General features: G+C 42.8%; 8 protein-coding genes across 45 annotated transcripts; 7 read left to right on the top strand and 1 right to left on the bottom strand.

Annotated features, from left to right (window-relative positions):
* Positions 1-3014: 3014 nt before the first annotated feature.
* On the top strand, positions 3015-86241 carry LYST (lysosomal trafficking regulator). Of its 2 annotated transcripts, XM_080615752.1 has the most exons (53): positions 3015-3061; positions 18414-18500; positions 19922-20120; positions 22218-22308; positions 24863-26948; positions 28727-29753; positions 31156-31317; positions 31973-32129; positions 34111-34337; positions 35715-35781; positions 36606-36715; positions 37731-38154; positions 39497-39641; positions 40451-40624; positions 42303-42463; positions 43189-43379; positions 44950-45195; positions 46721-46894; positions 47401-47550; positions 48231-48368; positions 49848-50046; positions 51295-51426; positions 52526-53162; positions 53647-53824; positions 54743-54912; positions 56032-56262; positions 57320-57486; positions 57941-58093; positions 59510-59701; positions 60217-60395; positions 63001-63207; positions 64876-65052; positions 65539-65615; positions 66323-66511; positions 67194-67339; positions 67418-67514; positions 68187-68248; positions 68619-68674; positions 69689-69841; positions 70180-70424; positions 71161-71227; positions 72106-72262; positions 72641-72781; positions 73191-73408; positions 74729-74959; positions 75667-75856; positions 76657-76793; positions 77472-77570; positions 80423-80562; positions 80873-80970; positions 82587-82743; positions 82950-83021; positions 84288-86241. In XM_080615752.1, the coding sequence occupies exons 3-53, from the start codon at positions 19929-19931 to the stop codon at positions 84424-84426; spliced, it is 11415 nt and encodes a 3804-aa protein (XP_080471878.1). In that variant the 5' UTR covers positions 3015-3061; positions 18414-18500; positions 19922-19928; the 3' UTR covers positions 84427-86241. The 2 variants fall into 2 exon arrangements, with proteins under 2 accessions (XP_080471878.1, XP_080471879.1); XM_080615753.1 differs by lacking the exons at positions 72106-72262; positions 72641-72781; positions 73191-73408; ... (7 more) ...; positions 82950-83021; positions 84288-86241 and having other exon boundaries at positions 71144-71203.
* A 9759-nt stretch (positions 86242-96000) lies between these two features.
* GNG4 (G protein subunit gamma 4) lies at positions 96001-103153 on the top strand (the record flags this gene model as incomplete). The annotated part of the gene is made up of 2 exons (XM_080616634.1): positions 96001-96105; positions 103025-103153. Exons 1-2 carry the CDS (start codon positions 96010-96012, stop codon positions 103151-103153), a joined length of 225 nt encoding a protein of 74 aa, XP_080472760.1. The 5' UTR covers positions 96001-96009.
* An 11804-nt stretch (positions 103154-114957) lies between these two features.
* On the top strand, positions 114958-137270 carry B3GALNT2 (beta-1,3-N-acetylgalactosaminyltransferase 2). The gene is made up of 12 exons (XM_080615711.1): positions 114958-115121; positions 120880-121027; positions 122374-122474; positions 123585-123778; positions 125096-125191; positions 129556-129666; positions 130355-130433; positions 131713-131896; positions 133488-133613; positions 136145-136304; positions 136702-136758; positions 137130-137270. The coding sequence occupies exons 1-12, from the start codon at positions 115019-115021 to the stop codon at positions 137262-137264; spliced, it is 1494 nt and encodes a 497-aa protein (XP_080471837.1). The 5' UTR covers positions 114958-115018; the 3' UTR covers positions 137265-137270.
* Positions 137271-137325: 55 nt separating this feature from the next.
* Positions 137326-190600, bottom strand: GGPS1 (geranylgeranyl diphosphate synthase 1). Of its 26 annotated transcripts, none has more exons than XM_080615691.1 (18): positions 190444-190496; positions 174552-174671; positions 165505-165638; positions 162838-162922; positions 153835-154027; positions 152708-152792; positions 151886-151985; positions 149188-149290; positions 145362-145438; positions 145031-145126; positions 143712-143776; positions 143547-143611; positions 142930-143082; positions 142050-142203; positions 141430-141498; positions 140275-140334; positions 138869-138960; positions 137326-138617 (listed from the first exon to the last, which is right to left on the bottom strand). In XM_080615691.1, the coding sequence occupies exons 2-18, from the start codon at positions 174563-174565 to the stop codon at positions 138525-138527; spliced, it is 1638 nt and encodes a 545-aa protein (XP_080471817.1). In that variant the 5' UTR covers positions 174566-174671; positions 190444-190496; the 3' UTR covers positions 137326-138524. The 26 variants fall into 26 exon arrangements, 23 of the variants coding, with proteins under 23 accessions (XP_080471817.1, XP_080471808.1, XP_080471811.1 ...); XM_080615682.1 differs by having other exon boundaries at positions 137329-138617; positions 152708-152796; positions 153839-154027; positions 190444-190493; XM_080615683.1 differs by lacking the exon at positions 174552-174671 and adding an exon at positions 185776-185868 and having other exon boundaries at positions 137331-138617; positions 152708-152796; positions 153839-154027; positions 165505-168965; positions 190444-190474.
* A 263-nt stretch (positions 190601-190863) lies between these two features.
* Positions 190864-279427, top strand: ARID4B (AT-rich interaction domain 4B). 4 transcript variants are annotated; one of them, XM_080615735.1, is made up of 24 exons: positions 190864-191158; positions 192300-192361; positions 220565-220675; positions 226831-226896; positions 227487-227577; positions 231893-231972; positions 233700-233791; positions 236723-236831; positions 240553-240632; positions 241953-242026; positions 242861-243006; positions 246087-246159; positions 247214-247308; positions 248395-248492; positions 248700-248967; positions 250004-250176; positions 259636-259884; positions 266545-266629; positions 267489-267681; positions 270088-271299; positions 273164-273274; positions 275116-275331; positions 276466-276612; positions 277636-279427. In XM_080615735.1, exons 2-24 carry the CDS (start codon positions 192356-192358, stop codon positions 277764-277766), a joined length of 3906 nt encoding a protein of 1301 aa, XP_080471861.1. In that variant the 5' UTR covers positions 190864-191158; positions 192300-192355; the 3' UTR covers positions 277767-279427. The 4 variants fall into 4 exon arrangements, with proteins under 4 accessions (XP_080471861.1, XP_080471862.1, XP_080471860.1 ...); XM_080615734.1 differs by having other exon boundaries at positions 190865-191158; positions 236693-236831; XM_080615736.1 differs by lacking the exon at positions 259636-259884 and having other exon boundaries at positions 236693-236831.
* A 2676-nt stretch (positions 279428-282103) lies between these two features.
* RBM34 (RNA binding motif protein 34) lies at positions 282104-289817 on the top strand. 2 transcript variants are annotated; one of them, XR_013956742.1, is made up of 10 exons: positions 282104-282369; positions 283178-283320; positions 284401-284620; positions 285186-285245; positions 285815-285858; positions 286313-286396; positions 286493-286630; positions 286727-286769; positions 288366-288484; positions 289678-289817. XR_013956742.1 is itself a non-coding variant. In XM_080616978.1 (9 exons), exons 1-9 carry the CDS (start codon positions 282190-282192, stop codon positions 288313-288315), a joined length of 846 nt encoding a protein of 281 aa, XP_080473104.1. In that variant the 5' UTR covers positions 282113-282189; the 3' UTR covers positions 288316-288384. The 2 variants fall into 2 exon arrangements, 1 of the variants encoding a protein (XP_080473104.1); XM_080616978.1 differs by lacking the exon at positions 289678-289817 and having other exon boundaries at positions 282113-282369; positions 286567-286630; positions 288308-288384.
* Positions 289818-290046: 229 nt separating this feature from the next.
* Positions 290047-350678, top strand: TOMM20 (translocase of outer mitochondrial membrane 20). Of its 6 annotated transcripts, none has more exons than XR_013956743.1 (8): positions 290047-290223; positions 293004-293235; positions 295367-295431; positions 296123-296204; positions 296482-296624; positions 304337-304495; positions 343088-343140; positions 345628-350678. XR_013956743.1 is itself a non-coding variant. In XM_080616979.1 (5 exons), the coding sequence occupies exons 1-5, from the start codon at positions 290170-290172 to the stop codon at positions 304409-304411; spliced, it is 615 nt and encodes a 204-aa protein (XP_080473105.1). In that variant the 5' UTR covers positions 290064-290169; the 3' UTR covers positions 304412-304495. The 6 variants fall into 6 exon arrangements, 2 of the variants coding, with proteins under 2 accessions (XP_080473105.1, XP_080473106.1); XR_013956745.1 differs by lacking the exon at positions 290047-290223 and adding an exon at positions 290448-290799; XR_013956746.1 differs by lacking the exon at positions 290047-290223 and adding an exon at positions 290671-290799 and having other exon boundaries at positions 292705-293235; positions 345628-350677.
* A 135264-nt stretch (positions 350679-485942) lies between these two features.
* On the top strand, positions 485943-489025 carry IRF2BP2 (interferon regulatory factor 2 binding protein 2). 3 transcript variants are annotated; one of them, XR_013956548.1, is made up of 3 exons: positions 485943-487112; positions 487361-488262; positions 488627-489025. XR_013956548.1 is itself a non-coding variant. In XM_080614909.1 (2 exons), exons 1-2 carry the CDS (start codon positions 486083-486085, stop codon positions 488074-488076), a joined length of 1746 nt encoding a protein of 581 aa, XP_080471035.1. In that variant the 5' UTR covers positions 485943-486082; the 3' UTR covers positions 488077-489025. The 3 variants fall into 3 exon arrangements, 1 of the variants encoding a protein (XP_080471035.1); XR_013956549.1 differs by having other exon boundaries at positions 488970-489025; XM_080614909.1 differs by having other exon boundaries at positions 487361-489025.
* The last annotated feature ends 65952 nt before the right edge of the window (positions 489026-554977 follow it).

Here is a 554977-nt window from a genome sequence, read left to right on the forward strand (position 1 = left end):
TTTAACTGCACCTACTTACTTTTCTCACCAATTTTTTAGTCCAAACAGTTTCTAATATTTATTTTTTTTTAGCACACACATGACAACTGCTTCCATGCATTTTGATTTAGGCTATGGCTAACTTCCCTTTCAAAGGTTTTAACAGATACCTTGCAAAAATTTACTCAGATGTTTGTGTGTGGTGGCCAATTCTCATCTGAAAACTCTTAGTTTCAGTAAAATTTGTTGCCAAGCTAAAATGCTTCTATTCTTTGAACTTTAAAAGCTAATATTCCGAGGGTGAGCTGATGTACTGTTGGCTGATGTATTCATTTTCATTGCTGCTATTTCTGTTCCGCCATAAAACAGGCTCATATGGGCTGCTTCATTTCACTGGTCTCCTTGAGAACACCGTAGACAATGTGTAAATGTCGAGCATCATGTTGGCTCTGCCCTACATCTGCTGGTGAGGAAAACCAGGCAGCAGCAGAAGTACTAGCAAAGAGCCTTGGAGTTATTGGCAGGCAGGAATTTTATGGGAGAAGCCAGAAGAAACCTCTGTCTTCCTGTCACTGCCAGCACTGAGGATGGACACATGCATGTAGTCTTCCTCTGGCAGCTGGAAGATCTGAAAGGCAAAACAGCTCTACCTCTTCTTTTTGGCAAACAGGAAACCCTGGTTCAGAGATAAAAGAGACTTCCCTTTCCTCTCAGCTGCAGGAAGTGGAGTGGCTTCACAAGAGCATTAGGGAGTTTGCTTCAGGTTGAAGATTCCCTGAGCCCAGGGTTGAGAATATTGGTTCACTTTCTTCTTCAGTAGATGAAGTGCCAGCTGGGATAGGCTGGACCAAATCCTACCATGTTCTCCAGGACTTTAAAAAAAAAATGGCTTGCAAGTAGAGTTTAGTCTGCCTGAATTAATATGGGCGACATGGACAGTGGGATTGAGTGCAGCAAGATTGCTGATGACACCAAGCTGTGTGGTGCAGTCAACACACTGGAGGAAAGGGATGCCGTTCAGAGGGGCCTTGACACACTTGAGAGGTGGGCTGCTGCCAATCTCATGAAGTTCAACCCAGCCAAGTGCAAGGTCCTACACCTGGGTCGGAGCAATCCCAGGCACAGCCACAGGTTGGGCAGAGAAGAGATTCAGAGCAGCCCTGCAGAGAAGGACTTGGGGGTGTTGGTTGATGAGAAAATGAACATTAACTGGCAATGTGCACACGCAGCCCAGAAAGCCAACCTAGGGTGCATCTGAAGAAGTGTGATCAGCAGGTCAAGGGAGGTGATTCTCTCCCTCTCTCCACTCTCTTGAGACCCCATCCAGAGTACTCAGTTCTAAAGTCCTCAGCACAGGAAAGACATGGACCTGTTGGAGTGAGTCCAAAGGAGGGCTAAAAAAGTTATCAGAGGGCTGGAGCAGCTCTTCTATGAGGAAAGGCTGAGAGAGCTGGGCTTGTTCAGCCTAGAGAAGAGAAGGCTCTTGGGGCACCTTATAACAGTCTTCCAGTACCTAAAGGGGGCTGTAAGTAGATGGCATGGGAAAGAGTACGAGAAGCAGGGTATACAGGCATATTGAAGTTTATAATTGCAAAAGACTTAAATGCTGTTACCTCATGTGTATTTAAACTTACTTTGGCAGGTGGGTCCTGGGATCCTGCTGTCCAAAGCATTCCCAAGGTCTGGCTCTGTCCATCCGTGTAATCCTTGCAGGCAGCCTGGCTTAAGTGTTGCAAATCCAATGTGCCACTGAGGTAGCCAGTGGGCCCTGGGATGGTAACTGGAACACAACCACAGATCTGAACCAAGTCCTTCCCAGGAAAGGCAGCAAGGCTCAGGGAATAGGAGGCCAAAGGATGTGGGAGGGACGTGTTGAGGTAAGGTCATGCTAAGGTCTGATTTCAAGAATCGGGAAGGTTATGCCAAATGTAGGCATGTTTCAATATATGGAATGTGTGCTTGTTAGCATCGCGGGTAATGTGTTGCTGCCACGTTCAAAAAAGTCAGTAAGGGCCCTGGCTGTGTGAGGTGAATTCCAGGTGAGGGTGAGAGCACTGAGGTGGAGTCAGGGCATGTTATCGATTTATTTGCACACATGAACCACCTCTGACAGGGCATGTGATCAAGTGGCATTCAGGGCAGTCCTTTCTTCCAGGTCCCTCAGCCGAGTACCAAAGCCTGGCTCTGCAGCTCTGAGAACTTACTTGCAGCAAAGAGCACAAACTCTTCAGGTCAGATACAAGGAAGAAGCTCTTCCCTGTGAGGGTGGTGAGACCCTGGCACAGGTTGCCGGGAGAAGCTGTGGCTGCCCCAGCCGTGGCAGTGTTCAACGCCAGGCTCGACGGGGCTTTGAGCAACCTGGTCTAGTGGAAGGTGTTCCTGCTCATGGCAGGGCGTTGGGACTGGATGAGCTTTAAGGTCCCTCCCAACCCAAACCGTCCTGTGATTCTATGATTCTATGAAACTCTCCTCTGCTTGCAAAGCCCGTCATACCCTGAGCTCTTTGTCGCGGGTGGAGTAACGGGGCACAGCGCAACTCGGGAAGGGGCTTGCAGCCACCAGGCAGCACCAGGTTCGAGCTCCGGCAGCACTGGCGCCGGCGTGCGTGCTGGGAACCAACGATGGGACACGGGCGTCACGGGCGTTTTTAACGTTGGCGTTAAAGCGGGGGTGAGGGCGGCGGGTGTGCGTCTGAACGGTTACGCGTGGCGCACCCGACCCGCGCGCCGACAGGCACGCGCTGCACACGGGTACGCTGCCCTGGCCGCAGGGGGCGGGGCGTGCCCAGGGGAAGCCACGCCCCCACCCACAAGGATTCCCCCGCCCCCGCTCGGCGGCGGCGCCCATTGGTTGCTGGTGCGCGCGTCATTCTGCCCACCGCCCACGCGCGCGCCGGCGGCGGCGGCGGGAGCGGAGGAGTCAGGTGGGGCGGGGCTAGGGGCGGGGCGGGGCCACGGGCGCTGCGTTGCCCGGGAGACGAGGGCGGGCGGGGCCGTCCCGCCATGGGCTGCCGGGACGCTGTCAGCGGGATAAGAGCGGAGCTGACGGCCAGGCGTGGTGGCTTTGGTGGGGCGTGGAGCTGGTAAGGGCACGGCGGGTTTCACCGCCTCCGGCCTTGCGTTGCGGGGTCTCCCCTGGCGGCGCGGGGCCGGGTGGCAGGCAGGCAGCTCGGAGGGCACAAGCACGAAGGGGCGCCCCTCCACGGGCGGGAGCCGCCGTGCCTGGGCCGGGGCGGATGGACTGTCTTGTCAGCCAGCGCCGGCCGCCTCGGCCGTGTGAAGATGCCTGCTGGTTGCTGCAGGCGGCTTAGCGCAGGCTGACTGCGGCGGCTGTGAGAGGCGGAAGAAGCGGCCGCTGGTGGCGCAGGCGGGGCCCTGCCCGCCCCGAGGCTCCCCGGGGCAGGGGCCTGGCCTGGCCCGGCCGGGCCGCGCTGTCCTTCGGCCACGGGGGGGTAGGCGGGGGGAGTGCGCGCTCGGTTCCCGCATGCCTCACAGGGATAGGGGTAGGGGCTGGCCCTGGGTTTGGTAGCTTCGGTGAGGCGGTTTGCGGCCCGCAGTGGTTCTTCCTGCTTGTGAGCTCTGCTTTTACAGAAAAGCAATATGTAATTCTCCGTGTGCGGGTGCTGTGTGTTTTGCGTTCCTTTACGTGTTGCCGGGATGCTGCGGCTCCGCGTTACGGTGGTCTGTGCTTTGTGATGCGTTTGTGCAGCACCGGAGCGCAAAGCCTCGCTGGCAGCAAGGCGTTTGTTGAAAACCGGAGATAGCAATTGAAGACAAGCAGATCTGGGCTGTCCAGGGAAACGCGATAATGTTGATGGACGTAGAATGCGATAGTCGCAGCACCTGAACCATCCTTTCCCTTTTTTAATCGATGACTGAACAGAGGAGCAGTGAGAGCTCTTCCAGGTAGTTTCTGAGTGTGGGGAGAATGTGCGAAGATACTCTTTGGGGGGCGGGGGGTGTGTGTGAATAGAGTTGGACGTTACCTGGTATCCCTAAATGATTTGAAGAGCTGCCTTTTACTTACCTGTAGCATGTGAGAGAAGGCAGGGAAAGCAGGTGCATCACTGGGAGGATAAAACTTCTGTAAGGGAAAGCAGAGCAGCTGAAGAAATTCAGAGGGAGGATGACATCACCAAATGTAGTGACCTAGGAGTTGGAGAAGCATCTAATGTGGTTATAAATGAAAATGGAGTAGAGAAGAAAGTGTGGATTTGAGACTTCTTAGTTGTAGTAGTGCTACATGAATCAGTAAGAATCCTTATTAGGATCTAGAGAAGCTTAGAGTTAGTGACACAAGACTGCCTCACTAACAATTGTACTGTTGCTTATGAGGTCCTGGGACAACCTTTGACAGAAAAAGAAGCAGGGACATCTGTTTTAGTCATTTATCATAACAGGGCTACACTGTGTTAAGAATTTGTGAAAATGCCCTTAGTCTTCTTTCTGCTTTTAACTGTAGGCTCACAGACCAGTAATGGAAAGAAGAAAGTACCCTCTTGGATACCTTAGAAAATCTGTGAGTTTCACTGAGAGTTTCTGGTGAACGTTTAAAAGAGAGTGAATGAAAAATCAGAATGCCTTCATATATTGCCATTAATAAGGAAGAAAAAAAATCAGCTGTTTGTAGGGTATTTTAAGTTTACTCTTTTCACTCATTGTCCTTTTGACAGAGAATCTTGCAAGCTAAGAGCAAGTAGCTTTCAATGCCTTCTAAAACAAAAGTTAACAGTAAATGAGACCTCAGGAAGCCAGTCATCACTTGGTTTGTAAGACTGCATACAGATTTCTTAAGAGGAGCTTTTTTTAATGTCACTCTCTGCTTTCCCTTTTCTCCTTCCCCCATTAGATTTCTTTTTTTTTTACTGTACTTTACTGTCCATTAAAATGTTTAATCAATCATAAGATTTTTTTTCTGTTAGGTTAGTAATCATTTAATTAAAATTCTTCTTAAATTCTTCTTTTGCTTTTTCCTTTTTCTTAGTCCCTTGTATGCTTTTCTTGTGTGTCTGCATCAGTTTTTAATGCAGTTTAAGACAAGAAAAGAGACTGTCAGCACCTTGAACAATAGTATAGGAACTGTTGGAAAGTAAGACACTTGATACATAAATATCAGAAAAGAGAAACTGCATACTGAACACTTATTAAAAGTAAGTTGCTGCTTTTGTATATTTCTCCTTACAGCTAAGCTCAAAGAGCATAAGCAAGTACTTGGAAATATGAACAAAATTTGAGGAAGCTCTCAGTTCTGTATTTTTATTGTTAGTGATTTCTTTAATAGACCAGGTGTCCTTATTAATGTACAGTTGTACACCCTTGTAGCTTCTGCAGGGAGCTAATTTCCTTTGTACTTGAAGAATTTTGCCAATTTCATGATAGTCTCTTTTCAAGTAAGATAAAGTTGCACATAGAGGAATTCTGAAGCAAAACTGGCTTTAATACTTGTCTTGTGCGGGCAGAAGGGTACAGAGGGAATGTAGGGTGAAATGATTTGGTAAGAGGATTCTGTCACGCCAGGAGGTGCTTGCTGTCCAGGACATGCTTGCTTGTCCTCTGCAGGTGAATTGAAGTCCTTTGGAGTGAACAGCCATCATCAGCAAGACCTCATTAATATGTATTTATTCCTTTTTAAGGAGATGGCAGGGTCTGTGGGCTTCTGTAGTGAAGAACTGTAGTGGCTGTTAGGCTGAGGTGTCGCTACTTTATATTGCTGAGTTAACTTTAAAGTCATCTTTTTTGTTTGCTGGAAAATGGGATTATAATGGTGGGAAAAGATTGTAATATATGCAGTATGGGGAGGGCTTTATGTATGTATGTCTGGGATTACTTTGACTGTTTGCTTTCTTCTCCAGTTCAGAGATGATTGTGAGAATGTTAGTTACTTTGGCAAATTGTGTGATGAAAATTCATAGGACTTTAGCTAGTATCAAGTAGTTGGGGTGGTGTCATCAGAGCTGTCAGTGCCTGTGATAGTACTCATCTGGAGGTGAAATTTGTCTTTTTAGACTGGGGCAAGACAAGGTAGAAGAGATCTGTGTGTGCTTCTGTTCTGTCACCTGGACTCATCAGTATGAACTGACTAAGCTGATCGAGCAGCTTGCTGCTGCTGAAGGGGGAGATCTCCCTCCTGCCTTCTTCCTTTGACAGTGACAGCTGTCTTATCTCCCAACATGGCAATTCAACAACCACAAAAATCCAGCTGAAAAAAAGGAGTTTTCTACAAACATGTGGAGATGGCTCTCATCAGAAGAGTTGGATGAGTGGAGTGATGGAGGAAGAAGGGAAGAGTTGCTGGGGAGGAGCAGAAACATCTTATTAGTCATGAATTGTCAGGTGGGCTGAACTGTCTTGTGTAACTGTGCCTTAGCTTCTTCTCAGAAGGCAGGGGCTTTTGCTTTGACTCAGCAGGGTCTCTGCTTCAGCTGTCATGGTCATTTGAGAAGAACTGATAGAGCAGCAGAGTACGCACTAGGTCATGTTTTTTTTTTCCTCTGTTCAGATTCAGGCCTTACATTTGAACAGATCTTTTAGCAGCTTGTTGAAATTGGTGCTTGGCAGTGTCTTGCTTCCAGATAAAGCACTCTATTAGAAGTGATACTAGAATGTGTTAAGGGGAAGGGAAAGAAGAAGGTGCTGTGTGAGAGTGTGCTTTCTTGAGGATTTTCTTACTATAAGCTGTTGGCTCTTTATGGTTCATGTTTGCAGCCTCGAGTTACCAGGATGCTGCAGTCTCCGTGTTAGAGCAGGCTGTGCTTTGTGATACGTTTGTGAAGATCCAGAGCACACAGGAAGTTGAGCTCCTTGGCTTCAGTTAAAAGCATCACTGTGCTCCATGTAGAAGTATGGGAGAATGAAGTATTAAATGTGAGGTGGGAGGAGAGAGTTCCTGGTTCTGGAAACCTGTTACCTGTCTGCTTTCCAAAGAGAAAATTGGGGAGGTGAAATATCAGAGGGAATTACTGTGAGGTAACGCTAATGCAAAGCTTTACTGGAAGTATTAAAACTGATGTTAACTTCATCCAGTTTTATTTCATCAAATGCCTGACTTCATCTATTCCTCTCTAGTATTGTTGAGGCATTTACTGAAGATCTGTGAAGAATTTTTTTTTTTTTTTTTGGGGGGTGGGGGGTACAATAAATGGCAAAAAGCATCAAACAAGATCTGTTAACCTCAGTAAGCAAGTGATTTGGTTAAATTTTAGTGTAGTAACTGAAAGATGAGGAATGAGTAACAGCAACAGCAGTCTGAAGGGATGAACAGTTCTCACTATTAAGATCAATAGTTCTTAATTCTGGAAAAGAGTGAATTAGTAAGGAAAATATTTAAGACTTATGGAAATATTCCTGATAGTTCATAATTGTATTGCAGCAACTGATGGAAGTCCAGCTTCATTATACTTTCATTATAATATTTCAAAAGTTTAATTTTGTCCAGTTTTGTTTCAGTAATTTGAGATGACACTGAAATAGTCCTAGAATTAACTAAAAAGTGCAAATCTTTCACTTTCCTATTATCTTTCCATTGGAAGGCAAGAGTTTAACAGACCTGTTTTCCAAGAATTGAGAGCAAAAATTCTTATTACTTGCTATAGAGAAAACAAAACGAAAGCCCCAAAATGTAAGACTTTGTGTGCTACCTGAGGTATGTATTTATCTTTGTATTACTTGCATCTTTCTGTTTTGAAGGGATATTTGAGTCACTGAAGAGTGTGCAGCTTCATTCTTGATTTTTATGTTTCAATTAACAAAAGATTAAAGGAAAGCAGAATTTCCTTCATGTCTGTGTATATAGATGAAATACTGTGTGGGGTCTTTTTCAACTCCAGAAGTTACTCCTAATTAATCTATGACTATTTTTGGAAGTCTTAATTATTCCAATTACTGTGTCAATTTGATTATTGGAGTTCTGCTAAATCCTTGGCACTTGCAGAAAAATTGTTATGTTTGGTTACTGGAAATACTGCTTGGATGTGTAAGTGGCCTTCACCTAGCACACTTCATCCATCTCCCCACCTATATCTCAGTCTTGTGTGTGCATGTGTGATAGACATTTAGGTCAGGGACTTTTTAAACATAGTTTGGTTATCTTGTGCGTTGTTGAATTGATGAATTAAGGGTTTTCTCCAGTGATTCAAAATATTCTTAAATATTTGTCTATCTAGTAATAGGTATACTGTGAAACTTTATACTCTAAGTCATTATTATGTGAAATTAAGTATAATTATTGATTATAGTTTACCGCTTGACTTGGATGCTGTTTAAACTTCAAGAATAAAATAAAAATCCTAGCTGTTCCTTATTGGTACTCCCACTGGAGGAAAGCTACCTGAAGTGAGATGTTACATGAGTAATTTTGCCTGTAGCATTCTTGGTTGATGACTGGGTCTTCTGGGGGCAGGTCAGTGCAAGAGCGGTCAGCACAGCTGGAACAAATACTTCTTTTCTGTAAAGTCTGGAGGAAGCACAGTGTCTGCTTCCCTAAAGTGACTGAAGCTCTTTGCACTTAGCTAAGAAGCTATGAGACTGAGCTTGGCAAGGATAACTGCATATGAAACTCTCAGATATTTAAGTAAAAAAATTCCTGTTTTAATATCACCTTCATTGCTGCCTGCTATCTTGTCTGCATTTGATTACTCATAGAAATTACTTTTGATTGCTTGTAAAACTGACCTGTTTTAAAGTCCCAGAAACAGAGTTAGTTGTCATCTTGTTAACTCTGATAATTTGCCTTCCTCTCATTTAATTGCTTTTAGTGGGCACTTTGAACACAATACCAAGATTTTACTTTCTAGTTTTAGTCCTCTAACAACTAAGCTTTCAGTTTCAGTAACAGCCTTTGCTCATTCATATGCCTTCAGCACAAGTACTTCAAGATACTGTTCAACTTCATTTTGCCTCTTTCATGTATCTGAGTATTGGTGCAATCAAAACTTACAATCTTCTAAATTGCAAAAAGTGGTCATGATTTATGAACAGGTTTGTATGATCATTGAGTGATACATCTGTTGTTTAAAATAATCTCCAGGTAGACTCAGTGTATGCATGCTTGTAGTGTGGTCACAATTACAGTGATTTTGCCAGTTGTACTGGAAGGCCACGCTATCTGCTGTGCTGCAGATTAATGTAAGATGGCATTCACAGAGTCTGCATGGTCTGTGCAGGCTTGCTGCTGGAGAGGCCCTGAACTTCTGACTGACCTTCTGTAGTAGCCTGCAGCTTTCCTTTCACTCTACAGAGTCTGTGGAGGTTATTGATCTCCAGATTTAGTTATTAGTCATTGCTCCACAAGCATGGCTGTTGAGGGCTTCGTCTGTAGTCTGTTTGTGGGATAAATATCAAACCTAAAGCTTGAAAGAATGTTTAGGACTATTACCTGTATATATTTTAATTTGGAGAAGAACTTGTTAGCAGTCTGTAAGTAGTGTTCAGAAAAAGGCTGACTTGGGAGCTATGCTGTTTCAGCCTTTTCCCTGCTGAATGATTTTACTAATCTTCGTCCTTCCTTATTTTCTTGTATTTCTTATTTTTATGCAGCTTATTTTCTGCATAGACTCTGTCTTGTGGTGGAATATTTGTTAATTCCTTTCTCTAGTATCATGTGTTTCTTTCAGGTGTTGTCCTCTAGAACTCCAGATAAGATCTGGAACAGATCCTTGTCTTCAACTCTACTAGCAAAGCTTGCTTTAGCATTTTTGTGCTATTGGTAACACCTTGGTATTCTTCAGTGTGGTATAGTTTGTCTCTATGATCGCAAGCAAAATGTGTTTCTAACACATTTAATGTTGCAATGATTATCTTTGAAGGCCCCCAGCTTTCCCCGTGCCTCATATAAGGAATGTTTGTTCTCTGAGCCTGCATGCATTGGTCTGAAATATGGAAATTTTAAATGAACTGGAATGGATTTAGTGTGGTTAACTATATTATAGCTACTGATTTTAGATAGTGTGAGATCACAAGCTAAATATAAGCTTGATCAGTGTATGTACAGGCTCAGTGCATTACTTGAGTGTGTAGGTGGTTGTTTGAGAGCTTCTTTCGTTAGTGCTGTACATTTTATCTTGTAGATGAATTATCTTTCATGTTTAGCTTCATTTCAGACTCAAATGCTTTCATAGGTGTTTTGTATTGTTTGATGACTAAATAAAATTTTATGTTACTTGAGAAGCTGTCCCCAAGCACTTTTGTAACATGCAGTTAGCCTGTGGGATTCTTTGCCATTAGCTCTGTCTCAATGATATTTCATACAGACTTAAAAGGAGGAAATTGTTGGTAATCTGCTAACTTGTAAAGGGGATACAGATCTTCATAGCTCAAGGCAGAACCTGATAACCTTCTGAATTTTAGCAAGAACAGCCTTCCTGTCATTGATTGCTTAATCTGTGGTGCTACTTTAGAATCATAGAATCATTTCTTAGCATACAGTTGGTACTGCATTGCACTGTTCCATTATGACAGCTTGCATTTGTTGTCATTGCAGTGAATACTTCTTGAAACTTCACCAAAGACTCCTATACATCTTATTCTAACTCTTTTTCCAAGTAAGAGTCAGGTATGTCAAGTAGGTATCATTATGTGGAAAATCTAGGATGACATGAGACTGTGTTATTTTTTCTTGCCAGCACATTTTCCCTTCCCCTTTCTTAGATGCTGGTACATGTAGTAAAAATTTTTGATAGTGTGTTGTACAAGTAGTCAGGTGTCATTTAATTCTAGTTCCCCAAGGTAATAGTACTTTCCAAGAAGCAACTATTAAGCAGAAATGGGGTTTGGTGGTGCTATATGTGTCGAGTTTCACAAATTCATTTTTTAAGCATCCTGAAATTACAGCAACAGAATGATCTACTTCTAAAAGCCCTGTCATGAGGTAAGCAGGTAATACAAATTACTTTTTTGCAAGTAGGCTTAACTGAAGAACAAATCATGTGAATACTTCACAATCCAGTAGGACAAGAACTTGTAGTTTAAGTTCAGTGTTGATGAAATGCTGCTTGTATTTCACTGCTGTAAATGTCTTAGTAGCTTATGATGTTAGCTTATGATGTACTAAAAGTTGCATCAGAAAATCATTGGATTGACTTTAATGGGATATTCTTAAAAATGACTCTCATCACAAAGCAGACCAATGAACAAAGTACAGTTGCTATATAGAATTATGTTAGGGATTTCATGTAAGACATGGAAAGCTGTTGTTCATGTTCCAAAGTATTACATTGCTGATGTGGTGTGACTGAGCACAACTAACACTGAAGAGGAATTAGGATGAGAGGGGGTTGTTAACCCTCTCAATCTCTAAAGCTTGCTAGGATGGAGTAACATGTAAGTTGGCTTCTACCATACTCTAGTACATATATATATAAAAATATAGCTGTGCATTCTCTCCCCAGATTGTGAGGCCTTGGTAGGCTAGGCCTGTTGTTGAGATCCTGAGTTTTGCTTGTAGCTTTGTGATGGTTGTCAGAAGTAGAATATTCATTATAATCATAATGATTGTGGCTTTAACCTTTGGAATTACAAACCTCTAAAGCATCATACAAAACTGTGTATGCCTAACTTTTATTTTTAGGTCTCTGGTGCGTTGCTTATATGTGGAAAAGTCTGCAGTTAGTTTGCATGTGAACTGGCTTCCTTTTGGGGTGCTCAGACCTTTTATCACTTGATCTTTTCTTGCCAAGTTATCTTACTGTTTTGGTAGTCCCTCTTTGGTCAACCTTTGAGCACAGTTTATTATACCTTAATGTTCTTGACTTTGTTTCCTGTCACCTGTGTGCTGATACTAGTTACAGTTTTTCTACAGTCAATTGCAGCTAATAAATTAGAAACTTGCTGGTTTGAGATGATAGCCTCCAGTGCCATTGTAGGACAAGCTTATGCACTTCATGGCCATTAGTACGTTTTGCTTTTAAGGAACAGACATCTTTGTCAGATACACAGACTAATGAAATGATGGCATACAGTGGAAACACTGGAGATGTAAATCAGAGTTCATTTAATGGAAAGCATGTCTTAAGATCACACTTTGGAAGCTGTTGAACAGGAAAACATAGCTGTGGGTAAATAAGGTGTTTTGGGTTTTTTTCTTCTTAATCTATAAAAATATTACATATATGTTAATCTGTTGTGCCTTTGAGTTGAGCTTCTGTCATTCAGTCAGAGCTGTTACCAATAATTATGCTAGAGAAAAGCGAGATTCTAGAAACAGTCAAGCTGGGAAGAGCATGACTTAAATACTTATGGATCAGAATATATCCAAGGAACCAGATTAAACTCTAGCAAATACATTTTAGGTTACCTTTGCAGAAATAAACTGGCCAAGTTTAGGAAGCGTGGTCTGGAAGAAACTTTGTGCCCAAAGAAATTACCCATGTGCTTCATTTCTAATTCTTAAAAAACAAGAGGCCTGAAAGTACATGGCAAATTATTTGGGGTTAAGGAAGAGTTTGGATTTCTTCATCACTTATATTCAGTGAGGTGCACCACAGGTCTTGATCTTGATCAGAAGAATGACATCTCTGAATCTGTTTGAGTTGACCTGCTTGTACATGTAATGCCACTCTGTGTTTCTCTAGGTGCTTGTAGCCTTGGATATGTTTACTAATTATGAGTTTGCTGACTTGTTTGTAGATATCTGATAGGTATTTTGGAAAGTGCCTGTTTCTTTAATGTTTTAAATCTAGCATAGTATTTGTATGATCTTTTATTTCCTTGGCATTCTTATTCTACAACAGGAACGGTTAGTTTAGCCATCCATGTCACAGTGTTTCCTGACTATACACAATATGAAAATGAGTAATTTTACTACTTTAAATACTTGTATTTTCAGAAAGCATAGATAATGTAATTCCTTAAAATTCTTCCACCTTCCCCCCTGCAGTGGAAGATACAATACTTTCACATCCACTTAGAGACAGAAATTTTCTAATTCTTCGATTGTATAAGCACTGAGCTTCATGAATTAAATTTTGTTTTAATACCTAGGCAGCAGAACACAAGTAGACTACATACTTATAGGAGGCTTAAAATACTTTGGTATTGCAAGGCAAGCATCCCACATAGGTGAGGTGGGAGTTAAATATACTTCTGATCTTATATAGAAGTAATATTAGTAAGATTATATATGTATAAACACCTGCATGCACAGCAACACCATTGCTATGAAGATCTCAACATGTCTTTCAGTGTTCATTAAAATAATGCTTGTTTACCATCTTGTGAACTTGACACACTTTCCCCTGGTTAGCTAAAGGGACATTGCATGTGCTGTTCATCCAGAAGTACTGTGTTTTTATTTTTCACCTCTTTATTCTGGAGAGAGAGACTCTGAGTAACTTATTTGGATGTCATACTCATGTAATGGATTACAGAGAAGACTAAAAGCTAGCTACTGAACTCCTTGATAAAATAAAGGGCTTTGTCAGAAGTAGAACTGTGCCAAGAAAATGGACATCCACCTGCAGTCTTATGATAAATTCTGTATGTTAGGAGGTTGCTTTGCATGTGCAACCTAATGACTGGAGCAACACTGCCTTAGTATGTTTTAATAAGCTGTCTGCTTCTGTAACTCCAAATAGTTAATAATAGGAAAGGAGAGAGAAGGTGATTGGAATTTAAGTATGAACTCTTTTGTGGAGCTGGAGTGTTGTCTGGTGTCTCTGTTTTGTGAAAGAACCAAACATGAGGTGTCTTGTTTTTGCTGTTGTTTGCTCATGTTTTTGAATATCAGAGTTGTTGGATGGTTAGCAAATGTTCCCTGCCTTTTATAAGCTAGCTTTTGGCTGATTGCCTTGTGCTGTAAAACAAGGCATCAAAGCATCTCAAGTATCTCAAGTTTTCTGTTGATGCTGAGCTTGAATTGCAGGTTCCTGTTTTCTTCAAAGGCTTGTGTGTTGCTCCTGTGTGTAACCTATTTTGGCAATGTCAGCTGCGTATTTGTTTGTAGCCTGCTTAAAGTTTTTAATGATACCAAAAAGAAAATGAAGAGTGCTGATCTCAGCAACATGGTAGTTTGAGGCTTTACTTGCATTTCACCACTAAGTACAGACTTAAAGGCTGCACTGTAGGGTATGCTCCAGGCCATGCTAGAATCATATTTCTATTGTACACTCTCATGCTCTAATTTCTTTTTCTTCTCCAGTTTGCACAGAGAAATGAATCATAGTATTCCCTTATTCTTATTGTTAACAAATTTCTTTAAATTTGGTGTCAGCTATTAACAAGATAAACTTTGTTTCTGTAATAAACCTGGCAATTGGTGCTAAATTACAAAAGCCAATTCATGGAGTATCTTAGTGTTAATAATGTGCTGGTGTTCTTCATTATGCCTGTTGTTCTCTGTTAACAGAAGCTTGAGCTTAAGTTGAGAGTTTAACCCCAAGTAAATCTGAATTAAATAATTTATATAATCATATTAATGTTAAAATCATTGAAGAGGTCACACACGTTCTCCAGAGCTTGTAGGTGAAGTACAAGCAGCGAGTCTGGGGCAAGTACTTTTGGAATAGAATTAATACTGTAGAAAGTAAATGTAGTGTTTATTGGTCAGTGATGACTCATATGCACATATACTTTATTCTAGAGAATGGGTAAAAGAGCTACAAGCCTTTGAACTGGAGGCCAGAAATAGCTGGATTGACAGTGGCTTATAGAAGCTATGTTTCGTGAAGTATTATGCCTACTACAAATGCAACTTCATTGTACTTTATGCTCAAAAGGACTTGCAGCCATGCCGTACATGGTTAGTGTTTGTCTCTCATCTGAACCAGAAAACTAGGGAGGTAAATTAATTATATGTTAAATATATCTTGCTAGGTGTATTTTCTCTACTCTTCTTTGCATGACCTGTAAAATAGCTTCTTGTAAGTTCATTTTTCTTATGAGATTGGCTATAATTCCTTTGGTGCATGAAGATGCTCACATAACCTGGTAAAAAAGACTGCTTTTATAGAAGATAGCATAGTTTGCTACAGGAAACTAAGGCTTGCAGGTGGTTCAGATGTGCCATGCATTACTTTCTTAGTACATTAGCACTTTGGCTTACTCAGGCAGTCAAGCTGTGTGAACAGCACTCAGTGGCATGTTCATTTTAGACTGATACAATTATTTAGTAATGAGCCATTTGAAGAAATTGATTGACATTAACTTCACCACAAATAGAGATTATTGAAGTAGTTTGTTTGGTGGTGGTTTTTTTTTTTTTTTTTTTTGTTATTTGTTTGTTTGGGGTTTTTTTTGCTAGTGCTGTAAAACTAACATTTCAAGAAGACTCTTATAGCAAGAAGTTTATGGGGAGAAAGGTTTAACAGAGCATTAAGTGGGGCTGTTGCGTGACCTGGCAACCACCACCAGACTTTCTGCCTCTCCTTTACTCTTGCTGTAGCTTTTGGACCTGAAAGTAGTAATTAAATTAGTATTACCGGATTTGGACTTCATTTGGCTTAGTACTATATTTTATTACAGTGCTGCTATAGTAATTTAATAACTACTACTTCTTATTGTATTACTGGACATTCCAGGCCTTTCTGGGGCAATGAATTGATGAAAACATAACCAAGTAAAAGGCTCTGTTCACTCTTATATACAGAGTACTAGCTCTGACCTTAAGCTTTTGTTGCATTTTCTGTATTTCCCATGTTACTAATTATTAGCACTATGTTAAGGTAGCATATCCATGATTCAGTGTTCAAGAGTGCTAAATTGGTCTTATTTTTGAGTTCCATCCTTTAAATTATTTAAAGACTGATTTTTGGTCTTTTCTTTTAGAGGCTTCAAGTCCACTGAGATAAGTACAAGGCATTCCTGTACTTTGAGATGCTCAGGCAATGAGCAACTTGATAAAAATGGAAATAAGTTCAGAAAAAAAACCAGCTTCAAGTGCAGGAAATCAATTTATACCACAATAGCAAGTAGAAATAAGTCACTTGAGAGCTGGTGCAGAAGGGGGCCAGAGAGAAGATGTGACACAGGTAGAACTATGAGGATGAGAGAAAGATGGGCATGAAGAGGGCTGATTACCTGTGAATGTCACATTATTCATGGTTAAGTAATTTATTTTTTTAAAGCTTGTGGGTTTTTTCCATTTATAAATAAGTAATAGTAGAGGTATTTTTAATGAAATCTGATAATAATAATCTTCTAGAGGTGAAGTGGAATTTAAGAATGTACCTATTTTTTTTTCTAGGGCAAGCTATAGGAAGCCCTGGCACAATGTGTTTTCCAAGTGTCCCATTGGGACTGTTCACTGTGCTATGAACTGAGATTCTGGTACATTTCTTTCTGCTCTCATATGGCTTAATGTGTGATGGTTTAGATTTCGGGCTTTTTCCCTAATTAAGGTGATCTGTGATGTCTAATGAGGGGTGAAGGCACTCTACTTCAGTACAGGCATTTTGTGTAGCATCTTCTTAGGTATCACCCGGCAGTTAAAGATGTGTCACTTTAAACAAAAGAAAAAGTCTGCAGCAGAGTAGTTCTGATGTGAAGCAAGTTGACTGGTATACTTTCTTGGGGTGAGAGTGAGATGAAATGCTGTGCTCTGTAGGTTGTAGTATCAGCATACAACAATCTGCATCAGAAGTGTGACAGGCAAGCTGAAACCTCAGAGTAGGGGAGGATTTATTTTTTTTAAAAACCAAGCAACCCCCTAGAAAACACCTCTACAGAGTGTTTGTTATGTTACAGCATCAGCAGGGCAAGTTGTTCACAGAGTTCTTTGAAAAGCAATGTGCTTTAAGTGCTTGACTCACTTGTTGGGAAACAAGAAAGGGAAGAAGGTTTTCTGTGCATATGCAGCTTTTTTTGGTGGGATGAATAATGAGATCTGTTTCCAAAGACACATTTGTGCTGTCATTCCATTTTATAACTTAATTGCAGAAACAGAAATAGGTACAACTGTGAAGTAGCTAGCACTTGTTGGAGTGAGACATTCTAAAAGAAGCTCTTCATTATCCAGCATGGTATCTCTTTGTTATTTTTTCTGCATTATAGATGAGAGCATCTTAATTCCTTACCAATTATATATGAAATTATTGCCTTAAGAAGCCATGCTTGATGCTTTTTTTGCATTAGCATCAATAAAATATCTTTTATCTTAACACTGATGCTGAGAATTTACCCATTTGCTAGAATAAGGTAGTATATGTTAAATCCGTGTAGCAGTGCAAGCAATGCAGGAAACCTGGAGACTGAATTTTCAAATGGAAGGACACTAAAACATGATGGACAGCATATTTTTACATCTTCTAATAGCCTGGTAAAACTGCTAAACCACTGGCTGCTTAAATTGATCAGTTGCAATGAATTGTGGATGATAACTGCATGGGTAGGTTAGTTTTCTGTGGGGCTGTGGATGAAAAGTGTTGTTCCCATGCACTCAAAGCAGGGAGCAAATATTAGGAATTTGCCTGGGGAACCTATTGTTTCCCTTCTTCCCTAAGGACATTTTTCCTGTAATGTTCATGCTTATCACAGTTTAAGTGTAAAGCTGAAAATTTCATTTTAAAATTAAAAACTCATAAACCCTTTGACAGTTTAGCTTAGAGCAAGGAATATGGGATGTTAGGACTTTATGAATGTATTCTCTCTACAGCAGTCATTTTCCTTGAGTTATTTTCGAATCTTTTTGCCCTTTGTGCAGCACTCACAAAAGCAGGGCTGGTGTATGTGTTGCTTTCTTCTGACTTTTTTTTGCTAGACCATGCCCTAGGTGTAATTGTCTTGTCATTTCTGGCCATTCTGGAGTGAACTGGGAGATTGCTTCTCCCTACAGTTCTCATAGTCTTTTCTTAGTGAGTAATTGCAGATAAAATAGGGATAGCTTAAAATATTCCGTGAGGGGGGGAGGGACTGCACTGCCTGTTCTGATCCTTCATTAGGATTGGATGGGGCTAAAGGAGTAGGAGAGAAGTAACTCTTAAATTGCTTGAGTGGTCTGTGCAGAGCACATACAATACTGTTCCTTCCCAATTTTTTTATTGCATCTTCCCCAGTCAATGTAATATATTGGTTGTCTATTAGGACAAAATAGAAGGACAGGTTTAAAATGCATTTGTGTCAGCACCTGACTGCATAATTTGGTTTCTTATACTATCCGTCACTTGTACCTAGAGCTGCAGGTGCTTCAAGTATTATATATGCAGGTTGTAGTCACTAAAAATTCATACTGCTTCTGGAGGGAAGTGTTTAAACTTGCATACCAACCACATCTTACATTTTAAGAACTAGTGAACTTTATTATGTTAATTCACCTTACATGCCCCAGGTATTTTCTCTGTCATAGGATATTGGTTGTGCTCAGTAATAAGCTAAAAGTGAAAACTAGACCTTTAAAACTCAAAAACCCTCCAGGACTCTTCTTAAACTTCATATAGGTATGTCAAATGAGTTTTAAAAACATCATGGTTAAGATGCACTTTCATTGTATTTTTCTCTTCTTAAAAACAGGTGACCCAAGGGTGGTGTGTTTCCAGAACATACTTGCTTTTTCTTCCACATAGAAGATAAATGTGTTAAGCTGGCAAGGTAATTCTGGTAAGAATTTTCCCATTACTTCTACAGTGAATCATAGAATAGTTAGGGTTGGAAAGGACCTTAAGATCATCAAGTTCCAACCCCCTGCCATGGGCAGGGACACCTCACACTAAACCATGATGTCATTGTAAGTATTCAGTCTTGTTCATAGGAGGAGCTTTCTGTACCACTAGTGCTGGCAGACTTGCGCTTTCATGCAAGGTCTTTTTTCACCTAATAATTGCATGTACATGTTTCTTGGTCAAGCAGTCTTAATCCATCTACTATTTTTAAATGTTATATTTTAAGTTATTTGGCTCTGTTGCATGTTCTATGCTTGCGTATGAAGAAAATATTTGACTTTTTAAGATTTTACTTCAGCTGTTTATATAGAAATTAAAGGAGTTTCAGTATGCTGTAGTATGAGCTGAGTGGGGTTTATGTGGATTGAATGTTCTGGTTTCTGTAGCTGCTGTCACTGGTTCTTGTTTTTGTTTTTCCTTCCTCAGTGATACTCTAGAGAGTTTTTTACAGCTGTGTCTTGCATTTCTTGTTTTGTTTGATTCATGTTTAAATGTTTCAACATGTACTAGTGCTGACCAATAGAGAATGCTGTGGCATGAGAGAAAACCAAAAATGCATTTTTATAAGAGTGAATAGACAAAGTGTTAAGGGCCTTGTGCACATTATCTGAAGTAAAATAATTCAGTTTGGGAAACAGTACCAACGCTTTTGGAATTTTCTCCTGGAAATTCTGTTTGCAATAGAATTATGTCTTGAATTAAGTACACTGTAGCAGTGTCTGCCACCCACTCAGTCTTGCTTGAGGGAGAACACTGAGTTGGTAAATCTAAAGCGTTGTATTTATGAAACTCCCACATTTATCTTAACTACTTAATTTCCCCCCCCCCCTTTGAACAATCTGTGTACTGTTGGAATATATAACATGATGGAAGATAATGTATTCAAATAAACTATTAAAGAAAATGTTTTCTGTACAATGCTATGTAAGAGCTGCTTGATTTCCCCTTATGCTTCAGGTCAAATAGCTTTTAGAAACAGACAAACGTTGAAGCTCAAATTTATAGGTTACAAAGAAAAGCTAAAACAAAGTGATTAGCTTTCATTTATGCAGTGGGAGGGAATGTTATGTGTCACAGGCTTTTACCTGATAGATTCATAAAATGAGTGTTTCGGGTTGTGAGCTGTTTGCCAAAGTTGCACTGAAATAAAAGAAATTATCTAAGGTTATCCTTCCCATTCCCTCCCACCTGCATTAGAATATTTATTCCTTAGTTCTACAAACACTCCATGCCTTGGGGGCAGGTAGGGTGGGATACAGAGAAGAAACACGCCTCTCTTCCCGACCCCCGCCATGTCCTCTTTCCATAAGAAATGTATCTTCTGACAGATTTAATTTCTGTACTTTCCTCTACTTACAGCTCAGACATGAGCAGTGCCAGTAACTCACTGGCACGGGAATTCTTGACGGATGTCAACAGGCTGTGCAATGCAGTGGTGCAGAGGGCAGAGGCCAAGGAAGATGAAGAAGAAGAAACTCATATGGCAGCACTGGGACAATACTTGGTTCAAGGCCGTGGGTTTATTTTGCTTACCACCCTGAACTCGACTATTGATCAGGTAATACTTTTTCTTACCATGTAATTTTTTATTGAGCTTTGACTGTGTGAATTTGGCTTAGTGCTGATTTTCTTGCCTTTTTATGGTACAGTGTATGAGTTAATTGAGACAAGTAGGAGTTCAAGAAGATATGTTTGCACTTGCATTCTGTCCTTCAGCAAGAAGGGAAAAAGAAAAAATTAGTTAATCATACCTGTTTGCTGGCTGATGCTGATGGTTGCTAAGCTTCTGCCTAATTGAGGTGCATGCAAAGCTCAAGTGCAGTAGCTGGGTGGAAAGAGGCAAGGGGTTGGAATTTCGAAGAGAATGAGTGTTTACTGAGCCTTCAGTGCAAACTGATGGTTCTTAATTTGAGAGGGTCCTCCTGGTTTAAGGTAATACTATTAAAATATGCACGTTTTTATTTTGTTCATGTGCTGTGAGATGTTTTTGCTCTTTAAGTAACTTGCTTTTGAATGTAATAGAAAGAAAATATTTTGTGACTTTAGCTCAGAAGAGAAAGCATTTTAAAAGAGGTAATCAGTTTATACTGAGTTTTTTAGCTAAAAAGTCTAGCACACATCCCTGTAGCTGCTGATGTCCATGTCTTTTTCTTTCTCTTCTGCTTCTTCTCCAGCACTCTTAGTTATATACGTACTAAGCAATGAAGTAGGATGAGATGTTTGTTAAATTTTTGTGCTTTGAAACTGCAGATCTCAGTGTTTAAAATAATGAACCAAGTGAATGTTGGTGGAGTTTATTCAGCCCTTGTCTTAACTGAGGTCAGCTGTTAATGCTGGTCAAATTCATCTTGAAGGTTTGTTTTCCCTTCATGAGGTCAATTCTGTTAAGACTTCAGTCAGGTCTGCTGTCTTGGTTCTGGATTCCAGTAGGTGTACTGGCTGAACAGTAAATCCACAACACTACAATTATATATAATAGCTAAGAAGACTCCTTCCCACTTGTAGAGCCATGGGGTTTTTTAGATGTCGCTTGAGTTCTGCATAGTTGCTGTTAATAACAGCTTCAGCATTAGACCTGCTGGAAAAACAGCTGGCTTTCATGGATGAATTAAATGGGGGATTCCATGTGCCTCCCCTCCAGTAAAAAAACAGTCACTGTTCAGGTTTCATTGTATTGTATCAATAGGTTTAGATATTTTATTTTTGTTTAAAATGATAATATCAGACAAATATTAGCCATTATTTATATAGCTCTATGACTACATGTAACTCTATATATTTGATATACATGACTATTTAACTTGCATATCTCCATACATTTGAATTTCATTGCTACCTTGAATTTTTTAGAAGGATGCTGCTTCAGCTGCATATCCCTGAATGATGTTAACTGCCAAAATGCTGAAGTCAGCTTTTTGTTTGAGAACTTTTGATCCTTAAGACTTGAAACCATTCTGATAGTGCTGCACAGCACCCTGGAAAGGAACTGTGTTTGAATTCTGTGCCTTCTGCTGTTCCTCTCTGCATTGAAGTTCTTAGTGTATAAGTCTTAGAACCCCAGTAGGGTTTAGTGGTTAATCTGTTGGTTTTGGTTTTGTTTAGGGGTTTTTTTTGAATTTTTTTTTTTGAGGTTTTCTTTTTTTTTAATTCAGAGTGATCTTCCCTCTTTCCTCCCATAAAACCTCACCTTTCTATTGTGAGTCAATAGCATCACTTGGTAAATACAGGCTTTTTTATTTGCTGACGGTTTTGTTTTGGAGAAAGTACCAAGTTTCCTGTGAAGTGTTACTTAGAAACACTGTTTCAAACTACAGAAGTTTCAAACTTGTCTTGGGCTTCCTGGGGGCTCTGTTAAATCAAGTTGTTTGCTGGGACTTTTCTGGCTTTGTTCTTTGGGTGGGCAATTCCTTCAACAAGAGGGATTAGGAGAGCTTTGTATAGAAACGGTTTCAGAGGCAGAGTAAATATCTTGGATGCTTTCTGGTTGGCTCTAGTTAATAATTATAGCACTCTTTGCAGTTAAGTTACTTCTAAAGTGCATACAAAGGCAGAAAGGCATAGGGAGCTGAAGGTTGAGTAGCTCTGGAAAATAAAGAAGGTCAGTCTAGTTTTTGAAAGTATAAAACCTTTTGTTTCTGCTTTGTTCCTAACATAGGAGCTGACATGTCGAGAAGAACTTCTGACCCTCCTCCTGTCACTTCTGCCATTGGTGTGGAAAATCCCTGTCCAAGAAGAAAAAGCAATAGGTATATTTTATCAGTTACAGTATTAAGTATCTTAACAAAAGTGGCTTATATATTACTACGGAGCCTGGTATTCATGACTAGAGAGTAGTAGTTGATTATAATACACATCCTCTTAACACAGCATTAAGGTGTGGATTCTGCAGTGAATTTAAACACAAACACCAATGTTCTGCCAGCATACAAGGAAGACTGAAATTGTACAGAGAAGGGTAAATGTTCTTGGTCAGTGTTAAAGACAGTGTGTATATCACTGTGTAGCTGAACTTGATGGTGGTGAGTTATTTTCTTCAGGTGATACAGGGGGGAAGATTTGAAACAGTAAATAATATTTTTGCTAATGTCAAGTGTTTCATGGTGAGTAGAAGAATACTGATTCTTTTTGTAAAAGAAGTGACACATGCTGACACTAGAGACAGAATGAGACAGACTTTTGCGTCTGAAATTGAAGAAATGGAAAGTACAGAATTAAGCTTAAAGCCAAACAGTGGACAACGGAGTATGAAGGAAGTGTGATGTTACCAGGGAGGCAGGCCCTGAAAAGTAGAGTAATACTGGATCATTATAAGAACCAGGCTGCATTCCTTAGAAAATACAATGTTCTGTGTTAGAAACTGATGTGCTGGTTGAGGAATCAAATTACAAGGATTCAACTGCCAAAAAGTTAGAGTGAATTAAAGAAATTAAAGGGATAATACAAAATAAACTGCAAAAACTGAACCATGAAATGGTGGTGATTTTTTTGTTTGCTTGACTTTTTTCTTTTGGGCTTTTGCATTTGTGTGATGGATTCTTTTCCCTGTTAGAGGATAAAGGAAGAAAAGAGAGTATGAAGCAAATGAAGCTTCCTGTCTGAGAGTTCCTAAGGATTCTTACCTGAAGCTCTCCCAGTGTTTTGCTGCTGTTTTTAAAATAATGCAAATTGAAGGCTTTTATTAATGTTTATAGACTTGTAGTATTTAAAGTACCAGTTTCATAGCACTTAATATATAGTAATCTTTCCTGCTTACTCAGCTGCATTATTTGATGCTCCTATAAGCTTGACTGAATTAAAGAAATGCTCTGGTTATCATATGAGAGCTTAGTGACTTTTCCAGGAATAGTTGAAAATGCTCTTGTATCAATGTGTTGTGGCTTTGGGGTTTGGTTTTTAATTTTTTTTGTTGTGTGTGTGTGTATGTAGTTTTTTTGGTTGGGATTTAATCCAAGAGCATAGAGTTGCTTGCCCACTTTTAAACAATTTATGATCTGAGCTTGCTGTTACAAATAAACTGGCAGTACTTGCATTTTATTCTTCAAAATCTTCTTGCCCATTGAATCAGATTTTAATTTTATATTTGCTATTTTGTACTGTGTAGTTGAATTTTTTTTATCTTGACTTTTGTGGGAATATTGAGCACCCTAAACATGATTCTTTTCCATCTCCTTCTGCTCTTTGTATTTGGAACAGTGAATGCTGAAGTAAAGACTGAGGTCTGTCTATTTGAAAATCTTCACTGTTTCTAGGTAGAGAATCTTCACTGTTTCTATTACTACTAGCACACAAACAATTTCTTCATGCAGTCTAGGAGGGCTGTGGGTAATGCACCAAATTCCTATAGCAGCTTTGTTGCTAAGAGTGACAGTGGATCATAAAGCTGAACAAGACCTTTTCTTTCTTTGTGGTTTTTCTTCACTTACGGAGTAGGGCCATTTGGCAGTGCAAACAGTGAGACTTAAAATGTATCAAATGGTATACACAAAGTAAATATCACTGGAGTAACTGTCTATAACTGCTTCCATTACAATAATAGAGGAGATCTCAGTTTGTGTCCTACTGACTGGCTTTTTTTTGGCTTCTGTATTAGTATGTCTAACTTATCTAATTTTAAATTAATACAACTGAATGCCTGTGACTATGTTGTTCCTTTATAGCCTATGTGTAACAGGCAAAAAAGATTATAACAGGTCAAAACAGGGTAAATTTAGATATTAGGAAAAACTTCTTCACTGTGAGGGTGGTGAGGCACTGGAATGGGTTGCTCCAAGAATTTGTGGATGCCCCATCCTTGAAGTGTTCTGGTCCAGGTTGGATGGGCTTAAAACAACCTGGTCTAGTGGAAGGTGTCCTTCCTGCCCATGGTAAGGGGATTGGAAGTGGATTATCTTTAAGGTTCTTTCCAATCCAAACCATTCTGTGATTTTTCAGACTAAGCTTCCTTCCCTTTGCTTACCACTGTCTGTTCATCTACCCTGATAACATCTTTTCTGAAGAGAATAAAACAGCTGTGCCTACAAAAAAGTTTTAGGAAACCCTCTAGTGGATTTTTAACCGTGGTTAGAAAATGAACTCATTCGTCTCTGCTTTAAAAATAGTCAGTATGGTTCTTAGACATAAATTGTTGCTGACATTTTTTAAACTGAAAATGTCAGATACAGGTGTATACAAAACCATGGCCTATTAAGATATGAGTGTTTCATAGTTTTAAGCTGGGAGTGTTAAACTATAAAATTAAGAATTATTTACATAATATTTGTGAATGTTCCTTTAATGTTCCTTATCTTTCTGTTTCAACAGACTTTAATATACCTTTCACAGTAGACGTATGCCTGACCAAATTAAATAATTTAAGTTCTGTGAAATCTACTCAGGAAAAGCTAGGCTTGGATGGAAGCACTCGTTCATCTCTTCAGCCATCTGTAAAGCTGAATCTTCGGTCTCGAAAAAGTGGGCGCCTGCACAAAACCACCCATCGTTACTCTGTGCGGGATGCAAGGAAATCTCAGCTGTCTACTTCAGATTCAGAAGGCAATTCTGATGACAAGACTACTGTAATCAGAAAACACAGACGCTCCCAATTACTGCAGCCTTTTTTAACACATCCAGTTAGGGACAGCTACCTTGTAGGTAGAAGTGGTGGCCCATCTGCAGAAGCAGTACCAAATTCTCATCTTGATGCCCCTAATCTAGAAAATTCCAGCAAAATTATTCTATCACATGAGCTAAACCAAGAGACTTTGAATGAGCCAGCTGCAGGAATTGCTGAAAGCAACATGGATAACTCTCCTTTTGACTTATGCCATGTCTTACTGTCTCTCCTAGAGAAAGTGTGCAAATTTGATATTGCTTTGAATCACAGTTCTGCTCTTTTGGCTAGTGTGGTGCCCGCATTGACTGAGTTTTTATCGGGATTTGGAGACTGTTGCAATCTAAGTAGTAACACAGAAAATGAGGTAGTTTCTGCAGGGTGGACAGAAGAACCTGTAGCTCTGATCCAAAGGATGCTTTTTCGAACAGTGCTGCATCTGATCTCTTTAGACATTAGCAATACAGAAACCATGCCGGACAACTTACGAAGAAATTTAACAGACTTAATTAAAGCAGCATTAAAAATCAGAATTTCCTTGGAAAAGCAACCTGATGTTTTTGTTCCAGGATACAGGAAAACACTACACCAGCCAGTTCAGGATGACTACGTATTTTCTAGATACCATCACAGAGCCTTGCTTCTACCTGAGGTTATAGAAGGGGTCTTGCAGATTTTGATATGCTGCCTACAAAGTGCAGCCTCCAATCCATTCTACTTTAGTCAAGCTATAGATCTGGTTCACGAATTCATACAGCATCAGGGATTTAAGCTGTTTGAAGTAACAATCCTTCAGATGGAATGGCTGTGTATGAAGAATGAAGGAGTAACCAGGGAAGCCTCAGAGCATTTGAAAGTCCTAATCAACAGCATCATGAAAATAATCAGCACTGTCAAAAAAGTAAAATCGGAGCAGCTCCATCAATCAATGTGTACAAGAAAGCGGCACAGACGATGCGAGTACTCTCACTTTATGCATCACCACAGAGATCTCTCTGGGCTCTCTGTATCCACTTTCAAAACCCAAGCATCCAAAACCCCCTTTGAAACTGCTGATGGTGAAGTTCAGTATCCTGACAGATGCTGTTGCATTGCTGTTTGTGCACATCAGTGTTTGCACTTGTTGCAACAAGTTTCTTTGAGCAGTACCAGTGTGCAGATTCTCTTGGGTGTACATAATGTAGGAATATGTTGTTGTATGGATCCGAAGTCTGTGATTGTCCCATTGCTTCATGCTTCCAAGTTACCAATACTAAAAAACTTTCAACAGCACATATTGAATATCCTTAACAAGTTCATATTGGATCAGCTGGGTGGAGCAGAAGTTTCACCCAAAATAATACAGGCATCATGCAACATATGTACTGTGGACTGTGATCAACTTGCTCAGTTGGAAGATGCCTTGCAGGGCAGCTGTAGTGATCCTGGTCCAGCATCTAGTTTCTCTTGCAGAGTTCAGGGAATTCTGCCTAGCACTGGATCTGAAGATGTGTTACTGAGATGGCATGCACTGGAGGCTTATCAGGACATTGTTTTTGAAGAAGACAGACTACGTGGCATGCAGATTGCAAGCCATATTTGCCACTTAATTCAAAAGGGAAATGCAGTGGTCCAATGGAAACTATATAACTGTGTTTATAATCCTGTGCTTCAGAAAGGAGTTGAGTTAGCTTGCTGTGCTCAACAACTTGGAGCAACTACAGTTGATAAACACACATGCAGTTACCATAGCCAGTGTTTGCCTTCTGAAGTACTTCAGATTTATTTGCAGATGCTCCCTGTGTTACTTAAATCCAGGTTGGTTGATCTTCTAATTATGTACAGAACTTTGTTTATTTGTTACTGATCAGAACATAAGTTTTATTTGGACAGTAGGCAGCACTTGGATATTGCATCGGTGATGGCAACAAGGTAAATGCTTGAATAACGTAAGATGTAATCCCAGATTCACAAACCATAGACAGTGAGAGCTCTATACTGATGAGTTACGATCTTTTAACAAGCCAAAGTGTATAGAAACAAATAAAAACCTTTGTCTAATGTGACATGCTCTTTGCCTTTTTTATTCCTCATGCTAAAGTGAGTCAGGAATGTTGAACAGATTGACATGTCACTTTTCTGTGGGAATTAGACTACTTAGGTTTTTATTTGTTTCCCTGTTCTTTCTAGAATGGTCTTCATGGAAACCACCTTTCAAAAACAAGGCTTGAGAGGTTTACTTGTCTTGAAATAACTGTTTCCTAACTTGAAAAATCCTGTTCATTTAAACATGGGAAAAACCAAGCAAACAAACAAAAAAACCAAAACAAAAAACCAAACAAATAAACAAAAAACACAACCCCCGCCCCCAAAAAACACACACAAAAGAACCCACCCAAACCAACAAAACCACCCCCCAAGCTTTCTTCCAAGGCATGAAATAGAAACTTTCCTGTTTATTGTTGAATTGATGAAGTAGTTGTTTAATACAGTAGCTGGAAGTTTATTCAGAATAAGAATGGGTCCTGTTGTGCAGAAGAGATTCTGGCATATTCTATTGGAGTCCTGGTAAACTCAAGTGAATTTAGTAGGGTTATCTGAGACAATTACAAAGAATAGACTAGTATTCCAGTTTGTGTAAAGGATTGTCTAATACGTTTTATACTTTTATCCTAACAAAATGTATCAGAAGCTGTTATTTTATTTTTTTTTTAAATGCATGTAGTGGCAAAGAGATAAGAGAAGTAAAGTTTAGATTTTAAAATGTTTAATATATGTTAGTTATTTCCTACTGGCTTAAAGACAGGAATATAAAAGTAAATGATTCATTTGATTCTGGAGTGTGTAACCTGGTTATAGTAAAAGCTGACCCTGTGGGAAGGAGATGGGAGGAAAAGGAAGGTGGATGTCTACATGTAAACATAGTACACTAAGAAGCTTGTAGATCCTTACCCCAAATTCTGAATTAATTCGATGAATAGGAAGAAGGGAAAATATACTTGGAAACAAATATACTGAAAGGGTTTTTTTAACATTGGACTTACAGTGTAAGAACTGCACAAAAAGTTGTGCTTGAAGGGTATTCCTAAATTCTTTCTGAAATATGTCATCCATGCAGCTAATAGATGTAGCTAATAAAATGTCTTAAGTCTTCAAGATATTTGAGAAGGAATCTCTACTTTCTGGTGAAGCCATAGAACTGAAGGAGATTTACTAGTTCCAGTTGCTAATAAAAAGGTAGGGAAAGTACCACGAAAGAGCAAATGTCATAATTGAAGTTCATTAAACATCTTAATATTTTGAATATCCTACTTCTTTTGTGGTCTACATTTCAGAGCTTTATTTCCTACTCTATATCTTACAAAAAATTGAATTTTCTCCTACCATATGGATGCTGCTTACTTGGGATTCTAGAGTACTGCAAACAAGTTCCTTTTCTCTTTAAAGTACATTTATAAGCTATAAATTACTGTAAGCATGATCAGTCCTTGGTGTTACTTAGGTATGTAGAACAGAGGGTTATTTTTGGTTGTGTCATCTGAACTACATGAATTTGTGGTTGATTTATAAGGTAATTCTTGTGCTTTTTCTTGCAGGGTTGTTAGAGACTTGTTTCTGAGTTGTAATGGAGTGAATCAAATGATTGAGTTAAATTACTTAGATGCTTTGAGAAGCCATTCTTTGAAAGTGTTAGAGACTTTGATACTCTGCCTTGGTGATCAGCAGAAAGACCAAGCAATGGCAGAGCTGGAAGGTCTGAACAGCGAACAAGAATCTACATCCGTCTTGCCTGCTTCTCTTTGTAGCCAGCACACTGTTTCCGAAGTTCCTCAAAGCCTGAGCAAGTTTTACGCTGTCTTGAAAGAGGCTTACCCAAAAAAGAAGAAGTTTGTGAGCCAAGATGTTCACATCAACACAATAAATCTCTTCCTCTGTGTTGCTTTTTTATGTGTAAGTAAAGAAGCAGATGGTGATCTGGATTCAGCTAATGACTCGGAAGATACATCAGGATATGATAGTACAGCTAGTGAGCCATTAGGCCAAAAATTACCATATCTGTCACTGGAAAGCCTTACTTTGCCTTCTCTGGAACATATTCGCAGGGCTGCAGATATTTGGTCCATGTGTCGTTGCATCTATTTGTATAGTTCAGTTTTCCAGAGACAATTCCATAGACTTGGAGGCTTTGAAGCATGCCATAGATTACTAATTCTTATAATTCAGGAACTTGCAAAAAATAAGGAAAAGGAGCAAGAAAAGAGGGAGAGAGTATTGAGTGAAAGCAGCAGAAGTTCACATGGGAGTCCTTGTGGTGAGCTTCTCAGCAAGGGTGACTCTCAGCTGGCTAAAAGCAGAGAGGTGACACAATTGGAGCTTGATAGTTCTGACAGTCTTGGTGGTGCAGAACAGCTGGTGCCTGAATGCATCTCCTGTGATGGCTCTTTGAGTAGGGGAGACGCTTCAGTTACTTCAGTTGCCAATCTTGAAGGGATAAAGACTTCTGTAAGAGAAGAGGCTGAGTGGGCACTTCAAGGTATCAGACTTCTAGAAGCTCTGCTGACGATCTGCCTACACAGTGCAAGTGCCATGCAGCAGAAGATGGAAGTGGAGTTTTTTCACCAGGTACTGTGAAACTTCCCTTAGTTTACTTTGTGTGTTACATACAATAATATTTTATCAGTAACTTAGTCAAAGTTGTTTGAGAGGTGGAAAGCTTATGCTCTTATTATGGTACCAATATTTTTGTGTCTTACCGAAAACATGCAGTTAAATGATGTGCTAAGTAGTTAGGGGTGGTGGTCAGCAGGCATGAAAGAAAGGAGTGGGTTGATGAACAAACTGGCCATTGTGATTTCTGAGGCAGCATCTTCCCACATGTTAATCTGTCACATTTTGTATGTGGTGAGATGATGGTAAGGATCCTTTATACCTTTGCTTGTTCTCCAGAATGATGTTTGTTCTCTGCTCTTTTGGGTTGCATCCCTGGTCATGACAATTCCCTGCTTCTTGCGGGGGGAAGAGAGCATTCTGGAGTGGTAGATTGATCCAGATGAGTTTTTCACTTTGCTTGCATTTTCTGCCTGAAATGGTCCTGACTAGAGGAAGGGATGGCTTCCTCTGACCATAAAGGCAGTAGTGGATGTCAGCAAGTCTGAATTTCTGGCTGACTCTGTGTGTTTTTTCTGGTCAGCTATGGTCTGCTTCTTCTGTTTTCCCCTGTGTAGTCCATTTGTCCAATCTCGCATTCTCTGATGGCTGTCTGGGATGATGGGCTTTGAACAGTGGGAGAGACTTGGGTTTTTTGAAAGAGTATTCAGTAGAGAATGTATGACACAGGGACAGTGAAGGAGAGCTGTGTAGGCAAGACATGAGCATTATACACAGTGACTCACATGTCATGTTTTTGGTGATAGATAGTTCTGAGAAAAGTATGGTGCTTGAGAAAAGAGGGCACAGGGACTGAAAGGACACCTGAAAAAACTAAAGCCTTACAGGTGAGCTAATTCAGTGTACCACAAAGTTGTTAATTCACAGAAGACACCTTCACTGCAATTTAGTGTTTTCATTGCTGTCTGGCAATAAACTTGGCAGTTTATTACAAAAGCAGAAGGTATGAGGTGCAGAAGAGAACTGGAAACTGGAGTTCTATCTGGGCCACTTGTTATTTTTGTCGATTTGGATATGTCTTGCTAACTGCTGGTAATGTTGTGGTGTGGTTTCAATGCATTGTGTACTTGAAAGAGATGTTTGTTTCTGAAACAGTGCTTTCCCTTGCAGTGTGTGGGAAACGGCATGTTGGCAGACTTTTCTCAGTGTGCAGATTGCTTAACCAGCTAAATCTCTGTCCTGACAAACAGTATGAGTCTTCCTTATTGCAAGAGACTGGATGAAGTCTAATGGTTTTAGCTGAGAACTCAGGTTAGCGTAGGTGGAAGAGGAAGCTTTTAAATGAAAGTACTAGACCATTTCTGTTAGCCAAACCAGAATAACATGAATCAAAATGTTTGTCTCCCCTAAAATGCAGAATACGTGTGTGGATGATATCTTACTTCAAATAAGAGAGCAACTTGCTCTATCAAAAGTGATAGAAACTGACTTGGCAAAGCCTCTTTTTGATTCACTGCTTCGTGTTGCGTTGGGTACTTTTTCTGCTGATCTGGATCATTCTGAAGAAAAAGTTGAAAAGGTATGAAACACCAAGTGATGGAATTGTAAGCATTGCAAGGTTTGCTCAGGCAGGTTTACATTTGGGTCTATTTTGAAAATCAAGAGGACATGTTTAAATGCAGTTACTGTGGAAGATTAATTCTCTGATTCTCTATATAAGCATGTAAGTTGAATGCTGGTCCCCACATTTACTGCTCAGAAATAAGTCATGCCCCAAAAAGGAGCAAGCTGTGTTACACTTTATGGACATACCTGAAACCTCATGTTCTCTTCAGTCTTTCATTTGATGACAGTGTGGCAAACTTTCAAAGGGAGAGCTTCAGACAGATTTTGACTGACCTTAGTGCTGCAGACCTATCTTCACCTTAGAGTGAATGCCAAGATGTATGTTTATGGTGATAGTGATGTTGGAAACAATTATTCTTAATGCATTGGCCATCTGCTTACTAAAGCTTTGGTCAGTTAGGAAGAAAAATCCGTCTCTGCAGAATCCATTTTTTCTTTTTTTTTTATGTAAGAATGAAATATTCTTAAAACATATCTCAAGTTCCTTGAAAATATATGATTAATTCATTCCGTTTGCCAATGGGCTTGGAGAAAATAAGCGTCTGGAAGGTTTTAATTTGCTTGTTTTCCTGACCGAAGATGGCAAATCTGCTTGATGTGTTATACAGAGCCATTACACTGAAAAGGAGCCCGTGTCACAACCTGGATATATTTCTGAAGAAACTGAAGAATCACAGTGCTGTAGTCTTAAACTTTTTGCTGAAGAGGAAGGATATGAAGCAGATAGTGAAAGTAACCCTGATGATAGCGAAACTAGGAATGAAGGTAAATGGCAACTTTCTGAATATACAAAGTAGTCTTTATGACATAGCAAAGCTTTCTTGTCTTTTGAGATACTGAGAATTAGGGTGGGCATCAGAGATCTTTTACAGAAATAGTTTATCTTACTTCTAGTAAGATGCAGTTGCACATGAAGAGAACGAACTAGTAATCAATAGATTAGTCTAATGATGTTGTAGAAAACTGGGTTGGAAGGGATCTCAAGGATCATCTGGTCTAACCTTTCTTGGCAAAAGCAAGGTGACCCAACACCCTGTCCTGTTAAATCTTGAATGTCCAATGTCGGGGAATCCAACGCTTCCCTGGGGAGGTTATTCCACTGGCTGATTATTTGCATTGTGAAAAATTTACTCTGGTGGCCAGTTGGAATTTCCCCAGAAGTAACTTGTGACCATTGCCCCTTGTCTCTTCTATGTGATCCCTTGTAAAAAGGAAGTCTCGTCTTCTTTGTAGCCACTCTTTAAACACTGGAACATGGTGCTAAGGCTGAAGAAAACAATTTCTCTCAGTTTTTCCTTACATGGTAGGCTTCCTAATCCTTTGGTCATCTTCGTGGCCCTTAGCTGGACCCTCTCTAGCCTCTCTACATCCCCTTTGTGTAGCAGGAAGTAAAACTGAACACAGTATTCCAGTTGTGGCCTGACAAGTGCTGAGTAGAGTACATGGGATAATGACTCTTTATCTCTGCTAGTGATGCCCTTGCTGATGCAACCCAGCATCCTGTTGGCTTTCTTTGCTGCAGCTGCACACTGTTCACTCATATTGAGCTTGTTGTCCACCAGGACAACAGCACTGGTCCCAGTATCGATCCTTGGGGGATCCCACTAGTGACACATCTCCAGTTTGAAAAGGAGCCGTTCACTACCACCCTTTGGGTGCAGCCAGTTCCAGACGCACCACACAGACCACTTGTCTAGACCACAATGCATCAGTTTCTCTAGGAGGAGGCTGTGGGAAACTGTATCAAAAGCCTTGCAGAAATCCCAGGTACAGCATGTCCAGCACTGGCCCCATATCAACTGAGCAGGTTACTTTGTTATAGAAGACGATCAGGTTTGCCAAGCGCAGTTTGCCCTTGGTGAATCTGTGCCAGCTTTTCCCAGTTGCACAGCTTCATTTGGCTTGTGATAGCCCCCTTGTGATGGAATATATCTCTTTATATTTATTCAACAACTGATGTGCACATCTCTGTATATTCTGTTTGTAATTAATTTTGGACATGAATTTGCTTTAATTTTTTCCTTTCAGCTGAACAGCTGGGTGCTTCTGTTATTGTGTGAGATCAGCGTGAGCAGTAACAGCCTTTAATAGAATGGCATTCAATGTTGCTGTTTACCTGTGTGACTAGACTCTGCCAACAGATACACAAAATTGTGAAAGGATTTCCGAGTTAAAAATTTAACCTGAAGTATTTCTATTTGCATGAAACCTATGTCTGTCCCAAATAATTAAGTAACATGTTTTGAAGTCTCTTCAAGATTTAAGGCTTAACTGTTGGGTTTTTTTGACTGTCATGCAGATATACTTTCATAGAATCATAGAATAGTCAGTTAAATAACAGCTGCTTCCCTCAACCTTTTAACAGAAGTCATTTAAATTTATCTCCTTTCTTGGCAGGCTTAGAGTTCTGTATAGAAGCTTGAGGCTGTATTACAATGATTTTACTGTCATGCTTCATGAATTACATATTTCATCATTGCTATGTGTCCACTTCCCAAGAAATGAAGGCACACAGTCTCTCCCATTACGTGCTCTTACACTATATCCTTGCCCTTCTGTATAATAGGAAAACTTGAAACAGAATAAAAGATTAAACTTGACTTCTGAAAACTGCTCTAAGCTAGTGACTGGTTTTGGTTTGTATCTGTGAGAAGGCTGGAGAAAATATGTCCTTGGATGTTCTGCTTAAATCATGCAAACTGTATTCAGCTGAAGAAGCTTCAGTAAAACAAGTGTTTTCTTTCAGGAGCAGACACAAAGGCAGAACTGGGGTGTACTGGTCCTTCAGGTTATTTTGATGACCTAGCTGAAAATATCAATCAAGGAGAATTAAAGTATCCTGAAATCTGCATGTTAGAATTAAACTTGCTTTCAGCTGGTAATGCAAGTTTAGACGTGCTTGCTCATGTATTCCAAAGCTGCCTGAAAATCATCACTCAGAAGAAAAGAAATGCCACTCTACTTATAGAACAGGTAAAATGTTAAACAAAGGCAACAGCTTTGCAGTTGTATATCTTATTTTCTTCAGTTTTGAAGCACTAGTATATCTAATAGAGTGGTCTCAGAAATATTTGACCTACAAAACTTGAGTTTTACAGTTACCTTGTCTTATCAAGCTTGTTCAGTCACTAGAGCTATAGATGGAGATTTAATGACATGCCATTGAAAAAATTATAAATAACAACCAGAAGAACCCCCAAAGTAAAACACTAAAGCAAGTATGTTCCTGTATATGTATGTGTAAACATTCTAAATTTGTATGTATTCAACATGTGCTTTTAGAAACTTTCACTGGTGTACTGCAAATATTTCATGCTTTTATTCTTAAGTTTATATTGGAAATCAGTTATGCATATGTTGATGTCCTCATAATCCTTTGGAATTTCTGATGGTTACCTTTTTTGCTTTGTATTAACTAAAAATTAGGTATGCCTCTTGCAAGACAAGAAAATATAGTTAAGGAACTTAAGCTTTAAGTGCTTGTTTATGTAATTATATGACTAAGAAACAAACTACTTCACAGCTTAAATTAGAAGCAGGAAAGGAAAACATTTTAGCACTCCAATTCTATGTGTGAATTGTTAACTTTAAATCACTAGCACATATGTTTCTCTTTTCTGAACTTCTACACATGAAATTACTTAACTCAATATAATCTTGTTTTCATTGCTTTTCAGTATTGTTTAGAAAGAGCAGTCCATCAAACTCACCAGTTCAGAGATATTAGCTATCTTCAGTGATTTTTCAAATTACCTTTATCTAAGACAGACTTGTGAAGGATGCTCCTAACTACACAATGTAATGTGTATAAATAATGTACAAGTAATTTCTTGTAATTACTCTTTAAAGCTATCTTGCATAAAAAGGTTGGGGAAAGGCTGAGTTTGCTTTCAGTATGGCATCACTGTATACCAATGTGCTGTATTTTGTTGCAACCTGTTAAATCCCCTAATTCTGTTACGGTGGAGTAGACAAGGAAGATCATAGAATCAATCATAGAGTAGTTTGGGTTGGAAGAGACCTTTAAAAGTCATCTTGCCCAAACCCCCTGCAATGAGCAGGGACATCTTCAACTAGATGAGGTCTCAGTTGCTGGATTGGTAATGGCTTAAATGTTTCTTTCTAGAATAATTTTGATTTCAAAGTGTGCCTTCTGAAACTGAACTGTACAGAACATGAATGAATGTTCATTAGCAATATGAAAAATATTTCCATAATTTAGAGTAACTGGTGTGTTATTTAAATCAAGATCAATAAGAGGCAAGAATTGACTGAAAGAAATTATTTCTTTCTTCTTTGGGCTGGTGTATGTTCTTCGAATATCAGTTTTCCCTGTAATTTTTTTAACAGGGAGCTGTTAAACATCTTTTGGGAGGATTTCTGAACATACTGACACAAACAGAATCTAGTTTTCATGGTGAGTTCAAGGTCTAAGTAACCTAAATATCATTTTCTATAACTTAAGATACACACAAATTTTTAGTTCACAGTGCAAATGTGAAGTTAACAAAGCAAATTCATTGGCATGTGTGAACTTATGCAGCTGCTTCTTTAACTTGTAACTAGCATCTCACTTATGAGTAAATACAAGGTTATTTCTGAGCTAGTGGAAATCTGTTGGTTAAACACCTGCCTGCAGATCTGAAAATTATAGCTGATATAAGAAACCCTTGGGTGACAGTGTTAACTGCTATTTTTCTGGGCAGTGTTTATTTTACTCACTGTATCTGACTCCACCCCACCTTAAGTTTTTATTTCAGATGTCTTTGTAACACAGGTCTTGGTGATGCCTTGAGTTTTATTTCTAGTTGGAAAACAGCTAGCTTAGCCAAGAATGTGGAAGCAAATTAAATGCTTGCCCTAAAGTAGCCTAAGACATAATGAGATTGCTCTGCAGTGTGAGATGATGTAAACCCATCCTAGGACTTTGATCCCTGGCTTTGTGGGGAGAGCCTTTGCAGTGGGATGCTAGGTTCCCAGACTTTCAGACTCTTCTTTGCAAACCTAGGAGCCAGACTTGGTGTAGCTGTCTAGATTCATTCAATGAAAATTTAAATGATAGTGCAGGAAGCACTGTTGGATCTCTGGAATTCATCTCATTGTCACTCCTTCCTGAATTTGAAATGTTTTCACAAAACACCCTAATTCATACTCGTCTCTCCTCATAATAGCATGGAATAGGAATTTTTAAAACTTTGAAAAATTGTTTTCAGTAATATTATTTTGTCTCCTTATTTTTAGCATGTCAGGTGGTGCTGGTAGATCTGTTGGTTTCCTTGATGAGTTCACAGACATGTTCGGAAGAGCTAACTCTTCTTCTAAGGATATTTTTGGAGAAGACACCTTGTACGGTAAGTATGAAGTAGCACATAGCAAAATTTGGAGGCTTAATGAGAAAAATGGAACAAAAGAAAACCTTTAGGAAATAAGGAGACTAACAGCAATGTTCCGACAGATCAGAGCAAGTAAAATGTGGTTGTTGAAATAATTCATCCTACAAATGTAAAAAGGAAATAGAAGATAAGAGACAGTTCTGAAGTCCTGGGAGCTCCCTTCACAAGAAAATTAGATTCCTGTCGAGGAGACTGGCGTTGTGGGTCTGAATGACAGAACACTGTAATACTGTGAAATTTTAAGTCATTTCTTTGAAGTTGTAAAGCATCTTGGTATTTCAGGAATGCTTCAGCTGCAAGAATTACTTTCAACAGTGTCTTAAGTTGGTTTGTGTAACACTGGAAACTGCTGCTTGTGTGGGATATACTGGTGAAATACAAAGTGGTGTTTGTGCAGGAGCTTGTAGGGAGGGGGGAAAAAAAGGTGGAAGGAATAAAAAGAAATACTGTGGAGTCAGAAATAGTAGCAAGCAAGGAGACACAGGTCAAGTTTTCAAAGGTACCTTGCAATAACTGGCTAAGTAACTAGAGAAACTTCTTGGCCTAAGGGCTCAGCTAGTTTTATTACCGATTATACAATAACAAAGTGATGGCCTGTGTGTGCATTCTTAACCAGCCTCAAACATGGGGTAAAAAATGTGGTCTTTTGTTGAGGTATAAACTAATCTGTTAGCACATAAATATGAGATGAGATTGTGCAATGACCTACCTGCTGTGGTTCAGCTGATTTCTGGGCATGGTAAGTTGAACATGGATCTGCCCTGACTAAATCCCCCAGATTGTTGGGCAGTAGGCAGTTGAAGTTATTAGTTGATGCTTTGTAAAAGTATGTCAGTTTGGATATGGGCATCCACTCTGGGAAAACATAAATCCATGTTTACAAGTGGTGTTCTGTTTAGTTAGATGACACCTTCTATTTGTTGTAAATGTTTTGGGGTTTTTTTTTCTAATTTGTTTGGTTTATTTCTTTCAGGAGATACTACTCAAGGGTGTGTTAAAGATTATAGAAACCCATATTTATATGAATCCATTACAGTACCTTGCCTTCCCTTTGCTACATGGCGCTAATTTGAATAGTAGTTCTTCACAAAAATCTGCTAGCAATTCCACCAGCAAAACTGCTGGAGTATTAAAAAGAGCAAAATTGTCACAGAGTAAAAGAGAGGCAGATGGTGAAAATTTGAGTCATCAGCTGCTTTCTTCTTGGCATGTAGCCCCAATTCACTTGCCTTTAGTTGGGCAAAACTGTTGGCCACACATGTCTGAAGGCTTCAGTGCCTCACTGTGGTTTCGTCTGGAGTGTGCTCCTGAAACAGAAAACTCAACAGAAAAGGGAAAAAAAATGAAGAGAAGAAGCAGGCCGGTAGCTGTAAGAGAGAACAGCTTTGACAGCGCAGGTGAGGATATAGTACTTCTTGCTTCTATTTATGTAGTGCTGGAGGCTTCTGGTTACAAGTATTGCTAATCAATATACCATATGCAAAAGGTTGAATTGTTTTTTTCTTATGATGGATATTAGACAGGTGTGGTAGTCTTTCTAATTTTTTTCTTTGAGTAATGTGTCATATACTTAAAGATAAAACATTTCCAGCCTTAGCCCTTAAATTAGATTAATTCTTCTTTCTTAGAGATTTAGTGTTATCATTGAATCTATAGCTTCAGTAAAATGTCTTTATGCTATTTCATGTTATGATGAAGAAAGTATTAAATGCTGCAGCTGAAGGTTCATGGGAAAAGGCTGTTCTCAAGTTTATTTGGTCTCGCGCTGATGAAGCAAGTGGCTTTTGTGTTCTTAAATAGTGAGATAGTAAAACTTCGTGAGTTAGGATTTAAATATTGGAACTCAGCTAAAAGATGCTCTGAATCCATTAAGTCAGAGCCTGAGGCTGACTTAGTATAAATCCTCTTGCCTTGTGTGTGTGCCATTTTAAATATTAATAGTTGTACAGCACTTCCCTGTCTATACTTTTGTAGAGACTCACCTGCCGTCAAACTCTTCTGAGCAGAATCTTTTGGATTATAATTTGTAGGAGGAAAAAATACTTCAGTTATTTAAAATGCCTCCCCACGCTTGGGATAACTTTGGCTATACTCCCCACCACACCCCCACACCCCCCCAACTTTATTTGAACAAAAGAAAGGAAAGCCGAACTCCGAATCTTGGAATTCATGAGAGCTGCTTTTGTTAGAACTGTGCTTTTGCTTGGTAAAATAAAAACATTGAATGTTAGACCAGACTTAAAGGGTAGTGTGATTTGTGAAGAAAAATCTAAAGATTTCTTGGTGCACACTGAGACTGCCAGTTCAACATAGGAATGTAATATGGCATGGTATGTCAAAAACATCATTGAATTGGAATGTATTCATGCTTAGCAGGTTTACATGATTACAAAAACATGTTAAGTGCTGAGTTAGTATCAAGCTCTTCTGATTTGGTTTCTAAGAGACCTAGATCTCTGAAGAGAATAGTGCATAATATTTACCTAAAAACACCAACAAAACAAAAGGAAAAAACAAACCTAAAACAAAACAAAAAGCCCCACAAAAAAGCCAAACAAACAACAAACAAACCCACAAAAACGATGAAACCCCACCCCCCCCAAAAAAAAAATCCAGCTGAACAAAAAACAATTCTCTGCAGTACACAAACTACTTCTTTTCACACTTGATAGCTGGTAGGACAGGCATTGTTGTATTGTATTGTATTGTAATTGTGTATAAACATGTTTGTATTTCTAGAAGACACGAAGTCTATAGGAATGGAATACCTGAGCCTTGGAGATAAACTTGTTGAAGATGGCTGTATTCATATAATGTCACTGGGTTCCAAAGCACTGATGATACAAGTCTGGGCAGACTTGAATACTGGAGCATTCGTATTTCGGTATGGTGTATTAATCCAAAAGCAGTCTTGTGAGCATATGTGTTGTTACTTCCAGTAGCAGCTTGTTACAGAAAATACCGCTGGAGCATAGAGAACTAATTTCTATGGTAGAGACATCTTGCACAGTTTTGGTATTGTCAAGTAAGTTTATTGTATACAAATCTACAGGTTTATTTGCTTGAAGTATTAGTCTCTGCTCTTGCATGTTTGATGTAATCATATATAGATAATTGACCCAAGTAAGATGCAAGATCAGTCATAAACAATGCAATGCCAGGTAGCAATTCACATATAAATGAAATGGCACAATAAGTGTCTGAATATAAGCAAAAAGGTTTTGTAGCTGTAGGTTTTCATACCTCAGTTGTGGATGTGGAAGTTGCTGTCATTTAATAGTTACTATAACAATCTTGGTTTTAATCTTCTGAACGCATTTAACCCTAATTTAGTTCTCATAAGTAATATACCCTTAAAATCAGTCTAAAGCTGCAGTTTTTGAACACTTTATTTTGCAGTGTGCAAAGCACCTGCATTTTTTCCAATAAACTGAATTCATTTTCTCTGTAAAATAGAGATAATATCTTAAATGCAAGCAGAACTATGCAAACAAGTTCAATTTGAAACCACATTGTGAGGACTTCCCTGCTTACGCTGACCACTCTAAATATAGCATTGTGGTAAAAAACATTATCTGTGAAAGTTAAGGAATGCAATCTCATGTAACTGAGGCCAAAAATTGCAGATTTGGGGCTTAAACTGTAAATTTGAAAACAAATACACTTTGTTTTCCTTTTTGGTTGTTTTGATAGTATGTGCATGGATCCAAATGATGAGATGAAAGCTGGTCTGCTGGCACAGGCTGAATCTCCAGAAAACATCTTCCTTGTGGGCAGGTGGCAGCATTTGGCAATAACATATCTGCAGCAGCCAGAAAGCAAGAAAAATATCCATGGAAAGCTGTTGCTGTGGATTTCTGGTCAGAGGTAAAGTATACATTAGTTGTATCTAGATATTTGTTGTCTTTGATATGTTCCCTGGTAACCAAACATCTGTTCAATTTTGGTGCAAACTGAAGTCATGGTTGAGTAGTCTTCTGGGGGTAGGAGAGAGATGTCTGTTAGGAAGTCCCTAGAAATATCCAGAATTGTCTTGATTGCCTGGAGAATCTTGAGTTCACACCATGAATCGCTGCAGACATCAGTGTTTTGGCTCATCATGAGGAAGTGAAAGAGGCAAGTACTACAGAATCTTAAGTAAGATCCAAAAAACAATGGCATGGAGTTAGTAGTAGGCATAATGTCTCCAGTTAAATTAAGAATCTGAACTAAGAGGGTATAGTTCATGTATTGGCAATATTATTCTAAGTAGGAATGAAAAGAGATGGGGAGAAGGTAGGTAGTCATTTTGAGAGAAATGGACAGGGGAGAAGTTTGAAAAAAATAGTTCAGATGAGATCTGAACTGGCAGTGCCAAGTACTGCTTCTTCCACTCAGAGCTTCAGGTCCACACTACTAAATGTGGTACCTGATGCTAGGTTGAGTGGGCCTATGCCTGCATGAAGTATTCATTGGTTGGAGAAAAATGGATTTATTTAACATCACAGTTTTCATCCTTTCTTCTTGAAGTCCAGACTATGAAGGCTTCCTTTGTGTCCTGAATATGAAGCAGGTGGCCAAAATGCTAGGTTGTAGAGCAATTAGGTGTAGCACAAAAATTCTTTACTACTCCTCTAGAATTTGGTCAGTAAACGAGCAACATTATAAAGACATTTCTCAAAGTCTATCTCAGAAAAAATGTTGCTAAGTTTTTCTTTCTGCAGGTAAACCTGGAATTGTAAAGTATGATACTTGTTTTCACTTTATTCTTGAAACTGTATAGAGTTAGTTTTTCAGCATCTTGATTTCCTCCCCTTTCATTGTTCAGTCTGTACATGCTTATATGCAGTAAAGTCCAGAAAGTGAAGGTATAGAGGAAACTAGAAGTTCTACAATGTTCTGCACATGTGCAGTTAATGAGGCCCATCTAGACAGAGTTAGTTGCCATTTTGCTAATAGTTAGACTCTTCCAGGAAGCTCCAGATGACCTTTACAGTCCAATTTGTCTGCTTATGTAAATGCACATAAGGTTAATTGAGTGCTTTCTGAAAGCATCAGACTTATTGCCTATGGCTCTACAGCACATGAGCTCTGACAACATTCGCTGGTTGAGAATGTTGGGAACAGCCACCTAATCCTCAACATGATACTTTTCAGCATATATGAACCACAGTGTTCATGATGTGCATTAGCATACTCAAAGGCTTTTGACTTTTTAGGAATAGTGTAAGTCCTTGAAAATTCATCTTATTTTAGAAGTGTGTGTAGTGTTATAAACAGTTTCTTCTTTGAGGTCAAAGGGAAGGAGGAAAGAATTCCAGATCTAGGAAATCTTGTGTATATGGCAGCCCTAGCTGGGACTCTGTTCTGTGCAGTATTTGAGTACATGCATCATTATGTAACTAAGTTTTAAGGTGCCTTGATGCTGAAGATGGCTTTAGTAATGTTAACAACATGGCTTCTCATCTACTAAGTAAAAAAAAAATATTTTAAACCTAAACTGGATACTTCATCAATTTTGATCACTTCTTAATGTTTAATCTTGTTTCTTTATATGTATTTTTAGGAAATGTGAGATTAATCTAGATTATGCATTACCAAGGAAATCAAGTTTATCAGCTGACAGTAATAAAACATTTTGTATGATTGGCCACTGTACATCGTCTCAAGAAGATTTGCTTCTATTGTCGGGTAGATGGGATCTTGGAAATCTGCTTCTATTTAATGGTACTTTTGTATGCTTTTTACTTGAGTAAGTCTTCATTCCCTCTTCCCCCTCCAAGAACAAAGGCTTCATTTGATATTTTATTAATATGCCAAGCTTCTACAATAAAAGCAACAATACAGTTTTTGCCAGCATAATATATCAAAGAGGCAGTTGGCAAATGTTTGTGTTGGTTACTTCATAGTGTGTACTTCTGCCACTGTTCTCTTGCTTTCTTTTTAGTGCTGTAATTGGCAATTGCAGTTACTTCTATTTCTTTAAATAATACCTTGAGGGTAGGGGTTGGAGAAATAGTTGTACCTGCTCTGCTTTTTTGTCTTAGGGCACTCAGTTTCTCCCAGGTGGCAACACTTCAATTCTAAACTACTAGCTGTCTGTAATCTTGCTACACTTTGAAAACTGAGGAGGTTTGGATAGATGCCTTCTCAGTTTTAAGAAGTGTAATTGACTATTCAGAGCTGTTGGTCTGCAGTTCATGCAGATCATTTGCCTGGCTTGGTTTCAGTGCCTTTGCCAGTGAGATCTGGCATGTGATGTGTCCGAAGTCACGGATCTACAGTAGCTAATAGTGAGCCATTAGACTGTACTGACTGTTTTTTGTCAGCAGGGCCTACAAAACCCAACCAGTGATCTTCCTTGTAAAGTCTCTTATGCAGTCTACTAGCCAATGTATGAATTTTGCTTTATTGCATACTAAAGAGTTAACAGCTTCTTCTCTGGATTTTAGGTGCAAAGATTGGACCAGAGGAAGCATTTTACTTATACACATGTGGGCCAGACTTCACATCTGTAATGCCTTGTAAACATGGCAAAACATCGACTGATTGCTCTAAATATATAAGTAAAGAGATTCTACAATGTGAACAAATTAAGGAGCTCTTCATGGCAAAAAAGGAAGTGGATGTTGGGCCTTTGATTGTAGGTTTCTACTTAGAAATGGTTCTTAATCACTTGGAACTGATTAAGAAACTGGGAATGTGCTTCCTGCTGTCTCCCAAAGGGCTTTACTTTCTCAAAGCAGGCAGGAGGAAATCCACTCACTTCTCATTAAAATTGCTGCAGGGTTTTTCCCACTTATTTCAATGGGAGTTGAACTCCACACGGGGTGGCCATTTCATTTTGTTTTAGGCTGGATTCTGACAATTTCTAGATGTACCAGCATCTATAAAATTGCCTATTTAATCTATGAGATAAGAAGGCACCTTCAAATGCCCTAGGATGAACACATAGCTCTTCTCTCCATTAGTGTAAAGTTAGCCCAGGACAGCTTAGTTAACCTTTTAACATTACAACTGAGAAGGGAAGGAGAGAGGAGAATTTATCTGACTTTAACTGGAAGCAAAAGACTTAATCCCAATTCTTTGAGGTTTTTGAGGGAGTAAGTTTACATCAAGTTTGGCTGGAAAGTCATTTTCTGGCTGGCATACCTTAGCTTTTCTTATATTTCCTGACTGAAACAGCCATAGCAGATGCAGATGTAAATATGGTTATGCTAGAAAAAGAATAAAATGCAACTTCTATAATAAAATTAATACTAATTTATATTGATGAACCTGCTATATTTGGGGAATTGTCTTCATGCTTTAGTAATTCCTGCTGTATAAATTGTTTCCACTAGAGGGATTTTTCTGATTTTGCTCTACAGCAGCTCTGTAGCTGTAGGCAAAGGGTCATTCTGTCTGGATGTGATCCTGGTAAACAACAGTACTGATTTTTTAATAGCCGAAGAAGGAATGAATGGAATAAGTGAAAAACCTAGCAAATCGGTCATGCAACTTTTAAGCTTATTTTGCCTTATAGAATACCAAGTAACCAGAGAGAACTAAGCTCAAGTGATGAATTAATCTCTGCACTTCTGTATAGAATGCAAGTGCCTTAAATGTAATTATTTTGTTTTAAATAACCTTCCAAATATGATCATTTTACATTTTATGTGAAAATGAGTTTTACACAGGAGCTTTGGTTCTGGTTTAGGTCTCTTCATCAGTAATGGAACTTCTATTGAAATCATCTTGCGGCAAAGCTGATTAAAGGATAGACTTAAACCAAAAAAATTTAAGACTTTTTTTAAAAATAGATAATTTTCTATTTTGGACTCACCACTTCAGGAAGGGAAAAACAATTTGCCCAGTACCTCTGTGCTCACATTCTTTAAAATTTGTCAGTAAGTTTTCTTCTGCAAAATAGTTGTAATTCTTGAGGGAGTAAAAGGGGGATCCCTGGTGCAATTTTTTTAGTCCTTTCTGTACTTTCAGTGCTGTAGCTATTGCTAAAATTTAGGAATCCTGTTGCATTTCAGTGCACATGCATCCACATAGAACTTAAGAGCACAGTAATGGGAAATTAGAAATGAACTGCCAAAGTTGCTGCTGCTTGCTCTTTGGTGGCTTTTGTGTGTGGCTTTTGGTGGTTTCAGGGGTGGTGGTTTTAGTTTTTGTGGTTTTGTATTAAACTTTCTTGAAAAGCTTATAAACTTCTCTTGTTTCAGGAGAGTCTTGCTGTTGTTTATACCACATGCTGCCCTGGTCAGTACACCATATATGAACCTGTTATTAGACTAAAAGGCCAAGTGAAAACTGTACCTTCTCAGAGACCTTTCAGTTTAAAAGAAGTTCAGAGCAATGTATTGGACTCTCATCACCTGAAAATACTTCAGCCTGTTGAATATAAAACTCTTCAGGGTATACTGCATGAGATTGGAGGAATTGGTGCATTTGTTTTCCTCTTTGCTAGGGTAAGGGGATTGGAGGAAGGGGTGAATGTCTGTGTTCTCCCATATAAGCTTCCTTGGATCTTAGGTAGCAAATCACGTATTCTAGCTGCCTTGCTTTAGTCTGCATGTGATCTTTTTTTTTGAGGCATAACACAAGTTGTTTTAATTTGGAAACTTAATTATAATTATGTAATGGTTTTTATAATATTACTGGTATGTAATATGTGGTGTTACATTCTGATTTAGAGATGAGGTTTCTAAATGTCAAGTTTAGGAGTTTTGTAGAACTGATCATATTTTCAGAAGCACTTAAATTCATTGCACATCTTTGACACTTGAAACAGAATATTCACAATGCAAGTATGAATAACTGTAAAACTACATAGTGTGCAGAGCTCTGTTTTTATCTAATAGAGCTTTTCAAGATAACTCTTCAGCCGTGTTCAAAGGCTTATCCTGTTTAAGAAAAAATGTAATTTCAGAAATTTGGAGGCTGTGAGCCTTCACTTAGTTACTACTTAATTGTGGTAGCTGAGGCTAATACCTGTGCTAGGAGTCTCTCAAGTACTACAGTTAATTCAAAATACTAATGTAGGCCTAAAACTTGTTAGTTTTGTGTGCCTTTGGCAATGGTAGTGTTCTGAAAGTTGCATGGAGAGTAACCAATGCACATTAGACTAGAGGCACTCATGCATTCAGGCTTCTGATTATGAAGCCACTGCTTCCTGTAATTTTAACATCCATACTGAAATACGAGGAGAAAATCCTTATTCATGTTACTGCATTATGTAAATGTATGTGAAGTGCTACAGATCTTGCTGTAGACTGCATCAATAAAGCAAGTAAACAATAGATCAGCTTCCAGCCAGTTACAAGTATACATGTACATAAGTGCAGCAGAATTAACAGGTACACAGAAGGCAACCTATGGGAACTAAAATTCTGTTCATGTGAGATTTCTTTCTTGCAATTTTTCTGTAAAAATACTACTTGCTCTTTTTTGGGGATTCAAGAATAGTGGGAAGCAAAGAGTGAAGAGTGGTCTGTGGTCTTCGTATATCAAATTGCTTGGCTCTTTATGGACAAATAGAACTTTCATGTTTGACACTTCTACGGAGAGATAGTCTAGACCTTTAGGAACCTTAGTAAACCTTTTCTTAAACATTTAGAAAATGTACTTTTCCAGGGCAAACAACAGAGTTTATTCTTACAAGTGATTATGTATTTCATGACCTTGTGACTTCTTAGCATGGCAAAAATTCTAAATTTTACTTAGCACAAATTCTTTTCTTCAAAGGGATTCTTATAATAGGACTTCTGCTTTCTTAGCAGATTGTAATTTATCACAGCAGGAATTATCACTTGAGATGTAATAATATGTGATATACGCACATAAGCTAAAAATGAAGGTTATGTACATAACCTCAAAGTCTCCAAAACAGACTTAATCCAGAAGTTATGATTTAAGGCTGCAACGAAGTATTTTTAAGGCTTTTTTTCCTAAATGTTTATAGTTTAAATTGTTCTACAAAATTTGCCTTTTCAGGTTGTAGAGATTAGCAGCTGTGAAGACACACAAGCTTTAGCACTGCAACTTATACTATCTTTAACAAAATACAATCAACAGAGAATACAAGAGATGGACAATTGTAATGGCTATTCTATGATTCATCGAGTGTTGATCAAACCAAAATGCATTGTTGGATTTTGCATGCTGAAGGTAGAGTGCTCTTTAAACCTCATATTTTGTTCAGTGTTAGCACAAATTTAGAAACTTCTGTGAGTTTAATTCTACGTTTGAAACTGTCTTCACAAAGGCAAAACAGTGATTTGGAGCAAGTTTGGTGTAGGAGAACTAGTAACTCCTGATAGGTAAGGGAAGATAAAAGAAGTATTGGGAGATCCTGATTGCAGAAGAAATGGGGAGGATGTGCAGCTGCCAGAGCAAGATTTTTGAGCAAGCTTAAACTTAAAAGCAATTAAAAATATTTCAGTGCACTTGAAAAACTATTTTTTTCTAAATTGTAGTGAAAAATAAGCTTCTTGAATGCCTCCAGTGGGGTTACTAAACTCAATAACAATTCTCAAAGGTGACCAGGTAGATATATGCCTTCACTATTAAGAGTTTGTTTCTTTAAAGAATTTTTTTTTTTTTATAAGTTGGATAAGAAAAACTACTGCTTTGTTCTTATGACATTAAAAAAAAAAACTTCCCCCCCCTTCAAGACACTCTTAGAAGGATGCTGCAGTGATGAGATTCTCTATATAAATGAAAATGGGCAATTCATGCTTGACACAGATTCTACTGCAGTCATCCAAGACGTCCAATTATTAGAAAAGCTGCTGCTTGACTGGAAGATATGGTCTAAAGCAAAGGTAATTACTTCAATTTTGGAAAAATTTTAAGTCTAAAACTTAATATATAAAAAGAATAAGTACTGTGAGGTCTGGAATTAACTTCTCTTGTTAGATGTCAGTAGTTACTCAAACTTTCTAAAATTAATGGTCTTTATTTTTCTCTAACTAGCTGGTAGTAGCGTCAAGTTCCTATTGTCAATGATGCAGGTATCCTTAGTGTATTAAATTTTGTAAGTGTAAATTTGCTTGAGTTGAATGGATTAAATTTTTAGGGATACTTGTCAAGACTGAGGAAGATCTGCTTCCCTCTGAAGTTAAGCTGTTGAAAATAACCATCTGCTGTTAATAAAGTATGCAAAATGAGTTTTAGACAAGAAGTAATTTTTTGGTAGCTTAAACATGAAAACATGCTTGCTTTTATATGAGCATGACTTTTCCGATAGTTTCTAGTTCTGACCTGATCATTTGCAGTTATTTAGTCGCATTCTTAAGTGTGAAACTAACTTGACTTTAGTTATGTTCCTTAACTGTTTTGTTTGGGTTTGGTTTTTTGGGTTTGGAGTTTTGGGGGGTTTTTTGGTGGTGTTTTTTGGTGAGGTTTTTTTTGGGTTTTTTTAATTATTTTTTTTTTATTCTCAGTGTGTAGGCTCAGAAATCTATTTCTCAAAGACATGTTCCTGTTTTGTTTTATTTTTCAGCAAGGTGTTTGGGAAACTCTGTTAGCAGCTCTAGAAATCCTTATCAGAGCTAACCATCACCAGCAGATGTTTAACATTAAGCAGCTGTTGAAAGCTCAAGTGGTACATCACTTCCTGTTAACTTGTCAGGTTCTGCAGGTACTTTCACTCAGAAATCCTACTTTGTGCTTGGCAAATACTCAGTTTTACTTGGAGGTGGGATGGTGGAGACTAAATGCTATAGAAAAGGCTGCTTTAGTAGACTGTCCTCCATGCTTCCAGACCCATTTCATCATCTTCAGGAGACATTCTGTAAACTGATACAGTTCCTTTCTGGATGCTCTGTTTACTGCTGAACAGAAGGGACAAGGAGCAAGAGATTCTAACCGTCTGGTACTATTTGAAAACCTAGGTACCTGGTTATCTGCCCAATCCATACATGAGTGGGAGCTTAAATGAGCTGTGAGTCTTTTTATAAAAGACCTGAGATGTCTTGTACTAGTTGCAGTCTTCATTGCTGAAAAACACAGATAATGTGCAAGCAGGAGAAACTACCCTGTATCTTATCAGAGCTAACAGGGCAATTGGCGTGTAGTTCTCAGTCTGAGCACTCTTCCCAAAATTTTGATCCAATAGTAGTTTCTTCCGTGGCATGGAGATAGCCATTCTAAAAAGGACTTTGGGAAAGTGCTTCAGCCCTTTGGTAGTTGCTTCTTAGAAACATGATTTATAAGTGTTTTCCTGCATGTAGTATGTATCTATTTGTGAAAACACATACTGTAATCCCTTTTTTTCCCTACACTGTATTTTCTAGTTTACATTTCTTTGAAAACTTCATTTAGTCTTTTCATACAGTAGTCTCAGTGAAGATGCTAAAAAGAGGTGAAATTTAGAGAAGTTAGGGTAAGTTAGGAACAAGTTAATCACCATGCTCACATTAGTGAGGTTTACCACAAGTTTCTTGAAGTCCTGTTCTAAAAATCATTATTCAGTTAACAGACTTTTTTTCCAACAGCCATTGTCAAATGCTATAGAATGCTTGATCTAGCAGAAATTAGAAATATAATTGTCAATGAAATCTTAAATATTTGTTTATAAAAAATAGCTATTGAAGTGGAAATACAGAAGACCCAGTGTATGGCACTGTTCAGGAAGTTCTTAATATTTGACATGTTAGTATCAGCAACTATTTTAATTTTGCTACAAATATGTAATATAGTGAATGTAATATAGTAATATATATGTATATATATATGTATGTATATATAATGTGAGTGTATATATATATGTATAGTGAATGTAATATAGTAAATGACTCTTTCAATGGTGATTTGTGTCTTAAGGCTCCAGCATTTCAAGTCAGAGTAGTGTAATTTGTAGAATATTTTCATGTTCTGAAAATAAACTTCTGTAACATCTGCAGACTTTTGATTGTGCCTGAATTTTGCATGCTGGACTTGAGTAACATTGAGAAGGTACAATATCTCCTCGCTAAAGAGTGCAGGCTTTATTACTTAAGCTTTAGCTGTTTTCGACTAGTCTGTTTTATAGCATGACAACCTAAAATTAAAGAAAAAGACAGTTTATGTCAAATGAAAAATACTAGTGACTGACAGTTGTACTGCTCTTCCTTTCTAGGAGCATAAAGAAGGGCACTTCGCATCCCTGCCTAGGGAGGTTTGCAGATCGTTTGTAAAAATAATTGAAGAAGTCCTTGGATCTCCCCCAGACCTGGAACTGCTGACACTGGTTTTCAATTTCCTCTTAGCAGTTCACCCTCCCACTAATACATATGTTTGTCACAATCCTACCAACTTCTACTTTTCTCTGCACATAGGTAGATAAGTCACATTTGACTATAAATAAATAAGATTAAAATATAGTCATTAATTAATAGCTCAGTCTTTCACTCTTATAAATTACTATTCTATGAATACATTATTTGATTCCTACATTGTAATAACTATATGTAGAAATTATTGAACTCTTTGGACTTAGTAAAGTAACAGTAGTTCACAGTATTGAGAGACAGTTAGACTTTGCTTGGCTTACTTGAGGTGCTTTCTTCTGCCTACAACCATAGATAATCTCTCTGGTGGTTGTCTTTAACTTTCTTTAAAGATTGATGCTGCAAAATGGAATGTGTAACATTAGCTGCTTGTATGAACCCATTTGCCTGTAGTCAAATCTTAGAGTAAAACATTTAACTTACCTGTGATTGAAGATTACTCAGAAACGTGTACATGGACCTTTTTCCATCTCTGTTTCCTGTTACAAAATTCCTATAAAAATAGAAGGCCTGAGAAGCATTTTTAACAAATGATCAGTTGCACTGCAAGATATCATTGACAGGCACCATCAGCACATTGCATACGAGTTAGTGAAAGTACCTATGTGCTTAGAGGGGTCTAGATCTAGCACAACAGCTGTCTTAAATATATCTGTACTAGATGATCACTTTGGTAAAATGAGTGATAAGAGCTTTAAAAATTCACATTGTTATTTTGAAAAAAAGAGAACCTGGTAGATGTATAATTCATGTAGCATTGTACAACTTTTTACCATAGTTTATATAAATGTGGAAAGCATCATCCAAGTTTGAAATGTGTTCTCCTTTTGCAGATGCCTGTGAAACTCCAGTTTTAGTAATCATTTTCAATGGCAATGCAGTTGTTTTATCTGTATCTGTCCTCTAATATGAAGAGATGTAAAATTCTGAGCAAGAGTAAAATGTACTTTGTGATACTTTGAGCCTTAGTAGATGAAACTGTTTGACAACAGTCACCTGTTTTCAACATGGTGAAAGTCATTTATTACTGCTTGTATGACTGCAAGGACTATCTTTAAATACAATTGCTTTAGAACATCATAATATTTTCATTGTTCTGAAGTAAACTTTAAAGATATATCACTGAAAAAGAAGTTTTTTCTCAAATGCTTTTCCTGATGTTTGTGTTGAGCACTTCTCATTAGCCTCCAGTGATAAGCTTGAAATGTAACCTGACTACTGTGAGTCTCAAAATATATATAAAAAATGCAAACTCAAAGCTCTTGCATAACTTTTCCCCTTCTCTTTTCTTTCTAGATGGCAAAATTTTTCAGGAGAAAGTCGAATCACTTAGGTACCTGAGAAATTCCAGCAGTGGTGGGAAGTCAGTGGACAGCTCTGCATTTATGATTACAACTCCAACTGGATTTACAGCTTTACCACTGGGAGGTAAAACAGTGCTGGAAAAACAAAGACTTTAAGACACAGTCATTTGTCATTTGGCAGATGACTAGAGTGCTTAAAAAGTCTTACTTTTCCACAGATATTTCTTACAAATCTCTCTCTGTTCTTTGGAGTTCGATGCCTGAAAAACAGAGTAAGGAGGATGCAGTTGAACATGTTACCTAAACTGCTCTTTGTTCTCAAGTTGAGATAAGTTGCCATATTGACAGCTCAGGCAGAGAAGTGGACCAGACAGCTGAACAATTTCATTTGTTAAACAGACCTGGTAGAGATGTATAAGACTGCCTTAACCAGGCATTAGTTTGAAATTGTGAGTTTTAAGTAGCTATCCTATCTATGCAGAAGGCATTAGACTGATAATATTTTCTGTGCCTAATTAAAAGTATTGGCATTTAGTTATACTGCAAGTATACTGTTCCTACATGATAGAGGATGGGAAAGTTTATCTTGTAAAGAACAACTTGGATACCTTGGTTATATAAATTAAAATCTAATAATTTTCTAGGAACAGTCTTATTATATAGCATACTAAATAAGTTGAGGTCTATGACGATAGCTGCTTGAATCAGCTTTGAATTCCTCTGCTATAGATGCTGAAATAGTGTGAAGTTATTACATAGTTGAAGCTGGTAACTTTCTCAGTGACCACTGAAACATGTTGATAGATTGGACCTCTGATGCAAGAGTGAAGCAGAGCAACCTGCTCTATTTGAGCCTGCTTGTGAGCAGGAAGGTTGAGCTAGACAATCGCCAGAGGTGCCTTCCACCCTCAATGTTTCTATGATTCTGTACAAATTCCTGTTGAGGGTTTGTTGAGATGATCATAATGTAAATCTAGAAACTCCAGTACATATGCAAAAATTATTTGTTATTTTATATATTTTTCAAATTTATTACCTGCTGCATAATAGTTTACTATCTCTACTTGATTGGCCAAATTTGAGCTATGCCAGGTGTTGAACTAGTTTTCCCACATAAAATTAGCTTTTGTCTTCACTGTGTTAAATATATGTGGAGCACAACATTGAGGGAAAAGCTTGTTTCTAGTGTAAAATGAATGTTAAAGATATCCTTATTTCTCTAGGGAGCACTTCCAAGGCTAGTGTACAGCAGAAAATAAGCTCTCAGACACCTAAAAGGCTTTGCAAAAGCTTACCAGCATCTCCTACTTCCTCACCTCAAGTTCATCAAAAAAGACTGACTGAAAGAATGGGAAGGAGTGTTGATGACCTGCAGGCTATTGGCAGGTGTGACTACATTGATCTGCAGGGTAGAACTGGTTTTGTAGGAAGCTCTGAAATGGTAAAGAGAGTACAGGAAGAACTCTTTCTTAGTAGTTGTGAGTCTGCAAAAACAGTTTGTGACTCAGAGTTAACATCTGCTGAAACATTTGAAGATATTGCAAAAGAAGAAGAGTTAACTGAAAATGCATTTGAGAGTAAAGCAGCAGATGCAGACCTCAAATGTAATGAAGGTGGTGGTGCTGCAGCTGAGCCATCACTAAGTCGTCCAGACAACCTGAAAGGACTGCCTTCATTTCAGAAGACTCAGAGTAATTTTGCAGGGTTAGGCTTAGCATTTTCTGTTCATGGAGGATCATCAACCATTGCTCGCTGGCCAAGCCTTGTGGACAAGAATGTACTTGCTGAAGACTGGGAGAGCCTTCCTTTTTCTTCAGCTGATGAGAATATCGAAAAACCATCTGAAAGCCCTGATGATAGGTAAGCAGATAAGCAAAATAGCATATTAGCAGTACCTCAGTATATGAGCTTTAATTTTGCAATTCTTGGTCTTGATTACTATTCTACAAAAATTGTAAGCCTGAAAATGAAGGGTATGTTTTCAATGGCTGTCATAAACGAATTCATTCAGCTTTTAGTCTGTAGAATTGCGTTGTTTCATTTTTTGCAATCTTTCTTTACATAGCAAACTTTAAAGATCAAGAATTTGACATCTACGGTAGAAGTGGGAACTTTTTACGCTACCTCACAAAAAATCTCAAGCAAATAGTTCTGGTCAGATTATCCTTTTTGCTATCTGCCATCCAAAAGTGTTAATGAAGAGTGGTAATAAGAGTCTTGGAGAAATGCTTGACAGGTTTCTTCTTTCCTCTCCTGTCCAAGAGTAGCAAAAGATTATGCATTTTTTTTTATGTCTCCTGTTGTAGACAATAAACTATAGTGCAACATATTCCTCTGTTTTCAGATGTACGGAAGACTATCTTGTGCTTATCTGTTGTGGGTTATATGACCTCTTGCGTGGAGTTCTCCTAATCCTACCAGATATCATGCTAGAAGATGTGATGGACAAACTTATCCAACCTGATTATCTCATAGTTCTTGTGAACCACCCATCTCCTCTCATACAACAAGGAGTTATTAAAGTAGGTCTATGCAAAATGCTTTCAGCTAAAAAGTTACGAACTAGTGTTGTTAACATGTTTTTTAACATTTTAACATAAGTTTTTTAAGTACCTTTTAATTTGCTTTCAACGATTTTCTAGGTTTACTTCTGAGTTTTAAGATATATTTCCACCCCCATGGATTATTTTCTTATTTTTTTAAAAAAAGCACCCCAAAACAAACCACAACACAATTTTAGAATCTTGCAATAGGTAAATATAGTCTATGATCTAAGCCAAAGTATACAGCAGCTTTACTGATATAAATGGAAGCAACAATGCAGGAAGTTGGTGACCATCTCTTGAGCATTAAATTCGTGATGCATTCTGTTAAATTAAGGTGCAAGCAAAGTTTTGACTAGTAACACAGTTGACTTTCAGTTATTCTGGTGTGTTACGTGCATATCTGTGGCCTAAAAGTGGACTTGAGACTTCAGACTGTTTTCAGAGATTTTTGTAGCATTGACAAAGACAATGTTCCTGGATGATAACATTGTGCAGAGTTAAAACTACATGGATTTCTGTTTTAATTTGAGGAAGAATAAGGTTATGTAACTTTATTAACAAAAACTGCATACACATCGAAGTGCAGTATTTAACAAGTATAGAAAGTCTGAATGTATTTATATGTGCATTCTGACTGTTGTGTGTGATTTCATCTCCTCCATCACCACCCCAATTGACTAAAAACCTAAGTCTTGATATTAAAAGGATAAAGTCAGCTGACAGTTGTAATGGGGCACTATAGATTGCAATTGCAATAGTGCAACTGATGTTTTTAATCTGAAATTTTAATTTTTTTTTATTTCAAACTATTAAAGCCACAGACAACAGCTTAACTTTCAAGGGAGTTATTTTAAGTGTTTAAATCTTACATCATAATTATGCATTTATTTTTAGTTGTTGGATGCATATTTCAACAGAGCAAGGAGGGAGCAGAAGGAGAAGTTCTTAAAGAATCGGGGCTTCTCCTTGCTAGCCAACCAGCTGTACCTTCACCAGGGGACTCAGGAAGTTGTAGAGTGTTTTTTGGAAATGCTCTTTGGCCGCTCTGTTGGCTTGGATGAAGAGTAAGTTAATGCTTTGCTTTTGCATCCTGTGACTTATTATTCTAAGTACAAGCAGTGAGCCGTGCAGGAGGCAAGGGTATGTGATAGATTTCTAATTCCTATTCTCTTCCTAGCAGTCAACTACCATACAAAAAAATGTTCCTTGAAAACCATTTTGAAATGTTTTGCCTTGTACCTTTAACATTTGAGTGTATTAAACTTCTTATGTCTACTATGGCCCTTAAGCTGTTTGTAAGCAACTTCCTCTGATGGGTGCTATTAGCTGGGAGTTTCTAAACCCTCAGCCTTTCTGAGGCCTCAGAGGCCTTTGCACTTCAAATGTCCTGTAATCAGTTTAACTCTTTCTCTTCTGAGCCTACATGAAACTGATTTATATCCTTAGATGTTTTAAGTAGCAGTCATTATACTGCTGCTCCTGGATTTTGGTAGGTGATTAAGGAAAAAGTTTGATGCTGCAGTTGCTTCCTCGGCTTGGCCCTGAGTTTAAATCTCTATTTCCTTCAGGAAAATCCCACAGGTAAGCTATTTCCTTGAATCAAAGAGCCACCTCATACTGAGGAAAGGAGATCACCTCTAAGACAACTATCTAAATAAATTCCATTTTTTAGAATTAGTCTGACTACTTAATGTTTGTACAAGGAGAACATGCATCTAAGTTTAGTCATCAGTGCAAAACTTAATGAAACTTCAGAAGTAATGGATATAGGACATCAAGCCTGCTGTCAGTCAGTATATTGTTATATTGATGCCAAGCTGTATCGGATTTCTTGATAGTCTGTGCCAGTTGTAACACTTATAACTGGAAAGATGATTTGTCATATTCTATATTGATTAAAAAAAAAAAACCAACCCAAACCTCTGTTTTCATGAAATTTATATTGTAGATGGTAGTTAGCTGAAGCTTCAGATATACTTTTAAGATACTTTGTTTCCTTGTGGTGATTTGAAGTGTTTATTTTACTCCATGTTTTATAACTTTTAGCAGACAGGCATTGTTACTGCAATAAAATGTAGGAAATTGCCATCTACTTCTTAGCCAAAATACTCGTAAAGACTGGTAGTCCAGTTGTATATACCAGATTGCTATTTAAAGGATGTCACTAACATTTATGTTAATAGATTTGATCTGGAAGATGTCAAGAATGCTGGACTCTTTCGAAAATGGTGTGTCATTCCTGTTCTGGGTCTTATTGAGAACTCTCTGTATGATAATGTTCTGCTGCATAACTGCTTCTGTCTCCTGCTACAAATCATGAATTCCTGTTCAAAAGTTGCAGACCTACTGCTTGATAATGGTTTGCTCTACGTGTTGTGTAATACCCTGGCTGCTCTTAATGGACTGGAAACAAAGTGAGTATTGTATCATTTTTGCATCATTGGACATCATTGTATGAATGATACATTTATATCATTGTATCATGTACAAGTGTAACAATGGTATCATTGTTGCTATGAAATAGTCCAGGCACAACCTCAAGTCTAGAAAAATTACAATTCTTTTTTGTTCTACTTTGTAAAATGATCAGAGAGAATGTACAAAATAGTACTGTTTATGAGGCTTTAGGATTTAATTATACCTGTAAGTGAAAATTAATGTTTAGCTGTTCAGTTCAAACAAAGGAATGTAAAATGTTCTTTCCATACCTTAAACTTTCAAGTGATAAACTTTCAGTGACATCTTAAAATGCTAACCTGTCACACTGTGAGCACTTTGGATGCTTTTTCTACTAAAACTCACCTGAACAGTAAGACAAGCATCCAGGAGATGGTAGCATTCTACTGTATCTGTAGGTAAACTCTCCTGTGCTGCTTGTGATTTAATAATTGATAATTTGAGAACTCAATTACTTCATTAGTTACATACATTCTGTACTTTAAGAAAGGTTACTCAGTGAAGGAAGGAGAGATGTGGTTTAGTTAATTTTTTTTTTTTGGTTGGTATCCTGAATAAATACAGATTTCCTTTTTACCCCAGTATGGTTAAAGTTCAGCATAGTTACAAAGTGAGATACTACCCCGTTGGTTTGTTGATTTTTGTTTGTTTGTTTGTTTTTGGTGTGGGTTTTTTGTTTGTTTTTTTTTTTTCTTTTGAGAAATGCAGGACTTCAGACCTGTCCTTTAACTAAAAATCTGATAATAATGCATCATTGCTTTTCCAGTTGAACTTTGTTACAATTTTAATGTTAGACTGTCTCAAAGATTTGCAGGTATCCAGGCTGCTAAAGTTAATGTTAAAGAGGCATGTTTTGATTAGTGTTCCAGCCCTCAGGAGTAATATTTTAATATAAAGTAGAATATAATATTAGATACGGTTGGCAGAAGTAACAAGGGGAATAGTCACGGGTCTTGTTATGGGTTACAATCTATTAGAATTGTAATGTTTCTGGTTAAACAACTTTCTTTGCAGCATTCCCTTGAATGACTACAAGTTACTTGCATGCGATATACAACAGCTGCTGGTGGCAGTTGCAATTCATGCCTGCAGCTCCTCAGGTTCTCAGTATTTTCGTGTTATTGAAGACCTCATTGTGCTGCTGGGTCATCTTCAAAATAGTAAAAATGCAAGGATGCAAAGTAAGTTATCTGTTTATTTTGGGGGTCATGGGACTGGAGAAGTAAAACCCTTTCCCTCTGATTTTTGTTTAATGTTCCTGCTGAGGGAGAAGGGGAAGTTTTCTGGTGATGGATATTTTTCTTCAAAGTGATTCTGAAGTAGTAGTTTTCCTCAGGAGTCTGCCTTGCAGTAAAGAATTGTTTAGTACCAATCTGAACAAACAATAAGTCATGAAGGGCATTTAAATGGAAATGTTCTATACAGTTTCATTTAGCTTACTTCAAGATAAGCAAATTCAATAGCTTTTCCTTGAGAACTCACTTGTGGACTGTGAAATAATGGGTGACATCTGTAGAATTGAGAGCTTCAGCTCTTGGCATGGTTTGTGTATTTTTACTTGTTACAGACATCTGGTAAAAAAAAATCTTGATGTGTAAAGAATGTCAGGTACCCTTTGCATGCCTCTTTCTGTAGATATAGCAGTTGTTCTGCAGTTAAGAGTTCTTCAAGCAGCCATTGAATTAATAAAAACTACAGCAACCCAGGATGCTCAGGAGCAGGTCGGTTCAGTCCCATCACAATCTGCACCACATCGTGCCATGTTTCAAAAGCGTAAAGGGATTGCTGGTGAGTACCAGAAGTGTAATATCCTTGTACCTTCTCCTGTATGTATTACTTTCAAACTACAATTTTAGTGATCCAACAAATGGGTCCAGTTGCTTTGCTTTTTCTGTGGATTGGCTTTATAAAACAATAAACATATTTTTAGAATAGTATAGCCTGTGCCCATTTTGAACTTGTGGGGTTTTGTATTAGAGGGAGGGAGTAGGGTACAAAAAATGAAATCTTTCACCTTACTCTCACTGCAGTGTCTAAAGCCAGATATTACCTTCTTTTGGGATTCTCTTCAATTCACAAGTTACTATAAAAACGTCTTTAAGTAATTCATAGTGTTTTTAGTAGCCAACTTCACAGCAAGGAAACATCAAAATAAAGTTAGTGCTTGTAATTTTAACACAGCTATCATGGGGTTTGCATTGTTGCACGACTTCCAATTAGTTAACATTTGAAGTAAATACCTGGCACTCCAAATTTATAGTTGGGAATGTGAGATTCCTAGATTCCACTGTGGTTGTGCTTGTGAAACACTGGTACAGTTCTAGCTGTAGAAGTAATTCTTGTCGTGTATTTGATATTTTATGAATCATGTAAAGGTTTTGGAGTCTTCTGGCTAGGAGTTTATTGTTTTTATGTATCTCCTATAAATGAAGCTGCATTTAAGACTTTGTACAAGATACACTTTTAAAACCTGACATGTATTTGATGGAGAAAAAAAAAAAAAAAAAAAAAAACACCACGAAAAACTTGCCTCAAACAAAGAAAACTGCTGTTAGTCCCAGTTATTCCAGGCCCCTCTCTATCAGCCTAGGTAAGTATGGTGAAAATACTTTTATATCAGCAAATCTGGTAAGGCACTAAAGATGACTTAAAAACCAGTTATTTTTGAAAGAAGCAAGTTCAGTCAAGACCTACCAGTTCATTTCAAGAAAATTTTAATGAATAATCTTCTGAGTTAGAAATAGTACTTCTATCAAAATTAGTGGCAATGGCTATGTTACAAAATGTTGTTTATAAACTGTTAACACAACTGATGACTCATTTGTGCTGATAAACCTACTTTGATATGCAGTAACTCTCTTGCATGGTTAATTTTTAATCCTTTATCATAATTACACAGTAAAAAGATAAATAAAAATAACTGTTAGAATCTGCTTTACACAAATATGCAAGTGGTAGAATAAATCTGATCCTGAGAATAACTCATTTCAAAGTATCATTTCCTGAATTTTCTATATTTATTTTCAAATAGAAAAGCTTTCAAAAGACAAACTTCCAGATAATACATATATTCTCTTCAATAGTTATGCATTTCAAATATTTTGTTTCCTTAAATGATGTGAGCTCTTTGGATGAAAGCAGTTGCTGAATGATTAACTCTTTGTGTATTTTAGAAAGATGCTATTAGTGTTTCTCTCTTTAAAGGCTCCAAAAAGTTTCCACTTGCTCAGTCTGATGCTCTGCTGATGAAAATGCGCTCACTAGCAAGTGAGGAATTCAATATGATGATGCAGCGGAGAATGAGCCAAGAAAATCCTATTCAAGCCACGGAGGCGGAGTTTGTACAAAGGTTACAGAGGCTGGCTGTTCTAGCTGTTAACAGGCTCATTTATTTAGGTAGGATTTCCTTTTGTTCGTCTCTGTTTTGACAGCTAGTGTAGTGCTGTATGAAAAATGGATTCTTGCTTTTGGAGTGTTGAAATGTTTGAGAGGAAAGTAATACTGCTGATGCTAGTTTAATGGATTTAACCATTCTCTCAGTAATTTGTCTCTCGGTATTATGTAACTGACAGTCTGGATACAGTTTTTATCTGAATGAACTAGATGAGTTGTTTTAATTCTATGTTAGTCCATTCATGTGTTAACTGCCTGAATTATTACCTGAAAACTTAACTCTGAGAAAGGGAGCATCTGTTCTCTCTGTATTAGTTTGTATGTTTCTGTGACCTGGCTACGTTTTGTTAGCAAGACTTGATGACTTCAGGGGCTAGTTCAAATTCCACAGAAGAAAGAAAGAGTAGGTATGGTAAATATAGTAGTAAAGGCAGTATTTGATTTAATGCCAACTAAAGGATCATAGATTTGTCTTGTTTGAGATGGTACTGATCAATATGTGCCTCTTTAATTTTCAGCATCTACTGAAGAGTGCCTTGATGTACTGGGTATCACAGAAAATACAAATCAAAGCAAACTTTCAGCATCCCAGCGGGAAGTTCCCGAAGAGGAAAGCCAGCATGAGCTGCCTAGCAGAACAAATCCTTTTCTTAAAGAAATGTTCAAAATGTTGGTGGAAGGTGTCAAAGTAGCCATTGTAAGTAATTAGATATTGTCCACATTAAATAAAGCATGTTTCATAAAGTTCCTTTATTGGGAACTTTTAATGCATGAAGTATTCTGTCCATAAACGCTTTCCTTACTGTCTCAATTAAGCTATGGCATTAAAAGGGCTGTTTAGCCTCCCAGTTACTCTGCAGTTGTAAAAAAATAAATGCATCTGTTCTAATTTTTATCTTAACATTTAGCAAATTTGTGCTTCTTGAACAAGCACACTAGACTTCTGTGTAGTCCACAAATTTGCTTTGTCTCTTAAACCTCAACATTTCAGTTTGGAGCCTATAAAACAAGATCTGCTGTACATCCACTGATGATGGAGAGCTTGAGCAATTTCTCTCTATAATATATTTTGCAGTTGAGAAGGAGAATTTTTTTGTTTTTGTCAATTGTAGCCAAAGGGTTGATACTAGCATACGGGTGGTAGCCTGTTCACCTATCCAAGGTGATCTTGTTTTGCTTGGGTAATTTGAAATAGTTTTATTGGAAAACAGCTTACTGGTTTTTGTTTCTTTATTTCTCTTAGACTATCTTTATAAAAAGTAGCTCAACCTAATTTTCTTTCTAGCTCTGGAAAATTAAGTTTGTTAGGTCAAAGGAGGTGATCCTGCCCCTCTACTCTACTCTCATGAGACCTCACTTGCAGTATTGTGTACAGTTCTAGTGTCCTCAACATGAAAAGGACATGAAACTGTTAGAACAAGTCCAGAGGAGGGCCACAAGGATGATCAGGGGACTGGAGCACCTCCCATATGAAGATAGGCTGAGAAAGTTGGGGCTGTTCAGCCTGGAGAAGAGAAGGCTGCGTGGACACCTCATAGCAGCCTTCCAGTATCTGAAGGAGGCCTATAAGGATGCTGGGGAGGGACTCTTCATTAGGGACTGTAGTGATAGGACAAGGGGTAACAGGTTCAAACTTAAACAGGGGAAGTTTAGATTGGATCTAAGGAAGAAATTCTTTACTGAGAGGGTGGTGAGGCACTGGAATGGGTTGCCCAAGGAAGTTATGAATGCTCCATCCATGGTTGGTGTTCAAGGCCAGGTTGGACAAAGTCTTGGGTGTCATGGTTTAGTGTGAGGTATCCCTGCCCATGGCAAGGGGGTTGGAATTAGATGATCTTAAGGTCCTTTCTAACCCTAACTATTCTATGTTATCTTTCCATCATGCTTTACTTGTATTCACCAAAGATGGCAGTTTTCTTTTTGTGAGCACAAGCATCTCAGTCCAATGCCTGGTTTCTAATCTTTTGAAGTAGTTCATTCAGAAGCAGGTGATTAACATAGAAGGACTACTCATTAAAATAAGCAAAAAAAAAACCCCACCTTTTATGTTTAAACCCTCTACATCACAATTCACATTGTTTGGATTGTTGTATAGTCCATCTAATTGAAAATCCATTTTTTTCTTAATACTGGCAGATTGAGAAAAATGTGCTTATTTTCTTAGACTGAATTCTTCAGTTTTTAGTAGAACACTTTTTAAACTGTAATAATGATCTTTAAACTGAAACACTTTATTTTGGTAGAGAAATAGAATCATAGAATCATAGAACAGTTAGGGTTGGAAAGGACCTTAAGATCATCTAGTTCCACCCCCCCTGCCATGGGCAGGGACACCCCACACTAAACCATGTCACCCAAGGCCTCATCCAACCTGGCCTTGAACACCGCCAAGGATGGAGCATTCACAACCTCCCTGGGCAACCCATTCCAGTGCCTCACCACCCTCACAGTAAAGAATTTCTTCCTATTATCGAATCTAAACTTCCCCTGTTTAAGTTTGAACCCATTACCTCTTGTTCTGTCACTACAGTCCCTAATGAAGAGTCCCTCCCCAGCATCCTTGCAGGCCTCCTTCAGATACTGGAAGGCTGCTATGAGGTCTCCACGCAGCCTTCTCTTCTCCAGGCTGAACAGCCCCAACTTTCTCAGCCTATCTTCATACAGGAGGTGCTCCAGTCACCTGGTCATCCTTGTGGCCCTCCTCTGGACTTGTTCCAACAGTTCCATGTCCTTTTTATGTTGAGGACACCTGAACTACACACAATACTCCAAGTGAGGTCTCACGAGTGCAGAGTAGAGGGGCAGGATCACCTCCTTCGACCTGCTGGTCACGCTCCTTTTGATGCAGCCCAGGATACGGTTGGCTTTCTGGGCTGCAAGCGCACACTGAAGCCGGCTCATGTTCATTTTTTCATCGACCAACACCCCCAAGTCCTTCTCCGCAGGGCTGCTCTGAATCTCTTCTCTGCCCAACCTGTAGCTGTGCCTGGGATTGCTTCGACCCAGGTGTAGGACCTTGCACTTGGCATGGTTAAACTTCATAAGGTTGGCATCAGCCCACCTCACAGGCGTATCGAGGTCCCTCTGGATGGCATCCCTTCCCTCCGGCGTATCAACCGAACCACACAGCTTGGTGTCATTGGCAAACTTGCTGAGGGCGCACTCAATCCCACTGTCCACGTCACTGACAAAAATCTTTGTCTTTACATTTTGATTGTATTAACTGTGTGTTGTGTAATGTGAAAAACTTGGTAAATGGAAATTCTAACTCTGTAATACTAAAAAACCTGTCTCTTACTTAGGGCACCAGCAGAATGAATGTACCGAAGCAACAGTGGAAACGAATCCTTTTGTCATGTAAGGACACATTCCGTACACAACTTGGCAGGCTTCTTGTACACAACTTGTCTCCAACAAGGCCACTGCAAGAGAGAAAAGAGACTTTGGAGTTGGTACATGAAATAAATCACCAAGAGATTATGCGTGACTGTCTCAGCCCAAATTTGCAAGTAAGTTCAAGAGTGTGGAAAAAAGTTTGTAAAACCTGTATTCAATGTTTTTCTTTAAATTTTTTAGTTATTTAGAACTGTACATAGCTAAAGTTGTTCGCTGGTGTTTTAGCAATGTTCAGTGTAATGACAAGGTTATGTCGTACAAAATGCTTATGTGTACCTCTGAAATTGCTATATTACCCTGAGGGTAGACAGTTTTCTAAAAGGGAGGATAGAATGATGATCTTAGAATCATAGAATGGTTTGGGTTGGAAAGGACCTTAAGATCATTTAGTTCCAACCCCCCTGCCATCAGGAGGGATGCCTCACACTAGTCTGTGTCGCCCAAGGCTCTGTCCAGCCTGGCCTTGAACACTGCCAGGAATGGAGCACTAACAACTTCTTTGAAGTGCCAGTGCCTCACCACCCTCACAGTAAAGAACTTCTTTCTTGTATCTAACCTGAACTTCCCCTATTTAAGCTTAAACCCATTATCCATTGTCCTATTGCTATAGTCTTTGATGAAGAGCCCCTCTCTGGTGTCCTTGTAGGCCCCTTTCAGATATTGGAAGGCTGCTAAGAGGTCTAAATGATGATGTCTGTAATGTCTAGATCTGTTGACTCTGCAGCACATCAACATCACATCTCCGTTGTAGGGCAGAAGCAAAAGGTTGTACTAGTTTTAACATGAAGAATTTTACTAAGGATGCTAGAACTTAAGCAGATTAATGAAGGAATTACCCTTGCCTTGGAACTCTCAACTGCATATTTCCTGAAACTTGTAAGAACTGATTGCCAGTAGATTTTAAGGGGCAGTCAGTCCTCAATCAAAGCAGTACTCCATCTTTTCTTATTTAGCCTTTATTGATTCTTAAAGTGGTATTGTGTATTCTATGTTCTTAACTCAAATAGCCAAACAGTTTCCCCTGCCTTTCTGGGTTTGTCAGGAAAAAGCTTCTCTTGATTGTACCCTTAGTGCACATTCTAAAGAAAGCATTTCTTAGAGCCATGATCAGAAATGGGGTAAGAATGTTGCTGTTTGAGACCTTTGGGAACTGCAAGAATGAAAGAAATTATGTAAGATAGGCCACAGTTTGACTTACTATATAGTAATGAGAGAAAGTGCTTATTGGATGAACCTATGACACTTACATGTTTCTGATCACATATATGCTGTTCAGTTGACACTTTTACCAGTAAGAAAAGACCTGACATTCTAGAAGTGGCTGCTTTGGGAGAGTGTCACATTGAGTGCATTTATGCCCTGTGTCTGCTTAGCTTCATTATGTCAGCTCTAATTTGGTTACTCAAATAAGGTGTAGCATTACTGCCAGGCAAAAATAGGAGTGCCTAGCACATATTTTCTGAAGTATAAACAAGGCTGCAGGAGCTGAGTGCTTGGAAAATAAACTTGGATTTCCTATAAGCCATTTGAAGTCTCAAGATGGTGGAGGACATTTTAGCATGTGGAGGATTAAATTCAGCATATTTTCTACTTTCATAAAAGTTGCTCTTCAAACATTAAAATGGGCATTTTTTTAAAATTTCAGAAGAATTAGAAGAAATCTGCTCAGGCTGACTAGGAAAGGGAATAAAGCTGAAATTAAAACCTGCTCAGCGTTGTGTTTTGGAAATGAGAATAACCGTACATCTGTTTTCCTCTCTTCCCTTCTTTTCATCTTCTAGCATGGACCTAAATTAGTGCTTTATTTGTGTGAGTTAATGCACAATCACAGTGATGAAATGACCAAAGAAGAGCAAAGAGCAGTAGGAGACCTTGTGAATACATTGAAATGTTGTGGCTATAAATGCATTCCCCTGAGCCCCCGACCAAAACCAGATCTAATAAAAGCTTTGAAAGAGGTTTGTGAATAGAAATTATACTTTAAAAAGTGGGTATATTTGAGAGAATTATCTGTAAGATGGGGTCAGATTTTTACTGCAGACAATGGTTTTGTTTGTTTCGTGCACGGCTTATGCTTTTGGGGATTCTCTTTGGGTTCTGAATACTTCTGTCACTCATATTCAATGCTTCACAGCAAGCACATGCTAAATCTTCCTGTTTAAACATATTACTTAACCCAGACAAAGGCAAGAGTTTGTAATTAGCTACTGGTGTATCTCGTTGGGGGAAGAAATTTTTATGGTTCCTTTAAAAAAAATACAGAATTCAGATATAATGTAATAAAACTGTGATAACTGAAATGATATCTTGATGGTTTTAAACACTATGAAGGTATCAGTTGAACAATTTTCTTAGTCTTTCTTCTTTAAATTGGCACATCTGTTAGCTTCTGCTTCTTTATTTTGTCCATTTAAAAATAAGTAATGTATGAAACTTCCATTCAGGATCAGAAGAAATATGAGATGGAAGAAGGTGTGAACAAAGCTGCTTGGGAGAAGACAATGGCTAACAACCGGCAAAAGTAAGTGCCACCTTAAAGGGGCTGCATGGGTCAGTTTTCACTCATTTGGCATTTCACCCATAATTTTAAAGCTGTTGTGTCTGTCCATTCACCTCTCCTGTTATGGGCTGTGCAATAAATGCAAGGCAGGTGCCCCTGCAACTAACTGATCTTCAGTGAATAAAATATTGTGTTAATTGTATTATTTCAGCACTTTTTGAAGCTATGTAGACTGCTGCTATTTGGCATAATGTAAATTTTGGTAGCTTGTGGTGGTTAGATTGTAAGTTTTGCCATAAAAATCAGATCTGAGATGCACACGTGTTTCAGTGTAGGCAACTAATAGTTGTAAAGGTCAGCTCAGTTAAGAGATAAGACTTTACTATGTTAAATATCTTAAGAGATTTGAGCGGTGGTAAATTACTGTTCTTAAGATATTTATTATAATGACTATACATTAACTAGTAAGCCATACTAATATATATCTGTTGATTTTCTGATGGCTTAGCTTGGCTTTTGCCACAAGTAATAGCTTTTTTGAAAGCCCAAGAAGCAGAAGTTATTCCTGAGTATTGTGAAAATCATGTAGGCTTAGCTGCTTTGCATCTGCCATAATGAACTATGGGTATCTACTGCCAAGTTGACTGTATATTATAAGGCATTTTGGTGTCTTGCCTTCACTTTACAGTGTGTTTATTTGACATTTTAAATCAACTCTCTTTCCTTAGTCTCTTTCAACGTCTGGATACAAAATCTAAAGACATTTCTAAAATAGCCGGAGACATCACACAAGCTGTGTCTCTGTCACAAGGAATGGAAAGGAAGAAAGTAATCCAGCACATCAGGGGGATGTATAAGGCAGAGCTGAGTGCCAGCAGACACTGGGAGGAACTTGTTCAGCAGCTTACCCATGATCGGTAAGTTGTTCTCTCATCCCAGTGAAAAAATGAGAGGAGACAGACTCTATGCCTGATACATGCTTCCCATTCTACTTAGAGGCACATGAAATGTAGATGATTAGCGAAAGTAATTCTCATTTTAACATCATATGTTTAAACACTTGATTTATTCTTCAATTTTTTAGGGTTAGTAGCCAAGTCCTGTTTCTATGCCATTTAGACAGCTTTTTTGGCAGATATATTTTGCTCTACTAGAATGAAGAATGTCATAAAAATTCCATATCTGGCATTACACTGATGGAATAACAACATTTTGGGGGTCATGTTATTCACATTAGCATCCAGGTATTGTGCTCACTAATCTGTGTGGAACAAAAGATGTCTTGACACAAAACAAAACAATGGTATTTTTACCACTGCAGAATTAGTATTATGCCATGCTTGCAGCAGCTGAGTTTTCAAAATAAAGTATTGGATGCATTGTATTGCTGTTCTGATCAGAATTTTCCACTTCAAGAGCAGTCTTGCAGTAGTAGCTCACGAGTAGTCAGTCAGTGGGGTAGCTTATGAGAATAAATTACAGATTGTCTTTTGATACTTTTTCAGAAAAAATTGCCCAGTGTATTACTCTAAAACTTTTGCCTTTCTACTATTTAAAGAAAAACAGAATGCATAAACATGTATACTCTTTTTTCTTTAGAGCACTCTGGTATGACCCAGTCTATTACCCAGCTTCTTGGCAACTGGATCCAACAGAGGGCCCAAACAGAGAGAGGCGTCGCTTGCAGAGGTGCTACCTGACTATTCCAAACAAGTATCTTCTCCCAGACAGGCAGAAACAGGAAGGTAATTACAACATCTTCTAGGAGCATACCTCAATTGTAATGACTACTAGTGCCTTATCATTTGTGGGGTTTTTTATAGGCATGATAAAAACTCCATTATGTTATCTATTTGAAGACAAAACACATTCTTCTCACTCTTCTACTGTAAAGGACAAAGCTGCAAGTGAACATATAAGGTAGGGTTTGAGTAATGCTTATCTCTCTTTCCTGCCTTCTACTATTCCAATGAAACAGTTCCCCTTGCCTTTTTGTCTAAATAAAAATTGAAAAATAATCAAGTGAGATAAGAGACTTTTCTGCTGTACTCATGAGCAAAAGATCAGAGTTACTAACCTATATTTTCTGAGTCTTTAAACAGTCTATCTCCATGACTTCAGAAATCATTAAAAGCAAACACCATTTGGTGTGATATGGGGATGGGACTTCTGTGGGATAACCTGATGGGATTTCTTTACTTATTTGTCACTTAGATATCTAAGACAGGCAGTGCTACTAGATCCGGTAGGTCTTTTCATCAGTGTTCAAAAGCAAATTGTATTTTCATTCTCTCTGCTTTTACCGTTGTGCTACTCAAGTCTGCAGTTGTATCGGTTTACCATCTATTACAGGCCTAAAATATCTATACTGCCTAAAATAATAGCCAAGAGCACACAAAGAAATAAATACAAATACAGTAATGTGCAAGTCTAGAAAGTTGAGGTTCTATTTTCTTCCCTTCCTTGCAATTTGAACCATTAGAATCATGATGTTGAAAAGTCTGAAATGGTAGCCTTTGAGGCTGTTAGTCTTAGGTACATGCTGAAAGGTACATAAATCCATGGGCAATAATACACTTTGAAATATTTCAGAGTTAATCGAAGATGTATAAGTGTAGCACCTTCTAGAGAGACTGCTGGTGAACTGCTGCTAGGTAAGTAGATTTTGCAGTCCTTGTAAATATTTTTGTGCAAGATTCTCCTGTATACATAAACTCAGCTGACTCTTTTTAAAGTAATCGAGCTGTTGCCTGTATTTACATCTACTTTATAGATAAGTTTTGCCTTTCTTCCCTGTTATTTGCATGAGTGCTATTTGGACTGTAGTTAAGTTTTAAAGTTGCAGACTTAAAAACTTAAACTTGCTAAAAGATGTGGAATGATAAATTCTCTTCCTGTCAAGTACAGTCTTGCCCAGGTACTATTCTTAGTATTCCTAACCCTTGGACACTGTTTACATAACACTAAGATGCATTATACAAAAAGTAATATCATGTACCTTTTTACAACTGTTTTTTCCTGCAGGAAAATGTGGCATGTATTTTGTTGAAGACAATGCTTCAGACACAATTGAAAATTTGGTAAGTATTAGAGCATATTGTCTAGCTTTTAATATTTCCAAACTATGACCGTGAGTAACTTTTGTTTACTGCCACTGAGATTGCCAGAGTACTGGAGTCAGAGGTCTCTGGAAAGGCCAGCCAAACTGTCTAGTACTACAGTTAGAGGTCTCTGGACAAGGCTTCTGTTGCCTCTGGCTGCAGAATCTGCAGTGACAGAAAAAAGCAAAGATATGGGCCTGGGGCTGAGAGAGGATGAGAAGGGATGTGGGAAGGCTTCTGTCCAATGTTGGTTGTTGCTCTGAGTTCAGCAATGTAAGTGCTTGAGCTTGCTTTGATCTGCACCTGAGATAACTTTTCTTACTGGAAGCTGGAGCACTAGGAAGTACAGAAACTCACAAGTGTATGAACTGTGCTGTTCTCTATAGCATAGGATGTTCTCACTCCCCCCTTATCCTGTACAAGAGGACTATCTCATGGAGGAAACTGGACCTGACCTAATTCTTTTGATAATATGTCAGAGCCTTTGTGTAAGCTTATATATCCAAGAGACATGTCAGAACAATAAAGATATGGGTTATATTGCTGAAAGCATAAAACTATTTTCAGGGAGCTCTTCCATGCATCCATTAAGCACACAGCTGCTGTGATTTAAGATGTTACTAGCTGTTTTGCTGCTTTGTCTTTCATGGAACTGTCAGAATTGGGATTTGTGGCAAAGCTTTACTTGCTCTGGTTGGCTGTCCAATATTTTAGCTTAAGAGACAGTGAAAAGATGGCATTATGTGTTAGTGCTATGGAACTGGAGCAGCTGAGGAGTATGCATGTCCACTCTCTTGAGGAGAGTGGAGGGTGGGAAACATGTATGAAGAAAATCACAACAATGTCTTAAAAAATCACAGCAAAACTAAAGTTTGCCTTACAAATGGCTACATGCTGGCTGCATCTAAAGGTTGGCTGCAACCCTTAAAGAAAAGCATTTCTTCTTTAAAATCTTACTGTTCAAAACAACTTTTTGAATTGCACATTCTGCAGAGTTTTCATGGAGAAACTGAACCAGCATCATTTTCTTGGACCTATGAGGAAATTAAGGAAGTTCATAAGCGCTGGTGGCAGTTAAGAGACAATGCCGTGGAAATATTTCTAACAAATGGCAGGACTTTACTCTTGGCTTTTGATAACACAAAGGTAATGTGGCACTGATGTGTAATATATCAAAGCATTTTGCTTTGTTGCCTTAACATGTATGTTCATGCATTGGTTTTTAAGGAGACCTGTTGCATGGATTTATTAATTTCTGTCTAATAACTTTGAACAAACTTTGCTCATCTAGACTGCTAGACGAACACAGTCATGTTGTAAAACACATCTCTGATGTACTAAGACACAGAAGAATCTTAGTAATGCTAAACAATAGTGCATTATGGCATATATCTGGAAATTTGTAAAATGAGAGAAACTTACTAAGTCTTGATAGTTTGAAGCTTTTTAAATTACATAATTAAATCTGTGGTATTTTCTTCTAGGTCCGTGATGATGTGTACCACAACATCTTAACTAACAATTTGCCTAACCTTTTGGAATATGGAAATATTACTGCTTTGACCCACCTGTGGTGCACAGGACAGATTACTAACTTTGAATATCTGACTCACTTAAATAAACATGCGGGCCGTTCCTTCAATGATCTCATGCAGTATCCAGTATTTCCTTTTATACTTTCTGACTACATCAATGAAACACTGGACCTAAATGATCCATCAGTATATAGGTAATATGAAATGTTTGGAACTGGTTATTTCCAAAGAGTTGAACTGATCATCCAGTATAGCTTTTTAACTTCATTGTACTAAACTGCACACATATACGAATGGAATTGTTCAAGGGCAAGCCTGATCTGTAGTAACTCTGGGCTTGTTACAGTAAGTGAGTGCTTCATCTCAAATATTTAAATAAAATGCCTAGTATTATGAGTGTGTATAAAATCTAATGATGCTGTGATTTGGACTTATTTACTGTCTTAATGGGATATGGATAGTTGACAGATTTAAATAAAAGCTGGATGTTTAAATTGATGTGAATGAAGACTTGCAGGCCAATTAGTGAAAGTTGAATAGAAAAGGAAACAATATTGTACATTACTTGGCCAGTCACAAAATCATATTGTCTACATTGTGAATTGTCCCACTGTGGTGAATTTCTGTTAAGCCAATTTAACATGTGTGTGCACAAAGTCTTTGCCTTTATGTGATGCCTCTGATTTGACAGAGGCACTTTTCATTTGCTTGCCTGTTTCTGTGCTATGGTGGGTAGCCTGTGGGTCTGAGTTTGCCTTCAGCACTAACTGAAAGTGACCTTTTTGTTTTCTGAACTCTTGTAAAGTGCTATTAAATTTTGCTTGTCACTTTCATTATATTAAAGGCGTTATTAAAAATAATGAAGTATTAAATGATGTGAATCAATATCTTTATAAAAATGACAAGATATCAGTATTACTTCTATTACAGAAATCTGGTTAAACCAATAGCCGTGCAGTCTAAAGAAAAAGAGGATCGTTATGTGGATACTTATAAGGTAATTTGGATAACCTGTTTCTTGCCTTTTTCCTGTGTATAAATGTTATGGAGGCTTAAGTTTTTCTAACCTATATTGATGGGGTGAAAAGAAACCACAAAGTATTTTATGCCTCTGGTATTCTCATTTTCAGTATGCTGTGTTGCTTGGGAATTGCTTTATAACATGCCTGTAACCTGTGTTTGTCCCTCTGCCTGAAATCTTAAATCAATCTAGTCTTTCCATGCAATACTGCTGAGGAGGTTAAATTGATATCTTCTTACATATGGCCACACATATTTAAATATCCCTAAAAATCAGAATGATAACTTACTGCTGTTTGTTTGAAATTACTTCAGTGGAACTTACGTCTGTTCTTTATTTGATAAGAGAGAAAGTACTTGTTTTCCCTTGTGTACTCTGTTATTTTAACATGCCCTAATATGATTACAATGCTCTTTGCTTTTTTTTCTCTTCAGAATGTTTTAAAGGCTGTAGGAAATAACAACATGCTGGGGAGTTAAAGCATCTGCAGCTGAACCTCCAAACATGTCTATATCATCGTGGTTTAATGCATTATTTGCAGATGTTTTTTCCATTTAGTATTGAAAAATCTTTGCAATGACTCCACTGTGTTAGAAAATGAGGGGAAAAACTAAAGCAAAAGTAATAAATAACAGAAAAGATTTAAATCTGCTTAAGACTGATACTGAACTGGATTGTAAAAGTGATCATGTCTTTAGACACTTAAAATTTGATTCCAAATCACTTTGAAATGTATGTTCTTTTAAAAGTTTCAAGTTTTATTCCTAGACAATTTAGGCAAGCTCTTATTTCTGTGACTGGAGTGCAGTCTAAGTAGGAGGTTTATATTGAGTTTTTTTCTGCTACTTTTCTAGTATTTGGAAGAAGAGTACCGTAAAGGAGCACGAGAGGATGATCCAATGCCTCCTGTACAGCCATATCACTATGGATCTCATTATTCCAACAGTGGAACTGTGCTTCATTTTCTAGTTAGGCTGCCACCTTTTACTAAAATGTTTTTAGCCTATCAAGGTAAAGTTACTTTTGCTTGCATTTGCCTTTCACATCTGGGCCTTGTCCCACTGACCCAGGAATGCTATTTCTTACTCTGTTTAGCATAGTTTATCAATCCCAAATAGCTGAGTTCAATAAAACTGAATCTGGTATGCTTTCCTAGTAGACCCATTCTGAAATTTTCAGTCTAGACCATAAAGCTGTACATCTTACATTTATAACTTGATCTGGAATAAAAAGATGACCTTAAGTCCATGTCTAACATGTAGTAATTGAGATAGAAGAATTCCAAATGTTCTCAGCTAACTGGAGAGCAGTTAACTAAGAAGTTGCAAGTGTACAACTGTTATGCTGTCTGCCATTGATATAACAAATTCAGTCTGGATTTCTTTACAGATCAAAGTTTTGACATCCCAGACAGAACTTTTCACTCTACCAATACAACCTGGCGACTGTCTTCATATGAATCAATGACTGACGTAAAGGAGCTTATCCCAGAATTTTTCTATCTTCCTGACTTTCTAGTTAACAGAGAAGGTATACTGAAGGATGACAAAACTGTATTCCCGGAACAGCTGTATGGTTGACCCTATAGGTTGAAACTGAGAACATTTATATCCCTAGACTGAATATTCTAAGTAGTAGATGTATGGGAGAAACTGGCACGTTTGCAGGATATGCTAAAAAAGCTGTTATGTAGTACTTGGGAGAAGTCTTTTCATAATTATGTCAGCAGTGCAAAGATGTTTCCTGTTGTCTGATTTTTCCATTTGAAAGTGTTTTTACAGCTTGAATGTGTCTGGGGAGGTGGGGTGGCTTGTTAATGGTGCCGCTTTGCTGATCAGCAATCTCTGTGCTTGATGCCTACCTTTCACAGAACTGTATAAAGACCTTTTTGAAGTTACTGTCAACTAAAATGTTGGAACATTTACTTCCCTCTCTGTAGGTTTTGATTTTGGAGTACGTCAAAATGGTGACAGAGTTAACCATGTCAATCTTCCACCTTGGGCTCGTAATGATCCTCGTCTCTTCATCTTGATTCATCGTCAGGCCCTAGAGTCTGACCATGTTTCCCAGACAATCTGTCACTGGATTGACTTGGTATTTGGTTATAAGCAAAAAGGCAAGGCCTCTGTTCAGGCTATTAATGTCTTTCATCCTGCAGTAAGTATTTGTTAAGCACTGTGTTTGCTTATTGTACATAGAAACTTAAAGTTCGGTCTGACATACTTGGAAAACATCCAGCATGAAGCAAGATCCCTTGCTTGTGAAGTCTTGAATAGGAAAAGGCTTTAACCATTTCAGTGCAGAACTGATAAGATCCCAGGAACTGCTGTGAGACGTAGTGAATTTGTTTGCTTTTCTTGCCTTGTGATACGTGTAGGGGTGATCAGGTATGGGGTTCAGCCTTTCTGGATAGTTGTTTGCAGTGGTATGTAGGTACTATGTTTACCTGCTTCCATGTTGTTCAGAAGAAGCTTTTAATTTAGGCAGATAGTGCTGCAGCTTTTGATACAATTAAAATAGTTGTTTGTCCTGAGCTCATTACTTGTGTTCTTCCTTTCATATACATCTTGTACTTTGTCCCTCTAATGAGCACTTCACCTCCAGTAAATTTAATTTCAAATAAGTCTTCATTAAATGTAAAGAATTCCAGAATTTCACTACTTAATTGTAACAAATATCTTGGATTCTATCGTTTAGCTTCAGTCCTTACAATCACAAGGCTTGCCCAACCAGGCAGTCCTGGTTTCAAAAGCATTGAGATGTTATCCATGTATTTGTTCATTCTACAGCTGGAAGAGCTAATAAAACAGTAGTATTTGTCAGTGGTGGCTTTTTCTTTTCAAGTAGCCATCAGCTGCTTTCCTTCCTTATTTTGTGCTTAAGTATTGATCTAGTTACTACCTTAGGTCTCAGGTATTAAGTCTGTGTGAGTGTGTTCATTGTTTTTTTGGTTTTTTTTTTAAAGTGAAAAGTCAAGGTCTTTGTCAGTGTGACTGAGGAAAAGTGTGGTACAGAGAGAGGCATGAAAAAGACAAGTAGAGAGAACTTCTACGTTCCTGAACTATGAAGGTTCTTTCTCCTTCTGCACCCCCAACCAGAGCTTTAACATGTTAATTAAAAAGATAAAGAAAACAAACCTTTTCAATTTTTTCTTTATCAGACAGAAACCTGTCTGGTTTTGCACAGACTGGTAAAGGTCTACTGAGAACCCCTTTAACAGAAATTAGTCATGGAATACACATGGGAGCAGCTCCCATGGTAAATCTTAAAAGTGGTAGTTACCTCCATCAAATATGTAGTGACAAGGTTACTGTTCTCATTGGCTCTTTAGCACGGCCATTGGGGGATGGCTTCTGGTTCAAATTTTAACCAAACAAGTGAAGAGTCTGCCTCTAAATTTGTGTTCATGTGTTGAGAGATCTTCCTCAAAGACAAACCTTATTCTTGCCTCTCCTCTTTTATTTTTTCCCTCTCTAGACCTACTTTGGGATGGATGTTTCTGCTGTTGAGGATCCTGTTCAAAGAAGAGCTCTTGAAACAATGATAAAAACATATGGGCAAACACCTCGCCAGCTGTTCCATGCAGCACATGTTAGTAGACCTGGATCCAGGCTTATCATGGAGGGAGAACTTCCTGCTGCCATGGGATTACTAGTGCAGTTTGCTTTCAGAGAAACCAGAGAACACACTAAAGAAATAATATATCCAGTATGTCATTTTGATTTCAAGATGGCTTAATTATCATTTGCATGCTGTAATTGTTGTACCACTGTGTTTACAGTTTTCTCCCTAAAACTGCGACTTCCTACCCATATCATACTGTAAAGAAAATACACAAAATTAAGGTGGTAGTGAGAATTATTTTCATGGTTCTGATACATTTTGTATATATCTATATTTTGTATATAACTAAGATCTGAATTTCTTGGTTATAGCAAATAGGTGTTGTAAAGCATTTCACTTAACCATTTTTACACTTTCAGTGATGAATTCTGGAATCTGTGTGGAAAACCATAGTAGATAACCACATACTGTGCTTTCTTCCATATTTGTCCTACAGACAAAGAAAAAGTTGAACTTTCTTCACTTTAAATACTTGTTTTTCCTAAAGTCCAGTGAGAAACTGAATCCTTGCACCTAAAGAAAACAGAATTTTCCACTAACTACCTAAACTGTGAGCTTGCTACCTCAGCCCTTAAAGAAGTGAGAGAACTCCCTTAAAGCTGATAGTTCAACTGATGACACTAGAGTGTTTCATACTTGTCTTTCTAGTGTTTTTAGAATACTTGCACAGACCTTACCGTGTCATTTCTTACAGGAATGTGTATGAATAATTCTCCCTTACTAATGAAATCATGTTTTTCTGAAAACTTTTAACCACCTTTTAATTTGAACTTTATCTGTGCTTGGTTTAGAGTCCATTACCATGGATAAAAGGCTTGAAGTGGGGAGAATATGTCGGTTCCCCAAGTGCTCCAGATCCTGTTGTCTGCTTTAGCCAACCACATGGAGAAAGGTTTGGCTCTCTCCAGGCTTTACCAACTAAAGCTGTCTGTGGTTTGTCCCGCAAGTTTTGCCTTTTGATGATATATAGCAAGGAGCAAGGTATGAATTTGTGCTTATTCTCTACATGTACAATACATGTGAAAATAAGCCATAAAAAAAATGAAATCTAATGGTACTCTTATTCTCTAGTTAACTTCCCAAATTAAGTTACTTTTTTCCAAATACTGATTTATAAATCCAGTAACAACTTCCTTGTGTATGGTGTCTTTCCTGGAGGGTGGATTTTACTTGTAGTTTTCAAAACTACAATAGAGGCTTCCTCTCTAAGTTGATATTTTTGATAACAAAACTAAGTAACCTTCTTTTTGAAGGAAAGGGCACTGGAAAATGATGCCTAGAGAAGTTGTGGCTGTCTCATTGCTGCAAGTGTTCAAGGCCAGGTTAGATGGGGCTTTGATCAACCTGATCTAGTGGAAGGTGTCCCTGCCTATGGCAGAGGGGTTGGAACTAGATGACTTTTGTCGTTTCCAACCCAAACCATTCCATGATGCTATGAAGTTATGAACAATCAATCCTCTGTCTGGAAGTATTGTCAGCCTTTTCCCCTTTTATTCACTTCTAGTGGAGAACATTTCTTCCAACATTTCTTCAAAAAAGCTTTGTCCAGGTTGCAAACTGTCTTTAGAGAACACTCAATGTTTAAATAGTTTCTGAAAGCTCTTTATAATACACTATGGATTAAGCCACAGCCCAACAGAAAACATCTTGTTTTGTAACTTCAGGGGTTTTTATATTCTAGCTTGTGGTAAAACATGGACCTGAGATTTTTATTGTTGACTAAAAAAAGTGATCAACTTCTTGGTTGCACGTGCAATGCAATATTGTGTGCCTTCCTTCAGGTGTGAGAAGCATGCACAGCACAGATATTCAGTGGTCAGCTATCCTGAGCTGGGGATATGCTGATAACATTTTAAGACTGAAAAGCAAGCAAAGTGAGCCTCCAGTCAACTTTATACAGAGTTCACAGTTCCACCAGGTAAAAAAATCAGATATTTCTGCAATTTAATACTGGTAATTTAAGTAGTGGCCTGACCTGGTAGAAAGTATTCTTGCTTTCATTTTTCATGGAGATGAGCATCCAAACACCACTATCTAATACGTTTCATTCTGCTTTGGAGTGTGTCTCGTTGCTCTAGTGTGTATCATCCCTGAATGTGCTCCTGTACTAGGTAAAGATACCTTTTGAATGCCTTTGATCTTTGTAGCTCTTACGTCCTATAGAATATTGGTGTGCATTTATAAAAGCTTAAGTTCTGGGTCAAGAAAAATGAATACAGGAAAAAATTACAGATGCTTCACATTAGAAGTAGAATTCCTCTATAGCTTAGAATTCTTCTGAAAAAGATTGTCTAAAAGATTGTTGGGGAACACTGCATAATCTCTGTGCTGCAGTGGTTGGTGAGATTCTACACAAAAGATTTTGGCTGATGATATGGTTGTAGATCTAGAAGTCTGCAGTGATTCTCTACACTAGCTGTAAATTCTGGGGTACACAGAGTTTTCCTCTTTGCTTGGTTTCCAAAGTAATAACAAATATGACTTAGAGCAGGTATATTTTAACTCTTGGATTTCTTTAGCTTAGGTATTTTACATGTCTCTCCAGTCAGAATAGGTTCTGTTCTAATTTTTTCTGGCTTTGCTTTGTTTTTCCAAGGTAACAAGTTGTGCTTGGGTGCCAGACAGTTGTCAGCTGTTCACAGGCAGTAAATCTGGTGTCATCACAGCATATATGAACAGATTTACTAGCAATACGGTAAGTTCCATTGGATAGGATTTATATTTAAGGATTTAGCTGTATGCACTGCTTCAGCTTTTCTTTAAACAGGAAAAGTGAGAAAAGGGGATTGTTATATTCGGAACAATTTCTAAAAAGATTTTGAATTTTTTTAAATTCTAAATATAATTTCTAAAAGGATTTCAAGTTCTTATTTAGTGTTCTTTGACATTGGTAAATAGATTTATCTCAGCATGGGTTTTTTGTTTTGTTTTTTTTTTTTTTTTTAAGATGGTGTTCTCATACTGCTAGCCTCTAGTCAGCCCTCATCATCTGAATACACATACAGCTCCAACTATATTCAGACTAGGGCTTGGAACTGAAGCACTCTGGCACAATGAAGTCCCCTACGTTAGGGAGTAACTCCTGTGAAGGGTAGAGAGCTTTTCAAAGCCTTAATTGAAACTGTGGAATGCATTTTCCCAAAGTAAACATTTCAAATGCAGAAGACACTTAGACTATGAAAAACCAGGATGAAATCTCAGACAAGATATATATGTTAACCACAAAGCCTTTTTCTTCACTTTGTCCTATTCCCCAAGGGGAAAAGCTGTGAGGCGGGAAGGAAGAAGAGTAACTTGCATTACTTAATGCATTAGCGGAAGATATTGAGATACTAGTAGAGATCACCCTAAAACTATCTGGAAACAACCATAGTATAAAAACATAAATAGAAATTGAAATTCATCTTCTGGTTCAGACTGAATGTGAGTTCTGTCTGACTTTGCCAACAGTGATTTCTACTCTTCATGGTATTGACAAAGAGTTTGCAGCTTTCTTGAGAGGTAATTTTTAGGTATCTGTAGGGTTACCTGTAATAACTAAACTGAATTCTCAAATTTAGGTTAATGCAGATAGATACAGGTATTGGCAAACACATTTATAGTATTGTGCTCCTTGATGCTCTTGAATCACTGTATTAGCATGGACTAGAAGGAACCTTGATATGATCTGCTATGCCTATCCAGTTTCCTGTTTTAAATGACGGCAACAACAGATGCTTAGACTGGGAAAAGCACAAACAGCTCAAGCAAGTCAAGCTTCAGTCAGCTGGATCTAAAGTCAGGCACCTTAACTGCTCACCAGAATAGTGAACTTGTAAATAACCTGTACCAAGACTTAGATGCCAGTTAAAAGGTTTTTGGGTCCTAAAATAGAAATATATTTGCTTCTGCAATGCTAAAAAGAAACTCTAGTAGTGGGGTTTCCCTGCATTTCCTACAAACAAGTGATTTTTGTTCAGCTGTGCAGATGTTCTCTTTGAGACTCTCTTTGCTGAATTTCTCAGTGCTGACAGTTTTACATGCCCCAGGCAGACTGACCTTATGCCAATTTTGTAGCTCCTGTTGTTGAGTTCAGTTACCCAAGCCAGGGCTGCAGGGAATGCAAATGTGCTTTCTAGCATCTGTTCTGTATGCATCTTGTCAGCTGTTCAGTGATAGAGTGAACAGTGTGTTATAATGCAGTACTTGAAACATGAATATTTCTCCCTGCTTCACATTTAAAATTTCAATGCATAGACATAAAACAGATCATGTTGTTAATTGAATATAGGAATTCAAAAGCATGCTGCCAGAATTCAAAAATACTCTGTTCTGTATCTCAATTGCTCTGTTTCTTCCTAGCCTTTAAGATGGTCAAAAACCAATGAAGTACTGCTTTGAAACTGTGATTTATCTTGACAATAAGTCATACCTTCAAGAAAACCTCAGCTAAGGGTTTCTGGCTGTACAAACTACTCTAGCCTCCATTTGCTGACTATTGGGGTTGTCTTGCAAACAAAGAGAGCGTGCTTTAATGATCTGTTTGAGTAAAACTGGCAGTGATTGTTTAAATGCTCCACTCAAATGCTGTAGGCAATCATTTTGGGTAGCCAACAGAAAGAACTGCTATTTCAAGGTAGATGTATACATGCATGTTTTACCACATCTGAACACTGGTTTAGTGGTTGTTATCAAAAAGCAAGTGGGAAGTAAAAAGGGGATGTTATTTTAGCCATTACGTAATTATTTCACAACTTATTATACCTTAATACATTTGCTGCTAAAATTCTAAAAACGTGAGGAAACAAGCAGAAAAAGGCTCTGTTCTTTTACTAAGATTATTCCGATCTCTGTACAGCCAGTTGTCCTAAAGCATTAGTATTCTGATTAAGCAGCTACTTCAACTTACCCAGTTTTCAGGAAGTCTGAATCATTTAAAATTATATAACTTGAGTAAGAAGTATTATTTAGTGTTAAATTTGCTGCTTAGTTTTCATCTGGACATTTCTATATTTAAATTTACTTCCTGCATATTTTTCCATCTTGGTATCACTGAAGGACTTGGCACCAATTTGTGGAATTCCCAATAATTCCCTGTACACAAAGCAATAAGTGCTGAGCTGGGTTTTCTTTCCATTTCCAAGTGCTTCCTCTGGATGCTAAAATACTGAGACTGTCATTTTGCTGTCATGTAGAAATGGCAGTCTTGTAGAAAACAAATCATCCAATTTCGAGGTGTGTAATTGAGACAGAAGTACAATAGTTCATTTTGATTCATTAGACCACATCAAAGTGTTTGTTTAGACTAAAGCACTGGAAGCAAAATGTTGAACATTAATGATCACATTATAAAGCAGTAAACAATACTAAAGCATCAACAACATCATTAAAAGCAATAGGAACCGATTTTTGAAATCTAAGAATGAAACTTGTCTCTAGGCGTATCCTTTTCGAGCGGGAAGGGGGAAAACCAACCAAAACCAGCAACCCACCACAACAAAAAACCCAACCAAAAACTTTTTTTTTTTTTTTTTAAATGAGTTCATGTTTTACCTTGCTCTTTTCCAGCCTTCAGAGATAGAAATGGAGTCTCAAGTCCATCTGTATGGTCACACAGCAGAAATAACAAGCTTGTTTGTATGCAAACCATACAGTATAATGATAAGTGTCAGCAAAGATGGAACCTGCATCATATGGGATTTGAACAGGTACAAATATATATGTAACTTTTTCCAATGGCTTTAGTTTAAATGCCTGTTCTCTAGCTTCAGGGTATCTTTACCCTTTTAAAGTTAACTCCACTTGTTCTGTGTATATTTTAATGTGAAGTCAAATACTTACTGGTTTGTTGGTTTTTTTTTTCCCATGGACAATGCTGGAATTCTATAATGAATATGAAAAATACCATCATCATGCAAAATGCTGATTGAAATTAATATAACTCTTAAATATTTTCCTTAAAGAATCTTTTCTGTGTTTGAGTCTGAATTTCAAGCTTGTTTTCTTTATTTTCTTCAGGCTGTGCTATGTCCAGAGTCTGGCTGGACACAAGAGTCCTGTGACTGCAGTTTCAGCTAGTGAAACAACTGGTGATATTGCAACCGTTTGTGATTCAGGTATATTTTTCAGTGGAGAAAACTGTTCTGTCTTGCGGGCCAAATATATCATGAGTCTTGCTATTAAGTTAGTTACTGAGTGTGTATTAATCATCTGAGGATGCATTTGGTCAAATAGGAGCACTCTTTTTTTACATAGTAACATAATAAATTTATCCAGAAATTATCAGGCAGGTGCTGGAGGAAATACAGGGATATAAAAGCTAACAGCTTGATCTCTTTATAAAAGACTTAAAATTTCAGTGGATTCCCGGGAGACCTAAATTCTGCAAAGTTGGCTGAAATGTTGTTATTCACTCTAATAATTGTTCTTATATCACTTTAAATGCTTCCGTATCCCTAGAAGCAAGCATAGATCCTCCCCCATCTTATTTTAAACCAGGTTTTTGTACTGTTCCACAGAGTACTGTATCTCAATGAGGTCATTATGACCTGTTTGAGCAGTGGGGTTCTGAGTATCTTGTAAATTGTGTGCTCATTGACTTGAAGATTGACTGTGTGCTACAAGACTGAGTATCCGTAAAGCAGGGCCAAGTCCAAGTCCTCACACCATTTTACTGTCTATAAGGATACCAGTGTGTATTGTGTTTATCTTGAGACTGGGTGGGGAATAGGCTCCATTTAAATGCCAGAATATTGTTCCATTGATCCAAGGAGGTACAGAATAAGAAGGAAGAGAGCTTAATTTTGTTCATCCATATCGTTAGAAGGTGGTTATCGACCCAATTCTCATTTCATCTGGGGCAATCTTCTTTCTCTTTTGCCTTGAGTAAGAAGGGCCTTGCGTAGTACAATATCTTTTAGCCATCTTTTCTTACTGTAGTCCTCCATAGGCTGAACTGAAACTAAAACTGTTCCAAATCAGGGGAAGAAGCAAAGTAGTACAAGTCTGTGGTATTAAAGGACAAGGGGAAATTATTTGGTAGCTTCAGAAACCTAGTATTTATTTAAGTTTTAAACTGCCATGGAGACTTTCAGCTTCATTTCTATAGCTCACAAATCAGGTTGGATTTGGGTTTCGTGTTTTGGTTTGTTTGGTTTTTTTTCTGGTTGGGTTTGGGTTTTGGGTTTTGTTTTTTTTTTTTTATTTTTCTGGAAAATATTGTATTCTTTAATTGGTGAGGGATATCAGTTTCAATCCTTTTTAAGACAGAGCAGTAGCTGGGTTGTTAGTTCTTTAAAAGAATCAAATAATCCCAAATAACCAGGTAAGATGACTGTGCTTGCTACTTCTAAGCATTTTACTTAAAATGCAAGCCAGGGTACAAGAACTAGCTGTTTAGAGTAGATAGTATGAATTCCAGGGAAGCTCTTAGTGCTTTTTTGTTAGTACATGAAAATTGGTCATTAAATTCATATAGCATTTTGTAAGTACAATGTTCCATAAACATGAAGTGATATCTTCTAAATCACTGCAATGGCTTGGTGGTTTGCATGTTCCCTGTCACAAAAGGAAAGAAGAGGTAATTGTTCACTGCATAACACATCACTCCAAGTCATTTAAACCTTGTGATATTTCAAGAAGTTTAATTCTTTAACACTTAAAGATTCTGTTGCATAGACCTAGCTGTGGTCTAGATTTGATTTTAATGCTTCTATGCTATGTTCTGTTGCAGTTGGAGGGGGTAGTGATTTGAGACTTTGGACTGTTAATGGTGATCTCGTGGGACACGTACATTGCAGGGAAAGTATTTGCTCTGTTGCTTTCTCTAACCAGCCTGAAGGAGTGTCTGTCAACGTGATTGCAGGGGGGCTTGAAAATGGAGTTGTAAGGTAAGCTTTTAAAACATTTTTGTTAAAATGCCTTGTAACTGAGGCTCACAGTTTGAGAGCATGTGGCCAAAGATCATGCTGATATTTGACTTTAAAGAAGGTGGATGAGCTGTTGTTCAGGTTCCGATCTTAGTAGTTGCTAAATAGACTGTTTATCACCGAAATGTTTGTAAAATTAAATGTGGAGAAAAATTACTTTCTTTCAGACTATGGAGTACATGGGACTTGAAGCCAGTACGAGAAATAACATTTTCGAAGTCAGCCAAACCTATTGTAAGGTAAAAAGATCTTAAGTATACAATAAATGGATTTTTCTCTTTAGAAAAAAAACAGCAAACAGAACCACAGCAAAATATCCTTGAGTGTTGAACATGGATTTGATACAAGAACAGGAGGTAAACACCCATATCTAAAAAGAGCAATGCAATCCTGCTAATTATCCATGAAAGCAAAATAAACACAAGTGTATTTGTAATGGCAGTAATAACTAGGTTCTGCTAATGACAGATAGAAATAAGCAGGATTCCCTTGAGAACTGAACAATAGCTACTCTTCTTAAGGTTAATATTTTTTCCCTAGAATCTGTAAAAATCATGAGATAACTGTCAGACTCCAAAAGATGAGAGGTTTTGTCTCTCCCAGAAATAAGGTAAAACACCACAATTGCAATTTTTTTTAAGTCCCCTTGATGATTCATGTAAGCAGAATTATTCTCATTCCAAAGAGTTTTCTGAGCACAGAAGATTGAGTCTTTGTCCCCAATGGTACAGGAGTCTGCACAGAGGTCTTACAGTTACACCAAAATTTTATCATCTTAATGTTAGCATAGTAACAAATCACTCTGAAAAAATGTTTTGACCATTGCTGTAGTATCATTTAAAACCCAAACCACTAATCAATGGTTTTTAGAAATGAAAAACATTGACTGATAGCAGTTACTGTCTTTGTTACCCCCTTTAAAGAAGCATATTTCACAAAGCTTGTTGATAAGGACTTAGTGGCTATTTACTAATTTAAAGTTTCCTGTTTAAATGAGACAGAAAATGGACGCTGACCTTCATACTCTCTAACACTACCCATAGCATGACTGAAGGGCTTTACTACTGCTATAGCTCAAGAAATGCCTGGCTGAACAAAAGTCCTGTGCTGTACCATGAAATACAATGGATTTAGTTTCTGCCTTTGTCAGCAAGCAGGTTCAGAGGGCACAGAATTCTGCTGCTGAAAAGCCTTCCTTTCAGAAGTAGAAGGGGCAGCCCAGGCAAAGAGTAGGATTCTGCTGCTGATCCTACCCTTTTCTGTGACAGTGCAACAAAATAAGTACTGAACTGCACATTGAACTGTTGGACAAAGCTGTAGTTCAGCCTTTTGGTTATAAAAATGAGTAAGTGGGTATAAACAAATGTATTACTATGCAAATGTACTCACTGGGTCTCCCTTGAGAGCTAATCTTTGTTGGCTATACTCTTATGGGCTTTTTATATCTTCCAGCTTTTTAAATAGCCAAATATAATATAAAAATAGATTGTCTTCTTGTTTTACAGCCTGACATTTTCCTGTGATGGTCATCACTTGTTCACAGCTAATAGTGATGGAAACGTTATAGCTTGGTGTCGCAAGGACCAGCAGCGTTTGAAGCTACCCATGTTCTATTCATTCCTTAGCAGCTACGCAGCTGGGTGATGACAATTTTGCTGCTAACTTGTCTCTGATGCACTTTAAATCCAAAATAGATTAAAGAATTTCTTATTTAACTGGATTTTGAAGTAGTTTGTCTCTAGAATGACTGAACACATCTTTGAAAAAGAGCAGTCTAAGGTGGTTGTATAATTATGTATGTGCATGCACAAACTTGAAGCATATCCAGGTCACCAGGAAGCTCTGGTCATATACTGCAATACCAGCAAAGTAACTCGTAAATGCTCTAACATACAAGTCAAATGCTGCAATATAAAACATAACAGTATTTTTTAAATCACTTCTGAGACAGAAGTATTAAAAAAAAAATTGATAATGCTTATTCCCCCTTTTCTGTTGTAAAATATCAGCAGCATTAAGTTCTGTAAATATCTATTAAAGTGTCAGCATATGTATATCTGGTTTGTTGAGCGTGGTATACTTAGCTCTGGGATAAGCAACCCAAAACTTAAAAAATCCAAGGCCACTTAAAATTGCTTTTTTGAGAAGCAAAGAACTCAGTAGGTGCTTTTTGCACCATCTTATGGTATAGTAATGCTAAAAGTTGAATTTCTGTTATCTTTATATTTGTAATTCTTGTCATTTCTCTGTTAGCATAATAGTCCGCAGAAACAGGCAAAATTAAAATTTGTCTTTAGTGATGGGTAGACACCTCATGGCATCACGAAGTAATTAGATCATGTTTTGGTTTTGCTTGGGTTTTTTTTTAATGTGGTGTTAACTCCCAAACTTTGCAACATTTAGCTTTTGCAATTCTGTGGCAGAATATATGTTATATACACCCACAGCTTATCTTGCAGAGCTCTAAAAAAGGTGTTAAGGCACAGATGTGCTCCTGTTCTAGTGTCATTGAAGTTCAATACACTGTAAAATGTTTGAATCTAACTGCTTGAATAATCAATGTTCATAGGCATCAGATGATTTGGAAGAATTTACACAGATACACTGTGCAAATATGTTAGTTATTCCTAGGTGCTATTTTTTTGAAGAGGACAAAAATAAGCCTCCATAAAGGCTTAACATTTGAGTTCTTAGGCCAGATCAAAAATTAGCATTTCACTTCATGGATTTGAAGATCTCTAAGCCTGACATCGTGAATGGGTGCCTACTGGTTATGTGAATGGTAAAATAAGAATGCTCTGCAAGTCTGATGTAATTTTTCTTTTAAATTGCTTTACTTTTTAATCATTGGCACGTTCTGTGCTTGCCATACAGATGAACTGCTATGTTTTCTTATGTGAGGGTTTATCTGCCTTCACAACATTGAATATGAAATTGTCAAATTGTGAGGAAGACAACATAGAGGGAATCTTTCCACTTTTGAAAATTCCAAACAGTCTTCAGAAATTCTTGTAACTTCCTCATTGAGGAACTTTTCAAACTAGAAAAACTTAAGAAATATTCTCATGGTCCATGGCACATTAGCTGGTTTTTTGTTCAATTAAGCAAGTGGCTACATACTGTATGAATTGAATTTTAAACTGTGTATATTGTAGCAGCATTGTACGGGTTGGATTTAGTTATATTTTTCGCTGACTGAATGTTAATGTAAGGTCCAAATACAGATGGAAAAGCTTCCTAGCTCATGTTGAAGTGATGTGCTTTATCTAAGAGAAAAAAAATCCACACAAATATTGTGGTTTGGGGGTCTTTTTGTGCTCCCTGATTTGGGGTGTTGCTCACAAAGGCTTATTTTTATAAAGTAGACTTCCACTTGTTACAAATCAATATGCAAAATTGTTGGCCTTGTAAAGAGTGCAATATTATATATTTTTATGTAAAAGTAAAAATGTTTTTTTTTGAAGCAAGGAATATTTATTCAGCTTAACATTCTGGAACTATTCAAATAACATTGCAATAGTATCTGTGCATGATGTGTACTGAAATTTCCTGTAAATGTCACATTCCACACTGTCTTTGTATATATACTGTCTTTGTACATATACTGTCACGTTGTTGGGTAATAAACAGATCTTTGTACCAAATTGTTTGATATTATAAACATAGTTTTGGCTTAGTTTCACCTCTTCTATTTTAGGGACCTTGCACACCTTGCTCCAGATCAATTTCTGCTGGTTCTCATGTCTTGCATATTTTAAAAATCATGAAGTGGGAAAGTTCTGTTCATGGACTGCATCATGTGGCTGTCAGACTAGATGGGAGGGGTGTAAGACTGCAAGTCGGAAGCCCTAGGCATGTCACTTTGCACATGCCTGTATGTGTCCTTTCTTTCCATAGGATTTGTTACTACAGTTCAGGTGAAGACATGGTGCTCAAAGCACATATTCCCCTACCCCGCAGCTGCCTCCTCCCTGAAAACCTGACTGAGATAAGAAAAGGCAGAAAAGCAACTCTTCTGTGGATTCTCTGAGAGAGGGAAGAAAAAGGTGCTGGGTAGAGATTAGGGATCTCTGGGGGCCATCTCATAGAGGATGCAAGGCTCTCCCTGTTGGAAGCTGGGGTTTGGGAGAGATTTATGTGGAAGGGCCTGTCTATCTGACACCACTTGCAGGACTCTAGTAAACCCAGATCATTGTGTTCTGATTGTGGAAAGATAAATGTGAGAAAGGGAAGGGGTGGCAGTAGCCAGATGATCATTCATGATAGGGCAGAAGGGCAGAAGAAGGGAGTCTCTTACTGAAAAAGGGAACCCTCATGTCTGGTGTACAGATCCACTGTGTAGACAAATGCCTGACAATGAATAGGAGAAACAAGAAAATTGGTAGAGAACGGTTATCTGTGAACTGCAATAAACACGACAATTTTCTGCAGGAAAAAATGGTTTCTAAAAACACTTTTCAGCATTTACTCTAAAACATCAATTTTGAGGATATTCTCTTTGGAGAAACTTCCTTCATACTGAGCAAGAACCTCCCTGATTCCAGGATTTTTTGATTTACTATGACTGCAAGCTTCACTATTCATTCCATGAAAAGAACTTGTGTAGAGAGCAGTAGGGAGCAGTATCACCTGGTTTGCTGCCAACAAACTTCAGTACTTTTAATTTTACCTTCTTAGTTTTCTTCATGGTTTTGTGTTGGTTTTTTTTTTTTTTTTTTTTTTTTTTTTAATTTTTTTCTTGTATATGCTGCTTTAGCATAAAAATAATAAAATTTAAAAACTATTTAACAGCTCTGCTTGCCTTGAAAAATACCCCCTGGAACATCCTTTAAACTTCCAGAGCTACAGACAGTGCTGTTTTCTTTGCTACTGTTTCAAGTTGCAAGCTACTGCCAAATGACCTCTGTGTAGAGATTTACTTGCCACTACTGCTCTGGAGTTGGGTCACAGCCACTGATTTTGCATCTGGGTTTCTGTAATAGGCTGTGTTTTGGTATTTCACAATTTGGGTTGGGTCACTTTTGAAAGAGGATAAAGAGCTGCTCTTCCCAGGAACACAATAGAGAATCTGGAGTTTTAAAATGCACTTTAATAAAGCTCATATAAGCTTATTGGGTGTAGGTCATGTAGATTCAGGAACCAAAATTCATGCTAGCTGTTACAGATACTGCCTTCAGAGCCTATAGCCCAAGTTCAGCAGGAGACTACTGGCTGTAGTAAAACATACAAGGTTGCAGATTAAAAAAGAAGCATGTTTATATAATACATGATGAGAATACATTTTTAAAATGACCCCTTTCCACCCTTGTATTTTGGCTTCTAGAATAAAATTGTTAGAAATTGGTATGCATTCTTTGTCTAATACCATGTAAATAATTTATCTGGTAGATAGAATCTTTGTGGAATGAGGATGTACTTAAATGTAGCAATTTTTGACCAGTTTCTGGATGTCTGGTTAGGGTAAACTTATGAAGTCACCTATTTATATTCAGTAATACCTTTTTCCTGCTCTCAAGCCATGACACTCTTGGCTCACTCTTTGAAGAGGCTGCCCATACTCCAATGCACCTTTAAAAAGCAGGACTCTTCCTTCTTTTGTATAGAAATGAAGTGTCACTTGGAAATGCTTCTGCTCTGTTAAGATGGAGTGTGAAAAAGTGCTGATAGCAGGATGATAAATGTATGCCTTTCCAGAGGGAACAGCCACGTTATTGAGGAAGAAAACAGATGAGGTTGTGGTGGTGATGGTACTCCTGCCAATGTGTTAACCATCGGGGCAGGCAGTTTTTTCAGTTAAAAACCTTAACTGGCGCATTAACTGCTGCTGACCTTTATCCTTGACTTTCAAATTTGTAATGGAGAAGTATATAAAAATGAACTATAAAGCTGAATTATTTTATTCTGGCATACTTGCCTTCACAAGGTAGGTCCGAGTGGTCCCTTTTCCACAGTGGCTTCTTTTTGCAGTGGGCTTTTGGGATTTTTTACTTCATCTTTGCATTGTTCAGTGCAAGGAAAGGGTAGGTACTGTGGGCTCTTACTCAAACCCATGTCGTACAGGGTTTGACACTGCAGAAATAGGTGCATGACCGATCCCTAGTGAGCTACTGGCTGGACGGAGGGAAGTACGTGCCACTGCCCAGGACGGCGGAGGGCGCGGCGTGCGGAGCCGGGCCGCGCCTCAAGTTTACCTCACGGCCAGGGTCTGTTTCGCGCCCTGCGCTGGCAACGGCCGCGTCCGCCGCGCGGGGAGGGGCTCACAACGGCTGTGGCAGCCGTTGGTCGCGCCCGCCCCACCCGTCAACGCCGGCCGGGCCATGTGCCGCTGGGCGCCGAGCCGAGCAGCCCGCAACCGCCACCCCCGCCTGCTGTCGCCCGCGAGCCGTGAGTGCCCGGCGACACCCCGCCGCTGAGCGGGAGGCGGGAGAAGGGCGGTTGAACGGGCGGCGGGAGCGCGTAGGGCGGGTCGGGGCGGCCCCGGCGGGCGGGTGGCGGCGCTTCCGTGCGGGCGTTTCTTCGTCGCTGCGACGGCTCTGGTGTGCTGGAAAACCCGCGGCTGCCTCCGCCCAGCTCGGCCGGTCCCGTCGGCTGCCGGTAAACAACGCCGCTCCGGCTGCCCGCTTAAGTCAGCTCAGGGCTTTGGGTTTCGTTGTTGTCGTCTTCGGGGTTGGGAGAGATCGTCCGTGTTCAGACAGCCCGCTTCAACCCCCTACGCCTTCCCGCGGGCGCTGAGTGGGGTTTGCTCCTCTCCCTCCGGCTGTCTGGTGCGACGGCGCCAGAGAGCGGCTGCTCCGCTGCTGGCGGCTTCGCACGGCAAGGGAATAAACCCCTTTCGTGTGCGGGGTGTGAGCGGCTGCACGGCGAACGGGTGACATCAAACTCGGAATAGCGACTCGAAAAGCGGCTCTGTCCTGCAGGTAATAGAGTGTCAAGCTTCTCAGGGGCGCTTTCTTTGCTTTACGTGTCACAATTCACTACAAATACATTTGAACCAGGATTTAAGTGGAATAATCAAACTTTCCCGTATATTTCTTTTCAAGATCATAGCTATCTTTTAAAGTTAGCTGAAGAGGTAAAATAGAAGGTAGGAATCACTTTTCTGTGTCTATCGTGGATTGCTGGACTGTACATGCACATAACCTGTATGCTGATGATAAATATATTGCATAAAAAGAATTGTCCTTGTGAAATGTCATATTGGTTCAGCCATTGTTTCCTTAGATTTTTAAATGTTGAAAAACAAGATAGTATTTTTGGGTAAAAGATTTGGGCATAGTGGCAAGACTTTTTGGAACTTGACAGTTGGACTGGGTTGTACCTGTGTTAGGTGAAAATTGATCTGAAGTTGGGCAGTTTGCAGTTATTTGATCAGTTATTTTTGAAGTCACCATATTTATGGAATGAAAATTATATTCTTATGATGATCAATACAAATAGTCTGTCCTTTAATCATTTCTGCTTGTACTACTAAGCTTGTCCTTAGTGGATGAAGTATCAAATTGTAGTAATTCTCTATTAATTCTTCATGTAACCATGGGATAGAGAAAACAAAAGGGTTCCTTAGGCTCCCTCTGTGTTTACAGAGCTACCTCAGGTGCAGTAAATCTTGAAGTAAGAACTGAGATAGCAGGGGCAGTGCTTCCTATCCGTTTCGTGCCTTGCTGATGAAGGGGAAATGACCTGTGTCATGTGGACAGTGATGCTAGCACAGATAGCTACCGGTCTTAATGCAGGGGTATTTATTAAGTTTCTCTTACCTAAATAGCAAATGTAGAACTCTCTTTCCTTATCTCTCTCCTTTTTTTTCCCCTCTTTTTTTCCCCCCTTCTCCCCCTTTTCTTCCCCCTCTCTTCCCACCCTGTTTTACCCCTCTTTTTTTTAACTTATTTTATTTTTTAAATATCTCTTTTTCTTTTTTCCCCCCTTGATATGCCAGTTCAACATCAAACATCTGTTACGTTCTGCTGTCTATATTCTTAGTGTTTGCAAGTGGATAATGAAATGCGAGGATCTTCCCACAATTTAGAATGTGATTTGTAGGTTATTATTCAGGGATGACTCCCAATAAGTCCCTGGGACTTAGTTGGGTGATTGTGTTAACTCTTCTATTGTGCTGCATGGTCCAAGAAACGCAGAGCTTGTGTGGAAGGTGTTCTTCAGAGTTGTGAGCTCCAGGTTCTCTAGTCTATTAATTTCAGGGCCATTACTTTAGATTGCTGAAAGCAAACAAAATCAATTGGGATCAGGTCTTTTTAGATTGAATTCTACAGGTCACTTTTTTGGTATGGTGTTTTAAGGTTGACCTTGAAGTGGAGGGGGGAAAATTGCAGTGCAGCTTTTCATCCCTGTTGCTTGTAGAAATCTGTATTGAAAAGCTTGAAAATTATATTTTGCTTCTGTGTTACTCAAGTTTTCAGACTTTTTCTGCATTTTGCTAACAACTATTTATGAAGTTTGGTAAATGTAGGTTGCACTCCTTACCTCTATGTAAAATCAAGCTTTACTTGCAAATACTGTGCAACTTCCTGGCTTATAAGATAAATTTGCCTTCAAAGTGCTGTTGGATACCATCTAACCTGTTCTAAAAACAAATAAAGAAAAGTTGCTCCTCATGAGCCTTTTTATGAGCCCTGGAGATTAAGATCTTTGGCACAAATGAGTGAACTGCACTCAGAAAAATGATGAAGTTTGTATGAGTTAAAAAACCCCAAACCCCAGAAAATTTAGGTGGCTGGAAGGCTGTCGCTGCGCAGCTTTCAGGAGGGATGCTTCAGGAAACGCTGGCTAGAATGGTGTGCCAGTCAGCAGAAACTACTTGGCTGAAAAAGGCCATGTAGCTGCTGTCACTTTTCTTTGTTAATGTGATCAGCATTCCCCTTAAAGAAAAGAATCACAGAGACTAAATTAATGTGCTTAGTACACCGCATAGAAATACACTGGACAAATGAACTCCTATACAATCTAGCTCCACTGGCATACATCAGTAATGTGTAGATTGCACGTAGTCTGATTGCTAACATAGTTACTGTAACTACGGTGATTATCGAGACCTGTGTATGTCTGTATTGATCTAACTTAATAGGGGGCTGCTGGAAAAACAACCAGGAATGAATATTAGCAAACCCAGCTGTGTGATTTCTGGTTCAAGGCTTTTTAGGTAATTTAAAAGATGGGGAGAAGTTACTCCTTCTGAGCATAAAAGGAGCATGACCAGCAGGTTGAGGGGGGTGATTCTTCCCTTCTACTCCACTCTTGTGAGACCCCACCTAGAGTACTGTGTCTAGCTCTGGAGGCATCAACATAAGAAGGATGCGAACCGGTTGGAGTAGGTCCAGAGAAGGGCCACAAAGATGATCAGGGGCTGGAGCATCTCTCCTATGAGGAAAGGCTGAAAGAGTTGGGCTTGTTCAGCCTGGAGAAGAGAAGGCTCCTTAGGAGACCTTAGAGCAGCCTTCCAGTACGTAAAAGGGGCCTACAAAAAATCTGGAGAGGAACTTCTGCAAGGCTATGTAGTGACAGGACATGGGGGAATGGCTTTGAACTAAAAGAGGGAAGATTTAGATTAGACATTAGGAAGAAGCTCTTCACTGTGATGGTGGTGAGACCCTGGCACAGGTTGCCCAGAGAAGCTGTGGCTGCCCCATCCCTGGCAGTGTTCAAGGCCAGGTTGGACAGGGCTCTGAGCAACCGGGTCTAGTTGAAGATGTCCCTGCTTACTGTGGGAAGGGGTGGAGTAGATGACCTTATAAGGTTTCTTCCAACCCAGACTTTTCTATGATTCCATGATCTTGAAGCCTTCCCCCCAGATAAACTACAAAGCTAATTGTGTCTTCCCAAGGGTCTAAAGACCTTGAGAACACTTGACTGTTTAAAAAGAGCTGTCTTAGGAGGGAGAGTCAGAGCCAGTTTTCAGGCTGCAGCTTCAAAGAAACAGAGATCCCATGAGAGGGTGTTTGGAGGAGGAGGCTTTCTGACATTCCAGGGGACAGTCTTTCAGGGAGAGCGTAATAGACTCTTGTTATTAAAACTTCTTTTCTTTTCAGAGCTTTATTTCTAAGTAACAATATTATTTCATTAAAGAATATTAGGCTTAAGGTTAATAAAGAATATCATAGGCCCTAAGGAAAGCAGAACCAGATCTCAGCCAAAGCTTTGTCTTGAAAGAAGACCAGTTCATCACAGCCTGTTTTGAAAGTGAGTATAATTCTCATTGTCAATATCACTTCATATTTAATAGAGTCTTAAGTGATGCTGTGCAATACGTACTGTATTTGCAGAGAGTAAGAGAAGGCAGACGTATGTGTAGCCTCATAAGAGAAATGTGAAACAGGAGGAATCCATCTTACAAAGTTCTGGAACCAGAACTGTCAGTATGAAAAAAAGACATTAGATACTTAAATGGATGCTAAGCACTTCCAGAAATATGTTAGTTAAATATTTAAGTGCATGTGAAGGCCAGGGTAAGAGCAGGATTTGGAACAGAGTAAGTGTTTGTGCTTCAGAGGATAAACAAACCTCTTACTCGGGATAAGTGGAAATTTTCTCCATTGGCTGAAACACCTAGTGCCAGACTGTTTTTTTTGAAGTTCTCTTTACGAAGCCTCTTATTCTGATTGTTTTCTGATATCATGAAATAGTTTACCAGACAAGATACATATTTTCTTTTTTAACTTTTTCCCCATTTGCCATTTCAGAAGATAGGTAAGGACATACTGTGTGGCACTGTTTTCAAAACGGGGTTTGGATTTTTTTTAAAGCATTTTTGTGTCTAATAGTCTTTTCAAAATTGCATTATGGTCTTACCTCAATCTGTTATTCAGTAGATACTTAAAAACTAGCTGGAAGTACTAGAAGCAGTGTTTTCACCAACTTCGATGCAGCCAGCAACAGTTCAAATTGTCTGGCTCTAATGTTTATAACCTTCTTGGTTTGAGAGAAGGAGTTGCCAGAAAAGCTTGGGAGGTTGGAATTCTCTGGACTTCTCATGGAGTTTGAGTTGCTTAATTCAGTTTAATTTAAAAGTATTATTCAAAATTAAATTTCTAAATTGCATCTGATCTTGGGCTATGGCAAATGTAGAAATCTGTGACTTCATTGAGTTTTGCCGTTTTGGCTCTGTGGTCATTAGTAGTCTAGCCATGGAGATGGTAACAAAGTTGGAATTATTCATATTTGCGGGAGATAATTTTGTAAATAAAAATAAAATGTGGTTTTCTTATTTTTATGGGTATGTTGAGACTTAAATCTAGGGGTTGAGTCAAATAAAAAGTCCAGAGATGAGCTGTAATTGAGAACCTCCAGTTCTTGTGTGTATCTCATATCCTTTCCACTTGTCCACTGCAAGTCAAAACACATCTGAAAATTGTTTGGAGGCTGTTATTTGGTTGTGGGGTTTTGTGCCATACATGGCATTTTATACAAAGCCAGTTCCTCCACATGTGTTTAATCCTGTGCCTTGTGAGGAATATGAGTTAAAAGATTGTAAACAAAGATAAAGTAAAAAAAAAAAAGCCACTATGTTCCGACATGATTTTAGTTTGTCACAGTGCATGCAAAGGGGAAACTTGTGTTCCATTCAATGATACATGTGTACAGAAAACCTGTTCTTTGTCTTTGCATATATTAAAGCTCTTGTTTTATTTGGCACAATTAATACATTTTAAGGTAGCATTTCCCTTGTCTAGACCTATACAAGTGCTGAAGAAGATTGTTTTGCTTCTTCAAATGGAGCATGACTCACCATCGTATTTGTATTCTACTGTCCTATTTTACAGCATAAGCTGCCACTTTTAGAAACAGCCGTCTTTGTCTTGTGTTTGAACATCTGTGTTTTATGAAGTCAAAGCAGTTAAAAAGCTATTTCTCCATTCTTTTGTGCTCTCGATTGCATACTTCTGTTGATTCTAACATGCTTAACACATTGTGTATACTTTTTTTTTTGACACAAGCATTTCCTGTATCCTGCTTAATTTCCTGTTTGTATCTTAAACCCAGTGACTGGACCAGGTAAGGTGCTGAGGTTCAGGAAGGGAAACTTGTGTAGCTCTAGGTGTTCATTTCTTGTCCAGAAATAAGCTGGAAGTACTCATTTTGAAAGACCCAAGCCTAAAACTCTTTTGGCAGCAATACAAAATGCCTCCTTTTGTGTGCTTTCCCTTGCGTCCCATCTGCTTCTCACACCCTGTGTCCTTTGTATTGCCTAGTTTTGTATTGGTTTCTAACACGCAGTGCCATGCTAATCTTCCTTCAGGTGGCATTTGTGGCATACCATATATACAGGACCATAGGCGATTGTTTTGGCTGATTGAAACCTCAATATCTCACTAGGTAGTATAACTGGTCCAGGACCTCTCTAGGTCACCTGTATCTATCTTTTCTTTCCACATGGGCTTAGCTCGACTTCCAATGACTTGAAAACAGTAACTGTTGTTTATGCTGGTCTAGTCCTGCATAGTAGTGTCAGCGGGAGGTCTCCTAACATGCAGACCACCTAGGGCATATATAAGTTGATTTACCCTCAAGCCCTCAGGGAGTAGCAATGCTACTCAACAGAGCAGCAATGCTTCCCAGCAGCTGCAGATGTCTTAAAAAATAATGCATTCCTATACTATCTAGTATAATGTACTGGGTTCAGTCATCTTTAGACTTCACTGGGGATGTATAAGCAAAAAGTTGGAAAACACCATTCTTTTTAATCTGTTAATTCATTTCGACACTCCATAAGTCTATAGTCAGAATTTTGACTTGTTCTCTGTCTTAAAATTTCTCTTTTTCTGATGCTTGGTGAGAGCAGTGTGACATTCATTTCCATTGTGCACGTTTCTGAACTAGTTTTCATGTTACTAGGTGTAACTGGGGTATGGAGCCAAACTGCATAATGGCTGCAAGGTCTATTTGTGAACAGCTGCTCTCTGTTGGCAATCTGAACCAGGGCAACCATTTCTCAACTGAAACAATGGCTGTGCAATCTGAATCTGTTTGTTGTTTGCAGTATTCAGTTTGAATACAGGCAGTGGAAGATGAAAATATATAATGCAATAAGGTGCCATTGAACAAGAGAACAGAAATAAATGGTGTCTGGTTTGTATTTGTAACCTACAGCCTGGTAGTATCAACGTAGTAGGTGAGGGTTGGTTAGATTTCACATAACTATCCTCTTGGTGATTGCTGTATTTGCTACCTGTATTTTTAAATTGCTTCAACTTTGTTTCTTCTAGGAAAAACAAAATGAAGGAACTAGTGTCAAACAGTACAACCAGCATATCTCAAGCCAGGAAAGCTGTGGAGCAATTAAAAATGGAAGCATACATGGATAGGATGAAGGTAAACTTAGACTTATCGTTGGTATTTTGCATTTACTCACTAGTTTGTGGTACAGCTTCCCTTTAGTATCGCAGAAAGACTCAATCAACTGAAATTAAAAATCTGTGTTGAACTGTAAAACAATATTCAATACTGTGAATTAGTTACATACTAATTGCTTGCTTCTCACGAGGTGATTTCCAGGGCCTGGCTTCTAGTCTGCTTCTGTATGACTGCTTCTTATGTCTGTCAAAAATGATATTTTGTGAAATATTTAAGATCAACTGGCAAATGCACAGGTGCTTGTCTTTGTGTCATCTATGGCTGAATGCAGGTGTTTCAGGTTTCTCAGTTCTTCTTTAAGAACTGGAATAATTCTTTAAGCTATTGCAGTAGTTTTGAATAATGGTGAGACAACCTGAATTGCTTTGCTTTGTTTGATTCAGCAAAGCTGTCATTGCACAAAAAAATATGTATGATTGCAATGTTCAATTATGATTCTTCACACTGTTGTATGTGAAGATTTGATTTTATCATGCCTCTAAATGTATGTGGATTAAATATTGTAACTAAAGGCACTATTAAACAGAGGTTCTCAACATTTTTAACCCTAAAAGCCTGTGAATTATTCTTGCCTGTCATTCTGCCTTCTACTAGCCTAAAGTTTTGTGAATAAATCAAGCACCTAAAACCTAATAATGTCATGGAAAGTTTTAAGAAAGCAACACTCATCTCTTGCGAGCGCTTGCACTGTCTGAAAATGGGGAATAATTATTTGGATGAAAAGTCCTCACAAGTAAGAAGAGTTTAGAGATGGAAAGAGTATAGAAGAATGAATGCATATAAGTAATCAGGTTTTCTGCGGATAACTGAGTTGTTGCAAACTGTAACTGTTTTCAACTGAAGTTACAAATTGAGACAGCTTAGAAATATTGGACATTAAATTCTTCATGTGATCTTAACTCGTGTCCATCCATCCTGTGTGCTGAAATTCTGCATGCAGTCAGCATGAAGGCAATAGTATGTAATTATTATTTTAAAATAGTATCAGATCGTAAGCTCACTCATTAGAAATATTGTATTTATAATTCAGAAATATTAGTGCAGTTCACACTAGCAGTCATCTTGCTTATATGAAAATAGACATTTCGGTTGCTCCATTTTGTTGCAGTTTTTAGCAATGTCTTGTAAGTCCATTGAATTTGCAGATCTGTAGTTTCTGTCTTGTATAGTGTCTGGACAAATTGATCGTGTAATAGATGCCTGTTCACGGGGACAGGTATTTCTATTTCCTTCAAAAAGGGAAGGTCTGCCTTTTCAATGTTCGGTGGGGTTAGTCCCCTGATTCAGGTCACATGCAGCTGCACAACTGACAAGAAGGAATAGGTTTGGGTGAGTGGCAGAGGAAGGGGTTGTAAAAACACGGCCCAGTTTATTGGAATTTGAAACTGATGATACTTAGTAGATTGTCTTAAACTTGCTTTTATCTAATCAGGAGTAACTTTCACATAGCACATCATTAGCTCAGTTATGCAGTTATTAGTTACATATATATTCATTAGTTACATATATAATGTTCTTAATTGCATATGTAAGAAAGACACAGTTTATTCTTACAGGTAGTTTAATTAAAAAGAACACAATTAGCAAGTGTGGTAGACCTGAAAACCAGATACTTTGAAAGTAACATTGGTTCACCTTTCAATACAGCATGGGTCCAAAAAGGTACTAAAGAAAATATGATGAGTTTCAGTATTCTGAGAGTGCCTATGCTGTCATAAACAAAGTACAATTTGCAAAATGTTTATGTCTTGTGTCCTAGAATTTCTTTGAACAAGTATATGAGGGTTTATAACAAGGGGTTGATTTCCCTCAAGATCTGTTCTTCTTTTTGATCTTGAAACAGTTAAGTGTATGTTTCAGTACAGCCAAATTTTACCAGGAGACTTTCCAGTAGTTTCAACAGGAGATTTTGAGTTCTTGGATCATAACTGTAAAGTCAGAGAAATGAACATTAATTCCTTTTTTTCTGGTGTCATGCATCTGCTTAAACTTGTTAGATATTTAACAAAAGATCAGTGTTTTCCAAATAATTTAATTAAACACTGTTTTGCAAGTAGCTATAGCTAAGTGGTTATTCCCATAGTAGACAAGACCACATTGTTAGCATTAAAAAGGTACCTGTATTATCGACTAGGGAAATCAGAAGTTCCAGCTTAATTTTTTGCTACAGAGGCACTTTGTTTTCCATGCACAGTAGCTGCTGTAACCAGCAAGAATTGGGTCTGCTCAATTAAAATCTTGTAGTTACGAGTATGATGATAGTTGCCCATTCATTACCCGTGTTCTGGATTTTTCATCTGATTTAAAAATTAAGTCCTATAACAAGTCAGAGCAGCAAGCAGTGCAGTGTTTTGAGGTTCCACAAAGATAGCTTGCTGTTGAGGTGTGAAAGAAACAATTTAAAAGGGGAGAGTGAAGTTACTGATGTATTGATTGGTAGCTGGAAGGTGTATTACTGTGGTGAGTTTTTGAAACTAAGAAGCTGAGGACGACTGTAAATTAAACCTGCCTTACTTCACTGCAGGAATGGATAGAATTATAATGGAGAGGTAACTAGAAAGCAGGAGGTGCAGATTCCAAGCTAGGAAATACCAAATGAAATCAAACAGTGGCCTCATGACTAGTAGGATAATGTTAGTAGTAAAGTTGAGAAAGCAAGGATAATATTGGTGCTTTATCAGAGTTGTCCCCAGAATAAAGCACTATTTGATCTTCTCTTTGCAAGCAGAAAAGCAAGAAGGAGTGCTCTGACATTTAAGAATCTTGGTGTATCAGTTATTATTCCATTTTCTTTTTTCTTAAGAAGGTAGAAAATACTCCTAACTGATTCTGAATAGTGTTGGGAGATAAGCAGTAGAATTGCCAGTAAATTGTGTGTGAATCTCTTTGTTTTAGATGTAAAGGATAAGCAGAGTGGGTGTTGTAGCAAGAATGGTAATTAGTCACAATCCATGACAAGACAGATGACATTGTAATTGCAGCATTTTGCCCTGTCGTGGAAGCTTATAATTATTAGTGCACCTAACAGGATTATGTTCTAACTTCAGCTGTTTTTATCACCTCTGTTATTCTGAACTATAATGGTAAAATTTCACGGTCCTCCTGAGACTAATTCTTTGAAGCATCAGGCTTGAGTGTTGTGTTGTGGGGTGGTTTTTTTCTTTTGGCAATTTGACAACCAGATGTATTTTTCACTACACAGAATAAAAATAGTAGTGTAAAATGTGAGGTCGGTGTGATACCAATATACTCCATCCCCTCTGCCTATGTACTTTAACAGATTAAAAAAAATTAAATGTTAACTCTGTTAGAATTCATCAATCAAACTGGAGTCTGATTTTTTTTATTCAGCCACTTCTGCTATATGTATAAATTACTTTGAATCTGCAGACCAAGCTGTATTGCATAGGAGAGCTGAAATAATAAGTGTGCTAGCTTCATTGGAATATTCAAAATACATGTGTTTATTTTAATTCATAATAAAAGCTATTCTGAAACTGTGCAGCAGCATTCAGCTACAAATAACCCTAAAGGCAAGTAAAAGCTGTGATAGAGTGGCCTTCATGCAGCTTCCTCCATGACACAAATAGGATGATCAGCACATTATTTTGTACAGTAACAAGCCACCGTGTTTACTGTGAGGCAACCTCTGCATGCTGACATACGCTAACGCAGCCGTCTCTGCTGTAGCCCTAATGCGATGCTCAATGCAGAGGTCTTCCGCCACTCTTGTTTGGAATAATAACACTGAGCAGGAAACTTGCTGGAAGCAACATTTTGTTTAGGGGTTTTTTTGGCCACAGTTCTGACTTCGCTAACTGTGCTCACAGCCACCCGAACCAGTGTTTTCATTGCTCCTGAAATGTGGTCAGCTAACTTAACTCTCCATAGTGAGTGGTCATTATTCCATTGTGCAAACCCGAGCTACTCCACTTTTAATGAAGAAATGGCCATAATTTGCATTTATAACTGCTATAATACGACTGGGAGGATTTCTCCTCCCAAAGCCTTTTATTTTTTCTTAAAGGATGAAAATACAAGACCTAGTACAGGTTTAGTTTGCAGCAATATGCTGAAATGTGATCACATTCTTCAGTTCCTTGTTGCAGGTTTGTTTTCTACTAAATAGTACTATTTAGTAATACTATTTATCAAAGCAAACTAATTTGTGATTTAAACACTGTCATATTGAAGAAGCTGCTTGCTCTGCTTCATGGCAATCCTACCAGCATTAGAGGACAAGTTAGATACAAAATATAATGCTGTGCTTTTGCTAGTGAAAATCCTTTTTATTGTTATATGATGTCAAAGCACAGTAATCTGTAGAGAAACAGAAAACGATACTGCTGGGTTTATCTCTTTGAAGAATGATGATTGAAATTGTACTTCTCTTCCATCGAAATAAAAGCAATATGCTCAGGCTGTCGTTGCTTACCCATACGTGGGACAAAAAAGGTAGTTATGGGAAGGTCGGTCTGTTGAAGTCCAGTGTTGGTTCTTTGTTCTTATAGGGGTCAGTCTACTTAAAAGAATTCTTGGTTTAATGCATAAAATAACTATTTCTTAGCTTGATAATTGAAGATGAAATGTGCTGGGCATCTTAATGACCCCTGTCTCTGGGACTCAGAGAATTAAACTAGCTTTACATTAGGTTTTATGTCACCAGTGTTTTTTATGACATAGCACTGAAAATGTCACAGAACTTTTTTGTGGGCACCCTCGGCTCTGAGCTCGACTTGCTCTGAATGCAAGAGTTCAGGACCAGCTAATAAATTAATTAGAGCATAGAACTGCCTTCATTTGGGATGTGCAGCTGTGCTTGCAGGACAATAGAAAAGTGAAGATATATATGCTAAAGAAAATAGGAATGTACTACGGCAATATGAATAGATTGCCATTACTTGGAAATACTTCTCCAAAATGTTGTGGTGGTACATTCCTCCTGGAAATATGCTAGCTTCCTCTTCGGTGGATGCATTCTGTGCTAGTTGATACTTTGTTGAGGCACAGCATAAATCATTAGCAAAGAAAAGTACATTTTCTCTCTTTTGATTTTTTGGGGGCTTGATAGGAATTTCATAGTCAGTCTGTGTTGTGCCTTTCTTTGGAGAATCTGCTTCTTTAAAATTCACAAGTAAATTTCAATGAAAATTGGGACTATGATAGGATTCGTAAGTTTTCTATTTGTTCATTACAGTTCTACCTCTCTATTTTAGACAACGCCCTCACACCTTAAGCCTCATTCTTTTGCCGCTGCTTATCAAGCAGCTTTCAGTAGTCTGAAAATAATTACAATCCTTTCTCTGTACTTCGAAGTCCACAATTTTCCACACACTTTTGTCTGACTTGCTTCTCTTCTGAGAAGCACTGGTCCTTCTGAATACCTCTGCACATCAGAGCAAAGCAGCTCAGTCTTATGCTTTGCACTGGCCCAGCAATATGTTGTTCACATGTAGCCTGAACTCTTTTTTTCTTACAGGCCAGTTCAAAGACAAACTAATTTTAAGTAACCAAAACACCCTTGCTTCCTCTGCTAGGAGGATAGTCTATACTGGGATGCCAACCATAGGTACTTTATGGGTTTAAGCATTGTACAAAGGCATGTTTCAGTGGATATTTAAAAAATAAAAAGTCACTTATTTTGTTCCAGAAGTTAATTTAAATTACATGCAAATACTGACCCAACACCCCTGACTTAAGATTTGTCTAATCTTAAGCCTACTACAGGCTGAACTTGCCAAAGCAAGCAGGGTGTGGGGAAGCCAAAGCTAACACACCTGCGAGAAAAATACCAGAAACTTGATTTGTTTTTCCTTTTCACTATAGCTGTATGAATGTACTGACCTTGGGAGAAGCTGTCACGGTCCTCAGAGGGTAGAATTCTTTGTAAAGGCTTCCTATCTCATTTTCTCAACTCTCATAATTTTGAAAACACAATAATTAAAGCAAAGAGATACAGGGAGTTGTAAATATTTTACTGACTAAGCAGAGCAAAAATGTTTCATATATATATTCTAAATTCTTGAAAAAAATGGGTCACAGTGGCCTGATGTCACCAATATTAGGCCACAAAGCTACAAAGGTTACAAGATTTCAGCTACAGCTGAAATGGTTTAATATTTCATTTTTCATTTTGTGCAAATTGTCTTGTATGCCAGCCCACTGTTACATTTCTGTAGGACTTTTCAGTAAGCATTAACCAACCTGCTGAATTTGGAGATGTTAGAAGTATAAAAAGACTAAGGTAATGCTCAAGTTTAATGCTATGATTAAAATAGTACTTATAATAACTTACTAAACAGAAGACATTAGTCTGACTTCATTGGAAAGAGCAATATTTAGCTTAAATGAGAGCTACGACACATGATGGTCAAGTTTGGCTTCTGATTTTCTCTTTCTTTTTAATCCATGGTAGTGTGCTTAGAGAACTTTTGGTTTGTATCTGGAGGAGCAAAGGGTAGAGAGATTGTTTATGGAAAACCTTACATCCAATGGCTAGGAATAAGAGCTGAAGCAGGCAACCTCTACAGAAACATAGCTTGAAGGAGAATCCCTGTTGTTTATGGGCCATTAGCACAGTCATGGTTTAACACATGTTTCAATGAGTGTATGCTTCTGACCTTCCTTCTGAGGGAGAACAGCTGAATGCAAAGCATATAAATTGATACCATCTAATGTCACCATGTTATATAAAATATACGTAAGGATTAGTAAGCCTAGTAAGAGCAAATTCAGAGCTGTGGTCTCTTGTAATTTGGAGGATAAACTCATCTACTATTTTATGATAGCCGCTGTTACTGTATGTTATATGAAGAATATTTATGCAATGTGGATTGGTTCAAAATTTTTACAGTAGTTATCTCTTCTCTTCTATTAGGTATCCAAGGCTGCAGCAGATTTACTGGCATATTGTGATGCTCATATTGGAGAAGATCCCCTTATTATTCCAGTGCCTGCATCTGAAAATCCTTTCAGGGAGAAGAAACTCTTTTGTACTATCCTCTGAGTGGGTTTTCAATTAAAAATGTCTTCTGCTAAAATTTGGTGTCAGTGTTGCATGCTTTTAGTTTTAGCACTTTTTTCTTCAGATATCAATACTTAGACTATAACTACACTATTTTTAGAGGGTACTGCATTTTCTGGTTAAAAAAAAATTAAAATAAAAAAAATCTGAAAAATTCAAGGTAATCCTTAGCTTTCAGACCAATGGATAACTTGAATTTCAGTTCTTCATATAGATTCTTTTGGTCTTAATGAAAGCATTGAGTACAGTATCGAATTGTAGATGTCTTTGCCAGTCATAGATTTTTCTGAGACCTAAATGAGTCATACCAATTCTTGAAGCTATTTTTAACCTTCTTATTTTCTTTGGAAGGTGAATTTAATTCATTTGCCTTTACAAATTTCTATCTAAAATGAGTAGCATGACCTTTCCTCAAGTAGCACTATTTAGGAAAAAATCCCAGTGATTTACGATGTTTGGAATGGTCAGTCTTATACAGTAGGTGGTGTTTATAAATGTTTTCTGAAGACTGTAATAAACTTGAGTACAGAAACAATCTTAGTAAAGGAACATTGTAACTACAAGCAAAATGAAGATGTATAGTTACACACCATCAATAAAACTGTAGAAAAACCTGGCTGCTTGTATTTTGAATTATATAGGTTTAAATTGTTTTAGAAAGCGAAGTGAACTGTAATACGTCATCTGTTCTGCAGCTCTCAGTGGAGGGGGTAAATCTGTTCTGATTGGTACAGGGAGGGGAATTACATTTTCTAAGCACCTCTCTACATCCTTTTGCCCACAAGAGCAAGGCTTTGTGGGAATGGACAGTAATGTTAAATTAAAGTTGTTCTAGAATGTGCAGGGAGACCACTGCCATTGACACATAAGTTTGTATACTTTGTAGCCCCAGGTTAGTAATGAGATAAGTTATCAGGGAGTAATTTATGGAGATTCTGAGAGGGTGTTTTTGGTTTGACTTTGTTTAAAGTGCAGTGAGAGGAAATGAATGGGGTATGGAATATGATTGTTCTGCCTTCTTCAATAAGTAGAGTGAAGTCCAATCAGGGCATCTGATGGAAACAACTGTTACATTATAAACTTTTTTTTTTTTTTTTTTTAATTCTCCTTGAGAAAAGTGAAAGCTCGTTTCTGGTCTGATCAGGGGAGTTCTGTCACTGCAGTGCTTCATGTGTACAGTGTGTCAATGTACTGGAAATGTCACTCCTTAGAAAAGCTGGTGGAGACAGCCCTAACACCTAAGGCAGTAGACAATTTCATTGGAGAAGTGCATTGGTCTGACTGACCCCAAAGTACACATACCTGCTCCGGCTTATGTTTAGCAGTTTCCATCCGTAATTGTTGTACTGCTTTGTGCAGTGGAAATACAAGAATTCTGCACTGTACTGGTTTTGTTTTCTTTGCCAACCAACATGAATAATGTGCTGCACCCAGCTGCCAGTCCTGTTACACGAGATGGGTGGCTTTGAACTGTGGTTCTGCAGCTGGACAGCTCATCCACCATGTGTGTCTAACATGGAACCTCCATGTCAATTCTTGTAGTAGTATTGTGGGAAAAATAATACTCCTTCTAACCAATAGGCTTGTGGGTTGTCTTTCATTTAGAGGTTTGGGTTTTGATTTGGCAGCTGAAGACATCAGTAGTCAAGTAGACACATGACTGCTTCACAGTGTTCTGAAAAACATTCAAATCTCTTGGATAGGTTCTGGCTTGGTTTAGCCTTGGTTCCTATTCTGAAGTTTTCAGCTTAAGATTCTCATTCCTAACTTTTAATGAGAATATTTCTTAACGTTCAGCTTTTTTGCGGGGGCTGGAGAAATAGGCTTTAGCTAACTGAGTAGCTGCTTTATTGACAGTGAAATAAAAATGACTTTCTGAAAATATTTGTTAAAAAGGAGCAACAAAATGCTTAATAAGGTTCTTCAGGGAATCCTTCCTACACTGTACGTGATCTGGTAAGGGCTCTGATCACCATGGCAACGTTTCCATTTGTCCTTCTGCATGTATGGTTTTAACTGGAACAGCATGGGAGGGGAATATAGGGCATACAGCTTTATTCTCAAAGGCTTTGTAACAACTTGCATTTGTGGCTCATCATTAACATTCCCATCTAAAATAACAAAATTGCCACAGCTTATTACAGTACTGCAAACAGCTTGCTTTCTGTTTCCAATTAGCATTAGCACTGAGCTCCTGAGATTGAAACATTTCACAGTAGTTCAGAGCAGTGCTAGCTACAAGAGCTGCATTTATAAAATTCCTGTATTATTATTCACAAGACGGGAATGTCATTGGTTTGGACTTCAGGTTTTCTCCAAAATTGCTCTTCAAGTAGTTGTGAATGTGTTGGACTTCTGATGTTTCTAATAGCCAGTTCCCATGTTTGTGCTTTGTTTCGTCAGTTCACAGCTTTGATCAGGTAAAACATTTTGTATCTGTTAAGATGTTTTTGTGTTTCTAATTCTAAAAAGGGAAACACATAGAATAGCATGAATTGCATATTTATTTTAGCAGGCGTCTATAATGTACCTGGAGAGGTTAAACTATGGAAGCTTAGCTCCTTAGTGGGAAACAGGATGGCTTGCTCTACTCTATCACCAGGCCTTATCTACCAGTTCCTTGAATGAAGATCTACTGCTGGTGGGGGGGCACTCCTGGAAGGTCAACTGTTCAAAATAATTGTAACAGCTTTGCATCACATTGAACATGTGGCTTTATTCAGTAACACCATCAAAATCCTGACTCTCTGAAGAGAATGGCATCAGTTGGGTTTTTTTATGCTAGCCTGATCCACAAAAGAACATTAAAATGAATGTCTTCTCCTTTGATTCCTCCAAACTATAAAATGTCTCTGTCATTATTGTATTTTTTGCTGCTTTGACCTTTGAGGTGGTTTAGATGAATCTGCTATTGATGGCTGAGTTTCATGCTCAAACATCTTCCCTCAATCTCTACACAAAGATACCTGAGGATTCTTGGGACATTTTTCTAAAACGGACTACATATATCATGAAGTATAGCATGATTTTAAAAACTAGTGCCCTCTGAAATGGCTTTGTCTGACAGGTTTGCTGTAGGCTGAAGCAGTGAGGTTTTATCTTCATCAGACAGTCTGGTTTGATTCTCACTAACATCGGTGAGAACAAGACTAGGCCTTTCACCATCCTGGCATCATACTCCTTTCTCTCTGTTTCGTTTCATATGCCATTGGGTTTGTCGCTTTGTATTTCAGGCCTGGAAAATAACACATGTTCCCTGTTAGCAGTGCAAATTGGGGCTGTTATCTCACAGAATGAGAACTTCAGAACAGAAGTTGGATTCCAAGAGTTTTTGGCATATTATTACCAATACTTTGTTCACATGCCCTTGCTTGCTGCTCTGATGAAATGAGACTTCCCAGTGATGGATTAATGGTAAATGCTAAAGTGTCAGTAGCACTTGTGGGGCTGGCTGTTTTGCATTCCTCAGATTAATCTCCTTGGTTTACCTTGAATGTTAAATGTTATCATTTCCATATTAAAAACTATTTCCCTTCTCTCTATTATGTACTAAATTCCTCTTCTTTGCTTCCTGAACCATGTATTAAATTAGTAGCAGGATGTTTGGCTACTGCTGATTGGTAGGCAAGATTTTAAAGCTAGTGTTTACAAATTTATGGTTGAAGGAGGGGGAAAAAATGGAAGGAAGTTTAAATTAAGCTATTCTAGGTCACACTGTAGAGTAAAATAAATACAAACTTTGCTATTGGTGACACAAAGGTAAACACAGGAGCTGTTGCCAACTGATTGGGAAGGACGTCATAACAAAGCATTTTGGTAGTGACTTACAGTAGGATCAGCTCCAGCAGAAGGAAAGAACACTCTAAGAGTAATGGTCTGTAAAGGTGTATATTAAAGCCTGGAACTTGGATATGCTACTCATTTATCTAGCTGGATATCTGATACCAAAGGAGTAGCAAAAGATGTACTTCGGGATGACCTGATTATATAGTTTTGCCTGTCTCGTTGTCTTCACTGTATAGGGGTAAAAATCTCCATATGTGATTCTCCTAGTAAATACTGTAGTTACAAGCTCTCCTTTGGGTCTGCATCAGGATCTGGATTTGTTTCTTCAAGGAGACTGAAGAAAACTTGGAGGAGGAGTGGTTCCTAAGAAACAGACAGTTCTTGCACTGAAAGCTAATAATATTTAAAGTCATTAGACTGACTTAAATAGTACTGTGACATGTGAAAAATAGTGGGCAAAATTACCAGCATAAGTGCTATATAAAATGTTACACCTGCATATTTAATCTTTTAGGAGAATATCTGGAATAAATATTGTACATTTGCATCTAATTGAATTCAGTTTTATAGCACTATCAAATCAGTACAGCCATAAATACCAGAACTGGTATGGGAGCAACTTTTCTGTCTGTTAGAGGAAGATGTATGTCTGAGTTTGTCAAGTGCAGTTACACCACTCACGCTTGTGAACAAACAAAACGAGCAGCTTTACCCTAAAATAGGGTCTTGTCTTTCCCACATGTCTGTTACAAGTAGAAATTGCACAGGATCATCTGTTACTGCCACCTACTGATAAAGTCATAAACAGAAAAAAGTACCAGCATCAGCTAGAAACGACCTCAAAGGGGGATGCTCAGCTAATACACATGCTCTCAGGAAGAGCGAGCCGGCACTTCTGTTTCGATGTGTTGTGTAAGGTGTTGCCTGTCACTCTGGTACTGCTGGGATGTGATTCAACCTCATGCTTCAGCTCCGGATGGCTTGGTTTACGGGAAGATGAAAGTCAAATGCATGATTTGTTTGAACAGGTCAGGTGTCTAGCTAAAAAACACTTTAAAAGTTGTGAAAAGCTCTGGGTGTATCAGTTGCTGTTGCTCTGAACTCCCTTCCTGAATTTCATTTTCCAGTTTGATATGTAAGTTGGACACCTGTTCCTCATTGACAGCATTCTGCCACTTGTGCCATCACTTACACTTTTGCCTTTTGCTGCCCTGAGCCAGTGATGTGAATGCAAAGGACAGTAAAGCCTGGCTGCGGCCAAGTGGGCCCCCAATGCAGCCAGCCCCTAATAATTTCTGCTTGCCTTCCTCATTGCGGAGCTGTAAAACAGCTTTCATGTGACTGGCTAGCTGAGCTATTCCTTCACACTCAAAACTTTGCTCCTGGAGGGTTTTATTTTTCCCTTGTATGCCATGGCATAAGTGCACAGCCAGAACAGAGCTTAGGCCACTGCCTATGCTTAGAATAGCACTTAATGCACTAGGCATGGCATAAGGGTGTGTTTCAAAGGACCACCCAATCCACAAAACCCATTTGTGCATAGCCTCTCACTGTATTGTATCCTGTTGTGCCTTTGAACTTCAGGCTGCATATTTGAGCCCTTCATTCCTTCTACAGCATGCTCTAAAGAGATGCATAATTTTTTTCAGTGAAAGGAAGAGAAGAGCCAAACTTTATAGGAAAGAACCACTGTGACTTTTCAAAACCCTTCAAGTAGCAGTGACTTTAAAGATCTTTAGAGTGAACAGCCTCTCTCTGGGAAACGAGGCTCATGCGACTTTTGGCTCTAAAATTATCTTTAACTTGCTTGTTGCGAAGACTGTTCACTACTGTGGTTCTTGCACTGATTCTTGTCTGAGAGGTTTTCCCCTGGAGACCACACCAGCTTTTATCCTACTCGTAAGAACACAACACACAGATTTCCAATGTATATATCTGCAGTGTAGGTATGAATACGTTAGTCATATCCTTAAAAGATCAAGTGAAAACACTTCAAATGCTATGATTCTCGTGAAAAAATACCTCAACAGAACCTTTGAGAATATAAAGAATGTTACAGATAATAGCCCCTCTGAGGCCTCTTCTCCTTTCTCAGACAGCACGTGCATGTTTTGTTCTGGGAGTTTGCTTCAGACTCTAGAAAATAACTATAGAGAGCAACTATGAAATACCTATTCAGGAGAAATTAGAAGGCCAAAAGACAGATTGTATTTCCTCACAGTTCTGCTCATACCACTAACCTAATACTTGCAACAAGGATGTGAACACATTTGAGGATATTTAAACAAAATCTGAATAAATGAAAAAGTACATTAAAAAATCATTAAAGAAGCTAAGTTAAGCATGCATTTCAGAAATGTCAGTTAAATTTGCTCATGCATCTTCCATTTGTCTCTCTCATTTGTATGCACTACTGTCCCAGATTGCCATTGCAGGAATTCCCACAAGGCACAGGATAGGCAATGCTCAGTTAATGAGCAGTTACTCAATACTATTTTGGTGTCTTTATTCATCGTGTAGCCCCGGGCGTGATTTACTCACAAATTCTGTTTTCGATGTAGAACTATTCCCTGATGAGCTTCTCTGTGGTGCTCATCACAGATTGCTTCACAAAGTATCGCCACAGTATCCTGGAGGAATGCGAGGGTGGAACTATTCCCATTTTACAGTGGGAAGCTGAGGCAGAGCTTCAACAGGTCGGGTGAGGTTGTCAGTACCTGCTTCTCTTCAGAGTAGTTAGCTCTTTCAGCATCTCAAACAATATTCCCATTTGCTCAAGCTTCAACTATGAATCCTCAGCTCTACAAACTGGAATGACTTTTGCAAGTCAAACACCCAGAATTTAAGGAAAAAAAGCAACGGGAAATGTTTAGTTTCATGATTTTCCTGGTATCACACAGAGGCCATGACAGAGCCCAGTTCTCCCAAGCAGCAATGACCCTTAGCCTTGTGACACTATTTCACAATCCCACCTCATTCACCTTGCAGCAAATGAAGCAGCCACCTGGTGCATTCTCCACTGGAGCACATCCATCCTAAAGCAGGGTAAGCACCACAAATGGAAAATAGCTCCAAGTCATGTACATTTTTTTAAATGAGATATAGCCTGAATATTATTTATCAAGTGATCGATAATAATGAAAGGATAAACAATATGTGGCCAATCTGCTCTGAAATCCACCAACAGCTTAACTCTTTACCAGGCATGTGATTAAAAAGTGTATTTGCTGTCGCAGGTCTCAGCAGGACTTCCTATAAACCTTATTCTTTTCTGTACCCACATCCTAAATCTTTGTGACACGTGTTAAGAATAGCTGCAAATGAGCTGCACAAGAAGTATCTAACCCCAACAGCTGGCTGTTGCCTGATTATTGGATATTTAGTGTTGTTGCATACTTCTGCAAGACATTCAACTGTTTGCGCTCTGAGATGTGCCTGTCAAGATTTAGCTGCTACCATACAGGTGGGTTTGAGCCTATTTCTATTTTTGATTGTCATGAATATGACAGGAAGTCAGCTAAGAGTGAAATTTATTATTGCTGTAGTGGTATGTTTGGATAACTGTGGTGTCCTGCAAGCTGATTTTGTATGGTGGTTATCAATTCCCATGCAGGTTAGGCTGGGTCTGATTAAAACAATAAAAATCCAACTGAGCATCACCTTCTTTCCAGAAGATAGCAAAGATATTCTAACTTACTCCTGCCTAGAATAAGGGATGGTGACTTGGTCATCCAGCTCAAGTGACCACTTTGAGAGAAGACTTGAAATTTGAAGCTCTACCTTTCCGTAAAGGTGAGTGGAGGGAAGTTGGGTTGGCTTTGTCTGAATACGATGCCAGAGTTGTTTTTGTTGCTAAGTTCTTGCAATGCCAGTGAAAGGAAGTTGTCAGCCCTGAACTGATCAGGCAGCTGGACTAGATGACCATTATATGTCCCTTCCAACTGAAATGTTTCTATACTATCTTTTCAGAAATTATTAAGTTATTTTAGCTGGAACTTCCCAAAGGTTGCAGTGTGAAACAGGTCATTGTCAATGCAGCCCTCCACCCTCAGACCTAAATTGTGGAATAGCTTCAAGAGTCCATTCTTCAACTGGGAAGCACTGGGCAGCCTTAAGAAAAAAAACAAACCAAACCAAAACCAACCAACCAAAAAACTAAAAACCCCAAACAAACAACAAAATCAGTGCCACTTGTGACACCCCACAGTTCTCTTGGTTCAGAGCTTCTTACAGGTCCCAGCTACAGGCTATTTTAAGATCAACTGGTATGAAGGCATTGCAAGATTAAGTTCCATTGCAACCATGCCCTGAAGCACTTGACCACTATGATGGAAAGAGTCAAATCAATGTGGTTTCTGTAAAAGAAATACTGCCTTCTTGACCTTTTTAGTTTCTTGAATCTCTTAATAAAGGAGAACATAGAGTAGAATTGGTAGTCATACCATATCTGGACTTTTTTACAAGTGACTAGTACGTGTCCCTTAAGAGGCCATTAAGGAAGATAGCCATGGGCAAAATCTTGTTAGGTTATTGCCTCCATTCAGTGTATAAATGAGCAGAGGCCTCATGCTACACCAGCTGCGTGCTGCCTGCTGCCCAAAGCTGTCTAATAGGCGTCTCTTCATGCCTGTCCATCACAGTCCTTAGCACTGGCTGGTCACATACCATTGACTTCTTTTTGCTGCTGCTAATGATACAAGCTGGCAGGCCCGTCAGCAAGACAGCCTGTTTTCCAGAGATCAGTTGTCACAGGATTCCTTTGTCTGTCCTCAGGAGACCCCAACAACACTGACGGCATTAATAGCCCAAGCCGGGGAGTCTGGGAACTCCTCTGCATCTGCTCTTCACTGGATTGGAAAGACAAATGGGAAGGCAGGGAGACATCTCTTCTGTTTGGGAAAATAAGCAAAACCTATTTATTCTAAAGAGCCTAAGGAAGATAGGGAAAGGGTTGATAATTCCTCAACACAGACAGTGAATCTTTTTAGGTTATGACAGTGGACAAGAAAAGACACACTCTTGGGATACAAATTTACAACCCCTTTAATAAAATCCCTTGTACCATGATCTGTAATCTGTTTTAATTTTTTTTTTTCTTTAAATAACTGAAGGCACAACAATTTTGTAAAATGTAGTATCTTGGTATTACTGCAAGGTGTGGAGAAAGTTAAGCCCCAGGTCCCTAAAATGGAATCTATCACCAGTCCTTCCTCTGCTTTCAGATGGAGCACACAGGGATCAATAAACCACACAACTCCCTGGGGATGAACTCTGCTAAACACATGCAGCTCTACCCTGCTTCTTGGTCTTCTCATCTGCTGCTGGTGTCCTAAAAACATCCCCATCACCCACTCAGGCCAATAGCTGGGCAAACATTGAAAAACTAAATGCTATGAACTGGCTGGCTGTGGTACCCAACTGCAGCTTCACTGTCCATCATGTCATCTCCATGTCAGACAGGAGATGCTTATCCAGAGTCATTACGTAAATTTAACAGAAGCATCTTGAGTTTGCAAGCAGCTTGGGAACTAAAATTTGTGTCTTTTCTATCTCCAGCTCTTGTGCCTAACATGTTGTGCCTGTACTATACTTTATGTGCCAGAGGTACCACCTGAGTCTGTAACGTCAGAAGAGTAAACCTGCTCAGAAATCTGGTGTACTTTTGAACAAATGTTACCTAGAATTGGCATAACCCAAATAAATTTTTTTTGTCTTCCGGGAAAATAATCTAACATTACCTAGAATTTATATTCCAGATTCATTTGCCTTTATATAGTATATATTAATGATTCTCAAATCTCTGGGAAAATCCCGTTTTCATATAGGCCATGACTTTTCAAAAAGCGTTTCTGAAACTCAGTGCCTTGAATCCGTGTTTAGACACTCTGATATCAGCTTGGTTCCCCAAAACACTAGTCCTCATTAAAGCACTCAAGAATGCAAACTGAAACTGCTTTGCTAATGGGAACTTCTGAAAACTGGGTTAATGGTTGGGTCTGAGCATCTACAGTTTATACATAGGTGTATATAGATGACACTTCCAGTGTTGTACACTAATGAGAAGTACCACTGCTTGCATCTTCTACAGATGATGAAGCTGGGAGGCTTATGTTAAAACTTTGGCTTTAAACATCTTGCAGAGAAAGTGATAGAAAATGGAGTAGGAAAGGCCAGCCCTCTACAAGTAAACTGTATTTTTAACCATTTCCTACATGACTAACAAAATGCGTATATACGTATGCATATATATATATAAAAATAATCCTTTTGACAAGGATACCCTGTTTCTGTACTGCGGAGAAACAGGTTTCTCCTGTTTTGCACAATATATAGTTCTTTATCCATAAGCATGGTAGGTAATACCGTAGAGAAAGCAAGATATTAAGGAATTGGTTCCTCCATTTTGTCTGCAAGGAAGTAATGCCTGCCAGACATGTTTATAAGATTGATCCCCATCTGTTCACATGGCCTGTGGTAAGGCTTGGGAAGGGAACATAACATACTGACTACAAGGAATACAGGCAAATACAGAGTAATATTAGCAGTTGGACCAGGTTTTATTTCTGAAGCTGAACCTGCTGAAAGGCAAGAGAATGTAAATAGTGGAGAATAACAACAGCACTTCTTGTGTAAATGGTACTATTATTTGCTAACAAGTACACACCCAGTTGCATATTAAATATGCATAAGTATGTAAAGTTGATGTATTTCCAACACATTCTCCTTTTGCTGTTTAAACCCAACATATAAAGGTTAAAGTCATCAGCTGATGAAAAATTCATCCTAATTAAGTTGTTTGAAAGGACTTCAGGCATTTTCCAAAGACTTTTTATGACTTGGGGATTAAAACCCCCAGATTTTAGTCTTCTTTTCTTAAAACTTCAATCCTTACTTTCAATTATACTTCATACATGTCAGGTTTGATTACTAAATTATGTGTTTCTGATAGAAGAGCATCAACAAGCATTTAAGTCTTGCAGCTATTACATATAAACTTCTAGTTTATACATTAACTTCCAAGAAGCCTCTGCTTACTTATCCACATAACTTTTTCAGGTAGATCCACCCCACAGGAGTCCAGGAACACATTTCTCTTTGTTGTCTGTGTTCAGAGGGACCAGAGACAAGTAACTTCCCAAGGTGCTGAGTTTATGCTCTTCTCCACCCAATCCTATTTAAACCTCTTCAGTCAGTATGGTGTTCTGCAGTCTGTAGCTACCCGGCTTCTCGAAGTGGTGGCTGTAGGTATATGTAACGCCGAGCTTGGATAATTAGCATCTTGTAATGCTCTTCTGCAACAACAAGAACGCTACTGTCGATTCCAGGCCGAGACCCAGTCACACTTAAGGACACTTTGTCTAAAATCCCCCCGCCCCTGGAATTCCAGCCAAATAACATGTTCCTTGCGGGAGTGAAATACTCCAGAAACAGTTTGCAGTGCCGCTGTAGTTCTTTGCCAAAATGAAGCACTCTCTTCACTTTATTGGATTAGCAAAGGATTATTCTGGAAAGCTACTTTACGCTTACTATACGATGAGTTTTTTTAGAAGCGGTAGTGATCAGATAATCGTAGTGTTGCAGAAATGAAGATTAACCGGGGGAGAGCTGTCTCCAGCCGGTGCCCCGGCCCTCAGCCCTTTGCCCTGGGCCGCCGTTCGCTGCGACTCTTCCCCTCCCACGGCATCTACGCTTCCCCGCCATTGAAACGTAAGGTAAAGCTGCGCTTCCCCGCGGGACATGAAAGCCTTCCGATCGGCTCCCCCCACCGCCGCCCCGCTGTGCACGGCACACCCGGCCCCGCTCGCCTCGGCCTCCCGTGGCCGCGCCGCTCCGCCCCGCGGCATTGTGGGGGCTGTAGGCGTCCGCCGCCGCCGCCCGCACTGCCGCTGTCCGCCGGCGCTGGGGTGGGACTGCAGCTCCCGGCGGCCGCGGGGCAGAGGGGCTCGGCCTGGGCGAGTGGCGGCGCGGGGAGGAGCCGCGGGCGGCCGAGTCGGCCCGTCACCTCGGCGCCGCGGAGAGAGACCGGCGCGGAGGGGAAGAGGCTGGCTGCGGCGGCGGCCAATGCGAAACTGGCTGGTGTTGTTGTGCCCCTGTGCGGTCGGGGTCGCGGTGCACCTCTGGCTGCTGCTTGGCTGCCCCGGCGGCCCCGGGAGACACCCGGCAGGTAGGGCAGGGGCACCCCGGGCGGGCAGGGCTCCCCCGCCACCGGGAAACTGGTGAGGAGAGGTCGGGGGTCGCGGGACTGGGCGCTTGAGGGGCTGGGGAACGGGGCGGCTCGGGACTGGGGCAGTTACCCGGGCCGGTGGCGACCCTGGGGGGGGGGGGGTGGCCCGCGCGGGGAAAGGAGGCTGAGGAGCGGCTGTGGCAGTTAAACGGTCGCGACCGACCCCCTGCTGCGTAGCGCCGCGGCGGTGCCGCGTGTCTGTGGCTGCGGGCAGTGCTTCTACCGACGGGTCTGGCTGCGGCTGCCGGGCACCTGGAGACAGCCCTCCGGGGGACGGCGCCCGGAGCGCCCGCGTGGGTTCACCGTGAGGTACCGAGTCGTTCCGTCGGGCAGTGGGTAGCCGCGCTGGCTCCGCGGCGCACACCGCAGGCACTGGACGCGGTGCGGGGTTGTCGAGGGTACGCTGCGGCGTTCTGTGGGGCTGAGCCCCTTCTGAACGTCCTCTGCGCTATGGGTGCCCCCCGCGCGCACTCATCCCACTTGTGCCGCGCTATTTCCGGTGCTAGAACAGCGCTCTGCGCCGTGCCGGGTCTGCCGTGGCGGTGGCCTTCAACACCCCTGTGGTGCAGAAAGTGACTCGCAGGATGGGGTGTGATCCAGCACTGGTGAAATCACACCCCGAAGGACTGTAGTTGTGCTCCTCATAAAATGAGTTGCAGTTTTGAGGCCGCAGGTGTGCATACCTCATAGAAACAGGCATCTGTTGGGACAGAAACTTTTATCAGCTACCCATCGGTGCTGTCTGAGAACATGAAGAAATACTCCGCAGGGTATCTGGAAAAAAATGGCAAGGAATAAATGGTGTTTTTTTACTTGAGATCTGCTTAGAACTCTGTCTAGGGACCCAGTAGCTTGTTCACCAACAAAGCCACGCTTTGCTACGGGTGCCAGTTCCCGGTGCAGTGTACTCAACACTGATTGCCAGCGGCAACTAATAATGCAGGTGTGAAAGATCGTGTATGTTTGCACGTTCTGAAGGCTGCAGAGCTGTACGGGTGTCTCTGTATTCTGGCCATTGCATGTCAAATGAATAGTGCTCACACTTGAATTGTAAAAGAACAGGAGTTCTGCCTGTTAGCCAGGACTGCGTTTGAATTGCCTGGCTGGGTTTGTTCCTCATCTTTCACTGTGCTGCTTTTGTAGCTTTACTGTGTTAATTTGGCTTTGGAAGTGGCAATGTGGAATCTCATTATGACCTTTCCTGCAGAAAGGTGCTTTCCACTAACAAGTATTTATAAAGAAAATCCAGAAGTTTCTCAGCTGGGGAGGGAGGGAGGGAGGGAAGGATCCTTGCTCTTCAGAGATTCACTGTTTCAAGCAGTTGTTATTGGCATTTGTGTTTGTTACTGTGAAACTGTGTTGCATTGGATGAAGTTAGGATAATTAGGGTTAAAAAACCTCAGTGCTTATTTTTAATACTGAAAGACTAAGTGCACATGTTGTTTGTGAAAGGGTTATTTAGTTGTAACCTGTTGTGTAATGTATTTACACGGGGAGAGAAAACCTGATACCTCTTATGGAAAGAGAACTTGTCTTTCATAGGAGAATGCTCAATATTTACATGTGTGGTCTATTTGTAAGTCTGATTCTCACATGATAATTTAAGGAAGAGCCTGCCTCTTAGTCTTCAAAGTACTGCCAAATGTACAAGCTGTAGTTACGGCTGCCTTGGCAAAGGGAAGAAGGATGGCTTAAGGGGGCCCCTTCTATTTCTGCTGGGATTTTGTATTGTATCTTTTTTAATATTATTCAGAGTGGTTTGGTAACATCAGTGCATTCATACACAAGAGTAAGAAGTGTCCTTATTTATTAAAAGGCTTCTTGATTCTGAAACTATTTAGGAAGATCAGGTACTGCCTGAGAAAGCCAGTCTTGTTTCATTTGATTATTGAAGGATCTTTTTTGCTTACTGCTCCAGCTCCTCATTATTACCTTCTAACTGGAATCACTGCTGTGAATGAAAGCTAAATCTGATCATGGGGCAGTGTTTTACAATAGCTGTGACATAAAAATGCATTATTCATGTATTCTTCAGTATTGCTGTGTGTCTCAGTAGTTGTGCAGTGTTGAACAGTTGCAAAATTAGCTACCAGTGGAGGTCAAAGGCAGGGTGAACAGCAGAGTTTAATTCCCCTCTCAGTAGTCATCATGCACATGTACACAAATGGAAATTTGTTAAAAAGTTAATAACCTGTTTTAATGATTATTTACCTTGACATTGTTGACGTGCTAACTCAAGAGTGGAATAGACATCTCTGGCTATCAATTCTGCTTACTACTTCTAATAAGCAACTCTTGGTCTCTGTCTTGAAATGGCAGTTGGGCAGCCTAAATTTGTTTAGTGAGGGTTGAGGGAGAGGCTATTCCAGAAGCTTGTTGTCTTGATTAGAAATGTTTTCTCATTTCTGTCCTAAACTCACTTGCAACTGGTTTATGCCCTTCTGTTCTTAAGGCTTTCAGTTAAAAGGTACTTCTCCTCCTTCAGGTACACCTTGATCATGTAACCATGGAGATCAAAGATACCTGTTTTAAACCTTTGTTTTCTTTAGCTGAGCAATTCATACCTTAAAGCTCATATAGTTCCAGCCCCCCTCCCCTGGATAGGAAGACCCTCTACTAGACCAGGTTGCTCAAAGCCCCATCCAACCTGGCCTTGAACACTGCCAGGGATGGGGCAGCCACAGCTTCTCTGGGCAACCTGTGTCAGGGCCTCACCACCCTCATAGTGAAGATTTTTCCTAATATCTAGTCTAAATTTACCTTCTTCCAGTTTAAAGCAATTCAGGTACTTCTGACATCTACTGGCAAAATAGGCTTTGTTTCAGGACAGCGTTTCATTTTTGTTGTCTGTAGGTCAGATGACTTGAAACAACGTTCCAGTCTTCACCCACTCCATCTACTTCTCTTCATCTATTGGAAGTATTGCCTTTAATAAAACTTCCTTCTTAACTACTTCATGTGAAAGGCCTGTGGTCTGCCTGCATACTTAGGCCCCCAGTTGTTTCTCTCCCTGTGCAGTATTCTGACTTTCTCGGTGTTCATGATCACTTTCACCTTGGTATCACAGAAGACACAGAACACTTTTTTTGGTAGGCAGTACTCTTTAATTGGAAAAAAATAAATAGTATCAGTTCCAAGACCAAAGGCACTGGCCTTTGTTTCAGTGTCCTGACTTTGGTGGCTCCTGCTTTCTCTTGGTTCATCAGTTAATGGGACTGTAATTCACATTTCCAAGCAAGACCTCTGCAAGAACTTGTTTTTAGGTTTAATATAAGTCCTTGTCTAACTGGTTGCAAACAAGTGCTATCCAAAGGAAGTTTGTGGGTAGGAAGCTTTAGTTAATTTTTGTAAAAATCTTAGATAAATGCTAATTATAAAATGACCTCAGAAACTCGGGAAGGAACAGACGGACCTGCTTTTAGCACTCCAGGTGGATTCATTGCTAATTGTGTGCTTTAATTGATGGCATAAGTTTTATTGACTAGGAAATTACTCACTGTAGGGCTTCAGTTACAGTGCCTAATCAGAAAGCCCCACACATTCCATGTAATATGCTGCTACTTTGCTGATGCTGATGCCCTTTAAGACGTTATTCCTGTTACATTTCTGGGGGTGTGTGGCAGCTAAGAATTGGCCCTTTTGGTTTTGTTACAGTCAATCTTTTACTAGTGAATAATTATGCAACAGATTAAAACCCACCATTTTCTAGAAGCTGCTTCTATGCCATCTGTTGTCCTGTGGTTCAGCACGTACTTCTTCAGGCGCTGGCCTCTGAAAGTGATGCCGTGCTCTGTAAGGAGAAATTCTCCCAAAATGTGTACTTTCTTAAGGAAACGAAGTTGTCTGAAGTCTGTTAAGCCTGTCTGTCAGGGAGCAGTATGCTTGGTCACAAAGTTATTTCATATTTTGGAGGCATGTAAACACTAATGGGCTGGTGGCGTTGGAAATTGAAACCTTCCATCAGTGGGTCAGGTTTGGCATTGGCAGTACCTGTGCAGTTCTGCTTAAAATGCTGGTTGTTTCCCAGCCTTCATCTATGAGATCTGACTATAGCATTGTTTCCAGGGGTGGGCCATCCCCAGCAAAAACAACCACCTCACCTTTGATGGGCATGAGATAACTGACAATCTACAACAAAAGTGACAATATTTTCCAACTGAATTGGGTTTCTTTTTAGAGTTTGCAGTTATTCTGTAAACTGGTGCCTGACACATTACAAACTACTAAGGAGCAGCACTGGAGCTGTGTTTTTGCGTTTTGGCATTGAAGTAGCTGGCAAAGAGTACCAGTTCTGCCAGGGTTGGAAAGCAGTGCTTCAGGCTGAAGGAAGGTCTTCACCAGTTGTCTTCAAAATTGCCTGCTGAGTAGAACAGCCTGGGAGCAGGCTTTTTGTTCCATGGGATCAGAGACTGGTAAGTTCTTTTCAAAGGATGAAGGTACTGTGCTCCTCTCCCCCCAGAAAGCGGGTGGAGGATGCATCATTTTCAGTGTTGCAAAAAGGATTTGATTTATTCCTTTTACGTCTATGCTTCTGATGCTTTTTCCATTGTCCCCGATTTGTCTGGAAGTGTTCAGTGCTGTATGGTGTTTAGAGGACCATCATCTCATCAATATTACTATTACACTTTGCAGTTCAGGACTCTGCTGTCCTATTTCTTTAAGGGACTGGTATTGTGAAAACAGAAAAATCCAGACTCTGCCTGCAGAGGTTTTTCCTCTTTCAACCTGTAGAGCTTGTTCAAAAGCTTGTTTGAAGGCTTGTCTGTTTCAAGGAGTACTGTGCTCCTGCAGAAACCAGGGGTGTGCATCTTAGTGGTTTTTACCTCTTGTATAAAGTAGGTGCCGCAGGGGAGTCCTGTAGCTCTGCTGGCAGAGAAACCTGTAATGCCGATGAGCTATACCGGATTATTTTAGGTGAAGAAGGTTAGAGAGAGGGAAAGACCTGCTTTTACTCATTGGTTTGTTCTTTTTCTCTGTGTGTCAGCATTCTTTGAATCCAGTTTAGTTCTGTCCGTTGTGTTTGTTTAGATCTTTCACAAAGCAGCACAGAAGAAAAAAGCATTAAGAAACAGGAATGTGATTGCAAAGTCGCTATAATAGGCAGAGATAACAACCTGGAGTGTGTGTGTGGGTTTTTTTGGAGGGGTATTGTTCCTTTTTAGTCCTATCTTATGAAGTGGATTAGTTGAGAATATCCTAAATAACTTAGGATAAATCATGCTGGAGGAGGCATCAGGGAGCAAACAAAAGGCCCAGGCTGTCTCAAGAGTCTGCAGAGAGAGCAGTAGGACATTGTGTCTTTTTCACAAGGTTTGTGGTGTTGGATAGGAAAGAGAAGGCCAGGAAGGGCATGTTCTCAGGGGGCAGTTTGTTCGTAAGACAGGCAGGCACATATTTAAAGAATGGAGGTCAGTCAAAACCAAGGCTTATGTTCTTGCCTGCTTTGTGAGTCACAGTTTCTTAGCTTTGTCACTTACCTGCACTGACTTGCTTAGTTCAGGACAGTAAAGTTTTCCTAGATTGCTAGCGAAGGTTATGGCATGTTGAAAATGTTTCCTTGATTGCAATAGGATTTTTGCTTCTTCTTGTGTTTCAGGTTCCCATTTCTCTTGCTTTTGAGTTACATTTTAATTATTGCTTCCAACTCAGGCCTGGTAATATGTGCATTCAATAAATCTTTGTCACTTTATATTTCTAGGTCCACTGGCCTTCTTTCCTCAGTGGAAGCTGAAACATTATGATGTTATTGTAGGTGTTTTGTCAGCTCGACACAATCATGAACTGCGCAGTGTTATAAGGAGCACTTGGTTCAAGCACCTGAAACAACATTCTGCACTAAGCCAACGGTAATTTCTAGTGTTTTGTAATTTGGTGGGAGGAAGACTATAATGCTTAAATATCCTGATTTAATTTTTTTTTAAGTATTTCCTTTGTTGCTTTATTTCTGAGCATCTTATACTCTGATTTATTTTTTTGTTTTTATGTCTGCTTAGTATCATATGAGACTGTTTCTTCTTCTGGACTGTAAGATTTTTATGCAAGGAATAAAATGTAATTATGTGACTGTTCACTGCTGTTTGTTTTGTAATTACTTGCCACTGTTCATTAGTGATGTATAAGACTCTCCTTCTTCTGTGTTGCAATGCACACTTTGTATGGGATGCAAGTTGGAATGCTTAGTAATCCAGGATACTTGAAAGAAGGCAGATTGCATTTGGTGAGAGAACCACAAAAAACTTAAAACAGCCTCAACTGCAAAGTGCAGGTTTATTTCCCACTGAGCCAGCCAGGTGCACAAAACTGCTGCAGTGTGAGTGACCAGCAGAACCCTTCCTGATTGCTTGCATAGACCTGACATTCTACAGACAGCTCTGTCGTTGCTGAGAAAGTTCTGCCGCAGTTCGTTCCTGGAAACTGTCATCTTGATAGGTCTCACATGTTGGTACCTGCCTTGCTCTGAAAGCCATTTATTGTTCTCAAATTTGGTGCCGCACACAGTTTGGAGTGAAGCATAGCTACTTCAGTCATCTAAAAATGTCACCTTTCATAGCTTATATGGAGTTCTAGGAGGATACTTAGCTGGTAGGTGAAAGGCTAGGCTATCGTGGATCCTCTTCGTACTGCTTCTTGTCTCCTCCTGACTGTTACACAATCATGATTTGGGCTGCAAAGAGCAATCTGTTGCTTTGCTACAACCCAAAATTGGGATGTTTCACTGTAACAGTCAGTCTGGAGTCCTTGTTCCTCCTTTGGTGCTGTGTGTCTTTTTTTTTTTTTTTTTTTTTTTTTTTGGTCTTTTTTTTTTTTTTTTTTTCTGTCATTGCCTTTTAAACGCAGAATATTTAAACACTTTTCAGTTAAGTAACAAAGCCAGGTGGGGAAGGGCAGGTCTTTGGGATCCCTCAGTGTTATCTTGGGTCCTTTCCTATTTAGTTTGCTGGCTGTCTTAAATCGCATTCCTAGCTGCCAATCTTCCTGCGTTCTCATTGTGAAATGTGACATGCTAATGTGGATTTGGAATGGAGCCCCTAAGAGTGGATTCACATGATTGCTTTGCATACAATCACCACTGATTTCTAAAGCATTGGAAGTCTTAATTCTGTGAAAGACAGGCTGTTGTGATGAAATAAGGTTATTGAAGATGGAGGGAGGAGGGAAGAGAACTGGTGTTAATAAAACCAAATTATTTTAGTGTCCTTGTGAAGTTTATAATAGGTGCACATGGTTGTGCTGTGCCAGTGGAGGACCGAGAAGACCCCTACTCCTGCAAACTTCTGAACATCAGTAACCCAGGTATAGCAGTTACCTTTTAAAAATTCTATGATCTGAACTAGAACTAATCATCTTTTCTGAGAGTAGTTTGGTTGCTTAACTGAGACAGCCGGGCTTGAAAATAAATGCCATCTAGAACTTGCTGTCTTAGCAGTTGCATAATCTTCCTGTAAGTACCCTGAGCAGGTGTGAAAGGAGAGATCTTTGGGGGTGTGAAGGGGGAGGCCATTGACTTCTAATGGATCTGTGTTTTCATTGCATTGGGGAACAGTCTGTCTCATATAACATACATTTTTACTTGATCTCTGTGTAAAATGGGGTTGGAAATAACCAGAATGACCTGGCGTAGTGTCATATGTGAAGAAAGTATCAAGGCACCAGAGTCTCAAATGTCAGATGGACTACTCTGGTGACAAAGTGAATTCTAAGCAAGCCTGGCTGATTGGTTTTTCAGATTTTGCTCTAGAGAGAAAAAAATTAAGAAATGTACTATGGGCAGAATAGTAATTGCTGACATACAAAAAAATCCTGATTAAAATTGTACATTCTTCCTGTCACCTTTTAGTTTTTAATTTTTGCTCTTTAATTGCAAGGTAAGTAAGGACTGTTTGGTACTCTAAGCCATGATTCACCATAAAATGAAACTTCTGTTACTTTCTCTTTGAATGACAACATCCACTGCTTAACCAGTCTCCTGAGAATAAATGGTACCTCAGGGTTGGAGGAGGAAATCATGCCAAAAAGCAGTCAGCAGAATTAAGTGAAGGTGTATGCCATTTTGATGAACAATTATTTTAATATGCTAATATACAGATATTCATGCAGGCAAATAGCATTTTTGTCTTCACTCTGGATTTACTGTGTTTCTAATATTGTCTTTGTGTATATGTAGACATTGACTTGCAATTGCTGGTAGCCTGCAGATTGCTGCATCACTCTGAATTTCTCCTTGCTGCAGTCTGCAGCCAGTTGTATTTTATTCTCCTCCAGCATTTGATTATCCTTGTGCATTTGCAAGCCATGCTCATTAATTGGAATGCTTTGCATGTATCCAATGTGCTTCATGGGTATCCAGTTTTAAAGAACTATGAAGTCTTCTCACATTACCTCTGTCCTTTCTTTTTCATACAGTTTTGAATCAGGAAATTGAAGCATTCAGTCTCCCTGAGGATGTACCTTCTGAGCTATCTGAAGACAGAATTGTCAGTGTGAACTTTCGTGTACTTTACCCCATTGTCATTACCAGTCTTGGGGTATTTTATGAGGCTGATGGGGTGGGATTCCAGAGGAACATTACTGTAAAGCTGTACCAGGCAGAACATGAGGTAGAGTGTTGTAGTTTTCTTTTGAAAATAGACTAAAGCATATTGTCACTTTATTGTGGATTAAATTCTTACAGAAAGCGACGCGCTGTATTGGTGATTAAAAGAGAAGTACTTAACTGACAGGCATATGAATAACATTTTTCTTCTGTTGCATTGCAAATTATTTCATACACACATCCCGGATGAGGAAAAGATGAAATGCTATGAGTTAATTTTAATGCTTTTTTGAAAGAACACTTGCATTTAATGCAAAGACACAGTTTTGATTGTGTTTGAGGTTCTAAAGTGTTGATAGGTATTGAGGAATAAAAATTAATCTGGTGAATGTATTTAAAACACATAAGAAGAAAGACACATTTGGCGCCTTCAAGCAGAGAGATGCAGGACAGCTGTAACCTTTTCTTGTCTGGCTTCTGGCAAGACATTTTGAGGTTTCTAGTGACTGTTATTATTTACAGGTAATAATCAAACTTTGGTGATAATTCTCCCACTCCCTAGCTGTTATGGGTTTGATAGAATAGCTTAGTGCTAACCGGGAGGAAAAAAAATTAATTGGGTATGATTGTTGCATTTGGTATATTGCATTTATCTCTACCAGTAACTTGATAGGCTAATTTCAAGACTTCTGGCTATGCTACAGTAGAAGGAGTTTTAAATTTAAGCTAATAATTAAAATGAAATACAGAAAATATACTGAAATATGGTTTGTGATGGATTTCCAAAGAGTTGGGTTTATGATAGACAAAAAAGAAAATATATTTTAATCAGGTTTATGTTTGCTAAATGTTAGAATTCTAAACCTTGAGAGCCTAATAACTTGATCTGTATTACCTTTTTAATTCCAGTGAAGGAAAAAAAATCGGCATCATAGGAGTGCTTGGAGAGTGTTTTCTGAAGACTGAGTCTGACAATGCAGTCTGGTGCAGAATCTTTTCAGTCATTTGGTGGCCTACATAATATAGTAGCAATTAAGTTTTAGGGGTCAGTTAATCCTTCAGTGCAATTAATAGTAGTCAGCTGTTCAAACAGAAGGCAGGAAGCCTGTAAACAAAGACGAGTCTGAGTGTTCCAAGTGATGTGTTCTGTTGGTTGGATTTTAGCTGAACTTGCACTTTCGTTCCATTGTTGATTGCTTCCACCGTATCAACCCAATACTTGAATTCTGTGGAGTCTGAGACTGTTGTGAGAATAAAACTTTCACTAAGCTTTGTACAATCAGTGAGCCTCCTTCCATTGTAACTGAGATGATCAAGATTTGCATAATCTCGCAGCACTTTTAATGTGGTTTGGTTTTTTTTCCTTTTCTGTTGTTCACAGGAAGCTCTCTTCAGTGCTCGCTTTAGTCCACCAAGCTGTGGAGTGCAAGTGAACAAATTGTGGTACAAGCCCGTGGAGCAGTTCATTTTGCCAGAGGTATGTGCAGAACCGCCTGCAGTCCTTTTAAATCAGCTGGAGAGACTGATAAAACTGGCCTTTGCATGAGGCAGAAAAAGGCAAGTGAAGACCTCTGGAATGTTAGCTGAGGGGATATGCTGAAAACCAGAATTTGTTTTTCACCATGTCATTATCACCAGTAGTTTTCAAAGCAAAAGCCTGAAAAATACAAATTGATTTAAAAATTACATTGACAAATAGTAGCAATTTCAGCAACTTTTTCAGTTTCTGAGTGAAAACTCTGCCTGCTTCAGTTCTGTGGAAGAGTTTACCAGAGAATGAGACACTTCTTTCCGCCTCCTGCTTTTTCATACATTAGTACACAAGATGAGGAGGGGGAGATGGCACAGATTTTTAGCGAACAGCTGGAAAAGAGGGTACTCCTTCTGTAACAGCAAGATGATGTGTGTTATGTTTGGAATGATGGTATTAGTTGAACAGTTGTAATTAAAAAAGCTGTTACTGAGGGCTACTGAAATTTTGGTTGTTCCTTTTGTGGATGCACAAGCGAGGATTTTTTTTGTTCATTGAACCGTGCAAAGAAAAAACAAGAATTTAGAACTTCAAGATCTTTAGGAGGGTCCATCTGTAATGTACTAGAGGAAGTACGTGATGCACAGAAGACTGACATTTGGAGTTTCAAAACTTGTCAGCATCCTTCAGCAGAAGTGGGTTGGTTGGTTGTTTGATTTTAATGGGGGGCCCCCTCATAAATTTGGGAGAAAACTGCTTTTTGGTCGGTAATGAGTGTTAACGTTCTTGCTTGTCCTGAGATACTGTTAGCTAAAGTAACACGGCAGAGTCTTTTTTTTTTTGAACCTCTTTGGGACTGGGGATGCAGTCCAAGAGCGGGGTTTTGGTATAGGGATATAGAACCTACTTGTGTCTGCTTAGGATGGAAAGTGATTAAACACTGAAGGAACAGAATATAGGTAGGAAAAAACCTGATATTGTTACAGTGAACGTTTAATGAATATAAGTTGATTTAGAATGAAAATTCTAGTTCAGCAGACCCTCCTAGGTACAAGGATCCCAGTGGACCAGTGATACCTCACTAAATATGTCACTGCCATTTTAGGCTGTTTCCCTCCACTTAAATGTTCTCCCATATGACTGGATCCTTGCTGCTATTTCTGTAAGTTGTCTTTGGGTCTGGTTTATTTTCTTATGCCAGAAATCAAGTGTTTTATGAAAGAATGGAGTACAAGAGGAAAGGACGTTTGGGGCCAGTTTAATCCCTGCTTTATTCCCCTGGGTAAGAATGAATGCATTTGGAAACCTGCTCTTTTTAAGGCAAATCAGCAGCTGATTAATTGGTTTCTCATCTGAACCAGTTTTTACTGGGTACTGTGCATGTTTGTTATGCTGGCAGGAGACCTTTCTGGTGAGCAGACCTCTTGCAGTATTTTGTGCTATATGTTTGACAATCTAACTTGATATCAAAATGATTCAGGGTTTTTTACCTCTTTTAAGAAAGAGTATTGGTTAGCCAGTGGTTTGGTAGTTTTAACATGTAAGCCTTTTCCCTGTAAGCCTTTGTTGTGATACACTAAAATTCTAGGCAGTTGTAATTTTGCTATAAATGATTGCCGTTTTCCTGAAAGGCAGATGGGAAGTATTTCATTTGGAAAGGGGATATTAGTATTCATATATTTCTTTGTGTGGGCTTCCTTAATCTGATACGTGTCATGCACTGAATGCTTACAGAATAACATGATGTTTCTAATGTAGATTAATAGGATTTATGCACAGCATGTAGTCTCCTGTGATACTTAGGATGCTGAACCATACAAGATGATTCAGAGGAGATAGAATGCCCACGTGTTCCTACCTACTTGTTTGAGAGCAATAAATTTAGTGAACTGTTTAATTGTCGTAAGATGGTTTCTGAGACATCTATTCTCTGCCTTTCCACCTTCAAGAAATAATGGGTTGTACAGACTGCTGAAAAGTGTCATTCATCTTCCAGCTGAAGTGCTGCTCTTTCTGTTGTCTTGGGGAAAGGAAGGGAAATGCAGCATTAGAATAAGCATCTGGGAAGCCAGATTGTCAAAGACAGAATCGATCATTCGGTTTTGGAATGACTGAAAGCACAGAAAAGCAGAACCACTAGCAGACAACTAAAACTCACACAGGGGCTCTTACAGCTAAGTCTTAGCAATGCACTTACTCTGTCAAAAAGCCACGGGTTGCTTGCATGAAAATGGGACTTTGTACTATGCATGCTCTGTATTACTAATGGGGAGTAGTTGGAGAAACCAAAAGCAAAGCACCGTTTGACATTAGGAAAGGAGTTTGACAGGTCTGCATTATGTCAGTACACCTGTTCGGTATTCACTGTAAATGCCACTGCGCTCTGGCAGCAACAAGGCTGGAATTAAGTGGGGAAAAGCAGATGATGTAGTCTCAGGTGTGCCACTATTTTTTTTGCTTTAAGCATGTTCAGGCCTCAGCTTACTTACTCAGTAAGCAGCCTAGAGTAAGAACAGCTGAAGGCTAAAGTCATTAGAAAATTTGCTTACAAGTCTCTGAACCTGGAAAATACGATAGTTTGCAGCTTCAGGACACCTTGCACTGAGGTTCACTGGTAATAACTGATTAAGACTTGTGGCACAGGTTTGAAGTCAGTATCAGTAATAGTCAGTGGTGAGAATTCTAATGTTTCTGGTTGCTAAGTGAAAGGACTCTCAGGCTCACTAAACAATTTGCCAAAGGCTGTGTGTGTAAACAGGGCAGGGAAGTGAGATTAGAGCCGAGTCCCTACAGCAAAAAACATTGGAATGAGAGATGACAGCCTCTGCAAATAGAGGAATTGAGCTTTTGGGTTTTACTGTGCAGGGTATTAAGGGGTTCTGCAACTAAAAAAATTCAGTAGTGGTCCATTTGTTTTGGTAACTCACAGGTAATTAAACAAACAAGGGGGAAGATACTGAGCATGCAAGTCAGGCTTGAATAAACACTGACCAGCTCTCTCTATTATGCGATTGTAAAGCTGGCATTATAAATAATAGATGGGAGACTTCTGAAATATGCAGCTGGCATTATATACCGAGACTGCTGCAAATGTTAAGACCTCCTTCTAGAGGAAAACAATGAATTGAGCTGAACTCTAAGCTAAACTTAATGGTATGTCAGTAACTGGGGAGTTTCTGGAGAAGGTTTTTGGAGTACAAGGAAGCTGAAATGGAGAAGAGCTGAGAGGTCAGTACAAGTAAATAGACTTCCTACTGCAACAGAAATGCATCTACAAATAGTTGAAACCAGTTATTGTGGGGTGTCCCTGCCCATGGCAGGGGGGTTGGAACTAGACGATCTTAAGGTCCTTTCCAACCCTAACTATTCTATGATTCTATGATTCTATTTCTCTGTTCCAAGGTCCACACTAGCTACTAGTGTTTTTCCTGTGAAATTGGAGAAACAGATCGGAGTGTCCTCCTCTAGCAGTCAGGGGTATAATCACCCTGCACCTACTCTATGACCTTGTCATAAGGGTGAAATTGCTTTTAAAAGATTAAAAAATGTAATACCACCAGTACTCTTACCTGTACAACATAGCAGTTGTCCCCTTGCATGTTCTCAGGGGTCTTCAGGAAAGTCTTACATAAAATGGGTAATAGTTAGACTGTTAGCTGGATCAGTTTCAAGTTGAGGTGAAATGCTTTAAAGTGCAAGAACTTTTGTTCTTATTCTTGTATGTGTATCTATCTATCTATACACACAAACCATGGAGTGACATAACTTAAATAGATAGTTAAAACCCAGAAAGTTTTAAATCTATTCACTTGCCTTTCTTCTTTCCCAAGACGGGAGGTCAGAGTTCTGTGACTCTCCTACAGTGGCTTGTGACAGCTTTGCCAGGATAAAGGTGGCTGTATTTTCCTTTGAGTTTTGCTGATGTCAGGATTGAGTCTCTGATCTCTGGTTTTGGCAGATAACTAAAAAGCTGCACTTATTTCCAGATCTGTTTTAATGTATTCTCTTTGTAATGCTGGATTTTGTAGTTGATTTTTAAAGATTCACTTCAGGTCATCTTTAAATGCCATCTTAGTGAAGTTAAAAATCCAAAGCCTTTTACAGTAGGCTTCTGTTAAAAGTTGAATGTTCTCAATACAGAGATTCATGATTAGTGTTAAAAGCATGATTACCTGTTACTGAGTTTCACAGATGTATTTCTTTCATGTGTAGCTTGTTTTACTTACACTTCAATAAAAATATCTTACGCTGTGCGTTCAGGCTGTAACTTTCATGAAGCTGACTATTTTAAAATAAAACCCCCAAACTGTTTGATTTTCATTCTTTAAGTCTTTGAATAGCTGCGTAACAGCATTTTACTCTTTTACCAGAGTTTTGAAGGTACCATTGTGTGGGAAAGCCAGGATCTTCAGGGTCTTGTTTCAAGAAACCTTCATAAAGTGACGGTGAATGATGGAGGGGGTGTTTTCAGAGTCATTACCGTGAGTCACATCACTTTCCCTTTCACCATGCTTCTATTTTACTTACAAGTCTTGGGTATTTAGCATTTCACTTTCCTTATGACTCTGTAAATCATTAATTCGGTTGGGCTTCTTCTGTTGTCTTGGAGGGCAAATTTGCTTTGTCTGGGGAAAGGACAAGGGCATACAAAAAATTATGCTAGTAAGTGGCATTTTCTTTTAATTTGAAGCAAGTAAAGTTCATCTGTTGTCTTTGTCAGGTGTGAAGCAGTATCAGTGTATCAGATGGCAAAATGTGGGTCGAAAATCCTGTGCTGTAATCCCGACTGATGAAATTAAGCCTGTTTTTTGCTTTTTGCAGTATGTCTCTCTTCTGTCAAAACATTTCTTGCTTTAAACGTGCTGTGCTGTTGTAACTTAGCATTAACTGTAAATAACTTTACATTCTGATCTCGGCTTTGAAACCAGTTTTCTAAAAGTTTCAGTGGGACTGCTGGTTTCAGGTGAAACTTCAAAAAATGCCACAAAACTTTACAGTTAAAAACGTTAGCCTGACTCTTCCGTTATGCAGGTACCTAAACCGGAAGAGCTTTAAGTGAATTTAGTTCTCAGGTGCCAGAAAACGTCACACCTTCAAACCACAGGGAAAAACAAATCAGTAATGAGAGAGGAACTGATTTATTTCTTTCCCTTTATCTGTCCCTAGCAGGCGGGGGAAGGGTCACTGCCACATGAGCTTACAGAAGGTGTGGAGGGAATAGCAGGGGGTTTTATCTACACTATTCAAGGTAAGTCTACAAAATGTAGCATCGCATTTGATGTTAATATAAAACAGAAACTTTAAATTACGTTTCTGAGGTAAAATTTGTGCTATCTCTATGAACTTGATGATCTTGTTTTCTTTTAGTAGAAACAATTAGTTTCTTTCAATTTTTGGGGGGAGGGGGTGGTGGTGTTATGCCTAATATCAATGTCCTGGTGTGGTTTCGTTGCTTCCCCTTTGTTGGCCACGCCAACCGACTTGCAACCCTTTGTCTTTTTAATAGAAATACCTTTTTTTTTTTTAATCTAGACTGTCTTCTCTGTCCTTCTTTTTGTTACCCAAACCCAAGTTAAAAAAGATCGTGCAATGAAATCTTTCCCTGATAACTTTCACGTTTTTTCCAGTCCTGCTACTGCTGCTAGAAGTACTGTGTTGTGATGTTTAATGTTGACTACTGACAGTGACTACTACCTAACATAGCCTGCTTTTCCAACCTTGTTGTTGGTGTTTTACACATTTTTCAGCAGAATGTTCAGAGAGTCCATAGAAGCCCTTTCCAATGCCTGAGATTTTAGCCACGTAGCACTAGAGGAGATGTATTCTTGTTAGTCCATCATAGCCAACAGAAGGAGTGACCTTCAGAGCGTTATTCCCATGGCCTGGCAGATACAACTGGGCAATCTGTTGTCTTCTTATCTGTGTAGGAGCCTAAACTGAGGTGTGCTAGAGCGCTTATTCAGAAAGCTCTTCGATACCACAAACTATCTCCTTACAACAAATTTAGTATTCCTACAATGCTTGGTGGTTTTTAGCCTCTACCAGCAGTCAGTTCTGTGATGTGGTTCAGCAGGTGCTACCCATGCTATATCAAAGCAATGTGAATTTGATTATATTTAACATCAGATTTTTGTTTGTTTGCTTGGGAGTTTATTTTTTTAATGCTAGATAGACATGCTTAGGAGCCATTGATGTAACAGCAGCCTTTTTACTCTAACAGTAAGAGTTAATAGGGAAGTCCCAAACAGCTCTTTTATATTAAAGACCCTTAAAAAGTTGAATCCTTTCATTACCGAAAAGTTAAGAGAATACTTTTTAACTTTAACTTTCTGTATTGAGCCTTACCCCAAAAATCTGCAACTTTTAACATTTCTGAGAAATTTTTAATTACAGGATTTTCATAACCCTGTTGAGTTGAACACTTCTTCAGATTCATTTGTCAATATGTCGTGTGTGATTCAAGAGAAACATCTGAAGTAAACAAAGATGCATCTCTTCATTCTAATGATGGGTGTTGTTTCTCTCAGAAGGTGATGCTCTTTTGAAAAGCCTCCATACTCGCCCAGAAAGGTTTACGAGTCACATAAAAAATCTTGACAAAGAAGATGCTTTATTGAAGGAAGAAAGCAGCACCTATGATGATATTGTCTTTGTAGATGTTATTGACACTTACAGAAATGTTCCAGCCAAACTGCTGAACTTCTACCGATGGTAAGTTGAAAAGAAAGTATTTCCTCTTGGAAATGCTGTTTGTAGGGCAAGGTGATTCAGCACATTACTCACCTGACAGGTTCCATGAAATACATAGCTGTATCTCACAATTTTGGGGGCATGTAATGAGTAACATAACAGGATCTATATTTCTTGATTGCTGACCCTTGGTGACTCAGGTGAACATGCGCTGGCAAGACAGGCTTCTGCTCTAGGAGTCCTGGTGTGAAAACTTTCTTGCTTCCTTGAAATTTCTTTTGTTTCTGACTGAAAACTAGCAGCTTTGACCTTTTAAGGGATTGCTTTTGACCAGTTTGTATACTTAAGTGTTTCAGTTTGTTTGATTCTTGTCCTATCACTGGGCACCACTGAAAAGAGCCTGGCTCTGTCTACTTGCACCATCACTTCAGGTATTTATACACATTGGTGATGCTCCCTGAGCCTTCTCCAGGCTCAACAGTCCCAGCACTCTCAGCATCTCCTCACAGGAGAGATGCTCCAGTTACTTAATCATCTTGGTGGCCCTTTGTTGCACTTTCCATCCAGTCTGTCCATGTCTCTTATATGGGAGTGCCTAAGGCAGCACCTTGTACTCCAGATGTGGCATCACCAGTGCTGAGTAGAGGAGAAGGACAGGAAGCTTGTGTATAGGTGGGGCAGAAGGCTGAGTGGAAGACTTTCCGCAGTGTATTACATTGTGTTGAATCTAGTAAGTTTATTACCTCAAATTTATAACTCCATTACTCTGAGACAACTGTTTCAATTAATTGATGTTGCTGTGGAGGAAGAAATAGCTGAGAGTTTTAGTGGCTTGTTAGATTATGCCCTTATCTAGCAAATTAATGATTGTGAATGTAACTGAAAAACTGAACCATGCTTTCAGTTCTAAAAAGGGAGTTTAAATGACAAGACTTAGATCTTTCTGATCATTTCTTACAGGTTAGCACATTTTTCAAGATTTAGTAATCAAAGGCTTCAGGAAAATGCCTTTCTTAGTAAGAGTTACCCTTAAAACCAATGTTCCTTTAATCAACCCAGGAATAGTGCCTAGAATCCTAATCTGCTTTGGGTATTTTACAAATGACAGATACTCAACTGTTTCAAACAGGTAAAGATTATTTTTTTTCATATTTGAAGGGTGCTTTACTGAGGAAGAATTAAGTACCAAGTTGTTTCCACAGATGTTTCTTACAACCTTCTGCAGTTGTATTGCCCTTGAACTGACTGTCTCATCCTGAAGAATAGGCTACTGACATGTAGCCAGTGGCTTTTAACAGCTGTGCTGCCATCCTCATCAGGGATTCATATCCCTCTGAGGTCAATACTGTTTAAGACAGATTAGTACACCCACCATCTGTCTTGGAGAACAAAACTTCCAAGTTTGTTTTCTTCTGCTCATATGTAAATCCATGTTGTAACATCATCATCGGATGCAGCTGCATCTCCTTTCTGTAGCAAGTCAGCCTTGGTCAGTAGGGAAAGACATTCCTTCCCCTATGCTTCCCTAAAAACCCTTGTGGCATGTTCTGTTGTGTAACTGTAGTTTGTGGGCTGCAGCTCAGCATCTCATTGCTTTTCTTTTTGGCTACAGGACAGTTGAATCAGCGAGCTTTGATTTGTTGCTGAAGACAGATGACGACTGCTACATTGATTTGGAGGCTGTTTTTAACAGGATAATGCAGAAAAAATTGGACAGGCCAAACATTTGGTGGGGGAAGTGAGTTTTTATTTTAACTTAAGAGATACCACGTCTTTAGTGAATGACTTACTGCTTTAAGTCTCTTTTCTGTGGGCTTTCCTCTTCTGTCTATGGAAGCTAGTTATAAAACGCAGGATTTTTGTATGTGTAAAACTTTGAAACTCAGAATAGAGAAATCGGCTCTTCACAATAGCTTTCCAGAGTGTGTCTTTACGAGTTAACTTGCTGAATATCTTACTTAGTTTTAAAATGTGTTGCATATGTCTTTGCTATGGTACTTAATAAAAGCATTCCAGCAGTGACGTTAAAAGGCCAGTATGTACTAGACTTGTAAATGTTACTTTTTTTGAAGCCATTGTGATTTTTCTGGTGGGCTTGAAGAAACAGGATAAATGGGAGAAACAAAATTGCCTTTATAGTCTGCACTTTATTTGAAATGGTAGATCTGATTCATGAATTCTTGATTGAGTTTCCCAGCCTGTATTACACTTGTGAATAACTAGGAGGATCAAAATAGCCCATCTCTTCCTTTCCTTCCAACCACCAGGAATGCATTGCTACACTGCTGTAACATCCAATGGAGCAGAAATGCTATGCTGCTATAGCATTCAGTATAGCACAATGGCTCAATGTTTTTTCCTGTTGCCATCTGCTTACTGAAGAAAAGCTGGCCTTTGCTGCTAAAGGTGGCTTGCTTCATAAATCTGGTTCTGACTGTTGCTTACTCATAAGATGATTTAATAAGGTGTGTGGAAGCGTGTGTGTGTGTGTGTGTGTAATAGCTGGCTATCTTGTGATGATCTCAAGTATCTGTGTGGTGAGCATCTGTTCTGTAGCCTGTAGAAAAACTCTGAGTGCCTGGTGCCTGTTAAATTTTACCTCAAGACAAGGCTAAGATTGAAGGTGAGGTAGGTTCCTTCTACCAATTTCAAAGGTCAGGATCTTCTGAACAAGGTGGAGACCAACTTGCAAAAGTTAAAATAGCACTGCGTATAAGCTGTCTGGGCTGCTGTTCCAGCTGATGTAGGGAAAGCTCTTCTGCACTATGTTCTTGGCTGTTAGAGCCAAAGATGCGACACCAAAGAGATTGCCCTCCTCTCTGGTGTCCTTACCCATGCAATGGTAGGTGTCTCTATCTTTGTGTTGCTGCCTGTTATGGACATGCTCCTTGGCCAGAATTTTCTGGTTATGTGTTCTGCTTTCTGTGTAAACACCAAGTATACAGGCGTCTTCTGAGTGGTTCTGGGAACCCTTACAAGCTCTCATGCCTTTAGACTCAGTGACATCTTGTATATTTAGACTTGAGCGTTGGGGCAAAGTAAAAATGAAATGCTTTTAGGTTTCTCCCTGAGCTGGTCATGGTGTGTGGAGACCTTAACTTCCTGAGCAGAATGTTCATATATCATACATGTATAACCCTCCTCAGTCTGGAGGGGTTTGCAGCCTTCCTACTATGACATGCCAGAGTGAGAGACACTGAATCTAAAGTGAATTCAGGGATCAGATCTGACTTTTATCTGCTTGGTGCTTTTAACATGTCAGCTTCAGCTGTGAATATGTGGAGTCTGGTAACAGATCTGCCACTCAAATGCAGTTCCTCTCCTATGGGGCTGTTGTCTGAGGTGACAATTCGTAGAAGCTCACTAAAGCTTTTTGCTGTTTGTGCTCATGACTTGAGCCTGTTTGCAAAAAGGGGCAGAACCTGCTGCATTGGCATAACGACACTTACTTAGCTCTGAGAGAGTGAAGTACTGTGAGTACAGTGGCACCAGCCTGTTCCCAAACAAGAGAAGCGGAGCATTTCTCACTGCCTGGCGCACCAGTTTAACAGAGTCCGTAGGGCTGTGTGGTGCAGCAGGGTGTTAAAGCTGTGCTGCACTGCCTGGGGATGGGAATCAGTGTGAACAGAGTGTGCACGGCGGGCTTTCTGCAGGCCTCCTGTAGCGAGTACAGTCTGTCTTAGAGAAGATGAGTGCCAGGAAGGTTTTTGTAACTCTGATGGCAGCCTTTGTTTATCATCCACTTTGCTGAGTTTCATCTGGAAAACAGCTTAGAGAAGGTATATATAAAACCCAGTACTTAGCCTTGCTTCCTGTTTCTTAAGCAGCCACTAGTTTTATCAGGAAAACTGGATTTGTAACATGGTTGTAACTGCGCTCCTGCTGGAGGCACCAACTTTGTGTTGTGTTGGTTAACCAAAAGCGCACAGATGTTCCATTACAGAAGACAGGTAAGCCTCCCTGCACTTACCTGGATCAAATCCCAGCAGCAGGGGCAGACATGCTTAAGACCTGACCGTCAGTGTTGTGTTTTTTCTGTTTTGAGAACCTTCTATCCTTACCCAAAACTGAGACCAAACAATAGTTACACTTAAAGCTGTTGTGTTTGATTACATGGGTGCTCTGGAGAACTAAGGCTAGGAATTATAATCACCTTCTACTTCTTCCTGTTACTATTGTTTATCATCAATATTACCTCAGTTGTTAGCAGTGTTCATAGGTTTCACAGAGAGCTTTGTCTAAACATCTCATGGCTAACATGGTCTTCAGTTTCAGATTGAATTGGGCAGTTGATCGCACTGGGAAATGGCAAGAGCTGGAGTACCCAAGCCCTGCATATCCAGCCTTTGCTTGTGGGTCTGGCTATGTCATCTCCAAAGACATTGTTCAGTGGCTGGCAAGCAACTCTGAAAGATTAAAGACATACCAGGTAGGAAAACATTGGTTCACTTAAACTTGTCTGGGGAGCAGCATGTGTACTGTATGAGTTGGAAAGAACACTGCTCAAGTGTTTGTGTTGGGTTGTCCTAGTTGGCTTTTTGCAGTGCTTTTGGTTGCTACGCTTAGTATCTGTTGTAGGTCGAAGCACAACTATGTTGGACTGAGAACCTCTGGAGCTGTAATACTCTCTTTTTTTAAGAACAACCTATTTTCAGAGGAAAGCTGGGAGGATTAATTTAACACCTCTAGAATATACAGACATAGGTTTTTGTGAATTAGGATAAATTGCATCATGTACCAGCAGTAAAAAAAGGTAACTACAAAGTCATGCCTCATGCTTTCCTGGTGCTAACATCTGTATGGTTTATTTTAATGTGTCATCTCAGGGTGAAGATGTGAGTATGGGCATCTGGATGGCAGCTGTAGGACCTAAGCGATATCAAGTAAGTCTGAAGAAATTCCCTGCGCTTTTGGAAAGAGAACATGCCTGTTGCTCCAGCTGGCATGAAATAGGGAAATTATTATTATTTTTTTTTAATTAAAAAAAAAAAATTAAAAGAAATCGGATTAAAATCCAGAAAATCGTTCAGAGGAGTTTAAAAGAAAAAAAAAAAAGTTAAAATCACAAACCCCTCATGCTCCAAATAGGTCTAGCAGATCAGAGAGGGACATACATACATCTCCAGTTGGTGACCTCCGTGTGCAAAGTTTGTTGGTAGACACAATGAAAACCTGATTCTTGGAAGTAAAGACTTTTGAAGAATAAATTATTTGTAAGAAAAACAATTGAAATGGTTCTCTCTCTAACAAACAGGATAGTCTCTGGTTATGTGAGAAGACGTGTGAGAGCGGCATGCTGTCTTCCCCACAGTACTCTCCCCAGGAACTGAGAGAGCTCTGGAGACTGAAGGAACTTTGTGGAGATCCTTGTAGATGTGAGGAAAGATGATGGATTTGCCTTGGAAAACAGGGTAGCATATAACGATCATGGAAAAGTGTACATTTGGATTCATTCTTGGAACAATAAGGAGTACTAAGGTATCTGTTAATGTTGGCTTTCAACTAAAGTATTACAATATTTGCACATCCCTTTTGATAATTACAAGTGGACTGATACTATTAATTTTCTATTGTATAGGTGTTGATCTGACAAAAACCAAAATGTTTAAGATAAAAAATTTCCTTTTTATATAAAGTCAAAGACCTACTTGTAATTAATAAATGCACATAAGAATGCCAACTAGCCTGTCTTTTATAAATTAAAGTACTACTGATTTAACTCAGTGTTGAGATGTACCAGGCTCCAGTGGAGAGCTGTGCTCAGCACCAGGGCCTTGGGTGAGAATTGCTGCAGCCACTCCTGTGCTGTCTGAGGGGCTGCCCTCGGCTGTGCAGGGGCCGGGACGGCTAGGGATTAGGATTTATGTTTAGTTGTTTATATTGTCATTTTAGATAAAAACAGTATCAAAGTTTGCTTATACCAAAACTTCAAGTACTGCAAACTTGTCCTGATTAGGAGGGATTGCTGATAGCTCACTGTGGTGTTTAGATATGAATCTGAGGGTACACGAAGGGAAGTAAAGAAAGATTGAAGCACATGGAAGAATGTAAGGTAAACAGCAATGCCTTGCAGTATGCTGAGAACTTATTTATAGTGTGGTATGTTAACAGTGTAGTACTGGTAGAAGAAAGGTCTATCAGATTTTGACCTTAAGTAGTCTAAGGCTGTGTAGATACTTCTACGATTACGCTATTTTACTTTTGTTTGCTGTAAGGTAGGTGAAAACAAAATAAGCAAGTAGCCTCTTTCAGTGCAGCACTAATTTTGTCGTCTTATACACCGAAAGATCACAACTAAATCAAAATCACGTACTTAGTTCACAAAAGAAATTGTCACCACTGCAGTGGGAAGGCACTGTATGAAATGCTGGCAAAAAGGTTACCTTGAGTTTTATTTCATTTAAGCATTTAAGCACTATTTGGTATCTCTCAAGTAAGACGATTCAGTCAGAAGCAAATGCTTTCATGGAGGCTGACAAGCAAGCTTAGGAGCTTACAGTATTCTTGTGTAGTCCTCAGTGCCACGTGTCATGGTTACGTTCTCCCATATACGTGTTCAGGCACAGGCTGTCTGCACTGTCTATGGGGAGCCTTTAACTCTGTTGCTCCAGTGCTGGCTGTTCCCTCAGTCTATCACGAGAGTCCCTTTTTACCACCGTACTAGCACACAGTCTCCGTTCTCTATCGAGTAGAACTGCAAAGGCTTCAAGTCATTGTCTAGTTCAACTTCTTTTCCTTCCAGCTAGAAATAAGAAAGGAAAAGAAACTGATCAGACTTACACTGAAACCTGCTCATGTAAACCAAATATAGATCAGGCAGTTGCAGTCAGAGAGGATCTGGCATATTACAGGAATTAAATTAGGTCCTAAATTACAGCATGAAGCGTGGCCTCCTTAAGTGAAGTCAATGTCATTAGGTAGGAGTTTAGAACGTGCTATTGCCCTCTAGCAGCATGCAGTGTTTTATTGTTGAATTATCCATTTTTAACTTACCTTAGAACTTTCATAGGACAGTTTCAGTTCTGAACCAGGAATTTTCAGTAGGCGATACAGCAATCCTTTGACCCTCTGAATAGTCATAGACTCTGCCAAGAGGCAAGAAAGAAAAGTTGTTAGAAAAATGCTGCTAGCACTGAGCTGTAGCAAAGTACTAGTGTTTCAACTATACTTGCTTACAGCAACAGTGAAAGGCTGTATTGCTGCTTCAGTTCTAACACTGCAATAATACCGTTTGTACCTGAAACCATAACTGCTAATATAAAACTGAAAATGGTTTTATCTCTGGGGGATAGGGCAGGATATGCTACTATAGTTTAAGAGCTCTGATCCCTTGTACCAAACTGAAGTGTTACAGCTTCATAATTTACCTTTTCTGAGTTTGTATTTACTATGTGCTAAACCAAGTGACCTTTGGGACACACACCAGTCAGGTTCTGACCACTTGCTTCTGGTGACTGTTCCTTGAAGTTTTCATTACCAGGAATTGGCTTTCCCAGCACAAAAAAAGTGAATGTCCCTGTGAAACTAACACCATTCTTAGAAATGGCATTACATTAAGTAGTCCCAAACCAATTGCCAGAAGAGTTGTAGAGTGCTTTATATTACTAAGTCAGTTACACAAAGGGATATTTTTTGTAATGGATCTGGAATGAGTAAACGTAGTTTCTTCCAGAGGAGATACCTGTGTTTGCAATAGATACACTCAATTTTTTGGTTGAACTTTCACTTCTTTTGAAGCTTTACCTAAAGACACAGCAATAGTGAGTTATTCCTGTAATACCACACATTGTACTTAGACAAATATTTTTCTATCAAACATTTTTGTAAAAGCTGTATCTATCTGATTTTATGCAACTTGTGATAATAAATGTGATTTTTATTTTAGAATAAAGCTTGAGTAAGTCTTTTCTCTCAGACTCCATTTCACATCTTTTCCAAAACACCAGTCTGATTTAGAATGAAGTCTATTCATTCTAGTCTCACTACAGGCACTAAAACTTCAAAAGACAAACCTGATACAGGTCAGGATTAGATTTCTAACTCAATGTGTTAGATACTAGACCTTATTATCTTGTTATTTAGTTAATACTGTTATGACATTTCATAGTTGTTAATTAGGCTTTGATTGCCTCTAACATATTTATCATGAAATGAGCAGCAGAAGTCATAAGACAAGCATCAGCTTTCAATCTTCAAGCTGGACTAAAAGTAAGTATGAAGGTCGGAAAAATGATGGCTTTTTCAAACAATTTCTGCCTTTGTCATTTCTTTCTATGACAGAGTTGTCAGGGGAGAATCTTCAGGAGCCAACAAAGCCAGAGGCAGCTGCCATTCTTTAACACAGTTATTGGCAAAGAAGCTACAAATGAACTGCTTAAACACAAGCCAAGACTTCTTACCTGGCAGCTTTTTCTGTACTGGCTTCTGTTCAGGTTTCTCAGGGCATTTAATTGTCAAAGCTAAGGGAAAGAAGGTGAGGCATTAGTGAATGAACGTTAAGTCCTGGCAGGAGCAGAGTCTTTCTATTCTGTTTTTGTTACAAATTGTTTCCCCTAGCTCAGCCTGATCTGCTAGAAGATTAGGACATAGCCTGCATCTGAGCAGCTAAGACAGCAGTAAGTCATTCTCTGAAAAATTACAAGTAATTTTATTAAAATAATCACATTTTTATTGATCTTTGGTGAAAAGATCAACAGGGAAATATTGTAGGGAAAATATTTTAAAAGTGACTCCCTAAGCCTTGTTTTTTTGCTTCAAAGGAGCATTTACCTAAAAATGCTTAATTTCTTGTTAGCTTTTTAAAATAATCTGCAGTAGAATGGAAACTACTTACTAATTTAAAGCAGGCTTTTGACCCTTAATATCTCCAAAGCACCATACAAGCACATTTTAAGGAAGTTATTAGCCTAATTCTCTTTACAGACATTAAACGACTCAGCCTTAAGAAAAGGTTTCTATTATGTCTAGCCAACTAGATTCCTTCCACCTAAATGCATTAGAATGTAATGCCTTAAAATGCTATTTTGCCCATGGAGTAAAGAAAAGTTCAGTTCTGTCAACTGACAAAGCTAAGTGAATTTCTAAGTCTGGGATGTAACCTGATTTAAATACTTAGGCAGCCCCAAATACCAAAGCTATACTCTATACAAAACTATACCATAGTTTTCTAAGAAGCTATGAAAAACATTATCAGAAACCAGTGCAGCTATTGAGGTTAAAATCTCAAATGCTATATAAAAGCCTATATAAAAGCTATATAGAAGCCATTTGCACTCTTAAAGCAGAGTATTGATTACCTCTATTCTCCATTAAGTCTTAATTAAGAAAATCATTTGGCTTGGGTTGAGGGGGAAATGACAACAGAGGACACAGGGCAGGTATCTGGTGAAGCTGCTTGATACACACAGTTCATGGAAGCAGAATTACAAGCTGGAACTCTGTGATGTCTCAAAGGCTTTTGAACCTTTTGTTCTTCACATCCACCCAGGAACCACTGAGCTTGTAAAATATTTTAGATGCAGAAGGAAAAATTTTGACCATTTCTGGCCTCTTACTCAGAAGCTGATTTTTCAAAGTCAAGGGCTGTTGTGCCTTCAGTTCTCCTTCTTCAGGCGCACCATATTCTGTGTGAAGGAAAAGTGGCCGTATTCATGAACCCTTCAAAGACTCAAACCCAGGAGTAGACTTAAGAGCATTGTGGTGGTGTATCAGGCGCAAGCCTGCTGCCTCAGGTCTCTCAGCAGCTAGGATACTGCCTATAAAAGGTGGTAGGCTTCTGCAAGGTGAGGTGCTGCAGACATGAGCATGAACTGACTGCTATAGCACTTTAGGAGAGTGCACAGGCACATGGATGGGGTGGAGCAGGTGGCAGGCACAGGGAGGTGCTGCATAACATTCCCACTTTAAAAAAAGCCCCATGTGGAGACAGCCACTGCCTGCAGTGCCTTGAGTTATTATGCATCTGCTCACAGGTGTCATCCCAGAAGGCAGCAGTGTCCAGAAGGGTGCAGTGCTATGCAAAAGCCATTTGCAAGCAGGCCTCCAGCAGGGTGGGCTTTCCTAAGGTAGCATGTGAAAAAGGCATCAAGGGATAGAGGAACTGAAGAGAGACCAAACCAGTGCTACCGCAATGCCAGCAGTAAGGAAGCATTATTTTTACTGTACTTGTACTTACTAAGACAAAGCAATGGGTATCTAGGATGAGCAGCAAGAAATTCTTCACTTGGATTGTTCTTCTCCGGGTTCCAATTCCCACCTGCTGCTAACCAGTCATTTCCAAATATTTTGCGATAATCAAGCTCTGCTCCTTTTCTTTCAGCAGGAGGGATCTGTACTGACATAGGAATGGTGCATAATTTAATTATACAACTTTACAGAGAAGAAAATCTAATTAGTGACACTGACTCCTTGCTCTTACCTAGGTCATCAGTATGTTTTATTGCTAAACTCGTATCACCAAGTACTGACTGCTCTATACATTCAGTACATTTTAAAGCTATTAAGAACCTTGCAAACCCAACCTCCATGTACTGACTGATTCAGAAATGAATGTTATGTAAAGATGTTGCTGCACATGATGACACAAGGATGTTTTTTGTAGCTACAGAACTGATGCTGCTTCTGCTCTCTTTTACGATACACATTTGCTGAAAGCTTGATTTGGTTTAGATAAACCAAATCTAGTAGCCATTGTCCTACTGCAGAAGGTAAATGCTTGTATCACTGTCTATGAAACAGCTATGCTACTTTTTCTTTTCATCTCTTTTTTTTGCCAGATAATGTTTTTTGTTAACAGGCCTGCAACTTCAACATGACTTAGGCACTTGGTAAAAAACACCCTTCCTCTGTCTTGTCCTAGTCCCTGCTGAGTCAGCAGCATTCACAAACAGGGCTGGATCTTGTAGCCCTAAGGAGTGCCCAGCTTATGGGCGATGGAACAGCTGGCACTTTTCCTGCACCCAAACAGTAACCTTAAAAGGAACTGAAAACAATTCCTGAGGCACTGATTTAATGCTTTTCCCCAGGTTCATGCAAATTGTTGAAATATCACGTACCTCAGACTTGTTCAAAACCTGCAATTGACTTATCTTGGCAATAATGAGCTGTCTCAGGGTCTCTGAGTTCTTCTCTGTGTCCATGAAAGGGTTATTGTGGCACTGCAGTGACCGCAGACTTGGCAGTTTATCAAGCTCATTGATAGATGACCACTGAAATGGAAGGAAGAGAACAATCTTTTGAGGAAACATAAAACATTCTTCATTCCAGACCAATACACAGTAACAATGACATTTCCCGTACAATGACCATGACTGAAATTAGCCTTTTGGTCAGAAGAACCAAGTACTTTCAACCTGTTCATTTAGCTAAGGAAAAAAAAAAAAACATTTCACTTAACCTGTGCAAAAATAAGTAAACAAATGAGGCACTAGTCAGCATTTGAGATCCTTAGACTTCTGCAAGAGGAATTATGAGGTAGCAGAGAGATATGACCAGCTACCATAAACATCTTTAACTGAGACATTAAGAAATGTTTTTAAGTTATGCCTCTGTGTGGATCAAAGTACTCAGTAGTTACCTCAGGATCTCATACATACAAAGAAATTTTAAACAAGCAAACTGCAAGTTACTCTCAAAGACACGCGTACGGACAAACTACAGCAGTCTGACCCACCTGTGATATTTTATTGTCATTTATTGCAAGGTGCTTTAGTGAAGGAAACATTTTAGTCTTGCATCCTAGGAAAAAAAGTAAATTTACAAGACAATAAACTTTAAATAAACAGAAAGCTTTAAATAAACAGAATTATAGAGCTGTAAATAAATTACTTCTACATACCAAATCCAGCATCGGGAAAGTCAATAGAAGCTATTCCGCTGTTCCTAAGTATTAGCTGTTCTAATCTGAAATTCAGTAGATACAGTGATTACTGTACAAGGCACAAATGATCAGCAGCTTCACAGGCAGTACCCAGACTCCAGCGGAGTGTCCAGAGAGTAATGTATAATAATTCCAAGCTTTCTGAATGGCTCCTGGATTTAAATAACTTGTGGCTATTTAAAATCACAGCTGCTATTTTGGTGTACAGTGCAAGATAATAATTCCACAAATTAGCAAAACTATTGTATTAGTCCTACAGCTTTCCAGTCACTGTAATCAAAGTGCTTCAGGAACACACACCTCCTTGCCTTGGACAGTAAGCCCAAAGTAAGGAATGACAGCTCAAGCTGCAACTACCATAAAGATGCTGCTATGGAGAGTATAGTAAACTGGGAGTGTCTGTGTAAAGGCTGTTAACACAGACATTCTTCTGAGAAAATGGAAACACATTTACCCAGTGCAGTATGGGGATTATACTGTAGGGTTTGTTTGGTTTGGGTTTTTTTTTAGGTTTTGAAGCACATCTCTTTCGAAGTCTTTAAGCTACCCCCAAAAACCACTGAAACTTCCAAAAGTGAGTCATGCCACTCACTTGTACCAGTAGAGTGAAAACATAACTTTCCCCATAGTTAATAATCAGGAGCAGGTAAGAGCAACAGGGACGAATTATCACCACACTGTTTTACTTCCCTCCAACCCCTCTATGTTTTGGTTTCTTTACAAAGGACAAGTAAGCAGGGGCCACAGGGGTACAGTGCTCATGATGGCAATGTCCATCACTGATCACCTTTAGGGTGTCAGCCTCAGGAGTGACACCTTCTGGCAGGCTCAGTTGACCCCGAGGTGGCTGTGCCACGACTGGTGAACCTCCACTGTGCTGACACGGTCAGAAAACTGTTCCTAAGAAACAACTTCCACAGCTCCTTTGCTTTGTCACTCCACACAAACTGTACATTTCTGTCATCTTGGATAAAACCCTGTCCATACTAATATATAAATAACTTACTAATGTGATAAATCACTTTAGTTTCGTAAGTATATAATGAAAACCTAGTGACACATCGCTTAAGAATGTGTTACTATACAACAAAAATAAGGTTACATTAAAACAGCTCAATTAAACAATTCAGTTACTCTCCTCAAGAGGGCAAAATGCCTGTATTTCAATATTCCATAAATCTTCCATGCAACATCAATACTATCACCCGCAGTCAACAAGGGCTATGGAGATGACTATTCAGGACAAAGAAGTTCCAGCAGATTTGTTTAATAGCTACCTGGGGAGATGTGCTATTAGATGCAGCTGATTTCCATCCAGTAACTGGTTGTCTGAAAGGTCTAACAACTTCAGGGTCTGCAGGACATTATCAGGCCTGCCACAGTGGGGAAAAGAAACACAGAACATTTAATACTATTTGTTAATGAAAACAATTCTTTTCTAAGGAACAGCATGCAAATAATTGCATACATTTATAAATATTCTGAAGTTTGCATCATTTATTTTACAATTATGTCACAGCAATGTAAACATCAGAGGAATGTAACTTTATCTGCTACTTAACTGCACTACATCAGTCACAAACAACTGACATACATTACTCATCTTACCTTTCCAAAACCATAATATTATTAGAAGTAAGGTACAATTCTTCAAGTCTTGGCCATCCTGGAGCACAAAGAAGAACCTAAGAGCAAAACTTCTTTTAATATAACAAAAGTTGAGAAAAATTATTCCAGAAATTATACTTTATGCAGATTTCCTCAGAACATGTTCAGAAAGCATAGCTCTCAAACCCAGAGAAACAAGTGTTACAGACTGCCTAGCCCTCCCTTTTGCGCAGCTGGCTCTTCCCTGTGTCTGGGTCTGCCAGCACAGATGACACCAAAGGGGTTCTGCAGTCACAGCACCTACAGGTCCAGGCTTGAGGCCAACAGCTGCCCTACCTCAGACTGTTTGACCTGGAAACCAAGTTTATTCAACAGGGTTGGAGCAACCAGATTTTACCTATGATGACTAGAGGAAATGGCAGTATATACTTGACTGCTAATAGTTCTTGAACATCTGCACATCTCATCAGTTCTGACAGAGACTTTTCGAATGTCTTAATCAGAGCTTGAAGGCTTCCCTGTTATGAGACTGTGCCAGCATATGAAACCATTAAAACCCAAGAACTGTATAAGTCAGCACATATCCCCAAGTTTTCAAGTACTCTAAAGAAAACAAATTAGTTCAAAAAAGGCCACAAGCTGAACAAAGATGCACTTGCTTTATATCTTGTGTCCTGAAATTACATTAAAAAAACCCATTATTTTATAAAATTTATTTTTTGCAAACGTCTACAGCAGATAACACAACTTTTAAAAATAAACACTTATTACAAAGCAATAGAAATTGCTGGCATAAAGCCCAGTTCCATATGCAATTGGGACAGTGCCAAAAATGTTGCAGTTCTGGCAATGGACTTCCATAAGCACTTGAACTGACTGGTTTTCTACAGATTTGTGCCTGTGAATAGCAAAGTAATTTTTTTCACTGAGGTTTTTGTGTATATTCTCCAGAGTTAAATTAAGTGTGAGCTCATCCTGCTACTCCTTCCTTGGTGAGAACTTATAAGGCTCTGTCCTCCTCTTTTCTGGGAACTTGTAAGTGATAAGTTATCATTAAGCTCTCATTTCTTTTCACAATGTGTTTGTAATTGGCTAGCAGATTCAAAAGTTTTGAGATGGAAGAACACAGACATGCACATGCACAGCATAATTGCCTAAAGCTTGTTTTTACAGGTTACAAAGGTTACAAAGCAGTGCAGTTCAGAGACCTGGACAATCAAATTCAATTTATTACATATATAGCTAACCAATTACCCTGTAAATGTCCTCCACCTTAGACACCAAAAAGCCTCCTTTCATCAGCTCTCTCTTCTTCACTCTCTGTTGCAGCTGTACGAAGTTACACAGCTGGATGTATGTGTAACTGTCTCATTATATATACACTACAAACTGTTAACACTGGGATCTCTTCAAGCAGCATATGATTTGGGGCTCAACTGCTTCACACCCAAAAAAGTAAAACATCATCCTGCTGCCATATCTGCAACATACATAAACTTAGAAACTCAGATACAAGTTTTCCTGCTCCAGAGCAAGAGCAGAGAAGATCAGTATTTTCTCTCCCTAATTTGGACAGTGTTTCCCTATGTCAGTAAGACAGACTGAAAGTTTTCCTAATAGCAGTGAGGAAGTGTGAAGAGAAGTCTGTAGAGTCAAGAGAATTCAGGTGCACTTTCGCTACAGAGAACTTTTGGGGCATTTCCCCCAAAAGCCCTGCATTGAGATGAATGGAATAGAAAAACTGCACAAAACTGAAGCATCAGAGGACTTTGACAGACTGACCAAATGACTAGAAAATTGCCACAACCAAATGATCATCACATCACATTTCTAAGAAACTCAAAATGCATTCATCCAATTTCCAAGTTAATGGTGTGTAACTGGAAGGTGTTTTTACAGGACATCATTCCCCTCTTGAAGGTCATATATTATGTTTTGAACAATCAATTGACAATTATACAGTAATAAGCTCTTTTACTGATATGTTAATAGAAACCTCAGATGTATTTAGATACATGCATAATGAAAGGACTTTTTGGAAAACCAGTCCTGAAGGCATGTAAATGTGAAGTTATGCATAGTTGTGGAAGTTAAGCATGTTAACCTACTGTGAAAAATATATCAAAAGAGAGGAACAACTGAAAAAAGCCCGAAAGTTTGTTTTTTTTTTTAAACTATCCCCATGCCATATACTCTTATATATGGCAATAAGTTATTTTGAAATGCTGTTCACCATTAAATTGTTTTCATTTTAATTCAAACATTTCTAGGATTTTCAGACTTCGCTTATATTCCCATTGACAATCACTGTATTTCTTTTTTGCCTGGAGCATATTCATTATTATTTTCTATTAAAAAGCTGACTTTTCAAAGTAACTCTCCATACAGCTAAGCAGTCATGTTTTCAAGTGGTTTGTTCATAGAGTGCTAGTGTCAGGTTAGGCCCCTTTACTTCTTCCCTTTTGTGTGACTGCCCTGCAACACCACTTTTAAGCACAGGCTTGTGTCTCCCCAGTTATAAAGGGGAAAAAAAAAATCAAACAAATTTCAACTTTATGAAGAAGATTTCTGAACCAAAAATGTCTTTCCTGCATATGATGAGACATCAGCTAGAGCAGAGTTTCACAATCAACTGCAAGTGCTATGTAATTTTAAACTGCTCTGACTAATGCATGGCTTCTTTCTGAAACTCAGTTACCCCTAGAGAACTCTTATGGATCTGCAGCCAGGGCTCAGACCAGCCTTTCTGCCACTCTAGCATGGAAGAGAGCTGCTGGCAGCTGCCAACATTTTAAACACCACAATGAATGCACCAATTTACCCTGATAAGCACTAAGTGACATTTAAAGTGTTTGCAGCCACTTCATTCTTCCACTCACTTCACCATTCATATTGCTGCTGTTATGGAAGGATTATCAACTGTCCTAGCATAAACCCCACTGACAATAAGTGCACAGTGAATGGACGCAAACCAGAAATATAGCAGCCCCGCTGCAAGTGAAAGAATGAAGGAGTTTCTTAACTCAAGGCCAGTTTTGGGAAGTGCTCTATTACTGGATTGCAGCTGGCAGCAAAAACATGAAAATTCAGGTAAACTCACAATGCAGTACACACAAAATCTGACCCTGAGAAATCCAACTAATGGGCTGGGTTTACAAGCCATTGTAAGTAACATGGCAGTACTGATGTGCTTCGTAAGCCCCATCTCTGAAAACAGGCCCACTGCTAACATATTTAAAAACAGAGCATCATTCTTAGTAAGACATCATATTAGGGGAGAGGCATTTACATGTTTCCCTGAAACAAGCCAGAGCTTTGTTTATTCTGCGCTGCATATAACCAGGCATCTTGTATTTCAAGAATGGTCAGTATGTGCAAAGATACTAAGCCATTCTCCTGCTGATGCAAAGTGATGCCAATACAAGTACTTTGCATCATAATGACATACATTTTTCCCATTTGCATTTGTGCTATTACATGGTTAAAAATACAGATAAACCTTTAATAAGTACAAGGAAACAGAAAGTCTTCATTCACACAAACCTTTGGGACATGAAGTTATATTATACGCCAACTACTTTATCTTGACTTGGTTATTTACAAATGCAGGCAAAGTTAAACATTTCTTAGTAGACTCCTGTGCCAATATAACTTCCTAGGTTGTGTACCAACCATGTTAGTTACTATGGAACTAGCAGTTATATGCCACAGCACCTTGTCTCAGGATGATTACATTTCAGTAGAGTACCATAATAGAGAAATGTTTAGTGTCCTTTCCTTGCCTCAAAAACCTAACGACACAAACAAAACCAGGAAAGGTTATTACCTCTGTCCATGTTATTGCAGTCTGATTAAGTGCCAGAACCCTCAATTTTGAAAATGCACTGGATACAGAAGTTGACGTAGATGGAAATTTCATTTTGTTTCCACTGTGTAAAAAGAACAATTATTAACATAATGAATAATTGCATCTATTTAAGTCAGTGCTACAGAATTATGTATTAAAGACAAAACCAATTTGCACAAAAAAAAAAATTAAGAAGTCACTGCTAAGGTGTCATATATTTTAAAATACTATAAAATATCCCTCTAGTTACATTCAAACTTTTCTGATTTGCTTTCTTACTTCCATTTATTCTTCTGTGGCCTCCTTCACACCTTTTCCTCCTCTAAGTTTTGAGTATAAAAAGAATGATTTTCATTAAATGAAGAAAGTTAGATTTTGGACTTAAACACCTTACAGCCTATATGACTATCCAGACCTCAGTAAAAGAAAGGATGTAAAATCCATTCTTGATAGCAAAATATCTCTATAAAATAGTTAAAAGGTTCTCAAATCTGCAATCTTCAAATTAGTTTTCATTACTCACTCCTGAACAAAAGTTTTTATTTCTTTCCTAAGGTCCAGTCTACCTGCATATGATGATAAAAACCTCCCAATATAGGTATACTTACATATGTATGCGTTAAATTTTCCCAATTCAACAAGCTCCTAGGGAGCTGGAGGATGACTGATCACTCTCATTTTCTTCCAACATTGCTTGCACAAAATGTCACTAACAGACTTATCTGCCAACATCTTTCTTTTTTAAAATAAACAAAGTCAGAACAATAAAAACCAAATTCAAACTATTTCAGTTAGTAGTCATAAGCATCACATTCCAGCATCAGTCCCATTTTGCTTTTCAATTTTATCACAAATAACTTCTGAAAACCCTTCAATCTAGACCATACTTTTTAGCAAAGAAAACCTGAAAAAATTATTCTACGTCAAATAAAATAAATTCTCTATATTCTCATGCATGCTGACAATAATAAATCAGGACAACATCTGCTCTAGGCAAAGACAGATTTAGAAACAGCACCCAGGTTGCAAACAGCTGTCCAGTGCTAAATACAGAAGAAAAGAGAACATCCACAACTATTTCAAAAATACATTTTTCTTACATTAACTGTAAGAACAAATACAAAAACTGGGGTAATTTTTTAATTAAACTTGGTATTTATTTCGGTTTAGCTTACATCACTTTCAACTGTTTCAGCTACACTGTGTGTATTGCATAAGGAAGACTTCGGAAGCTGCTAATCTCAACACCAGTCTCCAAGACTCAAAAAGTCATATTTTGGGTTTCTGCCTTCACTCCTATTGCCCTGCTGCTGTCTTCAACGACTAGTACAACCTCCAAAGCAGCTGAACAACTCTGCAAAGAGTCAGCAGTCTAGATGTTAACCTTGACAACAAAACAAATTTCCTAAAGTTGCAGCTATAACACTCTGAAAAATTAGTGGTTTAGGCTGCTGCCTATTTACAGACTTTAATCCATCGTGTTAGTTAACAGCAGAAAACTATTCTGGCATGTGTTCAATACAGTGTGTAGGTATGTACTAGAAATGCAAGCATCCAAAGAGTCTGACCTGCTGCACTCGCATACAGCAAGCATGGCCATGTCTGCTATGAAGCTGGGCTCCACACTGCAAACCAGACTCGCTGTGCACACAAACAGTGTGGATGCATACACGTGTTAAGCCAGTTCTGCCTTGTGGCAAACTAAGCTTTTAAATCATGAGAATTGTCTTAGATGTCACAGAAGTGTATAAGGGCATCTTATGATGCTGTAAACCTAGGTAAAATTCTACAGCACTCTCTAAAAATCTATAATGCATTTTAAACCAGGCTCCTTAGTCAACAAGCCACCAAACAGATTTCATAATTTTTATGTAATGTAGAACACATTGACAAATGTCTAAATTCCTGTGAATGTTTAATGGATGAAATCTGTGTTCTATTTTTCAGACAAATAGGATTTTTGTAATTTTACAAAATTCCAATCAACATCCATCTGTCCCACGCACCTTCCCTGAATTCAGTTTTACATAGATGCTAAACTCCTAGGGATCTAGTCTTGAAAAGGAAGGTCTGAAAAATACAGCACATTCATGAGTTAAAGCCTTTTAAAAACAAGCATTTAGGACTGGAGCACCTCCCGTATGAAGACAGGCTGAGAAAGTTGGGGCTGTTCAGCCTGGAGAAGAGAAGGCTGCATGGAGACCTCATAGCAGCCTTCCAGTATCTGAAGGGGGCCTGTAAGGATGCTGGGGATGGACTCTTCATTAGGGACTGTAGTGACAGGACAAGGGGTAACGGGTGCAAACTTAAACAGGGGAAGTTTAGATTGGATCTAAGGAAGAAATTCTTTACTGAGAGGGTGGTGAGGCACTGGAATGGGTTGCCCAGGGAGGTTGTGAATGCTCCATCCTTGGCGGTGTTCAAGGCCAGGTTGGATGAGGCCTTGGGTGGCATGGTTTAGCGTGGGGTGTCCCTGCCCATGGCAGGGGGATTGGAACTAGATGATCTTAAGGTCCTTTCCAACCCTAACTATTCTATGATTCTATGATTCCATATCCCATTAAAATGAGTACTGAGGCATCTAGCTACCTTTAGAAAGCTGACCCTGTGTTAGAAGAGCTTTTTCCTTTTGATCTCTACCCCAAAAGAACAGAAACCCAAATATGAGTATTTATACCTGACATTAAGTGTTTCCAGATTTTGAACTTCAGAAGCAATAGCTGTTACTGTCTCCCAAGATGATATCAGATTTTTTGATAGGTTTATATGCCTGATATCTGAAATTTCACATTAAGAAAAATAAAATTATCTAAAATCTGAACTTTCTTTTCAGAAATTAGAATTAGGGTTTTGTTTTGAATCAAATAAACATAAATAGATTACACTTGTTAGGGCTAAGAAATACTATTACATATTATAATATATAATATATATTGTTACAACAAATTGTTTTTCAATTTGCAGGATGGAAATGGCATACGGATTTATAAAAGAGCTTAACTTTACAAATCCTAAAATGGATTATTTTCTGCATTGGCAGGAACTCCTACCAGTCCTTATAAATGAAGAAATAATACCTGCTTCGTATTTCTGCAACATTGCTACAACACACAGTATACTGAATAAATTATTTATTACATATTGGAAACCTCTGGTGCTACAAGACATCTCAGTTATATTTTTATGGGGTTATCCATTCTAGAGCTAAATTTGAAAAACAATCAAAACAAAACATTGCTGAAGCCTTCCGAAATTGCAGTCACAGGAGCAACCTACAATCATATTTCCATTTCTATCCACAGTTTGCATTCCCTCTCAAAAATTGTAGGCATTTACTTTTTAACTCTGTAAACATTACATTACGCTTCTAAATATAAACTGCAGTTTTAAACATTTTTTTAATAAAATGATACAGATATAATTCATTGAAGTGAACAGCTGGAATGCTAAAAGTATGTACTTTATTTGTGGTATCACACAATATAGCAAAAAAGGATACTAGCACACGTTCTGCTGATTTCCTCTTTCTGACCAGCATGGCTCACTGCACATTCACATACTGAGATATCTACCAGTTGGTTCAGCTGACTAAATGAGAAAGAACATTCTGTTAAGTAATCTTCAAACAGAAATAGGTACATTATATAAATACCTGGTTGTTACAACTAAATAATATTCTTTTCATATTGTCTCCTTTAGAATTAGCAATATGCAGATTGCTACGTTGAGTGTCTTTCTTACTTGAAAACACACACACCTTTTCTATTTTTTGCCTTTACATTGCTACTACAAAATAGGTCTGGCTGAACCATAACCCCAACCCCCAACAACCCAACCAACTCTAATCCAACTTGAAAGACTGATAAACCAGACAAAATACAGCTACTCAAATTGGAATTTAATCAGAGGCGCCAAGTTAAACGGGTTTCTTGCAATACTTTTTGCAAAGCTTTAAGTGATTTGGGCATTCTTTGTATCACTTATCAAAAAAAGACAAAAAAAAAGTATTTTCAACTGCTTATGTTCTGGGAGACAAAGGGAGAATAGTTGTGGAGTATCAGTTCAGAAGGAGACTGCCATCTACTGAACTAATACCTCTGCTGCTAGAGGTCATTAAAAATGTGATCTATTACACTTCATTAAGTTATTTCCTTTCTTACCCTTCCAGTATATGAACATGACAGGAACTGTCTGAAAGACTTCTTCATTAACAGTACAGTGACTTTCTGCCTTTCCTCTTTTTGTTACAAAGTCATTACTGATATGAGTAAACAAAGATTAAATAATACCATACAATATTAAGAATATATAAAAATACATTTATTTAAAAAGGCCCATGCATGTGTACAATTTATCTCACTCATTCCTCTCCAGATATCATGTCCTACTTTATGAAATCACAATGAGGATTGTGAGCACTCAAACATTACATAATCCCAATTTTTATCTGTAAAACATTATGAAGCCACAGTAAGATTTATTGTCTCTTCCACCATAGCGCACTTTGGTTTACTTTTAGAGATACGATCATATAATATGCAAGGCAGCCAGCTTCCTTTCCTTATAGCTGAACTACTACTTGACTAATCAAGCGCTAAGTGTCTCTTAGATTTTCATATATTACACTTGCCTTTGTTGTTCTGCAATAGAATCCATGCCAACAAATTCCACAGTCTTCTTTCCAAATACTAATGTATTCTCTGTCCCGTGCTGAGCATCTTGCTCATCATTCAATCCATACCGATTCTTTACTGCAGTAAGAAAATCTACTCCAAAATTTGCCTTGTTTGGCCGGATAAATGATCCTCCTCTTGGATGGCTAGAACAGAACAGCCAGGAAAAGGTGAAATATGAAGAGTTACTGTAAGAATGATTTGTCTCAAAAGTACTAATTATTATGTTTATTAAACACTGGGGACCAAAGCTGTCAAAAGACAATTCTACAGGCTAATTTTAGACATCACTGTCCCCAGTACTGAGACCAGGTAAAACTTACAAAGTATCTTGGATCATATTTGACCCAACAAGTTCACATTGTGAAATGGCACAAGAACTGCAGCACCAGATCTCCAAATGTACTTGCACGGCAAAATTACAATGGCAGTGCCATTATTAGAAATAAGTGCCACACTCACTATAAAATAAGGTTTTCCAGCAAATTAAGTTTCTATCACGCACTTGTAATTCTGCAAGAACGCAGCCTTGTCCTTCCATCTACACAAATGACACACAATGCAAATGGTACCACTTGGAACTCTTAAACTCAATCTTTTAAAAATTCTGATACTAACTCAGTAACAATTTTGAAACTGAATATTTAACAGAATTATCCAGCTAATGTATGCTCTACACAGTCCTATAAAGTTTCTTAATTTTTCTTGAGCACTGAATAAACTTTATTGCATGACAATTTCTTGCCATGCAATTGCTTTGACAATTTCTATCAAAGTTAGCAAGGAAACACAGTATTCAGGAAGAACTGACAGAGACAAGTTGTGGGAATGGTATCACAGAGCAGATGGAGGATCTGATAGGAGGATCAGCCAGAAAACAGCAGGAAGAAAATTGGTAGTTATGATTACCTGTCTGCCTTCCAGCTGAGAAGGGAACAGACTCTGGTTGGAAAGTACTCAAGAGGAAGAAATCATTTATGCAAACAAAACTCCTCTTTCCAAAACAGCATGTAAACATCAAGTCCCTAATCAACAAACCATAATACAAACCATCAATGCTACAGAGTTGAAAATTATCTCAGAAAAATAGTAACTAGAGATCCTGAATCCTATGGACCTATTACAAGCAGATGGAATAGCTTGGGCACCATATTTTCACATTTTTATTAAAAAAGCAGTACTGGAAATTTCCTGCGCCAGTTTCATTCTTCAACATTTCTAATGCCTATTTAAGTACTTTAGTACCCTAAAGGATCTGGGTAGAAACCACATATTGTTAACCTCAAAAATATTTTCAGTCTAGTTTTGTAGTGACTAAGTTTCAGAGTGCAACGATTACAAACCAAGCAGAAACGCATACTCTTAGAGAATGTAAATCCAGTGTGCACTTTTATGTACAATAAGCATTTTCAATTCTCAACATTTTTAATCCAGAATCTTCTTTTAAGTTTTTTCTTCCATTCCTTTGAAATTCTTCATAGCTTGCAAACATTTGGCTAGTTTAGATGTTGAACTTCCTCAAATGTAAAAATTATGGGCCTGTTTCTTAACACCACTTCTTAAAATAGTAAATGATATTTTCACAGTCTTTACTACATCTCTTACCTGCAAGATATATCACTTTTGCATTTAATTAAGTCAAACAGCTTCATAAGTTGCAAATAGTGCAGGATGCTACTTGGGGCTCTGGAAAGAAAACTTGCGCTCTTGTCTATGTGTAATTCACTGCAGGTCCTGCAGTATGTTTATTCTGACATTTCCTGTCCTTTTTCCTGTCACCTGGATTTTCCCCATTTGTTGTCACCATCCCTCTGCTCTCAACAGTTCTGCGACTTTTCTTTCTCGGCTCTCCCAAAAGCCCCCTCACCAGAACTAACCTAAGACCTCCATATCTGCATTCCTTCTGTCAGGCCATTTATCTCTGGTGTAGCCAAGCTCTTTAGGTCCCTCCATCAACACACTCACTAAGCTCATTTCTGTCCTCCCAGGTCACCATTTCTATAGGCACTTCCTTCCTTATTGTCTTTGTGGGAGTCAGTTCTATTCCTAAGAAAAACTGCAAGGAAACTAGCTACCTTGCCGCTTGTTATTTGAAGCTGCAGGGAAAGTGCAGTCCATTTCTCTCTGAAGACCTTTCTATTTTTCGTTTGAACCATACAAAAATCACAGGTTTTCTCTCTCTTGTTCCTACCACTTCCAAGTACTATGGATGCTACCTTAGCTAATGTATACTGAAGTACATTGTACAGCTTAAGCTTCTTTTTCAGCTCCATTCTACTAATTTGATCTACTTTTCCAAGAACTGTTACAGAGAAGGGCAGAAAAGGACACTGCAATAGGAATCTATTTCCAGGCAAAATGATTCTGTGTTCAAGGAGAGAGGTCACTTACCTCTAACTTGTTTTCCCTAAAATATACTGCCTGTATTAATCTTCACATTAGGGAACATGAATTGTACAAGCTATATGTACATATCACACAACTAACATACAGCACTGGACTCATGAAAAAGCATGCCTTTTAGCAATCAGTCGACATAACTGGGAACAAAACAGATACATTTGAATCCAAAGAGTCATCCAGCATGCCTACCATGAGATGGAAGAACCTCCAGACTACTGATCAACCTGACTTAAGCTGAACATTCAGAAGTCTGAGAACAGGGATTTTGTATCCATGTATGTAAATGTCCTGCAGCCAGGACAATACACTGTGCAGAAACGATGTGGTGGATGATGTGCCCCAAATTCCTGAAGCAGAAAATATGGAATATGCCCAAGTGGGGCTCTGACAACCAGCTGGCTCTAGTGAATACTGATGCTTTTTACTGACTTTTAAAATAGAGAGGTTGACCCCAATCTCAGAAGTCAGCTTGTAGGACACTTTCTATTCATAATTCAGTAGCCAGAGGTGATACAGCCCACCTGTTAGCATGCCTAAGGTCCTTCAAAGATACTCATTAAAATTTAGGTTAGCTATCCACTGCCACTGGTTAACCATTTCCCTGAATAAGAGGAAATTTGGTATCATTCTTCTTTGCTAAAGTAAAACAAAATGGTGGCACTGCTCATCATTACGGGTATATGATGGCTCTTTTTTGCTAGAGAAATGCCACACACATACACTTCTGGGTACCAGAAGAATAATGCGGTAGTACATAAACTGTGTTCTGCCAACAGCTACACACTTGAGCTGTGTAACTGCAGAAGCAAGCTTCTGAGCCAAAAAGAGAGATCTCAGCTTTATCAGCCTAGACAATAAAGGTGGATGGAAGGGCTTCTTTGTCCAGTACCAACTGTTTGCAATGATTATCTCAAGGCAAGTATCATCACAACTGGGGCACACACTACAAAGCTCATAGGGCATCATCAAATATAGCTAGCTGAATCCATGCATGTCTTTTCTAGATAGGCTGTTCCTCTCAGGCGAAGGTGCTCAACAGACCAGACTTCTTTTAGAAGAATCTACATATTGCAGTAAGGAAAACCCTTCAAATTTTAGAATAGTCTGAGGTATCTGCAGCATCAAACACTTGTGACACCACTAATCTGCTATGGTGTATCAAATTCCTGACTGCACAGCAGAAGCTTTGAGAAGATCAGCAAGTACTTGAAGTTCTTTGCAACTCTACCCTCCTCAAACAAGCATTAAAGCCGAGTCTGAGCTTTTACAAAACAAGGAAAGTCAGACATCTGCAGTTCCAGATGCTATCTTAAGGTTCTGCTGGTGCACTGGAGAACAGTTTTGTTTCAACACTGTTCAACTGACAGCAAAGAACAGAAGTCTCTGAGGGGTAGAGCGACACACAGTGAAACAATCAAAACTTCTTAACCAAGAACTTCTGAGGCATCTTGGAAGTGCACTCTCCCTTCGCTGAATGGCAGTCTTCATAAACGCTACAATGATATTGACATCTTCCTATATTTGAAGAATTTGTTTGTGCTCTAAGTAGATATTCTTTGAAGTGAACCTGTCATTCTTGAAGGAGAGGTAGTCTAATATAAGCAGATCTTTTGGGCAGGAACGTAAATTTCATGCAAACAGTAACATATGATAAGTCAAAACTGCTCTGTAGATTTAAAACCACGTCTGCATGCAAATTATAAAACTCACTGAAGAAGAAAAAACTAAACACAGGAAATGCCGTTGCCAGGATAATTTGGCATTTCAGGACTACCCAAATATATAAAATCCGAAGTTCCCACCAGAAGAAAACTTAATAACACAAAGAGGGGGAAAAAAAGGCCACAAAGATCTGAGAAGCAACTGCAATTCTCCCAGTCTGAAAATATCATAGAAACAAGCTTTATTATACTTCCATTTCTCTGGCTTGCTGTGAAAGTCAAACCTGGGGAAATGTATCAGGGTTTAATATGGTCAGTACTTGTGGTAACAATATCTGCTGAAATATCAGGATTCCTCTGGGAAGAACAAAACATATTCTTTAGCGGGTAGGAACATGTTCTTTTCAATTATGACTCAAAGTACTCTAAATATATGATTCACCAGGATGTTACTCCCATCTTGTGAGATAAGCAGAGAAGTATGTCATCTACTGCTGGGGAATCCACACATCTCCTCCAGCAAAACAGCAAGGATAAAAACAGCCACTAAAATAGCAATGCCAGTGTAAACACTGTGCATAAGCTGAATGCTGACTGACAGAAGGGCTAAGGAAGATGACCCTTATGCCAGACTAAACAGGGGGAAAAAGACTGACTCCACTTGATTGGATGCATAAAAGAAGCTTGAACATCTGTAACTGGGGGGAGAAAGAAGAGGGTACCAGAGCAGCAGCTGAAATCTGGTTTGATGCCTTCAAGTCACCCCACCAGCACCACCGCTTTGCCTAGGCCAGAGAGAGCTGCCTCCTAGCCATCTGGCAAGACGCCCAAGTGGGCCTGTGCCCAGCAAGGACAGACATCCTTGGGAGCAACAGATATGTCCTCATCTCAGTGTGCTCGTGTGGCCTCGGGGGTGGTTTCTATAAGCATGCATGTTAACAGCCTGCAAGAAGCACTGCAGGGACACAAGAGCTGGAGCACCCACGTTTCCCTCCAGAGGCTTAAGGCACTCACATTCTCAGGGGAGGTGCATGTGCTTGTAACTCATAACTCCCACGTAGCACATGCATATAACTGTGTGAATGGGTATGGGGGACAAGAACTTATTTGAAAGCATACTCACGTTTCAAAAGCTGTATTTAAACTTTAACACTATTTTAAGGCTTGATTACTGCTCATTTCTCTTGAAGAAGTGTAGAAGATCACTTATTTTAATTACATGATACACTACTGCAACTGACAGCCAAAATAATAGCTTCCTCAGTTATTAGGAAACAAGAATTTATTATTGGGAAAAAAAAAAAAAAGAGTCACAAAAATGCCACTGAGTATGCATTGCCATTCTAGCTAACCCAGTTGATGAACATGCTCATCATGTCAGCACATTTTGAAGTACAGCTGTTTTGTTCTTTGGTTCTCATATTCTTAAGAAGTTTAATTAGCAACACATAATATATGACCCAGATAAGTGTACTGCCATGGAACATGGAAGTTTAGGTCACATTTCCAAAAAGCTTACTACAAAGATCACGTAAGTAAGCAGACCTTCTGATTTACCCAAATAAGAATTAAGAAGATCCTCTGATAATGAGAATCTCAAATTCAGTTTTATTGTCCTCTTACAATCTCATTTTGAAATGTCATTCCAAAAGATTTATTTTTAAAGGCATTCTTTTCAAAATTACCTTAAAAAGAACTTTAAAATGTCCTCTCATTGCATTTATTTACAGTAAACCTACTTCATCAGCTACTTCTGCTTATCAGACTTCAAAGAGTGAGAAAAAAAAAAGTAGGCTTGGTAAGTACAGGATACTAATGATAATGTTTGAGGGGAAAAAATTATTTTTATATATCTATATACGTTACATAAAGAAACAAACTACTCAATCGTAGTAGTAAAGACATGACATTTTAGGTTGAGGGGTTCAGGTTTGGATTTTTTAAAGTATCTTTTTGATAAAATAAGGTAACCATTTTTTACTTAAGTTTGCCTACATCTTCACAATCAGTACAAAAACAGACTAGTCTGCACACAGAAAGTTATGTCTGTGAGTCATGGATGACTACTGGAACTATTATTTGTTCTCTTAGACTCCAGAAGGACTTTCTCTGATTGGAACAAAGCAGAGTACAAACAACAGGTATTGTAAGAACAACATGTTTAAGGATCACAACATTTAAATGTTATGGGTATACGCAGCTTCACTCAAAAAAGTTGATTCTTACAACAAGAACTGAGATCACTGTTTGAGATCTCATCTCCTGTGAGCACACTAATAGCTGCTAGAAAAGCAAGAGTCTATACACATGTATATAAATACTATACACACAAACATAAACCACTCGAGTTTCATAAAAACATCCACCACACATTCAATTGCTTCTTCTGTTCATAGAGATTTGGAATAGCCAGCCAGTTACTTTTATTATTTCTCCTACAGCAGAATACAACTAGCTTCAACTTGGAAACTACTTCAATTAAACTCAAAGCATTTAAAAAGCAACTTCTGCTAACACATTACTTCAAAAGACATGCTTACTCTAAGAACGTAATTTCCCATTTTTCAGCTAAGAAAAATCCAGCAAGGCTGAATTTTTTCTTGCATTAAGTATGCTTATTCTCCTTAAGCCTTACTTTATTATTATATATAAAGGAAAAAATATCCAGTCCTCACTGGTGGGTTGTTGTTTTTCTTTTTTTCTTTATTCTTTTAAAGAACAGATTTTAGCATCTCATTTTCTGATAATGACATCTCTAGGGATTCCACCTTTCACAAATGCAGAACTTAAGAAGCTATAGACCAAGAATTTTGATTTACACTAGTGAATGTAATCGACGCTTTCCATGTTTATGCCTATCTGGGTACAGGGAAAAGATAGTATTCCCAGAAAAGATTTCAAAATAGCTACTTTTAAATTATTTAACAGATAAATTCTTCTGCTGGTTCAGTCCGAGACCAATCGGCTCTACTTGCTGGCTTGAGAGTAGTTTTGATCTGGACAGATAATGAAGTATATTCTTGAATAAGCCATGCGGAAATAATTTTAATGTCTTTTTTTTCTTCTATGTGACATTTTACAGCAACAGTTCTAAATCCCTTCCATATTATATTCCTATACTGAGACAGGAGAAAGTGACAAGACTCATCTACTCATAAAAGTGGAAATGATCGCCATTTTTTACAAGCTAAAAACACATGCTCAAAGGTAAGCAAGTGCATGTGCTGTGACTACATACTCTTAATTATTATTTTGGAGGAAATTCTCATTAAAAAAAATGCTGGTTGAATCACACATTGAGAGCAAACCAAAGTACACGTACAAATACACTGATACAGGGGGCTTGATATAAGAAACGCCAGTGCCTGGAAAATATAGAGTTAAACTACTTTCTGCTTAACTTAAGTTGTAGAAAGAAAACTATGGTATAAGTCTGTGGAATTTAGGGGCCTCACTAAACATGAGTTAATTGTTTCACACTAGCCTTCTAAAGTATAACATTTCACACCATCCTTCTACTTATCAGTTAGTTCAAAGACAGAGCCTGCTAGCTTGAGATACTCCTTGCCTGCCCATCCTGCAATAAATTTTGCAGGAAGGTCACCCTGTTCTAAATCTTTGCTAGTTAACAGAAGATTTACAGATATGGTTGGTTTCAGCTAATTGTGTGACTACTGGGGCGTCCAACTGTGCCAAAGGTGAAAAGTTTAAGAAGAAGAAGACTCATTTACTTCATCTTGAAGACCCCTACTCACAAGAGGAAGACTCATTTACTTCATCCTGAGACCCTCGCCCATGACCACGGGGAGGCACTGCGCATGTGCAAAGGACCTTTTAGCTCATTATAATACGAAGCGGGGATAGATCATGCATATGTATAGGCGTGTAACTTTAGAGGATAAATGTAGCAGGAAACGACACTGAGGGGTGCATACTTTGGAGGAGCGATCCCGATGCACCTCAGCGCTGAATGAAAGCATACCTACTTTACAACTTTAACGACTTGGGGAGTCTCTCCGCGTATCAACACCACCTCTGGCTCTGGGGAAAAAAAATCTTTGAACCATGACAAGCTAAAGCTAATGAGACTCTGGAAAACTGTCACTATGCACTTTGCTTGTTCTTCCACACTTCTCCAGCAGTCTGCTATTAGTCAGTGTCAGAGGCAGGAAACTAAGCAAGACAGATGTCTGGACTGACCTCATTCAGCTATTTCTATGACTTTCTTTTACATGCAAGTTAAAAAAAAAACCCAAACAAAACTGATTTGCTCATGCTCTCATTAACGGTTTTAACTTTTTCAAGATAAGTAACATAAAGAATTAATTTCAGAGAAAAATCTTCTTACATTTTTCCAACAAACCAAAGCCAAAAGCAAGGCCACAGACCCCTTGACCACTTCTAATTTATTTTCTGGTTTTGTCAATTTCTTTCATATTTTCAAAAGCTATTAATTCTGAGTGCTCACTGTTGCAGGATTTATGTATATTAGATTCATTTCACTTGAATGAGCACTTGAACAGTTAGGAACAAACTGTAATCAAACTGCCTTTTAGGGTTATTACAAGCCTTGGAAAGTAGGAGGCAGAAAAATCTCTCCATTTCATCTCATTAACATAAGACTGTCCAAAAGTCACATTTTACTGCATGCCTCTGAAAACATTACTTGTATTTTCTACGTATTTACCACATTCTACTCCCTGTAACTGGATTAATAAGAATGCATCAGCCTTTGTGGTACAGCTAGTCACAGCATTCAGATTTCTTATCTTTATTTTTTTATTTATTATTAGCCAACTGATAACAAAAGGATTTGCCCTAAAAATTGCAGAAGAGCATCTTCCCATGACCATCTTGTACACATGACATACCAACACTCTGAATCAACTTACCTGCACTTAAAATACTGTGTTCCTTCATAGGTACCATCATGCTTTCCTCTCTGAGGATCATCCCATTCCACACCAAGCCAAATTCCTGAAAAGTACAGTAGACATGTTTTCAGATTTATGGCATCATAGCCATAGAAATCACAGTTGAAAGAAACCTCTGAAGTTCACCTAGCCCAGCCTTCTCTCTCAAAGCAGATTATCACCAGCACTAAAACAGGTCACCCAGGTAAGTCTTTACCTATCCAGATCTTGAAAATCTCCAAGGAGAGGAACATTTCAAACTACTTGGGCAGCCTATTCCACTGCTGCATTACTTCTGTAGAGAAAGAGATTTTCCTGGTTGTTCCAGAGTTTGAGGATTCCAGGTTGAGAGAGACACAAGACATAATGGATAAAAACCAACTAGTTTATTAGTACAGGAAAAGATAGGAAGGAAGAGCCGGCAAAGCGTAAAAGAAACAGTGATGGATATTTTTGGTGAGTGTTTATCTTACCAACCCCAAAGACCATGTGATGACGATCAGGAAACCAGCTCCGAGAGCCATCATCGCAGTGCGAGGCAGCAGGCTCAACCTTAGTGAGCATCCCCACAGAGGCAACATTGACCTGGGTGGCATGAGGGTCTGCCTCCCTGCATTGCATGAGGCTCGGGCTTTCATGCTAGGGAAAGGGCACGATCATTCCAATGGAGGGGGCCAGCCTACATCAGAAGGAGTGGCCAGTTATGGCTATTTGCTACAACTGCGCAGTTAGTACTAAAGGGTCTCTGCCTGGGGATTTCCAAAGTGGACTGCAGGACTTTTAGGGGATTTCTAGGGAGGAGCCACCACGGGCCATTATCTCATGTGTCTTGCAACTGGTGTAAGACCCCCTTTTGCTAACAGCAGTGTTAACTCCCCTCTTTTTAAGGTTATGTTCCCACAACCTGTGTCAACCAGTACTGCTCTATTTTTGTGTGTTTCACCACAGAACATTATCTATTGCCACTGACACGCTGGTGTTCAATTCAAACCTTTCCAGCCACAATTTGTGGCTGTTGTCTGTTATTACATAATCTAATACTAGTAATAATAGTTTGGCTCTGCCATCCTTGTAACCGTCTGCCAAATAGCAGCAGGCAGCTACTAGATGCCACTTAATCTTCTTTTCATCCCCTGAACCAAGCCCAGATCCCTCAGCCTCTCCAAAACACATGTACATAGTCTATGTCATTGACTGCTTTGGCAATCCTCTACTGCATCCTCCTGAGTTTATCCATATCCCTCTTCAACTTTGATGGTCCAAAACCAGTGCAACCTTACCAAAAACGCCCACCTCAGAGGGGATAACATGTCCCTTTGGTTTGTTGGCCATATTCATCATTTGATGGTGATCCAGTACAACATGTATTTTGCTTGTGACATGAGCTCATTGTTGGCTCATATTCATGACAGTGTCCACCTTAACTCTCAAGTGCTTTACAACAGACCCTGTGGGCTGCTAGCGCTTCCCAGTCTGCACTGATATGCAGGTTTGTTTTGCACTACCTGTAGAAATTTATCCTTCTTGAATCTCTTAGGCCCAAATATAACGTTCAGAAAACTTCTCTAGACTGCAGTGCTACCTTTTGTCACATCAGCAAGCTGAGGGTGAATGTCATTTGTTATCGGAGACACTGATGAATATGTTAAACAGACCCCAGCATTTATTTCTGTAATACTCATGCATCACCAGATATAAAGTCATTGACTACTGCTTTTCCACTTGATAGACCTGCAGACTTGAAACTCACTTAACAGTCAAGTCATCTGACTTGTATTTCTCCAGCTTCCAAATAAGATTCTTTATGGAGACATTGTTAAAAGACTTATTGAAAACAAGGTATATAACAACCCCAATTCTCCCTTTGTCTAAATTCCCAGTCTTACTATCATAGAAAGTAATTAGATTTGCCAAGCACAACTTGTTATTCTTTAAAAGTATCAAGTATTCCCAACCACCACCCTGTCCTTCATAGGCTTAGAAATGGTCTCCAAGGGAACGTGCTATGGGATCTTTCCAGGAATTGAAGAAAGGCTGATAGGTCTACAGTTCCCTAGTCATCCTTCTTGCCTCTTCAAGAACTGTAAGGAAGGCTACTCTCCTTCCAAAAATTATTATTGTCCCCATCCTGCCACCACTATTTTTCAAAGACGATATATATGGCTCTTGCAGTCAGACTGGTCAGATCTTTCAGCAAGCTGGGCTGCATCTTATTTGTTCTGATGAATTTGACCATGTTATCAAAGGAGCATGCCGCCTAGTCTGTTGATCTGCTGCTGCTGCCCGTCTCTCTCCTTCCCACACTACGCCAGTACACAAAGATCAGGGAGCAGACTGCTCATGAAAACTAATGGAAAAGGGAAGCCATTAAGATCCTTATGCCGTAAGAAAAAATGTAACCAGTTTCAACCAAAAGTTCTTCTCACACTCCTTGTGTCAACTCTGACTCAAAAAAAAAAAAAAAAAAAAAAAAGCCCTAACAACCTATCTAGATTAAAAGTTGCCATATTTATACAGGAACAATGAGGAAAACAACTAATTTGTATATTCCCACATTCTACTTAACTTTTTTTAATTAAGAACAACAAAATTAGAATTTTGAAAACAACCATTAAATGTAAAGGCTATTGACTATTGTACATTTACCTGCTGTGGGAGGCACGCTGCCAACGTAGCGCACAGTTGCATACTCTGTGCCACACAAGACTCTTCGACCCAGTGCTTCAGAAGGCACCCAGTCAGTCATCCTGGGAATACCGAAGTCAGAGGTACTCACAGACCTACAGAGACAGAATCAACACAAGAATCACAGACCGGTTTGGGTTGGGAGGGACCTTAAGGCTCATCCAGTCCCAACCCCCCGGCCATGGGCAGGGACACCTTCCACTAGACCAGGTTGCTCAAAGCCCCGTCCAGCCTGGCCTTGAACACTGCCATGGTTGGGGCAGCCACAGCTTCTCTGGGCAACCTGTGCCAGGGTCTCACCACCCTCACAGTGAAGAACTTCTTCCTAACGTCTAATCTAAATCTTCCCTCTTTTAGTTCAAAGCCATTCCTCCTTGTCCCATCACTACACGTCCTTGTGAAAAGCCCCTCTCCAGATTTCTTGTCAGTCCCCTTTAGATACTGGAAGGCTGCTGTGAGGTCTTCCCGGTGCCGAACAAGAAGCGATGCCCACAACACACGGAAGTCGCTGCTTTCATACTCCTCCTGCCGCCAGCTGCCCCTTCACTTCCTGACAGCATGCTGGGCTCCTGCCTGCGGCTCACCCGTGCCTCAGCACTCCCGCCACCGCTGGGGAGAGGCCCCAGACTGCGCCCCGCCCTCCCAGCAGCGCTCTCCACAGCGGGGACCCGGCGTCCGGCTCCGCGAGAGACGACCGTTACTGCGCGCTTGGGGCGGGCAGCGCGCGCGGCAGGTAGAACCGTTACGGTAAGTCACAGCCCCCCAGCCAGTAAAGCAGCAAGTAACGCACCGGGCGAGAGGAGCAGCCCCGGGCGGAGGGCAGGTAACGCACCGGGCGGCAGGAGCAGCCCTGGGCCGGGCCCGCACGCCAGCTCACCCTCTTCTTGCCCGCGCCAAACGACGAACCGCCGCCACCACAGCTCCCGATGCAGCCTCCCCACCGTCCCCTCTTCTGCCCTGCGCGGACTGGCAGCTGTTTCCCCGCCAGGCCTATCGGCGCCGTCCCATTAGCCCCAAGCTCCCAGTGCCGCCCTAGCTCGGCCGCTATTGGCTTAAACGTATCTTCAACCCCGTTGAAGTCATCGCCTTCACAGGTACTCGACGTGGGGCGTCACCGCCTTAGAGCTTTCTGGGTAGCGCAGTGGAGGCGGCCACTCCGCACCGACTTGCCAGCCCTGGACTACACCTCCCAACATGCCGTGGGACGAGGGTGCGCTGATTGGGCGGTGCCCGGAGCGGGACTGGGCCGAGTGGCTGCGCTGATGAAACGGGGTGGCACTGGGCTGCAGTGGCTGGGCCTCTGATTTCAAACCTCTTTGGTCGTTGAGTTCAACTAACGCCCGTGAAATCAGACTTACCTAGCACATTTAGAAGCAAGCAAGTAGTATACGTTTTTCTACCTACAAGCAAGCTGTGTGTAATAAAGCCACATTTAAAGGCTGGGGCACTGATGAAGGTGTCCAATGTGTGTAGATTAACAGTAAAAAGTGAAAGACATGACTGTATTCTTTACATAGCAATTGCTGGGGAACAGATATTTACTGAAACCTCTTCAGTTTCATGGAGACAGGTACAATGAGATCTTAGAGCTGTCACATAGTTCTGTGGTTATGAAATCCTAGTTGACAATTCTCCACAGTGCTTCATACTTCAAAATCTCCTAACACCCTTAATTCAAACAATATCATTTGAACTTTTGGACCACAAAGACTAAGACAATCATGAAAGTACAGAACGAAGAAGCTATTTCAGTGCTGTGCCTCTAATATATGAAATAATTCTCTACAGTCTTCTGGCAGCTAGCACACTAGTAGTCTTTGCACTGATTTTATGATACCGACTACAGAAATCAAGTATGGGTGTTTCGTAACACTAGTATATTCCAATCAAAATAATCTAGATAATATGTACCTTCTTCAGCATGGTGATAGCTTGCTTCTTCAAGCAATAGCCTTTGAGGGGCCAGTTGCTCCCAGATGGGCATTCCAGGGAAGATCTCTGTGCCTTTTTCTTCACATACCTTTGCTGAAAGTAGCATGCTTTCTTAAGCCAACTACTGTCCTTGGGGGAAAAAACAGATACCCTAGTCTTTCTTCCACATTTGGTGCTGTTGCTGCTCATCCCGCTTCCTGAGCCCATTCATCTCCCACAGAGGGCACCCTTTGAACGATCTGTTCCAGTTTTAAATGATGCTGAAGCTAAACAAACAGTGGTATGACAACAGAACAATGGAGTATAAGCCCTCTCGCTTACTCATTCACTGTTGTTGAATACAAACCTGAGAGCATGCTTCACCTTGTTTAACTACGTCAGGAAAGTTCTTGAAAACAAAAAAAAGCTTTTCACTATCTTTCTGACCCCAGCACCATTTTTGATATGCAATTCAGCCATTCTCAGAATCTGCCTTCATGTTGTTGAATATCTGTATTTAGTACTCCGAAATTATAATCAGAATAGCATAAGTTATTGTGTATTCCATTTCTTTTTCTTCTGTTTTAGCACTATAATCAACAGCTACAGTTCACCCAATGTACTTAAGAAACAGGACAGTCCCAATGCCAATAAAATAAACTAGACCAATTTAACATTTACAACCTTGTTACTTAGAACTGCAGCTTCTGAATTTTATAAGCACTTCAGTAAGAACTGATTTAATTTCAGAATTTATTGAACATTCATTTTGGTTGGTGTAAAATATGAAATTATGTTTATAGCACAGTTTTTACATTTTGGGAATGACAATTCTGCCATAGGGCTTTTACTTCGACCTGTACACACCATCCAAAGGAGAATAGGTTCTTCAGTTAAAGCCACAGGAAAACTGTAGGAACAAATTCTTCATGGATTAACTCTGCAATTACCTCAAATTCTATTTTTAAAGCACTTTGTATTTTTTCCTTGCAACATACTTTTATTTTCCCCCTTTTAATTTATTCCTACGGCCTTGGTGTCAACCCAATTTTAATAACTTTAATGGATGAAAAGTTGTTACACCTCCCTCAGCTAACAGAAGTTCACTGCAGAATAACATTCTAGATTACAGCAAGAGAGCAGGCCTGCTTACGTGTATTTCAAAACTGCATGATGAAAAATGTATGTATTTGCCATTTCTCCTTTTTACAGGCTTCAATAATTACTTTACTGAGTAAGTAACTTACACCATATACTCCAGAAATAGCAACTGAAACATCATGGAGTGAAAATATACAATGATCAAAAGATGCAACTACTTACTGACAGCATACAATTTATATACCAACAGAGCAGCAAGTGTTTTCATGGAGATCAACAGCAAAAAAATTATCTATTATTTTCCATCACATTAGAGCTAGTCTTCCACACAAATTCATGTAGGTTTTGCAGTGCTTCCCTTGGAAGTGTCACATTAGGCCTTCTTGGGGTATCCCCCATGGTTCTCTACACTGTGGGAAACAGAGATGCTCAGTAAATACCTTTCCAGTGGGTTAAGTGGGAGCTTACTTGTCCTGTAGGGCACACAGGTGAGGAGTGATATCAGAATTCATGTGGTTTATCCTGCATCTTTACTACAAATTTTGCAGATAATAAGCTTAAAAGTGAGTTAATGAATCATGGATTATTCCTAGCCACACCTGACATACAAGAGTGCTATCTAAATGAACTAAAAACAAAAAGGCTGCAGAAAGGGTGAACACAGGTGCTCAGCTATGATAAAAGTTATTCAGGAAGGATGTTACTGTGAGGTAACAAGTAGGCACACAGCAGATTACATTTCCGTGGCTTCAAGAACAGAAAAACTGTTAAGAGAAATAAAAATACAGTAATGAAACAATGTACTTTGTTGTATCTATACTTTTAATCAAAACTTTAAGATATATGCAAGTTAAAAATATCAGAATAAATAATATTTCTCTTTAATATCTCTTACATTCTACTTGGAAAGCAAGAAGGGAAGCTCAGAAACTAACCACCTCTTTAACCATTCCTAATGAAGTAAAGGAGATGCTGTAACATGACATGAAATTACATGAGACAGCCTCGGGAGGCTGAAGTTGGTTTTCTTATTCTCTCAGGTCCCTTCCCTGGCTCTGTTTTTGCCTCTGTCCACCTGCCAGCTCTCATGTTCATCATGCTCTTGCTGAGTTGGATAATTCATTAACCCAGACAAAAGTTAACTCACTAGCCCTAAGGGAGAGAAGGTGAGTTCTTTCACAAAAAAGCCTAATGAGTATTACCACCAAAGCAAAATAGGTGTCGAAAGCAAATGGGTAGGAGAGGGAAACAAGCTCCAGCTACAGGAGACAAAAATAATTTAAGCAATTAAAATAAAAAAAGTTACAGGCTTTAGCTTCTTGGAAAAAAGTTTCAGGCATTTCAGGACTGCAGAAGTTCTTGGATTACCTTTATGAAGGCATATGATGAGCCAAGATCTAACATTTCAAAAGCAAACCCAGACTATTTTTTATGTCCAGTATCAAAAATGAGTTTGATGGAATTGTGTGTGCTATGGTATTAGAAGCAGAACAGAAATATAGCAGAGAAAAATCACAATGGAAGAACTGAGCAATTAATACAAAGAACATAGTAAATATCAAACCTGAAATACAGAATGATATGATTAAGACAAAAAAAAAAAAAGCAACAACAGATACCTATATTGCTCTTGCATCTGAATAAAAGCCTGGCCCAATTCAGTGTTAAAGATGTATCAGAGTTCAAATCTGTTTTAGATAAGAATGTGAAAAAAAAAAAACAAACCCAACCAAAACCAACCCACAAAACCCCAAAACAAAACAAACGCAACCAAAACCAACAACAACAAAAAAAAAACCCAACCAAAAACACCAAACCAAGCAAATTCTGTGTTTATCCACCATGTTGGCATTTTAACAAAAACTTGAGGAAAGAAGCTATTAATATAGGAAACTCCTGTAGCACATGGAGGCATTTATATATTTTATAGCTAGCAAAATCCACCATAAGGTTGAAAGCATAAAGAAATACCAGCAGCAACTTTCCCACTGCCATTAACATTTTTAGAATGTTTGTATCAACAGCTGGCTGATACATACAAAGTTGTCCTGAACCCAGGACAGTGGTACCTGAACAGCTCAAATGCAGAGGTGGAAGACAAGTTATCTCCCCTTCTCAGTAAGGTTCCAAAATGATGTCATTTTCACTATAATTGATAGGGATAAAATGAACCTTTGAAGAAGCAGAGACCCATTGTGCCATTCAATGGTTGGCCCCTCGGGTGACAGCATTTGTTTATATGCACCATTCATTCATATCCAAGCAAGCACACAATCACAAGACACTGAGGTAAGAGGAAATGCTGGAGACCGATGAGCATTTGCATTTCTTTTTATATGCACTGCAAGAGCTAACCCCCCAAGAAACGCACTGGTAACCTGATCAAAGTAAATCTTGTTGGCAATTGTAGGAAGATAATAAAGAGTTCTGGCTCAAAGGGACTGACACTGAAACCAACAACCCTTTTGTTTCCCCATGGCTGTTTCCACTTGCAACTCAGATTTCCATTCCAGAGCAATGCATTTCTTGTTAAGATCAGGAAAAAAACTTACACTATATTATAGGAGGCATAGCAACAGAAAACTGCGCTTACACAACTAAACTAATTCTGCAGCCACAGAACTCTCATGCTGCTTCAAGGAAGTGATTTTTCCTAACATGTCTTAACACCAGGAGCTTGTACCAGCGAATACTGATATGGATGCATAGTCTCATCTCATGGCACCAAATATAAAACCTACCTTGACTATGGAGCATCAGTACTGCTGATGCTTAATACTTAAAGATGCTCTGCCTGCTTAACAGAGGAAGGGGAAAAAATCCCAGCTTTCTCCAACTCCTGAACACATAAAAACCAAACCATTCTCCCCCCCCCCAACCAAAACCGTCCCCCAAACCAACCCCCCCCCCCCCCCCCCCCCCCAAACTCAGAGGCCTCAATTCATCCTAACCAAAGGGAAGAACAACAATACTTTGCTTCTGGGCCTTTTAAGATACACCTTCAGGGTATGCTTTGAATACTGGTATCAAGAGCCTTGAAGGCAGAAGAGTAAGATGTATGGTTTCTTGCTGGTCCAGCTTTCTTTTCCCAGAGTACTTTTCCTTTCATACATACTTCTGGTTTAAAGGGCCTGCAGCTGGAAAACTTCCAATGTACTACTACTAAGTTAATGTAGGCATGTTCCACAAGATATGATATAAGAATAAATACTGGGGTGAGCTGCCAGAATGAACCAAAGCAACCACATAGCAGAAGTCTCAGATGGTAGAGAAGTTTTATACAAAAATAAGAACAGCTACCTCAGTGGGAAAGCTTGATTACACAAAACTGTTTATATCCAGCAACTGAGCAGGCATGAAACAACACTAAGCACACTTAGCCTTGTGCTTGTTGGGATATTATAACTGACAATGTGATCTTTTACAGTACGACTAGGAGATTCTCTGACAGCAATAGTGTTTCCAGTGCTCTCTCCCATTCAAAGAGAACTGCAACAGTGCTTAGAAACTCCCAAGACATGGCACAACATAAACATACTTTGCTGCAGATAGTATTTTCTCATAAAACAGATTTACAGACTTACTACTGAGCACTGCAAGTCATGAAAAAGGAATTACAATTCACTGACATTAACACTAAAGACACCTTTCATCAACTTTCAGTCATTCAGTCCTGGGAACTAGGTCCATTGAGTGAAAAGGCTATTTATTATTCTGTGCCTAATCACAGAGCAAAGATTCCTCCTCAGCATGCAGATAAAAGGGATAGGCTATCATCCATAACTACATAATGTGTCTGACTAAAAGCAGTCATCCTGAATTTTTTCATGCTTGATCACTTTCAGAAGCACCTTAAGGCAGCCCAGGGAAGACATCACAGCAACATTCTTCAGTTAGTCTTCTCAGCAGGTTGAGACTATAACTCTCCCTGCTTTCTCAGAACAGTAAATGAACACCTGTGTAAAACTATCCTTCAGCTGTCAGAAGCCAAGCACCTCTGGCCATTTCTTTTGAGAATATGCTTGAGCCAACACCACCGATGACAGCACCAATCCTACCTTTCATCCAAACCATTACCTCCCTACACCAAAGCAAAGCTTTATGTGGCTGTGAAGACTAAAGAAACTGAACCCAACTAAAGCCAGCACAGCCAAGAAGAAACAAACATCTCTGCTTAAATTTTGTTCACCTTATATATATATGTATTTATCTATAGATAAGCAGAGGGTTTTGTCACTTATCGGCCTTTCCTCCTCAATCTTGCTCTCAGTTCCAGTTCCATTTTGCTGTCTGTGTACATAAATTTAAAGTACTATTTAAGCCATTAAAAAAACTGAAGTGGTATTATAGCATGTAGACAAGATACTATACTTTGTTTTAGCAAAAAATTACAGAACTTGTCTCTTTGGAGAGACCTGTAACATGCCTCTAAATAGTAATTCAGGACATTAATGAATTACCTCCTGGAGAACCCCTTCTCAATTATAAGCAGAGATTAACAAGACCTACACCTATTACAGTGTTCTGAAGTGACCTAGTGTGAATCCCATTCCATTTCTAGTAGCAGCTTATGATGTTGCTATTTACAGTTACATATATGAACTCTACTGCATAGATTTGAGTTCCTAGCTACAAAATACTTGACAGTTTAGAAATCTAAAACCAGGCAATTAAAATTATTCACTGCAGAGCTGGAATTAGCAGCAAATTTATGCTTTGCTGATGTGATGGAATCTTTGCTTTAAGGTACTTGGAAAACTGTATAAAGCTACATATTCAGACTAAACATTAGTCTTATTTGCATATAAAATACTATCTTTCATAATTCACACTCCCCTGAAAATATCCCCAGAGGCTAGATATGATATTCACTTCATAAACTGATCCATCTGATCTACACAAGTCTAACTTGGAAATATCACACAACAGTTTTATGTGCGGTGGTTGAAAGTAACTTGTTATTTAACATCAAATATTTTTACTAGAGCATTGTTTGAAAATGCACAATACATTCAGTAACACAACTTCAGCCAGAAACCTATAGTAGCCTGGTTAAAGATATGAGAGTTTAAGGCCTGAAACAATGCCAATGATTGTGTAAAGATGATTACATTTACAGTCAAAACTTGTTTCAGTTCTAGTACATCCGCTTTAAAAAAAGCCATCTGCAAGCAGTTACAGTTAAGACCATACAGATAATAGGGTAACTATTTCAATACTCAGTGACAAATTGCTTTTAACAGTAATTTCTGCGATGTGGCTACATGAGGGTTTTAAACAAGACTGATTATCGCACCTCTCACAGTCTGGTTATTTTCCCTTTTAAAAAGTTCTGATCCACCCCCAGAAGTATTTTAATTTTCAGATTCTTTGAACATTTTGCTCAGCTGTTCAACTAGTGCTACAAGCTCAGGGTTCCCCCCAAGTGATTCAATTTGTTTATAGGCTTCAGATTCAAGCTCTTTCAACGTATTACGAGTGTACTCAAAGGAACCCACATTTTCAAGGTAATGTACACAGTACTTTTTTATATCTACGTTCTCTGTCCTTTGCCGTAAAATGTTTTGCACCTGAGTACTTTCAGGTCTTGACCAAATGGCATGAATGGTTGGGAACGAGAACTTGCCCTCAGTTAAGTCTTCACAAAAACTCTTGTTTTCACTATATTCTTTGGAGTGCAAGTTGGCATAGTCATCTCTTATTTGGAAGAAGAGGCCAAGTGTGTTAAGAAGTGGCTTTAAGTCTCTTTTATAATTAGAGAACAGCTGCATGAGGCCTACAGCTAATCCAAAGAGACCACCTGTCTTTTGCAGTACCATAGCTTTATATTCAGCTTCCGTAGGACAGGTGTAAGTATCCCTCCAGTAAATATCCAAGCCTTGACCTTTATGGAGTTCCAAAAGTTGACGGGTAAAAACTTTAACAGCATCTGGATGATCAAGGGTTAAAACCTTCTCTAAGCCAAGGAAATACACATAATTAGCACAGTTGATTACAGATGGAATTCCATAGATACTGTGTGCCACTGGAAAGCCCCGTCTCAGCTTTGAGTTATCTTCAATATCATCCACAAGTAGGCTTGCATTGTGCAACATCTCTGTCACTTCAATGATAACCTGTTACAAGAACAGAAAATTACTAAGTCTCCCACTGCAATTTAACCTCCAGTTTTGCAAAAACATTTTTTAAATGGACAAGGTTTTAAAGAACGGTATTCTGTATCAGTGAGGTTCCCCTTTATTCTACTTGCTTCTACCATCAATACAGATTTATGAGCCAGTTTGCTTAAGTCCTGGATCTTGTGGTCTTTTATTTAACATTTTCAGATTCAAAGTGAACTTACTCCCTGAAAAGTTTCCACTTGCATGCTCCTCTTCATTGTTGCTACAGTTCTAAAATATGCCATTGTCTAGGAGTCAATGCAGTAACTATTACTGGAAACATGAATAGAGGAAAAGCAACACAATGTTGTGACAAGTGTAGATGCACAAACTTGAGATCTCCAAGGTCAGTTCTTACAAGTGTTGGGTATCATTCATATTTGTCTTGTAAACCTTGTTTTCATAAATGGAGAGAGTTCACCTTTCTGTCCCCACACTTTGTACAGTTAACTTCAGTACTGAGTTCTTAAAAGACAGACTATTCTCTCTGAAACATCATTTGGAAAATTCTTGACAGAAAGATGACAGCTACAACTTTTTGGGAAGTTCCTAAACACTTACTTTACTGCTTGTTACTAGGTGGACCAATATCATATATCACCTGAGGTACACAAACTGATCAAAACATCGTAGCTGACTATATTTGACTAAAAGTGAACCTTACTTGCAAAACAGGACAATTGAACAAAAAAATTAAGAGCTTTAACTCTTAGCTAACTAATACTGTTATTATCTATTATTTACTATATACAGTTTTTATTGCACAGCTGCTATGCAGATAACAGCTGTATGCAGCACCTGCTTACCTGGCAACAAATTTAAGCACATAAAACTGCATGCTGTGTAAACCCACTGCAAAACACATTAAGATATGTGTTTTAAAGCTAATGAACCCATTACACTTGCTAGCTAGAAACATTGCCCTCGGTCAATATCCATCAAAACCCCCTGCTTCTAAAAAATACCAAGGCCACCATTAAACAGTGGCAAGTACCTAGTATGGTCCTATTTGGTGGATGTTGTTCACTGCAAGCATCTTCTTGAGCAGCAAGCCACCTAGTATTCAGTGTCCCGAAGACTAAAACCCAAACCCCAGCAATCCAACTGTTTGTCCCAGATACAGATGCAAGAACAACCTACTCAAGAAACACTAATGACTCTTCTACCAGTTAGAACTGAGCCCCACTTTGACCTATGAAGTTATGCTGCTACCCACTGACTTTAAATGAGAGGATAGAGTGCTTATTGAAAGCCACTTTGCATCCCTATTTGTCTGGATATTCTTTTTGTCCATTATGTGATTCTCAGTAGTATCAGGGAAGTCTCCCTGTTTTCTGCAAGTTCCTCAGATAAGCCTATTCCAGAATTTCTCTTACTAATCTATTTCACCACACTGTCAGTTGGATGAACTTTTGCAGCTTCTAGACATTTAAGGTTTAACTGAAACAGTGCTTCATGACTGAGTGCTTGAATTAAGTTATATTGTGAACTTAAAAGACAATGTCAAAAATGCGTCAGAGTTGAAAGTAAGAACCAAAAAAGTTCAGACAGCCAAAAAAAAAAAAAAAAAAAGGCAAGCTTATTTTAGAAGACATGAGGAAGTCACCTGAGGAAATGAAAAAACTGCTCTTCATAACGAAAGCTGAAGAGCAAGCACAGAGTGTTATGCCTTCTTATTACCTAAGCCTATCCAATCAGTAGCTGCTGCACTATCACTCTGACACACAGATTTCTATCTCCTTTCTTGCAATAGGTTTAAAATTTGCTTGGCCCTGTACTAGGCTATTTCAGTGCCTTTTTAGAAGAAAGGTCATCTGACAAACCCAGTGTTCTCTAATTCAGCAAGGTGAAGTGTCTCAGTGCAGAGTGAGGGGGAAGAGACCATTTGCCTGGAAAAAGTGTGAAATGGTGGCAGCCAATAGTAAAATCAACTAACAAGGAACAGTAGCCTCAACTGTATCATCTAAAACTACATGTAGACAAATGATCTAAGGTGGAAAAAACAAAAAAAAGCATCCAATAACAAGTGCCAGAATTCAGATTTTTAATAAAAGAAATATAAATAGCTGGAAGGGAATCAGGCTGCTAGACACCTGGGACATCTTAGCAAGATTACAAGACATGGCAAAAAGATGACTAGAGGTGGTACTTCAGACTTCAATAACCTTAAGTTATTAAAATCAGTACAAGAATGCACAAAAGCAGTAATAATTGCAGACTGAAGATGACAGGGTCTTGTTTTGTCCTCAAATGACCCAAATAATAAAAATATCAAGTTCCCTCACAAACAGCCTAGGTGGTAAAGGAAATGTTAGAACAGTTTTCTTCATAAAGATTACCAGAACAAGTGGTCCAAGTTTTCAATAATGCTTATATGTTTGTCAGTTTAAATGTGACAGGTAGAACTGGTAACTTCTGTTCATACAGGGGCACTGCTACTTTAGTTAACTATAGCACATGAAAGAAGATGAATCCATGTCATGGGTGCTCAGCCAAAGGAAAAGAGACAACAGCCAGACTGCAGCATAAGGAATCCCAGTTGGACAGAATGAAAAAGTTTGTTGTCATGGGAAGATAAGCCCCGAGGCTGCAGAATCTACACCCTCACATTTTCAAAACTCAGCAACGATCCCAAAAACCTTAAGTAGTTAGGGAGCAAGACCTGCTTTAAGCAGGGGGGTGCCCTAGATAGCTTCCAGAGGCTTCTTCCAGTTTGAATTCTGATCTACCATATCAGACTAAACCTATGCATACAATACATAGGTTGCTATATAATACATTTTATTTGAATGTGTAGCTGAGCATAGTGTAAGATGTGTCTAGCTGGAAGCCAAAATAAATCTAAAAATTAGAGAGACAGGTTGGAATATAGAAGAGTTACAAGATGATGAATGCAGCATCTTCCATTGTTTATATCACTTTGACCATTTTGACATTTGAGGACTACTAAGTATCAACTCTTAAGCCACATGGAAGAAGACTCCTTCACAAACTCCGAAGGTACTTCTGTGAACAATTAATGAAACTAAGGACCAGTTTGATAAATGTCAAAACCCGTAACTGGTTATTTTAACGCCTTATGTTGTCTTGGACGCAGTCTATTTTGCAATCTCTAAATGCAGTTTAGCAAAATTGTAGTCTAACCAAGATAAGTTTTCATTTGACAAGCCACAATGTATAAATATGCAGCCATACATCTTATATAGCTCTGTCCAAAAGAAAAGCAAAAGGGAAGAAGAAATCATAGTTTAAAGCTTCTCATTAGAGAGTAAGGACTCTGGACTGAATAAGAAGTCCACAGTTTCAGGTCCAGAATAAATAGTGCTTTATAAAGTTCATTTCTGTCTTTGATATTTTTGCATCAAAACCATAAAATTTTTTTCGACCATTATATTTGTGTAGTTTACAAGGTAACTGTCTAGCTTCTTTCATAAGTCTTTGAAAACTCAGTGTTAACAATTAAGTGGGTAAGAATGGTAGCTACTTATCTACAACTTAAGAGGTTGAGTACGCTTAGAACTAAGTAACTATCCTACATTGGACAAGCCATGGAAGTAATTTTTTTTAGTGTTACATCATAGTCAAAGCTTTGCAGTAAAGTTGTCTTCCTGAAAGCTTACTTTAATGTATTCAGAAATTAGTACATTTAAGACTGCTGATCATTTATGCTATGTAAGAGAATCATCTGTTATCAGTAGTCTTGGAACAAAGATTAATAGCCCTTTAAAGTGATTAGCCAGTACCTGTATTTTATCTTCTGGAACATTCAGCCAGTGATTAAAGGCCTGTGACAGTTTGGTTCTCACTTGCTTACCTACAATAAAAATATTACAGGCATTTATAAAAAGCACATAAAGTTCATTATTAAGGACAACAGTTTGTCTTAACTACAGGTGATTTGAGACCAGTAAACTGATCTGTGTGGTCATCCGAAAGCAGAAAACACATCCTAGTGGGTTACCTTGTTATCTCATTGTATAAACATCAACTATATCAGTTTTAAACATTTCACAGTAATACGAGAAGTGCACATTTACAGTTACTATATTTAGTTTTGGCAGTTTAATTAGTAAGTGATCTTGACTATGTTGGTAACATGTACGGATCAACTTACTACTGAAAGTAAACCCTAGTTTGCTAGGCATGTTGATTTTGTGTATGTAACAGATTAAGAAGTTTCAGTTTGACTCATTATTAGTTGAAGATATGGATATTTGTTGAAAATCTATTTGTCTCCATTTTTAGGTCTTTCTCCTGTAGTACTCTTTACTTGCTACTGAGAATTTGTAAAACACAAAAGTCCTATTTGATATACTTAGTAACTCTAAAAAAAATCTGAACAGAACATTCTGAACAGAACTTTCCAATAATTCACATTTATCTTACACCCAAGAATTCTACTTAAAAATAATAGGATTTGTTCTGCTTTGGCTAAACCTAGTTTGGTGGAGCCAAGCAGTCACCCTGTTTCATAGGAATGAAGGATCAAAACTCCAAGTTCAGTGTTAAAACAAGCATTACTGTTTAATCCAGATTCATTTTACATAAAATTTTAATAGAAGTTAACCCATTGATGTCAGCTTTCTTTAATAAATTGTTAGGAGTCACATACTGATGATCAATATGAAATAAAGTCACTCCCTACCCATACTGAGACAATGCTGCTCTGAACTTTGCGAAACTCAACTATGTGCAAGATCTTCAAATAACTGCAAGACAAACAGCTCTGCATATGTAGCTCACATCAACAAGGCACCTGGAATAAAAGCTTTAAATTCCAGTGCAGTGCAACCTAGACAGTGGGTTCCATATTACTCAAGATCTACTGAGACACAGCTTAAGGATTCTGCAATATTAGTCCTCATGTTGATGATGCCATCTTGCCCATAGCACTAAAGAAATTTCAACAGCTGAATCTCTCCCTAAGGCTTCTCTACTGCTGTGTGACCAGCACATACAGAACAGAATAATAAAAAGGGGTACAGACTCACTTGCAGTGATACACCATAGAGAAATTGGATTGAGGATATTTCTTTTTCTAATTAAGTCACCACCAGGTAAGCAACAGCTTTGTGGTTTGGGCTTTTACTCCCTGGCTCAGAGGGCTTCAATTTTTGTCTCAATTCTCAAACATTTCCACTGCTTCCTGTCACCACCATCTTTTGGTTTCTATTAGAAAAGAATAACAAAAGGTGCTTCTTATTTCATAGAATGGTATTGATTTCTGGTTTCAAAAGCCTAAATGCAGAAGCCTCTGTTCCTTGCCACACCTTTCCTCTCCTCACACTAGACAGGGCAACAATACAAGGACACTAGGACAAAATTAAAAGGAGTAAAACTTAACACTGGCAGAACTACCCCATTTCTTTGGTGTTATGTGTCACACTCTGTTAATTATTTTAGGAAGGCTATTGTGAAACTGAAGAATATAGAGGTCTAACTTCTAAAATTAGACACTACCTACTGTATAGAACTGTAATAATAGACATAACTGCATCAAGCTTTTATTACAGTTATGCTAAATGCATTTTTTTAATCTGTTTAAGATCCCAATATTACCCAAATCAAACAGTAACTACAGAAAGATTTTCTCATTAGAAATGCTGGGTGGAAAAGGTGAGGGGGAAAAAAAAAATAAATCAGAATGTAGCAGATTCACTCTGATGAAATTCCTTCTACAAATAAGAACATAAACCCCTTATCTTTGAAATAAAAAATAAGTTAAAGATGTACTGAGGATAATCCCTCCCAACTCTTCAGATAGATGAGATGCTTCTATAAAAAAGAAAAATCAGCCCGACTTACTCTCTATATGCACAATTGTTCTTGTGACAGGGTATATATCCAAAACCCACAGACTTCCAGCTCTAGACATGCTCCTGATTAGTACTTCACTCTTGCCGCAGCAAAGTGACCACAAATTATGCTGTTAGGGCAGCACCCCACTTGATAGCGAGGGTACATAAAAGGGCTAGAACAGCTTGGGAAAGAGCAGAGGGACTATTAACCTAGCTCCAATTAGAGCCTCACCAAGCTAATTCAACTTATTACACCAGCAGAAAACTCTTTTTTGCTAGGTTAGCTTTCTGCCAGCTTTAGATACTGAGTCAGCTTATGAAGTGAATCTGCCAGAGTTAGTACAGGATAAGCAGCCGATGCTGAGACAGAGGAAGGGAGCACTGCCCTTCTAGAGAGAGCAAACTATTACCTTAGCTGTCTTGTACACTTCCACATTTACCTCTGTCCTCTGATGGATTAAGGCTAAATGGATAAATTCCCCAAGCAGACCTCCCTACACAGCTACAAAAACACTACAGCCAGCATAAGTGAACTGCAGAAAGACAAGCAAAGAGAGCAAGCAAAGAGAGCAAGCATATACATTTCTAAACCTGGGCAGCCACTTGTGACAGATTTAAGGTCACTGTAGCATTGTCTAGCTTAACTACCCCATTCAAAATAGGGTTAACTAGTCCAGGGTTGTGATCCTGATTTTTGCCTTGTTCCTCTCCTCAGGATCCAGAATGCCACCATCCCATGGTCACTGCAGCTAAGCTTGCCTCCAGTCTTCCACTCCTAACCAATTCTTTCTTGTTTCTAAGAGTGAGATCCAGCACAAAGCCATTCTTCAGCAGCCCCTTGATCACCTGTGTCAGCAGTGGTCATTGATGCATTCCAGAATCCTCATGGATTGCTTATACCTTGCCAGTTGCTGCTTCTACAAGATAATGAGTCTAAGCTAAAGTCTCTCATGAGGACCAGTGCCTTTAAATATGAGGACTCTTCCAGTTGTCTGAAGGCCTCATCTACTTCTTCCTGCTCAGGTAGTTTGTAGCAAAGACTCACTATAGTGTCATCCTATTGATCTGCCCTCTAATCTTAAACCACAAGCTGTCAACAAGCTTATTGCCTGAAGGCAGAGCTCCATGCAGTTAAGTTGCCCTTTCACATAAAAAGCAATTCCCACCCCTCTTTGCCCCAGATTGTTTTACAAGGCAGTCAACATCCATTGCAACACTCCAGCTGTGCAAGCTATCCCACATCAGAAACCCCAATAAAACTGCAGCCCTGTAGCTGCATGCAGACCTCTAACTCCTCCTGTTTATTCCCCATGCATTTGTGTACATGCACATCAAAGAGGCACCCAGTCCTGCATAGTCCCTGCAAAACAAAGTGAGAGCTTCTCCCATCATGTTGTCCTGTTCATACTTCCTTGTTTGAGTACATACACCTAAGATGGGCTGCCTTCAGCTCTGCACTGTTGATTACAAGATGTTGCTTTTTCCCCATCAGCCTACACCATTTTGTTTGGAAGTTCACCGTTTTTTTACTTGACTGTGTGTAGTCATTCCCCTATACTGTAATTTTTAGTTTAAGTCCTTTCTCACCAGGTTGTTCAGCCTGTTTGCAGAGATTTTTGCCCTGACTTGGGTAGGTGGATGCTATCTTCTCCTAGTAGTCTTTGACCTATAAACAGAGTCCTATGGTCATAAAACCCAACTAACCACTTGTTGATATGCAGGATCTGTTTGTTCCTCTTAATGGTGAGGGGAACAGGGTTGAGGGTAATGGAGAAAAGCCACCTGGCTTCCTGTGCCCTTGGCCCTCATTCCAAAAGCCACATAGTGATACCTGACAAGCTCTAGGCATCCTCTTGCTATATCCATTAGTGCTCAAGTGGAAGTACTGCAGGGTTAAGTAGTCTGAGGGTGAAACACACCTTGGCAGTTCCCTTATAGCATCCCTGATCCGAGCTATGCAGAAAAAGCAAATCTCCCTAAGACAGAAGCTCTGTCCCTTGCAGGAGTCAGTCTCCCCACTAGTATCGCTGCTGCTCAGGTGCTGGTCTGATGCTTTGTTGTATATAAAGCTCCCAGCTTTGTGTTTTCCTTCAGTGCACTAAACCTATTTGGCAACTGCACATCTGCTCAAGGAACAGCAATCTTTCTCCTAGTGCCAGAAGCCATCAGCTCCGAGTCTTCACCATTGTGGGAGTCTCCATTTCCCCATGTGACATGCACAGACTGGTCTTGCCCCTCCTTCAATATACCTGGATGTTTCAGGCTCTTGAACCTGCAAGGTCTTGCTCTTTTTGTTATTTCTGATGCTGTGCAGTCTGATGACCCTCTTCCACTGCTTCTTTGCCTTATGACACATTTTCCACCACTGCACACACCTTTCAGGGGCAGGGATATCACTTTCTTCTGGATCAGTGGGCTCCCTCAGGCATCTCTGCAGCTCAGATACTCAAGACATACAGTCTCCCTCAGGAAATTTGCCCAAGTTGAAGCCTCTGATGTGCCAAGTGTAGTTGTGCGAGTGGCAGAGATCATGCCTTCTGGTGCTTAACTCCTTCACCAAGCTGATCAAGTTCAACAGCCCAGAAGAAAAAGCTAAAACTAGTCTTTATTGTTTGGCTTGCAAAAAAGCCTAGGAAAGATCAGCCAAGACCAGAGGGACATGAAAGGAAAGATGTACAGTTATGAATAGGATCAGAACCTATCCCTTTCAAAAGAAGGCAGTTTTACTGCAGCTGAAATTTCACATACTCCTTAATGCTGCAAAACTAGCTACTGGTGTTAACTCAGCCACTCTGAGATAAGAGAGTTATCATAAGCATGAATCAGGCCACTTTGAGACAAACCATACTGGAATTTGTGAAAAATAATTCTGTTTATTGCACTTTGTTTACAAGACTAAAAGTCACAATACTAGATTAAGTAGAACACTGCTATAAACTAGTATGGCAATGCTCTACTACAGTGAGATTTCAAAAGAGAAGTTACTATTACAGAATGTGTGTTCTCCCAAGCAATAATTTTGGCTAGTGAAGGGATAAACAATTACCTTACTAGCAGTTAAAACAGCAACATAGGAGGAAAAAAAAACCCCACCACAACAAAAAACCCCCCACACAACCAAAAACCCTACCACCTTAACCCTAGTAGCTTCTCTATCCTACTGCTGTTGAAGTCAAAGAAATAGACAAGCTTAGTTTAAGTATCATCCCCAAACTCTAACCATCAGAAGTCCTATTTCATTAATCATAGAGTAGTTTGGGTTGGAAGGGAGCTTCAAAGGTCATCTGGTCCAAACCCCTTGCAACAAGTAGGAAAATCTTCATCTAGATCAGGTTGCCTAGCACCACATCCAGCCTGGCCTTGAATGATTCGTATTCATCCATACTTGGCATAGCTGACTTTGGGCAAAGCCAGCGTTTCAAAAATAGTAAACATCCACCTATAGGACTGTAAACCCTCTCTGCTTCACCTGTCACTCTGTACAATCTTTCCACAGATATACAGGTATTTCTGCTTAGAGAGAGGTATATCTTACCCTTCACCTTCTCCAAAAGGTAAACTAAATTAGGAAGAGATCATGTTAAAGCACACGATCAGATTTATGATACTTTAGCAGGATAGAATATAAAACGCTTGCACTATCAGTAGTATAACATTATATAAGCCATCAGTTTAAAGCAATCAGGGTTGAACTCAAAGTATAGAAGTTTAGCCACAGAAGTCAAGGTGGAAAGGTTTAGTGTATATCCTAGATGCATAATTTAAAGCGAAAGCTAACTGAAGAGCTATTGGTCAAGCACTTTTGTCTATGGAAGCCTTTTTTTGAGGGGGGGGGCACTTTTTGGTTGTTGTATATTTCCTATAGGAAGCTGAGCTTTTTTTGCTGGTGCCTACAATAGCTTAAGAAAACTGTTAGCAACTAAAGATACAGAGGTGTTACAATATACATTGGTTATATAAGATAATCTAACCAAACAAGAAGTACATTTAAAGATAGTGTTTGAGGAAAGTAAGTTTCTTCAGGACCAGCTCTTAGAAAGATCTCTAGAACATTGTAGGCTCATTCTCAAGGTATTCTCTAGCAAATTCTCTAGCAAAACTAAGTTCGACATACCCAAATAGAATACACTGTGAAGATACGGGAAATGAACTTTCTGGCATTAAAAGGACATGTTACTGCCAAATTCTTTTCTTATTTTTCAACTCATGGAGTACTAACTGTCAAGTCAAATAAAAATCACTAATGTGGACAAGACAATCCTGAATATTTGCAGAGATCAATAATTAAATTACACACAGGTATAATGACTTGGGACCCACCATACTGATATACAGGTCTTGTTGCAGATGTGCAAAAACCACTGTGCCTGTGATTCATTTTGCTACATGTCCAGACAAAGTCTTCTCCCTGGTCAGATATAATTTTGGTCAGAATTATTTTCCTTAATATTTACCGTATTTTGGATCTTCCTTAACTCCACCAGTATGCAATAAAAGCTGGACAGCAGACAATGATGCAATAGTCCCAGTGGCAAAGTAGTTTCACTAGTATTTTTACAAAGTTAGTCACTTTGACAGATTATATGGTCTTCCTTACACTTTAGGTGCACAAGTAAAAGCCACAACAAGCAATCTGACTTTTCAAAGAGGCTTCTGACATGCATATCCATACAGTAGTTCTTTATCAAACTGCGCCCTGAATTCCGCTAAAATATGCACCATTCAAGACTGAAAAAATAACCTAAATGTGTTTCTAGTGACCTGATACCACACACAGACTGGCTGATTCTCTGGCAAGTGACACCATCCAGGGACAGCTGAAATTTGCTGAAAGAATACCTGGCTCTATACATACCAGCAGAACAAATTACACAAAAGAAACACACACTTTCAACAAAAATGAAAACAACCCACAGGGTCCAGTACAGAAAGCTGATAAATTCAGGCTGATGTTTTGCTATTTAAGAATGGGTTCAAATCCTTAGCATTTGCCCTTTGCAGTTGTAAAAAGTAGCAAGTCCGCTACTCTGAAGAGAGAACAGAGTAACTGAAAAACTACTTAACACTGCAACAGACTCAAGAGCTATTGTAGCAATCTCAAAAAGCCTGGTTCTACAAGAGGAAGAAAAGAACAAATACTGAAAAGTGTTACTTTTAATTACTCTTCAATCCACAAATCAAGAATGGATAAACTTCTTGGCTTATACTTGCTATGAAAATGCTTTTGATATTTAAGAACAACACAGTACAAAGAAACTTGCCTGGCAGTTGAAGTAAGTACTGGTATGGCTCTAGGATTCTTTTAGAAGTTTCATCCATCCCATCCATTTCTTTATTTCATAAGAGGTAGTTCACTGTTAAAGAAAGTGTTATTTAACACTATTAAGACCAAAAATTAGAGAAGTAAAAAGCAGATGCATGCATCTTTATCATGCATTATTTTAATAAAAAGTCAGCTGACTTCAAGGTTAGGTGCGAATACTTCAACTTTGCACATGACACCTTCAGTTAATAAAATTTTCCCAGATTTCATTTAGAAAAGAAACAAGCATATGTACTAAACACAGTTTTCTTCATTCATGAATAGTTTAAACCAACTCCTGGACTTTGTTTGCTCTTTTATGTATTGAAGCACTCAGTATTTAAAACATCAGCATTTGCAGCAATGAAGCTCCACTTTAGAGGAGACAGCACATACAAAACCTCATATGACTAATCTGATTAGACCTCCTTAAATGCTTTCCCCATAAAAAAGTAGAGATGCCTAAGAGCAGAAAAATACCTCACACCAAGGCAACTTCAGTAAGTTGTACACTAGCTTCAGCCTTCTGATAGAATTCTTCAGTCCTGCTTCAGAAGGCAGAACAGGAATATACCATTTTCTTATCTCTGTTTCAGCATAAAGACATCTTTATACGCTTTCCCATATACTATCGACATAATAGGCTTTTATGAGCAATCTTTTACAATCCAACCCCTACATAGCTCAACAATTGTCTATTGATTATGTTTCAGTTCACATAACTTTGGTCATCTGTATCTGCATTTTTTCCAGACTCTTTTCTGTAATAGATTTTCTGTCCTTTCACCTCTAGCCTTCCTTGCTGCACTGCAGATGCAGCAGCTCAAAAACAACTCTTCTAATGTCATTTTAAGACAGGAACTGCAGCAGGAGCATAAAGTCTCATGCTACTTCAGCATGATTTCTCAGCTACTTAGACAGCGTCTTGGAAATGATGTGCTTTTTGCCGCTGGAGCATATGAAAATTAGATAAATTATCCATAAAAATATTTTAAATTGATATTTATAAGCATGGACTGATGCATTTTTAACATAGTTACATTAAGGGGGGTGGTTAACATGAATAGAAAAAACTACGTTCCACACTTGCTCAAAGTAATCCAGCAGTACTCTCCCATCAAAAGCTCAGATGATAAACATTAAGATCACTGCTTCCTCTTAAGCTACCTGGACAAACTGGTGTTCTCCAGCATTCATGACTTTTCCCTTTCGTTATAGCTCTACCAGTTCCTGTTTACTCCTGTTCCCACCCTCTACACCCATAAGTATATGCAGCAGTCCAAAGTTGGGATCTGCACTGATAACCATTTTCCAAACTTAGGTTTGGATCAATTCCTTTATTTGCTTCAGTGCATATGTTAATCAAATATATCAGCACTTCAGGGGCAGGAAAGGCTATTTAAGCAAACACAGCTGCCAACAAAATGCTCGCAAGACTGCACCTTTTGGGAAAGCTTTGCATAGTTTCTTAGCAGTAATGCCACAATAAGCAGTATAGCCTTTCCACCTTATCCCATGGTATGCCAGCACAACTGGTAACTAGCATGGTCAGGCTGTGTCAGATTTGACACCCTTGATTCCCTGTTTTGTTGTCAGCTTGCTGGTATAGTTGAAGCAATAGGAACTGCTTTTAAGCCAGCTGGGAGAGTCAGCTGTCAAACTGTACCCTTAAATATCAAAGATAAGTCTCAAATGATTTCAGTGAGGAAGTGAAACCAAAAAGATTATCATAGTCTAGCCTCAGATGTTAAGCATAAAGAAACTGGTAGAAATGGATATAATGACACTATCAAACTCTCCTGTGACTATTATTTGTCAAAAAGCCACACAGTGGTTTAGAATTGAAAGTGATCCACTGGAAAGAGATGCTACGGTTGGAATTGTTCCTCTATAAATTTCTGCTTAAAAGTAGGTATTAGAAGTCCTTCCTCTCCCCTCAGCCTATAAGGAGGTTTCTTGCCTGTCTGTAGGACACTAAGACAATATTCAGATTCCCAAACTAACATGAAATTCTCTAGTAGGACACGGCATCAAACTAAATATTTGCATCTTCTGGTACAAAACTAATAGTGGTCTACCCAAAATGCTTCTTATGAGCAGAAAATCAGTCAGGCGCTTCTCCCACAAGTGCCAAGGCTTTTATTTTTTTAAATAAAAGGGAGGCAAAAAAGCTCTGACAAAGAGTGCATTGTAACTTAGTTTTAGTCACTACAGTTAAACTTTTCTAGACTACTAAATTACCTTTAAGTGAAGCAATAGGTAACCTCCACTAAAGAAAAGAGAAATGGTCTGATTATTCAGACAGCTACATGCCTAACACATCCACCCAAACAAGAACAGTGAGCAGAACCTCCCCAAAGCTTACCCAAAGAAACAGACACTTGATAACTAAGTAAATGAAGCTGCTCATAAAGGTTTGTAAGCATGAATACCATGATAAGAAACTTGCAATATAACTGCTGTTTGCACAAAGTTATCACATTTGACACACTTGGGAAATGCTTGATATTAAGGGTTTCCTGCCTAGGTGACTAACCAATTTACTACAGAAGTTAGTGTTGCAGAAAGAAAGTCTTCTCAGTAAAGACATTTAGAGACAAGATCTCAGTCAGCACTGGGGGGGAGGGGGGAGGGGAAGTAAAATTGCCAGGAGTTAATCAATGAATGGGAATGTTAAAACCTTTTGTCAGTGAAAGCGAAAGAATTGATTACATGTGCACCTATTCAAAGGATTAAAGCAGTTAAGGTCATTTTGCCTTTTAAAGCAGTACACAGACTCGCTGCATTTCAATTCATATGCATGACTAAGTTACTTTTCCAGTTATTTCTCAGTATCTCCACATAAACACATAGAACAGCTGCTATGGGCACAGGCCATACAATCAGAACAGAGATCCCCTAGAACTGTCTTTTAGACTGCAACGAACTTCCTCTCTAATGATTGCTTTGAAAATACACAAGACACTAAAATAACATGGTGACATGGGCTTGGACATAAGTTGGAACGACTCTAAAACAATACCTGAAGCTGTGATCAGGAGTTTTTTAGAGAAGATGCAAGTAATATTAATTCTAGGTTATATCACAACAAAAACCTTAATTTCTCATCCTAACCCTTCCAATCTGCAGAATATTCTCCTCCTCCCCTAAATTAGGGGAATGTGATCACTGAAATAGTCCAGGTTAAACAGACAGTTTTTCTAAAAGCATCACCATCTCAGGGGCTACAATCGCAGTACCGTTACACAGCAAAATAAAGAGAGCAGGGAGGTGTAGTTCACAAGGAACCATTCAGAAAGTTCTTAAAACTTCTCCAACAGAGAATTTAGTGCACCGAGACACTGGCTTCATTGTAACCATTGTGTGTGGAAAAGCCCCAAAGAGGTGAGCGCAGAAATGAGAAGGTTTGCTTCAGGAATACACAGACATTGTTGCGAATGTGTATTGTTTCAAAGAGGCTATCAAGGCTCTTAATCCAACCGTTATTTGGACAGGATTCTTGTCACCATAGTCCACATTCTCATTCTAATTAGTAGAGTCCTCTTCACAAGCTCTCCTAGGCTGACACCGAACAAAATCTTGTATTCAACTTAAAGACAGACAACTTCCCATCTGTGGGATGATAGCCATTCACTTTCCTCGAAGATGCAGCTGAGTAAACAAGCGGCTTTTCACAGCTACCATTTCAACACTAACGCTAGAACAGCAAAAACATGCTGTTGCTGGAACTGTGCTTCGATTTTAACAGGATTTCCAGACATAATTGACCATGAACGCTATGGCAGCCGGACAACAATACCAGGGCTGCCCAAGCCCTCGCACTATGGTGTGACTGCACGCAGGCAGGAAGGGATTTTAAGATTCAGGCTGATCCGAGGGTAGAAAACGAGTCGGCAGAAACCGTGACTACTTCTGAATCGCTGCAATAGGCGATGAAAACTCACATTTCACAAAGAAGGTGAAGTTGTTACCTTGCTCGCAGATGTCTAACCCCTGCCCAACACACGATAGCCAACACAACGGACATAGGGTTCATTTTTCGTAGTTCGACATAGAATAGATACGTAACCGCGAAGGAAGCGGCAGAGCCTCTCCAGCTACTCCCACAACGCCAAGGCAAGCAGCCCAGCCTCACCAGCGCCATTTTACATAAAGTGAGACCGAGAGCTGCGGACTCCTCGCTCCCCCTACCCGCTGTCCACCCCCATTTTCTGATCTGCGCTGCCGGCAACCGGGCTCGGCCTCCGCCAAGGAGGCAAGCGCCGCCCGCCGCCAGGCCAGCGCAGCCCCAGCTCCCGAGAGCCCAGTCAGCCCGCCCCGGCAACAGCGCCGCCGCCCGCCGGCGCCGCCCAGCACTAACGGAGGCCGCCGGCCCCCCTTCCCTTCAGCCCCTTTCCGGGCAGCCTGCCAACCCCTCCTAGGCGGAGCGGCCGCGGGACCCACTTCCCTTCCCCCCCTGCCTCAGACAGACTCGCTCTTGCCGCCCATCCCCGCGAAAGCGGGGGGGGGGGAGAAAGACCGGCTCCTCTTAGAAAAGCCCCCGCGCCAGGCGGCGACAGCACCACCTTCCACCAACGGCCAAATAACGGGCAGGCGCGGGGCCCCATCCCGGCCAGCCGCTGCTCACCTCGCCTCCGCCGCCAGCCGGAGCCGCTCCCCCAAGCAGCCTTCGTTCCACGAGTGGCAACAGCCAGAATACCGCCCCCTTCCGCTACGCCGGGCGCCACCTTCCCCTGTTGGGGGAAAATGCGCCACCAGCGACGCACTGCGCAGGCGCCGGCCTGGCCCCCTCCGCTCATTAGCATTCGGCCAGGGCCCCGTCCCCTCGCGACGGCCGCGCGCGGTGCGCCCTGGGAGGCGTAGTCAGCCCGTCGCGCCGCGCCACCTCTCGGTCCAGCGAGGCGCAGAGCGGGAACTGCGTGACCCATGAACCCCCGCGGCGCCGGGCCTCGGTTTCCATCGTGGTGGAGAAGAATGATGTCAGTATTTCCGACGCGGAGGCCAATGGGGATGAGGGAGGGGCGGGCTCTGTAGGCCGGGGCCCAATGTAGGAGGCGGGGAGAGGGGCGTGCCTCGGCCCGTCCGCCCGTCAGTCAGTCGGTGTGGGAGGGGGAGGGGGACCGAGAGGCTCAGAGCCGAGCAGTCACCGCCGCCACCGCCGGGTCCGCGCAGGACGGATCGGCCCCGCCGCGCGGAGCCGCCGCGAGCAGAGCCTTGCTGGAGCGTTGAGCAGGGGCCGAGGGGGCCCGGAGCTGAGAGGAGGCTTCGCCCCGTTCCCTTCTCTCCCCCCCGCCCCGGGTCGGGGGAGTAGCGGGCGGGCGGGCGGGCACCGCGGAACAAAGGTAACGGCGCGGAGCCGAAGAAGGAGCTCCCCCCCCGGCCCTACCGGCGGCGGGTGGGGAGGTGGCGCGGTGCTCCGGGGCGGGGGGACTCGGGGCCAGGCGGCGGGGCGTACGCGCGGGGGGAGGGGGACGGTTGTTTTTCTCCTCGTAGCGAGACTGCGGCGGGACTCGCCGATCCTCCTTCTCCCCCCGCAAACACCCAGCGGCGGCGTGGGGGGGGGAGGGAGATCGGCTGCCGCCTGCGTGCGGGAGGGGCCGGCGGCTTCTTCAGCCGTCTCCGCCGGGAGGGGACGGAGCCCCCTCCTTCACACACACACACACGTTCTGTCTCCCCGCCGAGCAGGTCGGGCCCCTTTCTCCCCGCCCCCCTCCTTCCCCGTCCCCGCTCTCTTCTTTTCTTCCTTTTCTTCCCCCCCGCCGCCTCCCGCCCGCCCGCCCGCCCTCCCTCCCCCCGCCCGGACCCGCTGCGCCGAGCCGGGGAGTTGCGGCTGTTGCTGCTGAAACTCCTGCCGCGGAGTCAGCGCTTTCCTTTATTTGGGAGGGGGGGGGAAAGGGGGAGGAGGAGCCGCCGCGATCCGGAGCCGCAGCCCCTACAAAAGCGTATGTGTGTGTCGGGGGGGGTAGGTGTATGTGCTGCTATCGGCACCCCGCTCTCCCGCTGCGCACACAGGCACTCTTCCTCGTACAATGGAGGAAGAGCCTCCCTTTCTCTCTCCGGCTCCCGCGGTAAAGTGGGGAGGGGGGATCCCCAAGGCTGGGACCCCCGCGGATCCCCTCCTGCCGCTGGGTGCCTGGGGAGGGGCCGCAGCGCCCCGGGGACGCCTCTTGCCACCGCGCCTTCCCCCCGCGGCGGCCGGGGCGGCTGGGGGTGGGTTGTTGTTGTGGCAAGTTTCTCCTCCTCTGACAGAAATGGCGTCAATGGCAGCGAGTGTAGGGGAAGCCGCGGTGTGTGGGAGCCGGAGGGGTAGCAGCGGCCGAGGCACGAGGGGAGGGGGTTAACCAGGAAGAAAGGGGGGATCCGGGGAAGGAAAAGGGGAGTTTCGGGAGGAGCTCAGAGCCCCCACTCCGATCACTGCCTCCCCTCCCCCCGCCCGGTGCGAGCGCCTGGTGCGGTGCCTTAGCGCTTTGTTTTAAATTCCAGGTCCAGCCTCGGCCGCTCAGCCCTTGTCGAGGTTTTTACCGCAGCCTGAGCTCATCATGAAGGTAAAACAGTCGCTTGTGTGGCTGGGAGGGGAAAGAAGGGAGGGTTGCACGATCAAATGCTGTCCTATCTGTCAGTCCATCTGTCCCGACCCCGGTGCGAGGCGAGGCTCTGGTGCAGATCCAGACTGCGGGCTGCTTCATCCCCACTGCTGCGTTCGGTGCCTTAGCTCGTTTGCTGCTGGTGAGGCAGGCTTTGCTTCACCGCGTTATGCCGAGGGAAACTCTTAAGTTCGCTGAGCAGGGGTTGTTCTCCTTCAGAAACATTGTTTGTAGGAGAATAAGGACATGGCTGCCTGGGCCGAGCTTGCTTCATGGAGGAGAAGGGGACAGTCACCCAGCTTGAGAAAGTACCGTTGCGGGGGGGAAGGAAGGGGAAATGCTGGCTATACAACCGTGTTTACTTGAATAGAGGGTAAATGGTAGATTTACGTACTTTCTGTTCATCAGTAGGAGTTTTGTTGAATGAATAATCTTGATATGATCAGGGAGGGGGTGCATGTAAGAGATTCTCTGCAGTGGAATGATTGCTGTAAGGTGCAGAAAGATTTTCAAACAGGTTCCAATTTTCTTTTCAGTGCTGTGTAGAATTCACATACTTCATTGATGCTCATTTTTCTTATCTTAGACCTTTCTAGAGTATTTATTTTCCATCATATTATGCAAGGTTTGTAAAAAAAATTGTATCAGTGGAATAGAATGATCTCTTCCGTGCATAGCAAAGACCTGTGTACCAAAAAGTAGTTTGTAACAACTGGCTTTGTTAGATTTTTTTATCATTTTGCTTACATGTCTTGCTCAAACTGCCATTTATATTATCATGACCCCCATGTAATTCAGCTCCTGATCCTGCTGGGCAGCAGTAAATCTCATTTAAAAAACCTGTAAATCTTATAAAAAAAAGAACTATTACAAACGTGTAATGCATCATCTCTTTGTTATTAATAAAAAGAGCAGTCTGTATGGAGGGTCTTGCACTATCAGAGTTGTACCTAATGTCTGTGAATGAGTGTTATGTAAAATGTGTACCTAGTATTATATTCAGTGCTGGAAATGATACAGACTTCTAATTTCTAGATTGATCTGAATTGCTGAGCAGCAAACTAAGTCTTTTGGTATAGCTGTTAAAGGTCTGGCATGTTTTTGTTTTTTACTCTGGTGACTTAATGACAGTATCTTTAATAAAATCAGGCTTTAAATTCCTTCGCTATGATCTTTCTTTAACAAGTGTTAAGATCTAAGATACTGCACATCTTTCTCATTAGAAGTAAACTAGTTATGAATTTACAACAACAGGTTGTTGAAGTAGTATGATAGGGAGCCTTCCAAATGTGGCTCATTGCCAGGTGGGGATGCAGGAGATGGAAGCAAAAAGAAATAGGAGGCAGCGTAGGGAGCTTTTTTCCCCCGGAAGGAAAAGCACTTATTTAAATGACAGCTAAATTTACATACGTTTCTAATATTCTTTTTCCATGTAAACAAATCTTGAAGTTACCATAGAGATTAGGTTCAGATACTGTAGTTATAGAGTCATATAAATATGTAGATAGGCAGTTGGGAGGATGAGGATATTTGATCACAAGTGGGATGCAGAGTGTTCTGTGAAATAGTGATAGAGCCCCTCTTCAGGCTGAACTGAATGTGTAGCAAATGCTTAAATTTAAAGGAGCAAACACAGAAACCTGTTAAGAGAGCCATATTTAGGGAAAAGCTCCCAGCTTACTTACTCTTTTGTAAGGTTTGTGCTATTGTTGCATTTTTATTTATTTGTAAAGCTGGACTAATTCTGCCAGGGTGTTCAAATGCTAAGTTTAAGTTTGCAGGTTTTGCAGTGTGTGTGTGTGTGTTGTGTTAAACTTGCATATGCTTGAGATAACTCCCACTACCTTTATTTACTGTGCCCTTTAATGCTAAGTGAGGTTAATCTGCAAGTCATTACGTCAAAGCTTTAGTTATTACAGTGAAACTTTTAACAGAATTGTAGCTCAACAGAAATTTCTAAGATCCAACAGTCTAACCAAGACTGATTTTTAAGATTTTAGGAGTAATACTGTTCTCTGCCTGGCTTAAATTTCTAATTTATTTTCTAAGCTTAAAAGGATACAAGATGGTTCAATAAGAAGTGGTAAGGGAGAGTGCTTAAAAGAATAGCTGGGTGTCTGTTCATACCACCACAAGGTACCATTAACTGTACTAATCAAGATACTGCTTAAATACGACTGTATACTTATGTGCATTTATTTTCTAAGTTATTGGAGGAATATGCCTCAAGGACATTTCAGTATGTAAAGGATTTAATGCTTTAAGGCCTAATCTTACTTTGAGTCTGCTGACTACAGACTTGCTGCTGACTGCATGATTGAGGCCTCTGTTTTGATTTATGCCTTGGTCATTCTCTGAGGTGCAGAGGGTTGTGTATTCTGGTGCATAGAGCACTGGGTTCCTTGTCAGTATCTTTGTCTCTTTGGGTAAGCTTGAGTAACTCATTTAGCTCTACTGACTCATTTTTCCCATCTGTGTAGCATAGACGGAATGTTTCTCATTCTTTGTAAAACACAGTGAGGTATATTTAGGAAGAGCACCAAGTCGTATTGAGAGAAGGCTGTAAGTCACTCATGCTCTTGAATTTTGGAACCCTCTGAGACACAGAGGTGGGTTGCCTGCTGAGAGATTACTACCTCCAAAGCTGTTGGTGTAATTGTTCTCCCTGCAGTAACCCAACTTAATCCAGGTAAATAAAGTCCTTTGTATAAGCTAGTAACTATTAAGTAGTCCTCCCATGGACTGCAAAGACCACTTGAAGGCAGTCTTGAAGTACGTCTTACAAGAAGTATTCAAGCCTTGACATAATTGGGCTTGTTATTGTTACGTTCTACTAAATTGGGAACTTTCCTGTGTCGAATGACCTCTGATAATAATTAATACAGGTGTATAGATAATGGTTAGGACAGTTTGTATGTTGTAGTGAAGCTTTTTTTTGTTGTTCAACTTGGGCACTTTCTGCATAAGATCTTTTTGCATTAAGTATGCTTCAGAGGCAGGAAGAATCTGATTATTTAAAAACTAATAGTGTGCCATCAGATTACAACCTATTAAGTAGGCAGCAATATATATAAAACCATTATTATAGTTTGTTTCTATTTTTTTTCCAAAGTCAGGAAATAAACTACAGGAAAGCAGAGTTGCTGCTTCTAAAGAAAGAAACAAACATAAGCTCAGTTTCACCAGTGATTTGAACTCAGAACTATTGTAAATGCTCCTGAGATTTTTAATATGTATCACAACATTTAACTATCACTTGATATTTAAATATGTGAATGAGGGTAATATATCCACTGTAGTAAAAAGTTCACTGCTGACTGGAGATAAAAATAGTGGATATCCCAGAAGCTAGAGCAATGCAATGTGCATTTAGTGATCTGAAGTGATTGTTTAAATGTTTTGATGCTACTTGCATGTAAATATTTTTAGTCTGTAAAATACGAAATATTTAGTGGTCATAGATAACCTCTGTGTGGTAGCCCTAGATGTTCTCAAGTGCTTGCTCAAAGCTGCCACACTAACAAATGAAGGAAGCCGTGTATACAGTTTATGATGGACTTTTCTTTTTGTTTTTACTTCATCCTGAATTTTGGTTTCATTAGTCTTTCCCAGTGACCTCTCTAGCTATCTGCAGACATCACTGATGCACACTGATGCTGTAACTGCTTTCCTTTATAGCCAGTCAGTCTGTTCCTCATATTCTCTGCCACTATGGCAGAGGACAAGAGTAAAATATCTAGTAAACTTTGCAGTCACTAATTTCCGATTTTGAGCACAAGTCAACGAAAAGTCCTGTTGCTCTTAGGCAGGCTGGAAACCTGTCATGGAATGTAGTGACCTTTCACTCTCTGGTTAACTGAATTACAGCAGAAACGGACAATTTTAAAGGAAGAGTACCATTAGTTTTTTTGCTGGTAGGAGAACAGGTAAGTCTTAAGAGGTGGTTTTCCCCTGTAACTTGTTTTTGTATTATGGAAAAGTATTTTCTTGAATTCTGTCCTGATGTTTCAGTTTGAACAAGTGATCAGAGGCAGTTACTAACTTCCTCATGCTTGCATGATTATGTAGAAAGGAAAGCAAACACCACTTGCACCAAGAGATTACAAGTCATACTGGAATAATCTATGTTATTTTGAAATTGGTTAGTTGCACTTCTTAAATGCCCATCTTCGTATATTTTACCAAGTGGCTAAGCAACATGGAAGTCTTGAACTTCAATCTGCATGTTTAGTAGGTGACTGTTCAGTAGTTCAGTGTGTTGATATAGACTCAAAGTTAATTAGACAATCTATTAGAAAAAAGGCTGTGTTGGACTGAGAAGATGTAATAAACTGAGCATTAGAAAAGTTAAGTTGCCTGTATTGTTATCTTCAAACTTGGTGAAGGATTTTTGGATGAAGTCTCACCGCAGCACGACTATTGTGTCAGGACACTGTCTAAGAAAAATATTAGTAGACAGAATAATGAATATGCGTATCTTTGTTAGAACACTTTGAGATGGTTATTCAGTTTGCTTTGTATTGTGTGCATATAGTGCAGAAGCATACTGTGGTACACATTGTGTGCCTGTGTTTGCAAAGAAATTTTGCATTGTACCTGAGAAGTCTTTCAAACCAAAATGCAATGGCTTTGAGGTATTAAAGTTCACAGTCACTGTCAAATACTTTATCTGAATGCTTTGCTGGTCATGTAAACTGAAAAAAAAGGAAAGGCTAACTTTGAGAAAGGTAGAAATGATACTGTGAATGATTTGTTGTTACATCGTGGTTTCAAAATGTTGTTTAAATCCTAGAGATACACAGATTTTCCATACAAACACAGGCTTTTATAATAGGCTGAAGGATAAAAATAAAGGGAATCTGAGATTTCCTGACTTGAAAAAGGTAACAAAGTTTACAGAAAAATCCAGAGCTTAAATATTCCTGGTATCCTAATGTGATAGAGAGCCATCCAAATGCTAGATTATTTATCAGTTTGTACTTACTTGAAAGCAGTTAACCTGCCGTGAAACACAGTAGTAGGTTCTCTGCAGTTCTACTTACTATAATGGGCACTTCAGCTGTTTTTACAGAAAGGTACAAATCTGAATAAACATGGTTCTTGAACAGTTTTTGCCTTAAATATGATTCAGGTCACAGTTGAGAAGTTTGGTAAGTCAGGGCTTGTATGTATTGCTGCTTGCTTTTTAGCTGACATGCTTCAGTAGCAAATACTTCTTTTCTGCCTTTTCTATGTAGCACTTCCAGCATTCTCCAGTTACTCTGCTTACTTCCACTTGCTGAGTATTTGTGTGTGCATGGAATGGATTTTTAAAGAGTTCTAGAAGATTTCAAGAGGCCTCCAGGGAGCTAAGGAAAATTCTATAGCCCTATGCATAAGCTAAATGCTGGTGATTTAATAAGTGTTAGAATAGTTCTTTTAAAAGGTTTTGATGGGAAATTATAACTGTCGGTGGTTAGGGGTTTTGTTTGTTTTCTGGGTTTTTTTGCTAACATGGGGTGACCAGATGAGAGGATATTTCAGGGAATTCAAATATGGAAAACACAGCAAGCCACTTTGATATTCTATACTTGACAAGACATCTATTCTCCTTCTGAAGATTTGTTTGAACCAGGGAGGAAATTCAGTGGAGCACTATTGTGCTTTTTTTTTTCTTTTTGTTTGTTTTGGCTTGGAAGGCAGTGTATGAAGCAGTCATGACCTGTTTAGCAAGAACTGTTTGTAAGCAAGCTCTGGAGCAGCAGCTGTGAAGAGCAAGGGCGGTGGAGGGTGTTGCTGAGTTACCTGCAGAAACTAGGACTGAGGTGACCTGACTGCATTATGTTCGACCACTGTGTGACAGTGACTTCCTGAGTGAGTGTACATTCATTAATTGAATGTGGGGTACTATTTTGGGTTTTGCTGAACCTGTGGGGAGCGCTATGAAGAAGATTTCTCTTACGACCTAATCAGAAACATTGTAGTACCGAAATATGAGAAGGCATTTTCCTTACAGGGAGCAAAAGCAGTAGTCATCTTTAGTAGTTAACCTGGAGTTACTTGTTCTCCACTGCTGTTATCTTTGAGCCCATACGTGCTCTGGAGTGAAGACGGTAGTCAGTATGCCAAAGAAAACACCTTTAAGCATCCAAAACTCCTAAATTACATAGTCTTTGATGGTGACATTTGTAGACCCCCTTAAGGAGTATGCTATTCAGAGACAGCCTTCCTCAGTTGTCATTTAAGTGTGAATGCAAACTTCTGAAGGGCTGTGTTGCAGAGCCGATCATCCAGGTTGGATTAACTGATAAATAACACTGTTCCTGGGCAGCAGAGTGAGTTTGCTGTTCTTCTCATTGTTCTATCTGTTGCTTTGTCCCGCAACAACCTACAGTGAAGGATTTGGTTTCATAAGTAGTTTGTCAAATTAAGCTTGTATGATCGTGAAAGAATACAGCCTTGTCTTCTTCTTCCACTCATGGCTGTTTATTCTTGCTGTCCTTGGCCAGCAGACCATTCGTGTGGTCACAGGGTGGACTGAATCAAACTGAAATTAACAACAGATACATATACTCTACAGTTGCACCCAGTCTCTGACCTGGCTGATCCCTAACGTTGGGGCGGAGGAAGGAAGGAGAGGAAAGCACAAGTGCATAGAACTTATTTGGATTGGTTTAAACTGCTTGTGAACACGCGTTCCTACCCATTCCTCTGCCAAGTTAGCAGTTTGCAGTCATTAGGCTAAACATTTGGTAAACTGTCTACACGTGAAATTGCCATAGAGGTTTTTCTAGGCTCACTTACTAGCTAAAACACTGCACTTCTCTGCAGGTTTGAAGTCCATGGTTTTTAGAAGGTGTTGAATGAAAACATCAAGTGGAATTGATGCTGTTCTTTGAAGGGGAAGAATAAAATTTAATTTTTGATGTGATAAACATTGATTTGAAGTTCAAAAGATGAAGAAGTTTTAAATAAGAGATGACGTTGGACACAAAAAACAAAAGTGTTTTAAATGCTTTCTACGGAGGCCAACATAAGCTTTACTTCCCTGCCTCCTCCAAGTTCTTACTCAGTACTTGGAAAGAATACAATTAATAATAATGTCTCTTTCCCCCCAGACTAGAAAAACAGTTAGTATTACAGTTTTCTGCAGAAAAAAATACTTATAAATACTAGATTTCTATCCTGTAAAGGTGACAATCTTTATGTAACTAATGCTTAAATTAATACATTCTGACATTAGGTATTTTTACCAGTGGAAAAAAGAAGCAATTGTTCTTTGTGTATTCCAAATTAAAAGAGTTGGAAACAATACTATTACTTTGATAAGGAATTCAAAGGGAATAGAAGTCAAACTTTTGATTCTTTGTATGTTAAGAAGGCTCGCATATTTGTGGATGGATTAGTGGAGACCCAGTGACAGTCACGAGTTAATGCCAGTTGTAGAAGGTAAAGTTAAGGTGTATATGACATTTTCTGCTTATTATCATAAAGTTGATGCAGAAATTTGGATAATGTTTATCTTCCTTTCCAAGAACTGGGGTTCTCATTTGTGTGGGATCCTTTCCCTCTAAGATGCCCTTCAAACTTACTGTTCTTCATTGTTTACACCATCCTTTTTAAGGTCAAGGGAATGGGATTTGACTTATGCAAAATTCAGAACAAATTGTATCTTTTCAGCTGGTAACAAATAATGTAATAGGAAGTATTTTTGTTTGTTTGTTCACATTCTCTTCTGATCTGAAAAAAAAAGTGTTTCAGTTTGTGGCAGGGCAACCTGATCCACTGTGACTTTTTTCCTTCAGATTTTCAGCTATCCTTTCAGCAGCAGCTTGCAAATGCTAAATCTTATTTCTACATTTAAAATAGTCCACTTCATGTTTTCTTAAAGATAAATGGAAAATACATTCTTTTTAGATCGCAAAGAATGCTTTAATTTCTAATGATGAAAGATGGGCTTTTCAATATCCTGTATGAGTGTTTAAGTGAAAGAGCGTTAGCTTAATCTTTCTGTTAATGCTGTGACACTTAGGTTAATGTAACTTCTTTTTCTGTGAGAAATAACATGGGGTTGAGACATTTTGGAAATAAGTACATGTTATTTATACCAGTATTTCAGAATTCAGGAATTTCTAATGGAATATATATTTTCACTTTTTAACTTACTTTGCTGCCCTGCATATTGAAAGATAAGTGTTTCTGTAGTACTAAGTGCATGTTACCTCAAATTACATCACTAAACTTAGAAATAAAATATATGTAATTCTTAATCTTTGTGCTTCCATAAATATAAAAGCTTTTTTAACACACAGTAATAACTTCATAAATTTCCACTTTAATTTCTTTAGCAAATTGTCATGCTAGATGTGCATCAAGGGAGATGGTGAAGTACTTTAGCATAATTAAGACTGCACTGTAGTTTAAAAATTAGAGTATGATATGTACCAATACCTTGCTGCCTGGAACAGAGATAAAAATGGAGACAATCATTCAACTTTGTCATTTTCATTTTGTGAATGCAGATTTATTCTGAGGTGCTCTTCCAGAACTTTACAATGACAATCCACATGCTTTATCCATAGAACATCATGTGGGTAACTGTGCACTGTCTTTGTCTTCTTTGAGAAATTTTGTGTGTATTTTCCTGCATTGTTAGACAATGTAAAAGACATTAGCAGCTTTTACACTCCTAAACAAGTAGTACAAAAGATGGTGTCATCTCATGATGGACAGTATCGGATACAAGGGCTGGGGCCTGCACAGAGTCACACTGCAAATATATTCTACCATTCTTTATCCATTTTGGAATTGGGCTGCTGAGGCTGCTATTTTAACTGTGTTCCCTGGAATAATGTAATATTAAGCTTCAGAAAGTATTAATATGCATGTGAGGTGTCTGTCTGCAGTAATTCAGTTTTTCTTTGTTCGTAACCTTCTTCGGGTATTAAGCTATATTCCGATTTCAGTTGACTTTGCCTGATGCTAGTCAAAATGTGTGGATTGATAAGTTAAACTTATTTCACTGTATTAAAATAAATCTCTTGCACATTGACTTTTCTTGGATAATACAGAGTATATATTTATATGTACACTTACTAATGTAGAGTGATTCAGGTTGTTAGAGGTGAATAAAGTGAGTTGCTTTTGTTACATTCTATATTGCAAGAAAAATTCTCTTTTAATGACAGCGTAATAATAGTATATCAGTGATAGAGATAGATGTATGTCCCGCTGTGACAGACTTTTTTCTCTGGTAATGTACACGGCATCGGTAGCAGCTGGATAGCAACTCAAGTGCTAATAGGTCAGCTTTAAACGAGTGGAATGTTTTTATTTATATCTCTTCAGTAGCACTGACTTCAGTTCAGGAAAATAATACTTACTCTATGTTGCATTAAAATAGAGAACAATCCTACATGTGTCTGACTGGAATAACTTGTTGTGCAATGGCATATAATTGAACATTTGAAATGGTGTAATAAAATCTTAATTATGGTCTGACAATAAATATCAAACATTGCATCTATTATGTGGAATAAAAATATTTGAGTTGGCCTGATCAAGTTTCTCTAGTTGTGTTTATTGTAGTTACTTAGTTGGAATCTTGAGGAAGCAAATAATCTTTTATGATATTCATGAAAATATATATGTTTAAAGTAAAAATAAAAAAGAGAAAGAAAATGGTAAACCTCAGGTGCTTGATTCTAGACATACCCAGATACAGTTCCAGAACTCTTCTTATTGCTGTAGCTGTATATCTTTACTGCACTTGCTAGGACTGTGCTGTGTTTACAAGAAAATTCCTTAGTCTGAAAGGAACAGCGACATCTTTTCGTTTGTCTGGCAGTTTCTCTTAATACAGCTTTTGTGCCCACTGAAATGACATTCCAGCCAAGTACTCGAACAAGTATGTGGGCACATATGAACTGCTTAGAAGGGCCAGGGTGAACTCTTCAGCTGGGTGTTCTGCTTCCAGCAGTGGTGGTGCACAATCTTTCTGTGAAAGTAAATATTACAATGAGCTGATCAGTCATGCAGTAGTATTGGAAGAGTAAGTTTATTCTTTAAGCTGTGCACTTCAGAATTTCTCTTTAAGGCTTCGGGGAAAAAAAAACGTTGCTCATAAAAATATAATTAATTAGAATTTCATTGACATATGTAGTTGATACTATATCCTGCTGACTTGACAGAGACACTGATATTGTATTGATAGTCATTGTCAGAATGCTGCATTGTCTTGGGCATGGAAGACCTCTTGGGATGCCTTTTGTTGAACTTTTGAGAACAGAAGGGGGTTTCAAGCAGAAAGTAGCTGTAGAATTGTTGATGTACAGAAAACTGCCACATAAAACTTGGATAGACATTTTCTCTTTCACTTTCGTAATCCTAAATGTTACTTTTTGAAAAGAGGCTAAAAAACAATGTTTTAGCATAAGAGGCTTAAAGTCTTTTAAGAAAAAACGCTGGGCTTTACAGAATAGCTTCAGCAAACTTGAAAGCAGCAAATAGAGTCTTGTGTGACGTACACAGCTTCAAAAATTTTACTTTCTGTTCTTGAATATTTGAGGAGTTTTGTGGAATCAGAGCAAGGATCTTTCCTTAAATAGCCCTTCCCTGGAAATGGCTGCCATTAGTCACAGGCTAAGCCAGCTGAAGATGTTTTGGAAACAGGTGCAGCAATGAGTAGCCAAAGGAACTGAAGCATTCTGGGTAGTTAAATTGGATAAAAGGTAGGAAATAAACAGCTCAGGTCCTTTAACTTTTGAAAGGTAACCTTGCTGAATAGTAGCTGCTTTTATAATGCTCTTATTCCCTAGAGTATTATAGTAACACTTTCATTTCCTGTGTAGCGCACATCTAAACTATGTTAAAACTATTCATAGTTATGCAGCACTTGACAAATTTCCTCTTAAACTTGTCTTCAGCTGCTAATTTCTCTTTTTTAAACATCTGTATTACTTCCAACCCCCCTGCCATGGCAGGGACACCTCCCACTGGTTTTCAAATAGAACTTAGTTGAACAGGAAAAACTTGTGTCTCTGCTTTGGATTTCTGCCATATTGATTATATTTACCTCTTTTTCCCCCCAAACTTCCTTTCACAAAACTAAAGCTTAAATATTGAACTGTTAAGTTAGCTAGAGAACTCTGGAAAGTGAATGCTGTTGTGTAGGGGAATGAAAAAGAGAAATTTCTTGTTATACACTTGCTACTGAACCATGCAGGAATGTTTAGTCAATAGTATTCTCAGAAAATGCACTGAGATGGGAGAGGAGTTTGTATGTGTGCTTGTATTTGTTAGGTTTCCACAAGCTATCAATTATTTTCCTGCAAGTTAAGAAACTTATAAAACTGGCTCAGGGAATAATTATGAACTTAAGATTTTGGTCATAACTTCCCCCCCACCTCCCCATGTAAAATTGTACTGAATTAACTATGTCTTCCTTCAGATGTAGTCCTGGCATTTCTTTCTGTTAATCTGGGGAAAGGTGGGATATGCAGATAAGCTGTCGACTTATCACAGCTTAGGGGGAGGGAAGGGAGGAGGAGTTACAACTTAACAGTTTGAGGAACTATGTGTGTGAAAGAAAAGTGCCCTCTGAAAAATAATTGTCTATGTTTTTCTGGCAGAAATTATGTTAGTGAAAACAAAGTTTATCAGTAGAATATTCTGCCACAGCAAGGTTCTTCAAGTTTGATTTCAGTCATAGTAGCTCAACTAGGTCTGAGGTATGGGTTGCCTTGTGCCACGATTTGGGAAAGCAACGTTGTGCCTTTTGTTGGGATAACTTCAGGTTTGCTTACTTGCTGCTTCACTTGGGAAGTTTACAATGCAATCTTGTGCAGAGATACCTGAGCCAATATGGAAATAGTCTGCTTGTCAGTATGAGTTATGATTTATGGTAATTTTTTCAGATTAATTACTCACTGTACTAATTTTTGCGCTGTCCTAGCTACCCAGTGTCCAGCTTAGTTAAGGCATCTATATTCTGCAAGGATGTAGATGTATGTCAACAGTGGCCCTATAGATGTGAGTAAGAAAACACCAGTAGATTCAGTAGAAAATAATGTCCTTTTTTTCTTCTAGGCTCAGATAATGGGTTGTGTGGATTACATAGATGCAACCTTAACTGATCTACTGTCTGCTCTTTTGAACTGGGAGCTTTCTATAGTTTTAACCAACCGTTTTATTGTAGTGGCAGATTAAGCTTAACTTGAATCTGTTTCAGTACGTAGTGCAAGTACGTGTATAGTCATGCTAATACTTCACTTCTTTTTAATCTTGCACATGCCTGACTCAAAAAAATCTGTCTTCTGAGTGTCTAATGCAGTGCTGTTGGTTCTGTAGCTTGCTTCTAAGGAGATGTGAGGATATAATTAAGCCAAGCAAGCTTGTTGTTGGTAGGTCTGTTCATTATTCAGAGAACTACAGCTCCACTAGAATTCATAGGAAAATCAGTATATTGAAAAGCTTCATCTAATACAACCATCCTTTTGTAATCATATTTATTTGTGTGTATATATATATTCCCCCTTCCTTTGCACACATAATAGTAGTAGATACCTTAAATTCTTCCCTGCCCCCCTTTTTTGTTGGGACGCAAATCTGAAGAATTGACTATACTGAGAGATGTATTATCTTTTGATAAAGAAAAATATTATGCAAATGTATGCTGTAGTAGGGCGTGCAGTACAAGGGTGGCAAGACTACTTCAGATGTCATAAAAAGATAGCCTCTGCTAGACTAAGGTACTACTAATGTTTTGCATATTTGTATCTTAACTAATGTAATGTTAAATAATAGTTTATTAGAAGAATCCTCTTCATAGGAAGCTTGGGGAGAAAAATCTATATGTAAGTGTAAAAGGAAAAAACACACAGGGCACTGAAAAATGTATCTAGAATGTATTAAGCAAAATGCATTGTAAACAGACCAGTATAGATACACCCATAATGCATAATACTTCTGATCTCTACTTTCCAAAATTTATGCTGCAAAAGTAATAGTGGTCAGGGTGACATCTATTTATATACAGCCCCCAACACACACATACATATTTTAATATCTAGAAATTACCTGCAGTTCTTTAAAAGGCTCAGTTTGTTGGCTAGCTTGCTTTTGAATTTCGTTCCAGTTTTATTCTATTAGCTGTTTCAAATGCATAATTGTGGCATAGGGAATTCCAGGAAAGCCAAATATAAGAGCTAACGATTTTTAAGCCAAGATATAGCAGTCTTAATGTATTAGTTATTTTACTCAAATGAGATGTGTTTTGCTAACGTTTTCCCCTGGAGACTGAAGAATAGCAGGTTACTGACTAGGAGTAAAAGGTTAGTTTAGACCAAGAGTGAAGATTTGCCAAAATGTTCCGAATAAGGATTTGCTTACGCTAAGACTTAGGGAAAACTCTAGGGATTAGTGTATCTCTAGTTAAATTCAAAGATAGTCCAAAACCCAAAACAAATGAAAAAAATGTTTGAGTTTGGCTGGTTTGCAAAATGTGAATCTTAAAAGTTATTTCTGGCACTGAGCTAGAAAGGAAGAAAGACTATTGGTCTGTGTATGCTGAATCTGCTGAAGCCAGTGGAGAAATTTGAGAACAGTTCAACAGGGCAAGTCCCTGGATAGTGAAGGAGAGAGCCTGGTTTGACTGTTCTCAAGTGCCTGTTTGACTGTTTAGGCTGTTTCTTGTGTTTGGATCTTGGTGAATCTGACACTACACTTTATATGAGATGAAAACAGCCTGTTTGGAAAAGCTAAAGGCAAATTGATGGAGAGAACATAACTTTTTTTCTATAGGTAGGATACCTTTGCTATACGCTTTTAATGTAGTTGAAATGGGGACTTAGATGACTATCTCCACGAAGTCTGAATTTTGCTGAAGAAACTAGAAGCCAGAGGAGCAGAAATTATCTTTAGCGATATTAAGCCTTCCTTCGGTTGAACTTTTTTAGTAGCAGTATCAGGCTCTGTGAATGGGGAGGGAAGTCTGCATAGTCATATTTCTGTAACTGGAGTGTGTCTTAGAGTGCATGTGCTGTGTCAAACAGTACTAATAGACTTCCTGGGTTAAATCCACACACGAGTATGAGACTATTGAAAGAATATGTTTTCTCATATTTTGATCTCTTCGTCATTATGGATGGAACGGGAAACTCAGGTTTTCTGGATCCAGTGCACTTTAGTCTGCCATTGCTGTTAAGCTTAATGGAGTTTAGGTTTATCCTTCCCTGTACAAAGCAGTGACTTGTTCTGAGGAGTCTTGCTTGTCCAGCTGTATGGTCTGGAGAGCTTTCTTGTCGTACTGTAGATTTCTGTTCCTTGAAGGCCTTTTAAAAATTGTTTCAAAACTGGGTCATCATCTTGGTACAAGTTCTCTGTAGGCCAGTCATTAAGTATCACACTTTCTGGGAGGTTAAACCAAACATGCTATTTTTGACAGGACTGATCCCATTTATAAATTGAATTAAACCAAGTTTCTCTTTTGTGGAAAAATTGAAATTTTTTAAATTAATCTTGAAATTAATTCTCAGTTTAAGATTGGACTTTACAAAAACAGATGAACAAAAATATTTTGTTTGGTTCTGTTATGCAGTGGTAATTGTGCTTTGTTAGTTTCCTATAAACATCAAAATTCAGTCTGTTCCTACAGAACGGTCAGTTGAATTAGTATTTTTTTAATCTGTAAAAAAAAATGTTTCACTGGAAAAGCTAATACCTGCTTTGTTTGCAAATATTGTGCAGCGGATATAAAACTTCACATAAACTGCTTTTTTGAGTGCTATCCAAGTAGATTAGACTTTGAATGCAGACTTGCATTTGACCTTGCATATACTCCAGTGCTGAAGTGCTTTTAGCCAGTTTAAAGCCACTTCAGGGATTTAGTGGAGATGTTGGGCTGAAAGCTGTTTGTTTAAATGCCCAGATCTCTGACTCGTGTTCAGGCATGAAACCCAGTTTAAAGGATCATTTGAGGAGGAGATGCTTAGCTTATTTAGTTAAATAAATACATAAATAGAGTAGCATGGTATAAATGTCATCTTCCTCATCCAGCTAGTGGCTTCATACATTTAATTTTTAGTATTTTGAAAAAGAAAAGTTAGAAATCTAGTGCAATGAAAGGGTAAATACAGAAAATGCTATGGTGAGGAAGAAGACTATTTTCTAGTTTTTGAAATCTCTGTATTTTTTTGCAATAACATTACAAATTCTAAACAATGATTATGGGGTGCTACTTCATGTTGTAGTTTGAAGCAGACTGATAGTTTACCAGTTGTTTTCTCCTCTTCTACTTTAACTCTGGTGTTTGATCTTCTAGTGAAATGATTCAACTCACTAAAGTGGAGGAAACTATTTTCGCAAAAGTAACAAAAACTAGCCATTTGTTGAATTCATGAGTTGAATTGCTTCAGCCTTTAATTAAAAGCATACCAGAACTGTTGCAAAAGGGAGGACGGTCAAGGAGAGGCATGTAGATTAGAGTTTGGAGGGCCGAGGCCTTCCCCTTTTATACCTGAGACTTGTTAATTCAACTCACAAAAGAAACCTGAAAGAACACACTATCAATTTAACTGTTGTTGGTGATACTGTAGCAGCACATACCTCCCCCTCCTACACACCACCCACAGTTCCAGAAATTAAGAACTATTGCTGCAATAGGTAGTGTCTGTCACCATCTTGGATTGTTTAAACCCATTTTATTTGATTTATTTTTGATGGATGCTTTTTTTATTTACTGCAGGTAGACAGGTATCTTAGAATGTTTATCCTAGCATTCCTGGCTTTATTCATAAAGGACTGAATTGATCCAGCCCTTTTAAGTAGACTGGTTTTCTAATATTTGCATAATGATCAAAACTACATCCTGATGATCATTCAAAGTTACTGAGAAAAAAAAAAAACAACAAACAAACAACAAATAAATGAATGCAACTTTTGTTAAGAACAGTTCTGTTGGATTAGATTTCTAGCATGAAGAAGCCATATAGTTATTTTTTTACCAGTTAGGTCTTCAAGCATGTTTTTAGCGGTTTCCTATTGGTTCTATAGCATTCAAGGCTGTTATGATGCTCTGCTGCTTGTTATTTTGTCAACTCATACAGTTTATCAGGACATTCATATCTTGATTCTTAGGTAGTTTTGTATTTTAGGTGGTGAATACCACAGAAATTGTGTATGTTAGTAATTTCTCACTGAAAATCGTATTCCTTTTTCTTTAAATATCCCCCATTTTTGTTCTTCCCCTACCATGTTTAACTAAAGGGCTATTCCATCTGTTCTCTTTAACAGATAAACCATTATGAATATTGCAGTTTCAGAAATCTAATAAGCAACTGTATTAACTACAAGCTATGTTACCAGGTTTTTTTTTTTGTAAGTACTAAGAAAAATGCATTATGAAATTCTAATCCATTATAATGGGATGCCTTTGAGGCTAAAAAAACCAAAGCTGTAATAGCCACAAGATTGCAGGATTTCATAGCAATGAATATGAGGACAAGGCAGCCAGCTTTGGCCTAGATAATTTATTGAGAGGAAGTGGGGACTGACTGCAACAGTTGAGCTTTTTAAACTAAAGAAGTGAACAGATTGTTGCTGAGTGGTATACAGTGTATTTTTAAAATTAGTATTATGATAAGTTGAGCTGTAACCAGAGATGAAACCATGTGCATACTTCCTGTCTGTCTGAGACATCACGCAAGTGCCTGGGGGTGGAAGAATTGAGTTTTAACGTACATCAGCACATATCAGAAGTGGTAATGCTGGTATTTCTTTTGCTGGAAAACGATGAAGTGGTTTTCTTGATCACTTCAATTGGCTATTTAGTATATGGGGCAGTTTATAGAATCTTGAAAAGCATGGCTAGCTCTTCACAAGTATTTCCTGTTCTGTAGCTGCGTCTGTCACAAGATTTTGTTTTAATTGTGAGAGTTCCTTGTTGATTCAGAATATGAGTGTGAATACCTATAGCCAGATGAGTCTTAGTCTGAACTACTTTGAACTTTGCTTGATCATTCCTTTAATGTATATTTAGTGAGACTGTTGATTTAAAGCCTTGAAGAGATGGCTTTATTTCAGATGTTTATTTCAATCCTTATGACCTCTTCAGGTAACTAGTTATACAGAATAATAACATCATTTTTCTAAACCTAAAAGCTCTGTTCATCCTGAAGCCATGAGATTTTTTTTTTCCATGCCTTAGACTGCGATATTAAAGAACCTCGCAATATTGCATTTTCCCTGTGCAATGAAAAAGCATGTTAGTCTGACACTGTAGGCCAGATCTGGTGAGGGACTGCAGCTACCTAACCTGAGGGTGTTTGTGATATTTCTCAGTATGAGAGATGGCACTGCATTGTGTTACGAACATGCAGGCTGTTGTGGCTTAATCCCAGCCAGTAACTCAGAACCATGCAGCCACTCGCTCACTCCCCCTTCCTCCTCCCCCTTGCTCGTGGAGGAATGGGGAGGAGAATCAGAAGAATGTAACTCCCATGGGTTGAGATAAGAACAGTCCAGTAACTAAGGTATAACACAAATCACTACTGCTACCACCAATAATAATAATGATAAGGGAAATAACAAGGGAAGAGAATACAACCGCTCACCACCCGCCTACCGATACCCAGCCCGACCGAGCAGTGATCTAGCCCTTCCGGGTAACTGCCTCCAGTTTATATACTGGGGATGATGTGCTGTGGTATGGAATACCTCTTTGGCTACTTTGGGTCAAGTGTCCTGTCTCTGCTTCCTCTCAGCTTCCCCTCCTCCCTGGCAGAGCATGAGACTCAGAAAGTCCTTGGTCAGACTAAACATTATTGAGCAGCAACTAAAAACATCGGTGTTATCAGCGCTATTCCCAGGCTGAAAGTCAAAACCACAGCACTGCACCAGCTACTAAGGCGGCGAAAAATGACTGCTACTGCTGAACATAGGACACAGGCATGTGGCACTGATGCTCTGTCTGCTGGGAAGTAAGAGAATTAGTCGGGTAAGAACGCTCCATGAAGTAGGTTCGAACCTGTTAGATGCTTAGTGCAGGACCTGTTGGCAAGCACTTATGACTCATTGAGGCATCCCATTTCCTTTAAGGTGGGTCATGTCATGGATTTGCAGTTGTTCATATCCTCTGGAGAGTGAGACAGGTGCTTTATTTAGTAAGCTGAGGTTCCCAGGACATAGATTTGAGGACTTTGCACTTAGTGCAAAGGTTTAGTGTCTGGGGTTGAGGGCAGCCCACAGGCTAAGCTGGGAAGCCATCAGTAGTCAACACCACTTGCTTGAATTTCGTGGTGTGGTATGTGCCACATTAACAGTTCACTGCTATTGAAAATGGAACATGCTGCATGCTATTTCCTCCTCCCCTGGGGAGCAGTTCTTGGGGAAAAATAGCCAAAAAATAAATGGAACACGAGGCAATATCACAGTCTTGCCAAAAAGGCAATTGATATGCTGGAATGTAGGAGTATTATTTGAAAATTTTGTGGAATAATCTGTCGGCTTCTCTCAAAGTCCAGTAGGCCATACCTATGTCCAGTTTTTGACGCCAGCTTCAAGAAATATGTGAGGTAATAAATCAAACTCCAGAGGCAAGCAGATAGAAATACAGGAAATTTCTTACAGAAATGAGATTAAGGAGTAATTTCTTGAGAACTGCAAAGCAGAAGCACACTGATCTCTATATACAGTATTAATAAGAAATAAGAGTAGCAAGGAATATTTAGATGATACATGGAAAATTCTGTAAGCACTGAAATATGCTGTGTGCAGAGAGTATGGAATATTCATGCCTGTATTTAAGAACAGATATGACAGACAAGTGTTACAAATAATACAGCTAAAATGATCCTACCGAGAGGAATGGCCTTGATAACCTTTTATGTGTAGTTAAGTTTTGTTTGTTTTTCCCAGGGATCTCGTCCATTGTAACTGAATTTTTGATAAAGTGGTTAGATTAAATTATTTCAGTGTCTTTGTAGGTGTTTTCTAAACTCATTTTCATAGTTGCTTCTGAATGTCTTGTCCCTGGCCAACAGTTTTACATTGAATGACTAGGCTACAGTTAAGAGAGCATGGCCTGTAAAATTCCTTCTGTTTCTGTATGGCGCTAGCCATTTTAGACTACTGGGCTTTCAGTAGACCCTTGTGTACAGTTAGCTATCTGCTACAAACACATACTGGCTTTGAACCACAGTACACATGTTCTTATTTCCGGAGTGCTTGGATTTGTGCATAGCTTTGATGTGTAGATCAATTGTGCTTAATTTACTAAATAATCTAAATTACTAAAAATGCTATATTTTCACTTTGGTTTATATATACATTTCTTTGTTTCATACTGGTTTACAGTTGCATGTGGCTTTGATATTACTTCTGGTACCCTAGTTCTCTAGGGTTCTCCTAGTTAACAACAGTGGCAAAAAACAAGTCCAAAAGATTATCCTACACAGGTTGTTTTTTTTTTAGCGGAATGTTTTAATGTGTTATTCTGTTATATTTTTAATGTGATATTAAAGTTACAGATCAGCTACAGTCATAATTTCATATAAATATACAAAATAACATTTTAAAATAAATACTTAGAATTTCGTAAAGTAATTTTATCAATTTTATTTTCTTTATAAATAAATAGTATTAATTTATCAACCTGTTTAAACATGATAAGACTTAAAATCATCGCTGTAGAAGTGAACTGACTTGGGTCAGCGTTTGAGAAATCTCATTCTGCTGAGGGATTTTGATTTAGGATGTCATCCCTTTAGCTTTCCCTTTCAATTTTAATCTAGGAATAAAAATAAATCCTTCTCCCTCTTCCTTCCCAATAATTAGTTTAGAAAGTCTTATACTAAGTATGGAGATAAATGAAAGCAAGAAGATTTCTTTTGTATTTGCAGAAAAGGCACTAATGGTTTATGGTTCAAGGTTTTTTGGCTTTCAGTTTTTGTTTCTAAGGTTAAGTTTTTCAACTTAGTGTGAATTTGCTTCTCAAGTTTTACACAACAGAAAATAATTTTTAAAAATAGATTATAGTAAAATAAAGCTCAATGTACTACAATTCCAGTGAAAAAAAGTCTTAATCTGGTTTTAATTTCTATTCGCCATTCCTGTTCTTGCTATCAGCTTTATAATCTAAAAATACTATCTTTTTCTGCCAACCATAGATGACAGTATCAGTTATCTAGAATAGATTTGGTGTAGAATATAAACAATTCCCTTCACTTCTATACTATAGATTTTACTGTTCTGAATACTGTTACACTGAATTTTTGTAGAACTGACTTACTAAACAGAAAACAGTCATTAAACTATCTTTGACTGGAACTAGAAATATTGCCAAAGAATTGTTGAATTATTTTTACGACTGTGTTGGTTTTGGTTTTGGTGTCCCCCTGGGCCCCCTTGAGATTTCATTGATTGTTGCTTTTATTTTTTTCAGACTTCACATAATTCTGTATTAGTCACTTCATTGTTTTGCTCAGGAACAGCCTGGACTGCTTGGTTTTTTTAAAGTATCAAATAATCTTTGTTCCAATCCATTTGGAAGACAAGCATATCATTATCTTATCGTTCTTTTCAGTGCTTTGAAACATCCCAGGTTTTTCATAGCATAAGGAGCACCTCTAGACAGAATTGTGGCTTATTTTTAAAACTAAGGCAAGTTATCCAGACCTGGCATTATCAGTTCTATACAAATTCAACTTCACACAGGTAAGTAAAAATAATGAAAAACTATCTTGCATTTAAAACGGATACCTTAAATAAAGGAAGTATTACCTGTGATTACTGAACTGAACCTCGTGTTTTGGGTCATTTGGCCCTTCATGATCTTAGAACCTGCAAATCCCTTCCACATAGCTTATTTTTTACTCAGAGTGGAAAATCAGCTTTTGCACCTTTTCAAATCTTTAAAAACTTAAAGCTAGGCATTACACTGCTCTAACCGAATAATTAGAAATCTTTGCACCTGGAGAAAACACTAAAGATGTCAGAAGTTGGTTTAGCACTTCCAGACATCTGTCCGCTAGGTTCTGGCAACTTCCAGCTTGGAAGGGGGAGGTAACGTTTTTGCCACAATGATGTGTTGTATAACATTTGCTTATAAGACTGGTGAGGTGTTACTTCCTGTGGATTTTCAACTGACACTTGAAGTAGGTTTCATTACAAGAAACCTCCTCCCCTTTTAATCTAGATATTTTCCATTTGATCATGATGCTCCTACCATAATTTTGATTTGTGGGCAAAAGTTGATAACACTGAACCATTTTCCTTCATAAATTTCAAAATTATTAGTTTTGCCTTTCCCTGAAATGTACAACGGTGACAAACAAAAATATCAAGCCAAAAGCTGATTTTGCAGCCGGAAGAAAATTTGTCGAAAGCACACTGTTACTCTTGGGCTTTCTTGTCATAGCCTTTTTGTACGAAAAACTTCACTGCCCTTCATTCTGTGTTGTAGTTTAGAAGTTTAAAGAAAAATTTCTTCTCTTTCCTGTTGCGGTGTCCTTTATGGGAGGTAGAAGATGAGCCAATGTGTTTACTTTTTGAAAGGAATTTTTTATCTTAGGGGCTTTGGTCTTTGTTTCAGATACTCCATTTGTCTCTGAGGAGTTATGTGTCTCAGTAACATAAGGTTTGTAGAAAGGTTTTGGAAGGTTCTCATCTTTGTCACTCTGAATATACATGAGGAATGTATTTGAAATCAACTATAAGTGTACTATCTGCCAAATTTGAGTATATTAAATATGCTGTAGTAATAAGGTTTGTTTTTTTCCCTGAAGATGTCTGCTATTACTGTAAAGTTGAGTGTCCTAACCACAGCAGGTTGAGCTGTAAGCAAAATCTTGTACTCTTAATTGCACTCAGTAATTTAGTTTATGGAGAGACTGCAGTGTGTGGGCAGATCTGTGCTACTGGGTGGAACTTACTGTAGTTGAAAATATTTAAGTTAATAATTCTTACATAAATATCGTCATAATTGGAGAGAAAGTTTTTTAATTGTTTGTGGTTTTTTTCCATCTATTTTCATGGAAACAGTTCTTCATGGAATCGGAACTTGCGTAGGAGATGTTGGATTTACCCTTATTTTCAAAAAAAAAAAAAAAAAAAAAAGTATTTTGAAAATTGAGTCTTTTTGAGCCTTTGTTGCCCCAATGGTTTCTGAAACGCTGTTGAATGGCTTTGAGGTGGCTGCTAATTCTGCAGGGTGGAATGCAAGTTTACATTACCGGTTATGTGAAACTTTTGCCCTTCATTAGAAGATTTAAGGATCTGGCTGGGTTTGAGGTTGAAGAATAGGCTGTTATTGATGGGTTTTCTCACTAATTTGTGGGACTGAGGACTATAATTGGAATCGTCAAGTATGTATGGGATGGTTTTGCTGGCAAACTGGGCGCTTCCATCTGAAATTATGGAATGTGTGCAAGCCATGAGGAAACACTTCCTTTGGAAATACTTCACATTACTGTACATGGCAGAAGAAGGTTTTGCAACTATTCCTCTTGTGTGGAATGGATGAGAAAAAAATCTGATGTTAAGCCTTGTGACATTTCTTTCTTAAACAAAGGCATTTGGATGCATGGCAGGGGTGGGCGATCTTGAATCTTGTACAAGCATTTTCTAAACTTCGGATATTGAAAATAAGCAGATGTTAAATTTCCATTTAAAAACTAAAATCAGTCTGTCCTTTTCGGCAGTTGTGGGACTGTTGATTGGTTGTTGGGGTTTCTTGTGGGTTTTTTGTTTGGGTGGTAGGTTTTTTCGTGTGGTTTCGTTTTGCTTCTTGAAAATGTTTCACTAGTTTCTTGAGTCGAGTCTTGTAGGATAAACACTGAATTTTGAATGTTTAATACAAGCTGAAATCTTGGCTTTTCAAACTTTGTAGATATGAAAGAGAGAGTGAAGGTACAGGCCCAGTTTTCACTCTGCATATGAATCTGAAAGCAGTTCTGCAGGCTTTCCTACTAACTATGTCTGCTGTGTTTCTAGATTGAATATTTAATCTTGTTTTCATGTGGTTTACTTGGAACATCCTGTGTGGTGCAGAGGAAATACAGATTAGAAGATAGAAATAATAAAATTCACACATGCTGTATTAGACATGCTTACAGGCAAAGGACAATGTGAAGCAGTTACTATCAGCTGTTGTACTGCGTGACAGACTTTACAAGAGACTTCGAATACAGCAGTGCAGCACAGTTGACAGAGGAGGTGCGAGGATGATTTCATCTCACATAGATGGAAAACATCTCAATGTCTAGAAAAAATGGAAAACTGACCCCTTTAGCAGCCATAAAAGGTATGAAAAAGCCTGATGCTACCGGTTCAGACTGCAGCATTAAAATGTTTATTCCATGTTCTGCAGGCTCAGTGTGTTTCCTTGCTCACACATGGGAGACCAGAACTATTAATACTGATGTGAATGTCCAAATGCAGAAGATGTGCAGGTTGTTTTATGATGTGGGCTTCCAGCCATTTATTAGTCCTTCCAGGCATAATCGGCCCGGAGGCTGGAGCAGAACCCTTCAAGCAGCCTGCCTTGCCTGCCAAAGAAAATTCAGCCACTGAATTGGTGGAAATTGCTGACTGGTCACCTAGAGACTGCTCCTTATTTCAGGGGGAAAACAGCTTTTCAGCTGCGGCAGCCTCTGCTGCCTGTAGAAAATCCTGTTCGTCCACAGCAGTTGTGAATTGAGATAGCAAAGAAACTATTCATCGTTATTGCTATTAATAAAACTGAATTCTGTAGTAGTATGGCAGGTGTCCATTAGTTTGGATAACCTAATGGACAGCGCAAAACTGCAGGAAACGCTTTTCTTTTTATCAGTTTTTTCTCACCCGAGAGTACGCCAGGAAGTATTAAAATTGGTTTTTAAGTGTTGATTTGGGGTGTACAACAGAACACGCATTTAGCGCCGTTCTGGAGGAGCTGCACCCACTGGGGCAGCGCGCCGCGCCGCCCGGCGCCCCTCAGCTCGGTGCGGGCTGCAGAGCCGCACTGGGCGGACCGCAGCCGCGGAAATCCTTCCGCGCAGCTTTGCCCGGCAATCGCCTTAAGGGGACAAATTTAGTCAAGGCAATCCGCGCTAATCTGCCCAAGCCCTGCGCGCCTTCGGGGAGGGCGGGCGGCAGGGCCCGTCTCCGGCTCGGCCAGACAGAAACTTCTGGCAGCTTCCCGGCCCGGGCCCCTCCTCTTAAAGCGGCAGGGCCCGCTGCGGGAGTCCCGGCCGGCCGTGCGCTTGGAGGCGCGACTTGCAGTGGCTGTCCCTAGGGAGCTAAACGAAATCACTGCGAAGCCGGAGCATCGAACTAGCTGTCCGCAGCTTGTAGCGTTCAGCTTTCAGTAGTCACCACCCCGCTGGAGCAAACGCTGGAGAAGGTGTCGCCCCAGCCCCTTTCCAAAACAGCCCTTCAGTGCGCCCGGCTAGGCTGTACCCCACAGTCCCGCGTGGAGCGATGCCTCCGGTACAGCCCTTCACCGGTTTCCGTGTGGAGAAGGATGTCCCATCTCCTGTTGTCACCTGGGAGAGCCGGCTGTTCTTATGGTGGCCCGATCATTAATGAAAACGAAACGGCGATCACCCATGTAAGCGCCTGGTGGGTGGTTTTGATGAGGAACTTAAATACCAGCCTTCTGCCAGTACTTAAAAAAAATTATTAAAAAAGCAGACCTAGAGATTACCATCAATTTACCATCAACTTCAACTTTTCCTTTTCTTCTTCTTGTGTGAACTGATGGATGTTTTGAGAAAGTATAGAGACATAGAAATACTGATAGGAAATCTGCGGTGTATGTTGAAGCTGCTCTGAATGAATGAAATTCATGATCTCATTATAAATGCATGATGGTGTGTGCAGGGCATACTTCTCAGTTTTTCTGTTGAGCAGAAGTTTATTGATGATTTTATGATGTCCCACTGAAAAGATGATTCTTCTTTACAAATTATAAAGTGCAAAAGATTGAGTCCAGGCCCAAAATGTAAATGCGAATTCAGTTTTCCTTGGTTTAAAATAAAATGAAGTTTGAGACTGCAGCCCAGGGATCTGGACACTGCAATATGTAAGACTAGTACAGTAGTCTCAAAGTGAAGCCTTTAATAATTTTAAGAATCTGAAGGCTTGTTTATTTTAGGGTTGTCCAGCATTGGGTCTCCTCCATCCCCTTAAAGGTCTGCAGTGCTTCTTGTTAAGATAATTTCAATATACTTGTAACATCTTTTTGAAGATTGCTGAATGATGTTTTCAGATTTTAGCTGCATTTTAACATAATATTTTATTTCTGGTATCCTGGACTGAACAGCAAAGAAAGAATAAAAACAAATCCTGCCAAAGCAAGTGAGACTTAAATAGGCAAAGACACATTCACCCCGAGTGTAAGGATGTCTATTAAATGATGTAAGCACAACGCAGAGAAGGGATAACAGGAAGATAAAAATAGCTGTATGCTTATTTTTAATCTCTATCTAATTTTGGTGGAATTGAGTAAAACCTGCTTGAGAACAGGTGACTCATTTAGAGCTCGTGAAAATGACAAAGTTGTGGTGAGGACTATTTGAAATTAATGCCAGACTTTGATCGCTGCTGTTTACATTTCTAGTTTGCATTCTCTGTGATGCATCACATCTTTCTAGTTGTTTTAATTTACCACTTTCCACTGATGCTGTCAGTCAGAGGGAAGTATTTTGATAATCTCAGTCAAGTGATTTGGCTAAAAAAGCCCACATAGTTTGTGTTTCAACAGAATAATACGGTTTTAAAAAAAATTGTATCCACTGAAGATTTTGCATGGTTATTTAAAAATATATAATGAGTCATAGTGGTAATTACAGAAATGCATTTCATCAGTATAAAATTTCTTCTCAAAAGCCAGTACTGTATTTTTACAGTGGTAAGCAAATGGCCCATATGGTTGCTATTCTTTTAAATTACTCTATTTACAGTGGTACGGATTAGCTAATTCCAGGGAAAGGAGTTAGCTATTGTGAAAGCAACGTCAGGAAGTTTAGGCTAGTGATTGACTTCCATGGTAGTAACAGAAATCAATTCTTACAGATGTTCATTCTTCAAATGAATATTCTTTTTTGGGAGAAGCTTTAAAAAGTAAGCCAGAGTAGTGATAAAGTAATCACTAATATTGGTGTTTATACTCTTAATAAGAACTTAAAATTCTGATTTAAAGTTTGATTGTTGAATTGCCTGTTCCTCTGCCATAAGGTTCCAAACAGGTGAAGATGTGAGCTTCAGATTGCAGATTGGTTTAGTTCCCAGTATTGTAGGGAAGAAAAAGCATACTTTCTTCTCTGTAAGTCGAACTTAGAATTATGAATTTGATTTGCTATAGAGAGAGGTATAGACTAATACTGACATAACCAGCTCTTGAAGTGTTTGTTTTTAGGGGAATTCTAGCTATGTGCATCTCTGTGAACCCTTCTGGGATCTGTCTGTCTTTTAAATGTAATCTCCATACTCCATACTTTTAAGTTTGGAAGACTGACTGGCTTGAAAGATTTACTGGCTGTGCTGGAAGCAGTGAAAGAGTTTCTTCACTAAAGCGTTGGGAAGAGCAGGAAGGATGCTCCCCTCTTAGACCTTTACTGACTTTGCAAGAGAATGTATCTCTTCAAATTTTTCCCCTCTTCAGATTTACATTGTGTGAAGCAGCCACTACTTAGTACACTTTACTGAGAGTACTGCTAGACAAGCAAGGATGGAGTGAGTTTCAGAATCCCAACACTCTTAACAGATACCTCATTAATCTCAGTTGAGTTTTACTGTTGAGTCCGGAATAGGATTAGATACATGTTCATGAATATGTTACTACCAGAGTAGCATATCCTACTACTCTGCATGCAGTCACGCACCATGCATGCAGAGGCAGAGAGGGAGGGATTCATTAGAACGTTCATGTTTCTGATGATCTTAACAAGTGCATGTTGATAAGAGTTTCCTAGTACTCTGAAATATATGCTGTTAACTGAAAATGAGAGGTAGACTTGAACAGAGTCAAGGTAAAACATTAATGTAGAATTAACACCGTAGCATCTCATGACTTTCAATTTCAAGTTTTGCACAACTTCTATTTCTGAAAATAATTCATCAAAGCATTCAGGTACATACTTGCATACCTTTACTTCTGAAGTATTAGAGCTAGAAACAGCCAGTGGGTATTACCTGCTGCTGAGTGCAAGCACCTCTGTATCGAACAGTAGCTCTGAAACCTGTGAGGGAGATTATCTCTGTATTCTTCCCACAGAGAGCCTGGATGTGCCAGAATTGCCTCTTGTAAGTTGTGTTTGAATCTGTAGGAGTGCAGAAACATGATGTGGGCTTACAGAACCCAGCTCTGGTTTTGGGCTGTATGGAGGCTTGCAGCTCTTTGAAATGTACCTTGCTCCTGTTGCTTGTCACCTTCTGCCTTCTCTCTTTTGACCCATGTTCTGTGAAGTGATAGAGAAGTGTTTCAGTTATCTAGAATCTCCTCCACAGATTATGCTAGGCGAAGTTGTATGAGAGAGGAACAGAGCCTTCATGAGCTCACCTCAGACTAATCAGACCCATGTTCTCCTAACCCCTGAAAACATTTATTTCCCTCCTATTATATGTTTCCTTGTGTGGGTATCACCCGTTCCTCTGCTGCTTGTTACAAAATGTTGTATTTTGTCTGGGTCCTTCACTTTTGTTGTGTGTTTATTCTACTGCTACTGTCTTAACCCTCAGACTAATCTTATGTTGAGCGCCTGCCTGTATAATTTTCTTTATTCAAAAGCGGAAAAAGCAAAGTGTCTTCAAAGTTGTTCTACTTACTAATGAAAATGAACCGTAATTATCTGAGGGAAATCACCACTGTCTTCATGAGACTCACCAGATCTTGAGGCAGTTAAAGGAGAAGGTAGAACACTTGTTCACCTTCACTATTGCAGCAGAACTGATCATCTTCTGTGCCTTCAGATGGTGCAGAGGTTGGAGGCTTATGTGGTTCTTGTTGGAGACAGCTGTGATACCAGTTTATTATATTTATGGTAGTCACTACATGAGCTTAGTGTTGTGTTCTGTGTTTCTCCTGCAGTGATACACATATGCTAAGTTTTATTGGGTTGTTTGTAATGCTCTGTCCAGAAAAACTAGTGAGACCATGACAGCTATATTGCCAGTGGCTAGTAATTAAAACCCAGTTGTTTTCTGTTCCAGGCCATTGATGAGCCTCCCTATCTCACAGTGGGCACCGATGTGAGTGCAAAGTATAGAGGAGCCTTCTGTGAAGCCAAGATCAAGACAGCAAAAAGACTTGTCAAAGTCAAGGTATGTGGTTTTCCTGCAGACGCTTTTTGTGTGTGGGGAAAAAAAAGTCATCAGTGTTCAAAATGGCACAACATGAAACTTCTTTACAGTCTCAAGACAGCTTTCCTTTCTTTGAAGGCTGGCAGTGCAGTCTTTGAAATAACAATAAGCTTATCTTTTTTGGGAAGGGAGGTGCTCTGCCCACCTATATGTAATTAAATACATTCTCTTTCTTTCACTGCTTTGTCATCTGCTTGCATTCAGTATTTGTGGCCTTCAATGCCATTAGGCTGACCTTAAAGTAATTGATCAGAATATGACAAATGTAGGCTTATGGTTGAATGTTATTAGAAAATAGCTAAACCTCCTCAATGTAGGTTTAATATGGGTTTTTACTTCAGGAATATGGGTCACTGCCATTTAGTAGTGGCAACTAGATAATGCTTCAGGAATAGGATGAAAACTTGCTGTCTTCCAGCAAAGGCTTGGAATATTTGAGTTCTGCAGAATAGCAAGTAGGGGATCTCACCTAATCTTTATGATGAGTAGTTAATGACTGAATGAATCAATATAAGCCACATGCAATACAAAAAAAAAAAATCAGAGAGGGAATGTAAGAGATTTAAACATCCCTTGGAAATTTAAGGTATTATTTCTAGAAATAAAGAGACCATTGGTTGGCTTGGTTTTATTATATAGTAAGTCTACACTGGAGAATGGCCTTATTATTTCTGTTTGGATAATGTTGCCCTCAAAGCTTGTAATGTTGGAGAAGGTACTATTTTTCTGCTCTGCTTCTTAACTTCATACAGAAATGCAATAAGAGCAAGGATCAAAAGCATTTATGAAACATAAATTAGATTGTTGCTCTGCAACAGAGTTGTAGTGGCAGAATATTTTTCTTATCTACTGTAAATGAAAGTGAAAATGCGTGAATTGTGAGTGGTGATAACCTGTTACAGAAGAGTCTCCATCATGAACTGTCATGCATTACTTGAGTCTGCTGTTGTGCTATGGCTGATTTTTGCCTATAGTGTATATGAGGGAGAGCGCAGGCTATCTCCAAAAGGCCTGGTTGGAAGTGAAGCCTGAGATCAGACTCTACAACTCAGAGATAGTTATAAAGCAGGTATGTTTATTACAGGCCTGGGTGCAGGGGGGATCTCTCCTCCTAACTTGCACACCGAGGGGTTATGCAAGCAGATATTTATTATGCATATTCATTAGGTTCCTGAGAGAGCAGGGATATTGCAATTAGATTAGGTACTCATTATCATAAGTTTTCTCCCTTTTGGCGCTTGCGCACTGCTCTCCGATGGCGATGGTCGTGGGCAGGGGTCTTCAAGGTGAAGTAAGTAGTCTTCCTCATGTGGACAGGGATCTTCAAGATGAAGTAAGCAGTCTTCCTCACGGTGCACTTTTCACCTTTGGCACAGTTGGATGTCCCAGGAATCACAAAAGTAGCTGAAACCAGCCATATCTGTAAGTTTCTGATAGCTGGCAAAGATTTAGAGCAGTGTGAACTTCGTACAAAATTTATCGCAAGCAGAACAGGATGGGCAGACAAGGAGTATCCCAAGCTAGCAGATGTTTGAGAGTCACTGTCTCCAAACTAGCTGATAATTAGAAGGATGGTAAGACGTAATTCACTCATTAGAAGGGTGGAAAGAAATAATTCACTCTCGTTAGTAAGACTACTAAATTCTGTTATGACACCATGGACTTACAACACAAACATTGTTCTCTATCTTAGACCTAAGTTAAAAGTATCTTAACTGTATGTTTTCCAGGCACTTGCTTTCCTTATATCAGAAGCACTACTGTCACTTACTTGATAGTAATGTAAACATGAAGGTTAGTCTTAAATCTCGAATCTTTAAAAAGTCTTTAGAGCAAATTAGTGATCTTTCATAGCTCTGAACAGCATCATCTGCTCTGTGCTTTACAGTACCATTGAGTTTAAGTGACTGTTAGCTGTTAAGTGTCAGTATTTAACTTGATTTAACAGATACAAGAACTTATGTTTTGCTTAGATCAGTGAAATCTTAACTGCTTTCAGCTCTTCAGAGGGCTTTCAAACCGCCTTCTTAGATGACCACTTGCACTTATTAATTGATAAATATTTTCTTATGGGTTTATTACTTGCAGTTTGGTCACTGCTATGTTTTGTAGAAAGATCTTGAAATGGAATAGAATCTTTACTGTAAGTTGTTTGTAGAGCCTGTGCCTAAAGCCCTGTGGATTCAAGTTTGTGTGTTTCTTTGCTTTAACTGTATAGCTTAGGGCAGTTAAGCCCCAGTACTGTTGTTGCTTTGTAGAGTAATATGATTTGTGGTTGAGATTTTTGTGTGTAAGTGCTGTAACAATATCTGTTTACATTGTCCTTCCTCCACCAGGAACATGTATTCCCTAAACTTAACAGTGACCCCTTGGCTTTTTTCTAAAAATCTTTTCAGCTCTTTCTGGCACATGCAGACTTACCAGTGTTGGTTCTTAACCAGGATTCTTATTATCAGGTGTACTTTGTTTGAAATTCTAGTACTTTGCCTGCTGCATTTATTTTCCACTTGTTGAACAGTTTCTTCTGGTCCCAATATGCTTTATGCCCTATTCTCCTAGAACTACTAGAGGAAAAGGCAAGTCAGTTAACTTCAGGACATCAGTTTCAGTTTGAAGCTTTCATTTAAGTTTTATGACTGATGCTCTATTGAGAAAGGAGGATGTCAACAAAATTTTGTCGATGTGCCTCATGTCACCCTTGTGCAAATAAAATAAACTTAATTGCATCTCCTTTTACCTGCTTGCTTCTAATGAAATGTTCTTCTGAGACTACTGTTGAGGGATACCTTCATAATAACCTTTCCATCACCAGTACAGTTTAGTAGTTTTACTCAATTTAACCCAAGTGCTATGTGTTTATCATTTCAGAAACAATAGGTATTGTATTTCACAGTTCAGCAGCCTTTCACAGGTTCTGTACCTGTTACAGAATTTTACACACTTTGTCATGGAAAGCAGTAAAACTTAAGATTTGCCTGGGCCTGTGAGAAGTGTTGAAGGCAGAGCAGATTTGACTAATGGGCAAGACTTTCGATGTTAAAGAGTGGTAATCCGTTTCATAGGATCTGTTACAGTTTTTGTTAGAGACCTATTTTAGCCAGTTTATTTTGACAATGTCTCCTAAAATAATTAGCACCATCACCAACACCCACTTGTATTTGGGCACCTTCACAGAAGTTTCAAAAGAAACTGTGTGTCTTTATTAAACAGAAACTAGTGAATCATCTTCTGTGTAGAGCTTACCAGGACTGTTTTCAGGATGGTGAAGGAAGGGGGGATTCCAGCGGAATCTCAACACGTGGATGATGTGCTGAATCATGATCTCTGTCTGAGACAAAAGGGATCCACACTGGCAAATTACCTCAAGGAGCAAAAACTGTTGGTATCAAAAATCTGCTCTAAAAGAGTCAAAGCCCCAAGGCATCCTTTAAAAAGAAAAAAAAAATTCTGGAATACACAATAACAATTTGTTTTGTTTGCTTTTCATTGTAGTGCATTGTGGTTGGCTGATGGGTTTGGATAGCGTTTCTTTTGGCTGTGAAATACATAGAATCATAGAATAGTTAGGGTTGAAAAGGCCGTTAAGATCATCTAGTTCCAACCCCCCTGCCATGGACAGGGACACCTCACACTAAACCATGTCACCCAAGGCTCTGTCCAGCCTAGCCTTGAACACCACCAAGGATGGAGCATTCACAGCTTCCCTGGACAACCCATTCCAGTGCCTCACCACCCTTACAGTAAAGAATTTCTTCCTTATATCCAGTCTAAACTTCCCCTGTTTAAGTTTTAACTCGTTACCCCTTGTCCTATCACTACAGTCCCTGATGAAGAGTCCCTCCCTAGCATCCTTACAGGCCCCCTTCAGATGCTGGAAGGGTGCTATGGGGCCTCCACGCAGCCTTCTCTTCTCCAGGCTGAACAGCCCCAACTTTCTCAGCCTGTCTTCATACGGGAGGTGCTCCAGTCCCCTGATCACCCTTGTGGCCCTCCTCTGGACTTGTTCCAACAGTTCCATGTCCTTTTTATGTTGAGGACACCAGAACTGCACACAATACTGCAAGTGAGGTCTCACGAGAGCAGAGTAGAGGGGCAGGATCACCTCCTTCGACCTGCTGGTCACGCTCCTTTTGATGCAGCCCAGGATATGGTTGGCTTTCTGGGCTGCAAGCGCACACTGAAGCCGGCTCATGTTCATTTTCTCATCGACCAACACCCCCAAGTCCTTCTCTGCAGGGCTGCTCTGAATCTCTTCTCTGCCCAACCTGTAGCTGTGCCTGGGATTGCTCCGACCCAGGTGTAGGACCTTGCACTTGGCATGTAAGAATTACAGAAAATAAATAAAACCAGATGTCTCTAAAACAGAATTGATATGATGGATATTTTATGTGAACCAGCAGTGACCACAGGTTTCAGATTACTTTGCTTCTGAACTGAACTTTTGATTTCTAGATAAGTCCCCTAAAAGAGAGGAGTAAATTTGTGTCAGGCTTCAGAAGAGTAGTATTTGCTCAGTTAATTCCTAGCCTGAATCATGTGCCCGGCTTTCAGATGGCAAAGTACGATGTTGTCTGTCAGGCGGACAGAAAGTATTTGTCATCAGTAGGTGGGATGATGCAGCTCTAAAAAGAGCATACCTTCGCAACAATATGTATTGTGGTTCTATCAGGAGATGGGCAAGATGACTATTTCTTTACATAGCACCTGGAAGGTAGTCAAGCATTTTAGTACATTTGTGTTCTAATCAGCCAGTCAAGGTAGGTGCTCCTTTGTCCTGGTTGTAGGTGCTGTGTTTGCTCTTTTCAGGGTTTACAGACTCTTTAAATGCTTCTCTTGAGGATGTTAAGTAAGCGAATATATGTTAGAGAATGCTGTTGTGCTGAAGGAAATTTTGCTGTTGCTCTGTGCTTTGAGAGGGAAACTCAAAAAAAGCGAGTTGAGTACATTTGTGAGCCAGGTCCTCAGATTTAATGTAGGATTGTTGTAGGTGAGAGTTACTGTTACACAGCTGAATCTCATGTTACATTCTTACTTATTATGAACAGTAAATAAACCTTCATATACTTACACCAAGTGAAAGTGTTGTGTTGAACATTAGAACATCATTTGTATGCGTTAATAAGATGTACATACGTTCATCAAATGTAACGCCAGAATTTTTTCTATTTCCCTGAGTGTGGAAGTTAAACTTCAAGTGGAATTGCTAGGAGGATCCTGTAACTTTCAGGGTGACCAAGTTAATTTTCCTGAAATGAATGGTGGATATCAGTAGCATCTAATACGGATAACTTAATCATAAGTTTGGGTTCCCAGACTTTTTTTTTTTTTCCTGAGCACAGCATGCATAGGATTAAATATGCAGCCAAAACCAGGGGAAAATACCTTGAAAATACTTACAGAATTTACTTATTCCAGTTTCGAAAGAATGAAGACTTAACTGTTCATCTACTTCCAGTTAACTAGCAGTGTGTAGACTAGGCTGACATTAATTTAAAGGCTCTTTGGTAATTTTTTTTAGTTGACAGCAGTGTCCCGTACCTTTTTTTTGTGTGAATTTTTCAACTGTGATTGAGGGGAAATGAGTCTTACTCAGCAAAAGCCCTCATAATATGGGGTTAGATATAGGTGCTAAAACTGTTTTATCTCAGAGCATTGAAATATGAATGTTTCTTAAAAAAATATTTCTGCTCAGAGCTTTTCAAACTTTCCTTTCTTGATGTGGTACTAGAGCAGCAGAATTCAAATCTTCCTGCTCCGGCAGGGGAATTGGACTAGATGATCTTTGGAGGTCCCTTCCAATCTCTAGCATACTGTGATACTGTGAAATCACTGAGAACTGCAGAGATCATTTTGAGCTGTTAAACATTGTTGGTAAACTGTTACTTCTTTTTAGATGTAATGATTCTTTCCTGAAAGATAAATATTTTGGAAGTTTTGATGATTAAGAAATTGTGTCCTCGTATTTCTAAAATACATGATCGAAACAGTTTTCAGCAAGTGGAACGATTATGGTGACTAACTGTAAAGTGAGAGTGAGAGAAGGGTCTACTGACATCTGCGTGTGCTTATGCTGCTCAATTGTATCAAGTGATTATTAGTTAAATTATATTTTTTAGGTAACTTTTAGACATGATTCTTCAACAGTGGAAGTGCAGGATGACCACATAAAGGGTCCTCTAAAGGTAATAAATTTGTTTTATATTTTGCTAACACTTTAAAAAGCATTCTTTTTCAGTTATTTGACATAAGTATATATGCAGTGTGGGGTGAAAGTGGAAGGTTCTATTTATTACACAGGCCAGATAGTACCATGAAGCATAGAAGGGAATGCTGCAGAGCTAGAGTTGGTATATTCTTCATGTTAACTTTTTCCTTTGTAGCTAAAGGGGATGCCAGCATACAAGCTGATGCAAGTCTGTTCTTTTTGGCCTTAAAGCTAAGAAGTTTGGCTGGCTGTGAGTTTTTTAGTCACTGTTGCTTTGGAAAACTCAGCTAGAGGATTTGATGGGCAAGCTCTTACAGAAGAGAATGACATCACTCAGATTGGTTCTTGTTCCCCACCTGCTGGCAGGAAATAATCGGCTCAGTTAGTTGGCTTATTTTAGAGGAATGAAACAAAGAAGTTTTGAGGAATACAAATATATTCAAGTGAAACTGGAAAAGCATGGTGTAGTTAATTTCTAACCTATTTCTCTGTTTGCTAAATACAAAAGTGTTAACTTTATTGCTTGTTTTAGAAGTTCTCCAGTGCTAAGTGGCTTTTGTATTTTAGGTGGGAACTGTTGTGGAAGTGAAGAATCCAGATGGAACATACCAGGAAGCAGTTATCAACAAATTAACAGATGCAAGTTGGTACACTGTAGGTAAGAGAAATGGTTATGTATTTAAATAAAACTTATGACTTAAAAATAAGCTTCTGACCTGAACATACCTTAAGCATGGTGAGAGAGATTTTTTGGAGATGCTTAGGTATTCAAAGTTTGTTTAAACCCCCCCGAAAAATAAGCTTCTTATTTTGGGGTTTTATGAGAAACTGTACCCCTCACAATATGAAATTGGGACCCCAAATAAAGACCTAGTGAATTGCTTTATAATTGGTAACTGCTTCTTAGATATTTAATATGCTATTGTTAAATATTCTGAAGCAAAATACGCTGTCATAGTTACTTAAGAAAAAAAAAAAGTGCTTTTAAAACACAGGCTGCAATACTTACTTTTCCTTGCTCTCAGGCTTCACCCTGGTGAAAAAAAAGGCATAGCTTGTTTTCTAAAAAGTCTTTTTCTGTTTGTTTTTCCTATTTTTTAACATGACATTTCAGACTTTAGATGATGCATCCACATGTCCGCAAACAAATACAGCTTTGAAAAAAATTATAATATTTTTTAAAGGCTTTACATACATAGATTTATGCTTTGATGCTGTGTACCGGTAAATCAGTCTATCTTGGAAAACTGTTCAACTGTAGAATGAAAGTATATATTCCATCTGTTAGTCTTAAGGGTACTAAGGAGATTCGTTGTTTCTTGAGAGCTACGTATTCCCTTCCTTGGGAAGGACCTCGGACATGGGAAGATGAAGACCAGGTCTTGAAAGAGCCTTAGCAAGACTTCATTTTTGAGATATTAAGGGTTGTTATATGTGAAGTGAAGTTGAACATCTAGGGAAAGACTAACTTTCCCTAATTGTAGTCCTTTTAGAAGGAAAGAGAGCTGCAAGTTTAGATAAGTCCTTCCAGAGAAGCGTTGCAGAAAATACTATCTGTTTTCTTGTTGGAGAAGTAGAATGTAAAAGTAAAGGAGAGACCAAGTTAGGATCATGTGAAACATGAGGTATAAAGACAGGAATTAACAATATAGATAGTGTTTTTGTAATTAACATAGGAGTGGATCAGATGTGAGAGCTTTCAAGAACAAAATGGTGTGGTTGGTGTTAGAACTGTTGTATATGTTTGTCCTTCTAGGAAAGCATGAGGTTAGCAGTTCAGCAGGAAGAATACGATAGGAGTCTATGTAGATAAAATTTTGTAGGTAGGTGTCATGGAGTTGCAGTTTGTAAATCAAAGTAGATGTCTGTCAAAAATCCTGAACTAGAGAAAATAAGAAGAGATGTAAGAGTTGAGACCAGAAACCATGTTTTATAGATAAAAGTAGACAAAAGCATATTGACCTTGCAGAGTAAGTGGCACAGCTGCTGGCTGTATAAAGCACTTTGAAAGAGAAGTGACTCTAGCAGTGGCTAATTAGAATAATCTTTGTCAGGAGAGTAAGTGGCATGAGACTGAAATTATCTTTACAGACAGTGATGACTTTGCAGATCTAAGTGAAAGTCGTACTTCAAGGGGTAGTTGCCATTTACCAGATTTCAGAATTAGCACACATCTTAACCAGCAGTTACCTAATGTTGTCCTAGCACTAGTTGAGAAGTACTTGCATTGTTAATGATTTTGTGAATAAAATTACTGTGATTTGATCAAAAACTTTGTGATTTGATCAAAAACTTTGTGAAGGGACAGATCTGAAATAGGGCCTTTCCAGAAGTGCTTACTTAAGACTGTTTATGCCACTGCAGCAGTAACATGTAGCATTTAAAGGAATAATTATTTAGGACTGCATGAGAACTCTTCTAACACTAAAGTATGGGCAAGGTTGCTTCAAGAGCACCTTTGTCTGTCTTATGTTCATAAGATGTTGTCTGAATAGGAATTATACGTCAGTTTGTCTACATGTCTTTTTTGGTGCTGCTTTTCTACCAAAGGAGTATAGGAACTAGATTAAATAATTAAATAAATAAACAGCCAAACCCACAAAGAGCCCCCAACTGTTATATATAGCCTTTTTAAATTAGTATGACACGGTTATGTAAATACATGAAGCGCCCTTAGTTTAGTTGTCAAAACTCAAAAAGTTCAAGGTACTCCTGTCCTGGTAGCCAAATACTGTTTTGTCATTCATATAAACATGTCTTTAGAAAGTTTAAGTGATACTTCTAACATTTAACTCTGTTTATTGTGAGGGAAGAAAAAAATTGTAAGATTATTTGCTTTACTAAAAATTCAGAATTGTGCATTTTCAAAGTAATCTTACCTCCTTCTGGAGTATTCTGTCATTACATTGCTTTTTCTCAGAATTCAAAGTGGTTTTATTTGCATTCAGTTGCCTTTTTTTGTTTGTTTGTTTTTTCCTTTTTTTTCTTTTTTTTTCCCTTGCAGTCTCAGAGTAGGTGTTCTTAAACGTATCACACTCCTGTATGTCTGCTCAGCAGACTGTTTTGAGGATGTTCCATTAGATTAGAATGTCATCACAGCAGTGTGTGCTATGGTGGCCACACAAGTCTTTCAGGAAGGTGAAGCTTTTCTTTTGAATGGATTCATGTAACAGACCAAGATTAAGAATGCCTCTTGCAGGGAAGAGGCCACAAGCAGATTACCATAAGGGTACATAATGCGGCTACCTACCTAGCTCTGAATGGATTTACCTCTGTTGTAGTCAGCTTATCCCTTGAAGTGGGTAGATTTATGGTTTGTTTTTTTTTTACTTTCTCATTATGTAAGGAGACTGTTATGTTAATTAACACAAACTGAATTAGGAACCTGCTGCCTTCTTCTCCACTTAACAAAGGGAGAAGCTTAATTATGTGCTGGCTGTTTGAGATGCAGCTCCAAATCTATGTGTTTTCTTGTGCAGTTCTTACCCTTGATACTTTTCAACAAATTTTGGAAGTGACAGATGCGCATCCATAATATTTTATCACTAAACAGTACTCAACGATTACTGTAGTGTAATTACTGTACACAGACTAGGGAATGGCAGTCACAAGGGGGAATTCTGTTCATCAGCAGTACGGACTTTTAGATAGGCATGAGAAAAAATCAGAACTAGGCAGAAGTTACTTTTGTATCAAATAAACACTGTTCAAGAATTTTGATGTTCCTTGTTATTTTTTGTGTATTTTTATTTGAATTAGTAAATATTGAAAATAGAGTATAGCACCCACTATCTGAAAGCCAGACATGGCTGAAAATTAATTTCTGTGGTCTTGCCAGGCATCTTTTGCTAGTTGACAGCCATTCAATTCTCCTAATGCTGTTATTTTGACTCTTATTTGTGGAAGTGTTTATATATTTTTAGTTTCCTACCACATAATTGAATTCTAATGAGACTGAAAGAGTCAGGCTTGGCATTACTTTGATGGACAGAAGAGAAGATTTGAGTGAAGGTGAAAGAGACATGTTAAGAAATTGCTGAAATATTTTTGTAGTATTTTGATCTAATCTTGGGGTTGGGTGCCCAGAAAAGTGTTTAAGGTCATGGGAACAAGAATATAATTACCACTGGTGGGGAGAAGAAGCCGGTTCTTGTCCCACTGGACAGTGTAAGCATAGCCTGAGAGTCAAAATTTGCCATGAAGTTTTTATCCATGAAGTACCTGTAGGAGACTTGACAAAACCTTACCTTATATATGATCAGTTTACCAGCTTCTGAAGATTCCACCTTGAATGTGAGCAGTACCTTTCAGGATGCGAAAAAATTAAGTATGTAGCTGGGGACAGATGTGTTATGAACTTGTTTCCAGTTGATCTGGGGATAGCAGAGGTGGCAGAAAATCAAGAAACCAGGAGCTCCACAGTTCTCTCACTACAGCTGTTTTTGATGATTGCACTTTGACAATTGTCATCTTCCTTGGGCTGATGTCACTGTTGTTTTGTAGTCAGTAGAGAAAGAGTCGGTTGTTGAGTCAGAGAAAGATGTTGAACTTCATACAACATTTAACTATAGCTTTTCCTCACACAGTAAGCACAGCTTGGATTTGACTATTGTAGGAGTTCTGGTAACGTGATGAAATTCTGTAAAAATTGAAAATGTTTGAGCAATATTTCTTTGATTCTAGCTTGTGTTGATCTTTAGGGTTTGTCCTAATCAATGAATTGTCTGCTCAACTACCGATTACTTTAGATTGCATTTAACATATGTGGGTGTGGAGTAGCTACAGTGAGACAGCAGCCTGTGTATGTCGTTGATCTTTACGAATGCTTTACTGAATATGCAGCAGTATCCAGGTGCACAGCTTTGTTTTAAGGACTGGCTACAGGAATATATATCTCATCTGTCTGACATCTGATCAATCACTTATTTAAAAAAAATCATTTTTTCCTTGCCTCACGTCTTACCTGGCGACAGTATTTGATGATGGTGATGAGAAGACTCTTAGACGCTCTTCCCTGTGTCTAAAAGGAGAAAGACATTTTGCTGAAAGCGAGGTAATTAAAGAATTTTTATATGACATTTTTTTATTTAGAAAAAAATTAAAGTGATATTTTTAGTACCTCAGTCTTCGGTATGTTATGTACATCCAAGCCGCTAAAAATGGGGGTTACATAAAATATAGTCTGTGGGGTCTGGCTACTTTGCTTTGTGTATAAAAATATCCAAGTATTCATTGGGGGGAAAAAAAAAAAAAGATCGTACATGAAAAAATTAACATATATATTTGGACATAAGTTCTGCTGGATTTTAGGTAAATGATCAAGCCTGATCTGTAACAGCTGATAAACTTGATAGTTCAGTCCTTCCTTTTCTTTTAAAAGGCAAATTATAAGTTACTGTTACCTGTTAATTTGAAGAGAGTTACCAGTATTTTGAAGCTGGTTCATTTTCTTAAAGGTGACTTGCTTACTAAAGTATGCAGGCAACTGTAGCAAATTTCAGATAGTTGAGATTTCACAATGAGGGTTTATTCCTACTTATTATGTAAGACAGTCTGGACTGATGGGCAGGTTTATGTAATCATGTAAGCTTATTGGAAAGCTACTGAAGATTGGGATATATTTTTTTCTCTACATAAATATGCTTTAGTATCTTTATTTAGTTTCTTATATAGTATCTTATATTATACTTATAGTATGTATATTATACTTATATTATACTTATAGTATCTTATATTTAGTTTCTGCTTTAGCTTCATCTCTGACTTTTGAAGTGTGTGGGATCTTGTAGTATGTCCACCGCCCTCGGAAGTAATCATGCATTTACTTTAAGACTTAAAAGCCATTTTTATTGTCTCTATGTCCAGTTCTGTCTGGCACAGAATACTTTTGAGATTCTTGTTGGCGTTTCATGTTTAAAAATTAATACACGACTCAGAAGTGTAATTTAGAGTCCGCTCTTTACTTCAGAAGGCTTTATGCCTTCTTTCAAAGAAAAAGTGTAAGTGGCTACACAAGAAACCTGTCGGTACAGGAGCCTTCATATTTGGAATCATTTAAACAAATAGCAGCAGTCTTAGGGAAAGTAGGTGCTGCATGTCCATGGAGTCCTTCTGTTGATGCTTTAGCATTCTTCCTGAACACAGAAAGTCCTTTCTTTCTCTCCCTCTCTTTTTGTTTTGATGTTTATGTGGCATCAGTTAGCACTTTCTCAATTATCAATATAGCAACCTCCTCAAAATTGTTTTAGAATCATTCTCTCCCATATCAAATTATGAATTACTAACAAAAATACAATTAACTTGTCATGTTTGTTGCTACTGAGTTATTTAGCAGTCTCATTACATAGGAGATCTTGCTCATTTATAAGTAGATGATGGGGTTTTTAGTCTGATGATAGGACAAGCAAAGAACTGATCCTGTAGAGATGGAGTATTCCAGGTCAGTAAAGTACCTGATAACCTGACACTTAATTCTGTCTTTGAATAGTTGAAAGGCAGGACTTCTGAGAAGAACTGTCTGTGTGTTGGAAAAGTTAATTATGTGGAGGTGGGGAGAAAACGTTGAACCACCACACCCTCTCCCCCAAAAAACCCCAGCAAAACAACCCCACTATATTTTTAAAAATTAATGGTGCTGTCTATGCCGTACTTACGTATTTCTTTTATAATTCTGTTTTGACAACAATTATTTTAACAAGATAATACAAATTCATGGTTCGGAGAATGGCGTATACCAGGCTTTTTATATGTGTATGTATATGTGTTTTTTCGTTTCAACAGACATTAGATCAGCTTCCACTGACAAATCCTGAACACTTTGGGACTCCTGTTATAGGGAAGAAAACAAACAGAGGAAGGAGATCCAATCATATGTAAGTTTAACATCTTTATATCTGTGCTGTATGTTTTCAGTTCTGAAGCTTTCAGTGTGTGTAGCTACGTTCAGGTTTCTCTTATTCAAAAAACATGAAAGGTATTGATTAGCATTCAGACTGAAAGTCAATTTTGTTTGTATTGTTGCGTGCAAAAGTTACAAGTCTTAATGTAATCAGGTTTTAAAATAGTGCCAGGTATAGGCAAGGTGGGTTTTTGTTCGCGATTTTGTTATTTAAGTAAAAAACCAAAGTTGGATATCAAGTGAAATTACATTGTTAAGCTAAATTCAGAAGCTTCCCTGTAGTAGAATATTAGTATTATAAATGCTTTGGACTCAAACTAAAACCATTACAATGCAGTCTATGTCCAGCTAATTTGAAGTCTTTGTAGGAGGTACTAGAATCCTCATATAGACCTTTGGTTTCTCATTTCAAGGTCTCTGAAGGTCTCACCTATTTCTCTTAGAAATTAGACTATTTCTGTAGTCCTTGCCTTATTTCTCTTAGTCCTTGCCTATTTCTCTTAGAAATAGGTGAACAGTAGTAGGGTTTGCAGCAAAGCTTATTGATAGAAAAACAGAGTTCAAGAGCAGTGACTTGATTTCCTAGGCGCTACAATTCTTGGTAGTTGTGATCTTGGAAAAAAACCCCAGTGATAAATACTCCACTGACTGTTTCTCTTTGTTGTTTGTGGGTGGGTGGGTGGTTGTGGTTTGGTGAGGTGGGGGTTGTTTGTTTTTAAAGTTCTGAGGTGGTAGTGGCTGGGGTGACAGGGAAGTTCTCATGCTTCCTTTCATGCTCTATCATTTCAGTTGTTTGAAATAAATATAGCCCCCTAGATGTAGCGGTATTAGAAATTTACTCAGTTATTGATTCACTAATTTGTGATGTATTAAGGAAGTAGATGGAAAAAAGCTAGCATATAGCACAGAGAATGTGACTACAGCATCCTTGATGTCAAGTTGTCTTCTCTTGTACAGGTCATTATTATGGCAGGAACAATACATTTATGATTAATATTGACTGAATTGAGTAAAAAGACAAATTGCAGAGATATTGGTGTGAGCTAGGTTTAAGTCTCTCTAAAATAGTCCTGGCTTTTTCTCTAGTCCTTGCCTTACTTCTCTTCCAACAAGAGTTTCTCAAAGCCCAGGGCTTCATACAGTATTTTAAAGAAATCACTACTTTAAAAAAGGATGTTAATGGGGAAAAAAAACAACCCAATGCTTTATGAGCACTGCAAATGATAACACAAAATTAAGGTGGGGAAAATAAAACTCACCTAATACTGTAAATCAGTGTTCTTCTTTTACACCAATGCTAATTGTGAGTCTTCTGTTAATACTGAACTTCGTGCACAGAACTAGTTATGTGAAAAATGGAAAATAGCTTTTAAAACTCTGCTTGTTGTGGTTACTGAACACACTATGTATTTCCAGTGTTTTTTTCAAAGTAATTAGTAACAAAAGAGGGTGGGCACCAGGAGTTCTGAGTGTTGGTTTGGTTTGGTTTTGGTGGTAGTTTGTTTTTTGTTTGTGTTTTGTTTGGGCTTTATTATTATTATTATTGTTATTGTTTTTATTATTGTTTTGGTATTTTTAATTAGTTGTAGGCAACTATAGTTGGAATATTTTTGTACATTTAGACTCCCAGTACGGTTAAACCCAGGTGCCACTTTGTACTGGGACAGTCAAGACAATGAACCAGAACCGTTTTTAATCAAAATGTCTTTACACCTTTGCCCATCTGCTTACATTCCAACACTTCATTCAATGTGAAATTGAAATGGGCATTAAAATGCTTCACTGCACATCTTTAAAGAACTATTTCAGGATAGACTGCTAATCTCTTTGCTGTTTATCTTCATAGCTGATGTTTCTTCTTCAGAGATTTGTCCTCTCTCAAAATAGCTTTTTATTCTGTATGGCTGTTAAGAGTACAAGCATAGATTAAGAAGAAAACCAAAACAGTTTAGCTAATGTTGATGCAAAACTACAACTGCAGCCATATTTTTGAACAGTGCTTCACTAAGGCGCAATTCTAGTTTTGAATGTCCTGACAGTGCATTTCTATTCCTTCATGTGGATGTACAGTGGTGTCTTGTTTGGGGTTTTTTTTTGCATGTATTACATGCGGAAGTCCATTTCTGAGTTTGTAATGTTTGAGTTACTGTAATATCCATATAAATACTTCAGTTCGATTTTATCCTCAAATACTTAACAGGCAATTGTAGTGTCCTGGGTTCAGCAGTAGCAGTCATTTTTCTCCTTCTTAGTAGCTGGTGCAGTCCTGTGTTTTTGACTTTTGGCCTGGGAACAGCGCTGATAACACCGATGTTTTTAGTTACTGCTCAAATATTTAGTCTGACCAAGGACTTTCTGAGTCTCATGCTCTGCCAGGGAGGAGGGGAAGCTGGGAGGAAGCAGGGACAGGACACCTGACCCAAACTAGCCAAAGAGGTATTCCATACCACAGCACATCATGCCTAGGATGTAAACTGAGAGTTACCCGGAAGGGCTAGATCACTGCTCGGTCGGGCTGGGTATTATCGGTCGGCAGGTGATGAGCGATTGTATTCTCTTCCCTTGTTATTTCCCTTATCATTATTATTATTGGTGGTAGCAGCAGTGGTTTGTGTTACACCTTAGTTACTGGGCTGTTCTTATCTCAACCCGTGGGAATTAAATTCTTTCAGTCCTCTTCACCATCCCTTCGGGAGTGGGGGAAGGAAAGGAGGGGAAGTGAGAGAGCAACTGCGTGATTTACGGCTGAGCTTAAACCATGACATCAAGTCACTATTATTTATGCCTGTACTTTAGAAGCACAGCTTTGGGTCTCCAGTAATTACAATAGGCAGGTTTTGAATAGTTGAGTTTTAAGTCTTTTTCTGTTGTTTAGTCCTGAAGAAGAATCTTCATCCTCTTCCAGCGATGAAGATGAAGATGATAGGAAACAAAGTGATGAGTTACTGGGAAAAGTTGTGTGTGTGGACTGCTTCAGTGTGGATAAAAAGAAAGCTCTGTGGTTTCCAGCCTTGGTAAGAGTTTCATCTTTATTTTAATTTTGTAAAGTTTCATTAGTTTTCTAGAGATCAAAGAAAAGTGGTTTTGTTTTGTTTTGCTTTGTTTTTTTCTTCTTGGTGGATTAAACTATATTCTTGTTAGAACATACTGTGTTTCTTCAAATTGGATCATATCATAATAGTTAAAGGAAATACTGTATTTGTAAATAGTTTGTTTACAACAAATGATTGCTAACATGGCTTTAGTTTATCCAAACAGACAAAGCTTGTTGACCTAATTTCAGCTCAACAGTATGTCAAGTACTATTGAACTAAACTTTCAGGGCTTTTTTCCTCAGCTATTGCATGTAATTTTTCTAAACTACCAAGTTTTATCAAGAAAGAAAATAATAAAGTAGTACAAAAGAGAGGGGAGTTTCAGTGATTACATAGATGCTATTTTTCTAGGTTCAATATAAACACAGTTGATAATAAAATCTTTCTTATTTTTTCTTTGTTGCCATGGTAGGTAGTAGAGAATTGCCAATAGATTTCCTTTAAAAGTCCATTGTAGTCTTTCAGTACAAATGTTTTCTATCTTCCTTTATTCAGGCTTAAAGGCACTTAAAAATAAACTTCTAATAAAATATTACTGCTAGTGTAAGGATTGAACATAGACTGACTTGTATCTTTGAAAATTATTTCCGTATGTGATACCTTCTAGTACCATACTTTTTAATTTTTATTTTATTATTCATTATAAATATTTGAATAATTTCTCCCTGGCAGTGAAAGCTTAAAATGTTTATCAAATTTCAGCAAGACTTGTGCTCTGCTTTTTCGAAAGATGCTGTACATTTAACGCTGTACTGCCATACAGTAACATTTAACTGTTCTTAGTGTTTGCAATATCTCTCAGTTGCTTCTTTGTACGTGTCACCTGCTGTGTATTGTAATGGAGTCCAGAGGCTTTCCAGCAGGACTTCTTTTGGAGAAGTTGATGGAAGAGAATGAGTCACTGAAGTCTTTTTCACAGGGGAGAGGGCAGAATATACAGCAAGGCGATACCATGTTATGGACAGATAGCTTTAAGAGAGGTTTGCAGTAATAAGACGAAAAAATCGAGTTGTTTCTTTGCTGAAAGCTGTCATCAAGATTGATGCATTGTCGCCTACCTTATAGTTGCACTCTGAGGAGCAGTCAGTTAGACTGGCTTGAGCTGTTTTATGTCACACCGATGAGTTAGCCCCTCTGGTCATGCACATGACAGACAGCCGTTTCCATGGTAGCCGCTGTGGTAGGTATTGGGCTTGCATGTAACTAGTGTAGGACTAGTCAGGATAGCTGTTTGTCAGACCTGAAAGATTAACTGAATTGTTGCTTATGCTCCCAAGGTATACTAAAGATACACACTGGAATTCTTTGGCTTTCATTTGGAGATTGGAATAGCTCATAATACCTTTGTGGAAAGCTTCCTGCAGTGACCGAGGAGCAGTAGTAGAATGAAGTTTGAGGGTAGAGCTTGTTGACTCTGAAATAGCTTATCCTAGATTAACTGTTATTTTAATAATCAGGTTTATGGTTCTGTAAACAAACATCATATTGCATTTAACCTGAAAGGTTGTGCCAAAGAATAGATTTTGTGCTGTGAATAGCTGCTGCTTTTCCTCCCCCTTTTTCCTCTCCACAGTTTTTTCTTTTAAATCCCCTCCACTGTAGCTGTGCCCATCCATTCCTTTATCTTGTAAGCAGGTTACAACAAAGTAATTTCATCTTATTACTGATAAATTTTGCTTTAACTTTGTATCATGCTAATTGTAATTATGTGAATAATCAAATGAAAATTCAGCTTTAATATGCTGAAGAATATGTATCCCATAATTACTTTGTTATTGATGATATTGTGTACAGGTAAGCTTTGTGTTTGGGCACAGAGGACATTGTGCAAGTTTATTATGGGAAAAGAAGTTCAGGGATTAGTCTAAATGTTTACAGCAAATAACAGCTAAGATTAGTAGTAGAAATAGATTACTTTGGATATCAGTCCTATAGCCAGATGGGCTGTCATTTAGAAAAGTAAAACTTTAGGGGTCTGAATTTGTTAAAAATTATTCTTAGGACTTGGTGAGTGACTACATTGTTTTATTCCTGCATGCATGGGGGCTTTTCTTCGGTTTGTGGTTCTGGGGGGAGGGTGGAAAGGGGAGAAATAGGGTTGAGAGCAATGATGTAATTGTAAGAAGGCCTGGCAGTTAGTTGCTCCTTATGTCAAAGTATGATTTAGTCTGCCTTATATCATTGTTAGTTTTAATGTGTAGTTAAAAGCTTTTGGAAGATGCATTGAGGAAACCTGATTGTGGCATTTTAGAAAACTGAGTTTACATAGGATCATCTCTCTCCTTCTTCTGTGACTCCTGTGGAGTTTGTTTTGCAAGGAAATTGAGAAAACCTGATTCAGGCAAAATTGAGGTGATGCTGCTTGATACATAGGCACAAGATGAGGTTGTGGTGAGCTGTTTTCCAGCCTCTGGAAGGATTTCTGACTACTGAGATCTTGATGCTTCTAGAAAACTGATAGCTAAGGCCATAAGGGCCTTTCGCAGTCTTTAGAAAGCACCTGTTTCAGATGTGGAATGATAATCACAGTCTTTTTACCTTGATACTAAAACACTGTTGCAAACTGTATCTCAAACTGCATTTCAGTTAGTAAGTTGTAGTATTGTAAAGTAATTTCTTTGGAGACCGTAGAATGCATTGAATTTGGAGGCTTAGGCTGTTAAGTTTTATTTTTCTTGGGAAGAATGTTTAGCCTGTGCTCTGTGATACACAACTCTGTTTCCAAATCAGCTGGTGCTTCTGACTTCACCTTCTAAAATGCTATATGGCTGGTGACCTTTGTAAGGAGGGGGAAGAAAAATTGTCATGCAATATTTGTGGTAAAAAAATAGGAACAAAAGGAGTTGGTATGAGAGAGAAGTAGTATTTACCAGGGCTAAGTTAGTGCTGCTGGTCATTTACTGCTCCTTAGGGTTTCAAAGTGGTCAGATTTTTCTAGTTTTAAGGGAATATGTTTTGAGAGAAGAAAGAGGATGGAGAAGGTTGTTTTTCTGTTCTGTAACTCTGGGATTTTGAGATGTGTTATTAAATTCCTGAAGATTTTTAATTAAGGACTTGTGTACTGGTTTAACAAAACTTTAATAGCTTTTAAAATTGTAACAGGTAACTAGTCTGTTGTCTCATTGCTAGACTTGATTAGTCTACTTCTTGAATTAAAGAATATAGCATACTACTTGAGGCAGCCTTATAGGTAGATAACTCATGAATCCTCCATTGTAAAATTGCATTTGATAAATCCTGTATGGCCTTGGTTTTGAAACTGCGTGATTACATACTTGCAGTTTCTGGAAGTTTTTCAGAAGAGGTCTCAGGTGGCAGCACTTGGTGGAATTTCTGTCCTTTTAGGATAAGGAGTTGAATAACTTGTAGTGGCGTGACAGGTACTTAACTTTTGTCAGAATGCTGTTCTTACTTATGTCTTTGGCAGCAGCTGTCAGTTCCCTCCAGGAAGTGAGCATGAACTCATCTATTCTGTAATTAAACGAGATTATCTCTTTGTTTTGAGGGATGTCAATTGTCCTCATCTCAGTGCTGCTAAAGAGAAATGAGTCCAAAAACTTTCTGACAAGTGTTGGATATACTATTACTCTTTTTTCCCCTTTTTCTCTCTATAAACTTTGCATTTGTAATATCTTTGCAGGTGGTTTGTCCAGATTGTAGTGATGATATTGCAGTGAAAAAAGACAATATTCTCGTTCGTTCTTTCAAGGATGGCAAATTGTGAGTAGGACTGCAGACACTGATAATTGAATGAAATCTATACCAGCCAAATGAATGTAGTATGAGATATGTTTGGGTAAAGCATTAATGACATCAGTAAGCTCACTAAGTTTCTGCCAAGATTTTTCTAATGTTTAGAAAACTGTTAGCAGCCTACATTGTGGTGAACTTTGTCATTGTTAATAGTGGGATGCATAAATCCATCTGTCTTCATTTTAATTTCATTGCCTCAATGGTGACAAAAAAAGCAGTATTTTGTGACTTTGAGAATGACCTGAAACTCTTTCCTGCTCTGTTTGGAATTGAGCACTGCTTTTCAGAGATGTGGCCATAATCTTATCCAGCTACAGAAAGTGGTGGGTGGGGTGTGTGCATGAGTGCACGTACACCACATGCGCACAGAGAAACTCTTTCTTTTTTTGAGGTAGTAAAGCATATATTTTTCTCAGACTAGACTAGAACTCCATATTGTCTTGTTCTTTGAAAAGAGCTGTAACACTACTCAAAGTAGGAAAGAAGATAGAGAAACCTGGAAAACCCAACTCTATCTTATTTGTAATAGAATAAGAAACTTTGTGTTCTTAAACTCATGTTGGTCACGGCGGGGGGTTGACGGATGACAATAGAGTTATTTATCCTAGCATTTGGGTTTTATTTTTAAAGTTACAGCTATTCATTGTACTTGGTTCAATTTAACAGAACGCTGTTGCAGAAAAGGGTATTGAAATATTTAACAGTTTCATTGAGGTTTAATTACTAAGTCTAGGTGGTTGCTTTATCATTTGATAGTTACTCAAGCATCAGTGCACATCACTGGAGAAACACACATAAGCATGTACACAACGTAAGCATGTACCCCCCCAAAGCTGCAGCTCAGATTTGTTTCCTTGGATATAGCCATAGTAGAAATTAAAAAGTGCTTTGTTCTTCCAATTTAGAAGTCTTTCATACTGACAATTTATGCTAATACTCATTTATGTTTTAAGCAAGGTAGGGTCTTACTGTTTGTGGGTGAGTGGTTACTTGCTAAATTATTACAAGGTTTTTGTTAAGTAATATATATTTAAGAGATTCCAGAAACTGCCTGTTAATAGAAGAATAATGCTATCTTTAATATGCAGTGAGTGTATGTGGGTGGTCTAACCACCTGACTAATACTGTACCAGACTAACTTCATAGAATTGTCAAAATATGCTTCATATGCTGCTTCTGCATGTTTAGTAAGGGTGTTAGCCGTAGTGATAGCTCTGTATTAAACTGTTAATTTAACTCAAAAATATTTTTAAATCTCTCTTTTTTAACACTTTCTAAATTATCTAGTGTTTCTGTGCCAAGAAAAGATGTTCGGGAGATCAGTGAAACTTCACCAAAGCCTGATGCATTGTTAAAACAAGGTAAAATTAACTTCCTGTGTGAAAACACATGAGTATGTAATTACTTTGTTATGTAAATTGGACCAATTTTATGGTAGGTTGGTTCATATCTTAAAAATGCTAAAATATAGGGTCTTTTCCTTCTGTAATGTATTGAAGTAGAATACCTCTGAAAAGCTAGAGGAATTTTAAACAACCAACCACAAAAAACCAAAACAACAAAAGACCCCAGACAACCCCCTCCACTCTACCACACTTGTTTTAAATGTAGACTTGTCAAACAAAGGGTGTAATGACAAGGCACAATGGCATTACACATTATTTAGTATTTGGCCTCTTGCATTAGATCTTCGTAGAGTTATTCTCACCATAGTACCCCTAATAGTTGTAAGTTGCATTTATGCACTCTCAGGAAACTGGAATTGTGGATTCATTTGAAAGCTTCAGTTTGTGTAATCAAACTCTTAAAATTTGCTTTTGCTTATCTCTTCCTCCTCTTCTCTATACGATATATGTAAACCACAGTGTAATCCTGTTGAAACAGGGATTCTCTCAATGAAATTTTCATACATGCCCTAATACAGAAGATCCTTATATGTGTCAATTGACACTAACATGGTAATAATCCTAATAATAGCTCTGAATAATTTGATGTGCAGAGAGCACTAGGCCAGTTTGGTTGGGTAAGACAAATAAGGATGAACAACATGGAATGGTTGTTGTGGTTCTTTGAATTTGGTGGTGGAACTGTTAATTAGCAGTCCTTCCTCCCCACCCCCAGCTATGTTTTTTGATTAAAACATTTGGTCAAACTGGTATTTCCTGCAGTGCTAACAAATGCTGGTCCTTCTACAGCTTTTGACCAAGCCCTTGAATTCCGTAAAAACAGAACTGTTCCTAGTAACTGGAAAACAGAATTAAAAGAAGACAGCTCCAGCAGTGAAGCTGAAGAAGAGGAAGAGGATGAAAAAGAAAAAGAGGATAACAGCAGTGAGGAAGAGGCAAGTGAAGTTAGTAAAGAGCTATGCTCTTTAAGCATCATCTTTACACAGCTGATAAAATATTACCAATGCTGTAATATTTAAGTAGGGCTTTTTAACATTTAAGAACGTGTATCATGTTAACACAGGCAACACAGTTAACGTATGAAACTAATGTCTCTCAGCTTTCAAAATCTTTATTCAACAAAGATCAGTTGATGTGAAAGTATCAACTTAAAAATCTAACAAATATCTTTGAGTCATTAAGCAAAACCCGTGTGGTCAAAAGACTGAGTCATTAGGGACTAATGAAAAATAGAAACTAAAATTCAAAGGAAGATCCTGTTTTAAAACTTTCCCATGCTGATCTTACTGCAGTGGCAGAAGGGTTGTATTATATATATTGTGTGTATATATATAGTATGTATATATATTGTGTAAAGGCAGTAGCATTACTTGCTAGGGTCTGAGCAGGGTGAAGAAGGGTAGATTCTGGTGTCTGCTGTCTCATGCATATTGTTTTTTCTAAAAGAAAAAGGGTTCCCTTTATTTCTGTTTCTAAATCAGACTTACCTGCTAGCTGTTAAATGGCTATCTTGTACCTGGGAAGATCTGTGTAGCTAAAAAAATACTTGTTTCTGATAAAGGATATATGGTGTTTAAATTATTTCTGATGACTTTAAAACAAGATCCTCTCTTCTAGCACTGGCCTAATTTTATGTGTTGCAAAAAGCATGTAGCTACTTTTCTGGATTTCATTTTCATATGTATGAACCACTTTCTTTTACCTTTGTGACATGGACAGATACATTAGAGACTGCAGAGTGACCTGCTTGCACTGTGGTTGTCTATCTTAGAAATAAGCAAAGATGGAGAGTATGATATGCGTGCTTCAAACCATTATCCAAGAAACCTTGTTATTTAACTTACTGATTGTTTAAGAGCTGCTGTAGATGTTCAGAGATTACTAACAGGTATTATTATCAAAGTATAATATGCACAGATTCTGTAGAGACTGAAAAAGTGAAAATGCTTTTCAGAGGCATGCAGGGTCTTAAGCTTTCCCCCTGAGTGTACTTTCTTAGAAAGTTTGCTTGATTGCTATTGGGAAAATTGATAAGGAGTATCCACTTGCCATTCTGGCATCTCTCTGCATTATCACATTTGAGATGTAAGAGTATTCTTCGGGCATTGGATCTTATGATTGAGAAAGGAGTGACAGTGTTTTATTCTGCCTCTTCATGATGTTTACTTTAGTTCCCCATATATTTAAAAAGTATACATTCCTTCTTTAAAGCTTTGTTTGGCTTCTTGAAGGTTTAGTTCAATGACATTCCCCGACACCCCCCAATGCTCTGTGGGACCATTTTCTTATGGTTCTTCTGTGTGAGGAACATGAGAAACCCAAGTAGGTGGTCGTGAGCTTTTTGCCAGTGATCCATCATATGCTGGGAAAAGTCCTTTCCAAGTAGCTGTTATGGGAGATTAAAACAAACAAAAACCAAACTCCAAAGCTGGATCCATTCCACTCATTTATTTTCTATGGCAGGTGGATTGTGAATGTTCTTAACCAGGAGTTTATCAGTACGATATGCAGAGATGTAGCATCACCTCATACCTGTTGTTGAAGAATTGCTAGGTGTGCCTGATTTCTGACGCCCCTGCCCAGTGATGCTATATCTAGTTTACTGGTCATAGTTCTTTATCCAGACTCTGCTTGCTCGTTGAGTAGCCTGCTCAGAGTTCCACCGATATGCTAGGTATCACCACGTAATGGTGGTTCCTCCTGGAGAATTTCGCCTTTCATTGCCTTTGCAATATTTTCATTGCATTTCCATTGATAATTATACCTAAATGACAACTGTTTCAGCATATCATGAATACTGAGCATTCTTCATTTTTGCTTGTTTTCTCTGGTATGTCATTTAAGTGCATCTAATGGAAGAGGAAGTGTAGAATTAAGAAAAAAACCTTCTCACTGGTGATAGTTATAACCTTCGTTGACCTTATTTTCAGGCATCCATCTCTATTAAATTGCTTCAGCAGATGTTGAGGCGTGCTGTTTTGTTTTTTGTTCTTTTTAATAGTGATATCCTGTTTCTATTGATTTCTCAACAGTTGCTATAACTTTAAAGGCAGTAAATTTTGTCACTTTTCTTCAGGGTAGGTGAACCTTTAATAATTAGTACAAGGAAGAAGTTGAATGGATAATAAACATGAATGAAAATACAGTGAAGAAAAATACTTTATTTTAGATTTTTCTGAATAACTTCTATTAATTATTTTTTGGAAACTTCGCAGGTAGTGTTTAAAAAGTATGCAGGAAACTTAACATGTATTTGGTGTATTGTTTTGAAATAACATAGTCATCAGAATTTCTAAGAATTAATATCTTACGCTGCTGGTTGTGGCAAGTCACATTTCCTAATGAAATGATAGTGTTACAAAATAAGCCATAGTGCTTTGTTGTGAAATTCCACTGTTTATTAAACTTAATAAATCTAATAAAAAGGTTTATTAATGCAATGAACTGAACATTCAAAATATCCATTGTTATTTCAGTTCTGGGATTGATCCTGCTCACCACGCGTTCAGCCGGTACCCCATGGCAGTATGCATGCAGTGCCATTGGCTGCGGTTTGTCAGTACTGTGGATTAAAACCCCTAAGAAAGTGCAAGCACCATTTTCTCTTTCACTTTGTTGCTGAAAGTGACATAGTGTATCCGGGCATCAAGAAGTCACTTAAGTGCAGCAGAAATAGACCTGAGATTTCTGATAAAATCTCTTGATCATTGATAGTGGTGTCTCCCAGACTTTCTGTGTAAATAGACAAAATTAAGAATACATCTTGTTTTATCTCTTATGGTACTTCACTGATCAATCAGGAAACGCATTTCAGTGTGTCTTTACAGTTATTGTTTTATATATTTTGAAAAACTGTTTGTAGTTTGTAAAACTTACTTCAGTGCGGCATAGCACTGTATAGTATTCTGTTGCTGACTAGAGCAAACCAACCTTGAGCATTTGAACCTACATTGTCAGTGTCATATATTTCTTAATGAAGGCTTGTAACTCAGAATGTGTGCGTTGCTTTATACAGGAGGAAATTGAGCCATTTCCTGAAGAACGAGAGAACTTTCTTCAGCAATTGTATAAGTTCATGGAAGACAGAGGTAGGCATTTGAATCTTTGACTTGTAGAAGCTGCAGATAGATGTATTGCTTAGCAGTACTTTGAAGAATTGAGTCTGTAAACAAGTAGTGCTTTGCAGTTCAGTTTTGGAAACGGTGAGACTGTATTAATCTCTTCCAACTTCCCCACTATTTAGAAGATAAGTCTGTCACTTGACTCTTCTCCTAAAACACAGTCACTTATTCCTGCTTTCAGAAATAAATGACAGTACTTCATATATCCTAGTATTACTTTCTACTGTGTATGTATAGTGTGTACAATCAAACATTAAATATCCTCAATCATATTAATGTCTGTGGTCAGTTTAATAAGCTTAAAATAAATAAAATTTAAGCTCCACTTCTTAGGATCATGGAAAAAAGCATTTACTTCGTGCTAATTTTCTTGCGTGAATCCTGATAACTTAAATGCATGAGCATTATCAGTAAGGTCGATTGAAATTGTTAAAAGCAAATGCCATTTATCCTGTTAAACCTTTACCAGGTATTTAGACACTGCACTAGAAGTACAGTGTCTGTGGAGGCAGGGGTGAAGGTGTTTGTATTTAAATTAGTAGTATAACTAGTTAAATTAGTATTTTTTTTAATTGCACTTTGGATTGAGGAGCTGTTTACAAGAGAGGACAATGTGGCAGCTACTACAAGTACAGTAGCATAGGAACTTTCAGCTCTTTGAAGCTTTGTGGGATTTGCTCATGGGGGGATTTTTTTAGTTGTATTGAAAGGAAGACACTGATACTTCTACATTTAGTTGTTCAGTAGGTGAAAGACATGTATAATACAGGGAGCACGAAAAGTTGCATCATTTGTGGATGTTCAGTAATACATGGAAAAATGCATTATAGGAATTAAACTACATTACTGAATTACAAGGAAAATGGGTTATTAAGACTCTTGAGTTTGTTTAGTTTCATGAGAAGAAAGTGCCAGATGCATGAGGTGATCAGAGGGAGCCTACAACACTACACTGTATTTAATATGGTAGTAGTGCCTATTAAAAAAATGCTTTAAAACACCATGTTGTCTTCCTTCACAGGGACTCCTATTAACAAACGACCTGTACTGGGATATAGAAATTTGAATCTCTTCAAATTGTTCAGACTTGTACACAAGCTTGGAGGATTTGATAATGTGAGTATTAGTATGATGAGTATTCCAGAGCCATAAAATCTCAGGGTGCTGTTTAAGTAGTGATAAAGAAGCAATTCACACAGGAGCTCGAGATACATGGAAATTGAATACTACAGCTATGTAAGACACCCTGTAACAGCTGAAAAACATGATGTAATGGGAACGAAAAACTAATCATATTCTAAATAAATTACACATCTACTCAACATGTTTAATTATTGCTGCATAAAATCAGCCAGCATCTGTGGTTTCGTGATATTTCAGGAAATGTTTGTCTGATAAAGTTGTTACCTCAAAGTGAAAAAGAGTCACTAGTGAATAAAATCTCAAAGACAAGTAATGTAGTGTAAAGTCTGATGTCCCTATCTGTTCTGGGCACTACGTAGGATAGGAGGATGCGTTGACTGGGATTAGTGGGATTGATTGGTCTTGGAGCAGTAATTGAAGCATATGGAATTCATGGCCAAGCAGGTTCTGTTACTGCTTTAGACTGGTTCCCATAAACTTAGTCTGTCAGTTGAGAAGATATTTTTGTACAGTGGCACCTTTCTGATATACAAGAGAGGATCTTGTACTTGGATATTGCAGTGCATCTGCTTTACCTTCACAGATGGTTAGAAATCAGTGTATTGCACTGTCTTTGACACCAAAGGGCATATTAAGGACTTAGTGAAAGATTGGTAGCCAGTGTATCTGGTGCAGTAGTGCCAGGGCTGAGTATTGTTAATGCTTTGAAGGATTTTTTTTTTTTTCTTTCCAATGTAATTAAAATTCTAACTCTGATAGTTAATAATAACTTTAAGTATAAAATAAAAATTATATACTGATTTTTCTGATCTTCGTATTTTCTTTCCTTTGTTTTATTGCCACCTGGAGAAGAAAACCTGCTATGGCTTACCGAAATGCAGAAATGCTGTATTTCTTAAAGTAATTACATTACAGTGGAATACTGGATGTATGAAAAACAATTTTATAGATCCTAGGAAATTACTTATAATTATTTTCCAAAGTTGTGAACTTTGTCAGCTCAATTTTTTTGTGTCGGTGAGGTAATTTAATAAAATATGACTTCATTTTCTTTACCAGATTGAAAGTGGTGCTGTGTGGAAGCAAGTTTATCAAGATCTTGGAATCCCTGTATTGAATTCAGCTGCAGGATATAATGTTAAATGTGCATACAAAAAGTAAGTAATGAAGCTATAGAGTCTGTTCTAAAACAGCACTAAAATGAACAGAAGCGATCCTGTGGTAGTGGTAATGTACGTAAAGTCCATAGCTTTTTGGTTATAACACAGTTTTTGGGCTTTAAATATACTGTTCGTATTTAGTTTCTGCTAGGTAGCATGTTCTTTCTTGAAACTTGCTTATCGCAAGCAATTTTTTTCTTTTAGATATCTCTATGGTTTTGAAGAGTATTGTACATCAGCTAACATTGAATTTCAAATGGCATTGCCAGAGAAAGTGACGAGCAAGCCTTGTAAAGACTGTGAAAAAGAAAAAGAATTGAAGATGCGTGAAGAACCAGAACAGGATGTAAAAGAAATAAAAGTGGATAAGGAGGAGCGCAAGCAGGAGGAAGTAGCAATAGTACAACAAGAAGAAAAAAAGTTAGCTGAGAATGATAATGAAAGTAAAGAAAATGATAAGCCCTCTGTTCTGGTAAAATATTTTAATGTTCACATTATATCCTGTTTATAAACGAGTCAGGTGGTGTGTTGATAACCATGAATTCATGTCAAGATTGAAATCTTCATAATGGATTTAAAACAAGACAAAAGTGTGCTGTAAACCTAATTCAGAACAACACATTTGGGCCATGTTTATCTATAGGTGCCAGTTTTAGGGGATCATGATGTCAAAACATCTGACTTGTTAGGCAGTAGCTTCAACATTCCATTTGTTTGGTGGCCTCCCAGGTGAAATGGAGACTAATTAGTTTGCAGTTTCAGCCTGATCTGGGTGATACATGCTCGCAGTTAACTACAGTGCTGATACTTCTGGTTTGCATTTAGACATGTTTTTAAGCCCTCATAAATCTTGCTTTTACTCCTCTGTTCCAGTGAAGCTCTGCAAAGACCTGGGCCATATGATGTATGCAGTGATCTAATGTGGTTCAGTGGTCCAGATAGATAAGTGTTTATACCTTTCCGAAGTCTAGTATTGACTCAGTGGTTTTAGCGAAGGAAGTCCAGAGCTATAGGCTGATGTGCTGCACTGTACTGGTGTACACTTTTCTCTGGAAGCAGTGTAGCTCCTGAAGTCAGTGTGCAACACGAGTGTAATGCTTCTGTGTTTCAGTGGCAGCCAGCCCTGGTCTGTCTGTTGGTATGAAGTCTGGGGTAAATACCAGGTGTGCCAGTACTGATTATCTCTGCATCCTAAATGAGCACATACCCTGTGATACGTTTTATCTAGGAATTGCTTTGCAGTTCAGGTCTAAGAGCAGCATGCCTAGGTCATTGTGACAATACTAGCTACGATGCTGGCTGCAACTTTGAAGTCTGTTATGTTTTGTGTGATATTTTAAGAAGGAAAAACGGTGGAGGTACTGTAATTTTAGGAACCCTATAGGCTAGATTATTTTTTTTTTTTTGGTATTTGCTCAAATAGCTTCAGTGTGTCTTATCTGCCTTTTGTTAACTCCTTTGTATTTTTATTTCATCTTGTAAGTTAACTAAAGATTTTATTATCCTAGGGGAACAAAAAAAATTTGACAGATTCTGTGTATACTCAGCCTGATCAAGAAAAGGACTTAAATGCAATCAAAACTGAAGGTGAAACCAAATTAGAAGACAAAGAGGAAGAAAAGATGAAAGAAATGGAAAATCCTACAGTAAATGCAGATGCTGAAGAAAAAGAAAAATCAGGGTAAGTTACACTGTTTAAAATCAACTAAGGCATTGATAGGCGTTCATTAAATTTTACTCTTGTCTGATTTCGAGTTCATATTACATCTCTGTCATGAGTTAGACTCTTACCTTCTAGAGACCTGTGTGTTCCTAACTTTGTCATGGTTAGGGCCATTGAAGTTTGTGGATCTAATTAAAAAAAAAAAAAAAGGCAGCTTAAGTTTTTGCAAGGTCCAGGCCTAAATATTTATAAGCCGAGTGAGAAAAGAACAGATAAAACATAGGTGCCTATTTGATTTAAGACAAAAATATTTCTGCCATTACCAGTAGTATTTGTCTACTTAATTTTGGTACAGATACATCACAAACTTGCAGTTTCCAGCGTTTGTTGTTGAACAGTGGTGTGTTACATGGAACATGGGAGAAGATGGAGGTACCTTGCGTTGCTCAGTAACAGCTTTACCATTGAGTAAGCATGATAATGGCAGGAGTCTCTTGCATAGTCCTTCACACAGGAGTTTTGGAAGTGGGGGACTGAAGTAATAGGGATGCTCAGGGCTGTGTAATCAATGGATGTGTACAGGTGATCTCTGATTTTCATTATGAAACGGACACGGTCTCCTATTTCAGTGCAAAAAAATCCCACCAGTGGTTTTGAATACCAAGTTTTTAAAACAGGATGTAGACAGTGTGTTTAACAACTTACATTCTGGCAGTTAGGACCTTCTTAAGGTCCTTTCCAACCCTAACTATTATAAGATACATAATGTATGATTTCAAGTGACAAGAACACAGAAATGGCCATTACAGGTCACACCAAAGGTCTCTTTTAATACAGTATCTTGTCTTCAACTAAACCCAGTAACAGATGCTTAAGGGAGAAGCTATTACTAGAGGGAAAGCAGATAATTACACCTCCTTATACTTTCACAGCAATCTGTATATCAGGGATGGATTTTTTTGTACTTGATACCTGCTGTTGCCTGGCCACTAATTCCCTTATTCATTTCAGCAATCTTTGCTATTCAGTAAATCAGCTATCTTTATCTTCTGTCTCGATCTCATGAACTCTTAGTGCTTTTTCTGGCCCATTAAGAGTTGTAGGAAAATGGTATAGTTCAGTTTATTAATTTCTGATTCATTGGTAATGGTTCTTTTTTATTTTATTACGGGTTGTGGTTTCCATGTAACAAATGCTGGAAGTATCCTTCTGCAAAATATTTTCATCTTGCTAAATATTTTCAGTGAGATTACATTGGCAATTTCTGGAATTTAGGAATGTGGCATACAGGAAAATCAAGTTTACCTGAACTCAGTTTGGGAGCCTTTTCTCTGTGGGTGTGATTTCATGTGTATCCTATGTGAATTTTTCTTTTTTTGAAAGACCAATTGCTTGAATTGGTTGTATTTTCCATTTCTAACGTGAACTAGATGAGTTGTGCTGTGACAGGTTTGCTAGATTTTCAAAACTATTAAAGACTAATATTTACAATGCTCCTTTCAAAACATATATAACTAAATAGATGGAAAACTTTGCACTTAGAGAATAGCAGTTTTTGCAGTTCCCTAAATTGTATATTTGAATGCGTATCAGTTTGTGACATTACTTCGTGTTTATTTCTATACTTGGAAAGTAAAGGGGCTTAATACTTACTGTCCTATAGTAAATGGTACATAAAATTATAAGCTGCACTTGCTTTTCAGTAATCCTTTCTTGTTTCGTTTTGGTTGGTTGGGATTTTTTTGTCATTTGTGTGTTTTGTTTGTTCTATCCTGATTCATGTCTGTTTGGGTTATTTAGGACATGAAAAAAATGTTACGAGTTTTCTTTGGGTTTTTTATTTATGCAAGTAACAAAAAAAAAAAAAAAAGTAGAAGATACTATTTCCTCTAAATTTTCCCCAATTCATCTGACTGTAACTGAGTTCTTATCCTTCTGTTTCTCTCTACTCATCCAGTAAAAACTCTTCCAAGTAGTATTTTGCTATTGTGATTCATGAAAGATTACGATGAGTTGCTTAGGGTAGACAACGTAGCTCTAAAAATGTATGTAGATGGTAATGTGGTCATTACTGGGTATGTTTCAAAGAATAATTTAAACTTGCAAAAAAGAGACATTGTAGCAGTTAATTGTAAGTATGTATGTCTGTGTAAGTACTGTAGCAGTACAGTTAGTGCTTTCCCCTTGTTTCCTCAGAGATTGCTAGGAAGTACAAAACGTATCAGCTTTAAAGAGGTTTTAAAAGTGTCACTGTCATCTTAAATGCTAAACAATGCTTTTAGCGTTTAGACCATAAAGGCATAAAGGGGTTCTGTGAGCCTGCTGTGCTGGTGGGGATGTTGCATTCCCTTTATCCCCAACTTCATGGGTTAGAAGTGACAAAAGTTGTACAGGGAAGAAGTGCTGTCATTTGAGTTCTTAGTTGAACTGAAATGCAAAATGGAAAAATTGGTATTTTTATTGGTGGAAAAATAAGCACACGCACAAAGAAATTACCCAAAATGTAATCTAAATAGATCACTGTGGACTGGATTTTTGTCAGTGAATTTAAAATGTGTTCCTGGAACCCTTTTTTAAGCTGTGGGTCATTTGTCTTTCACAGTCCTAACCAAATAGAAATCTAATACTATGTAAGACAGACTTGTAGAGTCTGCTATTTGAATTTATGTCTCTAGGACTTTGGGCATCTTCATGTAGATTATTTGTGTATAGAAACAAAGAACCATGAGGACAAAAAGACTTCTGAGTTTCCTCTTGCTGAATTTCTGTCGGGTAAACTAGATATAGTTCCCAGTTTCTCAATGTCAGGAAGTACTACTTGAAGCCAGGTTATTTATTTTCCACAGGGTTTGTTTCTCTGTCCAGTACCATGTTTCTCGGCCCTTTGAGATTTCTGCCACTTGAATCCTGTGTTCCTTTTTGCACAGACTTTATGAATATGATGAAGAGGAGGAAAGGCTGAATATGGTTCTCTTCCTTTATTACACTAAGCACCTGTTTCTTGCCTGCTTGTATCTGTGAACACTGAGAATAGAGATTCAAAGGCAGCTTGCCCCGTATTCTGTGCATGTTTTTCTTAGTTTTGTTTTTGGTGGTTTTTTTTCAGTTTTGTTTTTGTTTTACAGTTCTGTGCAACTTTTAGTCATAAAAACAGTGACACAAAAGGCCAGGAATGTGTCTTCTCATTGGTCTGTCATTTTTGTAAAGATCTCAGGAAGAATGGGTTTGTAAACTCATCCTTTTCTTAATATATAGGAAAAGTTTTCATTGTTTGTTAGTCAGTGAATAAACCAGAAGTTTTAAAATCAAACTTATTCTGAAGTTCCTGGTAGCTTCATGTTGTGGAAGTAATGGTCTTCATATGCAGTACTGCATAGTTGGTGCGATTTTCATTTGTAGCATCTGACGTTAACTGTTGTAACTATTCAAAAACTTCAATCAAAGCCAACAAATTGAGACCTGAGTGGCTTTTCTATACAATGAAAAATGTAAATGGTTGAATGTGTTCCCAAGAGTCTAAAGTCAGGAGCCTAGCAGAGTTTTTAAAAGGTGTGCATTTTTTTAATACATGCTAATAAAAGAAAAGTAAGCCTTGAAATATTTCATAGTAGATACAGTTTGTGAACTGAAGGGTAGGTGAATTGCAAGTTAACCAGTGTTGATAAGAAAATCTTTTACTTTGCTCTAAAGCACCTGGGACACGCCACTGCCAAGAATTTTATACTAAGCTGAAAGATTTAGTGTTCAGAATCCTGGTAATTGCTGCTTTCCAACAAAAATTTGCATCAGACTTGTATCTTGGTGAAACTTGTTTTTTTGAGGTAACCAGGCAAAATTCTTTGGAGTAATCCCAGTTAGAGTACAGAAGAATTGCAGGAGACTTTGTTCTTGTCTTGTACTTCTTTTGGCTGATGTGCTGCCTTAACCCTGACATCAGGAGAGGCTGCCTTCTGTGGATCCTTACCCTGTCCTTTATCACCAGACTATCATTTTCAGTACTCACAAATAGTTCTTTCTTGGTCTTATGGAATTTCTTGGGTTTCTTTCTTTTTCCTTCTAGTTTTCAAGGGGAAAAAAAAAAATCACTTTATTACATCCTCCAAGGAATTAATGAACAAATATTCTTAAACAATACTTTAGGAACCTGAACATTTTTGATTGTCTCATACTGCTGGTTAAAGCCTTCGTGGTATGGTTTTCTGGGAATTGGTACTGTCATGTTTTGACATTATCAGAAGGAGAAAATGTTAAGCCTCTTTGGCTAATAATCTTGAATGAAGTTAAAGCATTAATTCACGTGCAAGGGAAGAACCTTAATCTTAGAGCTGTTATACACATTGTTACATGCAGTAATAGCATTTCCCCTCCTTTAAGGAGTAGGAGGGAAGTAGGGATAATAAAAGCAGCAGTTGAGAACTGGGTTAAGATGGGCATTGTTTTACATGAAGAGTTTTACTAGGGATTATTACACTTGCAGGTTAGGGTGGCTACCTGCTGTGCCTGTGCTGGTGATGCCTTCTATTTGTACAAGAGTTAAATTTTCTGGAAAAACTTGTTGGGGATTTTCTGAAAGCAATTTACAACAGGATTATGTAATAGAAGCTCCATTTCACATATGGGAGATAACAGATTGTTAGAGGCAATGTTTTTTTCAGTTCCTTATCTGTTAAAATGACATATCAAAGCTTTCTGGTGGTGAATCTAAACTGGTAGCAGGAAGGTTAAAATGTTTTGGAGTGAAGGAGATTAGTTACAGAAGGCATATCTTCTAGTTTCAGGATTAGTGTTGAGAAATATATCTTGAGATAGCTTTCTCCAGTATGATACAGATTTATATGGATTTGATTAGATTGGGACAAGGGAGAGAAATGTGTCATACTTACTGCACATGTGGTGTGAACATCTGCTCTGAATCTGAGACTGTTGGTGTGTATGCAAAAAAACCCCCAAACTTTGAGAGGTGTACTTGGTGATTTCATTTATAGGAACATATTCCTATGCTTTTATTTAATCTGTGTTCTTTTTAAGTATTCCAGCTGCCTTTATATTGGGGAGGACATTTTGTATAGTCATATTTTCACAGAGTCTGATATATTTTATTTTTTGTTACATAGAATATGCATCATACATATGTATGTTACATACATCTACATAAGGATTGTTTTTAATATGGCGATAAACTTCTAATGACGCAACAATAAAGTGTAGAGTGGCGATGTAAAGTGTACCGGTCCTATGTATGCATGATGTTGAATGGAAGGGAGGTGTCTTTGATGTGGAAAAAGTGGTTCTGTCATCACGTTTTACATAACTTAGGCCACTACAGAGGCTATTAACTATGGTAGCTGTCACTGGGACTTATGTGTCTGAGTGAACCTCAGACATTCATCAAATACTAGATGTTTTCAAGCTGAGTGTGAACCAGTGCCATAAAAATGGAGAGTGCTGTACTCCCCAGCCAGACTTCTGAACCATCCATTACCCGTTTGAGGAATGTTTCAGAAATACTCAAAGCCTTGGCTGAATGATTAGAAGCAATAACATGAGGTCCTTCCATTTGTCTCCTCCGTAGCAGCAGAGGAAAACACTCGTTAGCGTTCTGTGCTTGCATGGTTCAAGTGTACTGTACTACTCTCAGATGTGACTCAAATCAAGTTAATGCCTTTTGCCTTCTCTCAGTATGATAGACCATAAATGTACATTTATTCAGATTTCCTGTGTGTGTAGACAGAAATCCTTGGAACTTTTATTTTTAGGTTTTCTTTGCAACTTCAGAGGGAAGACAAGTGCTGGTGAATTTGGGGGGTTTTGTTATTTTGTTTAATTAAAGATTTCTAGTATCATGGCGTAAGTACAGTTCTTAATGTCTCTCTGCCTTAAAACTTAATGGCATCTTAATACAGCTGTGCTTGAGAAAGTCAGAGTATGAAGGGTATTTGACATCTGCCAGCTCTGAATTATGCGAAGTAGAGGTTAAATAACGCTTTAGGATAAGAAGGGAAAGAAAGAGGAGGGAAACAAAAATAGAAGCTAATTGCTGAACTTGAGTGTCAGTTACACTGGAGTTTATTTCTGCTAGTTCTTCAATTAACTGTAATGACTTAATTGAACCAATAATTGAAATAATCTTGTGCCTCAAATTTTAGAATAACCCCTGAAAAAATCATCTTGCATTTGCTGTCTTACCTGCTGTGTGTGCCAGTATGGTGTGTCAGAAGTGTATTGGAGTGGGGTTTGCTGGAAAGCAGGGATCCTGGGAGGCAGCTCTAATCACACACTGTCTCATAGATTTCACCCAGGCTTTGTGACAACACTGTGTTTTGTGCCAGACATTGTGGGTTGAAAGACGGTTGCATGATGCTGCAATTCCTTTAGTGGTGTGATAGCATGTGCTGTTTCATCTATTAACAATACTTATTTGTTGAGACACCCTTATTATGGGCTTGTGGTGTTAAATCTTTATATTGACTGAGAATGATCTGCCATATGTGTATTTATAGCCTTTTAATGATTTCAAAATGTCCTTTGAAACTAACAATCAAGCAATGTTTGTGTAATCTAAATGTTTTAATGGTTTTAATTTATTAACAAATATTTTTGCATTTTAATTCATTAATTTCCTGCTTCTGAAGGCTTATGTTCCCATTACATGTGAGATGGGGTGAAGGTATTCTTTAGTCTGCAGTTGTAATTCGTAATGCTTTAGAGTCCTCCTGATAAGCTTTCTGGTGGTACTTTGGTTTCTGGAACACAGTTAACAGTTGTATTGCTGTGTCTCTTGTACAGTGTGCACACTGTACATCTGCTGCTGCCTTGTTTTATCAGCTGCTGCATGGGTTGTTCATATTGTTGCAGCTTTGTGGGAAGTATTGCTTAGTACTGGTTTTGAGTTGATGATTGTTGTCTGCTGCCAGGAGACGTGGTTTTGGGGTGCTTTTCCCCTTCCCCTCAAAATGGGCTTTAGACTGAATAGCATGAAAGGAAATCCAATGTTCTTAAGCATATATACATGGACAAGTGGGGTTACGATTGTGCGTGCTGGATGGCTGCAATCATGATTTTCTCTTACAAACCTCTGTTTCATGGCAGTTGTGGCTTCTCCTTCATCTGCACTGCCAGGTTTGAGCTTTTCATGGCCTCATAAACCAGTATTTTTCTTGCAACCACTGGAGTATGTTTTGGTTTTACCTTTTTTTCCAGGAGCTTTATGAATATGCTGGTTCATGATCAACGTTCTTCACTTTTGTTTGGTTTCCTAAAATCTCCAGATTATAATCACTAAGTTATTCCTTAGAACACTTTTTAATTGTAGTCATTTCTGCTTCCACTTTGCTTTTCATTTCTGACATTCCTTCACCTATGTACAGTCTGCTCTTCACATCTTCTTGACCATCCACATTATTCAACATCACAGTGAGGATTTCTCATATCTCTCTTCCAGAGAAATTCTGGTATTGTCCTGGAGTCTTTGTAGAGTATCTCTTGGGACACTAAAAAGCCATAGGGTGATTAAAGTGAGAGAGACTTCATAATTGCCAGTGTCTGGAAAATCCTGAATCTCTCTCATAGGCATGCTTTTCTTTCTAGACATCATTCAAGCATTGTGCCACTGTTTTGGGCACTGGCTCGGCTCCTGATGCCAAGCGTTTTTAGGTTTGATATGATAATAACTGTTAAGATGAAACTACTTAGGAGTTTTGCTTTAGTACAGTAGAGAGTATAATTTAAAGGTGTTTAAATTACTGTTTGGTGCTTTCTGTCATTAGCTGTGGAATTCTCTTCAGGATTTTTCATCTGAGTCTTTGAAGAGTTGTATTTATGATTTCGTTGGGGAGTGAGTTTTGCCATATGACGTGTGGTGGAGATGAAGTGAGCTTTCAGAGCTCATTCATTTATGTTGTATTTTTAACTGGTGGTTTTAACTTCACTAGCAAAGTAGTGAAATAAAAAATCTGAAATAAAAATCTTGGCCTTCCAGAACAAAACTGTCTGGTCCATGCCATGTATACATGGATAGATATATCTTCTGAATTGATTCATTTAATACACCAACAGAGCGAATTTTTAGCATTTATCTCATGGTGTATGCACATATGTATGGCTTTATGCATTTGTGTGTATATGTATAGCAACATTCTGAAGTAATTTCATGAAATCAGTATGATTATGCTGCAGTTGAATTTAGTGTATTGTTCTGATTTCTTTTGTCAGCTAATTAGATGATAATAGTGCAGTTTTACTTCTACAAAGAAGCATTTGAAGAACCAAAGTGCTATTTGATTATTTTCTTTTTCTTTGAGAGAAAGTAGTTTGGCATATCTGAGTGTGTTTTACTGAAGATTTCATGGAAAGACTTAGATCATTAATACAGACTTCTGTGTTTGTGAGATTAATTTAAATATTGGTGTGAATCAGGCTTGGAGCATCGCTTATCTTTTCATACCCAGTCTATAATATATACACACATATCTGTTCCATGTCACAGGTCTGTGGTTACTGTGAATTTAGTAAATGGCCCTAGTATGTTCTGTATTGCAGGGTGTGGGATTAGAATGGCATGAGGGCCAACAACATTGCTTTGTAAAGCTATGCAAATCTTCTAACTTATTAAAAGATATTTTTCCCTCATTAACATACGTAGTCTACCCTAAGCTGGTTGGAGCTAATTTTGAGAACACTGAGCACCCGTTAGCTGCAATTGATTGAGACTAGCAAGATTTGTGGGTTCTTAGTGCTGCTGAAAGTGCATCCAAATATCAAAAAATGTATTCAAAATTAGCTTCTGGAACCTGTGAACACCTGCTTGTGTACTTATATGGTAACTAAATGCAACTTTGACTTATAGTTAGAAGACTTCTAGCATAATTGGCAAGGAGTGGCAAGGTCATAAATCAGCACAGGGTTCTTGATTTGCTAAATAATCTTGCATAAGGCCTTTTTTTTTTTTTTTTAATTGGTTTTGTTTCTCCCCTCTCCACCTAAAACGTGACTTTGACAGCAGTCACTTCAAGGTGTTGATAGAGATATTTGTTGTAATAAAGCAAGGATCTTTTGGGGGAGCAAGTTTCAAGAAGCACTTGTAAAATGTTTAGGTTGAGAGGTAGAGTTTAGGGAATGCTGATATTGAGAAGCATGGTTTTGAACTGAAAAAAACCCAATATTTAAACAAAGGGACTGCATGAACAAATCATAGATGAGTTTGAACAACTTCTGCTCATACAGATTTTGATGGATTTTTTTTTTTTTTTCCTTCCTTTTAATCCAGTCATTTTTTGCATCTTGCAGTCACTGGATTTGGTGTGTATTGCTGTATCCTGTTTTGCTGACATTACTCAGCCATAGTGCAGTTTCACGTATTTGGAGCCTGCTGTTCCCAGTCTCTATTGCATCCGCAATATTTATCAGTATATGTGGTTTGGAACTGAAAAGCTTATGAAGTATCTCATATTAACTCTACAATTTTTTAAACCTTTCAAGAGATGACACGAATAAGGAAGAAGATGAAGATGAAGAAGAAGCAGAGGAGGAGGAAGAAGAGGAGGAGGAGGAGGAAGACCACAATAACAATGAGGAAGAAGAGTTTGAATGCTATCCACCAGGCATGAAAGTCCAAGTGCGGTATGGAAGAGGGAAAAATCAAAAAATGTATGAAGCTAGTATTAAAGATTCTGACATCGAAGGTGGAGAAGTCCTTTACTTGGTGCACTACTGTGGATGGAATGTGAGGTAACTTGAGTTTTAGTTAGTGATTTCTTCTTGAATTACTTCTAAAATACACTTGTGTATTTTAAAACCTAAATTAATAGACATCTGGAGTCCTAAACTCTCAGTATTGGTGTTCTGTGAAGGTCATTGTACTGTATGAATCTATTAGCTTTTTAACACTATGTAAATGCAGTACTTCAGTTATTTAGCAGATCATCTTAAAATGACTTGTTCAAAGAAGGCATCCTTCATTCCCCATCTTATTTTTAGATCTTTCCATACAACAAGTAAGAGCTTACCCTTTCACAAATTCCTCCTCTGGCTCTCTTAAGCCAATTTTATCTCTTACAGTTTTTGAACAGTGCACTTAGCTGAGTCTGTATACACAGTCTTCTCAGTGAAGCAGAGTACACTAGCTTTATGGTATTTAACAAGAGAAGATTCTTAGTGGAAAATGAGTGTGCAGCAAATAATTGCATTTCATTCAAATCTATTTCCACCCCTTCCCACCCTTCCTTCACCTGTGGCTGCCTCAAGCATCCGAACAAAAATAGTCTTAGCCTAATGGCTTCTTACACTTTTTGTACTATATGCAGGCGTATGTGCTTTTTATTGTCTTTAATATAGCATTAATAGAAATATTGAATTATAAATATATTTTGTGACATTTCAGACCATGTTTTCTGCTATTTAAAACTTGAAGCAACTTTGACAACAGTAAACTAAAACTTCTGAGTGGCTTTTAAGCCAATTACTAAGCCTCCTGCTATTTTCCTTTTTCAGTGTATCTGCTCATTGTCCTCAACCGTCATCTTTAAAACTTTATTACTGTGTTTATAGGTCTTTAAAAAACAAACAAAAACCAAGCCTGAGGCAGATCTGCTTTACCTTTTTTTTACTTATTTTTCATCTTCTGGAAAATCTGAGGCTCTTGTGACCTTCTTCTGTGATCTGGACTTTGATTGCCATTCCTACCTCTGACTGAGAAGGCAGGACAAATCTCATTTACTCAGTGCTAGCAGGATCTGCTAGCAAGGGTCACAATTACAGAAGCATGATGCTTCTCTCCTTCCCTTGAATACACCTCTTTGCATCTAGGTGATTTCCAGGACCACATAAGCCACTGCTGAGGAAGAACATCTCAATATTGCTGGGTTTGATATTGATCTTTTGATCTACACATATATTATCTACAGGAATATGATCTTGCACATTAACTGTCTTCAGGCAACATTTATAAGCATAGTGGGCTATACAGTTGAGATACTAGGAGAGATGTAGCCTGCTCGAGGTGGGATTTGGAATGTGACCAATATTTCAGTCAGTACTGGGGATGACTTTCTTAGGAGCGTAAGTTGCTGAAATTTGCATCCTACTTGCTGCGGATCACTGTCTACCATTCCAAGAGGTTTCTTGCTTTTAAACTCTTGTTTTGGAATTCGTGTAAACAGAGAAGTTATTTTCCTTTTTGAGTAAATATTATGCTAGGAGCTGAGATGGTCAGAGTTTTATTTGAATGGTACTACTTTAAATCTGAAGAAATCAGAAGTGAAAAATGAGCCTTCACCTTGGAGATTGCAGCACCCTGGTTCATAAAGGGGAAATCAAGATGCTGATTTTTGAACTTCTCATTTTAAACATTGGATTGATATCGGAGGCATTTCTGTGGCTAGGATATTTTTGATAAGAAAAGCATTTTTAGTGAACTTGCACTTATTTGAGAGTTGAGGGGACTCATTTGGTCTTTCTGGCAGCAGGACTTGCATTATATTCTTACCTGGTGTTTTGAAAGAGCACTCTGAAAGGGGCTAGGAGAGTAGGATTCTTCACTGAAAAAGATACTAGTGATTGAAATGTAGCTATGGGACTGTGTGTGGATTCTGCTAAATGTGGCTAATTTTTCTAGTACAAGTACAATCACTTAGACTTTCTGATTTGACAGCAAGGGTTGGGTAAGCCTGAGCTTTAGGCAGCATCTAAATACTTCGATATTTTAGTATTGTAAAGACAAATCTTGTATGATGTAATAACATGATTTGGCTTTTAGTTAGTCACAACCAGAAAAATAATTGCCTTACTTGGATAGCTAGCAATTCTGTCCTCTCCTTATTCGTTGTAGCTTACTTTTAGTGTTTAGCAGGGAGAAGTGCTGTAACATTAGGACATGGGATATGCCAAACTAGGATTTTCTAATCAGCCAGGATATTTTTTGTCATTCTCCTACCCCTCAAAGTTGATGTTCCCCTTTTGCCCTTTCAGTCAGTATGCTGTTTAACAGCTTATTCTTTAAACCTGTAAGTCTGAGCAGGAATCTTAAATAACCACTGATGTTTCTATCACAAGGTAATTTCAGTATTGGTCTGGGATTCAGCGAAGTGTGTGTGTGTGTGTGCATGTGCACATAGTTTGGGGTACTTGAAAAGGAATTTGGTAAACTTGGTATTCATCTTTCTTAGTTTTCTTTAAATGCTCTGGAACCAGTGATACTAACTACTGTAGAACTCTCTTCCCCCCACCACCCCACCCCAAACAATATAGTAACTAGAAAATACAGAAATTGAACATAGCTTAACAGCATTGGACAGCTGCACTACTTTATGCTAGAGAATTTAGTTCTTGGCTCCTGAGATTCAGGTGATAAGTGCCTTTGGTAAAGCTAAAGAACTGTACTGTTCAGGGGAGCCTGACTTGTAGTGAAAGGGAGTGGTAAACATCTCTATCCTGTTAGAGAGAACTCTTTACATTGCCACATGTTAACCAGAAAAAGCTTATGAGAGAAACTGTATTTCTTCTAACAGGCCAGTCACATTCTGAATTGGGTATGCTTTATATGGATCTAAAACTACCCTGGGGCCTAGAGTGCCAGTTCTTTCTGTCATAATTTTAGTTTTCAGCTGCCAGTGCAAGGAAAAGCTCATTGTGTAAGTGCTTGAGGTGATTTTTTTTTTTTTTTTATGCAGTATGTTCCCAGTAATTAAAGACAGAGGGTGCATATTCAAAAAGAGTTTTGGTTGATTTAGCCCTGTTGTATGGTACAGTATGACAAGACATGTTATTCTTGAATGTTCAAGTGTTTAAGGCTTATTATTTTCAACATTTACATTCAGATTTCTGAAGGAAAGAAAAGCAAGTGCTAATTTCTGTCTTGGTTTGTTAAAGCATTAACAATGTACAAATTTTGTATGTAATAGTAAACCACTGAAATTAAAGGAACATGTAGCCAAATTTCAGGTTCTTCAGAGTAGTGCATGTCATAGAAGGGAAAATTAATGAAAAATAAATATATAATAAAAATATCAGAGTCTTCATCTAGTGTTCCAGTATTTGGTTATAAGACTAAATCTGCTTTCTTTGATCACAGCGAAAGAAAACATTTGATTTATCCATGTTAGGAGATACAGACAGTATACTCAAACTCTTCAGTGAATTTGCCAAGGCTTACTAGTTCCTTGAGATTGCTTATTTTCCTAAGAAATTGGTACCTTTGCTAGTATAAATCTAGAGGCTTGAAAAGTACACTTTCTTCCTTGTTTCCCCTCTAGTACTTCTGTGGAGGATTGACCGTGCAATCTCTGATACCGTGTTGTGGTTTATTTTAGCCTGCAGTCAGTACATGTGGATGTAATAGAATCAGTACATAACTCTTCTGCAAACTGCCAATTATATTTTCTGCTATATAGCTACTAATTTAATTCTTCCACTTTTCCTTCCTTCCTTCCCATTCAAACCCACATTTCTGTCAGGTATTCATTTTAACCAGTAAGGCAGAAAAGCTTCTCTCCATACTGGCTCATCTTTGCCTTCATTTTGGTAAGACAAAGGTGATGTTTCTTCTGAAAGCATTCCAGGTTTTCACATGAAACCTTATTTCAAAAAAACCAAGTAAATAATAATTTCTTATTAAATCTCTCCTCTTGGTTCTCAGACAAGCCTGTGCAAACTCTTTTAGGATCACCTCCATATCTTACCTGCTTCCTCTCCCTGCCCAACTGCTCGCTTTAGGTAGCTGATGTAAGCAAGTGTAGAAGACAGCACTGCAGTAAAATGACCAAGGTCTTGTGGAAGCACGTACTTCTTGCAACGAAACTGAAGAAATTAATTCATAATGGTTTTTATTTTCTTTTGGTTTGTGAACAGGATGTCATAGCAATGAAGTAAGTTTTCCTCTTCTAGTAAGTTCTATGAAGAAAGGCTCTAGTCTGAGTCATGCACACTGTTTAGATGCAGCTTTGCATCTGATACACTGTACAGCTTTCAGAGTGCTTCTCTGTCTTGCAGTAGAGAAGAATGTAATTTAGGGTCAAGTTTCAGCTGTGGCTTGGGATGTATGCCTTTTGCAAGGTCTGTTTCAGCCTGGGGTCCAGTTGTCACAGGTTTTGGCAAACCATATGCGTCTGATGTGCAAATAGTGAAAGAAGCTGTGCCATGCAAATGTGTAAAGGGTGGGCATCTGATTCCAAGAGAAGAGTCAAGATTTCTGTGATGCTGAGCCTCCTTGCAGGGTCTGACTGCTGTTCCAGGTGCAGTCAGATATGACTGCAGGAGTAAAGCAGGACTTGCTGCAGCAAGGAATTGTGGCTCACACACAGGTTTTCAATTTTTGTGCTTCTTGAGGAGTTGACCACTGCAGATGCTTTTAAGACCCTGTGATATCTATAGCTATTCTCTTACGATTCTTCACTTCTTCTCTCCTTCACTTCAGTATGCTCCCATATTTATCAGCTGTCCCCCCTTAAGTCACAGACAGTATGTGCATTGCATAAACTGTGCATAGACTGTTTTCTTATTAGCAATGAATAGAATAAGTTAACAGAAATTCTGTATTATAGCATAGCAACATGATTGAGGCAGAAAGGACACTATCAGAATAATTGGCTTTCACTGTGTATTTGTCCAGTTCCAGTGCTGTTTTCCTTCATGCCTTTAGACCTAACAAAATACTCCTACATTTATGTAGGTTACAAGGTCCATTTGGCAGTCTTAGTGGTATTCCTTCTGGAAAGCATGTCTTTGACTTGAAGAAAGATTACTTCAAATAGGGTTTCCCAAAGTCTCACAGAATATAGGATTTTTGCATACCGGAAAGTACTCTGTAAAGCTGTTTTTTGATTTTGGAGAGAAATCTGAGCCTGTTCACCTGCATGTCACCTGATGACATAGTATGATTACAGCTGTATCTGCAGCAGTATAGGTAATCTTGGTATGTTGTAGTTTATGTAGTCTGCTGCTGGGTTTTATGACTTTATTTTTCTGTCACAATGGAAGGGGAAAAAACCCAGGAAACCCTTTTGGAAAGCTGTTTTTTCACAGACTACTGCTACTTTATGTTTCACTGTATTATGAGAAATTAAAGTTAATAAAATACAGTGTTTAGCTTCCATAATCCCTTGCATAGATCTTAACTTCAGAGTGTACAGGAAAGCAAGTTGGAAACTTGCAAATTTTTCTTTAATCCTTTTGAACATGTATGTTAGTATTGTAAATATAATTGGCAGTAGTTGCAAAGAAGCTGAATTGGGATTGCATCAGGAATTGTATATATCAAAATGATGGTCAAGTAAGCTCAGCTGGAAAGCCAGCATGGTCATGAGTGCACTGTGCTTGGCTCCATTTTGTACTAGTCCTCTGGGTGTGTGGGGTTTAGGTGTTCTGGTTGTTTTTGTTTTGGAGGTCTTTGGGGGGTTGGGGTGGGGTTATTTTTGTTTGGCTTTTTTTGTTGGTGGTGTGTGTGTGTGTTGGGGTTTTTGTTTGTCCTTTGTGTTGGTTTTGTGTTTTTATTTCTTCCGCTTTGTTTCCATGTTTACCTGGGAAGATCAGGATTTGTGTGACTGTACATTTAGGCACAAGTTAATACATACTAATTTTAAACTGACCTATTTCTTAGCCAGTTCTTGAATTCACAGTTGGAAGTAGGACAGCAGGTTATGCTTATTGGGGGGAAAAATAATTGACTTGATTCTGGAGGGTTTTCACAAATACACAATGAAACTGGCAAGTACAGTATACCATAGTTACAGTATATTCTTACTAAGAATATACGTCTCTGGTCTTGGATTTGTATTTAACATGTTCAGTTTTAGGTAATAAGACACCTGCTAATATCTTGGTGCTGTTTAATATTTTTATGTCTAGTATCATTGTGATAGAAAATTGAATCCTTTAACTGAAAACAAACTGAAAAGTGTTAGTGTTAAGTTAGTGACTTGTGTTAGCCACTCCAAATACCACTTCACAGACACCTGGGCTCGAAAGAGTTTATTTTTGTTAAGTGGTCCCATTTCATGTAGTTGTAATAATCTATTTTATTGTTAAGGCTTTTACAGTATGTATATATAAAGTATACCTGTTGGAGATCCATATAGAAGTACCATTCTGCTAATTCGTTTTACCTGTTTACATGGATTTCCTGCTGATCAGTGCCAACTAGAAGAATACCAGCTTTTACTCTTACCCATCAGTGTAAAAAAAACCCCAACCTTCATTCTGTATGTCCCAGCATATGTGAAGAATTGAACCTTAGCTGAAACTTCACATAGTGAAAAGTACACAAATGACTTTATTCAAATTCCAATTCCGTTTTTAGATGGCTAATAATTTTCCTTCTTCCATTAATAATTTCTCTTATGGTGACATGATTATCTACTTAAAACCATAAACATACTCATTTTTGTTTGTTTTTAGGTATGATGAATGGATAAAGGCAGACAAGATAGTGAGACCAGCTGATAAAAATGTACCAAAAATTAAGCATCGAAAGAAAATAAAGGTAGTCTCTCTCCCTTTTTCTCTCTTGTTCCCCCAACTTTGGTTTAATATATTCTTAAGTGCCCCCCTCACCCCTCTTTTGATTTGCCTACAAATGCTAGATGGTAAAAGAGACTTCCTAACCTTCTAAAAACTGAAACTTTCTTCAGCAAGGTTTTGGGTTTTTTTTCACTTCAGGGTGGGGAGGGGAAGGTTCTCTTTCCTTCTTCCTGTATTTTTAAATGAAATTTATGTATGCATTTGTAGAAAACAAATGAGAAGGATCCATTTTATCATCAGTGATGGGAGCCAGCTGTGGGGAGTGAAATTTGGAAGCTCCCTCTGCTGATTCTGAAGAGAATACCTATGAATAGTGTGTGTGTGTATGTGTCTCTTACAATTTTATCTCATAGCTGTTCTTTCAAGATTAATTCTTTTAAAACTGATATTTAGGCACAGGTTATGGAATACTCCTTGGGCAGTGGGGTGCAAGGAAGCTTTTGCTTTTGCCACAGATGTCAGCACTCCCCCTGCACCCCGGCACCTGGTGCCTCTGGAACCTGAGTAAACGCAGGTTCTAGAGCTCCCTGCTAAGCAGGCCGTTACAGCCCCACCCTGCCACTGCTGCGCCTGGCATCCTGTGGTGCCACAGGTCCTAGAGCAGTGGCTGTGTTTACTTTCCCATTTGTTTTACTGTTGACAAAGTTCCTGCTTCCGTATAAACGTTTTGGCATGGGCCGCAGAAAGGTATTTGCGATCTTTTAAAGGAAAGCTTTTCTCTAGAGGGTTGAATTTTTAAGATAACTGTAAGTATTGCTTAGTTGCAATTTATGTAAGGTGTATGCTCAGATGAGAAGTTTTTAATCTTTTCTTTTACATAGAATAAAACTGACAAAGAGAAGGAAGAGAAGTATTCTCCTAAAAACTGTAAATTGCGACGTTTGCCAAAACCACCCTTTCACACCAGCACATCACCGGAGACTGGGTCCAAACTTGACAGCACCGAAGCCAAAAATACTGAACAAGCGCCAGTTAAATCAATAGAAATTACTTCTATCATTAATGGGCTACAAGGTATTGTACTTAAATTTTTTCTTATTCTGTAAATGGCCTTTAAACAGTAGTAAATGACAGCGTAGAACTACTGATGCAATGTACATTTGAGTATGTCTAGCTAATTAGATCATCTTCCTCATTAATAACCCTTGAACGAAAGCAATATTTGCAGTTTCTGAAAACAGGTATTATGGATTCAGTGTATGTTAACAGCCTTAAGAATTACATCCTTTGGTTTGCCATCCTTTCCGCCCCCCCCTTGCTTGATATGTAGCAAAACATTTGTGCTTCCTGTGCCATTTCTAGGGTTTTAATTTTTAATTAACTTTTAGGACCCATGGTGGGTTTTTTCCTTGAAAAAATAGAATTAGTAAAGCTAAGTTTCCTGTCAGCATAACTGTTGTTCCTAACGTTGTTTTTCCCTTCCTACATATTTACTGCAGCTTTATAACAACTAGTTGCTTCTCTTCATCCTTAGTTTAGTGCATGCCTCCAGAAAAAGAAAAATCATATATGGTATAGATAGTGTGGGTAGCCACCAATTTTTGTGAAAGGTGTTTGAATTTAATAATCTTTCAGACCTACTCAAACTTGGATGACATTGGCCACTGGGTTCCAAATTTGTAGGTAGAATAACAGTTAACATGCTCTATTTAAGCTTCATTTCCTTAGGAAATGAGAAACAAAAAAGCAATTAGTGGTGATGATAATGACACTATTATTAGTGCTATAATTAATCTGTAATTAACTTCTGATTACAAAAGCACAATTTGACATGCACCCTCTAATATTTTTGAAAGCTAAATGTTTTCCATATTACGTAATTAATTCCCAGAAATGCTTTTAATTGTATGCAATTGTACCATTTAAGTCCACATATATTCGTACTGGGGATTAACCTTTTTTCCTGTTATTTGCGGGTTTTTAAGTATGAAAGGTGCTCATATTTTACTTTTCTTTCTCCTCCCATTTTAGAGGTGCTTGCTCAAAACTTCTTGCAGTTGCTTTTTATGTTTCATGTTCCTAAACAGGAATGATTAATGTTGTTGTACTCAACTTTCTTTTGAAGGGCACAGCAAAGTAAATAGGTTGAGAGGAAGACTTGGTGGACCTGATTTTTTTGTTGATTTTTAAATGTGGTGTTCTTTGCTCTTACTTCAAATGGCAAATTTTGATACCTCATATAATAATACTCTAGTGTAGTTTTGATCCTCTAAGTTATGTGAAAGGCAAATGTCAGAAATTCATTTTAAGTAATAGAGTTCTTGGAACTTTAGGCCAAAATGGCTACCATAAACTTCTAATTAGAAAATAACAAACAATACTGAAAGGATTGTGTAAAACTTGCTTTCAGACTGAGTCTGAGAGTAGAATTTAAGATCCTGCCTATCCTAAATAAACGAAGAAAATCACCTGAAGCAACATTTCTGAAGATACTTTGTCCTGTACACATCTCTGTTAGTTTGCACTTCTCTAAGTTAATCCTATCTCAGTAAGCCTTTTTTAAAAGGTTAATTCAACTTTGATCTTTTCAGTGAATTTCATTGACAATATTGCTTTTCTTCTCTGTCATGGTTTACATTATCATCTTTAAAGAGGTGGTAAGTTTCAGTGAGGGATTGAGAATGAGAGATGGAGTGAAGTGTTAAACTAGCTATGCCAACAAAAATGGATGAGTTACAAATCAAGAAGCTACTTACATAATTGAGGCAGTTCTTACCATTCCTCCTTGTATCCATATATCTTCCCATTGAATGGGCTTGTTGTTAATTCCTTCTCCATTATATTTTTGTCTTTCTCTCAGTTTCTTTATTCCTGATCCTGAATTTTCTTACTGTTGTCCTACACTCTTATTGTTCATATATTTCTCCAAGTGCCTTTCATTATTGCTTTTCCTTCCTTTTTCCAGGCTGGTCATCAGGTTGGTTTGTTAAGAGATTATCCAGTGTCTTTGTTGTTCTGTTCTTTTAGACTGTGGATTCTCCAGGGAAAATACTGTCTGTGCTCCGGGCTTTAGAAAAAGGGCGGATAATGGTAGTGTTTGTAACCTGTAAGAACTATTTAGAGTTTTTATGTTAAGCACATATTTCAATTTCTCTTGGCTAATAATACAGAAGTTCCTATATTATGGATTGATGCATTCTGTGCTTTCTGCACCTCTTCCAAAATTCCTGGAGATGTGCTGTATAATACAGAATTTTCCTAATTCCTAATCTGTCCATTATACATTCTAATAGAGCAGGAAATAAATCTTGAAGTCTTCAGGAGGTACCATTTAAAATACATACTACTAGAGATCTCTGTAGCATGTGTGCATATCTGTACAGTTTTCTTTAGTGGGGTGTTTTTAAGAATTCTGTGTAACCCGAATCAAGACAAACTTTTCTTGTTTTGTTTGTTTTTTTTGGATTTATTTTTAATTAGCTTCTGAAAGTTCTGATGATAGTGAGCAGGAAGATGACCAAAGTGCCCCGAATGTACGTGCTGATGTCAAAGAGGAATCTCAACATGAAGCTGTAAGCCAAGATAAAAACGAACTCTGTCTTAAAGAAGAACAGAGCAGTTCATCCCTCCCAGAAGAAACTAAAGCCCTGGCAGATGTAGTAGTGCCCAAATCAGGATCCAAGTCTCCTGAAAGACTGAGAAAAGAGATGGAAGAATTATCTGAAGATACTGACTCTGATGGAGCAGATGAAGCCACAAAAAAAAGGAAGGATGTAAAAAAGGAGGTAGTGGATAAAACAGCAAAACCACAGGTAAAACGTGGTAAACGAAGATACTGTGTTGCAGAGGAGTCTTTAAAGACTGTGTCACCTAATAGGAAGGAAGAGAAGTCCAAAAACAAAGACTCCCTTAGCTTAGAAAACAGCAGTAACAGCTCCTCAGATGAAGATGAGGAAGACAAATCTAAACTGAAAATCTCTCCAACTAAAAAGTACAATGGACTAGAGGAGAAAAGAAAGTCTTTACGGACAAGTACTTTCTATTCAGGATTTTCTGAAGTGGGAGAGAAAAGAATAAAGCTTTTAAATAACTCGGATGAAAGACTTCAGAACACCAGAGCGAAGGATCGAAAAGATGTCTGGTCAAGTATTCAGGGACAATGGCCGAAGAAAACACTGAAGGAACTGTTCTCAGACTCTGACACTGAAGCTGCTGCCTCCCCTCCACATGCTGCTCCTGAGGATGCTGCAGCAGAGGAACAGCTTCAGACTCTTGCAGAAGAAGACATTTCTTTGCCTGGCTCTGAACATGAAAAATCTTTGCCAAGTAGCGTGGATGTTAAACCTGTTGAGGAAAAACCAGCAGAAGTGGGTGAAAAGAAAGTTGAATTTCCAAGCAGTGGCAGTAATTCAGTGCTAAATACTCCTCCTACAACTCCTGAATCACCTTCATCTGTAACTGTAACGGAGTCCAGTAGACATCAGTCCAGTGTCACTGTCTCTGAGACACTGCCGCCAAATCAAGAAGAAATACGAAGCATTAAAAGTGAAACAGATAGCACAATAGAGGTGGACAGTGTTGCAGGGGAGCTGCAAGACCTCCAGTCTGAGGGAAATATTTCTCCAACAGGCTTTGATGCCAGCGTCAGTTCCAGTAGTAGTAATCAACCAGAACCAGAGCATACTGAAAAAGGTAAAGGAAAGAGTAAACAGAGCTGTCTTCAACCTAACCAGCTCTCATTTTAGCATTGCTGATGTATTTTCATTCTGTTATGGTTATACTGCTGGAAAGTTAGTTGTTGGAGAAAGTAGTAACCTGTTGTCTACTTTAAATATGCGGAAATGACATAATCATCTTGTGAACAAAATACAGTCTGCCAGGAAAGTTCTTGGCCTTTCACTAGGAATTGTGATGGTTTCAATGAGGATAAGAATAAAGTTTATATCGGACCTGGCAAGAAAAGCGCAGAGCAAACCGTAATATACTGTATAAAGAATATTTACTGTAGCAAGATGGATATGTTTTGAGTACCTTGCTTACAAGTAGAAGATTCTGTTTCTTACATAAAATGTTGTTACTCTGTAAGCTGTTTATCTGGGAGGAGAAAGCGCCAATTGTTGCATGCTTAGACAACCATTTCAAACTTGCATCCTATGAAACTAATGGCTTTAAAAAATACAAGTCAAGCTGATAACAAACATTGACCTTATTAGCTATGCTTCACTTTCAGATGTGATTTTGCAGGTTGAAGTTCCTATCCTGAGACCACTAAAGAGTAGGGATAAAAAACACTGCCAGCGCATGTGCATGGGATGTCAGTGTACTCCTGCCTGCTTTTTAACTGTTTGCAAGGCTGGGTCTAACAGCTTTGTTGTGAAAATCGCTGGCTCTTTTACAGTTCATCAAAAGTATAGCTACTTTCACAGTGTTAAAGTGCCTAAAAAATTATTAATACAAAGGAAAACAAATACATGTCTGAATATAATCCTGAGAGGACAGAACTGGTTTGTTCATCTCAGCAGATTTCAGTTAATAATTAACTGAGTTTTCTCAAAATGCCCTTAAGGCGTGTTACTGTCATCATTCTGTTTGAATTGTTCTTCAGAAAGAATGTGACAAAATGTGTTTCCTTAAAGGAAAGAGTTTAGAAGAGGTGAATATGTAGCCCTCAGTAAATATGCCCATATTACTTTGTTAATTATAAACGTGTAGGTTTAGAACTGGTTTGCTGCTTTATGTAAAAGGAAATTATTGCCACAGGAAAAAAGCTTTACAGTATTGCAAAATATTACCTTTACATGCATTAGACTTTAACTTCCTCTCTGATTCTGTCAGCATGCTGCCTGCTTTAGAAAATCTGGTTTCTTCATTTGAATGGTTTTGTTACAGGAGTAATTTTTAATCTCTAAGTCAGGTGGTTGTGGAACAACGTTTGAACAACTCTGAAAATTTGCTCTTTTAACAGGTGTACTAGAATTCTTTTCTCTTCCCTACCTTCTCCTTGTGTAGTCACAGATATCAGTACACTTTTTCCTTTGTTTTTCTGTTGCCTCATTTTTTTTAACATTATCAGTGATTTTTTTCAGTGGTTTCAGTTAATGTGATTACTGATCACAAGTGATCTTCTCAGTGTTTTCTCACAGCTTCCAAGTGCCATAGGTTTTTTTGAACTTTTTTCAGTGCCAGTAGTTTTTGAGAAGTTTTTCAAATAAATCTATTCTTACTTAATTTGCAGTGTTAAAAAAGTAACCTGTGTAGTTCAAGACAAATTCTGGTGGTGCATAGAGAAAAGTTACTCGCCATCATCTTGCATGTGCGCTCTAACCAGCAAACTTAGACTGCCTTCTGTCCTCCTTCACTTCCTCTTTTCAGTATAAGTAGAAAGCTGAGCTGTATTAAGAATAGGCAGTAACAGCCACATTGTTGTCTACAAACTTAAGCTCTGAAGTAGGTTTGGTTTTTTTTTTTGAGACTTGGGGGGGGGGGGGGAGATGACAGGACACCCCCATGTAAGTGCAAGTATTTATCTAATAACTTCTTATTTTTTTTTTTATAGTCTGTGCGGGCCAAAAAAGACTTAAAGATGCTCAGGGGGGAGGCAGCTCCTCAAAAAAGCAGAAAAGAAGCCACAAAACTTCTGTGAACAACAAAAAGAAGAGTAAAACTAGTAAGTACAGCAGCTGAACATGAAATGAAATGTATCAAAGTACTGTGTCATTTGTTTGAATGATTGTAGGAGATGAAGTCTGGAAATAAAAAATGCATTAGGACAAAATGTTCTCATTGGGGAATACTGCTTAAAAGAAGAAACTACTCTTGCTTGAATGCCAAAGCATTTTTAAATGTCTTGTGTTATTTCTGGGTCTACTTCTGAGAGGTCCTTGGTATTGTGTAATTTGGGAAGACAAAGAACAGCGAGTATTTCACACTTTGTAGAACTGAGACAAAGATCTCTGTGGCATGATAGCTGCATGTTTTAGAGGAGAGACTGGGATCTGGATGAAATTATACTTTGTATTTTCTGCAAGATGACTTTTTAGAGGTTAATGTCTTATAGTAGGAAGTATGAGAATAATTACAGAAGATACAGCCTCTGTTTTCTTCCTGTATCAACTGTAACATCTTCAGTAAATAATGCAGCTTTTGCAGCTTTTTTGTAGTTGTAGAAGCTGATTGGAATAGAAACCACGGTACTGGGGAAGGGAATCTTAATAAAAGCAGAGGTGTATTAGAGACATATGCACACATGTCCAGGAGACAGCAAGATCAATTACTGCCTCATCTCACTGCTAATAAAAAATACCAGGAAAGAGTCAGCTAGACAGTGAAGCTGGGAGGATAGCTGTAAAAAAAAAAACATGCAGTGAAAGCAAGGATAAAAAGCATATGCTGTATCTTTTTTCTTCTCTCTTCCTCCCCTCTGCCCCCCCCCTTTTCTATCTTTTAACAGCTTTTACTAAAAGTCTGTACTTTCTTGTCTGGTATTTGCTTTCACCCAACCTGTCCTCATGTTCATTGATCTCTTCTTCACATTCTCTCATCCTTTTTAATTCCATTTCACTAATCTCTTCCTTCCATAATCCTTATTCCTTCCCTCACCCCAGGAATTAAAGTAACAAAACAAACTGAATTTGCAGAACAAATATGCCATTTTTAGCTTTGCTATTGTTCCCTTTGATTTTGTGAATTTATCCCTTTTTCTCAACCTATGTCTTTGTCAGGATGCAAGCGTTTCAAAGCTAAACCAGAGGCTTTTATATATCAAATGCTGTATTAGAAATTAATATTAAAAAAAACCCCAACTAACCCCAGGAGATAGAACAAAACCAGTCTTGCTAACTTTTAGAAAATGTATAGCCCCATAAGCAGAAATATGGTGATAACTTTTGCAGCTGTATTGACACGTTGGACTGCCTCTTTGCCTTATTTTCTAATGTAGGCAATTAATTTACGGATATGGTTCTGAAGCAAGAAGTGGGATGCTGTCTTGAACCTTTCAGAGTAGAGTGCATCTTCCCTATATGGACCTTGAGCAGTTGGATTCTATTTAGGAGCCTCCTTACAAGAAGTGTGTCCCTGCCCCACTCCTTTACATTCTTGCACACATGATTTCAGCAATATACTTAACAGTATCCAGGATGGATTGTGGAGCCAAAGTCTTGTACTTCTATCTGCCCTCTAGCACTGTAGGATTTTGGTTCCCATAGATCCACGTAATAGCTACACACCTAACTGGACAGTGTTTCCAGTGCAAGGTTTGCCTTTCACAGCATGCCAGAATTAGAGGGGCCTCATATACCTGTTTTGTGGTCCTGTGTTTGGGCACTAATGATACAAACAGCTGTGTGCCAAGCTTCTGTATCAGGGTGGATTATAATATTTTAGAGTTAAGGATTTTGGTCAAATAAAATCCCATTATGTGAAAATCAACACAAGGGTAGCTTCTGATCAACTTTGGTTTGGGGAGGAAGAGTGCTTTGTTTGTAACAATATTTCTTGTTTCTACAGCAAACAGCAGCGACAGTGAAGAACTGTCTGCTGGTGAAAGTGTGTCCAAGTCTCAGTCAGCAAAATCGGTTTCTACTGGCATGAAATCTCACCAAACCAAATCACTCACAAGAACACAATCTCCAGGAAAATGCGGGAAAAATGGAGAGAAGGAGTCTGATCTCAAAGAACAGAATAATCGTTTGCCCAAAGTTTACAAGTGGAGCTTTCAAATGTGTAAGTATTTTCTTCAAAACCCTCCTAGTATGGTCTTGTGGTACAGTATAAGGCGGCTTTTAGAATTACTGAATTCTGTGTATTTTGGCTGTTTTTTTTTCCCCCTAACACAGGGGAAAAATTATATAAAATTATTCCATCTCAGTTTGCTTAATTTTGTGATAAATTCTGGTTTAAAATTTTTATTTTTCTTTTTTTTGCCATTGCAGTGCAGCAAACTGCCTGTATTGCAGTCTTCAGTACTGATTTTAGATACGGCTCCAGCAGACTGGCTGTTCTTGTCATTCTGTGCAGACTTGTCACTCTGGCATGAATGTTCTCAGCTATGCACCTTTCTTGCATTGATATTTTGTTGCTGGTTTACTCCTCATTTTCTAGTTATTGTTCAGACACACAATTGGTTTGTAACTTCTTCCTCTCCATTCTGCCTTCTGTGCCTCACGGTAGTTTAAATGATTCTCAAATGTCTTTGAATGGAGTGTCCAGTATGGCTTACCTGTGGCTGAAAGGAACTGAACCAAGATAGTTACTCCTGCCTGTGCTCTCCAAGCTGTGTGCCATGCTGTGGATTGCTCCCAGCTGGAAACAGCTCCTCTACTGGCTGTGTTCATTGACATCGCCATGTGGGATGCCAGTGAGGAGGCCCTCTATATCTTGCGGCCTCTTTGGCATGGATTCAATTAGAACCGTGCCACAGCTATTCAGATTCCTGCCGTAACCTGCTTGTTTTGTAACAACCAATGCAAGATGGGCAAGACTGACCTTCCTGGTGCATTAGGCCAAACTGAGCTCTAGCAAGTACTCGAAACAACAGGCTCAAAGCTATTTTTAGACCCTCTGTTTTCACCAGTTGTCTTGTTTTCCCCTTCCTATGGGGAGGGGAATGCATGCATTTTCTTACTTTCCACTCCCTTAAAAGAAAAAAGAAGTGTTCCTGTGATGGTTTATTTTAAAAATAATAAAAAATGGATCAAGTTTATGATCATAAATAGCAGCTGCTGTTGCAGTGGTTTTTTGGCTTTGCTGTCTGCTACCTCAAAGCACACGGCACATCACTAAGATTCGAGTACTGAAATTCGTGAGCTTTTGGAAATGCTGCAATATGATAGTTAACAGAGATTGTTTAACTTGCAGCTGACTTGGAAAATATGACTAGCGCTGAGCGCATAACAGTTCTCCAAGAAAAACTACAGGAAATCAGGAAACATTACCTGTCCTTGAAATCTGAGGTGGCTTCCATTGACCGAAGAAGAAAGCGCTTAAAGAAAAAAGAGCGTGAAAGTAAGTGCAGGGAGCTAAATTCTACCTTTAGCAGGCTAATTTGAATGTCATGTTATTTAGGTGTTAATGAGACTTGGATAACATTTAGGAAGATGTGTGCCATTAGGAGTATGGGGGTTTTTGTTTGTTTGTTTGTTTGAAAATGCTGCATATGGTTCATTTACAATCTTTACAAGGTACGGTTCAGACATCCTATGACAATGCAGTGGGAAAACATGAAAAAGGCATCCAATCTGTTTAACTTTGTTTAGGCAGAACTACTTTACACAGGGGGGAAAAAAATATACAGAAAAATAAGCTTCCCTAAGCAGGGAATGAAGGATCGAGCGTTATTAATAACGTACAACTTTTCGTCAAGTTACACAAGAATTTCCTACAGTATTGCTGGTGTGTCACCCGTTACAACAAGTGATTTATAGTATGAGTTTAAGGAAGACCATCAATTAAGTATCTTATTTCCATGAAGCTGCTTCACGTGGTGTTGTAGGGAGTGTTCTAGCATGCCTGCTTTAAGCAGCATTAAGAGGATCGTTTTCTCCATGTCTTATTTATGTGCACAATTAAGAGTTCACTGAGTACAGAAGAAAGACTGAAATGCTGCATATAGTAAGATATGTTTTCTGATGGCTGCAACCGTTTTTTGCAGTGGCTGGCGCAGGGTGCTTGTGCAGATTCAGTGCTGGGACAAGGCTTCACCTGTGCTGGTTTCAACAGGAAAGAAAGGGAACAGTTGACTGTGCTTCTGGGTCAGGAGTGAGCTCTGGTGTGCTCTGGCTGGGCCCTTGATCTGGGTGGCTGGGGAACAGGGCTGCAAGGGGCAATAACATGCTGCTTTGCATGCAGCTGAAACTGTGTTGGAGTATTTGCCACAGAAATGAGGGAATGGAGGCTTTTTTTCTGTTTAATGACTGGACTTTAGTTGCTGAAGCTCAGTATATACCAGTGCTTGGTGCTGAATGGGAAAACAGCTCTATTGCTTAATTTGTAAATTTTTGTAACCAGTGTTTTCCTCTTCCTGTGCAGGTGCTGCTACTACATCATCTTCCTCCTCATCACCTTCCTCTAGTTCCATTACAGCTGCAGTTATGTTAACTTTAGCAGAACCGTCTATGTCAAGTTCATCACAGAATGGAATGTCAGTTGAGTGCAGGTGACAGCAGGACTTGCCAAAGCACTTTGCACTTAATGGCTGCTGAGGGCCACTCTTTTCTTTATTTTCTTTTTTCTTTTTTTTTCTTTTCTTTTTTTTTTATACTGCACAATGGCACAAAATTCAGACAAGCACTATTTTGTATTTAAAGTTGTTTCTCGACAAGCTAACTTTGCACTTAAGTGCACTTTTATGAAGAAAAAGTACAACAAACTGCTTTTCCTCAAGCAATAATTGTTTCCAACTTGTCTGGGAATTGTAAGTCTAGTGACTCAAAGGCCTTCCACTGTGGCAATTGGAGGCTGTTCACTGCCTGTAAAGACAGGACAATAAGCATATAGTTGTTGGGTTGATCTAAATAAATGTGGTAGGCTTACTGTATTCCCTGGTATTTTGTTAAAGCTGGAACATTTGATATTTTTCCATTTATTTATGACAAATATTGAACCTATTTTCATTTGTACAAGCTAATTGTTTTTTAACTGCTAAGTCACTTTACAGTGGCTTAAATTGTATACGTCAAGCACATGTATTCAATTCAAAACCTGCAGTTAGTAGGATGTTTGACATCAGTCCTGATAACCAAATATGAGGATTCCTTTAAAAAAACAAACAAAAAACCTAATGTTTACAGGTTTGAATTAGGCTTAAATAGGTTACTCTGGGTTTTAAGAACCCACTAATTGGAATGAAACTACTGTACTTTGCCATTTTTCTATAAAACAGTATTTTTTTTTTTTTTAATTTTGATAAAATACATTATGAAAAAGAAAGAAAATGGCTAACAAACTGTATTAAATCTTAATGTATAAAGATTGTATTTAGCCAGTTTAAAGTGTATATTTATTCATAATGGATTATAACAGTTATATTTTTGTGTTTTCTTGTAAATGTTTCTTTTCCCTTAAAGCAACAGATATTTCATTTGTAATGCTTATTTTATTACGAGCTTCAAGGAGAGGACCTCAAGACAGAGTAAGGTGTGAGGTTATAATTTGTGGTTGCTGATATGAACACTGCCACAAAGGGATAGTTGTTTTTTAAATAAATAGCTAGCTGAGTGGTAGACATTTAATTTTCTAAATGCCTTGTACAAATTCCAAAACCAACTTCAAACTGTTTTCACTTGTATTGATTTTATGTTGTATGGATCCCAAGCTCTCTCCTGTTAATTATATACCTTTGTAAGACATTTGTATATTGCGGAAGTGTTCATTCAAGCTATTTAATACCTGGCACTGTTAATACACAGTACTTTATTGTACAGATTGTTTTACTGTTTTAATTGTAGTTCTGTGTACTTCTTTTGCCTGGGGAAATAGGGGCTGGCATGTTTTTCTTTGTTTTCTGGCAATACAACATATAATAATTCAAAGCATTTTGTTTGTAGATGCTAGAGTGTCAGAATCCTTTACATTTGACTTTTCTAAGAAAAGCATTTTCAGTCTTCGTAGTGTGTGCTTAAGGTTAACTGATTTTATTGAAAATGGTTTCAAAGTATTCAGAATTGTACAGGACTGTAAAAATTTGTTGACAAACATTGAAGGAAAAGCTTATAGAAAAAAGCTATAAAATATATATTAGGTTCTGCAGAAAATGGAGAATTATGTAATATATTGTACAAATGTAAGCAAAGGCCTCTGAAATAAAATGCCATAGTTTGTGAATCCCTGATTTTGTTTCTAACAGTTTAATTAAGCAACTGTAGTGTGTTCATTGAAGTGACATCAAGCTGCAGGATCAGTTTAGCAAATGATCTTTGGTATGGTGTAATAGGCATATAAATATAAGTTAGAGCAGGTACATTGGCCTCATTCTTCTCTTAGCAATTAATTCAAATTCATCTTTTCCAGCAGAAAGGGACAGCCTGGCCCATTGACACCGTTAAGGCAGCGCCGGTTGAAAACAAAGATGAGTTTTGATTCATGTTCATTCAGGCAGTTTGACAATGTAAAAGCGAGCTCCTGAAGATATTTGCTAACTTCTGATACTGACTGCCTCGAGTTCAGATTCAGTGGAAGTAAAACTGGAATAAAATCTGTAGTGTTATTCACTTACATTTTATATCATGTCTGATTGTAGTTCAGTTGACCAAAATGCTGTTACATCTGCAAAAAGATAGATTACTGATGAGACTGGTAAATAACAGATGATGATAAGTTTTGGAAACATTGACTGTGTTAATAATTACCAGTGATCTGAAACTGACAGGAGTAATTTTAATAATCTCAGTGGGGCTTCTCAGGATACTTACATGTTTAAAGTTAGCAGAATCAGAGTTGTATAGTTCAGTTCTGCCTTTCAGTCTCAGTAGGCATAACTGGTATTGATTTAACAGGGAACTATGTATGGGCAAGCACGAGCAAATCCAGCTCTCCACGTGCTACTAGTTCTTGATCAGCTCTCAGTTCTAGTGACAGCACTTTCGCTTTGGTGTGACAATTGTTGACTCATTTCTGTGAGAGGATGCATTTACCTGTTTGAAACAGGGATCATTAGTCACCTCCCTACTCCCAAGATGAGGTTTTTTTGTATAAACAGAATTTTTCTTTTTCTTAAAACAGATGAGTTGATTTCTGATGCAGTGCTCATCATTACAAACTGCAGTTTAATGACTAGTTGAAAATCTGTTCTGGATGTTTCACATTCCCCCTCTTCTATGAAGGGTGTCTGTAAATGGTACTCCCAGGTTCATGTTTCTTGTGTCCCAGTGGTTACAAAGGAAGGTGCTGCTGGCAAACTGTTAGCCTGGCCATTTTAGCCCATGTTTCAGAAAGTAAATCTGAGCTGCTTTTCAGGTTACATATTGTAACGCAGCTTTAAGCATGAGTGTGCTCCCTTCTGGGCATGCACACTGTGCTTGCAGCAGACAAAGTTTCCCCACTAGCAGTGGTTGCTGGCCTGTACCCCTGCTCTCATGTGCCTGACCATGACCTGAAGGGCAAAGTGAGACAAACTGCCCCTCCTTCATCCTTTACACCGTGGCTGAGCAACAGGATGAGTTTTCCATGTCTCATATTTGATTATGTTGAGAATGGCTGAGTGTAAACTGCATTTGCGGAAAGAAAGCACACCTTGCCTGAAGGCTGTCTTGTGCTTGTTACTGTGTGGCTTCCATGATGCTGTGAAATTTCCTGTGCTACAGGACTCTGGCAGTTCCTGGTGGCTGTAGTGCCTTTTGTTGAGCTTCAGCACCTGGAGCTCTCTGAAATCAGCAAGCTGAACACTTGCAATTTTGCTGTATTTTGATTGTTCAACCTGTTCTGTCCCACCTGTGTCACCTGCAGAACTGCTGTGTCGTGTGAAGGTAAGTGGGAAAAGACAATACCAGTGGTGCAGCAGCCACCTGCCTGTCGGCAGGGACTGTGTATTGTGTATTCTCCTAGGCTGACTCCATCAGTGAGGGTCCTCGGCGTCCCTGACATCCAGGCAGCCAGACACAGCACACGTGGTGTGTGTGTCAAGACTAGTGCTTTACTTGTGTTCCAGAGCTGGACTGCTTGTTCTGCATTCAGTTGGGTGTTGGTGCCTACAAAACTGTTAATGCTGACAGTTCAAAAAGTGTGTAAAATGTTATACCAGAAGAGCTGTAAGTATTTGCTTCAGCTTGCAAGTGCCTTGTAACTTTCTGGTCCTTTCCAGTTATCACATTGTCTAGCATTTAAAATCACATTCTGGACAGGCAAGTCTAAAAAGAGACCCCAATTAGGTGCCTAATTTCAGGGATTTAGTAACAGATCAAAACTTCCTTATGCATCAGTTGCGCCATGTCCCGAGTTGGAAAATTACACGTGGGTCTTTTCCTGTTGGATCAGCGATCCAGTCCTATCCATGTAGCTGCAGCAGCAAGATTATGCCTACAAAGCAAAGCTGGGGGGAAGAGGTACGAATTGTTCCTCGTAATGCTGTCCCCCAGGCTGCATGCCTCGAAGGCCCCAAGAAGTGCTGGGTTTTGAGGAAAATCCTCACAAGGACTGATCTTTACATGCTTTACCAACCTGCTGCAAGGTACCCAGCAGCTGGCATTCGGCAGAGCCACGCTGCTAAAGCAACTTCTCACTGCTTTCCATTTAACCTGCTCTCGGGGACAAGACCATTTTGCACAGGCTGTAAGGGGTGGTTCGGTGATCGTGGTTAGTTGTGTTGCAGGGGATTTACTGTTGGATTTTGGTTTGGTTTTTTAAACGCTACCCTGGATGCGGGCCGGATGGCAACCACTGAGGTATATTCGGACACAAAAGGCGCTGCACGAGGCACGCCCGCAGCACGGTTATCTCGTGCAAGCGGCACTCCGCTCCCCTGACGGGCAACGGCACGAAGCCGGCCCCTCAGGCAGCGTTACGGGGCGACGGCCCCTCAGTAGGGCCTCCCGCGCGCGCCGGAAGTGACGCAACCCTAGCGTGTTTCTCCGCACTTCGCAGGCAGCCATGAAGGGCCGGCGGAGGGCCGTGGCGCCGGCTGTGCGGGCCGGGCCGGAGCAGCAGCAGCAGCAGCAGCAGTATGTGGTGGGGCAGGTGGCCGACAGCCTCTGGTCGGCGGCGGCCCCCGCCGCGCCGCTCTCGGGGCTCTTCAGTGCCGCCGCCGCCCCGCCGGTGCTGGTGTCTGTGGTGAGTGCCGCGCTGCCCCGCGGTTCCCTCCTGCCTGCGCTTTCGTAGAATCGCAGAATCAACTAGGTTGGAAAAGACTTTTAAAATCACTAAGCCCAGCCGTTTAGCCAGCACTGTCAAGGCCACCACTAAACCGTGTCACTGAGGGCCTCATCTACATGGTTTCTGAACATTTTCGGGGCCGGTGATTGCACCGCTGCCCTGGGCAGCCTGTTCCAATGCCTGACACCCTTGTCGGTGAAGAAATTTTTCCTCATATATAAGCCAAACCTCCGCTGGTGCAGCTTGAGGCCGTTACCTCTTGTCCAGTCACTTGTTACTTCGTAGAAGTAACGCTTCACTACAACCTCCTTTCAGATAGTTGTAGAGAGCGGTAAGGTCCCCCATGAGTCTTCTTCAGACTAAACACCTCTGGTTCTTTCAGCCGTTCCTTATCAGACTTGTGCTCCGGAGCCTTCACCAGCTCAGTTGCCGTTCTCTGGACCCACTCCAGCACCTCAATGGCCCTCTTGTAGCTTGTGCCCAGAGGGGTTGAATAATGGTGGTGGGAGGGCATGAACAGCCAAGGGCGCTTCCTCTTTGGAACTGTTGGTGATTGCTTTCTGTGATGTGCTGTACCCGCTCCCAGTCTGGAAGTGCCGTGGGGCGGGCGCCCCAGTGAGCAGGCAGATCTGGGAGTTGGGTGCACTGCTTCTTGCAGTTGTTGGCTTCGGGTAGTGGTGCTCTAAGTAAACTACAATATATAAACCAATTGTAGGTGTTTCTGGGATTGTTTTTTTCAAGTTGGTTTGTGGGGTTTTTTTTAAAGAAAGAGAAGAAAAGAAAGCATGCAGAGGAAGTGGAGAAAGCATCAGAAGACCAAAGCTTGCCTGTCATAGAAGAACCTCCTGTAAAAGCGAAGAAAGCCAAAAAGAAGGAACTTTCAAAAGCAGAGAAAAAATTGGCAAACCGGTGAGTAGATGATATCTCCATAGTAAGATTTAAAAAACTGCAGCATCTGGATTATTCATAAGGTTATGAATTCAGTGAAGCAGTAAAGCTCTATTTTACTATTTATCTTGAACCTTGTGTTTAAGAAGATGGTGAAAATTTTCTGCAGTTTGCCCCAGGAGGCAGCAAATACAACTTCTTGAAGTTCTAGGTCCATGAAATGCAGGTCCCCGGTTAGAGAGATAACAGGCCTTGAGGTTGTAGATTTGGACCAGAAAGTCTCTCTGGCACAGGGTGATGCTTTGTAATTGTAGCTGACTTTATCCAGCTGCCAAAGGAGAGGCAGTTTCAGCAGGAGCAAGGTACCAGACAAGAACACACAGCACCAGACAGTTAGTTGTTCCTATCGTCCTTGCCCACTACCGTGATGCTGAATAACTGTGTTAACACCATCTGTTCTCTTAAATACCTGGAGTTCAACCAAGACACTGTTGGTGCAGGCAGGAAACTGGTCTCTGGACAATGCAGTTTGTGTGATTGTAGCTGGAGACTAACGCCTTGTCTTCTCCCTGGTGCTGTGTGCTATTGCATCTTCTATGCCTGTGAAACTTGTTCACTGTTTTGGTGTCAGTAGCTTTCCAGAGGATTCTTCAGATCTGCTTGTTCTTGCTGTTACAGTAAGTTTGGATAGGCAGAGATGTGTTAGTGCATGGATGGATTTCAAAGGATGGATTGCTCCGAGTGTCCTGGATGCCAGGAAATTAAATCTCTCTCTCAAGTTCTGATGTGCAAAGATGTTGGAGATTTTTTCCCTTCAGTTTTAGAGATTATCAAATAATTATGAAGTAACAAATTTTTTTTGTTATTCTATTAAATATCAGATACAATGTCCTGGAGACAGCAAATAGTTTTCCATGTTATAGGATGGTCAGATATGTTTATTTAATACATAATGAGAAAAACAATAGTTGATATTTTATGTTGAACATAATAATTTAAAATGTAAGTTAAAATATTTATGTTGGAGGCTTCAATTCTTTGACCTCAAAAACTATGTTTTTTTCCCATCACTTACCATTTAGCTTGTCTTTTTTTGATAAGGGAGAGCGCTTTGGAGCAGGCAGATGAAGAGGAGGAGGAAAAACTCTTACAAAATAAAACCAAGCAAAAAAAAAAGTCTTCTCCTGCCATCACCAAAAGTGGAGTTAAATCAGATACAGGCACTACTGTAAAACAACAAAGGGAAAAAAAGGTGGTTGACGAATTGGTAAACAGAAGAACCGTGTTTGTTGGAAACTTGCCTGTCAACTGTACTGCTCAGGTACATGAGTGTGTTCTGGTGACTAAAGGGATGAAAAGAATTACCCCATCCCTTGGTTAGAGGGGAGGCTTCCAGCTGAGAGGTCACATATATTTGTGTCTAAAATTGCTTTTTGGGAAAGCAGGAAATAATGCTCGTTATCTAAAACCATTAGAGGTGATCCCTTTTGTTTAGTGCAGTTAGGCTTTTTGCAGTGGCAGAAAGAGCAGTTGCTCTTTAGTAGAATTGTTTAGTTTTTTTTTCAGTAAAAAATTACTTAATAAATGAGAACTATAATTACAAAGTGTGATTCTAGTTTTGGTTGCAACTAATACTTCAGATTGTTGCGTAAAGTATGTTTACCTTTATGCTTGGGTACGAATTCAGTTTTGGCAATCTGTAAAATAAGAAGCTGCCAAAAGAAAAAGTTTGAAATTACTTGCCTATTTTTAGTAGCCCTTTAATGGACTTTGTATAAGTAAAATTAATATCATGTTAAAACCAATCTTGCTAGTAAATATTCAACAATAATTCTTATGACTAGGATGCAAAAATGTATTGAGTATTTGTAATATTTTCTGTTTAGGTCCTGAAATCTCGTTTTAAAGAGTATGGACAAATAAAATCCATCCGATTCCGCTCTTTGGTACGTTGTACTCTCTCATGTTGTATAACATAAGAATATTGTATAATAATTATTTTTTTATGTTAAAGGGTCATATTCCTAAGGCTGTGTCTTCAGTAGTTCAGAAGTGGGTTTGGGGGTGTATTTTTTGCCATTAGAAGAATCCTTGGAGATTATACCACAAAAGCACCACAGATGCATCTTTGCTTTCCTCACATTTTACAGTTGATAGTAAAATGCGTCAGAGTGGTATTCTGTCTGGAGGAAGAATGTCTTTATTACTGCTTGTTTAGCAAAAGTATTACTTACCTGTTTTTAAACCATAGTAAAAGAGAGACAGTGATTGCAAATCAGTGTACTCTGTAACACAGTTGAAGATAACAGTCTTGGAACTCTGATGAAGGCAGAGCAACCTGTCTTAATTCTGAGCTCTGTCTAGATCATCTCTAGGATGAGCCACTTCCATCATCTGCTCACAGTACTGGCTGCATTGCTTTGGGGGGAAATGGTACCTGTTTGAATTCCTTGTTGTCTTACTTGAGATAAATTTACACTAGGCCCGCTTAACTGAAGCTCTTTTTGTCTTAAAGGTTCCAGCAGAAGATACTTTATCCAAAAAGTTAGCAGCAATAAAGTAAGTTCTTCTTGTGAATTTCCTGCTTTATTTTTCAAGGCAAAAATAATTTTTAAGTTTTGGTTGTTGCATGTTTGGCTATGCTTACTTTTTCATTTTGTGTTTCTTTGACTTTTGTAATTATGTGTACATAAGTTTTCTTCACAAGTGAAAAAGAATTATGTGCCTGGTACACCAGTAATTAATTATCTTAGGATGCATTCCTTATATTTTAGGAAGGAGGAAGATGCTAAGTCTTTAATTCCTTTGGATATAGTTATGAACTGAGGAAGCTTGAACAGGCTGCTTGTACAGGCTGTACGTCGTGCACAGTGAGACTCCCTCACATTTAAGAGAAAGAGAGTTGTTTCTGTGCACAGAACAAGAGGGGGCATAAATATGTTTAACAAGAAGTGCTTATGCACTGCACACCATCAGAATTATTTAAACAATATGTGTCTTTTTCATGTTCCAGGCGTAAGGTGCACCCTAATGCGAAGTTTGTTAATGCTTACATTGTATTTAAAGAAGAATGCGATGCCATTAAGGCTCTGAAGGAGTAAGTCTAAGTTTTGTTCCTCATTCCCTGTTGAAGAGGTTCTGCTTGAACCAGAATAACGTGTTTTTTCAAACTTAAATGTAAATTTGCTTTTAGAATAATGCTGTGCAGTGATACTGCAAATGAAGTGACAATTAATTTTAAAAACCTTTTGCTTTTGGCTGCAACAGAAATGGAACAGAAATTGCTAGTGGATTTCACATCAGAGTTGACATTGCATCAAAAAGCAGTTCGGTAAGGAAGATGTGTGACTAGAAACCCCTTTTCTGGTTGTTTTTTGTTGCTGTAACAAATAGCTCACTGTCTTGTATCTTGTTTTTTTTTTTTTAGCATGACAATAAGCGATCTGTATTTGTGGGAAATCTCTCATATGGTAAGTCTGAAACGGATTGTTGTGTATCGTTACTTAACATGCATAGAATATGTTGACATTGCGGGGGTTATTTGTTGATATTTCAGGTAGCATGTTTAGGTAGCTAAATACTTTTTGCTGGAATTAATTTTTTAAATAGCGGTTTTATTTTTTAACTGAAACACCTAAAGGGTCTGTAAGTTACTGGCAAATTCTGCACGTTAATTTTTTTCTTGATTGTAGCTAGAACTGCAGGCACCTTTAGTTCTTGTTGGTGCTTGATGTTTTTAAGATAAGTATGACTAAACTGCATAGACCATAGCTTCCTAACTGTTAAATGTGTACTGGAACCTGTTTGTGGACTACTTCCAAGTGATACACAGAGGTGGCTTCTCGTTCTGATGCTGTCTGTAAGCCACAGGGTGAATGACTCTGTCCAGGCAGCTATAGGCAATCGGTTGTTAGCTGTGTGGAGGGGTGTACTGTATAGCTGAGATCAGTGCTTGACCAATGTTCAGCTGCTGCTGAGCAGACTGGAGAGTATATGGTATTGCCATCAGGTGTGATCCACAGGAGTTTATTCATGGAGTCGGGGTGCTTGGAATGAGCATCTTACTTGGGGGTGGTGTGGATGTGTAAATATACAGGGTGAAGGCATGCCCCGGGCCCATGGCCTGATTCAGAGCCAGTGTCATGTATTGCTGACAGTAATGCTGAAACAAATAGGCTTTATTGTTCAGCCTTAAACTGGACCTGTCTGAAAAATGATATAGGTAAAAAATCTGACTGCGGTGATGTTACTAATGCCTGATGTGTAGAGTTTGTGTTAGGTCTGCATATTCCTCTGGACATCCTGCCTGCGAAACAGTTGGGACATTTGCAGTGGTAGGGAAATCAGCAGCTTGAACTTTTCTCAGCACTTCCATTGCTGTGATTAAACCTGTACTCCTAAATTCAGCCCTTCCCTGTAGCAGAGGCAAGATTACATCTGTGTAAAGGGATCTACCACAGTATGAAGCATACCTACACAGAAAAGAGAACAACCTGTGGTTTTGTTTTGGTATGTCATGCTTTTCTGTTCACATAGGCACAAGACTGAGAAAGCCTCATGCATCTGGCCCTTATCAGAATAATCATATAGCAACTGTGGTTGGAAACTGTAGATCTTCTTCCTTCTCTCTCATTCAGCTAAAATTCACAGCTCTGTCAATGAGCATTAGACTTCAGGAACTGCTAGCTCGAGCTCATTATCTGTTAGAAAGAGATTTCTGGCATCAGAAAGAGCTGCACCAATCTAAATTTCCAGTGGAGTCAAACCATAAATGAAGTTATTTGAAAATACTATGTTGGTCTTTGCCTTTGTTCTTCTTTGTGATTTATGTTCTACTCTTCAAAGCTAGAGAATCTGTAACTTTCAAAGTAAATAGCACTTTGTAAAGTCTGCCTTCTTAACTTGCTGGAATGTTTCTGAGCCACTGATATTTGTGTACCTATACATATAAATATGTAATGTTTGTGTACCTGAACTGGTAAACACGAAACACTTGGGTTTGGCCCAGGCTCCTAAGGCTGCGTGCCTGATGGAAGAGGCATCTGTTTCATTGTGCTTGCCTGCAGACATCAGCGACAATGCTGTGCGAGAGCACTTCTCTGTGTGCGGAGGTGTCGTGGCTGTGCGCATCGTGAGGGACAGAAACACCGGCCTGGGGAAGGGCTTTGGCTACGTCCTCTTCGAGGTATGTGTGAACTGGATGTTCTTCACCATTCGAATTCAAGGGTTGCCTTTATGGCGTTTACTTTTTATTTGTATGTTTCATTAAATGGTGGTGGTGGTAATGCGGTTGTTAAAAGCAGCTTGGAAGACCGGTTCTGTGGAAGCAGAGACAAAACAAACTGGTTTAGGTTGTGTACAAAGAAAAGTTGTAAAACTTTGGGGTGAAGGAAATGAACTTTAAGGGAAGGACTTAAAGGAGGGACAAATGAGTTCTCCTGTTATAACCGCAGTGTTCTGCCATTTCTTACATGTCCGAGTATGAGTGGAATTCTTTCCTGAAGCCTTTTTGCTCCCTGGCTCTCTACAGTTTTCTACAGAAAACTCTACAGTTTTCTCTACGGCTTTCTACAGAAAGCTGTCCAGTACAGCTTTCTTCCTCATGGCAGTCTCCCAGCCTCACCTTCCTTGGTTTATTTCCTTTGATTTGGAGAAATCTCCAGGACCTTGCCAACAAAGTTTAAGTTGACAAGCAGGTATTCTTTATTGCAGTGCCTGGAGACACAGGGGATAGCGCCTCCTAGCGTGTCTCTTCCGAGCATCAGCCAGGCTATGGTTATGTTTCCTTAAACATACATATTCATTAGATCATATACATATTCATTGAGTTACTTATATATTACATCATACTTCTAGAATTCCTCCCGCATGTGCACTAAAATGTGGTAGTGGGCTTTGGGACCCCTGGTGGTTATTTCTTCATCATCTTCCTCTTCATCACTTCATTTTAGGGTCGTTGTCATGTCAGTAACCGCCAGGCCGGTTCTGGCCAGTTCTTGGGCAGTGCTTATCTTAGCCATTTGCCTATCTCTGTAGTTGCCAACAAAGCCTAATGTCCTTGAAGTTACTTACTTACAACCCCATTCTTCAATCAACCCCATTCTTGACCTTCAGCTTGATACATTTTCTCTGCAGTTTCTTCTTCATCTCTCTGCCTTTACCACCTCACATATGCTACTCCACAGCCCACTTTCAAGTATCTATGCCTCAGTGTGTGGGCTGCCTGGGCAAGCTGGTGTTTCTGAGCAGAGCTGCTGTGTCATTCAGTAAACAGAGCAGCTTGGGCGCTCCTTATTGTAGAAAACCTGCTTCCGAAAATTAGAGGGAGGCAACCGTTTATGTGGAAGGAGCTTTCAAACCGAACGTCTGTCCTTGTAGGATACAGATGCTGTGCATCTGGCTCTGAGGCTCAACGGCACGGATCTGATGGGAAGAAAGGTCCGGGTGCAGCGCTGTGGAGACAAGGGGAAAGTGCCACGGAAAACTCCCGGCCAGCCTCGTGCTCCGAAGGGCACCGCCGCAGGCACCAAGCAGCGCCCTGACGATTCGTTCGTCGGGGAGACGGCCACACCGCTCAGGAAGAGCGGCAAGCCAAAGAGACTGAGGACTGCCCCGGGAAGTAAAATGGGGAAGAAGAACAAACGCGCTTTTGATAAAACTCAGACGTATACTAACGTGCGGCACTGTTACAAAGAGTGATGTATGCGCGAGTTGCCATAAACGCCGTTTGTGAATTCGGGTGGAGTGGTTCTCGGGTTCTCCCGGCAGCGTTGAGGGAGGGGCCGCGCCGGGCCTCCAGCGCATGCGCTCCGTGGCGACTTGCCGCTTCGCCGCAGGCACTGGAACAGGCGCCCTCTGCGCCGCTGGTTGATGACGTCAGCGGAAGCGTGGCAGGGTCCTTTCTGGCTGCCAGTTCTCCCCAAGGTGCCTGCGGAGCTCGGGGCCGGCCGCGCGGCGGGAGGGTTGGGAGGGAGGGGGCGGTGCGGAGGGACCTTCCCCTCGGCGCCGGGCACCATGATGGTGGGCAGGACCAGCGCCATCGCGGCGGGTCTTTGCGGGGCCCTTTTCATCGGCTACTGCATCTACTTCGACCGCAAGAGACGTAGCGACCCGAATTTCAAGAACCGGCTGCGGGAGCGTGAGTGTCCGGGCCTCCCCCTCCCCTCCCCGCGCCTCATGGCGGTCTGCGGCGACTTCCCGCGCGCGCCCTGCCTTCACCAGCCGCCACCTCTGGTCCGCGCGCGGGGCACAGGCGTGCAGCACGTGACTCCTCGGTAGCGCCCCCCCGGCTCCCGGGACCCGTCGCGGCCCGGCCCCCCCATGCGGAGGAGCGGCCCTTCAGCTCCCACCGCCGGAGCTGGCCGGGAGGCAGCGGCAGGGCCGGCCGCGGGCGGGGGGCTGGCGGACGGCCTGCGCCCGGGTAGGCCCCGAGCCCCGGCGGGGCTGAACTGGTGCCTCGGCATCCCTTTGACTGAGCCAAAGGACGGGGCCTCCTTGCTGGTGCGGTTTTTATTGCACTTTGTGTAGTTATTGGGTAACTCGGGGTTTCTGCATCACAACCTTGGCTTGGAAGTAGTTCATATCCCCCTTATTTTCTTTTTCATTATTGCCATCCCACACTCTCAGCCATACCATTATGGCCACTGCATTTATATGGTGACGTTTATGAAAGAATGTGATCTCTTACAGTGGAGTTGTGCTGTGGGAAGTTAAGAGCCAGGAGCAGCCCGCAGGTATTTTATCTGTTGCATTCTTAACCCTCCTGGCAGCTCTGTTATTAGCTTCCAGGGTAAGAATGAATGCCAGAGAAAATTGTTGATTAATCCAAAATGCAGAGCACTTCTCCCGTGGCTCTTCATTATTTCACATCTTCAACATTTATCTAGCTCTTTTAATAATTAGTGAAGGTATTAAGTGCAAGTGTAAGCCTGAGTACTCAAGGTACTCTAATTCATCTAAGGTACTTGAATGAATCATGGAAAATATTGTTGGATTAGATGACCTTTCAAGGTCACTTCCAATCCAGAATATTTTATGATTCATGTGCTGGGTTGTTTCTATCGTGGGAATATGTATAGTATTCATTTTGATAACTAATCTGAAGATAAGAAGCTACCATTAAAGTAAACTTTCCCATCAAGTAAACATAATGTGATCAGTAGTTTTGTGGATGGAAGAGTCAGTAACTAGTTGGGTTAAAAATTGCTGTTTACCTCATGATGTTTGAACATAACTTACAGGCTTTGATTCCATCTTAACGGCTTGAATTTGTTGGGTGACCAGTGTTGATGCTTCACAGAGTATTAATTTGGCTTTCTGTCAGCTCTTCCTCTGCAAATTATGTCTTTCAGAGGTTTCATCTGAAGGCCGTTGCTCATTTACGTAGCATGTTAGACACATACTTGAGTACCTTAACACAACTCATTGTGAATTTTTAGGTATACTAAACTGGCACGTGCTTGTCTTGCACAAGCAAGCACAATTTTTGGTAGTATAATGTTCTTTATATGATGTTAAATATGAAGTAGAGGAAATACTGGATTATGTAAGGTTTTTGCAGAAGCGCTGAAAATTATTTTTGCATCCTATGGTTTTCATTACCTGAGCTCTATCCAGTAATGTTCTGAATAAACCTTAGAATTGCTCTGATTATGAGCTAACATTTTCTTTAAAGTGGAAAATATCCATTGTGGTTTGGTAGGTAAAGGCTGTTGTCATTAGGAGGACATCACTGTATGACTTGTGATCCTTGGACGTGATACACTGGGCTGCATTTAGTTTTCAAGCTTTAGATAATATTAAGGAATTTGGGTTTATTTTTAGTACTGTAACTGATTCTTTAGTACGGATGCTTCTGTGGTGATGCCAGCTGCCTGATCATTACAGTGCTTTTACTGTTGGATAGGAAGGCTGGGGCTGCAAAGTATTTGACAAAAAAAGGTCCAAAGCAGCAGCCAGTTGCAGTTCTTTAGATGAAGATACACCATTTCTTGAGCAATAGTAAGGGGTGTTTGACTAAAAACATACAGAAACCACCTTTATAGCAGATCTGTTCCACTAATCTTCTTAGGATGAGAATATTTTTCAGTCTCTGTGATGCGGTGTCACCAAAATTTGGGAAGGCCATGAGCCAACATGTCAGTGGGTTGCCTGGCGTATTTGGTCAAGTGCATGCTGACAAATGAAGAACCAGGATTTTTTTTCTTTTGCCATCCCAGTTACATTGTACATCTCTTTGGGTTATGTTAGGATTGAAGTTCATGTTGCAAGGGCTCATCATAAAAATGAGGTATTCAGGTTTCGGGAGAAAAAAAAAAATAAAAAGAAATTCCTGGGAGACTGAAAGAACTGGACTTCAGTTTTCCAGATGTCTTAATCTCATTAACCCTTTTTTGCTTTTTTTAGGGTTTGATGTTGCCAGTTTGGGGAGCATGTCCATATTTAATCTTGGAACCAGAAAAATAGCAAAGCTATAAGCATCTGGAGCTGCTTCCACAGCTGTATTTTAAAATTATAAGCTTTTAGTTGTGTTTACTATTCGTGTCCTGGAATTTATAAACCAGAACTGTTACAGAATCATAGAATAGAAGCATAGAGTAGTTAGGGTTGGAAAGGACCTTAAGATCATCTAGTTCCAACCCCCCTGCCATGGGCAGGGACAAAAGACAGCTGTATAAAGACAGCCACAATTTCTGACCCTGCAGAACTTTGCTTCAGAGCACCTTCCACCTGAACAGCTGAGTGCAGGGAGAGCTGTGGGCAGACTTTACAGATGGGAGCAGAAGACGCAAATGGCTTTCTGGTCATTTCTCTCCTTCGTGGGACTGGCTGTGAAGCTGCTGGGGCAACTTGGGGATTTTCACAACCTGTGCCAGCATGACAGATTATCATTTTTGGAAACTCTCCACATCTACAAAAGCTGTGCCTGGTGGACCTGTGAGTCATGCAGTTTGAGAGCTCAAGTTTAGCTTTCTGGTTTGGATGGATGCACATGCGTTTTGATGTTAACTAGGATTTCTTCTGTGAAGGATTGCTCTTCACCTTTCCTAAATGTGATAATGTCTTTAGAAAAGAGAGAAGTTTTTCTTGGAGGTCCTTGAGGGAAAGCAAAAAACCAAAAATATATGGGGTTTGGGTTTTTTTCGGTTGGTTGGGGTTTTTTTTGTGGATTTAGTCTTATCCCTAAAGCCTTTGCTTTTTGCTTACACAAGTTACATTAGTAGTGCTACCAACCAATAGGGGAAGAATTCCTAAATAGCTTTTAGAGCTGTTTGGGGTTTTTTGGGGTGTTTGTGTTTTGTTTTTGGTTTTTTTTTTGTGATTGTATTAACTAGTGGACATTTAGAGAGACCTGTGAAAACATATTGAGAAAAGGAGGTAAAGTTGAATAGTAATGAGGCTTGAAAGATTCTGTAGGTCAGTGTTCAGTTTTAAAATCTTGGCAATTCTTCACATTCCTTTACTATTTTCAGGTTAAAGTATATGATGTCGTATGTGATCAGTGGTCAAAAGCTTTTATTAAATAATTACAGTTACCAGCATGTCTTTGTATCTCTGAATCCTTAACCTGGTGAGTGATATCTCTTGTGATATCTTAGAAGATGTCATAGTCTCACCAAGAAAACAGTTTCCCCCTGAAGAGGATGTCCAAACATTGTGTTGCTCTTTCTGCTTTTCATTGATGTTTTCACTGAATGTGCTACAGTTACGGTGTGGCTTGTTTTGATTGTGAAACATTTCACATGCTACTTTTTTTTTCTTTAAGATTTTATGTATGAGCAAAGCTGATTTGCCTGGTAGCACAGTTTAAAGTTTTGGGCAAATTAATGCTTCAAAAAACTAGGAGTGAGCTAATCGAAGGCACGAACTTTCAAAAAATATATATTCTTTAATATTGAAACCAACCATAACGGTAAAATTACAGAACACTACTGTTCTGTATGACACATTTTTCTGTATATTAATTATAAAATGACGTACACAGGTCAGTAAGTTGTAGAAATTCAGGTGTGAAGAGTTACTAAGGTATTGTAAAGGTAAAAGGGTGATCCATGTAGTTAGAAGGTGAAATCCCTTTATGTAAAGAACACTTGATCTTGTCCATAGATTTCCCATGTTACATTATCACTACTGGGAAACGGTATTTTTGAATGTCTGCATCATGTGGACAATAGCAGATACTTAATGATTAACTAGTTCAATTAGTTAAATAGTTCGGTTATAGTCAAATAGTTCCAATTATACTAAGTCATATTTTGAACTATTTCTAGCTTGTAAAATTGTTGTTTAAACATAGGCTGTATTTTAAAAGTTATATTGGTATAACTGTTTCAGGTGATGAACTGATGAGTTACAAAAATCATTATTCTCAGTAAATCAGTATTACTGTAATTATACTTTCTTGTATGAATAGTTGCTACTATAATATATCTTTCTACCTAACCAAGTGCATTAAAAGCAAGCTATATATGATTTTAATTACACTAGTTTTGCTGGAGTGGTAGTTTTATGTTGCAGACCAATGTTATGCCTTCAGGTTGAGCAGTTAAATCTGTAAATGTTTGCTTTCCTCAGATCTCAGAAATGTAGACTTTAGTGTTGCTCTTGCTGTGAGATGATGACATACTGCCACTTGTTTAGTTCCCAAGGCTTTGCTGTAAAGCAGTTGGGAAGGTACATTTACGTACTGTGACCTGCTATCAAAATTAGGTATCCTTAACTTGTAGGCAGTGTTTTGTGTTTTATCATTGTTAGAAACCATGTGGAGAAATCCTGTGTTACTCAAATTCTCTTCCCTTCTTCATGCCTCTAGTGCATGAGGCCCTGCACGGTTGGTGTTTACCATAGCCAGCGGGAGGAAAATTGCCATTTTGAGTTGTTTTTCTACTGCCAGCCCTCATTAGACCTCTAAATAATATCTGCTGCAGAGAGTGAGTTGCAGTCTTGTGTTCAATCTTCAATATTTGGAATATATTATCAGTTTCTTATTCTGAAAATAACTTTGATTTGTTCACAGTTTCATACTGTAACCTGAAGGCTTTTTTTAATTGCAAATTAAAAATGTAAGATGTTTTTATTCTTACAGGAAGGAAGAAACAGAAGCTTGCCAAAGAGAGAGCAGGACTTTCCAAGGTAATACTGTGTTCAGTAATGCAGTGCTATTTTGAAACATGTTTAATTTGTAGTATTTGGAAGAATTGTTTAAAGGTCTATTTTGATTCCAGCATTAGAAACACTTCTGCAAATGAGCAGTCTTTGGTTTCCTTAATGCTCATAAATGGTTCCTTTTTTGTGTCAGATAAAGGCCAGACAGTGCAACATTTCCTGTGTGTTTTAATGGAGTTTTCCTCTTTAGTATTTTCAAGAACTTTGCAAACTTAAAGATCATAGATGTCATTGTCCTATTACTGAACTTGATAGCTTTTTGCTAAAATTATTTGATTTCTCTTTCCTTGTTGCTGATGGATCCTGGAATAAAAGATAGACTTGTCTTAACCAGTTGTAAGAAATATAGATGTGATAGGCATAACACACCTTAGAGTTTATATTTGCTACAAAATTGTGAACTTAATAAACTGAGTAGCAGTATTGCAGGCTCTGTCTCTTTACAGGTTTGTGATGCGATGACATGAGATCTGATTTTTCAGAGACATTCTCTGTACATTTAAGTTAGTGGTGACACTTCTAATTTATCGGGGTTTTTGTAGTTTCAGTGTACAATATGGTTGTGTGTGTGTTTGATTTCAGTTGAGAATGAAAGTTTGTTAGTTTGTCCGTTAAACCTCAGTTAAAAACAACTTCAGCTTTACTGTCTGTGTTATAGTTGCCTGATTTGAAAGATGCTGAAGCAGTTCAGAAGTTTTTTCTTGAGGAGATTCAGCTTGGGGAGGAACTACTAGCTCAAGGTAATAGCATATTTGTTTTGAAGAGTAAGTTGTAAAGTGATTTTTCTTTACCTTTGCTAGAAGATTATTTTTATATACTAAGATCTTCTGGGAAGTCAGATTCACTTAGGAAAATGTTTACTTTTTTCTAACCTTCTGTATTCAGAAAATCCAGCAAGGAAGGAGGAAAGAAAAGTGTAGATTGAGTCTCAGTAATTTAATCTACTGTTGATGGATGTTTTATGTAAATACAGGGTGGAAGAAGGTTTATTTCAAAACACTATGATTTGTTATACAGGTGAATATGAGAAAGGTGTTGATCACTTGACCAATGCCATTGCTGTATGTGGACAGCCGCAGCAGCTACTACAAGTGCTACAGCAGACTCTGCCACCTCCAGTGTTTCAAATGCTTCTAACTAAGCTCCCTACAATAAGCCAGGTATGTGAAACATTCCCTGTTAGTTTGGTTTAAAAATAATTGACCTACTTCTCTCATACACTACATCAGTCTTGAGTATTGTTTTTTGTATATGTTCAGTTAGATTAAAAGAAGCTTATTTTCACCTGAAATATTAAAAAGTGTATGTGAAAAACACCATGTAGCATTAATAGCGAACAGGGTAAAACAGAAATACAAAACTTGTCTCATGCATAGGGTATGCTAAGCTCTCTTCAGATAGAGGCACCTGACTGCAGCTGTGGTACTGTAAGTGCATCCACTGTTTCTCGCGTACAGGTTGGGGGCTCAGAAAAGCAGTAACTTTCTTGCACTGGGTCTTGAGCTTTATGTTTAAAAATTATATACCTATAAGTGCCTATAAGTGCTGTAAAAGTCCATTAGAATTAGTCTGTTGCTTTTGCTAGCATGTTGCTTCTGGGCCAGCCATAAACACAAAATGTTAGCTAGCACCAGAACATGACAGGTTTGGAAGGTTGCTTGTTTCCCTATGTATGAAGTTCCCTCCATTTTTAGCTTGAGTACTGTGCAGGAAATGTTAAAGTTGGTGATATGCTAGCAGGTGAGTCTGTTGTAAAATAAATACGTTGTATGTTCCTGGAAACACAAGGGTACTCCCTAATGATGTTACCTCAGATAAAGCAGAAACTCAGTGCTGTGGATCGGTCAGCTCTCTTTACAGGTCAGGGCTGGTTACATTTTGGTTCAAGGTCCATATAGTTAGTAAAAACACTGGAAAGTGTCAGGTACATGAGATGTAAAGGTCCAGGAAAACAATGATTAAAAATGTTTCCTTAGAGAACAGTGACAAAAACCACACAGAGGTCATCACTGGAGGCTGATAGGATATTGTTTGACTTCAACTTTGTTAGGCATTGCACAGTACGTAATTTCTGCAGAACTGACTTCAAACACTTATGTCAAGTAGATTACCATTTTTAACATTAATTGGTTTGCTCAGTAATTACACTGCTTAATGTTCAGTGTAAAATTACATTGCTTGATAATCAGTTGCTTACTGTCAATTTTATGTAATTGTGAATGAGTTTTTCTCCTTCTTACAGAGAATTGTAAATGCACAGTGCTTGGCTGAAGATGATGTTGAATGAGGTCACACCACAACAGGGGGAAAAAATGTTTTCTTACCCCAGAAGATGAGCATCACTAGGGGCATAAAGGGGCAAACATAGTAGTTAATGGACTGTGTACCACATCGGGTTCTACCAGAGTTAAGATTAACTTTGTGTAGGTGGGTTTCGCAGGATTTTATTTATTATCCCAGTGAAAAGTGTATTTTGATAAGAATTCATTTTATAAATACACTGTGTTGAGTTATCAAAGTATCACTGACTTCATTATTATTAAAATATGCAGTTGTAATGTTGTACATATAAAGACATAAACCTACGACCTATTAAAAACCCAATGCTCATTTTTGAAAAAACAAGGTTATGGCAATAAAGATTTATCTGCATTTGTGTGTCCCTATAGTACTACTTTAAATTTCAGAACATCTGGGTGTCAGAGCAAATGATCTAAAAATGACTTAAATTAAAATTCATTTTTAATGTTACGGCTGGTCTTCCAATGCTTTTAAGTAAGTTTAAAACCTTGTGTCATTTCCTGAGGAAATAGACGTGTGATCATTTAAACAGTAACCGATCACCTCAGAAAGAAATGCAGATCAGAATGAGAATAGATGGCTGGCTGCAGAAGGAATGACAAATCCATTTGTCAGTAACAATAACATCTAAAGTGATGCAAGTCAAAACTGTATCTGGCAAACATGAAAGCTTTGTTAATGCAGGTGCCTGAAATAAAGCTATTTGGAATAGAATCTGGGACAGATTGTAAGAGCACAAAAGCTGGGGTTTTTTGAAAGCTTGAAGCCTTTTTGCTAGATAGGCAGTTAACATTTCAGTCTCTAGTCTTCAAGACCATAGAAAATGGTTGTTAACAGTATTTGGCATTTGTCTTAAGAAACAAAATTGCACTGATAGGGTGAGATGATGATATCCCCAGGCTAAACTAGCTAAAGCTAGTAAATTTAGAAATAGGTTCTGAAATGTTGGTATGGTATGATACCATAAACTTAGGTAGGTTTTCCTTTGCCAGTGAAAAGGAGGCAAGTAATATACAGGCTCAAGTGAATAACAGAAGCATAGTTCTGGAAGCAAGTTTTCCATGGATAGGGTGTTCTAAATGTCAAACCAGATTGGCTTCTGCTGTTCTCTGGTTTTGTGTTATCACCATTCGTTTGGCAGAAGAAACAATGAAAAATGCTGCTTTGTATTTTTGGTGTGGTGGCTTGTTTTAACTTAAGGAGAAAATGAAAATGATTTGAGGTGTCTGTCTTTCAGAGCGGCTGATAGTTTGTGCTGATGATGGCAATACAAAGTACTAGGTGACATCGTCCAAGTAGAAGTGAGATACTCAGAGAGCACTTTAGCCAACATTCCCATCTGTCACTCTTAAGCCTGGTATAAGTTTCCATAAAGTCAAATTCTTCCAAACCATAGGTCTCAGTGTTTCAGAAATAGCCTTGCACACATCTTTTGAGAGGTTAAGTGAGTAGTTCATGGCCGCTTAGCAATCAAGCACCCGAGTTTGGGAGTAGAAATCACTCTTACTGAATCAGTCTGCTTAGACAGTTTGCCATGGGGAAGATATTTCCCCATTAACTCCTTGAAAACACAATTTCCCAAGATTTGAGGTGCTGTCAAATCATCCTGTAATGCAACAAATACTGAAGTTAATGGCTGGTACAAACATAAATTCTGTGAACAGCTGGCTGTAGTTCAGTCTTTTTGTTGTGCTTGAATTGTTCAGGTAGCATAAGGTGAAACTCAGTAGCCACGATCTTCAGGTGACAATCGCTGGTGTGCTCTTTCCATTTTGATTTGTTTTAGAGGGACAAAGTTATTCTGTGCTTAGAAAATGTAAGAAAAACTCTGTGAAATTGCAGAAGGGTCTGCTGTTTTTAATGAGTACAGTGAGGCTTTCTGGAGTTTTCCTTTCTAACCTCTACAAGCAAAAAGTAAGGATTCATAGGTTATGCTGACAGAACTGTTGGCATATTTACTTGCTGGCCTTGCTGGTGGTGGTTTCTTCAGCATAGTATTTTTTTGGTTCAGCTTTTAATGTTTCTTAAAGTAAATCCAACTCTTCCACCCTGCCTTGAAAAACAAAGCCAAACAGCGTAAGGCAGGTGGCACCCTTCCTTCAAACCTGAACAGACAGGACAAGGGGTAACGGGTTAGAACTTAAATAGGGGAAGTTTAGATTGGGTATAAGGAAGAAATTCTTTACTGTGAGGGTGGTGAGGCACTGGAATGAGTTGCCCAGGGAGGTTGTGAGTGCTCCATCCTCGGCGGTCTTCAGGGCCAGGTTGGATGAGGTCTTGGGTGGCATGATTTAGTGTGGGGTATCCCTGCCCATGGCAGGGGGGGTTGGAACTAGATGATCTTAAGGTCCTTTCCAACCCTAACTATTCTATGATTCTGTGATTCTATGCTCTTTGGTATAATGTCAACAACTTGAAGTCAGTTTAGTTTGCAGAAAGCTCTCCTGAACAAAATTATGTTTTAGCAAAGCCGGGTGTCAGTTCTGATTCTGATGGAAGACTTGGTGGTAGTCTGTTTATGTGTAGAGATGATCACTGCTTTAAAAAACATCATAGATACACATTGCTTTAACCCCTTTTAGTTTTCTTGATCCTGAAAACTTAGATGCAGACAAAATTTTAGATAGCGTAGTTTAAATGTAGTCTTAAGTACAAGTTTGTTCTCATATTTGATTACTCAGAAGTACCTGGTTAGTATGCTAAAGCGAACTCTGGTACCTGTTTTCAGTGCCTTGGCTGATAGGGTGAGAATGTTGAATCCTTTTAACAAGGCTTAAGGTAGTTTCTTTTTTTCTCCCCAAATCTCCTGATGAAGCTAGTTACCTACAAACTGTGAAGACTTGAGGATATTGTCTGGAATGAGAACTGGCTGTTGCTCCAGCAATGGCAGGCTGACACTGGTGTGTAGCTAGCATGCACAGCCCATGGATGGAGGAGGCTGTAATTTAGAACTGGTTTCAGGCATCAGCAAAGTGGAGGTCATCAGAAGTGCAGTGGTAATGATGGATGTATTGCATCAGTCACAGTAATGCTGTTGTGTTAGCTGTGCATAGTGCTGTGTTTTCACCTGTGCAAATCAAAAAAAGGCGGAAGTGAGCCATTCTAGTTGTGGATTTGCTGCTGCTGAGCTCTATAATCTTAGTTTACTGCAAGTAAAACTACTAATCTTTTTCCCAGAAAGTGCGATCTTCCCTTATGTGGTGCTCCAAGGGCAAGGGACTTGATTCCAGCACTAAGAGGATTTCTCATGCGGGAAATTAGAGGTCTGTTAGTTTTATGTTGGGAAGTCTAGCATCAGTTATGAGCTTCTCGGGCAGCTTTTATAGGAAAACCTCAGCTAGTTTCATGATCATGCAGGACTACCTTTGATGTCTCACCATTAAGTTTTGTCGATAATGGAATTGAATCCAAAACCAGAGTGATCACACGGAATCATCTGGCACTAATTTCCTTACCCTGGGGGATGGTGGATTGTTATTGTTGCCCTTAACTTGAAAAATGGAGAAGTCCCAGCTCTGCTGTGTGTAGGAGGCCAGCCAGCCATCATCAAAGCAAAGCTCCAGCTATTCATGCACCCAGAAGAATCTTTCTTAAGTTTCATTTGTACATCTGTTGACGGTGTGTTTAAAGTCCCTTAGGCTGAACAGTGGCCCTACATGACCGTTGTGTTAAAATTAACATGAGTTAAACTTCAAGGGAGTCTTTGAAGTGGTCACTGAGTGCTTTTAGTGAGTGTTTCAAAGGCATGTTGTACTGTACACCCATGCTTCTGCCTTTTTAAACATATGGGCTGATGTGGGAAAAAAAAGATTTTCTTCAAGGCTTCTGTTGTACCCAAGTCCTGGTTTGGTTTTTCATGTGTGCTTACACTGACCAGTATAGCTTATGGTTGTCTTTATACAGTGACCAAAGGCCTGTTGCAAAGAGCTGAAACTTGTGGTTAATTCACAAGGACTGGGCTAGCTTTCATCAGAGGCACTCTGGAAACAGCTTCTGGTGTGGGTAACAGTGCTTATTTTCTGCATTTGTACCAAAACATTGCTTCTCAAAGAAGAAGATGGGGACATCTGATGCTGTTCTCGGAGGCAGAATTTGCCACGTCCCATGTATGAATGTGTGAGTGAAGCCATAGAAAACAGCTGGCCCGGCTGTGCTGTTTCTGTGCCTAACTGTCCAGCATCATGGCACTAGATAATGGGCAGCTTTTTCAAAGTACAGTGGTTTCCACATGTTCTTGGAAGAAACTCCAGGTTCTCACTTCTTTCCCTGCATTGGAGGCTTACAAGCGCTAGTTTTACAGACCATTTTTCAGTAAGGTCACTAGCCTGTTTTCCAGTTGCTGCTATAACCTAGTAATCATGAACTCCTAAATGCTCTGTGCTATAAGCTTTTGACTCCAGACATGAAGTCCCAGTTCCTGTTTTGTAAAAGGTCAGGCCTTGATTTAATGGGTTGACAGATATGTGTCTCCCTGCAGCCCTTGCTTACAATTACCATCATTTCCCTTACACCCTGAGGATGTTCTTGACTTGTCTTTGGGGTGAGAGGATGTCTGCTGCTGCTCACCCCCTGTATGATACTTGCTGAATGGAGTGCTGTTGTAGCTAGCACAGTGTTGCTACAGCCTGCAGATTTGCCTGGGTGGTCCATGCTGCAAGACAATTTTGAATGGCTTTTGTGTATGAAATTGATAAATGTGCATGGAGGTTGAAAACAGCTGAAGTCAGATAGTTCTGCCTCTTCACAACTTGGGCCCTTGCAACTGAAAACTGATCTGGTCACACTATCGTTTATTTGAGCAGATCTTAATCTAAACAGCAGAGGGCAGTTGCGCACACACCTTCTGTGCAAGCTCATCCTGCAAAATCCTGATTTTTAGAACCTTCCTGTCTGGTGAGGTGATGCAATGCAGCATTTTGTCCAGACAACAAATTTGGTACGGTGTATAAGACAGGATCGGTGGGACAGCAGTGGCATGTGTTTCTACTGATACCTAATTTTGGCTTCTAAAATTCTGTTTGGTTTGTAGCAATGACATGATTGGAAGGATTTCCCTTTTTTTCTCTCCATCCCTCAACACAAACCAGGTAGATATATAAGCATTGTACAAGCTGAACTCTGCAACAAGATGCAACTAAATCTCATTCTCAGGCATGCAAGAGAAGAGTTTTCCCTTGCCTAGCTGTGGTTTTCCTGGATGAGCTTTGCTAGCTGAAGTAAAGGAGAGCACCTGTTCACTGCAGTAAGAGTGGAAGAGACTCTGCCTGGAGTTGGGCTCTGGCTGTGATGGCCCCTGTGAGGAGGCCTAACCAAAACAAAAGAAAAGGGGAGGACACATTAGGATGTTACAGGTTGGTGGCAGGGTGCAGTTTTGCTGCTGATTGAATTTCAGCTGAAGGCGGCAAAACCTACTCGCCCTGTTGCACTCCTGTAGCTGTCATGAAGTGAGCTGCTGGGGTCTCCGTCATGGCTTGAGGCAGCTATTTGTACTGAAACTAAACCTTAACTGCTCCTGCACCTCAGAAGTGGTTTTTCTTTGCTTCCTGGGCTGAGTTTGCAGTGTATGTTTGTGCCACACAAGTAAATGGAAGTTTTCAGCCCTTGTAGCTGTCGTTCAGCATTTTTCCAAACATTCAACTTGTTAGTAAGGAATTCTTCAAGGTCTGCTTAAAACATGGCAAGAATCTAGAGAGAGAGCTGTTAATTAAAATATATTGTCTCTGCAAACTGTGCTTCTCCTTTCTTAGATCAGTCTGGATATGTTACGCCTTGTAAGATAGGCTGGAAGATACAGAAATCTGCTGTAACAAACCAATCTATCTTTGCCTGTTTTGGCATGTATGTAAAAGAGTATTTCCTGGAGCTCTGAAACAACCTGGTTAGCATCTTTTGTTGTATTTAATACTATTTAATTAGAAGGAATGTACATTCAGCTTTGATGATTAAAATGACAATAATTGCATGAATTTGTTAATTATAATGCAATGACTAATTAAATGGAGAAATGGAGAAAAGGGATTCTTGAGCAAGCATGTTCTTTGAGAAACTCTGGTGTTTTTAATTGATAGTACATGCCTAATCAATTCACAGCAGTATGTCATTATTGATGGGAACAGTCTGGTTTTGATGGAAATTTGCTTTACCACACATTGACCTGGTGTAATGTAATATCTTGATCCTGTAAGTTACTGCAGTGGAGATTGCCAGTTCCTAGAATTAAGGAGGTGGAAGTTTTTGCCTATATTTATATATAGAATGGGAGAAGCCCCATCTGACCCCAAGTTGCAGCCTCCATATTTATTGAGTTCGTCTAGTTTGGGTGTTTGCTATAATGACACTCAGCTGAACTTGCATAACCATGAGGGGGTTGCTGTTTGATTTACATTTAATTTGCTTTTATCTCTCCATCTGAAGTTTTTAGCTCTAACATCAGGCCCCTTGGCTTATGTTAGAAGTTGCCTGACAGAACTGAGGGTCCTTTATTACTTCTCTGTAGGGATGTTGTCTACTGGCCATTTGCACTGGCAGGATTCTTAGCATGAAATTATTATTATTACTTCTGTGTCAGCAGAGATGTGTGTGGCACTCTGAAGAATCTGTCCAGATGAAGCCTCTGCTTCTGCAAGCTCACAGCCTGCGGTCCTGATCCTGTAATTTGCCCTGTATGGTCCTTTCCTCATGGAAACCTAAGCAGTCAAGAGCAGGACATTGGGACACAGGAAGGGAGAAGGTAAGGTTTAGGATAGTATGATTGTTTTGGTAGTTACTGGGTGGGTGTTTTGTTTATCTGAATTATGTATGAAGCTCTGAAGCTTGCTCCTTTTCTACATCATGTTATTTTTTAGACTGTCTAATCAGTGCTAGTTAGTGCTGTCATCAGGAAAAATCAGACCTCAATCAACCATAGACCTGCTTATATATCATGAAACCTACCAAAAGATAAAAAAAGTATTAAAGACATTCTCTATAATTGAAAATATTTGAAGCCCAGCACCCCGCAAGCTGGAACCAAATAACATGAACTGTTGAGTACTGGGTTAATGATTCTGCTGGCAGTCTCACTGTTCATAAGTGGCTTCTGCATTGTAAATGTAAGAAGCAATCTTTCAGGAATCTGGCTTGCTGTTTGATAGCAACTTTAGAAGGAACTCTGACTGTTCTGTCAAAACTTAGCAATCAGTCTATACCTTAGTGCCTGAAATTTGGTGACGCCATCACACAAGTAGGAAAACTGGGACATAGGTATTAAGCAGGCATAAAGAAGGCAGACAGTGTAGCAATGCGTTCACCTAGATATTGGTGAATACATGACAACCTGATCAAATGATTGAAAACTGGAGAGGTACTTCACTGGGAGAAAGTTGTAGCCCAGTTTTGGACGGTTGGCCCATCCTTAAAAACAATACAGTCTTCTAAAGTGTGCTTCTGACACTCACAAGTCCTTATGGTTAGAGCAGGTGTTATCTGTTAACAGGATGGCTCTAGCCTCCTTTTTCTGTGTTGGAGCCAGTACGTGCAAAAGAGAGGATGATATGCCTGAAGGAGCTGCCTATGTGGTAGCCATGTACCCAGAAGGCTGAATGATCAGACTGGTGTGTCCTGCCACCCTCAAGGACGAACAGACTGGTTCTTAGTGGGAGCTTGAGCTAACCATGGGGGCACCTTGGCTTCTCTGGGCAACCATGGAAGGAAGTGCTGATAAGTTAAATTTGTTTTCTAAAGGGCACAGAGACCCTGGGATGGAAGGAAGGTATTGATATTGGGGCAGTGCTCTCCCAGTGCGTTTTGTCATAAAATGTGAAGCAGGGAAAACAATTGGCTCTTATGTAGAATCTCTCCCTTCATAGAATCATAGAGTAGTCAGGGTTGGAAGGGAACCTCCAAAGGTCATCTGATCCAACCTCCCTGCAGTGAGCAGGGATATCTTCAACTAGATCAGCTTGCCCAGAACCACATCCAGCCTGGCCTTAAATGATGATATTTTTATAGCATGAATGAAGTTTAGAGCTGGAAGACAATTTCCAGTCTTACTGTTTTGAAAAACTGCTCCAAATGAGTGAAAATTTCACCTGGGACCCTCCAATGCGTGGTACTTGTGATGTAGCTGCAACTTCTATTGAGGTGACATTTGATTTGATCTGAAAATCTCTTCAATCACTCAGTTTTCAGGATGGTGGTGTAAGGCTGCCCACTTCGGGAGTTTTTGCTGGGAGGAAGTGTTTGCTGAGTTGCCCTCAACATTTTTCATCAGACCTGATAACATTTGTCATTAGATCTTTCCACAGGTGGATGTCTCCTACCTTGGGCAGCACATTTTCAGTAAAAACAGGAATCACACTCTCATTTAAGGAAAAAATTAAGCAGATTGCAGTCTGACAGAACCAGCAATGGCGCTGTGAGACTCGGGATCTTTCATGGCCTTTCTTGTTTTTTTGGGTTTTACTGTTCAAATTCTGCCTCCCCAACTCCTGGTAATGTTGCAGGTGTTGTGTGCTTGGTCTTGGGTTGACAACACAAGCGTTTTCTTGATGGATGCAGCATGGATTTTTTAAATTCAGAGTATGTGTAGGTCATCATAATGTTCACCAAAGTATTTGCAGAGGTCATCACTCTGGGCTTTTGAAGAAATGCTGCTGCAAGACTGATTCACTTTGAGCAGCATAGGTTACCTTCATTTTGCAGAACTGTGAGTTCCTTTCTTCTTGGAAGACCACATTATATTTGCTAATATCAAAGAATATCACCCTTGTTAACATGGCTGTTTAGGGCAAATGCAGTACAGCTGTGCTTCTGTGAAGCTTCACAGGACTCAGAGACCAAAGACACAAAACTAATGATGTGCTAGACATACTTCATTCCTTCACACCAGAGTGAAATGCAGTCTTCTGCTGATTACCTTTCATTGCCCATAAGCTGTGAGGGTGGTCATTTATTTCCAGTGGGAAGTGGAAGAACAGAAAGTACTTTGCCATGAGGCAGAGCTTTGTGGGCAGTCTTGGATGCCTGATGCAAGGCTTCTTCCGTTGCTTCCCAAAATGATGGCTCTCTTCTGGCAAAGTTCATTTTTTGTTGCCTGGCTAAATAGATTGCTGCGGTCAGGACCTTCCACTTTAATGTCTTTCAATGAACATCAGAATTCATATACACCAAAGCTCTTTTCTTCTTTTTAGCTCGCTGTGTGAAGGTCATACAAAATAATTCATTCACTGCCCTTTGCTGGGTGTCTTCCAAAGATGGAGTGCCTGCCTTTTGCTATCTATGGGGCTTAGCATTTTGGCTTTTCTTTTTTTCATTGTTGAAAGGTTAACATTTGTATTCTTTTTGGAATACAAAGGAAATGGTTCAGCGCTGAGGCACATAGCAGAGTGAAAATTTTCCGGAATGGCACTGCAGATAGCAGCTGGGCACACAGGTACTGACGCGTTTGGTCCCACAGGATTGGGAACGTGACATCGGGTCTAGAATGAGGCCTGTCTCCTTGGGACAAGGTAGCACTTGCTGTTCTTGCCAGTCTGTCATTTTGCCATAGATGTCCATATGACAACTTCAGAACATGCCAAGGCTATGGTGGCTTTGTGTGTAGCAGCAGTGAAAGATGGGAATCTGCAGGCCCCAGTGTAAATATCAGCTTTGCCCAGCAAAGCCAAGTTTGTCTTAAACATCGTTTGCTGGATTTTTTCCCTTGCATTCCTCTACCTACCTTTTATAGACAGTTGTTAGGCTCGGTTCTAAAGCCTTGAAAGGAGGCTGGACCCCGTGTTCAGGTAGCACGCCTGCTGCCCAGAGGCAGTCCCCAGCTAGGGGAGGCATGAAGCGCCTGCAGAGCCCTATGCGCTCGGCTTCCCAAGCTGGTGCCACTAGATGGCAATGTGGTACTCCTGCAGCCGGACTCTCTTTCCTGTAAATTTTCTTGCTTTTTCTGTATTTATCTCTGCCAAAGTGATGATTGCACCCACCACCCCGGCAAGAGAACAGAACAAAATCATTTCATAGAACATTACAGCTGTTGTGCCTTTTTCTTTTCTTTCTTTTTTCCCCTAGTTCTTTGTCCCACAGTACAGTGCAGCGGTTTAAAAACCCTCTTTCTTAATCACTCTCCTTCTAAAAACAGAGAAAACAACCTCTTGGGAGCAATTAGCTGTGAGAAAAGCATTTCTCAAACAATTGCCAGGAAATATTGTCTTGACCGATATTCCTGATGTAACACTGTCGTTCTCAGTACTGTTATTCTAAGATACTCGACTGCAAAAACAGCAGGGTACAGATCTGTAATGTATGATCTGCAGCTTACCACCTACCTTACCTTTTTATATCCATTTACTTTCAGTTTGTGTTCTCCCTGCATTCCCTGTAGCTATTCTATTTAGGAGAGTGAACTCCTAAATGACTCTCCTCTTGTGACTCAGGCCAAGGCTATGGCAAGACATGGCTGAAAATTAAGGTTATGCCTCTGCTACCCAGGTTCTTGGTTGAAATTCAGTGGCACTGTGCTGCAGAGGAGGTCAGGATGCACACTTACAGCATTCCCTCCTCTCCTGAAAGCCTGGCAGCATGAGAATACGTGAGGTGGGTGAAGCCTGAATTTCAGTGGGAGAAGCTGGAGAGCAGGTATATGTGAAGCAGGCAGCAGAGGTACACTGAGACTAGGGTCTTGACCTAGAAAGCCCTCTCCCCATTGCTGTATTAATGGAAGATGGACCAAGTTGTACGATGGGAAGAGATTGGAGGAATGGTGGTGAACTTAAGTGCTAAAAGCCAGTGTTAGCAGTGGCTAGGAGCTGCTGTTAGCTAGCCAGCTAGCTAAATGTACATGGATGCATGCCCATTCATATGCACATTCACATGTTTGTATTGTGCCATTCAAATTTTGTCCCTCTTTACATAAAGTCATGGAGATTTGAGGAATAAGCCTCATTCTGTGGCACAGGGTGTGAACTGAAGCACCTTCTGGAAGACAGACAGCAGTGTAATCCTTTCATTCAACCCTGTCTGCAGCTGCTTTTTATAAACTTGGCATAAATACGCACTCAGTGAGGCCAGGCCTGTGTAGCTGGAAAATATTTTCCACCATCCAAAAAACCAGAAGATTGGAAAAAGAGCCCAGAAATTGTGCATAACATGGAATGGCCTCGCTTGTGGTTTTTTTCCATGACTTCCTCAGCTCATTTTTCTGCTGCCAATTTTAGAAGCCCATAAGTCATACTTGTTAAACTTTCTCAGTTAAAATGTAACTCTAAGAACAAAGTCATATGATATGTTGCAGCCAAATAATCCTTCCAGAGTGTCTGACTGGAGGAAAGCTACCCTGATCTGGCCAGCTTGCAGACCTGCATGGGCTCTTGTCTCGGGAGAGGCAGGGCTGAGGGGCAGGTTTGCAGTGTGAGGCCCAGCTCCATCACCCTCCCGAGTGCAGGCTTCCCCGTGGACTTCAGCAAGCCTTTATCCCTGTTTTTGCTAGGGTAGTCAGGCCCCTGGTGGGATATGGTGCAGGATGGTCATTGCAAAGATCTCAGCTCCTCCTTAGAAGGACGTTAAGCAGGAGGCGAAGCAGAGGAGGGAACAAGGGAAGGCAGCACAGAGGCTGGTGGGGTCTGGCAGTGGAGGGCTGAAACACTGCTGTAGGAGGGTTCTGCTGCTGTCAGGGTGAAGGAGCTGAAGAGTGAGGAGGCAGCAGGTTGCCAAGAGTGAAAGTGAATTGGAGGGTTTGAAGAAAGGGCATTCTCACTTCGGTGCATTTTTAAGTGTTGAATCGGTGTGGAAGTACTCGCATGCCAGGAGCAGTGTTTTTGTCTGCCAGTTTTGCTCTCTCTTTTCAGGTGATTGTGCTTGCAGCAGCCCCCAGATGGTTGTTTTGAAATGCCAGCCCTTGTCCAGGGTCTGCTCTGCCCCTTCGCACAGAACATATCCTCGGTCACTGTTGCAGGGGAATCGCTCTAAATTTACACTGGGGCAGCGGCTGAGAACAGGATTTGGCAGCAGTGCTCCAGCACACTCCCCTGGGGCTGGCAGTCCCTGCGGCCTGGGCCACGGCAACCTGGTGCCTTGGGAAAGCAGAGTGTTGGTGTCCCGGCAGGGCTGTCCTGGGCAGCCTCTGTGCCAAGGGTGTGCGAGTCCGGCAGGGCACGAGGGGCTGGAGCAGGCAGGGGAGAGGAGGGAGCTGGAGGAATCACGCTGCTGCAGAGCGGCTGCCAGGAGCGGCGGGCCCCAGAGACCGCCTTTCTGCGGCAGGGCGGAACGCCCTCGCGAAGCCTGTGTGGTCTTCACGGGAAGGGAGGAACTGAGCAAACCCACTGGAAACCGGCGAGGGTGTTGTAATGTGTTTTGGACGGCCGGTTTCAAAAACCAGAGGCTGCCTCTCTCTCCCTCTCTTTCTCCCCCTGGCAGCCGCTTCCTGTGCCTTGACATTGAGGGAGGTGGTGGTGACTGATGTAACCACGGCCAGGGAGAGTCGCTTGCCCAACGTGCGGAGGCTGGCCGGTGGCCAGAGAGATTTGCTAAGGCCAGGGTTTCACACAACGGGCTCCCTGTCCCTGTGTGCATACCTGTAACTGGGCCAGGTGCCTGGCACAGCCACCTCCCCAGCCCACTACACGAGGCGGCGGAGATACCTGAGCCTGTATGGGAGGAGGAGAAAACAAGGAAAAGGAACAAAATCTTGTTCTTGTCCCATGTGAATGTGGACCCAGTAAAGTCCCCAAGCATGCGTTGACTGTGTCACCATAGTGTAGTGAATAGCCATGCTCGTTCGCTGAAGCCAGCTGTCCTATGTGCTAATGGCACGAGGCGTGGGGGAGAGGCCTAGTGGTGTTTCTGCTGGATCACCACCTTTAAGTCATTGTGACAGACCTTTAAAAGGATCTCTTTGTATGAACTGGAATACAATGCTCAGCTGGGCTCTTAAATTCTGGCTCTGTTGAGAAGAGAGATCCTTTCATATCGATTGTCATTTCGTATGCAGTTCAGGCACCGGCTTGTAGAAAATCTGGGCCAGGAAGAGATATCATTAGGTATTTATGGGGGTTTGGTTGGCTCAGCAGTCAGTTTTTCCATTGTCATGCCGTGACAGTAGTGCATTACATACACCCTCAGGAGACATCCTTCTGCTTCCACAACAATAAAGGACTTTTTTCTTTTTCTGACTCATCTTCAGCCTGAAAAAAAACCCCAACCACCACCACCACCACCAGTAAACATAATTAGCAACAGGCAGATATACTGTATGTAGCTTTCAGAGCCCATTGGGATAGTGCCTCTTAAAATGTGTGTTCGTGGTTGCTCACCCCATGCTTAGACCTCCAGCTACATTTCTGATTATACTTAGTTGTTTTAACATAGCTTGGTAGTGTTGTAGGCTGAGGAGCCATTTCTATTTTGGATAAAGAGGAGGAATATGTTTAACACTGGGATTGTCTTTCATGCACACACAGGAGCTTTGGCCAGACTGGCAGCTCACAACGTAGGGGAGTACAAATGGCTGCGTTGCACCGGATACAAGATCCACTTAGCTCTTTATCCTGCCTTTGACAAGGGCCAGCAGCAGATGCTGTGAGAAGGAGGACAAGAAACAGGGCAGGTCTAGGCTGATCCTGCCCCAGTGTGCCTTCTTGGTTCCTAGCACAGCTATTCTTTTTCACCAAAGGACAGGGAAGACGAAACTACTGCCTTAGTCCTGTTCCCCAGCCTCCTCAGAGCCATGCTGCTCAGTGGCCTCTGTTTGCTTCCCAAATGTGGCTCCATGTGGGATGGAAAGCAGACTCAGGTCTCCTGTGCTTCTCTTCGGATCCACGTGGTCACGTGAGGATGGCTGGGTTAAATGTGTCCTGGCCCCTCAGTATTTCCCTGATGTAAGTGTGATGGAGCTGGGAGCAGGTGGTGTGCAGCTGGGCCCCGCTGTCTGCCAGGCAAGTGTTCCCTTACACTGCAAGCTGAGGTCCTCACAATCCCAGTTACGGGCTGCTGCCCATCCCGCGTGTGCCATTGGAGCACCAGGAAGCTGGGACCCAGCCTTTGCGTCTGTATTTCACCTCGGGGTGAAGGCTGACTCCAGTCACATGGCTGTGAGCAGGCCAACTGGGAGATCAGTGTGGCTTTGTTTATTTATTTATTTTAACCTGTGACTAAGGTGGGGGGGTATTTGGACGGGAGCCGCTCCTCCCAGAAAAGTGCTGTTTATATTTCAGTCTCCTGAGCACAGTCAGCCGGATCTGAAGTGCTCATAACCCAGCAGTGGTATGCGGGCTCTATTGGCATGTCCTCACGTAACCTGGCGTTCACGCTGCCGGACAGAGTGTGGGCTGGTTGTTTCCTCATCCCGAGTGCAAATGGCCAGAAATTTTCCTCCGTATTCCTGATGGCTGAGCTCAGAGGGGTGGAGGAGAGGAAGAGCCAGCCTTCATCTGAAGGTGGCCAGGCGCTGAGTAGGGCTGTACCTGGGGTTACGCTGAACAAAAACATGACAGTGTGGGTGCGGTGATGGCTCTATAGCCACAGACAGCGTTGCAGGGCTCACCTGTGCAGCATGTGTTAAGCACAGGCACTAGTAACACTGTGTATGTGTAAGCAAGTCAGTACCTGCTGCCATGTGATCAAAAGGAAAGATGCTTTTAGAAACATACGAGGGTGGCATGAAAAAACAAGTCAGCTGAAGTATCTTTAGCTTGTAGGGCACCTGTGGGCTAGTAGACACAAGTGAAACAGTGCACAGAAACTCCTCAGATATCGAGATGGTGTTTATTTCCATTATCTCTACTGAATTCCACCTGGGTAAGCTACTTATTTCTTTGAGATCGGGTGAGTTCAAGACCCTGGCTGTTGACATACCTAATCTCTGGGGGAAGGGCAGAGCCAGCTCAGCCAGCCTTGATGGAAAATTATTTCCCAAAGCAAGGGTCTTGTTCCCTATGGCAGGGCAGCAGGCATTGCAGAGAACTAGCCAAGAAGCATTTAAAGCCTAGGGCTTTAAATAGCACCTGACTAGGTGGCTAGTGAACTGATGATATATGGGGTAACAGGATTTTGTATTCTTGAGCTAAAGTAAGTTTGGAGAATCCTGTCCCGGTATGTCATCAGTTGCTAAAACAAGTCTCCTGGAAATGTAAAAGGTCTGCCTGTCTTCACTCCTTGCCCTATAGCGATATAAGTAGCACAACTTCATCTGAGTTTTGTGATAAATAAATGAGTAATCCTGCCTCCAAGGCTGTCTGGGACTTTTGCACCACATTGTTGCTCCAGCTTGTACCACAGAACAGTATTTTACCATGTCTGGGATGGAGAAGATTTCTTCTGTGTGGCGTACTGTGGTATAATCACTGGTCACAGTGTTGTCTGTGGGATGAGACATTGGGCCAGACTCCTCTAAAGCCATCAGTCTTGGGCATTTTCTCATTTAGCCCTCTCTCATTCTTCAGTGAATTGCCTGGACAGCTAATGACTGGGGTCAGCCCTGTTGGCCTTTGGCGAGCAAACTAAAACCTCGGTTCTCCCCTGAGCTGAGTTTGTAAACAAGGCATAGGCCAAAACTTCTTTTAAGCTGTCTTGGCAAGGGCTAGAAAAATAGGAAGAAACCAATGCCAGCTCAAGTGCACTGTATGCTGAGAGCTGTGCTCTCATTTCCAGCAGGGAGGACTTGGATGTCCTAAAGCAGCAGCTCATCCATGGCAGTGTGGCAGAAAGCCTCCAAAGAAAAGAACTGTGGAAACTTTCCCGTGTGTTGGTGGTACCTCCTGTTCAGGGCCTGGCAGCTGTGTGACTGCATGGTGCTTGTGAAGGTGTTTGGAGGGCCAGGTGAAGGGTTTGGAGGCTCCAGGATGCCTGTGCCCTCCTGTTCCTGAGCTTCTTAAACTGTATCTTCAATGGTAAGAACACCTATGAAGGATGGGGTATTTCCCAAGGAGGCAACTGTGTAAATGAGACCAGGCTCATGGAGTTCTGATCTCCAAATATGAATTTTATATTGAGGTCAGTGGAGAGCAAAGATGTGTCAGTCTTTGGGTAGATGGGTTTTTTGCTGCTGCTTGAGCACAATGGGGAACCTTGGGGAAGCCTTCCTGAGGGAGCTGACTGCCTGCACTTTGTCTGATTTATGTCCCTCTGGCTTGTGCAGATGCCCAGCCTGGCATCAGCAAGGTTGCTTGGTGTCTAGATCACTGCTTCCATTTGGTTAAAACATGCAAAGAGCCTTTCAGAGAGAAGGAATGGGTTAGGAAGAGGAAGCTGTGTGAGGCTTGGTTTGCATTACTGAATCATGCCAGCCTTGGTCTGGTAATTCCCTTTCTCTAGTCCCAGTGTTTCAGTGGTTTCAGGTTTCAGCCCAGCACAGCATCAATAAGTCCATTCTTCCAGGAAGGTCAGACTTCCTTTCAGTCCATCCTTCCCCTTCTCCCTGGGAGAGGAGAGTAATGCTGTTCAATGGCAGCGAGGGTTCTGTCTGAGCAGGAGGAAGCACCTCTGCTGTTACTTGTCCTGCTGCAAGCAAGCAAGGGACAGATGTCTCCTTTCCCCACATAACCACTGAAGTGCACAGCTGCCCCTCGAGGGTTCAGCTGTCTGTACCTCCAACGGAGGCCAAGGCAGTTGCAAGTGCTCTGGACCTCCCAGTACTGGCCCTCAGCTGTTTCCTCTCTGATCCCACCAGCTCAGGAGGAGCCCCATGTAGTTGCGGTAGGTTTGGAGGGTGTGCTTTTGCTGACAGTGCCTAAGGAAAATATGAGATGTCCGATGACAGCATATTTGTGTCTTAAAGCTGCTCTGTGGTATTGAAGGACAATGATTGAAATGAATAAATAAATAGAGCCAATAAAATTGAGGAAGGAAAACAGCTTGATGGGAAAGTTACGAATGCATTCATGCATTCATCAGCCTGGTTTTGTTCATTTTGGGCTGGGCAGCAGTTGCAGGCACAGAAGTCAGTGACATTGAAACCTCTCTCTACAGGTGAAGGGACACAAAATGGGATCTGATTTGTTCTTCATGGGGCATCACTTTCTGGCATGCCTTTTTATTATTTTTTTTTTTGGCAAGAAACTACAGGTAATTTATGTCAATGTCATCAAAGACACATTCTTGTTATTCTCACAACTGTGACCTTGTGTCCAGCTAAAAGAGTTATAGCGGGTAACCAGCGAGATGCTCGGCTTACAGCCACAGGGCAGATTTTCCAAGCAGGAGCTATGCTGGCAGGGCTACCTGCCATGCTGTCCAGCCACCTCAGTGCCAAGTGGTTCTGGGAAGATGTGGGCAGTGACGCCACAGGTCAGTAACAGCAGAGGTGAATTCCTGGAAGACGCCTACTGAGAGCCCCAGCCCATGGTGCGGCATTACCATGGGATGCACTGCTATAGGGACAACTGAAACGTGGGAAGAGGGGTCAGACCAGTCACACCAGCACATTGCAATGTCCTGTTTGCACAGGAGGCAGCAACCTTACTGAACCAGTCATGGAAAATGGGCTGCCTTGGCCAGGAGGAAACAGCTTAGCTGTCACAGCTTTCACTCAGAATTAGCTATGAGCTGGCCAGGCATAAATTGCTTTTAGACTTAGTCTTGCCAGCTGCATTACCAACAAAGCAAAAATCGTCTCAGGAACAAGGCTTGGGTTCACACGCTTAAACCCTACCTGTCATAAGGTTGCTAAATTTTCCCTAGGGCTGGTACTACCATATTTACTGTATTGGCATGCTGTCTTTTCTGTTCAATTGCTGCGTGATCGTATTATAACATGTCCTGTTGACAAGGACTAAAATCAGATCGAACTGTGTTAAGAGATAACTGTGGCCTTGATCTCTCCATGGTGAAACCAGAGTAAATTACTGGATGCCAAATGAGTTATTCCCTGTTTGTTTCAGATTAAACAAGCTTAAATCTGGCCTTCAGATCATGATATTTCTCTAATTCAATTGGATCATATTTATAAATTCATGTAGTGGTCAAAATGATCCGATAAACACCAGCGCACAATCCCCAGCACTTGCAAAACATCGAATGTATATATTGGCACATTTCCTATTTGCTGACTGCAGGACAAATAGGTTTTGTATTGGGACATCAAAGTCTGTTTCAGCAACTGGATGTATGACAAAGCCATGTTATAATCTGGGTCCTGATTACAGCATTGAAACATGTTGGCTCAGCATGTGGTAGATTTGGATGTGTAGATAGATCAACTTTTTAGTGGCCTATGGCTTGATTTCAGCGTAGAGAAATTTGTCAGCATATTTGTGCTAATTAAGGAAACGGCATGGGAAACTCCTTCCCACTGCAGATACAGCCAGAACTCAGGAAATGTCACTGCTCCTCAATGTTTTTTGTAACAGCCAGTTTGCCTTGAAGTAGAGAAGCAGCTTTGTGTCTTAACTGTGTTTCTAAACTGTGCTGAAGCTTATTTGGGTCTTGTGCCCTGTGTTTCACCTGTTTCTGGAGGTTGGATTGAACGGTTAGGTCGCAAACACGTTAGAAGAGTGTTTTAGCTGTATTTGGGGCTGGTGGGGCAGAGCTAGATTCTCTGCCTTGGTTGGGTTTATTTATAATGTTGGCAGTAACTGAACACCGAGAACTGAACACAAGTTTGTGCTCATGCTCCGCTAGAACTTCCTTGCTGCTGAAAATAACACATTTGCCCAACAGTAACTATTTTTTTTGTTTCATTCAGGCAGTGTTTTGGACACGTTATGTTACTCTTAACATATTCCCACGTTCAAGTTCCTGAGAAAGCAGGCTGAAATATTGCCAACTCTGTTAAGTCCTTTCTGTTGCACTGAGTCAGCTGCTGTGATTTTACCTTTGCTCTTGGTCAAAGTATTACATTTTATTACCTTTTTGTTCTTTTTTTTTTTAACATAAGAAATTGCAGTACAAGTGTTTGTTCCGTGTGTCTGTGTTTCCTCCTGCTTCAATGACAAAAGCAGCACATGACTTTTATTAATAAGAAGACAGGTACTCCAAGAAGCCCTTGATGTTTTCCCGAGGGATTCACAGCCCAAACATGAAGGGCAGACAAAAATGGGAGAAATTAAGTGCCTTTATTTGCATTTATTAACAGGGAACTGAGTTAACCACAATTAAAGGGGCACTTAATTCCTTCGTATGGAAAGGCCAAACAAAGAAGCCTTCAGTGAAGCTAAAAACAGACCCAGGACCAGCAGGTCTCTCTTCTGCAGGCAGCTCTGAACACAGTTCTGCCCCCCAGCCCTAACAGTGCCTGGTCCAACACAGCTGCAGGTCCACGTGGCCCTCTGCCTGAGCTCATGCCAGAAGCCCAGCTCTGCGCCAGCACCTTCACTAGGTCAGCATGGTTCTCCTGTTCCTGGTGCAAGGTGCTCCCAGAGCTGCTGGCCTTCTGCCCCCTTCAATTTCATAAGAGTTCTTGCTGAATCGACATCTGCTGTGAGGGCTTGCATTGGCTGCTTGTATTGACCGTTCAAGGCCTCCAGAATGGCAACTGCTAACAAACAGCTGCCATGCATAGGAGGTCATGGCACACCTTCCCCAAGTGCCAGTCCATGGGAAGAGTTTTGCAGCTCTTAAAAGCTGAAGGTGGAGTCAGCTATAACCTGACTTACCTTCCTTGGCATTTTGAAGTCTGGTGAAACATGATGCATAATGACACTTACTCTGCCTTTGCAAGTAGGAGACTGGCTTTATGCCGAGGTGTCTCATCAGTGAACCTCACCTCAATGCAGAGTGCTTATTCAGATGCAACCACGAAAATGAAGGCTGGCTAAATAATGCCTCCGACTGAAAGGATCCACTGAAGCTCATTATAATGATCTTAATGACTTCCAATTCAGCTGTGTCTGTGATACCAGAGTGTAAAGGTAATTATGGAAGTGCTAAATACTATTATTATTATTTGATATTAGTGACAAGGTGGGGGTGAGACCTGGCGAGTACTTCCCCCATCTGGCCTAGAGAGGAATGAGGGTTGCCCCCTTCCCTGCACCCTCTCCAGGCCTGGGAAGGAAGGACTGTGCAGGCAGGGTGGAGGCAGGACTCTGCTCCCTCTTTCAGCTGTGTCAACCTTGGCTCTTACTTTGTGGTGTCAGGAGGTGGCTCCTTTGCACGTGCAGCAAACTGGGAGAAAGGAGAAATGGCTCCATACCACCCTTCCTGCCTCCATCTTGGCAGCAGAGGAAGCAAGCGTGCCACCTCTCTCTGTCCCCTGCTGGTTTTGCTGGTCTTTCCCTAAATTTACTCTGTTGCTCCTGTGGCTGTCTGGTACTGCCTGATGGTGCTTGATTTTCCCTTCGTGATCTCTCCTTACCTTTTTGATCTCAGATGGGCCCCACCAGCACAAGTGTTCCTTGGCTTGCACAGGATTTCTGTTTCCTTTGTGTTAGCCGCTCAGCTCAGGATGAGGAGGGGACACTCAACCTGGCTCTTTAGGGGTCTTGGACCAGATGGCCTCTGAGGTCTCTTGCAACCTCAATTTTTCTGTGATTTGGAGGCCCTGACTAGCTACCAACATTGTTCTAGCCTGGGAAAGTGCTAACCCTTTGACCCATGAGGAGGTTTTGAGGAAACAGTGATAACTTACATGGTTAACAATTTGCTGCTTGACTTTTGTATAGGGCCCAACAGACTACGTGATCTGTGGGAGCCCTCACACAGGATCTGTACAGCAAAGCTGCAAGCCCCAGCCTTGCAGGCCCTCCTGGACTGTGGTGAAATGGTGAGAGCACATTCAATTAGCTCTGCTCACTGACCATGCCAGCCTGCGCTAGGAGAAACCTGTGTGGCGATGATTCAGACTTGAATGATTACTTGACCCAAAGGAAGGCTTGATGATGCACTGAGGCTGGGACACACCAGCAGTGATTATAAGATGATTCACTGCCTATGTTCTGCCATTCAAAACATCCTCTGTATTGCACAGGCACGGCCATCCATGGAGGCTGCAATGAGGAAGTAATATTTGTACCTGTAGCTGCTACCTTGTCACTGAACCTTTCAGCCGGTGCCTCAGGTTTGGTGCCTGCCTCTCTCTGGTCATGCTGACACTAGAGAGGTTTGCTGGCAGGGGCAGCTCCCCAGGCAACTCCTGGGACTACAGCCAGGCACCTCCTGATGACATTGTCTGTCCTCATCCTAAGAGGGTTTGGGCAAAAATGTGTTGCATCCATCCCAGTGTCCCCACAGCGCTGTCCTGTGCAGTGTGGAAGCACATCATTAGACTTTAATGCTAAACTGACGGGCAGGTGGGAACTCACAAAGTCCTTTAATTCTCTGTGCTCCAGCCTGTAATTTGCACATCATTCTTCAAAACTCTCATAAGTTCCTTGCACTTCCATTTTCCCTGCTGTTAAAAATGTGGAGTTCATGCAGTCCAGTCTGCTTCAGTCTGCTTCTTTTATAGAGGGACACGTAGCCTGCTGTCTCTTTTAATTTCTCGTGCTGCTGTCTATACTTTTAGTTCTTCCTGTTCCGCTCACCTTTTGTCCTTCATTCCTCGTTTCCACCAGATTTTCTTCTGCCAGATACGTGCACTCATATGATATGAATACACTGACTACATCCATCTTGTCCTGATAAATGTTTCCCAAAGTGCTGATACTGCTGCATGTAGAGCAGGGAATTCCTCAGGACCTGGGAAGTACCTTTTTTCCTGACCTAGGAACTGAGACTGTTTGTGGCAGTTTGCTGGAGGCACTGGTGAGATCTGAGGCATGCAAAGTTTACTTGTGTTGGCTGGGACTCACGAACGTGTTTGGGCTAATAACACACATGGCTTGTGTTGTGCTTTCCCTGAAGCTAAGTTGAGCAACATGTTAGTTAGTTAACAAGTTGGGCATTACTCAGAGCTCCTAAACTTCATGTTTTGCCAGTGACAAAGTTGCAAAGTTATAGTACAGCGCTCCTGACGTTTTCTGTGTAGTGTAATGGCCAAGCTCCAGTGGAGATGTGCTCCATCCTCTTCATCTTACAGTCCTGCCTGGACCCTTTTCAAATTTGAGCCCTCAGCTGTCACACACTCTTGCCAGCTTCTCCTATATGTCTAAATAACTAGGTGAGCTATTTCTGGAAAATAACCTACCTGATGAGTTTAGCCTTTTGTTCCTGTGAGTGAACTGTTTTCAAACTCTCTGTCGAATGTATTTTACATGCAGTAGTATTATTTGTGCTTTGTCTAAGCCTATGCTGGCTATGGATTCTCACTGTGCTCTTGGATAGAACTGTGGTTTTAAGTACCCACTGCTGGTTATTCATAGCGCACATTTAGTCATTTAACAAACATGGTATTAGTTCTGCTCTCTAAGTGGATGACTAATACTTATAAATAGGAGGAATGTGATCTGAAAGGTCACGTGAATGTTCCCAGTGTGAGCATATCCCCAAACTACGAGACTTCTCATTCCAGGGGCATGATTGCAAAACAAGAAAATGCTCATTATTAGGAAGCAGAAAAAAGGTTCAGAACCCATTCAGGCAATTTCTCTGCTTTAATTCAAACGATTTGCAATTGTTTATTGAGCTGTGCATTGCAAAAATTTTTTGCAATGTTTGCTTTTCCCTGCAATCTCTCCTGACCTGCTTGGGAACATAGGAATTGCCCTGACGGAACAGTCCTAATCTCTCTCTTCTCTGTCAGTGCTCTCCCTTGGAACATAATAGGACCTGAATGTTTCTTAAGTAGATATAAGAAACGTCCTTTAACTTTCTTCCTAAGCTCTTTCACATCAAGACAGTGCTCAACGCTGAATTCCAAAGGAAGTGAGAAGAGTGCATAGTACAGGTTTCTGCACTGCCTGTAAACCAAGGGCTTTCCTCAGCTCTTTACCGTGGAGAGAAGATGCTGTGCTGCCCAGGCTTTGAAGGAGCAATGGGGGATGCTGCCTCGAAGGTGGAGTGCTAATGCAGCCTCCTGAGAGGTCAGGTTTTCTGTTGGAGAACACAGGAGGTTACATGCAGGTCAGCTGTGCAGACACCCTTGTTTTTTCATTTTTATCAAATGAAAACAAAGTAACTAAATGCTGCTGCTCTCCTGCCATTGCAAGGTTTGGTTTATGTTCACAGGAATACAAAGCTAAGGAAGGGAGGACTGGTTGCGTCAGGACATCCAGCTTTATTTCATGGCTGTGCCACAGGCTCACTGAAGGTGTTTGTCTGTAGCATATGCTTAGCCTGGGTTTGAGCCGAGTCTATCGTCATGTGCTGCCTGTTTGGGAAATTAAAGCCCTCGGGTGGCCTGTGGCACCCACTTGGTCAAGTCGGAGGTCCTCCTTGTCTGGAGCAGTGAGGGGAGGGCCAGTGTGCTGGGCTGGGGCAACAGGGTCCTGTGGAGGCCATGTGCCAGGGACTGGGCTGCTGCTGCTACCACTGTGATGTCCCTCTCCTGCTTGCTGCAGTATGAAGTCAAAAGGAAGTCCTTTCAGTGGAAAAACAGGCAACCACATCACTATCTTTCTTCTCTCTACAACTTGGGTATAACCTGGTGGGCTTTGGGCTGGTGGAGCAAAGCGGGGTGAGATGGCGCTGGAGGCGGGTTCAGCTCCCAGCTGGGAGGTGATGCTGGCTGAATCAACACTTCTCTGCTCAGCCTCTTCAGTGTCAGATGTGGTGGTGGTTTAAGACACCTGTAGCCAAAGTTAGTTTGACTTTGCACTGGAACAAAGTGGAAGAGAGGACTTGCACGGTTGGCTGAGAGACGTATCCTGATCAAAACAGAGGCAGGTACATTGTGTCATTGGGCAAAGCCCAAGGCACCAGCCTGGGTGGCATCTGACTATGTCTGTGCTAACAAACCAGGCAGGTACAGGAGCTGCAATCTGCTTTGTGACTGAGTAACACTGTCTGGCCATGATTTGACAGATAAACCTTCTTGCCCTCCAAAACCATGTGGCCACATACAGACTACCTATGGAACAGTCCTGGCCCATGCTAACTCCTGGACTGTGCTTGGGAGCAGTTTGGGAGAGTGCTGTTTCCCCCAGGCCAAAAATGTAGCCAGGATCACGCTAAGAGCTGGAGGGATGGACATTTGAACTCCACCACTTGTGCCCTGGCAGCATCTAGAGCTTGGTATCCTGCTCTAGATGCTACCAGTCTGGCTGGTGTCAGGGAAGTTACCTAATGCATGATATAAGAAAGAGAAGACTTCCAGCTTAATTTCTAGCTTTTCTCCCTTTGTGCCCTCTCTCACATTGGGGTAAGAGGGTATCCTTACCTACAGAGTAGTGAGACTGACAGAACTGGATACAGTGGGGTAGTGGGGTGTGGCGAAAGTTCAGTTCACTGCAGTGGTTTATAGAAATTTGATTCAGCAAAGAGTGGTATCGTATACGTATACCATAAAGATGGTATTCCAGTTCACAGACCTATTGTAATTGTGTCCGTGCTTATTATACAGTTACAGAAATGCATTAGCATTAAAATATGTGGGATAAAAGCAGTCAGTTGTGTTCTATATTCTCCTTCTACCAGCCTTTCTCTTGACTTTAGGTTGCCTATTGGAAAGGACTGTTGAGGATCTGAGTCCCCCCAAGTGGTCTACATGCAGTCAAGAAGTCCCAGAGATTTGATAGACTATACATGATGTTTCATTCTGAGCACACAAACATGTTTCCTAACTTGAGCAGTCGCAGAGGTTTGATTTCAATGGAAGATAGTATATATGTGATACTTGATTGAGAAGTGCATATGCAGGGCTTATGAAACAGTATGCATGTCTGCATGGGCGGGCGTTAAAATAACAGGGTGAAGGTGCCTGCAAAATATTATTTACCTGCTGGCTGAGATTTATCTGCTTGCCTTAGGGACTCCTGGCTCCTGTCTCTCAGATTTTGTTCCTAGAGAAAAATTTGGTGTAAAGAACTGTCTGGGGGTGCTGTCCTACAGCTAGCACTGGGGGGCTGAGTGGTACACTTAAACTGAATTCTGATGTTCCACCCAGCTTATTTTGGGTGTGCCAACGTTTGCTTGCTTATGAGTGCATCTGGATTTCTCCTCTCCCTTGGTCAGTACAGAAGCATTTCTCTTATTGATGGCAAGTAGTTCGTAGTGGTGGGGGCAGGTGTTGCTTGTGGCTGCTGGCCAGCTGACAAAGGACAGTGATAAAAACAGAGAAACAGATGGGAAGAAAGGAATGTATAGTGTAATTACACCTGATAAGGATCAGCATGACACTGTGTGTGCTATGTGCATGTTTGAAACCTACACACACAAATACATTAAAGAAAACATTCAAGTCGTGGAATCAGATTCTTCCGCACAGCAGCCAAAATTACATGAGGAAATGAAAAAGAGGTTTTTTTATACTGTGGTACTGTCAGTCAGAGCCTCCCCTCTGACTGCACCTGGGAGAAGAGCGTGTTAGGTGTGAGCAGAATAACTGATCGGTTCGTAACCAGCATGGCAGACACTCGTGTAGCTTCTCACTGCAGCACCTTCCTATGCTGGCTGCATGTCTGGGGCAGGCATGACGACTAGTCAAAAGCAAGCCTAATAACATCCATCTTGGGCAAGATCCTCAGAGGTGACTGTTGGAAAAACACATCTGCATGTTCCAGATAGATCTTTTTCAGTGCTGTTCAAATCTCGCTCTCTACACCTGAATAAATGCAGACCTATATTTGGATGTTGCAGGGCAGTTGCACTTCTGAACAGGAGCCATTTTGCAAAGGAGGAAGAAGCAGCAACTACCCTACTCCTGACCTGCCATCTCTCTCCTGAGGTTCAATAAAACCAGAAAGCAAGCCCCCAGAGCTTTCTTCTTTTCCTTGGTGACACAACAGAACAAAACAGGATTTCCTTCAGAGCAGTAACAGGACAGGCTTTGCAGCATTCTTACAAGGGTGAATTTAGAGACCAGAGAATGGGATTTCCAAGTGCATTTCCCTTCCTACACCTTTTCTTTTTTATCTCCATAAATCTGTGTCAGTTTTTAAAGTACCTATTTTGGGGGGGAGGGAAAGGGAACAGAACAAGTGATGAGCTATTCAGAGCTAAAAGAAGAGATTCATGCTGCCAGAGGTAAGACTGTAGAAAAATGTGTCAGCATAGCAGATGATCATTCTCCTCTCTTAATGCCTCTCCTGAAGCATCAAGGTGTACGTGTTTCTCAAAGGGGCTGTACATCTCAGAGGTAGTCTATGAACTGCATGTTGAAATGGTTGCCATGGCAGTGACTGAGTATAAGTTAGAAAGCGTGATTAGCCAGAGTTGGCCTAAATAGCTGAAGGGAAGGAAAAAAGAATGGCGGGGGGGGAAAGACCAAGGACTTTCTGTTATTTTTAATACAGATCCATCTGTATTAGGCTGTGCCAGGAAGAGGAAGTGTTGCTGATAGAGAGGAGCTTGTATGAGCATGCTTTGCACCCTAGCCCCAGCTGGGGTACCACCAGCAGATGCACTGTGGGGGGCCCTTTGCTCCCTTACATCACGTCTGCACATCAGGGAGGGGCCCTAAGTACAGACCAGTCCTGTTAGTGTTGAAATGGCACTTCTCCAGAGTCAGAGGCGAGGCCAGGACACTGCTCAGTGGCTCAGGGAGCACAGTCACAGCGCTCTCCTGGCTCATGTAGGGCATAGCCCCATTAGAAAGTGGGAGACTGGCCTGCAGAGAGGTTACAACGCTTGCCCCAAGTAACACAGAGGGCTGCTAGCCTGTGTGGGGTCTTAACTAGTGAACTCATGTCACTAGAGCCATGAACCTATGTCTTCTTGAAGTGTGCCTCTGAAAGGAATTTGGAGCCTGGGAACTGAAGAATGCAGCCCTTCTTGTTTATTCATTGCAGTAGTTAATCATGCTTGCTCGTTAAAAAAATATGTCACACCTTATATCTAATTTAAATGCGTATGGAATTAGCCTTCAGCCTCTGGTGCATGCTGTGTTCTTCACTGCTATATTTGAGTTAAAAAAAAACCCAACTTCTTGAGATCCTGTGGGGTTTTGCTGTGAAGGTTTCTTATGCACTAGAGTCACTTTCAAGCTTGTTTTTGAAGAAGTGAAGAAGCAGAATTCTTTCTGTCAAAGGGGTTTTTTTTTAGCTCTTCTCAAGGAAAAGTGGAAGACTGGGAGATTAAGGTGAAGATATCTCAATACCAGGTCTGGATGGAAAAATGTTCTTCCTAGGAGCTGTAGAGTCTCACATTAGGGGGCCAGATGCCCAGTGTAAAATCAGCAGAAGAGATTCATGCAGGTAGGTGTTTGCAGGAGCAGAACCTGTTAGCCTGATTCTCCCCTTCATAGTTTTCTTAAATAGAGAATTTTAATTTACATTAGCCTGGAGTGCTTCTACTTCTTAGTCCTTTGAGTGAGGTGAGATGAGATAAGAATCTATTCAGGCCAATCCATAACATTTGACCACTTACCAAGGATACTTTTCTCCCCTCCTGTCCTAAGGGATCTGTAGGTTCCTCCTTTTAGAGGAGTACAATCCAGCAGTACTTACTGTTGTTAATGGGTGTCCCTTTTGGCTGGCAGAGCTGGGGTGAGAGAGATCATATGGCCTGCACTTTAGGAGGAAGAAAAGAAAAACCCACAAAAAACCTCTTTGTCCTGCAATCAGTTTGGCTTTTGCTGTTATTTGCAGGAGTCTCTTCCACTTCTTGTATCTCCTAAATCCTTGTCATCCAGGTTTGAGAGCTGGGAATATCCTCTCTGGCACCAAGTCAATGATCTGTTTTTTAGCACCAGCAGCTATTCATATTTTACATGGTGTTCATCTCTGTTCCTTTCAAGCAATAATTGTAAATATCAGCTTTCATTCCTAGAGTGCCTTTCATCCCAGGGGCTCCCACAGCACTTTCCAAGCTTAACAAGCTTATTGTAGAGTACTCCTTTAGAAAGGGTGAAACTTGCTTCCCATTAAAGCCTGATTTTGGGAAGGAAACTCACAAATTATAATGTTTTCAATGCACGAGGGAGCCATTGCAGCTGTTATTTACTGTGTATGTTCCCTTACTGAAAAAGACTGCTTCTTGCTCCTCCACCTCCCCATCTCCCCCAGCTTTATCCAGCAATGCTCAGTTACCTGGGGGAGAAGAGTGCAAGTAATGAGAGATGATTGTCCCCTGTGATTTGATGAAGTGCTTTTTTTTTTTCCTGTAATCCTATTGCTGCCCTTAACAGTTTCTTCTGACAGCGCCATTTCCATCCAATTTTCTCTTTAATGGGGCAGATGTCCCAGGGCAGAGTTGCATGTCCTGTGGCTTTAGCCGGAGAGGTCACCATCTGTGGTTGGGCTGTGCTAAGGATCATGTGAGGAACTGCGGTCCTCTTCAGAAGAAAGCTGGCCTAATTTAAGTCACATTCCCGAGCAATCAAAGCAAAGCCAGTTGCTTTGCACTGAAATGCATCAGGACCTTTCAAATGGTCCTTTATTTGGCTCATCTGTGGAAGCAGTAAGCCCAGAAGAGAAGTTTGTTGCTGGTAATTTCTGAACTGAATAATTTCTTTCCTCATGAATCTTATAATTAATTTTAGGGCAGCCTGAATGTGACCAATGTCAATTTTGTTTCATTGGTTTCAGGAGGACTCAGTGTGGTGGGATCTATTTCATGATGCACAGAACTTTCTTCCATGCTGGCTTTGCTGGAAGAGGTCTCTCCTCTGCTTGGCACATGTGAGGCACATGAACTCCAGTTGCTTCTCCAAGGACACACTGAGAGCCTGTGGTAGAAGCAGGAACAAAGGCCCTATCTCTGGTTCAGTGCTTCAACCGCACAAATGTAATCTATCAATATAGGTAGTTCTGGATAAAAAATACATCAAGGCATATTTTTGGCTGCTGCCTTCAGAGGTAGTAGTAAAATCTCCTGGGGGAATGCAAGCAGTGAGATAGGATTCAAGTTCCAAAATCCCCATCTTCTTGCTGCCTTTCCTCCTCTCTCACACTGGTTGGGTTCAAAGGGAAGCCTTTTCTTGGGATTGCTGTCATCTATTCCCGTCAGCAGATTTTGGTTCAGAAATGCATTTTCATTCTTTTACAACAAAATGCTGGTTTTTTCCAACCTCACTCTGAAGAGCTGTAAATTGGCAAAGGATACAAAAAGAACAATGAACCAGCAGCTAGTGTTTACATTGGCCACTTTGTGTAAGTGCCGATATTAGCATTTCTGAAAGGGTTCATTCATCACTGAAAAAGGGTTTGTACCTGTGAATAAGAGCTTGCTTGGGAGGGCCTGTGTGCCTGCTTTCCTCTATCAACAAAGCTTAGAATATCAAGAGATGGTTTTGCAATGGATATTAATGCGTGCCTGTTATTTCAGGATGAAAATAAGTCACTGAAAGTGTTCCATGCCTATTTCCGATGGCGTAAGGAAAGCAGCAGTAAATCTAAAGAAAAATCTTATTTATTTTCATGTGTCTTATTTGTTTATTTAATTATTTAGAGACTGAATATATATATTGAAAGTGGCTTTCTTGGGCTTTTTTAAAGAATAAAATCCTGTGATTCAACCTGAAGCTCAGGGAAGCCACTGGCCATCATATTTGAAAAATCATGGCAGTCGGGTGAAGTTCCCGACGACTGGAAGAAGGGAAATACAACCCCCATTTTCAAGAAGGGGAAAATGGATGACCTGGGGAACTACAGAGCAGTCAGTCTCACCTCTGTGCCTGGCAAACTCTTGGAGCAGATTCTCCTGGAAGGCATGCTAAGGCACATGAAAAACAAGGAGGTGGTTGGTGACAGCCAGCATGGCTTCACTAAGGGGAAATCCTGCCTGACCAATTTGGTGGCCTTCTATGATGGGGCTACGGAACTGATGGACAGGGGCAGAGCAGTTGACGTCATCTACCTGGACTTGTGCAAAGCGTTCGACACTGTCCCACACGACATCCTTGTCTCTAAATTGGAGAGACATCAATTTGATGGGTGGACCACTCGGTGGATAAAGAACTGGCTGTCTGCCTGCACGCAAAGAGTTGTGGTCAATGGCTCAATGTCCGGCTGGAGACCGGTAACGAGTGGTGTCCCTCAGGGATGGGTGTTGGGACCGGTCTTGTTCAACATCTTTGTCGGTGACATGGACAGTGGGATTGAGTGCGCCCTCAGCAAGTTTGCCGATGACACCAAGCTGTGTGGTTCAGTTGATACGCTGGAGGGAAGGGATGCCATCCAGAGGGACCTCGACACGCTTGTGAGGTGGGCTGATGCCAACCTGATGAAGTTTAACCATGCCAAGTGCAAGGTCCTACACCTGGGTCAGGGCAATCCCAGGCACAGCTACAGGTTGGGCAGAGAAGAGATTCAGAGCAGCCCTGCGGAGAAGGACTTGGGGGTGTTGGTCGATGAGAAAATGAACATGAGCCACCTTCAGTGTGCGCTCGCAGCCCAGAAAGCCAACCGTATCCTGGGCTGCATCAAAAGGAGCGTGACCAGCAGGTCGCAGGAGGTGATCCTGCCCCTCTACCCTGCTCTCGTGAGACCTCACTTGGAGTATTGTGTGCAGTTCTGGTGTCCTCAACACAAAAAGGCCATGGAACTGTTGGAACAAGTCCAGAGGAGGGCCACAAGGGTGATCAGGGAACTGGAGCACCTCCTGTATGAAGACAGGCTGAGAAAGTTGGGTCTGTTCAGCCTGGAGAAGAGAAGGCTGCGTGGAGACCTCATAGCAGCCTTCCAGTATCTGAAGGGGGCCTGTAAGGATGCTGGGGATGGACTCTTCATCAGTGACTGTAGTGACAGAACAAGGGGTAATGGGTTAAAACTTGAACAGGGGAAGTTTAGATTGGATATAAGGAAGGAGTTCTTTACTGTTAGGGTGGTGAGGCAGTGGAATGGGTTGCCCAGGGAGGTTGTGAATGCTCCATCCTTGGCGGTGTTCAAGGCCAGGTTGGATGAGGCCTTGGGTGACATGGTTTAGTGTGGGGTGTCCCTGCCCATGGCAGGGGGGTTGGAACTTGATGATCTTAAGGTCCTTTCCAACCCTAACTATTCTATGATTCTATGACTAGTACTCAAGTCACGGAAAATCACATAGGCCTGCACTAGAAACAGCGTCTGTTGAAAGCATTGTGCCCTTTCCAGACTATGATCTCTTCTAGGGATGTCAGCAAAATAAACATACTTTTATGAAGTACCCTTTAAACTTTCTTACCTCTTTCTGTTTGTCGCACTTGTTGCAGTTTGCCTTGAATTAGTTGCCTTCACACTGAGGTATGTTGTTTTTCTTAAAAAAAGAGATCTGTATGCTCTGCACTGGCCCAGCTGGTGTGCCATGAGCCATGGCTCAAGGGTGGAACAGGTCCTTTGCAGGGCCAGCAGACAACATTTGTTACATCCTCATACTGCAGGATCTCCCAGTAATGAAGGACACATAACAACAGCGTTTGTGAGGGAGCCAAAAATGTGCAGCCTCTGTGGGATACCTACATTTTTACTGAGATTCCTTGGGATTCTGTGGGATGAAAATCAAACTCTTTTTCAGGTACGTTGTTATGCTGCAAGCTCTATCATACCATTTTTCTTTTAACCTTTTGATTGCTTCACTTTTAAGCTGGAAGAAGCTGAGGGCTGAGACTCTTCCTGTGCACTCATACAGCTGCTGGCATGGTGTGGCTTGAGTTCTGGCAGGAGATTCCGGCCATTGCCGCAGTCCATTTAAAACCCAAATGAAATGTCTGGAAGCTAACCTGCTTGCAAGTGTCCCTTTCATGCAAAAAATGATGCTTTGTGAGCACTGATTGTAAAGCAGAGGAAGAAAGCAAGTGTGAATCAAATGAGAGACCGTGGACCAGCCCACTGCCTTCTGTGGGAAGTCCTCTTGGAGGGGTGCAAGTGGCTAAGACTTACCTGGTGGAGTTTCTTGTCAACCCTTTAAATTGTCAGTCAGGGGCAGCTGGCCTAATGGCTGACAAGGAACTGTGAGAGTCATCCCATCAACCAGAAGGGTTACACTCTGCCTTTTGGGGGCTGTGATTTCAGCATGGAGATCGGTTGCATGGAGGGAGCAGAAATAATGCTAGGAATCTCTAAAGGGATGAGTGAGCCCATAAACAGCCAGTGGTGCACTTAAGGGATTTCATAGTAGGCATTGGAGGAGAGATGCCTTCTCTGCAACGAGTGAACACTTCTCTGCCCAGAACCAGGATAATTTCCTTTCAATCCAGGGCGGATTGCCAGCAGTCTCAAACGTAATCCTCACAGTATTACTTCCAAAGATGAAACAACGGTATTATGGGCACTGCCACTGAGACAGGTAATCTTTAAATATAGCTGCAAATTGCCTGGTTTAATGCTAACAAACCCAAATGGTGAGGAAGGCAAGACAGGTAGCAGCACTGATACAGCGTAATGTAATGTGATGGCTGATGTAAATGTGACTCATTCTAGCCAGAGGCTTTGGTATAGGAAGTTGGATGAAAGATATAAAAACAAATATGAATTTTTTTCCTTCCTGATGAAGGTCACTGCCAGGAATAGCATGGGAAATAATTAATGGAGGAAGAAATGTTCCCCTTCAAATTAGAAGTATTGTCTTGCTTCACAGATTTGTTCTCCTCTTTGAGCTCCCTAACAAATACCGGCAAACATGCAGGGCCTTTCTCCTTGGAGCCGCTGATGGATATCCCACCCAGCGGGTGGTGAATGCAGGGAACTGCTGAACGCAGGGCGCACGGTGACTGTTAATGGGTGTCTGCCTCGCTGGCAGTCCACCCACTAGCAGTGTGCTGAATGGGCCTGGGAGGCTGAATGGACTCTGCACAACAGCGGCCAATTTCCTGGTCAACAGGGAGGCTCAGTGCCAAGGCTGTGTGTGAGAGCCCATGCAGCCTGCTGAGGGGGGTCACCCCTTCTCCTCTGCTCCTGAGCCCTGGTGACATGGGTCTTTTTTCCAGCCCCAGCACAGGTCCTGCTCCCCCAGTCCCTACGCTTCATGTGGAGGACACAGGTGACACAGCGACCACTGCGCTTGCTGAGGAACAGCCTGTTCTCTGCTCATCCTGTGAAGACCTGGGAGGCTCTGGGCTGCTTGTTTGCTCCCTGTGACCAGCACTGCACATACAGGTGTGCACAGGAAGCCATGCAGCTGTGCCTGTGGTGCAGTGTGCGTGCAATGCTACCATAGCCAGGTGCAGTCTGTGGTGCAGCCCATTTGCTGCATAGGAATGTGATGCTGCAATTTAATTCCATTTACTCAAAGTGCTCTTGGAATGAGGATGGGTGAGGAGAAGATCGAGTGCCTCTGCTCCATGTCGCCACCCTGCAGCCTGGGAACTGGGCAGCTGTGAGGGGCTGAGGGGCTGCTGCTCCCTGGAGCACTGGTTGGTTTGCTTCCAGGCAGCCATAGCAGGGAGGGTTGCTGGGGGGAAGCTCTGAGCTTCACATTTCCGACTAAAATCTGTGCATGACTCCATCCTTTCTGCTATGAAGGACTGGTCACGTTTTCTCTTCTTGACTCCACATGGCTGCTCTGAACATCCCAGATTACCTGTGCACAAACCAGCTGCCTTTCCCACCGCTTGGCTCTTGGCAGCTCACAGCCCTCCATTGCTGCTCAGCACCTGCATGCTAGTGTCATTAAGGCAGTTAGCACAGTGTTAAGATACATCCATTTTTGGAGGGCTTTCCTTTAGGAAGCCCAGGAGGTGAGGGTTTGGCTCCTCCCTCAGCAGCCTCCTGACCCTGCAGTGGACTTTCAGAAGTAGGAGCACTGCAGAAGTACTGAGTAATCCAGAGCTCCCATATGGTGCAGGAAAAACCTACTATGGGAAAGCTGCTAATAGCAGAGGTAAGCTCTTACCCGCATTTTTCTGCTGGCGTTACAGACTCTGGAGAATCAGCTTGTTTCGGCCAGGTTCCCAAACTGCTTTTTGGTGTTCATGCAAAACAAGCCTGTGCATTGAGGTTTCCTACTCCAAAATTGTCTAACCAAATGAAAGGAATTACCTCGGTTGTACAGATGCACCTCCATCTGGTCCTACAACTACAGAGGGACTAGAATACAGCCCCAGCTCAACTCCCCTTTTCTCCCCAAAGAGGAGCCATTTGAAGAATTTGGAGCTCCATCCAGATCTGACTTGCACAGCTGACAACTCTCTGTGTAGCGAGTAAAATCCTAATACAGAAAGCTTGAAGGCAGTTCAGAAATGTGGCTGTGCATAAATGTTGGGTATTTTCCTCGTAGTGCTCATAATGCTGTTCAGTCTGGAGTAGCTGGGGAACAAGGATCAACCCTACAATGACAATCTGTCACTTGCATGTCTTCATGTTGACTTGAAGTCTGGCTCTTTCATTCTGCTTGCTTTCTCATTTCCCAAGGCACGTGTGTTGCTCTTCTAGCCTTATGGTTATGAGATTTGTGGTCACACATTCTCTTATCTGGGGTTTTCACAGCTGCTGGTCCTTGAAATGGCTGCAAGAGATGCTGAGTTGGTTGGCATGACCTGTTGCTCTCAGGTTTTTTTCTCCATAGCATCTCTATCAAGAAAGACTGTAAGACATATGGTTCAAATACTTCTAGATCACTTTAGTCTTGTCACACTCAAATGTTATGACTTCTTGTGAATGTGGGGTTTGTGCGCTGTTTTATCATGGATTTTATTCTTTTTCTGATGAAAAAAGTTACGTAATTCAAGCTTTTCCTTCTTCCTTCTCTTTCTTGCACTAAAATTTACTATGTTTGCAGATATACTGTGCCTATGTTAGCAGCTGGTGTGATGCAGTAGGAGCAGATCCATAGATGTAGATGTTCAGTGCTGAGGACTTGATATGTCAGGGGTTTATACCAGACTGCCTCTGTTCTGGTTCCCAGGGATGCTCACTGGGGCTTGGAGCACAGGCAGGAGGTACTCTCCTGGAGTCCATCTCCTGGTTCCCTTTCACTCGAAGGGAATCCAGTTAAAAAACCTGCTCCCTGGCGTAAATCCAAACAGGCAAGTGGGGAAACAAAAACAGGCACATAGAAAGACCTGTCAAAAGACCAAGGTCAAGAAACTGAGCCCAGAGACATTGCTTTACCCTAAGGTCCCACATGCGCAAACAGGTCAGTTATTTGGCTAGTGAAACAGCTGTTTAGCTTGGCTGAGCAGCTCTCTTATTCTGCTGATCTATTCTTCCCTCTTCATACAGTTCCCTAACCTTCTCCTTTTCCAAACCCTCACACAGCACATACGTATATATAAATATATATATACATAAAATATATGTGTGTGCGTAGGCAGTTGTGTCTGCTGCCGGGATTTCCTCCCAAACAATGCCTGTTGTGCTGGCCGCAGCGGTTCTCTCGGTTCCCATGCTCAGAGCAGTTTCCTGCTGGCTCAGCAGCAAGACTTTCAGGGCTTTTTATACTTATTCTTCTTTGGGAGCCAAGCGGAGGAGCACAGTTTGCCCATGAATAGCGAGCTGGCTGGGCAGCAGCAGGAAGCTTGCATACTAAACTGTGTGAACTTTGAGGAGGAGAGGAAGGGGTGAGGGGCTGCTGGCTGGTGTTTGCTGCAGCCCTTTGCCTTATACATTTGTCATCTCAGCACAGGGATGCTCCCTGCCAAAGTATCTGTAAAATGGCAGTGGAAAGAAGCAAGAGAGCTGAAAATGGGGTTATGGAAGAAACATGGGGAGAGCTTGGAGAGCAGAGAAGAGTGAGGAGGCTTGGGTTTTAATTATTCACATGAAAAGTTGTGGATGGGTTCCCTACATAGTGCTGCACTGCTGGGCTCACAGGCCCGCTTGCTCACCCCCAAGTCACTGCCCTGGCAGTGGCTGCACTGTCCTCTCTGGGTAGTGACAGCTTTTCTGTATTGCCCAGGCAAAATCAAAACCACAGCAATGAAAATACACTCCTCTCTTGCCCCCTGCACTCTACGCCTTTCTTTTGTTGTCAGCAAAAAATGATAAATAAATGGGTTCCCATTTACAAGGACATCACGGTGTTCATACAAAGAAGGGATTTAATGAGCAGCACTGTGCAATGCTGGTGCCTGCTTGTTGGTTACAGGCGAAGACACCCCTGCAAGGTGATTCAGCAGGTGCTGTGGCTCCAGCTGTGCTTCAAGTGTGCTTGGAACATCCTTGGAATAAAGCAGGAGGTGAGAGGAAGGAAGAGAGGACAGGCTGAGCCCTTCTGCCCGCAGACCAGCTACCTGCCTCCTGCTTGTGTCCTCACAGAGGCTTGTCTGTGCTTTGGAAATGAGGTGGCAGAGGATTGTACATGCTGCGCAGATGGTTCCCGAGCAAGAGTATCCCAGTGTGGGCATAGTGCCTTGGCAGGTGTTGGCACAATGTCCTGGTGCAGGAAGAGCTGACACGCTGGCCTGGCAGGTATTGCCAGAGGGGTGGCAGGGGATACAGGGCAGGGAACACCGTGCATGTGTGTAGGATCTATTTTTAGGGTGATGGCAATATGGAGAGAGCCAGCGGGTGATGGAAATGCTCAGCAGAGTGACAGACCAGAGGTGGGGTGAGGCTCAGCTAAGTAAGTCATGTTGTAGCATCATTGCAGTGATGCCTCATCCTGGCCTCATCTGAAACAAAAACAACCCTTGGCTTTCCCTGTGTTTGGCAACACCCTTCTCTGACGGCGCCCATTACTCCAGGCTCTAAATAATCTACACACACACAGTAAATTGGAGAAGCTGGGCCCTTGCCCCCCTGCCCCGCTCAGTCACGCTCTGTGTCTAGCTCCCAATGGAGCGCCAAGTAAGGCAATATGTCTGCTTGGCACCTGCATCCCCTTGCTGTCCTCCCAGGATGAGTAACCTTGTCTGGAGGTCCTTGAGTGCTGGGGAGATGGGGAGATACGGCCCTGGGTCCCAGAGTGGGCTTGTGAGGAGCCAGTGGAGGTCCTGGGGAGAGTCACCCACTGAGCTCATCTAGATCTCAAACAGCCTCCGCCTGGGCAGCTTGTGGCAGAGCACAGGCACCTCCAGAGGTAACCAGTGCCTTCACCATGGTCTTCTGTGAATGTACAAGAGCAATCCCAAATCTGGGGAATTTACCATCAAATTTGTGTACTTTCTGTTCATCTCTGCTCCTGGCTCAGCAGAAGCGCAGTTTAAATTACACGTAATTGATGACTTTGGTGCTCTGGTTTTAAGGCTAGCCAACATTTTTTGTAAGACCAAATGTTTAGTTGCCTGTAACCCCCTGAACCATTTACCACTCAGGTGCTTTTTTCTGTGCTGGGTATCTGTCCCAGGGTGAATGCGTCTGGGAAGCTTCAGCAAGAAACGTTTTTGTTTGCTTACAAGAAAGAGACAAGGGAAACAATTTTTGTCTTTATATTCAAGCATGTTCTTGAAGTGATCTGTTGAGAACCTCTGCCACGTTTCTGCCTTTGGAGGAGAGGCTTGAAATCTGGCAGATACCAGGAATGTGCCTTTGATTGTTCTTCATGGGGAAAAAAAAATGTTGAACTAAGAAACCTCAGGTAAAAAAACTTCAGATCTCAGACACTCAACAGAAACTTCTTAGGAGTTAGAAGCTGAATTTTCTGAAGGTACTTGCTCAGTGGAAACTTGCTTAAGTCCTGTGGTTAAATCACAGACGAGAGTACAGCAGGTACACTGCAGCCTCCTGCTGCAGGTGCAGAGCAGCTGCTCTTTGAAGTTGTTTTTCTGTGCTGACAGGGTCACTTCGGTGCTGGGGACCGGACCCAGAGATGCTCTTGGATGTGCTCGTTTGCTGATCTTAGGTGAACACGTGGAAAGGCTGGTGTTGAATAGGGCTAGGACCTGGCTGAGAGAGTGAGGGAGCTCTCCTCCCACTGCAGCCTCTTGCAGTGCAAAGGCTGAGGACCCCCTGCTGGAGAGAGGGACTGATACGAGATGTGGAGCTGGACCTGGGAGGAGGATCAAGGCAGAAGACAGGCTGGAAGGACCAGGAGGAGCAGGAGGAGTCAGGTTTGGGAGTATCTCTCCCCATCAGATCACACCTCCTGCAGAACCTGGGATACAGCAGACCCAAGGGTTTCTGCTGCGCAGTAATTGTCTGTTGTCAGCAAATATCTGGGGAAGCCATTGGCACACACTGTTGACTCATTCCTGCCTGCTCTCTCAGCAGAGGTTGATGGGCTATCAGTATTCCCAGTTATTCTGCTTTTCAACCACGATGGAATTAACATCTGAGAGTAAGAGCCCGTCCTGCCGATGAGTCATGTGGTGGCCAGTGTGATGCCATGGGATTCCTGCATTCTTGTTTCAGTTTGCTGTTTGCAAATCAAGGAAAAGAGATAAACCCAGTGTAGATTGAAAGCATGGGAAGTTTGCAGGGTCAAGCATTCAATGGTTAGAAATGCTTGATTTAACACTGCCCTCACCACCTGAGCGCAGTTCCCATCTGCACAAGCATTGTCATAGCGTTGCTTTTAGCTGCAGGATCAAATGCATATGTGTGTATTATTTCTCCCAGGCAGCTCTACCTCTTTTAATGCTCAGAGTGGATGGTTCTTAGTAGGTGAGTGGAGGCTGTGTGGGGAAGGGTCCTCGGATAAATTATGTGCTGAACTCGAGCAGGCCATATGCAGAGTGAAGTTTTGTGTAACTTGTAACTTGGCCACAGGTGGGAAAACTTAGGACCCTTGCAGAGGCACATTCCCCTTCCTTGATTGGGTATCGGTGCCAGCCTCTGAAGACAGAGGCACTTATCTCTCTATTTGAACAGAACAAGCTACCATATATCTTGCTAATCTTATTCTAGGAGACAGTTGGATTATTTTAGCTGAAATTTACTAAAAGAGTCTGCCTGAGGCAGACGTCCAGCATGGAGTGTTTGAGCTCGAGCAGCTGAGCTTTGGCAAAGCTGTGTGTAATGGAAAGCAGTCATTAATGGGAAGCGTTAAGAAACTGTAATTCCAGACAGCGCTTACAGGAGGAAATGAGAAACTTTGGCTCTGTGGATGGCTCCACCAGAAGAGACATACATGTACGGGTGAAAGGCTGCTGCTACGCAGTCGGTTAGCTGATTGCTACAGTGGAATACTGGCCTGCGCTTGTAATAGGGCATTTGTAGACTGCAGGGGTGGACTTGCTGTTTTGCAGACTTACCAGTTACTTTGTGGTTTGCTGTTGAATCAAATGCTGAGGAGAAACATTATGTTAGTGATGGTAAAGGGTGAAGAGACACACGTTGGATTTCTCTCTCCCCGTGGGAGGAGGAGTCGCAGGGGGTGAGATGCTGGCCCTGACCCTGCTGTTGTGTGTGTGGCAGGTTGGCTCGCAGGAAGGTGTTATTGTGGGGAGTCCTCCCTGCTTGCCTGACAACCTTTGCACCGACAGAAGTTTCGGTAGGGGTTGAGGTTGGTGGCAGGGGGCTAGCAGCTCTTGCTGCTGGTTTGCACTTTCCTTTTCTGCAGGAAGAGGTATTTTCCTTTCTTGTTACGCTTCACCTAGAGCTGTGTAAACAAGTACTCTCTCCTTGATGTTGACACCTTCAAATGAATTTATCTCCCTCTTGGGGATTTATTTGCCCAAACTTATTATTTAGTTATTTAATCTTCCCTTTAGTTATTTGACTGTTGTTCATTACTGAATTCTTTCCAATATGCCAACATCTCTTTGGCACATGAGTGCCTGAAGTTGCTTTCTCTGCTTAGAGGATGGCTCAGTCCCAGCAGCATGCTGCAGAGAGAAGCCATCTTCCTTCTGCTCTATCATACAATGTTCTTTACCTCTCTGCAGGTGAAAATCAGACCCTCTTATTTTATAAACCTGCGTCTAGTTTGCTATTTACTCCTATCCGTATGTTAGGCTCTTTTCAGCAGCTGCTGCAGGTTGTTTTTCCAGATATGTTTCCTTGCAATGCCCATGTCCCAGGCAGGAGCTGTTAGATGCTGTTTTCTTTCCCACTCCCCCATCTTGGAGACGTTTTTTGTGAGCTTGAAATCATAATGAGAAACCCAAGCTCATGCACACTTCCTCATCACTAAATCCAAAATGATCCTTTCAAAACAGAAATGCTTTGCAGGTTTGTAATTCTGCGGCCTGGGAAACAATTCCTTCCCATTCACAGCCACACTGTGCACTCCCTGAGGACTGGCAGGCTGACAGGGCAGTTCGGTTAAATGGAAAGAAAGGCCATTAAAATGGTGAGCAAGGCTCTTCTGGTGAAGGGTGGGCCAGAGCTGTCTCAGTCCAGCCTGTGGTTACTAGTGTGGCCCTAATGTATTCTGCTGAAACTCAGGCAGATGTTTGAAGAGCTGATTGTTTGGACAGGTAAAAGCTTTGGAATGATGTATGCCCTTTGTATGTGCAGGTGACACTTCATTTTTATATTCAAAGTGCATTAGGAGCCAATTTCAACCCAGTCTGCAAATGATACCTAAGCGCAGCCCATGAAACATGTGCTACCTGAAGAGCATTTGTAAGGATGTCCATGTAGATTTCATTTTTCGTAAGAAACCTTTCTGACTGTTTCTTCCCTGCAGGCATTAGGCATGGAAACAGGATAGGTTTTGTACCTAACCTCACAATCAGGGAAAGGAGAGAGGCAGGCTGCTTTGTCTGGGTAGCGCCCCAGTGCCACTGCCTTAAACTGGCGGTGAACTGGAAGCTTCTCCAAGGCTGTGGGAGCCAAACGTCCCACCCTTTTTGCCTGTGGCAGCTGGGTTAATTTTTTTCCTTTTGAGGTCTGAACCCTTCAAAGCTTTGTTTTGTATGGGTAAACAAAACCTAGCTACAGCCTATGGAGAGACCTGGAAACCATTTGGTGCAGAAAGATCACAGGGCTCTGAGAATGAATGCAGACTTCTTTTAACTGGAAATAATGTATACATTTAAAGAGCAGAACATGCAAATACATTCATAAAGGCCATTATCAGGAGCTGCTGGCAGTTTCTCTGAGCAGAAAAGTCCTTGTCTTGGAGATTTCTGCTACCCCTCAGGCTTCTGTCCATTTCTGTGTCGTTACTTGCAGTGTTTAAGCGCTATTAAGTTTAAGTGCATAAATTTTCTTTGGCTATTCAACCCCAGCCACTTTTGGGAAGGAATTGGCCAGAATCCCTGAATCTAAAATACTCAAATGTCTGTCTTTCGCTTAAAAAGGCTGCCATTTATCTGACAAGCAGTGCAAAATGGAACAGGTAGCTCAGCACAAGCATCTTCCAAGAAACCTGTTCTTGCGAAAGCAGGCGAGTGGCTTATGTATAAGCAGATAAGGTACCTTTACCAATGCCGAGGTTGTGCATGGCATGTCAGTATATTTGGTTTCATAGCAAGTGTTACTTTTATTATCAGCCTCTTGGTTTCTACCACTCTCTTTAGAAATATTCCAGCCACAACCTGTAAGCTTTACAGGCTCATCCAAGGAGCATGGCCTTTCAGACACTCCTTTCGTGAGTATTTGTTGTGCTCCAAGGGAGGATGTCTTTGTTTCAGGATTGTTCAGGGTATGAGAAATAAAAATCAAAATGGAAATAGTGGCCAGCACAAAGAACCAAACAGAGTGGTTTTAATGAATTTCTTTCCATACCTGCCAATCCACCCTCCCCTGCAGGAAAAGCAACTCTCCAACGCATAAAGCATATGGCACAGAAAATGAAGTGCCGATGCCAAGTTTTCTTTGCCTTAGCAGAACTTGCTGCAAAATGCTGAATATGCAGATCTTCTCCTGAAAATGCTCTTTGAGAGAAAGGGGAAGGCATATTCCCACCGCCTTTTTAGCTGGCTGTGCGCTCTCACTGTTTAAATCCTCAATGGTAAGGCGTTATTGTGATGCAGTGCTGGGCAGGCACACAGTCCTACATTCAAACTAGCTGCTGTGGAAGCAGTGTATGTGGCGGCAGCAAAGATAACTCATCAATAAGGTGGGCTAAATATTTGAGAAGAATCTGAAGCTCTACAGCGAGCAGAGAGACAGCAACCCCCACAAGTTATTTATCCTACAATAGGTGTGGAGTGCAGTGAGAGGGTGCTTCTCTCTTCCCAAGCTCAGGGAAAACCCTCAGTACAGCTCAGCCTGTGGCATGACTGCTCCCAGCTCAGCCCCACCAAGTGAGGCTCTATGAGGACACATTGCTGGTGGGTCCTGATGTAGCACAGGTAAATGGGACCTCACCACCAACCTGCTCAGCTCTTTCCTGAAGGATGTAGGATACTGGAGAACTTTAAGTGCCTCTCAGCACTGCCTTTCCATGGTTGGGCGACAGCTGAAGAGGAGGTTTGAGTGTCTAAATTAAGAAGTTAGGCATCTAAGGCCTTTACTGGACTGTATCTCTGTGGAGCCTGAAGCTGAGCAGACTTATATACAAGGAAAAATCCCCTGCTGAGTTACTTTCATCTTCCAGACAGCTATGGAAATGCTTGTGTTGTGTACCCTTACAGATGTGTTTCTTCTACAGGCGCTCTCAAGCCTGAGAGATGAGGCCATCATTTTATCTGGACACATGCCATGGGGATATACCATGGTTTGGGTAAGGGGTGCTGCTCTCCCAGGCAGCACTTTGGCTTGGAGATGTTTCATAAGGTGGGAGGTGAAGTCCTCACCTTCAGACCCACATGCCAGGAAAGCCTTCCACTATGGGCAAACAGTGCCTCTCTTCCCAAGAAGTAGAAGATACCCAATAGGGTGAAGAAATTAATGGGCTGGGGAGCTCCTTTGTTTAAATGAATACTAGGAGAGGAAGAGAGAGGCTTGATTTTTCACATGGTTAATGTTCCCAATCCTCTTTTTAGTCCTCTCATGGCAAACTGTGTACTTTGCAGTTCAAAGTCACATGAATCTCTGCTCAGCAGAAATGTAAATGTTTTGATAGAACTGTTCTTAACAAGTTTGATCCATTTAATCAGCTTGATTAACTGCAGAGCTTTATGGTGGTTAATTGGAAGGACTTACGATAAACTTCCACTTTCTGTAATTTTGTGAAGAATGTGGTGGTGCACAAGATCTTGCTGCCTTGGCAGCAGCATGGGAGGTACCTGTCCCTGTCACCCAGCAGTAACCCTGCAGCTTCAGCCCTGGAGACATTTGGGTGCTGAGCCTGCCCATGAGACCAGGCAGGCACTGGACAGGATGGACATGCAGCTGGAAGCATCTCAGTGGACCCTATTTCTTTTCTCTTGAGTTTGCATCTTCTGGATGATTAACTTCCCCTTCCAGTAAAAATGCAGCATGCCTCTTCTGACAAGTCCCACAAGAAAGGAAGCATGGCCATCCACAACAGCACTCTCCTTATTTTGGTTCATAACCTGCCTCAGCCTGCACTGTGATTTCAGAGGCTGGCTGAACAAAATCCCCAGGTTTACCAGAAAGAGAAATTAAGGTTGATCAGAAAATCTCAGCTTGGGTACACGTCACAACTGGTCTTTCCTCTCCTCCATTAAATGTGGCAGACTGACAGGCTGTAAAATACATCCAGCTGGAAAGAAGATCACTGTGTTTCACCCTGCCCAGCCTCGTTTTTCAGAGCTGAATGTCCAGTCATATACCTGTGTGAAACCTGAGGCCCTTCAGGCTTAATGCATAATGTTTGTATTTTAATAGGCAGTTTGTTGCCCACATTACATTTTTCTATGCCTTCTGGTCAATAGCCCAGACTAGAGAAACCACGGAGAGACTGAAAATGAATGAGCTCTCCCCTTAAATTGAGTCTGCCCTGGAGCAACCAGGGCATGGACACAGTGTCTGCGCCACTGGGTTTGTTTTTTGGGAGCGCAGGTCTCCTGTCACATTGCTGTGCTGCAGAGCTGCTGCTCAGCAGGTCTCCGGGGTCTTGTCATCAAAGTGCATGGGCTGAGCAACGTGGTTTCACAGCTCTCTTCAAACAGCTTTGCACTTTACTCCCACCTGACTCTGAAGTGGAACAGCCCCTGAGAAAATGGTGTTTCATAAGAAAGGAATGTTTTTTATCCTTTGCTAGCACTTCCATGGTCCTTCTGCATGTATGGCTCTCAGACTAGAACGGTGTGGGAGGAGGCATTTCTAACAGCAAACAACCTGGTTCCTCTTTCACCTGTGACATTTCTACACAATACAAAAAGCTCTCAGCTGTTCACCAGAAGTTAACATTTGACATGTTTGCTTCTGTTTTCTTCTTTTTCTTCACACACTAAACATTCACGTGTCCTTATCCTGTAGGAGCAGTTGTTTTAATCGATATGCTGCCAACAAAGACACTTGGGTTTAAGTGGCTGATCCTTGGCGACTGTAATGGCTTTTAATGAAAGGTTTTGTCTTTGCAAGGCCAAGATGTTCCTTATTCAGCTTTGGCTTTTGAAAGAAACACCTTAAATGCTCTTGGATTGGATGCAAAATGTATAAATTATGTTACACCAAGATGAAAAACTTGTCCTTATTGGTAGACTGCTTATCAAAGCAGAGAGGGGTAAAGCCTAAATGGTTCTATATACTATGAAGTCATCCCCAGGGGGATATTCCATATTTAAAACCAGAAGAAATGTGTAAAAATAGTTAAATATGAAACTAAAGAAATATTTGTGTGGTGTTGGGGTTTTTTGGTCTGGCTTGGTTTGGTCAGTGTGGGGGGTTTTTTTTTAACTAGATTTAATTTTTCTTTTCAACTTCTCTAAAGTTGCTTGCAATCTGGGGCTGTGCATCCTGACCCTCGGAGGGCTCTGGCAGGAGGAAGCGGGGGCATGGGAGACCCAAATGATTCTTCCCAAAGGCAGAGATTGAGAGCTGTGCTTTAAACTGATTTCTGTTCATGCTGCAGCTGCTGTGGCTGTGTTTGTGTTTGTGGCTGAGGAGGCCACAGATTGTTGGTGCAGTCAGAGGAAACCGTGAAAAGCTCCATCCGTGTTCAGGATGCAGCATGGTTCGGGCTGCTTGGATAAAGAAGGTCTTATCACTGGTTACTGGATCCAAGGAGAAAGCAGCTGCGTGTCGCTGGTTACCTCCTGGGAGAAGCAGCAGGTGACTTGACAACTTCTAAATTGCTCTTTCATTGTGCTGTGTGAACGGCACACGGGGGCTGCGCCTGCACCCGAGGCTGTTGCATCACCGGCCATGCTCTCAGCAGAGCTTTGCAGGAAAAACTGAAAGTAAACGGTGTTATTTTCATCCTGAACAGTGAGCAAGTTCTCGGTATCTAAATGAGAGCCCTTGAAGTAAGCTCCAGGTGTTGCAGGAAGTGGTGGAGGTGACTCAGTAAATGTCACACTTCCCTCCAAGTCAGTTCTGAAGTGGTGTCCAAAAATAACATTTCATGGGCATCTGTCTGTTTGAGATGCCCTGCTTTTTCATGAAACTCAAAGCTACCGGGCACCTTCCTGATTTCACACCACCTTTCTTGTCACAAGTGTTTGCCTTTACCTTCCTGTCTTTGTTCTTCCCTGAAAAGCCAAAGATATGACAAGTCCTGTAGATCTCTAAACCCAAGCATTAACCCCTTTCATCCTCATTCCATTGCTTTGATACTTTTCCTTTAATATTTATGCCCCTCGACTGACTGATATTTTCCCCACTGCTTCAGTCCAACATATTTTCCTTTGCAGCTGCCCTATTCAGGCACTGGTGGGGGACACTAAACTGCTGCTGGTTCAAGCAGGTAAGTGGTGCAATAGAAAAGAAAAACCGTTTTTGTCTAACAGTGCAGGTTTCACATGCCAGTGGGTGTTACATGCAGGCAGTGGGAGAGGGCAGCTGAACCCCACAGCCTCCCAGATGGGGTTGAGGTAGCCAGCTCACCCCAGCCCACCTCTTCAGCAGTAAGCAAAGCAGCTGGTTGCTGTCATGCCAGGCTCTGGTCTTTATGGCTCTCCGTGTGCCTGTAGGCATGCTGGTGGGGAGATGCTTCATGCTGTGGCTCCTGTGGCTTGGTGATGTGGGAACTTCAGCAGCAATGCCAGTGCGGGATCTTATTAATCCATGGCTTAAGAGCTGACCTCTTTCTTCCCTGTGGGAAAAGGGAAACAGCTTACCCCACAGCAGAGGGGGTCAGCAGGGGTAGGAAAGTCCTGCTCCTTACTAGTTACACCTGCTCCTTACTAGTTACACTGGAGACTAAGAAGTCCCAAGAAGAAAGGGAAAGGGAAGCTGGAGTACAAAGAAGTCCTAAAGGTTGTGTTAGGGTAGAAGAAAAAGTGTGGCCACAGCGTTCCAAATCCTCTCTCCCTTAATGCAGAGCTAGGAAACTGGGTGACACATGGACAGAGCTGCAGCCAGAGAAGCATCAGCTATTTGTGCATGGACACTACAGGCTGTGGGTGCCAGGCAGGCAAAGTTATCTTTGCTGTTCTTCACAGACGAGTCTAATAAACTTCTGTAACTGCTGTCTAGTTTAGATTTTGCAAACTAACACTTCTGTTTTTATCTGAGCCTCATCTGAGAGTGACTTTAAGGCAGTTGTCTAACCACAGGGTATAGGCTCCTGCAGCTACAGCAGTGCTTCAGACCGGGTTCTGGTACCTCCTTAAAGTTAACCCCAATGCACTAGTGCAAGGAGGGATCTCAACCCCAATCCACCCCAGCCCCAAAGAAGCTGTCTTGCAGCAGTGGGTTAGGTGCTGGGTCCTGGAGACAGCCTTGGCCATGCTGTTAGCTGCCCTGGCTGGTGGGGATGGACAACACTCCCGGAGGCTTGCTGGGGCTGCTGTGCTGGGGGGAGAGCTCTGCAGAGGTGCAGCAGGGTGGGCACAGCCCTCCCGGGTGGCAGGCAGCAAACTGCATCTCATGCCAGCAGTGAAATCACCCCGGCGCCCCTTGCCTTGGCATGAACCGTCGCCTGGCGCTTTCACAATGACAAGGTTTCACATCCTCCTTACAGCAGCTCCTTTCTGGAGCGGCTCAGGCTGCAGGCCAGCCCAACCGCCGGCTCCTGGAGAAGGCTGCGGCTGAGCTGGGCTCCCCCACCACACCACCTCCAGCCCCACGGCCAGGCCTTCACACTGCTGTGGGGTGAGCGCTCGGGGCTGAGGAGAGCCTCCCTCTGTCACTGCAGCCTGCAGGAACACAGTGTGGGCTGGGAATGGAGATGGGGATGGGAGGGCTAGGAAAACCCTGTCCTGTCCTGTGGGATCTCAGTGTGCACAGGCAGTGACCATCACTCTGTGTCCATTGTCCTCTGCAGCACTGGGAAGCACATTGTCTTAAACAGATGTTCCCTCTCCTTCCCCTTCTCAGCCAGTGCCCTCAGCCAGTTGTCCCTCCTGTCAGGGTGTCTGAATCCCCCTGGGCTGCTTGTATGAGTCAGTATCTACTGAGCAGTGGTGTTAGGGCTCTTCCACTTCCAGGTCCAGGGTAGATGGATGACCTGGAAGTGCCTTTGTTACCAGCTCAGTTCAGGCTCTGGATGCCCTCTGAAGCGAACCTCCTGGTTGTCCCACACACCCTTCTGTTCACTTGTGGGGTGGCCTCAGAGTGCATCGGCTGGGTTCCTTGTGGAGGAGACTAAACTTGCAGAGGAGATGCTCTGCAGGAGCACCCCATCCATTTCCCAGATTGGTCCATAGGGCCAGACTGCAGCTAGTCTGATGCAACATCTCCCCCTCCCCAAATGAGATGCAGAGGTGTGGGAAGGCAAAAGGCACAGACATCAAGAGATAGGTTTTGTTTCTCAACAGTTGTATATCACAGGCTGTGGAGTTTTTGTCTGCGGGTCATTTTAATCCTGTAAGTACAGAAAATGAGGGCTGTTTTGCTTTTCACTTACACGAAGGGGATTGTGTGTATGTGTGTCCATTATACATTGCATTTCCTGGCACACAGAGCAAGTTTCAAGGGCTTCTGTTGTTCTGCTTCAAAAATCCCTACCTTTTTGTTGACTTAGATGAAGGAACCCTTTGGAGAATGATGTCACCTATCCTCAGATACTCACAAGTTTTTGATCATGAGTTTTGGATGGCTCCAGGGTCAGGCTCACTGATTTACAAAGCACATACACCTGCCCTTCAAAACTTGTAAAATATGGAAGCAATTTGTGTATGGCGGGGAGAGGTGCTCACATGCTTGAAGTTTTGGGGTTTTTTGCTATGTCTTTACAATTTCTGAGTCCCTGAGGCTTTTTAATGTTTCTTTTAATGTTTCTTTCAAGCAGACCCAACGGCTTATGAGGAGCACAAGGCTCTGGCCCTCTGAGTGCAGAAGAAGCAGTCAGCCCTAAAAGCAGCTTCTTGTTCAGACCCTTCTCAGTTTTCCCTGGGAAGGAGCCAGCACAGAGCACCTCCCCTGTTCCCGTGAGCCCATCCGAGACCACAGCCTCACGATCTCTGAACTGCTGTACCAACAGGAGCGTGTCTGTACCCCATCTGAGCAGCGATGGCAGCTGTTGTCATGGGAAGACGACAGCCGAGTCTGCAGGTTCGGCACTCCCCGAGCGGCAGGGGCCGGCTATGCCTCTCTGACCTTTACCGTGGGCTCAGCCCTATGAGCCGGTTGGCCCAGCTCCCTCATGCTGAGGCTGCAAGGGGAGCAGAGCCAAGATGCCCAGGCAGGTTGCTCTGAAAAGGTCAAAGTGGTACAGCCTGGTGCTGGCAAGGGGATGGCGGAGAGCATCTGGGGCTTGTTGCTAGAACAGCAGCTGTGGGGTGAGAGCTCACCCTGGACCTGGCTGTGGGGGAAGCCCAGCTGATGCCTGCCCCAGAGGTGGCATCTGTGGCTCTGGAGGGGTGTCCCAGCACGCTGTGTGATTCAATTGGGATTTGGCAGCTGTGGTTTTGCACTGGGGACATTGCAGGGAATGCTTCAGAGCCACTCAGCTGGTGCAGGCAGGTGGGAGCAGGGATGAGGGATGCACTGCGATCCAGGCTGGCGTGGCAATGCCAGTGGAAAGGTACACTGGACCACCATGGTGCCCCAAGGTACTGTGGGAAAGTCATGTGGGGCTGGTTCTCCTTGTGCTGGCTCAGGATTTGCATCAATCACCCCAGGCCTCATGGAGCCCTTGGAAGTGGTGGCTACAGCTCGGTGGTTGTGGACCATCCACAAGCGTTTGTGCTGGATGCGAGCAGAGCTGTGGGCTTGAGCAATATGGCTGCGCCTGCTGCCCTCCCTGCAGATATGATGCTACTTAGCAGGACTTTGTGTAGTTTCTGGAAGGGAAGGATTTGGCAAGACAGAGAAGAGGAAATGCAGGTTTTTCCCTGTATTTTCAATTTTTTGCTGGTGCAGGCACAGCCTCATGAAGTCTCCATTCATTTCAGCAGCCCAGGCAGCTGCACACAGCAGATTCAGTGACCGCGCACTGCGGTCCAATTGTGTGTGTGGCTGATGCAAAGCTTGGAAAGTAATAAACACAAGCTTCCCCGAGCGGGGCACGTCCGTTATTGTGTGCACACTGTAATTCAGGAACTAGCAGATGTGTGAGCTTCGTGCCCAGCCTGACAGAGACACGAGAAGGGAACTGGTTCAGGGTCTGTGCACAGCTGCGCTGGTCAGATGACTCAGTCAGCTGAACCTGTCCCCAAACTAGACCTGATTTATCATAGCAGGGACTCTGACCTTTGTTTGGTCACAAAAATACCATCTTGGCAAGTTCTCTGGAGGCTTTATAAAGAAGGAGAGTGGTGGCAATAATCGTTCATGGGCGTTTCTTCAAAGGACCCTTTGCCTGCCAGCGCGGATGCGCAGCCCTCTCCTTCGCTTGCCTCTCACCAGGGCTGGTCCGAAGCAATCACAAGAGACCCTTTCAAGGGGCCTGGCTCATGGGATGGTTGACATTTCTGCTTGCATTTGCCTGGGGTGACAGGGCATTGCTCTGGCTGGTGGTCTTGTTCCCTCCTTCAGGCAGGTGGTGCAGCTCTGCCTGCAGTGTGAGTGCCTCAGACCCACAGCCAGCCCCAGGCTGTTTGGTGGCCAGGGCAACGTGAGTTGGCAGCTGCCGTCGAATCCTGTGCCATGACCTCAGCCCAGGCTGAACAAGCGGGGCTATGCTTCTCATCGTCAGAGCCTCCTTGCTTGGAACTTAAAACCTGGGCTCGAGCTCTGCTCTCACGGGTGGGGTGGCCAGAGGCTGCCTGAAGATGGCTCTGCAGGTTGGTGTGGCCAGGACTCGACCACATCTCCAAAGCAAGCTGAAAAAGAGAACCGGAGAGGCCTGTGGCTTTCCTTTCAACCTCATCTGCTGTGGCTGGGCACATCATGCTGCAGGCGTTGCGGCCACAGCAGAGCAGTTGAAGTGCTCAATCACAGAGCCTGAAGCCGTGTAAGCAGGCAGGGCTCTGGGGTGCCCTTCCTATGCTTTGGTGAGACTGTGGAACAAAGCAGGCTACTGCCTGGGCTGCCCCTGTGGGCTGTGAACATGCAAGAGTGTTTTCTTCTAACTGGAAGTGCTGCGTAGCAGGGTTACATATTACATATTCACCAGAGCTCCTTTTCTCTCCAAGTCCAGAGGGCAATTGTCTTTGCCCACTGTGTAAAGCGATAGGGACTTTCCATTTGCAGGAAGAAGAGAGCACAAGTTGGTGGCTAAAACTCAGGAGTGGCAACCTGCAGATATGAGCTCCATTAACCCGCGGGCACTGCCGTGCTGAGTCTTAGTTACCGGTAGCTCTTAATTCCTTCCTTTTTCTTTCTCCAAAAAGCACTGATGAAGGCAGTGAATGAATCCTGAAAGACGCTGCTGTCAACGGGACCTCAGCAGCAGCCCTGCAGAGAAGGCTAACCTTGTGCAACACTTACCTGTAAAACTGTTCCACGAAGGCGGGTGCACAAGGAGGCGCGTGTTTGTAGCTGTGGCCCCGAGGGAATCGTAGCGACTCCTGCCAAATGTGACTTGGTTCAAGACCTTTTCGGCAACCTTCAGTGTTAAGTTTCATAGCTAAGCAATTAAGTTTCATAGCTTAACTTTAAGCAAGCAACACAAAACACCCCTTGGAGCAGCCGGCAGAATGCCACTGAGTTACATGGGTGACTATAGGGAAATCAGGAGATCAGGGTATGGAAGGACAAGAAGAATGCGCCAGAGTCAGTGATCACATAATTTGTTTGCAGTGAGTCATGGTCTTCCACTTTCTCACATTCCCCTCCGCCTCCTGCACAACAACATACTGTCTAGGTCTCTGTGGTGTTTTGTGGAACAACTGTGTCTCCCTCCCAGCTTTCCTGGACTGCCCTGGTCATCCTGCAACTTGACAACGCCTGCAGTATCATTTCATTAACACACCTGATTTTTAATGCTTCCGTGATATTTACCTAAGTCCTGTGGCTGCACTGAGGGAAAAATTGCTCCTTTTACCAAGAGGAGCCTGATGGAAAAGGTGTTTCATCAAAGGAACAGAAGTTTGGGAAGAGGGAAAAAGTCAAATGAGTGCAAACACTGATCAAAGCCGCTCTCTTGCTCAAAACGAATACTAAGAAAACTTGCTCAGTGGGTCACGATGAGCTCATTCAGTCTACTCGGTTACTGGAAAAATCTTCCACTTTGAGAACTCCGTATGTGCCTGTGTTGAGTCAGAGCCTGGCACAGCAGCTTCAGTACACATTTTTATTACAAAAAAAAGTCCCTTTTGTCTTTTGCAACCCTCCAAAAATTCTGGCCTGAACACTTCCTGTGTTTCGTGGGGTTTTACATAGAAAATGTGGGCACTGTAGTGTTATGTTTCACCTGGAAGGTGGTATCTTTAGGCCTAGGGTGGGTCCATTTTCCTACCTGCAACACTTGGACGCTGTGCATCCTTTTGTTTGCCGTCCAATTGCTTTTTATTTATATATATACAAATAACGGTGTATGCAAAGGTTGCAAGTGCGTACCTGCACATGCTTGTGTGCAGGAATCCCGCTTTGAAAAGTTTGCTGAAAGCATAGCAGGATTTTTCTGCTGAACTTCCTGGGGTATTTTCAATGCAAGGCTGGCAGCTACTGTGTGATGCCTCCAGCCTGCAGCATGGGAGCCTAAGAGAAAATGATGTGTTCGGTGAGACTAAGAAAACACAGTCACAGACACTACAGAGCTGTGCTGGGATGGACACAGCAGTTGTGGGGAGGGGTCATGATCAAATACTCTATTTTAAGGAAAATCTGAGATGAGGATGTGTTCTTAGCCACAGGAAGAGCGTTGTCTTAGTCAGAACGGTTAATCATGCAGCATGAAGAGAAATGCATACTGTAATGCTCATGATGTCTGTTTCCAACAGCTTTTTTCCTCCTCTGAAATGACTTTCATATATTTTGGTGCTGCTCATTCACAATATGGTAGCATCTGCACTCTGGCTTTGTTGATGGAAAGCTGGAGGTTTTCCGGGTGGTATGAGCCATGCTTCTGTCACAGAGTTAAGCTCCATGTGCCTCTTTTCGGGAGTCAGGCAGACAGAGAGAAAGAAGGGGGGGGAAGAATGTCCTGCTGACGTCAATGAAGACCACACTGTGCTGGATAATATTACTGTGTACCTCAACCACCCACTCCCTTTACTAGAAACTAGGCAAGCTGTTTTGAAACCCATTGCTTCCAGCGTGTTTGCACTGTTCTCCCTTGACCAAAGGCTATTAATTGTCAGGAGCTTGAAAGCTACCTGATTCCTTGTTCAAAGCACTGAAACAGAGGGGATTTCCATGAGTAATAATTTCAGTCTGTGCCTGTGCAGTGCACCGTAGGCTAGAGTAAATTGATCCAGCTGCTTGCAAGACTAGATGGAAAAGTGCCCGGGGGGGCTGGGAGCACATCACCAGATGGAGCTGGATGCTGTTGTCATCACATGGGGCTCCCCAGCTGCTGGGCATGCTCGAGCTCGACTTCCACCATGAACCATGAACGGGGAGCGCTCAGCCTTCCTGTCTGCGCTGACTTGCAGCGCAAGGTGAATTCGCCAGCACATGTTGCAGCGTCTTCCCTTCTAATAAAGAGGATAATTTTAGATTAGCCAGAACTGTCGCCTCTCCCCACTACCTCCCTTCGCCTCCCTGCTCACTGTCCTTACCATGCTGACCCCAGTGTTTTGCTCAGCAGCAATCTTCCCTGTGACAGAGAATACAAAAGCTTCCGAGAAGCCAGCAACCTCTACAAATAATAAGAGTTGGCAGGATTAACCTGTAACCCGAGGCGACGAAAACACGGATTCCACTAGCCAGATGGCAGAGTTCAAAGATCCACTCACTTCCTGGCGGAGGTTGCACAAGTTAATTTTTATCCTTGTTAAAAAGAAATAAGAAGTGAAAACATAGCAATAAAATATGTGCTGCTTGCTATCTCTGGTTCTAATCACATTTATTTTATCCCTTTGAGTTTTGTCATTAGGGATGTTAGGAAAATACATTCCTTCTCTCTTCTGGAGATGTTTAAGTCATGCTTGGGTTTGTTGGGTTTTTTTGTCATTTTGCCGCGGTGTTTGTATGATCAATTCCAATTGAGTCTATTGGAAGAAGAGCACTATGTAGGAGGAATGAAATAGCATAGCAGAAATGCAGTTCACTGTATCTTTGTAGTTAACAATTCAATTAGAGTTGCAGGGAAAAAGAGATGGCACCCTAATTCTGTGACTGCTTCCCCTGGGAGAGCCTGGGGCTGGCAGTGTGACAGTGGCTGCTCAGTGCAAGCTGGGCAGGAGGGTCTGGGGATTACCTGAGCCTGAGCTCTCTGACAGGCTCATGGAGGGAGAGATCCCCACCACAAATGAGGTGCAAAGCCATTAAATGGGGTTGCCATGGCACAGACCACACAGTGATGGGACAGGGGCTGCAGGGAAAGGCATCTCGCAAGTGCTGGCACTGTGTGCTGAGGAGAAGTGGGGCAGGGAGGCTTTCCCTCCCAGCTGCAGAGCAGTTTGCTTGGCAGCAAAAAGTCATTTTATGGGATGTGGTTTATCCAGGGAATGGCAGGAACGGGACTAGCGCAGGGATGTCCCGCTTCATGCCCCGTGGCAGGGCTGGCCTGCCTGCACTTTTCACAAACAACAAATACAACCACTCTCTTTACCTTTCCTATTAGTCCCCTCTAACAAAACAAACATATGTGGACAGCGCTGCACCATGGGGACCTTACTGCACCCCTACTGAATCAGCAGTAGTAAATTTACTGGAGGGAGGGGATCAGGGTATATCAGAGAGCTTTGAGTCTTTCTGTGGGCTTGACCACACAACTTTCTTCCCAAGCTTAGTGTTAACTGTGACAAGAAAGGGCTGCAAAGTGTGAGGCTTAGATAAGTGCCTGCGTGCATTGCTATCATGTGGCTGTCATGAAGTGTACACAAAGGTAAACAGCTCAGCCTGCAGATTGCAGAAGCCGGGGTGGAAGAATAAAGTTCATGGGTTGTTTTGTGACAGTTTGTCCTCCCTCGCTGGCTGGGCCATTAATGAAAACAGAAGTTGAGCTGCTGGCAGGGTTTTGGAGCAGGCTGCAGGTACCCTTCAGGAGAGCAGCACTGGGAGTTCCAGGCAGGGAGCTCATGATTAATTTTGCAGGCATTTATTGTGCAATGCGAGATGGCCACAGGCCAGCTCAGAAGTTAAGCCAGAGGATGACTGTCAAATGAAACTGTTACGTTTGGCAGATCTTTCCTAAGCTGCTGTGCAAAACAGGCATCCCGAAGCTGATTCCTGGATTTTCCAAACCTTCTGTACAACATATTCTTGTACGGCAGCCTCCTCTGTTCTCCCCTTTTTGGCAGAAGAATTAGGTTTGACTTGCAGGCTGCATGGATTTCAGGTCACGATTTGTAGTACAGGCAGCCTTCTCCACGCCTTACATTTACCAGCAAACCTCTCCTTCTTGTAATTCCTCCTTTAATGGTCTTACAAGTGAACCAGCTCTCCTTCACTTGGCTTTCTGAAAACAAACCCGGGTTTTTCTTTGAAAAGCCTTTTCAGGCCAGATGAAGGTGAGGAGGAGATGAAAAGGCTGGTGGTGCGAAACGAGCCCTGCCCGTGCAAGCAGATTGTGATAGAAACTTCCCTCTTGTGTGGCTTACCCCAGGCTAAGGTCAGTCAGTTAACTCTGTTTGGACACCGTCTGGCATGAATACTTCAACGATAAAGCTTAATGTGTAACCGAGGGCTTTTTTTTTCTACTGTGTCAGCAGTTGGCAAGACGATACTGTAAATAAGGCTTCCTATGAGTAAATAGATATGTGTGGAGAGGGGAGGGGAGCACTGCAGTAAGCAGTTTTGAAATTCAAGCCAGCGTTGCTTCAAGTGATAAGGTTATTTGAGTAACCTGCAAACCATACGGATGCACAGGTTTCAAAAACAGGAAAGCGTCTTGTTTAAAAACCTTCTGAGGCAGCCCGAGGGCTTAGAAAAGAAACTGGCTTTGTGGTTAAGTGATTGTACTTCCTTACTGATATCAGCATCGGTGCGGTGCAAGGCCTGTCGGGACGGCGGTGCTGCGGGGCAGCTGTGAAGCCCATGTTTGCAGCCGGCCAAGGGGCTTTCTGGAGGGATGAGAAATCTCAAAGTTTCCCTTTTCGTTTCCTCTTTGGGTGAGCCGGGAGGGTTTTTTTGTCACTCTCTTTTTCGGTAATGTAGTAAGAAATAAGTAAATAATCCAAGTGGGCTGACACCCTCAGAGCACACATCCCAGGCTCCTGTTGGATGTGGCCCTGCCGGTGCTGTGCAGGAAGCCTGGCTCTTGGTGTTGCTAGCCCAGCACCCACATAGGGGTGCCTTTGGGAGACGAGGGCACAGTGCCTTCCTGAGGGGTTTAACTGTGAGCATGCAGAATTTGCTGATGTTTTTGGAAAGCCTGGTGGCTACATTTCTCCATAGATAAACCAAAGACACATACTCTCTGTTTGACCTTTGTTTTGGATTAAGAAAATCAGCCCATGGGATCTGAAGCAAAGTTTCCACAGGAGAGAGAAGTGCATGTGCCTGGGCACACGTGACTATCAATGCACACATGCGTTGCTGAACACAGTGTGACCTCCTGCTCGCATTGGCAGCACACTCCTTGGGGATTTACAGAGCTGGTACCTAGAAAACACAGGTCTGTCTTACCTGAAATGACATAGCTGACAGCTCCCACTGTGTTCCAGTTCCAATATTATTTATTAAACAGGAGTCAAAGCACAAAGTTGGGATATAGGCTTTATCTTTCCCAGCATACATGGTTTCCAGCGGAGGTCGTGCTTGTTCCCATTTGGTTTGGGTACGTCCTTTGCGTGATATTCGAGCACCTGGGGTTGAGCAGAGACCCAGGTGGGTCCCTTCCCAGAAGCATGGCTCTTCTCCTTGTGGAAGTGAGGGGATACTTCACTCCCACCCCGGCTTCTCCTCCCTACCCGTTTTACCTTCCAGGATGTCCACCTCAGCTGGTTTCCTCACCAGTGACAGCTGTGGTGCCAGCCACAGTGGAGTTAGAGCAGACGTGGCTTTGGCCCATCAGGTCCTGTATTTTGATTGCTCTTCCAACTGAAATGTCAATGGCTTCTCTGTCAGCTTACAGCAAAGAAAATGTTTGAAAAACTTTAGGAAATTAATGTAAGTCAACTTGGAGCAGAGTTTTTTTGGCTGGAAATTCGGGCTCCAGCCAACACAGCAGTCTTCTGCCAACTCATTGCCTTGGCCCTAGAAGCCAGCAATGAAAAGAGAGAAAAAAAGAAAGAAAAAAAATTCCCCTCCATTGCCCCTTAGATTTAATTGTGTTTTTTGGTAAGCCTCATAAATCCTGCCCAAATCACGTCATCAAGCCACAGGGAAACTGAAACCTTGCCCAAGGCAGGAGCCAGCAGAGCTGTTCAAGCCAGAAGGGTTATATTCAGGGACAAGCTCAGTGCACTGAGATCTTGTTTTGAATGGGAATGTGCTCCTCCGAGTGAGACAGGCACCTGGGTGTGGGAGAAGGTCCTGCCTTTTTCCTCTTTGGATGTCAGAAAAGCCACAAGAGGAAGAGTGGCATGAGTGGAGGCAAAGCAGATATCCTCACTGCACCCGTGAGTGCCTTTCAAGTGCTTTTCCTCTTGCACTGCAGTGAGGGGGAGCAGGAAGGGAGGGACGGGGACTTGCACCGAATGCCTGTCCAAGCACTTTATTTTTTCCTTTGGGCACCAGACAGACAGAAGGAGGAGGATTGAAACATAGAGTCTAAACTGAACTCCTGAGGGTTTTCTTCCCCTCCTGTCTTGTGGTGCTCTGTTAAATATGTTCTGCATGGAACTCCCAGCCAGGCAAGGAAAAAGAGTTTCAGCTTGGAGGCAGAGCCTCCTTGCTGCCTCTGGTGTGGTCCCTCGGGTACAGCTTTCCCAGATGAGGGGTGGGTGATGCCCAGCTGCATCTCCCCAGAGGAAACTGGGGCCTCCACAGCCCTGGCCGGGCCAGCCAAAACATCACCTTCAGTATTTCATGGGAGGGGGGTGTGTGAAAGGGTCTGCAAGATTTTGGCAAGTGCATTTTTTGGCTTTGAAAGAAGGGTGTCACCTCCTGTCGCCTCCGGGGCAGGCAGCCCTGAAGGGCTTCCACAGCCCCTCGGCACTCTGGAAAGGATAACGCTAACAGCAGCAGGCTTTGATGGGGGCTGAGCTATCGTCAGCAGGGTTTACTCACTCAGCTACAGACTGCAGCAGGAGCTGAAAATGTTTGCTTATTTTTATTTGGCTTTTTCTTTTCCTCCCTGGCCTTGCACAGTAAAATGTGCAAAAGCATCAGGGGACGAGGCTCCCCCCTGCCAAGCGTCAAATCGAGCCCCCTCATCTCTGCAGAGTCCCTGCACCCTGACCTTTGCCTTCAGCTGGGCTTCTTTCAGTCATCACTATTTTGACTGCGTTTGTGCTGCGGAGGAATGCAGGTGTTTCCTCTGTTCCCACCAGCTTGTCCGTGCTCTGATTTCTGACAGGCCGGGGAGGCTGCTCATGTGTGTCCTGTCACGCTCAAGGAGGCATTTGAGGAAAACGTGGATGCAGTTCAGGCACATGACCGGGGAAACGATGCATTTGCATGCACTTGCATGTAAGTGTAATTTAGGCAGGCAACGTGCCGAGCTTGCTTGAAAATCTGGCCCGTGTTTTTCCATTTGTGGGTTAGGGTTTTTTTTAAGCTAAGAAAAGGCAAACAACTTGTTCCTCCATTTGATCTGTAATAACCTGAGCCGATTCCCTTGGAAAGCTTATTTATTCTCCTTGGCTGCTGAAGTGGATGCCAAATTTTGAGCATCCTGTGAGGAGATGGTGTGCATATGGGGTTCTTTGTTGCCGAAGCTTTTGTTGGACGATTATGAGACTCATTTATATAGCTGTTTATGTATTAAAATTGTTGGGTTGCCTGGAGCTACGGATAAGCGCTCCTTGTTTGACATATCTCTAAATAAATATAGAGACATATTATTAATGGATACAGCTTTAAAAGCAAACACCCAGAGATGCACTTACAATAAGGGGAGGAAAAACCAAGGTTACATCATGCTGTTAGAAGCCAATTGCTTTGTTTTCTAAAATGTTTCTCTGTAGGACACTGATGATTTTTTGACTCATTCAGCGTTTGAGCATCCAAAGAGTCCCATGGTTGTTCCAAAATTCTTTCAACAGCATCCCAAATGGCATTAACAGGCAGTTACAGTGTTTTACTGTCCAGCATATCCTTTTTCCCAGATGGATTCTTGTTTGATTGGGAGGTTTTGGGAGGAATACTTTTGTATTTCTGGAGAACTCTGTCCCTGCTGGGGGAGGAATCAGCATTCTGGGGCTTTACAAACCTCATCGTTTTGCAGTCTCAAGATGAGTGGCTGCCCCTGGGCTTGTTCACGTGTGTGAGTGGAAGTGCACTTATGGATGAGTGCCGTGGGTCGCCAGAAGATGGAAGCCTACTGCTCCCACTGTCATGCTGCTAAGCCTTTAGGTGCCTAGCTATGGCTGGCACAGGGAAGCATCTACATGCATAGGTGGTTCCCTAGTTGGCAATTACCAACTGCCGTGTGCATTCTGTGCTGCACCCCTTCTCTGGAGAGCCATGTTCCTGTCGCTGTGCTGCCTCCTCCTTCTCCTCCCCAGCCAGCTGAGGCTTGGAGCCAGAAGCTCCCACCTGGCTCTTGCTCATCTCATGGCCCTGCTGCTTACTCCTGAGCCTCACCAGGAACTTCTTGTTATTTGTTTTGGACCTGAAGGGCACAGATTAAAGCAGGGTTGTGACCGAGGATGGGTTGTCCTGCCTCCTGCAGGGAGCTGAACCAGGGTTCAGGACTGCAGGTCAGGTCGAAAGCTGACAGCTGGTGGCCCTCTGCTCCCACTGCAGAAAACTGATGTTTCTGCTACCATTCACAGCCTGAGCCAACAACCTGCAGTTGTGGATAGAGGAACCACGGCCAGGCACCTCTTCCAGGGCCAGACACCTCCCTGCTCAGACCACCCAAACCCATGTGATGACATCTGGCACATAGGAGTGAAAAGCGCCTGCCCATCTTCCTCGTGGAGCTGCAGCAGTGCTCCCAGGGCTGCGGGTGTATCCTGCCTTGGCAAGTTCTATGGCCGTATCTCTGTGCACACCTCAGTGATGCTGTTGTGCCAGCAAAAGCCTGCACCCAAACCTGGCTGTAGGCTGTAGTTTTTGCAGTCACAGGGTAGTCTTCAACACATGCCTGCTGTGCCTCGGAGGCTGTCTGAGACCCTGAGCCTTCCTATGGCACCTGGGGCTGGAGCACAGCTGGGTACAGGGATGCTAATGCTGGCCCAAGGGGCAGTATGGCTGGATGAGACCCCCTCCTGCTCCTGACCAGCTCTGATCTCAGTCATTACTGATCACCCAGTTAAAGAATAAGTACACTGTGCTTGGAAAACCACTGAAGGAGCAGTTTGGCCAGGTGAAGCAATGGGACCCCTCAGCATGGGTGTGCAGGAGACATGCTAGCTCCTTAAGCCCTCAGAGGGGGTGGTGAGGTTCCTTGTGGCTCCTCTGGCTCCTTCCTGGGATACACAAGCCCCCAGGCTGAGGGCTGGCAGCCCTCCAGAGGCTGAAAGTCGGGCAGGCCTTGTTATTCCCTGTTTAACTGGCCCCTTCAAGTGGCTAGCCTCTTTCCTATGCGGTTATTTTTATAGCGATCTCATCTGTAGGTGGGTGAATTGTTCTCTTCCTCGCCTGGCGCTGCTCCTGCGGGCTAGGAGGGGTTTGGCTGGGGTGCTCCTGTTTGTTTGCTTTAGGGAAGTGGTGTGCATTCAGCCGCTGTGGGGTGAGTGCAGGCATGGCAGCTGGCGTGCCTCTGACCCCTACCGCAGCCACTTTGGGAGCTTGGTGTTCACAAGAGCTCCTCAGACCGCTGCTGTCTTCTGGAAATGTGTCCCTTGCATCGCCCAGGCTGCTGGCACAAGCAGGGATGGCTCCCCAGCCTGACTCTGCTCTGTGAATAGCCTCCGTGAGAGATGCAGACTTCCAGCTGCAGGAGAGCCACTGACCCAGCCGAACATGGGCATCCCCCTGTGGGCATCCCTGGCACAGGGGATGCCCTGTTTTGTTGGGTGAAAGTCGCCGATCCTGTTCCCATCACCCTTGAAGCAGTGACAGGGTGTCCAAGCAGGGGCTTCTGCCTTGGAGCCAGGAATCCCGTGGGCTGGGTACCACACAGAGGTGTAACACATGGCCGAATCATAGAATCATAGGATGGTTTGGGTAGGAAAGGACCTTAAGATCATTTAGTTGCAGCCCCTCTGCCACAGAAGGGAAAGGAGGGAAGAGTGAGAGAAGACAAAAGCTTTAACAAGCTCAGCCCAGTTATGGTGCTGGATGTGCAGCATTGACCCAAATCTTAACCCCATTTCACTTGCCTGTGTTGCAGGGTTGTGGTGAGGTGGCAAAGGGGGCTGGCCGGGGCACTCATGGGCTGGATGGGAGGCGTGTATGCGAATTGGCTTCTGCTCAGCTGCCACTCGGATTCAAACGAACTGAGCCTGGCAGGAGGGCACGACACCTCCTGCAGCAGAATCATATGGTATCAAGCTGAATCTATTTAACTTCTGGTTAACTTGCAGGCTTCCACTACATGGAGGAGCTTCGGAAAGTGATGAACGAGACAGAAGTGTTGGAAAATATGGAGGGAGAGAGAGAGAGAATAAAAGGGCAGGCTGGGGTGATCAAACTCCAGCCAAGAAAGTTTCCAAAGCAGCAACCCAGAGATGGATAAAGAACTGCCAGTGAGTCAGGGGGAAGGAATGGCAGCATTGTCTCTTGTCAAAGCAAAGAATCTGTAATGGGAGAAGATGAAGTGCCAGGGAACTAATATCCCTCTGCAGCAATTGTTTGATCCCTCCCTTCCCCTCCAAAAAAGCAAGTTGCTGCTGGCTAGCTAACAAGTAAAAGAACCCGGTCCAAAACCTAATCTCAGTCTCCTGTGCCAATAAGTGCATCTGTCGGTGTGTCAGTGTTGATCCTCCTTCAGTACATGCCACATGCTCGTTTCTTTACACAAGATGGGCTGGAAGGGCCATTAACTAGATTAGAAATTCTAAAGCACAATTAAAAACCATGCTGCTTCTTTGCTTTAATCTTCTCTCCTTTAGCTTCCAGGCTTGTTTTCTCCCTGGCCTGACAGAGTCTATGTTCTGTGGTGGTGATAGGGCATCATTATACAACCTGGGCTGGTTTCTGAACTGTGTAACGTCAGGCATTACCTTGGCAGCAACACGCAGGTCCATGAGGCTCTCCAAAAAAGGAGTAACCCCACCAACTGGCAAAACAATAGCTGCATTTACCACCTGTGGGGAGAAGATTTGAGCATTGAAGCTGTGCAGCCAAGAAATGAGATGGTGATTCACGAAATCCCTTTCTGTTAGCTTTACTCTCCAGAGTTACCCAGACGAAAAAGAATAGAAGGAAAGGAAACATTTGGTCTATCTGTTCACAATGCAGCTATATGTCTGTAGACCAATGGCAGCTGGAGGTGCATGGAAAGGCAGGGGATTGAAAGGTTACTGACTATCTGTAGTGCTCAGCAAGGCAGGATTCACGCCCTAGCAGCCTATATGAGGATGGATGCATCTGCGCCATTCACATGCAGAACATTTCTGCAGGGAGAGTAGCAGAAAATGCTGTGATATGGGGTCATGCTTTCACTCCTGCTGCTCTCCTCCAGCACCTGGGGTGGGGATGTGGACTCTCTCCATCCTGCTTCAAGCAAAGGATGTTCAGGCAGACCCTGCCCTGCCGCTGCAAAGCAGAAAGGGTGGCTCTCACCTGCCTGGCTGGTACCTGCACCCCAAGGGCAAGGTGAGGAGCAGCACCATTTGGAGCATTCCTGATGTCCTAAGCAACATCTGATAACACAGGGTGGATTGCAGCCTGTTTTCTGAGATGGGGAATTGCTGCTTAATTGCTACTGTGTTTTACAAATGCAGTGGGAATTTTACAGAGGACATAACATATTCTAAAATGAGGTTTTTTTATTCCTTGGGTAAGTGTTTTCCTCATGCAGAACCGCGTTTATTACTCTTATTAATGGCCTCACGGGTCCCTGTGCTAGTTCCGAATCTTTATAGTTACTATCATTATACAATTTTGAAGGTACAGACCAGATCCAGGCCTACCCACTCTAAAAACAGTAGAGTTCAGGGATTTGATTTTTCACATCTTTGGGCATCAGGATATTTTTGCATTCTCTCCTGTGCTTATTGTGCTGAAAGCTCTCATCATCGCTGCCTATGTAATATAGCAGAAAACACTCCCCTGTTGGAGAAAATTAGACATTATAATTGCCCTGTTAATCCCTACGGGATTTTAGAAATGAATGCTAAAGTGTCCTACTATTTCTATAGGACTCCATTTGATTATCCTTTTTAAATGCTGCAAGATTTTTCCATATGGTTATGTTTAGGATGCATTATGGAGGCCTTTCATCTTCTTCCGAAGCACAGGATGAAATATGGGTCACGGCTAGAATAAAGCAGTGAGGTTTTGTGATCCTGTAGTCTGCTGTATCTGATATGACAAGCCCTGTGCTGCTAGGGAAGGCATCAACCTTTTGGGAACTAAATGGCTTGGTGGGGTTGCTTTAAAATTGGAGCTACACCTATTTGATACTTTTTTGGATGAAAGAACAAGATCTTTCATTCTCCTTACTATGGAGTGCCAGCCAGGTTTAAAATTAATATCAACCAGTGTTGAAGAGGGAGGGAAGGAAATGAAAGAAACATTTCTTCCCCAGAAACAGCCCTGCTTTCCTGCCTTTTCCATAAGCGCATAGACGTCTGTCAATTTTGGCACCAGAAAACATTAAAAATAAGGAGTTTTTTAAATACCAGGAATTCTTATGCACCTTTAAATGTTGCCCAACAGGAATGCAGAGGCTGTAAAATGGACAAAAGAGAATTGAGCCAGTCAAACAGTTAACGTGCTTCTGCAGAGAGCGCTTATTGCCGCTTAACGAAACATCTGAAATATCCTGGGTGTTCTTGGAGAAGGCTAGAACGAGGTGAAAGGCAATGCCTCCTGTGTCCAGGAGCCTGGAAACTGAGGAGAAGCCGGGAGCTGAGGAACAGGGCTTTAGCTTCCTGCTGTCCCAAATTCACTCCAGCTCCCCAGCAGATTCCAGGAGTCTGGGATAGCTGATGCAAGATGCCTGTGGTCTTTTTTGCTAGAAAAACTGAGTACCTATCCTAGTTACTGATTTGGAGCACAATAAACTGTGGTAAATCAGGCTCTTGGCACTCAGAATACAGACGTTTGAAATGAGAAGAGGCTCTCTCAAGAGGTATTTTTCCTAGCTATAAAGAGGGAGAATAGTTATGTTACAAGAGGGAAGGTTAAATCATGCAGGTTTTTTGTAAGCTGCTTTGAAGCTTTGGAGAGGAAGCCATTATAGGAGTACAATTTGCTCTTTATTTTGTATTTTATTTATTGCCTCATTTTCAAATAATGAAATTCTGAACATACCTCCTCACTTGCTGCTGAAAAATAAGGGAATGCAGGAGGATTCTTAATGACACTAATAAACCCAGCTGAGCACTTCGCCAACAAATTCTTTTTATTGCAAAAATACCATTTTATTAATACAAATGGTCTTTATAGGATTGCATTGATTGCCATGCAGTTTTGTTTAGAAAAATATACAGACCAAATTATATTTGTTTGAAATGTTCCTTTTTTATATGGTTGGAACAGAGCACTTCAGCCCAGAATTTCCTTTTGTAATGACTATGGTTTGGACAGTCTAATTTGTATTCCATAATCAAAATATAAGGAATTAAAGTGACATGATTTTATTGAAAGTGCAATGTATTCATGTTCGATATGGTTTTATGTGAGTGGAAACTTCACTTAGAATTAAAAATGCAAATATACCGGTAGTCCAGTCTGCAGCCTTGCTGCCCTTCTCTACTAGAGAATCATAGAATCATAGAATAGTTAGGGTTGGAAAGGACCTTAAGATCATCTAGTTCCAGCCTCCCCTACCATAGAAGAGATGGAAAGCTTGCTGGAGTGTCCAGAACAACCCTCTTTGCTTCTTCTATTCAATCCTGCTTTTTCTTAACACCTTTTTTGTCTAAAAGATAGCATGGTTTCAACCTCGGGTTATTTTCTTCGTGCTGCAGTACGTAGATTTTTCCCTCCTCTCCGCTGTCTGAAGGTTATGGCCATGTGTGATGAGGGATGATTCATCCATTCAGCCAGCAGTGGTTTTGGGGTGAAAATCCATCTGTTTTGCTCCTCTCTGCCATGGGCCTCCCTCTGCCTTGCTGTGCTGAGCTCGATGGTGCTCTGCATTTTGATCTCCACACACTGTTCAGCCTGGTGGACTCTGTGGGTGTCCACCGGTCATTTTCTTCCTTCATCCCCTTTGGCAGTATGATGCTGGCCAGACAAACTAATTGCTATGCTTCTTAGGGGGTTTTGCCTGCTGATGTGATGTTGTCATTGGAGTTTGACAGGTCTCTGTCCTGTTGATGAAAGATGGTAATCGTGATGTGCGGGGAGTCCCATGAAGCACAAAGAACACTCCTGCCTTATTTTGGGGAAGAGGGATGTGGGAACATCCGCCCTTGGCAGCCACCAGGAACAGAACAGGAAAAGGGATGGGAAAGGTGGGACCTGAATTCTGTTAATCAACAAACGTTGGAGGTGATGTGATGCTCTGAGCGGTCAGAGCCCAGGCAGAGCCCTGTGCAGTGTGCACAATACGTGGTGTACTCACTGCTGAAACCACTGCTGCTCCGTGCTTTTCCAGGAAAAGTGGAACATGTGAGTCTCTGCAAAATGTGCATTCTGTTACGCATTGTCTGGAGTGGCTTTTTGGGGAGCTCGGGAGCTCTCTGTGCATTAGCTGGAACAACTCCTCCTCTGAATGTACGCTCGGCTCCCTAGCTCCTCTGGACCACTCCCTCCCATTTGGCTCTTAGCATTTCCAGCCTTCAAAATGTTCAAATAACTCAGTTTATCCTCACAGGAACTCTAAGGGAGGGATGGAAGGATGGGCAAACCCTTAGTTTACCGCTTGGGAAGTTGAAAAATAATCTCTCATCCCTAATCTGCAGTGAGACTTCGGTGTGCCATGCTGCAAGCACATGCCTGTGCATAAAGGAGCAAATGCATGCTTCTGGGCATCTATATACTGATATATCTGTATATTTATGATTTGGTCAAGCTCTGTGAACACTGCAAGTCCAAACATTATTTGCTTTTGGATTCCCTCACATAATGCTCACCTGGTATGACAGAGTCTGGTGTAAGCTGTTTGTAGATTTACTTCCCTGTTGGGATTGGTCAGTGAGGAGGAGGGATGTACGACATGCAGTGATGTCTGTAGCAGTTTTCATGGACACGGCCAGATGTGACCCACCTGTGGTACTCCCCAGAGGGCACTGACACACGTGGTAACCACTTGCACGTCCAGCAGGGAGCAAAGAGCCAGTGGCACCACTACCTCAGGGTGCTCCTGAGTGCATCCGCTTCATCTGAGCTGCTGATTTGCTTTTCCTGGAATCGAACTAGAACCCCCAAAGGATGTTGCATGAAACTTGTAAACCGAAGTCAGGCCCCTCTGTCTTGTGGCGCTTGTTTTAATTTTACTATGGGCTGTCAGGAAAATAATTTGTGATTAAAACTGAAAGCTGCCTTGAAGCAACTGCCAGGCTGGGGGGTGTCGGTGGGGGCTCCAAAGGGGTTAGTTAACTCCAAGTCCTTGGTGCGTTGTTTTTCCCTGCTCACATCCGTGTGGAAGAGCTATTCCCACATCTAATCAGGATTTGGACTTGCAAAGGGGTGAATGGTAGAGCTGGGATTGGAGTCTGGGAGGAGGAGGCAGCCCTCACATGTGATTTACCTCCACGCTGCTGCTAGGTGCTGCAACCCTTTGTAAGAAAGGGGTGAGTCTGATGTAATGAGTTTACCAAAGCTCACAGGTTTGTGGTGAAAAGTCAGTACAACAGGCCTTTATGAGCTGTGGATTTACGACATGTAAATAAGTTAGTGTGCTAATTGTGGCCGGTGTTACAGGTAGCAGGCTGTCAAAAAAAAGCCTCAGAGAGTGATTTATGTGGGTTTTTTGCGCACACTTGTGTGAATACATTTGCAGATCCTCTACGTCCCTTCCTCACAGCTGCAGGGGTAGGGGCAAGGAGCAGTGTTCAGTGTAGGCTGGTCCACGCTTCCTCCCCAGGGTGCCAAGCTCCAGCAAGAAGGAACCATTAAACTGGGGGAGGCAAAATGGCTTTTGGCTGTGCCCAAGCCCTCCCGTCAGTGTTGCCCTGCGATCTCTGCTGAATGGAAACGGTTTCCTCACCCTCAACTCTAAGCTCACAGACTGGGTTACCTGCCTTCCTGCTAGTGCCTCCACCTACCCAGACAGCTCTGGCACTTCAGACTTACTGATCAGCTATTTTCTACCACAGCTCTCTTAGCAAAGGTTTTACACGCCGGCATAGCAGCTGACTAAGCAGCGAGCCTGCGAGTGAGAGAAGTGAACGTAGGGCTTTTTTTATTTGGCAACCTGACAAGGCTCAATCTCAAAATGTTGAGGCATTTCTCCATGCGAGCAGCCTGCTCAGTGGATGGGCTGGCGTTCAGCTGTGCCATGGGAGCTGGGAGACAAGCTGTGCCAAGGCCCCCGACCAAGTAAACAGGCAGGGAGATGTTTCAAATGCAGTACCTAGAAGAGAGGAGCACAGGCAATTTGCATAGTGAAACAACGATGGGAGGATGTGCTGAACATGCGACTCAGCTTTGAAAATGGTTATCATATGCAAAAGCCTATAAGACGTAGGAGAAATTTTATAGAGAGAGACTCTGTGGACCAGAAATATGAAAGTACAAAGAGCCTGTCATTTCAGATATCCCAGAATGGGGTATTTTGGAGTATCACACTGGGCTGGAAACAGACAGCCTGATCTGAACTGAATGTTTAATTTTGTTTTTATTTTTACATATGCATACACACATATATATATATTTTCCACTCCCTTGTGCTGAATTTCCTTCATAGCCAGGATAGCGCAGCCATTTGGAGCACATTTCCATGGTGTTGTCAGTTTTCATGCTCTCTTTTGCAAATTGCTTCCAATATATCACAAGAAATAAACCAATCCTGCCTTCAGATAGTGATGGATGCACCTTAAAACATTCAAGGCACTTGAAAAGTTCTGATATCCTTGGTCTGATCCTTAGCCGAGCCATGTCTAGCCTTGTTGGAGTCTCTGTTGTATTCAGGCCCAAGTGGCAAAAACATCTGTATACTTCCATTTTAGCACTGTTAATCTGCTGCCATTGATCCTAAATGGGTCTTCAATATTACCACACTGGGCAAGTGGGGAAAAAACCTGGGCCATACTCCTCTGCAGATTGTAGGAACTGGGAAAATTATGGTCCTGCTAAAGGAGCTGGTTTCCACTGTGAGGGTGTCTTATTAGGTGTCCCCCTGCCTGGTGGCTGGTATTGGAAGGCAGAGGGAGGAGTTATGGTATGGTCAGGACCTTGACACTTGCCCACTGATGAGGCGCGCTGTTGGACAGGGGCACATTCCCTCCTCCTGCCTGGAGAAAACTGAGAAAGAGAGGAACAATTATTAACAAGGCAAAGCAGCAAAGGTGCTAAATGAATTTGTAAGGACTTGAGAAGGAAAATGGAGGAGATAATAGATATTCAGGGAAGTACTGGTGATGAGAGGAGATGAAGTGGCTGGGCTTTGTGGGGGATGAAGGCTGATTCAATGGTAGGATGGAGCAAGATTTGAAAGTGCAGGGCTGCTCTGTGTGCCTGAAGATGAAAGGACCTGGAGGGAAAGGTGACTTCATCACAGGGTGCTCATGCAGGGTCCAGTCATTTCCTGTGCTTTGCCTTGTGAGAACAGCAGTGGCACATTTCTACTTGTATCTGCTCCTGTTTCCCTGCCTGCCAATACCCTGTTGGTGCTGAACAGCTAACCTGCAGAGAAAAAAGGTTGAAATATCCCTTAATATTGGGAAGAGGTGGCATTGCTGTCATTCAGGAGGGACCTCGGGGCAAATTTTTGGCCTGTGAAAAGTGTTGGAAAGACCGCTCTGCAAAACTGAAACCTTTATTCTTTATACTCACACACGTCTGGGTAAGGTTTGCCTTCAGAGCATGGGGAACTGAGAAAGATGCTAGTACCAGAGCTTCAACTGAATGGGTCAATAAGCCCACTCATGTGATGGTTGCCTTTCACGGCATGCCAGGAAACCACTGCTGAATGTAATGCAGCATTGACACTTCAGTGAATCGATTTCTCTGAATACCATGCCAAGCAGATGAGAAGCCTTTGTTGGGTCAAGTCCATCATCCAATCCCCAACCTATAGCTTGTGGGAGTGGAGTATAAAGGATGAACTCATCAGAAAAGTGCAAAGGTCTTGTGTCCTTGGTGGGGAGAAGTGGATGTGCAAGAGGAACGATGTATTCAAAATAAATCAATAAATCAAAGATGCCAGCCCCGGGCAGATGTGTCTCTGTGCTGATTCTGGTGCCCAGGCAGCAGCACAGCAGAGCAAGGTTTGGCTGTGTGCCTGGGGGGCTTTCACACTGTAGATTTGAAATGTACAGTCACTGCTGAGGCATCAGAGAAGAATTAGCATGCAGTGCTGCATGCTCCCTTGACCTGGAGGACAAAAGCCTGCAGAGGGAGAAGGATTTTTCAAAGTGCTGTGGCAAGCAAGCAGGAAAAAAGGCAGGGAATTGTGGTGTCACAGCTATTTGTTGTATGTGAATGTCTCTTTTTGCTGTGTTCAGATTCCATTTTCCCCAGGCCTTCCTCTGATTTCTTCATCTCAGCAGATATGGGTCAGGCTCATCAATATGTTCAAGAGGGAGACCTCATACTGCATCTGGGTAAAATGCCTTCAGACAAATGTCACAGCCTCCCCACTCCAGTAAGGGGCATCACTGCTTCTGCAATCACAGGAAGGTCCCAGATCCTAATGCCAGCACTGCTGGGCAGCATGGAGACTTGTCAGCTTTTTCCTTTCCCTCTCTGTATCCCCACATCTATCCCAGGATTTGTGAGACGTTGGAGAGGCTGGATGTTCTTGTCTCTGCGGTTTGGACAAGAGAAGGAACGGGGCTCATTTGGCTCAGAAACTCAGGATATTAATTACATGTTGGTAGGCTCTCCAGTGGGGCGTGCTGACCACTGCATCTACCAAAACATCCTTGGTTGCTTTTTCTGGCATGGCGTTTCAGTTCCATGCCCTACTGTGTTTGCATGGTGAGACAGGGGCTGCACTTTCAAAAGTGAGAACTCATGGATACACACTTAGTGGGAGCATTCACTTGAAGAGCTGGAAAATTAAACTAAGAGAGTCTGAGAAGAGTGATTGAGGAGTGTAGGAGCAGCAAGATGCCAAAGCTATGGATAGATAAATGGAACATCAATTTGGAGTAAATTGCAGTGTAACAGCTCTGTGCACACACATATTATGGTATTTTAAAAGCCAGGCAAATTTAACCCTTATAACTCAGGGCTAGACATGTCACTGTTGTGGCTGGACTGGGTAGCTCTCACAGGGTAAAGTGCATTTTCAGCTTTTTAAAGATGGGATGGTTTTAGGTCTTGACACACAGGTCGATCCTTGTGTGGGCACAGAAGAAATAAAGTGAGGAGCCAAGTAAAGTCTGGAGAGTGAAAGCTCAGAGACGGGTGATCGGGAGCAGGACGTGGGAAGTGTCCTTGGGTCTCCATGGTGATATAGAGCAGTTCATGACAGTAGGAGAGAAGCCAAAAGGCTGTGACAAGATGGCATTTGTCAAACTGATGAACCCACATCCAGACCAGCAATAGAAAAGCCATGATGCTTCTTTTGATGCAGCCCAGTATACAGTTGGTTTCTAGGCTGCAGGTGCACATTGCCAGCTCATGTCCAGCTTTTCTTCCACCAGTACCTCCAAGTCCTTCTCCTCAGGGCTGCTCTCAGTCCTTTCAATCCCCCAGACTGTGCTGGTACTGGGGGTTGTCCCGACCCATGTGCAGAACCTTGCATTTGGCCTTGTTGAACCCCGTGAGTTTCACGTGGGCTCACTTCTTGAGCTTGTCCAGGTCCCTTTGAATGGCATTCTGTCCTGCAAGTGCCAACTGCACCACTCAGCCTGGTGTTGTCTACAAATTCGCTGAGGGTGCACTTGATCCCACTGTGTTGTTGATGAAGATATTAAACAGTACTGGTCCCTGTATGGACCCCTGCGGGACACCACTTGACACTGATCTCTGTCTGGACATTGAGCCCTCTGGATGTGACCACCCAACCGGTTCCTCATTCACTGAACAGTCCATCCAGCAAATCCATATCTCTCCAGTTGAGAGAGAAAGATGTTGTGGGGGACCGTGTCAAAGGCCTTACAGAAGTCCAGATAGATGACATCTGCAGCTTTTCCTTTGTTCACTGATGTAGTCACTGCATCATAGAAGGCCACTAGGTTCGTCAGGCAGGACTTGCTCTTGGTGAAGCTGTGCTGGCTGCTGCAAATCACCTCCCTGTCTTCTATGTGCCTTAGGAGGAACTGCTGCTCTGGGATGTGGTCCTCTACAGCCTCCAGCAGCCTGGGGGTTCACCACCTCTCCAGTCATACCCTATGGCCCAGCTTATCTCTGGGAACATTGCCCGAGGCATAGCTGTGGGGGAGCTTCTCAATTTAATTTGAAGTTTCAGTTGTCGGGAGCACTGCTGGAGCAAGGGAGTTGTAATGGGATGAGCCGTTGTTGTTTCTTGCTGTTAATGCCAGTGACAATGTAATTTTCATGGCTGTAAAGATGCCTGGAGCAGAGGGATGGACCCCTCAGAATTAGCACCAATTTATTTATTTATTTCCATACTGAAAAGAACAAATGGTCTTTCCAGCAAGAAACCTTTGCTCCTGTTGCCATGGTCTGTCCTCCTCCCAGGAAAGCACTTGCTTTGGGAAGGCTTGGCAGCCCTGCCGAGTGCAAAGGGCTGCTCACAGAAAAGACACACGCACACACAATTAAAAAGAGAAGTAAAAAGCAGCTGCTGAAAATAAAAGTTAGGCTAATGTGGAGATGAAAGCAGTTCTGCAGAGCAGAGGTGGGGAATATTGGCTCCGGGGAGTGGGTGGAAGGGTCCTCATGAATGAGCAGTGTGGTGCGGGGCTGCCTCGAATAACAAAGAGGGAAGGAGGGCGTTAGGATCTGATAGTACAGACTTTGGAAAAACTGAGAAGAGGAGGAGATCATGGCTAATTTAAAACTGCCTTGGAGAAGCAGGTGGGAGGGAGACCTTGAACGTTTGCTACGCTGTGACTTGAAAGTAAGGAAATGGAAAAACAAGGGTTGGAAGGCAGAGCAAGGGAGGGCTGGTCTCCTGCTCATTCTTTAGAATGAACAATAGTGACTCTTACAGAGAACATCGGGGATTTTCTGAGAAAAAGCAGAGCTCCTGGAGTGAACTGTCCTAAGGGAAGGGCTGAGGAAGGAGGATGCAGCCAGTGGCTCCCAGAAAAATGATGGTGATGTGATGAGTCAGAGACACTTTCAGTTGCACTGAAATATTTACTCTTCGTCTGCCTGTATCCTCAAAGCCCACATCAAGGAATGAGAGCAACCCTTCTTTGACAGGTTAGAGTTATGCTATCAGGTGGTGTGCTACGGGGATAAGTGACAGCAGCCAGAGGAGCTTTATCAGCTCTTCCTGCTGTTACTTGCTTTGGATCAAGCTCTTATTGACTCAGTTGGGTGTGTGCTGGGGTGACGGAGTGTGGAGCCTGGACACCTCTCCCCAGTGTGCCTGCATTTCCTTTTTTTGCATGCTTAACTTGACAGAGGTGACAACTCCATTATGCAAGGCGCATGTGACAGTGGCGCGGTGCCCCTCTTGAAAAGTCGCCCAGGTCTGTATCTCAGATTTTACATAAAGAGAGTGAGGGCCATCCAGAAAAAACAGATGCAAGCAGCCAATACAATCAGCTTCAATGTATTCTTTTCTTCTCAAAAAAACCCGCACATCTCTCCAAAACAATCAGAGCTGTTAAATAACACTTATTCTATGCAAAGGAAGTACGGCACGATGGGACCGCCAGCCCATGCCAAGGAAAACACTTGGACTTGCTTGGCCTGTAACAATGGACCCAACCAAAGGAAACTGGAGGCTGTGGTGTCTACGGGCTGTGCTGGGGGGAGCAGGGGGAAGTGGGACGGGGTGGCAGTCCCGGAGCTGGGTGGGCACGTGGCAGTTGTGCCACGTATCCGGAGCGCTTGCTGGCTTGCTCTACCCCTGACAGTGTCTCCCAGCAGCGAAGCATAGCTCAGCTCATGCAAGCAGGGCACCGTCACCACACAGCAGGTTTGTGGTGATCACTCAAATCACAGGGATTTCACTGAAGGAAGAATTCAGGTTTTATTTGCAAGAGTGAATACATCTCCTTTTCTTTTCATTCCCTTCTGCTATGCCAAATATTACCTGCTTGTATTTGACAAATAGACGGTATTTCTGAAACACTGTTTACGATCGCAGCTCCAGCACTGAATAAAAATGTAGCACTACATATGTAAAGGCTTTAAAGCTTGGAGTGCAAGGATGAACTGAAGAAATCCTTTAAGGACTGTGTCTGATCAATCCCATATTCTGTCTTCACCTTTCCCGTGCAGTATTAACCTTGTTTCTAACCAGACTGTCTCTGTTCCACTCGGCCACATCCCACTCTCACAGGTACTCAGATCTTCGAACATCTGTCCTCAGATGTCTGCTCAATAATATTAGTATTTAGCAGCCCAGACTAGATGCCAACTTGGCTCAGGGCGGGAAGGAGGGGAGGCAAGCTGCCTGCTTACCACAAGCTACTGGAGACCGCTGGTCATTTAGGGCCAGATTCTATTCTGTGCTGCAGCAACTCAGCATCATGGCACTCATGCAGAGACATATCATAAATACACCATGTGTCATGCAAAGCACCATCACATGAGAAATATGCCACTTACATGCATAAGTATCTGTTTTCGAAGGAGGAGTATTTGGTCTATGCACTTTGTATTAGCTGTGTGTGCCTGGTGATGGGAGAGGAGGGCTTCAGCTGTGTCAGAGATTTTATATGTGAAAAGAGATTTAATGAAGCTCTCTAAGCTCTTAGTCATTTTTTTTTGTGGAGCCCGAGGTGAAAAGTATAGATTTGATTAGTGTTGCTGGATCTGGTCTGATAAAAGACATCTTTGCCATATCTTCCCATACTCACACTAGGAGACATTTTAGCTCCTGTGTTTCTTTTCTCTACCTCTGCACATGAAACAGACCTTTCCCTCCTATAGGTCTGCCTATGAATGCATTTTTCCTTGATCTTCAAGTGCCCGCCAGTCATCCCTATCCTCCAGAGCTGCTCTTCCTGTCTATGGCTGTGCTTAGAGCACCCTCACTACTCCACAGCCAGACCCCATGCAGTGTGGGGCAGCTGTAGCAGGGCTTCCTGCTGGGCCCCTGCATCCCAGCAGCTGCTCTCCTGGACTGTGTGAGATCCCCATGCAGTGGCCTCCATGCAAGAGGAACATATCATGGTGCTTAGCTGGAAAGGGGTACACTTACAGGAACTGATACAGGGATGAGGGGATCTCCCCACCAGGAGGGGAAACCTCCTCCTTGCAGGGAGCAGGGTGAGGATGCAGCACTGGGAGGACCAGCGTCATGCCACGACAAGGCTTCTTTGTGTCCTAGACCTGCCGTACAGGGTGAGTCCCTAATGCCCTGGAGTCAGGAGCAGGATGGGAGGAATGGCTGAAACACTAACTGCTGACAGCCTTATTTTGGTCCATGTCCCACTGAAGTCAATGGGATATTGCTCCAGGAAAAACTGGATAAGGATCTAGGGTTTGGCAGTGGAAAAGGTTCTGTCTTCTTGCTGTTTATTCTCCAAGTGGAGCCCTAGCTTGCTGTTTGTGACTTCAAGATCATTTCCAGAGCCTGCAATAATGATGTCATACCCAGGGGATTCTGGCTTCAGGTGGGAAATCAACAGCAGGAGCAGATGAACTCTTTAATAAACAAAGTTCCTGTTTTCATGCAAATGTCTTTAGAAATAAGGAACAAGGGGAGTGAGAAATACAGAAATTTATGGTATAGAAGCGATGCTGTTTGGAAACAGACTTTTTATGAGTTTTCCAAGAGGCACCAGCTGCTCTTTAATGTTTTCATTTAAGATTTTTATGTATGAAAGCTCCAGCTTGTGTAAACAGCAAGGCTGAGAAAGTTGCAGGGATTGTTGTTAATGGTGAACCTAACAGGCTGTGGATTTGGCTCGGAAAATACGGTGAGTGTTGATGTTTATCCAGAGCAGAGGTTTTTAACATTGCCGGATGATGTCTCTGATGTCCCTGTTGTCCTCTGGGTTCTCCTGCCTGCGTCCTTGGCTCTCAAGGCCACCTCCAAAACCTTTGATGTCCCTACTTTCTCCTGAGACCTGGGAGAAGGTGGCTCAAGCGCGTGCGAAACTCTCCAGCCAGGGCAGCCCCTTCTCCACTGTGCTGCAGCTTGTCTTCTCTTGGGGAGGATGGACCTCTTACTCTACCGAGGAGCAAAGCCCGAGTTAGGAAGTGACCATGTCGCTCCACCGCCCCATCCCTGGCTGTGGAGGCAGGGTCTCCTGCAGCAACGTGGCAGAAACCCATCGCCCTTCTCACCATGTGCTCTGATGCTCCCTGATCTCACCAGCAGCCATCGCTGATCCACATCTATTAATCTGCTATTTTGGGGAGTGCCTATTGTGCACTCCAATTAATGTAATTGCTTTATTTTGTTGGAGAGAGTGCCAGAGCCTGTGCCATAAATAGCTTCGTGCGCGTTCTTCTGGTGGGCTCCCTTTGTTTGGCAATTAGCTCTCTAAGGGTGAAATGCATGGCACCATGTTAGAAAAAATAAATGAAGTCCTTTCAGCAGGGCCAACAGGCACAAAGCAGGCAGTTGCACACCCAGCACTTCCCAAGGAGGACCTGAGCAGTGATCCTTGGTGCTCTCTGCTCTCCATCTTGCTGTCGTGTTTTTCTGCAGCAGCTTTCTGTTTGCTCATCTACAGGAATACTTTGCATCTAGCCTGCCTGTTTTTGAAAAGGTGACTGCTGATGACAGCAAAGATAACAAGAGGGTGGTTTTTTGTCTTCATGAGAACGCCTCCAGTTCTATTAATAAAATCTTGAATCTGACTTGTCCTTCTGAGAACTCCCGGCCCCTCTTCACCCATTCAAATCTGTATTTTTAAGCTGCTGTAGGTGGATAGTTGACAATGGTTGTTATGCAAACTCCGAGTGCTGGCTTTGGGAGCTTCTTGGAAACCTGCAATGAGTAATCTTTATGTTTCTGACAGGTCTACTGGGAGAGAGGGGGTGCAGTTTTGCTGAAGATAGGTTGACAAAATAAGTGTAAATTCATGACAAACTAACTGCCAAAAATACTCACATCAAACACTGGAAACAATTAGCAAATGGTATGACAGAACATCTCTGTGGCTGGAGAGCACACTGAGGACGGAGCCCCACACCAGTACACAGGTATTTTCACCAGTTTTTCATTATTTGGGTCAGGAGAAATGATCAGGTCCTTTGTTCTCTGGATTACCTGTAGGCTTGGGTTTTAATTTTAACTCATAGGCAGCGCTGCACTTGAAAGGTGAGAGAGGTATGTTTATTTCTGCAGCTTGCTGTGTAAAGCAAGTGCTGATCACACGAAACCTGATTAATACCGTGAGGTCATGGAGGTGTGAGACGGCCACCACACTTTGAGGAACTCTGGTCAGTGCTAACCTGGGCTGGAAGACTTCTGACCTGGAAGCTGAAGCAGCAGACCTGTGCTCCAGTGGTCTGTCTGCAGGATGACACCTTTGGAGAAAGGTTCTCTGAATAAAAATCCCCCTGCATAGAGTTGGCTGTTGATAGCTCCTTTTGCACACAGCCCACAACCAAAGTCCAATGTGCCTTCAAGATGCCGAGCTGAGCAAAACAGGGAGAAGAGGGCTTCCAGGGCAAGGGGACTCAACAACTCAACTCAACAACCCTCCCTTGGTTGTAACACATTTGAGTGGATTGCCATGTGGAGCAGTTTGCCTTTTGACCCAAAGCTGCCACATCCTATGCTGGCTGGAATTAGGAAGTTTGGCTTTGCAGTACCTGTTTCCTGATTGCAGTGAGCAGCTCCTGTGGCTGCAGAGCACACCAGCAGCAGATGGGTAGGGGAGACAGCACAGCCCCATGATGGCACTCAGTCTTGGGGCTGCTCCTTCCTCTGACACCCAGGGCAAGTCACCTAGAAATTTGTAACAGCATCAACCGATGTGGCGCAGGCTCATCTCAACTGAGTTTCCAAGGTGCCAAGCTCCTCTTAATGAGCTCACATTGCTATCACACTTCCTGCCCTCCCAAAAGCAGATGTGTTTGGCAGAAGCCTTGAGGTGTCTGTCTGTAGCATAGCTGCATGGATGTGACCCTGGGCCTCTGAAGGACGTGGTACCATGTGCCATATAAACAGTACATTGCTGTTCTCTGTAAAGCACCCCGTGTTATTCTCAGCGGTCACACCCAAGTACCCATAACAAACCACATCTTTGCACCACGCTGGTAGTCACAACGAGGCAATACCCAGGAGTCCACCAGCTGGAAAGCCCCATCTCTGTGCCCAAGCATTGCTTATTACTACACCATAGCTCACAGACCTTCAGAAAGTAATCCACTTTGTGAATCAGTGTTTTTTAATGCTGAGAGTCCCCATGCTCCTGCCAGTTCCATCGCTCCATTCTCAAGTGAGTCAACAGCCATCTGTGCATGCTGAAAATCAAATAACTTTTGCTTTAGGAGGGGCTTTTTGTCATTTATAATGAATCCCTCTGCATCACCCTATGCGGTACCTACTGATGTCCAAGATGAAATCAGGAGGAAAGAGCATGATCTGAAGCCACCCACAGCAGCCTGGTATCACCTTTCCATCTCAGCTGCATTTCAGCAAGCCAGCTGAAATGAGACAGTTTTCTCTGTGCTCAGTGCCAAACACTATTCTCACTGAAGCAGAGGGAAGTTTTGTTTTTCCCTAAATAGGAATAATTTGGCCTTTGGTGGTACTCAACTGGAAAGAATCCAGCACTTCTCTGATCTTGTCAGAGTGGCTGAGATGGTCATAAATCAGAACGGCTGCTCCAGAAATATTTTCCCTGGGTTCGATTCTCCATCCCACCATGCTGGTGTAATGAAAATAAAAATTGGGCCCACCACTGGTTTAATTTTACAGATAACTGCTCTCTTTCCAGGCAATCTTTGTGATTCATTTTTCTCACAGTCTGTTGTTTTCTGGGGGGAGGTTGTTTCGTAGGGCCATTCAGGTTCTTTTGCCTTCCTCTCCCCCCTTCCATATGGGGAAGAATAAAGTGAAGAAACATTTTCAGAGAAGAAAGACTTGGAAAGAGTTGCTGGTTTCTGGGAGTCTGCTACAGCTGTTAATTTGTGGAAAACCTCAGTGGAAAGTAAGCAATATGGCAGCATCGCTTTACACGAGAATTCAGCAATGGCCTCCTTCCAAGCCATGGCTGATTTAGGTTCTTGGCTTGTACAGCCAAAGCTTCATGTAGTGTCATGCTTTTTTTTATAGATAATGTTGATGCAGCTGTGGAAGGCTCTGATGTTCATTTTTTTCAGCATGGAATTGTCGTCATTCAATCAAGCTTAAGCATTGTGGAGCTTTGTGTGATGTTGTTTGTCTTCGCTTGTTAGATGTTGGTGAATAAGCCTGAGACAGGCTGAGATGTTGTTTGGGGAAGAAGAAAAGGCTCCCTCCTGTCTTCCTATCCTCCACCACAGAAATGCACACAGACCCAAACTCCCATCCAAAAAGGCAGTAACGCTGAGAAAATTTGGAGCTGAGCTTGAACATTGCAGGGTGGGCCCCTTCTGCCTCTCCAGAGCACACACACTCTTCTCTTCCTGTAGACTTTGTTCCTCTCCAGCATTTGTCATGCATAGTTGGTGGCATATCAACATTTTGAGTACTTACTGAGTGCAGTAACCTCTTTTTCTTGGATGGACATTTTGTTTGTGGAGAATACAGCATGGTGCTCAGTTGTCTGGACAGAAATGAACATTGAGGAAAGTCTCATCTATGTGACGTCTGTTAGATCAGAGATTAGTTTTCCAGCAGAAATGTCCAATTATTCAAACCTCTCCAGCAGATGAAAGAGCTTTTGACAATCTGTTTTGCTGAAAACCCCTGCAATTCATTTGGCATGGATTAGATGACCTATTAGAGATTAGAAGAGGGGAAAAGGGTTTCTAATTAATGTCAGCCCAGCTGTTAACTCAGGGAGTATCATATCAGTGAGTGGTAGCACAAGCTGTGTCCTTCATATATTTCTGTGGTTACGATTCATGTGTACATTGCAATCTGGACCTGCAGCTTTCTGCACAGAGGGTTGCACAAGTTCCCTGTTCCCAGGTAAAGCATTAGCGTGCACTGGACCAGCTGCTGCTTCTTGGCTCTGCCTCCTTTTCCAAGGCAGGCTTTTATGAATGGGTAAGCCCCACTTTATTTCTCAGTGCTCCCTTGTCACATAATGGCTGATTCACTCACCTCCTTATCTCTAGGCCATATGACTTACTTTGATTGCATTTTCCTCCCCAACTTGGCTATGTATCTTGTTTCTTTCCCTGAGGGTGAATTAGGGCAGAATCCTTGGAGCTTCTCACAGCATCTGGAAAGAAGAAGAAAATCAGAAATGGGCCAGAAAGAGGCAGGCAGAGAAAGATGAAAGAATTTGGAGGCGGGAAGTATTCGCTCTTGGAATGAAGTTTCCTCCTGCCTGGCCTAAGGCAGAGCAATTTACTCTTTTCTGCAACATGCAGAAGGGCCCAGCCCCTGCTCTTAGAAGTAAACATTTCACAGATGCCTGAGAGGCCCCCTATTTTTATTTTTATAATCTGCTTGGTCTCCTTTAAGTCTGAGGCTATATCCCTATTGCCAGTATTGGAGCTAGCTTGAAGTAAGGTAGGCTCTTGCGGAGATACCTGAGCGAGGCTGAAGAAGTTCAGCTGTTACAAGTAGTTTACCCACAGCAGTCAGAGCATTATAGCTGCCTGCTGCCATGCCTTGTCCTGTGCCAAATCATGCTTAAAGCTGTCTCTAGCTCACACTTGGTATGATCTGTGCAGCAAAGGCATTCACTGAGATCCTGGCTTCTCTGCAGCTGCCCGTTGAAGCCCAAGGACCTAAATGCCAGGGTAGAGGATGGGGTTTGGGAGCTGGAGTCACGTTGGTCTTTTGCAAGCTTTTGTAGTGCTGAACCCTCATTCGCTATTGGCACTATTAAATGCTTTCCTGTTTTTCTCTGTCCCCTTGAACTCACACTGCAGCCCTAACCGACTGTCGTGTTTTGTTTTTAATGACAGAGCTAAGGTGCCAAAACATTTCAGTAGCTCCCCTAGGAACATCTGCAACTTCTTTAGCCAGTATTTTCACAGCTGGCCACAACTTCTTTTTGGTTTTTTTTTGGAATGCTAAGAGTAGCGAATCTGGGATCCTGAAGGAGAACAATGGCTAATTTCCCTTGTATCAGGATCTAGAAGTTACAAAATGCTACTCTAGCGCCTTTGAATAAATGCACAGGAACTGAGCTCAGGGGGAGTTTGTTACTTGAAAGACAAAGCTGCAGAGCTCCAGACAGAGCTTAGACCAGCCTTTAGACTTAGGATAAAGTTTGTGTTTGGAGTCACCAGGATCAAAACGTATAGACAACTCAAATGCCAGAGCTGCTACTGCTGAGGTTCATGCTGCTGTGCAGCAGGAGAACTGTCTGATCACTGCTTCCAATGTAGTTTCCGTCTTCTTTGATGAAAACTGGGAAAGTAAAATCTCACACCTCTAATGTGATACCAAGGTCTAGGAACAGGAATTAGGTCTGGGAATTTGAACTTCCACCCAGCCAGAATGTTGCAGAACTTTGATTGCAGCCCAGATTTATTACCTGCTAGCTATGCTTAGTTGGTCTAACAATGAAAAAAGCCAAAGGCATTTAATCATTGTATCAAACTATCACTCATAATCTTTGTGTTGCACCTCTTCCCTCCCTAAACTGAGAAAGCAAATTATGAAAAACCAAAAAGCATGCTACAAAGCTTCCAGTTTTATTTGACCACTAACAAATCTATTAAAACCAAAGATGTTTTAGACCGAGCTCTTTACCCGAATGTTTTTTTCTCCTGCAGTGGCATATTCTTCAACTCTTGCTGGCATGGAGTCTGTACCTTACCTCACCTCACACTCAGAGCTGCAGCACCAGGTACCATTTCTGAGGGTGGCTCCCACCTACCCGTGACAACTGCACCCTGACCCAGGCCACAGCTAACAGGCTGCACCCTGTTTATTGAGGGCAAAATGCTGGGGGAGGCAGGTCTGCAGCCACGGGTTGAACAAATGTACGAGTGGCACTTGCAGGCTGAGAAGCCCACATGTTTTCTCGGGATGTCCCATCTCATCAGTGTTGTCTTCTGCTGTGACACAGGCAGTCTGCAAAGCAGCGGTAGCCGTATCTGCTCTTGGAGAAGTCCTTAATGGTCTGTGTACCTTTTGGGGGAGCCAGAGCTGCCAGGTAAAGGATGCAGGTAGTGGAGGACGGTGTGACGTGTCGCTTCCTGAGAGCGGAAGACCCAAGCTTCCTGAAAATATTGCTTCCCAAATGCTGTATCTGTAGGTGGACCCATGCCAACATGCTCAAGCACTGATTAGATCTGACACTGAGATTTCCCACCGCTCAGGGGAAACAGTGAGGTGGGGTAGGATTTGGGGTTCCTGTTGGGGCTCATTCCCGACAGGGGCAGGTGTCTCTAGGGAGCTGTTATGGTGCTCCCCTGGGGGCAGAAAGCCCAATACCCCTCTTGCTTGCACCAGGACCACGAGGTCACAATTCCTTCTGATACAGCAGGGTTTCTTTTGATGTACCTCTAAGTGGGAGGGCACTGTGGCTTGCCACTTTTTTCACATTCCCATGGACCTGCCCTGTCAAACTCAGCAGGAGCTTTGCCGTTAATTGCACCTCAAGCAGACACATTGCTGAGTGCGATAGAATCCAACAGAAATCTTTAAAACTCCCCAGATTACCTCCATTGCTGCAGTTAATTTTTTTGTCCATGACTTCTCTGTGAAACCAGATACAACTAAAACATGCAATTCAAGAAGGCTTAGTGCCTTGACCTAAGTGCTAAGGTATTGCATGATCTGCCTGCCAGATACCACAGCCCCTGCTGTTACAGACAGGTAATTAGGTCACCACTTGTGGACTTCCGACACACACAGACTTATGCACTGATAGCATGGATGCCCTCAAGGAAGTAAAGGCAAGTCACCTATCATCATGAATCTATTGAGCACTGAACTCCAAACAGTCATTTAGAATAAGATGGCTTTGGCCCTTTTTATTTTAATCCTACCTGAAGGGACAGAGCCTGTCTATGTGAGTGTCTTGCTGGAAATACCCAAAGCAGCTGAGGGAACTGCTGTGCTGGCGCAGTACCACTTGGGTCCTGTGCAGATGTGTGTGAAGTTCCAGCTTTGGGACCCTCCACAGGAGGAAACAATGTGCTTTAGCACTTTCACACCATGACAGGTGGTATCTCTGTGCCACAGCAAGACCTCAAAAGCCATGCTGGACTGTGATGGAGGAGTGTGGCTAAGGTAGTGCTAGCTGGAGGAGCGTGACTAAGGTAGACCAAGCCTGGTAGTGCTGTAGTTCCAAGCGTGTGGGAGATGGGAGGTGTCCTAAAAATGTTTCCTAATCATCTTTCTTGGGTGGAAATTGCAGGGGCTGGTCAGCTCACCTCCCTGCCTCCCTGCTGTATCTGTGTATTCTGCATATTTTTTCCTCGTACTCCATTTCACTTTCCATTAGGCTCATGCTGTTATGTCACTCTCCATTGGGTGAACTCAATATGACCAGGAAATGCTGAAGGAAAATGAGATGCAGATGCGGTAACTGCATTAATATTCCCCTTCAATGCAGTTGCTGTTGGAGAGCTCAGACTTTGACTTTGCTCCTCCATGGAGCACACTTATATTAACGTGTCAGTCTTGTCTGCCTTTGGTCCCTATAGAAAAGCTTGTTCAATACACTTCATCCTCCTGGGTCAGCCTCCATGGGTACAGTATATCTGGTGGGGGCCACAGGGGACAGTGGAACCTAAGAGGGGCTTGGATGTACCTTTAAGTTATGTCATGTCTGAGTGGTGCTTGTTTGTGTATTTTTAGAAAATCCAGATGAAAGAGTATGCGAAAATGAGTAAAAAAGGTTTTTCTCCATAAATTAATAGCAACCTCAAACCTCTTATTTTGGTGGTGGAAAAACTGCTGTGTGATGCAATGCCAGTAAAACAGAATCAACTGTAACTTCACAGAAAAAACTGTGATATCCTGATTAATTGCTGTGTTTTCTGAGGTTTCAGTAAAAATGGCTGACGATTATTTCTGAAACTTATGATGACTTAGTGCATAACCCCTTCTTAACATCAATTTGGCAAACAGAAAAGGAAATATATCATACAACATTCCGCTTGTAGGGCCAAGTTCTGTCATCTATCTGCTTGCAAAGCCTCTGTTGACTGCCTTGGGATTTCTCCTTGTAGAATGATGGCAGGACATGATCCAGACCCAATATAAATGTAACATATGAAGCAGTATATCTTCAGATGGAGAAAACGTGTGTGGAATTTCCCTGTGCTATCATGTGCATACTGTATAGGCAACTGCATTCACAGTTATTGAAAAGAAGCACAGACGTCTGTGGTTAGACATCAATGACTATTGTGGGAGGGAAAAGAGGAAAACTGGAAGGCTTAGAATTTGTGCTTGATTGGTTTACTGAGAAATACAAGGCGAGAGAATTGAAAACAGTTTAGGATAGGACCGTAAGGAGGGGAAATTGGCATTACTGGCAACACTGATGAAATATAATGTCCTTGCCAGAAGAGTATAAATAATGGGTTTCCTGATAGAAAATGTTGATGAGGCCAGCAGGGGGGAGAGCCTGAGGAAAATGTATGCATGTGGAAACTGAGTTTTATTTTGGCGGTGAATGAAAATAACCATGAAGCCTGGACCTTGTAAACCTGGGAATCCTGAAATTAATAATCTTCAGAGTTAGCTGTTGGAGAGTGACAGCCTCATGAGGACCATCTGCTTTTCAGGTCTTGTGTATCCTTCCCTATTTTAAGCCCTCGGACTCACTGCTGGACGTATAACGTCTTGTGAAGCAGTAGTTAGCTGAGATAGCAGCCTTCATTTAAACAGAGGTCATTAATAGTGTAGGAAGTGCTGGTGGCAACGGGATGTTTCGTCACTGGCTCTACTTTGGGTAGGTTTTACATTACACGCATGCCTGTACTACCCGTTCGATGCTTTCCTCACGTGTATCACATTCCACCACTGTATGTGCTGTGCTATCTTTTTCTAGTCCTCTCTCCACAGGGAGGAATGTGTACCATATAGTACTTCATTTCAGTAGAGTTTCTTGCTTAAGTCTACACTATGGGACATGCTCTGAAGGTCTCTTGTCCAAACCCCCTGCTCAGAGCAAGGCTAGCTTCACAGGGAGATCAGGTTTTTCAGGGCCTTGCTCAGGCACATCCTGAATATCTCCAAGGATGAGGATTTCACAACTTCCTTGGGATGTAGGCCTGCTTCATCAAGTAGGATGATCCTTTTTAACTTTAAATGATTGGTGCTGATCCAGGTTTTAGGCCTTTACAACACAGGATGCTATTCATTGCTTTGGGGCAGGTTTGGGCTGCTTGAGTAGAAGCAGATGAAGGAAGATTTCCTTGGCCTGACAGCAAACCTCAGTGTCAGCCCCAAGAAACTTGATCTAAAGAGGCTTCCACAAAGGCAAGCCTTAGGCTACCTGGCACAGAGAAAGAGATTCCTGTGGGGAATAGTTCAGAGCAACTCTGAAGCTTCCCTTGAAATGCCCTCAACAAGTGCTGGTCTATCTTCACTGATAACGATAGGCATGTAGGAAGATTAGCTTCCCCTCTGCTTCCCATGTGCATCCTCTGTGCATGAGCCTTTCTACCATTAAGCCTGAAATCTGCACCCTTTTTGTTTCATCTGGACAGAAAACTAAGGAGATCTGGAAAGGCAATGGGAACAAAGATGCCAATGAAGGGCAGTGGTTCAACAGCTTGGACTGGTGTACAATAATGATAATGCTGATGATTTACTAGCCCTTCAGCTCCTTGTCCTGTGCATAGGTTGCAACTGTCTTTCAAGAGACATGGGAACTTGTTGAGACACGTTTGTGCTCAACCACTGTTTTTCAACACCTGTAAAGTCTTGATCTTATACAGGATCTCCTGGCCAAAATCTCAAACCAAATGGGCTGCCTTTACACCCAGCTCTCTCTACAAATGTGAATGTATTGGTGGTTAAGATCTCCAAAGAGTCCATCAAATGCATCCACATATGTCAAAGGAAAAGCAGACTGGTGATCAGTTAAAAAGGCTTGCCATATTGTGCTTCTGATCTCCACACAGTCAGACCTTAATGGGAGGCAGAGGTGAAGCGTTCTAGGTGGCAAGGCTCCTAAAACCCCTTCCTCAGCACCTGTAGTCTGTAGTAGCTGTAGTCTGAACAGTCAAGCAGCAATGACAGTAGATAGGGAAGACAAAAATTTAGTGAATGTCCAGACCAAATGTGACTCCATCACTCTTTGCCACATCATGAAAAAATACTTGAAGCTTCCCCAGCGTTTTCCCTTCACATGCAAGCATGATGCTTTGCTTGGGGATTGTCTTCCTTGGCTGAGGAGCCGTGTGGTGCAGCGATACGGAGATGTGCTGCACAGCTGTGGTTCAGGCCCCTCCACCCTCAGCAAGCTCCTGGCTGGGAGGGCATTGCAGAGATGTTTGCTACATCCTCTTTGAACTTCATCTGTGCTTAGGTTTGCTGGCAGATAGAGCTGGATCTCCTAACTATTTGTGTTGGAGGAAAAAAATAATTTGTGTGCAATGGTGAGACACTGCCACAGGACATTTCATTGTATATGTGTGACTCTTGCTTTGGTCCTTTGCTCCGTGTTGGGATTTGATGTTGTAGAGACAAATCACAAGCTGCTGTCACTTTATTAGAAAGTGTTGCAGGTCACACTAAGCTAGTGGAGTACAGGTCACTCCTAAAAATCCAAATGCCTACAGCTTGCAAGGCAGTTGGTGAGCCCCTCTCAGACACTGCAGCAGCATTCCCCTTGGTATAGTGCTTCCCTTCTGCTGCACTTGTAGCCAGGCTTCCTGAGACAGCAAGACTTGTGGGGTCTTGCTTCACATGTGTATGGAAGAAAGTCCCTCACAAACATCTTTCAACATTTGGCAGATCTCAATCAAATTTGTCAGTAGGGTGGAGATCTCAGCAACTTTATGTTCCTACAAGTTTTGTGAAAATAAACAGCCAGGTAAAGATGAGACAAGCCCTTATTCCTACTGTGGGAAAGGCTAAAGCAGAAGCTCATATCTTGTTACAGCATCTGGATGGGAGACACAAAGCTCCAGGGTTTTCCCTGGCTTTGGAGCTGCTTGTTTATTTCCCCATCCCAAGTCAAAGCGAAGCACTGTGTAGAGAAAGATGGAGCTGGGGCTGGTTTCCCATCTGCAGTAAAGATGGCAGTTCTGTAAGCACTTAGAGCTCAGTCAAGAGGCAGGCTCTCTCCAGGCCCTTCTGTATCTTTTCCCTGTCCAACCAAAGGCTGGTTTGTGAAGTGTATGCAGTGTGTGCATGCCTCCCTTCTGACTGCTGGCAAACAAGGACTTTCTTCTTCAAAATGGAGCACAAATGCTTATCCAGAGTCAACTGTCTCTGGCCTACTGTCTGCAGAATCTCTTTTATGAAGTAAATGTTTATGCTTTCAGACTCCCTGTAGGCCTGTATAATCATTCAGCACATGGCTGCAGGATAAATCTGTTCTTGCAGTTAGCAAAGGAGTAAATGCATTCTCCAAAATCTTCAACAAAACCACAAGAATTGGAGGGACACCAAACCAAAACATTCTTCTCCTTTAGGCTGCTGGAGCTGCTGGGAAACTGGATATTTTGCAAAGGAACTGGCTTTTTTTCCCCCCTCTTCACTGCTTTTTTTTTTTTTCCTTGAAGTCTGCAGCAATGGAATGAGTGAATTATTTCCTGGGGCAGCTGCTGTGTAACATCCAATACTTTATTCTTTGAGCTCATAAAAATAAGTGCATCAAGACGAAGAAAGTGGCAAGTTGATCAGCATTCCAGAGGATCGGGAGGCTCCAGAGATTTCATGTTTGTTTTCTTGGCATGTGCTAGATATGTCCGTCTTTCCTCTTTCAGCTTCTGCAGGCACCACCTGCCCCTTGTTCTTCTTCAAAAATAGATGAAGTATATCTGAGACACAGGGCCTCAAGGGAGTGCCTGTGGAAGGAGTGGAATAGAAAACAGTAGGAAGAGAGAGAGGCTTGTATCTCTCTTCAAGGAATGGAGATGATAGGTTTTAAAAAGCTTTAAATATCTGAACAGTTGGTGAAACTTCTTCCAGCAGTGCAGGCTGAAGGGAAGGGGAAGGTGTAATCAGCTGGGGATGTCAGTTAAGATGCACAGGAAAGGAAACCAAGGGCTGTGTGAACTGTCTCCTCAGCTCTGCAGCACATCAAAGTCAGCATGGCATGAAGTAGATATTCCTTTTGTCTGAGGCATGATTCACCACAGGTTTCCTATTGTAAACAGTATTGCAGCTTGCCCCTCCTAGCAAACAGCAGAGGGAACAACAAAATGGCACTTTAGGTTTGAGGGCCACTTTTAAGGGGCTTCCAGCTAAAAGGCTCTGGCCCAGAGGAGGCTGTCTGGGAGCCAACACCACCAAGGTCCCAACTCCATGGTGCTGCTGGGAAGCACCATGGGCAGGGGACTGGCACGCAGTGCTCACCCAGGGCAGCATCCTTCACCTCCTTCCCTTCTTCTTTGCAAGCAGCACCAGCACCAGCTGAGGCAAAGCTGTGCAACCTGTGAAAGTCCATATGGCTATGCTGGTTCACACTTCCCAAGGATGTGGCCTGTCCTCCCTGCCTTCAGCTGTCCTCCAGATCAGTATTATCTTAGGGACTTTGGACACCAGTGCACAGGAAGCAGCTACGTGCTGCAGCTGATTGCACTTCAGAGGACCTCTTGCAGTCCACATTTCTCTGCTTCTTGAAATACTGGAGTGTTCTCCAATATTTCATACACTTAATGCAAAAAACTTGTTCCTTCCTGCTTCATCTTAGATGTATGTGTGGCAGAGCACATGCTTGGGACCTTCTTTTGGCAGTTGAGGAGGGAACAAAACATCCATGGATCGCTTTCATCCATTCCTGTGCTGTTTTAAAGGCCCCTGATACACCCTGATATCACTGAGACCTTCTTGGTTATAGAGAAAGATGAGTGTGAGACTCCATCAGTATGTGGGGCAGCAGCAGGCTGTGCATTACACTGCAATTCCTGCAGTGTATGGTTTGTGAAATGCCTTCACCCCCCCTTTAATCTATCTGCTTCTCATCTTCCCATCTGTGAAATGAGGCACCTCTTTGCCTTTGGAGAAGGCTTTGAAACATGTGGAGGAGCAGTGCTTTGTTCATTGGTAAGTATTGCTGTTACTGGCTGGCTTCTGGGTTTACTGGTGTCAAATGATACTTGGCAATACAATTAATATTTGGATTATATATATATAATATAACATATATATTAAATATATATTATATATATAATATAATATATATATTATATATATAAAATCCAAATTAGGAAGAGTGAGAAGAACATTATTTGAGGTGAAAGCAATTCTGTTTATGGCCTTCTAAGGTCATGTCTCAGGGCACATTAAGAAAAGGTACAGACAGAAACTTCCTGGACAGTATATTTTCTTCCTTGTAACAATATATGTGAAGTGTTTTGAAGAAGGAAAATACGGAAATGACAAAAGTGATTAAATCAATAAATTAGAATCGTATTAATAAAAAATCACTTCGTCCGCAGAATGAAGGTTTAGACAAACATTAAATAGGAAAGAAAGTTACTCAGGAGGAAACCAGTGCTGGCGTTAATTGCAACCAGCTAAAAAGTACCATTATCTTTCTGAAAAATGTGCATTTATCTCCAGTAATAGTCCAAAGTACTGCCACTTACTGTAACGCTAACACAATTGTTAGGGACTCCACTTTGGCAAGCTATAGGCTTTTTTAATTACAAAAGGGCAAATTCCTGTATTATGGAAGGGGTGTGCAATGGCACGTACACATTTGCTAAATCGAGAAAGTCCTTTCTTCTCCTCATGTGGGAGGAACTCAAAAAGACAAACATGGAGGCTTTCTGTTTCTGTGCAAAGTCCTGGCAGGCTGCGTAGAGGAATCCAGACTGTGCCAGTGGCTCACCGCAGGCCCACCACTGCTTAACTGCACAACCTTGGACAAGTCACTGTCCCTACCATTTTATTTCCTCCGCAAAAGGGATAAACTACCCTGAAGCAGGTGTTAGATAGTATGTTAGCAGCAGGATCCAGAATTGACTACAAAAGGGACGTACCATATTACTACAAGCAGGTGACCTCCTCCAGGACATAAGCGTTACAGTGAAGGTCCTTTGTAATGAAGAGAAAGTGAAATAATAAAAAGAGGGAGTCCACAGCCTTACCGAAAATGCTGTCAGTAACTTGTCATGGGCAGCCATCAATGGAGGCTGGTATGGGGATAAACTGCACAGGTTCAGTATCCTGGTGGGCTTCCTAACAGTGGTTTGAGGCTTCCTGTACTATTCAGTCATCCTCCACAAGTAGTCCCAGGGACACCGCTAGTGCTCCTGGAGCACAGCACTGCTCCAGATGTGCTGGGTGGTAAGAGTCTCATCCTAAATCAATCGTAAAACAGGGGTAATATGCCAGAGACCTTTAGTGCTTTCACTAAAAATAATAGTTTTCAAATGCTTCCATAAAGTGGCACAGCTGGAGTTCAAAAAGGCATTTTATGGCTTTGTGCCTTGCTTTATAAGTGAAGAGCAGAAAGGAATACATGGTATGTATGGCTGTGTTCGTAAGAGCAGAGAGATCTGGGTGTGTAGATCGAAATCCTGTGTGGAAGTGTGTGAAGCAAACCCAGAGTGTCCTTGGGAATTAAAATAAAAGTAACCCATGACCTTTCCCTAATGAGCTGTGTGAGAGGTTGGTAGTGATGGCCAGTAGACTGCACTTGTCATAACAGCATCTCAGATGCTGTTTCACAGCAGGATTCACAGCAAGAGCTCGCTAGTCCTGATTTCTCCATCCATTTCCAGCACCGCATTCATTCTGTGCTGACTCCTTCAACCACACCCATCCTTGCAGCTACAAATTGCTTTATGCGATGTCTGAGTGCCCATGGTACCCCCAGGCCCATTTTCTTTCAGCATGTAGTGTATCCTAGCTGGTTTCCTTCCCTCCTCCCTGCATTTCACATAAGTAACTTGAGATTTACACTCCCAGGGCCACGCGCAGAGGTGCATGTGCCATCACAAGCCTTCCATGCATGCCGCAATTCGCTCTGCACTTCCAGAGGGTCTGGGGGCTGGAGCCTTAGGAAATATGTGGTTGTCCACTAGCTCACAACAGTACGGGAACACTGCAAAGCCTCTCCTTGTGCGACTAATATAGGTTAGAGATGAGTATTCGACCCACTTCCACATGTCAAGCAAATTAACTCCAATATTTCAGGCCGGTATAAGTGAAGGAAATCTATGCTATCCTTGTGAGGCTAATATGTTGGTATAGCGTCATTAATAACAGACTTTTTACCTGAACTGCCAATGTGTACTTGATTTTCATTCTTAGTAATCATTTCTTCTCCCTCCTCTCCACAGTGGTAGTATTTCATAACTACAAGAATGGTAATGACTGTGGGGCCTCTGGCTTTAAAGTAAATGCTTTCCACAGTGGGAAAACGCCCTCTGGTTCCATGAAGAGAACACATACTACCCTGAAAAGCAAAACAAACACTCATCAGACCTTCCTGTAGAAATTCAGGAACTTGGGTTGTCTTTTTTGCTTGTGTTTATTTTTAAAGACTGATGAGGTTTAGTACAGAGGAAAGTGGCCAGTGGAAGGGGTTTTTGCTGTTGGCTCAGCGTGCCTGAAGGAGGGTGTGAGAAGAGGAAGGAAGAGCCATCACCAATCATGATCTTGACTGTTGCAGTTGGAGGTGGTTTGTATGCTGTGGTGGGAGGAGAGCGGGATGGCCACGCTGGTGTCACCAGTTATAGTAGCAGCTCTGCTGTAATCAGCTGGCTTTCAGTGAGCTGAGCAAAGCAGCATGTCAGAGGAAATGCATCTCTGGCTACGTAAGGGGATATGGTCCATCTTTGTGCCTCTTTGTTGTACTTCTGAACACTTATGAAGTATATTTGCACGGGTGGCACCAAAAAATCCCCAATTCAGAGGGCAGTTTCATCTTCTGTTGGGCTCTGCCAGGTGAGCCAAAGGCACCATGCTGCCCTGCACAAGCTGTACATTCACCCCTGGGCTGTGGTGGCTCCCCAGCTCCACCTCACACCCAAAGCTGGAATGCCTCGCCCTCTCCTGGGGCCCTGGGGCTGTGTGATGGACCCTGCTGGGGTGGGCTCCTGTTGGCCTCCTCGGATGCTTGAGGCCACCTGCTTCTGTACTGGTGGGACCACAGTTTGCTGTAGCAAACATGAGAAGATCCCTAATCAAGTGGAGCTTATTGAAGAATCAAAGTGAATCCATACAGAAAATATAACTTGCCCTAAGTTGTCTGAATCTCAGCCTTTGATTTGGGAGTTCTCCTGGTGCCCTCAGAAGAGTCTTGGGCCTTGGGTTTTAAACCTGGTGTCCACAGTTTGGTCCTTGGTGCCACCAAGACCCACCTCCTTTGTGGCTGTGCATCCCCCCTGCTGTCCTCTTTGAGCTCTCTTCATGAAGTATCTGTGTTTAGCCAACATGACACAGTTCTTCCTGCTCACCCAAATCATGGGATTTCAGTGCTTGAGCAGGGGCTGTGTCTAGACAGCCAATTATTCTCTGCTCTCCTCTCTCTTAAGAAATTTCAGTGCAAATGTCTCCTTTGACCTTGCATGTATAATTATTTGTCTTCCCTATAAATAATGGATTTCTTTGTTGCTGGTTGGTGCTGAGTCATTAATATTTTGTTACCTCCTTGAGTTTCAAGCACACTTACCGTCTTTCCAATCTACTCTTGCTCCAAAGCCTTGTTCCTTTGAATGGTTCCTAGCTCTTATCTCAGCTGATATTTAGTTTTTCATAATCCCATTCACTTTAACTGTAGATCCTCTGCTGACAATACGTGTGCTATCACATCATCCCAGCCTAGCTTTTGCTCATGAAGAATGGGGTGATATGTAGAGTTACCCCCCTGCTCATATATTCAGAATCTCCTCTGCATGTTTATCACCTTCATATCAAACCCAGGAGTCTCAGTTAATTGTCAGTTAAGGGAGAAGGAAAAACACTGCAGAAAGCTGCAAAGTGGGACCAAACCTTGGGGACGTGCACTTCACATAATGCAGAGTATTTTCCGAAGGCATTTAGTAGCAAAACATCATGGAGGGCAAACCCAAAATGAATCTGATGAGCTTGTGGAAGGTAGGTTCCTAGAAGGGTTGTAATAACACTGGTTCTGCTTCCCAAGTGATAGCTGGTGGTCATGGTTCTTCTGTTTTCCTCTTTGAAAACCGACCCATGTCAGGTTAGCACTGCAGGTCTCAGCTAACTCCTTGCAGCACCTGTGTGCTTCTGGGGGCAGGAGCAGCATTGCATGAAGCCTGGCACAACAGAAATCCAGCTTTGGTTAAGGCCCCCTCGGGCACTCCTCTAATCGAGATGCTTAGTACGGGTAATTATAAGGATGCTAATTGTCCATTTTTAAGGTCTCATCTTTCTCACACTGCAAATTGGCTGTTAGAAAGAAGAAAAGGCACAGGAACTGTCAGTACCTCTCTGCAGACAGCATGCTGCACTTAAGGAAATAGTCTTTGAGAAGTGCAGTAAAGTTACTGTAATCTGCCCAAAGGCACTATAGCATGTTGTGAAAATGATAGCAGCCAGTACCCTTTTCTCAGGCAGGACAAGAACGCACAGCGTTCTTGTTAGGAGGAACTACAAACCTGGCAATAGCTATACCTCTCAGATGGGATCAAAAGAGCTGCACAGAAACAGGGAGGGCAAACAGGGCACTGTGCTCTCAGATCCCTGAATTTAGAAAGAGCCCCAAACCTGTGGTATTACAGTGCACCTCACTAGAGCAGGGCAGGAGGTCTTAGCCCCACATTTGCTTTGAGCTGCTCTACTCTACCCCTCTTCCTGCATCTGGAAGAGCTAGGTGACCCGTTGGGAGGCACCTCGGTGCTCAGACTGCCTTTTGAGGATGAAGGACACAAGTGCTGTACATGCCAAGAGCCACAATCTGTGTGCTCAGCAGACATCATTTGGGACAATGGCCCAGTCTCCACATCCTCTGTCTCAAGTGCCTCACCCTTGGAGATGGGCAATCCATCCCTGCCTGCCCTGGGGGCACAGGGGCAGCACGGTGGCACTGGGCAAAGAAGCCAGAACTGGGTTAAAGGGTTGAGGCAGAGATTCCACTGGCCCTGCACACCACGTACCTGTATAACACAGTGTGTGTAATGCACACCAATGCCTGTAGCAGTTCAAACCTGCTCACACCTTCCTCGCACTGCAAGAACAAGGAAATTGGCTCTTTGTGGCTGTTTGCAGCGGTGCCAGGGTGTTTCTCCCGTTGATGGGGTATTGCAGAAGCACACAGCACTCTGCTGCACCCTTGGGAGTTAAAAGAAGCTGATTTTTTTCTCGGCTTCCCTGGAATCAGCAGGTGATCCAATACACAGAGCATAAGGGATGCTGGCCATCTGATGCCAATGAGTTCAGGTAGACCCTGAGCTGTTCGTTCTGGCACGTTTTCCAGCAGCAAGCAGCCCTCCCAGCTTCACGGTACCTGCAACCTCGTCCAGCACAGACCCTGCCTCTGCTGTTGGTAGAGGCCTATCCCACCAGCTCGTGCCTTGACTGGGGACAGGGCACAGTTAATGAGTTACTCAAGCTACTGAGTCCTTAACCACAATTGCTCAGACAAAAGCGATTTTCAAACATTTAAATACATTTAAACCCTGCTATACTTTTAACATCTCACTTGACAACCCACTGCATACATCCCGAAATCCAGCCTCTTGCAAGCCCTGCCTGTCTTTTTTATATTGGTAGTAAGGTTTCTGCAGCCTCACCCCAGTATTTCTGCGCAGTGAAATACAAGGCAGGGGTGGAGTGAGGGTGCAGAACCTGTACTGTGCTGCCAGGGCTGGTCTGGGGTGAGCAGGGCAACACTTAATCAGTTTGACATGAGCTGTGTGAGAGTGGGACTGTACGTGTAGCTCACTGCCAGATGAGTAGCTTGGTATCTTGGGAAAGTCTTCATTCAGTGTCCATAGCTGGCTGTCTGGCCTGGAAAACTGATGTTTGCGTTGTTTAGAGGAGGTCCCAGTTACAGATTTCAGTTTCCCCAGATTTACGATATTTTGGATCTGTGGCTTTGGTTTGGCCTCTTGTTCACAGGTGGGGACCAGTTGGTTTAGGTAGAGAGACGAGTTCACATGATAAATCCGCTTCCCACAGTATGGGGCAGTAGCTGGATTCATCTGGTGTGTTTGTGTACAAAACAACTAGATGTCAAAAACCACTGGTTCCATAATCCAGGGAATTTAAAAAGCCCTAATTCTTACAGATTTGTGTCCTTTATCTTCTGTAACCCTACTGAAACAATCCCAGATCTTCCACCATAACCCCTATAGCTTTCTTCACCACGTAGTATCTTCAGATCCTTTCCAAGTCCCTGCCTCACACTAACTTTGAGTTGTCTTCCACCTTATTGCTGCTGTATCCTCAGGTCTTCTCCATGCTCCCATCTCCTTGATCCTAACCTTCCATGGCACCTTCTGTGACATGTTCCCTTGGGAAACCTGGCTGAAATGTAAAATCAAGTCTAAGCACTTTAACTGGATCAAAATTGTCCTTTTACAATTTCTGAAAATGCAGCAGCGTGTATTTTTTGCTGGAAACAGAGCACACTTCAGAAGTGTGCTTTGCAAGGCCAAGCACTGCCCAGATCTGCTGCTGTACTACGGCAGCAGGGACAGAGCATTCTCTGTCATGTCCAGACCTCAGGCTGCAGTGTTGGACTACCATCAAGCTCACCTAAAACCATGCTGCCATCACCAGAGTGTTGTGTTCCTGCATTTTCCCTGGTTCATGTGCCCCAGAGTGCTGTGTGAGCTGTCCTGTAGCCATGCCGTGTGTTAGAGCTGTTCACTGGTCCACATGGAAATGAATGATTTAGTGGGGCAGGGTTTGGTCTCTGGAGGGTTGGTGAACAAAGGCAGTTCACCCCACAGCTCCATGAGCCCTCAGGCTGAGAACCTGCAGGTGGCAGGAAGGTATGAGCAGAGGTGAGAGGCAGGATAGGACCATAGCTTTCAACAATAATGCTGTCTTAGGTCAGTGTTGGGCTGATCGTGATGTTGTGTTCACAATGTGCCCTTCATCCCAGGAAATAGGGGAATGACAAGCACCAGACACGGTAGGCTGACATGAGCTTCATGCCTGGGGGGGAGGAGGAGGACCAGTGCAGAGGTGATGTTCAGGCAGCATAAACTCCCTCTCCAGAGCAGGGGAGGCCACTGCATTCTAGATAAGCTACTGCATCCTGTCAGACCCATGCAGTGCCAGGAGACATCAGCCTTTCTCTGTTAATACTCTGAAATCTAAGGCAGATTTCGTCAGTGCCGCTGGGTGCCTCTTTCCTGCTGATGGCAGGATCGGGTGGCAGCATGGCAGTAGGCAAAGGAGCGTTTGGGGGGTCACCTCCCTGACACAGCCATGGTAGCTCTGCCTGGGACACAGCATATCAGCATGTGCTCCTTGTGACCTAAAAGGTCTGTTGGTCACACCGAAGGCCCCATCTTGGCTGTCCCTATCAAACCAGGATGAATTTCTGTTGGCCTGGGCAGACAAAAGCAGTGGGGCTCTCCCAGGTGATGTGGATACAGCATCAGGGCAGCTGTACCTTGTTTTGTTAACTTGCCTATAAAAAGGGTAATGCCCAAGACAAGTTGTTCAGGCTGAGGTTCATTGTCAGCTAGGGAAAACTGATAAGAGCAAGGAGGGTCTGTGGGGCAACAAATGCACTAATGGGATAAAATGAAAACATGGCATGTGAAGCTATAGGTCTGAAAGCCTCTGAACCTCCTGAGGTACCCCATGCCCAGCTGCTTGGCCTGCAGGATTTTGGTGCAGAGCTGTATTCCAGGCATCAGCAACGGGTGACTCTGGCTCCCCAGGATGTGGTTTAGGGGGTGGTCTGACGGCTGAGCTCTCCTCTGTATTACCCTGCTTGAGTTTGTCCTATGAGGCTCCTTCTAAGGCAATGGCACAGCATGTGAAAGGCACTGAAATGTTGCCATTTAAAGGTGATCTATCGTTTGTCCTTCTAGTTCTTTGCTTCTAAAACTTCTCACTGCCAGAGAACCACCATAAAACACAAAAATGTAGCATGCTCTTTTGGAGAGACTCAGTGTCTCTAATCCCCAAAACACATCACAGAAGTGTATAAAGGATGTATTCTTTGTCCCAGAGATGTGATCTAAACACAGATAAAGTAAAGCTAAAAAGGTGACATAACAGGGGACTAGAGGGAAGGGCACTGAGGTTTTATATTCATGGGGTACTGCAGCCTTTGCTAAATTCATAAAGAATAGCAATGGTGATTCTGTGTGTCTGTGCACGTATGCACGCATGTGCATGTGTGTATATACGACCATTAGTTTAAAAATTCATCCCATACATAATTTGAAGTGAAAAAGTCCTTAGTGATGCTTGCAGATCAAAGGGGATGAAGAGGAAAAGAGGATGGAAGAGTAAAATTTTTCCGTAGGCACCTAGTTTCCTCTCTGAGCCCTCCAAATCCTGCTCAGCTCTTTGTTCTTAAGAGGCAGCTCACACGTACTCTTACATGTTTTCTGTGAGCTTGAGACCCTGTCTCTTCCAGTTCATTAGAGGGCATTAGCTGCACTGATGGTAAAAATGCTGCCTAGGACGTGTTAATCTGGTTTTCATGGTACCTGTGCTCAGGTTCGCTAGCTCACAGGAAGCCTTGGGTTGCTCTTATAACCATGACTCGTTACAAAAATATTCTTGTTGTCTGGAGAATGGGGATAATGCTTGGTTATCTTTCTGCCAGGAGTTCTGATAATTAATTATTTAATCTTTATAGAGCACTCAGATATTTGGATACCTCTTGATAGAATCACATATCCCTTTAGCTGTCAAACCACAATAGCACCTTTTCAGCCCTACTGGCAATGCAGAGAGAGATAGTAAAACATCCCTACTGCCTGAACACACTAAGTGAGTGGCTCTACCTTTATCAAAGCAAACCACAACAGGTTTCACTACTTGAATGAAATGAAACCTGAAAGGAGATATGAGCAAGAGACAGTGAGGAGATTAAGGCTAGGCTTGATGGAAGATTTCCTGGCTGGCTTCTCTTGCCCAGAGAGTCCCTTAGAAAACAGAATTAGTGGGTTTTATACACACATTGGCAGCATTTCTCCAGCTGGTGCTGTCCGTGTTCTGTGTGCTTTCTTCCTATCCGAGGGGTTTGAACACTTTGTGTTCATGGTTACGTAGCCTAGGTCATCATCTGTGTGGATGGGCTCACCTGCAGTGTACTGCAGAGGTAGAGCAAGGTGGGCAAAGCAGATAATACCAAAATGTCACTGCCTGTCTGGATTAGTGCAGGGCCATGGGAAGGCTTATAGCCTGAACGTTAATCTGCAGTGCTCGGAAATCCAACTCAGTGGCCCCAGGGGACATCCCCATGGATATGCTCCCTTGCAGCCTGTTTCAGAGAGCAGGTCAGGCCGGGTGCTAAAGCAAACAACCTGAGTCACTTGCTCAATAACCTCTAGTCCCTGTTACTAAATGGTGATGACGCAGTGCTCCTTGCTCCTGGCCATAAGCCGCAGCAGTACAGTGCCACCAAAGGAGACCTCCACATGGTACTTGGATCAAAGCAGGGTGTTTTTCTCTCTTACAACAGGCACAAAATGGCAGACGAGTATTTTGGAGCAAAGTTGGATTTCAGTGCAAGTCAGACTTTAAGTTCAGCAGACCTGAGTTTGCTTTAGTATGTTAAATTCAGAGATGGATCTGTTCTGGACCTTATAGTAATTTCTGTTCCCTATTTACGCTTTGGATGGATTGGATAAACTGAAATCATCCTGATTTTACCACTATAAAGAGGCAGAAAATCTGAAGCTTTTCATTCAGACCATGCAGAACAGGTTGTGATGTCTTCATATATATTGAAACCCAGCTTTAATCTGTTTCTGATTTTACAGAATTATAGCCTAACTGATCTTGCATAAACCCAATACCCAAATTCATCTCATCTTGGTTTCCATTACCTATCTTAAAAAAGGGAGTTTTTTATAAAGTCACATTAAAGTACAGCTTCAATTACATCCAGTTAATAACTAATCATTTAATTATGACTTAGTGCAAGATCCCACCCCACCAAAGACTGGCATTTAAAGGATTATGCCTGCAGGGGTGAGGACAGTTTGGTTTCAGAGCTGTATCTCCTTGGTGTGACTGTTCCTGACGGGTTGTGAACAAAATTGTATTGTGAAATACATGTCCTTATTGGAATTGCTGTTAACTTCATAATTGCTCTGTAATTACTAAAGAGAGAGTATCTTACACTTCTGACAGCCAGGTGCATGTATTGCTCAATCTTAATTGACTTGGCTCAGTTCCTGCGGATGCTTTCCTATTCTCTTTCAGTTGTGCAATACCAAAACTGACTAAATGGTGCATCTGCTGTTTGTTCCTGCTTCGGAGCTAACAACAGGAGCAAACAGAGGTGAACTTTGGAGAAGCTGGAGGCTGGTTGCCCTGAGCTGGGAGCTGGGCATGCCGCTCCTGCCAAGAGCACCTTCCCTGGCTAGTGGCCGTGCCGCCTTGTCCCATGGCAGGGTCCACGCAGGGCAGCGAGGAACAGAGCCTGGCTCTCATCCATCACTCCTGCCCTGCAAGCAGGAAACAATACTGCAGAGTCTCAACAGGCAGCATCTCCAGGAGCGGAGAAGGCTACCAGAAGAGAGGTCAAAGGTCTTTCTTCTGGACATCTTCGGATGGAATTTGAGTTAAAAAAGTTTCATCTCCAACTGTTATTAGGAGTGGGACTGCAGTGAGATAAACAGTGAGTTGTCAGCGGCTTCAGAAGTGATTCCTGCCTTGGGGGAAGTGCCATTCATCTGTTTTGCTGTATACTGGGTCAGAGCTTACCCTAAAGTATTGCAGATTGTCAGCTTTGTCTGTGGCTTTGGGAATATTTCAGTGGCCCTTGCTGCATGCACTGGCATTCTAATAGAGCTTTATGAAAGGGCTTTTTTGGCATAATCTGTCAACAGATAAGCCTGGAGAAAAAGAGGAGGAGAATCCAGCACTTTTCCCAAGAGAGGCAGCAATGAAGATGCATGCATTAAATATCCTCCTCTGCCTTTGGTACACCCAGCACAGCAAGGCCTTTAAGGATCTTGTCAAGCACAGTGCTAGCTGAATGGGTGTCCTTCCTGATGAAAGCTTTTCTTAATGATGTTTTCACTTACATGTAGAGAAAAAAGTTCTTATCCCTTTCTTCATCTTCTTCTCCAGAGGAATAAATGCTTCTGGAATACGTGACCAAGGAACAACAATTTCATGGGGGTGTTGTCAATTTTTATCGACTTCCCAGCAGAGCAGAAATCACTGAAGCGCGTTACTACAGATACAACCTGCTTGTTACGCACGTGACAGCCATGCAGAGCTCTGACCAGGCAATAATTTCTCCCAGGACTGACATTACACCTCCAAGGCCACAAGCAGCGTTAGTTTCCACTCAGCAGGAATGCATGGCTGGCTGCAGAGTATTCCACTCTGTCCACAGCTCTCCCCAGTCTCCCTTAACCAGCCCCTGTGCCTGCAGGGCTCAGATGCTTTTATTAGCATCCAGCTCCCAGTGGCTGCCACGTGGGGACCGTGTGTGCCCAACGCCTTTGTTCCTCGCAGCCCAGGCTGCCTGTGGCCTATTTTCTGGGCTCCTTACTGGAAACCCCTGCATCTCTGTCTCTGCGCTCTCCTCCGCCAGGGAGACGGAGTCCCCCTTGGGCTGAGGAGGCAAAAACCGCCTCTTTCCGAAGATGCTTCAGTGTCATGTTTCAGTTCAGTCACTGTTTCAAGGTCAGATGGTGCCAGTGTTGCTCCTCATGGACTGAAAGCACGCAAAGCATCTGGCTTGCCCTGCCTTTTCCTCAGTTGTCTGCTTATCTACATAGGGCAGACATTGTCCCTCCAAGAGCAAAGCGTGTGCTTTGCATTGTAACAGGTGAACTTGTCAGCTGCCACTGCTCCCCTTTTCCCATTTCCTCCCTTGTTAGTGCCCATAGTCTACTGAGAAACGTTTTAGACACAAGAGATGCAGCAAAACACTGACGTGTTTCGGGAGGTGCTGCGAGAGACCAGGAGGGGGATTTCTAATGTCAGGAAACAGTTGTGTCCCCAAGGCCTCGCAGCCGGTGCAGTTCTAGGAAACGCTTTGAACTGGAGAAGGATATGAGATTTTTTGTGAGTGACTCATGTTTTTTATAGCTCACCAGTTTCACAGCCTTGGAGGCTGAGCAGTCTGCCCACAGAGCAGGTGCAGCAAGTGCCCTGCGGCAGCCTGACTCCGCACACAGGTAGTTTGCTTCAGCATTGCTGCAGGGAGATGTGCCCTTGACCTCTCAACCTTGCTGTTGTGCTGGCTGTAAGGGCTCCCAGGGCTTTGGGCTGGACATCCGTCTATATGAGCACAGGGGGGAGACTGGAGAGCATGGCTGCATGCCTTGTGATGTAAAGCTGCACGCTTTAGAGGGAGCGGGGAAGAGAAAGCTGGTGTGGGGAGGCTGTAGGAGAGACCTGTGCAGGAGCAGCTGTGTGCTGTGGTGCAGGAAAATGAATTCCATGTGCCCACGATACAACATGATTGGTACCTGAGGCGGGGGGCACCGAGTTCTGCTCCTCAGCACGTCAGGGTCTGAAGGAAAGCCTGAACAGGCTTTACACACAGACCCCTTTGTGCACAGTGTTGGTCTCGCTGCTGTACCTTCCTTTCCAGTGAATTTACAGCTTCTTGTAAGACTCTTGCCAGTAAATGTTAAGTGGAAGGAGTGGGAAGTCATGGGAAGATGAAGATGTAAGTGCAGCACAACTGTGCTTTATTAGATACAGATACTAGCTAGTTATTGATTCAGCCTGGCGTTAATGCCTGAATCTAAGTGTGACTTAAGCTCGTTTGTGGCATGCTCCTGAGTATCTTCCTTTCGAATACCATGGCCAGGTGCTTTCTACACATATGCAGAGCAAACGTGAGACCTGTTTTTTCCCCAGAAAACCATCTTGGACCCTTGGTTCTGTCATCAGCCAGATGACCCGGCTCCTCTATGCCTGCTCCTATTCCCCGTCTCCTCTGCAGTGCATTTTCTCCCAGATGTGTGGTTCTCACTGGAAAAAAAATTCACATGGGAGAGTTTTTTTAATAGGGTCCTGCCAAAATTTGGCCCCACATCTGGGCTAAGTGGTGGACTAGGCCTCCCTTTCCCTGGGTGGCTCTGTGGGGCATTGCTAGCTCGGCATCGCCCAGCAGTGACGCACCTCCTGATATCGGGATGCACCTTGGCCTTGGAAAATATAAAAGGACTCATCCTGCAGACCTTTGCAGGCAACTCTTTCTTTATAACTTTATGATGTTTGAAAGCAGGAGCTTGTGTGAAGGCAGGAGGATGGCACCCATTTCCCACTGCTTCTTGATTACCTTGAGACAAGTTAGCCAGGTTGTAGATTAACTGTGCACTAAAGCCCAGCAATTACAGAGCCATTATAGATATGCCATTGTGTATATCCTTATGTTTATTACTTCATTCTTTGTTAAATCCATTTCTCAAAGAAAAATACACTGAAAATGCAGTGTCACAGCCTGAACTGACGCAGGCTTTTCTGACCTGCCTTCCTCCTCAATGGGACATGCCTTCCTGCCTGCCCTGACCATGGTCTGACTATCCACCCTGGGTCTCGGGAGGATGCCTTGGAACTGAAAGACCTTGAGGAGATGCCCATTGGTGCTGCTAAGCATGAGCTGTGGTAGCAGAGGGCCCCTCATGCTGCCTGCAAGCACAGCACACTTCTGCCTCCCCATGAGCTCAGCTCCGAGCTGCCTGCCATGCTGTGATCACCAGGGCTTAGGCTGCCAGGGCTTACCAAAATCAAAGCAGTGCTTGATGCTGGGAAGGAGGACGTGAGAGCAGAGTCTTGCAACTGCTGAGCACTGGTGGTGGCGGAAGAGGGGAGTGAAGACCCCCTGTGCAGAGGGAGAGCAGAGTGGAGGCTGGATCCTTGCATCTGCCCCACTGCGGCTCCCTGCGCAAAAGCAGGCAGAGGTGCCAGCATCGGCTGGCATGCTGTGGAGGTGTTCTCTTTGTCTGCGAGCTGGCAGTCTGTGTGCATGTGATATGACTCAGGCCGATTAGAATAGCCACCTCTTCCTTCTGCTCTCAGGAGCAGGGGCAGACCCCAGCCTTGCAAGGGAGCTGGGAGTGTGCTGGTGCATGGGATCATGCTGCTTGGCTGTCAGGGGAACCAGTGTGAGCCTGCAGAGCTGCTCACAGTGTTTTCTCATCAGCTGGCCAATTTCTCTCTTAATGAACACATTATATTGGCATGGCTGTTGGATGAATGCAGAAAGCATTGGGAAATGCATGTTGACTTACAGACAGCTGGAGATTTAGCATGGTTCACAGAAACACCCGTAGCTGAGAAAGTATTCATGAAAACAGCCAGCCATTTGCACTAGCTTAACACTTGCACTTCTGGCTGGGACAAGGAAGTGGCTGCTCCTCAGGAAAACATGCGGGCAGGCTCACTCAGGTGTATATGAACTGTAGGAAGAATCTAGCTTCAAACCAGTTCTGATTCAGTTTGAGGAACCCAATCCCTCAGCCTTTGTGCTGGCTGTGAGTGGCTCAGGTCAAAACACCAATGATACCAGGCAAGAGACTTTTGAAAGGCTTGGGGGGGTAGGAAGGAGAAAAGAGGAAAGATGAATCCAGACCCAGATATTACAATGCTTTAGAAATCCCACATCAAAACCCAGATCCAAGCACCGCTGAGCTGGGGGATACCGTGAGTACAAAGTTTGCCCCTCAGGCCTGTCTGCCATGCTCTTCTTTTTCTTCAAACGTTTGCCAGGGAGCTGCAAGCAGAAAATAAACTCTATGGTATGGACTCCAGCAGGTCTCTCTGCGAGTGGTAATGCCCTGTGTGCATCAGCAGGTCTGCAGAGCTCAGGAAAAGCAGTGTGGCACAGGCAGAGGCTGAGAGGCACCGGTGAGTCCTGGGCAGGAGAACTGCACTGACTGTGTTTACTGCCAAGCTCAGACCGTGGCTATGGCTAGAGAGGTAGCTGAGGCAAGGCAAGGGGAGCTTCAGAGAGGCATAGCTCTTTGGGAGTCCTCCATCCTTATCCCTGGAGCTGTGCACTGCAGTGGGTACAGGCTAACACACATTTCACTGATGGTAGACTTCTTCCATGGTTTCAAGTTGCCAAGTGCCGCCCTTCTTTCTCCATTCTCCCCTCCATGACTGAAAATACTACTCCGTCCACTCGCTAGTGTTTAGAGATTTTTGGGTGGTGCAGAGTTAGCAATGAGGATGTCAAAACAGAATGTGGTTTGAGCTTGAAAAAAAGCAGAAAATAGAGGGATGAACACTGAGTGCAGCCTTCCTGTGGCACATCCTCACCTGCATCAGGGCACCCCGCTGTCAGAAGGAAGCACTCCCTCCCAAAGCATACATTGACACCCTCTCCCTTTGCAAGCAGAATTAATCATACTTATGTGCCATATTCCATTTTAATTTTTATTGCACAGTCCAAGATTAAAGGTTAATGTAGTACGTCTCCCCATCTCCACTCCCATTACAATGGAGTGCTTTGAATAACTATTAACTTCGCGGTTAACCGAAAGAAAATTGTTAATCATCGACAAGCTTATGTTGCATAAAAATCATTCTCTGTAACCTTCTCCCAACTGTGGGAGAGCTTTTTCCTCAAGGCTGACCTTCAACGGCACCTGGTACCTGCAGCCTGCAAAACACAGAAGATCATACTATGCGGGCTTATCTGCTAGCCAAGGTCACAAACTATGTGAACCACTGGAGCACAACTTACGTTTCTTGGTGCTGATGTTCATCCAATGTTTGGTTCTGCTGCCAGCAAAGATACGGTTCCCTGGGCCCTCAGAAAGCACCTAATGAGCGGCTTTGTTTTGTTTTTCTTTTAATTTAGCAAGTTAAGGGTAATCTGTGGAGCGCTGGGTGCTGCTGGGGCACACGCTGTGGCAGTACAGCCTGTCCTTTCCCCAGCACAAGACGTGCACAGACTGGTGCCTGTGTGCATGCTGCGGTTCAGTGGCAGGGTTCGGGCTGCCTGCCCTGGGGACCAGCTCTTGTCCTGGCATCAGAGATGCAGGGCAGGAGGGAAGCCCCTTGTGAATTAGACATCCCCCTATGCAGAAGAGCCCACTGGCACTGCAGGTGCAGGGTGCTGCTTTCTGCCTCCCCGTGCAGCTGCTGCAAGTGGCCAAGCTTGGCTGCAGAGGTGCTGCCTCCTTGTTGAGCGATTACATACAGGAGGCTTGCATCCAGCCATTCAGAAAATAAATCACCCACTGTTTGTGAAGTAGGAGGGAAGCACTTGGGACTGTGAAAGATTAGACTGTAAGCCTCACAAAACTCCCCTTCTGGCTGTAAAGATGGGCTGCGGATGTTGTGTTTTTTAGCTCTTTAAATGATTATTTCTGTGCCAGACTTATTAGGCAAGGTATTGTTGGGATCTTGGCAAGGAGATAAACACGGCTGCAGGCTTCACAGTCGTTCCTCTCCGCATCTGGTCACTGTCAGGCCTTCAGCTAATAGGCTGAGGACTGTGTGCTACTGTAAACAGCCTCTGCAGCTGCTAGAGGCTAAATGTAACTATATATTGCTCCAAATACAAACATTTCCACATTAGGCATTGCGTATCCTCCCCCAGCACAGAGCTGCAGCCATTGACCTCGGGAGCTTGCATCGCGTCAGCTCGCCCTGGCTTCTCCTTGGCCAGCAAATCCTGTCTCTTTTTATGGCTGTGGCTCTCGAAAGTGAGAGCAACAACCCCAGCTTGGGTCAAGTTGCGTGTGGCCAAGCATTGTGCAACCTCCTGCAGATGGTCTCAGTGCTGAATGGCCAGTAGCCATGGGGTGGCAGAGGTTGGAGTCTGGCACAAAGAGATTTGCTGGGGACAGGGGCTCATAAACAAGGTGTGGAGAAATGGGTGGTCCCAGGCAGCAGGGAGCTGCAGAGGGAAGGGCTTTGGATAAAGGCACAGATAGCTCCAAGATATCCTAGGACTCTATAATAGACATCTCTGGCTGGGACAGCCCAAGTGCTGCAGAGAGGCAGTCAAGGGCTGGGAGCTGCTGTTGGCTCTTGCCAAGGGCTTCAGGCAAGTTGTTTTGCATGCAAACATGAAGCCCCATGCAGGTGTCCAAGTACAGTGCCCAAATCCCCCAAGCAGTGTGCTTGTCCCCTCTTCTTCCTCCCCTGCTTTGTGCTTCTCTCTGCTGGGAGCAATTTGGAAAAGACTGCTTTCAACAAGGTGTTTTCTAAACTTGTCTCATGAGAAAGATGATTGTATCTCATTAGCTGGAGTCCTAGGTCACCCCTATGATAAAATCAGCTTCCATCCAGTATATGCAGGAGTGCTGCCTCATGCCTGAGTGGAGTCCATGAGTGGAGAGGGTTTGTTGTAGCTGTTTTCTTGTCTGGCCTGTTCCCAAACCACTGCAGAGGTCTGTCCTTCAGTGCCTGCTTAGGTTAACTGGGTAGAAGACTGGCTCAGAGGGGCTTTTCCCCAGTACAGTAGCTCAGAATCTAAAAGCAATCTCTGCAGTAGAGACCCAGCATCCAGCTCAGCAGGTGTGTCACAGGCAGCAGCCCCTGGTTTGGAAATTCAGCGTGCCGTGCTGACCAGGCCCTGCTTAAATACATTCTGATTAATGAAGTGTTAGCCTGTTTACATCAGCAATCCAGCGTGCTTGTCCATTGCGCAGCACCACTCAGTGTTGCAGGAAAGAAAGACGCCTTTTGCTGTTTGGCTGACTCCAGGCTGAATCAGCTGGCCAGGTGCACAGCCAATTTCCATTGCTGCTTTGAAGCTGGGAAGTATTTTTAAAAGAATAGAGCCTTTAGCCTTGTAAGTAAGAGCCATTTATCTTAGGATAAAAAAAGTGCTGGCATGGAAAAATTCCAATGCTATGAAAGTCTCTTTTCCTGAATGTCTTGGATACTTGCTGGATTAGGTTCACTGGTAAGGAGCTCGAAGTTATGAATGTCTCTTTTACAGAAAAGAGCTGCAGAAGGAAAAGGCAAGCACTGGCATACTTGTAAGTGGGACAGAGCGAAATTCCCCGGGGACTAGACATTTCTGAGATTGCTTTTAGAGGTACGGTCAGTATTGCTGCAGCGAGCCGAGGTGGTAGTAAATACCCAATGTAACTATAGCTGTTACTGTTTCCCAAGGGTCTGGTATCAGCAGAATACTTTATATAAACAAACGCGAAGCACTATTGGCTTTGCTCTGCATGGTTGTTTAATAACGCTTTGTGCTCCATAGAGCGTCAGAGTGTTTTATAGACGCTAATGAAATTAGCCTCATGATGCTCTTCTCATGTAAGGAGGTGTTATTAGCCCTTTCGCTGGGCTGAGTGTGTGTGTGCTCCCAGTTGCATGTGGTGTGTGTGCCTGTGCTTCCCAGCAAGAGACGCCCCAGTGGGACAGGACCTTCTGCAGCCCCTGGTCTGCTCCACCACTGCCTCCCTGTCTGCTTTCTGCTGCCAGGCACCCAGGGTGGGTACAGGAGGAGGTGTTGGGACCATGCTGCTGTGTCACCCCCCTGCAAGGCCCAGGCTTTCTCCTGAGTCAGAGCAATCTTCCACTGCCCCAGGTCTGATGAGCAGAGGCAGAAAACCCAGATCCTCTTCTCAGGTCACGCAGGGTGTCTCTGCTGCATATAGGACCTTATGTCAGCTTGCAGTGGTTCAGCTCCAGGACTTTTTCCTACACAGCCAGTGAATCCAAATAGCAGCCTGGATAGTGGGGATGCTGGAGCAGATCTCTCTCACTTGCATTGTGCATGGTTATGGCTTCTTTGCGTTAAGGGTGGGATGTTTGCTGCCTGCCCTTCTCATGAACAGTAGCCACAGTTTTGTCGCAAACATCAGTGCTGGCCCCTGGGTTATTACTGGAGCTTTGCTTTAAACAGATCCTAAGCAAACTCTCTCTCTGTTTTTCTTGACCTGGTACTGACTGGTGCTTTCCAAGAAACAAGGAAAACTAAAACTGGATTCACAGTGGTGACTTTGACTCCATCTGGCAAAGGCAAACTGATCTCCTAAATGAGAAGGGCACAGCCACGAAGAGGAAAAGTAAATGGGTCACTGAGAGAACCAGCCTGTTCCTTCTGACGGAGTAGCTGCAAGTAACAAAGTCTCACTGGTGCTTGTTTAGAAGATCCCTCCATTTTAGGATTTGCTCTGTCACAGGAATACCAAAGGGCTTTCGGGTACATGAGATCTGCGTATGGAGTTTCATAATGGATTTTATAAAGTTTGCTGCACTTTACCCCACTTTGCTCAGTAAACATTTTGCTTCTAAATCATCATTTGCCTTTCTGGGTCATGTGGCCCGTGAAGCTGGGAGGCTTGTGCCTGTTGCAGGGGTGAATTCCTGGCAGTGGACTGGGAGCAAGGGTGCTGGAGAACAGAAGGAGATGTGCCAGGTGTCCCCCTTCAACTCCTTCCAGAGAGGGCTTCATTTCCCTGTGGAGTCTGCAGGTTTGTGGTGGCCTGGGAGCTCAAACAAAGGGCTGAGACCTTCCTGCAAGCTGGGCACTGCCAAGGGCACACGTTTTGGAGCTCTCTGATGGGAGGTCTGGATTAGGCGCAGCTCAGAGTTGTACCATGGAGGTCTGACCTCACACTGGCCAGGGGAGCCATCGTGCATCCTGGGGGAAGAAACTCCTGGGTGCCCCTCAGAGCCTTTCCTCTGCTTTGCTGTGTTATTGTCTTCTGGCTGGAGGCTCAGCCAGCAGAAGCTGTGAAACCACTCTGCCTGTGTGGTACTAACACAAGGGTCACTGAAGATGGTCACAGCGAATTAAGATAGAGAAAAAATGCCGTGCTCAGGCTTGAGTCCCTTTGTTGTGAAACAAAGGGACAAAAATTGCACTTTTTAGCATTATCTCCACAATCTGACTCCTCTGCTTCCTCCTAAAGGCTTGTTGGCTGGCATCTGCCTGCTGCACTGCCTGTGCTCTCTGGGTCTACAAGGCTCTCTGTCTGGGTGCCCTTGGCCTGTGTTTGGCTGTTAGGGTACAGCTGCCAGAGGAAGAGGCAAATCCCAGCGCTCAGTGCTTCAGCCTCAGTGAGTCACCAGTGTTTGGCCAGCAGTGAGCTCAAGCTGCAGTGTGTTTGGGTAGGCCCTTCTGAGCCTCTCCCTTTGACCTGTCATGGATGCTTCAAGATGTGGTCTGGTTCATCTGGGTAGAAAAGCCCAGCGTGTTCAAACTGGGCTTTTCAACCAGCAGGAAGCTGATTGGGAAGACCTCATGAATAGCTGTGATATGCTCGGGTTTAGATCTGAGGTGGGAGAATCCTGGTGGCCTTTACCACCGCTGGCTGCAGACAAGCTGAGAGAGGCAACCACACAAGAAGATGCAGTGAGGGCTTCAGGTGATGCTTCCCTTTTCCTCAGCCAGAGATTTGAATTGCCTCCCTATCCCTTTGTGAAGTGGCCACCCTGCCTCTTTCACGTATAAATTCACGGACTTTGCTAAAGAAGAGGTGGAAATCTGGTCTTGGGGAGAATGCTGTGCTTTGAAGGTAATTATTTTAATGATGGGCAGAGCCAAACTCCATATTGCAACACAGGCTGAAACCTGGATGTACTTGAAGGCTTCATCAGGTCTGGGTCCAAATTTTGTGACTGTCTTAATGACTGTCTGGACCATGCGCTCCTGAAATTCAAGCTGTGCACCTCCTAAAGCTCCACTTCTGGAGAAAAGCTGCCAACAGCATTCCCTATACACAGCACAATGGGTGGGCTTCTCACTGAGTGTGTGAGTGGGTGGGTGGTGGTGCAAATTGCAGGTTATTTTAGGGCTATGTTCACACATCTCACTAGGCATACAAGAATTGCCAGGGAGAGCTCAGGCCAGGTTTTGTTGTCCATGCCAGGCAGGGAGCGTGAGCCCTCCCAGACAGGCTCTGCCATACAGCAGGCCCTCCCTGCTGCTAATTACAGCTTGGTTTAAGCTGTGAAACTTGAGTTTGAGGGCCACTTCTACAAACTCTCTGTTATCATGACGTATAGCATTGGCAACAATAGGCAGTCTTGATGGGTAGACAGAAATCCCATCCTCATGTGAGTTGACCACTGGCCTTTTCTAACGCTGCTTAGAGTTTGGTCTTTTTATCATCTGAACGATAAGTGCTCTTACTCTGGTACTTCGTGCTTGAGTTTTTGATCCTGCCTGTAGTGCCCGGAATATGTGTTAGCAGTCTATTGATGGAAATGATAATTAGGGGATTTGTTATGAGAAATGTGCATTAACTTTTCAAGCTGTCATTCAAAGAAAGACTTTTTTACAGTCAGCCTTTGATTATCTGTGGGCTGCAGATTAGATGTTTAAAATGCCGTGTTGAAAAAAACCAGAACTCTTTCAGAGCCCTTATGAAGTATAATGCACAATGTTTTTTTCTTTTTTATTACTGCATCTTAAATTTGTTTTTTTTTAAAGGTAAAGGTATTAAAACACTGCATTCCTGGGGCCTTGTTTACATGTATTTTGTATTATTTGTTTTGCTTTTCTTTCTCTGTCCTCATTATGCCGGATACTGAGAGCTGAGCATATCAGATTATAGCATCTGTGGAGGAGGGCATGTGACACGGTAACCTTTCCCCAGCTGTTTTCTTCTGGTGCTGCATAAGAGTTTCTGCAGTGTGACGCTGCACAGCCAGATGGGTTGGAGAGGGAGTGCTCTGCTGTGGGGGAAAGCAAACGTCTATACCTGAAAGAGCATGACTGAGTGACAAACAGTTGAAAGAGAAGGGATGCCTTAGAAACCATTTGTCAGGCTGGAGAAGTGGCGGCTTGTTAAAAACGTGCCTGTTCATTTAGAAGGATGAATTGACAGACGAAGGCTCAGTGCAAATTCAGCTGCCATCACTTCAAAAGCCCTCACAGCTGAATCAGCAGATTTCTGTTTCCATACATAATGGATGCAGCCAGCGTGCCATTACGATGCCCGCAACAAGACTTGCATTAAGCTCCTTAAGTTAGCTGTTTATGATAGTCACACTGCATAGCTATAGCTGGTGTTTTCCCTGAGCCTCCCTCTCTTCTCACGCCTTTTGTTTTTGGAGCCCTGGGAACAGCTGCCTAAGCAAGGAACTGAAGGAGGGAGTGGTACTGACTCAGTGCTAGCCATGCAGAGATTTCCAGCTATGCCTTTCACACTCTCTGTGGCCTTTGCATTGCCCTGTAAGTCCTGCTGATCTGTGCTGATGCTGCCTGTCCCCACTGTTAGCCAGGGGATGGGGTCTGGCAGTGCTGGTGGACCAACACGCACACCACCAGCATGCAGCAGTGCAGAGATGGGGCACTGAGTGCTTTCTCCCCATGCTTCTCCACGCTCCTTCCTTCCCACCTCCTCAGCCTCTGCTGCCAGAAACATCTTTCCTCTGCCACCACCCCTTATCAATGGTCCCCATGTCTCTTCAGACATGGCTGCTGCCTTGCTCTCCTCTTTAGCTCTGGCCATATAAGCACTGGGTACAGATAGTGCTGGAGAAGGACACAAACCAACCCCCCAGACTTTGGCAACATTTGGGTCCAGATCCCTGTTCTTGCTACGGAGTGACACCTGGTTTTTATTTTTAGTGCTGCTTGAAGAGTTTGAAAGCAGCTCAGGATTTTCACAGAAACAAGACATGCTGAGTAAAGTATTATTGAATGGTTGTCAACACTCACCCAAACCCTACTGCCCTGTAATAGTTTTATTTTCTTCTTTTTGAGAGGAAGGAATGGAGAAGGAATAAAAACCAGTAAAAAAAACAAATCAAAATAAAACAACCCCCAACCCCTCAAAACAAAAGAAAGCCCAAAACAAAAAAACCCAACTTTTTCTGTGAAAATAAAAAAAAAATATAAATTTGGCACCTTTTTATTCCAACCACAAGGTTTTCTGTAAGCAACTTTTGGCTGGATTTGTTTAAAAAAAGTGTTGGCTGACAAATGTCAACCAGCTCTAATATCTTATGAAGATTTTGCACTTAATAAAGCTGCAGGCAGGCAGGCAGAAACAATATACCCATTCATCTCCACCTAGCCGCTTGCTCCCTTCTCTGCTGCCCCGCTTGCTCCCAGAGGTGTGAACCCTATCTGGTGATGTGAGCCCTTCCACAGGCTTGGGTGGGATTTCTGAGCCAAAAAGTCATTTTGTGAGCCATAGCAGCAAAGAGAAGCACACATCCCTGCTCATGGGGGACACATGGCATCTCTGCCATGGGGCCGTGGGAGCTGTGACGCGTCGGTGATGTCTACATGGAGGCCAGTAAAACACAGCAGAGCAAGCAACAGTGCTGGCTAATTCCCATTTCCTCAAACAGGCTTTTTTCCCTCCCTCCCTCCTTCCCTCCCTCTCTTGACCCTGGGGATACATAAAAGCTGTGGGTGAAGCACAGCCCCAAGGAGCTGGTGGAGGAAGGAGGGAGCAGCCAGAGCCTCACTGCGGTACAGCACCTTTTGCAGGGGTGGCAATGGGGCAGAGCTGCCCCCGGGGGGCTTCCCTTGCTGCCCTTCTCCAGAAGTGGGTCCTGGAGGCACAACCAACATTTCTATTTGCTGTGCTATTTAGGAAGTTTTTGAAAGGTAAACAAGGGGCCCCTCTTGATTCATGGAGGTCATAAGTAAACCGTAGGATGGTATTTACATTGCTAAGGTATTTTCCCCAGCTCACTCCCAGACGGCAAGTTCAGTGGAGAGGAGGTGACCTTCAGCGTTCCTTGTTTTGCCTTGTATCTGGCACGTGGGGGGCCTGCCTGTGTGACTGGAGTGCCTGGGTACTGTAATCAAAATAAATCATCCTTATCGTCACCAGGGGTGATACTGCAATGGAAACAGAAACAGGCGCCTGCTTTGCACTTTGCAAAAGTGACATCATTGCGAGGAGTAGGATGGGAGGTCAGAGGATGAACTTGAGGCGGCCGCTGCTGCCTTCCCCGACCAGGGATCTGCCGCCTGGGGCCAGCCTGCCGGCTCCACAGGGCACGAACGAATCACTGCGCATGGCTGCAGAGCTGCTCTGCTGTCCAGGTTAATGCAAATAACAACAGGGAAGTGTTTCTGATGAGTGAAAAGGAGAGAGCGTGGCCAGGTTCTGGTTCAGCCTGTCACATTTTCTGAGGCAAAATTGACAAAGGACTCCCCCCCCCCAGCTCCTCCGTCTCTCCCCTCCCTGGGCAAACCACAAAACACAACTTTTCGTTTTGGTTGCCTGTTTTGGAGGAAAGAAGTCTGTTTAAGACTGCTTTTTTCCTGTGGATTTATATGGTTCTCACGGTACTGAGAGCTGACTTTGACTGAATTCTCGCAGTACTGAAGAAATTGAGCGCTACAAGAACCTACTCAGACTAGCACTGCTATGGATACCACAATCATAGGAAAAAACTTTACAGTTCACATGTATTAAACCCCAGCAATTCCATATAAGAGCAGGCCACGGGCTGAAGACTGAATTCTCTGATGCCCAATGAGATATAATAATTCTTTCGCTTCGAAGGAGGATTTGTAGAGAGCCTGTCCAGCTGCATATTTTCATAAAGTTTGTAGCAGCAACTTCCTATCTCAGAGGCTGAAATGTTTCAAAGAGGACTTTCCGTTTGGTGTCAGGGGAAACATGTGGGAAAGATGTGCATGGAGGAAAGGGCTTATGCATGAAGCAAAGCTGAGTGAAGCGGGTCCTACCTCCAACCATGAGCAGGGCACATATGCTGCCCGTGCCTCCACTGCCTCGCAATAAGAGTCATAAAGCAGGGATGAGCACAAGTGACGTTTGCCCTCAGGCTGTTGAGCACTTTGGTCTCCTTGGGTAGCAGATATCACTCCCTTGCCACAGGCCCTTCAAACACCAGGCCAAGGTTCTGGCTCTGCCACTGTTTTCCTTGGTTCCATCCCTTTCCTCCCTGGGAAAGGGTAGTTACAAGCATCCCCGCTGCAGGGTCAGCCAGGGAAGGCTCCCACCTTGGTTAGCTACCCCATGCTTTCTGGTGATGATCTGCACCCTGGCAGAACTAGGCAAAGGGTTTTAAGATGAGTTGCTTTAATGCTTCCACATTCTTCCTTTTCTTCCCTCCTCAAAGAGACAAACCTTAGCTTTGAAACCTTTGAAATGACATCAAAGGATGAGATTTTCAGAGGAGCTTAAGGGACTTGGGTGCGCTTGTCGCATTGATGGTCAACAGGGCATGGGTGCTTAATCTCTGGAGGTGCTTTGAAAATCTTGTCCTTCATGTACGTCCTTGCTGGGGAGGAAGTGAGAAGCAGTTGGCAGCTCCTTGGCTTTGTAAGAGGCAGATTCTGCTTTTTTTCTGAAGATAAAACATGATGGATTTGAAGATGATGTCCAAATCTCAGGTTTTGCTGTGAAAACCGCCAACTGCTTTTTAAAGGAGAAGCACTTAAAAGCAGCCTGTGATTTTGCCCCATCCAAAAGATGGTAACTCATCTGATAACTCAGGAGCGGCCATTTGCTTTCCCCTCAATGTCACTGTGGGCGCAGTGTAACCTTGCTGGAAACCTGAAAGCCTCTCAACATGGAGGCTGCTGCTTGTGGAGGTAGCACTACATTTCTGCCTCTTTTTATGTCATTTTTCAGCAATACGTCAGTACAGCTTGTGTTACTTTTTGACAGGGCTATCAGCACATGTTTGCTTCTGCTGGTGAATATTAAACCCGGTTGGTTTAACTCATAACAGCCTGGAGGGGGGACTGCAGGGGCAGCATGCACCATTGGAATCTTCTCACTGCCTACAGCACCGATGCTGGCCGGCTTCTACGAGCTGTCCCAAGACCCTGAGGTGCAGATGGGACTTGCCTGGAGCTGTAAGTGTAAGTTGTTGGTGGAAGGGGGCTGTGGCCGAGGGCTGGTGTCAGTGGGCTCCAGCAGAAAGGCAAAGGAAACTTGGCTTCTGCCTTGCTGTTGTGCTATTTTTGCTCAAGGTAATAACAGGAATTACACTGTAAATAAAAATAGACAAGTGAAGAATTTCCCGCGTCTGTCTCTGCTCATTTCTTTCCTGGTGAGGAATTATCCCACTCCAGAAAAGCAAATCCTTCTTGTCTGCTCCTTGGAAACTGGGACAATAACACTGGAAGGGAAAGAAGAGATTACGGAGTTGTCACGAGGGTGACAGCAACATATTGTGCACTGGGTGCCAAAAATGCATCCTCTGAAGCAAATAATAGCCATGCTCTGTGAGGCCCATCCTGACAACACGAGGGTGGGCAGACCCAGTCTCTTTGTGCCAGCCACTCTGCTGAGGCTGTGCTGTGTGAGGGCCCTTATCTCTCATCTGCCCGGCGGGGCCCTGCCGCTGGCTCTTGGGTTGGCTTGGCCACATCCCTCCCCTCATGCCTGTCACCCACACTTCACCAGCACCTCACGTTCTGCAGCACAGAGCATTCCTGCCTCAGCCAATAACCAAACAAGGTGTGTGAGGGGCGAGCATCTTTCTCTGATGATATCTAACCCCTTTTCACAAAAGACGTCCTTTTGCTGCAAAGTCTGAATTTCTGGGGGTAATTTTTTCTTCCCGTATGAGCCAGGAAGATGAGACTCTCCCACCCTTACCCACTAAATGTGCCTTTTGGTTAATAACTACTGATTTAATCAGAAAAGTGCATTAACCGCACTGTTCTTGCAGAGCCATGGGACTTTGCCAAGCACTGGATTAACTGACCCCAGCATCTTGTCACAGCCTGCCTGCTCCTACTTGATACTAAAGAGTGCTTGATTGCTCCATTTCAAGTGTCCTTGGTGTCTGAGGAAATCCCAAGTCATCAGGAAGTGCAAAGACATTTTTCCAGGAGCCCCAGCAGATGCTTTGAGGAAGCTGCAGATGTGCTGCAGGCTGCAGTGAGGACGGGATGTGGCAGAGTCAGATGCATCGTCACACAAACTCAGCTGAAAACTTCTCCCTGCCAGAGGGCTTTGTGTTCAACACATGCTCGTGCTTCCTGCTCTGGCTGAGGGTTTGCAGGGAGAGTTAGTGACTCACTAGGGGTGGGAGTCTTGTTAAGGCTGTCATATGGAGCTAGCATCAAAAGCTCACCCAATTTCAGATGTTGATTTTTCCATTCTCGGCTGTTCATGGCTGCAATAACGAGATGGCTCACCCCACTGTTACTGTCCGTGCAGAAAGTGAAGGACAAGTGACCTCTACTCTCAGAAGCAAATGCAGGAATGTTGGGTTTGGTTTTTTTTTTCCGAAATTGTAAGCAGTAAGATAGTATTTCCAAACCCTTTCTTTTGAGAAATTAATTTTGCTTTAACTAAAACCAAAATGTCAAAACATAGAAAGCATTTTGTCTGAAAGTGTTATCTATTTTTTATAAAAACCAGTCATTGATACTGTGGGATAAATGCTTTGAATGAAGAAGTGCGGGCAGGTTCTTGTTTCTGCCCCCAAATCCCTGCCACACTGTGATCAAACTGCTGATCAAAGTTTACAAAGTTTGAAACTGCAGAGTAAAGAGAAACGCCAAGCAGCTTAAGAATGGAGAGGTGTGAAAGAGAGGGTGTGAAACAGCAGATATGATCTGTCGGGTCATCTTTCTCTATCTACTGAGATGTAACCCACAAAAGATCAGGAAACTCCCATACAGCCTTTGGACTTGTGAAGATTTTTAAAAGGCCTGTATGAATGCAGTCACTGGCACCATGGAGGATGGATACCCAAGAAAGAGGGATTTGTGTGCGTAGGAAACCTTGCTATCAGAGGTAAGTACCTCTGAGAACCTGAGTAAGGCCTGAGAAGTCCATGTTCTGCGCTTACAAATACAGCTTTTGTCAATGTCCGTGGATAAAGCGCACGGACAGTCTCACTCCCCTTCCGCCTCCTGCTATCTGCATAACTGACAGGGCTCTGTCAGTTAAAGTCGTCTACGCAAACATCCAGCTCCTCCACGCCTCTTACCCAGGTTGTCTTACTGAGGAGCAGAAGACAGTTGAGACTGACAGTAAACGCTGCAGGAGAAAATGTGGGTGGGTGGTGGTTCTAATTTAGGGATGCTCTCCAATTTTACCCATGCTCTCTAATTTTACCTGTTTTCAGTCTACTTTAGTGCACACTTGGCTGGCTAAGGCTTAATGCAGACAGTGCAGAAAGGTACTGTGTGTATCCACTGCCTTGCTGAACCCTGGATTTTCATAGCAGCCTGTTGTTACCACTGCTCAGGAATGGGATCTTTACTGGGTATATTACTTTCATGTTTGTCAGGCATTTCCAGAAGAAATTCTTTGTATTTAAATATTTTTTCTGAAGTTCATGATCAAAAATATTCTCAGTTCCAGGCTTAGCCTTCTGACGTGTCAGGTTTGGGGTTTTTTTGCCATGGCATCAGTGTAACCAAGCACTTATATCCACACTTAAGTTTAAGTGCGTGCCTAATAGAGATAAAAACAGCTTCAGGAATGTCCCTTTCTGCCCTATTGAACAGGCACAGGCAATGTGTAAATGTAGTTGTCTTGCTGAATCAGAGCTAAGTGATAATATGCTCCCACTAGCTGAGACTGAGCAGTGAACTGCATGCGTTAACAAGGTGAGATTTCAGAGTGGAGGTGACATTAGAGGACAGGGAAACCAGTTTTTAATAGCACTTGCTGCACCTTAACATAGCTGCAAGACAAGAGTCTGAACTGAAACGGCAGGATTTTGAGGCATAACTTGGAAGTGGCCTGGGCCTTTTGCAACTCTTGGCTTTCTGTGCAGGCATATGGCGGGGAGGGTTTCTTCTTTTCTCATGTGTACATTTACACCTCACTTTCTCATGGTAGGACAAATAGGCCACCCAGAACAGAAAGTAGGACATTTGGCCTCTCTCCTCTATGGGGGGTGCAGTGCAGATTGGCTTCTCAGAACTAGGACAGTACCTCCAAAAGTAGAACAGCTGGTCACCCTGTTTGTGTGTGTGTTGCCTTACAAACGTATCCTCCAAAGCTCAAGATTTAAGAGACATTTTTTGGCCTACTTAAGGAAATGTTTTCTGAAATCAGGGACAGATATGCCGGAACAGACCAAAACCTCTGCTTTCCCTCTGGAGCACTGCCCGGAGATAGCAATTGGAGGAGCCATGTCCTGGCCAAATAAACCTGCCTGGTGCTCTGCATCATTTCTTGCATATCGAGTGGTACCACAGTGACAAATCTGCCCTCCTCAGCCAGGAGGAGTTTGCTTTTCAGCAGCAGAACATAGATGGAAGATTCTGCACTGCACTTGAGTTTATGCTTCACTGCAACAGAGAACTGTTACCAAATCAAACTTGGAGGGGGAGGGCTATGTGCATTTATATAACAACATATATTTGACTGGAAACAAAAATATGACTTTCATTCAAGTAAAGTACATAGAAAACATTCACAGAGGGTTTCATTGCCTTGCATTAAGATCCTTCTTTAAGTGTAATTGGGTCCATAATGTCTACAATCCCATTTAAAGTGCTAATGATGCCAGTGGGACGGTAAGCATGGTCAGGAGAACGTGCCTGGGGACCATGCAGCAGCCTGTGTGGGTAAACAGGAGCACAGAGTACAAACCAGGTCACCTAGCAGGGTTCTTGGAAAGACTCCACTGTCCTCACTGGTCCAGGAAACCCCTCTGTGGCTCCCTAACTATGGCCATTAATATTTCCACCTGGTTGCAGCTTGGACTAATCCCACGTAGGCTTCTCACCTTGAGACAGAGGTTACTCAGAGTGGCTGTGCTGCTCTGAAGCCTGGGTTCACTAATAGGCTAATAGAAAGGGAAGCCTTCCAATGTTGTTTTTTGTCCAGTTAAGTGTGCTATGGTAATGAATTTGGAGCCTAGTGGCTCCAGTTGTAGTGGGAAGCTCACTGCCTTGAGAACAGGTCTTTAATCCACATGAAGAGGTGTTTCATAAGCCATGTGCAATGCCCTGCTTTGAATATTAATACCCAGAGCACTTATTCAGCTCACAGCCATTTCGTGGCAATGCTGTGCCTCTGTGAGACCAGACTGAGCCCTTGGGTGCTCCGAGGTTTTTTTTGCAAAGGCAGATTCAGATTGTTCTGTACTCTTAATTCAAAATTCTCATTCAGCTTCGAGTCTCTGGTGCCGCTGCATTTATATGAGATAATATTAACTGATTTTAGATTTAATGAAAATGTGAAGGAGACTATAGGACAGCCGGCTCGGTCTGCTTAGCCAAGTGACCTGTTATATACTTCATGAAGTTACTTAACCTTCTAGAGGGCAGCCCCTTTTGAAATAGAATAACACAAGGAGGCAGCGACTGTTCTGGTGAGCACTCGAGTGTTTGAAGGTCTTCAGGAAAAGCTGGGGAATGAATATTCAGTGTGAACTGAGATGCATTCTAGCTGTGTCAGCCGTGCAGCTTTTGTTTTTCACATTTATATCTGTGGGCAGAGCTGGAGAAATCACAGCGACAGAGACTCTGCTGTAGCACTTGCTCCCACAGAGTGCTGTTCATCCAGAGCTGAGGGCTCCCCATCTATGGCAGTGGCAGGCTCACAGCGAGGTGGAGGTCTTGGAAGTGGGTGTGGGCAACCCTGATTATTTTTAATGGTAGAATATGCCTCTGATATGATGGTTTGGGCTGCTAATGCATGGCCTTGGGTCATACTCCAACCCAAGCAATCACAAGCTACCTTGTGAGGGATCCTTCCCAGAAAGCCAGACACAGTGAGCAATGAGTGAATTGACACTTCTGTGTGCCAATTGTTGCAACTGTTTTGCTCTCCTGGTGCTGGAAAGGATGGAACAGGTATGGCTTTTCTCTCTGGGTAGTTACTACATTTGCATGTGCTCCCCATTAAAAAGTATCATTGTTACTTGCTCATTACAATTGTGAAGCACTCTTGGTCTCTGGTGAACAACAGGACACAGCGTGTACTTGCAGCGCAAGAATCCTGCTCTGAGACAGGGCAGAGGCAAGGCAGCATCTCATGTGCCTGTATCGGGGTAGCTAATTTCTGTCACACATGGGTGCCTAGTGTTTGCATTATAAGGACTTGTCTCTGTGTTTGTTTCTGCAGCTCTCATTCTCTCAAGGGAGTTGTTTGGAAGAGACAGTTACTCTGGATCTGAGCTTCTGGTGGTATACAAATCCCTGTCTGGTACAAAATTTAGCAGATGGCTCAATCCAGTGATGCTTTCTTGATATGGATGTTTCTGTGAGGCACAAGAAGTAGAAAGCCAAAGCTAAGAAAGGTGCATTAATATCTTCGAGACATGTCTCTGTGGTCTCCAGTGTGATAAAGCAGGCGGGCAGTGAGTTGAAACTGTTGCCTGATATGCAGCAGGTTTCTGCTTTATTGTTTTGCTCTGCTGCTTCCTACCGTTGTCTGCTCAGTCTTATGTTGCATCTCACCCTTAAACTTGGACTGGAACTCCTCTTGAGAGAATGTTTTATCCTGCTCACACAGGCCTGCCCTGGTGAGGACCTCAGCCTAGGGTTACGCTTGCAAACACCTGAAGGCTTATTCCCAGTGAAATAAATGGAAGTTGGGTGCCTATGGATCACAATTTAAACTTCTCAGATGGCATGTTCAGATCCATGCTTCAACACCCTGGTCCCATAGGATTCCCCCTCCAGGCTCCCTCAGAGGGGAAATTAGCTGGAGCACAGGAGCTCCCTTCCGGCCAGCGCAGTAGGAAGTTCCACCGTTGGACCAGAGCATGCTGCTGGCTTGCATGAACTAATCCTAGCCTTTGGATCAAATAAGAAAACAATAAGAAGGAGTTATGAAACAAAACATTCATGCGCAAAGCTCAAGCACATGGACCTTGCAATCTGTGCTTGCCAGCAAACCCATCCTCTTTACTGCATTTATTCCTGCATGGGGCAAGAGGCTCACTGAATTCTTCTGAATTTCAGTTGTGCAGCCTCTGATAGAAGTGACATTGGCAGGATCAGACAGACCAGGTGCTTTTCAGTGACTCTTCTGTGTGTCTGAAAACGGTACAGCCACACCACCAGCCTGAGGGACTTCAGTCTGGGTAGGTAAGAAGTGTTTGCAGAGACAGGAGCCTGGACCTCTTGTGTGAGAGACCAAAGCATTACTCTGCTGAGCCTGATGAAAAGAGACCCCACCTGGGCCAGTGACGGCAACATAAATGTGACAAGGAGAGATAGGCAAATAGCCTCCAGGTGTTTCTTGGTATGGAACATGGTGAGGAGCTCTGCTGGGTTGCTCATGTCTCCTAAGCGAGATGAACATGTGATATGCAAAGGCCTCTGTGGGGTGAGAAAGCAGAAAATAAACAATGAAAACGCCTATCAAATCCATAACTGTCTGCTGTCAGGAGCATCAACAGCCATCCTTAATTTTCATAGCATGTCAGATCACCCGACCTGAATTCCAACAGGAAATCAAGTCACAGCAAAGAGGAAGGAAAACATCGGGTGTGCTGCAGGGGGGAGTTTCAATGCCCCCCGCTAGAGATGGAGGTGAGAAAGTGTAATGGGTGTTGTGTGTCTTCAGCCTTTAAAAGGCCCTCTCCCCTCTCTGTTGTTGCTGCCACCTTAAGCCTGTTCCATTGCCCTGCTGAACCTTTTCTCCTTGCCTTGTGAGTACGTATTGGCTTAGGTGCTTGGCAGAGCAGTGTTGTTCTTGGGAGATGGGGAGGCTGTGCAGAGACAAAAAGAGGCAATGGGTGTGAGGAGGGGATGGTGGTCAGAGAGCTGAAAGGCTCCTCAACCCCCTGAGAGGAGAGCTCTGACCTCCCAGGGCTGAGGACTGCTGGAAGCTGGAACAGCTGTGTCCTTTCTCCATCTTTCTGTGCTATCAGCTTGAGAAAATAGCCAGGATTGTTTGTCTTATGAGTGTCCTTCATCTGGGTGTGCAGGCGGAGCTGTATCTGGTGGAACAGAGATGCTGCCCCTGAGATAACTCTCTTTACCTGCAATGGGGCTGGTGCCCTCGTGGTTCTGCAGTATCACATGGCAGCCAGAAGCTGAGCCTGGGGTGGCTATGGTGTGAGCAGGGTGGCCTCTCTTCTCTGTTACACCAGACATGCAAAATCTCTTCCCCTTCCAGATGTGAGGGGTATCTGTCTAGGCTTTTTCTGGGCTTCAGAGGGTTTGCTCAGTTCTGGGCACACAGGGACCAGAAAGAGATGGCCAGAGAGGCTGCTTCTGATGAAGCAGAAGAGAGTGTTAAGTTCTGGAGTTACCAATGAGCACGGAGCTCAAGCTGGGTGTAGCAAATAGGTCCAGGGTGGGGGAAGCATCCCCTCCTCAGGAAAAGCAGAATTTGTGACTTGGGAGCTTATTTAGAGGTTGTGGGGCTGGAACATGTTTGTAAAGACCTAAATTCCCCTCTCCTCTGGAGAGTCCTACCCCCACACAGGGTAGGACTGGCAGTGGGAGCATGGGTCAGGGCAGAGCATGGCTTTTTTGGTGACTTGCCTCTGCCTTTATGAATGCAGCAATGGAGCTGCCAGGAAAGCAGAGGCTATGCTCACAGTGGCTTGGTGGTGACCTGGGAAGTGGCAGGAGCTCACGTGAAACAACACATCTGAGGAGAGGGATTTGGTTTCCAGCACCGAAGTAGGCACAGAAAGTTGCAGGAAGGTGATTTACATATTTAAGCGGGGTTTTGGCATTTGTGCCTGGCCTTGTGGTTCATTTCCTCGTTCACTCAAACACATAAATAGCGAACAAATGTTTGGTAAACAGGAACCTAAAGTTCCAGCGATGAAAAGCTTTAACTTGCCCACAGAGCTGCTTGCAGCATTGGCTTGGGAGTGTTTTGCAGAAGATGTTGATTTGCCTCCTCCCCACTCTGATGACTGGAGTAGCTTCAGCCATCACCCCTCCCTTGCGTCACCCCACTGCTGAGCCCCCACCACGCTGCCAAGGGTCTGATTGAGCAAAGAAAGCACACGGCGAGATGGAGCCTTCGGGATGGCTTCCATCGGCACCGGTGAGGGCCAAGCTGGGAAACCACAGCTGCTGCCTGGGCTCGATTTGGTCTGTGAATAACTGGAGAGCTTTCCATCACCAGGGCTGTCGGTCCAGGTATTTGCAAGCACTTTATTTGATGGTTTCTTTTTAGTGTGGTTGCTGGACAGGGAGGACAGGATAGAGAGAGGAACCTTTCATGCTTCAGCCTACTGAAACATCCGGTGTTTTCATGAAACCACAAAGGGCGTTAAAGAAAAAAGAACAAGCACTCTGTTTATAGGGATTTAAACCATCAAAACAAAGAGGTGGTTGTGTTGTTCAGTGATCGTTTGGAGTCAAGGAGCCCAAAGACATAGGTTCACAAGAGATGGGCTTCCAGGCTGGAGCCCTCCCTGCCTTCCCGCCCTCCCTGGACCACAGTTTGCTGCCCCTCACTTGTGCTGCTACAAGGGTTGGCAGAGTTGGTTGGCACTGTGCATCCAGTGTGCTGCCTAGCACTGTTCTGCATATTAAAAAGTCTTTCAGGAAGATGATTCCAGCCTTCTGCAGCTGCCTGGGAATTTGTCTTGTGAAGGGCTTTTCCAGTCACAGCCCCTTGCAGGACACGTTGAATGCAAAGGAGAAGCATGCAGCACCCCAAATGAGAACAGCATGGGGAAGGGGATCGGCGGTCTATAGTCCACACACCATCATCTGCTGCTGCACCAGTTGACAGCAAATGTTCCTTTCCACCACCTGTGTTCAGTGCAGGTTTTTATGCAGGCAGGATAGTGGGAGGTAGCAGAGAAACAGGTCTGATGGCAATAGCAGAAAAGCGGCTGCTCCCAAAGGTAGTCCCGATGATTTTTTTTTTTTGGAGCATTGCACCAGAACAATGGCAGTGGGAGGGAATGGGTGATGACAGCCTGACTCTTAATCACTATTGCTCATCTCTTCCCAGTGTCCAAGCTGACTGAAATGCAAAATGAAAGCAATTGTGCAGCATAAATCAGATGCTGGCAGTCCTTTCCGTGATCTAAAACCAGGGTCCCCAACCACAGCTCCCGCCTCTGTGCTGAGGGGACAGCAGGGTGTGAAGCTGCCCCAGCTCACCACTCGCCCATTGCACCTCATCCCTCAAGGGAACAAGCTGAAAAACAAGCAGCAGGCTGTAAACATCCTGAGCCACCCAGTGCTCAGTGTTTGTGGAGGAAGGCATTTTGGAGGGGTGCAATGGCTGAAGGTCTATCCAGCTGGTGCTGGGCTATGGTGGTGGCTGCTGCTCCCACACCCTGCCTGCTGGTGTGATTTCCAGAAAGGCAGGGTAACACATCAGGAGGCACAGCTCCACACGGCTGTGAGTGCCTGCACAGAGGTGCAAGTGACCCCAATGCACCCATGCTCTGCCTCTAGCTCAGCTCATTGAAGCTATTCCATCTGATTAAAAGCTGATCTGTTTTCCTAGGTAAAGCTGCTCCTGGACACTGTCAGAATTACTGGTCTCTCTCCAGGAGCGCTGTATCTTTCAAGAGGAAATGCTGGAAGAGGCAGAATAAATAAGAAGTTCTCACTAGTATTTTTCAGTCAACCAGTGGCCCTTGGACACCTCATTTAGGTATATTATTAGCAACCTAGACATTACAAACATAAACAGCAAGACTGTATGTGCATGCTGCCTCCAGACGTGCTGCATGGGCTCTGTGCATCCCAAGAGTGGCTCTCCCAAGCTTACCATCACTGATAGGCAGGAATGGCTGGGAGAGTGTCAGGCAAGAGGCCTCCTTTACTTTGCAGGGAGGGCTACCACCCGCTTCTGGACTTCCCCATAGCTCAGCCCCCTTCCTGGGTTCAGGACCACCACCACCCCCACCCCCCCCCCCGGGTTAAAAGGGATGGTGATGTGCAGTGCTCTCTCTGAACTGAACTGTGTCCATATCATCTCCTATTAACCTGTGAGGAAAATATTTAGCTAAGAATATTTTAAAAGCTTTTGGAAGGGTGAAGGCTGAATCAAGTGCCGATGTTTTATTATCCAACTTTCCTTAACAGGCTCTGCATTCATGGAGTGCCAGTAAAATTTTGAAGTCATATTTTGGGTATGGAAGAGACCTTGTAAATTCTACTACTTATGGAATCCATGAAAATTCTTTGTCTTTGGGTTTACATAAAAACATTCCCAGAGACAAGAATTTGGGGATTTTCTAGGGAAAACCAGTGTAAATAATCTCAACTCTTTCCATCAACCTGCTGGAGAAAAACTCACACATGTTTTACAGCGATATTTTTTTCAAAGAAAGGCTTGATTAGGGGTCTCCACATTGTTTAAGTGACTTAAAGCTCAAGATGCAAGCTGATTAAATGTGTTTTTGTTGTGCCACACTGCCCATGCCGATGCTTACTAGTCTAGTCTATAGATTTTGTGGCCCGCATGTAGAGACAGGTATTCTTGCCAGGTGATTTTAGCTGATTACATGCGAATTGTCTTCAGCATTGGTTTTGAGGAAAGTTTTAATTTGCTCCTAGAGGTTTCTGTGCCTCTTAGGGGCAGTCACGCTGGCCCCCAGTGCTGCTGCAGGGCTAACAGCGTGCGTGTGCAAGTGAGTTTTCAATGTGTGCCCTACACAGCTGTATCGCCCAAGTGTATGACCTGGAAATGCAGCATCCTTATTTGAGAATCCCTTTCAGTTAAATTCCTGCAGCACATGGCAGATGTTCCTGTCCACCAGCAACATGTTCCTTTGGCACCTGCCAAAGAAATTCCTACAGGGCTGTGGGATTGACCATGAGGTGGACAGATGGTCAGTGCAATCTCCTGGGTCAACAGCAGCCTGGGAGGGGTAACTCCAGTAGCACCATCCCAGGTTTACATGCTGGTGAGTCCCATCAAGCTAGCTGTGTCCTTGTCCCGTATGCGGTATGTGGTGAGCTTTGTGTGGGTTTTGTGGCTGACCATTTTAGAGGTGCTGTCTGTCTGAAAGCCCAGTTCAGAATGTAGATTGTTTTTCCAGACCTTCCAGTCTATATTTTGCTAGCGAAGTTTCTGTGGATCACATCTTTAATGTTATCTTGAAATATATTCTGTTGTCATGTGTGTTATCACTCAGAGACAACACAAAGTGCTTCAGACACTAGGCAGAGAGCCAAAACCTGTCTTTGGATGCATATTTGCAGTTCGTCTTGACTCCCTGGTATCTGAAGGTCAAGTCAGACTCAGAGTCAACTGCAAAGCTGAAATGTTAAGTGTGCCAAAGAAATTTTAGGAGGGCAGAAGCAGTTATCAGCAGTTTTCAGTTGCTTTGCTGTGTGAGGTAAAATGTGTGTAAGAGGAGGCAAAAGGAACATACTAAATGCATCTTGTAGGATTGTATGCTCCCTGGGTTTCTAGCTGCTTATGTGTAAGGTATTTTGCTATCTTACTTATAAGTCACTCAGAGCTCTTCAATAGCCTTTTTTGCTAACACCAAGCTTTACTGTGTCTTTGAGAGCATATTTTGTGCTGCTTCTACTGCCTTTGTCCATTGGGTCCATCTGTGAGCTGGCACTTCTGTGCAAGGGCAGGGGTGCTTACAAGAGGCATTCAGCTGGGTCCACGTCCTCTCCCCCAATTTCAGGAAGACATCTCCAAGTGTAGTTCTGTGTGCAGACATCAGTGAGTCAGCAGCACTAAATACTGCCTGCTAAACACTGATGCTGTGCTTGGCCAGCACCTTATGAAACACAATTCTGTGCGTGGAGATTACAAACTAGAGAGCTAAGCCAAACCTTTGGGCATATTACCAAGGATAGGCAGAGGACTGGGCTGTCAGAAAGCATTCAAGCTTTTTGGGGTTGTGTATATGCAGTAACGTGACAGTGTGCTACACCACTGCGTTTCCTGCATACGGAAAGACAAGGGAATTCCCAGGTGTTTACTGTGGGAAACAACCAAGCACACCTGACTGAGCATTGGGCTCCACAAGAAAGCAGGTTTTCCCCACCCTGTTTCTATCCAAGGTCTTCCACTGTGAATCCCTTTGCAAACCTGTTCCTGCTATTAGGAGCGCTGAATTTACCCAGCCTTCTGTACCTGATCTCCTGTGAAACCTTCCACAAACTGGAAATAAGTCTGGTATTTGCCTCCCTGTTGTTGTGCCTTTTTAATCTCTAGCCTGCAGGTGTGGAAGGGTTCTGCAGTCCTCATGGTCAGGTCAGAGCAGGCTGTCAGGCAGGAGGGGCAGGCGGTGAGCATGCACAGGAGCTTAGCATCCCTCCAGGTATTGCTGTTCCTGCTCCATCAGGGTCACCAGCTCTAACAGGACACAGGTAGCCTTTCCCTCTAAAATAAAAAAAAGGAGGATTCACACGTTTGTCTTTGGATCCCACTCTCCAAACTGCTGTTCTGCCTTAGACCCTTCTGCAACAGCCTGAGCTCAGTGCAGCCTGCAGCACCAGGGAGGAAAGTTGTAGCCTGAAGCAAGAGGCACCATCCCCTGCCAAAGAGTGGAGATTGGTTTGGTTTTAGACTGAAATTTGGAGTTAACTGTTGTGCCCTGAAATGGGGCAGACCTGCAGGCCAGTCCTGAGGGAAGCTTCCCTGAGATTTCAACAGCAACAGGGCAAAAAGCACTCAAAAGAAATCAATAGAAAGCCTACACATTTAATAAGAATGAGATCCTTTTTTTCCATATGATTTTTGGGCTAGGAACCATCTATTAAATTTGATGGAGTGATGTAAAATCCCTGAAGGAGAGATTATTCTCTGTTGAATTTCAGAAGGCTTCCCCATGAGGACAGAGGCTGAAGTTGTTGCAGGGGTATCACAGAGCTACCAAGCAGGTGGGGCTGCCCGTGATGCGAGCCCCAGCAATCTGCCTCTGCCTGGTGCTGTTACGAGGAAGCACTCCCTGCTTCTGTCCCCACTCATGGCTGGGCTGGCTCCCGCCACCCCATTACATGCTGGCTTGGGAGGGCTTTTCTCACTGTGAAAATATCTCCCCATCAGGCACTGGCCTGGGGCCACTGCTTTGTTCCACACCATCCCTGAAGCTACCTCCAAATGGCAATGACTCCTCTGAAGTCTCTGCTAAATGAATTTGCTCTTTACAGGCAACTGGTTCTCTTTGGATGCCAGAGTATTGCCTTGTGGTTGCTAATAATCTGGGCCAGACTGAGCTGGTGATTTATAGGGCTTTGCATCTGTCTTCTTAAGTGCCTGCCTTGCTGCTTTGCTTCTCTCCCCGATCTCTCTTCCGATCCCCTTGCTGCACACATTCTGGGTATTTCCAGCTACCTCTGAACAAGGTATTTATGTAGATAAATATTACTGCAAGGAAATAATGGCCAAATACTCTCTGCATCATCTATATGCATTGGTTGGGGAGCGATTTTTCATTTCATACATCATTTGCTATTTCAGTGTGTGGCAATTCTGCAAAATAAGGAAGGAGAATTAGAGAGTTGAAGGGCCCACCCCTTGTTCCTGCCATTCCCTGCACTCGTGGGCACAGGCACAGGGTGATTGCTGTGCAGTTACTGGCCTGAGACACATTTGGATGAGCTCATGTGAATCTCATCCTGAGCCTGTATTAGCTGCTCTGCACACCATCTTTCTTCTCATCTTTCTGCCTCTCTGTCTTCTTTGCTCGGCTTTAACACACCCATGTAGGCTTAATCTCCTCTCACCCATTCCCAAGCCTCCACATTGCTGTATTCTGCATTTTTCACCGTAATTGGTCCCTGCATACAACACACAACTTGAAGCCCTTTCCCTTAGCTCCAATAAGAGCTCACACCCCAGTGAAGTAATCTTTCCCACCTGGGCTGCTCCTGTGGTTTCGTATCGCTTAATCCTCCCCTGTGAGAGGAGAACAAGTTTAAGGTAACATATGCTCAGCTTTATGTTGGTTGTGTTCATACTGTGAGTCCCACAGCTCCCATTGTCAAGTGAGAGGAATGGCTTTGCCAGAGCCCCACATTTTCTGGGAGATAACTGACTGCTGACTCATCCTGCTATTAGAGGCCCCATTAAAATTAAGGATGTAGGTTCCATACATTTATTCTTCCAGACCACTGTGCTTATTCTGTCTGCCCGTTTTCCCCTCGTGTTTCTTCATGGATTCATTTCCCTGCTGCTCCCTCCCTGTCACTGATGGCACTGGGCTGCGAGGCAGGAGCAGAGCTGCCATCCCCTTGGCAAGGTTTGAGTAGTTCGGCAGCTCACTGTGGTCCTGCAGACAGTGTTGGCGTGTCAGCTGTGCTGCTGAGCCTGGTCTGAAGGCTTCTGCTGGAAGGAGCCACCAAATTCACTTTGTGGTGACTGCTCCTCAAAGGTGAGGTGCGTCTGCACACAGCGTCCTGCCAGCAATGCCCACACTCCCTGAAAAAGCTCTGGGCAGCAGCAATCTCCTGCAAAGCATTTCAGGTGCCTGCTGATCCCCAGGACGTTATCTGAAGGTCATCTCCTCTGTCACACTACAAGTGTGGGGGGAACCGAGGGGTGTCTTTCTGAAGATCTCTCCTCCTCATGGTCTCACATGCGATGCAGAGCTCATTCATCTCCGCTGCTGCACTCCTTGAAGTGAGCCATCATTTCATTTTCAGTGACTTCCTAATGTGTTTGTTCCTTTTTTTTTTTTTTCTTTCCCAAGCAACAGCACAGGCATTGCTGCATTTGGCAAAAGAACAAAGCCTTATTGTTCAAAGCCTGAGCATTCCAGCATCAGCTGGGACAAACACACCATGTCACTCCTAGACCTCAATCTCAAAAGCCAGCTGGACAAAGAGTGAAAAGGCTCAAAATCACAAGTTAGAAAAAGCCTTTACCTTTATCTTGTCTCTAAAGGGCTCTGTGAAGTACAGTTTTATATCCATGCTTTCTTTCTGTCAGTAATACCTCTTCCGAAACCTGAAAATAGTATCTTTTTCTCTATTGATTTGTCCCCCTGAGAAGCACTGATTTCTCCCCCTCTGATCGACATGGCTCATTGTGTCGATTTGCTTATGCAATTCTGTTATCAATGAATGTCATCATGGCTCTGGTCACACAGTTCATACCCGTGTCTTTGCAACTGTGTGACAGCAACAGTACTCCCCAGGAGTCTCCTCTGCAGGGTGAACCCCTCTAGGCAGGTGCTGAGGTGATGCCTCAGCTCTCACACAGCTCTGCCCTAGCATGGACCCTGGCATCCAGCAATGGACGAGGCTCAGGAGGCTAGTGTATTGGTTTGAAACTGCTTTGCAGCCATCTGAAACATCAATGCTAGTTTAAAACATCTTACGCTAATACAGTGCCTGATTTTTCTGTTGTAGTTATGCCTGGAAAAAAGGCATCTTTTCTGATGTGCTTATCTTCACTTCAGAAGTGTGGGCCTGCTGTTACTTTGCCACAGAGTACCTATACCTATATAATTCTTTCCCTATAAACCGGTCTTTTCAGCTTGCAATTGTTTTTGCTGGTTCTCCCTGCTCCTCCTCCAGCCTGGTGACTGCTCAGGAGGCATCCAAAAGGAAAGATCACACAACAGCAATCAGACAGTTGCTTATCTCTCTGCCCTGGGATACGTCATGCAGCCCAAAACCGTCCTGAGACCTTTTCTGTTGACGTGACACATTGTAAACTCCTCTCCAATTTCCTGTATGCTAACCCTGCAAAGTCTTTCACTGCATTTGGGTCTCCTCCTCCCATAGGATGTCTTAATTTTGGACTATTTCCTCCCTAGACATATTAGTCTGTGTGTCCTTTGAGCTAGGTCATTTTCTCCCCATGTCCCATATCTTTTTTTGTCCTTTTGTATTATATTCCTCTCCTGGCTGGTGATTGCATCTCCTCCCCAATGTAGTATCAATTGCAGTTTTAATAAACATGCTGTCTAATGCTTTTTCTAGATCATTAATGAAGATGGTAAATAAAACTGGAGCTAACACCAGTTTCTAGTAATAACCCTACTGGATGCCTCCCCGCAAGCTGACAGTTTTGTCGTTGATCACTATTCATCACCGAGCCTGAGCGTCTGTGTCCCCGGGTGAGGTAATTTATATTCATTTAAAACCATTCATCACAGAATCAGAGAAAACCACAGCTAGAAAGGACCTCAAGAGGCTGATTTCAGAAATATTCCTGAAGTTTCCAGCCCACTCTTTAACGGGATAGAGGTTTCACATCCTTGCCAGGCAGATGGGATCAGTGCTTGTTAGACTTCCCCTTTGCCAAGCATCTATCTTTAACGTCTGTTCCTGCAGTTCACGCCCATTGTTTCTTGACACACTTGGATATAAAGAATTATCTGGAAAACAGCTTATTTCTTCCTTCTCTGGAAACATTTTTCACGTACTTGAAAATCATGGTGTCTCCCCTACTCTCCTTGCTGAAGTAAGCAACCCCCATTGAAGAAACATTTCTTTGCAAGTCGTCTTTTCTAGACCTTTCATCCCACTTCCTTCTAGACATTCCTGAGCTGAATAAAGATCATAGCATCACTGGGTAATGCAGAAGGATCAGCCATGTATTTTGCAGGGTATGGTGACAGTGCTGTGTGTGACAGAATGGCACTTTTTATTCATGTCAGGTTCCTGAGCTGCTGCACTGTTCCACATCTGCCTAATCGTCTGTCTCTCATTTTGTCCCTGTGCAGCTGATTATACCCACCTCTGTGCACAACTTTACTTCTCTCCTTATTGAATTACATCCTGGATTTCAGACCTTTTCTCTAACATGTCAGGGTGATTTTTGATTCTAATCCTCTTCTCTCGTGTCCTTACGGCTCATCTCAGCTTGGTGTCATCTGCATATCTGATAAGGATGCTCACTATTTGATCATCCTGTGGCTGGACCTCTGTTGAACCCTACCCAGCCCTTCCTTGTATTTTGACAAAGACACCCTCTTTCTGAGTACAGTCTTTCAACTGGCTTTGCACCCTTTTTTTACGGTAATTTTTCTAGGGCTCGTGTCCTCAGTTTGTAACATGAAGTGAGACGGTACCGAAGACCTTTCCGAAGTCAAGACACAAGATGTTTCCTGCGTTGTTTCTATCCACAAGTGCTGTCGCAGGATGAAATTAGGTCACTTTGACATGATTTGCCCCCGGCAAATCAGCGCTGGCTGTTCCTTTTCTCTTGGTTGTTTCCTAGGTGCCGATGATTAGTTTGTTTAATTATTTGTTCCAGTGCATTTCCAGGAACTGAAATTGAGCTGAGTGGCCATAGCTGCCTCCCTCCTCTTGTTCCCCTTTACACAGCCAGGCAGGGTGCCACTCTGCCAGAAGCCATGCTCCCCCATGCTGCTCCGGAGATTTCCCAAAGGGTCCCAGCCTGGGTCAGCCCCTGCCTGGGGCACCATTGTGGTGCTGATGCTTTCCTCCGCCTTCCTCTGACACCAGTCTGTAGCCAGAATCCCTCCCTGCTCCCCTTCCTCCCCTGTGCTAGTTACGTTTCCTTTACGTGTTATTTCTTGATTGCATCCATCATAATACGTGCCGACCTTTGATGCCAACCCTTAGCCATTTGCATGTATCTCAATTTTCTGTTTGTTTTCTCCTTCCCTGAGGCCCTTGGAGACTGACTGAGCCAGCTGATCTTTCCTTGTGTTTCTTCACCTTCATTTTTGCATTGGCATGACTTATGTTTGTGCTGTTGCAATTATTTCTGTAGACAACGCTGACATCCCTGAATGTCTTTGTCCTTGGACTTGTGTCCCTGAGTGCTTGTGTACCAGCCCTCTGGGTTCTCTGTGAGTAGCTGTGGGGCTCAGAAAAGCCTTTCAGTGGGGAAATGCAGAAACTCAGCCTTTCAATGAAACTGTGGACTTCACCCGCTTCCAACTGGACTTTCCCATCCTGCACAAGACTTCTTGGTTTCGGCAATCTCTTTGTCTCTTCACAAAAGTAAGCACACTGAGCCAAATTCTGACCTCATTTACACCAGTAAAATCTAGATTGCTGCCAGGAAACTGCTGAAGTTGTTTTGGGCTTACAGTGATGAGAATGAGAGCGGCATCTGCCTCATTAATTCCCCCAGTCCACAGAAAGTAAATGATTCCAAGAGGAAATAGCTCCGCAGAAGGGAGCCCTGGAAAGAATTAGAGACTGACTTAATGGGATTAAGAGGAAAAAATGCTTTAGTGAATCTAAATCAATCCTCTCTTCAAAACATTCAAGGTGCCAAAATAAATACAAACACTGTTTTGGGAAGGAAGAGGTTAAAAAGCTATGAAAACAAAATATCTTGGCTTCTTCTAATGATGTCCTGTAGCAGAATGAGCACAAACAGGCAAGTGTTGCTGAGTTAGCAATACAGTACCTGCCACTTGGTGTTTATCCGTGGGTCTCTAAGGATGGAAACTCAAGTTTCCCACTTTATCCATGGGTGTCATTCTGCCTTTCAGGTTTGATGAAAGACCTATGGAAACCAGAGAGCATTACAAATAGGAGTGGGTGAACAGGTCTGGCAAATGGAAACCTTTCTCTCTGATGCCTGAACAACCTGACGTCCAGCTCCTAGAACCATTCTGCAGCCATTGCTTTGGCTTTTTGTTCTGCAGTTAATTACCATCTTTGCATGTTTCTTCACCCATTCCACACTGTGCATGGCTCTAGGATCAGATGTGCCCAAACCAAATAAACATGTGAAAAAAGCCTGCTCCTGAGGTGTGGCTGGATATATTGGGAGCTGCATGCAGACGGCCTGCTTTTGTGCAATAAAGTGGAAGAGGAAAGTATTTTTGAGCAACTGGTAAGTGCCATTACCTTTCAGGCAGGCAGTGGACCCCTGTGCTGTCAGGGAGGAGAGCAGGAAGGAGCACAAGGCCCACACTGTGCCTATAAGTAACAGCTGGAGGCAAGCAGGAGCTGTGACCCATACAGTCAAACTACTTTCTTCCACTTCCTACCGGTGAGGTGGCTGTCCCCATTCATCCAACCGCCCTGCCCCACCCTCCAGAAAAGCTGGGGCAAAATAATTAGAGGATGGGCAGACCTTTGAGTGGCGTGGACATTTCTTCTCTGTTCACATACAAGAGCACCCCGTTGCCAAGGGCAGTCAAGTACTGAGGACACTGTGTCATCTACTGTCATTGTCTGAGGGCTCTTGATAGAGAACTTTTGCTTTATGCAAAGACCTCCACGCTCCGAGGTAAGCTTGGCTAAATGAAAGCATTCAGAGGGGAGCTGCAAGAATGTACAAGAGCCACAAAGCATTCCCTGTGATGGGACGCTACAGGGGACTGATCTATTTCATGCAATTTAGAAATCATAAGGCAGCTTGATAACAGCATTGAAGTGCTGCAGTAGGAAAGAGATTTCTGACTGGGGACTTCCATTTACAAAAAAACCCCACCATTGTGCAATCCAGTGACTAGAAGCAAAGGCAAGCCAAATGCACAAGAGAAAAAAGGGTGCACTTGTTGTATGAGGGTAACTAACCAAAGAAAAGGCTTTTCTAACATCCTGGTAGACTCTCCAGAACTTGCAGTCTTTAAGCTGAGGCTAAGTGACTTTCTAACAGACGTATGGCAGCTCAAAAAGAAGTTATGGGCCAGCATCAGAAATGACTGGGGAAGGTACCCTGGGTCGCTTATGCAATAGGTTACACTTGATGATCATAATGGTCTTTTCTGACCTAAAACAATGAATCCCTGAAATTCAGCTGTGCTCAAGTGTGGCACTTCATTGTACAGCAGTTTTGGATCAAAAATAGCTGTTATCAGTGAATTAAACAGGAAAATTAACAACATGGTTGCTCCACTACCCCTTGTGCTACTTAATTTGATATGTCTTTATTTTAGTTGTTCTTAAATTTTCAGAGTGCTGCAGAACTGTGTATTGCATATGCAGAAGCACATTGTAGGGGTAATTAGGAGGCAGCTGGAGGGTTTTGGCAGCTGGGCAGGGGACAACAAGCACTCTTGGCTCTTTGAGAGGCAGTGTGGATTTGTGGGAGAGGGACATTAGCTGAATGCTAAGATTGTCAGCAGGGAAAGTCAAAGGGCTTACAATAGTATTTGCATCATCTTGAAGTTAACCACTTCCAGAAGAGAACAACAGTGTGCGGCAAAACAGGCGCTGTTGTTCAGCCTGCAGACTGCTAATCTCTTGAATCTTGCAGCAAAGGGGTTTTTTTTCAATGCAGCTTGACTCGTTCAAACCCCGAAGTATAGCTCCTGTTTGTACTGATGCTTACAGGGATTTAAGGCCAAATGCTAGAGGAAAGCCTTGCTGTCACAAGACACAGCTCTTGATGATGTGTGTGCTGTAGGAGTTCACACTGGTCCAGAACCAAGGTCCACATCCACAGAAGCGCATGGCTGAGACAGGCTTTGCTTCAGTTGCTTCACTTTGCCACAGTGAGTCTGGCTTGGGGTGTTTGCTCTCCTCTGCAAACTGTAGAAACTGCTGCTCTTTTCCCTTGTTGCCCATGAAGGCTTAAACCTTGCAGTCAGAGTAGGATGGTTCACGTAGGAACCTGGCTTTAGCAGGGAAAGAAGTGGAGCTGGGGCTGGGAAGGCAGGATCCGGACACATAAGGTGCCTCTCACTGGCATTTTAGTTTGGATTAAAGAAATAAATCTCCTGGTCGTGCCACATAATTGCGGTTTCCACACTGTGGAAGAGGACTGGGGCATGGGAGGGGAGATGTAGGTGTGCACCTGAGTTGCTCCAACCTACGACTCTTCAGGATGCAGCCCCAAGCTGGAATCAGTCACAAGTAAAACCAACTGACAGCGCACCAGCACTGCTCTTGTGCTGCTCTACTTGCTAAGACAGACACGGCTTTTACTGTCTGTGACTGTGGCAGTCAAAACAGTCTAATGTCTCTTGTTTTCCAAGATCAGATGTAAATTGATTTATATTTCAGAAGGACCTATCAAAGGAACTGTCTTGGTTATGATATGATTATCAGGAGCGCCAGAGTGTTTAGTCTGTCCTGTGACTTACTGAGGTTGTGAGGTTACCTTTCTGCTGAGAACCAAGCCATTCCCGATCTCTCAAGTTTTCCTGCTTAATATCCTTCCTCTGAGTCAAGGCTGTGCTAATTTCTCGTTAATGTCTGAGGATTAATGTAAGGGAAATACAAAGCAGTGAGGTTACACAACAATTCTGGGCTTGGTTGTCAGAAGCCACCATAACCCTCCACTCTCATTGGTCAGCATTACCACAAATGTGATTTCCAAGGTAAGCCATGAACTTCCAGGAGATCTGGAACCTCAGTAGTAGTCAAAAAGATCTGCAGTTCCTATGTATTGTGCTGCAGATCCCCTTATTACCTTATTTAGATCAGTTTTGTTGAACTGTATGTTGGTTCCTCCTCAGTTTGGATTATCTTTTCCAGCTTCCCCTGCCTCTTTCTTGTAAGTGGAACTCACAGAGTGTTTCCAGCCAGCAAGGCCAGCGTCTTACTGGCATTGTCCTCATCTCCTCTACTGGTATGTCTTTGGTGGCAGCCATGCTGCAGGTCACTTTGAATGTCACATGGTGGGATGGGTGGTCCAGCCTGGGTGAGCATGCTGATCCCTTTAGGGGAGTACTGATGCTGTCTACACTGGAGTTACTTTCCTTACAGGTAGACATGCAGGGATGTCCTAGCTATCCAGTGCTATTTAAGATTCTAAAGCACTTTTCACATTATGGGGACCATTAGCTCCACCGTCTCCAAGATAATCATATATTTCCTTCCCCGAACTTAACATTTCCCTTTGATTTTGTATGGATAAATTGTTTGAATTTCTGAGTATTGTTGGAGACTGACCCTGCCAATCCGCGCCAATGATGGGCAAACCGAATCCTATCTTATGTGTAATTTCTCAATCAGAGAGCAAAGTGCTTTGGCAATCTGGATCAAAGGCACTATGTAAGGTCATGGTTATTATTGTTATTATAGTGAAATGAGCTCCTGGAAAAATCATGTTGACTTCTGCTTTGTAGGTTGCCTGCACCATGGAGCCTTTGATGTCTAATGGCCTGGCACCGTATCTTGTGTAGGCACAGCCTATAAACAGAAATTTATAATGAATAATTAAGTTATTATTTATTATTTTTAGGACCTCAGAACGCAATCCTATATACATGATCCAATGCATATACAGAGCCAAAAGCTGTTAGAAAGAGACTAATGTGTAGGGCCTGTTGTTTGATCCATACTCCATCCACCTCCATTTTAGATGGATATTCAGTCAACAGGATGAAGTGTTAGTTCTGAAAGTACATCTTCAAATGTTATGTTGTTGGTAAATCAAAGTGAACAAAAAGGATGCTCTGGGTGAACTCCACGGAAGGTCTAGGAATGATGGGGGAAGAAGAGTAAAGGCTCCTTGAAGTTTAGCTAGCTCTCAACATTATTCGTCCAGGCCAGAGGAAATCTCATGTGTGCTGTGAAATCCCTGAATCCTCCTCATCTCTAAAAGACCTGGGAGAAAAAAACTCCATTTAAAAATGGATTGCTGTCTGCAGTCACTCCTCTGTGTAAGGTCCCCACAACGGTGCTTCTGCCCCACAGTGCTGAGCAACCACTGCTGGTTTGGGGGCCATGGTGATCCACCTCCAAAAGCCACACTGTACCTGGCTGGCTGTGGCTCCTGAAGGGGCAGAGCCAAAACCCTCTGAAACCTGCTTCACCTCCTGGGTTAGCCGAGCTTTCTGCCTTGTGACTGCTGCAGTGTGCCATGGCCCTGTTTCTCTGTGTTGTTTCCCTGAACTTCAGTGCCCCCCAAACTGCTTCGACAGGGATGAGCATGTTCCCATGGCAACCAAAACACAGAAGCTGGGCAGGGTTTGTTCCGCTGACTGTCCCCAGCCTGTGTCTATGGAAGCATCTATGGCACCAGCACAGGTAGTGGCTTGGGGGAGGGTCTCTTCTGGGGTTGAGTTTCTTAGCAGGAAGCAGAATACCCAGTCCTAACGAGACATCTCCCATTAACTCTGTCTTCTCCAGGCTGTAAAATAGATGGGAGGATGGGGGAAGACTTCTGTCTCTCCCCCTGTACATAGCTGAGGGTGGCACAGGTGCTGCATGTGGGATGCAGAGGCTGAGGCCGGTCTCATGTTTGACAGCAATACTGGGGCACCAGCAGAAAACACAAGATGAAGGAGAAAGCCAGGTCCAGCATGGGATGCCATGTGCCCGTGTGGGACAAGTTCCTTAGCCTGGGGTGCTAGGGTAGGTTGGATCTCACATCTCATTTGTTCACTTGCAACATCAGAGGCTGTGAGAGTCCTCCAGTGCTCCCAGAAGCCTGTGAAGACCCCCATCACCAAGGCTTTGCCAGGTGGTTGATATGCCCCCAAGGGACTAAAATTCAGGTTTGGGGTATGGCTGGATCAGCCCTGACCTTCCATGCTACAGAACCATTGTGTGGATGCCCATCAAGAGAGGGGAAGTTAGCAGGGAAACATCAGGAAACTTCTGAAGGTGCTAATTAAACAACTTTAAGGTATAAACATCTTTAATTGGACTCATTTTTGGTGTCACATACTATCTCTTGATGAGACGTGTCCTAAAATTAAAGCTGTTTTAATCTCTCTCTCTGCTCCTCCTTTCTACCCTGTTTGTCTTTCTGGTTACAAAGTAGAAAAGAAATCAGTGAGGCTTCTTGGGCTTTGTCGAACACTGCTATTTTTAAGGTGTTATATTTGATTTACTTTAAATCTGACCAAAAACTCCACCCTGGGACCAGACCTCCTTTATCAATGTTGAAGTTAAGTTTCTGCTTTTGCATGTAGATTTTTAAGGAGGAAAGACAAAAATTGGGTTTGTAAGGGATGCTAGCTCACCACCTTAACAGTGATAGCACCATCCTTTAATGCAACCTTTGCCCAGGGATATTGCAGCATAGCACTGTCTCCTTGTGATAAATGCCACATCATCCATCATCTCTTTTTCTCTTTTTCTGTATTAAATGTTTCTGAAATGATAGAAATGGTTTTGTATTGAATTACGACATCCAAACACCATCAGGTTTTCCTGTGTGCTCCTTTGTCACTGTCATGGGCCAACCAAAACTCTCTAGGCTTTCAAGGAGTGGGGACTGCAGTCCAGGCTGTGCAGGTCATGCCTTGTTCTGCCCTGGGAACAGCTAAAGACATCAGATTTCAGTGTTCCTCCTGTGAGCCAATTCCTACTTCATGTGTGCCTCCCTTCATATCCATTGTGCAAGGCCAATTTTAAACCCAAGGCCTCAAAATTAATGAGTCTGTGATGGCACAGCACTACGAGAGCCTTTCTTCAGGGGCTGAGAAGGGGGATGACAAGAGATGGAAGGCTGGAGATTTTGCTCCCAGTCGCACCTTTTCCTCCCTTGTCCTGCAAGTGCTCCTCAAATGGAATTCTTCCTGATGGCAGTGCTATTCTGGCCAATGTGCATGTGTGCAATGTCTGTGCATCTGCTAAGGAGCCACCGGCTATGGATGCACAAGTTAAAGTGGGCTTGTGCTAGAAGGGTGCTTGAGTGTGCCCACCAGCAGCAGCCAGTGCTGGCTGAGTGCTTCTTTCTCCTCTGGGTAGGCCCGTCTTCTTGGGAGAGGTGGAAGGAAGGGATGGAGCTGCCCTAGCCCTGCCCTGTGCTCAGGCTTCAGCCCCGCAGCACTGGTGGAGGCAGATGTCTGGCTAGGGTTTGTTCCTTTTGCCTCCCCACTGCTGGGGTCTGCATGTTAAACGTGAGGTGATTTATACCCTGCCCTGCCAAGAGGAGCCAGCTACTTTTGGGAGAAGCCAAACATGGTCCTGGCAGCTTCCTCAGTTCAGCACTAAGGCTGGGTATTTCACAGCTTGCACAACTCTAATTTGCTTTGGGATTTTTGCTGAGGGGGGATGATGCCAAGGGCTGCACTGTAGAGGTTTTATTTCACTTCCAGGAGGCTGCTTGCCATTTTTATATTATCTCACATGGTCGTGGAGCACTGAAGGTAATAGAAACCTTCAGTTTTCATTGATTATTCATGGCACAGTTTGCTTTGCTAGGCATCCTTACAGGCCACAGAGCCTGCAGCCTCCCAGCGCACATAAGGCGACGCATTTCCCCACTACAGGCAATTTGGCTCAAAAATTTCCTTGAGGCGTTCCAGCTCTGCAGGTAATGAACACTTGGGTGGCTCTGATTCACTCCTCACCAACTCCTTATGCTACCTCTGGGCCCCTGGATGCCCCCAGTTCAGCTGCTGCTCCTGTGTGGGTTTTGTAGCCCCTTTTTGCCAGGATGCTGCTCCAAGATCCCTGCCATCCTTACATCCCGCCATAAACTCCATGTGCTAACCCTGATCTCTGCCCTGCGGGGAACTGCCTTGGGCCCCTGCCGACATGAGCTGGGACCTAGCAAGGCCTGCAAGGAGATGTTGAAACCCAGACAGCTCCATTTCACTTCAAATTTAGGGGGCAATCCTGAAAAGCTCTTTATGGAGACTGTATTTTTACAGCAGCCTGTTTCCTCTTTCCCTCTTCTTTTTTCCTTTCTCCACCTCTTTGTCTGCTAAATAAAACAACCTACATTTCTGACCTGAATTACTTTACGTGTCCCTGAAGGCATGTGCGGCTCCTAGAACTGTAGGAGGGCTTTCTCCTTTGGTGCAGTTAAATACCATCATTAGAGATGACAGTCAAAGCTGGATCCCCCCAGTCTGAATGCTATATTTGTAATTTGCCAGACAAACAATAACGCATGCATTTCTGTAGCACTGGCTATCAGGGAGAAGCTTCCCTTTACAAACAGGAAGGTATCAATCCCGTGGGCAAAATACTTTCCCATTTCTGCAAGTGAGAGTCAGGCAAGTTAAATAATTGCCAGCATCACTCAGCAAGGACCTTAATCTGCCTGCATATGTATTTAACCAAAATCATCAATAACTCCAATGCTGTCAGCAAAGGCAATCAGGCTCAATCAGCCCCCAGGCTCCTCGGAGGGCATCCAAGGACTACATACCCTTGGAGCAGCAGCAGCAGGATGGGGTGAGATGTCCTCTCCTCTGCCCTCTCCCCTCCAGAGAAGCTGTGTGTCAGAGCTTAGCAAAGCCTCACTCAAATCGCACGTTCCAAGTGGTGGGTTTTTTGAAAGGACAATGAAATTGCTCATTCTGGCTCATTTTAACACTCTCTCCTATAACATGCATGGCAGACTTGGCTGAATTAAACCAGCCATACTAATTTCCCTTGTTATAGCAGCCCTGTGTAACACACAAAATGCTTGGCTTTGGAGGATGATATTATAAAGAAGGACACTGTAATTTAGTGGCTCATTTAATGTGAACCATGAGAAATATGAGGCATGCCAATGCTGCACTGGGGCTCTATTTATATCCTTTTTGGTGTACAGTATGATTTATAATAAAGGATCATTTTTATATAGTATTAGCATGGTAATGGAGCTTACTGGGTTACCATGTCTGAAGTTAGGAAATATTGTATTAGAAGAAGCTCAGCAAATGCCAGGTAAGAATAGCCCTTTTATCAGTACTAAATCATGATCTCAAGCTTCCTAAAATAAATACTAATGTACTCTATTTACCCAGGAATCTGGGCTTTTATTAGTGCAGCAGGATGATCTCCACTTCTGAGCTCAAAAGCTGTTATATGCAGCTTCACAGAGTTCATTCTGTGGCTCCCAGCCGCTGCTGCTCAGCATCCTCTGGCACTGGGTGTATCCTCCTCTGCTGGGAGCCTGGGAGGTGGGCGAAAGGCAGAGAAAGCAGAAGAGTCATGTTTTGATGGGGAGTGTGGTATCGCAGCTTATGGGAAGCATTTCCATCTTCTGCCCCTCAATGCATGAAGCCCTGAGGTCCCTGCGCCTCTAAACTGCCCTAGAGGAGGAGGAAGGATCAGTATTTACCCCCTCCAAGTTTTTCTGAAGGCCACACAGCAAGTAAGTGGTGGAGCCAGGATGAGAGCAAAGCTGCTCCTGGCACCTCGCCCTCTGCGTGATTCAGAGCTTGTTTCTGAAGAGAGGACTGCGTAAAGTTTCATTTGTCTATCTAGAAAGCAGCGCGTTCTTCTTCCCATTTAAAGCTCAGGAGCTTCATGATGATTCAGAGCACATGCAGTAATGTGTCTGTACACTGCTTTTTAGTGTCAGGCAGCATTATGCCTGCCAATGATTAGTTCTGCCATGCAGGTGGGTAAAGGAATTAAATTCAGCTTAGAAACCGGGGGGGAAATAATCAGCTGGAGGATGCCAGGGAGAAAGAGAAAAACACCTTTGCAAATGTCACTAACATTCAGCTGAAGTGTGAGGTGGCAAGATGCAAAGGGTTTTCTTTAAACCATGTGGCTGCACAGGGCATGGCAAGCTTGCTGCAGGGAGCCTTGAGGAAAGATACTCAGACCTTCCTTCTTCCCCATGGGGCAGGGAGGAGCTGTGGGATGCCGCAATACCCCCACTGCTATGTCCTAGTGCCAGAACACCTACGACCAGCTTCCCTTGGCTTTAGGGTCACAAGTTTGATACTTTTCAATGCTGACGGAGCTGGTGGCTACCCCAGCTACCCTGGACCAACTTACAGGAATGGCAGCCATGAGGAGACCACCTTTGGTGCCATCCATAGCATCACATGCAGCTGGCAGCCAGCACAAGCACGTGTCCACAGCCCGAACTCCCTCCTGGTCCATGCTGAGATGGATGTCAATCAGCATGTCCTGGTTGCCGGAGGGGACTTCCCCTGCCCTGTGGGGACACAGCACTGTTGCTGGCCAGGAAGGTGACATGCAGGAGCGGACAAAGCCAGAGCTGACTCTGCTTCTTGCTGAGCCAACCTCTGGGAAATTACCCAGCCACTTTGAATAAAAATGAATTAAGTAGCCTGGCAGTAACTCAGACCATATTTTATTAACTTGGCCAGAACCAAGTAACGTTAATCCACCTCCCTGAAATTTGTCTTTTTACAGCCAGGCTCTAATACATGAAAATGTGCTGGCAAAGTTTTCGGTAGGTACAGCCCTCCAGTTAATAGCAACCGTGCAGGAGAGGGTTCTCACCTGGGGGTGGGTGAGCTCCAGCATGGAGCCCCATGGAGCCCACCCAAGCACTGAGGCAGTGGCCGATGGTTTCCCCACAGCTTGGTGTCACCTTGGGAAAGTCCCCAGCGGTTCATCACTGCTGGGGTGGGAGATCCCAGGCGCCTGAGGGGCCTTGGCAGTCACTGAGCAAGGGTAGGAATCACTCTGCAGAGATGCCTCTCTCCCACCCTACCCCATAGGTAGGAAAACAGCTTTTCTTGGCTCAGCAAATGCTGTGTCTCAGTTTCTCTACAAAACCTGGGGAAGGCATTTGCTCAGACTGGTACGTATGATGCCTTGATGTCTGCCCTTGCTTTAGACATTGAGGTGCACCCCAGGGAGGAGTCTGGCTCCAAAAGAAAGGTCAAAATCCCCTTCTGCACAGGTTGCCCACTTTGGGCCACCCACTATATGTGATGCAGGCCAGGAAGGTGCTGCAGAGCAGGATTCTGCTAGCTGGTGGCACAGAGCTCCCACCACTGGTCCTGTGGGGACTGCTGGGGGCCCACCAGGACCCCTGTGGGGTTCTCCCCATGTTCCATAGATGCTGCCTTTGAGCCTAAGCTCAAAGTGGCAGTGAGGGGCGTCACCTTTGAGAGCTGTTGAAGAGGCTGTGGGACAAATCAGCATCTTCCCCACCCTCTGCATTCTCCTGCCCCACGTAATCTCTAGCAAGTAATAAAATTGCTCTGCCTTCCTTGTTTATTAGCAATAATAGCCTAATAATACTTCACACATCAGTAAGAGCTTCCATCTGAGGAAATGAAAGCACTTTACAGGCATTAATGATTTAAGACGCTCAGGCCATCTCTGAGATACGTAAGAAAAAACGTTCCTCTTTTTTACGAATGAGAAGCTGAAGCAAACCATAAGTAAGTGACTTATGGCCATGTAGGAAGGGAGCAGCCAGGCAGGACAAGAGTCCAGTCTCCTTCAATATGGCCTTAAACCCTGGCTCTTCTTAGCTGTTTTTCAGCCAACTTCTCTGTGCCCATGATGCTGCAGTGGAGCCATCCGAGGAGCCGCTGCAGGCTCCCCGGGGCCAGACCCAACTTGCTCACTGCACTGTTAGGGGCTGTTTGCCTTCCCAGCGCCTGCTTGCTGGAGGTGGGCTGGTCCTTGGGTGGCTGCAGCTGCTCACTACTGCTCGTGGGGTGGGGGATCAGGTTAGCTCCAGCAGCTCCCACACTTTGGGGATGTCCTCAGGGCACAGTGATGCCCTGTGCTCCATAAATGACCCTGCTCCTCAGGGCAGATGTGGGAGCCTGCCAGCGGTTTGAAAAGGAGGGTGCCCCAGGGATGGGTTGGGCGCTGCATCCCAACCCATGCAGCCTTATCTGTCCTTTCCCTGAAGCCTTGTCTGCAAACACAGTGGCCGTACTGGCTGCCGAGCTGGCTGCGAACACGGCCGCCATCACCCAGCTGCTGTCCCATTGCCTGCAGGGTGGGCGTGAGGAGAAGGAACCCGATTATAAACAGTGGGATGAACTCCAGCTCACTGGGCAGTGAACTTTTTGTGTATAGCTGCTTTGTAAAATGAAACTGGCCTGTGCCTCTTGGGTGGAAAAAGAGAGTGAGCGGGGACCACACCTCTTCTATTATGTGCGTAGGTTTGTCCATCGGGGTCTGGCAGCACTTGCCCAGTTAAATGAAATACTGGTTATAAACAGGGGACTACCGAGTTGGTCGTTGTTAACTCTTTAGGGCACAACTTGAAACGACATGATTTGGCCTGGACCACGAGCCAAAATGGGATTTTCCACCTTGAGGCACAACCAGATGTGGGTTGCCAGCTTCCCTCTGCTATGCAGAGCTTATAAATAACCCCCTTCTAATCCTCAGAATAGCTTCTTTATTTCTTTAACATGAGAAGGAAAGAGAAAAAAGAAGCCATGCAGGCAATAGTGAAAGTGCCACCATGTTGTTCTATTTTAAATCCCGCTTGCCTGCAATTTCGCAGGCAGGCAGGGGAGGAGAGCAGTGGGTCAGCCCACCACCGCCTGCCCGGCCGCTGCGGTGTGCCTGTGCCTGTGTGCGCTTATTGTTTTATCCTCACGTCACCTTTCAGCCTGTGCTGCTCGCCCTCCCTCCGTCCCCAAAGTCTTTGATTAATAGGTTCGCTTGCTTTTTATATGCACACATGTGGCGCATCTGGAGCGAGGTGTGCCCCCGCTTTCTTGTTGTTGTTGTTTTATCTCCCTCACTGTGCGAGCGCTTCGGGTTTTTTCATTATTTATTTTTTCCCCTTTACTTGTGACTGCCATGGCAACTGTTACATGTTTGGCAAAAAGCTCACGGAGAAGAAAAGGGGCTCAGCGCTCAGCTGGCAGATGTCCAGTGTAATCATGCCGCAGCACAGAAATGAGGCCTTTGGCCGGCTGCCGAGCTAGGGAGAACAAAGATGTCAGTTCCCCGTGTTGGCGGCGGCGCTTGTTTGGCACCCTTATATGGTTTCCCAGAACTCCTCGCCTTGGCGGCTTTCCATTCCCTTTAGGGCAGCAAACAGGATTAGCACACACAGACTTGTTTTTCTCTTTTCTCCTCCAACTGTTCCAATGACATCATCCCTGCTGCATTCAGCTGCCAGCAGGGTGACTTTGGGGGTGGGTATTTTTTTTCTCCCCTCTTAAAACAGCCACCACCGCGCACACAGGAGCGAGCACGATGGTTTAGGTAATGCTCGCACACCTTTCTTGTTAGATTAAAGCCCCCGAGGTGCAGCGAGCGCAGGCGAACGGAGCCGCCACGCTGCAGCTTTCCTTTTTTTTTTGTTCTCTATCTTTTTTTTTTGCTTCTCATAATTGAATTCCTGCAAGATAAAAATCTCCTTTTCCTCGGCAGGCTGTAATCAGTGCTCGCAGAGCTGTGGTTTCCAACTGCCCTCGTCATGTGCTTCCTTATGAAACTCCACCGAGAAATCGCCTCGGTGCGGGTGCTGATTTAAAGGGCCCAGGAGTGGGGAGCAGCTCCCACTGGACCACCAAAAAGATGGGGCTGGGAGCAACAAGTGTGGGGTGCAAGCGTGCGTGGGGGGCCCATGGGGCTGCTGCAGGGTGATGTGGGAGGGAAGTCCCCTATGTTAAGGAAGGGTTTTCGTTTAGGAGAGGGTTTTTTTGTGGCTGGCTGAGGAGGGCAGGGAGAAACCACTGAATTTTCTGCCTTTCCCCTCAAAGCTGTGACTAGTTTTCTGTTTCTGGATATCTTCTCTCCTGGGCATTTTCCTCTCTCTTCCTGGTCTCTTTGCCAGCCAGATAACAGAGTCATGAGCCGCTCCCAAGGGAGCCCCAAGGGGTACCAGCAGCCAAGCATTGTCCCCAGCCAGGAGGTGGGCAACCCTTGGCTGGGAGGCTGAGGCCAGCCAGGGCTTCCCACTCCCTGCGCCTGCTTCCCTTGCGGCACTGCTCCTGTTTTCCTTGGCGCAGGCCACAGGATGTGATGCTCGCTTCCTCCTGTTGCTGCAGACCTGGGGAAGGGGCCCAAAGGGGATGGTGGGCTTTGCATGAAGCATTGCTCAGTGATGGAAAACCTCCCTGGCTTGGGCTGGCCGCAGACCACTGGATGTTTGTCAGCGTGGGAAGAGCTGGCTGGTCCGGTTCCTCATTGGGCCACTCAGTTTTTCCACCGCACAGGCGGGCGGATGGATGGACAGATGGACAGATGTAGACGACAAAGCTGGGTTGCTAGGAAAGCTTTATGTAAGTGGCACTCGGCCGGCAGCTGACAGTGCAGCAAGTGTTCAGCTCCCAGAGCTCCACATCAAACCTGGCAGCATATCAAAACCTCTGTTTCATAACCGATTAGAAATAGGATTTTCTAACAGCGCTGAGAGGGCTCGCCTTGTTGTGCAGGGGCCTGGGATTTTACCAGTTGTTAATGGCTAACTAGGCAATGGCCTAAAAGCTTGGTAGTGCCTTTCCCCATGACACAGTACGTGGTGTTACCAGGCGCCATGCCTGGTGGTGGCCATGCCACCCTGGTCCTCCTCCTAAAAACATAACTCCGGAATTAATTAGCAATTAGCAGCAACCAAATAATTACAGAATCAGCTGTCAGGAGGGAGGCTGTGAGGCTGTGAGCAGCTTTCCCAGGATGAGGACTGCCCTCCGCCAGGAAGGGGCTGTGTGAGCGAGCCTGGGGAAGGAGCAGTGCCGGGATGGGGGCTTCTCCAGGGAAGCACAGATTTCCAGAGGCACTGAGATTTCACGGGAAGAAGAGTGCACCAAGAAATGAAGTTGGCACATGCCAGCTGTGATGGTTTCACCTCCTGCAGCAGCAACACTTGCCTGCTGACGTGACACAGGGTATAATGCATGTAAGGCACAGCTCAGGGAGTGCTTTGCAGAGCAGAGCTGCAGCTCTGGTCAAGTCTAGCTGTGGGCAAGGGGCTTGCTGCAATGCTGAAGGACAGAGAAAGCAGGGCGCTGCTCACACACCCTGTGTGTGCTCAAGGAGGAGGCAAGAACCACTCACTTCCTCTGCTCCAGGGCACCCTGGAGGGTGGGATGGCAGCGTGCTCCCACCAGGGCTTCTGCGCATCCCGGCTCCATTCTGAGATGTGCTGATGGCACAGGAAAGACAATTAAATTATCTTTTTTCAAATGTTGACAAAAGAGTGCATTAGATAGATTCATGGAGATGGAAAAGGCCCAGGTATTCATCTTATTTATCTCTCTCTCCGTGCTGCTGAAGAGTTATCCCCTCTTGAACATCATCCAGTATTTTGTCCATCCTCGTTTCCAACTATTCAAGTGATGGGGCTTCTTTTGGGAAACTCTGTCACTATCTAATGCACTTTACTGTCAAGAAGTGCATCTCACCCTGCATTTGGCTTAAACAGTTCATCTATAGGCTCTAGGCTTGCTTCCCAACGTGCCAGCTGCCTGTGGGCTCCTGCCTCCTCCAGGTGATCTAGATGTCTTGAGCTCTTTTCACTTTCTCCATCGGTCAGTCTTAATCCTTTAATCATCTACTGCTTTCATCCGCTGCCGTCTGCCCCATATGGCCTGGGTGTGCCAGACATGGCCAAAGTATCTCTAGGTGGAGTGAGCCTCCCCGGTGCAAGGCTGAGGCTTCGTGGGCTGCAGCAGCGGTGGCTCCCTGGCAGCTCTGTCCTCCTACAGCTCTGGGCCAGTGAGCATGAGCTCAGCGGCTGGCACGGGAAGCGCAGATGGAGAGATGCTCTATTTTGCACCGACTACTAATGGCCTGGAGGGGCTGTTCTGGCCAAGTAGGACTGCTGAGGCATAGAAACACCCTGGCCTCACAGAGCCTTTCCCTTGGCCATGCTCCCTGCAGAGGAGCAGGCAACAGGTTTGGGTGGAGAAACTTCTCTGTGCGACTCCAAAAGGGCAAAGTGCTGGGCCAGTGTGAGTAGGGCCGTCTTGGTTCTGTCCCTTTGAGGAGCAACACCGGTGCTGTTGCAGGGTGTCTTATACCTGGGTGCCAGAGCTGGATGGAGAAAATACTTCCTGCACAGCCAAGATAACTGGATTGGCCCAAGTTACACCACTGAGAGCACCTTATGTAGAGCATCCTTCGTTCCCTCCATCACAAAAATGGTGTGAGCACTCCTTGTCCTGCGATGGAAGTTTCAGTCTGCAGCTGATTCTCATGCTTGTGTCCTCCTCTGTTTGGAGGTGTAGGGGTGTCCCTGTTCTTTACCCACCAGCTTGAATTGTTCCCAGAGAAATATATTTCTGTGGACATATTTAAAGTCCTTTCTTGTCCCCTCACCCCATTCCATTCTTCTGTGTCCCTGTACTTGCAGCTTCTTGCTATGGAGCTGATGTGGCCATGAGCAGCTCTGCCCAATGCTCCCACCCATGCCAGGGTGGGGGGGGCTGTCCCAGCCCTGGTCACCCACCAGCTCACCTCCTCACACACCATGTCCCCTCTGCCTCTGGCCATTACAGTTCAGCCTGGATCAGATGCCTGTGTTCCTCCTTGCCCTGGGACCAGCACTCTCCCTCTCTGTTCCCTTTTGTTTATGGTACTCGATCCAGCTTTCAGGCCATGTGCAAGTGCTCTGCTCCTGGCCAACTTGAATTGGTTTCAAGGAAGATTGCACAACAGTGGAGGACTGGTGCTCAGAGCCAGGCCTGCTGGGCTGGCTGTTTTGCTCTCTCGGGCCCTGGTCTGACTGGAGGACCTGCTGGCAGGAGCCCCTGCCAAAGCAGAGTCAGCAGGACGCTGCCCGGCCGGGAGGAGGTCAGGGACAGGCTCTTGCACATTATTTAGTTTAAAAAGAGAGGAAAACTGGCAAAAGCAATGGAAGTTTGTCAGGGATGCTCTGCTGTCTGTGAAAGGCATGTGGATTGATGGCAACCCCAGCTACCTCCAGGTATAAACAGCTCTTTTCCCAGCCTCACACAAGGGCTGGGCAGTAAAAATTCTGCTGCTTCTGGCCATGGTAGAGGAGTCAGGCTCCAAGTGGTGAGCCAAAATAGCTACCCCAAAGTCAAAGGGGAAGTGGCAAAGGGGTCCTGATGGTTTACATGGGTGTGGATGTGTCCAGGAGCCTGAACCACTCTTCCTCGGTGGCACGGCTGAGACACCCTGCAGAAGCAGCTCACCGGGTTGCTGTTTGCAGTCTGCCTGGCCTTTGGCGAGGGGAAGCCCTTACTAACCCTTGTCTCTCAAACACAGCTTGTATTTCAAGTGACATGAAAACCTTGCTGCCCATCTATGGGTTTGAAAATGCTGCAGGCAAGATAAAAAAACCCCAAAAAACCAAATACATGTATTTTTAAATGGTTCCTAACATTTTTCTGCAGGCAGGTTTGTTGTTTTGGTTGGGTGGTCTCTCTTTTCAGTGACCTTGTCAACGAAGGTACCGGCAAAGAGCTGATAGGGAATACTTGGAAAAATCAAGCACAGGAGCAGGCTGCAGCAGGGTGGAGCCTGGGACTGTTAGGTAACCTGCTGTGCTTCTGTCCATTGTGTTTGAAGAGTCACAGGGAACATGAGGCTTTGGGGCACAGGAGGCTCCTCAGCAGCTTGTGGCTGAGATGTTAAGTGCCTCGTGACACCCATTGTCATCAGTACTGAGAAATCATGTTTACTTTTCTGACACACGAGCCTCCCTGCTTTGAAGGAATTCAGTAACTTAAAATCCCATGGGAAAGCTCTGTCTTCCTCAGAGGTGAGATTCATCACAGCTGACTGTAGAAGTCTGAAAGCCACACAATGATCCAAGCTGACCATCCTTGCTCTTCTCATAGAGAAGAACAAGCATCTCACAAAGCATGACTCATTTATATATTCAGTGGGACAACTCTCTTGATGGAAGCATCCACCTCTTCCACAGGGTATACTGGGGAGCCTGGGAAGTTTGGTTAGCCATAGCTGCCTACCTTAGAGAAGACAAGCACTAAATGGTGTGACCAGCCCTGGAGAACAGGCTCACTTTAGGTCCTTTGAAGCCACAGAGGAGGTGCCTGATGACCCATGGTGGATATACAATGACATACATATTACTCCTGTCCCCCAGGTTCTAGTGCAGCTTCCTGGATGTTGGCAATCTCATTAGATACCCCAATGAATGCAATGATGCGGCCCCTGTATTATTCTCACTTCCACCAATTTAATTTGAGTACATGGTAATATTCTCCCCATACTTTCCAGTTTAACGTAATGCTGATAAATGGTATGACAGCAATAAATTTTCATTTTATTTAAAGCTGTTTATCATCCGTATCTATTATGCAAAGTCATAAATTATGCAAAAAGTGTGAACGTTTAAAGAGCCTCTAAAGTGTCTCTATTTATGGGTTGTATGTTGTGCTGCCTTTACTCCTTGCTTGTGCACACGCTGGAGAGGGTCCTCCATTAAGTATCATTTTTGCACAAGAAGCCTGACAAATGGAACTTGACAGGGGGATCTTAGACAAGCTGGAGGCTTGTTCAAGATATGGTTGAGCCATAAAAATTTCACTTTGTGGGAGAATCCCTCAACCCTTGAAGCTGAATCTAAATCAGAGGACCAGTAAACTAGATGGATGCAGTGTGCCAGGGGTCAAAGAGCCCACGCTGTACCGATTGCCTGAAGCTTTGCAAGGGCCTCTCGGTGAAGGGAAAACAAATGGGTCCTGTATGAGCTCTCATTAGCTTTCACTGCTCACAGCCTGGTCATTTCTGCAGCCTATGGTCCCTTGTAAAAGCCACAGGAGCTGCATCCCTACTGGGGTGGGTGTGGACCATGCTGCAGAGACTCATGGCTTGCAGAGGGCTGGTCCTGCTTTGGAGTGAGGGAACCAGATGCTTGAAATAGCTAAGATGTTGTAAGGCAGGCAGCTATTGCTCATCTCTGAACTAGCACAGCAACCTCTTTGATATGGGGGGACAGATTCTGCTCGCAGGGCAGTGTCTTTGGAGCCACCTTGGATTAACACCAGTGTAATTGGCAGCTTGTTTTGGCATGTGCATTAAATCACAGTAATGGGGAGATTTTACAGCAAGGAATGCAGGTCAGGGAGCAAACACCAAACAGAGATCCTTTAAAGGAGTTGGAGACATTGGCATCTTGGGTCACTTCTTTCTTTCCTTTCATGATGCTGGGGGAGGGTGCAAAAAGAGTTGAAGTAAGGGAATTAGATCTCTAAAAGTGAATGAACTAACAGCCCCGTTCTGGCGTGATGCTGATCTCGCACGTGGTGTGCCAGTAAATCCTGAGTAGCCCAGCGCACATCTGGGTGTTTCTGGGGCAGCTCTGTCTATTCAGGCCCGCTGGGGTGCTGGAGGGGGCCCGCAGCTGCCAGGGCTCTCCGGCAGCGTGCGACAGGAAAGGGAGCACTTTCTCACACGTCGGACACAAGAGGTCGATTGTGGGGATTGCTGACGGGTGACCTCCCTGTGGCACCGGTGCTGGCTCCTCTGGCACAGGCACCCACCGGAGACCTCCTGCTCTTGCATTACAACGCCCATTGCATCTGTAACATCCTGTAGCTGCTGAAGACTTAGGCACTTAAACATCTCTCTGAAGTAATCAGTTGTGTTTTTAAATTACTTACAATTTATGTAGTGCTGTAGGGGATGTGTCGGGTTGTGACAGAGAAGGGAGCGTGAAGCCTGCAGAGTGGGAAGCACAGCAGCATCTGCTATTTTTAAACATGCCACGCAAGGTCACCTCCACGCTCTCCCTGCACGCAGCACTGGTGTCTCCCACCCACCTGCCCTTCACAGCACTGGGTGGTCTTTGCCATGAAATCTTCCATTTTCTTTCAGTCATCCTTTCCCTCTGTAGCCATCAGGAGATTTCCTTGACAGCGCCACACACCTTTAAGCTAAGTAAGCAATAACACAAGAGAGGATTTGCAAGCCATCATGCCTTTTATTGAGTGCATTAAAGGCCTGGGATCAACGGCTGGCTACTTCTAGCACTAGAAGAGTTGCAGTGGCACATTAGTAGGATTTTTTTTCTCCTCTATCGGCTCAAATAGCTATGTAAATTTTCCATTCACCTTCTACTTTTTTCCCTAGGCTTAGAATGAGGAAGAAGGTCCTTTGAATCCTGGCTTCTCCCATGGAAGACACTGCCCCTTACTGCTCTTGTCCTGATCTGACCTGGCTCTCATGAAGCTCACTGTGGGTCTTTATACCCAGTGCTCTGTTGGGCCGGTCCAGAACATCACTGCTCTGTCTTTTGCTTTACAACCTTGAGCATATTCAGTTTCTCTTATGCCATACAGAGAAACGTATTTCTGTTTTGGTAGATCTGTCCTGTACACTGTGATGAAGGGAGAAGGAGCCCCTTGGGAGACTCCCATGGCCTTCATGTACCTACTTGTGCCGGTCAGTATCTCTGTGTTTCACCTCCTCTGCTGCATATGCTTTCCAATACTTGGTATTGCACTTGTCTTTCCATAACTGTATCCTGTTGGTGCCCAAAATCATTAACTGCCAGTGTGCCCTTTTCCCCTTCAGTCAGTTCCAGATGGGTTCCCAGTTCACGGCAGCAGCTCTTGCTGTTAATCCATAAACTATAACCTTTACATCAGGTACTGTTCAACATAATTAGATTTCTATTACATCATGTTCTTTCCTGCGGTTAAACAAGACTTGCTTTACTTAAACAGTGAGCCCCAGGTGAGGTTTAATTGTGACCTTGGTGTTAAAGCTCTGTGCTTGCACGCTGTTCTCTCAAAGCCTCTGGTCCAAAACACCATCGCCTGTACTTATCTTGACATGACATGTTAGCAATTATCCATAGCTCTCTGGCAGCAAGACCCAGCCTCGTCCTGCAGGACATCAGCTGCCTCCCAAGGACCCGCTCTTTCCATGAAGAGAAGAATAAAACCAGGATGGCTCCAAGTCAGGTCACCCTGACTGCAGTGCAAACGCCCTACCTGCTCTGGTGCAAGCGGGAGTGGAAAACAAAGGCACAATAGACCAAACAAGGTCATTAGACACAATTTGATCCAATTATACATCTAAGACCAGGGCTCTTTGTGCAATGATTTTCATTTTGTGTTGAGACGGAGGGAAAGCAGCCTTATGCATAATGGAGCAGTGCTGGGTACTGAAACACATCCCCTCTCGCATAAAGCAGCAGTAGTGCCTCCTAAATCCACCTGTACCTTTTCTGTGTGTTCATCTACCCCCCCTCTCACCGCTGCCATTCCCTGCAGTTAAAAAATGTTGGTATGCAGGAAAAGTTTCCTCTGGCTGCAGCCACCCCCCTCCCTTAGCCCAGTGGCTGCTTTGATGCCACAAGAGCATGACAGAGAAGTGCCTGGGGAAGTGAATCAATAGGGCAAGCTGGCCAGCTGCAGGGTGAGGACGGGGTAAATTGCTGAAAGAAACTTTCCCAGCCACCGGAGGAGTTGGAAGAACAATGCAGAGAAGAGGATGTGAGGCACTTCCCGCCACTGGCCAGCCCTGCGCCAAGGAGCACCGCAGCCTCCAGCGCTATCTTTGTACCCCTGTCATTGTCTGGAGGCGGCTTTTGCTGTTTGCTGTGGGTTTCTATACTCGTCGTTTCTTTCAGCTCTCTCTGAGAGATCTAATTGTTGCTGCAAAAAAGGGAACTGTGTCCCCCAGCCCTCCTGGCTGACATGTACCCAGCCGGTCCGAGGCAGGTCTCTGAGCCAGACTGGAGTATGCTGGTTCTTCCCTAACATCTGCCTGGTAGAGCAGTGCTGATGCTTTTCTTTTTTCCTTTTCCCATTCCTCTTTCCCTCCTCCTGTCACTGAGAGATGGAGATAGTGGACTTCTTGTTTGTTCAGCTCTCCCATGGCCTCTGTCTGTTACCAGCCACTCGGATCTCTGTCTGGATTCTGCAGAGCTGCTTCTCTCTATAATACTCAAGTGTCTTTTGCAAGTGAAAAAAGAAAAAACCCAACCAAACAACCCAGCCCTGTGATTTTCCTTCCTGCTATCAGGAAACAGGTTTGTTTGTTTTTTAATGAATGCAAAAGAATGCAGATAGCGGTGAGGAAAAGCTTGGGCAATGGGTTCGGCACTTCTTTATTTAGGCTCCTCCATGTATATCAGCTGAGCCCAGCAGGCGGCAAAGCAAGAGCTGGATGTTATATCAGGAAAAGCCTGGGCTTTCATGCTTGAGACAGAGTGCTGTCCCTGGAGGGGAACTCTTGGTTCCTGTTGTGCATGGGTGATTTGGGCGGAAAAAGGACGAGGAATTCCAGCAATGCTGCTTTTCTTCTCTGCCTTCCAGGCCTTGCACAGCAGGTGTCCCCAGGGCTGCCCACTGCCACTGAGACAAGTCAGAGGGGGCTCACGCCTGCAGTTCTGCCTGGCCTGGCATTTCCCATCGCTGTGGTGTTGGGCACCTATGGCTGTATCAGGCTGGAGACACAACAGGCACATCCACAGCATGATGTGGGAGGTGAAGAGTGCACAGCAGTGATGGGGACTTTGCCACTTACAGCATTTGAGCAGGGCAGCTGTGGTAGGTGGCATAGGCTGAACACTAATAACAGATTAATTCCAGGTGCCTGCTTGCTGGAACCAGAGACCTGAAATCACAGTCACACTTGATGTCAGCACCAAAAAGGAAAAAACCTAGCAATGCGGCACATTAGGCACAATGTTTCTCTTGACTTGCTGCTTGGCACTCCATGCTAGTTTTAGGTGTTTCTACCTTATTGAAAGTCAAACTTCAGTCTTGAAGTATCACTTTCAGAAAGAAAGAAGTGCATCACACAGAGAAAGCTGCTTAGACTTACAGTTTTATTCAAACAACATATATATTTTGGCCATGGCTCTTTGCTGAATTCAGCACAGATTCAGGCTTGGTCAGCCTGAAACTGCATTTTTCAGTGCATAAAATAGTTGCACTTTCTTACCTGGATCTAGCCGTGATATTGTGTGAACCACATCTTCGCAATACCTTGGTAGTTACAGGCACATCTGTTCTTTGGGGTCTAAGCAACTCTGAGATAGGTCACCTCTAGTTCCAAATCCAATATTCATTTGTCTGTGGTGAGTGTATTTCTTTCTTAGTCACATAGGATTTTGGCTTCTTTCAAAGTATGTCTTTTGTAGCAGATTTTTATGCAGATTTTTATGCAACAACTTCTTACTAGGTTGTTTTCTATTGATGCAGAGAAATCTTTCATGCAATTTGCATCCCATTAACAGCTTCATAAGAGACGATCCTGATTCTAATGGCTGTGCACAATAAGCCAATAAAGCCAAATATGGAAGGGATTATAGAGCACATTGCTGTTATATCCACAAAATGGCTCATATGTTCAAAGGGGAGGCATCGACTCCTCTGACACCTAAGGTTAGTCCTAAGAGTTACTACTGCTGGTATTTTTCAGCGGTGCTTTGACTGTCTTTTATCTCCTGTTGGTTTCCTCTCCATTTTCTTCCATTTTCAAAACTGAAGAGGATCCCCAGCCTGCAGGGACCGCTGCCTCACATGTGGGCATCCTACACAGCCTGCTGGGTGGAAAATGCTGCTGGATTCCAGCACTGCAACAACACTGGTGCTGTTACATCATTTCTGTAGCGATGGGATAACAACAGGGGCTGCCTTGGGGCAAGTACAGGCACTAGCCAGGGTCGCTGCCACCGACACCTTCCTGTAGGCATATTTACACCCTATGCTTTCCTTGTAGGAAAGGCTGGGTATCTGCGCTGCACCTTTCAGATCTGCTGCCCATCTTTGATGGTGCTGGCACGATGCAGGTTGGTGGGCAGACTTACCAGCTGTGGAGGATGAATAACTCTCCTCCGGTGTCAGAGTTTCAATCCTTAGCCTTGGGGTTGTTTTTATCGAGTTTCATAAACATGGGATTGGAAGTGAAGGGCAGACATTAGAAGCTGTCCTCCTGCTGCTGCCAGAGACCCTACAGCTCTGCAGAGGGATCAGAGGGGACGCCTGCACTTGGAAACAGCTCTGGGCAGTGGGTAGGTTTCTGCTCCCATCCCTCAGGCAGCACATTTGTACACTGTTTCCTACCAGAGTTAGAAAACTATTGCTGTGATGGGTGAGGTGGTGGAGGGACAAGGCTGGTGGGAAGATGGCTCGGAAGAGAGAAGGAGCATGGTGCGACCTGCCTATAGCTGACTTCTCCCTCCCTCCACCAGCTCCTTCCTTGTCTACTCCTGCTTCATCTGGGAACAGCAGCCATGGGTCAGCCCAGCCATCTGGCTCCCTTGTGCCCCGCTCTTTTCCTCTAGGACACAGCCTGAAGTTCTCATACAAATCCAAGTAATTGTCCAGGCTCCTGGGAAATACATGAAAGGGCACTTGAGCTGTGGCAATGAACTGCGAATGTGAATGAACAGTGGCAGTCTTGAACTGTGGCAATGCCCAGACCACATTCCCTCCCAGTGCACATGTAATGCTCTGTGTGCTGTTAACTAGCTCAAGGTTTTCACATGCTCGGTTGCCCAATAGAGACAGTTTCTTCCGCCTGCAACAAACAGCACTCAAAAGAAGTTTTTACCTTCTTTGGTCACGTTCATACATGCTCTTCTTCTGTTTCAATTGCTTGGCCATTATGGGGCTTCATCATATTTTGTTTGCACATCATGGCCTGCATTTTCAGCTTCATGGTCATCAGTGTTGTCCTTAGGCTTCCATTTGGTTTAGAGGTGGGTCATAAACGCAACACTCTGGTGGAGCCAACCACGCAAACAGCTGCTGAGAAAGCAGTGGGAGGCATTCAGAAACACAGCAATGATGAGCTGCACATCATCCCCAGCAAGCTCAGTGTAACTTTTCCCATTACAGGGGTCCCCTCTCCACTGCCCCCCAGCCAGCTTGTGATGCTGCCCTCAGGTTTCAGCCACCCCTTACCCCTTGGTGCTCAGGCACATGGGTACAGTAGGCTCACCCTTTTGAGCTGCTGTGGATGAAGCAAACCTGGTGTTGGCAGGACACGGCCAGCTCTGGCACTGCAAGACTCACGAGGTGCATAGGTTTCAGTGTGAGGAGGTTGGAGATGGCTTGTGTGGGACTTACAGAGACCCACATGGTATGAGTGTTCTTCCAGGCCTTCTCTGCATCACTGCGCTGCAAAGGAGATTGGACACCTCTGGTAGGGGGAGGTCAGCGAGCAGCATTTAAAGCTTCCTCTGCACACATCCATGTGTGCACACACACCTGTGAAAAGCCTCTTTTTTTTTGCAGTCAAAATTGAGCATTGACACCTTCTTTTGTGGCATCATTTTCAGAGTTGTGGCGCATCCACACAAGGTCTGCTTTCCTTTAACTTCATTAAGTGGCCATTGTAGCTACCAGCCTTTGAGACAGCAGCACCTTGAGCAGATGAGCTGAGGATTTTTCCATGGGATGCAAAGCGCTGAACAGGGATCATTCACCTTCCTGAGACTCATAGGGTGCACTGACTGGGCTTGGAAGTGTCAGGAGCTGGATCCCTGCTTCAGGTCTGCATTAGGGCCTGAGTTGGCCCAGCTGTGATATCTTCTGATTCATAGTCTGACATATTCTGGCCTCATGTCTCCGCATGGCATGGCTTTGAGCTGAACGCACACCCTTCTTGGGTGCACAGCTGGCTGCCTTGGGGCTGGCCTGAGCTCAGGAGGGTGCGTGGCTGTGGATCAGCCTGAGAAGCTGGTCTGTCACCTTCCAGGGAATAGGATGTCTGAGAGCCACATCTGCTCCTCTCAAGATGCAGTTTTCATTGCCACAGGATTTTGCACTAACCCAAGCTTTTGTGCTTCTCAAACTTCTAGCATCTGTAGGGTGTAACTTTATCAAACACTAAAGCAGACAGTTCAGCCAGCTTCAATATGTCCCTCCCTTGTTTCCTTTCCCTTTTCCTTCACAATTAGAATTTTCTTTCCTCTGGACTGTATATCTGTTTTGCCCTTTACCTTCTTCTTCTTCTTCTTTTCAACTCTATTCCGGTGATGCCTAACAAAGACCAGGACCTGATTAGGCCCAGCCAACAAAAATGGTCTCCAAAGAGCCTGGCTATAAAGTCCCTTTTATTTTTTTTAAGTTTCTGCTTTCATTACTTTTTCCACCACTTTTTTCTCCATCCTTTTTCTGGATATCTTTTCCCTTCCTTCTTTTCTTCCCTGTCTTCTTTTATTCCTGTCTTTTCTCCTCTTCTCTGGAGCTTTTAGCTCCTTTTTTTCCCCCATCCCTCATTCATGGCTTCCATTTCCCTGATTTTTCACTTTCTACATCCCAGGTAGCCTCTAAAGCCATTTCTTACCTATTGTGCTCTGCATCATACATTTGCACCCTTTTGCTGGCTCTGCCAGCACCTCCATGGCCCAGCAGCGTGAAGGCAGTAGGGCGAAGCATAGTGGTCCATTCTCTTTCAGTCTCATGGCAGAGGTAAGGCACACTTTCCTTTCATTTCCACATGCAGAGGTACAGAAGCCCACTGGGGTCTTCTGCTTCTACACACTGGAGCAGATGTCCAGAGGAATTGCTCCCAACTTCCCTCACAGGCTGGTGAGCAACATGTCAAGATTTCCTTCATCCCAAGATCATGGGACTAAGGAGCTGGGAGGAACAGACTCACTGAAACCTTTCTTCTTTTTCCTTTTTGTTAGCAGCCAGAGAGGAATAAAAAAGCCTATCCTGGAAAGGTTTTGGTTGGAGCAGCCAATGATTTGAAGGGCTGCCTGATCTTGGTCTCCAACGGGAGATAGAGATGCCCAAGCCAAGCTGCAATGCAGCAAGCGACCCATATGTGGGAGATTGCATTTCTCACAGCCCAAGACGTCATCTACTGAATATGGCCTGGCTGTGGCCCCTGAAATGTCGGTGTGGAAAGGAGAGCAGGAATCCACATGGCTATGTGGTGGCCCCACTTTGCTCAGCAGGGTTAGTGGGCACGGAGCCAGCATTCATCCTCAGAAGCTCTTCCAGCGCTGGGCCAGCATCCATGGATTTTGCCTTAATCAACACATGCCTTTGAGGGTTGCCCTTGGTAAAGAATACTTCAGCAAAATGATTATTTTCATTACATCTAGCATGCAGTTTTCCAAACACTCGGTACTGTTTGGCTTTATGCTTCTGACCACAGCACCTCCAAGTCAAATGGTGTGCTCCTCAGTATAACTTCCTTTAGCTATGATTGTATTTCTTTGGGGGCTTCTGCTAATCTTCTCTAACATTTTCCACCATGGCATTGCAATGCCTGCTCTGACACTGGGGGCTTTTGTATTTGCTGGCTGCAGTAAGGACTAACCTACACACACAGACAAGGTCGGAGCCTTTGAGGTGGCTTTCTTGGGGGTTTTCAGGCAGGTTATGCAGCTTTTATCATTCAGGACATTGTGTGCAGATGCCTTCATACTTTGGGGAGCAGAGAGCTGCAGGACTGCTCTTGGATATAAAACAAACTGATGGGCCCAAGCATATAGCTGTGGCCTCGACACGTTGTGTTTCTGTTTGCAGTGTCACTTCCTATCAAGCTTGCAATGGAGGTGGCTGTTTGCACTGTCATAGCATTTCTTCTGCGGGAACTTCCTGATGGTGGATCTGCAGCAGTTACTGCAGGGCACATCACCCCACAACCCAGGTGCTTGCTAGGGGCTGACCCACAGGCACTCCCCTTCCTTTTCCAGGCCCCTGCTCCACATATGCGATGCCATCAGTGGAGGCTGCGAGCCTGTCGTGCTCCTGGAGATGGCTCCCTGTTGCCTGCTCTGGCTTTCCTGCCTGAGCTCTTCACTGCACATGGCGTGGTGCCCAAGGGACTGCCAGCTCCAAGGTGGCCATCACTGCAGACCTTCCCGCAATCGCCTGGGATGGGCCGATGAACAGGTCCCTCTAGCGCAGGTCCAAACCCAGCTCTTTCTGTGAAGCCCTGAAAATATATGAGTGTTAATAGGAGCAACAGTTGTTAATGAAATCACAAGCCATATCTTGTTCTGTATTTCAAGTTCAGCTGCGAGGAACGAGTACACAGATCTGGCTGCATGGTGCCCCCAGAGATGGTGGAAATTTTGTCCCTTCTTGCAGGAAGAGCAAAGGTCCTTGATGCTGTTGAGTCACACGTTGTTCTCTGATACATTGCCCAAAATTCACAAAGGGAATCATTGATATTACTGAGTTCTTTAATTAATACTGCAAAGGAAAATTTCCTGTGTACGATATTTAACATGCTGCCCACCTGTGTGATCTGTAGCTAGTGTCCACCTGTGCCATCTCTGCAGCTGTTCCCCTGCTTTGTCATTTCCACTGTAATACTTAACAGAATTCGGTGTTGTGTTTTGCTTGCAACATCATCTCAGGCAGGTCTGGTTTGAAATACTTGTCCTGTGGTCTCACATTTGCCTGTGAGATTACCCCAGATATGTCAGTATCTAGTGGTTGCTCTTCTTGGAATTTTAAGTCCTTTTGGGGAGAGGAAGTGGGAGAGCTGAAAGGAAAGGTGAAAGCTCCTTTGTGTGTGGTTAGACAAGTGCCGCTCACACCACACAGTGACCAGATCAACCATTATCTCTGCATGCAACTGCTCTGAGCTGCAGCTCACACCTGCCTCTGCCTCCATGAACACAGAGGGGCAGAGGGGATTCCTCTTGCCATATTATAAATTGGGTCCTAATTTCCTTCTATGGACCAGCCTTAAGAGACGTCCCTTGCCCATTCATGCACATGCTTCTCATCCATGTCCTTGCATACCTGCTGATCCAGCTGCTCACCTGCTCACTGCCACCTGGTCCTCCACTGACACACGCATGGCAGAGGGTTAACATCTATTGGAAGACAACAGAGCTCCATTTCTAGACACTTAAGGAAGGCAGGGAACTGTGGGTATTGGGGATATTACAGCCAAAAGAGGCATTTGAGGCAAGGATTTCTACTAAAGGCAGAAAACAAGCAGCATTTGCCACACCAGGACGTTCCTTGCAGGAGACTAGAGAGGAGGTTACCATCAGGTAAAAGAGGAGAAAGAGTGAGTGTGAGGCTATTAATTCAGAGCCATGGTGTTGCTCAGTAAGCTGCAAGAGGTAACGTGTAGCAGCAGATTCCCAAAGGCTTGCAACGAGATGCCACTTCCGTCAGTGGGACAGCACCAAGCAGGCTTCAAGCAGCTTAATACAATCACCCCATTGTATTAAGCTGACTCAATTCATGATGGTTTTATGTCTTCCTGTTGCCCTCTTTTTTCCAACCAAAGCTATTTCATCAGCTAAAGGTACAATTACCCTGCTTAGTTCGGTTGTCCTCACTGAGAAATGGCCTCCAGTGTTTGAGATATTCAAATGCAGGCTGTGAGCTGAAGCTTGTCCAGTCCTGGAAATTGTTAGAACTGGGGTCGGCAGGGTCACTGGCTGGCTTGACTGCTCCTCTCCAGGCCCCAAGTTGGATCAACTGGCTGATGCCTTTCGCATTAGCACTCAGAAACCTCCAACATTGGGTATTGTACTGTCTGGTCAACCTGCTTTGGAGCTTACATGTGCTTGCTCTTGGAAGGGTTCTTAACATAACTTCTTTGTTGTACGTAAGACTGTCACTCTAGTACCTCAAATGGTCTTAGAAATAAGATTATTGCATTCCTCATTTATACATTAGATGACCACTACTATGTCTTCATCACCTCTACACTTGGATACAGATGATCTTATCAGTATGTTTCTTCAGTTTTAGATTGTTCACCATTTCCCACTTGACACCTTTTCTGGACCATTCCCATTACCCTCCTTTGCACTTTCTGCAGTCAGGTCAGTATCCTTGAACTGCAGTGGCCAAAACTGCACAGATGACACTCTGAATGAAGCCTTGACAGCATAGACAACAGGGAAAGAATGGTTTCCTGTCTGTCACAGACTGCACTTCTGTTTGTACACCTCATTAGAACACTTTCGTTTTTTACTGCAGCACGACCATGCTCATTCATGTTGAGGTGCCATCCCTCGATCTTCTTCTGTAGAACTGCTGCTGTGCTGGTTGTTCCTTAGTTGGTCCTGTAGTCCTCAATGACACCTTCAAAAACGCAGAGATCCGTTTTGTCCCTTCTGAATGATGCTTCTCTTCCCATCCCTCTCCCTCATTTGTCAAGATGGTTATTCATTCTCCTCCTGTTCTCCAAAGTGCTTGTTCTTCATGGTATCCTGTGCTAATTTAATAAGTGTTCTCTACTGTTGGGTTGGGGCTTTTTTTTTTTTTCAAAGATATTAATGAAAATACTGTATGCTGCCAGACATAAAGCAGATGGCTTCAGACTTCGTTTGATACGTACTGCCAGTTTGACAGTGAAGCATTTATAAGTGCTCTTAGTCTGGTTTTCCAACCAGCTGTACGCTCCTCTATTAGCAGTTTCTTCTAAGCCGTGTTTCTTTACTTGGTTTATGAAACTGTCAGGTGAGGTGATGGCAAAAGCCTTATTAAAATCAAGATCTAAGACCTACTGTAGAAGGAAATTAGATTCATTTGATGTGATTTGTTCTTGTCAAATCAGTGCTTGCTGTTCCTCATCTGCTTGTTATGTTCTAGGTGCTGGAAGATAGTTCATCCAATTACCACTTCCAGGAATTGAAACTAATCTGCCTGGTCTCTTGATCCTTGGCTCCTTCTGTGTGTCCCCCGCTTCATGGTAGGTGCTAGGTTTGCCTTTCCCAGTGTGCAGAAACACATCCCCTCCAACCCCTGGCTTCTGAGCTGGTTGTACAAAGTGGGCTTCAGCTGCTTTCCCCAGTAGGGCAGAAGGCTGTTAGGGCATATAGTTGGAATGTATCTGTATTCCAACTATACAGTTGGAATCTATCTATAAGTCAGTTGGAATATATCTGGCTTCATTAGACACTGTCTGACCTCCTCGTTCTTTCTTGCAGCTGGGATTCTTACGCTCAGACTGTTTACGCTGGTTGTGTTAAAAGAGGCACCTCTGAGCAAAGACTGAAGGAAAAAACTAACAAACACTTTTGCATGTTTGGCATCATCACTCCACATCTTCTTCTGGTGGAACCCACCTCTTCCTTTGGCCCTTCTGTTGCTACTAGTGCATTCACTTCCCTCCCACCGCTTGTTGCATTGCTTACATCTTTTTAATATTGTTCCTCCACGCTGCTCTTTTATACTTAGTAACATGACCTACTTCCACTTTCTGTGTGCTTCCTCTGCACTCCTGAAACTAATGAAGAGCTCATTATTTAGCCAGTTGATACCTTACTCTCTTCCCTTAGTACTTGTGCTAAGTTGTCCCAGTACTGAGCAGCTCACAAGTAGTTCTGTACTGGATCTTTTGTCACTGTGCTTTTCATAAAACTTCCTTAGAGCACTGCCAGCTCCAAATGTTCTTTCTGCCTTGGATTTGTTCCTCTGGTCTTGTGTATACTAACACTGTGAGTTAGCTAAAGTCTGCCTCCTCAAAGTCCACTGCTTTGTTTTGTATTGGGTTTTTTTTTTTCTGCATCCTTTCCTAGAAGTCATGACTGCTACCACTTCAAGGTCACTCTCACCACAGCTGCTTTTCACCTTCATCTGCAAAACCAGTTTCCTTGCATTAGTTAGAATAGCATTTTGCAAAGTAGCTAGCAAGGAAGAAGCTAGAGAGATGGCAGCTGCAGTCAGTTCAGAGAGAGTACCAGAACAGAGCTAGGCAGAGAAGCCCCTGCATATTCAGCACTTAGTTGTGTCAGAAAAAATGAGTATTACCTTTCACAATTATCTGCCCTGCCTCTGAACTTGTCAGTAGTTTCCAAGAGATGTGGCTAATAGTGGTGGAAATATTTGTGTTATTTGTGTAAATCATGAACTGTACAAAGCATGCTATTAAAACACTTGTCAGCTCTGTCTGTCTCTCTTAGGACATTTTTATGGTCTTTGTACAACGAGGGGGCTTGGAACATGTGAGCTTTTCGAACTTCCATGTGTAGTAAGCATACTGACATTAAAGTGTGTTTTTAAACATGAAGACTCAGGCCAAGCAGAGCTGCTCTGTCGTTGCAGCATCAAGGAATCCTTGTGATGAACCAGAGTCTCTAGCTTCTGAACAGCCAACCAACACACATCTGGCCTTCAAGACCAGATTAATCTTTTCCAGACAGTTTTTTCCAGTGCACGCTGCGTAACTGTCCTGGTAACATCTCGTTCTAGCTGCATTAGTACCAGAAGAGCTTTCTTGTGCAGAATTCCAATCCAAGAACTTGCTTTTGGAAGCTGCTTTTCCTCTCTTCTTTGCTGCCATCCCACCTGAGCTGACCCTCTTCCAGCCTGGGGCTGTCCCCTGGTGTCTGCCCCTGTGCTGTTCTGGAAAAGCTCATCTGAGTGGGAGGAAAGCAAGTTGGCTTTTGGCTGTTATCTGTGGTGCTGGCATTTAGGTACTGAGATACTTGCTGTGAGTACTTTTGGCAGTGTAGCCGGTAACTCTGCTCTAAGTTACTTTAATGACATTATTGATTTCATTACTTCACTGTAGTTTTGCTTCACTGTATCAAGTCTTGGTGTTAGGGTGAACCGGCAGCTAATTAATTCAGTATAAATGACGTTTCTTCATGGGGTACCCAGAACCAAAGAGAGGTCCCAAAGATCTCATGGCTGTCTGCCCAGAAGCTGGGGTGGTTTCTAAAGGAGCTGTTGACTTTATTTCAACACTCATAAACCCCATATGATTACAACTTTATAACTGGCTCATTCTTGACATAACTGTATAAAAAGAAAGCATTCTTTTGCTGTCATAGAAGAGCAATACTGATACATCAATAGCTGGAATCCTTGCAGGCAGTTTGATTTCTGTTCTGTATCTGGCAGTTGTTGATCTGATGGGTCTTCCAATGGTTGTTTTTTGAGTCATAGGAAGCTCCTTGGGAAAGTGGGGAGACACTCAGACCTCAAGGAGAATAAATTAATCACAAGTGGTTGCCTGGGTGTACCATGGCCCGAAGTACTGCATTACTGCATGTTATCCTCCTCGGCTGCACCTCCGAAAGCCAATTTCTCATTTAAAAGAAAACACAAATTCAAGAAGTGCTGTCAGAGTGCATCCTTCTTTCATGGTCTAGTTCAGAATCGATTGTCATCAGTTTTGGAGAACACTCCTGGTCATGCTCTTGGATTTTGGATCAGACTTCATGATGCTTCAAAAAAGCTGTGAAAAAAAGGTGGGAAGATTTGAAAGGCTTCCCCATAAAGACACAGATGGGTGATGTATTTATTTTCTGAACGCATACCTCGAGGCTTAGACAACTGGCATATCTACACTAGCCAACTGGTATTCTGGTTAAAAGAAATCACACTTCTGGCAAGCAGAGAACCCCCTGAACGTATAGCTCATCTTCCCTGAAGTAAAATCAAAAGTGTCAGTGCCAGCTCATCGTTTCAAACTTCTTAAAACAAAAACATCTATTAAAAATAACTCACCTCAGGCAAAAGCATGTAGTAACAGATAGATTTTCCACTACTTCTCTGAGAATGCCCAAAACCCTGCACTTCGCCCCCACTGCTCAGATCTCCCTCTGACTTTGCTGGACTGAAAGTCTTATGTGGATCCCCAGACTGAGCATGCTATTAGCACTTCTGCAGAAGCAGCTGGAAGGACAATTTACCCTGACTCTTCCCTACTGGTATTTTATTCCAGTAATTCAGTTCTTGTCCATGCTGAAGAATTAGTTCACCAAAGAACTGACCTTGTAGGAAACTGAAGCATGCTGGAGAGAAAATGATCCCTAGTTAATAAATATATAAACAAACCAACCGTTCCTGCTCCTCAGTAATGTGTGATACGAGTTCAAGTTTTCATTTAAGACCTTTCAAAATGAAACCTTCACTTTAGTGAGGCTTCACTTTGCTATCGCTGTTTAGAGTGAAAAGTCAGCATGGAAAAACCTAACTGAAAATGCATTTGAAAATGCTTTCTTACAAATAAGAATCATAAAAAGCAAACTGGAATATAAACCACATTTTGCAGTAGTACTTTGCAAATTGTCTTGATTTTGGAAGGATGCAGAGTGCATGCTAGGATCAGCTGCCTGCATAAGGCATTTTGTAATAAATGGCATTGCATTTTTCATCCCCAGCACGATCTCCAGCCATACAGTACTTTTATTTATCACCAAAGTGCTCAGCAGCAATGAGAGCTGAAGTGAGAAAGGAAACAGCTTCAAGAACATGGCAGGAATCCCATAAAGTTACAGGGGCAGAATGGGGAAAGGTACTTTAAAAGTACAGGTGGTTTGTGTAAATTATTGAACATTTAAAATGTTTTCCCTTGGTAATTTTAATCACATTGTGAAATAAGTCACTCATGCTTTTCTGAAGCACTTGATTTATTGGAAGCTTTATGCTATTAGCTGCAGCTCAGGAGCCAGCCCAGCACTCAGCGCTGTGGACAGGGCATGCCAGGTGCAACAGCACACCAAGGCCGGCTTGGAGCCACCACTGTCAAACACTCATCACTGTAAAACCAGCAGTGATCATCAAGAATGGAACGCTGATGCTCAGAAGGGTTGAATTTGACCCACAAATCTCATGTGGACACCAGAGACCATCCTCAGAGCCACCCCTGCCTCGGAGAGGGATGTGCTCACCTGCAGTCATGCTGGGCTGAAGGCTGTGGGTTGGTGGTTGGGTCTTCCTTTGCGCAGGAAATGAGTTGAGCAAGTCTAAGTGTGAAGTGTCTCTGACTCTTTCCAGAGGTGCCTGCTGGGGGCTGGCCACCTCCTGGGTGTGCTGCTCCAGGACCAGGGCCACGGAAGTGCTCCCTCAGCCTCCAAGGGCACCTCCTCCACAGGGACGTGGCCTGGGAACTAAGCTGGTTTTGAAGTATCCCACAGGAATTGTGCCTACAGAGAGCTGGAAGGGCATCTCACAGCGGTTTGTGCAAGATGAGTACTGTCAGGCACATAATGGTGCTTCACAGATTTGGTCACATTTTCCTGCCCGCTGATTCCATATCTTGCTGTTCTTCAAGCAGTGAGTTATTTTTCCACTGTATTTGGAGATCTGTCTTATCTTTGTTATCTAAGAATAACTCGTTTATTTTGGTTGATGCCTTTTCTTACCAAAAGAAGAGTTGCTAGCTCAACTCTTATGTGGTTAGCAAATGCTATCAAATCTCACCCATAGGATATCACAGTGAATGCAAAGGTGATTCAGATAAACAAGGCTTAGGGTAAGTAGGTGATATTTCAGTGTGTTTCATGCATTAACATAACTAATGCCCATCAGATGACTGGACCTCATTTCTGATAAGCAAGCTTTTCATAAACAAGTTTTGGCTGCAGAGATGTTGTGCAAAGGTCTTTGTAAAGACTTTGGGCAGACTGACACCGTCTCTGTGGCTGAAGAGTACTATGTGCAATGGGGTGCTGGATGTGGTATCATGTCTGCCTAAAAGCAAGGAAGCTCCACCTGGGCAACCTTGCTGCTGTCAGCTGCTGTAGCTGATGGCAGAATTTTCCTCATCCATTTATTTTCTTTTTCCTTTTTTTTTTCCCCTTTTAATTGACTTACCTGGACTTCCAGAAACTGATGGCCAGATCTTTTGCTGGGAGTTCTGTCTTTGGCATTGAGGAAGTAGCATCTGGTCTTTAATGTTCAGTATTTGAACCACTCAGGCTGCCTGACTCCTAATTCAGCTATTAACATGGGTTTGCAGCAGGCATAAGCACAGTGGGCTTGTTGGGACAGCTTTTTGCCTTTTCCCTGGAACAGATTTGGCAGATCCATAGACTGAAGGATTTCCCCTTTTCCCTGCCATCATCCTCTGTACAGGGAAATCCTTCCCTTCCCTTGGACTGCCCAGTGAGGTCTGCACTCTCCTTTCAATTCCCCAAGGGACAGGGATGACAACATAAGGTGATGAAAAAGACAGCATGACTGGGCACACCTCTCACCCAGTCTACCTCCTCCCCAGACACCAAATTCCCCTTATTGGCAGTTAGTGCAATTTACCATAACACAAAGTCTGTCCCAAACACCATTAAAGATGCAGGTGATGCCCAGCGAGCCTGAGCAGCGGGATATGAGCAGTTTGTTTGCAGCCCGCTTCCTCCTGGACCCAGCACTTGTTGTGCAGATGATGCTCTGCCATGCCACATTTGGGAGCTCTCGAAGTTGCATCTCTTTTTCTTTAGTCTTAGCAAGATAGCTGCAGACTTAAAACATAACAGACATTCAGAAACTGTATGACTTTCCCTAACTGTCTGCAGCAGTTTCAAGATAAGTCATTTTAAAAAAGAATCACTTTAAATGGAGACTGCTTTAAACCAGACCTTTGTACTTCTTGTTTTTGCTTTTATCTTGGCACAGATGCTTACCCTCTCTCTAGCTCCTTTGTAGAGTTCATTATGCAAAGGAAAAGAAGCTCTACTAATGTTGTAGTTCTGTTTGGCAAGGTGAGCCGCAAAACATATGCTGTGTCATGCCTTTTTATTACTGTGCAAGAATTGCCAAAGCAGCCTAAAGGAGGAATCAAGGACATGATCGTTGCAAGGAAAAGAGGAAACGGTCTAGTTTTACAACACTCAGGCTTGTAACCACTTGCGGTAGATGATAGTTTCAGAACTGGTTTAATTTTAAACTATTTTCTTACCAACCGACAGCAGCTTTGGGGGTGACTTGTGCTTAATACCACTGCTTTCTGATCCACACTGAGCCTTTCTTCAGTGACCCGGCAATCAAAGGCCTGCCTGTGCAGTGGGCACTGCGTGGGCATGGACTGCCCCATCCTCTCCCTGTGAAAGCTGATGGCAGAGGTAAAGTCAGCCTGAGCCAAAAGAGAAAGCCTCCTTGAGCAGGCACTGACATCCCTTTTCCACTACGTGGAGGGTGGCGTGTCGCACCTTACTCTGTTCATGCTCCAAGAAGAAAACCTATACTTCTCAGTCTAGACAACCTGTAATCAGGCGAGGGAAGAGCAGGCGAAGGGAACAATTAATGGGTGTGATCTCAGCTTCCTGCAGCCTGCCCTAAAAACCTCCAAGGACTTCTGTGTGGGCATTCATGGGAGCAGAGAGGAGACCCCCCTGCCCTAGGCCTCCTCCATGCTGTGGGTGCCATGCTCCTGCTCCCTCCCCACACTGCACTTTCATTAGAAGAGGTAGATTTAGATTAGACATTAGGAAGAAATTCTTCACTATGAGAGTGGTGAGGCACTGGAACAGGTTGCCCAGAGGCTGGATGGCGCTTTGAGCAACCTGGTCTAGTGGAAGGTGTCCTGGCCCAAGGCAGGGGAATTGGAACTTGATGATCTTTAAGGACCCAAACTGTAGTATGATTCTATAATTCTATGAGAGAAACTATTTGGCTTAAAAATAACCCAAAAGATAAACCATTTTTAACTTGGTCCCAGATGTAAGTTGCCAGGCAGCCCCAGAGCAGGGGTGGACAAGAGTGAGAGGCGGTTTTTGCTATATAACAAAATACCCCATTGCAACATCTCCTGGGTGCTTCACTTGCAACGCCTCTGAGCCTGCCTGAAACTTCGGAAACAGCCTGTGAAAGTGGCTGTGTGGAAGGAGGCCGGTGTCTGCAGGGGAAGCCAAACCCAGGCACAGCTGGTGCCTGCCCACCACAGGCAAAGGTGTGGTGGGAAAGAAGAGGAGGCTGCAGGGCGGCAGTGAAGGGCATAGCTCCCTTCACTGCTCGTTCCCAGATGTGGTGAACCTTTCAAGTGAGGAGGGAGAAGAGGAAGGACATTCATCTTACAGTGTGAAAAAGAGGTAACGAAAGTGTGGAGATGTCAGTTGCGCACTGCGTGCTGCGGAAACACAGGGGCAGCGTCACCCTCTTCGTTAAAGCCAGGGTGTTTGTGGTGGTGTGCAGAGTGGTGACCACCCCAGAAGGAGAAGTGATGGGGGATGTCTCTGGGGGTTGGTACTGATCTGTCATCACAGGCTGTCTCAGGCACAAAGAGGCACTTCTGTGAGCTGGGAAACCACCCAAAATGAGAACTGGAAATGTTTCCCTCTCCAGTCAGTTTGCTCTCCATTAGCATTTTCATACCTTGAAAGTAAACGCACTTTCTTTAGGTCAGACTTCAAAGAAGTGATAACCAGCTTGGGGCGAACGCGTGTGGGAAAGGGCTGGTTAACAGTAATGAGGCCTGTAAAGCACAGAGATGCAGGGAGTGTGGAGAGGTTTGAGAGAGAGAACACAACCACGTCAGTGTGCTTGGAAGAAGAGGCAGGTTTCCTCAGAGACACAAACTAAACCCCGCTGCCCCACTTAGCGCCTATGACAGGCTATCTGAAGCAAGGCAGTGACACTTTACATGGCCTCTCAAAGGACAAAATGCAAAAGAAACTTTCCAACTACCACCTTTTCATAATGCAGACAAAGGGTCAGAAAGGCAGCAACCACGGTCCCTGTGGAATTAGGAAAAAAGCATCCACTGCGGAAATCTGTCACTTAAATTTAACATCCTGTTGTCTGTAATGATGCAGCTCTTTTGGGAAACTCAGCCCTGCCAGTTAAAAATAAAGCTGCACTGTGGAAACAGTGAGACAAAAGCTCTGCCCTGTGCATCCAAGCTGGCATGCCTGGAGTCCAGCCACCTCAAAGTCCAGTTGCACTCAGCCTAGATCAACTCCATTCCTCACAGGAAAACTGTGCTGGAACCACCTGCAAGAGCAGAACAGTGTCATCCACAGCGTTAACCCGTGGTTGATGTGAAGTTACAGTGACATGGGACTTTCCCATGGCTGCACCAGGCTATTTTAAATGAGAGGCAGGCGTAAGACATGAGACAGCACATGGTGTCCATGTAGGGAAACTCCTTTATTAATATTCAACCCTTGGGACTGGCCTGAGGTAGAGAGTTTTCCGGAGCATGCAACACATTTAAAATGCAGACTCGCCTTTAACTCCTGAAAATGTTGCTGCACCCGAAATCATGGCTGCACCTAAAATAAGGCCTCCACAGGAACTCCATTTCCTCTGAGCAGTAACTGACTTCCCTTGTATGGGTGGAAGCCTTCTTGACTTCCAGTCGTCAAAGGCTAATCTCTCTGAGACAGAAAATAAAAGCAAAGCCTCAGAAGCTGCAGGATGTGTGGCTTAATTTTTACTGTCTAAGCAGTTATTTGAACCAACCCAATGATATATAAAACCCCCCATACTTCCATACTCTTTTTCTCATGGACATAGAGCTTAGAGGATTTGGAGGATGCATGGATCTCCAGGCCACACTGTAATTCACATGGGGTTGGCCACTGAAGTGACACATGCCCCCATAGCCTGCATTGCTCCTGGAGCTCTGGCTGAGGCTGGAGGGCTGAGGTGCCCTGGCCTGCAGCAGCCTGCTCTCCTGCAAGCACAGCCGGACACCGGCTCATGTTCCAAGGCTGGTGCCAAAGCAGCACGGTGCAGAAGCCATGCATGGGCTGTGCAGGTTGTGCCCCAGTGGTGCGGGCAGGGCAGGCAGCTGGGGCAGGGGCTCCATCCCCTCCATGCCATGTTGTCTGTGCCTGTGACTCACAGCCTGACTCATGAGCCGGTGTAAATTAAGCTGTAATTTGAAGATGCAGCCGCCTACATCTGTCTGTGCTGCTCCTCTTCTGGAGGTGGCAGAAGCGAACGCATTCTTCGCCATCTCGAACCCTGGGCCGGACGCGCTCTCTCGAACCCCAGGTGAGGGTAGGTTACCGCGAGCGCTCAGGCGAGCGCACACCTTGCAGTAATAAATGCGGCGGAGGAGGTTTCCGCACCGACTCAGCTGGTGGAGGATGAGTGACTCGGCTCCTGCCACCATGGCTCTCCCAAAACCCCCTGCTCAATCCCCTCGCTGGCCCTAGCACCCATGGAAGGTGTTTCTGCTCACCCCACACACCACAGGGCTCCTCTGGCACCTAGGACCAGGGCAGGTGTTTGCCAGACGAATTGAGTCAGCGCCCCGAGGCTCATAAGCACCATTTCTCTTGGCATTTGCATTGCCCTGGAAAATTATATTGGGGCTAAAGAGCTGGAAACATTTGCACTGACATACATTTAACTGAAATAGCCAATTAAACTAAATAGATTTGATTTAAGTGAAAATCAGACAACCAGCAGTGCCCAGGGTAAGATTGATCAGGATTATTTGTGAGCTCCCACCCACATTTCTGTTGGAAGAGCCGAAATTACGTACCATGTGCTTATGCTGGCTCCCGGGGTTTTTTTCTTGCTGGCATTAAACCACCTGTTGGAAGACAGAATGTGCCTTATCCAGCATAAAGGCAGCCAGTACAGCGTTAATTCGTCAACAGCCTCTGAACAAATGGAAGCATGCATTTGTATGGGATCAGCACTTTGCACCAGGAAGCCACCATGTTTGTGATAACTTCACTGGAAGCCACAAACCCAGATTTCTTTTCTTTCTATCAGCAGCCCACGTGTGCAAAGCTTTAACTAAAATGGTTTAACCTCGGCCCTTTCGTTGCAGCAGCACAACCCCTTCACAAAGGCCAGGCCTTAGCTTTGGGTTAGTCATTGCTTTTGGTTTACACTTCACAATTTTATGTGATGCGGGAGCAGATAAGCAATGCATCTGCCCCATCATATTTCCCCAGCGTCTCTCCCTTTGTTCTTTTTGCCTTTTATCCTGCTTCTGCAGGAGAAGCAACCATTTGCTAGCATTTAGCAGTGCCCTTATCATACACTGATGTTAATTCCCTCGCTCAGAATTAATTTCCTCTTTGTCTGCCTGCACTAGAAGGGTCTGTTGAATTTGCAATGGTTTCTCCCAAAATGAGAAAGGGGAAGAAAGAAACCCCGTAGCCATGCATGTGGCAGCCCTGGCATTCCCACCCTGCTCCCCTCCCTGCTTGCAGGTCTCCCACATTCAGGTTTGGGGTGTGCATGCTGAGTCACTGCCTGGGGTTAACACGCTCCAGCCTTGCAACAGCAAACACCCATTAGTGGAACAAAAGCGATGTTGACAGTTAGCAGTGCATAGCTAACTCTGATTAAAGGCCAGCTTGTGTCTTCGGGGAAGAGGGATGGAGCAGAGAAACAGGGGCAGGCGTCCAGGGGAGCCTCAGTGCTCTTCTGGCTGACTCAGCCAGAATTGGCCCTGCAGGTGCTATGGGGCAGACCCTGCCCTGCCCCACATGGACTAGGGGCCAGCCCGTCCTGTGGGTGCATGGCAGCTCCCCTGGCCCTTGCAGCATTCCTATGGCATGTAGGTCTGATGCCTCCAGGAGCAGCCCTGGGTTAGGTCTGAGCTGGGCAGGGTGGGGCAGGCAGATCAAGGGATGCTCCTGCCCATACCACACGCAGCAAGTCTGCCAGCTGGGTCACACATTTGCTCACTGGGGTAGCGTGCTTGTAAAAGGAGCTGCTATAGGCATGAATATTTACATTTCTTTCCAATGGATATCAAGCCAAATTCCACATCTCGGTTCCAGAGTGAATCAGGATGGTCAGACGCACTGGTTCAGAGAACAGAAACGTAGACATAAGGCCAAACACTAATGCCTTCCTTCAGAGGGTATGGAGTGCCTTTCTAGCAATCAATTCAGCAGAAAGAGAGCAAGGAATGGCAGCCCTGCAGGCTACTGGGGCCTTTAAAATCTTTGCTTGGAGGGCTCACCTGGCAAAGCTTTTCCTGAGTTCAGCAAGTGCCTGGTGAACAGACACCCCTGACTCTTCTGCAAAACTCCTCTGCTGGGGTAATGCAACCTGTCTCTGTGAAATACTGCTGATCCTCTGGGAACACATGCTCTGAGCGTGGGGCAGGAAGGAAAGAGGCAGCCAGACCATCCCACCTTCTGGCATCTGCTTAAAAAAGGGCAGGCAGGTGTGTTTACATTCCCTTCTCTTTTTTTCTCTTGGTTGCCTAGACTTGTCCTGGGCCCTATCTGGATGGCTGGGTAGCATGTCCCTGGATAAAGGTCATTGTATCCCAGTGTGGTCCTCCAGCACGGCCCAGCACCTCCATCCTGACTACTGGACTCCTGCATTTGGCCTGTCAAGGTACTTCCACACCAGTGCTGGCTTTCCAGAGCAACCTGTCCACACTGCAGTTTGCTCTGGTTTGCCCGAGCTGGGCAGCCTCTGTAGAGGGCAGCTGAAACATGAAATGCAGCCAGGCTGCAGCAAGGCATCCCCAACACCCAACGCCTGGAGAAATGTGTCCTAACCCTGCTCCTTACTGGAACCCATGTGAGCTAATCTTTCCTGGTGCATTCCCAGCCCTCCCTTTTCCTTCCTTGGGAAAGCTGTCAGCCTTCTACCGCACAGCATCGTCACCAGGCGGCTGAGCTGACACCCATGGGGAGGCCGGGACAGTCACCACTGCCCTGAGCTGGGCTTTTGGCTGCATGGGCAAGCCAGCACCAGGAGCTGCCCTGGCTCACACCTCAGGAACTTCGTCTGCAACCTAACAGATGCTCACCGCAAAGAAACAGAAAGCAAAGCAGAAAAGAAGACGGCTGCAGGAACGCATGTTGGAGGACTGCTGCTGGCTACTGCCGGCTCTGCTGGTACTCCCCTTCATGTCAGGACTTACCTCTACTGCTTTTTGCAGCCTCCTCAGGCTGCCTTTCTAGCAAGAAAGCAAGCAGTGGTTACTGGGGATATTACTGCACGATGGGAAAAGCAGCTAAAATAGTGTCTGGGTGTGATGCTGAAGAAGTCGTCTTCCTACGGTGTCCTTAACACCAATACTCTTACAGAAAATGAATCAGCCCTCTTCGGGCTTTTTTCCAGAGGCCCCTCTGACTAATTCTGCCCGAAACAGGCAGGCTGCCCCTGCGCAGTGGTGTGACAGTGGCAGACAGGACTTGCTCACGTTTGGGTGGAGGCAGGGAAAAACTGTTTTACAGGCCTGCCCAAAAAATCCTCAGGCTGCCTCTGCCAAAAACCACACCAAACATATGGCAAATGAAATCGCTGGCAGGGAGCTGGCTTGGAAGGCAGGAGTGTTTCAGCACTGTGGACTGCTCGTTAGCTGGCCTGAATTGTATTTACACTGCTTTAAGCATCTCCATATTTAAGGAAGAGAAGGCAAAGAAGAGGGCAGTGGCAATTTTTTGTGTGTGCTTTTGATGCTTTTCCATGCATGCTATTTTTATGATGATGTTAGCATAGTCCCAGCGCTTGTCCCATCCCATAGTTAAGAGCAGCATGGCAGAAGATATCTTCTCCTCGTATGGCAACAGACTCCTGTGGAAAAGCAGACAGAAGGGTTTTCTCTCTCAGAACAGGAGCTCTGCTGATTTCACCATATGAGTGTCCTGTACATTTTGCAGAGATGATGAAATCATGTACAGATGGGATCCATCTTAACAAAGACTTTTATTCACAGAGCAGGTTTCTCTGCCGTACATGTTGGGCCACATTCCAGCTTGCATAGCCATATCAACCAAATGCATCCATAGAGCCAGACAAATTTCCAAGCAGATTCCAAAGGAGACACTCTGCCCCTGCTGTTGTGAGCAGTGTGACTTCCTTGTGCAGCACTGTGGCCCCCCATGAAATCTGAGACTTGGAGTCATGGCAATAAACATGTCTTTCCTCACACGGCATTCTTCACAAAGACTTAAATACCCCGTACCATCTCCAGGGCACTACCAGGTGCTGTGGAGAAAGCATGGCAGAGCAGAAAGACCCTAAGAGCAAGCATCTAGTGATGCCTGGTGTCTTCAGTGATTTGGGAGGCAGCCATAGAAATAGCTGCGGTGGCTACAGCCATAGAAAGAGGATGAAAATAGAGCAGCCAAACAGCAGTGCCTTTTCTTGAGTTTGGGGTGTCATTTTTCCTCCCGGAACTGGACTAGTGGAGTGCCAGGGGAGAGCTTGCCTCCATATCCATAAGCAGCTTTCCACCACCTTTTGCATGCTGCAGCTTGGGATGTCAACCTTTCTCCAGCCCTACCCCCTCTCCTAACTCATTCCATGCATCTGTAAGCCATGGCATCCTGATCCTACATTGCACTGGCAAGGGGCTTTGTAAGAGAGGGCAGGGAAGCAGACACCTCAAAGCTGCTGCTCTGCTCTTGCTACAGCTTCTGACTCTATGCACACACCTTTCCAAGGCTGAGCGATCGCATAAGCCGACGGGATGACCAAACCCCAGATAATCTGTTTGCTTAACAACCTGATCTGGACATTAAAAATGGAAGGCAGATCAAAGCTGCACAGCAAACTTTTGAGCACAATCCAGCAGCATGCATCAATGAACTCTTCCCCCTGCCTTTCTTTTTAGCCATACATTCAGCACTCAGTCAGTAGTGCCTTAAAACATCTTGCTAGCTGCCCACGCTCAAAAGAAGAGCAGCAACAATAACAAAAGGAAATATATAGAGGGATGACTTAAGCAAGTTTGGAAATCGCTTCTCATATGAAACACTCCTTCAGTCACAGGCATAAAAAAGCATCAAAATTCCCTGCCTCTGATGTAAACAGCAGAAAGAAAAAGTCATCTGGAAGGACAGGATGACTCACACTGAGGACCTGACTTGTAATATTCATCAGTGTTGAAATTGTCTCTGCAAGATGACTACACGTGAAAGCTGCACCAGCGAAATCCTGGCTTCTGCCACAAGAAGTATCATTAATGGCAAAGCGGTGTGGTGCGACTCCAGTGCCACAACCCTTGCTCGGGTGAGTAATCATAAGTCATCCGACCAGCCTCAGCTAAAACAGCAGTGTCATTCAGGTAAGACTGCTTTACATAAGGGCAACAGCAGCAGGCTGGAGCACTCTTAGGCTTTGCAGCCCTCTTCTATAGCAAAACAGAAGGTTTCTTCTCAGTCTTGCAAAAACTCCTTCCTTACAAAGATGCTGCTCAAGTTGAGCACTTGAAGAAGACTGGAAAATTTGGCCGGTCTCCCTTTATGTTAATCACCCTAACTAAAATGGTAACAGGGCAGAAAAGGCTGTGCTGACTTTATGCATTGTTAGGAGATACTTTCCCCTGCATATCTGAATCTGTTTACTTAATCTTCCAGGTCTTTACCCATGAATATTAAATTCCTTGATCACTATGCATTAGGAGTCATCTTTGTACCATCTGTTTGTGTTTGTCATCTACCCCTTGTAAATAATAAAATGTACTTTGTTCTCAAGTTCATGGATCCTAGCAGGAGAGCAATTACCATGGAGGAAAAGTACTGTGTGAAACTATTGGCAGCAGCAGGACTCTGTTTTAGCTCTCCATCTTGCCACTTTACAGTAATGAAGCAAAAGCCAGTACCTGCTCCAAAAGCTGTGCTAGCCTCTGTGGCTTCCCTAAAGGCTGAGAACAGATGATAGTAAAAGTCTACACCCCTAAAACTGATGTGGGTGCCCTAGCATATGCCTCTAAAAGAAGGCAATGGCAGAAGAGAAGGCAAGCTGCACTTCAGTTGAGCAGCCTTTCTGAATGCTGGGCATGCCAATGGGGGCGAGCTGCCCTGCCTGGGCAAAGGTATAACGGGGCTTGACTGTAGTGGCTGTGGCTGTTTAATAGGGTGGTCTGGGCAGCTGGCCTGGGCAAACTCTCTAAGAGGTATTGGCAGGGAAGAAACTGAGGGAAAAATGGGTAAAAGAGCAACTATACAAAGTTGCTGTCAGACTTGGGAGTGCCATTAAAGAAGTGAAATAGTCACCCATCAGCTGAGAGGTAAAGTTCAGGGAAGGGTAGGCAAATATCAAGGGAAACATTGATAAAGTGAAGTTGTTACGATATAAAATAAATCCTTAGAGGGAGCCCTGCCTGAAAATTTTATTAGATCATGCAGTGAGGACAGCCACATATTACCAAGGTTCAATTTCAACTTTGTCAATGCAGATAAACATGCACTTTCCCTAGGAGAGCGGTGCTGTAAGAATAAACATGGTCCACAGCTGAAGGCCTGTGTGGACAGCAAAAGCTGGCTAGCAAACACACCTCTCAGGCACAGTGCCTTGCTGGAGCTGGTCAGAGACATACCCTGTGGCAGACTCACGATGATTTACATTGCCTGAGGGTTTGCCTCTCTGTGCTCTTGTAAATTAACCTATATGCCAAGCAACTATCGATAAGCACTCAAATTGTTGCCATCTAGTTAAAACCTAATGTAGTTGGTTAAAGAAGGGATGGCTTAAAAGATTAAATGGTATCATATTATTTCTATCCAAAGTGTTGGTAGCAACAAATTTAGGCAAGAAAAAGGTTGCCAAATATTTGTTTTACTGGAAGAGTTATCTGGGCTTGGACAGGATACCACTTGCCACTCTGCTGGGCCTTGCAAACATCCCACACTAGGAGGTTACCTATTAAGTGATAGACAATATCTTGTTAATTGTTAGAGTATGATGACCTTAGACTTTGCCCAGGTATTTAATAACACCATCTGCTGTCTAGGTCTACACTACTATTATTTTCATGAGGATTACTCTTCTTCCTTCACAAACAAGGCTGTAATAACAGTGGTAAAGGAGAGCAGAGCAGCATGGTATTTAAACCCGACTGTCCAAGTAAAACACACAGGAGGTGCAGCTCACCCAAAAAATCCCAGACGCATTGCCTTGAATCTAGAAATCCCGATGTGCTGAAGGCTTAGGGGCTGTGATCCAGCCTTGCGGACTGCCCTTGGGAAAAACTCCTGTGTCTTGGCTGAGAAATGGCCTGGAGTGAAATCCACCCTTGTGCAGGCTGCCAGCTGCTTCCCTCTTTCTGTCACTGTTGCTGTTTCCTTCCCCAAAACAACAGTGATGGTCCAAAGGCCACCATTTAGGAATCCCTGTGCCTTCAGGGATTTGTCTAATTGATAATATGCGTTTCGCACCAAATAATCACATTTATCTGGTTTTACATCTGTATCTATTCTGTTCTTGCTGCCAGTGATGTGATTTTTGGCTTTGGCTTCTTAAGAGAATTTAGGGGAGGGAAGAAAACAGTGAATTTCTCCATGCAGCTGGTGTCTTCTGATCGATGTTTCCACTGCCTTGTGCAGCCCAGGGTTTCATGTGAAGCCATTCCCGGTGCACCAGGAACCTGAGCCTACTGGGTTCAGTGACAAGAGTCCTAATGACTGGGATGAGTCAGTTTCTCACTCTGGAACGACGTAATTTTTGTGCAAATAGTCTTTTCTTCCTAATAAAGAAAAGCTGAAATATGGTAGCTGGTGAGCCGCCAGATGATGGAGGAAGCATTAGAGGTGTGAACACCAAATTGCTGCAAAACACAAGGCAAAGAGCCTAGACTGTACTTTAAATTAAAAGTGCACATTTGCACTGAGGATTTTTAAACTGTTTTTCTTTCGTTGTACTGCTTATTGGGGCATGTCACTCCACTGTGTGTATGAGGGATACAACGATTGTGAACCCCCCACACTCACCAGCTTAATTCCTGTATCAGACTTAAGAGGAGGAGTGCTTTACTTGGCACTCTGTTGCAACAGAGGGGTCAAATATGAAACCAAACATATGAATGTAATTAGGAGGGTATGTAAAATATGGGGGCTGGATGTCTTGACAGTGTCCAAAGCAGGCATGTCTTGACACGCTGTTGGTTAGAGAGGATTTAAAGTATTCCAGTCTGTCAGACGGTGTATCTGGTTACATCTGAAAAGAGTTTCTTGGTCTTTTGCTCATATGATTTTTCTCATCTTTCAGGTGTAGAAGCTTGATTCTGAAAGCCAAGCATGCAGAAACATTTGACTCTTTTTGAAGTACATGAAACAATATCTTTTTGTTACAAACTCTAGTTTTGGGAGAAGATGTGAAAAAGTCCAGATTCTCCCTATACTTGCCCCCTACCCATTCTGAGCCAAAGAGAGGTTTATGGATTTTTTTATATGCATATAGCAGCTTGTGATTTATTTCTTTTTTTTTTTTTACCATTTGCAAACAGAGAAACGGGTATCTTCATATCGCATACAGTTGAGTGGGGATTCTTCTGTTGTTTCACAGATGACAAGGGAATGGCCAAAATCTATGCCAAAAGTATTTACAAAAACCTGTCTCTGCCCTTTGCCTACAATTTGCATTTTCTTTTAAACCTTTCCAAGTGAAGCAGTAGGCAAAACCCCCGGCAACTAAAAGCATGTGCAAGGATGCAGAAAGCTTTAGAATACATTTCCACACCCTGCTGACCTATTCATCAAAAAGTCTGCCAAAACACATAATTCTCAGTATAAAACAAATGCAGAAGAACCTCACTTGCATTAGCCTACTCCTTTCCGGGTTGCGTGCCACTGCAGGCTCTCCCAGCGGAAGAGAAGCTGATCCCATGATGTGACTTTTCTGCTATCCCTGGGAGTATTCCCAGCTCCTCGGTGGAAGGGTGCACTGGCGGGAGCAACCCTCCTTCTGCACCAGTGGTAGGTCAGGCTGGGGCTCTGAGCCGAGCCAAGCAGACATGCTGGTCCTCTGGACAAGGCGGCAAGGACCGCTTTACAGACTCCTGACCTCACGTTAACCAGTGCTGCGCTTGATCACCCTGGGCCGGATGCCATCCTGGTGCAAATTCAGTGACTTAGCGGAGCTGCTCCCAGTGGGAATGGTGCCCACTGTGTTCATGGGTTTCCTGAGGCCAGTGGTGGTGAGCAATACTAGGTTTAGATGTGCCTGGATCCTTCTTTTCTCAGCTCCCTCTGTTTGAAACACCGTCTTGGTTCAGGAGCTTGGTGCAAACTCAGACTGAAGTTCCTGCAATCCCAGAGAGTGTTTGTGGAGCCATAAAATTGACAGCAATGGCTTCAGAAGAAGCATAGTCCCCCAAACTGAAGTAGACATAAGAGCATTTTTCTCACCTCACACCTGCATCCCACGTGCCAATTTCCCAGATTTTAATACAAATCCCAATTTTATATTCTGTTGGCACACACATATAAATGCTCACACACACACACAGAGCATGTTTTGTACCAGTTAGAAGCTATGCCCAGTAAGAGTACAGAAAAAATCATGCTGTTAGTTAAAATACATTTATAGCACAACTGAGCCATAAGGACATCTCCACAGAGACGAGGAGGTGCCCTGTGCAGAGGTTTCCCTACATGTTGGTGATGGAGGCAGGCTTGCCATCCCTCTCCGCAGGAGATGGAGCCCAGCTTTCAACCTCCTCAGGTGCTGGTAGGGTGCGGGTGCAGCACGAGGGGCTCCTGCAGCAACTGCAAACCAGTGCCACTGCTGAGGTCCCTCTGCAGCCACCCATCCTGACCTGCTCCCTTTTGCCCCAGCGGCACCCCAGAGAACTGAGATGGTTACTGGGGCAGGTTTAGCCATGCTGCAGCTATCGGTGCTGCTGGGTTTGCTCCAGCAGCTGCACTGGCATGATGCAGAGGGCAGTGCTGGGCAGAACTGAGCAGCCAGGGTGGGGGAGAATTGCACCACTTCTGGTGCCAGCACCAGTTCAACATACCCACCAGAACAGAGCCACAGCTGTACTGCACATTCTGTACTGGTAGCTCATCCAAGGCCATCTGGATCAAAGGCAGGATAAGATGGTGCCCAGGAGACCAGGGCCAACCTCCTCTCTTCAGCGTGGTGCTCTGGGGCGGTGATTTGGCCTGCTATTATGTAAGATTTAACAAAAGCTCTATAACAAAACTATTTTAAGTAAGAATGTTAATTGAAGGCTGAGTCAGGCTGCAGCTAGTACAGAGATGTTTTTGAGAGGCTCATACCCTTTTTCATTTGGTCTGTATTTTTTCTACTTAATTACAATGTGTGTGGAACAGCAGTTGGCAGTAATAGTAACTGGAGAGGGAAAATGGATGATGAAGGTGATCACCCTCTTCCCTCTGGATCAGCTACTGAAACCCATCCCGGATCTGCGATATCCAGAAGTTATTCACCTCTGAAGCTGTGAAGGGAAGTAAAGCAGAGGACTGCCTCTGACTCTTGGTCCACATGTCCATCACGGCTAGGGAGACAGCTGGAAGGGGTCCCAGTCAGCACTAGCTGACCATGGAGCAAAGAGGCAGCTGCCTGGTGCTCCTGATCATGCTGGACTGCATGCTGAAACTGTGGTGAGATGTGTTAGTTGAGGGACACGTGTTTGGCATCTTCCAGGTGCAATGAATCAGCAGCGAGTGGCGGCTGTGCAAGCAGCCTCTGCAGCTGACCCAGCGAGCTCACCAGCAGAGCCATTCCTTGGGCATGACACGAAGACTTCAGCAGGCCCCATTATGAAGATGACTGGTCCTCAGTCCCGCATCCAGTCCCATTTGGGAGACTAAGTGATACACAAGTCCCAGCCTTTGGCAAGTTCCTTTAATGACTGAAATTTGGAGGAGGAGACCGAGTTTAATTGCCAGTTCCAGGCACAGGTCTACCGGTTATTAACAGTGCTGATGTTCTTTTATCAAGCACACCTCAACTGTACTTCCTAGCAGGCACCTTTTCCTGGAGCTCACATGAGCAGGAGGCATGTAGGTGCCTGGAAAAGGGATGTGTGGGGGTTTTTTGCCTGGAAGTACAAATGGACAAGATAAGGTAATGCAATACAGTTCTGCTGCTTAAGTTTACAAATGCATCATCAATGCCTAAACTTGTAAGTACTGCATTGCTACACAGTAGTATATTACACATATGTCAGAACGTACAAGAAGATAAAAATACCCTCTTTTACTTGTTTTTATTTAATGTATTAGCAGTGAGCAAAAAGGTAAGGTCAGGGAAGAGAAGAACATTTGCCTCTGTTCTGACTGCCCAGACTACTCCCTGAGGGGGTCCCCACAGAGGAGGGGTGCTGCTTGGGCATCTGGAGGAGAGAAAGGGAGAGGAATGAGAGGCAGTGAGTGCCAGTGAGACCAGAAACAAACTTCATTTACATTTTTCTTTTCTCAGATTTGGGCACACTTTTGTTAACTCTCGTTACATTGCAAAATTGAAGTAATATATCAGAAATGCGGGCACCCCAACCATACCTCAATGTGCCTGGAACAAACCAAGGCTACAGCTTGCAGCCTTTGCATGCCAGTGTCCGAAATTCCTCCTGAAGGAAGAGTGGTCTGTTCAAGGGACTCCTGTAGCAGCTGCACATCGCTCCATATGTTGCTATGCTTCCCCTAAAAAGCAGCCCCCCGAGGTGGGGGGATAAAGGAGAATGGGCAAGAAGGGCACCAGCGTGGTGCATCTTGCTACCCAGACAGGCGAGCACCAGCTTTTGGTAACTATAAAACCTTAGCAATTGCTAGATAATCAGAGAGGGAATCCATCTCCCCTTTCTTCTCCCCCTACAAGTCTCTTTGAACTAGCCAATGTGCATGGAGGCCAAACCTACTGGCATCTGCCCCCAGCCCCTCCAGGCGCCTATGGCCCATGAGAAGGACGAGCCAGCCACCAGGAGAACAAAAAAGTGGGATCGCAAAACCGCCAGCGCTGGCTGGAAACCTGGTGAGCAGCAGCAGAGACTACCTTCAGCTGGGCTGCCTCCCCACCAGCGGCAGCCCTGTCCTGCCCCAAACCGTGGGGCTGGCAGTCACTGCGGTAGGGAGCCCTTTAAGGAGGGCAGCTCTTCTGGTGGGCTGGGAGGTGACTTGCCAGCTGGAGCTGTCAGCAAGACACGGTTTGCTGCTTCGGGGGAGACGTCTTGGTAATGCAGGAACTCCCACACTGGAAACAACTTTAGAAGCTCTGGCCCAAGCTTTGAGAAGGTCTGGGCCTTGGTTCTGACTTTTATTTTGTGTGAGGACCTCGCTGCCAACTCCCCCAAACAGGGAAAAAGTGCTTCCCACATGGTTTTCCCAACCCAACCAAGAAAACCCTTAGTGCACCCTCCCTGAGGCAACTCTTCCTGCTTTGCTCAGGCACACCAGCCCTTCAGTGCATGCAGAAAGGGAAGCTCTGCCCCTTCTTTGCAGCTAGTCAGTACTTTGCACGCTGCACCGACGTGGGCTCAGGGGGATGAGTATGACTGTCGGAGGCTTAAATAGAAGGAGTTTAAAGCACTGTGTAAGTTTTTCAACAGATGATCTGTTTCTGCTCTTATTTTGTAATGTTTCCTGTGAAGTCCTTGCCCCTGTCCAATTTCTGGAGGGTACTTGGAAGCCTGTTGACTCCCGCGCTGAAGGCAGGGAGCACAGCCGGCGCGGTGTCATGGAGGGGTCACGGCTTCCCAGGCTTCCTGTTTATTTTGGGAAGGGGTCACCCGGCCAGCCGACCGCTCTGCCTGCACCCCAGGAAGCCCCCAGCCACCGCATTCCTGCCCCCCTCGCCCATGGCCACAGACAATTGCAGACTGTAGCTCGCAATGCAGAGCACCAAGGCGGGGTGTAAATGGGATAACCCGACATGCCTATTTACCCAGCCTGGGGATAAGGGGCGGAAGCTTTTCCACATCAATTGCCCTTTCTTCTGGCATCTGGAAGTATCCCTCTGAAGTTTTTATTTCTCTTCGGAGGGTAGTAACCTCTGAATTTCTCAAGTTTCCATGTTTTCCTCTCTGCTTTTTTTCTACTGCTATTTGAAAAGAGGGCGTAAAGTCAACTGCTCAGTTAAAACCAGAATTGTTTCCTTTTTTAAAGAAAGCATGCAGTTTTTGCTCCAAACCGCCCAGGTTAGAGCCCACCAATGGAGCAGAAGCTATAGCACCCAACCTCTTGCTCGCACTGCGATCCCCTGGTAACTAACTCTGCCCACATTTTCTAGAGCAAAAAATCATAGCAGAATAGCAGCACACATAGCATCTCCATGTTTTGGGAGATATCTGTGAACTAACGGCATACCAGTGTCCTGCTGCTGTTTCCTGTTCTAGGCAGGCTCTGCTTAGGTGCCTGACAGCTCTTCAGAAATTTACACCAAACACCACAGTTCAAAATGACTGTCTTCAAGGAGCTAATAAAAGGCCCCAATGTATAGCAAAAAGCAGACCCTGGGTAGCTGCTCAGGTCCCTCTTAATCCTCCAGCACGTCCTGCCTTGCAGGGAGCAAGTCTGGTGACCTCCCTCCGGCCTCAGAGGAGTATTTTCTGCCAGTGCCTCTGTCAGCTCCTGCCATCAGCAGTCAGCTGCAGCCTGCAGGGCAGGGCAGCTGTCAGCACACTGCTGACAGTGGCTCTCGGGGAAGCGCACTGTCGTCCTGCGAGCACATAAGTGCACGTGGCTTTACATTCATAGTGATGCTCCTGTGAATAAAGTTATAAGTGGTTGTAAACATCTGCAGGATCAGTGGCTTACTGTGAGCCTGGCCAAAGCCTATTTATGTCAACAGGCTGCGCCTGATGATACTCTCGTTTGCATCAGTATTTCCTTTTTTCCCCTCTATAGTACTAAATAAAACACTGCTGGATGGGGATTATTCTTTTTCTCCAAGATTTTTCTCCTTCTCGTGTGCCACGAGTCTGGCTTTAGGACCAGCATCAACACGAGAACCGGACAGCACCTGAACTGGTCTTTGAATTGTCCATGTCTAAAGTCATACCTAAAATGTGTGGACGGGGGATTCACTTTCAAAATTACGATAATTCAAAATCACAATCAATAGTTACAGTGTTTCTAAAATGGCTACCAGTAGCTCATTCTTACAGGCAAACATGAGCAGCTGTCTAGAAGCAAGATCCAGCAGTCGCTTTAGGGGCTTTTGAACTGTTGTCAAAAATCACCTAATCCCCACCTAGGCAAGAAGCCCACTGAAACCTGGGTTCATTCAGCTTTCTGGAAAATCCACTGGAGCAACCTGCCATCTCCCATAGGAATGAAAATGGCAGAGATGCCATAAAGTCAGGAGGTGCTCAGAGTAGAGCTCCCACCTGAGCCCTCCTCTCCGCACAGACTCTACAAACATCATACCATGTATGTAATGACTGAACACCTGGCTGTGCACTGGCAGAGGCTGTAATCTGCTGTCAGGTTTCTGCAAGGTGAGCTGGCAAGGATCGCTTTCAGCCACAATGACACTGCTGTGGTGGGATTACTGTCCCAAAATCACTTGCATCTGATCAAATCCAAACCTTCAAGGACTGTTCCCAGCCTCTCCCCTCTCAGTTCTGGGAAAGCAGCCTCCATACTTTGTTACAGATCAAAGGAGAGGTGCTAGCACTCTCCAGCATAATCACCTTTCTCATCTTAGCTCTGGCCATTTTGCTAGGATCCTGCAGGACTTCTGCCTCAGCAGGATGCAAATAAGACCCAAGGAGGAAGCAGTGACTACCTGCAGGAGGATGTGGGGCAGCCCTCAATCTGGAGGGAAAGAGGAATGCTGAGGGCAGGGAGCAGGTGAGGAGCACTGGTTGGGACACAGAAGGAAGGGCAGGCCCCACAGAGGAAGGGTACATGTGTGAAGTACAGGCTGGGGGCACAGCTCTGGGACAAGGGGCTGTGTGCAATGGCTGCCACCAGTGCAGAGGAAAGGTGGGAAGGAAAATAGGACCCTCAAGGGAGGGAAGAGAGGAGAAACACAGCAAGATCTCAGTGTGGTTCATTGAAGACAGCCATAAAACATGGAGTGATAAGGGTTTCACCATGGCATTGATGTGGGGGGATCACCTTGAACAGCTGTCACACTCCAACCTCTCCCTTCCTTCCCTTAATCATGACACTGGGCACCATCAGGAAAAGGCAAAGGCCTCCCACACTGTGCTGGGCCCCTATTCATGCCACCATGGTCATGCTCCCTTGTCACCCAGACCTGCAGATCTGCATAGCCCCCATGCCCCATTGGGTGCCCTCCTCCACTCGCTACTCCTATCTATAGCATTGGCATGTCATAGTGAGGGGCATTCTGTAGAGCTCAGAAACAAAGGGATGGTTTCTGTTTCAGAAAAAAAGGAACAAGAAACAAATGCATTATCTATTCAATTCCTGTGCAGTTACTGCTGTAACAGTCAGCAGCTTTGAGCACTTTTTTGTTTTTGTGTGATTTAATACATAAACCACATTTCCTATGTAGCACTGCCACTATTCTTTTTATTAGCTTTCTGACACAGAGCTCAGTAAAATGTATGGGGTTTTTTGCCTTTTCCACCAGAACAAATTCAAAGGCAGCAAATGCAGCAAAGCCAGAAGACAGCTCATCTCGACTTTTCCAAGCAGCTAGTTTTCATGAGAAATAAATGAAAATAAACACAGATCACATTTTCTGTCCTGCAGTTAAAAGCCTGCCACAGCTGAAAGCTTTGCTTTCTTCTTCCCCTGCAGCCTCCCTCAGCTAGCACTCCTGCTCAGCTCATGATCTGAAATGTGCAAACACAGTTTCTTGGCTTTCCACCAGTATATATAAATATATGTAATTTTTTCCTTCGGAGAACCTGGAGGCTAAAGCAAGAGGCCAAAGGAGTACGTGACTAAAACATCCAAACTTCCTCTTTCATAAGCCATCACATGATGAAGTGCAATTACAATTCCTGCCTTGTCCCTGCCAACTGCAGGCGCATTGCCTCACCCGAGAAACCCGGTTTCTTCCCCCTGTATGTGTGTGTGTGAGCGTGTGTGTGTGCAGGCAGCAATCGCTGCAGCCGGCTTGGCGAGGCTCCAGCTCCGGGCTGGAGAAAGAGGGCAGTGGGTGGAAGACGAAAACAAAGATCTGTTTACTTAGCATGCATGGATAAAGCGTCTTTCTAGCCGGGGAGGGGAGGAGGGAAGAGAAACAGCTTTAAAGGACTTTGATGCAATGTGAAAGGACGGTTGCTCGGGAAAAGCTAGCCGAGGTTAACCCTTGGCTCCCCGGGGACACGTTGAGGCCACACCGCGTCCGAGCTGTCCCCTTCGCTTTCCTCCTGCCACGGCCGGCTGCTGCAAAGCCGTGAGAGCTCCGAGGCCCGCAACCGTGGCCGTAGCACCGATGTGCGTGGCTGGGTCGGGGGTCGGGCTGAGCTTTTGTTTTGCTCGTCAAGAGCCCGGCGCCTCCAGGGCGCTCAGCCGGCGTGCGGTTGCAAAGTCACCCTGCCTGGCACGGGGGCCGGTGCTGCAAGCCACTGCTGCCAAGACGGGGAGGACGGCTGGGCAAGGCAAAGCCTTCTCCGCCGGGGTGCACCGGCGGCCTTACCATACAGCCCCCGTCCCGGCGGGCGGCGGCGGGAGCGCGGACCCGCGGGGGAAACCTCGGCCCCACGCCGGGCCGCGGGCAGCAGCAGGGAGGCGGTGCTTCCCGCGGGGCCGGGCCGCGCAGCTCCGCGTTCCTCCCGTCGGGCGGCTGCCAGCCGCGGGGAGCGACCTCCTGCCAGCGGCTGCGGACGTCAGAGCTTCCCCGGCCCCGGCCGGCCCCCGCCTCCTGCCCGCCCTCCCTCCCTCCCTCCCCCCGTAACCTACATAATGCAGTCGGAAGGGCAGGCTGAGCGTGGCGGTTGGGGAACGGCGTCGGTTGTGTTTGCCCTGGTCGGGCGGAGGTTTGCAGCCGGACATACTTCCCGGGATGCGCTCGGTGAGCGGTTGCTTCACCTCCCGAGGCAAACGGGAAGAGCGAACACCTTTTCCTCCCTGCCTTCCCTACGCCATGTGTTTCCGTGGGGATGCAGGCGGCAGATAAGCGATTGGTAGCGTGGAAGTGGGACGGGGCAAACATGTCTGCAGGTTTTTGTGTTTTCGGGGAGGAGACGGCGTGTGCTTACTCTGTGTGAATTTTGCTAATCTGCATTAGAGAGCCGCTGTTCTGTGGTTGAAAAAGACAGGAAATCTAGAACGTACTATTTCCTGTGCACAATGAAAACAGTTAAAAAAAAAAAAAGAGTAATCGTTGTATTTATTTATAATGGTGCCTCCTGCCCCGGCGGGGAGAACAAAGCCGGGCTGCGGCGGGCAGGCGCCGGCCCCTGCCCGGAGGTGGCCCGGCCCGGCACGGGGGAGACCCGCAGCCGCGGGACGCGTCCGGGGCGCCATGCCGTGCCCAAGGTCACCAGCCGAGAGGGGCAGGGGGACAGACATACTCCCAGCCCCGCAGTGCGGGAGGCGCCCGGCGCGTCTCTGGGTCCGCGGGTGGCCGGTTTCCGCAAAGCCCCTCGGCGGTGGAGGAAGCAGTAATAAAAACAATAATAAAAATAATGGCAGAAGGGGGGAGCCGCAGCACACCCCTCGCCTTGACCCTCTCCGCTCCCACCGCCCTCCCCGAGGGCGAGACGGCGCGGGGGCGCAGCGGCCCCCGGGCGGCGGGAGGAACCCCCGGCGGCGCTGCCGGGGGGCGCGGGCAGGGGCCGGGGCCGCGATCGCGGCGGCGGGGCGGGGGAGCCCATCGCGCAGGCGCGGCCGGCACTGTCGAAGAATCGAGGCGGCGGCGCGCAGAGGCGGCGGTGGCGGCTGGAGCCCGGCACGGCGCCGCCGCCAGCCCCGGCTCCGGCCCCCGCGGCAGTCCCCGCCCCGCCCGCCCCGCCGTGCCGGCCCCCGCCGCCCCGTAGTAGCCAGCGAGTGGGGGAGCCGTGCGGGCGGCAGCGGACGCAGCCCTGCGCCAGCCGCGCCGCGGAGATGCGCGTCCCCGCCGTCTTGTGAGCGCCGCCGGCGGAGACGGCGAGGGGAGCGGCGTCCCCCGCAGCAGCTCTGCCTGCCGGGGCGCCCGCCGCGCCCTGCTTCAGCGCACGGAAGAGGAAGGCGAGGGGGAGGGGGCCCGGCGGACGGTCCCGCGGCGGCCGAGCCTCCCAGTCGGGACTCCGGTGGCGAGGGGCGGAGGAGGCGTCGGCCGGAGCCGGAGCGGGGGGCGCTCGCCGCTGCCCCGGGGACGGGACATGTCGTCGGCGGCGGTGGCGGCTGCTTCCCGCAGGCAGTCGTGCTACCTGTGCGACCTGCCCCGCATGCCTTGGGCCATGATCTGGGACTTCACCGAGCCCGTCTGCCGGGGCTGCGTTAACTACGAGGGCGCTGACCGCGTGGAGTTCGTCATCGACACGGCGCGGCAGCTGAAGCGGGCGCACGGCTGCTTCTCCGAGGGTCGGGCCCCGCCGCCGCCCCACTCCAAGCAGCCGCCGCTCTCTGCCAAGGAGCTCCTGGCGCAGCAACAGCAGCTCGGCCACTCCGCGGCGGCGGAGGCGGCGGCGCGGCCCCCGCCGCAACCCCTGGAGCGCTACTCGCTGGCGGCCGAGCGGCCGCCGCCGCGCCTAGGTGCCGAATACGGCGGCGGCCGGCAGGTGAACGGCATCTTGGTGCCCAACGGCTTCCCCAAGCCCGAAGAGCCGCCCGAGCTCAACCGGCAGAGCCCCAACCCGCGGCGGACGCACGCCGTGCCGCCCACCCTGGTGCCATTGGTGAACGGCGCCGGGCTCCCCGCTGCCATCAGCGGCCTAGGCAGCCGCGCCGCCGCCGCTGCCGCCGCCTCGCTGGCCGCCATCTCCGCCGCTCCCGCCCCGATGGCCGTGCCTGTCCCCCAGCAGCCGACGGCGGCGGCGCAAGCAGTGGGGCAGGCGGCAGGGCAGCCCGGCGAACTGGGGCACAAGCGCCCTGGCTCCGTTTCCTCCTCTTCATCCTCGTCGGGCGGCGGCAGCGCGGCGGGGGAGCACGACAGCGGCGCCAAGGAGAAGCGGGGATCGGCAGAGAGCTTGCCGGCGGCGGCGGCGGCGGAGCTGACCGCTGAGGGCAAGGGCCGAGCGGGCGGCGAGGAATGGCTGGCCAAGCCCAAGACGGTGCGGGACACGTTGCTGGCCCTGCACCAGCACGGCGGCCACGCCGTACCCCCCTTCGACAGCAAGTTCAAAAAGGAGCCAGGCATGACGGGCGGCAGGCTTCTGGGCTACGAGACCAACGGTGCCGTGGCCAAGCCAGGTGAGGCGGTGGGGACCGCGGGGTGTCGGGCAGGGCTGGGGAGAGTAGGATAGGGCGAGGGGGGGCGGTTCTGGCGTGCGGGACGGAGGATGCCGGGCGGCTTCGGCTTGACAGCCTGGGTGGCCAGGGAGCGGCCGCAGCTCCCCGTTTTGTGTGGCTGCACGGCTGTAACCCGCGTGCTCGGCAGTGCGTTGCGATTGCTCTGCCTTCTCACCCTCCTCCTTCCTTTCCTCCCTGTATCCTTGCAGGGGCCCGGGCCGCCCGGAAGAGGAAGCCTTCCCCCGAGCCGGAGGGCGAGGCGGGACCCCCGAAGATCAACGGGGAGGTGCAGCCCTGGCTGCCCACCTCGTCGGAAGGGATGAAGCTGCCTCTGACGGCCACCCCCTTCATGTCGCCCCCGCCGCCCACCGCCTCGCCCCACTCCAACCGGACCACGCCGCCCGAGGCGGCCCAGAACGGCCAGTCCCCCATGGCCGCCCTCATTTTGGTGGCGGACAATGCCGGGGGCAACCACGCCTCCAAAGACGCCAACCAGGTCCACTCCACCACGCGGAGGAACAGCAGCAGCCCCCCCTCGCCCTCCGCCATGAACCAAAGAAGGCTGGGCCCCGGCAGGGAGGTGCCGGGCCAGGGGGCCAACGCGGCGGGCGGGCTGGAGCCCGTCCACCCCGCCAGCCTGCCGGACTCGTCCCTCGCCGCCAGCGTCCCGTTGTGTTGTACCCTCTGTCACGAGCGCCTGGAGGACACGCACTTCGTGCAGTGCCCCTCCGTCCCGTCCCACAAGTTCTGCTTCCCCTGCTCCCGGCAGAGCATCAAGCAGCAGGGCGCCAGCGGAGAGGTATATTGTCCCAGCGGGGAGAAGTGCCCCTTGGTCGGCTCCAACGTGCCCTGGGCCTTCATGCAGGGGGAGATCGCCACCATTTTGGCCGGAGATGTGAAAGTGAAAAAGGAGAGGGACTCGTGACTTGCCCGCTCTCGCTGCCCGACGTCACCTTGAACTCGAACTGCTCGAATTCTGTATATATCTATAAATATATATATAAATATATATATATCTCCAAGACAAGGGAAATGTAGACTTCATAAACATGGCTGTATAATTTTGATTTTTTTGAATACATTGTGTTTCTATATTTTTTGAAGACAAAAGGTATGTACTTATTATAAAGGCATTTCTTCTAATTATCCTTTTTTTTGGTTTGGGTTTTTTTTTCCTTTCCCTTTTTCTTTTTTTTTTCCTTTTGCCCTTTTGTTATAGCAACTATTTGTTGTGCTTCCCTGGTGACAGTTACTGTTCAATGTAGGCTGTGACTTGCGCTGCTTTTTTTAGAGAGCACTTGGCAAACCTGAAATGCTTCTAGCTGTATTTGTATGCACTTGTTTCTTTTTTTTCTTTTTTTTTTTTTCCTTTTTCCTTTTTTTTTTTTTTTTTTTTAAATGCCAAATACACTTTCTGACATTGTAAAGATTGCCTTACTGTCTGTGATTCCTTATTCCTGGCCCCTGTTCTGTAGAGCTGGTCGCATGCAGCTTGGTCTGAGGCAGATGGGGAGAAGAGTGGCTAGCCGAGGTGGGGATGCTCTTTGCCACCCCGCCGGCCAGGCGAGCTTAGAGAGCAGGAGGGCTTTCTCCCAGAACTGCGCCGCGGCGGCTCCGGTTGCGATGGCAGAGCCGCCACATCCAGTCCCAAATTCCTTCGTGTTTCTCAAGGGAAGTTGCCTCCGGAGTAGGGTGTGGAGAGATGTCTGAGCGGCGCTGTTGAGTTAGGGATTTCTGGGTTGGTTTGTTTTTGGTTTGGTGGTGTGGTTTTGTTTCTTTTTTGTTTTGGTTTGTTTTTTTTTTTTTTTTTTTCTAAAGGCAAAGTTGACCGCAGTCCACGTGATCAGTTGTAAGAGTACAAGACTGCCTTTATTCTCCAATTGCATACCATAACGTGGAGTTTTGGTAATGAACTTCAGTTACACGATTGGCGAAGGCACCGGTGTAGCACTGTCATCTGTGAAGGTCTTGAGTGTCACTTCTGGGGCTTTTGTGTCTTTGGATGAAGCTGGGAAGGTGGGGGAGAGGCTGATTTATTTTAATTTCTTTTTTTAATTTTTTATTTTACTTTAGTTTTCAGATAGTGCAGGTGGACTTTGAGTTTGCTTATCAGTCACCTCGAGTGCTGTTACTGTTGTTACTATCGCTGACCCGGTATTTCCAAGTAGTGGCAGGTACGGTGTGGTACAGTGACAGCGGTGACTGAGGCTCTGCCAGATTGCCCGCGGACATATCAGTGACAGCCCAAATGTGGGTGGAGGAAACCTGTAATTTCCTTATTACGTGTGCTTGAAACAAACCTACTGCTATTCTTTGAAAATGAAAATATAAACTGGTTGAAATGAAAGCAGTTAGGGCTGCACATAATGGCCCTGGCCCTGCCTTTTAAGCTACTTTGGAGAACTCTTTTGTAAAGCCACTTCTTTTGATCATGCTTCTGCATCACCAAGCAGACTTCTAAAATCAATAAATCATTGGTTACTAGAAATAGTTCGAGTCTTATAGTGATGTTTCTGTGCTGTTTATAGTTTGTTGGCAATGCTGCAGCTGTACGAGCCCTTATGTTGAGGTGTTTATAACTTGGTTATAACTGGCTGTTCCTGAGCAAGAGGGTGGCGAGGTCATCCCTTCCAGGGGATGGACTAATAAACACTTTCAGCATCGGCAGAGGAGGAGGAGGAGGAAAAATCTGTTCAGCCAACTATAATTTGGAGAATTTTGGGTGCTTTTTAGTCAACTGTTCTTATTGTGATAATGTTCAGACTACAATTGAATGCAGAGTAGATCTTTTTTGGAAGACTACTTTTTTTTTTTGTCTTTTTTTTTTTTTTTTTTTTAAAGAAATGGTCATTATTAGTATTCGAAGATCAGAACTGCACATGCACAGTGATTTTTTATGAAATGTTTAATGAGCACACCCACTACATTGTGTTCCATATTACAGGTCAATGTAATATTAGATAAGACTTGCATGATAAACAAATTCATTGAGTCAATATTACGCTTTAAAACTTATACCTATAGTCAAGATTGGTGTCTTATGTAAACACATTTAGCCAATTTGAAGAAAACGCACATTATATATATACCTATATATATACCTATATATAAAAAAACCAACTGTAAAGGATTCTTTGGAACCACTATGATCTGTGTAAATGTGTATTTAGGCACTTTATTAAAAAAAAAAAAAAAAAAAAGGATTTTGAGCTGATAGATGGTAACAAGTTCTTCAAAGTTGCTTGGCATAATACCTCCCATGGGATGAAGCTCATGTTTTTGATTAAGGTTGTATCCCTACTTTTACAAAAAGAAGCAAAACCAAAATCCCAAAGCCTCCCTAAAAAGTACCCCCCCCACCCCATTTTGTGTTATCAGGTAGCCCAGCTCTGATCCTGCCAAGGGTGAGACCTGCTCCTGACAAAGCATATCCTTGTTCTGGGGCCAAAACCACACCTTGGTGTGACTGGGCGGAGAGGCCCATGAGGAAGTGGACCTTCCTCCTCCTCCTCCCCCCTGGCTGCCCTGCTTCTGCAGCTCTGTGACTCCTGGAGAGGATGGAAACTTCCTGGCCGGTGATGCCAGGCGGTGGCCTGGGAGACACGTAGCTGGAAAAGAAACAGCTTGTGGTGGCTATGCTCTGTCGGCTCATGCTCAGCCCCCAGACCCTGGCCAAGTCTAATCTGCACCATAAAGCTTGTGAACTGCAAAAGGAAACCAAAACCAAAAAAAAAAAAAGGAAAATAAAATGAGAACTGAGGGTGTTCATACATAGCTCATTTTCCTCACATTTGATGTTGCTTTTTTTCCTTTTGGTTGCTTTACTCAGTTACAATAATGCTTCAGTGGATTCTCCCTTTATACCAGTTTATTAATTCCTGGGCTGCAAGCTTTTTTCTGTTTTGTTTTTTTTTCTTTTTAATCATTATTATTTTGAAGTGCTTTAGCTGCAACAGTGCTACTGTTAATACTCCTTTTTAAACTTTTTAAAAGGTGATACTGTAATTTGTGTAGTATTAAAAGTGTTTTAATGAAGAACGTGTGATTACTGTTCTTTTTTCCAAAGCTATTTTTTTGTGGCAGATCACCTGCATGGTGCTTATGTTGATAGCCACTGAACTAACCTGTTGCCATTTTTACATTATCTTTTTTTTCCTGCTGGCGCCGAGTACAAGGAAACTGAGAGATTTAAATACTTGTTGCACATTTTGTTTTGTATCAAAAAAAGAAACTTGACAAAGCTATAGTTGCCCAAGGGCAATATTTTTTCCCACCACTTTTTTAATGCTGTTTCTGACACTTACTTGTAAACAGGTAACAATGGGGGGCAAGAAGGGGTACATGGGGTCCACGGGTGCTGCCCCGTGCCTGGGTCCCAGGGGGTGGGAAAAATGCTGCACAAGGGAGGCTTTGACGGCCTTTGTGGTGGCCTGAGAAAACCTGGTATGTTTGGGAGCTCTCTTTTTAGATGTGCTGTAAACCAGGCCATGGCAACGGCGTGTTTTTATGAACTGGCACTTAGGCAAAGGGTATAAATACATTTGAGAGTGCTCTCTAGTGGCTTGTTATGTCAACAGAGCCCGTGGATCCTTTCCTTCTGTGCCTGGGCCAAGCCCTGCTCGTCCGTCCGCTCTCGGTGGGGTGGGATTGGGATGCTGATCCGGGGACGCTCAGCCACCCACTCACCCTCTTGGGGTGATGGCTGCCATACCCTGCCATTTGCACCCACTCTTCTTGTCTAATTTGCCCCCGAAGTGGCATGGGACATCCAGTGTGGTGTGCAGGGTGTTATGGCACAGCAGCAGGCCCAGCCCCTCCTCAGGTGGGAGGAGAAAACATTGGACCATGTGGAAACTGAAGGCAGCAGGGGTAGCTGAGCTCTTCCTGAATTGAGATATTGGTAGCCCTGGCTCCTACCACTTCAGCACATGCTTCGCCACAGCAGGGCTGCAGGCAGGAGGCATCCAATAATTAGGCTTGAAAAGCCTCAGCCCTCAGCATTTCATGTTTCTCCTCCTCAAGCATTTGCATTTAGGTGGCTCCAGCTATGGCTTTTGAAAAATAATTAAAAAACATACCTCGGACACCTGTCCCCCAGTGGACTCCTGTTTGTTCATGCACCGCAGGCCAGCCCAGTGCAAACTACACCTTCAGGTCTGCTCCCAGAGATAATAAGACAAGTAACACAGCAAAAAACACCCAGAAAACTTCTTTTCCCCTGTTAAAACAGAAGGTGGGCCTGGGCAGTGCATGGATTCACTTCCAGCAGTGGGTGTGTTGCAGTGGCCATGTGACAGCCCAGCCGCCCTCCCCGGTATCCCATGTAGGCCAGCAGGATTCCTGAGTCACCCTCATTCCCTTGCCCTTTGTTCCCAGAAGCTGGGCAGCCTTTCCTCTGACATAGCCCGAGGTCAGGCAGTGCTCCCAGCACATGAATGGAGTTCCTGCTTATCCGCTTCATCACCCGGGGCTGCTTCTGAAGGTAACTCTTTCACTGCCTTGGGGCAGCCTCTGGGGCAGGCTATAGGCTTTGAGCACTGAGTGCTCAAAATTCAAACTTTGAGTCACAAAGCTCCTTGAAAGGCTGGAAGCCTCCCTTCTGGGAAAGAATCACAGGACGGTTTGGGTTGGGAGGGACCTTAACGCTCATCCAGTCCCAACCCCCCACCCTGGGCAGGGACACCTTCCACTAGACCAGGTTGCTCAGAGCCCCGTCCAGCCTGGCCTTGAACACTGCCAGGGATTGGGGCAGCCACAGCTTCTCTGGGCAACCTGTGCCAGGGTCTCACCACCATCACAGGGAAGAGCTTCTTCCTAATGTCTAATCTAAATCTGCCCTTTTTCAGTTTAAAACCATTCCCCTTTGACCTGTCACTGCATGACCTTGTAAAATGTCCCTCTCCAGCTCTCTTATAGGCCCCTTTAGGTACTGGAAGGCTGCTGTAAGGTCTCCTCTGAGCCTTCTCTTCCCCAGGCTGAATAAGCCCCAACTCTCAGCCTGTCTTCCTAGAGGAAGTGCACAAATCTCCCATAGAAATCTCCCAAGTGCATCTTACTGTTGATACAGCTATCTTGCTTGGTTGACATAGGTGTACTGATGATAACAAATCTTCAGTTATTTTTATGCACCACCTAACTTTGCTTTTCTTTCTGTGACTCAAAACCCAGTTTTGTAGAGAATGGTATAGCACGCTAAGACCCCAAATGCATGCTAAAACCCCAAATGCATGCTAAACCCCCAAATGTTGCATCCAGTGAAAGTCCCCTATCAGATAAACTCACGGAGAAGCCAGGGAAGTTCATGAAAGCTTCCTGCTGTAGTCAGTGTTTCTTCCTCCCGTTGCCTTTGGCTCGTCAATCATTGCAAGAAGCATTCCTGCTCATTAGCTCTAACCCCCACGCAGTGCCTGGCCATGCCCCCACCTTGGAGTCCCCTTCTCTAACTTGCCACCAATTGGCCCAGTGGTCCCCAGCCCCTGGGTGCCCAGGGGTTTATGCCAGGGCGGCAGGGTGCCCTTGTCTGTGGAAGGTTGTGGCTTCCCTGGCAAACCCTGGGGAGCCTCTGATTTTCAGGGAGACTTCAGCCATTGCCTCTGGGAAGAAGGACATTCACTTTTTGCTGCAAAGATGCCAAGTATGCATTTTGTTTTACCCTTTTCTACTACAAAACATTTATTACCCCTCCCCCCCATCCCAGAGATGTCTCGTGCTTTCTTTTCCCATTTTTTTTTTTTTTTTTTCTGGCCACCATTTGAAAACAAACAGAAGATGAGTAAACAGACATGAAAGGGGTTATTGGTTCACCAGGTCGCTTCCTTGCAGCAGGAGACAACTCCTCCCGTTTCCACAGTGTCAGGCTGGGAAGTGGGCAGGCACTGGGCTGCGGATGGGGGCCTGGCGCTGCCACCTGCTTAGCCAGGGGAGCAAGAAAGCAAGCACAAGAAAGCAAGCTGAGCTTTCACCTTCTCCCTTCTGTGGGTTTTTGTTGTTTTGGGTTTTTTTCTTCTCTTTGCATCTTTATGAGGTGAAGGAGGCCTGGTATTTTTATTTTTTTTTTTTCCACATAGATTCCCTTATTTTTATTTTCCACCAGAAATCCAGGTTTTCTCCAACCCTTTTTTGTAGGAGTGTCATATTCTCCAGCTGTCCAGTTGTAAGAGGACTTACAGATATTAGGCAAAAACTGCATAACGGAATAAGGCGTTTCATTTTGTCCAGACTATTTGCAAGTCTTTTTTTTTTTCCTAATTCAGCTGCTGCTAAGCACTAGGAACAAATTATTTTCACTTTTAAGATGCATCACCCCTCAGCTGATAGAAAGCTCAAAAAATCAGGGTATGCTGAACATCACCTTTCTTTCACTTCACAAAAATCAGGAAACAAATCATCTCTGGCACACTGACTCATGCCTTTGTAGATCCTACTTCATGCATTGCAATGAAGCCAAACCAGCATAAGCAGCACTTTTTTCCATCACACTTTCAGACCTATTCATATTGTAATAATTAAAAAACCCCTCCAACTGCTAAGTTCCTTATGATTTTGTGGTGGTGATTGAAGAGGGTTCAACCCATTTTCCCTATGAGAATACAGTTAAGGCAACAACATCCCCTTCAGAAGCTACAGAAGGAAGGTGTTCTGTTCCTTGTAGAAAGTAGTACGCTATCTCTATTAACTCTGGGCAACAATACACTTCATGCAGTAGGGGTGCTGAGCATCGTTTTCTCTGTACTTGGGAAGAAGGGGGCTGGATGGGCCCCACTGGGACTTCAACTTGTCATTCCAGGGACTCTAATTAGTTCAAAATTTCTGCTTAGACATCTTACCTGCGCCCTATGGCATTCCCCGAGGAAACAAACAGTGATAAACAGCAGGAAGCAAAGATTTTTGCTATGCTTTTAAAAGCCTGTTTTGTTGATTACTTTCATACTGTAAGAACCCTTCTATTTGTGTAAGCCCTCTGCTTTTCTTTGGAGAGGAAAACAACCTGTGCCCGTAACTGAACTGGCTACCTCATATCCCCTATTAATATCTTTATAATCCAGGGGCTTATTTCACCTCACTGGTTCTTCTTCTTTGGGTTACTGTGGCTTTTTGCCTGGACCTCTTTGCCTGGCAATGTTAAGATTAACTTGCAAAGGTGGAGGTCTGACTTCTGCTCCTCTCCTCCACAATTTGGTTATTTCCTGAAATCTGCCTCTTAACAGTGAGGCTTTCCAGGTAGTGACACTTCCTGGGAATGGCAATGTGTGCCGGATAGTTAATCATTTGGCCTCCAGTCACCCCTTGGGGAGGACACGCAGCAAGGGCTCCGCAGGATTTGTGTGGTCCTGGTGCTGGTCAAAGGTGCAGACCAGGAGCCTGGCCTGGTTATCTTCTGAGCAGGAACATTCTGAACTGCAGCAGCAGCATGTGTTTCTTCATCCTGTGACACAAGAGTTTCCTGACATTTAGTGTTTTGGGGTGGATCCCTTCCTTTTCTGTGAAGAGTGCCAATTTCAGTGCTGCTTTTGATGGATAACAGTCCATGAAGCGCTGGAGCGACACCAATAAATCTGGTTTGCGCAGGCAAGCTTCCGGGCTCCCTTTTTAGCTGCTCCCTGGCTGCAGAGGAAAAGGGATACCTGCCCTGATAGCCTCTCCTCACCTCCCTGAACCACCTTTTTCCTTGTGGAAGGACCTGCAGAGGTGCCTCTCTGAGAGGTTGTGTTTTGGCCATACTCACCCTTCTCACTGCATGAGATCTCAAGGCTCATTTAAGCTTTTCCTGAGCAGCTCCAAAGAGGTGCTGTGGCACTGTCTGTTTATGAGCTACGTTTGGCCTATAAAAGGCGATGCATGTGGCTAATTTTGTTGGCAGATGGCTTTCTTCTTTACTGAGCCTAATTTCATTACAGGTTTTCAGGTCCTGCATAAGAACATACAAACCCCTCCAAAAGCCAAAGCAGCGCTTCATTTGTGGGAAGAGGTACCAGTGCCACTCCACCGCAAGCTTCTTTTGGCTGAAAAAAACAAAAGGCAAAAAGAGGAGTACTGGCTGCATTTGAGGTTTATTGCAGGTGGAATCAGCCTGGGACTCTGAGTGGAATGTGTGTTTTTCAGCTTGCCTTGAGTTCCTCTTCTAAGCAATCGCTGACTTAGGTCAGTGAAAGCAGGACTGCAAGATCTGTTCATCTTTCACTTTGTTCCTTTCCAAGAAGGTGACAGTAATGAAGTATCCTTTCTGTTTACTGCTTACAGCCAAAACCCAGTATTGCTTCTGTGAAGCAGTTTGCACCTGACTAGAGTTAAAAACCAGCCTGATTTCAAAGCAGAGATAAAAGACTGCAGTGAGACCATCTACTTAAAAAAAAAAAAAAAAAGCTAAATTAGGTGCCATCCATCCCTGTTTCTGCCTGGTGACTGTGAGAGCTGGAAGCTAGCTGGTCTCATTTCTCATCACGCCCTTGAGCTAAGGCCCCAGCTAGCACCGGGGACAGGCTGGTAACAGCAGTCTGCATTTAATCCCTCTTGCTCAGATGGTACATGGCACACTCCTTAAGGTGCCCTCCTCCCATCACATCTCAGTAACCAAACTTTGACTTTTATCATGGTACCCCCAAATGTATCAGTGTCTGCATTGGCAGGAGCTGTTGTACAGAGACATGCAAGAGTAGTTTAGGCAAATGGTAAGCAATACTTGTGAAACAGAGTTAGTGCAATCTGGGTTTCATTTGCTTTTAAAATGAGGCTTAGAAAGGCAAAATAAGGTGAATTTACTCTTCAGGCAAAAAGCAAAGCTCATCTTTTAGGAACTGAATTGCTGACCCTTTGTTTTAAAAATCCAAACAAACCCAAACCAGAAAAAATAACTTTTTTCTTCTGCAATATGTTCTCTTTCTAATCTTAAACTAGATCCCATCCTGCTAACAGCTCTGCCGTTGACTGGCTCCATGGAGGTGTCCTGTAGGTAAAGTTAGTGGAGGAAGAATCAGGCCCTAAATATAAATGATGAGTTCCAACACACAGTTTTGCTCTAATTATTTATAAGAAATCATTATAAATAGGTTTTTCAGTTAAATGTATTGCTAGCATTACCTTATTACATGTTCATAATTAATTAAATCATAGCAGATTTTTATGTTATTATCATTTCCATGTACTATAAATAATTCAGAAGAAATGTTGGTTCTTTCAGGGTACTTTGTATGTGCAGATAAGGCAAAGGAGCAGTCTGGGCCTGAGCAGAGTAACTTTTCCACAAGCATGTCTTTAGAAAAACTGGGAAGGAAAGGGGCAGAGGGTGGCCGATGAGTAAAATCAAATGCTGGTTCCTGTCATCAGCATTGCAGGGCTCCTGGCTCCATACAGGGCATCTCCTGGCTGCTTTTCAGAATAAACTAGAAGGAAGTGCAGAGCTGTAGGGGTGAAGGACTTGAAGCTGTTACTCATCCATCAGTCTGCCTTTTCTCCACAATATTTCCTTCTCTTGAAGTAAAGGGAAGGGTTTATTTTTTTGTCAGTGAAAACTTGATTGGCAAATTCACAATTTGAACTAACTTTAGTAACATGTTTCAAGTTAATTTGCCTTGGAAATACAATTCTTATTCCAGAATAACAAGAGAAAAACATCATGTTTCCAAGCAGAATCTCACATATATTTCAAGACTTGCTCACTGGTACTGGCATCTCACTGGTTTATAATAAATGGGAAGGGCTGGAAGAGTTTCTTGAAGCCATTTATTACTGCTGCTGTCTCTTTAGCAGTGTCCTAATGGGAAAGAGCTTTGTGAGTCCTGGCATGCAAACTATGTTGGGATGGTCGTGGGGGTGGCTGGACTCTGGCAGTGGGGTGCACTCTGTAACCTCCAAGCCCACTGAGGAGCTGGCAGAGGTGGTAATCGAGGCCAGTGTAACTGGGTCAGGGACATGGAAGGTGTAATGGAATTGCTGCAAAGTTGAGGAAATCAAAAGAGTAAGCCCGAGAACTAAGCTGAAGCAGTAATTCATTCTAATTACTGGATATGCTCCCTAAGGGATGTCTGTGCTGCACCTGTGTGTTTGCACCTCACTCAGGAAATGTTAACATAGCATGACTGTGGGGAAATCACTTGGGAATAAGGCTGGCCACCAAGACATGGCTGGCTGGAGTTTGAGCTGTGCAGAATAAAGGGACCTTGTGGCTGGTCTTCTTCATCTCTTTTCCTCATGGTGGAGAGTTGGGGAAGCGCCTAACAGCAGCACAGAGCCAGGGCAGAGCGTTTTAGCATGAACTGGGCTGAGGAGATTTGCAAGGGCATGATGCTTGCTTCCATCAGGAGAGCAGTAGAAGGCATCTTGTTGTCCCTGGAAAACGCCTGGGACAACGCTCAGGGAAAGGAGGGCTGCCAGCAGGGAGGCGAGTGGCAGCCCTTGAAAGCACAGGCTCCTGCCTGATCTTCCTTCCTCACTCACTCAAAGTTAATAGAGGAAAGTGGAGGTGATGCCAACAGACAAAAAAGCACATGGATTGGAGCCCCTCGTGCAACCCATACTGTAGGGAATGGTGATGGTGGCTCTGCATTGGTTTGGCCAAGAATATGTGCTGTTTTATGCCGTGTATCTAGCATGCAGCTGTCTGACTTTCCTTTGGCTATAGTTACCTGGCAGTGGGTAAGTTTCTTACAGATACACATCTCACAGAGCTACCCCTGTTATTGCCAATAGAGGGAGGTTTGCTGGATGCGATCCTCTGCAGAAGGCAGATGTTGGAAGCAGCTCCTGTTCTGTCCCCTTCCTTATGCTTAGCCAGGGGCCAGGTCAGCGCCTCACCCCTGGAACACAGTTGAGCATAGCCTTCCCGTGGGACAGCTGGTCCCTTTTCAGCTGCTGCAGGATGAGCAGCAGCCTGCCGGGCCCAACCATGGCCTTTGCTCCCCCATGTGAACCCTGGTTGTGCTGGAGCCGCTGTACGTTTACTGCGGCATGGCACAGACGAGGACCTGGCCTCTGGGAGTGTGGAAAAGGTCTGCTCAGTAGCTCAGGAGGAAACAGGGGCCCTCCTGACGAAAGAGCATGGTTCGGTTTCCCTGTCTGGCAGGCAGCGCTGAAGCTGTGTTGTTCTTGTTCTGGAGAGTTCCCCCGCCATGCTAGAGTGGCACAGGGGAAGGAGCTGCAATATGATGCCTCTCAAATCAAGTGCAGCCGGGAGAGTAAAGGCTACAGTAGCAGCTGGGGCCATTAACTCTCTAATCTTCCTCTTTTCATTACGTTGGAGTTTCTGAGCTTTGTGTCATGCCAGTTACTCTCCTGTGGCAGTTTCCTGAAGGGATGAGACTGCTGAGATAAAAAAATTAAAAGGAAATTATGTGTGTGAAAATTAGTGGATTGGACATGCAGAATTTTGTGTGGAGGCATGTCACTGCCTGCTGTGATATGCATGAAGACCGGCTGTGAAACAGGGCAGGGGATTTGACCTTCTGCGATGCCCCAGCTCACAGGGCAGCTGGTGGGTAACCAGAGCTGCAGCCAGCTCTGGTCCTTTGCTCCTTTTTTTTTTGGTCAAAACAAAGGATGCTCTTCATCTAGCAGGTGAGGTCCCTACTGGTGTGTATGGCTCCTCTCCCACACTTCCCCTTCTCAACTCAAAAGTGTTTAGTAGCTCCCTTGTAGTGTACCTGCTCTGCCAGCACCCCCTGACCCTTCCCAGACTGACCCATCCCAGTCGGCAGGGCAGAGGCAATCCAGTCTGGTGGAGAACAGTGTGTGTGCCTGTGTTCATGAGCAGTGGCACAAGAGAAGTGTGGCAAAGTGAGCTTGAGGGAGGGAAAGGCTGCTTGTCTAAGCAGCAGTGGCATGCAGGGCTGGCTTCAGCTCACTGCAAACCTTCTTGTGTTTCTCCAGCCACTGTTCCACCCTTCCAGAGAATCCTAGAATCCTAGAACCATAGAATGTTTTGGATTAGAAAGGACCTTAAGATCGTCTAGTTCCAACTCCCTGCCATGGGCAGGGATGTCTCACCTTAGACCATGTCACCCAAGGCTCTGTACAGTCTGGTGCAGAGTTATGGTGCCCCTTATCTGCCAGAGCTCAAATGGGATCCCCAGCAGAGCCGGCTTGTTTTTTGCTTCACTATCCTTCTGTGTTAACTTCTCATATTTTTTTACTTTCAAAACAGATAGGAAAAACTGGGCCTAAAGGTCAATAACCCAGCTGTGTCCATACAGAGGCTGGTCAGTGAGGGGAACACAAGTGGTCTCTCCTCCCGGCCCCAGGGAGCCCTGGCTCCCCTCCGGGCATGGCATTGCAGGCAGGAGCAAGAAAACAAGAAGAAATTGCCCTGACTTAGCAAGAGGTCATGCAGAAAGATCCATGCTGGCAGACGAGACAGTGTGCTAAAGATAACTGTTTGATGAACTATATTTACTCTCCCTTTCTGGGAGGACTTACAGGGGATTTAGAACATTGTGCTAATATAAGCCATCCAGTGCCTGCGGTGGAGGAAGCGCCTACTCCAGGCTTCTTTGCTCTTGTGTCTTTACAAGCCATGAAAGGGGACACCGCTGAAAATAGCCTTGTCCCCTAATTGTATTCTTGGGAATGCTAATCAGCAGGCTTGCTCTTCCCACCAGCAGCAACCAGGCAGCAATGCTGTGTGATCAAATTCAGCTGCTTTCCTCCCCACCACCACCATTTCTCTCACCAGCAGCATTATTGTCCCTGTCCATGTCACTCCCTAACCTGCAGGGAAGGTGACCCATTCTGCAGGCTCTCAGAGCCCGTGGAAAGCGCATTGTCCATGTTTTCTGTGTGTTCTGGGAGACTTCTGTGCTGGAGCTGGCTTTCGGCCTCCCAGTGCTCCCCACCTAAACAAAAGCAATGGGTGGTAGCACCAGACAAAGGGGTGAAAGAAAGAATCCTCCCAAACAGTTGTGATTTTTCAGCTGATACACAGTAAGATTTCCACCACACAGGAAAAGAGGCACTTGAGATTTTGAGTATGCAGTAACCATGACAAATACAGAAGTACAAAAACAGCTCTAGGCAGCTAGAAAGAACAATACGAACAAACAAATTAGCCATCTGTACCATCTCTATCTCCTAAAAGTAAATATAAACACACTGAAAAGGACTGTACTCATAATAAATCAATTAGCTCCACCAGCTCTTGGAAGCAGCAGGAGGTGAGAAACAGGGACCCGAGGAGCAGCCTTTTCCCTGCCTCCCTTTAGGTTGTCTCTCTGGGCTCCCAAAAAGGTCTGCTGCAGGCAGGGGAGTGAGGATCAGCTCACCAGAGTGCTATCCCTGCGAGTGACAGCAGGAGTGACACCATGGAAAATCTCGACCCCGGGGGGGGGGAATGTCCAGCGTTCACATTTCAGAGACTTCCTTTCCCAAGCCCCGGCCAGTGAGGGTCTTGTGATCCTTCCTCTCTCCTCAGCTTCGGGCACAGCAGGGTGTTGGGAAGTTTATAAATACAGGCAACTGTTTGCTCTAATCCGTCTCTGTCCATGGGGATCAGTAGTGCATGAGGCTCCTCTTTCCCCAGTCCCAATTTATCCCTGACTGAGTTGCCCATCCCATGGCCACCATTCATAACCCTCAGCTTGCTGTGTTTCTTACTGATGTCTCCTTATATGATAAACACCCACAGAGAGCAGCCTTAAAAAAAATCATCCTCTTGAGATGGAGAGACACTAGAGCGGTGGTGGGGGCTAGCAAGGCAGCCCTTTCAGGAGCTTCATTCCCCTCTATTCTGCATGGTGGGAGTCTTACTCCAGATAAGAGCAATGGGGAATGGCTGGATTTGGCAATATATTACCTCTGTGTTGCGGGAGCCTGAACCTCTCCACAGAGTGTGAAGACCCAGACATTTGCCCTGTAAAAGACCTCTGCTGTGTACCTAAGGAAGGGAGCCAGAGGCTAGCACATGGTGCTGTGTCCCACCAGCTGGAAAGGGACAGCAATGGGACATATATCCACAGGCACATCTCAGGGGATAACTAACCAGCCTCCACTTCTGAGTTCCCTAGGCTGTCCCCAGCCTCCTGTAATGGGCACAGGGGCTGTGTATGAACTACTCTGCTCATCTTGGGGCCACCTTTCCAAGACCAGAGGCTATGCAGGGCATGCTTGAAAAGTCACATTGCTATCTCATTGCTGTGAAGTCTGCAGGCAGGAAGGAGTTGGCTGTTACTGTAAAGATCTGCACACGCTGTGCCTAATTGCATCCTTTTGGGGAGGACACAAGTGGATGAAACTTGAGTTGGGGTTAAGGATTAGGAGAGCAATGCAGGCTGGGGGAGAAAACAAACACACCCATGAAAGGGTGGCATGCTAAGCCTAAAATCTGTCACTGTCAGAGAAAGAGCAACAGCAGCATCTGTCTAACAGCGCATACCGATGGGGTAGGAACTCTTTACTGGTGCGTGACCTTCAAGTCATTGCCAGGGATAGATTTTGGCTCCAATTTCAACCCTAAGTAAAGCACCTTCTCCTGTCATGATTTGGAAGCTGAGGTATTTCAGTTTCCAGAAACAAATAGAGCTTGCAGGAGGCAGCCTGATGGCCCTGGCTGGTGCAGAGCCCCGCATGGCAGAGGCTCCGGAAATGGCTGGGCTCTGTGCTTTGGGAATGACACAGGGCAAAGTGACTCAATGGGCTTCATCCCCCTCTTACCATTGTACAGTGCACTGTTTAGCCCTGGCTTATAATGCGGCTGCATCTTTCCTTGTAGCCTCTAAGAAACAATTATTTTTTTTTTCAGTTTGTTCAAAGGACTAAGTACTTTTAACAGTATAATTCAGTTGTTGCTCAGGCTCTTGCTGCTGCTTTCCATATCAGAGCTCTACCCCTTTCCAAAGATCCCGAAGCCCAACAGCTGAAGGGAAGCAGTGTTTCCGAGTGGGGATGGCTGCCTCCCCTTCAAGTTAGCAGAGACGCAAGGTGGGACCCAGGGGGCAGATAGCCATCTATTATGCACGGCAGCTGTTACCTTCAAATCAAATTAATCAAGCTTCCCACTCTGATACCCTTTCCCCAGCCTATTTTATGAAGGTGGCTGAGAAACATGAAGTGCTCAGCCCCTAATGGAAAGCGGCAGCCCAATGAGTGGTGGGTGGCATGGGGGCTGGGGGACACAAACCCCCTTCCTGGTACCACTGCCCTGCCGGCCCGCGCACAGCTGCCAGCCCCCGGTGGAGGGGCCAGGCACTGCTCCCCTACTGCTTCCCCAGAGGGAAGGTGTCGCTGGAAGGAAACAAAGCACAGTTCTGGCAGCAGAGAAGGCCCACACCCTTGTCAGGGGCTTCAACAGCGCTTAGATATAGGGTTCTGGCTTTCCTGCCCCTGCAAACTGAGGTCATGAGTGTGTGTGAGTGCATGAGTTTGAGAGAGGGAAGGGGTGAAAACAACTCATGCAGGCCCATGCACACTCTGCCTATTCTCTCACAGCCCAAAAGTTCCTGAACCACCCTCAGGAGGAAAATATTTTGCTAAACATCACTCAAAATGAGAGGTTTTAGTTCAGTGGAAAGCTGTGTCTAATACATTTCTGGAGCCTGGGGAACCAAAATGAAAATCAGGACGAGTTCTTGAGAGCAAGCGCTGGCGGTGCAAGCAGCTGCTTTTACCTCTGGTACTTAAATCTCTATACCTTTAGGAACATTTTCTCTGCTTGTTTGGAATGTCACTTCAGAAGCCAAGGAGGAACATACAAGCCTTTTGTTGCTGGTTGTGTCTGCTTGCTCTGCCTAGCAAACTCAGAGTCGCAGGGGATATTACCCACCACAAATATAGGACGGCTGTCTGGCAGCATTTCAAAAACAGAGGAGCAGGCTTGGAGCAGAGAATATTTACAAGGACTGTTTAACTTGCTAAAGCCTGGCACCATTAGTTGGCTTCACACAGGTGAGGAGCACAGTGCTGCTTTACAGACTCACCATTGCAACAGTTCACCTCCTCAAGTCAGGCATAGTGAGGCAAGATGGATAGGAAGCCATCAGGACAGACAAGGGGAGGTTTCATACTCGCTTTACACCACTTCAAATGAACATGAGGTGTGTGACAGAAATCTACCAAGCCTCCTGAAAGCCCAGGAGGAAAATCAGATCCCAGGGTTTGCTAAACATCTTGATGACAGCAGGAGACATGGGGCTGCAGACAACACCACCCATCCCTACCACCACTTCCACTGTTGCAGCATAACTGAAGCTGAGAAGAAGATGCTCTGTGCACAGAGGCTGTGGCCAGTAGGAGATACAGTGACATTTAAAATCTGTAAGGATATTGTCAAAGCTGACAGAACACCAAGCCAGTGTAACAAAAGGAAAGTAAGTCCTTTGTTAGGTCCCTGGTTTAGGACTGACATCCTACACGCACGATAATGACTGGCAGTTTTGATCCATCCAAAAATGTTGAAAGGAACTGCTTGATTCACAGTGGGTTAGCAGAGAGCAGGGGGAGTGCTCAGGAGGGTTTTTTTTCTGTCCTTTTTGTTTTCGTTTATAGAAGCCACAGCACTTCTCTGTAGTACTGTAAAAAAATCCACCTGAAGCACTTGGAATTGCTTGAGCTACTGGAGCAGAAAACCTAATGCTACTCCTGGTGCCGTAGAGGAGCCTGCTCCTCCCGGGTATCTTCAGAGCTTGAAACCCACAGGAGTAGGTGCTGGCTGCAGCCACCCACTGTAATGGCCACAAGGAGGTTTTCTGTATGGGGTAATTGTCAAACATATGAGGTTTAGTTTATTACCACATCTAACAGGCATGAAATATGCCTTACAGACCTGTGAGAAAATTCCCCAATTCCTGCCCAGCTGTGGTCCAGATCTGTACATTTGGGTGGACTGGAGCCAAGTTGTTGGGAGTTTCAAAGTTTGCAACTCCTGCGTTCATACTGTTCAGGACATCAGCTCTTCCAGGCACACAGATAGGGTAGGTTAGTCCCTCCCTCAAGTTTGCCTTCTTCAGGATAAAAGAGTTGGGAAAGAGAGGATGGAGAGGGTTCGTGCAGCATGGCAAAGAAGACTCTCCAGTTTATGGATCATTACAAAGCTCCTGAAAATTAAGCTATTTTTCATATGTAATGGACTGTGCATGTCCTGTACAGCACTAAAAATATCAAAAGTACTACTAACAACTAATGTGGACCATAAATATTGACTCGTATTCATAATATTTTTGTAGGGCCATTATAACTAAACTATAAATGGGCTTTTTATTTTAAGCATTTAATATTAATCAAATGGTTATGAAAGCACATAACAAACAACTGTGACATACTCATGGCCTAAATAATAAAATGAAATGGGTGATGAATTCCTGTGAAAATTTAATTTGCAAAAGAAAGAACATTGCATTAATAAGGCATAATTATATCATCAAATATTTACTATTATTTGCTGGAATCCATTTTCTTTTTATTTTGCATAATAAAACAGTAGGCACATAAAGCAGCAGGCTGGGCCCCATCTGAACTCTTTGTGCCCCCAGGTCGTGCAGGCACTACACTTGTAAATCAGGGTTTGCTGCTTTGTTTCACTGTTTTCCTTTAAAGGCTCCAACGCTGCATTTAAGATTCTGACATGCCCTTTTTTTTGATACTCAGTACACACCAGGACAGTTATTTCAATCCACCTCTCTATGGAGAGTAAAGTGGCCCAACATCCTTCGCAGATCCAGGTCAGTCAATGAACATCCTATCACACAACAGCCACCTTCAGTTCTCCATGAGGCACTCCAAGGTGTTTGTCACCATAGAAGAGGTGAGAAGACAAAACCATGCTGAAGCTGTCAAGCTGATGTTACCTTCAGTTCAATAGCCAGACTGAGGCTGCTGGTGGGGGTACATTTCACAGAGGCTGACAGCAATCAATGTAGTGCACCACCCTTCATGTGTTATTCCTAGTCATGTGCTGAGATTTATATATTTCCAACAGGTCTGCCAGCAAAAGGGACTGGGACCTTTCCTGAGGTGCTGAGCAGGATCTAGTGGGATTTCCATACAAACGAGGGCTTGGAGGCATGTCCTCAGCATCTAGGCAGGGTCAGCAGGGAAAGACTAGCCTGGAATGGGGGGCTGTCAGCAACTTGAATTGAAACCCTCCCTTCCAGGATCATGGTTGTTCCATTGGCTTTCACAAGGTACAGTTGTTGCCACCCAGTTTTGTGTTGCACTTGGTTTAGACAGCCTTTGCTCAACTCAGCCAACACTGAGGGACTCAATGGGTTCTTGGTTTGTATTTTTTTTAGGTTAATTTGGAAAACTTCCCTTGATTATACATCTGCCAGTGTAATTTACACCTCTGAGGATTGGACTGATTAGAGAATCAGTGAGAATGATTAATTTTATTCATTGAAGGCAGGGCTATGAGTGTGCTGCAACCTGCGACTGAACTGATATTTCCTTTAATTGTTCAGCTGGGTCCCCGGCAATCCTAAGGTGAAGCTGCACAAACTCACTCAGTAGACGTTTCTGGTAGCCCCAGCTTCAGTGGTCCTGCCAAGCCAAACCAAGCCTCACTTGTCTTCTGCCTACAGGCTTGAAGTTCAACACCCCCATGCACGCATACACAGACAGGAGCAGCTTTTTCATTTTGGATGGAGACATGCCTATGTCAGGCGTTAGGCTCTAATGCCAGTTGCCTGCAGCAGCAAGGTGCTGAGTGTGGAAGGATGTGGTTTTCCCCTATCTTTAGGGGGCTGCCATCACTGGTGGCAAACCCACATCCCTCCCGTGTCTCACAGGCAAGGGTGCTCACTGCCCCAGTACCGGGAAAGGCTATTGGGAAGGGAGAGCAGCAAGCAAGCAGATAGTGCTGGATCATGCTGCTATTATATATATCATTAATGAGGAAAGTCATGGGATAGAAAACATGCGTAAAATCTGTGGGAAGAGAGCAGGGCATGGTGGTAGCCTGAAAGACATTGAAAGTAAGGTTGAGAAGATTAGTTTGTCCAGGCTGGAAGAGTGGAGGATGAGGGCAGACATGGCAATGTTTCAAATATGTAAGGACTGCCATTAGACCAACTGGTCTTCACGTAAGCAGAAAAGGTGAGCTCTTTCTTGGTGAGAGTGAGCTGGGTTATAGCTAAAGGAAAAACATGCCGTCACCAGCAGGAGAGGTGAGCCCTGCTGGACGGCTGTTCCCATCACCAAAGATATTTTAAAAAGGTTAAACAAATATCAGTCAAGGATATCAGACAGGAAGAGCGGGAATGGGAGGGGAAGAGGGGCTGGCTAATCTCTGGAGGTTCCTCGAGCCATACATGTCCACAACTGCTGTGATTCAGGCTGGGGCAGTGCCCAAAATGTGTCTGGTGAATTCCACACGTGTCCAAAGTGACTTCTCATCCCAAGTTGTATGCTGTCCTAAAATGGTCCTTGATTTTTGCAGAGAGGTCACGCCTCTTATAAAATGGGATATTTAGGTCATCAAGAACACCTACATGACCAAAAGCATGGGCTAGATTTTTAATATTTGAAATTATTTTTTGCAGCCCTTCTTCAAGCCTGGCTGAGTTTTACACTCATTCAGATCAAAGTTTCTTTACTGGCATGGCTACAATGCCTGTACTGCCAAAGCTAACACATAATACAAATTAAATGATAAGTTGTATGAAATATTGTTTCATCTGTATCCAACACTAATATTGTAAGATGTAGAACCCTTAACTCCTTCCTCAAAAATAAAATAAAATGAAAGGTGCCAAAAAAGAGCTGCCAGGAAGAAAGCAGAAGTATTGTGCTGGGCATTAACTTAACGAGGAAAGGGGGGTGAGGTTAAGCTGAATGAAGCTGATGTACAGAATAGGTCAAAGTAGGCAATGATATCATTAAAAACGCTGCTGTTTCAGGCGTGGGCTAGTTAAGTCAGGAGATTAAAGTGCAACGGACTCAGGGATGTTGGAGCTAGAAGGCTGCATTCAGACTAGGAAAGAAAATGGCTTCAGGTGGTGTTTTTTCAGGCTAAGCTGAATTCACTCACCTTTTCTAGTCCTCCTTCATAGATGTGCCCTAGGGGGCCCTTGGCAGTCTGAGCTGTGCTGCGTTTGATAGCGTTCATCTTCTCCTCCCGAAGATGCATCAAAAGTAGCACACACACACCAGCATGTTTCACTCTTTATTATATATTTAAAGAGTCAGATCTTCTGTGAGGAAGGAGAGCTTAAGCAGAGAGAAGAGTTGCACATCATGATTGCACAGTGAAAAAAATTAACATAAGGTTTCACTACTTGCTGTCTTTGCTTTAAGCACCCTCTGCCTACAGCCAGGTGGTAACTCCCTGGGCGGCTTGTGTTTCTGCTCATTTGCCATTGTCTCTGGGCTATTTCTTGCTCTGTTTCCCCAGTTGGCTGGGCTGTGCACCAGCGCCTTTTGTGGCAGGTCCCACGAGGCTGGAGCTGGGGCTGCTCACCCCAGCCCACCTGCTCCAGTCCTTGGGAAGGGTGGCAAAGCGTCGGGGAGCAGGGAAGGGTGGGCAGGCACGGGAGGGTATATTTATCTCACCAAGGAGGAGTGCTATGACATGACATCAGCCTAGCTCCCTCCTCGCAGCCAGGCTGTGCTCTGCTGCTGCCCTGTGCCCGCTGCCCTGGCACTGCTCCGGTTACCCGCCTCCAGTCCTCGCCTGCTGACGCAGGGGTTAGTCCGAAGTGCAAAAACAAATGGCTGAGGACCCACGTGCTCTGTTCTGCACAGGGCAAGAGCTAGGGCAAGCCCTGTCACTCACCTGGTGGTATTTTGGCAGCATTGGTGGGTATCAGCAGGGGTTGGGAATTTCAGTCCCTGCCCATCTCCAGTGACAGGCCCCAGTGGCTGAGGACACACTCTGGCTGAGCACAGCATTTACCAGTGGTTATTTCAGGACAGAGAGCAGGCTCAGAGTTTTGCAGTCACAAGAAACACATTCCTCTGGGTTTATCCTTCCAACTTCACCACCAGCAGCATGACAGGAATAGCCATTCCAGCCTCTCCAGCGCAGCAGGCTCTGGGCACCCGCAACCCAGTGCAAGGCATACGAGACCCGGCTTGTTTCACCTTTCCAGGCTGGAGGCTTTCCCCTCTGTCAGCCAGGAACAGCTCCTGACAGTCAGAATTTCCCCTCCCTGCTCCCCCAAATAAGGGCTGCATTTAGCAGATGCCATGGGTATCTGCAGAGTCCTTAACTGTAAAAAGGGTCTGGCCCTACCTAAGGAGCTGAACAGAGGCAGTGAAACGTACACTTTGTATTTTCGAGATTAATGAGGCTTCTTTCACACGTGACACAGATGGCTCGGTTTTTGGCAGTGCTGAGCACCTACCACTACTACCACGTTCACTCGAAGCATGTTGGCATGCAGCGCTCTGGAAAATTAGGCCATGTTTCTCCAGTGCAAAAGGCTTCGTTGATCTGTGGGATATCAAATGTGTAAAATTATTCGCACTCTGCTTCTTAGTAACAGTAAAAGGATGACTCATAATTACTTTCTGAGAATACTAAAATCCTAGACACAATGCTTCTTGTGCCGTACAGTGGATCTGTAGAGCACAGTGTATTAAATGCTCTCCTTTATTACAGAATAGTGATGCCTAATAACTCCCAAGCTCAAGTTTCACCGCAGTATTTGTAATTCACATCCATAGTAACATTTTCCCGTTTAACAGCCTGGGGCAGACACCACAATGTGTTATACAGCACGAGTGCAAATAATGAGATAGGATGATGTCATTGTGTGGCGTTCCTCCTAAGCAATCTAAAAATACCCTCTCCCACTTTCCCACCTTTCATCATCGTCTGCTCCTTCCCGCCTGATGCTTTTGCACCCGTTCCCATAGTAACAGCTTCTATCGTAGCCCAGACCCTCATGCAGATGTTGTCATTGATCCAACACCTTGCGGCAGCTTTGATGGCGCATTGTCTTCTTGTTTCCTGCTCTCCTGTATCTGTTCTCCACCAGTAAGGATGGGTTGGGACGCTGCTTCCTCCTGCTCAGTGCCTTTGATCTGAAAGAAGAAAAGAGGGAAAATATTGATTGGGTTTTGTTTTATTATCAACCCTAATCATTCTTGGGGTGCTTTTTGAGAGCTAAAATAATACGCCATGGGGCCAGCTACAGGTTTGCTTGTGTGATTGTTAAAATGGGTTCCTTAAATAAAACCAGTAGAGAAATCAAGAGTGATTAGCATTGGGAGATCCTAATTAAAACCTCTCTCTGACAGATCATGGAAAACTTCTCTTTCACAGGGGGATGCTGCTGCTTTACTGCTTGCAGTCACCCTTTTTATTTTTCCCTTTTTCTTTCTTCTGTTTTGTTTTTTTTTTTTCCTGCTAAGTGCCTAGGGAAGTTTCCACATTTTGGCCGTGTTCATTGTTCAGGCTCTCCCCACCCAGGCTTTTTTCTCCAGCTTGGCTTGAAGAGAAAGGGAGAGAGGTGGCAGAGCTGAGCTGGAAAAGCTACACCATGGATTACTGCTGAAATGAAATGTAGCTGTAAGAAAGAAGCAGAGAACAAGGAAATTCTGCTTAATCACCTATTGTTTGCAGTTGTTTTGCATTCTTAACCTGTCAGTCCTTGCCGGAGTCGGACGTTGTTCTCCTGATGATGAGAACCTGACAGACAGATGGTAATGAATGTGTAACTGAAGACCTGGGCTTTTGCATCTGCATTATTTATTCACCTAAAGCAGGAGCTGCTCTATATTTAGTGAGTGATGTCAGTGGCTTGTTTGCATCCTTACAAATTGGCAGGGAGCCACATCTCACATGATATATGAAATCACTGATAAATGCTTCTTTTCACTGAAAGAAAAACAGCTTAATAAATGCGTCTCTCTTCTGCTTTCATCTCTTCCCTCTCCACCACGCTCTCTTCCCCTTCTGGGATTTGTTTCTCGGTGGCAGAGCTCAGCAGCATCTGTGAAGTGGATATCAGCAGGCAGTACCACAGATCCAAATGAGGCCATGGGTATGCTCGGGAAGTTGCTGCCCTCCCAACCCTCCCTCCTTTCCCCCCTCCAAAGTCCTGGGGCTCTGCCAAAGAGCTAGCCAAGCAGAGAGGAAGGGAATAAAGGGAGTGAGGGAGAGCTTCCTCCTCCAAGCAGCACAGGCTTTGTGGGAATGCTGGTATTCATGGTATGTAATGAGTTTCAGTTGGGTTTTAGCAGGCAGGGAGCAGAGGGGACAGGCAGGGCTCCCACGCACTTTGCTCAGCGCAGAAATGGCATTGCGACAGATACTAGCAGTTATCTGTCTTGAACGTGTCTTTAATGCAAGTGTCCAGCAACAAAATCTTACATCCACGCTTTCATGGGGGAAACGCAGCAGCGTGCTTTTCTGGCATTACTGTGACACCAAAGGCTGTGCAAAAATAGCAAGTTTTATGTATAAAAAATAGATTCAGGCGCCAGATCTTCAGCTGCTGTTACCTGGCAGGGCTCCACCAAATTTTCATGCACCCGTTCATGCCAGCTGAAGGTGTGATCCTTAACACAAACGCAGGGCGAGTCAGGGGGGTAAAGAGGCTCAGTGCAGTTCCTAGCTTGCAAGGGTATTCCCAGCCTCACAGCTTAGGGACAGTTTTCCAAAGCCAGCAGGTGCCATGCTTTCACAGCCCATCTCAATTCTCCATGGCAGTGATGATAAGACCTGTAGGGAACTGTAGATCAACAGATCCCAAGGCTACAGTTTGGGGCCTGAGTGGGTTGCTGCTTTAGCCATCACCCACTCAGATAAAGAACACAGCCTGCCATGGGGCCAGTGTCCTCAGCAGTGCCAAGTGAGATATAAATTTAAAATAGGCTATTGACCCATGGAAACAATCAGACCATTTGCTTCAGCAATGATTTCTTGGCGGGCTTGGGGGAGAGTCAAAAGCAGTTAGCATGAAGGCAAAGATTTACTCTCCCTAACATTTTCCTGCCAGGGTTTAACGTAACTGCTGCTGATGCAGACCCAGTAAGAAGCAAAGAGGGAAGACGTAGCCTTGCTGCAGAGCTGCTATACTGCAGATGAATGACTTCGCCTGTTTATTAAACAAGCCCATTCAAGTTTTTGCTCCACAGCCATTTGCTTGATGATTTTGAACAATAATGAACTAGGATTAAAAAAACCCCTGACCCTGAGAAATTCAGGCTGCTCCAGCAAATGGGATCAAATAAAGTTGGTAGTATTCCACTAATATTCAGAAATGACATCCATGTATCCTGAGCTTATTCAAACCAGCATGTTGCTTAGTTTTTGGTGAATAGGGCGACCTGCAGGTTAAGCATCAGAGAGACATTTGGGAGGAATTAAACAGAGAAAGGTGGGGATGGAGCAGGAAAGGAAATTCTTTCAAGAGCTTAGCATAAAACGTCCTTCTACAAAAGAATATGTGAGATGAGATTTAGACGAGACAGTTGTCCTCCCAGGAAAAACATCATGAAGTTGTTACACAAACTCGTTAAACAAAAAAGTCAGCCAATGCTGAGATGATATCTCAGTAGTCCCAGATGTTCGCTACTCTGGGAAAAAGGAGGAAATATTACTCTCAGAAATTCTCCATGTCTGTGGGGTACTTGGGGTAGGTTTGTAAAATGAATAAAGATGCTGCTTATTGGAGTATTATAGGCAGCAGCCATAAATAGTTAGCTGGCTTTTCAAAATGCTGAAGGGATCCTGATGGCCTGTACTGGGCAGGAATCAGTATCATGGCTGCTGTTGGACTGGGAATTAGAAAACCTGGGTTCATTCCTGATCATGTAATGCATTTTCTGTGTGATATTGGGAGATCCTACTAGCTGTCTGCCTCTGTTCCTCTCAGTAACACCGTAAAATCACTTCTTCCTTTTCCCCAGGGTCATGATCTTTTACATGTTAAACACTGAGGGCAGGGGTGGTCTCTCATCATGCCTCTGCCAGCTTGCTTGGTGGCACCTGCTCTGCTCTCCACTTGGGCTTCAGCTGCAAGGAGCTTGTCTTGCTGGTGTCTGGACACGATATTTTGCAGCAGTGTTATAGCTGAAAGGCCACGGCACAGATGTGGGAAGGGAAACGGAGCCTCACTGATGGAACAGAAGGATGAGGAGGCTCCTGAGCCCCCCAGTAGGATGCTGGAGGGACATGACCAGGCGAGGACTTGTGCCTGTTGTCACCCCTGGCAGTAGCAGCCATCCTGGGAGCTGCAGCCAGTACAGTCTCACCTGCAGATGGCAAGGAGAGCAGAGTCAGCCATGGCAACCCTCTGGTGAGCCTGTGAAGCAGCTTGTCAATGCATCAACCCCCAAATCAGTCCTCAACATTTATAAGAGTAGGGTGGCATGTGTGGCTGAGACCTCTCCCAGCTTGCTCCTGTTGTCTTAAAGGTTGTGTGTCTGAGGGAAAAGGCAAGAACTGCCAGGCATGTGGGCAGGGTGCAGTGCCTTAACCAGCATCTGAAGTGGTAGAAGTTGTCATGGGGGGGGTCTGGACCTGATGTCACCTAGCTTGCACCAGCAAATTCCCTACCACCAGCTGCAGGCCAAGATCACAGCTCTGTGAGACACAGACGCAGCATTCAAACACCTAAGCCAGTTTTACTTCACACCTTTCATTATTTCAGGAGGTGTTACCATGGAGGTTCTTGTTTCACTGCAGCTGAAGCCTTGACCGTGACTTCAGCATCATTTAACAGCCAAAGAAATGAAGTGAGAGAAGGCTGGCTTGACAGCAGGCTGGGCTACCAGGGATGTTGGCAGATGGCCCTTAAGCAGCCAAAAGTCCATTAAGGGGTGGACTGAATCCGGAAAGCTGTGATTACTTTCCCCCTCCTCTCTGAAAACCTGAGAGATAACCTGCAAAGCTTTGCTAGTGACCAGAGGTGATGGAGAGGGTGTCCAGAGGCTGCAGCCTTTGTATATTCCTAGCAGTTTCTTGAAGCATGAAACTGCTCTCTCCAGGCTGAAGCTGGCAGCAGAGGCATCTCATGCTTGCTGGTTTTGACTAGAGGATTTAAGGGCCATCCAGCAGAGTATCTAACTCTAAAACCACAAACAATCAATTAGTTTTGGTGCTCTCAAATTGCTGTACTAAAGCGAGAGAGATAGATAAAGCAATAGGATGTCAACAACAGAGCTGGGAGGTTAAGCCAGATATTCTGAGTCTCCCTCCAGGGCATAACCACAGCACATACCTTCCTCTTTGGCCCACAGCAGTTGCATCTTGAGGCCTGTTAATCTGGATCAGTGACAGAGCTATTCTCTTCTAAAGGATCAAAAGTGCTCTTCACATATTTTCACATATTTTCTTAACACAGCAATAACCTGGGTGTTTATTACTCAAGCAAAAGGCAAGTTGCTCCAATTATTTATCTTTATCTAGTATTTTGCTTCATGTGAAGCTGCAAATGGAAAAATACTCACATGTCCTCAAAGTTCCTAAACCCAGAGCATTTAATAAGAAATAGGCCATTAGTGACCCACTATTCCTTCATATCCAGAACAATTTCCAGCTGAAACCCTGACAACAATGGAGTAATTCAAAGCTCACAGATGTTTCATGAAGATTTTCTCAGATGATCTAGTCAGATGGATTTCACGAGTGAGCTCTGTTTGCTATCAGACAAATATGATATATACTAGATTCACCTTTACATATAAACCACTCAAATGAGGCTTCATCAAAGAAAGTATGCTTTTCATCATGCCTTTTACTGGCAACAGAGCTGTGCCCAGAAGCACTTTGTGCTAAGCCTTTTTCTTGTAAATACTTACAGGCTTATTGCTCATCCCCCTCCCTCATCCAGGATATGGTGGGGACTCAGGAAGGGGGAATGACACTTCCAACATGGTTGTTGGCCTGAATAATGGGGAGCCTTTAATATGTTGGGTTGGGGAAGAGAAACTCACTTCCTCCATACTGCTGGAGTTCAGTCTTAATTGCAAATGTGACGTCTTTCAGTGTAATCAGTTATTCCCTTGTTCTGGGCTATCCTAAGTGCCTGATTGACCTTCACTGTTCCTCTAGCTCTTTGTCCCTCCTGGCAACAGATAAGATAAAACCTGTCAATGTGTTGGAGAGCTCTAACAGATTTTTCCTGTGTGCATTAGGTTGCAGTTGTTCCCTGACATTGTGTTGCCCGCTTGTCCAACTTTGGCTCTGATTGATGGAGGCTAGGAGAAGTTGTTTGAACAGATACTGCAGTCCCATGACATGGGAAAAGACAGGTCAGGCTAGGCTCACCAGTGTAAGAAATTAAGTGATGAAGCAGTCACCCCCTGTATCTTTACTGCACATGTGATGAACCATTTGGTGCCCTTTCCATATCTCTTGGCTGCTGGGAGACAGAAGACAGTATAGTGGGACCTGTGAGAGTTGTTTCCCCTTCCACCTTCTCCTTCCTCTCAGCCTCATCTCATCTGCCCTCCCTGCTCTTTCCTGCCCTTGCCCTTCTTATGCCTCTCCCTTCGCTATTTCCTAATAAAGACCTTAAATCCCATCTCTTTTCACACTGATCATGGTACTGTGATGTTATTTGCAAACTCATGTTATGTCCCCTCTGCTTCCTTATTCAATCCCTTTTATTGCCTTTCTCTCTTGAGACAGATAGCTCTTCAGGCCAAGGACTCCCCTGTAGTTCAGACCTTTACAATGCCTGCCAAGTGCAGATCCAGTTCTGCCTGGCCCCTGCACATGGGCACAGCAGAACAGAAAAACCCCATGTGCATCCTGATCCACTGTAAAGCTCACAAGCAGCAAGCTCTGCATTAAATTTGCCTTTGTGCCAAGGAGGCTGGGCTTGTCCAATGGGCCAGCCACACTGGCCTCATGCGACCTTGTGTGCCAGGAGTGACATGACTGGACATGAAGCATAGCAAAGAAGAGGTCACAGCAACAGTCAGTACGTCAACAATATAGGTTAAAAAGACTTGCCTTTCACAAAAAAGAGGCTCTAAATCCAAGAAATAAGTCCTTCATCGAAATTTTGAGCAGCAGGGCTTGGTCTTTTATGAGCCTGTCCAATGGGAACCGAAGCCAGGGAAAACATCCTCGCCTTGTGGGCTGAAGTCTCCTAATCGCAATGGACTTTGTTCCCTGGCAGGGAGGTGAAGCAAGCTGTTTGTGACATGCCTTGTGACTGCTTGGCAGGAGCCTCTCCTTCCTGCTGCCAACTGGGGATGAGGTTAGGTGTTCGTTTTCAGGACCATCTGATGGATTCCCCTTCAGAACACAACAAACAAACCAGACTCCAAAGAGTAGTATGGTTACTGCACTGCTGGAAGCAGATGTGGGAAAGCATCTTTTTGTTGTTTCACCTACGAACTGAAGTGAATGGCCTGTGCAGTGCAGTGAGGAAGAGGCAGATCTGGTGGGGTGTTTCCAGGTACTTGCAGCCTTGCCCAAGCATCCCCTCAGCCTCCTAGGAGGAGGCCAAAAGGGAAGCAGCTGACTGGAGGTGCCTGTCAAGTGGAGTGGGTATTGGCAGTGTGGGAGTCCTGGCCAGCACTGAAGGGAAGCAAAGAGAGCCTTTATGCAGCTGATTAGCTCTTCCCCTCTGCTGTTTCCTGACTTTTAGAAGGTCCTTAAAGCCTGAAGTGGAAACGGTGATGCAGTGCTTGGCAGCCTCTACCTGATTGTGTCCTGGCTCTCTTGCACACTGCCCATAGTTGATGGGGTGAGGCTTCCCCAAACCAGCAGCTCCACTGATACCACATCTCCTGGCTGACACAGAGTGGGAACACCAGGGGAGTGAGCTTCTCGCTACTTCTCTGCTGTCCCAGGTTTTTAGTTTAGGAAAGCTGGTCACTCAGTGCTGTGGGTGGAGGAGGCTGCTTGTCTCCTGCTTTGTCTCCCAGGTCACACACCACTCCCTTAGCCCTCCCAGGACATTATGGTGCAAAGGAAAAGTGCCAGCAATGACATTGGTACACATTGGCGGATGTTTAGACCTCCTTTGGGTTTCTTAGCAGCACAGGCAGAACTGAGTCTTGTCAGCCAAAGTTTGAGCAGCCATGGCCACTTCAGCCATAGCACAGGGTGAAGGATAGAGCTACAGATGGGAGATGTGAGGCAGGACCCAAGTGACCTAGAGTTTCACGCCCCAGCTGGACTAACCATATCCTTTCTCAGGCCAACCTCTAAGCAGTGGCAGCAGCAAACCCAGCTCCCCAGACTGTGGTGCAGGCGCAATAGACGGTGTGGACATGGCTGTTTCATGGTGCCCTGAGTCATCTGCTGCTCTAAGCCTGTGGCTAGGGGCCAGCCAGGCAATACTTACATCAGGCAAAAGCTGCTCCATCACTCCCATTGTGCAGCTGGCTCCTGTGCTGGGAGTGCAGGATTGCAGCATCTGTTTGTCCTGGGGGCAGCACAGGCAGCAGCAGTGCTGCTTGCTGACACTTTGCACAGCCTTTAAGACAAGTGCTGCTGATTCTGTGGGGTGAAGTGGAGTCTGGGCCCGACCTTGCTTGGTTGATGCAATGAACAGGGAGGGTCTTGCAGCATCAAGACCATTGCATTTTCCTGGTCTGTGGGCTTTTCTCCTCTTGCAGCCAGCCTTCAGAAAACACTGGGGCTCAGTCACATTGGGAGCCATGTGAGCTCCTGGGCTGAGGCAGGCTGACACCCACTGTGACCTCCTCACCCTGTGCCCTTGGCACGGCTCCTGGCATCAGATATCTCAGCTTTGCATAGCTGCAACTCCCACTGAGGTGGGTCAGAGTTTTGCTTGAGGGACTGGAGCAACAGCACTGCTTGAGGCTGTTGCATGATCAGGGTGACTCATTGCTCCCCGCCTCCATGTACACAACCAGCAAGGCCTGGGCTTGTCCCTGCTCCCATCCCCTTGCCTCGGTTTCCACCAAGCCTGAGCAAGCAGATCTGCAAGGGACAGGCCTTGGGAGGACCCCGTTAGCACGCATTTACCAGGCTGCTCTTCCATCTGGGTAGCAGTCGCCACTGAAATAACGACAAAACCTCTTTTTAAGTTAACTCCACTGCTCTGTGTCAACCAGAGAAAGCTGTGGCAGAAACCAGCTTTTTCACCCATGTCTTGTTTTCCAGGTGGGTAGCAAGGCTCTGGGCGGAGCCATACTGAGCCTTCCATTCTGAGGGGCGCACAGGGGTTGCAAATGTCACAGTGCATACAGATCCATATGTCTCCCTCCTTCTTGCATCGCAGCAGAATTCACTTGCCATTGCCGTGACTTAGCTATTTCCCTCAAGGGTCTGGTCAGCATCAGATATGCACATGTGCAACATCCATTTAAATCCATAATAAATGGGCGCACGCATATTGTGCGGTGACTGGCCCCCTGACTCACACAAAAACGTATATTAAATGGGCTTGGAGGATTTGGGCCATCATTAAATTTCAAGGAACAAGGCCCACTCCCTCTTCCCCCTACACCGGGCACCTAGGGATGTACATGTCATGAAGGACCAAACTCACGCTGCCGTCGCTGCATCCCCCCTCCCTGGGCACCCCCCCGGGATGAAGAAACAGGATTCCAGCACTTTCTTGGTGGTGTAGACTTCCTGCCGCAATCCCCCCTCCCTCCCCAGCGCAGGGCAAATCTGCTTAGCCTTTACTTTCTCACACATGTTTCAGATGTGCAGGGGTGTGATTGTAAACAATGTCATCGGCAGTGCCAGAGCTGTCTGCTCCTGCCGTGCTCCCTTCCCAGCACCCCAGGGGTTCCCGTAACAGGGCGTAAAGCAAACAAAGCAAAACAGTAATCTGCTGTTCCAATGGCTGGGTTTTTTTTTTGTTTTTAGAAAATGTTAATGATAGGTTATGTGATTACCCTAGGTTTGGCTCCACTTACTCTTTATTAAGCACATCTGGTATTTAGTAACAGTGTAAGTAGCAGGAGTTTTTCTGGCGCGCAAATGAGATTATCCAATGTTGCCATGCAGGATGGAAACTCCTCAGGGAAGCCAGTGAACTGCGTGGAGATACAAGACTTTCTTGTCGGCCGGGCATCCGGCCAGAATAGCTAAAAAATGTGGATTGGCACAGAGCTTTTGCCACGCAAACACTTCTGGAAATTTCTGTGTTCGGGCCTGCCAAATCCCTCATATGTAACATGAGTTTCTGTCTTCCTCAGCAGCCTGTCTGAAGCCTGAGCTCTCCTGAAAGCTTTAAAAAGGAAAAATAATAAAAGAGCCCCCAGGCAATGTTTCAGCCCCGTTTCCAGCGCGCCACTGCCAAGCTCACAATTCCACCGAGTTAGGGGGAATTTCCTAAAACATTTGTTTGAGCTACACTGAGTGCAACATGTGGGAGACAACTGTGTTTCCTGGAGAATAAAGGAGAGCTGTCTCACTTGGTGGAGACTGCCTAACGTCTAGCTGGAAAGAAAAACCAGCCATGACAAGAAAATGGTTTTTGAAACTTGGCTCAAGAAGTGGATTTTATTTACTTTGAATGCCTTTTCCAGTCTGGTCAATGTAGTGTATGAAGAGAGCGATGGTGGAGGGAAGCCGGTGTTTTTGTTAGGGCCCAGGGCTTGGAGTCAGGAGGTCTGGGCTCTATTTCTGGCTCTGCTGTAGCCTTCCTGTGGGACTTGGGTGAAGCTCTTGGAGGTGAGTTGTTCCAGTCTCTGAGCTTCTCCATGTGTTTAATGGGGGTATTGTTTGCCGGTTTCATGCACATTTGTGTGAACTCAGGCTCTGCGTCCAAAATTATTAATCCTCTATGTTTCTTAAGGAAAGGACTGGGAAGGATATGAAGCAGGAAAACAAATGTTCGTATGTTGCTTGGCCGTGCTTGGCTCCTGCTGTTGCAAGGCGCTGGCCTTTGGAGCTTTAAACTGGGTTACTCTGTGTCTAGGGATCTTTGTGGGTGTTCTTGACAAACCCGTCAATTTGGGCTCTCCCACCCCTAACAATGGGACACGTGCATTTGTACTGCAGCTTTGTTGACTTAGCAATGGTGCCCATGGGAAGGAGTCAGTCCAGGTAGTTTCTAGACCTTTTCACTGAGCATTGAGCATTCAGTGTGAAGACTGGCTGTGAGCAGAGGTGATTCGTCACAGCACTTCAAAAGTACATTGTGCACAGTTTCTATATGGCCAGTGACCAGGTCCAGCACTTGGGTGGTGTGTGTCTGTCCTTGCTGTGGATCAGGTCACAGTACAGCAAGGAATTACCTGGATAAAGCCTATGAAAGCAGTGCAGAAGCACCCTGCCAGGCGCTAGCTGGCTGGTGTCTGGTGGCTCAGCTGTCCTCTGCGGTGAACTTCTGATGCAACTTGAGCCACAGGAAAGAGCATCTCATCCAAAGAGGTGACTCGACTCCAAGCTGCATAGCAGCATAAGTGGAAGAGGGGATCTGGCTCTGCTGCTGAATGTTTTTGACCACAGCAACCATCCCTACCTCCAAGAAGGGCAAGGGAAGGGGCACCCAGCAGCCCTTTATCCACATAGCACTGACAAAGCTTTTTGGGAAAGAGGAGAGGATTAGTAACAGTGACAAAACAGGCATAGCTGTCCAAACGAGAAACAGATAGGTCTGGGATTTTCCTGTCTGCTGACCCACCCTTTGATAAGCCCAACTAATAACCTCCCCATGAGTTAACCTGTGCACAAGCAGAGCTTCTTTTCAGCCCAGTCTTGTCTTTGTAAACATCATTCCCATGACTATGGCTCCTGTGGCTCTAGTGACATCCACAGCTTGTGAAAGACATTTTGCCAGGCACTAATGAGTAGCAATGCAGAAAGTTTGCAGGGCAGTGAGGTGCAAGGGAATGAAAATAGCCCACAGGGTAAGGAGGGGAAGGACCGCAAGAATGGGGAATAAGAAGGCGTAAGAGTCAGAGAACTTAATTTTCTCCGGGAGACAAATATTAAAGAAGAGAAAATTGAGGTTGGTGGCCAGGAGTGAATGGGAATGACCAGGGGAAAGAAGAGAGAAGTAGGTAAAACCACTATGAAAAGGAGTGACATAATGAGTGAACACAAACCAAGATGGGAGAGAATGATGTGGAGAACACACAAAAAATCAGAGGTGGAAGGAGGAAGAGTAAGATAGAGACATGGGAGAAAGCAGGTTAAACAGACTCCTACTGTTCTTAGGTTAATGAAGTTTCTTCTAACTAGTTTGCTGTTGTGTTGCAATATCCCAAGAGGTCTGTGTCTCTTTTGACCATGTATGGCTGATCATTCTGGGTTCCATGACAAAATAATTAGAAGAAAAGGAGGAGAAAACAGCCTAAAAGTCACCCCGATGTGTCAGAAGGCTTTGTATGAAGGACTGCTGCCTTCAGAGGGAATTGTTTCTAGAAAATAGCTGAGATACTGACATCCCCAGTGTACATGTGGCTGGCCTCTGTGTCGCATGGGCAAGCTGTTGAGGCTCAAAGATTTCTGAACCCTCCCCACCCACTTTGCTGCAAATTACTCTGTTCTGCTTGGGAGGGATGATGAAGAAGGGAGGATCCCAGCAGAATTCTTTTGCCAGCACGTCTCAAAATCCCAAAGCTGGCTCTGATCCTGCAGGATTTGACTAATATTTGTTGAAAGTGGAGCAACTCAGAGTACAGGGTGGATTGGTTCTACACCCCATTCAATGGGAAGTCAGAAAAGCAGAAGTGGATAGTAGATTTGCCTTCTGATCTGATGCTCCTTTTCTTCCCATGCTTTGCTCATGTTAACTTGGTGCTTTTTATTTACTTATTGAAGTGAGGTGTAAACATTTTACATTCAGGAGGCAGATGGACCTGTCAATTCCTACATCACTAGAAAATCTGAAGACCTGGAGTAAACATCAAAGGAGATCCTTTTCTCTGGAATTATATAATCCTTGTTATGCATATGGGAATTAAACAACACTTTGTATAGATGGGCAGGGCAGCATAGTTAATATAAGCAAGGCATGTAACTGCACTGTATGTCTCAAACAACGGTTCCATGGGATAGAAAATCAGGCACAAGAAGTGCCCTGTGCTGGACCTGTGAATCACGCCCATGTGCTACCAAGCACTGAACAAGCACAGACTTACTGTGCTGGTTCAGATATGTTTGACAGATTCTGGCAGACACCGAATCAGGTAAGGTCTGTCCTCCAGTCAGCATAAAACTGGCATAAACACCACATCGTGTGCTCTGACTAGTTCAACAGAAACAGAATTGTGTGCTTACGCCAGATCCGGATCCAGTACGCACAAGGAGGTGCTGCTGCAGTGCCAAAATCTCATACTAATGAAGTTGGAAGCAGAGCCGTGTGGATTAGCTGCATGCTCTGAATTCTTAGGAGTGGCAGCAGTTCATGGCAGGGGGCTTTTTCAGAACAATCATAAAAGGCCTTTTTTTTTTTTTCTGGGGTGACAAAATTACTTCATTTGTTTCCAATAATCTTAGCATTTGCAAGTACTGAATTGGTCCTATTGTTTGCTGCATTGGTTTATTGCAGATTGTAGTCTTAGTGCAGCTCATGTTAGGATGACCAGCTCCCCTGCTCTCCATCACTGTCATATTGTCAAATGCAGTTATGCTGGTCTGCTTATAGATGCTGACCAAGCATAATGTTCACTGTGTGGCCATGAAAGTAGTTTGCCGTACCGGAACTGTCTCTTAAAATCAAATGTTTAACTCATTTGAGATTGAAGGAAATAATTTGGTCAATCAAAGCATTCCCCTTGGTTTATCTTAATGTACATGTCCCAGCAATGTGCCAGAACGGCCCTCAGTATTTTCTTGTTAAAGTTTCATGACCAAATTGAAGAAAAGCTTGGAATGATTTCTCTACCTCTGGGGGAAATCTCCGGCTCTCAACATTATGCTTAACCATCCCTGCTAGAGATGATTTATTCCTGGAGCTCATAAAACATTCTTGAAAGGGTAGAATTTTTGCCTTGTGACTGCAGTATATTGCACCAAGTGCTGGGCACTTTCAAAACAATTTCCTGAGAGGATGTGAAAGGTAGATTGGGATCCAAGGGACACATTTTTCTCCTTTTCTGTCATGCTCCCAAGGCTCATTCCCACTTCTGTAGGAAATGCAGTGCAGAACACTAATCTTGGTCGACTAAAAGAAATACTTTTCCTCATTTCAAAGAGGAAAGCAAGTCTCAAAAATTGAAGCTAAACTTGGGTAACTGTAATAACCCTTGGCACTTACATGCAGGTTTTCATCTTCTAGCCACTTTACATTAAGTAATGAATCCTCAGGACTCCCCTGCGGAGTAGGTGGCTGAGTATTATTAGCCCCCTTCTGCAAATGGGAAAACCGAGGCAGAGATGTTAAGTACCTTGCCTAACACCACCAAGGGATTCTATTGTAGAGACAGGATCAGAGGTTAGAAGTTTTTGTGCTTTCAATTCCCATTTCTGTTGTGTCGCTTAACTATGGAGCCATAATTGAATATCGTAATGACCCAGGGGTGGAGTGATTTTAGCTACTCACATCCAAGCATGACTTCTCTGATGGTCAGAGACTCAGCGGTGCAGTTGCACACAGCTGGATGGAGCACGAATGCCTAACAGGTAAGATAAAGAAGTGTCATTCTCTCTGGCCTCCTCGAACACACCACTGGGCAATGTTTGCCAGGCCAAGTCTCAGCTTAGCTCTCCAGCAAGCTGTATCTTCATTTTAAGGCATAAAGCCAAATACCTGCCTTTATGGGTGCTTTCACAGTAAGAGATACACCTTCAGAGGCAGATGCTGCTGCTAAGAACAAGGTTAGTGTTCCTCTACTTTTGTGTGCAGTTTATAACAAGACAGGTGAGTACCTCTCACTAATTCATGTTTATGCAGGAGTGGAATAGGACTTATAGGACTTGTGCTTTAGGAATAGGGCTTTGGTGTTCTGTGGTCCTCACATACACATGTGGAGGAGCCTGGCTGTCTGTTCAGCAGAACATGTGGAGATGGATACAGCCCTACTCTGAAAGACATGGGCTGAAGGAGTGGGCAGCCTGCACAGGCCGTGATCACATCACCTGAGTGTGAGCACAGGTCCTGCTTTTCACAGGGTTTCTAGGAGGATTCACAGATCAAAGCCTTGCTCCCGAGCCAGTGTATGTCTGGGACAAGAAACCACATATCAAAAAGAGAGTATAACATGAAACCCGTGACGAAAACTATCAGCAATTGCCACACAGTTGCTATTACAAATAAAAGGAAATTCATTCCCGTGCATTCAGGAAAGAATGCTCCCATTTCAGCATTCCTCAGGCAAAGAAATGCTTCTTTTTCTTTGCTAAATGACTACTTCCATCAGTAGTGTTTCCTGCATGTTGTTGAACTATGTTGTTGTCACATCAAGATGCCATCAGGCATTAAAGCATAAGAACAGGCTTGTATCTCTCACAAGCTGCCAACGTATATTTATGTGGTGTAGGATGATACATTGTAAAGGGAAGGACTGTAAAATGCTTCTGATTGCTAATGATTTCTTTTTGACCCTTCCATTAGTATGGAACCAGCACAAACCCATCCATCTACCCACTGACTCTGGCTCTGCACGTAGCACACATAGTATTCCACTTGGGAAGTGAGTCTATTTTGCACCTGATAGGGCCTTTATTTTGGAAAGGAATCAGAGGGTTTGGAACCAGAGACCGATCCACACCCCAGGTTTATTATTTTGTTTATGCATAGGAAAAATGTGGAAATCCCCAGCTGCTGCAAGAAGTGGCTGGGTAAGGATGATTTTTGCACTGAAAACACAGGGCCGTGTTTGCTCTGAGAAAATGAAAAGCTGCCATTTTCTCACTCGTGTGAATTTTGTCTAGTGATTTTGCCCTGAAAGCCACCTATTTTTACTAATTGGTCACTAGAGATTATGAATATCAGCCTTGCATGAACATTTTAAAGCAAAATACTAGGATTATCTTTTTGGAGTTCTCTGACTAATTCTAGGAGTACCGCAATGAAGTAGGGTGATTAGAGTAAGAAAGATTGTGTGATAACGCCTGAGTCACATCAATTGGATTGTCTGAGATTACTGGACCACACCATAAGTGTGAAAGAGGCTGTGAAGGCAATGAACCTTTCAAACCAGTAATGCTAACTGATAAAACTCCACCTAGACCAGAGTATTAACTTGTCTGGAGTCTTCTCCCTCAGGTTTGTGTCCTCTGGAGTGGAGAGCCCTCCACTTAGCAGTGCTAGACCCTGAGATCCCACCCAGCTGAGCTGCATGCAGATGCAGAATCCCTTTGGCCAGGCCTTTCATACATGACCTCTGATGATCCCCTCCCATGTTCAGAGTGCAGACCATTTGCTGCAAATGGTTCTCCACATTGCTTCTGATGGCAGTGGGATTTTTGCTAAACATGAATGTTTCCAACTTGCAAAATGTTTATAAAGCACACAACACATGTCTGACTGAGTAGAATATGTTTTTAATATAATGTAGTATGAGCATGTGGAAAAAATAATGGAGACTCTTCTCCATTCAGAATTCAAGCACAACAAATTGTAATTACATCAACATTTTTAGATCATGTTTTTCTTATGCATTTTATTTAGTATTAAGGAAACATACACACATATGTTAAAAATTGTGCAAATGAACTATAGATTGCATAGGAAGGACTTGGGTTTTCCTTTCACATTGGGATTGCATTGTAATTCCATGAGGTCATCTCTGACTGCTGGCGAGGAGGACTGGACTTACGGTTTCCTCCCAGTTACATGTGTATGTGTTGCAAAGGGAGGGCATGTCTGGAGCACTGACATGTATACGGTGTGCTAAAATATATCTTTGCTTAATCTATTTGCCTCTTCCTTACTTATTTTGAACTGGAAATATTCTCTCTCCTGTATTATTTTCATGTGAGCAAACCCAGTTAAATCCTTTGTTGGGGAAGGGGGGCTCTTTGGTCATCAAACATTTGAGCTCTTCACAAATCAGAGAATGGGTAATATAACTACATTAATGCTCTTGACTGCTCTGCTTCATGAGACTGTTGTAACAAGACCATCCATTCACTTCATGTGTATTCTTTTTTGAAAACTAAAGGCAGAGGAACTGATGATGGCTTCTGGGGATCGAAGATGTAGAAATCAAGGTGTCCCTCCACACCTGCCTGCCCTTGTTGGTACCTCCTGCCCTGCTCTTGCCTTCCCTCTTTTGTTCCTTGAGCCTTTCTGCCCCACAGAGAGACCCGGAAAACCCTCCCCACAGACCACAGTCCCCCCATCACTCCCACAGGCGGCCCTGTCTGCAGCTACTGCCGCTCTGGCCAGGACCCAGCTGGAAGGGAATAAAGAGCAGAAGAAGGAAGGGCAGCCAGAAACAGCATCGTGCCATGGCAGCTCCTGAAAAAAGGGAGGCAGAAATGCGAGGAAATGCCTGGTGAACATGTGAGGTTGCAGCAGGGTGCTTCATGACAGGGGAGCTTTATGCCATGTGGTTGCTTGAGTAGGTATGGGCTAATGTGGATGGACAGGGGTTTCCTTCATTTTTTGTGCCAGTGAAGGGCAGGGTCTGTTACTCAGTCCAATCATCACCAGATGCTTTGGAAAGGTTGCCTTGAGCGTGGCCTGGGAAAAGATGTGGCTGAGGGTGTTGCTTTGTTAATGTCCACAGGCCATGTAACCGGATTTTCCCAAAATACCAACCCAGCTCTCAGGCTGTTCTGTGAAGCTGACACCCTCTAGAAACCCCAAATGATGTGATTAATATTCTCTTCACATCTGCCAGGAGTTAACCTGAGGACTAGTATTACTGGAATATAGTCTAAAGTACTGTTTTCCTAAAATTCCCCTTAAATTTTATCTGATAAAGAGGAATAGAAGGAAACAATGTATGGGTCTGCATACATCCTCATCACAGTAGGTGCTGGATACAGGCTGGAATTCATCTACTTTGTTACCCACAAAGTTTATCACAAAATTTTATCTGGGGCAGGAACACACCGAGAAAACTTTCTCAGTTGTGACACCAGTATCCTGTGAAATAAACTAGTGGGGGTTTATTGCTTACAGGAGGTAGTGTGGTGATCCAGGAATCTGCACTATCAGTTAAGTAGCAAACCAGTGCTCCAGAGTCTGTTTAGGGTGCAGTTAAGCACCAAAAGGGCTTTCCATGGCAGAAGGTGTAAAGCCAGGGCTGTATTCTCTGAAGGTTACACAGGATTTCAAAGTTCTTTTCTTATGAGCAAGCCAAATTACTACTTGGATAATTCCATGGTAATTCAGGATCCCTGGATTCCTCTCCTGCTTGTTTCTTCTCTTGAGGTACTGGTGTCCGCTATGAAGGAATTGCCACACTGGCTGTGGGGCTGACAGGTTTTGACTGCTGGTGACTTGCTGTGAGTCCTTCACGCTGCCTTGGTGCTGTCTACTCTGCAGAACTGTTGTGAGGCTTTGTTAATCCCCACAGAGCCTTCTGCTTCTCATAGAAGTACAAAATGTCATCATTATTACATAAAACCTCATTTTATTCCATGCTACAACTGATAGCCCATTTTATTTTCCAGTCCCATTTTGCTTGTTTTCTTCTGCTGGTATGTCACTTAATAAAAGAATTGGAAGGCTCTTCTTGTACGTGATGAACAGCCAGCCCTTTCTCAATGTGTGGCCCTCGCCTGGACTTGCCATTATTTGAGGTGTAGATGGGTTTGTGTACAAGCCTGTGCACACGTGTGCACGCTTGCAAAAGTACACACTGGGTGAGCTCCAGGCTAGCCATTAGATTTCCCTGCTGTTACTCTACTGTACGTATTCCTGGTAGATTAGAGCAGGATTTTTTTCATGAGCTCTTCTATAAAAAGTGTGGTATATTGATTGCAGCAGAGTGAGCTGCTGTGGTTGATATCCGAGCACTAACCCAGATAGGGATTAGCATTACATCAGCCATCAGGCGAGGGAACCTGGCGAGCGGCCAGCCTGTAAAAATGGAAGGCATTTGCGTCACTGTTCCCTTGGTAATGCTTCTTGGAGCCGTGTCAGCTGTCCCCCGAGGTTGTTTCCTTAATATGTCAACAGACATTCCTGAATCTTTAATGCTGAATAGCTCTTTTTCCTCTTCCAAAAACACTTAGGTGACAGAGTAGCTAGTGTCTCCCACTGCCCTGTGTATTAAAAAATTATAGACCTATGTAGATCAGGCTTAATATCTTTTGGGGGAGGGTCACAGCAGTTACAGTCAGATCTGGGTGAAGCAAAAAGCCCATCTGTAGCATGACTGCTGTCAGTGTGCACTGAGGAACCAGCAGCCTTGTTCAAAACCACTCCTCCTTTGCCTACGAAGCACCCCACTGGAGGGAATGGAAGCGGCTGTGTTAGATTAGCTGTCGGAATTTGCTAACATTTGGGATAAACTATCTGACCTTGCTTTAGGAATTCCAGTTACATACAATAACCTTCAGGTTAATGCCTGAAAGCTGTAGGACTGTGCGCGCAGTGACCTCTAGCTTCCGGAAACCATTTGTTAGTGCCAGTTGTGAGAAATAGTCGGAGGTTTTCTCCAATGACATTTTCACCTCTCTGATTCTCCATGCAGCCAGCTGCTATTTTCAACTTGAAGAACTAAAATGCAAGTAAGGTACACTTGACCAAATTTGAGCATGTGCACTTTCAGCTGAGAGTAAACATCCCTTATCTAAAAGACCTTTTGTTCTTAGGTGACAGTTTTAAGTTTGCTGTGCAGTTGCTGTAGTAATTAATCACAGACATGTAATTTTTTAGTTCGGGAAGAGCAAGCAAAGAAGTCGTTCTAAGAAATCACTTTGTGAGTAACTTAATTTCGGTCAAGGAGCATTACTGAGCATTCACAATAATTTATCACTGTCGCATGCATTTCACACAATCCACTGACCGAGACCACCAGAGCAGAAAGCAGCTCTGCTGCTTAAAACTCAGTTCTGCCAGGGGGACTGTGAGCTCTGTTATTCTGCAGTCTTCATCCAGTACTGAAGGACTTCCAGATTCCTTGCCTGAGGAATTTGACCCCAGCAGTGGAATTTGCCTCCCGCATAGCACCCCATGGAGAGCTGTTTCTTTAAGCTGCAGAAGGTATCCGTATGCTTGGAATGGGCAGGCAGGCAGCATGGGGGAGCGAGGTGCTCACTGAGGTCCAAGCAAACACAGGAGGTCCCTTTCTGCAGTTAGGCTAGCACTGCAGGGCAGGAGAGGGATTCCTGAGAACCCTGAACTAACAACCTTCCTTAGCAGTGAGGAAACTATCCAGCCTTTCAGGTCCAGCTTTTGCATATGCCCGTGTACGTACACTTGCAAGGGGGAGTGATGCTCCTTCCTAAGCCCTATGTCTGTTATTCCTTACAGTTGCCACCTGGCTGGTCTCCAACTAGTATGGCTGGCTTTACCCTTGACAGACAGGTGACTGGTGACTCAGTTCAGTGGGAGAACATAGGACACCCACTACAGGGCTGAGGCCCCAAGGAAGGCAGCCCTGGACAGGAGTAGCCTTGCCCTCTGCTGCCTTGGGGTGCCAGGAGATCTAGCTTTCCCCTGAGCCCCATGACACCTGAATCTCGTTCAACCTGAATCTCCTTCAACCTGAATCCCGTTCAACCTGAATCCCAATGACCATTGCTCAGCTACTTGGTCTGCACCCCAGCTTCCCCAGACCCTGGTGCTCATGAGGGTCAGAGCCAGACAGCGATGGGTGTTTGTTCTGCCCTTGTCCTGAGGCTACCGCTTCACTGGGTAGGCTGGAAGAGGGAGGTGGAAAAATGTGACTCATGAGGGTAATACAAAACTGAGACAGGGTCATGTGCTGGAGGCAGGTGGAGAGCATTGACTTCTAAATCAAGGGGCATTTGGCTGTAGGTTACCAGCCTGGCAAAAGAGGGGAGCAAGGCTCTGACTGAGCAGCTGGGCTTGACACAGATGCCAGAAGCGAGACTGACCCCAGCTGTAGCTGCTTCTGTCTCTTGGCTGCCGCAGAGGCCAGCACACGGCTGTGGTTGGCTTCTTGAGGGAGATTGCCTCTGAGCTGTAGGTCCCTTTCAGGAAGAAGGAGCCCTAACAGCAGGGCCAGTGGTATAGGGAGGGCAAGAAGAAGTGAAAAGGTTCCTTCTCTGAAACAGAGCTTGTAACCCACCTCTCCCAGGATCACCTTCTTCACTCCATTCACATGCTATAGACCCCAGATTTCTCACCAAGCGAGATGAGCCCCGAATCTTCCTTCAAAGCCCCAATCCTTCCCTTCTGCCAGCCCTGTGGCTCCTCTCTGTCTATTGCTATCTTGCATTTTTATATATAACACAAGACTCCTGTCTGCTGCAAAGGGTGTTTTCTGAGGTAAAGTTAAATACGTGGCAAAACCTTCCGAAACCGAGCCTTGAAATCACAATTGCTCTATCCTGACCGTTTGCGTCATTATTCAAATAGACAGTCGAATGAAGGTCAGCTCTTGAATGGGTTTGACTTTTTATGGTGCTGTGAATGAGCTGTCTCCTAGTCCCAGAAAGCTGTAAGTTGAGGTCTTTTGTACCACTGAGAGCTGGGCTTTGAAAATCTGATACCTGAACCCCTGAAGCTTCTGTTGTGCAAGAGTACTGCTTACAGTCGCCGAGGAGCTGCAGCTGTAAGAGGTGGGTGCCAGCTTGCCCTTGAGCTCTGCACATCCTGTCAGCTTTCCAAGCGTGCTTCTTCCCTGTCTTTGGGTGCAGTTCAACACTTTCTGCTCATGCGTCCAGAGAATGCAGTGGGAACCTCGCCACTGACCTCAGTGGACATAGAAATACACTCACAACACTGACAGCCATCTATAAAGCCCCATATAATTTGCACTTTTAATGTCCTCTTTCCATGTGTGATGCCAGGATGAAAGGCTTCAGGCACTATGCTGACCAGCTTTCAAATCTGATTCTCTGAAGCAAGCTATCCTCAGAGGTTGGCACAGATTTTTCACATCATGTTCTTTCACCTGATCTAAGCATGCCAACTTGACTGGAGTAGTTTTGATCCAGCATGTTCTGAAGCAGCTCACTGAAACTGGTCACTGGAGGACTAGGCAATATCCCTGCTTCTATTTGTGTTGCAGCAATACTCCATTAAATTAGCCCTCCATGCAAATATGGCAAGCTAATGTGCATCCATACCAATTTGCTAGGCTGTCTGCAGGTACTCCCCTGAGGACTGGGTTCCATGGTGACTTACTGTTAGTCATTGTTTTCCCATGACTTTGTTGTTTTTAAGCCAAATGCTCAATATTCTGGGTAGGTGTCATTTGGTGCAACTTCCTGCTGTGGTAAGCAGTGAAAGTCAGTGGCAGCCCAAGGAAATACTGAGTTAGGAAGGTGTGGCTTTCTGATGGTTAACACAGGTCCTCAGGTTGCAATCTGATGGACGTCATTGCCTCAGCTTTGCTTGTCTGCCTCTGCCATAGAAGACAAAGTCATGTCACTGTCAGTAACTAGCATATCTAGAGACCCAGCACTGAGCGTACTGCCTTTTGTTTTCAGAGCACAGTTTGAAATGAATGAGTCATCTACAGGTGAGTCAACTCATAAGTTGCACAGAGTGGAAGACAGGCGCTGTAGTAGTGTAGAATGAGCTACACTAGGACTATGAAGAAGGGTATCCCACATCTCATTGCAATGTCAAAGTATTTAGAAACTTTGGCCTGTTTTTTGGGATGGCTGCTCAGCCAAATGCTCCCACTAAAAAATGGCTTGTCAGCTAATTGTGTTTGTCCATACAAAGCAGTTGCTCTGTATCCAGCTGTTTCTCCTAATGCAGGAAAGAAGCCTGGTTCACCTCAGCCGGTCAGCTCTGCACAGGGCAAAGTACAGAGGAAATTCCACGAATATCAGGGAACTTGGGTTAAAACAGGGTGTACAGAGACTTACTTGAGATTCCAGATGTTTCAAATTGTCTCTGTAAAAATAAAACAATGCTTCATCAATGTTATAAAAATCTTTTCTGTTTGTTTTTAACCAAAACTCATGTTTGTCCTGGACGTTTTATAGGTCTGTGCTAATGGATATCAACAGTGCTATGACTTTGTCTGTCAGTTACAGAAGCCCAGCTTGTCCTCCTATGCCCTGACTTAGGAAATCTCTTTCTGGAGATTTGGGCCAGGAAAAGTAAAAAATTATTGTTCCCTTGTGTAGCTGGAGAATGTGGGTATAGGGAATGCTTGGAAGACCAAAAGGGGTAGATAGCCATGCTGAATGGAAACACTAGTTATTTCTGGCTAGTACGTGCCTCATGTGAGAAGTTATGCTGTATTTTTGGACACCTCTGTGGCAAGTGAGTGCTTTTGAGGGCATGGATAGGAACAGGAGTCAGCAACATTTCTGAGCCTTAAGGACATCCACAAAGAATGTCTATGTAAACACCCTGATGTGTCAAGGAAATGACGTTGTGGGTAATGAATGTATCCCAAGCAAGGTAATGTTTCTAACTGATTTCACTGAAAAACCACAGCATGTGCTGGGTGTCATGTTCATGGGATGAGCTGGTCCTCAGTGAAATCTTTAACCAGCCTGCCAGCAATAGATATAAACAGCACATGGCTGATGATACAAACAAAAGCAGGTAAATGAGAATGCTATACAAATACGATAGGTGCACATCAGGTCTCCAGTGCTGGGAATGCACTAGGAATCAGCCTTACCAATACCTCCCTTCACAGAGCCCTGTGGGGATGAATGCAGGAGTCCTGTGAATGGATACTTCCTTCTCCTTTTTCCTTGGGTTTTGTGAAAAATTCAAAAGCCACTGATAGCTGATAGCTCTTCTTTTTTCATGGTCACTGGTGTTAACAGTTGATGGTGGAATTGAGGACGTCCCCAGACCTTGCCCTGAACTGAGTGTTTTTAGTGGGATCCCAATTTCTACACTGATAAGGATAATTCCTTCCATGCGTGTTACTCCAATTCTACCCTTCCATTCTGGTGTTTCCTTCAGCATAGTAATACATTTCCCATTTATTTCTCACATTAATTTCCATAGATTATTCTGGAAAAAACTGGTGTTCAGATCCAGTACTGGCTTTGGGCCTTCAGTAGATTTTGGGGTGGGACCATGTGTGAACAACTGCCCCTGTTTTAGTCTATGACACAAGTGAGTGATAGACAGAGAGAGGGTAGTGATTGCCTGTGCAGAGGATGTTACATGAAGCTGTTTTCCAGCAGGTGTGGAGTAAGAGTCATATGACCAAATGTAGATGTCTGTATATAAGTATTCATCTTGATTCTCTTTATAGTCAATGGAGAAAAATAAGTGCTCTCATGTGTGATTCATCTTAGTCTAAAGGAGAAGTCTAAAGTAAATCAGATGATTCACACCCCAGACATGCCTATTTCTCTTCATTGAATATGAAAGGTGACTGGCTCTAAAGCAGGGTGAGACAAATCCCACTCAAAGCATCATGTCTGAAATGGCAACTCAGGAAGAGGTGCAGAAATAATGTCCCCCCAGCTAGGCAGTGTGCAGAGAGCCACTCATCCACCTTTTCTACTGCTTTTCTGTATACCTGTCATTGGTATACAGAAACATACCAGGTATACCTATACACCTGTACACCTGACATACCTGTCAGGAAGTGTGTGCATTGACACTGACATAAGTCAAGTTTTTTTATTTGTTGACTTCTTGAGCAGGGAGATTAGGACATTTCTGTGGGCCTGTAACATGAAGGGGAGCAGAGAAGGTCTGTGGGTTTAACTCACTCAGGAAGCAGGGTGCAGAGGTGGCAAGCATGATCAGTAATTTAAGATTCAAGACTGTGTGAAAGCGGCAAGTTGAAGCTTGATGTTGCCATGGTGTATGTCACTTGCATCTCACAGAGTGGGACAGGGAATATTAAGCACCAGTCAGGCTGAAACAGCCTCCAGTATTTGCCCAGAATGATGGAAAGGTTGTAGCTGGGAAAAGTAGTTTAAATTCACCTGATGCTGCATTGTATTTTGTAGAAGAGTTTCCCCCTGCAGCCATTTCAGGCTGAATGCTGGTGATGCTGTTTTCCATGCAGACTTCTGTCTATCCATCCCTGTGGAGGTTCCCGAGCTCTGACCATGCTGAGTGCATGGCCTCCCTGAAGAATTCTCCAGTTGACAGCAATAAGCTATTGCAGCGAGCACAACAGGAATAACAATGAAGTCAAAGAAAAAAAAAGGAATAAAAAACGAAGTCAAATTACTGTGGAGGCAGGCTTTAGAGGCATAAACAGACTCCTCTTCTTGTTTTTTGCCCAGTAATGTCCTATGGATACATGCATTCTGGAGAGTTTTCCAAAGTGGGAATTTCCATCTGGATGCAGCATTTTCAAGAGGGCAATCAAGCCAGAGACCTGCTGGTGTTGGATGGAGAAACATGATGGCTCATCAGTTTCCTCCGCTGGACAGGTGCCACCATGGCTGCTCACCAGCCGCTGCATGGAGGCGACATCCTCTCAAGGTGATCCCTAAGCAGGAAAGGGCATGCAGAAAGCGGGCACGGCCAGACCAAATGTGCAGTGACAGTTTGTGATAGAAGTGAGACAGTAATGTTGTAACCATGCGAATTTAAAAGGACCATGATCTCTCTGACACAGTTTCTCTTGTTCCAAGGCCAGGGTGGCATTTCCTGCGGTTAAAAATATCAGATAATTAAAGGAGAAAAAAAGTGGGGCATGAAAGCAAGACATTCTGAGATGCATTTTTATAAGTCTTTGTAACATTATGTTTCCAAGACTGCCAGGCATCAGTGGCGAATCCTTCATTCACTTCCAAATACACTGACTTTCAGAGTGCAATGCCAGTCTTTGTATTGGCTCAGGCTGGAAAGGATGATTTTAGAGGTCTTGTTCAATTTAACTCTGCAGTGAGACAACTCAACTGTCTGCAGGCCTTTGCTGGTGTATTTTATTGATGATTATTATATGAAGCCAGGGATGTTGCGATGGGACCTTTGTAAACATCTGAAAAGAAGAAGTTTGCATTTCACTTTAAGGTCAGATGCTTAACAGCTGAGGACCATAGTGCAGAGCTCCAAGGTGAGAGGCTGCAGAGGTTAACAGGGTGTTGGGGCACAAGGGCAGCAGCCTGGTTACACAAAGGATCACATCAGTGGCTCTTGCCTCAGCACCAAGTCCCCATGAGACTGAGAGCTGGAACACTGGAAAAACTGGTCCGTTCCCTTCTCTTTCCCAATCAATCCTGTGTAGCAATCAAAGTGAAAGATTGGCATGTGACTCTTAACTGCTGGCCTAAGCTCCTGCACTAGTGTCCTGCGAAGGGGCTTCCAGTGTTGCAAGGCCTGTACCTCTCCCCTAGAGAGCCAACAACCCTGTTGGTTCACACTGCCTATGGGAATGGAAGAAAAGCCAAAATTCTGGTGAACATTTTCCATTATGTGCCAGTGGAATACCATGAAAATGGGCCCATGACCTTTCAGAGTTTGCATGCTTCGGATCTTCATAAGCAGCGTCTGCTGCTTTGTTGAGCAGGTTCACTTTTAATTGCCCCCCATTGACAAGTTATGGCAGGTTAGGCTGAAAATAATGTCGCAGTGACAGGAGTTACGCAGGGTAAACACATGACATTGACATGATGCGATATGAGGGAACCCTCAAAGGCTTCCATTAGTCTGGATCAGGAAGTTCCTCTTTAGTCCCCCTCTAGGAACAAAATAAGAAAAAATCCCTTCCACATGCAACCTGTAGTATATAAAGCAAATCAGGTTTGCAAAGTTCAATTCGATCCTTGGGGGAAAAGAATAATAAAGAAGAGAAAGAATATAGACTTATACTGGTGAGTGTATTTTTAATACAGTTGTTTTGGTTTTCATGAAAAGAACAAACAAAAAGGAGAGTACAGTTGAGGCAGTCGGGGGTGTAGATCAATGCCAGGGGATTTCAACACTTTAAACTCATGCTTCTTTAACCTTTCCCTCTGTCTCCAGCATTTTCTTAGGCCTTTTCTTTTTGACAGCAGAACCATTGCACTTCTGCTGCACTCTCTGTGGTACGGGCATATGGATCGGAGAGCAATCAGCAGGCACTGAAAGTAATGCAGGTAAATGAAATTGCTCCTGAAGCCTGGGAGGAGGGAGTGTGGGGGAGAGTATTACATTACACAAAATCTGCGCTGGTGGAATGTGGCTTCTTTCCACAGAAATGATTACTTCATGTGATCAAGGCTTGTGCAAATGGGGGTTGACTGTATGTTTACTCAACTAAATGAGCACTGAGATTACACTTTGGAGCATCTTTCTAACCCCTTGAGTAATTTGACTTATTCCCATCCCCTGCCCTTTGGCTATTACCTGCTGTTTAGTGACTCTTGTTTAATCTAACTGGCTAATGGGTCATCTTCTGGTGTTACCTGACTCAGTAACGTGGTTAAAAACCAACAGAATATGCCAATACAAACAGGACAGAAACGAGTGGCCAAGCAGGATTGAACAGGATGGACTGGTCACAGAGACAGTCAAGTTCATCAGATAGCGAACTGCCCAATTGCCTTCTAGCTCTCCTGTAAGGGGTGGTTTATTTGTTTATTTTGATTAATTTTTAAGCTGCGCCCATAAAATCCCTTTGCTTTTGTCAGGCAGTGTTGGGTTAAAGCTGCTGCTGGATCAGATACATGTTATTCATAAGACTTTGGGTGCGTGACTAAGTATTTTCATCAGTACAGACTGGTTGGAGGCACCTCCATTTCTGAATGTTGTGCTTGAGACACTTGGAAGGCATGTCATAAAACTGTCCCAAAACTGGTTCCCATCGTATTCAGTAAGAGGAGCAGTCACTTTCTTTGTGATTTCAATGTAACCTGGCAAAACTGGGTCCTTGGTCTCACTCTCTCCTGACTTCTTCAATCTGTAATGGTACATTTGCCCCCTTCTGATAGAAGTCAAGAAGGTTTATTTGGTAATGCTTAAAGTACTAAGGATCCCAAACAGAAAAGTAGCACTAAAGTGAAAAGAGTTGGCTGTCTTCAAATGCCACTGTATTTTTTTGTCAGTGAACAGCTTTAGAAAAGCCTCTCTGATTTTCAGCTGGAATTAAAACTCCATATGCACTATATTAAGTGGCTAATTATGTCATTCATTTTACAGCCGCCTTCTGAATGACTTGATTGAAGTGAATGGATTTTAATCTCGGGGGGGAAGAAGGAAAAAATGCTTGAAGGTTTGTTCTGTTTCAGCACTTGAATTTTGGAACATAAGTTAGATGCTAAAAAAAAAAGTATGGGATGTCTTTCCTGGAATTAAAAACTGGCCACTTTTGCAGTCTGATAATCCCTGCTGGGCTGCAGTAATTGTATGTGTGATTGAAGGGTAGTTTAAAGGGGCAGTTCTCTGGTTTAAGGAAGCAAAGGAAGGCAGCAGGGCTATAGGAAGAGAGGAAAGTGTGAGGGAAAGTGTGCTAACTTATGATCTTATTAGTTTGGCCGTTAAAATGCATTCAGTCATTCATTAAAGCTTATTCATAAAATTCATTGTTCATTAAAGCACTTTGGGGAGTGTGGGGGGAGAGCTGAACAGCAACAGTCATTATTTACACTAGCAATTTCATCACAGAATTAGATCATGGGGTCAGATTTGCCTCTGCATTTTGGCAGTTCAGTTTCACTGGCATAAAGGAAAACCTACCAATTCACACTAATCTGTGGCAGAACAGAACCCAGCCCATATTGCTTCTTCAAGAGGATGCCTTGGGCAATTTCTTTGCTGTTTGATTGCTGGCTAGATTTTGGGATGCTTTATAAATGAATAAAAAATTAAAGAAGTATGACAAATGGATCCTCTCACTGCGCGATGTTCAAATGAATCATTCCATTGAGATAGTTAGTAGGAGATGGATGTGAAAAGCATTCACATTAATAATAAGTACTTAATTTTTAAGAGTTTTTCCCCCTGCTGTCCTGACAATTTTAAAACAAACAGTTTAGGTTTTCAGTCCTCACATAAAAGGTTGAGGATGACAGCAAGGGACAGGAAAGGATCACACCAAAGCTCTTATTTTGTTAATATGATATACAGTATATAGTATCACAGCAGTCAGTAATGGGAAAGAACTAATAAATCATTGAATTCACACCTTTGCAAGGAGAGGTGTACTAGGTAATGATCATTCTTCTTCATAGCAGCACTGAAATTCTTCTTCCTAGTTGTGATTTTTAGCTGCATCTCACTGATGGAGATTCAGCCACATGAGGCTGAATGGGTGACTTAACACCTATTAATTGATGCACAGAAATGTCTGCAGGCTCTCTGCCTACAGGCAAATGTCATACTTTGGGAATTTCAGGCAGAATTTCTAGAACTCATTTTTCCATTGGCATTGCTCATCCTAGAAATCCTGCATGTTATTTTATGATTTGGGTTCTCACTGTAAGGCTGAAATAAAAGATATTCCTTTCTATATTAATGCACAGAAGGTCAGGAGACAGCAGTAAGGGAAACTAATGCTTTGAGGCAGTCTTTATCTTACCCTGATCCTGTGAATATTGCATCTGGCTATCTGGTGGTACTGGCTAGAAGCAAAGCCATAGCACAGCTGCTCAGTGGGTCCCTGGCTTCACCCATTTCTGGTGTGAGGTGAAGGACACAGCACTGAGATTGGGCAACAATCACATGGCATGTGAGGATGTGGGAAGACATTGATCCACAAGTCCACTAAACCATGTGGTGTTATGGAGGCACAACATGAACTTGAGCTTTTTGGGGGTCTCTTGTTTTGCTTCCTTAAAAATACTCCTACACCAGGACCTTGGACTCTTCTTGTTGTGCAGGGCAATGATGCAAGTCCCAAGGAAACCGCTATATGGAAAATAGGCAGCTCATGGTCAGAGGGGCAGGTTCTTTGATGACAGAGTGTGGAGTAGTTCCCCAGGAGTCAGTGGACTTATTCTAGCTGACAACCTGACCTATTGAATTTCCAGTTGCTTTTGTGGGAAAACTCAGTGCATGATTTGATCTGAATTTCTGGTGCAGGGCGAGGCAGGAAGATTTCAGGCTTCTAATTGGCATTAGAATGTCTTTAGGAATTCAGCCTTTGTCATTTTATCTTCTGATCATCTTTCAGGCTGCATAGCTGTCTCTTGCTTTGACTCCTGTACAAAATCTACAGTCTCCATTACAGCAGTCTTTCCGTGGTTGACTGTTTAGAGCCTGCCCTAGCATCACAAAGGAAGAGCTGGCAATTTCCTCTTGGGATGGGGGAGGTAGCTCTACTTGAAAGCAGGGGAGCCCCTTACTGCTGTAGCAGTCCCAAAGGAAGAGTGAAAGGGGAGAAGTAGGGACCAACAACCAGCACTGGCTCACTGGTTCTTTGTGTCGGGTTTATATCCAGTGGCACTGGATATGGTGGCAAAAGAGATTAGGTGGGCATGCGTCATAGGCAGCTATGAAGACTGGAAAAAAAGAGACAATCCTACACTTCCCCAAAACACAGACATATGGAGAAGACATCATGGGTTCATGTCAGGTTTCTGTTCCAAAGCTGCAGAAAATGAAAGAGGAAGTATCAGCAGTAGCTCTGTTAGCCATTCCTTAGAGTCACATGGGAAATGTAACCCACTGCCATGGGGCTGGGTAAACAGGAAGCCAAAATAAGCCCATTCATGTTGCTAGCTGCACTGGACAATGGCTCCCATGTGTTTCTGCAGCATCTGGATGCATACCAACTGCAGACTGGAAGAACACCATGCAAAATCCTAGAAATGTCTCAGAAGCATTTCCAGTCCTCAGAAAAATGACACATAGAGAAGGTATCTGCCCCACAGTTGTGTAATCAAGAAGCTGGAGAAACAATAGATTGGTATGCTGCCAGACAGTGCAGAAAATGGCTGACTCATGCAAGTATGCAATCTTAAAACCTGAAGTAATTAGTGGTAGATTCATGAGTGGGAAAAAAGTGCAATGAGGCTGCTGAAAGAAAAGCTGTCCTCACTGCTTTTAAGCTACAGGAATGCCTAAAGCTGCTACAAAAGCACCCAGCCAAAAGGGGAGCATAGGTGGGGTGGATGCAGTTAGCTCATAACGTAGAACTGGGAAGCCTAAAATAATATCCGAAGCAAAAGCATAAATACGAAGCAGAGAACATCAGGGAAGACCTTTTGTGCTGTGATAAAAACGTGCACAGGATAAGAAAGTTTGCACAGCAAAGGCGTTAATATAATGCAAAAGGGCAAAAATAAAACTCTGAGCTATGTACCAAGAGACAGCAGCAGCAGTTACTTAGGAGAATGAATGCTAGGGAGACAGAAGGACATTACTAAATGTGTTAGGTTGCAAAGGCTTCCTTAGAGCTATGCCAAGGAGGGAAAGGAATTATAACCACGCAAAGCTGAATTAAAGCAAAGCAATGACCCCATGCTATTAGGCATAGTAAATTGCAAGTCAAATCAGTGATGCCAGCCACACCAAACCCTCTGCTCCCAGCTGCACTCAGTGAGTTCATCACCACGCAGGGGCCCTACATATGAAGCAAACAATTCATGCAGGCAATGTAAGCAGAACAAATTACAAAAACATGGAAAGTGCTGAGCTAGCAATATTCACTAACATCCTTGCAATGAAGCTGTTAGGAGGCATATCAAGAAGTGTTTGAAGGGGAGGATGTCTTCCAGGCATACAATTGCCTTCATCTATTTCTATCTTTACAACTTGTGCCTCCAGGATTGACTACAGCATAAAAAGAAAAGGTAACTGGAGCAGTCGAGGGAACGGAAAACGGAGACATCTTTAACTAATGTCAGGGGCTACCACAAGTCACACAAGTAATATGGATGCTGAGAAGCCAGCCAACCTACCTCCTCCTGAAATCTGAAGTAACTTCAACAAACACTAAAAGAGTGTTCAACTGAATGACTACAATCAAGGAAATATCCAGCTTGGTGAGAACAAACATGGTACATCGGGTATTGACAAGAACTGTTGCATAGGGAAGGAAACCACCTCACCATGTTCAGGAAAAGAGCAGATGCAAATGGTTGCGAGCACCACTGGGATCAGATGTGAGCTGGGAGAGCATCAGCGCTGTCAGCAAGATGTATTAAAAGGACTCTGCGGGATCAGTGTAATGGCTGCTGATGTTCTGGGGGTGGAGGCAGAGATTGCGTGGCAGAAGCTGTGATACATCATGATCCCATCTTCACCTGTCAGTTAGAAAGAGTCAGGGAATAGATCTAGAGCTGAATAAAACCATAATGGTGTGGGGATTGTTTGCAGTACCCTCTATGAGACATCTGTTGATCTCCCACAGGCCAGGACCAACCTCAGTAGTCTAAAGCGATACAGCAGTTTCCTACTCTCAGATGCACAGACTCCATCCAGAGTCTGCTGGGATTTGTAACCCATCTGACAACTTTTCTTCTACAGTTTTCACGTATGTGCAAGTCATTGATACAGCTCCTGAATAAAGATGCAATATGGACAACTGGTGTCATCACAGGATGCAACTATCACATGTGTGAAAGAGCAGACACTTAATTATCCCACCTTTAATAAAGAAGCAGATATATAACATACTGCTAATGAGTTTTCTACTCCTTAGAAAAAGACACATTCCACTTGCTAACCTACAGCTCAATTTTAGTATCTCCAGCAGAACAGCAAGATCTATCCAAACAGAAAAGCTAGATTTTTCAACAATATCTACAAGTGAAAGGTTGTGTCAGTGTAACCATGAATAGGAAACCACTTGAGCAGAAAGTGATCATAAACTATTGTCGAGCATTTTGAATTGCTGCTGGCAGCCCTCATCGCCTTCAGCACATGCCTCTGAAGGTTTCACGTTAACTTTTAGGTATCCAAAATGAAGAAAAAGATTGACATGGTTATAGCTGCCACTGTACACAGCCCAGAACTATGGCAACTGAATGTGAATCTGACAGAAATAATGTAAAGACACAGAAAGCCTCACCCAAGCCAAGTTCACCACTTAAAGGATTTGGAAGAAATCCAAGATGAAATCATGTAGTGACCTCCATTTATTCTATTAGAAAGGCCAGAAAGCAGGGGAAAATTTTCCCATTTTCAAGAGCACTGTATCTACTGAGGAAGGTTGAATGTACAGGAAATCACAATACTCAGACTGTGGGGAATAGGCACTTTCTTTGGGAAAGATCCAGCTTTTCTCTAGAGCTGCAGTCTGCGTAGAGGAAGCTAATAATACTCTGTCTTGGCCAAATATTACGAGGCTAGCCAGCATCTGATGGTCTGTTGTGGCATGTATAGGGCAAGCAGCAAAGAAGTGGAACCACACTACTCTTCCCACCGTCCATGGGGAGAACAGGAACGCGTCTCCTCACCCTAAATCTGGCTATTTGGGCTGCCACTCAGACTTCTGGTCAGTGGATGAGTTTAAAGCAATGAAGTACTTGAGCAGTCATAATATCCCATGCAGTGGGAACACAGATCTGTTTGCTTGCAATCCATCCTCAAAGTTACTCCCTTCAATCACCACCTCATCATCGCCACCAAACGGCAAAACCAAATTGGCACTTAAAATGCCTGAAATTTTATTAATGCCAAAGAACATGAAGAAAATACATACAGTCTCTGTTCTTGAATGGAGAAACAATCTCACAGAAGCCTGCTTCCATCTTCTGATGCCCTGAGCAGTGGCATCATTAATATAACTAGCAGCGATGAAAGGAATCATAGACAAATGGAAGAAACATGTGAAAGCCAAAACCTCTCATGAGTGATGAAATAAAGACTTCCCAGAACTACCAGCAGGAGAAGGTATTCCTGTCAGACTATTTCCTCTGGACGTACTTGGTTCTGGGATGCAACCTGTTTTCATGAGCAGATTAAGCTCCTGCTCATGTAGTATAGCATTTGTAAACACATATTTCCCTGAAACCTCAAATACTTTAATCTGCTGTGCACAGAAGACACAGAGATAGCAGTGAATTACGTACTCTGCAGACCTGATTGACAGGGCACAGATTGAAGCAGAAGAAAAAGAGCAGTAAATGTGGGAATAGCTACAACACCCCAGAAAATACATTGCAGAAGAACTCAAGCAGAATGCAGTCATCTGTGACCACAATACACCAACTCCAACATCAAGCCCACTTCCAGGTGTGCACACAAGGCAGTACAGTACCCTGGCATGAAAGAACACTCCCTTCAGACACAGAGGAAAACTGCCTTGCTCCCAAAAGAAGGGAGCAGAAAAAATAAACTGAAAAAGTGGTACCTTCTATATAAAATGAGACAGATGTTAAGCACGTACAGTTGTACATTAAAGGCTCTCGCATGTTGTGCTATTCATGTTTAATGCTGCGGTCTCAAATGTGGCCAAAGCTACAACACTGAAGTGCCCAGCTGGGACTTGTCATGGACTTGGATACTTGGGCAGAGAATAATGTCACCTTAGCAAGTGTTGTATGAGAAGTGCAGGAGACAGAGAAAGAGATAAATCTGCAGCACCGTAACACTCAGCCACAGGCAGCAGGCAGTCGGGGTGTGAGGCAGGGAGAAGGCAGGGAGCAGCAGGGCCCCAGCCCATCAGGGAGCGCAGCCAAGGCATGGTAGGCTTCCCTGCCTGCTGCAAAGGGCAGGAGAAGCAACATGCCTGATGGCTCTGGGAGGCCTCGGAAGCTGACCTTATAAATACATCCTTTGAGGGAACTGCACTGAGGGCAGGAAGAAGCAACCACTGTTCATCTCTGAAGACTGTAAAAGACGGTTTGCCAATGGCAAGCTTTTCAACCTTGGGCAGTGGGCACCTACCGCTGTGGCCACCAAGTCTGCAAAAAGTACCAACCAAAAGAAGCCCACTTAGAGCCACTCAGCAGGAGATACATGCCCCAAACTGAAAAATGATAGGATATCCACTAATCAAAAAAGGGCCTAAGCTCCCATCAGCTTTGTTTTCAGCCTGCTGTAGTAAAATGAGCCTAGTTGTTTGAAAACTATTTGGAGACTGTATTTTTATGGGCCTCCTTCTCAGGCCAAGGAGTGCTTGAGATGCTTGTGGGATAGCAGATTTAGGTGCCAAAGCGATGAGTAGGAAAAGGTGTGTCATACTGACACTTCAGACCTACCTCCTGTCATATAAGGTTTCTGCAGAGCACTGCAAGGAGGGGATTCCCCATTGCCACACTTTCTGTCCTGGTGTTTCTAAAGCTCATTCTAGTTACTGAAAGTGACACCAAAATTGCAGTAACACTTGTACTGTTTTTTAAATAATAGCTGATCCTTTATGGAGAAAAATTGGGGTGCCTTTGATCTGGATCATCTCTCAGGTGTTTAAGATGTATCTTGATATGGCATAAGACAGACAGGAGTTAGAGAGAGAGAATATTTAAAGAATGAACCAGATAAAACAAGATGTCAGCCCCCAGTTGTAACATTTCTTAGGATAACAGCAGACATATTGCTGTATTCCAGGTCTTCGCTAGCACTCATGACAGGAAGCTGCTGCACACAGGAAGCTCTGCAGGGTCTTGTCACTCAGACAGCAAATATGGTCTGAGAAGTGTAATGTCTTTTTCTTATTATTACATCTTTGGGCAATACAGATATGATCTTCAGCTACCAGCTGAACAATAAATCAAAATGCTTGCAAAACAAAAGCACCTCCCTGCAAAAGGGACAAATAAAGTACACTCCCTCCCCAAGAACAATTAGACACAGAATAAAAACATCCATCAGCATTTTTATGAGTTCAGTAATTTTTTATTGTCATTGATGTCAGTTGGCTTTAAAACAAAGCCTCAGCTCCACAGTTAAAAAGAATACATTTGCCATGTTAGTCAAAATCAGTCTTACATGATCTTACCTAAAATTTTGGATACAAAATTCATAGTCAAAACAATTCAGGTTGTATTTCTGTTTTAGACACTTACATCGCGTTATGAATACAAGACAATAACTTCCTTTCAGGGTTAATGGCCATTAACTGGAACAAAACGACGAGAGCACTCCTTCAGCACTGTGGTCTCCTTCCACCATCTGCTGGGTTTCCTTTGTTACTGCATGAGTTAAAAGTCAAATTCTGTATTAAGAACACAATTACTTATTTAATCTCTTCCTTTCCCTCTCCCTCATCTCTCAGATATATTTTTTCACTTATGAAGTCCTGAATGAAAAAGTATTGCTAATCCTCACTGAAATATTGTATCTTATCAAATCTATTGCCAGATATGAGGGTATTTTTTAAGAGAAAGGAAAGGTTTAATTTGTTTTTGTGAATATAAAAAAAAAGGTCATTTTGGTTATATTTCTTTCTAAACAAAATAATATTTTACTGGCAAGAGTAGGTCATTTCCTGTCCCTAACCGACTCTTCATTAACTCTACATTACTCTATACAGGTATGAACAGGATTTCAGCTTGGACTTCATATCATAATCCATGACTAACCAAGTATCTCTTGCAACATTTTATTAACAGTGATTCACAAATTAGAAGCTACACAAATGTTTCTTCTCTTAAGAGTCCAGGATGAATCTGCCTCAATTTGTTTAGGTGGGAAAAGTATTTATGTAACATAAAATGATATACATACATAGAATTATCGAGAGATGAGAAATGTTGAATTCCCCTTCTACGCACAAAGTCAAACATGCATATGCCACAATGCTACTTTTAGACTTATTTTTCTTAGTAGCAGCACATTTTAGGATGCCTTACAGTCCAAAATATGGAACTAGTTAGCATTTATGCATTTAGTGTCAAAACTATATATCAACACGAACATTTAGGACCTTTCTGGTATGTGAGAGGATCTTATCAGAAAGATAAAAAAGGAACACGCATTCTGGCCTAGTAATGATGCCGCATCTAGAACACACTTTTACGATAGTTTGTCTGAGAACTTCCATGCAGAACTAATCCAAGGTTGGAAATTTTCTTTCTGGCTTTTGTTTTCCAAGTGTTTTTGTGTGGAAAAATCTGCACCATGATCTGTAAACACCATTTTTTTTAAAGCACAGATGGTCAGAGATCTCTGCAGTGGGTTTACAAACGTAACTCCAGTATCAGCTTGTATTATGAAACTGGTTTCCAATGAAAAAGATTGCAAGATCCCCAAAGAAACAGCCTTGCTCAGCATTCATATACACAGTGAGTTCAATGGAAACCAGAAGGGGCTTAGGCTGAGGTCCTATGCTTTGGAAAATGCCATCTCTTTTTTCTTGAAGAAAGGCTTTTTTTTTGCAATATACCGTTATGTCTGCAGTGGCAAGTTTCAAGAATTATGCAACACTGAATAAAAAAAGGGAGCTAATTAGATGCAGTGACAGGAGGTGGAGGTTGAAGAAAATATCTTAATGTCAAGGTTCTCAAAGATGGAGAGTTATTTCAGATGCCTCGCTTTTTTGGCAGCTACTAGAGGAGAGCCATACTTTCAGAAAATTATTTAGCTTCTGAATGCTGGGTTCCATTAAAGGGTTTTCTATTGCCCAAAACCTGATGACTAGTTATCATGGTCTTCAGGTTTTGTGAGTATTGTGGTACATTTCCTTGAGTGTAAAAATGTGGTAATAAATACCTCAGCAGTGTGCTTTGAGGTTTCGTATGCTATTGTCTATAAAATGCTTTAAATGGACTTTAATGGCAGACCTCATAAATGTGTAAAAGACCACTATTATCATTTTTTACAAGACTGAGATTTAAGGAGCGAAGCAAAAAAAGAAACGTTGTGACCATATGATAAATGCCTCTTTTTTACTATTCCTATATGGGCAGCAGGAAAAGAACCCAAGGCAGACCTGCAAGGCCAAGGTAAATTAACTAATTAATTAATATTTTAAGAAACCCCACCTGCTCTCTTCACAATGAAATTGTAAAAGTGAGGTATTTCTGAAAATGAGCGGACCTGGGGGTTTCTCCTTTGATCCCACTGTCTTTAAAGTACACTACAAAACCTGAAGAGATTGTAACCTTTTGGAAAACCTTTTACAGCACCAAACAAGAGCCCTCCTCTGACTTTGAAGATATCCTGCAACCAATTAAGAAGGCCCTAAATGATGTCGGAATGAGTCAGGAGTTTTGCAGAATAACTGGCAGGCTTCCACTTGGAGAGAATCACTGGGAATATGAGAAAACAGGGAAGATTAGCCATCCCCACTAAAGACAACAGCATTAGGAGCTGTTTTCAAAACACTAGAGCTTCTTCTTGCCTAATGCTTTCAAAGCTGCTGTTCTCAGCTAAACTGATGAGTTGTTCTGTGTCTTTATTTTTAGTACGGGAAATCCAAAATAAACTTGGAAGTTCTTTGAAGTCAAATGCACAAGTCAAAACATGAAAATTACATCTTGACACAACTGACCTGCTTTTTTCCCTGTGAGGTTAGTTAAACCAGCATAACCTACAGTACTATGGAAGATGAAGGAGGATATTTGAAACTGTTTTCCCTTGCTTTATGTTGATGTAAAAGACTGAGAGACGGAAGGTAGCAGTGGCCTGGGCCTTTCACATCCTGAGTTCCCACTGAGGAAATAACCTTGCTCTCACCCAGTGCGTAACCAATTCCTCCAGTGATCTGAAATCCAAAGATGAGTTCTCTGTACCTAGTGGGCTATCTTTATGTCCCTTTATGAAGGGACAGCAGATTAACTTTAGCTCATTCCTGAGAAGCTACTCACCTATGCTGTTCTTTGAAACTGAGGAGCTACCAAGTTCTTCATACCTTGTATTCTGAAAAGACAGAGTTGCAAACCTTCACATTGGTAAAAAAAAATACCTAGGGGTTGGAAATAAAGTGAAAGCTTCCTCCCTAATTCCTGCCTCCTCTTCCTTCTTTCCTCCCTCCCCAAAATAAAGTGGCATTTTGCATTATTCCCATGGAAGTAAGTGAGAATTGGATTGGTCCTTGTGGTTTGCTTTGGTTACATTTGGGATTTTTTTTTATCCACCTTCCTCTAGTGTTACTTCTAGTAAGAACACCAGGGCTTTTAAAAGAGTAAAGGTTCCCAGGGTTGCAGCCGGTAAATTTTCATGCAGAATCTGCAGAGTATTTTCCCCACTACAGTAGATCCTCTTATCTGGTTCATTATCAGTAGAATCCCCTGTACACTAAAATCCAGAGGCAGCAAAATACTCAGGCATGTGCTTAGGGATAAGCTTGTGTTTACATGATTTGCTAGATGAAGACCTATAGATAAAAGCTGTTACGGAGAAACTGTGATACCATATGGACATTCTCTCAATTGTCGCATTTCTTCCAGATCTACATATGCTTTTCAAGCTGAACACTAGAGAAGCAAGGATTATGTACATTTCAACAGCCCCTTTGCTTCCTGCAGAGCCAATGGTATAATCTATCTAAGCTTTACCACCAGGCTCTGAGTCCTAGCAAGGGGAAGAGGTCAAAAATGAATGGTACAGGCTTATGGCTGTATGCAAAGTCCTATTTTTTTTTTTTTTTTAAAGAAAAGCAAATGGGGTCAACAAATGGAAAGCATTTTAGTTCCAGCCTGGACAGCAAATGCTTTTCAGCTACATGAAGCAGATAAAAAATGACTACAGATTTCAGCAGTGTCCTGTCAAGTAGGTTAGCAAAATAAAGACAGATGGCAAAGGATTATATCTAATTCTTTTTCCTAATTTATCTTTTCCTGACCATTCCACGCACTCAGCCTAACTAGAGATTTACCAGCTTAACTTCCACTCTACAGCTCACAGTGACAAACTGCATAGTATAGATTTGCAACTTCCCATCATTAGGAATGTTTAATTGGACACAACTGCTCTTTGTCAGCTGCCTTTAAATGCTGCTTCTGAACAACGGATGTTTACAGTGTTACAGCAGTAGAACTCTAGCTTCACTTATAAAGCAAACATCCTAAAAAGCCCAGGAATATCAGAGTGTCTCTGGTGAATGCTGCTGTTCTGCTCAGTCACAGAAGAATTTCAGGCTGGAATCTCTGATGCAGATGTGGATAATCTCACAGCACAACATTAACAGTACTGTTCTAAAAGATACCCTACTGTTTCTTTCCTGTGCTCCTTTTTCCTGTGCAGATAGAGAAAGGAAGCCTGTAGCACAGCCCTGATAATGCTAAAAGCATGCAGTCTATGACTGGGTGTGAGAAGGCCCATTCTGCAGTCACAGTTTCTCATTGCCTGCCTGATTCATAGAATCATAGAATAGTTAGGGTTGGAAAGGACCTTAAGATCATCAAGTTCCAACCCCCATGCCATGGGCAGGGACACCCCACACTAAACCATGCCACCCAAGGCCTCATCCAACCTGGCCTTGAACACCGCCAAGGATGGAGCATTCACAACCTCCCTGGGCCACCCATTCCACTGCCTCATCACCCTCTCAGTAAAGAACTCCTTCCTTATATCCAATCTAAACTTCCCCTGTTTAAGTTTGAACCCGTTACCCCTTGTCCTGTCACTACAGTCCCTGATGAAGAGTCCATCCCCAGCATCCCTATAGGCCCCCTTCAGATACTGGAAGGCTGCTATGAGGTCTCCACGCAGCCTTCTCTTCTCCAGGCTGAACAGCCCCAACTTTCTCAGCCTGTCTCCATACGGGAGGTGCTCCACTCCCCTGATCATCCTCATGGCCCTCCTCTGGACTTGTTCCAACAGTTCCATGTCCTTTTTATGTTGAGGACACCAGAACTGCACACAATACTCCAAGTGAGGTCTCACAAGAGCAGAGTAGAGGGGCACGATCACCTCCTTCGACCTGCTGGTCACGCTCCTTTTGATGCAGCCCAGGATATGGTTGGCTTTCTGGGCTGCAAGCGCACACTGAAGCCGGCTCATGTTCATTTTCTCATCGACCAACACCCCCAAGTCCTTCTCTGCAGGGCTGCTCTGAATCTCTTCTCTGCCCAACCTGTAGCCGTGCCTGGGATTGCCCTGACCCAGGTGTAGGACCTTGCACTTGGCATGGTTAAACTTCATCAGGTTGGCATCAGCCCACCTCACAAGCATGTCGAGGTCCCTCTGGATGGCATCCCTTCCCTCCAGCGTATCAACCGAACCACACAGCTTGGTGTCATCGGCAAACTTGCTGAGGGCGCACTCAATCCCACTGTCCATGTCACCGACAAAGATGTTGAACAAGACCGGTCCCAACACCGATCCCTGAGGGACACCACTCGTTACCGGTCTCCAGCCGGACATCGAGCCATTGACCACAACTCTTTGTGTGCAGCCATCCAGCCAGTTCTTTATCCACCGAGTGATCCACCCATCAAATTGATGTCTCTCCAATTTAGAGACAAGGATGTCGTGTGGGACAGTGTCAAACGTTTTGCACAAATCCAGGTAGATGATGTCAACTGCTCTGCCCCTGTCCATCATTCCTTTCTTCCTCCGTTCTCACTTAATTATTAAAAGTCTTGGGGTGTTTTTTTGAAAATTCCCAATGTTTTTTGAAGTCTTTGTTTTCAAATGCCTGGCTTGAGACATACTGAGCCTGATCTTCCCAAGTGATGACGACGATCAGTAACAGCTCCTTACTGAGTCAAAGGAGAACTGACATTATTCAGCAAAACCTCATTTGTAGTACCTTCAGGGAAATGGGAAGAGTACATCCAGCATAAGGTCTGCACTGCCTCTCTGCTTCTCCTAATTGCTTTTACACCTCCCTCTGTATTAACACCTCTTGAAACCTCCAGATCTGGTCTCTCATTTACATAGTCCTTTTGTTTTCTGTGCATTCATCATACTTTTAAGATTCTAAATTTATCCAGTTAAAAAATACAGGAAACGGCAGTTACCTTTCTTCCAGTAGCTTTCGTTTTACTTTCCTATCTTCTCTTTTTCTCCATTACCACTTGCTTTTTTTAAAATCAGAAAAATATTGGAAAGCACATGTCAGTGACAACAGCACCATCTTCTGTTCTGCAAAGGTTATGAAGTCTTCACTGTGAGATGGCTCTGGTTTGAAAATTTGGAGGTAAAGGTGGATCTGAACTAACTTTTTGTGAGTTTCAATGTCTGAACAAGTCTGAATGTACTTGGGGAAGTATGGGTGCATGAAAGTCTACAAAAACATTAGCTCTCATAGCACTTATCTCTGTGAGCCACCTTTAATTTTATCTTTTACTCTCCTCCTCATAAAAGCTCAGTGGCAAAACTGAGGCTACTTTTGCTTTCCTCCCCTGTGGCTTTACACATCGCCAGTTTCCAGTCTTACTTGTTTATTTATTTACCACAATTAGTGTTATCCTTATTCTCTACCAATATTACTGCACTGATTGTCACCAGCAGAAAATATGCAGCCCAAATTGATGACAAGATATGTATGGGTAGGGGATCAGCTTATCTGTTCATACAGAAGGCCAAGGACCACAGGAGTTCATAGACCACGTGCTGCCTATAATTTGCATCAGTGTGGCAACAAAGGGTGTTTGGGATATAAAAGAGGAAAATGAGGTGGGAGCACAAGAAAAAGCATGAAGAATGAAGTCCTACTTGAAAGTCTAATGTACGGACAATTAAGATTGGCAGCATGGGTAGGCTGGTGTGGAAATCAGTGTCTTGGTATGAGATAACACGATGGGGAAGGATAGACTAACGGGTCTGGAAAGGGAAAGGAAAAAGAAGCAGCATGTGTTTGATGTAGCACAGAAGAGGGAGCCAGCAGAGGGACATAAAGGGAGAGGTGGCAAGGTCAAAACAGCAGGCTAAGTAACAGATCTAATTAGGGTAAGATTGCTTTTGTTAAGCCAGGGAAGGGGATGTGGTACAGCGACAGCCCAGACAGTAGCTGTAAGTATGTGGGTAGGTAGGAATGGGCCTGTTTTGGTGAAAATTCTATGGATAGAATTTGCAAGATATGGGGTTTGCTCATCTTTCACAATGGAGTTTATACACGGAGCATGATGTTCCATGGTATGGAATATGCCTTTGGCTAGTTTGAGTCAGGTGTCCTTGCTGTGGTTCCTTCCAGCTCCTCGTGCACCTCCTTATGGGCAGGGCGTGGGAAACTGAGTTCTTGACTTAAAGTAAGCACTACTTAACAACAACTAAATCATTGGTGTGTTAGCACCATTATTCTCAGATTAAATCCAAAACACAACACTGTACCCACTACTCAGAAGAGCTGAAACCACGGCAACTTAGATGATGCATATATCTTATAGCTGGATATGAACATTTACCAGAGCATCCGGCCTCCTTTTCTCATCTCTGCTTCTCACTGCAGGTGCTATCTTGAAGTGAAATCATGTACAAGCTATGTGCACTGCTGGTTTTTTTGCACAACAGCACTGAGGAAATCTAGAAGAGGACGTGAATATACCTAACTATCAGTAAGGTTTATTGTACGGAGCACATCTGTGCTTTTCGTTTTATTTTCCCATTTTATTGTGGGACAAGGATGTGGTGGGAAATTTTCTGCATGACTCTTTTCAGAAATCTCCCATCTACTTCTGCACACAGTGGGAGAGGATATAAAAGGCTGTGTTATGTACTCAGTGCCTCTAGAGATCTTACATGATGCAGACACGCTCCCATGGACACCAGCAAGGAAAGAAAATCACGCTTCTTATTAACTGCTCAGAATTACCAGTAAATACGCAGGTAGTAGTATGGCACTATAAGAGTTTTAATGAGAGGAAAGGTATTTTGTGCAATCCAAAACCACCATCAACACAATTTAAAGACATTCACTTGGCCTGGGCTCTATAATCTAATGCAGCGCCCCAGCACCTCAGCAGTGGCTTTATGACAAGAGCATGACGCATGCTTCCAACATCATAACTGGGGATTTCCAAGCCTTGTAACTAATTGTCTGTAGTTTATACTGTAGTTTTGTCCGTGATCCTTTTCCAGTACAACCAACCACTGAAATGATCATCCATGGGTTTCCCCTAGGACAGAATTGACAGTTTATGTGATCACAGGGGAAAACATTTACATCAGAACAAGTGTATGTTTGCCTGAAAGGGTATGCAGTTAGCTAAGGCACTGATTTTTTAACTGGGAGTGTGAGGAAGGAACCTCAGTCCTCTTGTATTGCTAAATTGGTGTAGCATTATGGGTCCTGATGAAAATCAATTATCATTAAATATCTGGGTTGTACAACCAGCCCCAACTTGGTCAGCTAGTTATGTGCTGGAAGCCCAAATCATCAGCAAAGTTGCTGTTATAAAGTTCAGATAAGAATTAACAATAATAACTGTTTCTCATATCTTTCCTGCCTCCTATAGGCTCAGTAATGGTACTAAATGGCACATGAGGCTCCAAAGAAAACAGAATGGGACATGGTCTTTGGTGAGGTAGGGATATGTGTTGGAAGTGCAGGGCTGGAAAGCAGAAATTTAGGGTCCTAGCACTAGGACACTTAAGAATATGGCACGAGGGTGGGAATGCTGTGCCTCCTGCCATTTGAAAACTACAAAATGCTGCTCCTTGTTCCTTTTCTTTTATTTCCATACCCACCTTTCGGGGTTTGGTTTGTTTGTTTGTTTGTTTATCTTTCTGCACCACAATCCAGGCAGAAGGTCCCCAGCCTGAGCTCCCACTGACTTCATTTCTCACCTTTTTCTTTTTGTCTGACAAGACAATCTGCAGTGAAACAGTTTGAATTTAAATGCCGGTGTTTAACTCGATGTAATAAGACTTTAGACTTGACTCCCCACTGTGATAAAAATAAAGGCAAGGGAGAATCCAGGCAATAATGGAGAAGCAGCACAGCACCTAGTATTTTATTCCGATTTGATTACTGCTTGTTGTGCAGACCTTTAACGCTTCATTTAGTTAAATCTTACAGGTGCCTGGAAGGGAGAGTAATACTGTAATGAAGAAGGGATGCCCTGCTTGGCATGTTTTCAAGCCTGATGAAAGAAACACCCACAGCTCATCAGGCTGCATGCTGTAAGTAAGAAGTGGAATAATTACTAAAGACACCAGAGCAAACGGAAAAGCAAATAAAATGTATTATGGCATGAGATTTCAACTGTAAGCATCCTAGTTACTAACATACATTCTACCTATTCCTCATCTGAAAAATGTTTTTGCGTGTGTATAAGGGTTTACTTTACATTTAAATAAATGTATCACTTTGCGCAGTTTTCTTGAGCTTTTTCTAGATTCTGTGTTTTATATGTAACTGAACACATGCAGAGTGGTAAGGAAACCATTTTAGCTAGTGGGTTTATAGCAACACTAGAGGTCCAGTTCCAATGAGAAGCTTCAGCCATTTTGCAATCAGGAGACTTTCGAAGATAACAAATTCCTAGAAAGGTCTGGGGAAACCAGATAGCCGGGAGAAGAAGAGACTCTACTTATATGAGTTGGAAAGTGACCAGGTGAGATCCTACACCAAATTTGTCTATTGCTTTCACAGGAAAAGAAGGTTCCAGGTCTGCCCTTTCCTATGACTTTGTCCTAGAATCATAGAAGAGTTTGGGTTGGAAGGGACCTTCAAAGTCATCTGGTCCAACCCCCCTGCAACAAGCAGGAGCGTCTTCATCTAGATCAGGTTGCCCAGAACCACATCCAGTCTGGCCTTGAATGCCTCCATGGATATGGCACCCACCACCTCTGGGCAACCTGCTCCAGAATTTTTACCACCCTCATTGTAAACAATCTCTTCCTTATGTTCAGCCTGAATCTGCCCTCTTCTAGTTTAAAACCACCACCCCTCGTCCTATCACAACAGGTCCTGCTAAAAAGTCTCTCCCCATCTTTTTTATAGGCCTCTTAAGTACTGAAAGGCTCCAATAAGGTCTTCATGGAGTCTTCTCTTCTCCAGGCTGAACAACCCCAGCTATCTCAGCCTGTCTTCATAGGGGAGGTGCTCCAGCCCTCGGATCATTTTTGTGGCCCTCCCCTGTACCCTCTCCAACAGGTCCACATCTTTTCTTCTCAGAGAGTAGTTTGCCAGCATTTTTCATGTGCTGATCTCTAACTATTTTTCACGGGAACTGTAATCTTGTGTAGTGAATTTACATGTACTGAAAATCAGTTTGCTTTTCCTGGTTACGTTTTGGTTTGGGAGTTGTTCTCTGGCCCCAGCACCAGTGGCCTGGGCCCTCGTAATAAGCCAACAGCATCGAGCCAGCACCCAGGAAGACTTCTGGTGTGGTGTGATGACAGTGTTAGACGGGTTTCAATTTATATTGGCATAAACGGCCATAACAAGCA

The sequence above is a fragment of the Psittacula echo genome, assembly GCF_963264785.1.
Source record: "Psittacula echo genome assembly, chromosome: 4".
Lineage (NCBI taxonomy): Eukaryota > Metazoa > Chordata > Aves > Psittaciformes > Psittacidae > Psittacula > Psittacula echo.

Bases quoted from the DNA above. Each gene is read 5' to 3' on its own strand.
- ARID4B (XM_080615734.1), top strand. The intron at 271,300-273,163 runs GTAAAGGAAAGA...TTTTTTTTATAG, and splicing joins ACCAGAGCATACTGAAAAAG to TCTGTGCGGGCCAAAAAAGA. The intron at 273,275-275,115 runs GTAAGTACAGCA...TTGTTTCTACAG, and splicing joins CAAAAAGAAGAGTAAAACTA to CAAACAGCAGCGACAGTGAA.
- RBM34 (XM_080616978.1), top strand. From the start codon at position 282,190: ATGAAGGGCCGGCGGAGGGCCGTGGCGCCGGCTGTGCGGGCCGGGCCG. The intron at 284,621-285,185 runs GTACATGAGTGT...TTTTCTGTTTAG, and splicing joins CTGTCAACTGTACTGCTCAG to GTCCTGAAATCTCGTTTTAA. The intron at 285,859-286,312 runs GTAAGTTCTTCT...TTCATGTTCCAG, and splicing joins AAAAAGTTAGCAGCAATAAA to GCGTAAGGTGCACCCTAATG.
- B3GALNT2 (XM_080615711.1), top strand. From the start codon at position 115,019: ATGCGAAACTGGCTGGTGTTGTTGTGCCCCTGTGCGGTCGGGGTCGCG. The intron at 122,475-123,584 runs GTATAGCAGTTA...TTTTTCATACAG, and splicing joins TCTGAACATCAGTAACCCAG to TTTTGAATCAGGAAATTGAA. The intron at 131,897-133,487 runs GTAAGTTGAAAA...TTTTGGCTACAG, and splicing joins CTGCTGAACTTCTACCGATG to GACAGTTGAATCAGCGAGCT.
- TOMM20 (XM_080616979.1), top strand. From the start codon at position 290,170: ATGACGTCAGCGGAAGCGTGGCAGGGTCCTTTCTGGCTGCCAGTTCTC. The intron at 295,432-296,122 runs GTAATACTGTGT...TCTGTGTTATAG, and splicing joins AGAGAGCAGGACTTTCCAAG to TTGCCTGATTTGAAAGATGC. The intron at 296,205-296,481 runs GTAATAGCATAT...TTTGTTATACAG, and splicing joins GGAGGAACTACTAGCTCAAG to GTGAATATGAGAAAGGTGTT.
- GGPS1 (XM_080615691.1), bottom strand. The intron at 162,923-165,504 runs GTAAATGTACAA...TGTACTTTTCAG, and splicing joins CAGCGTGCCTCCCACAGCAG to GAATTTGGCTTGGTGTGGAA. The intron at 143,083-143,546 runs GTGGGTCAGACT...CTTCCATTTCAG, and splicing joins ATGACAATAAAATATCACAG to TGGTCATCTATCAATGAGCT.
- IRF2BP2 (XM_080614909.1), top strand. From the start codon at position 486,083: ATGTCGTCGGCGGCGGTGGCGGCTGCTTCCCGCAGGCAGTCGTGCTAC. The intron at 487,113-487,360 runs GTGAGGCGGTGG...GTATCCTTGCAG, and splicing joins CGGTGCCGTGGCCAAGCCAG to GGGCCCGGGCCGCCCGGAAG.
- LYST (XM_080615752.1), top strand. From the start codon at position 19,929: ATGAGCAGTGCCAGTAACTCACTGGCACGGGAATTCTTGACGGATGTC. The intron at 67,515-68,186 runs GTAGGGTTTGAG...GAAATATTTCAG, and splicing joins GCTGCAAGTGAACATATAAG to AGTTAATCGAAGATGTATAA. The intron at 71,228-72,105 runs GTAATTTGGATA...CTACTTTTCTAG, and splicing joins GTTATGTGGATACTTATAAG to TATTTGGAAGAAGAGTACCG.